Source organism: Amblyraja radiata, chromosome 15 (genome assembly GCF_010909765.2).
Source record: "Amblyraja radiata isolate CabotCenter1 chromosome 15, sAmbRad1.1.pri, whole genome shotgun sequence".
In the NCBI taxonomy this organism is placed as follows: Eukaryota; Metazoa; Chordata; class Chondrichthyes; order Rajiformes; family Rajidae; genus Amblyraja; species Amblyraja radiata.
In genome coordinates this window covers 17,674,741-18,188,926 of record NC_045970.1, presented here as the reverse complement: position 1 = coordinate 18,188,926, position 514,186 = coordinate 17,674,741, and the positions used below count along the sequence as shown (strand labels likewise).

Here is a 514,186-nt window from a genome sequence, read left to right as displayed (position 1 = left end):
TATAAATGAATCTGAAAAACAAAATAAAACTGCACTGGCTCAAAATTTGAAATAAAAGCAGAGTGCTGAAAGTATTGAGTTTAGTTTATAGTCCCTTGTAGGGTGATACAGTGAAAAGCTTTTGTTGTGTGCTAACCAGTCAGCGTAAGCAGTCAGTATTCAGGAAATCAAGCAACATCTGTGGAGAGAGTCACAGAGTTAATATTTCGGGCAAATGACCATTCATTAAAATTGAATGTAGTTCCTTTTAGGTAAAATAGATGGAAGGATATGTGGTTTTCGATACCATCAAGTATACCAACAAGTTTCATAATTCCAACCTGTGGGATCGATAACTTGAGACAAATAGGTTGGAGATACATTTTGCCTTACCTAGTATCACCATAGAATGACATGCGCAACTTTTCCAATAAAACAAAGTAAACAAAAGATTACCCAAGAAACACGCAGGCATCTATCCCCTTTACTTTAAACGCAAGTCAATAGTCTCATTGCAAACAACATCAAATGCAAAATGTAATGATCTTTGGCCCCAACTCATCTTTTCTTTTTCAGCAGTTTCTTGAGATCAAGAACTTACTTTCTGTCCAGTTCTATGGGTATAAGGTGGTAAATAAGACCAGTACGGAAACACAGAATGTTCCAAAGATGAATGAATGAATACTTTCACAGTCACTGTGACATTTTTTGCTTACATACCCAAGGTATATAAATAGTCGCCACATGGAGGGAGCTTACAAAGTTACAAAGTACCCCCGCGCCAGTTACCCCTTTGTTCTCCCCCCCCCCCCCTATTCACAATGATCCCTCCACGCCGGGTCTTCCATTGGTCATTGGACAGTAGGTGCCTCAGGTGGGTAGTTAGCAAAGTGACACACTCCTTCCACACTCTGTCTGCTTCTCATGCATGTTTGTGAGGTTGTCAATACCATTCTGGACCAGTGACTCCCAGGGGTCAGGAGAGATGCTGCATATCTCCAAGGAGGCACTGACGCATTCATGATGTTTATTGTCCTCTGTTCACCTGTTAATATCTTGCTGCATTAGAGTATCTGCATTGGAGTCTGGTGTCAGACATGTGAGCAAAGTGATCTGTCTGAAAGAATCAATGGAATGTAATTGAGTCTTCAATGCTGGGGATGTCGGCATGGTGATGGATACTGATATTGGTTTGTTTATCCTTCTGATGAATTTAGGCGATTTTGTGGAAACAGCATTGGTGGTCTTTTCAATGCCTTCAGGTGCCTACTACAATAGGTAGTCTCAACTAGTACATTATTGGAAGTAGTCATATCCTCTTGATGCCAGCAACATAGTTAATTTGGTACAAATACTACTCCCGAGCTGAAAATCGCCCATGTGACTATTATACCATCAAAATTCATTCATTCAATAAGAAGAAAGAACAAAATTGTTTTCCCTTCTTGTGTTCACTCAAAAACAATTATTCATCACATGGTAGTGCAGTGGTAGAATTGTTGCTTTACAGTGCCAGAGACCCATATTCTGACTATGGGTGCTGTCTGTGCAGAGTTTGTACATTCTCTCCTTGACTGGGTGGGTTTTCTCGGGTTGCTTCGGATTCCTCCAACACGACAAACCTTGTAGGTTAATTGGCTTCTGTAAATTGTAAATTCTCCCTAGTGTGTGCGATAATGCTAGTGTGTTGGGTGATTGCTGGTCAGCACGATCTCGGTGGGCCAAAGAGCCTGTTTCCATGCTATATCTCTATATTCTAAAGTCTAAAGTTCAACAACAAATCTTCCACGTTTTGGACGAATCAGAGCTAGGAAAGTCAGACTACTCATTGTGAAAATAAGACTCTCAATTTTGAGCCAGTCTAGTTGAAAATTTAACTGAAGATATATTTTGTCTGCAGCATCATTGTTGATAGTACCTGGGAACGCTCAACAGAATTAAAAAAATCAAGGGATAAATAAAATCCCACTGAGAAGGGAAATTAATTTTGCAACTAGTTCAAGGCACCTGGAAATGTTCACAAAAGTGCTGTGCCTACTTTTGACAGAACAGCAGTGTTTTTGACAGTGTGAACAAATTTCTCAGCAGTTTTCTCACAGTATAAATTAAGCTCTCCTTGTGTTTAATAACAATAAATAACTTGCTATCTTTGAACTAAATCCTCTGATGATAAAAGCTATCGAGTAAATCTAATTTATAAAAAGGGGAAACAAAACCATTATTTGTGACTGAAGAGCATTACAATGTTTCATATACATCAAATGCTAATTTCACCTTCTCCCTTCCTTAATTATTTAATATTCTGTCTTTTTACTCCTCTTCAATTAAAGATGTTGAATTCTTCCAAATATATTTTTTATAGGTGTGAGCTTTTTTTCTCATATCTGTGCTGGAGAGTTATTCTTGATGTGTGAATCTCATAGGTGAATATGGGAAATCTGATTGCCTTCAGTTGTAGAAAAGTCAATTCTGATCATTCAGTCCTCAGAGAGCTGGAGAATGATTTCTGTGTTTTTTTTCTCTGGCCCAGTTGCAGCTGACCTGTTACCACCCAAACTGAGACTGAATCATGGAAAGGTACAGCACAGGAATGGGACCTCACCATGTGCATGCCAACCACAATGCCCAATCTACACTAATTCCATTTGCGTGCACTAGGCCTTTATCCCTCATTATGTATTTCGCATCTAAGTATCTGTCCAAATGTTTTTTAAACATTGTAATTGCCAATTATAGATCAGTTTTCCAATGTACCTCTGATCCCTTGTGCCGTAATCTTCTGCACTAACTTACCATGCGAGATCTAGTCTAAAGCCTTACTCAAGTCCATGTAAACTGGCTACCCCACCGCCTTCATTAATTTTCTGAGTCACCTCCTCAATCAAATTTATGAGACATGATCTCTCCCGCACAAAACCACGCTGTCTCCTCATAATCAGCGGAGTATGCTTTTAAATCCCGTCCCTCAGAATCTTTTCCAACAACTTCCCAACTAGTGATGCAAAACTCACTGGCCTGGAGATCCCTGGCTTATCCCTACTGTCCTTGTAGAACATGGGGACAGCATTAGCTATGCCTTCAGTCTTATGGTACCTGACCTATTTCTTAAGAAGATGCATAAATCTCTAGCAGCGCCCAGAAATCTCCTCCCTTACATCCATTAGCATCATGGGATATGCCCTGCAATCTGTAGAACTGTATCCACCCTAAAATGTTCTAACATTTCTGGCATTCCCTCATTCCCGATGCAGACCTGTTCCAGAATGTCAGCGTACCTCTCCCTTAATTCTCCAGCCTCCATGTCCTTCTCCGCAGTGAATTCCGATAAGAAGTATTCATTTAGGACCTTGCTCACAACACTTGGCTCCACACATGGATTACCCCTCTGGTCCTTGAGCCACCTATTCCTTTCTTAGCTACTTGCTTGCTTCTGTAAAAGGTTTTAGGATTCCCCTTAATCCTATTTGCCGAGGTCATTTCTTGGGCCCCATTTGCTCCTCTAATTCCTTTAAGTTGTCTCCTATATCCCCAATGAAGTAATCTGAACCATGGCTGGCTATGTGGATAAAATCTGCATGATCTGTACGATTCCCCCTATTCCATGCCTTAGACAGATGAATGTATTCTATTTAATGTTTTTCACACCTAACTTGAGCGATATATTATTCTGGATGAACAACTCATTAATTGTGACCTTTCATGTGATCTAAATTTGTTTACACTTTAAGAGCTGTCTCATAAGGTGATATAAATGAAGTGGATGTACTGTAAATACAGACTCCAGTAACAATTACTGGGACCTAATTGATGGAGGAATCTTAACGACTTCAGAATACTCTAGTGGAGGAACCTGGAAAAGGAGAGCTGTTTATAAATAAACTATTCTCTAAAAGCCAAAGCCCATTCCTAACTCTTCAAATCATCCAGTGTAAGTAGAAATAGAAATTGAAACCATGGGAACTGGTACCGCATACTCTTTTAGCCTTCACAGGTATTCACGAGCATCTCAAAAAGCTCGTAGGAGATGAGAGCCAATTGAAAACAGCCACAGGCAAAATTGTTGCAGGACTTAAAATGTTTTCTTTCCCATTCTTGTTCAACTTCACCAGCCCTTTATCTCACATTTAGTCTCTGTGTGGGGTTATATGTAAGTGCTTTTGTTTAAGGTATGTGACGGGCACATATCAGGAATGATTTAATTCTAGTTCTGATTGGGGAAAATTTCATTGCTCCATTTATATCCTGTTAAGATTGAAGGGCAGCAATCTATCAGCAATTTCTGAGGCATATCAAGGAGATCAGCAGACAAGGGGGTTGCATTACCTGCACCTGTCAACATGTCTGTGAGACTTAGCACTCCCACCTCATAATCACCAAGGTTAACTGTCTCAGCTGGATTCAGGTCAGCAGAGAGGTAATCTTCTACTTATTGGTTTATGAAAGGTGGACATCTTTGGCAAGGCCAACATTTATCCCATTCCTAATTGCCGTCAGGAAGTGGTGAAGTATATTCTTGAATAACTTTAGTCTAACCGCGAAAATACTGCCATAACGATATTAAGGAGCGTGTTTCAAAATGTCGACACAATAATGAAGGAGGAATGGCACTGTATTTCCAGAATGACGGTGTGTGTGACTGGGAGAGGAACCTTTATGCCGCTGTTCTTGGTGGTAGATGTTTCTGAAGTGGGAGTTGCTATTGGTATTAAGATTGAGGGAAACAGCATTGAATTTTTCGGATGCTGCAACTTATGGCTGCAAAGCAGTGATAGTGAAAAAAAATAATCTTTGGAGTCATCTAAGGGACCAATCATGCAGGTTACCTTTTAAAACACAATCCTACCTGGTGCATAAATACCATACTGGAAACTGATGCTTAGGAGATGTTCTAGTGATGGCAGATTAGTCCACTGAAATTTGTATTACTTTACCAATGCGCACCTGAACGCACCTTCAGCCAAAGGTGTTCAAGCACGATCCACATGGGCTCTCTCCTGATATCAGGACTACATAAGCCACTCTTCAGTCAGTTTGGTTTATCCGCATCACATTAGAGTCTGGAGAGGTCTGCAAGGGTCCCTGTCACGGTTTATTCAGAACAGCTCCATCACAGAGGACTCTGTGATTTACGGACTGTTCCCAGGGACGCATTCAGAGACTGACATCGAGTGCTGCTGGAAGGTCATCAACTTCCACAACCAAAAGACGCTCTTTGGTTTGCCCGAGCTTTGTTCCCCACCCAGCGGAGCGAGATGTCCGTCGGGGAATGTTGCCGACTGGCCCGCTGCAGACTGCAGGAGTACATGCTGAGGGACGCACTGAAGCTCGGAGCAGCCAACGCCAAGGCTCGGTGCGGGAGGAACACAGTCTAGGTTCCTTCCGCCGCTGGACATGGGGGTCAGGGTGTGGTGGAGACGCCCCTCAAAATAAGGGAAGGGATTCCATGCCAGTGGGCTACATGAGTGGGGGATAAATTTGTGAAATTTGAGCAATGTATGAAGACTATTGAATATTTTGTATAGCCTCCGAAAATGTTGGATGAATTTTTTGCACGGTTCATGTATTTTACATATTTATTACCTGAATAAAGTCTATTTTGAAATTTTAAAAAAACATTACATTAGTAGAAGTCTCAATGCAGTCAGAGCAATGACAATATGCCAGCTGGAATATTGAAGCCATGGACTCCAGACTGCCAGTGTCTCTGGGTATGCTGGTGCAGTATAGCCCTAGCAACAGCATCATTGTGACAAAGTGGAAAGTTATTTGCCAAGCTATTTGCTTTCCACAGGATGCAAGACATATTCAGTTAAACCTGTGGCTGCTCGAATTTAATCTGAGGCATCAAAATGTTCTCAATCATAATATAAGTGAGGCCTCACCAAAGTCTTGTACAACTAAAGGCAAGTAAACCCAGCTGGCTAAAGTCATGGCATTACAACACCTTCTAAATGGTAGGAGATAATCCAGAGGGCTTCAGGTACCGACCTTTTCTATCACCACCATTTAAACCACCATACATGAAACAGTTTTTTAATAGTGGAATACTGCACCCAATGAATCTTGGCTGTGGATATGCAAATTTATTTTTATAACTAATAAACTTATTTTTTCCATTGGATATGAGGAACTGCAGGTGCCGGTTTACAAAAAAAAACACACAAAGTACAGGAGTAAATCAGCGTTGAGTAACTTCAGCACGTTCTTTTTAATTTTACTTAATTGTTTTAACATCCACTGCAATATAAAATCAGTAATTACAATGTGCTAGAAAAACATTGCCTTACAGTTTATCAGACTGGTCAAGTATTGTTTACCTTGGTGATGTCAATGGCTACACTTACTACACATTATTTCAGCCACTTTTGTCAGTAGCTAATGGTTTTCACTGCGGCTTCCAGCAGTCACAATCCCAGAGTAAATCTGAAATAATCTTTATTTTTGGTTGAAGTGCTCTAAGAACTGAAGTTACAGGCAAAATGAAGTGTTAACTTCTGTAAAGCAAAGTTGAAATATACCTCATTGGCATTTTATAGACCTATTATATCTGTTAAACATATCAACCAAGTTTAAGATTTACAACGGGAGTTTGATATAGAAGTTTTTACCTGCATCCAACTAGTTACTTGCAAAAGTGTGTTTACAAGGGGTGGAGCTGAACCCATTACCACTGGCTACTCCTCTAACCTCAATGAAATGGAATTAAAAGGAACAAAGACTTTAATTAAGCAGACTCTGGGAGAAAACACAATTACAGGAGAGATCAGACAGACTTCAAAAATAGTCAAAATGTAACCTTCCATTAGCCCCAGTGGCAAATAATGAGATTTACTGAATACATTAGACCTGCCAAATAAATGTTGAGGCTTGTGTCTCAACTGTGTACAATGCGATTAGGACTTAAAGGAATAAAAGGCATTCACTATACAAGTGCTAGTATTTACCGCCTATGCATTTCCATTATTCTTCTATGGTTGTTTTAGTGATCCACAACTCGTAGTATTGATATTTTCCCACAAAGTACAGGTCCACCACTGATTTTCCAGCACCATTGGTTCCAGAGCCTTGCTGGATTATCTGTTTTGCCAGACCAACAGAGGGCATGTAATAATGAGACAACATTACACCTCTGACCCACTAATTACACCCCTCCCGTGTCTCTAAAGCACCGTGGACTGTTAGAACCTTAAATGAAACAAATGTTAAATGTAAATTAAATTTACAGCAAAACTTGCATTTCTTGCACAGGCTGCTCTCAGAGAGTTGCTCTTGGAAGTCCCGAAGTGGGTCAGATCGGCTGACGAGCCACTTTCCCGGCAGGATTACCGGGCCAACCCGAGATCTGCCGAAAATACGCTATGGCGGCCGCACCCGTCACCCCTTCCATCCCACGTGGGCCTCCGAGAGGAGTCCGACGGTAACCAAATGGTCTTCCTAGGACGCTGGGGGCCGGGATACCACAAAAGTCAGCCTCAGAAGTCGGCTATGGGAATGGATCAGGCGGCTCCAGCCAGGCTTGAGTTCCAGAACCCTGGCCGCAGGGGGCAAATTTGACCCACAGATCGTAAGTCAAGCTTCAGAAGTCCCGATGAGGTTGAGATCAGTTGCCTGACCCAGCCTAGGTGCTATATTTTGGGGAGGACTTCCAGAGGTGATTTCAAGCGTGCTCTCGTAATTTTGTCCGGATTAAAGGAGGTGCCAGACCATCAGTTTCCAGAAAATCAGTAATGGACCCATATTATCTTTTTAAAGTCAAAATCAAAATACAGTTTGCTCCTATTTGTTGCATCCAATATGCCCTACCAAACTGTTAATTAGTTTATTTTGGTTTCATACATACTGTGACAATTGAGATTATTTATATTTTCTCTGGGTTTGTATAACGTGTACGCACACAAATTGTAATCAGTGTAAATAATTTTGCACAAAAAATAATGTCAGTTTTAGTAGGAAGATGATTTGACTGTGGATGTGGTCAAGAATCAGCAACAAGATATTTGATTCTGAAAATATTCCGGCAATGTACTTAAAGGAGGTGTGATCGTGGCTGATGAATTCAAATTTCATTTGCGTTGCTGAGGACAGCAGATAAAGTAAAATGAAAATATATTTGATTTTAAATGAGAGGTTTTTCAATGAGCAGTGAGAATAAAAGCTGTACTGTTAGGTTCAGCCAAGTAAAACAAAGGCTCTACCCTAGTGATCACTTTTGTTTGTTGAACATTCTTATGATATGTAATTTTCCATGTTATTAACTTTCCCTATGGATCCATATTAATTTAAATGTTATCCCTTATCACTTTTGTTATACACATAATTTTGCAGGTATTAACATATTCTCTTTTTCAATATCTAATCACTTGTTGCATAAAGTATTGTGATCACAGAACATGAAGGTATCGCTATTGAAAGTGTTCATTATTATCAACGATTGAAAGAGTGCACATTTGCATTGTCCACATGTTAACATTTTCTACTCTAAAGTCATTTTGGTGTATGGAGTATATGATATTCTCAAGAGATATTTCATGCTTGTGAAATAATGGAATATGTACAACAGTTCCATCATAAAAAGACTGAAATTGCTGGAGTAACTCAGTGGGTCAGGGGGAGCAAGAACAGAATTGTAGGCCACAGAGGAGTCGCAGGTGGGCGATCCATCTATGACAGCGGGGCAAAACCATGTTTACTAACGAAAGAGGACATCTTGGATGTCATAGAATGGAAAGTACACATCTTCCACCAGTCGCATCTTCCCATCCCACACCTCTTGCCGTATTCTGCAGAAATTGCTCCCTCTGCAGCTCATTGGTGCACTCATGCCTTCCTACCTAAACTATCCCCTACCCAGGTACATTCCCCAGCAACCGCAGGAGATGTAACACTTGTCCCTATACCTCCTCCCTCATGTCCATCCAGGGACCTCAGCAGTCCTTTCAGGAGTATTTGAGACCACATCTAACCCCATCTACTGCATTCGGTGCTCCCAATATGGTCTTGTTTACAATAGTGAGACCAAGCATAGATTAGGAGACTATTTCTCTGAACATTTGTGCTCAGGCCTCCTGGATCTCCCAGTGCTAACCATTTTAACACCCCTTCCCATTCCCATTCTGGCCTCTCTGTATTGGACCTCCTCCATTGTCAGAGTGAGGTGACACATAAACTGGAGGAACAGCAGCTTGTATTCCGTTTGCGTAGCTTGCATTCTAATGGTATGAACATTGAATTATCCAATTTTAGGTAAACAGATCCCTTCCCCTTTTCCCCCCTCTCTTTCCTGTGCCCCACCTGGAAATGCACCCATTCCTCTCTTGCCCCCTCCACACCATCCCTTCCTCTGGCTTTGCATTTCGCACCTTTTCTACCGTGAACTTGCACTTCTGTTCTGTTCACCTCTGGTATTTGTCCAACCATCTGCCAATCAATCCCCCCCCCCACCCCCCCACCCCACCTGTATCCACCTATCACTCGCCAGGCTTTGTCTCGTCTCCACCTCTCATTCCCAGCTTTCTCCTCCCCTCCAATCGGTTTGAGGAAGGGTTCCGACCTGAAATGTCGCCTATCCATGTACTTCAGAGATGCTGCTTGACCCGCTGAGTTACTCCAGCACTTTGTGTCTTTTTTGGTAAACCATCATCTGCAGTTCCTTTTGTCTATAGATGCTTCGTCTTACCTTTGTATTCTCAAGTTTCTTTTTCCTTATTTGATGGAATTACATTACCACATTAGTTTTTTTTCCTTTCAATTTATATTTAATGGAGATATACCTTGAACCCCCCCCCCCTCCCACACACACGCGCACGCACGCACGCACGCACGCGCGCGCGCACACACACACACACACACACACACACACACACACACACACACACACACACACACACACACACACACACACACACACACACACACACACACACCCATCATAGCTAAATTTAAATTTGTGTTTCACCATACTATTTATGTAAAAAATCAGTAAAGGGTATCCATGTCTTAAGAAATTGATCTGGTTTTTCCACCAAGACAAGCCTAATGTTTTCCAAGTGTAGTGTTTTGGACATATCTGTAATCCACATCTTCACTGTGGGGACTGTTGTCTGTTTCCAAAATTTAAGTGTTAATTTTTTCGCTATTATTAGGCCGTAATTGAGGAAACGTCTTTGAAATATCATTAGCATAGAACAGGCCTCTGACATACCTAATATAATCAGTTTTATATCTGGGTCCAATTTAGTTTTAAGTATTTTGGAAAAGGTATCAAATATTCCCCTCCAGAAGTTTTGTAACTTTATGCAAGGAGCAAAAGAATGGGTTGTAGTCACTTCTTGGAGAAGATATTTATCACAAGTAGGAGAGACATTTAGTTTCTGCCTTATAAAAAAAAATGTTCAAGTTGAACCAGTTCTCCTTGGCAAATCACTGTACAGCTTTTCAAGAATCCCAGAGAATATAGGAACAAGAATTCTTTGCAACATTTATAGTAAACAATGGGTGAATTACCAGCTTTGTACTGAAAGCATTTCATTTTCTCAAGCACAATTTGTTTGTTATTTTCAGGCACCTTACCCTCAAGGAATTAAAACTTTTGTCACCCATGTATACTGAGCACACATTATACATACCTGGGAACAATGCAAAGGAGTGCGCAATTGAATTTCTTAAAATGTAAGAGTTTCACTCCTATTTTATATATGCAGTTCACAAATGATAAGCAATACAGATTAAATGAATGGTTGCTTAATACAAAAATACAAAAAACAATTATTTCATTGTAGTGTTTCTCCTTGTGCAATATCAAATCTAACATAACAACAATTCTAGCTTACTTAACTAAAGATAATTGGACGAGTTCCTTACAAAGACTGTAATAAAGGTTGGAATTATTAAACGTAAAATTGGAGATATGTTTTACAACTGCATTATATTGACATGAAAAAAGTGTGCTCTTTTGATTTCATAAGGAATCTATAGATACATTTAAAGATTATTTCCAATCCTCACAGACTACTATGCTACAATACTACAGATCTGAAGACTGGTTATTTGTCATTTAGAAACCTTCATTTGGTCGGCTCCTGTATCTTGCATTATCCTCCGGTACAGTTGCCTTTATGAACTAAATATTTTCAAGCCAGGTTGACTTTAGTCAAGCGGGCTCAAAAATGTTTGTGTGTAACATTGATTAAAAAAATAAAAACTGCTGGAAATGTTTAGCAGGTCAGGCAGCATCTGTGTAGGTGACCTTTCCTCAGAACAAGGATATAAGTTGGTGGGCTAGAAAACAAGAACAGCACCGCACATTGGATCCATATGTTTATTGTGAGCTTGTGGGTGTGATTTTCTTGTTTGCAATATGTGAAGGGTGTTTTGCATATGTACGTCTTGAATTCCAGAACCTCGGTACTCGCTGAAGATCTATTTGTGTGGTCTGGACTGAGAACGTTTCGCCATTATAAATCGAATGGGCACCAACCAAAAAGAAAATGAGCGCCACATACTCACTGACTTGGCAGATGCACCGAGAGCCTTCATGCATGGACTCCTCAAGCACACTGTGCAACTCAATTTTACTATGCATGAAATAAGGAAGTGCTGTTACATTTTAGCACTTCAAATCAATGAGCTAGTGTATTAAGAATACACACTTAAATGCATTACCAGGTCAGTCTCTTCTGTCAATTATTCATTCTGTTTGGCATTAAGCTCTATTATTCTCTGAAAGGATGCTGATCTTGCCATTTATACGGCTGAGGAGCAAGGCTGAAGTCCAGCAGTAGGTAAAGCAGAATATAATGATAACATTTGTTTTTCACATGCTCTTGAGAAGACATGTCTCTTTTATTCTGAGCACTCAGGATAGAAATTGATGCATTTGTCCAACAGAGGATGTGGCAGGAACATGAACTTGCGACCTTCTGGTCAACTGCCTGTGCAGAAGGCCACCCAAGAAAGCAGAACATGTTGAAAGATGTGTGGTCATCTCGCCGTTGCTTTGACTTATCATCCTTTCCACTTTTATATTCACTTTCAACAAGTTAGTTGTGGAAAAGCTCTTAAAGTTCTTCTGGCAAAGTCTAGGACTGAGTCACTCTGACTGAATGAAAGAAAGAGATGTTTTGGCTCCATGAATTGGTCAGTAATATCTTGTGCTTACTAAGTTAATAACATTCTTTGGGTGACATATTTCAGAATCAGCCTGACTGCTTTACCCTGAGGTATAAACAATTCAAGGTCATTAACAACAGAACTTGAGATGTATTTAGATTCCAACAGGGCAGCACAATGGTGCAACTGGTAGCACCTCTGTCTCACAGTGTCAGAGGCCTGGGTGTTTTCTGTGTGGACATTCTCCCTGTGACCACATGGGTTTCTTCCTGGTGCTCTAGTTTCACTCATGTTCCAAAGATGTGCATGTATGGCATGGATAACATATAACTATTGTGAACGGGTGATCGGTGGTCAATGTGGACATGGTGGGCTGAAGGGTCTGTTCCAATGTGGTATCTCTACACTAAACTAAAAGTTAAAAGAGCTAATATAACAAACCTCCTAATCCAGTCCACATCCTCTGAGAATAGCTCTAATGTTTGAACTTGACAAGATCTAGCTTTGCAGGTTTAACTTCAACACAAATGTTGGCTATTTTAAAACTTCCTGACAGCTCTTTGCATTTCATTATAGCTTGAAGAAAACTTCCAGCTTTAGGTTGACAAGTGCTAATTAGATGCTAGTAACCTTGTCAAATAGAGGAGTGTAATTGGTGTAATGTGAGAATGCAGTAATAATGCACACCTTGTTGCCAGCAGCATTGCAATTAAAAGCTGGTTCAATGTGTACCAACCTACGGCACATTGTACAAAGGGCTACTTGGAGACAATGTCTAATCAGACCCTAAATTAGATGTTGTCACTCACTCCTTAAAAGGAAGTAAAAAGGATGAATCATTTTATAAGACTTTGTTACATCTCACTGCATTATTTAATGTCAAGCCCAATAGCTGGCAGCAACACTTTTGCTTGCAAAGGATAACTATTCACTTTTGAATGTTTTGATAAGTTAAGAATTATTACAGGGAAAGTAAATGAGATCCTATAACTTATAGTAACTATTGCAACAAAAGATGTCACAAAATACTGCATTATTGGAGGTCTTAAAGGCGAGGAGACAGGCCCTAAAGTTTGTTCAATACTATTTTATATTGTAGAAAATTGCATCTATGAAGGATAATTGCAGCCAATGACATGTAGGAGATACCCGTGGACAACTTACAGCAAAGAGATGCAATATAAAATAGAAAGATAAAAAGGGGACTTACCGTTTGAAGTTTGATCTTTATTTTATGAGAAGTTGAAGTGAGGGAATACGTGAAGAGCCCGCCAGCTGCATGCATGTCAATATTCAGAGCAGCTGTATGAAACCACAGACTAGTTGCTGAACTTAAGCTATAGAAAGATTAACAACCTTAGAACTACCGAATGATCTTTATGAGAAGTAGGGTTGGGAATGGAGGGCACGTAATCCCTCACTTCAACTTCTCATAAAATAAAGATCAAACTTCAAACGGTAAGTTCTCATTTAATCTTTCTATTTTATTTCGAAGTCACGCGAGTGACTATGCGAAGACTTCAAAGCTCTGTGGTTTCATGCAGTAACCTAATCTGTGTGTGAAACACTTAGACAGATAAATCATTAATGGTAGAAAAACATGGATTATTAATACCATGATGCTAACTTGCATACATGGCCATTGTTCTTAACCGGACCATAGTCCCAATTGACTTTGAGTTAGGCAATAACTCATCAACACTGTGCAGAATTCTATCTGCAAATATCCAGACATATTCAACCAAATTTTATAATTTACTAGACTAAGTGGGACCCGTTGGGTCCCATGTTCACATGGGAGGGCTGGTCCCCCGACGCAATATTTCACCTCTCCACCAATTCCAATCTTGGTGGCTAGTGGGGGGGCTTTCTGGAGTGCTGGTATGGGTTCTTGGGGTGGCAGCTCAGTCCCTCAAGCCTGATGTGCTGGCAGCTCACTCACAGCTGGTGGACTGGCAGTTGACTCATGACTAACATAGAAACATAGAAACATAGAAAGTAGGTGCGAGAGTAGACCACCAGGTCCGTCGAGCCCGCACCGCCATTCGCTCATGGCTGAACACTAAACAGACACACTTACCCACAAACAGTAGACACAAGACACAGAACACAAGACACTACCCTCCCCTTTATACCGCTATCACCCCTCTCCACCCCAAGAACCTCGTGATCTCCTGGGGGAGGCAAAAAACCGGATAAAAACCCAGGTCCAATTCGGGAAAAAAATCCGGGAAATTCCTCTCCGACCCCAATCCAGGCGATCGACACTTGTCCAGGAGATCACTCAGGTCTTACTATACTAACCATACCTAGGTCCATATCCCTGCCCTCTCCCCGTAGCCCCTTATCCCCTTGGCAGCTAAAAAACCATCTATTTTAGTCTTAAATATATTTAAAGTTTCTGCTTCCACTGCTCCCTGGGGCAGTGAATTCCATAAATTAACCACCCTCTGGGTGAAGAAGTTCTTCCTCATCTCAGTTTTAAAAGAGCCCCCCCTTATTCTGCAACTATGTCCTCTAGTTCTAGTTTCCCCGATCATTGGGAACATCCTCGGTGCATCCACCCGATCAAGGCCCCTCACGATCTTATATGTTTCAATGAGATCGCCTCTCATTCTTCTAAACTCCAAAGAGTAGAGTTCCAGCCTACTTAACCTTTCCTCATATGTCAATCCCCTCATTGCAGGAATTAATCTTGTAAACCTTTTCTAGACTATTCCTTCAAATTCAATTTCAAGCAGGGTGCAAGTCCACCAAATTCAAATCCATGTTCCTACCATTCCAAGCAGGGTGCAAGTCCACCAAATTCAAATCCATGTTCCTACCATTTCAAGCAAGGTTCAAGGCCACCAAATTCAAGTGCAGTTTCTTACCACTATGAGCAGGGTGCAAGGCCACCGAATTCAAGTGCAGTTTCCAACCACTTCAAGCAGGGTGCAAGGCCACCGAATTCAAGTGCAGTTTCATACCACTTTCAGCAGGGTGCAAGGCCACCAAATTCAGTGCAGTTTTATTCCACTTCAAGCAGGGTCCAAGGCCACCAAATTCAAATGCAGCTTCATACCATTTCATGCAGGGTGAAACCACCATAAAACCACACAAAACACCAAACTCACAGTTCAGTAGACATTCAGTGTGTTCAGTTGATTCACAGCTCAGAGAGTCATGACCTCTCCCTCCCCCATCATGCAGACACTGAGCCACAGCCACACTTCTGGGTTTTATAACCCCTCCCCCTCCCACCGGAAAAGGTGTGGCTTTCAGGGCGTGATTGAAAGGAGAGAGATTCTCAACATTTTTAAAACATTAATAACACTTTTATTTTTCATTGATGGAAATAATTCTCTGCACCTGCTCAGAGGAGGGGGGACTGAGTAAGATGGCCAAAAATCACAGCCGTAAGTAGTAGTGTTTTATCTAAAATCAATATAAAGTGCAAACAGGAAGTGCATTTGCAGTAGTGCCTTTTAACTTAAAGCCAAAGAAACCAAGCTGCCATTTGCAGTAAGTAGTGCCTTTCAACTTCAAGCCAAAGCACCCAAGCCACCATTTGCAGTAAGTAGTGCCTTTCAACTTCATGCCACCATTTGCAGTGCCTTTCAACTTCATGCCACCATTTACAGTAAGTAGTGTCTTTCAACTTCAAGCCAAAGCACCCAAGCCACCATTTGCAGTAAGTAGTGCCTTTCAACCTCATGCCACCATTTGCAGTTAGTGCCTTTCAACTTTAAGCCAAAGCACCCAAGCCACCATTTGCAGTAAGAAGTGCCTTTCAACTTCAAGCCAAATCACCCGCCACCATTTGCAGTAAGTAGTGCCTTTCAACTTCAAGCCAAAGCGCCCGTCACCATTTGCAGTAATTAGTGCCTTTCAACTTCAAGCAAAGCACCCAAGCCATCATTTGCAGTAAGTAGTGACTTTCAACTTCAAGCCAAAGCACCAAGCCACCATTTGCAGTAAGTAGTGCCTTTCAACTTCAAGCCAAAGCACCCAAACCACCATTTGCAGTAAGTAGTGCCTTTCAATTTCAAGCAAAGCACCCAATCCACCATTTGCAGTAAGTAATGCCTTTCAACCTCAAGCCAAAGCACCCAAGCCACCATTTGCAGTAGTAGTGCCTTTCAACTTCAAGCCAAAGCACACACGCCACCATTTGCAGGAAGTAGTGCCTTTCAACTTCAAGCAAACATGCAGACACTGAGCCACAGCCACACTTCCGGGTTTTATAACCCCTTCCCCTCCCACCGGAAAAGGTGTGGCTTTCAGGGCGTGATTGAAAGGAGAGAGATTCTCAACATTTTTTAAACATTAATAACACTTTTATTTTTCATTGATGGAAAGAATTCTCTGCACCTGCTCAGCGGAGGGGGGACTGAGTAAGATGGCCAAACATCACAGCCGTAAGTGGTAGTGTTTTATCTAAAATCAATATAAAGTGCAAACAGGAAGTGCAATTGCAGTAGTGCCTTTTAACTTAAAGCCAAAGAAACCAAGCTGCCATTTGCAGTAAGTAGTGCCTTTCAACTTCAAGCCAAAGCACCCAAGCCACCATTTGCAGTAAGTAGTGCCTTTCAACCTCATGCCACCATTTGCAGTTAGTGCCTTTCAACTTCAAGCCAAAGCACCCAAGCCACCATTTGCAGTAAGAAGTGCCTTTCAACTTCAAGCCAAATCACCCGCCACCATTTGCAGTAAGTAGTGCCTTTCAACTTCAAGCCAAAGCGCCCGTCACCATTTGCAGTAATTAGTGCCTTTCAACTTCAAGCAAAGCACCCAAGCCATCATTTGCAGTAAGTAGTGACTTTCAACTACAAGCCAAAGCACCAAGCCACCATTTGCAGTAAGTAGTGCCTTTCAACTTCAAGCCAAAGCACCCAAGCCACCATTTGCAGTAAGTAGTGCCTTTCAATTTCAAGCAAAGTACCCAATCCACCATTTGCAGTAAGTAATGCCTTTCAACCTCAAGCCAAAGCACCCAAGCCACCATTTGCAGTAGTAGTGCCTTTCAACTTCAAGCCAAAGCACACACGCCACCATTTGCAGGAAGTAGTGCCTTTCAACTTCAAGCAAACATGCAGACACTGAGCCACAGCCACACTTCCGGGTTTTATAACCCCTTCCCCTCCCACCGGAAAAGGTGTGGCTTTCAGGGCGTGATTGAAAGGAGAGAGATTCTCAACATTTTTTAAACATTAATAACACTTTTATTTTTCATTGATGGAAATAATTCTCTGCACCTGCTCAGCGGAGGGGGGACTGAGTAAGATGGCCAAACATCACAGCCGTAAGTGGTAGTGTTTTATCTAAAATCAATATAAAGTGCAAACAGGAAGTGCAATTGCAGTAGTGCCTTTTAACTTAAAGCCAAAGAAACCAAGCTGCCATTTGCAGTAAGTAGTGCCTTTCAACTTCAAGCCAAAGCACCCAAGCCACCATTTGCAGTAAGTAGTGCCTTTCAACTTCATGCCACCATTTGCAGTGCCTTTCAACTTCATGCCACCATTTGCAGTAAGTAGTGTTTTTCAACTTCAAGCCAAAGCACCCAAGCCACCATTTGCAGTAAGTAGTGCCTTTCAACCTCATGCCACCATTTGCAGTTAGTGCCTTTCAACTTCAAGCCAAAGCACCCAAGCCACCATTTGCAGTAAGAAGTGCCTTTCAACTTCAAGCCAAATCACCCGCCACCATTTGCAGTAAGTAGTGCCTTTCAACTTCAAGCCAAAGCGCCCGTCACCATTTGCAGTAATTAGTGCCTTTCAACTTCAAGCAAAGCACCCAAGCCATCATTTGCAGTAAGTAGTGACTTTCAACTTCAAGCCAAAGCACCAAGCCACCATTTGCAGTAAGTAGTGCCTTTCAACTTCAAGCCAAAGCACCCAAGCCACCATTTGCAGTAAGTAGTGCCTTTCAATTTCAAGCAAAGTACCCAATCCACCATTTGCAGTAAGTAATGCCTTTCAACCTCAAGCCAAAGCACCCAAGCCACCATTTGCAGTAAGTAGTGCCTTTCAACTTCAAGCCAAAGCACACAAGCCACCATTTGCAGTAAGTAGTGCCTTTCAACTTCAAGCAAACATGCAGACACTGTGCCACAGCCACACTTCCGGGTTTTATAACCCCTCCCCCTCCCACCGGAAAAGGTGTGGCTTTCAGGGCGTGATTGAAAGGAGAGAGATTCTCAACATTTTTTAAACATTAATAACACTTTTATTTTTCATAGATGGAAAAAATTCTCTGCACCTGCTCAGCGGAGGGGGGACTGAGTAAGATGGCCAAAAATCACAGCCGTAAGTGGTAGTGTTTTATCTAAAATCAATATAAAGTGCAAACAGGAAGTGCATTTGCAGCAGTGCCTTTTAACTTAAAGCCAAAGAAACCAAGCTGCCATTTGCAGTAAGTAGTGCCTTTCAACTTCAAGCCAAAGCACCCACGCCACCACCTGCAGTAAGTAGTTCCTTTCAACCTCATGTCACCATTTGCAGTTAGTGCCTTTCAACTTCAAGCCAAAGCACCCAAGCCACCATTTGCAGTAAGAAGTGCCTTTCAACTTCAAGCCAAATCACCCGCCACCATTTGCAGTAAGTAGTGCCTTTCAACTTCAAGCAAAGCACCCAAGCCATCATTTACAGTAAGTAGTGCCTTTCAACTTCAAGCAAAGCACCCAATCCACCATTTGCAGTAAGTAATGCCTTTCAACCTCAAGCCAAAGCACCCAAGCCACCATTTGCAGTAAGTAGTGCCTTTCAACTTCAAGCCAAAGCTCCCAAGTCACCATTTGCAGTAAGTAGTGCCTTTCAACTTTAAACCAAAACTCCCAAGCCACCATTTGCAGTAAGTAGTGCCTTTCAACTTCAAGTCAAAGCACCGTAGCCACCATTTGCAGTAAGTAATGCCTTTCAACCAAGTCAAAGCACCCAAACAACCATTTGCAGGCAGTGCCTTTTTACTTCAAACAAACCATATTTTCATTTTCAAACCACATTAAGGGTACTCACAGTTGTGTAGACATTTGTTCAGTGTTATTCAGAGCTGAGAGAGACGTGACCCTTGGCTTCATCCATCTTGAGTGAGGCACACCACTTCCTGGTTTTATAGTCCCTCCCCCTCCCTCCAGCAGGGGCAGCAGAGAGAATGGTGGATTTTTTAAAAACATTAATATCTCTCTGATTTATCATTGATGGGAAAAATCCTCCACACCTGTAAGGCGGAGGGGGGCTCTGAGCGAGGTGGCCAAAAATGACGGCCGTAGGTGGCGGAGTTCTGTCGGAAATCGCAGCACAGTAGGCCAAAAGCGGTTAAGATCAGATATTTAGTAATATAGATTAACACGCACTATCTAAGCCTCTTGCTGTATGATGAAAGGGAACTATCTATTCTATTGGCTGCAAATGAGCCATCAGCAATATCTTGAGACTATTGAATAACAATAAAGAAACTATCTTTCATCTCATAGGTACTAGCAAGCTCAGTGCACTTGTATGCCTAATGACAACCCCAATCTCTGCTCTGGTGCGTATGCTGTCAACTTCAAATGCACGCAATCATGCCCATTTTGCTTATGAGATCATTCCCATAACAAGCTACCCTTATGTCAGTTATGACCCAGTACCGAGCCAGAGATTGTGTAAAGACTGTGTTCTTTGTACTGAGATCAGTTGCTGAAAGCATAATCATCTTAAAAATACTGTTCCCATTAGGAATACAGTAGAAGAATATTTGCATAATAATATACCGATATACATCGCACACTACAATGAGTGTAGGCTTTTAGAGTGGTCATATAAACGACACCCTGCATAACGTTAGTGAACAGCGGGTGAATAACCAATCATTTGTCCCACTTATGGTACTATAGAGCATGACAAAGCAGCCCAAGCAGTGTCAATTGTGCTATCACATAAACGCTTCTCTAGGCTCAAACTGAAAGCCACACAAACCTCTGTTACTTCCGTTTAAAAGTAACTCACATATTTTGTTTACAAACTTCCCATACAATCGTGCAGAGCTAGCTGCCCGAGAAGACAGGCTGCTCATCGGGACCGAGTAAATAGGAGTTGCTTCAGCCAAAATTGGCACTATTAAATTTCATGTTGCCTCATTTTTAATATCGCAAGAGGTATCTACTAATAACCCCTAAGTTTTATCAGCTGCAAATTTTGCATATTATCTAAAACTCGATGACACAATGCCCTTTGATCTGAGTAGGGCAGCATTAGCTTCAACCACTGACTTTGTTATCAAAACACCAGATAATCGGTGCCTCATGTGTATAGATATGGCAAAGTATGCATCTTGAAGATCGATTCTCTGAATCAGTCAAATTGCTGCGATCGTTGACCTGGCTGTGCCAGCAGCTGCAATATGAAATCCTAGCTCCTTACGTATCCCCACAGCGGCCTCCAAATGTGGCCGCCTGCTCCCGTGCGGAACTCCAACAGCGGCAGCCACAATCTAGCTCCTTATGGAGCCTCCACGGTGGCCCAAAACCGGCAGCCTCCGTCAGCTACACTGGGCCCGCTGTACCGCAGCGCCCGCTGAAAATAAAATTAACTTACCTGCCAGAGCAGTTGCGAACTGCTCCGAATCACGCGCCATGCATCGACGTATTGACGCACATGCAGCTGGCGGGCTCTTCACGTAGTCACTCACGTGACTTCGAAATAAAATAGTGCAGCACTCCCTCAATATCACCTTGGGAGCTTATACTAGATTTTTGTGCTCATTACTCAGGATTGGGAAGAGAGTCCACAAGCTCTGCCTCCAAGGTAAGAATAGGCCAATTAAATTAGGTTTAAATATATTTTGCAACATTATGCATTAATTGTGCTTATGAACACATTTATTGCATTAACAAATTGAACAATATTTTCAGATGCAAGTGTTGCAAATTGTTAGAAAAAGAGAACACATAAACATTGTATTAATAAAAGTCCCAGTCCTGGTGATGGCATTCCCAAATGTAAATGAGAAAGCACATTCCAATTAATTTATTTACAAACACCTTGGTGAATATTGCACCTTAATCCATGGATGTGCACTTTATGGAAACTTATACACCTTAGGTCCCTGATTTTAGCTGACAAAGTGTTATTGAGTCATAGAGTCATACAGCATGGAAACAGGCCCTTCAGCCCAACTTGCCCATGACAACCAGAATGGCCATCTACACTAGTCCCACCTGCCTCCGTTTGGCCCATATCCCTCTATACATTTCCTATGTGTAAGTATCCAAATGTCTTTTAAATGTTGTTATAGCACTTGCCTAACTACTTCCTCTGGCAGCTCATTCTATTCACCCAATACCCTCTGTGTGGAAAAGTTGCACCTCAGGTTCCTATCAAAGCTTTCCCTTCTCACCGTAAATATATGTCCACTGATTCTTGATTCCCCTACTCTGTGTAAAATGCTCTGTGCATCTACCCTATCTAATCCCCTCATACATCTCTATAAGATTACCCCTTAGTCTCCTGTGCTCCAAGGAATAAGGTCCTCACCTGCCCAACATCTCCCTATAGCCCTCAAGTCTTGGCAGCATCCTTGTATATCATCTCTGCACCATGTCGCTTATCAACATTCTTCCTATATCAAGGTGACCAAAACTGAACACAATACTCTAAGTGCAGCCTCACCAATGTCATATACTTCTATATTCAAAATCGTGGCTGATGAAGGACAATGTACCAAAAGCTGCCTTGACCACCCTATCTACTTGTGGTGCCAATTTCTGGGAACTATGTACCTGCACTCTTAGATTTATCTGTTATACAACACTCCCCAGACTGCTGCCATTCACTGTGAAGATCCAGAATACAAAACAATACAATACAATAATACATTATTAGTCAAGCATGTTTTGCAACATACGAGGAATTTCATTTGCCAAGTCAGTCATACAAATGAAAAGCAACAGAACACACAAAAATACATTTTAACATAAACATCCACCACAGTGACTCCTCCACATTCCTCACTGTGATGGAAGATGAAAAAAAAGTTCAATCTCTTCCCTTCTTTGTCCTCCGTGGTCGGGGGCCTCGCGCCTTCCGTTGACAGGACGATCTTACTCCCGTAGCCGGCGGTGTTCGGGCCCTCCGCGTCTGGGCGATCACTCCTGCATCAGGGGGGAATCTCAGCTCCCCTGCGCCGAGCGATCGGACCCGCCGTCGGGGCTTGTCAAACCTTATCTCTATCGTCGTTGGAGCTCTCAACATCCACGGTCTCTCCCGAGACAGCGAGCTCTCGATGGTAAAGTCCGCAGGATGCGGTTGGAGCGATCCCAGGCAAGGGATCAGCTCCGATGGTAAGTCCATGCCATGCGTTATTAAATTGTAACAGATGTCTGCTGGTAAATATCTAAATTGGTATGTTTGTGAAATATCAGATCTGCATTCCCTCTAATTATTTCTATAATTTAATATTTATTTATGATTAAATCTTATGCATTTACAGGCCAGTAATGCTGCTGCAAGAATGAATTTCATTGTTCCGTTGTCAGTGCTTATGACAATTAAACACCTTGACTTTTGATAACTGTAATTATTGTTTTGGTTTTACCAAACATTTGTTTGTGCATCTGAACTCTGACAGCAGTTATACTGTAATTATTGTATTGCTGAAAATCTCCACAATGAACATTTAGCAATGCAGCTCTGTGGTAGTTCTGACCTGACTTCTGAATGCAATATTATGATGCCCAAGATTTACACAGTCCACTGGGGGTTCGACATCACCTGAGATTTGCTGATTATGCTTTAAAACCTCGCCTTCAAAAGTATTTTATGCACTTTATAAATGTACAATGGTATTAAATGTTGTCAATATTGATGCATTTTCAATGACCTGATATTTTATATTAACTAAAGCAAACATCTGTATATCAGCTTAAGTAGATGCATCAAAAACGGTCTCTAAGTCTTGAAAATTCAATTCAGAATGTCACACAAAAATCAGTGTGTGGACTGGAAAGCGAATGACTTTAACCATAGGTGCCTGTAGGAAATAGGGTGAGCTGACAAATAAAATCCCACAGGTTCATAGCCCATCCTGAAATTGGCAATGATACTAAACTTTCCCTAAGTGGACAGAAAGGGCAACTGATTGAAACCATTCTTTAAAATTGCCATTGTGTACTGAAGGAATCATTGCCTGCAGATATAATTCTGCCTTGAGTAAGGATATTGTCGTGGCTTTTCAAGTGTCTGCTGGCTGCAGTGTATATATGAATGTAAACATCTCAATATACTCAAAGAGGATAGGGAAACCCTCTGTGTAAGAAGGAACTGCAGATGCTGGTTTAAACTGAAGATCACAAAAAGCTGGAGTAACTCAGCGGGACAGGCAGCTTCCCTGTAGAGAAGGAATGAGTAACGTTTCGGATCAAGACCATTCTTCAACCCTCTAGTTGTTGAAAACCATACAACCTTTAACTGATATCAACAGAGATTAATTCACATCCCTCATTGTTCTTAAGCTAATTATGTCTAAATTATTTATCATATTATGCTATAATACACCAACAATTGCACGTCACCTGTAAATTATTGGCTGGAAAATGAATTGAAACTTCGAAAAGTCACCTATGTTAAGCTGAAAATATATATTACATAGAATACAACTTGAGCGTATGATTCACAACTGCTGCACAAACTTTACTGGTTTCAAATGACATAAAAATAAATTTTCTTTGCTTGAGTCACATTTAAATTCCTGGCACTAAAGAGAGAATGGAACTGGACAGCAGAAAACTAAAGTAGCAAATTATTCCCACAGCACAGAAACGGGTCCTTTGGCCCTCCAAGGCCATGCTGACTAATTTGCCCATCTACACTAATCTTATTTGCCCACATTAGGACCAAATCCTTCTGAATTTTGCCTTAAAAGACTTTCCTATTAAATGCCTCTTAATCCCACCACCACCTCTGGCAACCCCAGCGCATTCATCATAGTTTTTGATCAAAGATAGACACAAAATGCTGGAATAATTCAGTAGGACAGGCAGCATCTCTGGAGCGAAGGAATGAGTGACGTTTCGGGTCGAGACCCTTCTTCATTCACCCTTCTCCAGCATTTTGTGTCCACATTCGATTTAAACCGGCATCTGCAGTTCTTTCCTACACATTTCAAACTTTTGATGTTAGTTTCCTTGCTAGAAACAAGAAAACCATTAAAAGTTACCAAAAATAGGCAAGGATAATGATTACAAACAGAATATGTAATTTGTAAAGTCTGAAATCTTTTGTCTAATACCTTATAGATAGAACCTATCTGGTGGCTGCTTGGCTGATTTTGTCCAATTAGTATCCACACCATCTAATATACGTACTGACAATTTGGCGTTACTTTGACTAGACAATGATAAATTGCATACTTTTTTTTCACTCTTTTCAAAAAGAAAGACTTACCGAACATTTTAATAATAGAATGTATGAGTGCGATTTCTTTATCCAAAAAAGAATGTGCAGGAAGTGTGTCTCCTTGAGGCAAATTGCCTACCATTGATCAGGAAGGCTGCAGACAATAGTGTCTGGTCCACACTGCCTAAGGCGATGTGCGAAGCATATTTTCCAGTTTGCTTGTTGACTTGGAGTAGATCGCTCAATGCACAATATCCCATTCCCAGGAACGCACAGGCAAAATGATCTACTCACATCCTCCTTCCTTGCTGAAATAACACTACCCACAGCCATCGAATGACAGATTGATGGAAGTGGGCAAAAACCTTGGAGGTCCTTATTTCCTGAACTAAAGGTCTCAAAAACGTGGCTTTTCTTTGTCTTATCTAATCATGTCAACTGTGAAAATCTTTCATTCTCCATACTCGAGTAATGCAAAATTGAAAGCCTTTTAACCATTTAATTTGTTTATTTGAATTGTTTATCTCAGTGAATGATACAACATAAATAATATTCTAATAAATGTATTGTTTTTGGACAGAATTTTTTCTTTAATGTTGTATTGTTTAATATTGAGATTTATAAAAAATACCATCCAATCAAACAAGAGCTAGAATATGATTTATACTTGGAATATTGTATGAAGGAAACAAAATGTGTATATTTACTATAATAGGGATAATAAAAGTAATTAAAGCAAAAGCTGAAATCGTAAAGAGATTTTAGCGTGAACCAACCCCACAACACTAGCAATTTAATGCATAACATCAGAAGTGCAATAAATGTAAACTATAATTCAACCTACGGAAATAAATTGCTCAAGGAAGTCAGAAATCAAAGTGGCTGGACATTTGTAAGAATCAGTCTTTGCCTGCATTCCTTTTGGTGAACATTTATAAAGTAGCTTTGGAACAAGATGTCATTCTCTCAGAATAAACCGAAAGGAAGGAAAATGGATAAATGTTGGGATTAAAATTGATGAGTTGTCACAAGCTGCATTACTAATTTTACCTCAGAAATGTGAAAATTATCAGTGTTAAACATTGTACATTGTTGAATCCTAGATATGAATGATTGTGCATTGATGTATAACCTTTCATGGCCTCTCAACTATTGAATGTGTGTAAACTTAAATCAGATATTGTAATTAATTATCTATTATCGTACATATGAGAAAATTGACTAGAGACAATACCAACCATAAAAATATATATTGCATTTGAAAAGCAATTTTTATGGCTGGTATTATCTCTGGTGTCAATTTTCTCATCCCTCATCTATCCTGAAGTTGTTGTTCTACTTCTTATCGAGTCCACGCACAAGATTAGTTGTTCAGCCAGAGCTGAACACACTTTGCTGCATCTGCATACAACGTCTTGTCGCTTCTTGTGCTTCTTGTGCGCAGTGGTGGAAAGATTAGTGGAAGCAGGGCAGCGTCGTGAACGTTCTTTCCTTGACCCCTCCTGAAGTTGTTAAGTCCTTGTAAATCCATACAGATGTTAAGAGTTTTCCCAAATGGTCTACCTTCATCTGTGAAATATCACTGGTTATTTGATCAACAGTGGCATCACAAACAACGTCCTTAGACATGTACTCAGAAGGAAGAATTTGGGTCATTCCCTGAGCTGGCTCAGTGATGCCAACAGTCATGACTTGCAACTAATCTAAATTGGAATTACTGAGCTCCACACGACATGATTTACTCAGTACCCATGAGACAAATATATTCCATTGGAGGGCCGATTTTGTTACATCTCCCAATAAATTTCACTTGAATAAACAGCAAATATTGAAATATTGAAAGCTATATTTTACGGAAAAATCTGAAAGGCTCATGTATTTTCAGCATTTATAATATAAATGGTAACTACACCCAACCATCTATATATCAGTCAAAACTCCTGATCTCAACACATAAGGAATGATGAAGGGGAGTGAGGGAGGGGTTGGGATGGGGGTGAGAGTGGGAAATAGAGTTCATACTGAATGTTGGTGTGAATCCAACTGATAATTGCATTCCTGATTACTTGCTGTGCTGCTGCAAGTAAGAATTTCATTGTTCTATCCGGGACATGTGACAGTAAACCACTCTTGATTCTCTAGTAAATCTTGCTGTAATTAATGCTAGTCCAAACATATCACAGCCTTGAATTCAAATAGTTGTTGTGAAGGCACAGTGATGGGGTGATACACAATGAGATAATAAACGTTTGATTTGAAATTAGCCATTGCTCGGCAGACAAGGCCAAAGGCACTGTGCACGACTGAAGAATCTTCCGTATTCATGGGATTTCCATTATATGTTTTACCACTGTGAAGTGCACAAATGGTACGTACGTGGACAGAGAGAGTAGACCCGTGGGAGGGGTGGTCGGGTAGGTGAGATCCAATCATATCAATGGATGATCAGAACCCAGGGAGTTAGGTTGGTCATCAGAAGAGGTAGTGCAGCATCCATTTGACTGTTGGGTTCAATAGGGTTGGGGGTGAGGAATCAAGTAAAGAAGCATTATGGGTAATTGGGGTCAAGCTGGGGCATCAGACATGGAAGGAGGTAGTAGAACTGTGGCCTTGTTAAGGGGACTGTTGGGCAGAAGGGATTTAGGGGATTGGATGATATTAATTGGACCACGGGCAATGGTGGTGCAGGCCCAGTGGGCAGCTGTCCATTACTTTGAGTGGAGTTCATCACCTGAGTCCACAATTTGGTATTGGTCATGTCAATTTTAAATAAAGTTCACACAGGCCTCTTAAATGCTGAGAAGCCTGGCTACGTTTTGAGTATCCTGGTTCATACAATACGATAGAACTTTATTTATCCCAGTTGGGAAATTGGTCTGCCAACAGTCATAAAAATCTGGCTATTTGAGTTAGGATTCGAAATAAAATGTCCACACTAGTGAAATGAAAGAGTTTTGCATAATTGAAATCAATAATAATTCGTGATATTTAAGGCATATTCTACCCTTATACAGGTGAAAATAAAAGCTTCTGTAACATTATTCAAAGATGAGTGTGAAATGCCTTTGCTATGTTTTAGTGATGCTTAAGACCCTCACAACATGTTTTTTAAACAAATTATCTGTCTATTATAACATTGTTTATTTGTGAGACCTCACTGTCTGCAAATTGACTGCTTGTTTCCTACATTACCATGTTGATTATATTTTCAAGGTACTTCAATGGTTGCAAAGCACTTTGAGATGTAGGATGTTGTGAAACGTGCGTTATGAGAGCAAGTCTTGCTTTTACTTCTTAAACATTAAGAAACATCAATCTGCTCACTTGGAATACTCAGGTGCCTGAGGTACAGTGCTCATTGCTCTAGACAAGACAGTGATTGGCAACTGCATTATCATTCACGACAAATCCCTTAATCCTCTAGTATTGCTAAGTGATAGCTACTTGATACACAGTTGAGGGACCTTTGTCATCTGGCATCTAAACCACAACAATCAAGGTTAAATGACACTTGATGCCTCATGATCTTTTAATGCTTTATTATGTATATATAGCAATCAGAGGGAACTAATGATATATAGACCTAGTCGTTATTGCATTTTGAATTTCCATCATTTTCAAGCTCGTTCTAGTTAAAGCAAGTAAATATATCAATGTGTGAAATATATAGCCAAATTGTCGTCTTTGACAATAAATAGATTTTCACCAGTACTTTGAGATGGCAGTACAACTAATTGACTAATCCATTGCTGTAGTCATAAGAATATCAGAGTGGTAGCTCATCTTCAGGTTTTGACATAAATTATAAAGTAAAATTTTAGAAAGGTGCCTTGAGAGGCTGGTCAGAACGAACATCAACGCCTGCCTCCCCAACAACCGAGAACAACTGCAAATTGCCAACTGCTGTATCAGGTCCACGGCAGATGACACCAGAAGACTAAGAGAATCTGGCATGTTTCCAATGACTCACTCATTTCTACAGATGCACCACAGTTTGGCAGGGCAGCTGCTCTGACCAAGACCATAAGAAATTGCAGAGAATTGTAGATACAGGCTGGTGTATCATGTTAACTAGCCACCCTCCTCGCCCGCCCCCACCCCTCCCCATCCCCCATCCTTCCCCCCCCTCCCCGCCCTCGCCCTTCCCCCCTCCCCCCCCCCCTCCCCCACCCACCCCAACCCCCCCCCCATTGACTCATTTTATTTCTTGCTCACTCAGGAAAGTAGCAAACATAATCAAGAACCACACACGCCCTCATTATTTTCTCCTCTCCCTATCTACCTTCTCCTGTCGGGCAGAAGATACAGAAGTTTGAAAGCACATGTCCCTAGCTTCTTCCCTGCTATTATCAGACTCTTGGAAGGATCAAATGCCAGGAATGTATTATCGATCTTCCAATACACCTCATCTCAGCCCTTGCACTTTTTGTTAATCAACACTTTCCTATAGCTGAAAGTATATTCTGCACTTGGTTTATTTGTTTTCTTTCGCATTATCTGTTGTACTCCGTTGCATGGTATGATTGGACTCGTGTATGTATGATCTGCCTGTATAGCACTCAAAACAAAGTTTACCATTGTATCTCATTACACATGAATATAATACATCACTAGCAATACCAATATCAATACCAATAGTCACTGTCCACAGTGCAGTCTCTCTAAATAGACCATCAATTTTATATATTTTTCCTCTTAGAAGGTTTTGGTACTTCTATTAAAAAAGACGTTACTTCAATCTTAGCAAAATCCGCTTATGATTTTTCCTAAGTCCAGTTCAAAAGAACTGCATACTATGAATATGACACATTTAGTTCATTTCAATTAGACAATGCTATCATCACTGCTGACCTCTTCACTTCAAATTTGAGCAATACAATTAATCAGATTATGATATTTACTTGCTGAACTATTTATATATAGAAATTACATAGAGATTCATAGTCGTATAAATAGGTCCTTGGGCCTTAATCATCTGTGATAACCAAGATGGCTCATCAAAGATAATCCCATTTGCCCGTGTTTGGTCCTAGCCCTATAAACCTTCACTATCCAAGTGTCAGGCCAAACGCCTTTTAAAATTTGTTATTATGTCTGCCTGGAGTGCTTCCTCTGGCAGCATGTTCTATACACCCCAACCTCTGTGTGAGAAGGTTGTCCCTCAGGTTCCTATTAACTCTTTCTCTTCTCACCTTAAGCCTATGCCCTCCAGTTATTAAACCACCAACCCTGGGAAGTAGCCTCTGCAATTCACATTATCTATGCCTCTCGTGATTTTATACACAGTCTCCTACACTCCAACTTATATTGATATTTGATTAATGATTACTTTTTCCTGATAAACTGGAACAAGATCAATAAAATGGAGATATAAGCAACTGCAGGTGTTGGAATCTTGAGCAAAGCATACAGTGCTGGAGGAGGTCAATGGCTCAGGCACAAAGTCTTGCTGATATTTTACATCACATAACAATTGTTTAGTTCTTCTATTATTGCTGCTTCTGAGGTAAGACGTCCAGAGCCAACAGCTTTTTAAAACAAATCAGTTGTCATCTGTGGAGTAGGTTTTATATTTTCTCAGCTTATTGAATCACGTTAAGTATCTGGAAGCATCGACCGCAGAACCTGTCTGCCTCCCTGTGGCTTAACCTGTGATTACACTTCTCCTTCACATTCTTTATGTTGCAATGAAAACGTTCACATCTATGTTTTTGCACATCAACAACTCATTTAATCCAACAAATCAAATACAGTATATTTATCAGAAAAAATGGTATTTGTGCACTTTCCATATTATTAGAATCCACAACACATTTTTTTTTTGACGCAACAGAGATTTTCCCTTTTTGTCGATATTTTGTTCAGTTTTCAGTGCATCAGTTTCCAATGCTATAAAATATGTGATACAGAAAAACTCAGGGTGAAAGGTACACTAGAATATAGTATGGGTACTGATGTACTAATATTTCTGTCTTAAATTTAACCCCATTCAGAAGTCTCGTGAATCTGGAGTTTGGCACCATCCAGCACATAGAACATAGCAGATAGACACAAAATGCTGGAGTTACTCAGCGGGACAGGCAGCATTTCTGAATAGAAGCAATGGGTGGCGTTTTGGGTCAAGACCCTTCTTCAGATCTTCCTGCACATAAAATGTAGAACTGTACAGCATGGGAACAGGCCCTTTGGCTCGTGATGTCTGTGCCGAACTTGATACCAAGATTTGTTTAACCTCACCTGCCCGCACATGATCCATATCCCTTCATTCCCTGCATGTCCATGTGCCTATCTAACTGCCACTATCGTATCTGCCTCCTAATGTAAAAAAACTCCCCCTGCACGTCTATATACTTTTAAAACTGTGTGTGTGGGTGTATGTCATTTTGATTTTGCCTTTGATTCGTTACTCCGCGAAAACCAGACTCAAAAACGCTGAGATTTTTACCATTTCGCTAGCGATTTTACTTTTACATTCGCAAATCCACTCCTCATTAAATGTAATCATTTTTCTGTACACATTTTTAATAAAATCCTTCAACCCCCCCCCCACTCAGTCATTTTTTCGCCTCCCGCTGGCCACCTTCTCATCGCGTGCCTCGCGCGACCATAACGGCTGCTGCCGCCCGGCTCTCCTCCACGGCCCCGCCCCCCCCCCCCCCCGGCCAGGCTCTGTCATGCCGGCCGAAGCCACAGATCGGCTGGTACCCCACTCGGGATCATGCCCGCCCGCCCACTCCAATCCTGGAGTATCACTATTGGAGTATGTTCACCAGAAAGCCAGCAGCAGACCTGGAAGGCATCTCACAATTGTCTTCCCAAGGGCAATTAGGGATCATAGAATCCTACGCAGAAACAAACCCCTTCAGCCCACTTTGTCCAATCTGGCGATAATGCCGATGATAGACACACATTGCTGCAGTAACTCGGCGGGACAGGCAGCATCTTTGGAGAGAAGGAATGGGTGACGTTTTGGGTAGAGACCCTTCTCCATAATGCCTATCTATTCTTAACCCATTTGCCCATATTCTGCTTATATCCTTCTATGCCTTTCCAATCCAAGTACTTGTCCATGGTGATGGCATATGCCTCCACCACCTCTTCTAACAGCTCCTTCAGATATAGACCACCATCAGTGTGAAAAAATTACTCCTTAAATTTCCTTTACATTTCTCCTTCTTACTTTAACCCTTAGCCCTCTAGCCTTAGGTAACCCTGCCCTTGGGAAAAAGATTCTGGAGATCTACCATCATCATTTTATAAAATTCTATAATGTAACGCCTCAACTTCCTACTTTCCATGGAGATAATGTAAGCCTCCTTACACAATAAATGCTCGACTTGCTGGTGGAGTCTAAAACAAACAAACAAAGAAATAAATAAATGAAGATACTACATTAGAAATATTAGCGGAAACCATAAACATAAAGAATAGTTACTGGAAACTGGTGATCTGAAGAAAATTTGGATACGTATCAACATCATACTGAAAGTGAATCGCAACTTGTTACGGTCATTTTAACAACTCTTCGTGTTTGTGGGGCCTGGACATTTGCTGAGGACTACATTTTCAAACTGAGATGGTCCCCCCCCCCCCCCCCCTGTGGAAGGGACACAATTACAAAAGTGTTTTTATTATATTCGGTAGACAAAATCCTGGAGAAACTCAGCGATGAGGCAGCATCTATGGAGACCACCAAATATTTATTATATTTGGTAGTCTCTTTGCATCCATTGTGCTTGTTCATATTGTGATGCTTTTGTGCAGGGGAACATTGTGATATGCCTGGATCGGGTCGGGACCATTCATCAGACCGAACAGTTTGTGTCCTCTTGTGTCAACCAGCATCTGCAGTTGTGTTTCTACATTGTGATGCGCCTGATTTACAGCAACGTAACACTGTCGTACATGAATGCCACACGCACAATGTCTGGCAGTTTAAAGAACATGAGACAAAATATTTTAATATCACTCAAGACCATACTCAGTAACCACAAATCATAGCCTAAACTAATCTGAAAGCAGACGCACAGAAAATCCAGAACCTCGTCTCAGTGCTTTTCCTCTCCGCGAAGTAACAATACAAGAGTATATCAAGTTGAATGCAAAAGGTAACTGGGCTGGTATGTCGATATGTTACCAGGAGTTTTATCATCAATTAATGACAGAGAAGTTTTAAATGGAGACAACATCCTCCTTTCAAATTTAGCTTCTGGCTCTGGATTAATTACTGTTGCCACCTCCGCCATTTGTGAGTGCCAAAGTGTGATGGATGAGGGAGGGCCGTAATCTCCTTGCCTGTGGCTCCGCACTGTCTTTTACTGCCACAGTAAAATATCTAGTCCAGAATATACTAGACAACACTATTTATTGGTATCAAAATTGATGTAATGGTTGTAAGGCACAGAACTCCATTCCATACATTCATTTCTGATGATGACATATTGCAATGTGTAAGCTTATTGAGTTGAAATATGCAATCAAGTAACGATCTATCAGTTGTTGAGATTGGAAAAAAAAAGTTAAACTTGATGTAAAATGCCTTGAGTAATATTGCATAGTAAGGTTGACCACAGAACTCAAATTAATCAAGCCTATGCTTTCATGATTATGTAGATTAGTTGAGGGTTTTTTAGTTTAGAGATACAGCACGGAAACAGACCCTTCGGCCCACCGAGTCCGCACCGACCAGAGATCCCCGCACATTAACACTATCCTACACCCACTAGGGACAATTTACATTTACACCAAGCCAATTAACCTACATACCTGTATGTCTTTGGATTCTGGGAGGAAACCAAAGATCTCGGAGAAAACCCACGTGGTCACAGGGAGAACGTACAAACTCCGTACAGACAGCACCCGTAGTTGGGATTGAACCCGGGCCCCTGGTGCTGTAAGCACTATAAGGCAGCAACTCTACCGCTGCGCCACCGTGCCGCCCTAAGATCTACAGTTTAAAGGTTTCAGGTGAAACAAATAAAGGCATCATCCTGCTTTTATGCCAACAAAAGTGTTTCTCTGCAGTCTGCACCATAACTACTTTTTTAATTTTAATTTTTCAAATCTCCAGAGAATGGATCTATTACAAATATAATTTTTTTTCATCTGAGTCTCGTGTTGGTTAGCTGATGTCATCGCTTACAATCGATTAGTGTGTCATAATTAAAGATAGACACAAGGTGTTGGAGTAACTCAGCGGGTCAGGCAGCATCTCTGAAGGAAAAGGATAGATGATGTTTTGGGTCAGGATCCTTCTTCTGAGGAAGGGTCGCCTCCCAAAATGTCACCTACCCTTGTCCTCCAAAGGTGTTGCCTGACCCGGTGAGCTACTCCAACACTTTGTGTCTGTCTTTGCTGCAAATTGGCATCTGCAGCTTGTTTCTACTTGTGGTATAATTAAGACTGAATAGATCTGGAGATCTGCGTGTGGTCCCCCTCCATTTTAGTAACTTCTGCTAGGTTACCTTTGACATGTGGTAGGTCTTAGAGTTAAATGGGGAAAGAGAAGGAGACACAAGAGAGATTGCAGATGTAATCTGGAGCAACAGGGGAACTTCAGCATCTGAGTTTCCACAGCAGTTAATTTTCCCTAAAGGTTATTAAATGATAATTAAACTATCCTGCCCTTTTTCTAAACATTGTCTTGAACTGTTTGAATTAGTTAGGTCGTACCTCTCTGCATTTGTATCTGTTTACATATATGAATATTCAGGAAGGCTAAAATGTCTTTGCTATTTTAGAGAGCAATTAGTATTTCAGTGTAGACTGAGCAACTCCTCTGACCTATTGCTATTGGGAAACATTAGAAGGGGAAGATAGTTCACTGGCTTAAACATAATTACTATTAACCGTTTGGTATTTATTGTAAACCAGTGAATGCTTCCAAATAACAAGTTCTTCACCATAAGCCAAGCCCACTCTCTCTTGCCGTGTGTCTCAGTGTTCTGTTGCCATCGTTAATCCTCCAGCACATCGAGCAGAGTAGTGGTCGCTCTCTAGAAGATTAAATACCTGAACTAGATCTGTAATGGCAGGAATGTTTACAACTATTGGCAAGCCCCCTAATTATTCATCCATTGGCGACTTGAAGTCTGGATGAATGAGTGTTGTACGAAATATGTAATGTGATTCTGTCATCAGGTAGGTGTGAGGTCCTGTTGCTCCATCTCTGACAGCCTGGTATTCCAACACTCGGGATGCCTGCAGGGCTGCCTCCTCTGCAGCTGTTAATTGTGGGATGGCCGGAGGGTCCTGTTTCTCTGCCTCTCCTTTGTGTCCTGCGCTCTCTTTTATCTGCAAGGATGGACAGCAGAAACTGGTGAGTGAGAGTGATGGGATGTACTGAGTGAATGATGGGAAACGATTGATAAAGATGACTCATGAAAATGGACCAAAGCTTGTATAGCAGGGTGGGTGAAATCAGTGCTGACCAGACGGATGAGGTTGTGAGGAGGAGATAGAGATAGAGAGAGGGAGAGGGTGAGGGAGAGGGAGAGGGGGAGGGAGAGGGGGAGGGAGAGGGGAGAGGCTGAAGCACACACATCAGAATTTGGGTGAATTTATCTGTCCTCATTTTTACTGATCTGATGGTATCACTGAACTGCTTAGAGCATTACATCTCAGGCGGGGAGTCACACTCCTGCTGTTCACTTGAATGAACTAGTTGAATGATACAATTTCCTCCAACTCTATGGGCTGTGAATTTCATGTCACTATATTCTCTCTAAAAGTAGAGTGGCAAAGAAGGTGCGTGATATGTTTGTTTTTATCAGTTGGGCCACTGAGCATTAGAGTCAGGAAGTTCTGGCAGCTGAAGGCTTGGTAGCTCTACAATACTTCGGTTAGACAACATTTGGAGTATTGTGAGGAAGGATGTGGCGGGCTTGGAGAGGATGCAGAAGAGATTTACCAGGATGTTGGCAGGATTAGAGAGTATCAATTATAAAGAGAGGTTAGAATAAAACACAATGTTTTCTCTGGAACCTCAGAGGCTGAGGGGCAACTTGATAGAAGTATATAAAACTATGAGGGATATAGATAGGGTAGATAGTCAGAAACTTTTCCCCGGGTGGAAATGTCAAAGACTAGAGGGTCTAGTTTTGGGATCAGAAGGGATAAGTTTAAAGAAGATTGCAGGGCAAGTTTCTTGCACAGGTAGGTCCCTGGAACATGCTGCTAGGGGTAATGGTGGATGCTGATATGACAGTGGTGTATAAGAGGTTTCAGATAGTCATATAGGGGATGAAGAGATATGGATAATGTGCAGGCAGAAGTGAGTCATTTAATTTGGCATCATACTGTACATCGTGGGTTGAAGGGCTGGAGTCACTAAATCACAGGGCCATCTTGTCCATGTTTGTAGCATCACATCTAGTTTCCTCGAGTTGTGTGACTAACTCTGGAATCCTTCAAATTACATCCTTGCAATGTGCCGTTAAACAATGGAAACAAAAATGCCTTATACATTACAGGAAAACACCCCAGAAATGGTCGACCCCTGATTGGAGAAAAACCCAACCACTGCTCACAGCCACCCTCTTTCCCAGTCCAGCCCATTTGCAGTCCCAGCCCATCAAGATGTTATAATTCAGCACACAAAATCCAAAACCAGGTGTGGCCATTATATTGACAGAAGACTATATAATACAACACAAAACAGCTTTGTAATGATAGCTTACACAACTGATTTAATAAGGAACAAATTTAAGATGAGTTTCTGTGCGTACCAGAGAGGTTTAAGCTGCTCAAACACTTCTGATGTATTAATGTGTATAATGTAATGGTTGTGCCCTTTACATTTAAACCAAATATTGTCAGGTAACACAAATAGCTATCTTATTAAAACCTTTCTGTGGCTAATCATGTCATTATAATGCCATGCCTTTAATAATGTTTGCAACTACTCATGGTGAGGGAAATAGTCTCATCAGTATCCTGATACTAGAAATATGAGAGGTTAATTTGAATTTAAATTAGTTCATTTCTATTTGTCTACTGTCAAGTGGGAAATAACTCTTCTTGCTGCTAACCACCTACCAAAAACTGGGAATTCACCTCCCAGCAAATTAAGATATTAACCCGCATTCAACCAGTTTGCAATTGCAATCGCAAGAAATTATTACCTGAATATTTAAACACATGTATTCAACTGGGTAGTCACTATATCTACTGTAAAATATACTGGATGACATATGGTTTTCTGGAACCAATTTGATCTCAAACTTATCTAAAACTTAAATTGGAAAATCTAAAATTATACAAACAGCAGTGGCAAATCAGCCTACAGTTCAATTAGACCGTCGTTGATTTGCATCTCAGCACCATTCACTAATCTACATGCTAGATCCATTGATATTACCTGTCTCAATCTTGAATATTCCCAAACTCCCACCAACTTCATCTTCTGGGAAGAGTTTCATATTTCTACAAGCCTATCCAAAATATAGCATTGTAAAGTTCAATAACAGATAAAGAAAAATAAATGAATCGGGGGTAATAAACAACTAAAAGCATGTACTTAATGGGAAATTGAAAACATTTACTGCTCGTCCAAACAAAATTATTAAATAGGTTATAGAATAATCAGCAAAAGAACTATAAATGACATTGAAAGTAGTGCTACCTGCACATCAACTTGATTGCTGTGAGAAGCAAATGCTAATTATGGCCTGGGGTCCCTGTGTTGTGAATAAAGCTAGTAAGACTTCGTTAAAGGCAGCTTGCATTGTATCCGAAGTACCCACTTGAAAGGTAGAGCTTGGGAACTACTCAAATTAAGTTGCCGATACGCAAGCCTCCCGAAGGTTGGTGAAATGCTCGATCTATTGCTTGGACAACCAGAAAACCAGCAAGCAATGTCAAGAAGAATCCCAGCATCCGATCTCACACAGGGGTTTGAATTGACCGTGAAGACAGTACTTTCTAGCATTGGAGCGATACGATACGATACAATATGATACTACACGATATTATTTATCCCAGGATGCAAATTTATCTGCCAACAGTCATAAAAATACAAAATACATGAAAAATGAAATTAAAGTGACGAGTGGAAAGGATTGGGGATGTGCAAAGATTGGGGAGGGGGGGGGGGGAGGGTGGGGGGAGCGGCAGTCAGTCTCACTCAGTTTACCCCACGACAGAAGGAAGAGGGGTTGTACAGTTTGATGGCGACAGGGAAGAAGGATCTCCTGTGGCGTTCTGTCCTCTGTCCTGCATTTTGGAGGAACCAGTCTGTGGTTGAAGGTACTCCTCAGGTTGTCCAGGGTGTCATGAAGGGGGTGAGCTTTATTGTCCAAGAAGCTCTGCAGTTTGAGGAGCATCCTTCTCTCCAAGACCACCTCCCATGAATCCAACTCCGACCCCAGGACAGAGCCAGCCTTCCTGATGAGTTTGTTGATCCTATTGGCGTCTGTGGCCTTCGCCCTGCTGCCTCAGCACACGGCAGTGAAGAAGATGGCACTGGCTACCACCGATTGGTAGCACATCTGCAGCATTTTACTGCAGACATTGAAGGAGCGGAGCCTTCTCAAAATGTACAGCCAGCTCTGTCCTTTCTTGTCCAGGGCCTCAGCGTTCCTGGACCAGTCATTTACTGTCCAGGTACACTCCAAGGAATTTGTACTCCCTGATGAACTGCACATCCACACCCTTGATGGAGACAGAGGACAGGGATGTTCCTCTCCTCCTAAAGTCCACCATTAACTACGGATAGCAACTACGTTAGCTCATTTGCACAGTCACTGCACCAGGATGTGCAATGGGACCTTCAACTGCTCTGCTGCAACCAGACTGTGCCCATCATATGACTAAGGAGATCTAATCAAGCAAGCTGGCAGTTTACCAGCACTTCACTCCATTTTTCAGCATTTCACCACAGATTCATAGGGTACACACTGGCTAATTTACAAAGGCTCTTCAAAGAAGTGGCTATTTCAGAACCTAGCGACATGGGACTTCAGGCCTGATGGTAGCAGTGGGAATCCAAGGTGGGATCGAATAAAGGTCTCAGGCGCTGTGAGGCAGCACTTCTACCAGCTGCACCACCGTACCATCCCAAATTTTCAACCGTGCGATCCTAATTGTCATTTTAATTAAGCTTAATATTTTACATTTCATAATTTTTATGTTTTAACTATTTGGGTTTATTTTAATAACATGAATCTGACCGGGATAGCTGATGAAATTGAACAGTGGACTGTACCTGGCCCGATAATGCTGAACCACACCGATTAACTCCTAATTAGGTTATTGCACACTATCGCTAGTTCATTATTGAACTATTCATTATTGGGCGGCAGGGTTTATTTCACATATGATCCTTTGCAAATGCGAGCCTTTATTCAGTGGGAAGAGGAGGCATTCCACTCTCGATTCTCTTCTAAATTCAAACCTGAAACAACAAATATAGTTTGAGATGAAGAATTTAGTTAACTATGCCTGGGGGCCAGGCAACTCTTTAATAACGCTAGTTAATGCAATAGCAGAAGGACACCAAATATTATTGTGCATGACTTGGGTCTACTAATTACAACCACTAAATGATGGTTAAAAGTTCCAAAATGTGAGATTTTTTTTATCTTATTAGATAAGCTTTATTGAGATGTTAGCACTACATTTAAACATACCTTTTCATTCTATTGCAATCAGAATAAGCTACTGATTCTGGAAATGAATGGCAAAAATCTATTCTTTCCGTTTTGGGGGTGGCTTATGTACATTTTCATGGCAAAGAAGCTAAAGAATTCTTGAAGAATTTGGCAAAAGCGAGTGAGATTACTATTTTAAAAAGGTATATCAAAATAAACTATTACTCACGTTACTTGAAATGACAGTACCTACAATTGAAATTGAAGTCGATTTCAGATAAAAATTGGAAACAAAATGTAACATTTGGAATTCAATCATTATTGGTGGTCAGAAACAAAGGGCGACTTTTAAACCCTTAGATTTGTGAAGATTGCTGCACTATCACTGAAAAGAATTCTCCTGCCGTGTTTTAACAATACCAAATACCAAACAGCAAATTGAAAACTAATTATCCATGTCTTTACTAACGTTGCTTCAAATTCTTTATATTTCTCGACTTACTCAGGTATACGAGAGAGATGTGTTTTAACAAAACCTTGCCAACAAAAATAAACCCAGGGATGAAACTGAAGATAAATGGCCAGTGGCAATGTGTGTTCATAATGTGCCACCCACCGAGTAAACAAACCACTCTGCCCCATGGGCACATACATCAAGCCACCAAGTCACTTTGTGGAGGAGGGAGGGTGGTGGGGGGGGGGGGGTGCGAGGGGGGGGGGGGGGGGGGGGGTCAGAAAGGTAAAAGTTACTGTGGAAACTAGTTGATTTTTTTGTTCAAACATCCTCATGAGAATGGTTGGTCCAATTAGCTTGGAGCAGGATCTGTCAAAAAAGGGGTGGAGAAGTAAGGTATAGTAATTGGGAGAAAGGAGAGGGCACTGATGACTTCAAAAAGAACGCTGATTTATCTGCCAGGAAGATAAAGAATATCTGTGAGTTCCTTGAAAAATCCTTTACTCGGAGAGAATATTTGTCTTGTTTCTTAAAGCGTCCAGTTTTCCCGTTTTCCTAAAGCAAATATGCAGTTGAAAAAAAGTGCTTGCAGGTCAGGCACGGAAATCGCTATCAAAACATGGGGAGGGGACACAATTTCTTGGCGGTCGCACGCGTGCATGCACACACACTCACGCACATGCGCACACATGATAGGCTTCGACCGTGGGCCCTGTGGATGGTAACATTGGGAGCGGACGTGGTTGGTGACCGACTCCGAAGTCCAGCACCAGCAGCTTCGTCCGTCCCAAATCGTGGGGCTTGAATCGGCCCGTTCGCGGGTCCTTTCATCGGCCGGCGGGGCTTCAACATCGGGAGCCTCGAACTCCTCGATCGCCTCGATGCAGCAGTTTGATTTTAAGCTGCGCCGGGCACTGAAAAGCCCCGTGAACGAGTTGATTCAGCCCTTAGAAAGCGTCTGATAAAGTCCGGATTACAAAACATGGGGGGGATTGCCCCCCACCTTCAAAGCTTAAGGGGGAAGTGTCCCCTCGCCCCCCCTCCCCCTCAGGATTTCCACCCATGTTGCAGATCAGTTCACAGCAGCACAGGTTAAATTATGATGAGCTTTCTGAAAAAGAATATTGGTCTAGAAACTCATCAGTGCTGACATACCAAACTCGACAAGGAGAGGCTGAGGTCAAAGTTGGAGAGTTGCAACTCAGAAGGAGGGTTGGGGTGAGAGTGAGATATGGCCAAGATGCGATGGTGGGCTCTACAATCATCGGTTGGGATGTGGTGGGTTAGTTGGGAACTGAGGGAATGTGATCGAGGTTAGGGGAAGCTAAATGCTGGAGTAACTCAGCGGGACAGGTAGCATCTCTGGATAGAAGGAATGGGTGACGTTTCGGGTCAAGACCCTTCTTCAGAGGGTTGGGGAGGGGACCAGGGTGTAGGTTCTGTTGTCATGGAGACAAGCAGCACAGAATCAGGGCCTTTGACTCATTGAGTCTGCACAAACATTCACCCCCACACTGATCTGACATTATTCACATTACTTTCAACTCAGATTCTGTTACCCACCTAAAAAACAATGGTGGCCAATTAATCTACCAACCTGCAGGTCATTGGGATATGGGAAGTAACCAAAGGAAATCCTTGCAGTAACAGAGGAAATATACAAACTCCACACAGACTGAACCCAAGATCAGGATTGAACTGGGTTCACTGGCGCTGTGAGGTGGCTGCTCCACCAGTGTGCCGTAGGTAGCAGTGGTCTGGTACGAATATTCACCTAGAAACTTGATGGTGTTACCTGAAGTGTATCCCTCAATGGAGGAGGCTGGTGCCATAGTTGGGGGCTGGAGGGAGTGATCGATCAATGGGTGGGAAGTAAACAAGCTCGGTTTGGGGCTCGGTAGAGGGGTAGAAGTTCAGACTAAGGTGCAAGAGTTTTGGGGCCCAAAAGATAAATGAAAAGGGTCTTATCTAGATCATGTACCTCTGGTATTATGTCTTGCTCAAGGCAATCTCTTTAAATTGTACTGTTGCAGCTCAGCTAGTGCCATGTTTACCTGGTTAATACTGAATATGTCCCAACAACAGACATATAGTCTGGAATAAAGTGAACTAATTTTACTGGAAACTCTCAAACCAACTTCATATGCACATCTCATATGGAAACTGGCCCTGGCGAGCCGTGTGCATCAAGAAGGCCCCAGTGAGCCGCAGCTGTACCCTGACACCCTCCTCGTCCGAGTCTCGACTCCTGCTGGGCCCAAAGACTGGGAAGCAGTGAGGAGGGTGGCGGAAGGCGGCGATGGTAGTGGACGCTGGACCAAGTGCAGATTTCAAGATCATGATGAACGGAGGCGAGGAGGAGTGAGCTGATTGACTGGAGAATCCCCTCAGCTGGGGATTCCGAGCTCAGCTGCGGCAGGTGCTCAGAGGCTGAGCGGGGACGGCGGGAGGCGAGGGGTCGAGGTGTCAGTGAAGTGGGCCGCTAGAGGCCATGCATCAGCTGGGGAGCACATGGACCGGGCCCCACTGGAGGCTCCACTGGGGCCAAACAAGCTGATCAGACGGGGCCTGCAGCAGCACAGAGAGGCAGAGCAGTGATGGAGGGCACCAACAACATCACCAGGCCGGGTCAACACCTGCAACACTGACCCAGTGCCACCACCAGGGCAACTGGCCTTAAAGGCAAAGATAAAACTCCACATTATTAAGAACCTTGAAACATGAAGGACACATTGGCATCAGAAACGTGGCGTCTTTGTGTACTGCCTCGGTGAAATCTACTGTTCCTATACCACTATTGTTGCACTTGTGTACATATCTAAGATTGTGCCTATCTATAGTTTGATTTTATCAGATCGTACGCAGAACAAAGAATTTCCCTGTACCTATGTACATGTGACAATAAAGTCTCACCAAAGTGTTATTGAATGTCAAAGTGGAGGATATGTGGAAAGAGTTCATATCGTTACTGTGAAACAGAAAGTGATCAAGGACAAATGCTTGAGGCCATCTGAGGAAAAGGCGTGGTTGTGGTAGAAAGATAATCATTGCAGCGAACTCTTGCTGGAACTGAATAGATAAGAACAAAGGTAACCAATACAGTAACAGTGATTACATATTTTAGTTTAGTTCCGTTTAGTTTACTCACATTTTACCACGTTATAGTGAAAAATTGTTGTTACATGCTATCCAATAAAATACTCTACATAATACAATGAAGCTATCTACAGTGTACAGATAAAGAGTTAAGGATAAAGAGTACAACATTTCGTGCAAGATAAAGTCCAATATAGTCCGATTATAGATAGTTCAGTTCTCCACTGAGATAGATGTGAAGTCAGGACTGCACCCTAGCTGGTGAACGGATTATTAAGTTGCCTGACAAAACATGGGAATTTTTTCGCACAATCTTCCGATTTCGAAATCTATTGATGATGTTTGATGAAAGTGAAATAACCAAGTTTTTTTTACAGCATATTGTGTTTTATTTACTGCTGAACAAACTCTCTGGCCTTGGAAAAATAGTACAGGTAATGTTATATCTGTGATGTATAAAGGGGTTGTGCAGTTGAAGATGGCCTTACTCTGTTGCACACATATTTTGTTGTCTGAGCCCAGTTTGGAACGTCAACGCCTGACTTTTCTCTGAGGTTTACAACTGCCCAAGTATCTTTATTTCAGTGTAAGATTCCTGCCCATAAATAGTGTAAACTCTTGTGTAACATGCTTGTATACAACAAAATATTTGACCCCAATAGTCGGAAAATATTAGTTTGTATTTACCAGTCTATCCAAGTTTCATTAATCCTGTTTCCCTTTAAATTATGCCACATAAAGGGATGCTTTGTCCTGACTGCAATTAACGATCTCTTGTGACATATAAACCAGCACATTTATGTCGAAGGTACACAAAAATGCTGGAGAAACTCAGCGGGTGCAGCAGCATCTATGGAGTGAAGGAAATAGGTGACGTTTCGGGTCAAACCCTTCTTCAGAAGGATCTGAAGAAGGGTCTTCAGAAGGGTCTGAAGAAGGGTTTTGGCCCGAAACGTCACCTATTTCCTTCGCTCCATAGATGCTGCTGCACCCGTTGAGTTTCTCCAGCATTTTTGTGTACCTTCGATCTTCCAGCATCTGCAGTTCCTTCTTGAACACATTTATGTCGAGGTCAGGGTCCTAGTTACTCAGTATCATATCCTCAGTATTATTTCAGGATGCTGCTGTTGAACTTTGCTACATCTTACAGTTTTCACCTCACAAGGGCATTATAAAAGTCATCCATTCTACAGATTCAGATGGAGGAGACTCCATCCACTGCGAACAATAGAATTCAGCTATAATGGAAGTTTCCCGAGAGAGCAGGTATTCACACACTGCACTCATGTTGTTGCAGGTTCCTCACATACAAACCAAGATCCTCTGCACATAAACCTGGCTGTATCAGTGCAGAGTCCCTGTGGATCCTATGCAGAAAGAACATGTCTCCTCCAGGCTTTATTTTGTCACCAGCCTCTCTCGGCCTCTCTGAACTGCACAAGGAATATCACACACTCTCCAATCATTCCAACATCAAATTCATTCTGTAGCAACTTCAATTGTTGCTGAGAATGTTGCACCTGATTTGTTGCATGACCCGTTTAATAACTGGCTGCAGGAATTGCACTTGCCCCGCTGAATTCCCATCACTACAGGAACTTGTGATGTATCAAAATAAAAGGGTCACTGCATTGTACCAGGAATGTCAGTTTCAGCACAGCTTTATCACAAGGAAGTCCAATGAAGCAGATCTGTGGCACATTGGCAGAGCAGTTAGTGTTGTCATCTCACAGCTAAAAAGTAGCAAAGCAATTTCTAACTTGTTGAATTTAATTGCATTTTTTTAGTCTATTTTGATTCCAACCTGCTAAATCACCGTGGTTCCCGTGACTTAATCTTCTCGATCAGCCTACCATGAGGGTTCTTGGCAAGTGTTTTTAAAGTTGATTAATTAATAGACAACATCCTCTGCCCCACCCTCACCAACTTGAGTTGTGGACAGGAGGAAAGGCTGGCAAATTATACAGCAGGAAATAGATCAGCTACAGAAATAGGTGGAGAAATGGTTGAGGTGATGCACTTTGCAAAGTTGAATGAAAGAGGAAAATATACAGTTAATGCCAAGTCCCTTTTGTCAGAGGATTGATGTACAGAAGGATCTATGGTAAAACTCCATATCTCCTAGATAGTTGCAACACAAGCAGATAGAGTGGTAACAAAGGCTAATAGTATGCATGTCTTTATCAGTTGTCGGATTTAGTAAAGGGCCAGGAAGTCATGATGCAGCTCTATAAGGCTTTGGTGTATTACAATGCATTCCATAAAGGCTTTGGAGGGGGTTCAGGAGGTTTACTAGAATGCTGGCTGGATAAGGGGGTATTAGTTGCAAGGAGAAGTTGGACTAACTTGGATTATTTTCTCTGGAGCGCCAGAAGTTGAGGGGAGACTGAGGGGGAAACAGAGATAAGGTATGTAGATGGTCAGAATCTTTATCTCAGGGTGCAGGCTTCACCTGCAGGTCTGTCTTCAAGGTAGACACCATCCTGACTTGGAAATATATTGCTGTTCCTTCAATGTCATTTGATCTGAATCCTGGAATTCGTTCCTCAACAGCACACATGGAATTTGTTCACTTGCAAGACTTAAGCAGTTCAGGAAGATGGCTCATCAACACCTTTTTAGGAGCAACTGGGCAAGGACAATAAATGCCGGACCTGCCAGTAATGACAGGGACCATTCCGGTAAACCTCGTCTGCACCCTCCTCAATGCTTGTGACTGCAGAGTGATAAGGGGTATTAACCATAAGATTTATTGTTGGGTAAGCTGAAATAATGTTATGTTTATATTTAGAAAATATGAGGAGAATTTTAGGCAATATTTAAGAAATGAATTGAATATCAGAATCTGCATGCTTTGACACGCTTTATCATGATTTCCTGAATTGACATGCAATTAATATTTAAACATAAAATCCCTTAACACGCAGCCCAGCTTACATGGTGAATAAATGCAGTTTAGTACTTCCATTCGAAGGAACTATTGTGAGAGTGTGAATGTTTCCCCCATGGTAATTCATCAATGAGCCTCTAGAGGGCAGAGCGGTGAATAGAATGCCTGGATTTTGCCAGGGAAACTCTGGCATTCTGCATGGAACTGTCTGCAGTTCTCCGAGTAAAAGGCACCAGATTCAGAAATTCCAGCGCAAAAGTAGAATTATCAAAATTGTTGGCCATTTCCTAATGCTGCATACGCGATGGTCCAGTGATGAGGTGCAAACTTGTAGCAAATCTTCGATGCATTTTGGGAAAAGGACACAGTGCTGAAGTAACTCAGCAGGTCAGCCTAGAGGACATGGATAGGTGACGTTTCGAGTCGAGACCCTTTTTCACACTCAACACGAAACTTCACTAGATTAGTGAAGACGAATGTAGGTCCCTTACAGTCAAAGACAGGTGAAATTATAATGGGCAACAAGGAAATGGCAGAACAGTTAAACAAGTACTTTGGTTCTGTCTTCACTAAAGGGCCTGTCCCATTGCGGTGACCTAATCTGCGAGTTTAGAAGAGTTTGCCCTCGACTCAAACTCGCAGCATGGTCGACACGTGGTCCAAGGAAGTCATATGAGGTCACTGGAACTCTCCTTCGCGAGGGGGGGCAGGAGGGAGGGTGGGAGGGATTGGGGGAGTGTGGGGGGGGGGGGGGGGTGGGAGCGGGGGGGGGGGGGCAGGGAGGACGGGGCGAGGGGAGGGGTGGCAGCTCTCTCTCTCTCTCTCTATCTCTCTCCCCCTCTCCCCCTCTCCCCCTCTCTCCCTCGCTCTCTCCCTCTCCCTCTCTCCCTCTTCCTCGATGGTGGCGCGCAGCATTCTCCTCCAAGGTTCTACTGCAGTTACCATTGGCAACCTCCCCTTCAAGCTGTTGCTGCGGTTACCATTGGCAACGTCCCATTGTGATGTCATTGTCACACTCAGCAGCTTGTGTAAATGAGAGCCCATTGCGATTGGTGGACTGTGAGATGGCATTGTGACATCATCACTGGAAGCTGCTTGAAGAGTCTCTCTCTCAGAAGCCCTTTTGGCATTTTTTTAACTTTAATCATCAATAACGTGAAATATAACATCCAATCTGAAGGAAACTTATTAGATCGACGATGGGAAAAAGCTGAGTAAGATTCTGCAAAAAATTTAGCGCTATCATGTACCGTTTTGGCAAAAAGACAATAACAGACACACTCACATAGAAACAAGTCTTTTATAAGTATATAGATAATAACAATTATAATTAAGTGGCAGTATATAAACCAACAATATTTCATGCATATGCTGTGTCTAAATCACAAAATCTAGTGACATATTTGATGTTATTTTCTTCATTTAATTTCTATCTATTCTTCTTTCTTTTTAACTTGCTTCTATTCATATTGTTGCTATTTCTCATTTATGTACCATTTTATTTCAAAGTCTTGCTTTGTTTTATTTACATACTTACTTTTGCTTTTCACTTTTTTTCCTCCACTCGTTTCCTCGCTTTTGAAGTGCGCCTAATTCTTACAAGAATTGAAAAGATACAAGGAAGAGGTGTGACAAATTCAATGGAGATGATCCAGATGTATTGTGAATGATTGGGTTGTGCAAATGTTCCCACAGGTTTTACAAAATTTCTCAACAAAATATGCAAAATTACCACAGAGTCACCGAGATACTGTGGTACTTGTGAATGCAAAATAAATGTGAAAACCTTTTTGCAGCTGATCCCATTGAAATGCAGAGGTTGCTGAAGGACTGAAGCACATTTTCCTATTTCTGCCTCTAAAATGCCCTAGTTAAATGTATTTTACTGCCTTCCACTTTAAACAATGTTTTCAACACTATGGAAATTGGAATATCATTCCCAAATATGTTGAATTGTAAGTTTCAAGGCGATTGACGAACTGAAGTTTTTAGGTGGTCAATTAAAGAAACATACTGCATTACATTGAGGGAAAGATATGTTTGTTAAGATGATAATAAGAGCTGACACCTGTACAAAGCAGGCAGTCCCATAGGGTTGAGGTTGATTTGCTTCCACTCCTGTTATGTAGGATCTAGGGTGGCAGATGAGGCCAATATGGCACCTTCATGTTCTGCCACAGGTGAGGCAGGAGATATGTGGTATGGTGGATTGGATGGTTGGATAGTTTTGGAGATGGTTCACTCCATCTCTGTTTACAATGGCCTATACAGTACGTGCTCCCAATGAAGAGAATACAAAATTCTCCTGGGTAGACACAAAATGCTGGAGTAACTCTGAAGACCCAAGTCTGAAGAAGGATCTTGACCTGAAACGTCATCCGTTCCTTCTCTCCAAAGATGCTGCCTGTACCACTGAGTTACTCCACCATTTTGTGTCTACCTTTGATTTAAATCAGCATCTGTAGTTCTTTCCTACACACAAAATTATCCTGGCTCCGTTTCCATTTTTGAACAGTTATAGGACTTCCACTAGATGGTGGGTTGTCACATTTTTTCAAGCGAGTTGTGAGACATCTTTGAATAATTTCCTCTAGCAACAAGGTAGTGAATATGTGCGCTTGGCAGTGAGTGCCTGTTACAGCAGTCTGGCACTGGGGATGTGAACAACATGGTCCACCCATCAGTGTTGAGTATAATTAAGGTCTCCATGGCCAGGATGAATGTTGGTGATGAATGTTTGCTTATCAGCCCAGTGCAATGGGAGGAATTGGGAGTCTGCATGCTGATACATCTCCATTGCTTTAGAGTGCTTGCTGGAGGTACTTGACAGATGAAAGGCTGACACGCAAGCAGAATTCAAAAATATGCATCATGAACAGATTTATATAAATTTTGAAAACCCTTGTTTCCACCCTATCGGCATTTCAGTCGTGCAGTGCTGTTTCTGGGAAGCAATTTATTTTAACCAAAGCACCACTGGCATGAAAGCATAAATGTCATCTGGATAAGTATTGAAATTCATATCCTCCTGAGTCTGATGAATCCCTCTGAGCAGCAATTACATTCCAAGTTCAGTTTTGACATAACTAGTGACGTTCCTTATGCCGTTCCAAATGCTGGCAGTCAGACTTTGATCAGAGTTTATCTGTGGACATATACTGCTTCATAGGCTGGAGTCACCACGTGTGATATTTCCACTAAATTCAAGCCTTAAGAAATGTATTTTGAAACTATGCAATTCTCAGTTTTCATTTTTATGTTAAACTCTGAAATAAAAATCAGATTCAGACTTCTCTGAAAGTAAATGATATTGAAAGAACAAGGGCAAACAGTGGTCAGGCACTGAAAATCTTCATAATAAATGTTTTAGGGTAAGTATATTTTTATGTATCCATATGCTTCAAAAGGTTAAATATGAATACCATTTAAAATATCTGTCTTATTTATTTTTAGCGTTATTTTACATTTATGTGAACGTACATAGCTAGAAATATTTTCAGTATTTTGTGTTTTAGAAAACAATGATATTACAGATAATTATAACATCATACAGTATGTGTGATTTGTCAAATGAAACTATAAGGACATCATCTCCTAATAAATAATGAATTGGAAAGTGATGTTTGTAATTCTGAACTGGATTTTAAACTTTACATTCACACAATATTCGGGAAGGTTATCCTACATTACAAATGAAGTTGGGTTATTTTTACATTTCTCCAGTGTCTTGCATGTATGCACTTCTGTCAGGTCTCGCAAAAATTAAATATATGAAATTCTGAGAGTCATAGATAGGATAGACAGTCAGAACCTTTTTCCCAGGATGGAAAAATTAAATACTAGAGGGCATTGCTTTAAATAAGAATGGCAATGATTAAAGGAGATAGCCAATAGGTGCAGGAGTAGTCCATTCAGCCCTTCAAGCCAGCACCGCCATTCAATGTGATGGTGGCTGATCATCCACAATCAGTACCCCGTTCCTGCCTTATCCCCATATCCCCTGACTCCGCTATCTTTAAGAGCCCTATCTAGCTCTCTCTTGAAAGTGTCCAGAGAACCTGCCTCCACTGCCCACTGAGGCTGAGAATTCCACAGACTCACCACTCTCTGTGTGAAAAAGTGTTTCCTCATCTCCGTTCTAAATGGCTTACCCTTTATTCTAAAACGGTGGCCCCTGGTTCTGGACTCCCCCAATATCGGGAACATGTTTCCTGCCTCTGGCATGTCCAAACCCTTAATAATCTTATATGTTTCAATAAGATCCCCTCTCATCCTAAATTCTGGAGTATACAAGCCCAGCCGCTCCATTCGCTCAGCGTATGACAGTCCCGCCATCCCAGGAATTAACCTTGTGAACCTATGCTGCACTCCCTCAATAGGAAGAGATGGCGGGGCACGTTTGCTACACAGAGTGTGGTGAGTGCCAGGGGTGGTGGTTGAGGTAGATACTTTAGTATCATTTAAAATACTTTTGGATAGCCATATGTATACGGAGGGATATGGATTATGTGTAGGCAGAGGAGAGTTGGTTTAGGCAACATGTTCGCACAAAAACATTATGGGCCCAAGGGTCTGTTCTTGTTCTATGGTCTATGTGCTATTGTACTAACCACGAAATACGTGATTAAAAAATTGTGAATGCAATTGCATGTGTGCTTGAAAGGGAAGCATTGGCAGACCAATGTGGAAGTTAAGGGAATCGGATTTAATCAGATTGCCTTTTCACAAAGCCAACCAAAGCACAATGGGGCAAATGGTAATGTACATTGTTGTGTGTTTCTATAGGGTACAACCATGGACATGGAGCACCATTTGTCCATTTCCCACCACTAGATTGCCTGACCCACTGAAGTCCTCCAGCATTTTGCTTTTTGCCCAGTTTCCAGCATCCACAGTTTCTTGTCTCCTAGTTTAGTTTAGTTTAGTTTGGAGATACAGCATGGAAACAGGCCCTTCGGCCAACACGGTCCGCGCCGACCAGCGATCCCCGTACATTAATACTATCCTACACCCACTAGGGACAATTTTTACATTTACCAGCCAATAACCTACACACCTGTACGCCTTTGGAGTGTGGGAGGAAACCGAAGGTCTCGGAGAAAACCCACACAGGTCACGGGGAGAACGTAAAACTCCGTACAGACAGCACCCGTAGTCGGGATCGAACCTGGGTCTCCGGCGCTGCATTCGCTGTAAGGCAGCAACTCTACCGCTGCGCCACCGTGAAGCTTTTGGCAGTAAAATGTGACACCAATGGTTTTGTCTCCAAAATAACAGTTATGTCGTGGCTCATCATCAGTTTATCTCACCAGCAGGCAAACTGCTCAGACGAGGAAAGAGCTGGGCTTAAACTGCTTTCTGGTTACGTTAAGTGAGCCAGTTGCCAATACTAGTGAATGTGCAGCTGTGCACATTTGAATTAAGACTGAATTGATCTCAATGCTGATGTGTCTTGCAGAGCATGGAGTAAGTGTGAGCTCATGCAACAATAATAACAATGAGAAACTGGAGAAAGACAGATATGTAACCAAACATGGAACACATCTTGCTGAACTGTCAGCTATCAACTGCTCATGCTTCAGGAAGTCTTATAGGGCCTGTCCCACTTGGGCGACCTAATCCTCGAGTCCAGAAGAGGGCACTCGCCTGGAAAGCCTCGAGGTGGATCGACCGGCCGCGTTGAAACCGCGAGCTGGATCGACCGAACCGCGAGCTACTGACCACACACACACACACACACACACACACACACACACACACACACACACACACACACACACACACACACACACACACACACACACACACACACACACACACACACACACACACACACACACACACACACACACACACACACACACACACACACACACCGTGAAGGTGGGGGCCAGGGATAACGGAAGAGCGTGTCTGCGCGATGAAGAGGAAGGTAAACGGCTGCCACAGAGTACCGTGAGTCCTTTAGAGAACGCGGGGGGTGGGGGGAGAGAAGGAGAGAGGAGAGAGAAGGGGAGAAGGGGGAGAGAAGGGGGTGGGAAGAAGGAGTGGAGACATTTTTAAGAAGTATAATAAAGTTTAGCGGGCATGTTACCTACCGGTAGGTCTTCCTAGGTCGTGAAACTCCAATGAGCCAATCAAAATGCCCAGTCAACGTAGGAAATGGCCTACGGCTGCCCTCGAGTGCCTGTAAGTATATATCGACTCCACTCCACTGCACTACGAGTGAAAAAGACCCATGCCGACCAAATCTTACTCGCGGAAAATGTTTCAATATGCTAAAAAAAAATTGGCCACCTAGCTGAGACCGCGAGTAGACGGGAACCTCCCTCGAGCATGAAGGAGAGTTCCAGCCACCTCATAGACCTCCTAGGGCCATGTGTCAACCATGCTGCGAGTTTGAGTCGAGGGCAAACTCTTCTAAACTCGCAGTTTAGGTCGCCCAAGTGGGTAGGCCCCTTTAGGCTTCCACTTATTCTCAGCTAAATGTAAAGTTCGAACCAGGCTGGAAGTTGGTTGCAAGCACACGTCATCTCCTGCTTCATTGGAGTTACCAGTGAGCCCATTGGCAAAACATTAAATCACTCCAGAGAGTCTAGATGTACTTCCCATCTGGCCCCTCAGCTTTACACTGTGGAAGACTATAGAAGAAAATGTTACTTCACTGGATTTGTGCAAAGAGAAAGTCCTTGAAAATGCTTTGCTTACAGTATCTGTTTGATTATTTGTTAGTGTTTTAACTAAAGTTAATTGCTTTTTACATTTTCTTGACAGTTTTATAGCTGTTGTTAATTCAGATTACTATTGGGAACTTTAACACAATATAACATTTATTTTACAGTTGTTGATTTGTCAAAGGTTTCCCAACCACTGAGGAAGGGGTGGGAATCAGGATACGCATCCTGAGGCCAACTTGCAGAATCAGATGATTCCTCATCTGAATCATAGAAGCATAGAAAATAGGTGCAGGAGTAGGCAATTCGGCCCCTTGAGCCAGCACCGCCATTCAATATGATCATGGCTGATCATCCAAAATCAGTACCCCGTTCCTGCTTTTTCCTCATATTCTTTGATTCCATTAGCACAAAGAGCTACATCTAACTCTCTCTTGAAAATATTGTGACAAAGCAACCATTTTAATGCTTGGATGAAAATGATTAGCGCTCTCAGGTTTCAGCATCTGCAAGTGGAAAGTCCTATCAGTTGGCTGGGTCCAGATTGATCTATATCCACAGCTCTGCAAGAAATTAATGCTTCGGAAATAGAACTTGATAAAAATATTAATGCATTGAAATAGTTACTTTGTCTCAATGATTGAAATTACTTTTGGATTCTTTAAGGAGTTGGCAATAGACAATGGACAATAGGTGCAGGAGTAGGCCATTTGATCCTTCGAGCCACATTCAATGTGATCATGGCTGATCATCCCCAATCAGTACCCCGTTCCAGCCTTCTTCCCATATCCCCTGACTCCGCTTTTTTAAGAGCCCTATCTAACTCTCTCTTGAAAGCATCCAGAGAACCTGCCTCCACCGTCCTCTGAGGCAGAGAATCCCACAGACTCACCACTCTCTGTGAGAAAAAGTGTTTCCTCGTCTCCGTTCTAAATGGCTTACTCCTTATTCTTAAACTGTGGCCCCTGGTTCTGGACTCCCCCAACATCGGGAACATGTTTCCTGCCTCTAGTGTGTCCAAGCCCTAATTGAGTAAATGGAGATGCGTGGACAAGTTTCTTACACAGAGTGGTTGGTGCCTGCATCGTGCTGCCAGGATAGTGGTGGAGGCAGAAAAAAAGGTGTAATTTAAGACGCTCTTAGATAGGCACATGAATATACAGGGAATGGGAGGATATGGATTATGCGCAGGTAGAGGAGATTAGTTCAACTTGACATCATTGTCGGCATGGGCATAGTGGGCTGAAGATCCTGTTCCTGTGCTGTACTATTCTAATTCTACCTTCTTGAAGAGACAAAGACCTTCATTTGTTGTCTTGAGATACCAGAGAATGATTCACAGCTAATGTATTTTTGAACTGAAGAGAGAGTTGAAGTGTATGAAATACATGAGCCAATCTGCACACAGCAAGCTAGCCAAAAATGTAATAGTGACCTACCATTCTATTTTAGTAACTTACGGGACATTGGCAATAATATCACTGCTCTTCTTTTGAAGAATCGGTGCAGAATTTCCCAAATCAACACAACAAATGACACCATTTAAAATATTCATACAGCATCTGAATTGCCACTCATTATCATTACCACTTCTTTATTTTCCTCTGCACCGTCACATATATCAGGTATCTGACAGATATTGCACATGGTTCTGCCAAATGAAGTCGTAGTCAATAAATAGTTCAGAGCACAATAATGTTTACAGTGCAGAGTTGGGAATGGTGATCAAATTGTCCCAATGAGATCTTGGATTAGTATGTCATGTTTACAGTCCTGATCACAAGGACAGTGATTTGTAACTAAGTTTTCAGAAAATAATGAAGTCAAGTCCAGTTCAAAACTAGACTGTCAAAGGTAAAGCTTTTAAAAGTTCATCGTTCCAATCAAAAATGTTTGTCCTTATAAATTTGGAACTGAATATTTTATTATCAAAGTATCTGGAATCAGTGCTAACATTGCTAAATAGCACAGAAATGTTTGGAAAATTCTATTGTCATAATTCATGTTGGCATACTATAGTTTACACAGCATTTTTACTTAGACATTCAAATAAAAAGTCAATATCTGTTTTAAAGATGTCACTTGAGTTCCATTAAAGTATGCAGTGATTAATAACATTTTATAATAAAGAGATTTCCAAAGCAAATTTGATGCCATATTGCAGTTTCGATAAATATCTTTTTCAGTGCATTAGATTCTGTCCACTCAACGATAATCAGTACGGGTTTATCTGTAACACTGAAATTTTAATATGTAAAAAATGTGATGTTACATCGCCATCTTTTAGGCACTGTATAATATAGTGCTGGTGTTCTTCAAAATAAATAAACATATGTTGCTAGATTTCCATATGCTACGCAAAACTGAATAATAATTGCACTCTTCACATGCCGTCTGCACTTTTCAATTAACTTAAGTTATTCATAATAATTATCACTTATTTCAATATCATTTGTACCATTACTTGTACATGTTATCTTGCAGATATTGTACATTGTGCTGGGTAGTTATTTTCAATTTTGAAGTTGTAATTACAGCCAACAGAAGGTTAGCACTTTTCATTTTGTTGTTGTAAGGTAATATTAACCATACAGAATTTATAATTGTGACCTAAGACCCAATTTTCAATTCGGTAAATGTTTTCCGCTGACCTGCCATAATTTAATAGGCAGCACATGTTGTGCAGAGCATAATGAGAATGTGTTATTAAATTTAAAGCTATCAAGAAGGTAAGGATTGTGTTTCCACCATATTTTGTGCACGTGCCCATTCCAGGAAAGTGATGGGAGTTGGTCTAATGCATTGAATCAATTAATCCCAGCAATGTAATACAGGGCAACGAAAAATCAGCCTCCACACTATTTGACATCATGTTCTGAGCAGCTTGTAATCATTGCTTCAACTTCAAAAATCTGGAAGTTACCCTCAGGAATAAGTTTATATTTAGTGAAATACGTGTTGTTTTGTGGGATATTTCATTCCATTGTGATTCTTGTTTTGTCAGTAGAGGGTAGCAGTCTGCAGCATATGTCTGTGTATAAAAAGTGGTGAAATGAAATGAAAGAATAACAATGTTGGCATTCTCTCTGTATGTTTGCTTTATGGCAATCACATGGCCAGTAGATATCCCAACAAATGACCCGTCACTTCTATAATATTTCTCACAATAGTTTCAAATTTCCTAGTCCACACAAACTAGTACATGAAAACATCATTGGTTGCATTTTCAGTTGGTCTTTTTTGTTCTCTTTCTATGCTGTAGTTTGCATGTTGATACGCGTAGGTAATTCCAATCGTGGAAACACTGAGTGCCAGTGAGAGCAGGATAAGCCAAAATGAGTACTCATAACTATTAGTCTTATGTGCCAATGTAACCAGGCTCCCTTTGATGGAATTCTTCACCAGTATTGTTGATAAATTATTTGCTGCTGTATTTGCTGCAAACAGAATCATCGCCAAAAACGTTGAAATACCTAAAGAAAACAAGGTTTCTCTCATTATCTCATACTTAAAGAGCTTTGATATATTTTCAGAGTTAAATCACAACTATTAATATATTAAAAAAAAATAATAGATCGTGTTTAACAACTTTGAAAGGGAATGTACTTAAAAAACAAGTTTGCCTTGCTTTCTGAGATTTCTCTTTCCTTAATGTATATAATTTGTAAGCTAGATTTTCCATCTGATTACAGTTATTTTCATGAATTTTCTGGTGAGGTTGAAGGGTGACCCAGATGAAATCTGCCCACAAAAATTAAATTGTCTCTGTGTTTTGGATTTTCTTTTCTGACATAAATTTGGCTCAAGCACATTCTGCAAGTGATCTTGTATATAATAACAATGAAATGATTCAGAATCCCAAGCATCAATCAAGTTAAAAACAGCATACCAGAAAGCTAAACACATCAATTGTTTTAAATATTTTTTTAAAATTTGGGATATGTACATGGGCTTAAGATAGAAGCCAATTCATCATAAAACCAGAAAATGTTGAAATCACTCAGCAGGTCAGGCAGCATCTGTGGAAAGACACTTGAAATGTTAACTCTATAAGCGAGTTCGGTATTCCGAAAAATGCGAGGAGTCATGGGATTTGTCAAAGGTCATTCGTGATAAAGAAAAAGCGATCGAAGCGCTGGCTGTGTAAACTGTGTAAAAATTCTTATCTTTATTCATAATTTATGTGTAAAAATATATTTAATCTGAGGAACAAGGGTGCCAGGTAGCGGGAGAGCGGGGTGTAACAGCGAGAGAGAGGGGGCAGATGCAGGTGTGAAATGGGGAGAGGCTGGACGGACGGAGAGACAATCTTGGCAGCTGAACTGCTGCGTGTGTACAGACCTGTGTTTCATCTGTAGTCAGGATCTAACCCGGTTGTCACGAGCAGTGACGGGCCCAGGCTTACAGCCAGCCCAGAGAAGAAGCGCTAACTCCAGCTCAACTCTGCCTGTCCCGCCGAGTTAACTGACAGCCCTGGACTGATGGGTCACCAGCCCAAAGCAGTGGTGGCCTCAGGTTTACAGCCAGCACGGACCGTCAGTCCAGGGCTGTCGGTTAACCCGGCGGGACAGGCAGAGTTGAGCTGGAGTTAGCGCTTCTTTTCCATGCTGGCTGTAAGCCTGGGCCGCCACTGCTCCGGACCGGTGTCCCGTCTGTCCAGGGTCACTGCGGACATCTCTGGCTGCCCCCGGACAGGGATGGGACACTAGGAAGGGGATGGGAACGGTTCAGTAGCAATTCAACAGCGCTTGCAGTGCTGGAGACCTGGGTTTGATCATGGCTATGGATGAAACGCAGGTCTGTATACACGAAGCAGCATAGCTGCCGAGAATATTTATCGCGAGTGACCTGTGACCTGGGCATGCACAGTCGGAATACCAAACTCGCTTATTGAAGCCTGAATTGAATTAATTTCTCTTTTCTCAGAAGCTGTCTAATTCAATGTTTCTAGCAATTTAACTTTGTATTTCAGATTTCAAACCTCTGTAGTTTTCTGGCTTCCATTTTTTAAAGGAAATTTATTAATTCGGCATAATATTTATGAATATTGGTCCTATGGACTGCATAAAATTTATTTCCATGGGCAGAAAAACTGTTTAATGTGTATCTTTAAAAATAATTTAAAATCCAAGTTAAATGTCTTTGAAGGCCAATGATGGGGAAATCTAGCATAATTCTAGCATGCACCACTCTTAACTAAAACAGAAGTTATTAATTTGCAGTAAGTAAAGGGCACATTCCTAATTGTAGTTGTTTATTCAAAGCACAGCAAAGTCAGACACGTTCTCCAATGGATGAGATGAGCTTTCAAACAGAAGGTGCTAACCATTTGTTGGTTTGCTAAGAGCATTATTGCTGGAGTGCTACAAATAGATTAGTGTGATCACAGATTACTTGCATTAAGAAAGGTGCAAAGTAGTTGAACTTGCCATATGCTCGGCATGGAAATTGTGGGATAAAAGGCCTATTCCTATACTCTACTGTTCTGTGTTTGTGGTGAGTTAACAAAAGGAAATGTTAACATAGTTGAAAAGAAAAATAATATTTTAGATGCTTTCGAAGTGCAATTTAATAAGTCGGTGCATGGAAGCAACAGCCAAACAATCAAGTGGAGAAGTGTGCAAATGGTGATGATGATTGTGTATAGTTTTGGATTCAGATGACTGGACATCCTCACATCTCAAAGGGTCACATTTACTTAATCTGTTAAGTATGAAATATATCATGATGGGAAAAATCATGATTGCAATTCTCTGCGTTAATGTGTTATGCATCCAAACATCATGCAACCTTGGCTCTGGTACAGTTTGAATAATTCCCAACTCATTACTATTTTAGCACAGGGTTTTATGGGCAACCGAATTCTTAGGAATTTTTTCAGGTAGCTGAATCAATATTGCTCACTAGTGTTACCAGAGAAGCTTTCTGTAGATCATATATAAGCAGTGTATGTTTTATTATTCAAAATATACTCCTTGATAATTGCTTAGATAGGACAAACAAAGCTTGTTATATGAAACTATTCTGGGAATTATACCATCTTATTACAGTTTTCAAGAAAAGTCAAAATGATACCATGTTACACTGACTAGTTGAATCATAATAAATTGCAAGTAGCAGAAGAGTCTACCTTTAGTAATTTAACAAAATGAAGGAATTACTACAATTCCAGCACTCATACATACATTCATTCATGCTTACTTACAGCTAATGGAGCTACATGCATAAATACTGATAGGTCCACAGATGTTTTCATATGGATTACTGACACTGTTGTAAAAGGTCACAATGGCACTTAGCAGTGAAAACAACAGTCCAAAAACAAGGAACAGGATAACTAGGATGTGGATAACTCTTGCACTTCCTCCATTTTCAAGACATTCCAAAACTGAAAGGAAAAAGTACACAATAAGTGTTATGATTATGCAAAAAAACTACAGATGCTGTAAATCAGAAATTAAATATACAATGCTGGAAGTTTACAACAGCTCAAGCTGAGGATACAAACAGAGTCAACGTTTTGGATCAAGGACATTTCATCAGGAATGGAAATATTAGAAAACAAATGTGATTTAATTTGCACAGTAGGGAAGAATAGGGGTGACAAGGAGACCAATGTTGGCAAGGCAACAATTATTTTAAACATCAGTAATTAGAGACAGAAAAGAAGAATAGTCAACAAGTTGAAATGAGAAGTTATAGCCACATCTGTGAAGAGAAATTACCTGGCGAGTGTGTCTATGAATATCAATAATGGAGGAAGCAAAGGGCAGGTACTAGAAGACAGGCAGTGGATTATTAAATTCATTATGGAATCTTAAATGGTGCAATGTGCCCAATCAAAAAAAGATGGTTCTTTTCTTTACGCTTACACTGGGCATTAATGGAGCACTCCAAAGGAAGTCAAGATAAGAGTCAGAACTTGTTCTCATGATATACAAAATCCATGAACCTAATCACCTATTTTCAAGAAATTATGTAAATGGGTTTCCCTTGAAAATGTTGAAGGAAGATAATGTATAATTTAGAGCTTCTAATAATCTGTACTACAATATTGATAAACTGTGCCCTGTGGCTTTGAGGTAGTGATCGTTTTGTGAGTTTGGCTTATTTGGTCTGCTCTTAATGATAATATAAAAGTATAAATTAAATCAGTTAATTCTATTGGGGATTTGGAAACACATCTTGTGATATATCTTACTGCTCTGCTGCATAACTAAAATCCAAACCAGATTAAGGCAAATTTAATTTATCTTCTGGGAATAGAAATCAAGAACAGAGCTTCTGCTGAAGTGACATTAATTGTTTCAACATTTCCACTCCACTAACTTACTCTAATCTAACCCTTCTGAACTTGCAGCACACTGCTAGCTGCAGACCAGACTCAACTTTGGCACGGACCATGCTGACAGATTGGGCATTGTTGTAATATGACACAACCACCTCTACCTTGTAAAGACTGGACACCTGGTCTTTTATGCCATTTTTTTTATCTCTCACTACTAAATAATATAAGGATATTATTTCCTAGAGAGTTACAGTCTTCCCTTTTGAAAGCGGTTATTCATGATATGAAAATGTTCTGCCAGGTGGATGAGAGTGTTGGTAGAGGGGAACCAGTGGGATCTTTGTTGCAAAAACAAGACAAAAAGCAGTTGCAAAGTTCTTGTTGCAGAAAGTTGGGTGCACGGTGGCGTAGCGATGGAGTTACTGTCTTGCAGCAGCAGAGACCCGGGCTTGATCCCGGCTACGCATGTACAGAGTTTGTACGTTCTCCGCATAAACTGCGTGGGTTTTCTCCGAGATCTTCGGTTTCTTCCCACACTTCAAAGACATACAGGTTTGTAGGTTAATTGGCTTGGTATAAATGTATAAATGTAAAATTGTCCCAAGTGTATAAAGTGTATGTGCGGGGATCGCTGGTAGGTGCGGATTCAGTGAGCTAAAGGACCTGTTTCCGCGCTGAATCTCTGGACTAAACTAAACTGAATTATAACTACCGAAGATGACTTCAAGACCTTCATGATGGCGATAGAGGTCTATAAAGACTGAGCATGCATAACGGAGATGAGGCAGTGGGGAATGGGGAAACTGAAGTTGTTAAATTGGCAGAAGGCATGTGAGTGTCCCGGATGAATGTGCAAAGGGACTGAGCAAGGGGAGCCAGTATAGAGGCAAGATAAGAGAAGATAAGTTCAGTGGGGCAGAGACAATAGGTTTACCAGGACAATCCTGCTTTTGGATTTTGAATATGAGATAGCAGTGGAAGTGTAAGGCCAGGGCACTATCAAGTTTGGAGGCTGTAGAGGGGAGATCTCCTGATGTGATGAGATCTCTGACAGTTCGTAAGTTGTCCATTGATAGGCACGTGGTCCAGGGGTAGGTCTATTGAGGTATCTGAGAACTGCAGAGAGCTGATGAGGAGGCCAGTCATGAGTGTAAAAGTTGTTGGGAGGCATTTTTAAAGTAGAACGGCTATTTGGAGTTAGGAGAAATCATTAACAGACAGGGGGAAGGTAAATTTGAAGACATCTGAAAGGATATTAATTGCAAAAGAATAACCAGGGAGAAAAGTAGGGCTCATTAGGGAGAACAGGGGCAATCGCAGCTTGGAACCAGATGGTAGTGAGGCATATAAATTAATACTCTTCGTTAATGTTCATAAAGGAGACAGACTTTGTAACTGGAGAATTCAGTAAAGAGATAGGAAAATCTGGTGGAGGTCTCGAAAAATAAAGAGAGGCACTCAATAAGTGGGTTAAATGTGTATAAATCCTCAGAACCAGATGGGATTTATCATGGGCTGCTCTGGGAGGCAAAGGAAAAGAGCACTGGAGCTCTGGCAGAGATTTTTTAAATGTTTGTTAGCCAAAAATGAAGTACCAGATGAATGGAAGATAGCAAACAGGATCTCTCTTTTCAAGAAAGGCAGCAGGGAGAAGCTTGGTAACTAACGCCAGTGAGCCGAACATGATCGGTAGGAAAGATACTGGAAAGAATTCTGAGGGAGAGGATTAATGATAACTTGGTAGGGCAGTGTATAATCAGACGGAGCCTTCATGGCTTCATCAAGGGCAGATCCCCTGTGCCCAATTTCATTGAAGTCTGTGCAGAAGTAACAATCATATCGATGATGGTAGGGCAGTGGACATGATTTACATGGACTTCAGTAAACCCTTGGACAAGGTCTTATATGGGGGACTGGTTCAAACAGTTATAATTGTTGTTGCTGATAGTGTGGAAGGTAGTCTTAGACTGTAGAAAGATATTGATATGTTGGTGAAATTGGCTTAAAAATGGCATATGGTTTCAGTTTAGTTTATTGTCACGTGTACCAAAGTACAGTGAAAAGCTTTTGTTGCATGCTAACCAGTCGGCAGAAAGACAAAACATGATTACAATTGAGCCATTTACAGTGTTTAGTTGGCCCCCCTCGGTCATGACTGACCATGGGTGATGCATCCTGGTCGGATGCAAGCCTGGGCGATGTCATATGGAGGACAGGCTGTTGCCCATGCAGCACGTCCCCCCTCTCCACGCCGCTGATCGATCCAAAGGAACAGCAGGGCCGTTACAGTTTGACACCAGCGCCGTCGCAGGAGCTGCCAGAGCGAGGTTGTAGACAACGACGAACTGCCTTTGGGGCTCCGACTCCGGATTTTCTTGAGGTTTACTCCTGGAGCCTTTTCCATGATCGGAGATGGCTTCAAGGCAGTGGAGGTTTTAAATCAGAGTTTTTCCCTCTCCTAGATGGACTGCCTTCCCAGGCTGACGAGACCCATCTGCCCGAGTCGTGGGGGAGGGAGCGTCTTCCTTCCTGTATAGATGGATGATAAGGCTAAATCCTGACAAATGCCAGGTGATGCATTGTGAGCATGAATGAGGCTAGGATACACATCATGAATGTTAAGGTCTTGTGGATCATTGAGGACCTTGGAGTACAATCGATAGGTCCTTGAAGGTGGCAATGCATGTAAATAACATGGTTAGGGAATCATACCATCCTTCATATGTTGGGGCACTGAATAAGAGTAAGTGGTTTACGCTCCAATTTTATAAAAGATTGGTCAGACCTCAGCTGGAGTATTGCATGTAGTTCTGATCATCAACTATTGTAATGATGTGAGAGTACTGGAGAGGGTGCAGAGGAGATTCATCACTATGTTGTCAGGGATGGACCAGTTCAGATCTGAGGAGAGCCTGGAGAAGTTAGGAATGTTTACCCTGAGTGGAGGAGGTTAAGTGGGGACATAATTGATGTATATCAAATTATCAGTATTATAGTTTGTACACTGCAGAAATCTTTTCTCCATTACACAGATAGATAAAACCACAATACATCGGCTTAGAGTAAGGGGGAGGAGATTTAGAGTGGTTATAAGAGTATTCTTGTGTATTCTTCATCCAGAGAATGGCAAGTACCTGAAATGCATGGCTTGAGAGAATGATTGAAACTGGGTTGGATTTAAGAAGTGTTTTGATGGACAGCATTTAAGAAGTATTTTGATGAGCATTTGAATCACTGAATCAGAGAGGGATATGAACCAAGTGCTATTGGATTAAAATGGATGGGTGTTCACTGGTTGGACAATTCTACAATTCTATGATCTCCTTCAGACCTTTAATTATTCACGGGCCTGAATCAACTTTTTTCCACCTCATTCCAATTAAGTGCCATTCAATACCTCCCGTCTGTCCATCACCATATCAGAGTTTCCCCATTTCAGTCTCCACCTATTCCAATTTTTATGCAACTAGAAACCCTATATATCTCTAACTTTATCTCTAAGTTCTGGTGGAAGGTCATTGACCTAAATGTTAACTCTGTTTTTTCTCCCAAAAGACAGTATTAGTATTGGTTTATTATTGTGACATATACTGAGATACAGTGAAACATTTTGTTTTGGTTTCTATCCAGGCAAATCATATCATACACGAGTACATCTGGTAGTACAAAGGAGTAAATAACCAGTTCAGAGAAAGTTAAAATGTTAAAAAAGTGTAAGATCCCCAATGAGGCAGATTGGAAGATTGGGAATTCATTCTTAACATATGAAATATGAAATGACATATGATTCTTCATCAATCTGGCCTGACCGGCTGAGTGTTTCCATCAATTCAGTTTCCATTAGAGTCAGAGAATTTATCTTAACTGGATTTCAACTGAATTAGTATCTAAGAAATGTGTTTTTATGACCAGTGCAGTGTTAGATAAGAAAAGAGGAAGTGACATATCACACATTATTGAAGCAGTATATCCATATTAGTGTACAGGGTGGAGGGGATCGGTGGGCAAAAGGGCCTGTTTCCGCATTGTATCATTAAAAGTCTAAAAAAGTGATATATTTGAAGAGGGTTTTGCCTGGAGCCAAAGCCTAAAAAGTAATGTATAGTTTAAGGGGGCTCGCTACTTACAACTCTGCCACCAGCCGCACCCCATTCCTTGCCGCTCCCAACCACCCTCACCCTACCACTGAACTCCTTTCTGGATAGCCACTGCTATCATTGCCTGTCTTATATCAAAGCTACCAACACTTTTAACCGGATGGTCCTTGTGAGAGATGGAAGCAGAATAAAAGGCTAGGCTTCAAACCCTAAAAACACCCTTGTGTCTCTAAGACTAAAGTGGGGAAGAAGTTTCATGTCTTGCTCCATTTTCATGTAAGAATTATATTTCACTGTAAGAATTATATTTTGTTGCAAATATGCTTGGTGCATTTGTAGAACAGCAGAAAATATTAGTGCCCTTGAATCAGAATTTAACAGTACATTTATATTGTCAAGGATAGATTGATACAAAAGCAAAAATGTGACATAGTAGATTAATAATTGAAAATAGTTACTACAGAATTTAACATTTTTTCATCAATCTTGATAAATGCTCTGAAGGAGAAAAACATGTAATCACAAGAAGAAGAATCAAGAGAGCGGAACTAATTGGAGAGCACTATCAAAAAACCAGTACAAACACTGAAGAACATATGGCCGCATATGTTCTTTTCTACAACTGAATATGAATATTTAAGTTATCGTGTAAATCTCAAAACTACTGTATGAAAAAACGTAGAATTACCATTGATATTCCCGTCACCAATGAGGATCGGACAACCAGCTTTGGTACGCAAACCTTCAAATAGCCCATATTTAAGTTTCAATTCTCCATACGCATCGCCACTTTGGTTTTCACAGCCTACGACGGTGTCGACCCATGCATTCGTTGCCATTATTGCAGATATTATCATGCAGGTTCCCAGACTGACAGAAAATCCAGCCATAAACATTAATTTTTTCCTTGCCGATGGCATTTCCTATAGCTTTTTTTCCCTCCGTTGTAAATAAGGTAACGTCAAAAGTAACAAAAATCACATTTAAATGCTTCTATTGCAACTTTCAGCAAGAATAAGTCGGTTACCTAGTCCAACTAGGTACTATATTAATCTGGAAGTGCTAAACAATGAACTTTGTGTCAACAGTCATAGCAATAAAGAGCAATGACGGCTGAACCTTGCCCGCGAGCAAACTGTTACCATAGTTTTACTGGATAATATTGAAGTGCAGATAACAGATGCTTCACAGTTTCTGTCATCAATTCATGTTGTATACCTTTTCCAAAGCATTACTATTCCATGGTGAAGAGATGATTTTGATTACAAAGCTCTTCCTGCTCACATTAAATTGTTCCAATTCAGATTAAGCAATAAACATTACAGGATTGTACGAGGTACAATCATTTAAATGATTCAACAAATTTTCAGTAGTTGCTATGTAGACCTGACTATGCTGATAATTGTCTGGGAAACCTATCTGCCTACTGTATAATTCTAACACAGGGAATGTAAGGGGAAGCAATTTGGTGTAATATGTTGCTGTGTTTACCTCAAAACTTGACATACTGTACACCTAACCGAACAACATATGTGAAAGGTACACAAAATTGCTGGGGAAACTCAGCGGGTGCAGCAGCATCTATGGAGCGAAGGAAATAGGCGACGTTTCGGGCCAAAACCCTTCTTCAGACTTCTTCAGTCCAGCATTCCAGCATCTGCAGTTCCCTTTTGAACAACATATGTGAAAGTCTCCTTTCTCTACTGAACTTTAGAGATGTGAGCAATCATGATCCTGTTCTAAGGTAGACACAAAATGCTGGAGTAAATCAGCGGGTCAGGCAGCATCTCTGGAGAGAAGGAATGGATCACGTTTGGGGTCGAGACCCTTCTTAACCCGAAACGTCGCCCATTCCTTCTCTCCAGAGATGCTGCTTGACCCGCTGAGTTACTCCAGCATTTTGTGTCTACCTTCGATTTAAACCAGCATCAGCAGTTCTTTCCTACACATGGCTCTGTTCTAGTTAAGGGTCTCAGACCTGAAACTTTAATCATTTCCATAGATGCTGCCTGACTTGCTGAGGTTTTCCAAGACTTTCTGTTTTTATTTCAGATAATATATATGTAATGGCTGTAGTTTAAAAAAAAACCAATACAGTCCTTTTCCTAGTTGCTTAATTAGGTAATAATATCATTACTTTTAATTTGACATCGAAGGACCATAGAAAATTGAGTATAGCACGGGAACAAACCCTTTGCCCACAATGTCCATGCAGAATATGATGCCAAGTTAATATAATCTCCTCTACCTGCATGTGATCCATATACCTCCATTCCCTGCATATCCATGTGCCTTTCTAAAAGCCTCTTAAACACCTCAATTGTATCTGTTTCCACCCACCAACCCACTGTAGGGACCCACCACTGTCTGTGTATAAAAAAAAACTTGCCCCTCACATCTACTTTAAACATTCCCTCTCAGACCTTAAATCTATGTCCACCAGCCTTTAACATTTCCATCCTGGGAAAAGGGTTCCAACTGTCTACCTTATCTATACCTCAAAATTTTATATACTTCTATCAAGTTTCAACTTCTAAAGGGCCTGTCCCACTGTACACGGTCCCATTATAATTCAAGAGTTCACCCGAGTTCTCCCCTGATTCGAGCTCGTGTAATGTACGTAGCAGGTACGTAAGAGCTCATGGATGTCTCGTAGCGGCTCCTACGAGTAAAAAGTAACAATTTTTTTCATCACAAGTGTTTTTGTACTCGTGGATATTTTTCACAGTGTTGAAAAAACTTCATGAGTTTACTGGATTTCTCGAGTACCTACTATTACTCGTACATCCATGAGACATCCACAAGCTCCTACATACCCGCTACGTACATTACACTAGCTCGAATCAGGGGAGAACTCGGGAGAACTCTTGAATTACCTCAGTGGGACAGGCCCTTAATACTTCGGAAAAAAAGCATCTCCCCAACTCCCTTTACCTTCTAATCCAGCAACATTCTGATAAACCTCTTCTGCACGGTTTCCAAATCCTCTAGATCCATCCTGTAATGAGGCAATCAGAACTGCACCTAAATGCAGCCGAACCAAAGTTGTATAAAGCTGCAGCATGATTTCCTGACTCTTATACTCAATGCCTCAACCGATGCAGGCTGATTTGTATTCCGTTGTATCGTCCCAGAGCTCTCCTCACTGTACGCAACTCAATCAATTTTGGTTTCATCTGCAAAGTTCTTAACCAGCCCATCAACAGTATATTTACATCCAAGTCATTTATGCATAGGCCAAAAAAATAGAGGTCCCAGCACAGATCCCTGTGGAACACCACTGGCCAAAGACCTCCAGCCAGAATAACACCCTTGTACCATTACACTCCGTCTCCTCTGGGCAAGCCAGTTCAGAATATGATCCGGTCACTGTGAATCCCATGCAACTTAATCATCCTGCCTTAATCGTATGCCTTAATAAAATGTATGCAGACACCATCCATCGCCCTACGCTCATCAACACCTTCATCATCTCCTCCAAACATTTGATCAATTTAGTAAGACATGTCCTGTAGTGGACAAAACCATGCTGTCTGTCCCATATTGTCCCGTTCTCTTCTTCCACATTGGGCGACACTCCTTTTAGTGCCAAGATATGGCGACGGGTGCAAGAATTTCACTGTGCTGTGCATATGTGACAATGAAGAATCATTGAACCATTGAAAAAACCTAAAGAGAAGTATCCTTTTCAATAGGCCCCTTGCCACTGATATCTGAAGGAAGGTCACATTGCGTCTGGTCATTTAGCAATTCCCAGGCGGCCAGGATCAATTGGAATGCTTAACATGTTCTTGATCCTGTCTGTCTGGATCTAGATAAGTAACCAGACTCAATGCTAAATAATACTACGTGAGGACTGAGAATAAATGTAGAAAGTAATTCACTTTTAAGAAATATGAATGAGGAAGGCGACCTGGCATATCATTTACCAGGAAAACACTCATAGGCTTCAAAATGTTGTCTTCACAATAGTTACTGCTTAGTCTTGTGTCACCCATAGAAACTTTCCGCTTTTACAGACATATCCACACCATGGAAAGGCAGATGTCAACATTTATTTAATTTAAAACCTTGCCCTTCACCGAGCTTTGAAATGGTTGACGTTAATTTATTGCTGGACAAGTTTGTTACATTATTACCCATTTGATGACTCCTCCTTTGCTGGTTAAATACAGACATTTTACTCTACGATTTCACCTTCAACGCAGCATCTCCAACTAATTTTTAAATATCGCAAAATCACACATCAATATTCTGTCTGCCTGGGAATAGATATGTGACCAGTCTGAAGATAGTTGAACTGCCAGACTCTATCCCTTTGTTAGCAGTTTCACCAGCAATGCCATCAGTTTCTTCCCCTCTGTTATCAGACTACTGAACAATCCTCCCATAAACTAGGGTATAATCCCGATCTTTCAACCTACCTCATTTCAAACATTAGAGCTTTTCTTTAGAACCGTAATGCTATAATACTGTAACTATAATCTGCACTCTGTTATTTTTCTCTTTGCAGAATCTGCGGTATTTTTTGTATGGCTTGACTATACTGATGATCTGATTTAATTGAAGAGCGCACAAAAAAAAGCCTTTCACTATCTCGGTACAAGTTACAATAATAAATCCATACTACCAATACCAATAGCGTTCCTATTGAAGACCAGGGACAGACTTGAGTAATGGAGTGTCTGGTCAGCCTGTCTCCAGTCAAAACTGATTTCCATTTAGCTATTATTCTATAATTCTTCACTAATTCCTGCAATCCTAAGTGCAAGAGAAATGGGAATCGCAATAATGTAAGATACTTAAAATAGATTTTCAAGCTGAAACAAACCCATAAACTTAAGTAAAATAAAAGTTTAAGAAAATGCTAAAACAAACCTACAATAAATAAGCAAATATAATGGGTAGGGAGGAAGGGACTTGACCTGAAACATCACCAATTCCTTCTATTTAGAGAGGCTGCCTGTCCCGCTGAGTTACGCCAGTGTTTTGTTTCTACCTTCAAAGCAAATGTGATGATGCAAAAAGCTCCCGTCAACATTATGGAAAAACTACCTCTGATAAAGGATAGGCAATGGCTTCCATTAACCATAGAAATTGTGACTCTGTGCCAATCTTTGAAAACTTGCAGTGCTCCTATGTGTTTCCTCCAGCAAGTGCAATTTCTGTCAACTTTATTATACTTTTCTAACTTTACAGATTTCTTGTAACATCAGCCAAATGCCCTATCAATTTCAATACAGCCTAATCATAATAAACTGTCACAAGATAGATGATATTCTGAGAACATAGCACAGGAACAGGCCCTTCAGCCCACAATGTCTGAGCTGAACATGGTGCCAAGCCCAACTCTTATCTGCCTGCACATACTCCATATCCCTCCATTCCCTGTCTTATAAAGACATTCAACTGGTAAATCCACGTGCAAATTTGACCCTTAAATTGTCACCCCATTTCAAAGGCTAAAGTTCAAACTGATGTTTGAAATGAGCAAACACAGATGTCTGCAATCTATTTCACTTTCGACACTAAATAAATCTCAAAGGTATACAACTCTTGATTGGTATATTTTCTCTTCATATCTGAAGCCTGAATTCAAAATTAGGGTAGTCAGATGCTTGGAAGTTCTGTTGTTTCGTTCCTGGCAAGAATGTCGATATGAATTCAATTTATTTTGTAAATAAACTTTTGTTACATGGCATTAATTGACATAAAAATGTCAAATCCACTTATTGTTTCGAATGAAAAACCATGTAACAAGAAAGTTATGATTGAATGCAAGGTAACAAAAAAGGATCTGTTTTCCACAAGCAAAATCCTATCTTCTTGGTGAAAAAAGTTAAAATGGATTGAAACACTTATCCACCTTTGGCCTGCCTTTATTTTGCAGTCTTGGATTTTAACCTGCTCTTTAACTCAGGTGAGAAAGGTTAACTGGATATTATCCCTCTTTAAAAGTGTGGATCAAATACATGGACATTATCTGCTGTGCACTTTGTCTGAAATAAAAATAAGTAAAAAGGTTTGGGCTTGGTGAAGGATTCTGTGCCATTAATGCTGATATTTCTTCTGCAATGTAATTTATCTTTTCCCTTACATGAATGAAAAAGGGGCATTTAAGGATAAGACCCTTCCTTGGGCATATAGATATAGTGCGTCTCCCACTCCTGATGCGATTTCAGCTGCAAACGTTGCTGAGATGTACTGCTGTGGTAAGGGCAAACAGGGGTTTTGTGTAATGGCGCTAATTTTCCCCAGATCCCATGCACTCTGATAGGGTCAGTGCAGGGATTCTTAGTTAAATAAGCGATTAGTACTCTAACACTCACCAACAGCAAGTAAAGATAAATTACAATTCAACTTCTCCAACTTTAGATAACTCGCTCATTCTTTTCATTTGTAACAGGACTGGCTTGCCATCGCTCTCTATTGTTTTCCTTTGTTTGTATATTCTGATCTGCTGGGATTGGCTTAGTAGGGAAACAATATTATACACACACTTCAGAATACTGGCAACATATTACACAGCGAAAGCATAGGATAAAACAGCGAAAACATAGCACTTTAACAACACATTATTTCACTCTATCAGAGAAAGGCAAATGAAAACCTGATGACCTTCCCCACTTTTGTTGCCACCTAGCCTAGCTTGTTTCACTCTTTGTCAGTTCTGATGAAGAGTCTCAGACCTAAAGGTTGACTGTTTCTCTTTGCAAATATGCTGCCTGATCTGCTAAGTGTCTCTTCCATTTTATGGTTTCATTTCAGATTTATATCATCTGCAACTTAAAAAAAATTGGGATTTACAAAACCATATTTTGAGTATAAAAGTGAGAGGTCATGTTGCAGTGATATCCAGTAACATTTTGGGTAGGCCACATTTAGAGTACTTTGTTCAGTTTTGGGCACCATGTTATAGGAAAGATGTTGTCAAGTGGAAAGGGTGCAGACAATATTTACAAGGATGTTGCCAGGACTCAAGTTCCTGAGCAATAGGGAGAGGCTGAACAGGCTTGGACTTTATTCCATGGGGTGCAGGAGGATGAGGGGTGATCTTATAGGGGTGTATAAAATCATGAGAGGAATAGATCGGGTAAACCCACCTGGTCTCTTGCCCAGAGTAGGGGGATCGGGAAGCAGAGGACATAGGTATAAGGTGAGGGGGAAAAGAGTTAATACAGGGCTGCCAACTCTCACGCTTTGAGCGTGAGACTCACGCCCTCAAGCAAACTCTCACGCCCTCACGCTGATCAGAAATTTCTCACGCTCAGTGGTGAGAAATGTTGTGATCAACGAAAATGTCAAAACTCGGATAAACTGCATGGTCCGCGGGTGTTGGAGAGCCGGGGCTGCGGGAGGGATGGGAGCAGAAGCAGCAGAACAGATGCGGGGAGCCAGGACTGGTGAGTGTTTGTGGCGCTGTGGAGTGTTTGCGGGGCTGACGCTGCAACTCCGGCCATGGAGCACTCCGGACAGTGCGAGTGTCCCGGGCCGCGGAGCCGTCGGAGGTGTTGCGCCACTGCCGCGAGAGTCTCTGTGCCAAAGGGACAGACTCTCAAAGGGAGGTGGAGAGAGAGAGAGAGGGGAAGGAGACAGGGAGACAGGGGGGAGAGAGAGGGGGGTGAGAGGAGAGAGAGGGGAGAGACAGAGGGGGCGTGAATGGAGAGAGAGAAGAGGGAGAGGGGGGGAGAGAGGTAGGGGAGAGAGAGGGGGAAGAGAGAGAGGGAAGAGAGAGAGGGGTGAGAGAGAGGGGGGAGAGAGAGGGAAGTGGAGAGAGAGGGAAGTGGAGAGAGAGGGAAGTGGAGAGAGTGAGAGGGGTGAGACAGGGGAGAGAGGAGAGAGAGGGGGAGGGGAGAGAGAGGGGGAGGGGAGAGAGAGGGGGAGGGGAGAGAGAGGGGGAGGGGAGAGAGAGAGGGGGAGAGGAGAGAGAGAGGGGGAGGGGAGAGAGAGGGGGGTTGAGAGGAGAGAGAGCGGAAGAGACGGGGAGAGAGAGAGGGGAGAGAGAGAGGGATGAGAGTGAGGTGGGAGGGAGAGAGAGAGGGGAGAGAAAGAGGAAGGGAGAGAGAGAGGAGAGAGAGGAGAGAGAGGAGAGAGAGAGGGGAAGAGAGAGAGGGGAAGAGAGGGAGAGGGGGGGAGAGAGGCAGGGCTGCCAACTCCCATGCATTGAGCGTGAGAATCACGCATTACACCAAATTCTCACGCTGATCACAAATTTCTCTCGCTCTGTTGTGAGAAATTCTGTGATCAACGAAAATTTCAAAACTCATATCAACTGCATGGGCCGCGGGTGTTGGAAGCAGAAGCAGCGGCGGGGACAGATGCGGACGGGGAGCGGGGCTGGAGAGTGTTTTCCGGGCTGGCGAGTCGCTCACTGCAGCTCCGGCCATGGAGCAGCCTCAGTGCAAGAGTCCCGGGCCATCGGTGGCGTCGAAACGTTGCGCCGCTGCCGTGAGAGTCTCTGTGCCAAATTCACCCAGGTGATCGGCATGGATCAGGCTGCGACTCGGTGCATCCTGGAGGACAACCAGTGGCTGCTGGAAGTAAGTACCAAGCACTGGGTAGATACGGTGGAAGATAGTGGACTTCAAATGGGGGTGGTTGGTGAAAGCATCCTGCTTGCCTGCTAGATTTTCACTTACTGTAACTGCAGGAAAAATGTTCCCGATGTTGGGGGCGTTCAGAACCAGGGGTCACAGTTTAAGAATAAAGGGGGGGCCAGTTAGGACTGAGATGAGAACAAACTTTCTTCACGCAGAGAGTTGTGAATCTGTGGAATTCTCTGCCACAGAAGGCAGTGCAGGCCAATTCACTGGATGTTTTCAAGAGAGAGTTACATTTAGTTCTTGGGGCTAACGACATCAAGGGATATGGGGAAAAAAACAGGAAAGGTACTGATTTTAGATGAATAGCCATGATCATATTGAATGGCAGTGCTGGCTCGAAGGGCCGATGGCCTATTCCTGCACCTATTTTCTATGTTTCTATGCTTGAGTATATGGCAATAAAACTAGATCACTTGATTTTGAAGCATTCATGCATGGTGGAGGTATAATGTAGTCATAGAGTGATACAGTGTGAAAGCAGGCCCTTCGGTGCAACTTGCCCACACCCGCCAACATGTCCCAGCTACGCCACCTGCATTTGGTCCATACCTCCAAACCTGTCCTATCCATGTATCAGTCTAACTTTTTCTTAAATGTTGGGATGGTCCCTGCCTCAACTACCTCCTCTGGCAGCTTGTTCCCTACACCCATCACCCTTTGTGTGGATAAAGTTACCCCTTAAAAAGTTACCTCTTAAAAATACTTCATACAAAAAACATTGAAATCATACTTCTACAGTGCACTAAAACATGATTTTAATACATCAAATTTAAAAAAGATCCTACCCTGGGAGGGGGGACACCCTTCTTCCACACCCTCTCCCCACTCGGTTGCTCCACTCCCTCACCGGGTACCCCCAAGGCCAGTGATCAGTGATCGCACAGCCTCCCCCCTTTCAAAAACGCTCCAATCCAATTTAAAGCATATATATTGCATTCAAGTGCAAGTTAAAAGACTCGCTACAGTATGCACCATATTGCACAATTTCAAGCTGAAAAATGCAAATGTTCCATACCAATGGGAGGGGGACATCCTCCCCCCCCCCCCCCCCCCCCCCCCCCCCCCCCGGTCGCTATACTCCCTCGGGCTTAGTCTCTCGCAATTTCTCACTCCCAACTCTCACCCAATGTTGGCAGCCCTGGTTAATAGGAACCTGAGGGGTAACTTCTTTACACAAAGGGTGCTGGGTGTATGGAACAAGCTGCCACAGGAGTTAGATGAGGCAGATACTATTGCACCATTTAGGAAACATTTAGACAGATACATGGATAAGATAGGTTTAGATGGACATGGGGCAAACGCAGGCAGGTGGGACTAATGTAGATGGGACATGTTGGCCAGTATGAGCAAGTCGGGCCGACAGGCCTGTTTCCACACTGTATTGCCCTATGACTATGACATAGCTCTTGCATTTATCAGTTCTGTAACAGTGACTGCATTTAGATTGTCAAATGTTTTTGGAATGCACAGACGTCATGCTGAGTAAATACTAGTCCTATTTTTTCTTTATCAGAGTTCAATTTGAACAAATGAAACATTTGTGACCTGTGATTATTTGCACATCATGAGTAACTTTGATCTCATCTGAGGTGTGCGGTGAACTTTGGGCATCAAGCTATAAGATGGGTGTGTCAGCAGATGGAAATCATAAATATTTCCGAAATGTCCACATGACTACATTGATTCCAGTAGCAACTATGAAGGAATATTCACTGAATGTTTTAAAATTCTATGTGAATAAATGCTGTTTCATGAAACAGTTTGACAGATCTAATGTTTCAACTAAACCCATACCCCACTGTGAGATCTAACTCCACTGAAAGTAAAGCTCTCAGGATCTGTGACTGGTTTGGATTCTAGGATGTTCTGAGCCACAATCAAATATATGAAAGCTCGCAAGTCATTTAATTCAATGCTTGAGGAATCATGTCGTTGAAAAAAAAGGGAAGCGCTATTAAAAAACACAATACCTATGCCAGCCCAGACCAACACATTAACTCAACAAAGCTGGAGGAAAAATCACAAAGGCATAATCATGAAGCTGTACGGCATTGGTGAGACCACACTTCTGTGTCCTGCTACTTTGAGACTTGCACTTTTCATCAGCCTCTCTTGTTCTACTCTCTATAAACCTAACTCTATAAAGTCATGATCTCCCGCCTATAAAATCATGCTGACTATCCCTAACCTGCCCCTGTCTATCCAAATGCATATATATCTTATCCCTCAGAATACTCTCCAGGTATCTGCCTACCATGGATGTTAGACTCACTGGTCCACAGTTCCCAAGCTTTCCCATGTAGCCATTCTTAAATAGAGGCACCACTATGGCCACCCTCCAGTCTTCCGGCACCTCACTTATAGAAACATAGAAAATAGGTGGAGTAGGCCATTCGGCCCTTCGAGCCTGCACCGCCATTCAATATGATCATGGCTGATCATTCAACTCAGTATCCTGCTCTCTCCATACCCCCTGATCCCTTTGGACACAAGGGCCACATCTAACTCCCTCTTAAATATAGCCAATGAACTGGCCTCAACTACATTCTGTGGAAGAGAATCCCAGAGATTCACCACTCTCTGTGTGAAAAATGTTTTTCTCATCTCAGTCCTAAAAGATTTCCCCTTTATCCTTAAACTGTGACCACTTGTTCTGGACTTCCCCAACATCGGGAACAAACTTCCTGCATCTAGCCTGTCCAACCCCTTAAGAATTTTGTACGTTTCTATAAGATCCCCCCTCAATCTTCTAAATTCTAGCGAATACAAGCCAAGTTTATCCACTTTCTTCATATGAAAATCCTGACATCCCAGGAATCAGTCTAGTGAACCTTCTCTGTACTCCCTCTATGGCAAGAATGCCTTTCCTCAGATTTGACAATGTCCTTCCCCACTTGTGTCTAATGATGATTCATATACAATACGATACGATAGAACTTTATTTATCCCAGGAGGGAAAGCCAGGGAATTGGGCAGGGTCCTGAATTAGTATTTCTCTTCTTTTTACCGAGGAGAAAGACATGAAGACTGGACAACTATGGTCAGTTAATTTCTTCCCTAGCCTCCCAGTGTCCTCGGTTATATCTGATTAGGCCCTGGAGATTTATTTACCTTCACACACCTAAGGATCTCCAGCATTCCCTTAACTTTTGTACCATCTGTCCTCAAGACATCTCTGTTAACTCTCCCAAGTTCCCCAGTCTGCATGTCTTTCTCCACAATGAAAACAGGAGAAATATTAATCCAGGATCTTGGCCATCTCCTGCAGCTCCACACAGAGATGACTGCTTTAGTTTCTGAAGGGCCCTATTTTCTCTCTAGTTACCCTTTAGAACAACAAACCGGTCTAAAGGGATTAAGCATCTTTTAACATGAATAAATTGTTTACACTGGAATTAATATATATCAGGCTATTCAATGAAGCCAGGGAAGAAATTACAGAGGTTCTTATAATTATTTTGTTGATCATCCCTGGCTACTGGTTCAGTGGCAGGGAATTGGACAGCAGCTAATGCTTTACCATTGTTCAGAACAGCACAAGGGATAAAGCAAATGGTTACAGCCTGGTCACTGTAACATTGGTCTTGGGCAAGTTATTGGATACAATTCTGACGGTCAGCACAATTCTGCATTTGAAAAAAAGCAGAGATTATTAAAAACACCTTGCATGGATGTTTACAGGAATGGTACGTTTGACTCATTTAAATTATTTTTTTAAAGGAGGTAACAAGGGAGATAGATGGGTGACCAAAAGTGTCGTTTGATGTAGTCTCGTGAGATTTTAGCAAGTCTTTTCAAAAGGGTTTACATGGTGAACAGGGGGGAAAAAAGTACAGATGCATGGGATCTTATGAGGAGTGACACATTGAAGCCTTAAATTTTTCTGCCAAGCCAAAACGTTGCCCATTCATTTACCCCAGAAATGCTAGCTGGCCTGCTGAATTACTCCAGCTTTTTGTGTCTATCTTTAGTTTAAACCAGCATCTGCTCCACTGCAAAATCTCCTCAAGCTGCCTACTTTGAAGAGATTCTGCTCCTCTCTCCGATGAGAATTCTGCAACATTCTCTCTCGCTGTTCCCCCTCTGTGATTCCTCCTGCTCTCTGATTGGCTCTACGGCCATGTTCTAACCCAGACTGCATATCTTTCATTCATTTGTTCTATAACTCTCTATATCACTGACTATATCTCTCATTTCCTTTCCCCTGACTCTCAGAAGATGGGTCTTGACCTGAAACGTCACCTATTTCTTCTCTCCAGAGATGCTGTCTGATACCAATGCAGTCCGTGTCTAAACCATGGGGGAAACTATGGACACTGCTAAAATGCAAATGTAGCATTTAGACAATTATTCGAAATTTAATCCGTACATAGCAGGAACATAGTACATAGCGATATAAAAGAGGATCACAGGAACAGGCCTTTCGGCCCACAATGTTCGTGCGCAATCAAGCAAACTTTATGGACTGTGGAGAAAGGAACTGCAGATGCTGGTTTGAACCGAAGATAGACACAAAAAGCTGGACTAACTCAGGCAGCATCTCTGGAGAGAAGGAATGGGCAACGGTTCGTGTCGAGACCCTTCTCATCCTATTAACCATATAACAACCATATAACAATTACAGCACGGAAACAGGCCATCTCAGCCCTACAAGTCCGTGCCGAACAATTATTTTCCCTTAGTCCCACCTGCCTGCACTCATACCATAACCCTCCATTCCCTTCTCATCCATATGCCTATCCAATTTATTTTTAAATGATACCAACGAACCTGCCTCCACCACTTCCACTGGAAGCTCATTCCACACCGCCACCACTCTCTGAGTAAAGAAGTTCCCCCTCATGTTACCCCTAAACTTCTGTCCCTTAATTCTGAAGTCATGTCCTCTTGTTTGAACCTTCCCTATTCTCAAAGGGAAAAGCTTGTCCACATCAACTCTGTCTATCCCTCTCATCGTTTTAAAGACCTCTATCAAGTCCCCCCTTAACCTTCTGCGCTCCAGAGAATAAAGACCTATTCTGACCCCATTCTTTTCACTTTCACCACATTCTGATCAACGAATCTCTAAATTGCATCTCTCACTTACATATATTGTGGACAGTTTACAATGGCCAATGAACCCTGCCAACAAGCACGTTGTGTATTTGAGGACGGGGGGTGACAGGTGACTGGAGCACCGGAGAAAATCTCCGCGTTTAGTGGGCGGTCGCGCAAACTTCACCCAGTCAGTCTCAGCACCGGAGGGCGGGATTGAACCCGTGTGGCAGGAACTGCGAGGGAACAGCTGCTTGCCAGCGTGCATTCTCTGATCCTCCGCGGCACTCTGGAGGAAGGAAGGAAGGAAGGGCTGGCCGGGAGGGAGGGAGTGCGCTGGTGCCGCTGCATGGCGCTGCGAGCAGTAATTCCCACTCTCCGCAGCAGGTGGCTATCTGTGAGCGCCGGGGCGAAGGTGTAAATGCGAACACACAGCGCGCTTGTTTACCAGCAGTTTGCTCAGGGAAGTGTGGATCTGCTGTTGAGATTCGCTGTCAGCCTCGCTGGAGAGAAGCACCCGCGTCCTATCGGTAAGTTTCCCCCCGATCCTGCTCGGATCCACCTTTTGAGGACAGATTACTCCGGATCTCCCTGCCCCCAGTGGTGGTCCAGTGACTGGGGAGATGTTGGTGGAGCAGCCGGGTCCAGCCCGGCGCGGTGTCAGTGATATCCAGGGCTAATCCTGGTTAATGAAGGTTATGAGAGTGGGGGCACCGGATTTAACCCGGGTCAGGTGCAGTGGCCCCGGCTCAGTGACAGGACAGTACCTAACCCAAGCGACCAACTCCAGCCTGCAAGGTTGAAGACCAGGGCTGGATGTAATTTAAATTTATTGCCGCTGGGTCGTAACCCTGACGTTGTGGAGTTAACCAATTAGTACTGACTGGACCGGGCACAATCGGGTTTACTTCCAGCATTGACTGGGGACACAGGGCCCGGTCTCCTGGGCTCAGTGGCTGCGCTGACCTGGTGTGTGTGTGTGTGTGTCTCTCTCTCTGACTCCAGGCGGTCCCGGCACTGTTCGTTGCAGTCACAACATGCAATTAAGTTTAGCTTTTCATTGTAATCCTATCACGGGACTCATTGATCAGAGGGGTCACGTTGAGACTTCGCACTTGTCCCGTGTCTCTAACAGGACTGTTGTGCTTGCCGAAAATAAAACAACACACACTTAAACGGCTGCAGATGCTGAAAATCTGAAATAAAATCAGAGGGCGCTGCAAACGCTCATGGGGTCGGGCAGCTTCTGCGGCCAGTTAATAATTCGTCGGAAAACCACACTGATTGTAGGCTTAGGGTGTTCGGGGTAGCTGGATGAGTCAGCCGGGGATAACGGGTGTAGTAGGCTGCATACGTCTCAGAGATGTCTAGATACACACAAACACACACATATATATAGAGGTGATATTTAATTCTGCGGCGCGGTGAATTACTTAGAGATGTGCTGGATGAATGTTGACACATTACAACGCAATGCGAATCTTTAATCTTTACATATGGGAGCGTGGAGAAACTAGAAACTACAGATGGTGGAATCTGGAGAAAACCCTCGAGTGCTGGAGGAAGTGAGCGGCCCAAGCAGCATCTGGGGAGGGAATGTGTAGGTTATGTTTCAGGTCGGGACTGTTGGAGTAAAAGCTGGACAGATGAGTGAGAACATGTTACCCGCAAAATAAGTTACTTGGTTCTTGCGTCTTGTCAGCCCTCCACTGCTACACGAATAGAAGTTAATTTGGCATATGTTTGAAAACATAGCAATTAATTTTGGCTTGGTACAGTTTTCCACATTGGTTCTCACCATTGGTACCTCGCACTTGGTGGCGTTTCCCGTGCATTACTCGGGACATAGACACATCTCGAATTTGTGGCGTGAATGCAGTTTTGACCTCGTTTCGTGACCTCGATGGGCTGCTGTGATTTATGCTGCATATTAGTAGATTAGATAAATAGGCCTACACCGTCTGTTCTATTAAGCATTAAATGGTGTATCTCCAAAAATAAACTAAAGAAGCCTGCTGGTGTATTTACAGCGATTAATCTATATTGTTGGTGCAGATCTGTCTGTCAGTTATACGAGTTTGCATTCATCTCTGTTAGTGTAGAAATGAACTGCAGATGCCGGTTTATACTGAAGATCGACACAAAGTGGAGTAACTCAGCCGATCAGTCAGCATCTCTGGAGAAAAAGGATGGGTGATGTTTGAACGTTTTAACTCTGATTTGAAGAAGGGTCATGACTGGAAACATCGCCTATTCCTTGTTCTCCTGTCTCACTGAGTTACTTCAGCACTTTGTGTCTATCTTTATTACCCGCTGTTAGGTTTGGTTTGATCCATATGTAATTCATCTGTTATATCGACATTCAACGTGGTCTTTTAGCTATAGAAACATTAATTAAGGAGCAAGATCCACAGCAAATATTAATGGGATACCGTGTTCTCAATATAAAAAGAGCAGAGAAGCTCAGCAGGTGAGGCAGCAACAACTGCTCACAGTTAAAGTCTCAGCTTCATGAACTTCCGTCACTTGTATTTGAGCTAGAAGAAATTGTCAGAGGATTATGCAGAGGTGAGTAGGAGTTGAATTCTATCATATCATGCACAAGCTCAATCCTTTGACTGGGGCTGATGCAATCTTGTCCAATATATAATTTTAGTGATCTACTGTTGTGAGTTTTATCAGCATAAACCCATAATTACAATTGTCCAGGGGCAACCTTCTGCAAATTTAGTCGTTGCTTCTTTCCGAATCCTTCTGGCTAGACAATCAAGGATCTGTTTGATTTGTTCACGGTGATCATTTTGGTGAAATGTTCACAATTTGTCTGATTTTCCCACTTGGATTTTGTCTTTTCGACTATGTCAGTATACGATGCTGTTAATTATTCCCTTTCTTCAGACCCTTTGCATTCATCTAGCTTTTTGTGTATTCATATTGTTCATCAGCCAGTCAATTAGTCTAAATGTTTCAAGCTGCTTGCAGTCTCTTGGTTGTGCATGGTTTCAGTTCTCTAGGGCCATGCAATTCCCTCTTATTTTATATTTCTCCAGTTATAACATTAAACACACTTTGGAGATTTTCCTGATTAGTGTAAGTACCTGGTTCCCTGACCTGTCACTCCCAGAGATAGTTTTTACATCACTTCTTTATGAATTAGTGTCACACCTGCCCTGCTCCATTTATATTGAGTGTCTCTCTTGATTGGTATTGGTAAAACGTGTGGTTACAGAGTTTGCAGACATCACATTTGCATGAAGAATTCACCTGTTAAAAAACGAATACCTGAGTTAAAATAATGAATGTTATAACACTGATTATAATTACATACTCAGTGGGTATCATTGAGGGTTGTAATGAGGATATGTATTACCAAGTGCATATTTAAAACCTTAGAGATATTTCTATCTGTGAAATGATTACTAGACAGGGCAAATGGAGGAATGCCAAAGAGGAAGTGAGGACACAATTTTGGATAACCTTTGACATGGCTGATCACACTGTTCTATAACAAAGCTTGTTTCATTTCATTTACCTACCTGATCTCCCGGTGGCTCAGCACTTCAACTCCCCCTCCCATTCCGAATCTGACCTTTCTGTCCTGGGTCTCCTCCATGGCCAGAGTGAGTCCCACCATAAATTGGAGGAGCAGCACCTCATATTTTGCTTGGGCAGTTTACACCCCAGCAGTATAAACATTGACTTTTCCAATTTCAGGTAGTCCCTGTTTTTTCCTCCCCTTCTCAGCTCTCCCTCAGCCCACTGTCTCTGCCTCATTCTTTCTTCTTCCCGCCCCCCCCCCCCCTCACATCAGTCTGAAGAAGGGTCTCGACCCGAAACATTGCCTATTTCCTTCGCTCCATAGATGCTGCCTCACCCGCTGAGTTTCTCCAGCATTTTTGTCTACCTTTGTTCATTTCAATGTGTTTACAGATATTGTCGGCACCGCATTTCAATGACAAGTTGACCTGTTAAAGATGAATACATGAGTTTAAATAATGAATTGAAAATGTGCCACTGCTGTTTCTCACCAGTGGGCTATCTGATCTATCATGCTTATCCTAAACAGATGTTGTAACTCCTGTTCACATCACCTTATGCTTGCTGGGCCTAATGGGATCCTTGGTTAAAATTCACATCCTCATTTAAAAATTCCTCTCTCCTATATTTCAATGCTTCACAACCTACAACTTTTATCATCCATTCACTTTTCACCTTGTGATAACACTCAGATGCCGCTCTGATCCCCATCACCAGCAGACAGGCCAGGAGGCCCAACCTCAGCACCCCTGAGCTAAGGCCACAGCCAAATAAGTAACAGCTAAGTCCAATTAGCTGATATTGGATTGGCCCACCTAAGTCTGGTCAGCCTACTCCTTATAAACCAGGAAGAGGAAAAGAAAGGGGAAGAGGGAGAAGGGAGAGAAAGGGGAAGAGGGAGAAGGGAGAGGAAGAAGGATAGAAAGAAAGGAGATAAAGTAAGAAGATAGAGGAAAGGAGAGAAAGTAAGGAGATAGAGGAAAGGAGAGAAAGTGGGGTGCTTCCCACTAGCTGGGTTCCCCTGTTGCAGGTCTGGATGAAAATTGAGTCACTTGGACAAACTCAAGACCACCAGCGCCAGTGTTTGGTGGACTAACCTCCGGGACAAAGCCGAGATTGCCAGTGCCTCATCTGAGGCCAAGTCAGAGTGGCCAGGGCAGGCCTGAGACCGCCAGTGTTTCATGCCTGCCCACAGACCATGAGGGATTGCACGCACATACAGAAGCAAAGACTGAGCCTCCAGGATAAGCCTGAGACTGCCACCATCTCCTCTCGAGGCAAGGGTGAACTGCAGGGACATGCCTGAGATCACCGTGCCTCCTCCTTGAAGCTCAAAGCTGGGCTGCAGGACAAGCCTGAGATTACCAGCATCTCCTCGTGAGGCAAGGAGGAACTGCAGGGGCAAGTCTGAGATCGCCGCGCTTCCTCTTCAAATCTAGTACTGAGCTGCCGGGATAATCTGTGAGATCACCAGAGTGTCATAGATACATAGAAAATAGTAGCAGGAGGAGGCCATTTTCCCCTTTGAGCCAGCACCACCATTCAATGTGATCCTGGCTGATTATCCACAATCAGTAACCCATGCCTGCCTTCACCACATATCCCTTGATTCAACTTGAGAGCTCTATCTAACTCTTTAAATGCATCCTGTGAATTGGCCTCCACTGCCTTCTGTAGCAGAGAATTCCACAAATTCACAACTCTCTGGGTGAAAAAGTTTTTTCTCATCTCAGTTTTAAATGGCCTCTCCTTATTCTTGGACTGCATCTAGCTTGTCCCGTCCTTTTATTATTTTATATGTTTCTATAAGAACTTCCCCTCATCCTTCTCAATTCCCGTGAATACAAGCCCAGTCTTTCCAATCTTTTCTCGTATGACAGTCTCGCCATCCCGCGGATTAACCTACCCTCCGCTGCCTCAAAAACAAGGATGTCCTTCCTCAAATTAGGAGAACAAAACTGCACACAATACTCCAGGTGTGGTCTCACCAGGACCCTGTACAACTGCAGAAGGACCTATACTCAAATCCTCTCGTTATGAAGGCCAACGTGCCATTCAATTCCAGAAGATTAGTCAAGCAGGATTTACCCTTCATAAATCCATGTGACTTGGACCAATCCTTTTACTGCTATCCAACTGAACCATTATTACTTCTTTAATAATTAACTCCAGCAACTTCCCCACCACCGATGACAGGCTAACTGGTCCATAATTCCCCATTTTTTGTCTCACTTTTTTCCTGAAAAGTGGGATGACATTAGCTACCCTCCAATCCACAGGAACTGATCCTGAATCTATAGACCATTGGAAAATGGTCACCAATGTGTCCACAATTTCTACAGCAACCCCCTTGAGTACCCTGGGATGCAGACCATCAGGTCCTGGGGATTTATCAGCCTTCAGTCTCATCAGTCTACTCAATACTATTACTCACCTAATGCAAATTTCTTTCAGTTCCTCTGTCTCCTTAGATCCTCTGTCCTCTAGTACATCTGGGAGATTGTTTGTGTCTTCCTTAGTGAAGACTGAACCAAAGTACCTGTTCAACTCTTCTGCCATTTCCTTGTTCCCCATAATAATTTCACCATTTTCTGCCATAGACAATAGACAATAGGTGCAGGAGTAGGCCATTCGGCCCTTCGAGCCAGCACCACCATTCAATGTGATCATGGCTGATCAGCCCCAATCATTACCCCGTTCCTGCCTTCTCCCCATATCCCCTGACTCCTCTATCTTTAAGAGCCCTATCTAGCTCTCTTTGGAAAGCATCCAGAGAACCGGCCTCCACCGCCCTCTGAGGCAGAGAATTCCAAAGACTCACAACTATCTGTGAGAAAAAGTGTTTCCTTGTCTCCGTTCTAAATGGCTTACCCCTTATTCTTAAACTGTGGCCCCTGGTTCTGGACTTTCCCAACATCGGGAACATGTTTTCTGCCTCTAGTGTGTCCAAACCCTTAACAATCTTATATGTTTCAATAAGATTCCCTCTCATCCTTCTAAACTCCAGAGTGTACAAAGCCAGATGCTCCATTCTCTCAGCATATGACAGTCCCGCCATCCCGGGAATTAACCTTGTAAACTTTCGCTGCACTCCCTCAATAGCATGAATGTCCTTCCTCAAATTAGGGGACCAAAACCTTCAAGCATGTAAAACCATTCTATGATTATTTTGGCTTTTTCTGTATACATAAATAATCCTTTATAAATCCATGTCATTATTGTTGTTCCTTTCAGTTCCAATTTACTATTTCTTTGGACTTGGTGACCGAGAAGCTAGCAGATTTTAAGGAGGTGGTTGAAGTATGACCTCTGCACAGTTTTCATCGCTGGCACAATTTGCAAATTTAGAAAATGCTTCAGGCAAGATATGGTGTGCTGCAGTGTGATTTAAACATCTGCCGCTGAACAAGAGAAACACATTTCAAAAGTTTGTTTGTGTGCAGATAACAGATTCATTTATCTGAAAATGTTAGATGACTGTGACAGAACACAGGGCGGTTTATTATACCCACCATAGTGCTTTTCCCATTAGATGGGTTGTACAGTATCCCATTACCCATTCGAAAGTGTTGCAGAAAGTGAGTGTGACAGGCCGCTCCTTAGAATGGATAAGCAAAAGACTTAATTGGCTTCCGAGATACAGAAGGGAATGACCAGAGCTCCCATTGTCAATTCTCATATGTAATGTGTGATCTGTAAATGAAACAAAGATTTAATTCATCACCAAGAAAAGACAACTAAGAGGAACCAGCTATGCATTACAGTAATGCACCTTACCAATCACATAAAGTTATTAGTCGAATGAAGGGTTTTTCAACAGAAGATTGTTAGGTTAAATGGTCACTGTAAATTGCCTTCATAAGTGATAGGAGCAGAATTGGGGCATTTGGTGGGAATGTGGGGTGAATAGGTTACAGGGAAAAGTAGAAAGTAATTGGGTTGCCCTATGACCAACATAGACTGGATGGAAATATGGAAAAACAGAGCAAAGAGACGTCACATGATTTCAGTTGCAATCCCCTATTTTTGCCTGACAGCGGATGTTCCTTTACTCACTTCATCAAGTAAATTCACTCAAAAAATGCCTAATGCAGTCGGGGTCTTCTCAGGGGATCAGAGAGTTAGTGGAAAATTGGTGTAGAAGCACGTTTTACACGTCTGGATCATTTGGGATGATGGGCCATTGGTGGGGAGATCCATTGGTGGAGAGGCTGGTGCAATTGGGAGCAGTGGCCAGTAGATCAGAGGTATAAAAGGTAAATGCAGGACTTAGCTCAGCGGAGTTCCAATGTAGTGAAGACTTAGTAGTCTCAAGATTGCAAATAATGATTGCCCTGGGATAACTTTGCCACTTTAATGGAGGAATTATCTAATTTGACACACAAATAACGCAGAACCATGTAATTCAAGAAAACACAATGCCCATAGGGAAGTGACCGGTGACTGAAAGCAATCTGAAAATAGACATAACATTTCACTCATTACCTGATACCAAGTACATTTTCATGTGACACTGAAAAATAACAGTACTTGCCGTTTAATTCTTAGGCCATTATGTTGGTGTGGGAAGAGTAACTTGCAGCCCTGTGATAAACTAGGCTGGGCTAGGTTGCCAGTGAGAAAACTATCAGCAGCAAAAGAAAAGTTACCAATGATGCTTGAAAAAAAACTTTGAACTTTAGAACATAAAAAATAAGTGTTGGCTATTCTGCCCCATGTTCCCTCAGTCATTTAGTGAGATCATAGCCACTTTCTTGTACCAACCATGTATCCTGTGGTATCTTTAATATCTAACATCTACTCATTTCTAAATCCTTGAAAAAGTTTACTGCAGGCTTTTTAAAACATTTTCTCATGATTAACATCTGCATAGAATTATGATTGCAATTAATAAATGTGACATTTATTGTCATTAATCGGACCTGTTGGAAATAACAATGGAAAGTGAGACTGCATCAGAAGTCGACAGTATCAGGGGTCACAGTTTAAGGCCATTTAGGACTCCGATATGGAAAAACGTTTTCACCCAGAGAGTTGTGACTCTGTGGAATTCTCTGCCACAGAAGGCAGTGGAGGCCAATTCATTGAATGTTTTCAAGAGAGAGTTAGATATAGCTCTTAGGGCTAACGAAATCGAGCAATATGGGGAGAAAGCAAGAACGGGATACTGATTTTGGATAATCAGCCCTGATCATATTGAATGGTGGTGCTGGCTCAAAGGGCTGAATGGCCTACTCCTGCACCTGTTTTCTATGTTTTTATGTATCAGGTCTAGGATATCTCAGTTGAAAACCCTGCCTCCAATTGTGCAATGCAGCTCAGTCCATCCTGAAGAATTTTCCATGCTGGCCTTTGGGCATACCAATTGTTAGCTCTTTACAAACAAAGCCTTTGTTTAATTTAGTTATCATTCTATAGCTGCTATTTCACTAATTTGCCTACCAGGTGTCTGCAGACGAAATGTTTGTTTTCCAGTTCTTCGATATACAAAAATGTAAAAAGATATTTCAATTGGTTTTGTGGCATGTTCTTAACCAAAATTGGAGACTGGAGATATGGGTTTTATATTTCAGTTTTCCACTGAGGAATATTGGACTCTCATAGAGTCATAGTCATAGAGTGATACAGTGTGGAAACAGGCCCATCGGCCCAACTTGCCCATACCGGCCACCATGTCCCAGTCCCACCTGCCTGCGCTTGGTCCATATTCCTCCAAACCTGTCCTATCCATGTACCTGTCTAACTGTTTCTTAAACGATGGGATAGTCCCAGCCTCAACTACCTCATCTGGCAGCTTGTTCCATACATCCACTACCTTTTGTGTGAAAAAGTTACCCCTCAGTTTCCTATTAAACCTTTTCCCCTTCACCGTGAACCTATGTCCTCTGGTCCTCGATTCCCCATACTCTGGGCAAGAGACTCTGTGCATCTACCCAATCTATTCCTCTCACAATATTATACACCTCTATAAGATCACCCCTCATCCTCCTGCACTCCAAGGAATAGAGACCCAGCCTACTCAACCTCTCCCTATAGCTCAGACCCTCTAGTCCTGGCAACATCCTCGTAAATATTCTCTGCACCCTTCCAAGCTTGACAATATATTTCCTATAACATGGTGCCCAGAACTGGACACAATATTCTAAATGCGGTCTCACCAACGTCTTATACAACTGCAACATGACCTTCCAACCTCTATACTCAATACTTTGACTGATGAATAGAGGGTGTGTCTAAGGACCTAGTGTCTCCAGGCAGAGCCTTATTTCAGGGCTGGGCAGATGGAAAACGAAAGTTTGAAAGTCCAAGGACACAGCAATTGTTAAACAGAGTGCCACAAACTTTGACTGAGTGCCACAAAGTTGTTTCTTTGTTTAACTCACTAACCCACCCCATTGCTGTGCAAAATTTGCATTGGGATTATAGTCTAATTTAACATATTGTTATTTGAGAAACATTTCTACTGTAAGAGATTTCCAATGTAAATTTATAATTTTTTTAGTTTTTATTTCTGGTTTAGTTCAGGACAAGGTTTTAAAAAAAAATCATTTCATTAAGATGCAAAATTGGGTAATTATAGTTCTCAAGAAATGCATCAACATTCCATCTACATAAATTGTAACTACAAGAGTATCAGTAGTTTTGTAATGATCGAATGATTCAGGCTTTCTTTTAATTACTTTGTCCATAGGGAAGCCTCATCTCTATGAAAACTTCATTTTTCTTCATTTAGTCACAATCCTTTTGTTTATCAACCCAGCCTTTTTCGTCACAGTCAAGCTACTGACTGGAACATCTCACAAACAAATAGGACTGGTTAGTGTTAAACCCCATTCTTATAGTAAAATGAATGAAAACATAAATTCTGCATGGCTGGTATTTACTGGCATGCAGTGTGATCGGTGAGAAACTGAGGTGCTATGTTGCTGTTAGGCCTACTAGGATGAGCTTTTATGGGGTATTTATCAATTAAAGTAAAAATAACAAATATCAAAAATATCTTTCTTTCATTAGTTATAGATTTGATCAGTGGGGTTTGAAAATTATTAATTGTAAACAATTTGACCAATCAATATTAATCCTTCAGCTACCAAAAGTTTTAAGAAACAGAAGCATTGCATACTCTACCTGTATGCAAATGCTAACTGTAACCATGGAAACATCCTTGGAATGCTTCGCCTTTAGTACTCTGGAATGTCACTGTAAATTGACTGTTCTTCCGCTAACATTGCCTAAATAGGCCTGATTTAAGGTTATATCCCAATAACTTGCTTACTATATGCAATGAGTTTCATTCAATCATCAGAGAGGAATGTATGACTTCAGAAGTGATGCAATAATTGCCTGGGGATATTCTGCAGTGTTGACATACTGGCACCAGGCAGTGAATTTGTCCAGAAGGGAGAAACTCAGTCAATGCCGTATTTTGTAATGCATCCCACAAAAACCTCCGGTTTAACAGCTCTGCCCAAGAAATTGCAAAGTTGTGGATGTTGCCCAGTTCATCACATGGACCAGAATCTCCACCTATGCCTCCTTCTATACTTCACATGCCTCGGGAACAAGCAGCCAACATAATCAGGGAGCTTTTCCACATGCAGTATATCATACAAAATGGCATACCTTATGAAGTTGAATGTAATTTTGGTCTTTTTTTGAAAGGTTTTAAAATTGAATCTGGCTGTGTACAATCCCTTTAATAGGCGAATAGGTGTTTGTGTGTGAAAAGGAGAAAAAAAGGTAATTTAGTGCATATCATTGTGCCTGACATGCACTAAATTACCTTTTTTCTCCTTTTCACACACAAACACCTATTCGCCTATTAAAGGGATTGCACACAGCCAGATTCGATTTTAAAACCTTTCAAAAAAAGAACAAAATGACATTCAACTTCATAAGGTATGCCATTTTGTATGATATACTGCATGTGGAAAAGCTCCCTGATTATGTTGGCTGCTTGTTCCCGAGGCATGTGAAGTATAGAAGGAGGCATAGGTGGAGATTCTGGTCCATGTGATGAACTGGGCAACATCCACAACTTTGCAATTTCTTGGGCAGAGCTGTAATGTAAGAAATGTAAATGTAAAAGGATGCCATTTTAATCAAATAAACGCCATCATTTATTGCATTTGCATGTCAGGCACAATGATATGCAAATGCAATAAATGATGGCATTTATTTGATTAAAATGGCATCCCTTTACATTTACATTTCTTCCTATTCATTGCTTTCCTGTCCATTTCTCCTCTTCTGAAAGCGTTCTCAGTTTAGTTTTAGAGGTACAGCATGGAAACAAGCCTTTCGGCCCATCGAGTCCACGCTGACCATTGATCACCCGCTTACACTAATTCTATATTAGGAACATTGGCGTTCAGTCCGCAAAGGTTCCCCTGAGCTCACCATTACCTGCTACTTTAATTCCCCATGGAGGAATCTGCCCACACTATTGTCTGCTCACCTTCTGACGATAGATTCTTGCCCAGGTGTCCTTGAAAATGGAGCACGCAATGATCATTTGAGGCCTTCCATGGATAATGGACCCCATGGAGGCTGGGATGCTTCCTGGAACTACCAAGAACAATGTTTTACCCTGTTTTTACTTTATTCAAATGTAAAATAAATTTATCTTTAAACAAAAATACAATCTCAAAAAGTCCTCAATAAAACTATCCCATCAAGCACTCAAAACGTCCAGTGAAACTACTTGTCAGTTTATAATCAGTGCATAAGTACATCCTTGAATATTATGTGGTGACACAATGGCATAAGGATTTGTTCTAAACCTTTCAATTAGATTGTAATTATGCAATTCTCCTTCAAGCAATGAAGTAATCTATTTGACCTGTGGTCAATTATATATAGTTCACTGAGATATTCTACATAGAGCAGAGTTCAGGACAGTTTCACAAGCAGAAGAACTGAAAAGCATGAAAGGGTGGTGCTTCAACTCTCCCAGAAAATTTCTTCTGAATTTTACTGGTAAGGGTTATTTTAATACTCGTATTAACCTATTGAAACAGTTTACCTGGTGTTAAAACAATGGCAATTTGAAGACTTCATCTGTTCTGTTGGTATACATTTGTAAAAGGAGAACCCAACTACAAATTCATGACATTAGAACTTTGAAGATGATATAGACAGCTGCTTGTCATTGTGTACTCTGATTTACGTGATTTTGGGTTGCTCTTACAATGGGTTTTCTCTGCAGCTGCTAAAACAGGCTGTATAGTGGCACAGTGGTTGAGTTGCTGCTTCAGAGCGCCAGAAACCCGGGTTCGATCCTGACTACGGGTGCCGTCTGTATGGAGTTCGTACATTCTCCCTGTGATGGTGTGGGTTTTCTCCGGGTGCCCCGGTTTCCTTCAGCACACCAAAGACGTACAGGTTTGTAGATTAATTGGCTTTGGTAAAAACCTTGTTCCCCATGTGTAAGATCGTGCTCGAATACAGGTTGATGATCACAGGTCGACGTGTACTTGATGGGCTGAAGGACCGATTTCCATGTTGTACCTCTGAAGTCTAAAGCCTAACGTCTTTGTGCAAAACATAAAAGTAACTAAAAGGGAGGGGGAAGTTCATGTGCTGATTGGCTTTTATGCCGTCAGACCAAATCTGTAACTAATTAAAGAAAGATCAACATTTAATTGCTGACTTATCTTCTCAAAAAGGAAAAGTCAAGACTTTCCAAAGGTTATAAATAAGCTGGGCACTAAAAATAATTGTGTCTCTTTGATAAAGCTAGTTTGTATCCTACATACATGTCGATGAAATGATAGAGAACCAAACAATGCTGGAAATATTCAGCAGCTCGGGTAACATTGATGGAAAGAGAAATCAAGATAGTACTTCAGGCCCATGACCTTTATCGGTACTGAGAGAGTTTAGAATTTTATTTTCTGAAAAGGGATTGACGAGAACAAAGGACATGTCTCTTATAGGGTAGAGAGCAAGAGAGAGTGAATGACACTGGCAGCATGGTGGCGCAGCGGTAGAGTTGTTGAGGCAGGTTCGATCCCGACTACAGATTCTGTCAGTACGGAGTTTGTACGTTCTCCCTGTGACCCCGTGGGTCTTCTCCGAAAGCTTCGGTTTCCTCCCACACTCCAAAGACGAACAGGTTTGTAGATTAATTGGCTTGGTATACATGTAATTAGTGTGTGTAGGGTAAAGTTAATAGGCAAGGATTGCTGGTCAGTGTCGACTCGGTGGACTGAAGGGCCTATTTCCACGTTGTATCTCTAAAACTAAACTAAAGTGGCTTTGGTGCTGGCAGAGAGAGGGTGATGAAGACCTGTTGCAGCTGATCTATCTGGAGGAAATTCCAGTAGGAGGTGATTGAGAACAGAGAAAGAAAGAGAATAAAAGGATTAAAAAAGCCCCATAAAAATACACATTATAGAAGCAAAACATTAGAGTCTGTTGAGAAAGACACAAATTTAACACTTCAGTTTGACGTCCTTGCATCAGAACTCACGGTCAGTACAGTTTGGAAAGGTTGGTTATTGGAAATTGTTGAACTCATTGTCAGAACCTGATGATTTTAATGTGCCATTTTGAGAAACACTGTTACTCAACCTTATATTGCACGTAAAAAATGTGGAGATAAGAAATCCCTCCCTGTTTATTTCCATTGCATATTGACAAATTACTTGGCTACTTATGGACCTTATTGCCTTTGGACAGCTCCGGAGTAAGGGATCTAATTGTACACCCTCCCACAGACTAATAATTGAGGTGCCTGCCCTATGTGGCTTATCGAGCATTATGAGATAAAAAAATACAGTAAATGCTGATGTTGAAAGGGAACAAAAAAAAAATCAGCTAAATATTGTTAGTTCCAGCGATTCTGGTGCAGCTTTTAGTGAAACCAATGAATGTTTGAAAATGATCTTTGGGCTTTCTGTTGTTTTCTGTCTCTTGGTGAAATGATCAAGATACTATGTATGGGCAGTACAATCAATGTGCCTGTGTGTGAAGTGGTACCAACAATATACTGAAGAAGGGTCACGATCCGTAAGGGCACCCATTCCTACTCTCCAAAGATGCTGCCTGTCCCACTGAGTTACTCCAGCTTTTTGTGCCTATCTACAGTTTAAACCAGCACTGCAGTTCCTTCCGACACAATATACTTTTAAGGGAGGGTCTGATAGAGTTGAATGAAATATGAGGCACAAAGCTTGTGTTTGCACAACTGTTTTATGTTGCGATTGCATTTAAATGAAGTCCTATTGGATACATTCTCTGTGTTTGGAGGGTCTGTGAAAATTGCTTCTGTGTCTTTCCTGCACACGGAGTGATAATGCACAGAGGTCTCATGAACCCTAAAGTGCCCAATATATATCTGGAGACTGCTTCATTGAAATTATTCCTACATGCATTGTTGGTTCATACTAAATATTTATTGAGCCCTGGACACAGGCAGTTAAATGCACCTTCACCCGTCAGAAAAATGTTTGGCTGAGTTTTTAATATCATTGCAAACATCACTGGATGCACATTAAACACATTCAGAACTTAAACTTTTACATTGCTCATAAATTTGAGAACACAGCACAGCATTTATCTTAAGGTTCTGTCATTGACATGTGCTTTTATCTATCTAGCATCACACACAGTGCATAATAGGATATTCTTTTACGAAATGTAGCCTTATGTAACCAGATAATCCTATGGGATAAAGAGATAACAGTGATGTTTCTTCTGTATTCTGTGTGTGTGCTCATTGCAGCTGTATATCCAAGGGGCTTAAGATAGGAGCAAACATTTGATCTTGCACATTCAGCCTTTGCAAAGATGTTTTGCTGTACAAACTTTTTCCTTGGAAATTGTGGTGCTTCTTTCCGCTCGTTGCGTTGTGAAGAGAAATAGGAACTTTCCTTTTGATCCATCTTCTAAAAAGCAAAAAGCAATGGACTGTATTTGCACATCAATGATGATTTAAAGCCAGTCACCATTCATTGTGCCTACAGCAACCATCAGACTGTGATATTTCTAATAGCAGTGTTTTATCGGGATGCATCGCAGCTTGGTTTGGGAACAGCTCCACCCAAGACCGCAAGAAATTGCAGCAAATTGTGGACGCAGCCCAGACCATCAGCGGTGGAGGCCAGTTCTCTGGATACTTTAAAGAGAGAGCTGGATAGGGCTCTTAAAGATAGCTGAGTCAGGGGATATGGGGAGAAGGCAGGAACGGGGTACTGATTGGGGATGATCACCCATGATCACATTGAATGGTGGTGCTGGTTTGAAGGGCCGAATGGCCTACTCCTGCACCTACTGTCTATTGTCACACAACCCAACCTCCCTTCGATTGACTCCATTTACACCTCACGCTGCCTGGGCAAGGCCAGCAGCATAATCAAGGACGAGTCGTATCCCGGCCACTCCCCTCTCCCATCAGGTAAAAGTTATAGAATTGTGAAAACGCACATCTCCAGATTCAGGGACAGTTTCTTTCTAGCAGTTATCAGGCAACTGAATCATCCTACTGCAACCAGAGAGCAGTCCTGAACTACTATCTACCTCTTTGGTGACCCTCGGACTATCCTTGTTCGGACTTTGCTGGCTTTACCTTGCGCTAAATGTTATTCCCTTATCATGCTTCTGTATACTGTAAATGGCTCAATTGTAATCATGTATTGTCTTTCTGCCGATTGGATAGCACGCAACAAAAGCTTTTCACAGTACCTTAGTACAGGTGACCATAAACTAAACTGAACAGTAACTATAGTCTGATGCAGCACATTTTGGAGGGTGACTGGAACCAAGTGGATTAAGACAACTTTATAGAGTGCCTGAACTAATGTGCAATGAATGATGGAGAAACAGGAGTAGGAGGAAGGGGAAACAAACTACTTCGAAAATCTGGAGACACAATAGATCGCAGATGCTAGAATCTTCAGACTCTTTCAGAAAGGGAGAACACCAATGTTTGGTTTGTATGTTAATTAGCTTATGTAAATTGTCCCTGGTGTGTACATAAATCACTGGTCGGCATGGACTTGGTGGGCCGAAAGGCCTGTTTCCACACTATATCTCTAAACTAAACTAACCCAGATCCATGTTGTACATTTGTTTCCTGTGTGCTATTTCATGCCCTGGTCCTCCTTCCATTTATAACCCAATGGTACAATATTGCTGGTGGAAGGAACATGGAAAGAAGGGGTAAAAATAGATTTGGTGGCAATAGGAACAGCATAGACAGGGGGCACTTTGAGGGGGCTGAGTAGCGCCATTCTGTGATGGTACAGCAGATTAATGCTCCAGGCAGCTGCTGCCAATATTTCCCGCTCCCCTCATTCCCACCCCAGAATTTCATCTTGCTGGATTGCTGTGACACCATGTAAAGCTCATTGATACTGATGATCCGGAGATAGAAAGGCACTATTACTAATTTCTGAGCAATTTTCTGGAGGACCTCCTAGCTCCTGTGGACACAGGTCCTGCTCTCTCATCTGCAATGCAATATATTAATGCTTTTCTAATTCAACTTGTTGAGCAACCAGCAGCATCTGCATAAATTGGAAAGCTCCTCATTTATGAACTGCAGCCTCGTATCAACTTTAAATGACATTAGCCAATTGCGTAATTAAACCATCCCCAACCTTCAATTCTTTATCCTTTCCGCTGTTTGTGCAATGAGTCACTAGCATGTTGCAGCCAGAAATGATTCCTTTAAGCAGGTAGAGTGAATTTACCAGGCTGCCTCTGTTGCAATCTATTTGCATGAGTACAATGATTATTAGCTATTTTTGGGGGGATATCCAGAATGAGTTACACAGTGCCTAAACTGGGGGAAATACGACCGTAAGTCATGTACAGAAATAAAGCAATGAAAATGGGTGGGGGCAGGATTGTGAAATAAAAATAAAAATTAACATCTCCCCCAATAATCAATATTAGATCGAATGAGACTTTCAGCAAACTCATTTCCAGTGCCAATGACTTGTTTGGCAGTAGCCATGACTAATCAAGTCATTGCAAATTCATGCTTCCTTGGATAGACAAGTTCCAACTTTTTTCCTGCTGTGTTTAACATGATATCCACTGCGTAGGTTCTGCAGCTTCACACCCTTTTCGGGTTTCAATGCCAAAAGCTTTTGATGAGAAATTGCTAGAGCAGAAGTTACAGAGTGAAATGTTACAACTACTTCCTGACTTAAGGGCCTGGCCCACTTCGGCATCATTTGCGCGTCACGCAGATGGCGTGCAAATATTTTGTACATCCCCGAATCCAGGGGCGCTGCGCACGACCGCTCGTCACTCTCTACGTCACCACGCTCCATGCGCGCGTCATGACGCGCAAATGATGTAGTGTAAATGACGCGCAAATGACGCCTAAGTGGGGCAGGCCCTTTATGCTTTAACTTGTTGTACCATTTACTCACTAACAGTGGCAATTGCTGGTAATCAATTTCATTATCTTTCCCAGGGAATAATTCTCTCCCTTTTTGGTGAGAATAACACTTACAAAAGGGGTGCATTTCTTGTTAATGGTGAGCACTTGCTTCACCCCACCGATATGTTAACCCATTAAAAGATTGAAGAGTTGATTTAAGTACTCCCTCTTATAGGGATAAGCACTTTGGTCAATAGTATAAGATCAAAAGGAAGCTATAACCTTTCTGATTGCCTGAGTAATCATTATTTATATGTCAAGAGGACATAAATGGCAGAATGGAAATGATATATGGTCTAATGTCACATTGGGACTGGGAGTCCTATGAAATTCTGCTGTGTAAAAAAAAAAGTAAAGCTGTTTTATCCTTTGAGTCAGTTGTTTTGTAATTGGCGCATGCAGTTGCATGTCGTATTTGATTGTACATTAACCATCCCTTGAACATCGCTTAATCATCCCATTTCTGGCTCCAAAAATGTTTTCTCTGCTAAATTTACTCATTAAAATGAGGAATTTGTACTCATTATCTCTCAGACTTGCTGATATGTAGCTCTAACTAAATGCAATAAAAATTATAAATGACTACTGTTCTAAATATATCGCTATTTTGCTAAATTGCGTTGTTAATAGTTTTCCCTTGAGCCAATAGTCGTCTATAGATGACATAATGAATGCAATAACCTTTGATTAATTGAAGAATGCAATTATTTCTCTTTTATTCTGCAATGCAAACAATGTGCATAATTTCCCCAAAACGTCATCCATTCTTTCTCTCCGGAGATGCTGCCTGTCCTGCTGAGTTACTCCAGCATTTTGTGTCTATCTTCGGTTTAAACCAGCATCTGCAGTTCCTTCCTACAATATTTCCCAGTGTTAGTTTATTTCAGTATAGAGATACAGTGCGGAAACCGGCCCTTCGGCCCACCGAGTCCGCATTGACCAGTGATCCCTGCACATTAGCACCGCCCTACACACACTATGGACAATTTTTTTACATTAACTGCAAGTAATTAATCGACAAACCTGTATGTCTTTGGAGTACAGAAGGAATTGAAGATCTTGGAGAAAACCCACACAGGTCACGGGGAGATTGTACAAACTCCGTACAGACAAACGCGGGTAGTTACGATTGACCCCGGGTCTCTGGGGCTTGAAGGCAGTAGCAACACCACTGCGCCACTGTGCCGCCCAGTGAAGTTGTTCTATTTTGCATATCATGGTTCAGATGCTAATCAGTTCCAGTGTTATGAAGAATGGGGGGTGTGGGCAGGCCTGAGAGACATGGATGGAAAGAAACACATTCAAACAGATCCCCTAAATTAAAACGTAAGGTGACCGAGGGAGGTCAATTTGGGAAAAATTCTATATTCTCTGAACTGATAACAACACTGTGGAAATCGAATGGAAATATTATTGATGTGTGTTTATACCAGAAAAATCAATTGTATGGTAAACCATCTCTTAGGGGTAATCTACTACTCTTGTCATTTTTGATGTTACTGTAGCTTTTAACATTTTAAAAAAAATCTATGGGACCATTTACAACCAGTTATTACATTCAAATGTAAGGTGTGTGGTGAGGGAGGCATCACTGAAACCAGCTGAAATAATAGCTTTTTTTTAAATGAGGTTTTAGATCTCTGAACTTTCTTTCTGATGAATTAATTATACTTTTCCACAATGGCTCCAATTCTGCTGTTCAGTGTTGACAGACTGTTTAACGCTTCCATTGAAAAGTCATGTTGCTGTATTAAAACCACTGGTGAATTTCTACCATTTGTTGCTGCCTAATTAATTTTCCAATGAAAACAACACACTGGTGCTGTGAAAACCACAAAGCGTGGCACAATTAATCATGGCTCTCTCTGTAGGAGAGAATAGCAATGACTGGGAGTGTGCAAAAAATGCGCAGTCAGTTTTTGTGTTGCATCAAGGTCAAAAGCTGGCCATTTTGACAAAGTTTGACATTTCTATTTCTCTTGACATTGTGCAGTTCGTGCAAGAACAAAGTTGTGTCTTCACAAAGAAATAGTCATGCTTGAAATAGACCAAGGTCAGATCTGACAGCTCAAAACCATGTCCCATACAATGCTGTGAGTCATTTCTGGCAATACTGCTTGTTTTTCAAGCTAGATTTCCAAGTTCCATATTCTATATGGTGCAGAACTGTGGTGTGCAAAACAATAGTGTGCAGAATAATTGCAGAACAGTAGTATAATGGGAACAGCTTTACCTCTAATTTTGTCCCTTATTTCATGGAAATAAATCATAACTCCTTCATGCAAGTATAAGAGCATCACTAAGAACTGCTTTAAAAAAAGCCCACTTATCACCACAATCTTTGTTGACTGGAAATTAAGAAAAAGGACAATTAATATGGTCTTGGCAAGCTGTTTTAAATACTGCAAATTGACATTGCACAAGTGATAGTGCTGCAGTTTGTAGTAATGCTGATAACATTCTGGATAGTATAAAATTCAATGTCTAAGTTGAAGTTGTTCTCCCCCAAACTTTAATACATTTGGGGGCTCAACTTGAATCGCAGTGATGGGCTTTGGGAGACTATTTTGGTTGATCTGTAGATGAACTGTGCTAGCAGATATGAAGAAACCTAATTAACTTCCTAAAGGAAAAAAAATCAGTGTCCATCTATTTATATGTTAAGATATAACATAATTCTAATCCAATACCTTTGGACATATGAATCATAAATCTTCATAAAGACATTTTGGGGGTGGCAAGGTGTTGCCAAATCTAGAAAGGTCTGTTTTTATTGGCCGAGCCCCCTCCTGAGCTGTGCTACTGCTGCATGGGAAGTAAAAATTATCAGTTTTAATACTTTTTGAATTTGCAATACTGCAAAAAATCTGCTGTTAGCAGCCCTTTCTTTCAACATTTCACGAGCCGCTGGAGGCTGGTGAACGGAGCCTTGTACATGTGCACTTACAAGTGTGTATGTGAGTGCAAGTGTTACATTTGCATGTGAGACCAACGTAAGTGAAAAACAAAATTTTGCTACTGCCAGCTGTAGCACCATTTAAAAAAATAGAACTGAAGATAAACGCTCAATGACAGCACCACTAAATGTCAGTGTTGCAAATGCAAATAATACACTGGCCATGGAAAAGGACATCAGTGCTTCCATTCTTCACCAATGTCAATGATTTTTGCAACATTATGGTATTTTTCAGGAAACTTTATGTAGCTATGTTGGACAAAAATGTTGGTGACTATGATAAAAGCCATTATTTTCCTTACAGTCACTTGGGATCCAAGATTAATTGCTTCCACTCTGGCTTTCTGGGTTGTGAGACGACTAATGTGGCCAATGTGGGAACTACAGATTCTTGTCAGAGAATGGGGAGAAGGCAGGAGAATGTGGTTAAGAGGGAGAGATAAGATCATGGTTGAATGGCGGAGTAGACTTGATGGGTCAAATGGCCTAATTCTGCTCATATCACTTATGATCTTATGTGGCAGAAAGCATCTGAATGGGCTTTGTGTGGGTAGTTTATGAGATGGTGTACTTCTTCTGCTGTTTACATGGGACATTAGTGGGCTCTCAATGCATGGACTCCAGCTCTCAATGCCATTCCAAATACTAATTTTCCACATGAGTTGCCATGGACTAGAGATTACCATTACAATAGTGTGCAGAATAATTGCAGAACAGTAGTATAATGGGAACAGCTTTACCTCTAATTTTGTCCCTTATTTCATGGAAATAAATCATAACTCCTTCATGCAAGTATAAGAGCATCACTAAGAACTGGTTTTAAAAAAGCCCACTTATCACCACAATCTTTGTTGACTGGAAATTAAGAGGGAGAGATAAGATCATGGCGGATGGTGAGTTTCACCACATTTTGAAATTATCCTTGAAACATTTCCTTTGAGCATCTTGTAATTAAAGCAACCGTGGAATAGATTGTCCGTTTCGGGAGGCTGGTGTAAGGCCTGAAAAATGTTGGCTGCCCAATGGAGCTGACTAAGTGTAAGAGTCTCAATATTGGGGATATTCAACCAGAGAACAGCCCTGATGGTGGTTTGCTTGTCCTTAAAGTAAATTAAAATGATAAAACATTGTCTATCTGATCAATGTGAAAGATGACTTTATGTGTGGAAAAGTCACGTGCTTTTCTGAATTGAATCATGTGAAATTCTTCAAGATTTAGACTTTAGAGATACAGTGTGTAAACAGGCCCTTCGGCCCACCAAGTCCATGCTGACCAGCAATCACCCTGTACACTAGCACTATCCTACACACTAGGGATAATTTACAATTAATAGAAGTCAATTAACCTACAAACCTGTACGTCATTGGAGTGTGGGAGGAAACCGGAACACCCGGAGAAAACCCACGCGGTCACAGGGAAAACGTACAAGCAATGCACAGACAGCACCTGTAGCCGTGATCGAACCTGGGTCTCTGGCGCTGTAAGGCAGCAACTCTACCACTACGCCACAGTGCCGCCCCTAAAATCTGTCGTCCACTGCAAAGAAAAAGAGAACCACATTGCCAGTACTTCTCAACACAAGCATGGATAGAGTCATAGAGTGATACAGTGTGGATATGGACCCTTTGGCCCAATTTGCCCACACCGGCCAACATGTCCCAGCTACACTATACCTGCCTGCGCTTGGTCCATATCCCTCCAAACCTGTTCTATCTATATACCTGTCCAACTGAGTTTCTTAAATGTTGGGATAGTCCCTGCCTCAACAACATCCTGGCAGCTTGTTCCGTACACCCACGACCCTTTGTGTGAAAAAGTTACCTCTCAGGTTCCTATTAAATCTTCCCCCCCCTTCACCTTAAACCTACAATATGTTCCCCAGTCCTTGATTCCTCTATTCTGGGCACAAGACTCTGCATCTACCTGATCTATTCCTCTCATGGCCCAGCCGCCAAAAGGACTCTCCCGACGCCGGGGCAAGACCACCCGGTGAGAACGGCCAGGAACATCGGGCCTCCGTAGAGGCAATTGCGGTGGCCTCAATAGGCCTGACTTTGGGGTGAACATGGGGTGGGGACTGGACATTGTGCCTTCCTCCACAGTGCTATCCACTGTGGGGGGATGATTTTTTTTGTCTAATTGTAGTCTTGTAGGTCTGTGTCCAAGATGGCTGCCGTGAAGAGAGAGTGGACGCTGGCACGATTTGTATGCCGCTGCTCCCTCTTCACACTGTGTTTTTGATTTTCTGTTTTTGGATTGAATCCTGTTTTTAATTTGTGTCTCTGTGATGTCTTTATTACTTGTTATATTCCGATTATATGTTATTCCGATATACTATGTAAGGTGTCCTTGAGATGTTTGAAAGGCGCCCATTAAATAAAATTTATTATTATTATTATTATTATAAGATCACCTCCTCATCCTCCTACGCTCCAAGGAATAGCGTCCCAGCCTACTCAACCTCTTTTGTGAGGTTGCTCAATCTGTTTTGGTGCCACTCACCATCCACACTGACCCAGGATGTTAAACTGGGAAGGCATATGATAATCTTTGCAACATAAAGAAATCATCAGCAATATTTAAACAACTCCACCAGTCATTCCTTTTCGATTTTTTTGTTTAACTTCCCTCGAGCATGTCCCAGGAAATGCTAGCTGTTAGAATTGCCTGCATGTTCCCAATAACTGTGTCCTGCTTGTCAAGTTCTCTAGGGCATTAAATGAACATATGCAGCATTATCAATGCAACGCAGCATGCAGACGACATGAACAAGCAGTGGGAATTTGCGAGCTATGGGAGCAGGCACATTTCAGCAGTTCTGAAGTATTAAATCCAATCTCTGCCAAGCTAACTGCACCCCATTATTGGCACAAAATTTAAATCCAACTTCCTCAAAGATCAGAAACTGTGTTCATAAACAGATATAATCATTTAACTAAGTTAATAATTATTGTTGTAAAAATGCAGTGTCACTCTGGCCCTCGACTGGAACAACTTGTTTTCTAGTTTTAGACAACATTTCAGGTCATGTTTCCCAGGTATTTTGTAGGGGGTCAGGTAATTTTTAACAATAGATGACGAGCTGGGAGCATTGGTGGTGGAGATGAACGTGGAAGTGGCAGAACATTTGTAAAGCACAGTATTGTGTTTAACAGTAAAACTAGGAGAATGGCAGGAAACTGAAAGAAAGGGCATGCATTTATTGGTGATTTTCATGATCCCAAAGCCAATCAAGTTCAAATGTAGTTACAGTCGTAGTGTGAGAGTATGCGGCAATCATTTTGTGGTCTATTTTCAATTTTGCAGAAATGCATACCGCAGTTTTAAATGTTGGTTAAAGATTAAATGTTGACAAGAAAACCAAGAAAGGTTGCTCAGCTCTTTGACATAGTGTCATGAGATCCTTTGCATCTATCAGGATAATCAGTATCAGATCAATCAGTATTGCTTTGGAGCTTAGACATAGATATTATATTGCAAAGAGAAGGCTACCACTAATAGATACAATTGAAAAGGAGAAGTGAATGTTGGGAGCACTGTAAAATGCCTGCAAAAGTCACCTGAGCCATTAATGTCTATGGTAATTGTTTTGAAGAACATTTGCAATATCAGTCAATAATTATCTCCTGGTTAGCCTCCTCTGTATTGGAGAAACCAAGCATAACCAAAGCACTGTTTTGCACAGCACCTGGGCTCTGCTTTCAATGAGCAGCTTTAGCATCCAATTGCAAGTCATCTTGACACACCTTCCCACCCCCACACCGACCTGCCTGACCACAGCCTTCTCCATTGGTAGGGTGCAGCCAAACAAAATTTGGAAGAACAACATCTCATGTTCTGCTTGGGTGGCTTCCAACTCGGTAGTATTTATATTCAATTTTCCAGCTTCAGGTAACTTTCACCCCAGTGTTCATCTCCCATACATGGATGATCACATCTAAACAGTTTCCTCCACAGATGCTGTTTGACCTGCTGAGTTTTTCTAGTGCCATATTTTTTTTTTAAAACAATCTATTAGCATATATTTATTATTAAGCCAATAAATGTTATCGCCTAACAAAAAATGTACTAATAGATTCCAGCTCCTCTCAGTTGACCTCTAGTGTTCGATTAAATGGTTAAGTACACTTACATTTTGCAGGGACTTCTGCTCATTTTGATTTTTTTGGATAACTTTGAGATATTATTTCAATTACATTGATAAAGTTTCATTAGCATAGATGGTAGATTAAAAAAATATCTTTTAGATTAAAAAAATAGTTAATTTTTTTTTGTATTAAGTGATTTCAACAAACTCCATGGAGGATCTCATCCCCCAGTCAAATACGCTGAATGTGACAGAACCAGTGAAGGTGGAAACGGCTGAACTTTTATACATAACCATCCATATATTCTCCAGGCCTCAGTATTGTGATGGGCCACTGATGATCGTGGAGCGTGGACTAGTGAAACTGTTAATAACCTTCAGTGACACATCATAAAGCCATTGGATATTGGTGTGTCACCATTCTGTGCCACGACGTGTCTCTTTTCGTTGCTGATGGTCATCTCAGACTTTTTACAGAAGTGGCAGAGCCTGCCCATCAGCAATCAGCTTTTTACGGGTACCCTCACACGATGTTCTTTTCAATTAGGATCCATGTCAGTCCTTCAGAAGTAATAAAGCATTTTATGTTATCAGGAGTCTAATTGACTAAGTCTTTGGTATTCATAAAGAAGTGCTTCGGAAACATTGATATCACTTGGGAAACCCCCCAATGCAGTTGGCAGTGGTATTTTTAAGCTGGTGCTGTGTGCTGTGGGATGCACCATTTTTCATTTTGTGAAAGGCTCATTTATCATTGTCGTGTAGATTACATAGGGCACTTACACAGGCCAGTGTGATATGCAGGTAGCTCAGGCCCTGCTTCAGAACAAGATGACAGAGGAGAACCCTTTGCCCACACTGCACAAAGACTGCAATCCACAAACATTAAACCATTAATCAGTCTTTGACAACTACCGTGGGCTGTGTTTTGGCAACATTCTGTAACTCATTAGTCAAGAGATTCCTCCCAATCCATTGGTATGTGAATAATAATGCTTGCAAGTCCAAAATCAACTGCATAATTAAATATAAAGTAAGAATTTCATTATTTCAATCACAAACTGTAAATGAAGGTCAAATTATATTTCACACAGTGTGATTCCAAATATGGTTTGCTGGATAGTATAAGAAATATGTATCACTTTCCCCTGACTAGTCTGAAGAAGGGTCTTGACCCGAAATGTCACCCATTTCTTCTCTCCAAAGATGCTGCCTGCCCCGCTGAGTTACTCCAGCATTTTGTGTCTATCTTCAGTATAAGAAATATGTTGTTTCAATTAAATGGAATCACAGAATGCTTACAGCTGTGAGACCATTCAGCCCATCATATCTATGCTGTCTTTCAACTCGAGTAAGGCCCTAGTTTCACCCATCATCCTTTTTCCATAACCTTGCAAATTTTCCTCTATACTTTTTCATTCACTTCACTCTTGGTGGCTGTTGTGGATTCTGCTCCAGCTCACCTGCAGGGAGTGCATTCAGACTCCAACTAATGCTGCATAAAAAGATTTTTTCTCAAGTTGCTATTAATTCTCTTCCCCTTTATTTTATATTTTTGACTGCTTGTCCTCAACTGTTCTGCTAACTAGAACAGACACCTACTATCAACTCAGATAATTTATTTGTACTGGTTGGTAGTTATTATGATTTATTTATTTTACTTCATTTCAAGTATTTTTAGATTTTGTAAGGTCTGGTGATTATAAATAATTGGCAAGTAAGCATGTGAGTGTTACACCAGCAACTATAAGTCCGAGCATTAATTTCACAATGCAAACTCATCCTCCCCCTCTTTTTTTTTTCCCCACATTTGTCAATTAAAGGAAGGCTTAGTGGTCTAACGTAAACCTTAAAACATGTGACTTCCATACCATTCTAAATAAGAACCAACAATGTGCTTTCTATAAACAAAACTGTGCTTGCATTAAGAAAAGGCATGGGCAGTATTGATTTTCGCATCTTTATTTATAAACCTGTGCGTGTACAGTAGTTGTGGTACATTTATGTGGTCAGGATATGTATTTACGTTTGTAGCTCTTTGCAGCAAATGAAAACAAAAACTGAACAAAGTCTGAACAAGGATCTCGACCCGAAACGTCATCCATTTCTTCTTTCCAGAGATGCTGCAGCACTACGTATCTATCTTCGGTGTAAACCAGCATCTGCAGTTCCTTCCTACACAACTGTTGGTTTTTGTCCAAGCGAGTCTACAATGTGTTATATGATCTGAAAGTGGATTTGTTAATAGTCATACTGCATGGAAACAGGCCCTTCGGCCCAACTTGTCCATGGTGACCAAGATGCTCCATGTATACTAGTCCCTGCTGCCTGCATTTGGCCCTTATCCTCCTAAACCTTTCCTATCCATAAACTTGTCCAAATGTCTTTTAAATGTTGAAATGAAGATTAAGATTGCCAATTGACTTAATTTTGAACTCAATGCTTCTCCAGAGAAGATCTTTGCCCGAAGTCCTACCTGTTGAGTAGATTAATACTGATAATGCCTGTAAGCTTATATTTATTTATATATTATACAAAGGACTATCCTGAACCATTTTACAAGGAATCACTATTCATTTCCTCAATTGTCTACATGAAGGTTTGGTTTTTATTCACAATAACTTTATATCATGTCTGAATCAAAAAACAATCATAATAGTACTATTTTTGTTTTTTTAATAATGTGAACCCACAATAATATTTGAGGCATCTTTAATTTTATAAGAAAATGTATATTAGCTAGGTGGAAGATGGATTTCAATTCAATGGACCATTGTTCATCATGAACACATCCTACAAGATGCATTTTCACTTCCTTACTACACTTCCTATACAATAATGACAGATTTTGTTCTACAATATATCCATTCACAAGTTTGTTGAAGACACTACCCTTAATGGGCTGGATCTTGAATAATACTGAGACTGTACAGGAAGGTGATAGAGAGTTTAGTAACATGTTGACACAAGGAACTGCAGGTGCTGAAATCTTGCAGAGAGAAGAAAGTGCTGGAGTAACTCAGCGGGTCAGGCAGCATGTCTGGAGGACATGGATTCAGTATTCAGTATTTCTTTAATATCATTTTCACTGAGTACTCGCATACACAGAGGAAACGAAAAAACGTTGCTCGATCAGTTTCCATTCAGTGTAGTTAATAAAAAAGGATAAATACATAGAGCTTTAAAAACAAATTAAAATTACCATGTCTAAAAACAGAAAGTAGGCCTAAAATTTACAATAGAATAAAAACAGACATTCCGACCGACAGTGGCTTTACAGTGGCTTTACTTTGACAGGTGCCTAACTGTCAAAGTATGGACGAGGAGGTTGAATGTGTTGGTGAGCGATATTTGGGGAGGGGACAAAGTCCGTTAATCAGTCTAATTGCCTGTGGGAAGAAGCTGTGGAGCATCCTGCTGGTTTTGCAGCTGATGCCCCTGTACCTCTTCCCAGATGGCAGAATGGAGAAGATGTGGTGTGATGGGTGGTAGGGGTCCTGGATGATGGAGATGGCTCTACTGATACTCCTCTTCTTGTATATCTCCAACAGGAAAGGGAGTGGGGCACCAATAATCCTGCTGGCGGTCTTCACTATCCTGTTGAGTTGATATTGTTCGTAAGCCTTGCAGCTCCCGAACCAGGAAGTGATGCTGTAGGTCATTATGCTTTCGATTGTGCCCCTGTAGAAGGTTCTTAGATGAGCAGTAGGGAGACCTGCTTCCCTTAGTCTCCGGAGAGGGTGGAGCCGCTGCTGGACTCTTTTGACCACTGCTGTGGTGTTGGTCGTAGAGGTCAGGTCATCCGCCAGGTGGAGTCCTATGAACGTCACACTGCTGACCCTCTCCACAGCAGCTCCATCAATGTGCAGCAGAGTGCGATGTTGTTTTCCCGCCCTCCTGAAGTCGATCACCATCTCCTTAGTTTTTTCCACATTAAGAGTGAGGTTGTGGGATCTGCACCATCCTGTGAGCAGCTCCACCTCCATCCTGTACGCCGACTCATTATTGTCGCTGATGAGACCCACCACGGTTGTGTCATCAGCAAACTTGTTAATATAGTTGTTACTGAGTCTAGCAGTACAGTCATGTGTAAGCAGACTAAACAGCAGGGGGCTTAGGACACAGCCTTGGGCTCACGGCGATGGTTCTTGATTATCGACTGCCCACCCTGACTGTCTGCTGCCGTTGTGATAAAAAGTTAAGGACCCAGTTGCAAGTGCCAGTATCCACCTTTAACAGCTTCAGCTTCTCCACCAGCTGCTGTGGGATGATTGTATTAAAAGCGGAGCAGAAGTCTATAAAGAGGATCCTGGCATAGGTATTTTTCCGGTCGAGATGTGACAGTGCGAGGTTGAGTGTTGTGGAGACTGCATGGATGGGCAACGTCTCAAGTCAGGACCCTTTTTCAGACATTATTGGGAAAAATAACATGCTCTTAATAACACGCTGAGAGACAACAACCTCTGTCCAAATGCCAGCAAAATGAAAGAGCTAGTCATCGACTTCAAAAGCAGAGTGAAGCACATGCTACAGTTTGCATCAATGTTACTGAAGTGGAGATGGTCGAGAGCTTCAGGTTTCTCAGCATAAATATCACCAGTAAACAGGAGGAACATATTCCACTTGGGTAGCTTAAAACCCAATGCTATGATCATTGAATTCTCTAATTTTAGGTCACTACATGACCCTCCCACTCTTGCTTCATCCACTATAGAGTTCCCCCCCTTCTCTTTCAGTCCCCTTTACCTGTGCTCATCCAGACTTGCAACTACTTCTGCCCTCCCGCTCCTCTTCCACCTACATTCCTTCCTCAATTCGCTTCACAATTCACAACACTACACTCCTTTTGCCTCATACCTTCTTTCTTTTCATCCAACCATGTGCATGTCTGAAAACCTCCTCACCTTTGACGCTCTTTTATCTCTCAGGTTTAGTCCCGCCCCTCCTCTCTTCCAGTGTTTTTCTCCTCTACACTCAGTCCGAAGAATCATTCAGACCTGAAACGTCATCTATCCATGTTCTCCAGAGATGCTGCCTGACCAACTGAGCTACTTCAGCACTTTGTGTCATCTTTCAAATGTTGTTATTGTACCTGCCTCAACTATTTTCTCTGGCAGTACTTTCCATACACCCATCACCCTCTGAATGAAAATGTTGCCAGTCAGATTCAGATTAAATCTTTGCCTTTCACTTCAAACCTATGCCCTCTGGTTCTTAATTTCTCTATCCTGGGAAAAATACCCTGTGAGTCAGAATTAAACCAGGATCACTGTGGTTGTGAGGCAATAGCACTATCTGCTTTGCCAGTATACTGACCCATATGGGCTACAAGCTGCCAACAGGGGGATATTAGGAGGCACAACTTTGTTGTATTGCAATCCATTTACATGCTTTCGACTGTAGACGTCAGAGACACAGCGTGGAAACAGGCCCTTCAGCCCACTAAGCCTACGCCGACCAGCGATCACCCCATACACTAGCACTATCCTACACACTAGGGACAATTTACAATTTGATCAAAGCCAATTAACCTACAGCCATGTCTTTGGAGTGTGGGAGGAAACCAGAGCACCCGGAGAAAACCCACGCGGTCACAGGGAGAACATACAAACTCCATACAACCATGAACCGTAGTCAGGATCGAACCCGGATCTCTGGTGCCATAAGGCAGCAACTCTACAGCTACGCCACTCTGCTGCCCCAAACTATACATTGCTAAAATATAAATTATTTCTTCAGTAATCTGCTGAACTGGTCACGTCCTGGACTGTTCCAATTCTGTAGATAAATATGTGTCCAATCTGTGTCCAAGATATTTAATTAATGTTTGTCACAAAGTGAGAATATTATTCAGTGGCAAACTGAATCAATTATCTAGAGTCAAGGTCATATTTGTGATCTAGAAGCTTAATACTTAATATTAGAACCCATATAAATATAATTAATATTTGATTTACTGCGGCAAAGTTATTTTCAATATTTTTAAGACATGACCAAGCATCTGATTTTAATCTAATGCCATTAACCAAAAGATAATAAACTTTGATAAAAGAGGAATATCTTCAATTAATTATATTTGAACAAGCAAAATGAAGAGGTAACATTATGCAATCTAAGATTGATTCGATAGACACAAAATGCTGGAATAAATCAGCAGGTCAGGGATGCTGCCTGATCCACTTAGTTACTCCAGACTTTTTTTTTACTATCTTCGGTGTTCAGTTTCGTCCAACACACTAAGATTAACTAACTCAGATGGTGTTGGTATTGGCATTAATATTGTCACTATTATAGCTAATTGTGTTCTATTATTGTCACCATGATACAGTAAAAAGCTTTACATATTATCCAGAGAGATCATATGATACACGAGTATATCAGGCCATGCAAAGAAGGAAAGCAATGGATTGCAGTATACAGTGTTGCATCTTTAGAAACAGTGCAGGTAAATAATCATGCAAGGACTGTCGTGAGTTACATAGAAATATAGAAACATAGAAATTAGGTGCAGGAGTAGGCCATTCGGCCCTTCGAGCCTGCACCGCCATTCAATATGATCATGGCTGATCATCCAACTCAGTATCCCGTACCTGCCTTCTCTCCATACCCTCTGATCCCCTTAGCCACAAGGGCCACATCTAACTCCCTCTTAAATATAGCCAATGAACTGGCCTCGACTACCCTCTGTGGCAGGGAGTTCCAGAGATTCACCACTCTCTGTGTGAAAAAAGTTCTTCTCATCTCGGTTTTAAAGGATTTCCCCCTTATCCTTAAGCTGTGACCCCTTGTCCTGGACTTCCCCAACATCGGGAGCAATCTTCCTGCATCTAGCCTGTCCAACCCCTTAAGAATTTTGTAAGTTTCTATAAGATCCCCTCTCAATCTCCTAAATTCTAGAGAGTATAAACCAAGTCTATCCAGTCTTTCTTCATAAGACAGTCCTGACATCCCAGGAATCAGTCTGGTGAACCTTCTCTGCACTCCCTCTATGGCAATAATGTCCTTCCTCAGATTTGGAGACCAAAACTGTACGCAATACTCCAGGTGTGGTCTCACCAAGACCCTGTACAACTGCAGTAAAACCTCCCTGCTCCTATACTCAAATCCTTTTGCTATGAAAGCTAACATACCATTCGCTTTCTTCACTGCCTGCTGCACCTGCATGCCCACTTTCAATGACTGGTGTACCATGACACCCAGGTCTCGCTGCATCTCCCCTTTTCCTAGTCGGCCACCATTTAGATAATAGTCTGCTTTCCTGTTTTTGCCACCAAAATGGATAACCTCACATTTATCCACATTATACTGCATCTGCCAAACATTTGCCCACTCACCCAGCCTATCCAAGTCACCTTGCAGTCTCCTAGCATCCTCCTCACAGCTAACACTGCCCCCCAGCTTAGTGTCATCCGCAAACTTGGAGATATTGCCTTCAATTCCCTCATCCAGATCATTAATATATATTGTAAATAGCTGGGGTCCCAGCACTGAGCCTTGCGGTACCTGAGTTAGATTGGAAGATTTGGAATTCATCTTGAGCAGATGAGCGATCTGTTCAAGAGTCTGATATCAGCGGGGAAGTTGCTGTCTTTGAAGTTCACAGTATGTGCTTCCATGTTTTTGTATCTTCCGATCAATGGGAGAGAGGTATAGAGGGAATGACAGGGATGTGAACGGTCCTTGATTCTGTTAGCTGCTTTCCTGAGGCAGTATGAAATGTGGATGGAGTTGATGAGGGGGGGGGGAGGGGGGTCTTGTTTGTGTGATGGACAGAGCCGCATTGACAACAGTCTGCAACTTCTTATGGTTTTGGGGTAGCAGATGCCGTGTAAACTGTGATACCGGTGGTTAGGCTGTTTTCTATGGTGCATTTGTAGAAATCGGTAAGAGTCATTGGCGACATATCGAATTTCCATACAATGGGGCAGAAAGCATAGAAATAGGAATTGCACTGTCAAACCTGACCAAGATTCAACATCTCACACTCTCTGAGAGTGAGGGAGAATGGTAGGTGGTAGTCTGTAAGCTTCCTTGCTGGTGTTTGATCTGAAGCCATGAAGCTTTGACGTTCAGGGTCACGTCCTACTGTGGTGCTTCTCTGCTGTATCTGTCCTGTAGATGGCTGAAGGGTAGGGTTGACTGTACCAGCCGACTGCATGATGAGAGCGGGGCAGCTCTCTCAACTTACATCAGTCCCTAGAAGTTTGTGGGGAGGAATTTACAAGGATGGACGAGGCTGCAAGCATCATCATTGTGTCTAATGTCAAGATCAATGCCAAGAGGTATCTGGGTTTATTTTTACTGTGTTTTAACATTTATGATACGACTGAGTGGTTTGCTAGGATTTTTTTTGGAGGGCATTGAAGAGTCTAGCATATTGCTGTGTGGCTTGAGTTACATATGATGCATTAGTGAACCAGATAAGATTTTATTTATAGTTCATGAGATTTTTACACCATTGTTGGTAGCATCTATTTCTTTAGATTTATTTAATTAGCTGAATTAAAATACCTCAGCCAGCTTGGTGGGATTTTAATTCATTATTCCTGACTTCCTTTAACAAATACTGTGCTATTTCTTCATCAAAATCCAATTTGATAAAGTGAAAATGAATGACTACAAATGTTAAATAGTTTGTTTACCATTTTTAGAAATTGTTTTGAAAAAATAAATGCTGATGATTAATTTAATCTGGTGGGGTGAAATTCTACATTCCCTCATTATGAAACAGCTAATTTTAAGAAACAGCATCTTGTATATACTAAATTTGTGTCCAGTAATTTTATCACATGTATCTGTGAAGTGCGCATAATGCTCTCATCCTCGGGGAGAGAAGACTTCCCTGAGGATGAGACTTTCCCATAATCAGCGCTGTCGGGAGGGAGAGATTCCAGGAAATAGGGACTACCCTGCCTTCTCTTGCTAATTTACTATCAGTGTACCAGGATCATCAGGGTAAAGAAGCCACAAAGCGCTGGATTAACTCTGCTGGCCAGGCAGCATCTCTGGAGAACGCGGAAACATGGATAGTTGACATTCCGGATCAGGCCCCCTCTTCAGATTGATTGTAGGGAGGTGGCGTGGGGAATGAAGACATCTGAAAGAGAGGAGGGGCAGGACAAAGAATAGCATGGATTACTGGTATGTGGGGGGGGGGGGGGGGGTTAATAGGCAGATGGTTGGACAAAGGCCAGAAATGAAAAAGATAGACAGTGAACAAGGAGGGAAATAGGTGGGAGTCCAGGTGGGGTGTAAGGAAGGAAAGTCAGGGGAAGAATGTTGGTGGTATATTGGGGAAGATAAAATGGGGGGGGGGGTTGTTATGTAGTTACCTACAACTGGACAATTCAATGTTCATACCGTTGGCTTCCAAGCTACCCAAACGGAATATGGGATGTTGTTCCTCCAGTTTGTGTGTGGCCTCACTCTGGCGATGAAGGAGGCCCAGGACAGAGAAGTCAGTATGGGAATGGGAAGAGGAGTACAATGGTTTGCAAAAGTGAGATCATAGGTAGACTGAGAGTAAGTGTTCAATGAAATGGCTGCCGAGTCCATGCTTGGTTTTACCAATGCATAGGGGGCTACATTGGGAACACCAGAAGCAGTAGATGAGGTTAGAGGAGGTTTACATGATCCTCTGTCTCATCCAGAAGTCGGTGGGGTGAAAGATGAGGAGCAGGGGAAATCTATCCTTATTTCATCGGGGGGAAGGGGAGCAGAACTATGGGACAGAGAGGAGACGTGGGTGAGAGATCTATCTATGGCAGCATTGGGGTAAACATTGTTGGTCGTCTGGAAATGAAAGAGCAGTGTCTACGACAATCTACTCCTGGCTTATGTCGTTTCAAAAAGCAAAGTGAAATGCATCACAATGAGACAAGTTCAATCACTTTCTCATGTTGAGCACACATTAGCAAAGCTATAATGCCGTTCCTAATGACCAGAAAACTGCTGTCTTACTGGAACTATTCCACTCTTGTTTTATGTTGCTTGTATAATCTGATCAAAGAGTAATTCTAACAATATGGTAAAGAGGTAAGGTTAGAAGCGAGTATCATTATCAAGGTTGCAAGAAGCTGAGTTATTTTGATTCAATCCAAAGAGAGCTGACAAGCAAGTTACTGGTGAATAGTTGATCGATGGCATTATTGATGACTCCTCACATCACTTTACTGATGATTGGGAGAAGGATTAATGTGGCAGTGATTAATTAGTTTAGATTTATGCTGCCATTTGTGGATAGGCCATGTCAAAGCAATTTTTCACAGAACTGAGTAGATGTCATTGTTACAATGGATTAACTTGGCTGGAGGGCAATTATTTCTGATGCTGAGCTCTTGAGGAATGCAGCTGAGATACTGTGAGCTCCTTTCAGCTTCGCTGTGCATTCCATTCAGCTCATCAACCTCATAGCACCACAGTTTAGTCATGTGAGACCAGCTAGTAAACAGTAGAGTTAAACTTGAACCTGAATTTGTCTCGGACATGTAATACGGAGACAACACTATGGTTGTCAAGCAACAGACTGAGTATTGTGTACAGAAAAGGTGTAATTGCAGGGGAGAAATCGCAAAGGTTATTTTCTTTGAAAGAGAGGAGGCTCACAGATATTTAATCAAAGTGTATAAAATTACGAGGGTTGGAAAAAAAGGTAGGACCCTACTGTATGTCCCCGAGCAGGAAGGTGAAGAAATGGAGGGAGTAGAGATAAAGTAATTGGTAGGAGGATTAGAAAGAACACGAGGAAAAATATTTACACACAGACTGGCGGGGATCTGTAATTCACTATCTGAAAGGGTAGTAGAAGAAGAAACCTATATCATGCTTTAAAAGCTCCTGAGTGTGTACGTGAAGAGCTATGAACTGCAACAAACAAGTCTGGTGCTGGACGATTGATGTAGGTTGTTAGCTTTTGTTGGATGGGTATAAACACAATGGCCTGAATGGTCTTCCACTGTGTTGTAATTTTTTTTTAAATGAATTGGCGATGTTACGACACATGGTAGATCTTTCTACCAGCAAAATTCTATGAACAAGGCCTGCAACAAGACTAACTACTGCAAAGACTATATGTACCTTAATAATGCCATATGTGGCATTTATTTCACCACAGAATATCTCCTGACATGTAGGATTGGAGTTGGTACAAGGACACTTGACAGCTACAACCTTGCAGTGGTGCTGTGTGAACCAACAAACATGGAATTAGATAGATGCTAGGCCGCACTTTTATAGGTGCCCTGAATTTTTTTTCCTGTGGAAAAAATTGGACAAATTCTTATGTTTAAGGTTTTAACATCACCAGTTGTAATCCATTTCTAATACTGAAGAACCTCATTCCTAAACTGCTGGTCTTTGGCATTGAGACCTCCATCTGCAGCTGGCTTCTGCATTTCCTCCTCCTGCTCCTCTGGGTTATATGCTTAGGCCCTTACACTACTCCCTGTGCACCCTTGACTGTGTAGCCAAGTACAACACTCACCCAACCTTTAAGTTCACCGATGATACTACTGTTGTCTGCCAGATCTACAATAATGTTGAGACAATGTACAGGTAAGAGATCAAGCGCCTTGAGTATTGGTGTCAGGAAAATAACCTAGCCCTTAACGTCAGCAAGATGAGAGAGTTGGCTGTTGCCCAAAGGGGGGGAGGGAGTGAACACAGCCCAATCCTCGCCAAGAGGCTGCTGCAGAGATGATCGGCAGCCTCCGGTTCCTTGGTCTCCATATCACCAGCAATTAGGGTTGCCAACTGTCCCGTATTAGTTAGGATATCCCGTATATTGGGCTAAATTGGTTTGTCCTATACGGGACAGCCCTTGTCCCGTATTTGACTGGGACTACTCAGGTCTAGGGGATTGTCGGGTCGGAGCCCTGCGTCCTGCCCTGGCTCACCCATCCCGACAAAGTGCAGCCCATGGAGTGCAGCAGCAGCACCTCGCCTGTGCACCCGTCGGTCGGCAGCCCGGCCAGCTGTCTGACCTTTGGACTTTCGCTTACCGCCAACACCACCACCCCTCCTTCTCATGGCCGATCATCGGTTCATGAGTTGGATGGGGTGTCGGATTTTGCGCGCTACGTCTCGCGCTCCAGGCGCCCGAGCCAAAACTCCTCAGCTGGCCCGCCGGCTGGGCTTTGTGTGCAGTCCAGCACCCGGGCCAACTCATCATTCACCCAGCCATGGCCGAGTCGGTCAAGGAATCGCCGTTGGGAACGCCCATTATTTTGTCCCTTTGTCCCTTATTTGGGAGTGAGAAATTTGGCAATCCTACCAGCAATCTAATCTGATCCCTTCCACTACGGTAACCAAGAGAGTGCAGCAGGCATCTTGGCATATTTGGCATGTCCATTAGGATTCTCTTTAACTTTTACAGATGCATTATAGAGAGTATTCTGAAGAATACATCTCAGCCTGGCATGGCAACTGCTCTGCTGTTGAAAGGCTAAATCTGTGGAGAGTGGTGAACACAGCCCGGTCCATCACAGGCTTGTCATTTCCTTCCATCCAGTCCATCTTCACAGTGCATTGTGTCAGAAAGACTGGATGATGCCCACCATTTTGGACATTTCTTTTCTCTCATCTACCTTATGGGAGAAGATGGAGAAGCTTGAAAGCTCAGACATCTTGACATGAACAGCTTCTTCCCCACTGCTATCGGACTCATGAACCAATCACTTCTTTCACATCTTATTCTATGAGGTGCCGCAACTAAAGCCCCTGTCCCACTTTCCCGAGTTACTCACGAATTTCCCCGAGTTTTCCCCTTGATTCAAACTCGGAGATGCCAGCCGTAGGTACTCGGGGGTTTTATTTTTACTCGTGGACATTTTTCAACACGCTGAAAAAACGTCACGACTTCCCTGATGCCCCGAGTATCTACAGCTGGCATTACGAGCCACTACAAAATATCTACGGACTCCTATGGAATTGCTACGGACTCCTACGGACTTGCTACGGACATTCTCCGAGTTTGAATCAAGGGGAAAACTCGGGAGAATCCGTGGGTAACTCGGGAAAGTGGGACAGGGGCTTTACTCTTACTGTTAACTCTACCTCACTGGTTATTCTGTTATTGTACTTTAATATTCTTTTGCACCACAATTCTACACTATTGTAGTGCACTATAATTGTACAAATCGTGTTCTTTTGCACTTCCGTTGTACTGTAATGGTATTGTATTGTAATGGTATTTATCATTATCATATGTATACTATTGATTCTATTAACCATGTGAAATAGGAATTTCATTGCATTCTGGTAAACTAATCTGTAATCACCTTTAATGTTGACTATTAAAATATTGTTGCCCCCTTTGATATTAGTGCCCACGAACACCTTTAAAGATAATGCACTGGTAAAGGTTGTGACAAATGTAAATGAATTGTTCTTTTTTCCTATTTTATTGGATCAGATAAATGTTGATTGAGCAAATTAGCTACTAAAATTTAGTTTTCATAAGTATTTAAATGTCATTTTATGGTTATCTCGTGTTTTATTTCCCAGCAAGTTTCTTTTTCCATGGGGTGTATTTCAGGAGTATAACATTATAGATTCAATGGACAAATTAGATTGTTTGTCTGCATTGATTCCTGAGTTATTTGAACAAGCCAATTGCTCAATAGAATTGTGGCTGGATGGAGTTGAAATGAAGTCCACATGAAGATTTCATGAAGCAGTGCCCCTCAAACTCAATGGATTAGAACTTGGTGCTAATGAAATGGCATGCAGAGAAAGAATAGCCGGTGAACATCCAGAGTGGATGTGGAGAGGATGTTTCCATGAGTGGGATAGTCTAGAACCAGAGGGCATCGCCTCAGAATAAGAGGACGTGCCTTTAGAAAGGGCATGAGCATTAAATTCTTTACTCAGAGGGTGGAGAATCTTGGAATTCATTGCCACAGACGACTGTGAAGGACAAGTCATTGGATATTTTTAAGCCGGAGATTGGCAGATACCTGATTAGTAGAGGTGTCAATGTTCATGGGGAGAAGGCAGGAGAATGGCGTTGAGAGGGAAAGATAGATCAGCCCTGATTGAATGGCGGTGTAGACTTAATGGGCTAAATGGCCCACTTCTGTTCTTATGTTATGAACTTATGAACAGATATACTCTTCCTGGGTGTCAACTAGCTTGTAAATGAATGGCAAGGTATTTAGCATTGTCAGAGCCTTGTAGTATATAACATCGTCACAGGAGCTGAAGAATAAACCCTACCTGGGAAACAACTGAACAGTCATTGCAAAACCTTGTCAACTGAGAAAGCTGTCAAGCAATCAAGTACTTCTGAATACCCTGTACATTCTAAAACATCAGAAAGGCTGTTAAAAATATCGTAACCGATTACAATAATATTAATATTATGGAACATTTTAATAGTTAAATCACTTAATATATTAGTTATCATTAGTAATTTGAAAACTGTGATGTAATTTCTACTTAAATTTATTCCTCTCCTTTCAAATAAAAGGGTCCACTGTGTAGCAGGTCTAATGGTCATAGCTCCCCATAGGCACTGCCAAGTCTCACCAAGTTCACCAAGTCTATGCTGTGTTGCTGAGCAGCATGTGGAGTCCAATATTGGAACCCAGGCAGATTGCTGGGTGTCTTGAACTTGAAACTTGTTGTGTGTTACATACTAGGGGTTCAGCAAAGAACCTTTCACTTTAACATCCAGCTATCATTTGCTTTTCTCACTTTTTTAAATTTCCAACTCCTTGTGTTTACCTAATACAAAGCTGGTCTGAACAGACCTCAAACATCCAGCCGATGCGTTGTGGACAGTGCTTTTGTAACAGAGGTTCTAGGTTCACATCTTTTTCAGAGATCTCGGATCTGAATTCTATGCCACAAAACTGTATCAGTTCTTCCTCGTGTTCGGCCATCTCCCATATCACGTCTTTCCGGTCGGTCAGTGACGGTTGACGGTCGGTGGTTGCAGAATTGGCTACTTCAGTCAGTCACTGTGGTACAGTTTCTGTCGTCAGCATTGCCCGGGATGCGCCACGTGGAGGCTTCTGCTTGCATTCCCACTGTGTCACTAAACTGTGTCACTAAACTTAGTTGAGGAGCCATTTCCCAATGCTGGATATTGCAACCCATCTGTCTGCACCTACCTGTTGCCTATGTGGTGGGCTAATTGTCAACCCTCTACACCCAAAAGATACATCTCCTGAGATGGCTTCAGAGGACTCATCCTGAGGCCCTGGATCTGGAACGCTTTGCCAGCCTTAGTGAACTTCAGTTGATCCTGTCTGATGTCTGTGGAAGATCCCATGGCATCATGTTGAGACCTGTCGTGGATATAGAGTCGCAGTGTGTAGGAAGAGGCCCTTCAGCCCACTATATCCATGCTGACCACTGTATTTCTCTACACTAGTCTCATTTACTCACAATTGTTCTAGTCATATTTAGCAGAATATCTGGTCATCATCCATGATACTGTTCTACACAATGCCCAGGTTCGCATATATAATAGTCTCATATCCTCAGTAAATGCAGGAGAGCGGATAAAATTTACATGAGAAAATAATAAATAAGCTTGGACATTTTAACTGCGCGAAAGAGATATCAATTAATAATTGTTTGTATATCCAGATGCAAATAGTTGAAGCACTATTTACCAGAATTCGGAATCAATAAATGTAAGTATTTTAATGTTCCTTTTTAAATGGTGGCGAGCATAATATAACTTTAATAATTTTGCAAAGGTCAGGATGCTGTTAATTTGTCGTGTAAGATTTATGGCAAATGTGTGATGTGTTTTTAGAATACTACTTTCAATTTTTCACTACTGTTCTCTTAACGTCATTGGGATGAATCACCAGACTTGCCACGTTCATTGCAGCACGAATACAGTCACGGTGTTTAATGAACTCTTTCTGACCCAGCCGAGCTCCCCATCCCACAAGTGAAGTCTGTACTGTGTGAGGTGCATTGGTGTGCAGGGACTCTGGTGTCCAGCTTCTTATGCATGTCAGACAAGATAAGTAAAATTTTGTGGTCTTTGATATCTGGCAAAATATCTTAAACGAAGTACATATTGAACTTGTTTAAGAAGGAACTGCAGATGCTGGAAAATCGAAGGTAGACAAAAGTGCTGGAGAAACTCAGTGGGTGAAGCAGCATCTATGGAGCGAAGGAAATAGGCAACGTTTCGGGTCTAAAGAAGGGTTTCGGCCCGAAACTTTGCCTATTTTCTTCGCTCCATAGATGCTGCCTCTCCCGCTGAGTTTCTCCAGCACTTTGTCTACCTACATATTGTACTTTTCTTTTTCTAAAGAATGTATGTTATAAATTGGTAGAATCAATATCTGTTTGTATATTGGTCAGAGGAAGCGGACTTCACACTTCAGCAGTGTTTTGGAAACACTGACTGGAAGGCGTTTGCAGCCCAGGCCACACTTGATTCCCACACGGACATTGATTCCTACACATCCTCTGTTCTGGACTTTATAAACTCCACCATCAATAGTGTCACCTCCCTCAAACAGGTGACCATATTCCCGAATCAGAAGCCATGGATGAACAGCGAGGTCAGGCTACTGCTGAAAGCACGGGACACCGCTTTCAGGTCAGGCAATGCTCGAGCCTACAGCTCATCCAGGGCTAACCTGAAGAGGGGCATCAAGAAGGCCAAGCACTGCCATAAGCTCAGGATTGAGGAGCACTTCAACAACAACTCCGACCCCCGACGCATGTGGCAAGGCATCCAGGCCATCACGGACTACAGACCCTCCAACACCACCCCCACATCCAGCGACGCCTCCTTCCTTGAGGAGCTTAACCACTTCTATGGCCGCTTCGACAGGGACAATCTAGAGACAGCCATCAAGGCTGTGCTACCTGCCGATCACCAACCCCTCACACTCACCCCCTACGACGTATTTGTGGCACTGAGTAGGACTAATGCACGTAAAGCTGCTGGCCCTGACGGCATCCCCGGGCGCGTGCTCAGGGCCTGTGCTGCGCAGCTGACAGACGTCTGGATTGACATCTTCAACCTGTCACTTGCCCAAGCAGTTGTCCCCACGTGCCTTAAAACCACCTCCATCGTGCCAGTGCCAAAACACTCCACTGCGGCAAGCCTCAACGACTTCCGCCCAGCTGCACTTACCCCCATCATCACCAAGTGCTTCGAGAGGCTGGTCCTGGCACACCTCAAAAGCTGCCTACCCCCCACACTGGATCCCTATCAGTTTGCCTACCGCAAGAACAGGAGTACGGAGGATGCCATCTCAACGGCACTTCACTCCGCCCTCTCCCACCTCGACAACAGAGACACTTACGTAAGAATGCTGTTCATCGATTACAGCTCAGCATTCAACACCATTATACCATCAAAACTGATCACCAAACTCGGTAACCTGGGCATCGACCCCTCCCTCTGCAACTGGATACTGGACTTTCTAACCAACAGACCCCAGTCTGTTAGGTTAGACAAGCACACCTCTTCAACCCTCACCCTGAACACCGGCGTTCCACAGGGCTGTGTGCTGAGCCCCCTCCTCTACTCCCTCTTCACCTATGACTGCACACCTGTACATGGTACTAACACCATCATCAAGTATGCAGATGATACAACGGTGATTGGCCTCATCAGCAACAACGATGAGTCGGCCTACAGGGAGGAGGTCCAGCACTTAGCAGCATGGTGCGCTGACAACAACCTGGCCCTTAACTCCAAGAAGACCAAGGAGCTCATTGTAGACTTCAGGAAGTCCAGGGGCGGCACACACACACCCATCCACATTAACGGGACGGAGGTGGAACGTGTTTCTAGCTTCAGGTTCCTGGGAGTCAACATCTCCGATGACTTCTCTTGGACCCACAATACCTCAACTCTGATCAAGAAGGCTCACCAGCGTCTCTTCTTCCTGAGGAGACTGAAGAAGGTCCATCTGTCTCCTCAGATCCTGGTGAACTTCTACCGCCGCACCATCGAGAGCATCCTTACCAACTGCATCACAGTATGGTATGGCAACTGCTCTGTCTCCGACCGGAAGGCATTGCAGAGGGTGGTGAAAATTGCCCAACGCATCACCGGTTCCTCGCTCCCCTCCATTGAGTCTGTCCAAAGCAAGCGTTGTCTGCGGAGGGCGCTCAGCATCGCCAAGGACTGCTCTCACCCCAACCATGGACTGTTTACCCTCCTACCATCCGGGAGGCGCTACAGGTCTCTCCGTTGCCGAACCAGCAGGTCCAGGAACAGCTTCTTCCCGGCGGCTGTCACTCTACTCAACAACGTACCTCGGTGACTGCCAATCACCCCCCCACCCCCCGGACACTTATTATCACTTATTATTATTTATTCAAATCATTTGCTATGTCGCTCTTCCAGGGAGATGCTAAATGCATTTCGTTGTCTCTGTACTGTACACTGACAATGACAATTAAAATTGAATTTGAATTTGAATTTGAATTTGAATCTGATTCTGCTTTAAAGGGATATAATGATGGAGCAAGTAATTGGTTATTTAGTTTAGTTTAGTTTGGAGCTATAAATACAAGAAACAGGCCCTTCGGGCCATCAGGTCCGCGACGACCAGCGATCCCCGTACCTTAATACTATCCTACACCCACTGCGGGCAATTGTTACATTTAACAAGCCGACAAACCTGTACGTCTTTGGAGTGTGAGAGGAAACCGAAGATCTCAGAGAAAACCCACGCAGGTCACGGGGAGAACGTACAAACTCTGTACAGACAGCACCCGTAGTCGGGATCAAACCCGGGTCTGTAAGGCAGCAACTCTACCGCTGCGCCACCGTGACCGCCCATGACCATAATTTGTTAATTATGATCACCATATCTGGATGGCTTTGTTCTCTTAAGGCCCTAGCAGGGTTCGAAGTGTAAAAAGAGCTGACCTGGAAGTTGTGTTGTGTTTAACATCATGCTCACCCTGTGAAAACCTCAGGAAGTAACAGCAGGACTGTGGTTTTTGCACAGCCTGATTAATATAGTATCACAAATTGCAGGCTCCAGTAGCCGCAGGCAAGGAGATAGACTCTGCCAAACGTAAAGAGACCTGTATAGGTGGTTCACCAGAAGTGGTCGATCTTTAAAAATTAGAGTCTTTTGCGCATTCATTTTATGAAAACCCTTTAGGTCCAGTGCAGATACAGTTCCTGATATGCGCACTGCTGCAATGCATTTTGGGCCAAATGACCTCTGCGGTCAGTCAAAACACAATTAATTAAAAGTGAGTTATTTTGTATTTCTAATCAGAAAACATATGTCACTTTCCTAAAAGATTAGCAATGTTCCTTTAAGGAAATACCAGTTAATTATTTTGCAACACAATGAGTTTGTGATTAAGTCATATGACTATGAGGAAACAACGAGGAAGTTTATTTTAAGAAGGATACCGTGACAAAGGTGCGGTATCATAAAAAATGGATAAAGGTAAATGAGAATTATTTGCTTTGGAATTTGTGATTTTTTAGAAAAGTAGTAAAAACTTATTGTAGGGGAGCTGGGTGCTGCCTTTATGAGATGGAGGTGAAGTGGAGGTGAGGGCAAGATTTCTCACAGAAAGTGGCTGATGCTATCACTTTAATCACTCCACAGTTGACAACGTGATTAAGCTGTAAACCTGTTCACCACAGCTTCTTTATCATCACTAAGTTTATCCCAGTGGGTGTTATCTGGCATAGCTGCTGTACACCGATGCTTTCTCACCAGATGTGCTCCCTGGAAGGAGTTAATGCAAGTGGTGTTGCATCATGTGCTCCTGCTATGATCAGTATATTTCTTGGAACACAAGATCATGAAATGAAATATAGCCCCTGTATTGGATTATAATGCAGTGCTGTTTTCACTGGGCTAATGAACACTAGCTATGTCTGTGTGAATGAGAGAGATTTCACTGGTATGGCCCACACATGGACCTCAGCCAACACCAGAAAATGCCCTGTTTTTTTTTAATGTTTTGGGCATGGTGTGTTAGAAGGAAAGAATTCTAAATCAAATGTATTTTAGCTGATTTGTGATTTAGTTACAATTTGTGGGGATGCGGTCAGAAACAAAGACCCTATAGTAGTTTACATAGTTTATTGTGGAAAAGGAATACACTAGTTGGCTCTCACAGTCACTAGCACCGAAAGCACAAATCTTCACTTCCTTGTTTCTTCAGCCATGATATCATTGAAAGGTGGAATAGTCTTGAGGGGCTGAATGGCCTCTTTCACCAACTTTGCTTCACCTTGGTTTCCTTGGCCTTATCTTTAATTATTTAGTCCTTTAATGTATTTTCACTGTCACTGTGTGTGTGTTGTGGTTGGGGGGTGGAGGGGATGTGGTTGGGGCAAAGGTGCTACAGAGAGACAGCGCTCTGGGCCTGTAGCCGCTGGAGTTTAGAAAGATAAGGGGAGATCTCATTGATCCTTTTTCTGCACTGTTCGGTCCTCTTTTGTTTGTGAATGGTTTCAGGCCAGGGAAGCCTGATCTGCAATGGGTTTCCTAATAGCCTACATTTGGAGGTTTAACGCCCATGTCCAGCACAGGCCCTGCACATGCATTCCCTGTTGTTATCATTGTGGCAAAAGGCACATCTGTGGCGTGCAATGAGCACTTGCTGTGTCTGCCATGATAAACGCTGAGATGTCACATTGCACTGAAAAATGTGTATTGCCATCAAATTAATGTGAGCAAGCTGTCAAAAATGATGGGTGACATTAAAAATCACATGCATTGCAGTTACAAGTAACATTAGTAAATATTTTGACAAAACAATTCCCAATAAAGAACACTCCCATCTTGAATGAATTTGAAGTATTGAAGTGATTTGATCTTTTGCATCATGTTCATGGTTCCCCGGTTCATAAACTATCCATAAACTGCAGGGATTGTATGTTTCATTGTGTCAATGGCATTACTGATAGAGGTCATAGGATATTGTCATGGGCTGCAGGATATTGAATCAATTTTAAAAACAGGTTTCAGTGTGCAGTTTGATAAAATGTTGATATGGTTGCCTGCTTATGACTCTTTCATGCACAAATTGTTGGTACAACCCGGAAGAGATGGTTTAATCTTGAGTGCTTGCTGCTTGTCTCCGATGTTTAGAAACTTGAAGTCGGCTATTTAGCATAGCGATCGGCCAGCCTAATACTCCGCCGCATTTGGAACTGTGACAACATATTCTTTCACTTTAGTTACATTTGTTAATTATATTGTTAACTGGAGACTTTGGCTGGAGCAGGGGTTTTCCGCTGTTAATTGCAACGTTCAGGTGGCATTTTGAGTTGGAAAACCTGTGTGAGGATGCTGAGCTTGTGGGACGTGAGCAGATCGCATCACCGACCAGATGGTCTTTTCTGACCCAGTTGTAGTTTAATTGAACAATTTGAGATCTACAATACATTGCCATCTCGTTAATAAACTTGCCACGACATTCATTATGAAAACCTCAGCAGTCAAACAAATTAAGGTAATTACTACATGAAGGTGCTCATTGCAATGACAAAGAACAATGCAATCATACTTACTGTGATTTACAAGGTGTGAAGCTCCGTGTGCAAGAGACTTTTTAATCAGCCATCAGCATAAAAGCATTATTATTTTGGGGCTACTTATTGTGAGCACTTCTAATGTAGAGGACAGACATTAATTGTTGATCACTTGTATTATGTGGATGTGAGAATATTGGCTGAGGATATACTCCCTCCACAACTTCAATTGACCCTACTGTATATGAATGCATGGATTAGCAGGGTAAATTGTTGATAGAGCCTTGTAAGCATTAATCACCAGTGACTCAAGACACATGTTTCCCCACAAGGTTTCATTGCCCTTAAAAGAAAATGAAGGCAAGTAATTGATCCTATTGCATTAATTTGTTGTATGTGGGTTGAGCCACTTACAAAGCTAGCATTTATTATCGACCCATAATTGCACTTGAGAAGTGGTTACGAGCAAAGTTTGTGAACCACCAACATTTCTCTTCCCACAGTAGAGTTCCAGGACTTTTGCTTCGTAATCATGAAAAATGGCACTATTTTGCCGGTAACTGCACTGGAATAATTTGGCTTGGGAGGCAGCCTGCTATTTATTAAGCAGGGCAAGTGTGTTGCCATCAGCTCTGTCACCTAGTTGTGTGCAGTGCATTGAACTTAATTGAAAGCGTACGTGTAAAGGCTAGACTTTAGCTTTTGCAATGTGGAAGGGCTGAGGGGGAACATCCACTATGTATTGTGCTGAAAGTTTGTAAATACCTCTCTAGGTATCGGTGTAGGTTTATTATTGTCACGGAAATCGAGATACAGTGAAAAACTGCATGCTATCCAGTCAATTCGTACTATAATGAGTACGATCAAATCATACACAAATACACCGGGTGGCGCCGCAACGGCTGCCTCGCCAACAGTCTGCCTCGTCCTTTTCTTCCTTTGTTGGTTTTTAGTATGTGTTAAATGTATGTTTTAGTGTTCTTTAGTTTAGTTTTATGTGGGGGGAGGGGGGGGGGGGTGTTGGGGGAAACTTTTAAAATCTCCTACCTCGATGAAGATGCGATTTCTTTCTCCGTATCGTATCTCCATCCGCACTGCGGCGTAAATTCGAGGAGCTGGCGGCCTCTTGCTGGGGATCGACTTTGGAGCTCCAACGGCGAGAGCCTGCAGGACTTAACGTCGTGGAGCTGGCAGTCCCTGTCGGGGTTCGACCTCAGAGCTCCAACCGCGGGAGCCTGCGGACTTTAACGTCATGAAGCTTGCGGTCCTTTGGTTAGGGATCGACTTCGGGAGCTCCAGTTCGCAGGTGCTTCGTGGTGACTTCGATCGCTGGCGGCGGGAGCTTTGATCGCCCCGACTGAGGATGGTTTGTCTGCCCCGACCGTGGGAGAATAAAGATGAAAGAAGTTAGACTTTATTGCCTTCCATCATAGTGAGGAATGTGGGGAATCTGCTGTGGTGGATGTTTATGTTAACTTTTATGTAGTTGTGTGTTTTCTTGTTATTTTTAGTATGACTGTATGGTAAATCGAATTTCACTGTACCTTAATTGGTACACGTGACAATAAAATACCTTTGAACCTTTGAACCTTTGTAGAGAAAAATAGCAGTGAAGAATATGGTGTTACAGCTGCATAGCTTTGTCCTCCAAATTGGGCTGTGCATCAACAATGATAGGGTTTTTCATGATAACACCACCACACATCCTCGATGATTATTTAATTGACCACCACCATGTGCCAAGATTTCGGAGCTTTGATTTGATCCATTGATTGTTTCGCTCTGTCTTTGGAATGTTGGTTCTGATATCTGGCATATGTAGTCAATAACCCTGACGGTGCCACTTCAAGAATGCTGCTCTCTACTCATTGAAGTGTGTTAAGATCCTGGTAACATGGTGATGGCAGATTTACAGGAATCCTAGGTTACGCCGTTACCAATCACGTGAAATGCATTTTTTGCAGCTGCTCCTAATGGCGCACGGTACCACCTTGATGTGCAGTTTTGAGCTGCTCAATATATGTAAACCTATCCGGGAGGAGGAGCCATCTTGGTGAACGGCTGCTAGCCAGCAGCCGTCCGTTTTAAATCCGTTTTTTTTATAGTTTTTACTGAGTCCTGTTTTTTGTTTGTAGGGGATATGGTCTTTTTAATGTGGGGGGTAGGTGTAAACCTAATTTCTAGGTCCCTACCTGGTCGGTGAGGCAGCTTCTTCTCTGGGCTGCCCGTCGATCCGTCCTCGTGGCCTACCTGCGGGCTTGGAGCGCCGTTTCCTGGCGGGAACCGCCCAGCACCTCGGCCTCGGCGGCGGCACAGCATTGGAGCGCTGGAGCGGAGCGGAGCGGGCGATCCCTTGCCTGGGTCGCCGCGCTGGAGCGACGCGCTGGAGCTCTGGCGAGCTGGACCGCCGAGAGCAACAACTCCGGGCTGCGGGCTGCGGGCTGCGGAGCGGAGAGGAGGCGCCGACTTCAACAACGGGAGCCTGGGCGCTCCAAACCGGCGCGGCCTTGTCGGCTTCGGCAGCCGCGGGCTCCAACCAAGAAGCGGCCGTTCCAAGTGGCCCAGCCGCCGAAAGGACTCTCCCGACGCCGGGGCAAGACCACCCGGTGAGAACGGCCAGGGACATCGGGCCTCCGTAGAGGCAATTGCGGTGGCCTCAATAGGCCTGACTTTGGGGTGAACATGGGGTGGGGACTGGACATTGTGCCTTCCTCCACAGTGCTATCCACTGTGGGGGGATGATTTTTTTGTCTAACTGTGTAGTCTTGTAGGTCTGTGTCCAAGATGGCTGCCGTGAAGGGAGAGTGGACGCTGGCACGAATTGGTTGCCGCTGCTCTCTCTTCACACTGTGTTTTTGATTTTCTGTTTTTGGATTGAATTCTGTTTTTAATTTGTGTCTCTGTGATGTCTTTATTATTTGTTATATTCCGATTATATGTTATTCCGATTAAATGTCTATTATTGTTATGTCTGTATTCTTTCTTTATGTGCTGCACGGAGAGGACGCTGGCGCTGTTTGTTCGCCGCTTCTCCGTTTGCTATTGTCTGTTACTATTGTAAAGCGACTTTGAGTCTTAGAAAAGCGCTATAAAAATAAAATTTATTATTATTATTATTATTATATTGAACAGTGGTAATGGCATGGCGAATGATGGAAGGAAACTTGAAACTGAAGATGAGATTTCCAACTATGGTGATAACTCCTACCAATTCTACGTAGTCATATAGTCATATAGTCAGAGAGTCATATAGCACTGAAACAGACCGTTCAGCCCACTGAGCAAGCAGCAAGTGTGATTTATACTAAGCCTACACAAATCCCATTTTATTTGCGCCACATTCCTCCAGATTTTATCATTCAGCAATGAGTTTTATGGTCAATTTACATTGATCAATTAACCTACCAACCTGTAAGTCTTTGGAATGTGGCAGGAAACTGGGGACACGCACACAATCTCAGAAAAAAATATTCAAACTACACACATAGCAGCCGAGGTTAGGGTTGACCCTGGGCCACTAGAGTTACGAGGCATCAGCTCTGCCACCTACACTATTGTGCTGCCCTTTAATGGATGGATCTTCAACAGACAGATTGATGTGGATGAGATTTAGAAGGGGTTTCTCTTCAGCTAGCATGTCCTTCTTCTATCTGCAGAAGCGTAGTCTAGCAGTTATGTCCTTTGAGACCTGGTTAGTAATGATGTTTCCAAACTATTTTTCATGAAGTCCCCCATCCAAAGCACATTTTGTGCCACTGCTGCACTCTGTGCCTTTTAAGTGGTCTTCAACATGGAAGAGTACAGATTCATGGTGATGGAGAGATCTGCTGTGTTGGCTGTATGATTCCATTAGAGTAATAATCCCAGACACTGGGATATTTTGTGGAAAATTTGTGCTAATTTTGACACATCCTGATATGTCCAAGAGCAGGATTACTGGGGTTGGCCGTGAATTTGTAAAATATTGAAACTGCTCCAACTAATTCTTTATTTTTATTGCTGTCTTTCCAAGTGACAATTCAATGCAATTAACTGGCTTGCTCAACCATTTCTGGCACAGCTAAGAGTGAACCAAATTGTTTTAGTCTGACTTTATTAAGGTAAAGGTTCTTGATTTCTCACTGATTGCTAGTGCTAAATGAACCTGTATGGCAACAAAATAATGGTGAAATGCCATTTCCAGTCAATGTTCTGTTTACTATGTTCCATAATTTAGTAGACTTCATTGAGGATGGTTGATGATACAGGAAAAAAGTGGTACTATGGAGGGAAAATAAAATCAGGAGAATGGGGTTTGGTGGTTGGCTCGAATAGCCAGCATTGATTTGATAGATCAATTGGCTTCATGCAGCGTCGTTGGAGAATATTTTTAGATCAGATTTGTATAACTTTAATCTCCCCAGCTGCTATAATGAGATCTGGACATGTGGCTCAACATTGCTCCAACACATAATTAATGTGCTAACATACAGAGTTGAAGTAGTGAATCCATCTCTGTATAACAGGCTGCAAGCCTCGTGATGCTATAGTTACTGGTAATTTTCACTCCCTCTCTGACACTGAGGAAACTGGTAATAAATGTTTCCAGGCTTTGAACTACATTGACACATGTTGGGCGATATAGTATCAGGAGCTATTTCCCATAAGACAGTGCATGAAGAGAAACAAAACACTGTCCATTAAATTAATTCACTCAGATACTTATCTTTAGCTCTACAAACACTGTGCTGGGGTTAGCATTTGCCATAGCACTGAAGTGGATAATTCTGGATTAAATCAATTACGCTATGGTGCATGTTGTCCAACATAATTTCAACACCCTTAATATTCATCATCCCAGTAACAATATTATTTGTATGAATTATTTAATTCTTTGAGCACCGGAGACTCTTTGCTCATTTGAAAATCCTGTTTAAATCAGCTGGGTGTTTAAATAGACCCAGTATAAAGGCCTAGTCTTTTAAATATTTAATAGGTGGGAGGGCAAATAAACCTGACAAATCCAAGTTTAAACATATAACCTACAGATAATATTTGCTTATGAACATCGGTACATGTATTTCAAATAATTACCATAGTAGGAAAGAATATAGAATTACAGTACAAATCGGTTGGAATTTGATTTCACAGATTACAGGGCCTGCCCCACTTGGGCAACCTAATTGTGAGTTCTGGCGAGTTTGCCCTCGATTCATACTCGCAACATGGTCGACACGAGGTCGTAGGAGGTCTTCGTAACTCTCCATCATGCTCGAGAGTTGTCTCCGCGTACTCGAGGCCTCAGCTAGGTTGCGGCGTTATTTTCAATATGTTAGAAAATGCCCGCGAATAACAAAAGGTTGCCATGGAATAAATCGATACTTTTTTACTCGTAGGTTTAGTCGTAGTAGGTCGGCACATTAGTCGTAGGTGATCGAGGGTAGTCGAAGGTAGTCGTAGATAGTCTTCATCATAGTCGAAGGGAGGTCGAAGGAGATCAAAGGAGGTCGCCTTCACTCTCCACTATTCAGTGTCCAATTTTCCTGAAGTATGTCGTAGCTAGTTGTAGCTATTCGTAGCTGGTCTTCAACATAGTCGAAGGAGGTCTTCTACATAGTCGAAGGAGGTCTTCAACATGTCATTTTTTCAAACTCTTCTCAACTCGCCAATTAGGTCGCCCAAGTGGGACAGCCCCTTTACATTCACTGAATAATAAACTGACAAGTTATTTTCATAGTTGTTCAATAATTTTTATTTACGTTTGATAGAGATAATTTATTTTAGGCAAAGACATCATGTGTGAATGTCACAGATACTCTTCAAATAAAATGCAGAATAGATAACCAAAGGTTGTGATCCACTTGAAAATAATTTTGGTGGGATAGATGCTCCACTCAGCTCCCGTCCCTCAACTTTTTTTTTTCTAGTACATTGACAAGAGGATTGGTGCATCTTTCAGTACTTATCCAGAACTCAAAAATGACATTATTTTTTTAACCAATTCTGGTCTCAATATCTTTCTAGATTCATCTGTCTCCACCTCAAGGTAGAGGTTAACAAACAACACCCATTGCCACCCTGTAGACTAACATTGTCATCTTGATAATATTTCCTCCTATACTGCTCCTGTTAGGACTCTATTCCTCCAATACCTCCAGCTTCATCTCCAACTGCTCTGATGACAACATTCTTCACATAGGTGCCTCTCAACCATCACCCACCATAGTTTGCAAAGTTAGGAAAAACTTTGCAAAACTTTGCAGGACTTTCGCTGAAGAAGAGTCTCGGCCCGAAACGTCACGCTGAAATGATCTGAAACTTCTTAAAGGATTGGGCAGGCTAGATGCAGGAAAAATGTTCCCAATGTTGGGAGAGTCCAGAACCAGGGGTTACAGTTCAAGGATAAGGGTTAGTCCATTTAAGACTGAGATGAGGAAAAACATTTTCACCCAGACAATTGTGAATCTGTGGAATTCTTTGCCGCAGAAGGCAGTGGAGGCCAATTTACTGGATGTTTTCAAGAGAGAGTTAGATTTAGCTCTTAGGGCTAAAGGAATCAAGGGATATGGGGGAAAAAGCAGGAACGGGGTACTAATTTTCGATGATCAGCCATGATCAAATTGAATGGCGGTGCTGGCTCAAGGGGCCGAATGGCCTACTCCTGCATTTTGTTTCTATGTTTCTATGTCACTCATTCCTTCTCTCCCGAGATGCTGCCTGAACCGCTGAGTTACTCCAGCATTTTGTGTCTATCTTCGATTTAAACCAGCATCTGCAGTTCCTTTCTACACATAGTTTGCAAAGTCATTGACAGCATTGCATTTATTTCTCCATCTACAATTATCCCTTCTCCCAATCAGCAAGGAAAGGCTTCATCTGATCCTAGCTTTCCAGTCTACCAGCCTTCACATCCAGCATATAGATCATCCTCCATGTCTTCTACCACCTTTAGTGTGATTTCACCAGACGGCGTATCTCACCTTCTCCTTTCAGGACATTGAGCGGATCATTCCCTTCACCATTCTCTGCTGCTCTGCCTTCTCCATCTACCAGATCAAAGGGAATGTTTGAAGTGTCCACTAACCGATAACATTTTACAAAAAAAGACACTGAATGAATATTTTAATTTGCATTCATGGTGTGAGAACTGTTACTTGTGAGACAGGCATTGTGGTGAATAATCGACATTACTGTTAGAGTATCACTGGTAAAAATAACATGTTTCCTCCATTCTGTGGTTCTCCGCTGGGCGCTGGGCGTCCATTGCCCACATAGTCATATCCTGAATTCTGCAAGTTGCATGTGAATCCATACACCTACGATTGCCGTTTTACTCTGAGCAAACCAGATGGTGAACCCTGCATCAGTTCCAGTCTTCAATATCCTGTGTCACCTCGACTTTGCCAAACCGCACTTTCTGCCAGGTTTTAAAGAGCTAACGTACATCAGCGAATGTTTCAGAGATTCTCTGATGATTATGTTTAATTATTGGCCCAATTCATGTTCATCATGCCACTGAGAAATATGTCCGAATACTTTATTTTATTGCAGAATTACTGATCTCAAGTGCTACGAGATGCCTTCAAACATTTGCTTCAAGACCTCAAAAATCTCTGTCATCTTGATTGAATTTGAAAAGCATCTTTTCATTTTTATTATCAAGAAAAGAAAGGGACTTGCAATTTGTGATGGATGTGAACCTTTGTTAGGGTTCGTTGAAAAGCCATTCTGTGTTGAATAAATTCACTGTTGAGTCTTCATAGTTTACACACACAAATCCATAATGTTGAGTAATTATCTGGCCAATAAAGAACATATGGACCAAATTTTGGATGCTGCCGGACCTTTGTGTGATCTTCATGTCCTTCTCCCATTCCTCCTGCAAAACAAATAAGACCCCTACTCTTTGCTCATAACTAATTACTCTCATTACAATGTTTAAGAAGGAACTGCAGATGCTGGAAAATCGAAGGTCGACAAAAATGCTTGAGAAACTCAGCGGGTGAGGCAGCATCTATGGAGCAAAGGAACGTCTGAAGAAGGGCCTTGACCCAAAACGTTGCCTATTTCCTTCGCTCCATAGATGCTGCCTCACCTGCTGAGTTTCTCCAGCATTTTTGTCTACCCTCATTACAATGTTTATTGTTTAACAGCTCATCACCATAATACTTGGTGCCATCCATCAAAATACTGCCTCCTTAATGAGAAATAGAAATAAGAAAAAGTTCCATGGATGAAAATAAGAATTATGCCATTTTAATAAATGTAATAAATGTCACGCATAAACAGCTTCATTCATTGCTAATGAGATTTTATTTTTAATATATTGGTGGTGTCAGTGAAGTTGTACATTACACGTGTTAACATGATTGAAGCAGGGAATCATTTGGTGCACTCGAATAAAGGCAGGGCTTCATCAATAAACAAGATTAATTTAACTAATGCAACAAAAAATAATGTCCCAAAATGTGGTAAATCAGTTCTATTTAAATAACATCCTTAAGCTTACAGTTTGTGTGCTTGAAAGGGTGCCCACACAAGAGTATTGTCTGTATATTTGATAAGATGATCTTGTGTAGGAAGGAACTGCAAATGCTGTTTAAACCGAAGATACTGTAGATACAAAAAGCTGGAGTAACTCAACGGGAAAGGCAGCATCTCTGGAGAGAAAGAATGGGTGACATTCCGGGTCACCTATTCCTTCTCTCCAGAGATGCTGCCTGTCCCGCTGAGTTACTCAAGCTTTTTGTGTGTACAAGATGATCTTGGTTCTGGAGAAGAAGTGATGGAAGTTTTCCCTACTCATACTGAAGATTGACTTCATTCTGGAGGGGAGCTTGGTGGAGTAGAGCTAGAGGATTGCTTTGAGAAAGATTTGAGAAGTTTAGTGTGATTACACAGACCTGTCTGACTCATGTTTATGAACATGGCTTGTACTTTGAATGGCAATGAATTTCTGAGTACCTTTCTGAAGACTCCCCTTTTCTTCCTTCTCAGATAATGGAATTATCTGGAATTCAAAATATGTAAAAAGGCATGTAAAGTGTAATGTTGCTGCTCCCTCCACTTCTAATAGATTTGTCATGTGAGGAAGACCCTGTCCATTGTTCCACTTGAGATGGGTGAAATGTTCATTGTGACTAGGAGGAGATCTTTAGCCTGAGGAGTAGGTAGTTAAAGAGTATCCTTATGGTAATTTTCTCAGAGGCAGGCAGCAGAGAGACTCTGCAATTATCACATTTGTTTCTGCCTGCTTTCTTGAAGGTGGTAATAATTACAGCAGGTAAGGTCATGGATTCATGGCAGAAGTAATTCTCTTCCATATTTTACTCCCATGTTTTACTACTGCAGCCACAATATCATCTGCCCGAGAGATATAGTTGATATTGAGCTTCTAATAACCTTCTCAGCATCTTTGCAGATGAAAACATCATTATACAGGTAATAGTTTAATATGCACTTGTAGTTTCATTCTCCATCTACAAACACAGCTTCTTCTCAGCTCAATAGGCTATTCAGTGGATATCCACTGCACACCATTGCCCTGTGCAAGTTAACATTTTACCTGTTTTTTTTAGAATTAACTATGTCAAGTCAAGTCAAGTCACATTTATTCATATAGCACATTTAAAAAACAACTCTCGTTGGCCAAAATGCTTTACATTTGTTATAAGAATAGCACAACAAAACAAACTACATACATATATACATGTAGCCCTCACTCGGAGGACGTCAGGAAAGGCTTGGGAGTATAGATAAGTCTTTAGTCTTGACTTTAAAGAGTCGATGGAGCGGGCAGTTCTGATGGGAAAGGGGATGCTGTTCCACAGTCTAGGGGCTGCAACCGCAAAGGCACGGTCGCCCCTGAGCTTATGCCTAGACCGTGGGATATTCAGCAACCCCAAGTCGGCCGATCTGAGGGGCCTGGAGGTGGAGTGGTGGGTGAGAAGACCTTTTTATGTAGGTGGGGGCAAGCCCATTGAGGGCTTTGTAGACATGGAGGAGGGTCTTGAAGTGTATACGGAACCGCACAGGGAGCCAGTGGAGAGAGGCCAGGGTCGGGGTGATGTGGTCCCTTTTTCGGGTGCCCGTCAGGAGTCTTGCTGCGGCGTTTTGGACCAGTTGCAGGCGGGACAGGGAAGATTGGCTGATGCCAGTGTAAAGGGAGTTGCAATAATCTAGGCGGGAGGAGATGAATGTGTGGTTGGTCTTTTCCAGGTCATCAAACTGGAGGAATTTGTTTGCTATGTGCTCGGGTATTTCAAACTAGATCCATCCCAAGTCTAGTTTGTAGCACTACGTCAATCCCGAAATGAAGGCGAGGAGCCAGGTGCTTCGGGATGTATTTTTAATAGCGGTCTTTCTCCTTACCAGACGAGTCTGCTAGAGAACACCTAAACCCTTGCCTTTTATCCCTCTAGCTAAGGGCCGCCTCCGGGCTCATCCATTCCCGTGCCAAGGGGTTTGATGGTGGGAGTGGCCCGACCCTTGGGAGTCGCCACAAGTTTATCATTAATTATCAGTCTGAATGCAAACCATCCAGAAACACTAACATTGCAACTGGGCTAGAAGGGAACCTAGCGCCTTTGATTGCAATAAATATTGTCTGAATATTTGATCATTGAACGTAAGGAATATCGAATGACTGTTCCATCGAGAGTGGATGGAACCCATAAATGCTTGTCGTCCAGCGCCTTGGCGTTAATATTACCAACAATCTGTCATGGACAAACCACATCGACACAATAGCCACGAAGTTACACCAATGCTTCTTCTTCCAGAGGAGACTGGAGAAATGTAGTGTATCTCCAAAGACTCCTACAAACTTCCACAGATGCACCATAGATGTTGCATCACAGCTTGGTTTGGGAGCAGCTTCGGCATACATCACAAGAAATTGCAGAGAGTTGTGGACGTAACCCAGTCCATCACACAGACTAGACTTCCAACCATTGACTCCATCAACACTTCATGCTGCCTCAGGAAAGCAGCACCGTAATCAAAGTCTTGTCCCACCCTTCTCTCTGCTCCTCTGGCAGAAGGTGCAGAATCTTGATAGCACATAACACCAGACACAGGAACTACTTCTCCCCCTCTGTTATCAGGCTTCTGAACAATTCTTCCAAAGTTGGGGTACTATCTGATCTACCTGTATACCATTGCAGACAGTTTCTTTGTCCATGGAACTGACGTGCTACTGAGAACTATATTCTGCACTCTGTATCTCCCCCCTTTTATCAAATGTACTTGCTTTAGACTTTATTGTGTATCTGGTCTATTGTGGTAGCAAGCAAAACACAGCTTTTCACTGTACCTCGGTGCATGTGGCAATAATAAACTTAAACCTATACCATTTATGTATCTTGCTTATACCACTTACACAGGGGCGGAAATCCCGGGAGGGGGGGGGGGGGGCAGGTGGGACACGTCCCCCCCTATTTTGAGAGATGGGGGACAGTCCCCCCCCCCCCCATTTTTTTGTAATCCGGATTTTAAAAACCGATGAAATCTCCGTTTTCCACGAGACAGTGGGGGTGTGACTGCTGATCAAGGGCGCTGATTGGACGGGAGAGACGTCGGTCAGCAGGCAATGGGGAGACGTGCGAAAACACTCTCTGCACAGAGCTGCGCCTCATCCGCAGCCAGGATAGATCCCGGCTCTCCGGCGCTGTCCCGTCCCCACTCGAGTGCCCCAACCCCCCCCCCCCCCCCCCCCCGCCCGGGGGTGACCAGAGACGTCGGGAGTCAGATGGGAGCTGTACCCCCGGCCCACAGACAGCGCAGACAAGCAGCGCTAAACCCAGCTTAACTCTGCCTGTCCCGCCAGGTTAACCTACAGCCCTACCTGGACTTAGGGGAAATATGGCCCAGGCTTACATTCAGCGTGGAGAAGCAGCGCTGGTGTCCCGTCAGTCCAGGCAGGGCTGTAGGTTAACCCGGCGAGTCAGGCAGAGTTGAGCTGCATTTACCGCTGGATTGAGCCTCGGAAGCCTCGTGTGTGTGTGTGAGTGTGCGCATATGCCCACGGCCACCAATAAATTGTGTCCCCCCCCCCATATTTTGCTAGCAATTTCCGTGCCTGCACTTACATGATTTTGCTTTGCTACTGGAAAGTTAAATTGAATACCAGTGTACTTTTTGTGATTAAGTCATTTTTATAATATCACGAAGAACAGTGAATGAATCATTTAATCCAGTCTGATACATTTTCTGCACAAACTTCCGGCTCAGGATTAGCCCTGTTGCTTATTTGTATAAACAATGTAGATAATAATTTTGTTCATCATTCTAACTCATTTTCCATGATATCAGCCGGAAATATAATATTACAAAAATGTTTCCACATAGGTTGATTAAGAAGCTCAATGGCAATGGGACAGAGGAACCGACAGGGGAAAGACTGATGGAAACAGATACGGTAAGTGATGATTACAATGTTTCTTGCATCATGCATTTGTGGTAAATTTAACTTGGAATATCATCTGCAGCATGTGAAAACCCCTAACAAGATCATACATGTTCATAAAATGAGGAAACTCCACTTCTATTTTGATTAGAAATTGGAAATGATTAAACAATAACTTACCACATCAGTGGCAGGATTTTTTTTTCCTTCAAATATTACTCTGTACCACAGTGAACTAGTAGTTAGATATTTATCCCCAACCCCACCCCCGTCTGTTATTTGCAAATTTAAAACAAATCTGGACACTGACAATCTGAAAATCAGAAAAAAAACCTCTGAAAATCCTGTAAATACTTAGTAGATCAGACCACACATGTGGAAAGAGAAACATAGTCAGTCTGAAGAAGGGTCTCAACCAAAAATACCACCCATTCCTTCGCTCCAGAGATGCTACCTGTCCCGCTGAGTTACTCCAGTGTTTTGTGTCTATCCTCGGTGTTAACCGGCATCTGCAGTTCCTTCCTAAACATAGTCAATATTCAGGTAGATTCAGGATATGTTTCTGTCTCCAAAGATGCTGCCTAACCTGCTGAATATTTCTAGCATTATTTGCTTTATTTTAGCAACTGAAATGCCCAAGTATTAATGAATAATTTTGCAATTGATACACTATTTACTTTCAAATTTAATTTCTGAAAATGTTTGAGATATTATATTTCGTGAATGTAAGGCCACTTAAATGCAAGCTTTTGCTGTGATGCTCACAATTCTAAGTTAAATTGGCTTGGTAATAAAATATGGATTCATGCCACTAAATAGCTGATAAGTGGAATGTTTAAACTAAGATGCTGTGTGCTTATTAAATGGCCAAAGTAAATGCATACTTTGTAATGCATGATTAAACTTTCTGGGCAAGATGTTCTACAATTAAAAGGAAGTCAGAAATTTTGCTTACCACCTTTTGAACCTGAATTGATTGCATGCACACTGATACATGGGTAGGTGGTAATACCCATTTTGGGATAGCTCATGATAAGAGCCAACTTGGTGTCCAAAGTATTATAATATTAAAAGGTCCCCTCTCCATAAGTACTCTCCTACATTCTGCAAATTGTAGTTCCATAAATGCTGATTTTCCATATTAGGACTGGAGACCTGGACTAGCAATCTTGAGATATGTACGCCAATCTCACCAGTGCAACTCTGGAATAAATCATTGTTACTACTGATGAGCATGGCTGTAAAACTAGATGGTTCACTCATGCCCTTCATTGGAGCTATCCTTAACTAGCCTATTTGTCATCCAGACCTTCCAAATAAATTGATTCTTAAATACCCTCTGAAATTGATGAGCCACACAGTTTAAGGACAATTGGAGATGGGCAAATTTGCCCAATTATATCTGGACCCTGATAAATGAATACTTTGAGAAAAAAGCTACCACACCAATGCCGTTTCCAAACAGCCATGTAGTATTGCTCCGGCCTAGCTGGGAATCCTGTTGGGAGCTTGATAATAAAAGAGTTGATGATTGTGCTGACTCCCAAAAACTCACTAGGATCAGTATTGGGCAGGTATGATGTTCACAAGGTCATGACAAATTCTATTTCTCGTTCTCCATCAAAGTGAAGGATGTTGTTTGGTATTTATAGTGAAATTTTAAACATGGATAAATAAATCTTGGCATTAAATTGCTCCATGCCTCTTAATGTTCTGCTCAACACATCCCTAATCAAAGGAAATTGAATGTTTCTTCTCAGTCCCATTCTGTGGTGTATCAGCCATTTCTAGGGATGATGCTTTATATAAATAGATGTAACTAAGTTTAACCCTTCATGTACTGACAAACGGGAAATATTTTAGTAAATGTTTCCTTGAAGAAAAGTACACGTCACACCGTGTTTTCCCAACAAAATTGATATCTGCATCTATTGTGACAAGTTTTTGTTTTCCTGTCAGATAAGATATAGAACAGTATGATCCTGCTAGCAACATTAATCACTATTTATATAACTTGAATCTTGCAATGGAACAATTTGTGAAGGTTTTGGAAATTGTCACTTTTGCATTCCTGATGAAGAAATTGTAATTTTGTTACATTAAGGTTGTCACAAAGATAATTCTGTGAGTGAAAAAATATTCTTATTATTAGGTTTCTTGCATTCCTTTCATATTTCTGTAATTTTGGATTCTGGACTTCCTTCACTTACTTTCAACACGATATGATACAATAGAACTTTATTTATCCCAGGAGGGAAATTGATTTGCCAACAATCATAAAAACACAAAATACATGAAATATGAAATTAAAGTGATAAGTGGAAAGGCTTGGGGGATGTGCAAAGATTGGGTGGGGGGGGGGGGGGTCAGTCTCAGTCTACCCCAAGACAGCAGAGCGAGGAGTTGTTATGTTTGATAGCCACAGGGAAGAAGGATCTCCTGTGGCGTTCTGTCCTGCATATTGGAGAAACCTGTCTGTTACTGAAGTTACTCCTCAGGTTGACCAGTATGTCATGGAGGGGTGAGCTGTATTGTCCAAGAAGCTCTGCAGTTTGAGAAGCATCCTCCCCGACAAGACCACCTCCCATGAATCCAACACCGCCCCCTGGACGGAGCCAGCCTTCCTGATGAGTTTGTTAATCCAATTGGCGTCTGTGGCCTTCGCCCTGCTGCCCCAGCACACGGCATCGAAGAAGATGGCACTGGCTACCACTGATTGGTAGAACATCTGTAGAATCTTACTGCAGACATTGAAGGAGTGGAGCCTTCTCAAAAAATACAGCCGGCTCTGTCCCTTCTTGGACAGGGCCTCAGCTTTCCCAGACCTGGTACACTCTGGTAAACTGAACATCTACACCATTGATGGAGACAGGGGACAGGGGTGATCCTCTAAAGTGCACCACCAATTTCTTAGTCTTGTCGGTGTTGAGCTGCAGGTGATTCAGCCCACACCGCTCAAAAAAGTTGTTGACTACACCTCTGTATTCAGCTTCCTTCCCCTCACTGATGCAACCCACAATTGCAGAGTCATCTAAAACTTCTGCAAGTGGCAGGAGACGGAGTTATATCTGAAGTCCGAGGTGTAAATGGTAAACAGGAAGGGGGAGAACACCGTCCCCTGTTGAGCCCCATGTGTTGCTCACCACCATGTCCGAGAAGCAGTTCTGTAGCCTGACATATTGTGGTCGCCCAGACTGGTCGTTGAACTCATTTTAAACTATTTTTTGTTCAAATAGTTTTGAACTATTGTCCCATTTGTCATTTCATCTCTTTCTTCTCCCCTCATGCCATCAATGGCGATGTTTACTTACTCCTTTCCTTGTTATAATTTATCTGCATCTTATTTCCTTTCTCTATTTCCTGTTATGATGAAAGGCCAGCTAAAATATTTTTTTTCTCTCCCTTCGGGAAAAGCATGGCTTTGATTATGGTTTTGTGCTTTCAGTCTTTGCTTCCTCAAACCTATTGTAGATGAACATTTAACATAGAAGTGATCTAGAACAAAATTTTCCTTCCTTTGCACTCTCAACTCAGTGAGTTCCTTAGTGAACTCCAGCAGTAACTGTGGTATGGAATTGAAGGGTAATATTTACATCATAACTGTTTATAATTTAATTGTACGTGATGCACAATGTGGCAAATATAATAAAGCCAAATAGCAATTTAACAATGACAAGGGTCAAATACCATATGTATATAACAAAAACAGATTGATTGTAGTAAATATTATTTTCTGTGAGGAAAATATTTCAAATATTTTACGAATGGAATGCAAGAGTATTAATTGGTAACTTCCTTTTGTGGGTCAACTCATTTCACCATTTATTAACTTACATTTCTTAAATACTTTGTTGCGTTGAAATTGGAGCAGGCATTATTTTGGTGAAGATAGACACAAAATACTGGAGTAACTTAATGGGACAGGTAGCATCAATGGAGAGAAGGATTGGGTGATGTTTCAAGTCAAGACCCTTCTTCAGATTGAGTCGGGAGAGGGAGACTAGAGATATGGGAGGGTAAGGTGTGAAAACAACCCATCAGAGGTTTATTGTTGGCTATGGGGAAGGTGACAACGAGGCGTACAATCAGTAAGATTAATCAGGACACTGAAAACAAGGGTAACTTGAAGTTAGAGAAATCAATATTCATACCGTTGGATTGTAAACTGCCCATGAAATATGAGGTGCTGTTCCTCCAATGTACATTGGGCCTCACTCTGACGGGGGAGGAGGCCCAGGACAGAAAGGTCAGCATGGGAATGGGAGGGGGAGTTAAAGTGTTTAGCAACCGGGAGATTGCGTAGGCCTAGATGGACTGTGTACAGCGAAGTGATCGCCGAGACTGCACTTGGCCTCACTGATATATAGGAGTTCACATCTGGAATAGCGGATGCAGTAGATGAGGTTGGAGGAGGTGCAAATGAACCCAATATATCGGCTTTTCGGATGCTCTTCTTAAATCTAGAACAGTAACTATCCTCCAGTCATTTCGTATCCCACCTGTGGCGAATGAAAATGTAAAAATATCCATCAAAGCCCCAATTATCTTCTCCCTTCCTTGTCATAGAATCCTGAGATAGATTATATCTGCATTTTTTCTATCTCTATGCATCCAAGACCTCTTGCACTCCACTCCATCTATGTTAAGAATATTGATTGTGGGTACTACTCCATGAACTCTTTGTCTCTGAGGTGAAGGGAAGTATTCATTAAGGTCCTTGCCCATATCCCCCTCCCTCCACACATGGATGACCTTTTGTTTTCTAAGAAAGCGCTCTTTATCCCGACCATCTTACATCTGACATTTAAAGATTATCTTTGATATCTTCTAAATCTTACCTGCCAAGGACTTTTCATGGCCTCTTTTTCCCTTCTAATTGTGTTTTAAATTCTCTGCTGTGCCCTCTATGAATTGCATCCCTATTCTGAATGGCCTGTATTTTGAAATAGTGACTCCTGTTTCTAGATATCCTGGCTATGGTAAACATCAATTCCAAAGCCAGCAAAGGTTCCATCGTTTTGATGGCTCTTTCTTCCATAACTTCTAAAAATGCCTGCTTTCATGAAGGTAAATTGTTTGCATCAGTGTTCCCTGTGTTATTTACAGCCTGCCCTATTCATGTTAATTTCTTTACGTGTGGTTGTCCATAATGGACAAGTGCATTTCTTCAGTGCATTTCACCCGACCTGCTCTCAGCAGTTGGTAAACTTCTGCAATTTTCCCAACATACCACCAACATTGTTTTTCACACAGCTCTTTGTACCTTCTGTTACAATTCCCCCCTTGGTTTACTTGCAAAATGTGTATTCACATTACTAGTCTGCAACATTGAATTTAATTTAGGCAAGGCAAGGCAAGGCAACTTTATTTATATAGCACATTTCATACACGAGGCAGACTCAAAGTGCTTCACATAAAAACATGTCATACAATAAATGAAATAATAAAATGAAATAAAATAGAAGAACTAAAAGAAAAGAAAAACAAAATTAAAAATGCATTATAAAAAGTGCAAAAGTTAAAAGTGCAATGTAGTTAAGATTTAGCTGAAAGCTAAAGTAAACATAAAAGTTTTCAGTCTTGTTTTAAAAGTGGTCAAAGTTGAGGCAAGTCTTAAATCTTCAGGAAGTTTATTCCAGCTATTTGTTGCATAGTAACTAAATCCTGCTTTCCCATGTTTTGTATTTACTCTGGGAATCACTAGCAGATTGGTTTCAGGCTTATATAGTGGAAGCATGTCAGTGATATACTTTGGCCCTAAACCATGTAGTGATTTATAGGTGAGCAGCAGGATTTTAAAATCAATTCTCTGACATACAGGGAGCCAATGTAAGGATTTAAGAATTGGTGTAATATGCTCAAATTTTTTGGTCTTTGTTAGAACTCTAGCAACAGCGTTCTGAACAAGCTGTAGCTGCCTGACAGTTTTTTTTGGAAGACCTGCAAGGAGACCGTTGCAATAATCTAGCCTACTATTAATAAAGGCATGTACAAGTTTTTCTAAATCTTGAGCTGACATGAGTCCTCTTAATCTTGCTATGTTTTTGAGGTGATAGTAGGCCGATTTTGTTACTGATTTGATGTGACTGTCGAAATTTAAATCTGAATCCATAATGACCCCAAGATTTCTGGCTTTGTTTGAAGTTTTAGATGGTCATTGGTATCTTTCAAGTCCTGGGATAACCTTTGCTGAATAAATCCTCAATTATTCAAGAAATAGGTTTGAGTATGTAGTATGTTTACAGAAATATTTTATGTTTCGGGTAGAGACCCTTCTTCAGACAGAGAGTTAGGGGAGAGGGAAACCAGAGTTATGGAAGGGTAAGGTGTGCAAAGGACAGATCAAAGGTTCATTGTTGTCTGAGGGGAAGATGACAACGAGGCATACTATCAGGAAGACAGTGAAACTAGTTGGCGAACTAGTGTGGGGAGGGATGGAGAGAGAGGGAAAGCAAGGGTTACTTGATACAATGATACAATAATACAATTTATTTGTTGTCATTTGAACCTCATTGAGGTTCAAATGAAATTTGGTTTCTGCAGTCATACACACAAGTAGAAAAACTCGTGTTCAAGAAGGAACTGCAGATGCTGGAAGATCGAAGGTACACAAAAATGCTGGAGCAACTCAGCGGGTGCAGCAGCATCTATGGAGCGAAGGAAATAGGCGACGTTTCGGGCCGAAACCCTTCTTCAGACTGATGGGGGGTGGGGGGGAGAAGGAAGGAAGGCTCCTCCTCCTCCCTTTTTCCTTCCTTCTCCCACCCACCCCCCCATCAGTCTGAAGAAGGGTTTCGGCCCGAAACGTCGCCTATTTCCTTCGCTCCATAGATGCTGCTGCACCCGCTGAGTTTCTCCAGCATTTTTGTGTACCTAAGTAGAAGAACTCTACTTGAAGTTAGAGTTGGGTTGTAAGCTGCCCAAGCGAAATATACAAATATTTGACTATGTGAATATTAGTCTGTTTAAACTTCTCATTGAAGCAGGAGAGGAGGTTGCAGAAGTTCCAGTCCTCATTAGCTTCAGCAGTGACCCCAGAGTTTAGAGGATAGCTTGCATTGTACCATTGTTTTAAAAAGGAGAGTAAGTGATAAATCATGTCAATGGAGCCAGTTACTTTATGTTTGATTGTGGGCAAATATTGGAATCCATTATAGGGGCAGTGTACTTCTTTAATTAGACTAATTGGAACAGTCAGCAGGGATCTATTAAAGGTAGATCAAATCCCATTAATTTGATTTAGTGGTTTTAGATCTAACTAGGTGGATCAGTGAGGGCAGTCCCACATGTCAGGATGGTCAAAAAATAAGACATATTGCAACCAAAGTCAGTTTTGTGGCTTAAGATGATAAAGATGGCCTGGTTAATTAGACAGAAAGAAGCATTGAATCCAAACGTCTGCGGGAAAACAGTGAATAGGCTGGAGTAGGTGGAGAGCAGATTTAAGAGGATATTGCCAGTTCAGCTAAATGGAACATGGAAGTTATGAGGAAAGATTCAATAAGCTATTGTCATTTTCTTTGGGACATATGTGACTGTGTGGAGACTTATTTGAGGTGCTTAAAATATCAGGGATCAAAATAGAATAAATAGAGCAAAGGAGTCAACATCTATGGAGCATAGATTTAAAGTAATTAGTAGAAGGATTAGAGGGAGATGAGGATTTATTTCACTAGGTAGGTAGGACAGGCCTGAAACTGCAGTATGAAAGGTTGTGAAAACCCTCACCACATATAGAATGGTTATTTAGGAAGGAACTGCTGATGCTGGTTTAAACCGAAGATAGACACAAAAAGCTGGAGTAACTCAGCAGGTCAGACAGCATCTGTGAAGAAAAGGAATGGGTGATGTTTTGGGTCAAAGAAGGGCAGAGAGGCTCGACCCGAAACATCACCTATTCCTTTTCTCCAGAGGTGCTGTCTGACCCACAGAGTTACTCCAGCTTCTTGTGTCTATAGAAGGTGTGTTTGTTTTACCTTGTTTGCTTCAGTTTGCAGATCTACAGATCTAGTGCTGGAAACTGGGATTAATTTGTGAAGCTCTTTTTTGATCAGCACCAACTCGATGCCAAATACCTACTGTTTCATAATTTTCTCTAGGTTCCATGACAACAACAACAGTAGTGTTACTGCTCAAGGATTTTCAGTATTTGTTTCTTTGTTTGAAGAGCTGACTGGAATAATATAATTTATTTTCTTTGAAATAGTCAATGGGGTTCCTGTTCTTAATAGTATTTTATCTATCTTTTAAGGTAGAACAACTGTGACAGTGTCAGCATTGTCCAGCTAAATGTTTCCAAACTATAAGACAATGTAATTCCCAAAACAAATTTTTAAGGCAACAATTCTTCTTAAAGACGTTACATTTTGTGTCGATACCAAGAATTCTTGCATATAAAAGAGTACTTTTATGTAAAAAACAAAAGTACAATTGTATGTCACTCCCACATTGCATGTTGGCAGTCGAAGGAGGTATTGACTTGCTGAGTTCTATTTGGAAGTGTGTGTTAGCAGACTTTACAGGAGGGGGTTGTGAGGAGACACTAGCTGTACTGTTGATAACAGAACACTGTGTGTTCACTGATATTTAATTTCAATTTCTTCAACGCATTGTTATAAATGAATTAAAATGTATTAAATTAAACAATATTCCATATTTTGTTCATGCTTTAAGCGTGATTGATCAGCGACGAGAATCCCTTGTTACATATAGTGATACTTATGTGATGATTCCACTTGGATTCAGTTACCTACATCAACACCGAATAAAGTATGGAAAGGAGTTTGGTGCCTTGGGAGTATTCCTGGGACAAATGTTAGTGCATTTGTGTAGGATACAAGGAATTGTTGCTCCACCACTCATCCCCAGCCACAATCACTCTTCTCCTATCTATCCCCAATACATCCCCTCTCCTACAAACCAGGTATTGACATGTTGCTGCCAATGTGGTTATGGGCAAGGGTCCAAGATTTGCAGGTTCTGTCAACATTTATTCCATCAGTGATCATGAGTCTTTGCCCATTCTATTCCCTCCGCTGTTTCTAACCAGAACCCAAGCCGGGAGCAACTTCAAGGTCATTATTTTTCATTTGATCTTGAAGTGTGAGTACTTCATCATTTTGGTATGTTTCATTCTGCTAGTTTGTTTAATGAATATACTTGAACCAGTTTCAATTAAATTTTATTGCAGAAACCTGCAAATGGGAAAGTACTATCCGGTCAGATTGTACTCTTTCTCATGGTTTGAAACAGACCATTGAAGGTATTTTTCAGTTTAAGCTAATGACTGGCACATAAATAGGAAGCAGTGCTGGTTTTAAGCTTAACTTTGATCCATTGGCTGCTGTGTACTGAATAATAAATTAAAAACCAAAGTGCTATACTTTGTCCTTTAACCCAGAATATTCTCAGAACAACAGCACATCATGAAACCTAATAGTAAGATTAAACGAGAACTTACCAGTTCGAAGTTTGATCTGTATTTTATGAGGAGTTACGATGAGGGATTACGTGAAGAACCCGTCCAGCACGCATGCGCGACATACTTCAAAGCAGCGGTGTGGAATCACAGAAAGACACAATAATTGAAATAAACATAGTAAAGAAAAGGAGAACTTAAATACCAGCTGATCTCTATAATTGAGGGTGGGAGTGGAGGGCACGTAATCCCTCATCGTAACTCCTCATAAAATACAGATCAAACTTCGAACTGGTAAGTTCCCGTTTAATCTTACTATTTTACTTCGGAGTCACGCGAGTGACTACATGAAGCTTTTAAAGCTATGTGATTTCAAACCGTGTAACAGTTCATACTTCACTCGCTGCCGAAGTAATTCGAGGGAGGAAGTATGTTATCGTAATCAACCATGAATCTGTTTGTAAAAACAATAATGGTGTTTATTAAACAATAACAAAAAACAAAAATGCTCCCCCGGGCATAAATTATATATTTGCAGATTCTAATATTTTTTCTGCAAACGATACAGGTTCTGCCAGTGGCTTGTTATAAAAAGTTTGGAATGTTTTCTCCCTAGACCACCCCGCTGTAGCCAGGATGTGGTCCATAGGCACGTCCATCCTCTTAGCCGCTGATGTGGATGCTGCCCTGGTGGAGTGAGATTTATACACGTTAGTATTTACTCCAGCAGCTCTCAGCACCTGCTTGAGCCATCTTGAAATAGTTTGGCTTGTCACCTGACCATGAGGTTTCTTGTGGCTGACCCATATGGCTTTTTCTCTCCCTCGGGGATTTCTTGTTGTGTCAATGTAATTCAATAAGTGGGTCATGACACATAACCATGGTTCAGGTGGGTAAGCCCGGAATTCCATGACTGGACCTGATGTTCCTGGTCTGCTCTGTTTGACCAGCCCCTGGATGGTAAATGAGACATGGTCTGGTGTTACAACCGTATTGTCCAATCGTAGTAGATGGAGGGACTGGACTCTTTGTGCTGAGACAAGTGCCATCAGCATGACCATCTTCAGGGTTAGTTGTTCCAGGGTGAGGGACCTGGCTGGTGACCATCCCCTAAGGTATGTCAGGACCACACTGACATCCCAGATTTGGGTGTACCTAGGTCTGGGGGGATTAGAGTTGAATATGCCTTTCATGAGCTTGATCACCAGCGGGTGGGACCACATGGCCTGTTGTCCTGGTGCCTGAATTAAGTAGGCTGACAGAGCACTTCTGGCTGTATTGATGGCGCTGTAGCTGAGTCCTTCATTGTGGTGAAGGCCTGCCAGGAACTCCAGGGCATTGGTTATTGTAGTAGTCGAATATGTGGTTCCTGTGTTCGAACAGTATCTTTCCCACTTCTTGATGTTTGACAAGTATTGTTTCCTTGTGGACATGCGGTGGGACGCTGTCATCGTGTTGATAGTGCTGTCTGACAATCCCAGGCCCAGCAGAGGTCTTTTCAAAATCTGCAACCCAGGAGTTTAATTTTATCGTGGCATGGGTGGCTTATGCCTGATACCGGGTGAGTTAATAAGTCTGGGCTACTGGGAAAAGTCATTGGGGTTTTGATGACCATGTCGAGGACCACTGGGAACCATGGCTGTGTAGGCCAGTCGGGTACTATCAAAATACCTGAAGCAGAGTCCATCTGTATTTTGCGTAGTACCCGACTGATGAGGCAGAAGGGAGGAAAAGCATAAAAGAAGAATTTTCCCCAGTCCAGCGCGAATGCATCTATCGCTGCTGCCTCAGGGTCTGGTTCCCAAACGACATACATTGGTACCTGGTGATTTAGTCTGGATGCAAACAGATCGATATCTGGCGTGCCATATTGCTTTGTAATTTTAGCAAATGTTTTGGGATTTAACATCCATTCGGTGTTATCATTGAATTTGCGTGACCTGGTGTCTGCCACTGTATTTAGCTTACCTGGTAGGTAAGTTGCTGATAGCCAAATATGTCTATCGACACACCATTGCCAGATTGTGTTGACCAAATTGTCACATGATATCGATTTTATTCCGCCCATATGGTTGATATAGGCCACCACCGTGGTATTATCTATTTGTAAACGAACATGCAAGTGATGCATATTTGTTGAATATGCTTTTAAGCCATAAAATGCACCCAACATTTCCAGATAATTTATGCCCCCTATGTCTGTAGTAAAGATGACTCTAGATTAGTCCATCTACCACCTGTGCTGGATATGGTATTAGTTGCTCCCCAGCCTTGAGCACTGGCATCTGTTTGAATAATTAACGTTGGGTTAATGATGACGATAGGGCTGGAACTATGCCAAACGTTCCCTACCCACCACTGTAATTCTGATATTGCTTCAATGGGTAATTTCATGACTCGGTCAAAGTAACCTGCATGTCGTTTTAACGCCTGCACTTTTGCTCTTTGTAAGTTTTGATAGTGCAAATGTCCAAATTGTGTAGCTGGAAATGCTGCTACCATTTTTCCGATTACTCTTGCCACTTGTCGAATGGTTGGTCGATCGTTGACCATTAAATTGTTACATGTTTGTGCCAATTCTGCTGCTTTCTCTTTTGGCAACGTTACAGACATGTGGACTGAGTTAATTGTGAATCCCAGATAGTCCATGGTTGTGGATGGCGTCAATTTAGATTTATCTGGATGTAAGATAAATCCCAAGGTTTCAAACAATTGTTTGGTAGCTGACACAGCTGATTTAGCCAATTCCATAGTTTTGCCTACTATTAAGATATCATCAAGATATGCCATGACAATATGTTTCTGTTTTCTTAATATTGCCAAGGCTGGTTTTAATATCTTGGTGAATAATCTTGGGGCTGATGTTAATTCTTTAGGCAACGCTTTAAACTGCCATTGTTGCCCATCCAGGTAAATTTCAGGTATCTGTGATGATCCTTTTGAATGGGTACTGAATAGTAAGCATCTTTAAGGTCGATGCTTGCCATGAAGTATCCTTTTGAAATCAGTTGTTTGGCAGTTACAAATTTTGAAATGTATATACTTAACAAACATATTTAGTGAAGTTAAGTCAATGATGATGCGACATCCACCATCTTTTTTAGTTTTAGTGAATATATTTGAGACAAATTTCAAGGGTTCATGTTTGGTTTTCTCAATGATACCCTTTGTAAGTAGCCTCACCAGTTCTGCTTGACCCTCTAGTTTTTCTTTAACTGAGAGGGTAAAGACCCTTTGGGGTGTATGCTGAACTGGTGGCATGTTTTCTTGAACAAATTCTATTTTGTATCCACGAATGCTGTTGAGTATATATTTATCATTCGTGATAGACCTCCATGCTTCCACAAACAGGTGTAATCTCCCCCCTGTTAGTATAGATCCCCCACTTTTTATATGCTGGTAGGAACCAGACCCACCTACCTCCATGGTTATGGGTGTTTCTTCTGTTTCTTCGTTGGACGATGTGTTGTCTGATGTGCTGCTGGTTGGGGGTGGCGCATTTTCTATGGGGTCTGCTCTGGGCCCTGGCCTAAAAATGGCTTTCGGGGATGGTATGCGGACCCTGAGCTTTCACCAGTCCCATGAGGCTGACGTCGACTGGTGGATGCGGTGGGGTACTGCCGTCTGGGTCTTGTGGGTCTGCTCGTTCCGGGGCCTGCCCTCATGAGGCCAAATGTTTTGGACTCTTCTTCCAGGTCCTTCACTTTTTTTAGAGAGGTCCTTACCAAAGAGCAGGATTTGAGGCTCTGAGGCCGGTGTTTTGCACAATCCTGCAAATTTTGGGTTGAGGGCAGGTCTTATTATCTCGTTACAGAGGTTGGTGATCTCGTATTGGGTGTTGCACAGCAGAGCTAATGTATCTTGCTGGTTTGTGGTCATATCCACCCCATCCACGGAACGAGCATAAGAAGTAATGGCTGACGTCAGGAGCCTGAGAATCCGCTGTAATTTTCATTCTTGGTTGCGGATGTTCTGCCCAACGTGCCCCCAGATTTGGCTGTTGACGGCCGGCACGTTGAGCGAAGCGCAATTTTCTGGGGCCGAATACAGTTCTAGTGCCTCATTGACTACCTGCTCTTGTAGGGGTTTGAAGGACAGGTAGTCTATGCTGGCCGCCAGTTTTGGCTCTAATGGCCGTCCTGCTCGTGGTGCTGCCACATAGCGGTCTACCACACCCAGCAGCTCTTCCTGGTCCTGTACCCCAAGCGTACTCCCGACATCTTCGGCCAGTGACCCCTCTTCTTGACCAGCCCAGCCCTGGTCGCCAACGCTGCCCTCGGCTGAGGGGGAAGCGATGGCCAGTGCCTTGTGAGGCACTGTGGTGGGAGTGCCTGAACTCCCTTGGCGAGACTGCTCCAGCTCCCGAAGCAAGTCTCGCTGGAGCATTTGCTCCACGAGCTGCTCATGCGGCTGTCTCTGCCGCTCCCGGGCGGTGAGACGTCCTCGTCGTAGATGTCGGACATTACCGGCCGGTTTGTCTTCCGTGTAGATTTACTTCCAGCCCACTGCGCTAGCGGCACTGGGCTCGGCTCGGTGTCAGAAATAGCGGACCGCAGGGTGTCTGGTCCTGCTGCCTCTAGCCACCCACTGATGGAACGCTCCTCTGTTGGAGTCGAACGGGGGGCGGTCTTTTTTGCTTGCCTTGTTTTGCTCATTTTTTCCTGTTGTCTCGACCTGGTGAGACAAAGCAAAGCAACGTTTTCGAAATACGACCTCAGACTAAACTTACCTGATGGTCCGTCTTTTTTAAGATGTAGCGGGAGCGCCCTGTACTCCTGTTCGTCGCTGTTGCACTGCGTGAACGCTCATGTCGTGCATGCGTGCTGGACGGGTTCTTCACGTAGTCACTCACGTGACTCTGAAGTAAAATGTTTGCTTTGAAGGCTTTTCCACAATAAAGTTTAATCAACAAAATTGATTTTTAGTATTTATAAAATTGGAACCAATGTAACAACTAAAGATAAGTGCAGCTAAAGATCGAGACATTCGAGCAGAGCAGCAGATTCTTCTAACAATTTACTTGTTTACCTGTGAATCTACAATTTTTTACCAACATAAAACAAACGACTTGTACAATTGAAGTCTTAAAAGAAGCTGCTGCTGGAGAGGGTCAAGTTTGAGCTCCTAAAGACTATATTAAGATATGATTTCAAGTTTTAAGATGCTAAATATCAATGCTTTCTGGTTTAAACCTCTTTGTGAAAAACGAATTCAAACTAATGATTAGATTTTCCTTTAATTCTTTCGTAAAGGCAAAGCAATAATTGTGAGGAGATGTTGGGGTACAGATGATTCATGAGCCATTTGTTATATTAAATGAAGCAGTGAGTAGTTCATTGTACCTGAATCGTGCCTGAATCACAGGAAGTGGGATTGGCTTCTTTGGAGATGCACCAGCACTGTATTACTACCTCATGACAGGTTAAAAGGCTTATTGATTCTTCTTATCACTCGATGTATTGAAGATGTAGTTTGCATTTTCCATGCCAGCAGTAAAATTCTGAGTAAACAAGTCAGCTTTGTTCCTGCAAGAGACATTTCGTAATGCTGTCTAGTTCCTTGTCTGGTACATCATCAGCATTTTCCGTGCTCTTATTTTTCTGCTTGGAATTAAATCACCTGTCTGCATTGATAGCAACAGCAATTTTGTCATTTCGTTCCCTGCTTGCTGTTAATAATATTCAACATTTTTACCAAACACTATATAAGAGGTATTTGGACAGTCGCTTAAATAGGGAAGGCATATAAGGAGATGGTTCCTAATGCAGGCAAATAAGATTAGTGGAGATGAGTATTAAGGTCGACATGGACATGATAGGCTGAAGGGTTCATTCCTATGATTCCATGGTACCTGTAAGTGTCCTTATTACAGATGTGTTGATTCTTATTCTTACAATTGTCATAGTATGATGGAGAGATGTGACACCGAAACAGTCCCCTTCAGACCACTGGGTCCATGCTGAATGCTAACCACCCATTTACCAACATTTAAACTCTCCCCATAATCTCATCAACTACCCCCAGATTCTACCACTCACTCACCTATTAATGGTAATTTACAGTAGCCAATGAACCTACTGGTCTGCACTTCTTTTGGATGTGGGAAGAAGCAGGAGCATCGAGAATAAACCAACATGGTCATAGGAAGAAAGTACATATTTCTCACACCCAAGGTCAAGATTGAACCAGGTCTCTGGTGCTGTGAGGTAGAAGCTAGGGGTGGGAGATTGCAACCTTCACGTGGTCCGCCCTGTTTTGACGAATGCAATCAACCTGGCGTGCACAATCAAGTAAGATCAAATAGAACAAGTTGTCCTATGTGCACGCCATACGCAAGAAGATGGAGGTAGAAGCTGTGCAGAGCTGCTGCCCATACCTGCCCCGAAAGAACATTTATTTATAATATAGTACAATTTTCTGAACGACAGTCTGATTGCAGAAAAGGAGACCAGAAGAAATGTGTTCCCTATTTTAATGTTATATCTCCTTGTTGTAATCTATGTCAACAGCTGCTGCTACATTCTTTTATGTAGTCAACATCTAGCAGTGATTCTCTCAAAGAGCCAACAGAATGTATACTCATTCTCAAATGGGCATTACAATCTATGGTCTTGAGATGTAACTTAAAAGTGGGAAATCTGTTTTAGTTTTTCCCCATTATCTTGAGGTCTTGTCTAATTATGCCACCATTTCTCCTGCCCCAACTGAAATGTAAGACAATGGAGATTATATTAGAGGTTAAATTTGTATCATTATTGTCCTGTTTAAGATCAGTATTCATGAGAAAATCAACCGACAATAATAATGCAATGATGGCGAGAGAGGGTGAACTAGAGTGCGATGAACTATGCGACATTTCCTTATCATCATCTGCTTTCATCTGTTGTTTTTGCACCTTATCCTTCCATATTTCTAGACTCCCTCTCTCCTGACACTCAGTCTGAAGAAGGGTCTCGACCCGAAACGTCACCCATTCCTTCTCTCCAGAGATGCTGCTTGTTCCACTGAATTACTCCAGCATTTTGTATTTATCTTCAATAATGATGCAGTGACTTTAAGACAGAAATACATTGTTAATGTCATAACATCCCTCTATATGTATCTACCTCTGTTGAATATCCTGGAAAGAAAATATATTAGTTTGACCCCCTCTTGTTATCTTGTTGCGCAATTCAGTGCACTCATTTGGGTCATTAGTGTCAACATTTTATCTGAGGAATGAGATAGTGCCAAAATTATCAATGCTGTCTTAGTTAATTTTTAAAAGATTTGCTTGGTTCAACTCTGTTGATTTTGCAAATGGATGGCATTCATTTAAGTTGCAGTATTAAGTTGCACTGTTAATATCTCAGCCAGCATGAATGTGGAGGAAAATGATTCTATTTTTGCTCCACTCGTAATCACATAGCACCGTTTCCTTTTCAGTTTTCTGAAAGTGATTACATCATTGCTTCATTTTCAGAATTTCGGAAACAGGAGTGATCTTGTGAAACAGTTCTGCTTGGAGTTCCTCTTCCAACAGGCAACCCAGTCAGTGAGCGAATTCTATAAAGTCAATATCCAAATAGAGAAAAATGGAGTCAGCATTCAGTGGAATGCAAAGCTCCAATCCACAATAACAGACTCTTGCTAAATACATTGACATGGACATGAGGAGAACCAGATGGGTCAAATGGTGTTGATCACATTTGGTGATCACATTTCACCGTGCCAACTGGCCCATGTGACAAATAAATGTACCTTGTATCTCTTGGTGTGAAGGAATGGGTGACATTTTGGGTCATGGCGCTTCTCCTCGACCCGAAACGTCACCCATTCGTTCTCTCCAGAGATGCTGCCTGCCCCTCTGAGCTGCAGCTTTTTGTGTCTACTTTCTGCAATTCCTTCCTACACAGACAAATCAAATGATGGTCTACCGTGAACCATGACTGGAAATATTTTACCGACAGCAATAATAGAGCAGATTACCCTGAAAATGTTGTCTGGATGTGCAGAAGATAAGCTCAGCACCGGGGCAGTTCCTTGGCATTGGTTGAAGTTCAGCCTCCTGCTCAATTATGGTCCTTCCCCGGACACCTCCTTTGAGGTGGTGGATTCCGCATGGTGTCCAATTATGTTTGCCAGCTTCTAGGTCTGGAAATCAGTGTGTTGTTGCCAGGTTAAACCTGGTGGGCATACAGTAGCCCTAATAAAACTAAATTGGAGGAATCAAAGATTGAGGTTAAGCTGACCTATTCATATCAGTTAGTTAATATAATTTATATCCTGTATTTTAATTTTTAACTATGTATTTCAGTCTATTAAATATTAATTTTGTTCAATCATTTTACATAGCCGGTGGATCTGGGAGTGGGGCCTCAAAGTCATACTGTCAGCACATGAGGTATAGGGTCGGCAGGGTGGTTTATTGGTAGAATTTCTGCCTGATAGTAGCAATGTTACAAAATTTTGAGATTTTAAAAATCAAGTCTGTAATTTATCCCATCAGATAAAGCATAAAAATAAGTTTAATTTGACACCTAATTCACTTTCATATCTCAAGTATTTAAAAAGTTATGGCCATTTTCATACTGGGAAATGAGCATCTTGTTCCCTATTGATTTTCTATGGACATAACAAAAAAGCTGTGATCGTGAACAGTCAAAAGCCCATAACTTTCTTAAAAATTAAGAGAACTGAATGAAATTTTCAGTTATCATAGATTGAAGCATTCTGAAACAAATATAAAATAATCTTACTTGGATGACCTGAAATTAAAGCATATAATTAGTTAGTTACCTAATTGTAGCTAATTTCAGACTTCAATTACTAGATCTAAACATCTATCCATTTCTTAATAAATGATTAACATTTTTAAATAGCCTAAATGTCCAAATAATATTCACAAATAATTCACAATAAAACATGATTTTAAAATCTCATTTACATTAATTTATAGGCCAAATGGAAGGAATTTAGTGTTTAATTGCTGTAAATAAATGTCCATTTAAAACAGCTTTCCAGTGGGTCCCTGTGGAACGCGCTGGTTTAGAACGTTCACATTGCGGTAGATTTGTGCCCCCAAATGCCGAGAAAAATACTGCGGGATATAGTGGGCCCAAAATGAGCTACTCGCAATATTAAACTTTGTATAAAGGGATCTTTAGAAGCCCTTTTTAATGTAAAAATATACAGCCAACCTTCTGTGGTTTGCTTTATGAGACCCTGCGGTTGCTGGCGGTCGTGGGTTTAGAGATTGATTTTTAAACTACTATAACTATTATACGAGGCCTTTAAACCTAATAATAGCTTTTGCGACGGGGTCTTTCAGCGATTTTTCGTTAATAATTAACTAGGCTGAACATTTTCGATTGGAACAGCTTAGAGAAAATCGCTTTTTAAACCCGCCCCCTCTAAACGGCGCCAAAATCGCGCGCACCCGCAACGACAGATTTTCACCGACGCTTCAGGTAGGCTTTGCAACATACCTACTGATAGTGCCTGAGGCCCGAGTTCATTCTTGACCATGGGTGCTGTCTGTACAAGTTTGTACATTCTCCCTGCGACCGCATGGGTTTTCTCTGGTTCTCTGGTTTCCTCCTACACTCCAAAGACATAAAGGTTTGTAGGTTAATTGGCTGATAAAATTATAAATTGCCCCTAGCGTGGAGGATAGTGCTAGAGTGCGGGGATCGCTGGTCGGTTTGGACACGGTGGGCCGAAGGGCCTGTGTCCACACTGTATCTCTAAAGTCTAAAGGAAGTTACGTTGTGAGTGTCATGTTGTTTCATGTTGTGTTGGGCCTTGCTAATTAACCAGGCTTGCAACAGAAGATTATGGTCTGGACTATGCTGAAAAAAAAATTGCATTTCATAAGTTCATAAGTTATAGGAGCAGAATTAGGTCATTTAGCCCATCAAGTCCACTCCGCAAATCAATCATGGCTGAGGTACACGTAGCCAATGATGTCACGGCCGGGAACGATCTGTTGCAATGCCCTCATTGTTGTACTACTGCATACATTAAATTAAAATGTATTGCACAATTGTAATGTCAAATTCTCAAAACTAGGCCCATTTTCCATTCTCCAGCTCACTTGTAACGGTAAATACTGTAAATTAAGTGCTTCCTTTTTGGAAACAAGTTGTAGATCAGTGCAACCTGCCAAGTTATGATAGTATCAAACATGCACTCGGAAATCTCTAGACAAAGCCTATATCCCTTTGATAGTAATGTGAGGATCAAAGGAAAGTAATGAAACAAAGCCAGAGAAGTCCGTGAATAGAAACACATACACGGCAATGATATAAGGTATACATCCAGAAATTCAAATGGGATAAAATGAGAGAAATAATGGAGAAAAAGGTAAGAGTAAGCACAGAGAAGAAACAAATAATGAAATATGACTGAGCACCTCTCCTATTATCCCAAATAACATCAAACAATGAAATCCTTCTGAAGTTCAGTAACAGTAAGCTGTTATAAGCAATGATTTGCACACAGCAAGTTTCAAAAAGCAATTTTGGAATAATTTCCTCTTTTGGTGAAGGCTCAGAATAAATGATGGTCATGACACTCAGAGAATTGAGTGTCACGGGTCTTTTGATAACAATCTGAGAAGGTGAACGAAGTCTCTGGTTGAGAAAGGCTTTATTGTTTCCCATGGATTCATGCTCTGCAAGCTGGTACGCATTGTTGGATTTTCATTGTGAACCCAAATGGATGATGCACATACATGATGCTCTGAAATTTATGATCATGAGCAGCTAGCTCAAATATCTTACAACACTCACTTGGATATCACTTGCAAAAAATACTATTTTAGACGTAGGGTGGTAGGTATATGGAATGAGGTGCCTGAGGAGATAATTGAGGCAGGTACTATCACAATATTTAAGAAACATCTGGACAGGCGAATGGAAAGGATAGATTTAAAGATGGGCCAAATGCAGGCAGGTGGGATTAGTGTAGATGGGGCATGTTGGCTGGCAATGAGAGGTTGGGCTGAAGGACCTGTCCCCATGCTATAAGACTCTATGATTCCCAATGGCTCTATGATGCAGTCATATCTGGTAGAAAAGTACATTTGCAGTTTTCCTCTTGAATCCATTTACATCTTTCAACTCTAAACTATTGTAAAGTGCAGATAATTAGCTCTCAGCTACTTGCTGTGCAGGACAGGGGACTGATCCCAGGAAGTCTTTGAAGATGGATAAAAGGAACTGACACCGATGAATTACTGGTCACAGTGGCACAGAGGTCCCAAATTAAGTCATTTTGTATATAATAACAGTTTAAATTGCAATAGTGCGTGTAGTACTGCCCAACCAGTTCCCTGGTTAACAGTGATAAACAAATCATTTTCCAGATTAGGGAAGATTAGACAATATTTTCATTTTCAATTTGAACTGGGAGGAGCAGTACAAAAGTTTTGCTTTCTATTCAATGTGAGTTAAGACTGAATCTCAGTAAGTTCTAAGAGCACTGGATCTGAAAGTAATGGCCCAGCAGAGGTAAGAAATAAGACTGTGTTTTCTAACCATTCATAATTTATGTCTTTGCACAAATGTTTTCTTCTACACCTTGTGCAGAATTGCTATGGTTAATCAGGAAATACAATGATTCATTGAGGAATTAAACACATGCTGGAAGTGAGAAAATGGGAATAGCTACTTTAAAACGGCATTAGTTTCAATATGAGCAATCCTATTTCATATTTCATTGAAAACTATATAGTCAGGCATTTTTTTCTTGGCCCTACCTGTACGACCAGCAGATGTTCAAAAGAGTTTAATTTTTGTTTAGATTTTTATAGGTATATTGAGGAATTCAAAGCATGTGGCACTGAAGCTGGAGGTTAGGTGCTGACTCAATGAATGACAGGCGTGGGCAAGCCAACAATTCTCTCTTGCTTCAATGTCTTGGGTACTTAACATTCCAGTGGAGTGAAGATCAAATAAAAGTACTTCATCTGTCCTGATGACATTTTAACTATATAATTAAAATTTTCACTTTTAGTTTGAATTGCTTTGGAGTCTTAAGGAACTGATAATTCTACTTAGGATATCTCAGTGGGAGGTAGCATCAAAACGTGCATCTCAGGACTGTGTGCTCAGCCCCCTGCACTCTGAAGAAGGGTCTCGACCCAAAACGTCACCCTTTCCTTCTCTCCAGAAATGCTGCCTGTCCCGCTGAGTTACTCCAGCTTTTTGTGTCTACCTTCTAGTGGCTTCAAAGTCCTGGGCATTATCATCTCAGATGACCTGTCCTGGACCTAGCACAGAGGGGTAATCATGAGGATGGTGTAGTAGCACCTCTGCTTTCTTAGAAGTAGAAAGAGATTCAGCAAGTCACCAAAAACTCTAACAAACTTCGACAGATGCATTGTAAAAAGTATCCTGACTTTGGGCACCATGGCTTGCCACAGCAATTCCAATGCACAGGAACACAAGAGACTGCAGAGAGAACTGGACTCAGCTTGGTCCATCACGGCACAGCCTTCCACTCCATCGAAAGCATCAACATGATGTGCTGCCTCAAGATGACAACATCTATCCTGAAGGATCCCATCATCTAGGCAATGCCTTCTTCTCGCTGTTACCATGTCTCATATTAGCATCTTCAAGAACGGCTACTTTCCTACAACTATCAAGTTCTTGGTCTAATAATAATAATAATAATACATTTTATTTATGGGTGCCTTTCAAGAGTCTCAAGGACACCTTACAAAAATTTAGCATTACAAAAATTGGTCTGACCTGCTCTACTCTAATTCTACCTTAGCAATGAAACATTATAGACTGCTGTAAGACATTACATAGACCACTTCTTACACTACTGTGGACTTGTGTTCTAATTGATCCACACTCATATCTTGGTTGATATAGACTTTTACTTTTCACTCTGGTATAATTGGTCATTTTTGTGTGATGTCTCAGTCTATGTACAATGCTGATGCAATTAAGATTTTCATTGCATCTACATCTCCCCATACTTGTGCCTACGACAGTAAATTCAACTTGACGATTTGATCAGCAGGTTTAGAAAGTGTCAACCGTGCATTGTTTAAGCCACCTCCAATTACTTTACATTTTCAGACACTGTAGTCCCACATTGAGATAGTGTTCTGAATGGTAATACTGAAAGAAGAGTTCTGAACAAGCCCGTATGTATACGTGGGCAGAACTGTCTCTTGCTCGGCAACGTGAATCAATGCGAGTGGATGAAATCCAAGGTACATTCATCTCTGTGGGTGGATCTTGGATACTGCATGGGTGTTGGAAAATTCCACTTACAGCAACAGTTAGAAAATACACATGCTTCAAGCCTTGATGTTTGCTTTATTCACTCCCAATAGCAGGAAGCATCCTATGAATGAAAATAAATATATCTGAAACAAAAGCAGAAAATGCTGGGGGAACTTAGCAGATCATACAGCATCTGTGGAAGTAAAAACAGAGTCGATGTTTCAAGTTGAAGGCCCTTTGTCAAAATCGGGAATGAGAGAAAACACTCTGCAGAGCTTTGGGGGGTTTCCCATCCAGCCAAGCCCACAGAACAGATGATATATTTGTTTATCAGTTATTCAAACTGACAACTCATGCAGTGCCTCAGCCCACTGCCCCATGGAAACAGGAACTCACAGTTAGTCAGGCAGTGAGATGAACTGTTGCAAGAAGGAAATGTGCAACAGTGGCCTATGTGGATGTTTTCCCCTCTGGGCTGTATGGCAAGGTGAAGAGGTTCTGAATACGCAAACCCCAAGTGCTAAGACCAGCTGAGTATCTATCTGACCCTGGCATTGTATTGTTTGGCCATGCTGCTGCAGTGTTCTATTCAGTTGCAGGATGTTTAAAGAGGCACAGTGGCGCAGCGGTAAAGTTACTGCCTTATGGGCCTGTCCCACTTACGCGACTTTTCCGACGACTGCCGCCACCCGTCATAGATCGTTGCAGGTCGCCGATAATTTTCAATATGTTGAAAATCCAGCGGCGACCAGAACAAGGTACGACTCTTTGGGCGACTACTCACGACCATACAGGCTTAACCCCGCAACATGTCACCGTGGTGTCGCCTGTATGGTCGTGTGCAGTCTCCACAGTCGCCCAAAGAGTCGTAGCGTCTTTCTGGTCGCCGCTGGAATTTCATCATGTTGAACATTTTCGGCGATCTGCAACGACTTATGACGGGTGCCGGCAGTCGCCGAAGATGTTAGGTAAGTGGGACAGGCCCATTACATCACCAGACACCCAGGTTCGATCCTTACTGTGGGTGCTGTCTGTATGGGTTTTGTATGTTCTCCCTGTGTCTACGTGAGTTTTCTCTGGGTGTTCCGGTTTCCTCCCACATTCCAATGGCATGCAGGTTTGCGGGTTAATTGACCTCTGTAAATTGTCCCTGGTGCGTAGGATAGAACTAGTGTATAGGCGATGGTTGGTCTGCACTGACTTGGTGGGCTGAAGGGCCTGTTTCTACATTGTGTCTCCAAAGAACTATATGTTGCTCATTGGAAAATCAGTGCAGAGAGGCACCAATAATCACAAGCTCTTTAGTGGTCTTCACAGAATGTACTTGTTTCCAGCGGGAATAGGAGATGGTTGATCCAGTCGGGTGGTTTCCTTGCGGACTGTCAACTCATTAGGTAAAGTGCTTCACTATCAGAGCATTAAGATCTTGCTTGGCTGATGGCGACATGGTCTCTCCTTGCCCAATGTGCAGTTTGACCCTCGGCACCACTGCATACTGCCCTCCAGACAGTTCCATTGAAGGTAGGAGAGACCAGACCCCTCTGTTCTGTACCGAGCTGTACTGATAACAAATTCCACCAGCCTGGCTGTGTGGTCATTAAAATACAATACAATACAATGTGACAAGGGGTACAGTGGTCTTCATTGAGATTCATCCTGAACAGCCCCATAACACAGGACTCTGTGTCCTATGGCTCTTCCCAGGGACACGCTGAGACGAGACCCAGGACTCTGTATGGTAGAATGCGCAGAAGCTTGGTGCTGTTTACATAAAGTCTGATGACCAGGAACAAAAACTTAGTTTTAGGTCCTCTTTACCACTGTACATGGTAGAAGTGGAACCTGGATTTTATTTTTTTTAAACCCTCAAATTAAGGAACAGTGAAATGGCTGTCATGCTCATATAATGTGAAATTTGTAGTAAGTTGAAGGATCTGTTTTGTCCTGTGAATGGCAACATATGCATGCATTCTATTGCAAATTTATGAAATATGTTAGCATATGTGGGAAAAATCTGTTCAAACTATATGAGATAATGAATGGAAGATGGAGAGGATTGAATGGTGTACTTTACAGCATTACATGAATATGAGTTGTAGCAGGTAGAAACCATGTACCGTGATTATGTACATTGTTCCTCACATTTTAGTTTATCTTGGAACTGAGCTTGCATTTTGAACAGTTTAGTCTCATCTGGTGTTTACTTCATCCACATTCGAGGAGAGGTGCTAAAGATCACTATTACAGTTCTGTGGTGTTGTGAGTCATCTCTCATTTTTGTAAGATAATAACAATGCTCAGTCGTGATTCCTGCAGAAAAGATAAAAAATGAAAAGGCGACTGTCTTCCTATTCTGTCCAATGTAATGTTTTCAACCATGGTACAGGTATGTTTCAAATGTTCTTTACTTGAGCATAATGGGGGAATGTACCAGATGATTTGGGTTGCAGCATTCATGTACACCAAAGCCTTTGGAAAATGTGAGTCCCTCATGCTATAGGAAACTGGGTCCAAATAACGCTAGTTATGCAGTTCTTCTTTCATGGTAATGTAATTTCCTGCATGACCAGACAAATGTTGATGTGGTTACAACTGTCATGTTAGTTTTATGATTGCGTGTAAGTGCTTCCCAGATTCTCACAGTTTCTGGCTAAATTATTGGCATTAAGCCAACTTAATATTTTGGCCGTGAGCTTTACTTAATTGTCATCGTATTTTCATAAGACTGCAATCTTCTGAGGTAGAGGCACAATTGATGTGGGTAAGAAAAGGAAGGAGGTTCTACAACGTGAGCATAGAGAACTAGGCAGGAGGCTGAAAAGCAGGACCTCTATAGGGTGGTTTTCTCTGGGTTGCTTCCAGTACCTCGTGCTTATGAGGATAGGAACATGGAGATAGGGGATCTGAATGTGTGGCTGAGGAGTTGGTGCAAGGATTTAAATTTCTAGATCATTGGATTCTCTTCTGGGGCAGGGGTGACCTGTACAAAAGGGACGGGTTGCACCTTAATTGGAAATGGACTGACATTCTGGCAGGCAGGTTTGCTAGTGTTACACAGGTGGGTTTAAACTAAACCGTGGGAGGGTGGAGTCAACATCGTGGAAGCGTATGCGTGCAGTTAACGGGAAAGAGAGTGTAGGAAAGGTTCCGTTTAAACTAACAGGGCAGGGGTTGGGAACCAATGCAAGGAAGAAGAGTGCCATAAAAGGAGGACAGAAGCAAAATGTAGAAGGGAGATAAGAAAAACAAACTTGAAAGCTGTGTGCCTTCATGTGAGGAGCATTCGTAATAAGGTGGGTGACTTGAGTGTGCAGTTAGCAGTTAAGGAATATGATGCAGTATAATTACGGAGATAAGGCTGGGAGCTAAATATGCATGGAGTATTTGATATTCAGGAAGGATAGACAGAAAGGAAGAGGAGGTGGGGTGGCATTGCTGGTTAAAGAGGAGACTAATGCAATAGCAAGGAGAGACATTAGCTTGGATGTTGTAGAATTGTTATGGGTAGAACTACAAAATAGCCAAGGGCAGACAACGTTTGTTGGAGTTGTATACAGACCACCATCAGCAGTAGGGAGGTTGGGGATAGCATCAAGCAGTAAATTAGAGATGCGTGTAGCAATGGTACAGCAGTTATGATGGGTGATTTTAATCTACATATAGCTTGGGGCAACCAAATTGGGAGCAGCGCTGAGGAGGAGGATTTCCTGGAATGTATACGGGGTGATTTTTTAAACCAATATGTAGAAGAACCGACTAGAGGACAGGCCATCCTATACTGGGTATTGTGTAATGAGGAAGGATTAGTTAGCGATCTTGTTGTGCAAAGCCCCTTGGGCAACAGTGACCATAATATGGTGGAATTCTGCATTAGGATGGAGTGACGGTTAATTCAGAGGCTAGGGTCCTGAACTTAAAGAAAGGAGACTTTGAAGGTATGAGATGGGAATTGGCTAGGGTAACCTGGCAAATTATACCTAAAGGGTTGACGGTGGAGATGCAATGGCATCTCTGTCTGGCTCAACCGTGGCTAACGAGGGAAATCAAGGATAGTGTTAAATCCAAGGAAAAGGCATATAAATTGGCCAGAGGAAGCAGCAAACCGGAGGACTGGGAAAAATTTAGAACTCAACAGAGGAGGACAAAGGGAGTAATTAAGAGGGGGGGGAAAGAGCATGAAAGAAAGCTTGCGGGAAATATAAAAACTGACTCTAAAAGCTTCTTCAGATATGTAAAAAGGAAAGGATTAGTGAAGACAAATGTAGATCCCTTACAATCAGAGACGGGTGAATTCATAGTGGGAAACAAGGAAATGGCAGAACAGTTAAACAAGTACTTTGGTTCTGTCTTCACTAAGGAAGATACAAACAAACTCCCAGAAATACTAGGGGACCGAGGATCTAAAGGGAGGGAGGAACTGAAGGGAATCCACATTAGTCAGGAAATGGTGTTAGGTAAACTGTTGGGACTGAAGGCTGATAAATCTCCAGGGCATGATGGTCTGCATCCCAGAGTAGGTGACCCTAGAAATTGTGGATGCATTGGTGATCATTTTCCAATGTTCTCTCGACTCTGGATCAGTTCCTGTGGAGGGTAGCCAATGTAACCCCACTTTTTAAGAAAGGAGGGAGAGAGAAAATGGGGAATTACAGACCAGTTAGCCTTACATCGGTAGTGGGGAAGATGCTTGAGTCGATTGTTAAGCAGCGCATTTGGAAAGCAGTGACAGGATCGGTAAAAGTCAGCATGGATTTAAGAAGAGGATATTTTGCTTGAATAATCTTCTGGAATATTTTGAGGACGTAACAAATAGAATGGATAAGGGAGAGCCAGTGGATGTGGTGTATCTTGATTTTCTAAAAGCCTTTGACAAGGTCCCACACAAGATATTAGTGTGCAAAATTAGAGCACATGGTATTGGGGTTATGGTATTGACATGGATAAAGAACTGGTTTCTAGACAGGAAGCAAAGAGTAGGAATTAACGGGTACTTTTCAGAATGGCAGGCAGTGACTAGTGGGGTGCTACAGGGCTTGGTGCTTGGACCCGTTATTTACAATATATATTAATAATTTAGATGAAGGAATTAAATGTGACATCTCCAAGTTTGCGGATGACACAAACCTGGGTGGCAATATGAGCTTAGATGAGGATGCTATGAGGCTGCAGGGTGATTGGGTGGGCTGGGTGAGTGGGCAGATGCATGGCAGATGCAGTATAATGTGGATAAATGTGAGGTTATCCACTTTGGTGGCAAGAACAGGAAGGCAGATAATTATCTGAATGGTGTCAGATTTGGAAAGGGGGAGGTGGAACGAGACCTGGGTGTGCTTGTACATCAGTCACTGAAAGTAAGCATGCAGGTACAGCAGGCAGTGAAGAAAGCTAATGGCATGTTGGCCTTCATTGTGGGAGGATTTGACTTTAGGAGCAAGGAGGTCCTATTGCAATTGTACATGGCCCTTGTGAGACCACACCTGGAGTATTGTGTGTAATTTTGGTCTCCTATTTTGTGGAAGGGCATTATTGCTATTGAGTGAGTGTAGCGTAGGTTCGCCAGGTTAATTCCATGGATGGCGGGACTGACATATGATGAAAGAATGTGTCAGCTGGGCTTGTATTCACTGGAAATTTAGGACGAGAGGGGATTTTATGAAAACATGCAAAATTCTTAAAGGATTGGACAGGCTAGATGCAGGAAAAATGTTATCGATGCTGGGGGAGTCCAGAACTAGGGGTCACAGTTTACGAATAAGGGGTAGGCTATTTAGGACTGAGGTGAGGAAAAACTTCTTCACCCAGAGAGTTGCAAATCTGTGGAATTCTCTGTCAGAGAAGGCAGCGGAGGCCAATCCACTGGATGTTTTCAAGAGAGAGTTAGATTTAGCTCTTCGGGCTAAAGGAATTAAGGGATATGGGGGAAAAACAGGAACGGGGTACTGATTTTAGATGATCAGCAATGATCCTATTGAATGGCAGTGCTGGCTCGAAGAATCGAATGGCCTACTCCTGCTCCTAGTTTCCTATGTTTCTATGTTTCTAGCAGAGTTGTAAGAATGGCACCATAAATTTTCATTATAACAATCTGTTATTTATGTTCCTTTTATGCTAGCTTACCTAACCTTACCCAGTCATTTACAGTATAACCATAATCTCCAAGGACCTTAAGTGGGGGGCTACCATCGACTCCACAGTCAAAAAGACACAACAGAGGATGTACTTCCTGCGGCAGCTGAGGAAGCACAATCTGCCACAGGCAATGATGGTCCAATTCCACACAGCCATTGTAGAGTCTGTACTCACCTTCTCCATCATGGTCTGGTTTGGCTCAGCCACCAAGCACGACACCTGGAGGCTGCAGCGAATCGTCCGATCAGCTGAGAAGGTTATTGGCTGCAACCTTCCCTCCATTGATGAACTGTACACTGCAAGGGCCAGGAAGCGAGCGGGTAAGATCATCTCTGACCCCTCTCACCCTGGCCACAAACTCTTTGAATCACTTCCCTCTGGAAGGCGACTCATGGATTGTCAAAGCTGCCACAGCCAGACATAAAAACATTTTTATCCACGAGTAGTTGCTCTACTCAACAGCCAAAAATCTGTAGCCTCCCTTTGATCCGGTATTTTGTCGTTTCACATGCTTGATCAATGGTGTTTTATCATTAATGTTTAAACTGCAGATGCTGAAAATCTGAAATAAAAACAAATTAGGCAGGAACTGTTGAAAAAGGAACAGAAGTAATGTTTCAAGCAGAGGACTTTTCATCAGTGCTTGTCAACCTAAAACGTTAATTATTATTCATTCCAAAAGTGCTGGCTGACTTCAGAGCGTTTACAATAAAGTAAATCCTTGTTTTTTGGATCTCTTTATAACGGATTTTCGTTATTGCGAGTTATTTCTTTCAACACATAGGCTGCAGACGATTGAAATTGACAAGATATTGAAATTGACAAGCAATTGCGTGGATTGGCACATAAAGGGGCTGTCCCACTGTGGCGACCTAATTAGCGAATTTAGAAGAGTTTTTAGGAGAGTTTGAAAAAATATCATGTTGAAGACCTCCTTCGACTATGTTGAAGACTAGCTTCGACTACCTTTGGGAAAATTGGACACCGAATAGTAGAGAGTGAAGACGACCTCCTTCGACCTCCCTTCGACTATGTTAAAAACTATCTATGACTATCTATGACTATCTTTGACTACCTTTGATAACCTTTGACTACCCTCTATTACCTACGAATAACATGCCGACCTACTACGACCTACTTCGACTAAACCTACGAGTAAAAAAAGCATCGATTTTCTTCCATGGCGACCTTTTTTTACTCGCGGGCATTTATCAACGTTGAAAAATATGCCATGACCTAGCTGAGGCCTTGAGTACGCGGGGACTACTCTCGAGCATGAAGGAAAGTTACAAAGACCTCCTAGGACCTCGTGTCGACCATGTAGCGAGTATGAGTCGAGGGCAAACTCGTCTGAACTCGCGGTTTAGGTCGTCGCAGTGGGACAGCCCCTTAACTCTATTAAACAATGTAACAAAAGGCCTTTAGTAATTTTAGCTTGCAGTAACCAAAATACATTTTTAGCTGTTCAGAACTTTGCAAACTCAGCAGGTTAGTTAGGAGAAACAGAGTTAACATTTAAGGTAGGTGTCTTTTCGTGAGAATCTCAGTTAGAGCGGAACAGAGTTTCCTCACCCCACCACATTTCCACCACAATGCCCCAGACCTCCCATTTTGCTCTCAATTTCCGAATGTGGTATTCAGCAGCAGGGGCAGTGGTTATTGTCGTTCCCCGGCAGCGTTGGACATGGAGGTGCCGCTGTGCACCCTGTGATGAGGAAGGTCCACTGGACTCTCAGTGACTCCAGGATTTTGACCGGCAACTTTGCATTGATGTCAATGGGGGTCAAACCCTTACTCAGTTATAGCGGCCAATCAGCAAAAACGGACACCCGCCCCCTATGGTCGATTATAATGGGGTTTGCTGTTCTTTCCCATTTGTGCTTCACCACTTCTATCTTTGCGTCCTTGTTCCTTGTCTGGGTCTGTCAGAGACCTCGGTTATAACTACGACATGTGACCATATTTAATTATCAATGTCAACAGGATGCAACACTGCTATGTGTTCAAGGGAGGCTGCACCACTCCCCAGAGAGGACTTTGTTCTCTGTCATTGTCCTGCAACAACTGACCATCGTGGTGGCACAGGCCCTGCCTGTTGAGCAGTTGAAGGAGGAGGGCAGCAGATACCCCCCTCCCGATTTGCTGCCAAGCTGTGCCTTGTGTCACAATTCACCCAAGCACCCCACTCCACCAGCTCGGTGCGCAGAGACACCTTCTGTGCCGAAATACAGTGAGTCTTTGCAGCCTTTTGGAGGTGGAGTGCTTGTTGTCTTTGCTATTGTGCTACAGTAGTGCATGCCAATGATCATCTGCCTTGTAGAAGCTTTAATATTTTCCCTTTGATGTTCATCATAAATATATATGAATCAATTGGAGGGCACACTCCCCTTTCAGCCTGGATTCCATTCAGTGAGAACAAGAACAATTTAATCTCCTTTTTTTTTACATCTGTCACAACCTCTACAATCCAAAAATCAATCTTTCACTGGCTTAAAGACTTAGTATCCACGGCCTTCTAGATCAGGGAATCCCAAAGATTCACATTTAATGAGAGAAATTCTCTTTCATCTCAGTCTTACATTGCCGACCAGCCAATGCCTTATTCTGAGAGTAGGCCCCCAGTTCCATTTCCCCCTTCCCCCCTTCCCCCTTTCCCTATCCCCCCCAACCCTAGGGAAACAACATCCCCACACCAGCTATCCTGTTCATCCCTTTCTGAATCATAGATATTGCAAAAAGATTAACTTTCATTCTTCTGAATGCCTCGGAGTATTGGTCTAAACAATACAAGTTTTAATCATGTCAAGCCAAGTTGAGTTTATTTTCATATGTAGAAGCACAGTGAGGTGCAGTTGCAATGAAAATCTTCCTTGCAGCAGAATCACAGGATAAACAAGACTCAGATAAACAAAAACATAAATACATTCTACATAAATTGTACACTTCAAAAGAAGGAAGACTGTGCAAAAAATACGTCCATGTTATTGCAAGAGGTGTTCCGTGTCATCCTGCTCGCGCTAGATCATTGATAATATTTACGCCAAGGAACTTGAAGCTCTCAGCCATTTCCACTTCAGCACCATTGATGCTGAATTGGCATGCACTCGACCATGCTCGCTGAAGCCGATAACATTGCTGATATTGAGGGAGAGGTAGACACAAAAAGCTGGAGCAACTCAGCAGGACAGGCAGCATCTCTGGAGGGTGACGTTTCGGGTCGAGACTCTTCTTCAGACCTTCAGGTGATTTCCCAACACCACGTTCCTACATTTTCTATCTCCTGCGTATGTCTCGTCTCATCATTGTTTGTGATTCAGCCCATTTGTCATGTCCAATTTTGTAGATGGAGTTAGATTTGGCCACACAATCGTGAGTGTGTAGGGAATATAGTAGGTGACTGATAACCCATGCTTGCAGGGCACCATTATTGAGAATTATTGTGGAGGGAGTAATGTCACCTATGCTCGCTGATTGTGGTCTGTGGGTCAGAAGGTCAAGGATCCATTGGCAGAGGGGTGCACTGATTCCTAGATACAGGAGTTTGGAGATGAGTTTGGATTGCATGAAGGTGTTAAAGGTGGAGCTATCGTTGATAAAGAGGAGTCTAACATTGGAAACAGGCCCTTCGGTCAACTGAGACTGCCGACCAGTGATCCCCGCACACTAACACTATCCTAAACACACACACCAGCGACAATTTACAATTTATCCAAGGCAATTGATTTACCAACCTGTGCATCTTTGGAATGTGGGAGGAAACCGGCGATCCCGGGGAAAATGCACGCCGGTTACGGGGAGACCGTAAAACTCTATCCAGGCATCACCCCTAGTCAGGATCAAACCTGGGTCTCTGGCATCAACTCTACCACTGCACCATCATGCCATTCTAAGAGTAATGCGAGTGGGAATTTCTCACATGGTTGCAAATCTTTGTCATTCTCTAATCTGGAAAGCTGCCCCAGTTAAAGCATTATCCTTAACCCAATAGAGGGAGAGATTTTTGGTTCCGTGGTTATTGTGATTGAGCAAAAACAAAATGGAGTTGAAGGCATAGATCATTCTTCATTTTACTGAATGATAGTGCAGGCTCAAAGGCAGTGCACCCTATACCTGCATTTTATATTCCATATGTCAACTTTTCTTGCTTTAATCTTGATCTTTACATTTAAACCGATTAGGAAAAGGGGAGATGCAACGGGACCTGGGTGTCATGGTACACCAGTCATTGAAAGTAGGAATGCAGGTGCAGCAGGCAGTGAAGAAAGAAAATGGTATGTTAGCATTCATAGCAAAAGGATTTGTGTATAAGAGCAGGGAGGTTCTACTGCAGTTGTACAGGGTCTTGGTGAGATCACACCTGGAGTATTGCGTACAGTTTTGGTCTCCTAATCTGAGGAAAGACATTCTTGCCATAGAGGGAGTACAGGGAAGGTTCACCAGACTGATTCCTGGGATGTCAGGACTTTCATATGAAGAAAGACTGGATAGACTCGGCTTGTACACGCTGGAATTCAGATGATTGAGGGGGGATCTTATAGAAACTTACAAAATTCTTAAGGGGTTGGACAGGCTAGATGCAGGAAGATTATTCCCAATGTTGGGGAAGTACAGAACTAGGGGTCACAGTTTAAGGATAAGAGGGAAGTCTTTTAGGACTGAGATGAGAAAATCATTTTTTACACAGAGAGTGGTGAATCTGTGGAATTCTCTGCCACAGAAGGTAGTTGAGGCCAGTTCATTGGCTATATTTAAGAGGGAGTTAGATGTGGCCCTTGTGGCTAAAGGGATCAGGTGGTATGGAGAGAAGGCAGGGATGGGATACTGAGTTGGATGATCAGCCATGATCATATCGAATGGCGGTGCAGGCTCGAAGGGCCGAATGGCCTACTCCTGCACCTATTTTGTATGTTTCTATGTAAACATCTGGTTGAATTGCTTCAGCTCCTGCTTGTGACCCAATTGCTTAGTTGAATGATACGTACCCTCCATGACAAGTGCTATCCTTGCCTACAACTGGAGAATTTGGCTCAGATACATTCTTCCTATGTACGTGTCACTGCCTCCAAGAGAAAAGGAGAGACAAACAACAAAAAAGGCCTTCCCATATGTTGTAGGGAGCGCTGAAGAGCAAGGAGTTATTGGTAATTTTAAACTGCTCAAAAGGTTTCAACTTTAGTTGGAAAGCCAGCTTATGATGAATTTTCTTTGACATGTTTGAAGCCTTTGGGCCTCTATTGGCTTTAATCAAAAGGAAGCTCCGATAGACTGCATTTAATAAAAACAACAAATTGGCTGCAATCCATTTCGAAACCCCACCAAATTTAAACTTCACTCCAGTATCGAGAATTGTGGATTTTATAAAATTTCCTGCAATACTTCGAAGTTCTTTATTTGAATCAAAATCTCATGCAACGAACTGTGAGTGTGCAAGTGTGAAGAAGGGGAACTGATGTTGATTAACCTTTTCAGTTAGACAAAAATGCTGGAGAATCTCAGCGGGTGAGGCAGCATCTATGGAGTGAAGGAAATAGAAGGAAATAGGCGACGTTTCGGGTCGAGACCCTTCTTCAGACAAAGACCCGAAACGTCGCCTATTTCCTTCGCTCCATAGATGCTGCCTCACCCGCTGAGTTTCTCCAGCATTTTTGTCTACCTTTGATTTTCCAGCATCTGCAGTTCCTTCTTAAACCTTTTCAGTTAAACACGTTTGCAACATTTCCTGCTTTTATATTTCTCTCATACTTTACCCTGCTGCATTAATTTGTCCGGGAAAATCGTGCAATGTGAAATTTAGTTGTAGTCCGTAATAGTATGTGACTCAATAATTGAGGCCTGCAATCTGACTTTGTATAATATGTTGATGAGCTTGAGGTAAGTGGGGGGGGGGGGGGGAACTGCTTTTGCAAATGAACAAAGAGCATTGGTTGATGAAGTGAATGATAGTTTTAAATCACCACTTCTCAGAAATCTCATTACCACTGTAGAGAGGACCAAAATAACAGCCACTGTACTGTGAAAATCACCATGGAAACAGTTAAGACTATCTTGGTCCCAAACAGGCTATATTTCTGCCTTTGCCATGTTTGTTTTCAGCAGTTTAGAGGCTTATTGCTTTTTTCTCTTGATAGGCAAAATGTTGCATCGATTCACCAATGTAGCTTACTTTATACGAGTCAAAAGACAAGATGTTTGGGCTTCAGTACCACGGGCTGCCTGGAGCCATGACTATTGTAGCCAAAGACATAGGCTGCTGATTCTATTGAGAGTGCTGTGAGCGTTATTTGCCAGAGTCTTTTAAATTTGACCCTGGATTAATCTTTGACTTATCAGAGTTTGAAAGTGTGGAGAGATGGCGGATGCTACTTCTGGAATGAATTAGTTGGGATACATGGTTGGAATACAAGCACAGTCTGGGTCTCCCGCCCTGTGGTGCGTGTTAATGGGCCCTCAAATTTGATTGCCCATTTTCACCAGACCTGTCAGAAAATAAGTCGATCCATTCCACCAGCCACTGTCTGCAGCTTGCCCATATTCCCGTAGGCAGTTTTAATGACGTGGATAAATTCTCTGCCCTGAATACAAAATAACCGCTGTGCTTAGCTTTGATCAAACTGATTGTATTTATTTCTCTCGGTGTTTATTATAATCTAATTCATTCACACTGTTTTATTTCCTTTCAGGTGGAATTCTCAAACAAGCAGATGATGCCACTAATTTCAGATTAATTTGCTGCTTTTGGGTAATAAAGCTCTGGTAGTGAACTTGGCCTGACAGTGAAATGTGCTGCTGATGCGACATTCTTCATAATGAGGATGCAAACAGGGATACCTGTTTCAGCCGAACTTCCGTCGTTTCTCACAAAGGATTGCTGAGAGTGCAAAACGTGCCTCTGTACTGGGAAAGAAGGATCTGTAAAGAAGATTCCTTAACTATGAATTTAACAGAAGCCTTTGTTTGAATCTCATGTTCTGCAATCCACAGCTACTTGTAAGTGCTTTTAATTAATGCCTTTATTATCCTCTGTTTTGGGATGGCTAGCAATGCATTGGAAATATCATAAGCATTGCGTGGTACTATTTTGAATAATGCTCACAGATGTGAGACTGTATTAATCCAACAGAACAGTAGTTTTAATATATTTCATTTCTACCTGGTGAATCTTACCAAATGGAAGGGGTTACACAATTTCTCTTTTGATGGTTAAATGGGAATATGAAAGAGAACATAAATTGTCTCTTGTTCGTATGAAAATGAGAAAACTCTATCTGTGAGTTATCAAATAACAGGGTAAATTGGGATTTCAAGTGAAGATAATATGTTCATTCATCCTGATGCCTTGACTCATGTAAATTTAAATGTCAAAGCTCTTTAAATTCAGACATTGATTTAAAATCCTTGCAGATGTTTGAACGGGTTCTGCTCCAGCTATCACAGGTGCAGCAATAGGACGTGTTAATCTGCAGAGTGGATAAATAACTGATCATGCCCCTGAGCCTATCATTAATTTTTAACATTTCCCGTACAAATCTTTTATACTTTCCATATCCTTAAAGTACGTTTCTGATAAGATGCCAAAGTTCAATACACACCAGGGCATCGGAAATGTCCTCGTTCTTCAGGGAACGGGGATTCCCCTCCGCCACCACAGATGAGGCTCGCACCAGGGTCTCATCCATACCCCGCAACACTGCTCTCTCTCCCCATCCCCGCACTCGCAACAAGGGCAGAGTCCCCCTAGTCCTCACCTTTCACCCCACCAGCCGGCAAATACAACACATAATCCTCCGCCATTTCCGCCACCTCCAACGTGACCCCACCACTCGCCACATCTTCCCATCTCCCCCTATGTCTGCCTTCCGCAAAGACCGCTCCCTCCGCAACTCCCTTGTCAATTCTTCCCTTCCCTCCCGTACCACCCCCTCCCCGGGCACTTTCCGTTGCAACCGCAAGAAATGCAACACCTGTCCCTTCACCTCCCCCCTCGACTCCATTCAAGGACCCAAGCAGTCGTTCCAGGTGCGACAAAGGTTCACCTGTATCTCCTCCAACCTCATCTACTGCATCCGCTGCTCTAGATGTCAGCTGATTTACATCGGGGAGACTAAGCGGAGGTTGGGCGATCGTTTCGCCGAACACCTCCGCTCAGTCCGCAATAACCTACCTGAACTCCCGGTGGCTCAGCACTTCAACTCCCCCTCCCATTCCTAATCCGACCTCTCTGTCCTGGGTCTCCTCCATTGCCAGAGTGAGCAACACCGGAAATTGGAGGAACAGCACCTCATATTCCGCCTGGGTTGCTTACGTCCGGATGGCATGAACGTTGAATTCTCCCAATTTTGCTAGCCCTTGCTGTCTCCTCCCCTTCCTTAACCCTCGAGCTGTCTCCTCCCATCCCCCCGCCCTCGGACTCCTCCTCCTCCCTTTTTCCTTCCTTCTCCCCCCCACCCCCCATCAGTCTGAAGAAGGGTTTCGGCCCGAAACGTCGCCTATTTCCTTCGCTCCATAGATGCTGCTGCACCCGCTGAGTTTCTCCAGCATTTTTGTGTACCTGAGATAAAAACATTGACTTGAGCAATTGGGAAAACAAGAAATAGTGAATTTTCAGAGCATTTCACACTCTGTGATTTTCTGCAAAGTAAGCTTCAGTGTCGGAATGTTAGGACTGGGATGTAAAATCATCCATTGTGTGTTCGCACAAAGTTGTATTTTTCCTTCAAACTACCTTATTGTTTGTGTTGTGTTGTGTTAAGAGATGTGTATGGTGTAATTTTCCTTGCTGCAAAGCAATTAGTTTAGTGATTAACAGATTCAGAGCTGAAATTGACATAAGAAGATAGGATAATTATGGATAATTATTCTGCATTCCTTTCCATGGTCACTTGTAATCTTGAGATAAACGTTGTTCTCTAATAATAGGCATTATTATCCAGAAACCATTGTTAAATTTCCCCCACTATTGTCTAACTGTATTCTGAATGTTTAGATACTTCTTTTACGGATGACCATTAGATTCCTATGAAGAAACTTAAAACAGGTATCTATCCTAAACTAATCTCTAAGCAGAGTAAAAGGCTTGGATAGAGTGGAAGTGGAGAGGATGTTTCCACTAGTGGGAGAGTCTAGGACTAGAGGTCATAGCCTCAGAATTAAAGGATGTTATTTTTGGAAGGAGATGAGGACGAATTTCTTTAGTCAGAGGGTGGTGAATCTGTGGAATTACTTGCCACAGAAGGCTGTGGAGGCAAAGTCAGTGGATATATTTATGGCAGATAGATAGATTCTTGATTAGGACAGTGTCAGAGGTTAAGGGGAGAAGGCAGGAGAATGGGGTTAGGAGGGAGAGATAGATCAGCCATGATTGAATGAAGGAGTAGACTTGATGGGCAGAATGGCCAAATTCTTTTATCACATGATTTTATGATCTCATGATCTAATCTAGCTTAAATTCAAACCAGAGCTGATTTGTCGTCAGATGTAGACATCGGGGAGGTGTGGCCTGAACTTGCACTGTCCACACTTGAACTTGTACCTCACTTTGAGACCCGATGATTGGAATCCACTTCTGATCATCATCCGTCTTTCTAGTTAAAAATACAAGGTTATCAAAGCACTGCCTCGTGCATTCTTGTTTGCATCAAGTTTGTCCATTCATCACCCCTGTGCTTGTCAGCCTACAGTGGCTCAATACCTTGATATTTTAATTCTCATCCTTGGTGTCCTAAGCCCCCTGCTGTTTAGTCTGCTTACACACGACTGTACTGCTAGACTCAATAACAACTTCATCAACAAGTTCGCTGATGACACAACAGTGGTGGGTCTCATCAGTGACAATGATGAGTCGGCGTACAGGATGCAGGTGGAGCTGCTCACAGGATGGTGCAAATCCCACAACCTCATTCTCAACGTGGGAAAAACTAAGGAGATGGTGGTTGACTTCAGGAGGGCGGGAAAACAACACCATACACCTCTGCACATCGATGGAGCTGATGTGGAAAGGGTCAGCAGCGTGAAGTTCCTAGGACTCCACCTGTCAGATGACCTGATGTCCACAACCAACACCACAGCACTGGTCAAGAGAGCCCAGCAGCGACTACACCCTCTCCGAAGACTACGTAAAGCAGGTCTCCCCACTACACATCTACGAACTTTTTATAGGGGGACAATCGAGAGCACATTAACCAACGGCATCACTTCCTGGTTCGGGAGCTGCAAGGCGTATGAACGGCACCAACTTGACAGGATTGTGAAGACCGCCAGCAGGATTATTGGTGCTCCACTCCCTTTCTTGCTGGACATATACAGGAAGAGATGTATCAACAGAGCCATCTCCATCATCAAAGACCCCTACCACCCATCGCATCACATATTCTCCATCCTGCCATCTGGGAAGAGGTACAGGAGCATTAGCTGCAAAACCAGCAGGATGCTCCTCAGCTTCTTCCCGCAGGCTATAAGACTGTTAAACGGACTTTGCCCCCTGCCAAAGTATCGCGCACCAACCACCAACCTGGACAGAGCCACTGTCGTGCCGCTGCCGATCGGAACGCCTGTTGATGTTTAGTTGAGAGTAGTGTTAAACTTGTTCATGATATATGTATTTTTATTTCTATTTATTTTTTACTGCACACTGAATGGACACTGGTTTGAGTAACGTTTTTTTGTTTCCTCTGGGTATGTGAGTACTCAGGAAAATAACAATAAAGATATACAATACAATATACAATACAATAAATCCACACAGCATCTGACCCTTGCATGTTACTATGTTCTCCTCCAGCCTAGAAAGAGCCTGGGCCAACTGCTGCTCAGAATTCATCCCCAAATCCACCATTGGTAGCAGACAAGATCCTAAGCTCTCGAATTCCCTCCATGTATATTTCAATTGTTTTATTTTTCTTTCCCTCTTTAAGATGCTCCTTAAAGCTTTTGGCCCAACATCTAATAACTCAATACCTGGCTTGAGCCACACATTGAGATTTCACAATGCTCCTGTGAAATGGCTTTGGACATTTTAATAAATTGAAAGCGCAATATTAATGGAAGTTTTTGTTGTTATCATTTGTTGTGCTTCCTGTCCAATTGGAAGAGCCACAGTGTATCCACTCTTTGCTCTTTACCCAGTGTTGATACCAGGGATCAGCCGCAAACATTTTCTCTCTATTGCCAACAACTTTAAACACAAAATTAAGCAATTGCCCAACCTAACCACTGGAAGAAAAGCCAAATGCTATTGTGATACAGCCAGGAAGTATATTCTCCACTGGTGTAAACAATTAATTTTGTCTAAATGTAAAAAGCATGAAACCATGAACAGAGCAATGAACTTTCAAAGTTAGACACAAAAAGCTGCAGTAACTCAGTGGGACAGGCAGCATCTCTGGAGAGAAGAATGGGTGACGTTTCGGGTCAAGACCCCTCTTCAGACTGGCACTCGACCCGAAAAGTCACCAATTCCTTCTGTCTAGAAATGCTGTCTGTTCCGCTGCATTAATCCAGCTTTTTGTGTCTATCTTTGGTTTAAACCAGCATCTGCAGTTCCTTCCTACACAATGAACTTTCAACTTGTTTTATTATCTTCTTGAAAAAGATTCCTTGTTGGAGGGCAAAGGCCTCTGCTCCCACAGTAGAATTATGACACAAATGCTCTTCTGTCAATAAGGTTGGCAAGCCTAGTCACGGCATCATTCAACTTCCAGCCTCTATCAGTAATGGAAACATAGCTGCCTAGAAATTCCTTGTGCCACCATCACTAAATTACATTGAGGTATCAACAGTGCATTATGATACACCACATCTAAAATTCAACTCCATGGTTTCCTGTACAGGAAACCAAATTTCAGAAGCTGAATGTAAAACATCGCTGCAACCATACTGTGCATTTACTCTTTTAAAAAAAGCTGGCCAATTTGTTCAGACAGTGCCTGTGCAGCGTGAATATATCCATGCTCAATTTATTATTTATGGAATGTGCACGCTGCTGGCAAGGCCAACACTTATTATTCATCTTTGACTGCTTTGGGAAAACTCGTGTTGCGCTGTAATCTTGAACTGATGAAGAAAAAGTGTATTTGTAATGTCTTTTCAGGGGGAGAGAGTTCCAGTGTTTAGACCCAATGATGATGAAGGAATGGTGCTCATATTTACTGTCGCTGGGTGTGCTGATGTCCATGGAGACCAGTTTCATTGTGTATATTGTAACCGATGCATCTAAATCTACTTTCCATACCTCCCGCTCCTTAATTTAGTGATTCTTTTAGTTGTTGCGTTATCTTGTTCATGAGATAATATAATTCACTGCAGACAGTATTGCCGTCGTGGCTGTTTCACGCACTGAATTGTCAGCTGAATGGTTCTGAGGGATAATGGTGGTTACACAGCACTATATTTTAAACGTGGTTTGTGTTAAGGAACAGGTGAAACTGAAGTATATTAGGGCATACAACAAGATCGCAGCTGATGTATGTTGTTTGCACTTTCCCACTCAGCCCACATCCCTGAAATCCCCAAGTACTTACATATCCATGAATCTTAATCTGTAATATACTCAATGACTAGATAGGGAAATCCATCTCTGTGAATACATTTCGTCTCATCTCTGTTTCGAATAGCTAAATCCACATGGTAGATTATTTCCTCGGCTTCCACACTCCACGTCCAGAGTCATAAGTTTTGCAGCAGCATTACAGGTGTGAAAAATGCACATAGATAATATATAAGAAACAAAAAAAATCAATAAAGTAATAGCCCCAATTCTAGTGCAAAAAGCACAAAGTGCTTCGAAAACCCACAGACAGTCCATAGTTCATAGATTAGTGTTCAAGAAGGAACTGCAGATGCTGGAAAATCGAAGGTACACAAAAAATCTGGAGAAACTCAGTGGGTGCAGCAGCATCTATGGAGCGAAGGAAATAGGCAACGTTTCGGGCCGAAACCCTTCTTCAGACTGATTAGTGTTGTGTTGTGTTCAAGAGCCCTACCTCCCTCTACCTACTGAGTGTCTACCTCCCTCAACACTCTGGCCCCCCTCAAAACAAGAACCGTAACTTTCAACACATCTTCACCCTGGTACACACCTGCACTTCGTAAACTGAAACAGACTGGTCGCCAACTCGAACGACTTATAAAGAAATCATCTCTCACAGTCCACCTTGAAGCTTACAAACTCCACCTCACTGACTACAAAGATGCTCTCATTGCTGCAAAATCTGCCTACCTCTCCTCCATATTCACCGATCCCTGCCTAAACCACAGAACCCTCTTCTCCACAGTGGGCAACCTCCTCAAGCCTCGAGCCAACACTCTCCCTACCTCTACTCCGGTTCTCTGCAACTCATTCCTCCACTTTTTCGCTGATAAAATCAGCACCATCTATCAATCTTTATCCCCTGTACCCGACTCCCCAGCATCTACTCCACCACCTACCAAGGCCCCTCCTTTCAACATCTCCACTGACCTCCTTACCCCTCCTCCACACTGCTTCCTCTTCCAGTTTGACCTGGTCACCCCTATTGAAATCTCCAAACTCATCAGCTCTTCCAAACCCACTACCTGCTCCCTCGACCCTCTCCCCACTCCCCTGTTGAAGTCCTGCCTCCCCGTTCTCTGCCCCCGTTTGTAAGGTGTCCTTGAGACTCTTAAAAGGCGCCCATAAATAAAATTAATTATTATTATTAAGAGCCCGATAATTGTTTTGAAGAAGCTATACGTGAACATGGTGGTTATGGTTTTCAGACTCTTATACCTTCTTCCTGATGGTAGGAGTGAAATAAGAGTGTGGCCAATGTAGTGTGGGTCTTTGATGAAAGCAACCTCTCAACGTCCACCTTGGCAAGCCTTCAATGAGTCATACAGCATGGAAACAGGTCCTTTGGCCCAACTTACTCATGTGCACATTGCTGACAAGGCCAACATTTATTATTCATCTCTGACACCTCTGATTGCCAACGCAAGTTGTCCCATCTACATTAGTCCCATCTGCCTGAGTTTGACCCATATCACTCTAAACCTTTCCAATCCAGCTTTATACATTTCAATAAGATCATATTCCTCATTTTGAACCCCAGCCATCTTATCCCATGAATCTATTTGATGAACCTTTGTTGCATTGCCTCCAAGGCAATTCTTTATTCAACTGGCACAGATCTTGAGATAGAGTCTCATGATTGCTATAATTTCCACATTTGTACTCTGACTCCCTTACAATAAAGGCTAAAGCCTTTCTACAGCTCACTTTCTCTGCCTGTTAACTAATCGTGGTTGGTGTTCCAGAATACACAAATCCTGCATATTTTTCATTAAATTACATGTTCATGTTATAGGAGCAGAAGTGGGCCATTCGGCCCATCGAGTCTACTCCACCACTCAATCATGGCTGATCTACCTTTCCCTCTCAACCCCATTCTCCTGCCTTCTCCCCATTGACAACCTTAATAATAGCTACATGGAAAAAAAAGTGAGGAAATAACAGGAATATATATATTTTTAAAGCTGCAGATACTGGATATCTAGAAGACATCAGAAAATGCTGGAAATGCTCAGCAGATCAGGAAATATCTAGAGAGAGAAAGAGAGCTAATATTTCCTAACTAATGAAGGGCCATTGGCCATCCGCCTTTGTTGCCTGACCTGCGATATTTTCTATATTTTCTAACTTTAATACTTTGCACGGTTGATTTAAAAAAAAACATTTGTATGCACTACTAGTTTGAAGGTTCCTGTCATTTTAAAATATGTTAACTAAAATTTGTCAGGAGCATTCCTTGAAAGGACTTTTGGAGCTTTGTTGAACCCATCATGACAGCTTCACAGAGTCCATCACAATTTACCCAAGCAAAGGATTTCCATTATCTAACTTGAAATGGAATATAGTTCTCAAGGGCATGTCTGTAAACATATTGATGACAATCCCTGAACCTGATACATGTCGACATGCTGAGGCAATCAGAGAGAACTTGGATCACAGTAGAAGACATGCACTTGAATTGCAAAGCTTGAAGAACCTCCTCACCAAATCCCCACCTGCCTACTACTGCAATGCCAGTCTCGCAGTTAGAAATAGACACAACATGCTGGAGTAACTCAGTGGGACAGGCAGCATCTCTAGAGAGAAGGAATGCTGTAATTTCTCAGTCTGAAGAAGGGTCTCGACCCGAAACGTCACCCATTCCTTCTCTCCAGAGATGCTGCCTGTCCCACTGAGTTACTCCAGCATTTTGTGTCTATCTTCAATTTAAACCAGCATCTGCAGTTCCTTTCTTCACAGTTAGAAATGTTGGTCCAAGCTATAGTTTTCAAATGATCCTGCTATCTAAAAGCATGAATTACTCTTTTGGAGCAGCTGTGCACTGTTTTCTCGACTGAACTGAAGGGCATTTAATAGTGCTCTTCCTGGGAGTGCCTCTAGTCATTGCATTCTTTCTTTATTATCCTCCTCTTTCTCCTTGTGTAATCAGGTTGGAGTCACGTAATGAGATTTTCCGGTATACTGCATTCATTATGAATCAAGAGACTGTCTCTGGAGCATCTTTCGGTGGATTCATTTTTAGTTTTGCATTTTGCTCTAGTTTAAGATGGTTGCAAAAAATTGCAGCAGGATCTTGATCGATTGGCCAAGTGGGCTGAGGAATGATTGACGGAATTTCATACCGAGATATGTGAGGTGTTGTATTTTGGGAAGTCTAACATGGCCAGGACCTACACAGTGCTGGTCTTATAGAGGCGTATGATCTTAAAGAGGTGTATAAAATCGTGAGAGGAATAGTTCAGGTGGATGCAGAGAGTCTGTTGCCCAGAGTAGATGAATTGATGACCAGAGGATATAGGTTTAAGGTGAAGGGAAAAAGATTTAATAGGATTCTGAGGGGTAACTTTTTCATACAAAGAGTGGTGGGTCATAAGGTCATAAGTGTTAGGAGCAGAATTAGGCCATCCGGCCCTTCAGGTCTGCTCCACCATTCAATCATACCTGATCTATCTCTCCCTCCTAACTTTATTCTCCTGCCTTCTTCCCATAATTCCTGACGCCTCTACCAATCAAGAATCTATCTATAACTGCCTTAAAAAACATCCATTGACTTGGTCTCCACAGCTTTCTGTGGCAAAGAATTCCATGTATGGTGTATGGGTGTGTGGAACAAGCTGCCAAGGAGGTCGTTGAGGCAGGGACTAGCCCATCATTTAAGAAACAGTTAGACAGGTACATGGATAGGACAGGTTTGGAGGATATGGACCAAACACAGGCAGGTGGGACTAGTGTAGCTGGGACATGTTGGCTGGTGTGGGCAAGTTGGGCTGAAGGGCCTGTTTCCACACTGTATCACTTTATGACTATGTAGGTGCATTTTCAAAGTCTTACTTAGTCTAATTTCAAAAATTCATAGTCGAGGGTTCTCTATTTAAAGACTAAATAATTCATACTCTCTGGAGTTTATGCTGGAATGCAGACTTTGATCAAAAAGTTCTTCCCTCAAATGGACTAATTGAAATACGCAATCTTACAATGTACATTGCAACTACAAATATCAAACAAATTCAAATACTTTGTTTTATCAATGTTTACATTCTAAATCTGACGGTATTAAAAGAAAGGCACGTGGATTACACGTAGATCGTAAACTAATGAGTATTTCCTTGCTTATATTAATAAAACAAAGCTGTGTTGTTCTTGCTTTGACTTTTATTAGCTGTTGTCCCATGGAAGAGCACCATTCCTATGTCCCGTTTACTTGTTATCTCAATTGACTTTGAGGATTAAATTCCACTGGGAAAGAAAGAAGCCTAATAGCTCACAATTAGCCACTAATTAGTTTTTTGCATAGCAGCAAAAGAGACAAGGGTCTGATTCATTGAGTTTCAAGTACATTCCTTGCCTGAAATAGATGTATTGCAGATAATCCGCCAAGTTTTGTACAAATGTGTTCCTCCTCCAAAAATATCGAAAGCTGGTTGCTTTCTCAAGCATTTTCAGGTTTCATTTACACTGACATTTCTGCATGTCTTTTACTGAATTATAATTTTTCTCTCATTGTGAAGTTAAAATATTTTGTGAATAATTTGAGACGAGACCCAGATATTGATGTCAGTTTCAAAGGATATCAAACTCTTTTGAAATGAATGTGTTAGCAATTTCAGATTGGTTCATTGCAACATTTATAAATACACCTAATGTGTGAATAGTTACGTATTTGTCATAACTCCCACCTCCTCAGCACTCTACTCCTGTTGGTGATTAACCCTATTCTTCTGCTTGTCATCTCCTGTGACTTTCTTGCATGGTTTTGGAAAAGCAAGGGACCCAAGGCCAGTTCTCATAGGTCAGCTGCTGGTGAAGAAATTTCCCCCGACAGTTAGCACCTTGCCTCGAATCATAATGAGATTTAAGGTTAACTTTACGTTGGTCCCAGGCTTTTTGTGCTTGTTTTACTGCTTTGAACCTCGGCCTGAACATGGGCTCAATGAATTTTCATATTTTCGGAGTTGTAGGAACACTGCTCAACACAAGTGGGTAATCGATTAGTTTGCAATATCATCTGCTCAGCAATTTTTTAGCGAAAGCAGGAATGTCAGCCACTAGAAAGGTTGTAGGGCCACTTGTGTACCAGTAAAGGGCCTGTCCCACTAACGCGACTTTTCAGCGACTGTCTTCGACCTTCAAGCTCGAGGGCACTCGCCTGAAAAACCTCGAATGATGAAACCACCAGCTGGATCGACCGTCAACACAAACACACACATACAAACACATTGCAAAGGCAGGGGCCAGGGAAAGCGGGGGAGCGCTGTCTGAAATTCACACCCGCGATGAATAGGAAGGAAAAAGATGGTTGCCACGGTGTACGATAAGTCCTTTAGAGAGCGCGGAGGGGGGAGAGAAGGGGGGAGAAGGGGGGGAGGAGGAGTGGAGACACTTTTTAGAAGCCAGCCAACTTATAATAAAGTTTAGCAGGCATTTAACATTACCGGTCGGTTTTCCTTGGTCCTGAAAACTCCAAAGGAGATTGCCTATGGCTACCCTCGACTGCCTATAACTACATAGCGACTGCACTACGACTTCAAAAAAACCATGCCGACCAATTTTCACTCAAGGAAAATTTTTCAGCATACTTCCCTCGAGCATGGAGGAGTTCCAGTGACCTCATAGAGCCTCCTAGGACCACGTGTCGACCATGCTGCGAGTTTGAGTCGAGAGCAAACTCTTCTAAATTCGCAAATTAGGTCGCCGTAGTGGGACAGGCCCTTAAATTAATAGCCCCACCTGCAGCATTCTTTTGTATAGATTGGCATTATTCTCACAGCGGAGCCTGAAGAAGGGTCTCGACCCGAAACATCACCCATTCCTTCTATCCAAAGATGCTGCCTGTCCAGCTGAGTTACTCCAGCATTTTGTATCTAACATTATTCTCACATTCAGTCATAATTCAGCATTGAACAAACTGTGACAGTCAGAGTCCTTTACAAGCTGGGCGGCACAGTGATTGAGCTGCTGCCTCACAGTGCCAGTCACCCAGTTGAATCCTGACACTGGTTGCTGTGGAGTTTGTACATTCTCCCTCTGAGTGGGCTTCCTCTGCGTGCTCCAGTTTCTCCAACATCCCAAAGATGTGTGGGTTTGTAGGTTAAGTGGCCCTTGTAAATGGCTCTTATGTGTAGGGAGTGGGTGCAAAGTAGGATGACAGAATTCTAATGTGAACGAGTGATCGATGGCCTGCCTGTACTTGGTGGTTTGTTTTCATGCTGTATCTCCCAACCACTGAATCAAAGAATAAGACGCAATGTAATTGAAATGTACAAAGTATGAAGCTTGATGCTATATGATTGTTGGCTCCACTGGCAGTGGTGACTGGAACAAGGGGTTACAGTCTCAGGATAAGGGGTCAATAATTCAGGACAGAGGTGAAAATAAATTTCTTCACTCAGAGTGTTTGGGCAGCTGCGTGGCCTAGCAGTATAGCTATTGCCTTACAGCGCCAGAGACTCGTGTTCGAACCTGACTACGGGTGCTGTCTGTACATAGTTTGTACGTTCTCCCCGTGACCTGCATGGATTTTCTCCAATATCTTCGGTTTCCTCCCACATTGCAAAGACGTACAGGTTTGTAGGTTAATTGGCTTGGCATAAATGTAAAATTGTCCCTAGTGTGTGTAGGGTAGTGTTAATGTGTGTGGATTGCTGGTCTGTGTGGACTTGATGGGCTGAAGGGCCTGTTTCTGCGCTATTAAACTAAACTAAAGGGTTGTGAATCATTGGAATTCTGCATTTGAAGGTGTCAGAGTTCATAAGTTCTAGGAGCAGAAATAGGCCATTCGGCTCATCAAGTGTACTCCGCCATTCAATCATGGCTGGTCTATCTTTCCCTCTCAACCCCATTTTCCAGCCTTTGCCCCATAACCTCTGACACCTGTTCTAATCAAAAATCTGTCAAGACGCTAATCTGTCAATACTAGACCAAGTGGGACCCGTTGGGTCCCATCCCCTCAATGCGCGATTGCAGGGGGGGGGGGGGGGATGGTCTGCAACGTCTCTCACACACACTAACCACCCCCCCACACACACACACACTAGCCACCCCCATGATATTATATTAATATTATTAATTTGCTCCTTTCACCCCATCCCCCACCCTATCCACTCACGAATAGCCCCCAACTCGCAGGCGCAGCTAGAGATGGAGAGGGAGGGGGGTAGAGAGGGCAGAGACAGAGGGCAGGGGCAGAGCAGAGGGTAGAGACAGAGGGCAGAGGCCAGGGGAGAGAGCTGGGGTAGAGGGCAGAGGGCAGAGGGCAGTAACAGAGGCAGAGAGCGGCAGCAACCTCCCCACCATGAGGACCCCGAGCGAGGCGGCGAGGGGGCAGGCGGGCGATCGTCGACCAAAGCATTTCGAGTTGGGCCGCCGCAGTCTTCTGCTATGATCTTTGGTCTTCAGTCCAAGGCCTGACTTCATCTCTTTTGAATAACTGGGATGGGGGGGAGGGGGGGGGGGGGGGGGGGGGGGGGGACAGTGACGTCACTCGCAGCTCGAGGAAGAAGGCATACAGACCTATTGTGACCTCATCAGCAAAAGACAGTCGTTTTTAAATTCAAAGTTTTGTCAGATATTTGAACTTTTTCATTAATAACTCAAGAAATAAAGCATGACATTTTCAGGTAAGGCGATTTTGGACTTCCTAGGTAAATGTTGGCTGATATGCACACAGGTAATAGACAACATATACTGGAAAAAATGTATACTGGAAAATGTAAAAATGTTACCGTTACTGCATTGTTTTTTCACGAAGATGTGATTACACACAAACACACACACAAATAAATACACATCCAAATCAGAGTTTTATATGTATAGAGATATTCACTGCAGGAATTCAAAAGATCTAAAGATCTGGAGTTAGTGCAGCAAAGTGGCACTGAGGTAAATGATCAGTTATGATCTTATTCAATTGTGAAGCAGACACAATGGCTGAATGGCCTGCTCCTGTTTCTATTCCCTTCCTTTATGTTATGTTGTGTGACATCTTTGCTGGTTTGAAATGCAGATGTGCTGCCAGTTGCAATCTCCATATGTCTAATGCCTCACTCTCTCAGCATGCCTTTAAACAAGTGAAAATGGAACCACATCTGCTTCAATGTTAGACAAACAAATGTCAGCAGACTGCTGTTATAATCAATGGAAATGAGAACAACGATGTCGAGAGAAAACCAATTTCACAGACTTCTGAATTAAAATCTAATGAGCGGCATTTAATTAATTACAACTGCAGCTTGCAGTCCGAAAAAAAGAAGGGTCTAATTTTGACATGTGCATGCAAGGAATGCAGATCAGTATTAAATACATTTCATTCTATTCATCACTGCCTACAAGTATTAAAACTCATTTTATTAATTTATTTATCATATCAAATATAAAGATCAAGGATATGCCCCAAATATATGCGTGTTTAGATTATGTTGTCTATTACCTGTGTGCATATCAGCCAGCAACATTTACCTAGGAATAGATACTCAATGTTTTGTGAATGTTGTCGGAGCAATTGTGTTCTGTTGCTGACTTCAGAAAAACACACTCTCATTTAACTTCTGATGAAGCTCACACCAGGGTCTCATCCATACCCCGTAACACTGCTCTCTCTCCCCATCCCCGCACTCGCAACAAGGGCAGAGTCCCTCTGGTCCTCACCTTTCACCCCACCAGCCGACAAATACAACACATAATCCTCCGCCATTTCCGCCACCTCCAACGTGACCCCACCACTCGCCACATCTTCCCATCTCCCCCCATGTCTGCCTTCCGCAAAGACCGCTCCCTCCGCAACTCCCTCGTCAATTCTTCCCTTCCCTCCCGCACCACCCCCTCCCCGGGCACTTTCCGTTGCAACCGCAAGAAATGCAACACCTGCCCCTTCACCTCACACCTCGACTCCATTCAAGGACCCAAGCAGTCGTTCCAGGTGCGATAAAGGTTCACCTGTATCTCCTCCAACCTCATCTACTGCATCCGCTGCTCTCGATGTCAGTTAATTTACATCGGGGAGACTAAGCGGAGGTTGGGCGATCGTTTCGCCGAACACCTCAGCTCAGTCCGCAATAACCAACCTGACCTCCCGGTGGCTCAGCACTTCAACTCCCCCTCCCATTCCCAATCCGACCTCTCTGTCCTGGGTCTCCTCCATTGCCAGAGTGAGCACCAGCGGAAATTGGAGGAACAGCACCTCATATTCCGCCTGGGGACCTTGCGTCCGGATGGCATTAACATTGAATTCTCCCAATTTTGCTAGTCCTTGCTGTCTCCTCCCCTTCCTTAACCCTCTAGCTGTCTCCTCCCACCCTCCCACCCGCCCGCCCTCGGGCTCCTCCTCCTCCCCTTTTTCCTTCCTTCTCCCCCCCACCCCCCATCAGTCTGAAGAAGGGTTTCGGCCTGAAACGTCGCCTATTTCCTTCGCTCCATAGATGCTGCTGCACCCGCTGAGTTTCTCCAGCAATTTTGTGTACCTTCGATCTTCCAGCATCTATAGTTCCTTCTTGAACTCATTTAACTTCTAACTGTTTTGTTATGAAATTGTACTAACACATGTATCAGGTATTAAACTAATTATAGAAATTAAAGTCAAGCAATCAGAGTATCAATGCTCTCCAAATGATGTGATAGTTATTAGAGATTGTCAAGCAAGCTGATGAATCACTGCCTCTTCAACCTGTCATTTCTCTCAGCAATTTTTTGCTAAGAATGTTTGAATTAAATGTTGCATCAAAAAGATTTGGCTGAAATGATATGACACTAGATGACCCACTGAAATACATTCCGAATTACGTTCTTTCACTTGGTTCTGGATTCAACATTATGATTAGGCAGAGATAGATAGATTCTTGATTAGTACGGGTTTCAGGGGTTATGGGGAGAAGGCAGGAGAATGGGGTTAGGAGGGAGAGATAGATCAGCCATGATGGGCATTGAGCAGACTTGATGGGCGAATGGCCTAATTCTGCTCCTATCACTTATGACCTATGACACTACTTGCTTATGGGCCTGTCCCAGTTAGGCGATTTTTCAGCGGACTGCCGGCGACTGTCAAGTTGCCGGCATTCGCCTGAAAAACCGTCAACTGGGACGGCGACTGTCAGAGTGGAACACACACACACATCGGTTCCTTCACCAGCCCATTATGCAGGCGAGGGACAGGGCAAGCGGGGGGAGCGCTGTCTAAAAAATTCACAGGGTGCAAAGCCAAGGTGAAACAGACACACACCGCGATGAACAGGAAGGTTGGCGCTGTAAAAAGACGGCTAAAGCACAGTGTACGGTAAGTCCTTTAAAAGAGGGGGAGAAGGGGGAGAGAGGGAGCAGAGACAACTTTTAAGAAGCTAGAGATACACGGCTGTGAAGCTTGGTGGACATATAACATTACCGGTTGGTTATCCTTGCTTTTGAAAACTACTGCTTACCATTTTTATTTCCCAATGAGCCAATGAAATTCACCGGTCAGCACCGGCTACAACCTACGAGAACCTCCGAGAACCTTCGACCTCCTGGCAACCCCTTAGGACCTCCTGGCAACCCACCTATGGCTCGAGAATTCTCGCTACTCTCCATGGCGGCTTCATTCTAGTCGCTGCTAATTTTTCAACATGTTGAAAAATTTGTGGTGACCATAATGAGGCCACGACTAGTTTCCAGACTGCGGAAACTCCTCATGACCATGAAGGCGACTCCCCGGCAACCACCCGCGAACATGTGGCGACCATGTAACGACTGCATAGTCTCCTGCAGTCGCCTAAAAAGTCGCCTTTAAAGTGGGACAGGCCCATTAACAATCCACTGCCTGTATTGCCATTGTACCACCATGTAGGCTGATCTACAACCACACATGGTTTTGCAGAAGCTTTTTGTGTTGTTAAAACAGGAATTGCTCTAGCAAGGAACGATTGTCGTAGATGGCATTCACATAGTTTACATGCTTCTAGCATAGTAGGTTCCCCCGTAACCTCGTGGGGAAATCAGGAAATTTGTTTGATTGAGTTCCAGCAAAATCTCCTCAGAAGCAGATTTTAAATTCCAACCTTTACTTAATTACATAGAATGCTCAACCACATATTTTTCTATTAGGCCGTAAAACAAAAGATTATTCTGGCACACTACAACCAATTAATGTGGAATTCAAACTATTTTTTATAAAAACAGAATTAAAGTGAAATTGTTGGCTTAATTTCCAACATGAACGAACAGAGGTCCACGTAAAGTGGTTATAAAGAGCATTTATGGTTATTGGTCGTGTAATGTTATGCAGTACTATGTGCATGTGTGCATGATCAAAGAACACATGCCCTGCTGCTCCATCTGGTCTTGCTGTTATTTCTGATTCTTGTGCTGTCTGTTGAATAACAGCAAGAATCCATTAAATATTCATGGAAGCCAGTTACACAGTTTTCTTCCATGTGGTGTTGTGGCAGACTGTCGTACAATTACAGATTATCATATTAGAAGCAGTCCTACAGTGATACGATCTGTAAATTCTATGCGTTTCATCCATCGGTGGTCAAAGCTGATGTTTCAATTACTTTACCCTGCGATTTACCAAAGCAAGCATCCCTATCCTGTTGGATAAACTGTCTTGGCTCAGTTCATGAGGTGATAGTTGGGGTAAACAGTTTTTTAAATGTACTCTGTAGTAAGGAACTACAGATGCTGGTTTTAACCGAAGAAGGACACAAAAATCTGGAGTAACTCAGCGGGACAGGCAGCATCGCTGGAGAGAAGAAATGGGTGATGTTTCGGGGGGGGGGGGGGGGGGGGGGGGTTGAATGTACTGTTGTATTCTGTCTGATACAGATGATGGTGCAGTGGTTGATGTGTTGGTTGAGCAGTCAGCGTTATAGACCATTGACCCAGCAATTTGATTTTGAATCTACCCATGCCTGCTGGAGAAACTAAATGCAACAAATTGAATAAATCTTACATATTATTTTTTAAATCTGGTCTCAATAACAGATAACAGGAAATCACTAGTTTATTCCTAAAAATACACCTGGATCACTTCTTTCACAAAAGGAAATCTGCCCCCCTGACCTTGTCCGACCGATATGTGATTTCAACCAACAATGCAGCTGATTGTTAACTGCCTCAGTTCGGGGGAAATTAAGGATGTGCCAGCATTATCAACCATAAGACAAAGCACAAGACAAAGTGGAAGTTGACAGAAGATTAAGTTTCTACAGTTGTAATGATGATGAAACTGTCAGCATTGCACCGTTGAACTGACAGCAGCTTCTAGAGTAGGCAAGTGTTCTGTTAACGTTGGAAAGAGGAGGGTGAGAGTAGTTCAACATTCTTTAATGTACATACAAAACACCGTTGTCAGTGACTCTATTTGTCATGGTATTCTTTTGACTGATCACTGATGAGAAGCATCAGAAGTTGCTGGCTGACCTGTTGTGTATTTCCAGCATTTTTTCTATCCATTTGCCATTACTAACATCAGATTATTTCGCATTTTTGGTAGGTTTCTGCTTGTTAATCTCATTGTTCCGCATGTTCCAAGAGTGAGGTGATAAAGTATGGGACCCTCACAAATAACATCTGCCCAATGTACCTGATAAATGCATCATGTGTGGACAACTACTGATGTTGTGGTGGCTTTGACTGTGACAGTCATGGAGTTTCATTTGCAAACTATAGTCTGAAAACCTAAACGCTACTTGGATACAATGCTGTTGGCCTCTGAATCACTAGTGACAAAAGTAGGTTTCTCCAATGTGCCCAAAGAATTGTGCCTGGGTTGTCCATCTGTGGATATTACACATTCATCTGTTACTCTAGTATTCTCCCTTCCTCTTCTCAATCCACTACAGCCATTGGCAAGTCTACTGAGAAATAAAACCCTCCAGAGCCAGGACATAGCAAGCCAGCAAAATAACTGATTAGACAAAAATGCTGGAGAAACTCAGCGGGTGAGGTAGCATCTATGGAGCGAAGGAAATAGGCAACATTTCGGGTCGAAACCCTTCTTCAGACCCGAAACGTCGCCTATTTCCTTCGCTCCATAGTTGCTGCCTCACCCGCTGAGTTTCTCCAGCATTTTTGTCTACCTTTGATTTTCCAGCATCTGCAGTTCTTTCTTAATCAAAATAACTGATTAATTATTTTTTTAAAGACAGCAATCAGCAGAAAGAAAAATCTAAGGTACACAAAAATGTCGGAGAAACTCAGCGGGTGCAGCAGCATCTATGGAGCGAAGGAGGTAGGCAACGTTTCGGGCCGAAACCCTTCTTCAGACTGAAATATATACATGTATTAGCTCAAATCCAAGTTCAGTTTAACAAGAAACGTTCTATTTTTGACCTTCCCTGAAAGCTGTATCGGAACTGGGCATGGCTGCTGTGATCACTTGATGGATAAATAGTGTTTTGGGAGTGCCTCAGAACGTGGCCATGGCAACACTGATTAAACGGTGAACCACATAACATTCTGCCCACTTTGCAGAATTTTTTTAGTGATTTGCAAAAATGCATTCCCCTTTTTCAAAAGCAATGGATTAGACAACCAATCTTAAAACGTGTTATGTATCTTTCGGTTCAAGTCAACCATGTAAAATAAGTTGGTTGACAAGCCCAAAACTGCTATTAAATGACAAAACTATTGAAAATATAGTCAAAAGATTTAAGTCATAGCATTCTGGAGAGTAGAGGTTGAAAGAGTTGTGGCACTCAGTGATTAAAGAATGCATTACGGAATAACACTGGGAATTTATCTTGGGACTTTATTTCTTAAATAATTTTTGGTTCTATCTAGGGTGTGTGTACGCATAAAGCTACCTCAAAACCATTCCTTCACACAAAATCGATTCAACATTATGAATAGTGAAACCTTCTTGTGCTCCACCAGAAATGAATTGCTCCGAAAATTCTTTCTCCTGCTGGTGAGAACATAATTGACATTTGAGAACAAAATTGTGCATTGATAGCGACCAAATTATTTCCATATGTGGATAAGTGGTGGCTGAGGTGTCATACCAAAATATGTTTGTATGCTTTTAACTTTATCTACGCGCAACCCCAGAAATCACCACAAATTGTTTTTGCATGCTCATGGTTATGGCCTTGATAGCTCAGAGCACCAGGAATGAGAGGATCCAGTGAGCACCTGTTTAAGAAAGAACTGCAGATGCTGGGAAAAGTGAAAGTAGACAAAAAATGCTGGAAACCCGAAATGTCAGAAATTCCTTGTCTCCATAGATGCTGCTTCACCCACTGAGTTTCTCCAGATTTTTTATGCCTACCTCCAGTGAGCATCTGTCAGGTCTGCACTAAACTATATAATTCACATCAGTTAGGAAGATCATGTTAAGCTCATCATGTTCACCTTCATTCAACCAGGTTGCAAAATATTGTTAACAGCAATAGTTCTGGTGGGGGAAGATACTGTGTATCTCTTTAATTTCCTGAAGGGGTATGATATACTCTCCATGCGTTTCCACCATGTATTGATCTTGGATGTGGTGACAAACTGAAGGCAACATGTTTATCATCAAAGGTAGACACAAAAAGCTGAAGTAACTCAGCGGGACAGGCAGCATATCTGGAGAGAAGGAATGGGTGATGTTTCAGGTCGAGACCCTTCTTCAGAGTAGTGGTCTGAGTTACTCTAGCTTATTGTGTCTATCTTTGGTTTAAAGCAATATCTGCAGTTCCTTCCTACCCATGTTTATCATTAATATCTGCTTTCATTGACAGGTGGTTACTGAGATTGAGGAACTAATTCATGTTTTCCAGTGTCTCATCTCCGATTTTTGTTTTCATTCATGGGTAGGTAGTGCTTTGTTTTGAGATATTTGTGCGACCCATTCTCCCGTGTGCTGTTTACAAGCTGGATGCCAAGTTCACTATTCTGCGCACCATAATGGCCAAAAATTACCAGTTGAAGAGAGGAAAAGATTTAAGGATGTTCTCAAAGCTTCCGAGAAAATACACAATGTCCCCACCAACTTGACTGCTCAAAATGGAGAAAGAGCATTTTGTTCGGCACTGAACCTTGTGTCCAGTTCTTGGAAGGCAGAGAAGTCCAGTGTATACATCAGCAGGAAATACTATCTCTAAAAGTACCCTCCCTCTGCTCCGTCAAATACTTCCTGCCCCACGTATGGTAGGACCAGTGGTGAAATCAAGCTGATATGGACAAATGTGACACACTGGTAAGAAATCCTTCTGTGGAATTAGCTGGGCCATCTGGAAGGGTTCTCCTCCTGGCCTGACTGGGTTGCTGTCCCTGCACTCTTGAGGCAGAGTGGAATGCAAATAGCCGTCTGAGTCCTCACCTTCTCCAACAAACTTCAAAACCATTCTTTTGGCCAATAGCTTCTTGTATGGTTCAGAGTCAAATTGTATTTCATCAAGTCGTTGTGAAAGACTTTGGGATATCTTATGATGCAGAAAGTCTAATTTAATTGGAAATAGCTTCTGTTGCTGTGGTTACAGTTACTAAGGCTAAATGTCAAAAGACTATCAACTACAGTCAATAAAAGATGTTTGACTGATGCACAATTACAGAGTAGAGTACAAACTTTTTTTTAATTTAACGTCTGTGACCTCTGCTCTTTTCACAGCCACGTTTCTTTCCTACAAGACTTAATTAAGTATACTTCTCGTGCAAATGAAAGGAATAACTGCATTTATTTAGCATCTTTCCCAACAGCAGGTCTTCCCAATGTGTTTTAAGTCACTTTGAAGTGTAGACACTATTGTGTTGTGGTGGAATTTCTGAGGCAGCAGCTCTGTCCTTTATTAACCTGTCAATTAAACCTATGGGTTGCGTTGGTAGCAGAATCATCTGTCAGTCGCTAATTCAACTGGAATTTAGACATAAGTGTAAAATATATTAGACCTGCCTAAGAACTGGTTCCATTCAAATGAATTTTTGGTCTGAGAGATCAGAATTTTAGACTTTTATAATAATGGAAAAACATTTACACGGCTTAACATTGAACCTTTAAGAATATTTTTACATCTATATAATTTTTTTAAAATTTAAACATTTTTTTCATTTTTTGAAAAACATCTTATTCCTACTTTTATATGCCATTGACAGAAAATCACAGGAAAAATAACATCAAATGCTGACCTAATTATTAGCTTTTTAGAGTAAGATCTTGAAAATGGCTTTTCTGGATTTATTTAAAGCACAATATGAAAATTTTGAGATGCCTCTCAATCACCAAGAGAGAAAGAACAGCGATCTTGTTTGGTTACAAATGTCTCATGACATTATTTCACTGAAAAAGTTATTAGAATTTAACAGGAATTTTAATAAAAATCCATCCCAAGTGAACAGTAAAATGTAAAAGGATTGGTATTTCTGCAAGCTGCAAATCCTTTTTCAAGTTGGATTTAATTACAATTTTATCTCCATCCTCTAAGGGGATTGCTGGTCCTGTCAGTCAAGAAATAAAAATATCTTTATAAATCTGCTCAATCTTTTAAAAAATGATATTGGCCTTATTTACTGTATCACCATTAACTTAGAGGAATCATTGTTGTGTTTCACAGGGTGGAGGCAAGGTTAAGTGAGAGCACAGATCGGCCGATTTATGATTACATGAGAAGCCGTGAGGAACCTTTGAGGTTACAAAATAGAATATAAAGGAACCTTACAAATTGTCAGAGACAGATTGTTGAAATTTGCACCATCAATAGTTAAATGGAAATAGAGATAAGTAGAATTTATAGTTTAGAGATACAGTGGAACCAGGCCCTTTGGCCCAGCCAGTGCACATTATTGATCACCCGTACACTAGTTCTACGCTATCCCATCCTACAGACTAGGAGTAATCTACAGAAGTCAATTAACCAACAAACCTGCATGTCTATGGAATATGGGAAAAAGCAGAGCACTTGGAGGAAACCGACACGGTCACAGGGTGAACAAACAAACTCTGCACAGATAGCATCTACTGTCAGGATCGAACCTGGGTCTCTGGCGCTGTGAGGTAGCAACTCTATTGCCACGCCATTGTATTGTCCTAGTTCACTTGGAATCCCTGAAAATGTGATGACGAGGATCTGCTCATTCAATGTTTATGCAATCTCCACAAACTCATACCATCTATCCAAATCAGAGGATGTTCAAAGCACATGGTGCTGGGGTAAGTCAATAGGTCAGGCAGAATCTATGGAGGGAATGGATTGGTGACATTTCAGATTGGGATTCTTCTTCCGACTGATTGTAGCCTGGAAAAAAGTGGGGCAGGAAAACAATGGCAAATCCACAATCAGTTGAGGGGGAGAACAAGTTCCGTCAGGTGGAGGACAGTGTTAGTCGAAGGAACCGATTGAGATTCTAATCAAGGAAGAACAGGCGACCCTGAGACCTTCCTGGTATGGGGTGGGGGTGTAAAGTGACGGGCCATCCATGGTAAAGACGAGACAATGGGGGCTTTGGAATTGTGTGAAGTGTTGTTCAATATATTATTGAAGTAATGTACATAGTCAGTGAGAGATACAGCATGAAAATAGGCCCATCAACTGACCAAGCCTATGATAACCATCCGTTTACATGACTGTTCCATAAATGATATAATTTGCTGTGGTGGATGTATATGTTAACTTTTACGTAGTTGTGTGTCTTGGTGCTTTTTTCAGTATGGCTGTATGGTAATACGAATATCACTGTACCTTAATTAGTTCACGTGACAATAGTTGAAATCTTTGACCCGAAAGGTCACCCATTCTTCCTCTCCAGAGATGCCGCTGAGTTACTCCAGCATTTTGTGTCTATCTTTGGCTTAAACCAGCATCTGCAGTTCTTTCCTGCACATCCATGATAACCAGGGTAGACTGCACCAATAACTGACCTCTGTGAATTGGCCTAGTGTGTAGATGGGTGGTAGAATGTTGTGAGAATCAAATAATGTAAAACATGTTATTTCACTGTTCGCATGGGTTCGATGGGCCAATTGGCCAGTTGTTTTTCCTATGACTCTACGATTCTTGATGGATCTATGGATTTAGAGTGAGGACCTAATTCTAAACTCTAGTTTCATGCATTGCAATTGATGTGTTTCAATCTTTTCTATCTTTTGAAACTACTTATCTTTGGATTCCTTTGTAAGTATCATACATTGCTATACCAATGGTTGTGTGCCCTGTAATAGAGTAGTTTTCAATTTTACCCTCATTAATATTTTTGTACTTAAGTCAGTAATGACAATGTAAGCCACTTCATAAGAATGGGTTTCAGTCAAACATATCATGGGTCTTAATGCATTATTGTATGAGCCTTAATGGGAAAATATGGTTTCTACAAAGAAATTGATAATATGCCCATCACTCTGAATAGGCAGGAATCCCAATTGCTTCTCCTCCAGAGCTGGGTAGGATTATTTTTTTTTATCATTCTTCAACATGCAGAATTTGTCTGTAAATATCTCAATAGTGAAAAGGACACCTAATATTAAAAGGTGCTTTATGGAATTACGATACGATACGATAGAACTTTATTCATCCCAGGAGGGAAATTGGTTTTCCAACGGTCATAAAACACAACATGAGACATGAAATTAAAGTGATAACTGGAAAGTCCAGGATTTGGGATGTGCAACGTTTGGGGAGGGGGGAGAGGCATGGAAGGAAGCAATTTAGTCCATGACTGTGACAGCTCTACACAGGAGCAATCCATCTAATCCCATCCAATGTTCTTGTCTCGGGCCTGCAAATATATTGCCTATTAAGTATCCTTTTGAACATTGCCATTAAATCTGTCTCCAAAATGTTCCTCATCCTTCTCACCCTCAGATGCATTGTAGATCCTAACCATTCTTTGGTTCTTTTTTCAATCATATCTTTATCATCGGTCCCCTGGTTCTTGATCCTTATATTAATGGGAACAGTTTCTCTCCATCTACTCTGCCTAGATATTTTATGGTTTTTAAAAAACTCATAGCTTCTCCAATAAATAATCATAAATAAATTGCTTCAACCATGGAGTTATTGAAGTAAATCTCTTCTGCACTTTCTCCAACACCTTCACATCTATTTAAAGTATGGAGCCCAGAGCTGGAAAAGGTCTTCCATCTGTGGCCAAAAGTAATTGTGAATAAATTTGAGATTGATTTATTGCCTTTTGTACAGAAATATTTCAAAAACACTTTAGTCATACAGGATTTTTGTAAGTCACTAGATAAATGAAAGTATTTCCTTAATTCTAGTATAACACGTTTCTGTGTTTTCTTCAAAACATGTTTTACTAACATAAAAGCTGTTCCGAGAACTGCAGATAAGCAGTCCCAATGTATGAAAAACACACTTTTGTTTCTCTGTTAGCGCTGGGTCCTATTTTTGAGTTGTAACCTTATTGAAAGAAACCCTCTCTTTAGTCTTGTGGCCATGTTGGGTATTGGAGGAATTTGTTTGACTTCCTCTTGATAGGTTTTATATCCATAAATAAATGTGAGCATTACCGTGGGCGGCCGCGGTGGCACAGCGGTAGAGTTGCTGCCTTACAGCGCTTGCAACACCGGAGACCCGGATTCGATCCCGACTACGGGTGCTGCCTGTACGGAGATTGCACATTCTCCCATGGGTTTTCTCCGAGACCTTTGGTTTCCTCCCACACCAAAGACATACAGGTATGTAGGTCATTGGCTTGGTTTAAGTGTAAATTGTCTCTGTGTAGGATAGTGTTAATGTGCGGGGATCGCTGGTCGGCGCAGACTCGATGGGCCGAAGGGCCTGTTTCCACACTGTATCTCTAACCTAAACTAAACTAAAACAAAACTAGGGATTGACCTGGGAATGCCTTGACAGAAGCTGACAACCTGCAAACATTTAAGTACATTTAATGCATGGATCTCAGGTACTCCTGATGGAGTACAAAGCTTTCTCACTAAACCTGCCTGGCAGAGTTCAGTTTCTCAGGATATCGGATTCCTGTATTTCCTTGCATTTGCCAAGGATTTTTATTTACAGTAACCTCTCCTTTTACCATGATGTTCAGAAGTTTATCAAGTCTATGTGGGGTTGGTCAAGGAAATAGATTTGAGACCAGGGAGAAACAAGGGAATCTATCTTGTTATCAATTGCTGCAACCCTCTAGTAGGTTTTTAAAAAGCCGCACTATCAAATATTTGCGCATTATTGGTTTAATATCTGCAGTGACATTGATTAGGGCCATGACTTGCATGCCATCATGAAACAGATTTAAGCTGGGCAGTCAAACTTGAGGCCGATACTCCACAGTCCTTCTCAATTGATGGTATCACAAGGAGCAACATAGTGTTTGGTGCTGCTCACTGCATAGCTCTTGGAGAAATGAAGATCATGTCTATAAATGGACAGAATCCTCACTGTCCATTCAGTGAGTGGCTCTTCACCTGCTGGGTGGACTAGACAACCAGCATCACCAGAGACCCACACCATCCTCGCCACTCACTTCCCATCGGAAGAAGGTACAGGAGCTTGAAAATTGTAACGTCCAGGTTCAGGAACAGCTTCTTCCTTACAGCCATTAGGCTATTAAATACTACAACCTCCAAAAACCTCTGAACTACATAGACTTTTATCGTTATTATTACACTATTATTTGTTTTTATGTGTATATGTGCATGTGTGTGTGTGTGTATATATATACATATACATATACATATACATACACATAATATATGTGTGTGTGTGAGTATGTGTACACACACACACACACACTGAACTTTTTTTTCCATTTATTATATTGTTTACAGTGCACTATATTTACATATTCTGTTATGCTGCTGCAAGTAAGAATTTCATTGTTCAATCTGGGACATATGACAATAAAACACTCTTGACTATGAGTACTCTGGTGATGACTTTATTTGTGAAAGACAGGCCACAGTTTGCTTTGGCTCCTTTCTTGAAGACGGTCATGATTGTGAAATATTTGTGTCAGTTCCCCAGAGCCTCAGTTTCTCACTTCACCCTCTTCTCAGACATGGTAAATGAGGTTGTGAATTTGTGATTGTAATTGTATTTCACTAACATCACATGGCAAGTCAAATACCATCTGCTCCCAAGGCCCTTGCTGTTTTTCAGTTGGTGTGTGACCTTTAGTTTAATTTAGTTTATGTTAGGTAGAGTGAAATGCTTTTGTTGCGTGCTATCCAGTCAGCAGAAAGACTATACATGATTACAATCAAGCCACCCACAGTGTACAGATACATGATAAAGGGAATAGCATTTACTGGAGAATAAAGTCCAGTAAAGTCTGATTAAAGATAGTCCAAGCCTCTCCAGTGAGGTAGATGGTAGCTCAAGACTGCTCTCTAGTTGTTGATAAATGGTTCAGTTGCCTGTTAACAGCTGGGAAGAAATTGTCCCTAAATCTGGAGGTGTGCGTTTTCAAACTTCTGTACCCCTTGCCTGATGGGAAAGGGGAGCAGAGGGAGTAACTGGGCGAGACTCATCTTTAATTATGCTGGTGGCCTTGCCGAGGCAGTGTGAGGTGTCAATGGAGTCAATGGAAGGAAGCTGAATCTTTATGTTTTTTTGGATAGCTTGCTGCATGATGGAGTCATGTACACTCAATTTTAGGAAGGTTGTCTCCAGGAAGGAATATGCTTCTTCCTATAATGGACATTGCCTCTATGCCCTTGATCTCATATCTGTTCTTGTGTCTTGGTGACGTGGCCCTTGGTAAATGGTATTGACGGTGCTGAAATATCCATGCATAGAGTGAGATTGCAACTGAGCAAAGTTCAAAGGGGTCTAGATGTGTGTATATATTTATATTATGGTATATGGACACATTGATCTGTTTTGTAGTAAATGCCTACTATGTTCTGTGTGCTGAAGCAAAGCAAGAATTTCATTGTCCTATCAGGGCCACATGACAATAAACTCACTTGAACTTGAACTTGAATGTTCAGCATCTATGGAGAGAAGGAAATAGGCAATGTTTTGGGTTGCGACCCTTCTACAAGCATCTATGGAGCCCTCAGATCAGTCTGAAGAAGAGTCTCGACCCAAAACGTTGCCTATTTCCTTCGCTCCATAGATGTGCCTCACCCACTGAGTTTCTCCAGCATTTTTGTCTACCTTTTAAAAAATGAATGTAATTTATAAAGCAAAGGAACTGATTCACTGATGTCTTGTGTTCGAATTACTTCATCATTATTCTCAAATTAATGCAGCTACACATTGCAAGTATTCTGTTATATTTAATTGATTATGGTGATTAAAATAATTTTTATAGCAGAGCAGGAAACAGAAATTGCCTTATACAACACCAGACTTTTGTTAAATAGTAGCTTTTCTTACATTATCACAATGTTAAAAATAAGTTGTGTGACCTCCTTCTGAACTGCTAATCCTTTGGCAGTTTGAAGTGACACCTGGTGCATGAGAAGTTATAAAAAGCTGGCAACGATTCTGCGGAGTGCATTGCAGGATCCTGTCAAAGCCAGGCCCTTTCACTCCATTTAATGAGCCTCATTTTGTTTGTTTGTCTTCAATCCTTGGCTTGAGTATTGATGTTCTCCACCATGGTTACAGGCCATAATCCCCGTCACCTGAAGGCAACAGACCATTCAGAGGGTAATTAATTCAATATAATTCTGAAAAATACAATGGACAACTTTTTTTACAGATTATCCAAAGAAAAATTCTACTTTTGAAACAGAATGCATGAATTATTCCTTTGAGTAATCAACATTTGTTTCAGCCTTTTCATGATGGTTTAACAAACCTATTTCCCTGCAATTAATTTTTGTGTTTGCCTTTGAAGTTGCAAGTATTTTTAAAATACATCTGAGACTTGAAACTCAGCAATAGTTCAGTGGTTCTTGGTTATTTATGCTTTACAGGGAAATGAAAGTAACTTCCTCCTACTGACTTTACAGTACCTGCACAAAGTTGTAAAATAATTTTAGAGCATTTCTTGGACCATTGCACTCATACAAATAGTTTGGCAAATTATCAAAGGTAAGTCATTTCAACCCTATAAATCCATCCGTTGTTCCATACGTCACATACTTGGAAATTGGTTTGATTTTCAGTGCTTTCTTTGAGGCAGATGTTAATTGAATATGTGTCGGAACGAACTGCAGATGCTGGTTTCAACCGAAGATTGACACCAAATGCTGGAGCAACTCAGTGGGACAGGCAGCATCTCTGGAAAGAAGGAATGGGTGACATTTCAGGTCAGAAGGGACTTAACCCAAGACGTCACCCATTTCCAGATCATGGAAGGTTCGAGCTAAACCTCACACACTCTCTGTTACCAAAAAATAAAGTATTAAAAACAGAACCTGTTGGAAACAGGTCAGGCGGCATAGTGGAAAGAGAAATAGTTAATATTTCACATCTGAATCAAATCTGAGAAGTTGTGGCGGACCTCAACATTTAAAAAAAATCTTCAGTGCCTTATGTATCTGGAGCTCTAAACAAATAAATTATATCCAACCAGTGCAAGTTGGTTCTAATGCAGATGAAAACAAATAGCTTTATTCTTTAACAGCAACCCCTTCCATATCCATTTACCATCCGCCATCATGATTGCTGTTCAAACAAACCAGTGGTGGTCACATTGTACCTTAGCCACAGTCAATTGTCTGTATGCTCTCAACAGCAATCAACAGCAGTGGGCGGCACGGTGGCGCAGGATGACGGCACGGTGGCACAGGTGGTGCAGGCGGGCAGCATGGTGGTGCAGGTGGGCAGTAGAGTTGCTGCCTCACAGCGCCTGAGACCTGGTTCGATCCTAACTCCGGGCACTGTCTGTACGGAGTTTGCACATTCACCCCATGACCTGCGTGGATTGTCTCTGAGATCTCCCGTTCCCTCCCACGCTCCAAAGATGTACAAGGTTTGGAGGTTAATTGGCTTTGTATAATTGTAAAATGTCCCTAGTGTGCGTAGGATAGTGTTAGTGTGCGGGGATCACTGGACGGTGCTGACTCGGTGGGCTGAAGGGCCTGTTTCCATGCTGTATCTCTAAATTAAATTTATCTAAACCAAGCTGCAGTCAGAAGGCAGTCGGGGTAGTGTGCAGGCATGGTCCCAGGAAATGCTGACCGAGAGCCTCAGCTCCATTCATGGAGCCATTTTGCCTCTTGAGAAGGTGGCGACATCCAATTGCCTTGCACACTGCAAAGAGTACAAGTAGATCCAGTGGGAGAGTGAGTGTTGCTGTCACACCACAACAGGTACAATCTAATTTGTAGTAAAGTAGGAGGTGATATGAATCTTGTGACTTAACTTGAAGTAATGAATTAGGTTTGGTATAGTTTCGTTAGGAGATACATTGGGAAAACAGGCCCTTCGGCCCACCGGGTCCATGCTGACCAGCGATCCCCGTACACAAGCACAATCCCACACACTGGAGACTGAATCTAATTAACCTACAAACCTGTATGTCTTTGTAGTGTGGGAGGAAACCGGAGCACCCGGAGAAAACCCACGCCGTCATGGGGAGAACGTACAAGCTCCGCACAAACAGCACCCGTAGTCAGGATTGAACCTGGGTCTCTGGATCCTGTAAGGCAGCAACTCTACCGCTATACCCAAGTTTGCCCTTTCTCCCTGTGACCGTGTGGGTTTCTTCCAGCTGCTCTGGCTTTCTCCCACATCCCAAAGTCCCAAAGTCGTGCATGTCACAAGCTAATCGGCCGTGCAAAGTGCCTCAAGCATGCAGGTGAATGGTAGAATCTGTGGGCAGTTGATGCAGTGATGGAGAGAGTAAGATGGGTTTCATGTAGAATTTGTATAGCTGGGCCATTGATGATTGGCAGAGACTCGGTGAGCTGAAGGGCTCGTTTCTGTGCTGTCCAACTATGACTCTCTCTGGGAAATTCTGGAGTTACCTTGCAGGATGCTGTTTCTTCCTTATACAATAGCAATGCTTATTTTCCCTTTTGCATCCACTGCTCCAGAACTCGCCCACCCATCATCAGAGCAAGAGTAAAACAACCTCGGGGAAGTTTCTGCTATCTAATCCAATATTGCCCCAATGTTGGAGTTTTGAGTGTGAAGTCATTGTACAGCTGCAAGTTGAAGCCTATGTGTTGCCGAATATCCATGGGAAAGTATCACCGTCCTTTCTCAGAACTCTTCATTTTTAACTTCCCTAATTTAAAAATAAATGTTACAACATTTATTAAGGCATTTTCTAAAGTCCCCTATGGTAGGCTGTTCCAGAAGGTTAAGATGCATGGGATTAATGGTGACTTGGTTTGTATGAGCGACTTCAAGTACCTGGGAGCGAGGATACAGACCTCGGAGAATGACATCAAGGTCCGGAAAGCGCTCGAATGGAAAGCCCTCAATAACATGGGGAAAATCTGGACGTCTCAGATGTCTAAGGGTCTCAAACTGAGGTTCTTCCATGCAACTGTAGAGACCATATTATTGTACAGGTGTGAAGCATGGACTCTCACTCGAGCACTGTCCGAGTCTCTCGATGGGACCTACACCCGAATGCTCAGAAAAGTTAAAGTCAGTTGGGGGGACCACATCACCAACGCCCAGCTCTACGGGGAGATTCCACCTCTGACCGAGAAGATCAGGTGGAGAAGGATGAGGCTCGCTGGTCACTGCCACCGCCCCCAGAAATGCCAGCAACAAGGTTGTGCTGTGGGAACCCACCCATGGAAGACGTGGCCCGGGATGGCCAAAGATGCTGAGGATGTTGATGGAAGACGCATGTGTAGAGACAAAAGAGGAACTTGCCAGCTGCATGGAGGACAGAGATGTGTGGTGCGTCCATCACCGTGCCTGTCGGAAACCAGCACCACTGTGAAGCTAATGTTTTCAATGATGGTTTGTATGGATTCAGAAATGACTTCCTGGCAGAAGATCAGTGCATCGCATGTTATATTACTCTTCCTACTGAGTATTTCTTAATAAAAATCAAAAGAAAAGAGGGAGAAAGCCACAATGAAAATGACGTGGCGGAAAGACAATGGCCAGGATGGAAGTATGTGACCAGTGGAGATCTACAGAGGTTCTCCGCTGGAACCACTGTTGTTTGTGATATTAATTAAGAACTTAGGCCTACACATGGACAGAATGATTTAAAGCCCCTGTCCCACTTAGGAGACCTAAACAGCAATCTTTAGTGACGTGGCCCGCCATCCAAAAAAAAATCAAGGTCGAGGTGACCTGCAACCTCCTACCACCTCCCACGAATATGTTGAAAACCTTCCTCGACTATGAAGAAAACCTGCTTCGACTAGACCTGCGACAAAAAAATTATTGATTTTTAAAACGGCAACGTATTTTTAGTCGAGGCCGGTTTTAAACATGATGAAAAAATAACAGCAACCTCAATGAAGCCTCGACCACCGCGGAAACCACTCTCGGCCATTAGTGAGAGTGACCAAAACCTCCGGTGACCTCATGGAAATCTTGGGGGGTGGGCAAGGTCACCAGAAGTTGCTGTTTATGTCTTCTAAGTGGGACGGGGGCTTTAGTTTGCAGATGACACCGAGATTGCTGTGATCGGGAAATGTGAGGAAGGTGGGATGTAGTTCCGCTGCAGAGCTGGTTGGAGAAATGGTAGATGGAGTTTAATACAAGCAACTGAGAGGTGTTGCGCTTTGGGAAGTTGAATATTAGGGGAAAATACACAATAAATGGCATGACCTTGAATAGCATTGATGTACAGAGAGATCTTGTGGTCCAAGCCCGTAACTCACCGAGTGTGGCAACACAAGGTCACCCCATAGGCAGGAAGGAAGTGGAGTCTTTGGAAAGGGTGCAGAGGAGGTTAGCCATAATGATGTGTCGGAAGGAACTGCAGATTCTGGTTTAAACCGAAGATAGACACAAAAAGCTGGTGTAACTCAATGAGTCAGACAACATCTCTGGAGAAAAGGAATAGATGGCGTTTCGGGTCGAGACCCTTCTTCAGACTGAGAGTCAGGGGAAAGGGAAACAAGAGATATAGACAGTGATATAGCGTAGAACACAGGGCACAGAAGGAGAACTGTTGCAAAAAGTAGTGGATGGACTGTTGGTACCTGTAATCCGGGTTGGGTCCGAACTTGGATGCCTGGAACCGGAGTTGGTATCTCAGAGGTGGAAGATGGACGCGCGGGCAAGCACCGAGAACACACAAATTGCTGTGGTAACCAGAATGGTGCCTGGATTAAGGGGTATTAGTTACTAGGAGAGTTTTGACAAACTTAAATTGTTTCCTCTGGAATGCCAGAGGTTGAAGGCAGAATGTCATGAGGCATAGGTAGGATAGACATTCAGATCCTTTTACCCAGGGTGGAAACATCCAATACTAGAGGGCATAGCTTCAAAGTGAGAGGGACAACGTTTAAAGGACATGATATGTTTGTTTGTTTATTTGTCACATGTAGCATGGTACAGTGAAATTCATTTTTGTATACTGTTTAGTACAAGTATCACTATACATAAGCACTTAGATACATATTAGATAAGCATCTCAGATACAGTACAAGTGTATAGCTGTAGTACATTGAGACAGTACATAGAGTTGCCAGTTTGGCGCCATTTTCAAGTCCCAGTTGTTGTAAGGGCATGTGACCATGAAGGTGTGGTGGGGATGTACGGTCGGTTGGCCAGGAGTAGACGCAATGTCCTCCGTCGCTGCTCCACCGCTGTAGGCTGCGCCTGGTCCACATGCTCGGCCTCTTGGAGCAGCCGATCACCAAGCAGCTGCAGGGCCTCCAGCGGTTCACATCACCGTCGAGGCACCGAACTCCCTCCCGCAGCCAGCCTGCTTACCGCATGTGTGGAAGTGATCTTTTACACGGGAGGTGGCGAGTGCTGGGAATACACTGTCAGGGTGGTGGAGGAGGCATATACCATAGTGGCATTTATAGTAGGAGTTTTGGATAGGCACATGGGTATGCAGGGAATGGAGGGAAATGCAGGCAGATAAGAGTTGTTCTTGGCATCTTGTTCAGCATGGACATTGTGGGCTAAAGGCCTGTTCCTAGGCTGCACTGGACTATGTTCTATGTGAGTGCTAGTTGGAGGGAGCAGGTAGTTGTTTAATACTGCCCACTTTCAAGCCCATCTCTGAGCCACACAAGCTGTGCTATTTGCAATATATTTGCTTCTTGAAAGCATTCACATGACATTTCCTTTGTGGCTTTGTCCCTTTTTCCTTTTGATTTTTTTAAAGAAATTCTCAGTCCGGAGAATGGAATGACATGAGATTGGAACATTTACAGTATAGATGAATGTGTGTGTGGAGCTCAAGTGGATGGTTCTCATGTTTGATACATGAAACGTGGTTGGTTTAGACCTCATGGCCTTTTAAAGAGCTTGATATATTGTGAGGGAAACATCCGTCAGCATGAATACATCTAGCACTCTGATCGCTGCAGGTGGAAAAGGCTGCTGCTAATACTGTGCAGTGTATTGTGGAAGCTAATCCTGGTTAGAAAGCCCATTGATATAACAGAATCTGATCGTATCTCGTTCTCATTCTCACCTATTAAACAGCTAACAAATGGTCTGTTACCTTTATCATAATTACTTTTTTTCCATATCTTTCATTCATTTGTCCTACATCTCTCTACACCATCATCCATATCTCTCGTTTCCCTTTCCCTGACTCAGTCTGAAGAAGCGTCTCGACCCGAACCGCCACATATTCTTTTTCGCTGCCTGACCCGCTGATTTACTCCAGCTTTTTGTGTCTATCTTCCGCTTGTATCCCGACTTCTGCATCTGTTACTTTATCTTTGATTGCAGGAATAACAAAAATAATTTCTCGATACATGTCTGTTTCTAGAAATAGATGAAGGACACTATTTATAATTTTTAGTGCATAATACGTTATAATTAATGCTAGCTCATGAATTCTTAGCCTCCAATGAAATCTACTCCAGACATGTATACCTGAGATAGAAGGGGCACAAAACATGTCCCGTTTATAAAAGTGCTTTGTACAAACTCTGCTATAGATATTGTTGTAGCAGGTAGGCACATGGTACAATCTTTAAAGGGGTGAAAGCCTTAAGGGCCTGTCCCACGAGCATGCGACTGCATGCGGCAAGCGCAACCTAACGTGGTCGCTTGAGCCGTACGGTCTCGCGGGGCCGGTCCCACTTCGATCGCTGGAGCTGTATGGAGTTGTGCGGAGCTGGTACCGACATCGCGCGGGGCTCCGAAAAACTGACACTGTTCAAAAATTCCGCGCGGCAACGGCCTGCCGGCCCGCAGCCACATTGAGGCCGTACGCACCGCCTCGATGGGCGTACACACTGTCTCGACGCCACTCAACCTCCGCGCGGCCCCCGCTTCCGGTTTGGTCGCGCTCGCTGCATGCAGGCGCATGCTGGTGGGACAGGCCCTGTACGGGGATCACTCGACCTCCGTGCAGCCCCCGCTTCCGGTTTGGTCACGCTTGCCGCATGCAGTCGCATGCTCGTGGGACAGGCCCTTTAAAGAAGCAACTATTGCTGACAATCAATATTATATGTTCCACACTAGTTTAATATTGCAAAGTCGATGTTGTTGCAGTAATTTAAGCCTTGTACTTTGTGCTACATTTCCTATGCTTTAATGATGAAAGTTCCAAGAAAATACAAAGAACATTCATTAACATTGACCAGTTCACTGCCACTCGTCGCTATCCTTTCTCTCGGATGGCAAAGGGAAAGATGCCTAGAAACCATTTCTGGCTGGTGAACTGATCTGCAGGAGTGAATTGAAGTACATAGCTGTCTCTACATTACACATTTACACATCTGCTGAGCAGAGGCGAATTTCTAAACAATACTGTAATCTACTAACCAGGATCCTTCACTTCATCCTTTACTTGCACCAGTAATTCAAATTTTCCTATTGTATTTCTATTTTTTCTCTCTCTGCCTTCCCCCATAGTTTTTTTCTATATTACCCTTTGCCCTATTACTTTTCCAGTTTCCAAGCCTCTTTTGGCTTTGATGTAAATTTTGCGTACATTTCAAGCCACAATCCAAGCTTTTCTACCTTTCATGAAGGCACAGCCAGTCCCATCCATCACCATCTCTTTCGCAAGGTTGAACTTGCTCTTGAAATGAATACCTTTAATGCCAATCACTTGCTGTAGATAATGGTTCTGTATCGATCCTAGATCTGGCTGTTGTGCGATTAAATCGAACACTCTTTATTCCAGCCTCATTCTTTACTATTCTCTCCCCCCACCCCCCCCCCCCCCCCACCCCCCCCCCCCTTCTTTACTAGTGTATTGATCATTGTTTTGGTTCCAGTTTCTCTCTCAGCCAAACTAGATATTTTCATCAAAGAGTGTTCATTTTCAACTCTTCCCTCCCATTAAGTCTGTCTCTAGTTCTGGGGAATGACAGCAGCCAATCTTCACTGAGCCAATAGATTCCTACAGCTGCTTTCATTATACCTTCCCCACGTCCATTCTTTCGATGCCACCTTCAAGACCAGTAATATCTTGTATGTTTTCCTTTCTCCATAATGGACTATCCCCTTTTATTAAGGTCAACAAAATCCTTAAGTGTATTCCGGTTATTTGTCTGCTCTAGCTGTCCTATCCCAGAGCCACAGTAGGCTCCTGAACTGCCACCCCAAGACGGTCCACTTACAATGCTATGTTCTCCACTATCTCTAGCACATACAGAAAGATGTTATCATTTCCTCCTCCACTGTCTTTCTGCATCCAAAGCAACCATTATCTCTTTAGCATCCCGACTTACTCTGAATCATCCTCAACGCTGTACATTTTGAGTCATCTTCCCATGAAATCCAGTCCAATCTTTTCCTTTATCATTGTTCCAAACAGGGTTCCTTGATCAGGGTTCCAAATAAAGGTTCCCAGTTAAACTCTGTACTATTAAATAAGCATAGGATTCTAGCTGCTCTCATTGTGGTCTACTGTGCATTGGGTAAGTGAAATGCAGATTAGAGGATTGCTCTTTCAGATGTTTCTATTCAATGCACATGCAAGACCCTTGCTTTTCAGTCATCAGTTATCTAAACTCTCTGCCCCTGAGTTATTGTGACCTCTCTCTTTTTGGTCGTGCGACTTTCTTCTTTTTTTTTTTTTAATTATTTTTATTAGAAGTACGGTAAATTACAATAATACACAACACATATATCTTAATACATTTTTTGTACCGCTTCATTTTTTTGAGCTTTAAGAAAAAGATAGAAGTAAGGAAAGTAAAGAAAGTGCGCAAGAGTCGTGAAGTGCAAGAGAGTGTTGGGAAAAGAAAGCCCCTTAGAAAAGAAGTTAGAGAAGGAAGTAAAGTAAGAAAGTAGACCCTAGAAAAGAAAGAAAAAGAAAGTAGGGACAATCGCTATTATAACATTAAACTCTGCAGAAAGGGGACTACCAACCAAGTCTGTTTTTGTTGTTTTACCTCCCATTGCCAGGTCCTGATACCATTTATTTATTTATTTATTTTTAAAATTACTATTGCACCTCATGCTTGTAATAGGTCCATAAACGTAGACCACGTCTTTTGGAATTGGTCTGCTTTACCTGCTAAGAGGAATCTCATCTCTTCCAGATGTAATGTTTCAAACATATTTGATGTCCACATTTTTATTGTTGGTGTGGGCGCATTTTTCCAGAATTTAAGTATGAGCTTTTTTCCCATTATTAGCCCGTAATTGAATAAATTCTTCTGATACACGTTTAATTCAGGGATACCTTCCGATATTCCAAAAATGATCCATTCTGGTTTTGGTACCAGTTTTATTTTAATTAATTTTGAAAAAATATCAAATATTCCATACCAGAATTTTTGGATTTTTGTACAAAAAACAAAAGAATGCGCTATGGTAGCTTCTTGACACAGACATTTATCACAGATTGGTGAAACATTAGGAAAGATTTTATTTAATTTAGTTTTTGAATAATATAATCTATGTAATGTTTTGAATTGGATAAGCGTATGTCGTTCGTTGATCGAACATTTATGCACCTGTAGTAAATGATTATCCCAGCTCTCTTTTGAAATTTTTATAGCTAATTCTTGTTCCCAGTCCCTTCTAATTCCATCTGTTGTGGGTATTTCTATGTTTAAAATGATATTATATAAGTACGATATTAGATTAGCTGATTCCGCCTTTGTCTTCATTGCTTCATCCAGTAAGTCGGAAGGCATATTATGATAGTCTTTTGTGTATTTTTTCAGATAATCACGAATTTGAAGATATTTAAAATATTGGTTATTTTTCAAATTATATTTCAGTTGTAGATGTTGAAATGATAGTAATTTTCCCAATTCATACAGATCTTCGAGCGTTTTGATTCCCATTCTTTCCCATTGTATAAATGATTTGTCTATGATTGATGGTTTAAACGATGGGTTATTGACTATTGGTATTGAGAGAGATAGGTTTCTTAATTTTAGATTCTGTTTTATTTGTTTCCATGTTCTAATTGTGCTATGTATAATTGGGTTTTTATTATAATTTTTATTATTCAAATTTATTGGTGAGAGGATAATCGCTCCTATATTACTCGGGGAGCAGTCCCCTTTTTCCATTACAATCCAGTCCACCTGCTGGGCAGAATTGTCCAGCAGGTGAATCATATTTTTAATATTTACTGCCCAATTATAATACATAAAGTTAGGGAGCGCTAGACCCCCCAACTCTTTTCGTTTATTAAGGTGTGTTCTTTGTATTCTATGGGATTTATAATCCCATATAAAATTTGTAATGTCTGAGTCCAATTTTTTGAAAAACTTTTTTGGGAGATATATAGGTATTGATTGAAATAGGTATAGAATTTGTGGTAAGAAAATCATTTTTATAGCGTTTATTCTGCCTATTAAGGACATCGGAAGTGTTTTCCAGAATTTAATCAAATTATTTAATTTCTTAAATAAGGGATTATAATTGGCTTTAAACATATCCTGGTAATTTCTAGTAATTTCAATTCCCAAATATTTGAATTTTTCTGTAGCTATTTTAAAGGGGAATTTCCTGAGGTGTGTTGAGTCTTTTGGTTTTATCGACATAATTTCACTTTTGTTCCAATTTATTCTATATCCTGAGAAGGATCCAAAGTCCTCAATTAAATTTAATATATTCGGTATACTAATTTGTGGTTTTGTGATGTACAGTAGTATATCATCGGCATATAGGGATATTTTGTTATTTGAATATTTTGTATTATAACCGTAAATATCCAGGTGTGTTCTTATTTTTTCAGCAAGGGGTTCAATTACCAAAGCAAATAACAGCGGAGATAATGAACAACCTTGTCTATTGCCCCTTGATAGTTCAAATTTCGAGGATAATATATTATTAGTTAGTATTCTAGCCGTAGGTTTGTTATATAATAGTTTTATCCATGCAATGAAGTTCTCTCCCAATTGGAATTTTTGCAATACTTTAATCATATAATCCCATTCTACTTGATCAAACGCTTTTTCTGCGTCCAGTGAGATGATAGATAACTCTTGGTCATGAGATTTATGTGAGTGCATTATGTTAAGCAAACGTCTCAAGTTATTGAATGAATGTCTCTTAGGTATAAATCCTGTTTGATCCTCATTTATTAGTCTACTAACATACCTGCTTAGTCTACTGGCTAGTGTTTTCGCTATTATTTTTTGATCCGTATTTAACAAAGCGATAGCTCTATATGATCCTGGTTCTTCTATATTTTTATATTTTTTAAGTATTAATATGATCGTTGATTCTGCTAGTGTTTCAGGTAAGCTTTGCTCTTTAAAAGCATATGTATACATTTTCTGTAATCGTGGAGTAACTATGTCGTAAAAAGATTTATAAAATTCATTACTGAATCCGTCTGGTCCTGGTGTTTTTCCATTCTTTAGTGTTTTTATTGTGTCTTCTATCTCCTTAGAAGTAATTTGTGCTCCCAGTTCCTCTTGTTCCCTCAGTTCTAATTGTGGTAGGTTACAGTTATCTAGAAATTCTGAAATTTTATTATTGTCTATTAACGTTTTAGATGTGTATAGATTCTGGTAAAATTGAGCAAATCTTTTATTGATATCCTTGGGTAATGTTAATAATTCCCCTCTGTCTGATTTAATCTTTAATATTGCATTCTCTTTTTCCCGTTTTTTCAGTTGGCGTGCTAGAAGTTTGTGGGGTTTGTCCCCGAATTCGAAGTGTTCTTGTTTTGTGATTTGAAATAATGTTATAACTTTCTCTGACAGTAATTTATTTAGCTTGAATTTCAATAGTAGGATTTTATTATGTTTATCCATAGTTGGATCTTTAGCATTATCTGTATCTAATTGTTTTATTTGTTCTTCTAAATGTCTTTGTTCATTCTTATTCTTTTTATTTTGATAAGCTTGAAATGAAATAATGACTCCTCTAATAAATGCTTTGAAGGATTCCCATAATAGCGTGGGGGATATATCTGGTGTATCATTTATCTCAAAAAATAGGTCCATCTGTTTTTTTAGATATATACTCCCTTGTGGGTCTTTTAAAATTTGCGAGTTAAACCTCCAGAACGATTTATTCATAGACATTCCTTCTAGTTTTAAAACAAAAGTTAACGGAGAGTGGGTCGTGCGACTTTCAACAAAGCTCACCGATTTTAGCAGGAATTTCCTAAACGACAGAAAGTGCTGGAGTAACTCAGCAAGTCAGACAGCATCTCTGGGGATCATAGATAGGTGACGTTTCAGGTCAAGAGCCTTCTTCAGACTGATTATAGTGGGTGGTGGGGGGGAGAGAAAGCTAGATGAGGAGAGAGGCAGGGAAAAGCGTGGCAGGTAAACACAAGCGATGGAGGTTTTTGACAGGCAGATGAATGGAACAAATGACAGAGATAAAAGAAGGAGGGTTGAAGAGTTATGAATTATGAAGCCAGTGGGAGGAAGGTAGTGGGGGTGTGGGAAGGGAGTCCAGATGGAGCACAGGGAGAGTGGTGGTTAGTGAAAAGTTACTTAAAAATGGAGAATTCAATGTTCACACTGTAAGTGACCCAACGGAATATGAGGTGCTGTTCGTCCAGTTTGCGTGTGGCCTCACTCTGGCAATGGAGGAGGCTGAGGACTGAAACGTCAGTGTGGGAATGGGAAGTAGAGCTAAAGTGATTAGTGACCAGTAGGAGATCCAGTAGGCCTTGGTGAATCGAACTAACCCCTGTTAGAAACATAGAAACATAGAAATTAGGTGCAGGAGTAGGCCATTCGGCACTTCGATCCTGCACCGCCATTCAATATGATCATGGCTGATCATCCAACTCAGTATCCCGTACCTGCTTTCTCTCCATACCCTCTGATCCCCTTAGCCACAAGGGCCACATCTAACTCCCTCTTAAATATAGCCAATGAATTGGCCTCGACTACCCTCTGTGGCAGGGAGTTCCAGAGATTCACCACTCTCTGTGTGAAAAAAGTTCTTCTCATCTCGGTTTTAAAGGATTTCCCCTTTATCCTTAAGCTGTGACCCCTTGTCCTGGACTTCCCCAACATCGGGAGCAATCTTCCTGCATCTAGCTTGTCCAACCCCTTAAGAATTTTGTAAGTTTCTATAAGATCCCCTCTCAATCTCCTAAATTCTAGAGAGTATAAACCAAGTCTATCCAGTCTTTCTTCATAAGACAGTCCTGACATCCCAGGAATCAGTCTGGTGAACCTTCTCTGCACTCCCTCTATGGCAATAATGTCCTTCCTCAGATTTGGAGACCAAAACTGTACGCAATACTCCAGGTGTGGTCTCACCAAGACCCTGTACAACTGCAGTAGAACCTCCCTGCTCCTATACTCAAATCCTTTTGCTATGAAAGCTAACATACCATTCGCTTTCTTCACTGCCTGCTGCACCTGCATGCCTACTTTCAATGACTGGTGTACCATGACACCCAGGTCTCGCTGCATCTCCCCTTTTCCTAGTCGGCCACCATTTAGATAATACTCTGCTTTCCTGTTTTTGCCACCAAAATGGATAACCTCACATTTATCCACATTATACTGCATCTGCCAAACATTTGCCCACTCACCCAGCCTATCCAAGTCACCTTGCAGTCTCCTAGCATCCTCCTCACAGCTAACACTGCCCCCCAGCTTAGTGTCATCTGCAAACTTGGAGATATTGCCTTCAATTCCCTCATCCAGATCATTAATATATATTGTAAATAGCTGGGGTCCCAGCACTGAGCCTTGCGGTACCCCACTAGTCACTGCCTGCCATTGTGAAAAGGACCCGTTTACTCCTACTCTTTGCTTCCTGTTTGCCAGCCAGTTCTCTATCCACATCAATACTGAACCCCCAATGCCGTGTGCTTTAAGTTTGTATACTAATCTCGTATGTGGGACCTTGTCGAAAGCCTTCTGGAAGTCCAGATACACCACATCCACTGGTTCTCCCCTATCCACGCTGCTAGTTACATCCTCGAAAAATTCTATAAGATTCGACAGACATGATTTACCTTTTGTAAATCCATGCTGACTTTGTCCAATGATTTCACCACTTTCCAAATGTGCTGCTATCCCATCTTTAATAACTGACTTTAGCATTTTCCCCACTACCGATGTTAGACTAACTGGTCTGTAATTTCCCGTTTTCTCTCTCCCTCCCTTCTTAAAAAGTGGGGTTACGTTTGCTACCCGCCAATCCTCAGGAACTACTCCAGAATCTAAAGAGTTTTGAAAGATTATTACTAATGCATCCACTATTTCTGGAGCTACTTCCTTAAGTACTCTGGGATGCAGCCTATCTGGCCCTGGGGATTTATCGGCCTTTAATCCATTCAATTTACCCAACACCACTTCCCGGCTAACCTGGATTTCACTCAATTCCTCCAACTCCTTTGACCCGCGGTCCCCTGCTATTTCCGGCAGATTATTTATGTCTTCCTTAGTGAAGACGGAACCAAAGTAGTTATTCAATTGGTCCGCCATATCCTTGTTCCAGGGATGTACCGAGATCGTAGTTAAATCCGTAGTCTGCCATGTGAGATTTTATCAAAAAACCTTTTTGACTAGGCCTGGTGAAATTTGTAGATGAGGAATGAATAAAAGGGCAGAAAAGGAGAAAACCGGAGCTGGAGCAAAATAATAGGGAAACAAAAATAGTATTAATACCACCAACCTGGTCCCTGCAGCTAATTGGGCCACAAGGCTTGCTTTTAACCATATTGCTATCTCTGTGAATGACTCATAACCACATGTTAGTCCAGCGTTCATAGTTCTCCTAAAATTATAGGTTCTGATCTTATCCACATCACTTAACCTGTGGTTAAGGATCTCCATGGTGATGGCACAGCACACTATTTTGTTGCTCGCTACCACAGTTTTAAGTAAAATAGGTTCATCTATTTGAAATGCAGTTCCTGGTTTTGGGTTGAAGCAAAATTCTGTCTTTCTAGAAACCATTCTGAGCTGCCATGAAGATATGAGCAATAGGCATAAATAATATACTGAGGTATAGGAAGAGGGATGTTCTGGTGGGTTGATCAGCAATGGTGTAATTCAGCCTAAATCGTAGCACTGCTACATTGAATTGAAGGGTATTTGATACTGATGCTTTGTGTGCTATTTCCCTATATAGCCCCACCTTAATGATTGACAAAACTGCATTTGTCAAAATTAATGTTAAATCAAAACATAACCTTGCAAAAATGTAAGAATTGTTCATTAAAATCTTGCTGTGGAGAGGTGCCAATAACATGAATGAGTTGCTTCGGCAATTATGAGCCGGGTTGGACAGCAGACAGATTTATCTTCCTGTAGCCTTGGAAAGTGCAGCATTGATTGATTTGCTGACGAAAGTAGTGCGAAAGGTTGAAGAGGTCATAGACTATATGCTGGTCAATGGCTGATCCTTTATCCTAAGTCAGATATGGTTTATTACTATGTGCAGGAAAGAAGTTACTAAGATAGACACCGAAGATAGACACAAAATGCTGGGGTGACTCAGCTGGTCAAGCATCATCTCTGTAGAGAAGGAATGGGTGACATTTCGGGTTGAGACCCTTGTTCAGTGAAGAAGTGTCTCGACCCGAAATGTTACCGATTCCTGATATCCAGAGATGCTGCCTGACCCGCTGTTACCCAAGCATTTTGGTTTATTTCATTGTTGGTTGGGAAATCTATCGCAGGGGACTGTAATCCAGAGACTCCTACCTGATTTTTCCCTTATCAATAGTGCTTTTTCAAAGAAGGAATTGATTTTTCAGTGAATGCTAGCATCCCAGTCACCTGAGAATTGTGCCATTTTAAGATGGAACAACTTGCCAGAAAATCCAAGCAAATGTCTGTTGGGTTGTACTGCATCGCGCTGTCTTTACATTTGATAGTCAGACTTTTTCCGTACCTTTCTGCCTTTCCTGCTTAACAGATCCCTGATTTTAAAACAACATCATTATAAATTGCAGGCTCATCAGCTGCTGTCTTTCAGACCCTCATCATCTGAAGAAGGGTCTCGACCCGAAACGTCATCCATTCCTTCCCTTCAGCTGAATGTTACTCATGGCCACAAACAGATTGTAAATAGACTAGAGATGACTGGGGGGGGGGGGGGGGGGGGGTTGGGGTGACAGTACAGGAGACAAGTGTACTGACTGTGTGGGCAGACACTTTGGTAATGATTGCCCATGAGGTTCACTGTCGAGGACTTCATGATGCAGAGAGCATTATAAACAGTGGAGCGATTAACCCTGGAAAGGGGGGAGACTTCTCTCTGAGTTGGACCCAGGAAACTGAAGCAGGAATTTTCTTGAGGATATTAACGACAGATAAATGGATGGGAAGGGTTTAAAGGGCTATGGGCCACATGCAGGGAAATAGGACTACCCCAAGACGCCAACTTGGACGGCACGGCCAAGCTGAGCCGAAGGACCCGTTTCCGTGTTGTACAGCACCATGACTAAGGCCTATCCAGTGGGATTGACATATTTTGTATTTTTCCTTTCTAAAGATGCAGTTTATTTTGGTGTCTATTGCACACTACAGACCAGAAGCGCCTTCAATACCCAGAGAGAAGGGATGGGCAGGTTAGGTGAGCAGGAGAGTGGGGTTGTTTGCAGTTGCAAGGGCGGTACAGTTCCCAGTCTCAGCTCCTGTTCTACCGAGCGTGTGGACATGGACGGGTGGCTTGGTTGGCGGCAGCCCATGGTGTGGCTGAGCCGGCGTGTCCCATCCCCCCCCCCCCCCCCCCCCGGTCCAGGGCCACGCTGGGAGAGAGCCCCCGTGTACCTGCCCCAGGGCAACTGGCACTGACGCCGACGTGAAGACAGTGCGAAGCCCCCGCGCCCGGTGCAATGGGAGGGGAGCTGGGGAGGGAAGGGGTCACACACATGGCCGGGAAGCAGAGGGGTGGAGGTGGGGGTGGTGACAGACAGGGCCAACAATGAGATGGAGAAAGACAGAAACACCGACGTGCAAAGGAGACCTACAATAGTGCATGATCTCTCTTGCGTTATGGCGGGTGATTGTCGCCTGCCCGCTGTTTCTGACGCTAAAGCCTTGGATCGTTGCCCTTCGTGGTGGCTTGGAGGGGGAGGGGGGTATTGTCCTGTTTGATCGCCCCCTGCCATCCTAGGGACAGGGAGACACAGCGGCTTTTGAGACTGGTGGGCAATCACTGCCAAAGTGTCTGCCCACACAGTCAGTACACCTCTCCTACACTTGTCTCCCGTACTAAGTCACCCCAACCCTGTTAACAGCAGTCTTTTTCCAGCCTGTTGATATTATTTTGTCTTCGGCAAGTGTTAGGGATGCCCACAACATTAGTGAGTGTGGCACACTGAAAAAAAAGCCCTTCTGAATCCCCATCAACCTCAGCCAAGCACCCATTTTTCATGAGAGCCAAGAGATTGCATGCTAGAAAGTAATCATAACAGAACTTAATTCAACCCCCGCTGCTCGTGTTGCTACTGTTAGTGTTAGGCAGCCCCTCAAGATCAAGGATGATTTGCTTTTTTGGACACAAAATGCTGGAGTAACTCAACGAGACAGGCAGTACCTCTGGAAAGAAGGAATGGGTGACGTTTCGGGTCAAGACCCTTCTTCAGTCCTATCTTCGTGATTTGCTTTCTTACCACTTAAGCAGTTCCTTTGGATGTCAGCTGACTGCGGGATCTGAGGTAACTGGTGAAGCCAATGTGAGACCCAAGATGGATAACAAGAAGTACTCATCGAGTTGAACAGGTGGATGATATGGGAAGTAGTGCACTCTTTTTGCTGTTTATGCTGGGATTTTCATAGTCATGGAACTATACGGTGCAGAAACAGGCCCCTCAGCCCATCTAGTCCATGCCCATTCTTGACTAGTCCCATAAGCATTCACTTTATCCATGCCCTCCATGATCTTGTATGCTTTTTATTCAAGGTATGGGCTAAAGGTTCTCATTGCCATGCCAAATCCCCTTTCCTTACTCTGAGTGCTAATGGGTTGAGGATTTCCAGGACACCTTGAAAATGTTGGATTTTTTTCAAGGAGGTATTGAGAGCATCCTTGAATATATCGCTATTTCAGCCAGTTACCTATCTGTGATGGAACTTGGAGTGGAGTATATGGATACACTTACACTGAATAAGAATGAGCAAGATCTGACACTTAGTTAATTATTTTGGTCCTTCATAACCAAAATGGTTAAGTTCAAATAATTCCCAAATTAACAATTATTAAGGTTGGGACTTACAAGATTGACACATCCCGACATCATGACACATTGCACCATTTATCTAATTTGCTCTGGACCAAATTAGCAGGGATCAGTGTTTGCTCATCGGGAATCCCTTTGAAACATAGGCTGTTCAGCTAAACATTCGGCCAATGATGGATGTGGAGAAACATAGGACAAATACACGGTCATTTTTTAAAAGCCCTTAGACCCAAATATTAAGTTATGCAATTCGGCGTGAGACCACATCATACTTTCCTGCACCCACAAAAGATTACTTTTGATAAGTGTAACCAACTTTTTTAAGTGGTACAATCTGGATTCCGACTGGAAGCAATCCTGAAAAGCCATTTTCAATCTAATTGTATATTTTAACCTAGGATTGTTAAATTTGGTTGTACTTCTTACTTCACTTTTTCATTATGATATCCTTTGGTATCATGCTAAGGCATTCAACTGGTGTTGACATTTGATTACATTGAAGATAGACACAAAGCTATGGTGGTTTTCAATTAACAAAACAATTACATTTTATCTTTGTATGCTTCGTTGTTACCTTCCCCTAACTAACAATGATCTGTTCTACATTTTCCTTGAACTTTGTCCCCTTTGATGTTTTGTTTTCACACCTTACCCTTCCATATCTCTGTGTCTCCTCCCATGACTCAGTTTGAAGAAGGGTCTCGACCCAAAACGCCACCCATTCCTTTCTCCAGAGATGCTGCCTTTCCCGCTGAGTTACTCCAGCATTTTGTGTCGATCTTCCTTGTAAACCAGCATCTGCAGTTTCTTCCTACAAAATGTATTACATTGTTGGCCTCAATCCTGGGCCGTGCTTTTAATTTAAGTAAATCGTGAAACAGCAAAAATTTACATTGTAACTGTGTATTAAAATTTGTCGCTATTGCATATATTTAAAACTGGCTGCCTGTGGAGGTGCACTTGAACTGTGCACGTTGTACAAAAGTGGATATCCTTGGTATGTCTAAAGATTATTGTGGGGGATAACTTTGTCCCTGTCCCTCCAGCCCATCCCCCCAACAAAATAACTAAATGCCCAAGATAATATCTACATTGTGTACCCATACAGTCAGATGAAAACTCAAGATTTCAGGACAAACTTTGAAAGGCAGTGTCTTAATTCAAAACCACAAGGATTTTGATTCGTCATTGGTTAAAGAATGGATTTAAAAACCTGGAAATGTTTTAATTTTCATACTCATGCCTTATGCATAGACCATACCATTGTGCACGACTAATTTTCAATTTACCTGCACTACCACTGGCATTTTTCTAACATGTACCGTAACATATTTGACCTGTTGCTTTGACAGTCACTGGATAGAAGTTACTTTATGCAAAATTGTTCACAATGAGTGCCTATAAATAATGAGCTGCAAAATCATTTCCTTTGTGGAAATAAACTGGTCTCATCTCCACCCTTCCTCCTGACCTCTTTTTGAAGCAGCAAGCATTTTTAAATCTTGTATTTGTAACATTCTATTTTTGTTGAGGATTTTCCAAATTTACATAAATTCTTGCTAAATGTGGAAAACTGGCAGTAATTTAGCACGTGGACTTCAGATTAAACTAAGATGTACGCAGATATTTTCCATTATCCCGGAAACAATTTAAAGTTTCCTTTTTGAAAAATAAATTCATTCTTGTGATTTGGGTGTTGATTATTGATTGATTGATTATACCTTTAATAATCCTTTACAGGAAATTACAGTGCCACGACAGCTTCAAGACAGACATAACACCACACATTTCCTCAAATAGCTTCCATACTTAACAAGTTAAAATACAAGTTAAAATACAAGTTAAAATACAATTAATTTAAAAAAAGTGCAGTTATTTATGCGCATTATATAACCTTATAGCAGCTGGTAAACAGGACTTCCTATGTCTCTCAGTTTTGCACATTGGTGCAATCAGTCTCTGACTGAAGATGCTGCTCTTGATCACCTTCAGGGCATGGAGTGGGTGAGTGGGGTTGGTCATTATTGAACCCAGTTTGTTCAGAGTTCTGGCCTCTGCCACATGCTGGACCGTTCGTTGCTCAGCCCCGACCACTGAGCCGGTCTTCCTGATCAGCTTGTCCAGTCTGTCCACTGAATGGTAGACACTGCACAGTAGGGGTTGGCAGATGTTAAATGACCTCAGCCTCCTTAAAAAATACAGTCGGCTTTGTCCCTTCCTGTACACTGCCTCCATATGACACTCCCAGTCCAGCTCACTGTCAAGCTGCACCCCAAGGTACCTGTGGTTAGCGACCACCTGTGTTGCTGACAATGGTAGAATTTATTGCCACTAGTAAGTGCTGTGAGAAAAATCTGTGTCAGTTGGCTTCCTGAACTCTGCACTGCCCTTGGTTAACACATAATCATCTGCTGGGTGTGCTATTGAATGCGGCAGTACTCAGACGAGATAATGTCAACCCTGTAATAATGCAGCAGTAGAGTTGCTGCCTAACAGCACCAGACACCCGGGATCGATCCTGACTACGGGTGCTGTTTGTACGGAATTTGTATTTCTTCCCGTGACCACATGAATTTTCTCTGGGTGCTCCGGTTTCCTCCCACACTCCAACGACGTACAGGTTTCTAGGTTAATTGGCTGCGGTGAAATTGTAAATTTACCCTAATGTGTAGGATAGTGCTAGTATACGGGGTGATATCTGGTCGGTGTGGACTCGGTGGGCTGAAGGACCTGTTTCTGTGCTATATCTCCAAAGTCGAAAGTCTAAATCTCCCCCTGCTCCGCACTTTGCAACCTCTACATACTTAGGTCTATGTTGTTTTGTCCATGTTATCACTCCCTGAATGTTCCACTTCACTCATTAAGCAGACCAGATAGGGCCAGAATTATGTTTAGCAGCATCAAATGCAGTGCCCCCCATCAAATAACCTACTACTGTTTGGATACAAGGCCGCTTAGCAGTCATGATATCATTTCCCTGCAAGAATCAACATCTTTGACAAAGTAGGAGAGAAGATAAGCAACAAAGACGGTTTAAGGCTTTGCCGGACAAAGTTGTGATTTCCTGCTGGTACCACAGAATTGTGTTTACAAAAAGCCAGGTCTGGGATGGATCTTAAATTTGTAAAATATTTTGTGCTGCCAAGGGCTAATGGGACGAAACACAGAGTCTGAAGTTAATGGAAATCCCAGGTATGTCTGTGCGGACAACACTTAAAACATGCCCAACCATGGGACTAAAATCAGAAATCGGCCCATGGGCAATAATCACCCACCACTGGCCCGATATAAGATTCTGTTACAGAGTATAATTGGAATTCTTAAATGCCTCTACAATTCAGGTTGCGATTCAACGCACGACTCTGGATTAGCATTTTTATTTTATTCAGTACGTGTGCTATGTCCTGTAAGTTGCCTCCCAATAATACATACTGTTCTCACTGTCACTGTACAACAGCCAGTGACACCGATGTTTCCTTGGCAACTCTATGCCAGTCCGACCCTTGTGTCAGCTCTGCAAGGTTGTAGTTTGCCGTGTATTACTTCACCTGGAGTTGAACATAGTCCCTTCTCTGGATTATTCACTGAAGATAAGTTGAACAGTCGTTGACAATGAATTGCTGGTGAAATTGCAGAATAGAACAATTTATGCGAGTGAAATAAATCTAAAATATTACTTGTGGATAGATTTAGCACATTCCGAAGGCAGTATTTATACGCTTGGGTCTTTAATGCATATTTTAGCAGGTTGTGGTGACATTCCCCAGGGAGCGGGACAGCTGAAGGGAAATGTAGTGTTAAGTGAAACAGCTTAACTTGATGAGGAATTTAAAAATCAGGAATTTTGAAGTAAAAAAGAGGTAACAGATATTTCAGTTAAAGACACGAGGCTCATATTAGAGTCAGTGTGAGTGTAATAAATATCCTTGATGACTCATGGATTTATTTAGTGCCATCTGATTAAACGCTGTCTAAACAGATGAACCATAAAGAGCACAAATCTGTGTTCGCTGATCTTAACCTTGTGAAATGGCACATGAGAAATGGCCAGGAAGTCCCCTGGTTAGGGGGAGGGGAATTGCTGGAAGTACACAAATGTCAGTGCTAGGCTACAATCTGCCTTTGCTGTGACGTCCTATTTTTTTTAACCCATTGTCTCTTCTCTAGGTGTAGGAAGGAACTGCAGAAGCTGGTTTACACCAAAGATAGACACAAAATGCTGGAGTAACTCAGCGGCACAGGCAACATCTCTGGACAGGAGGAATGGGTGATGTTTTGGGTTGAGACCCTTCTTCAGACTGAGAGCCCAGGGAGTGGGAGACACAGAGATGAGGAAGAATAAGGTGTGAAAACAAGACATCGAAAGAGATGCAGGTCAGGGAAAATGTAGAACGTAGCTAGGGGAAGAATATTGACTTCTCTCTTGAAGTTAACCTTGCTTTCTCTCAGTCCATCCCTCCCCCTTCCCAGTTCTCTGAGCAGTATGGCTGTCCCCCTGATTACATTTTATATGTTTGTTTGTTGTCACCTTCTCATAGCTAAAAATTATCTATTCTACATTTTCCTGACCTGCATCTCTCTTAATGTCTCGTTTTCACACCTTACCCTTCCTTATCTTTGTGTCTCCCTCTCCCCAGACTCTCAATCTGAAGAAGGGTCTCGACTCGAAACGTCACCCATTTCTTCTATCCAGAGATGCTGCCCGTCCCACCGAGTTACTCTAGCATTTTGTGTCTCTCTCTAGGACTCTGTTTCTCTTTTGTTAGACGCTGCCTAACCTGCTGAGTATTTTCAATAATTTCAGGTTTTATTATACTGTGTACTGCAGTTACAATTTGCACAGGTGTACTTGTCGTTCAGGAGATCTGCCAACTCATTGTATCATTACTTGCTTTTATTCTTCCTCTTCTGAAAAACTCACATGAAAATAATAATAAACGAAGTTCCACTTGGTGCAAACCAGTTCTTTGCAAAAGATCAATGTCACTCATTTACCTCTTTCAGTCGTGCATTCACATTGTTGATGTTATTCTTTCTAAGTGATGAAAATTCTGTAATGCTGTCAGACCTTCCTTGTCCTATATCTTAAGGGCATCCTGATCTGAAGAAGCTTCTTCCAGATTTGTGGCTGGCACAGCTGCAGCTTCTATGGAAGATTTGTGGAGTGTGGTTTACAAGGCAGTTACATCAGTGGCATTTAATGATTCACAAGGGGACAGAATTGCAAAGCATCATGAAAATCCAGATGACTGCATGCATTAGTGCAGTGATAATATGAAGAAAAAATAGGCCTTCCTTTTATTCATTGTCGTCTTATTTTAAAATGACAGTGATATAAAGAACAGGTATTTTGTATTGCGTGGGATATTTTAATCAGATGCTCCGAAGAGCAGAGTACTTAATCATTGGCATTTCAGCACGGAACAAAGCCATTTGTATCATTGTCTCCATGTAATTGCTGGTTTCACATGCGAGTTATCCAGGAACATGTATGTTTTCATCTAAAATCATTGGGATTTAAAGCGTTACAGATCAGCCTGCACCATTGCACTCGACTGCCTGCTGCTGCTGCTGCTGTTCCACGGCAAGAGCTGGCCTCTACCAGGTTATTTGGCCCAGCTCTACAGCATCTTTCAGACTGAAATCTTTAATACAATGCAACCAATGGTGCAATGTGATACAATGGTGTATCATACTATCAGTGTATGTCATAACACTACACATTAAGCACTACAACCTCCAAATAGACCGCATTATAGAGACTTGAGGACATTATTTTTGAATTTTACTACTTTTGCCTATTTGTCTCTTTTTTTAGATATATACTGAACTTTGCCTACTCCTGCACCTATTTTCTATGTTCCTATCTTTCTATGTATGAAGCAAATTCACTTAAGGTTGATGTATGCCACATGATAACATATCCCATTGTTGCCTTCTAGGTCACCCATGCAACTTAACAGATCAATAGTAATTTGTTAATTTTGCTGCTAATGGCTTCTGATAATGAGGAAAAATAAGATTTTATGGGGAATTGGCCATTTCCAATTCATGAAAGTAAAACTATTTTCATAGCATGATACTATTGTCAAATAGAGGATGTTGCGAGGACTAGTTGGTCTGAGCTACAGGGAGAGGTTGAGTAGGCTGGAGTGCAGGAGGATGAGGGGTGATCTATTACTTGGAACGCAGGTGGATGAGAGGTGATCTTATAGATGTGTACAAGATTGCGAGATGAATAGATCGGGTAGATGCACAGAGTCTCGTGCCCAGAGTAGGGGAATCGAGGACCAGCGGTTATACAGGTAGGTTTAAGGTGAAGGGGAAAAGATTTAATAGGAATCTGATGGGTAACATTTTCACACAAAGGGTGGTGGGTGTATGGAACAAGCTGCCAGAGGAGGTAGTTGAAGCTGGAAATATCCCAACGTTTAAGAAACTGTTAGACAGGTACGTGGATAGAATAGGTTTGGAGGGATATGGACCAAGCACAGGAGGGTGGGACTAATGTAGCTGGGACATGTTGGCTGGTGTGGGCAAGTTGGGCCGAAGGGCCTGTTTCCGCTCTGTATCATTCTATGACGCTAACTGACATCAGAGCATAGTGTTGGTTTGAGAGCATCTTGGTTATCTGATTGCCACAAACAACTCCCCAATTCTAAGAAATGTTAGACATAGACATAGAAAATAGGTGCAGGAGTAGGCCATTCGGCCCTTCGTGCCAGTACCGTCATTCAATATGATCATGGCTGATCAGCCAAAATCAGTACCCCATTCTGGCTTTCCCCCCCATATCCATTGATTCCTTTAGCCCTAGGAGCTAAAATCTAACTCTCTCTTGAAATGTTGTTCTGTGAGGTTCATTTAGTCATTTCTGGGATGCTATTCAAATTCTTTGCGTGCCCAAAGGCTCTTCACAAGTGGGTGAATGGAGTATGCAATAAAACACAAATCTATAGAAAGGAAAGGCTTTGTAGTTGATCAATCAAACTACATGCAGACCTCAATCCCGCTCTCTCTCAAAGCTTGCCATTACCGCCCAACCAATCAACTCAAACAGGGGAAAATAGCAGAAATGAAAAATATCCCCTGACTTTTGATCTGAAACACGATGAGTGAAGCTATCTAATTAAAATGATGTCTGTATATTTTCTACACCATAACTTTCCTTTGTGATTAGGTTAATGAAATAGTTTACAGGGTCCTGCACAATTGTTCTGGCTTCAGCAATGCAGGCGATGAAATTAAACTCAACTAATTATTTAAAGTGAAGAGGAAAGTTGGCAATAGCACCACTGTACTGTTATAAGCACACAGCTGGTCTCTTGTCCTTCAGGGAAGTATATAAAATTATGGAAGGCATAATAGTCAGAACATTCTTCCTACGTTGGAATTGCCAATGACATGAGGGTATAGTTTTAAGGTGAGAGGAGCAAAGTTTAAAGGCGATGTGCGGGGCAAGTTTTTTACACAGATGATTTGTGGGTTCCTGAAAAACGCTGTCAAGCGTGGTGGAGGAGACAGATGGCATTTAAGAAGCTTTTTGATATGCAAGGAATGGAAGGTAATGGATTACATCAGGCACGGAAATCGCTATCAAAACATGGGGGGGGGACACAATTTCTTGGCGGCTGCGCACGTGCTTGTGCACACACACACACACACGCACTTGCGCGCATGCGCACACACGCAAGGCTTTGGCCGTGCGCCCTGTGGACGGTAACATCGGAAGCTGACCTGGTTGGTGACCGACTCCGAACTCCAGCAATAGCAGCTTTGTCCGGCCCGAATCATGGGGCTTGAATCGGCCCGTTCACGGGGCCTTTCATGGGCTGGCGGGGGCTTCAACATCAGGAGCCTCGATCGCCTCGATGCAGCAGTTTGATTTTAAGCCATGCCGGGCGCTGAAAGGCCCCGCGAACGGGCCGATTCAGCCCTTAGAACGTGTCTGATGAAGTCCGGATTACAAAACATGGGGAGGATTGTCTCCCACCTCTCAAAGCATGGGGGGGGACGTGTCCCCTCCGTCCCCCCCAGGATTTCCACCCATGGTTCACATGCAAGCAGAGAAGATTAGTTTAACTTGGCATCATGTTTGACACAGGCATTGTTAGTCGGAGGGCCTGTTCCTGTGCTGTGCTACATTCGATGATATCTGCCATCCTTATCCACATTCCAAAACCCCATCAGTGTGGCTGATTTTAATTGCCACAGAAGTGACCTGGCAAAACCCTCGGGTCATAGGTGCACTTGGGAATTAAATACTGATCTAGCCAGCAACACCCACATCCTGTGTAAAAAATAAATCAAACCTTACACTTCTCACAGTAATTCATAACTAAAAGGCGGGAGGGTCTGTAATAAAGTACTTGGATATTTGCTGAAATACTAAAAAAGGGGATTTACATTTTGAGTTCAATTCATCTTTTATTCACATCAAGGACTTCTGAATGTCAATAAATGTACTTAACCTATGGGACAATTGAATATAAATTCAGCTCCCTTTCCTATTACACAATATTATCTTGAATGTGAATTTGTGAGACTAAGAACAGAATCAACATGTGCTGCTCCAAAATCCTTTGATATTCTGAAACTTCATATTATTTGGAATAATAATTTTGGACTATACTAGAGAGAATTGTATTGTTAATATTTTAGTGCAGATATGCAATTACTTTGGAACTCTGTATTTGGATAAAATAGATTTTTTATCAGATGTGCATTGTTATCTGGAGTCATCTGCACTGGAAGGCAACAAAATAGCTCAATCTTTAACAGAGAGAGGTTTGTAGTGTCTGTCAACTTGAGCCATATCGGGGCTGTGATCTAAATTAGATTGGTGGGGCCGGCCAGAGTCAGACATTTCAGTAGGATGTCACATTATGATCAGAATGTATGCCATTTTCTTATTGACAATTAAGGTTCTGATTTTTTAATTTGCCTTTGAGCTAATCAGTACATTCAAAGCAAATGTTTTTAATGCTGTCTCTAATCATTTAACATACCTTTGTTGAGTTCTATCATTTTGTGCAAAAATGACCAGATGTTGAAAGAACTGAAATCAACAAGATTAGTTAGAATGTTTGTCTATGTTTGTAAATGTTTATATAAAAAGACAGGTCTACTCTAAGGTTTCAGTTATATCAGTGATTCACTGTAATATATTTTTGCACAATTTCCTGCAGCCTCCTAACTGAGTCATTTTATAATCTCAAACAGTAAACGCTTGCATTTGCAAAGCCATCTGATAACCCAGCTTGGAATTCATCTCTGTTGTTGTCGAACCTTAAATCTAACTTTTTCATCTCCTGTAATATGATGTCTATTATAATTATTAAATAATGCTGATTTTATAAGATTGAGTAGAAATCTATTCAAAGTCATAAATTACAAAGGAAATAAATAGGGTAGATACAAACATGTTAGGCCAATGAAGAGAGAATTTTGAAGAAAGATTAGTGGAAAAATGGTAAGACAATTGAAATGAGCAAAAGTGATGTTGAAAGAACATTCTTGTGTAAAGGCATCAGGAATAATGGAATGATAGTGAGAATATGAGTATATGTCTCAGACCACAATCTATCTGATTGGTCACAATCAACATATTTCATCCCATCTAGTGTTGGTAAAATATCTGGCAAAGAATTTGAGAGAAGTGTCAGTCTGCAGTGACAGTCCCTAGACCTCCAGTAACTTCCAGAAATAACCACAGACTTAGGCTGCTAATTAGGCTGCTTATAAATGTTTGCTCAGCAGTAACCTCCTCAGAGTTTGCCAGAATGATCACAATCTTGAGCACTTATTGACTTTAAAGTTCAAAACCCATGACTGTTGGAGAAGGCTCAGCTAGGCTCAAATTTTAGAATCGCAAAAATCTACAGTGCAAAACTAGGACATTTCACTCATCATATTCCTATCAGTCAATAATAAAGCTACTGAGGTCACTGCCATTTCACAACTCTTCATCCTGCATTTGCACCTGCATTTGCTCATCCAAGTGTTTTTGAACTATGAAGAGCGCGTCTCTCTCCACTGCCTTTTCAGATGGTGCATTGCAGGCTCCTTCTCATTGTGTGGTGGCCACAAGTGTACAAAGAACTCCATGTGTGGTTTAAATTGCTCTAGCATGCTCAACATCATATGCCTGGGCATTACTGTTCCTACCATATTATATATTCTGTTGTCTTATTACATCTCCATGTATTCAATATCTATTATCTTTTCTCCATCATTGCGTACATCTATTAAGTCGACTAATATACCCTTTGAGCTCTTCCCCATCAACCACAATTATAATTTTGAGATTAATAGCAAACTTCACAATTATGGTCCCTATACTGTATATGGCAAAATACATGGGCCTAACTGTGAGCTTGTTACGCTACACAATGCCCAGCATTAAAACTTCTCCCGTTAACCTAAAACTCCCGTTAAGTTCAGAATTCCCTCTCAGCCTCTTTGCCTTCTATCTTTTTGTCTTCTTTTGGGAGGTTAATTGATAACCAGCTGTTTGCTCATGTTTTTGGTCACCTGTCTCTCTGAAGAAGGGTCTCAACCTGAAACCTCACCCATTCCTTTTCTCCAGAGATGCTGCCCGTCCCGCTGAGTTACTCCAACATTTTATGTCTACCTTCGATTTAAGCCAGCATCTGCAGTTCCTTCCTACACACTTGATATATTTATATATGGTTTGGCATTTGGTATTGTCTTCTAATACAATTCTGAAAGCCCTTGGGATGATTAATGTGTTAATGATGGGAAGCAAATTGTCATTCCTATCTAAGGTATTTATAGTCATTCTATCCCCATGCCTTATCTATGGGACCATTTTAGTTCAATAAACCTACACAGTTTTATTTGACAGGTAAAGGGATTGCAAGCTTCATCAGTGCGGAGGAGTGTAATATAAAATGTTGTTGAGATTTTCTTTCCCCTATTTACCTAGCTTCATATTGCAGAAATGACAGTGACTAACAAGAGTACTGTAGTTGCTGGAGCAATTATGTTTCAGGGTAAATCAGCAGACCACCCTGAACTCACTGCCAGTTTCAATAAGCACAACCTTCTGATGAAAAGGTTAATGCTTCAGGACTTCCATTTATTTTTACCCACAATATATAGCCCATTTTTCAAAACTATTTAAAATCATATCTGCAGCACATGACATTCCCAGCAGTATTTATAATTAGTAGTCTTCTCGGCTTTCTGCTTGTTCCACATATTAAAAGTAGTACTTTTCCCCCTTAATTTCAATAGATGAGCGCAAATTTGCACAGCTTATTTATTTATTTTACTTTTCTTTTTCATCGGTTGGAGCTGCATACTAAATCTCGTTGCATTGACGTGCAATGACAATAAAAGATATTATTATTAATAGGAATTCATTATAATTTGTAAGTATTCCTTGATCTCAAAACAAGTTTACAAATGACTTGCATTGTTAATGTTTTGACAATCATCAATGTATTTTTTTAATGTGCCATGCTGATTTTAGACCATTTGGACTGTCAAGCAAACTACTTTATTAGGGTACAGCAGGTACTGTGAGATGTCCGTTATGTGCAAAGGAATATAATGGTGGGAGGGGGGAGGGGGGCAATGTGGCTTTTCTGATATGTGGTTAGCTACACATTTCTCAAGGTTTAAGGGGGGATATTTCACTAGAAAAATCCTGGAAGTGATTCAGCGAGGTCCGGGTCAAGAAGGTGTGACAATTTGGGATGCAAAGAACTTGTCCCCATTTGCAACAAAGGTAGCTTGGAAAAATATTACTAACAAGATGAAGCGGTGACTGGATATGAAGTGATCTGCCTCTCAGAGGCAGGCAATCTTTCCTGTTCTAATCAAGTATCACAATTCCATTTGATTGGTGATATGAGCAACACCACTTGAGTAAGCAGCTACTGAAATTGAAGAAAGAATCAATTTGTGTTGCTGCTTATTATCATGCTTTGCTCTCTGGTCTTTGTTACAGGCAACATTTATTCATGTCTTCTCAAGGGCTCGGATAACAGTAGATACAAACATTATTGGAGAGGCAAAACAAGTCAGAGATGCCCAATAAAACTGAGTGGAGAGGCGCAGATAGCAGCACAGCGGCGCAGTGGTAGAGTTGCTGCCTTACAGCGCCAGAGACCCAGGATTAATCCTGACTGCTGGTGCTGTCTGTATAGAGTTTGTACCTTCACCCCATGACCTACGTGGGTTTTCTCCGAGTGCTCTGCTTTCCTCCCACACTCCAAGCACATGCAAGCTTGTAGGTTAATTGGCTTCAGTAAAATTGTAAATTGTCCCTAGTGTGTGTAGAATAGTTTTAGTGTATGGGAATCTCTGGTCTGTGCGGACTTGATGGGCCGAAGGGCCTGTTTCCACGCTGTATCTCCAAACTAAACTAAAGTAAATAGATATCCATTGAGATTTATTGACTTTCATTCTCTCCAATATTGAGTAAGGTGCTGGGAACATATCCTTGCGGGACGCCATTGTTGAGAATTATGGTGGGGAATGTTTTGTCACCTACCTGATTGTGGTCTATGGGTCACGATTCGAGGGTCCAGTTCTGGAGAAGTCACTGTCAAAGTGAATTTCCTCGACAATATGGAATTAAATCATCTTTTCATTATGTTGATGAACTGAAGTGCTTGTTAGCTGACACTAAGTCGCTCGCTGATACCAATGGTGCTAATCTGACCACAGATCCCAGAAATAATCTTCTCGTACACCTGTGAGGGTTACTGGGGATGTCCTGAAGGTGGTGAACCTAGGGGCATTTGTCTTTTGAGGGATGGCAAGGATGTGCTGAAGTAAGTGCGGTTAGCACAACGAGGGTGGACGAGAGGAGCTCTGGCCATGCATAAATCCAGTGAAGTGTAGAGGGTGTGCAGGAGAGCTCAGACACAGGGTAAATATGGTGAGGGTTTAGTTTAGTTCAGTTTAGAGATACAACGCGGAAACAGGCCCTTCTGCCCACCGGGTCCGCACCAACCAGCGATCCCTACACATTAACATTATCCTACATCCACTAGGGACATTTTTTTGCATTTACCAAGCCAATTAACCTACAAACATGTACGTCTTTGGAGTGTGGGAGGAAACCGAAGATCTAGGAGAAAACCCACGCAGGTCACGGGGAGAACGTACAAACTCCGTACAGACAGCACCCGTAGTCGGGATCGAACCCGGGTCACTGGCGCTGCATTTCCTGTAAGGCAACAATTCTACCGCTGCGCCACCGTGACCACCCTGGTGTGAAGAAGGAGTGAGATCAAGCCCTGGGTAAATCTAGTGAAGATTGAGAAATGTGCAAGAGGAGTGAGTTTAATCACAGGGTAAAAACTCCAATGAGTTCATAAGTGATAGGAGCAGAATTAGGCCATTCGGCCCATCAAGTCAACTCCACCATTCAAACATGGCAGATCTATTATTCCCTCTTAACACCGTTCTCCCAGAATACTAACTAACAATACGCTATCTTCAAAATTTTACTTATCAAGGGGTAATAGGCAAGGGTGTGCCTTATCACCATTGCTATTTGCCCTTATGATAGAGCCGTTGGCCGAAAGGATTAGAAATCACCCGAATATTCACGGATATAACACTAAGGACTCAAAGAATAAAATTTCACTATATGCTGATGATATCCTTTTATATATTACTAATACACAAACGAGTATACCCACCTTATTAACACTAATTGAGGAATTCGGCTCTTTTTCAGGATATAGAATAAATTGGAATAAAAGCGAAATTATGTCTTTAAAACCACAGGATTCGAGACACTTACTAAAATTCCCCTTCAAAATTGCAACAGAAAAATTCAAGTATCTGGGTATTCAAATTACGAGAAGACACAAATCATTATTTAGTGCCAATTTTATACCACTATTAAATAAACTGAATGATATGATTAAATTTTGGAAAACGCTTCCGCTCTCATTGATAGGTAGAATTAACGCTATAAAAATGACTTTCTTACCACAATTAATATATTTGTTTCAAGCGATCCCAATATATATTCCAAAATATTTTTTCAAAAAACTAGATTCCACTATTACTAATTTTATATGGGATTACAGAACACATAGAATTCAACGAAAGCATTTGTGCAAATCTAAAGAAGTTGGGGGTTTATCATTACCTAACTTTATGTATTACTACTGGGCAGTGCATATTAAGAACACAATGTACTGGCTGGATAGTTCCACTCAGCAGTTGGAGTGGATAAGAATGGAGAAAGAGGAGTGCTATCCGCACAATATAGGAACGATCCTGCTCTCACCGATAAAATTGAATAGTATAATATATAAGAAGAACCCAATTATTCACAATATAATAAGAATTTGGAAACAAATAAAAGTATCCTTGAAATTAAATAATCTATCAGTACTAACCCCACTATTGAACAACCCCGCATTCAAACCTTCTCTCATCGACAACACATATCAACAATGGGATAGACTGGGGATTAGGAAAGTAGGGGATATGTATGAATTGGGCAAACTGTTATCATTTCAACAATTAAAATTTAAATTTAAATTGAAGGATAATCAATATTTTAAATATATACAGGTATGTGACTTTATGAAGAAATATACACATAGATTTCAAACTATATTTTTAGACCCTTTAGAAGAAGCAATGAATATTAAGGCTGATTCACAAAAATTAATATCATACTTTTATAATAATATATTATATAGAGAATCACCCTCAACAGAAGCACTAAGGGAAGATTGGGAACATGAGCTAATGATAAAGATCTCGAATGATAGATGGGAAAAGTATTTGAGGAATACACATAACTGTTCTATTAATGCAAGACATAATTTAATTCAATTCAAATTATTACATAGACTATATTATTCAAAAACGAGGTTGAATAAATTTTATCCAAACGTCTCTCCCAGATGCGATAAATGTTTGTTTCAAAACGCTAATATAACACATTCATTTGTAGGATGTACAAAGTTGAATAAATTTTGGAGTGATATATTTGATATATTTACAAAGCTCTTCAAGTCAAGAATAGAACCCAAAATGGAATGGATTATATTTGGAATAATAGGAGAAGATACCAATTTAAATAAAGACCAAAATGTTTTTTTTAATTATGGGCTAATAATTGGAAAGAAATTGATACTTAAATTTAGGAAAAATACAACCATACCAACTGTTAAAATGTGGATTAGGAATATGATGGACATAGCACGCCTTGAAGAAATGAGACTCCGACTTATAGATAAATATGACCAATTCTTAAGGAGTTGGTCTCCTTTCATCGACTTTTTGGAATCATGTGATGCAGCGGTACCATAAGGATTGCTGATTTCAGTTCATGACGTGGATAGATTTACATCTCCGAATACAGATTTGAAAAATTCTCTTTTAAGGGGCCTTCTCTTCTATTTCTACTTTCCACTTTTTCTTTTTTATTTTTTTTTATTTTTTATATACACACTTCACGTTTTTCTACTCTCTACCATCTATTTTACCACTTTTTCCCCTTTCTATTGTTTTCTTTTTCTTGTCTTGCTTACTTCCTTCTCATAACATAAAACTAGAGGTTGTACATAGAATGGATTACGGTATGACATAGTTGGCACCTAAAATTAGGTTCCACTGTACTGTTTTGTACTGTATTAACTTCTAATAAAATAAACAAAAAAAAAACAAAACAAAAAAAAACACCGTTCTCCCGCATTCACCCCATAACCCCTGACACCTGTAATAATCAAGACTATCTATCTCTGCCTTAAAAATGAGGAGAGCATGTGCAGCCAAAGTGAATTCAGCCACTAGTCTATCCAGTAAGTGTAAGTTATACGATGCTAGATCAGGAGCTGTGGCTTTCTAGTGAGGTGGTGAGATGCACCCTATTAAATTGTATCCCTTGGGCATATTTGGTGATCATCCAAAAGAAGAGCTGGTGAAAGCAAGCATGCAGTATCAGTAAACCTCGGATAAGTTCTCAGACATTAAAAATTGTGAAAGCAACGGCCCTCCATTGCCTTTTAAAAAGCCACTTCTAGTTTTCCCAACTGCACAAATGCAACATTGTTAAATCTTATTTTTTAAACCAGCAATCTACCACAGTCCCCTTAAGACTGATTCAGTTTTTGCCTGAAGTACATAATGGGGTCAGCGGACACTCACGAATATTACAGAATTTGCTTTGCCTAATGAGTGCCTGAAGGCTCAGTACATTGATGTCCAGTTTGTTCCTGTGGATCTCATTGATTACAACTGTGATTCCTTTTTCATTGTAGTGCTTTTAAAAAAAAATTCATCCTCTGATTCATGTTTTTTTTAAATACGCCGGAATATGGTTTGTTTTTGTTCGAAACAGGCAGTGGAAATAGGGGCCATCGTGTTAGTTTTTTCTACAATTTTGGGCTGAACGAAGACTGGAGGAAAGTGACAGTAATAATAAACATCGTAACTGTTCTGGTTTTTGGTTCATTTGAATGGCAAAGATTTTTATTTTAGTCTAAGTGCATGCCGACGTGGGATTTGATTGCTAGTCCAAAATTACTTCTTGCAGTGTAACTTCTGCGTACGTACATTCATCGACTGGCCTGCATCTTATTTAATGAGCAGTGACTAAATGAATTATGAGGGCAGTCCACCGACCAATATGCTCAGTCAAGAGTAGCAACATTTGAGGAGATATGCATGAGATAACGGAGCAGCAGGAAGATACTAAACTCTGCTTGTGTTTGCGTTCTGAGAACCTATTCATAGACAATTGGTCCACGGAAACGATAGGTCCTGGTTTGATTTTCATCCTGTGACATGTTGTTCATTGTTCCACACATTTACTGTGGTAAGAGCATAGTAATCTGTTTTAGTTTTAAATAATATTTTAAAGTATATGAATGAGAGCTATTGCTGTTTTGGAATGGGTTAAATATGTAAATAGCAGGTCAAGATTTGTGAATAAATGTTTTTCCTTTGCAAAGGTTTTACTTGCCTAAAAGTCCTGTACGGAAGTGAGATAATTTTAAATGTATACAGAACATTGTTTTCAGCAGGGTTTAAAATACTTATTGGAATCGAGTTTGTAATGACAGACAGTAAGCTGACAATGTTCTTAGGATATTTTAGCATTGCGAAGAACAGATAGCTTCAGCAAGATTTTCTGTAATATTCTTTGCTCTGAAAATGTTCAATGGTCATTTGGAATTGTTGATTCTTCTTAAGATTTCTCTTTCAGTGGCTGCAGTGCAACATCTCAATTATTCCCAAACATTTCCATTGCTTGTTATCTTATTAATTGCCAATAGTTTAAGGCATTTGCTAAAAATTGAGGATTGTCTCTGTTGACGTTAGTCAGAGAGAAGATCAGAAGGTTTTATCTAATAAGACATGAATGGAAAATGTAGACTTTAGTGAAAATAAATGTTCTCATCAATAAGCAAATAATCAGCGGCTGTTCATGTTCATATTTATGTAATTGCTTATTCATAGGACAGCAGTATTTGGCTATTCCTATTTTGCCCTTATGATGGTGAATTGCACATTATTTGGTGGTGCTACACCCAACTGGTGGCAGAGATTTCCAAGATTTAGACTTGTGAGAGTAAAGATATGAATATTGTATCTGCAGGTGGACGGCATGGTGGTGCGGCGGTAGAGTTGCTGGCTTGCAGCACCAGAGACCCTGGTTTGATCCTGACTATGGGTCTTGTCTGTATGGAGTTTGTACAATCTCCCTGTGATCGCGTGGGTTTTTTCTGGGTGCTCCGGTTTCCTCCCACACTCCAAAGATGTACAGATTTGTAGGTTAACTGGCTTTGGTAAAATTGTAAATTGTCCCGGGTGTGTAGGAAAGTGCCGGTGTATGGGGATCGGTGTTCGGCGCGGATTCTGTGGGCCGAAGATCCTGTTTCCATGCTGTATCTCTAAACTAAACTAAACTAAACTAAATGAAGGTGATGTGTCACTTGGAAGAGAGCATGATTCTACCCCGATGTATCTGATGTTGCTGAAGGCATGGGTTGAGATTTATTATCAAAAGATTTGTCATGATTTGCTACAACACTCTTTTTGGGTAATGCATACTGAAGTCACGTTATACCACTCATGTTTACCAAAATTGATGCAATCCAATTGGTGGGCAGCTGAGTCTTCTGTGTCCTTCTGCTGTGACCTAGTACACTATTAGTTCAGGAAAAATCTTTAGACTTTACACATCAGACTTTAGAGAGACAATGTGGAAACAGGCACATCGGCTCACCAAGTTCATGCCGTCCAGCAAATCACCCCCGTACACTAGCACTACTCTACACACTAGGGCGAATTTACAATGTACGGTAGCCAATTAACCTACAAACCTGTACGTCTTTGGAGTGTGGAAGGAAGCCGAAGCACCCAGGGAAAACCCGTGCTGTCACAGAACGTATAAACTGTGTGCAGATAGTATCCATAGTAGGGATGGAACCTGCGTCTCTAGCACTGTAAGGCAGCAACTCTACCTCTGCATCACTGTGCCAGCCTGCAGTAAGTGTCCAAATAATTACATGCGGAATACATTAATCAATAATCAAGGAGCATCCTTCACTTTAGAAAGAAGGGACAGTATTGACAAAGTTGGTGTGCTTGCATGGGCCCAAGAACTCTTGCAGCAACACCCTGGGGTTGAGGCAAGTGGTCTCCAACTAGCATCTCCTTTGTGCTAAATCTGATACTGTCCCACCTGTCCTCATTGACTACTTGAAGCCAAGCCTGACTGTGTTGATGTCAAAGGTATGTACTGTCACCTCTCTTTCTGCAAGTGAGCTCTTTAGTTAATATTTGCACCAGTCTGTGGTGAGGTCTGCTTGATAATTGTTGCTGGCAAAATCCAATGTGCGCACTGTTGAGGAGCTGATTTGTGAGCCATAGGGACTTGAGAGCACGGTTGACGACAATTTTGATCACTTTTCTAATGAGCGAAATGTCTCATTGAGCTGACTGGGAGGAATTAATGCAGCCTTTTTATAGCCTGGACACACCTGGAGAATTTTGCAGATGTGTTGCAGCAGCTGGTCCAGAGGTGCGGCTGGTTCATAAGCAGGTTGTCAGCTCTTCAACCTTGATGTTGTCTGAGCTCATTGTCTTTGCAGGATCAGTTACACTCAAATGTTCCCCGACATCACTTGAAGTACATTGAGCTGGCTGAAGACTGACTTCCATGATGATGGGGATATCCGGAGGAAGGCTGAGATGGGTCATCCACTCAGCAGTTCAGGCATGGCAGAGAGACACTCAGTGTCGCAGTTAGCGAAGCTGCTGCCTCAGTGCTCCAGCAACCCAGTTTATATCCTGGCCTCGGTGCTGTGTGTGTGGAGTTTCTTCTCCTACTCTGTGACCAGGTGCTTGTCCTCCCATTTCCCAAAGACATGTAATTTGGTCGGTTACCCTGGAAGTGATCAAATGGAGGGAAGGTGGGAGAGGGAGTGGGGATGTTGGAAGAAGTGCAGAGAATGTGGAGATTAGTGTAAATGCCAGCACAGGCTCGGTGGGCTGCTAGGCCCCTTTCCATGCTGTGTGACTGTGACAAAATATTTATGTTGTTTTTATTGTCCAACATCATTTGTAGCAGACATGGATCTTTGAGTTTATTGGCTGAGAAGTAACTTAATGCCTTGTGTTTCGCAAACAATAGACTGGTTCTTCATTTTTATGAATGTCTAGTGCTGAGCCTGGCACCTTCTTCACGCTGCACCAGTTCTGTCATGTTGCCAGTGCTGTTTGCCAGTAATAAGTTTCAGATTATGGACAGGCTAATTGTGGATAATGGCTTTATTCAGCCCCATCTCCATTCCCAGCACTGAGGCCCGCAGCAATCCCCTCCATACCTAACAGTATTATGGACTTTTCTCAGTAAAAGTAGTTTGGAAATTATTTATTTGAGTGCCCATCTGTAGATGTCTGCCAATTCAACCAGCCTGCCCTGTATGGCATGCCTGGATCCTGCAGCACAATGGAATTCCCCACAGAGCTCAATGGGCCATTGTGATTCTCAGCCATTGCTTCTGCTGATGGTCCCTGTTAATGGTGATGCAGGAACTACAGGCTCAGCCAAGCTTTTGAATGGTTTGAGAGGCTCAACAAAATTATAGCATGTCCCTTGGATTTGTGGAATTCAAGAGATTGAGAGATATGGAGATGGGGCAGGGAAATGGTACTGAGGCTGATGATCAACCATGGTTTGGTAGAGTGGTAGAGCAGTCATAGAGTGATAGTGTGGACACGGGTCTTTTGGCCCAACTTGCCCACACTGGCCAACATGTTCCAACGACACTAGTTCCACCTGCCCGCATTAGGTCCATATCAGTCCAGACCTGTCCTATCCAGTCTTGGGGTCAATTTAGTTTTAAAGATACTGCGCGGAGTTCGTGACGACCATCGATCCCCATACACTGGCACTATCCTACACATTAGGAACAATTTTTCATCAATGCCAGTTAACCTACAAACCTGTGCGTCTTTGGAATGTGAGAGGAAATCAGAGAAGCCGGGGAAATCCCACGCGGTCAGGGGGAGAACGTGCAAACTCCGTACAGATAGCACCCGTAGTTAGGAATGAACCGGGATCTCTGGCGCTGTGAGGCTCTAATGCTGCGGCATCATGCCGCCCAATGATCAGTAAATTTTCAGATGACGCAACACTTTGTGAGGCTGTTGATAGTAAAGAGGGTGGTCTCAGGCTATGGTATAACATTAATCAGTATGGACTCGGTGGGCTGAAGGGCCGGTTTCCATGCTGAATCTCTAGAACAAAAAGAAAGAGTTCAGAATCACAGTGTATAAGAAGGAGATGGAGGCAGGCACTCTCACATCATTTAGCAAACATTTGGGCAAGAACTTGAATCACCAAGGTGTAGTAGGCAACAGGACACGGGCAAGTAATTAGCACAGGTAAGCACTTGATGGGCAACATAGTGGGCCTGGGGTCTGCTTCTCAGCTGTGTGTGAACCATGACTCTGACTCGATGACTAATAAAAGTCCTCTCATCTCTGATCAAAAGACACAGCCTCTCCCCTCACCAGTAATCTGGTAAGGATTCATGATTAATCATGATAAAATGCAAGGCTGCATCACCGGAAGCTCCTTGTGTGGTGTTTGGACTGATCTGGGGATTTCCAGCTCAGCCCCACAGCTTCTCTGTTGGTTTTAGAGGGAGATTTCCTATTTTTTCTTTGCAAAATCACACAGGATGTAAACATTCAGAAAACCCATAACAAACACTGTGCCCTTATGTGAGGTTTGAACTGTGAAGAATTTTTTTCTGTAGCTGAAAGCTCCCAAGGCATTATGGTGACCTTGATTTGCATTGCTGGCTCTATTCTTCAACGGTACAATTCAAGCAATGATAGAGGCACACATCGAAATGTGGAGCAGGATCTTGTGACCCAGGATCTTGTGTTTTGTGAGGTTCAATGCTGAATAAGATTCTGAGAGATTAATTTTATTTAGCCATGATGAAGCATCCAGAATTTTGGAACTGGACCATGCTCGCTCAATTGTGCCGAACGTGCTTTTTTAAAAATCATGTTTGAGTACAAGATCTAGGTCATTGCTTGATGCTCTGGTTTTAGGATTTCCAGTTTGTTACAGAGGTGTGACTTCCTAGGATATATCATATGGCATAAGAAATCGGAACAGAATTAAGCCATTTGGCCCATTGGATCTCCTCCACCATTCAATCATGGGTGATCTATTTTAGCCCTCTCAACCCCATTCTCCTGCCTTCTCACTGTAACCTTTGATGCCCTTACTAATCAAGAGCTTATCAATCTCTGCTCTAAAGATACCCAGTAACTTGGTTGTCTGTGGTAAATTGCTTTGGCCTGGACCAGAGCTGGGAAAGGTGGTAGATTTTCTCTCCTAAAGAACACCTGGGAATAAAGCATGTTTTCATGACAGTACAATAACTTTGTGATCAATATCACTGATATCAACTATTTATTCGAGATTTATTTATTTAACTAAATTTGAATTTGTGAACTCAAATCTTCAATGACATAGTTATTGACTTACTGTAGCTACAAATGCCCCGACAGATGATGCCTTGTGCTAAAGGCCTTGTCCTACCTGTGTCTCCAATTTTAGTGAAATTTGTACCTGTGCACTTAGGTCTTTCTGTTCTACAGTGTTGTTCAGGGCTCTGCTATTTTATGCGTAAGTCCTGTCAGGGTTTAACTTCCTGTAGTGCAATTCCTCACACGTATCTGAGCTTAATAGGGTGGAACATAGAAACATAGGTGCAGGAGTAGGCCATTAGGCCCTTCGAGTCAATATGATCATGGATGATCATCTAAAATCAGTACCCCGTTCCTGCTTTTTTGCCATATCCTTTGATTCCTTTAGCCTTAAGAGCCAAATCTAACTCTCTTGAAAACATCCAGTGAATTGGCCTCCACTGCCTTCTGTGGCAGAGAATTCCACAGAATCACAACTCTCTGGGTGAAGAAGTTTTTCCTCATCTCAGTCCAAAATGGCCTACCCCTTATTCTTAAACTGTGGCCCCTGGTTCTGGACTCCCCCAACATCAGAAACATTTTTCCTGCATCTAGCCTGTCCAATCGTTTTAAGAATTTTATGTTTCTGTAAGGAACCCTCTCATCCTTATAAGTTCCAGTGAATACAAGCCCAGTCGACCTATCCTTTTACCATATGGCATGCTGGTGCAGCGACACAGTTGCTGCCTTACAGCGCTTGCAGCGCCGGAGACACGGGTTCGATCCTGGAGTTTGTAAGTTCTCCACCGTGATCGCGTGGGTTTTCTCTGAGATCATCGCTTTCCTCCCACACTCCAAAGATGTACAGGTTTGGAGGTTAATTGGCTTGGTGTATGTGTAAATTGTCCCTAGTGTGTATAGGATAGGGTTAGTGTGTGGGGATCGCTGGTCTGTGTGGACTCGGTGGGCCGAAGGACCTGTTTCCACGCTGTATCTCTAAACTAAACTAAACTAAAATCCCATCTGCCATTCTTTGGTCAAGTTCCTCAGTTGATCTAGATCCTATTGTGCTCTTGGATAACGTTCTTCATTATCCATTATGCCACCAACTTTGGTGGCTTCTGCAAACTTGCTGAATCCAAATCGTTCGTACAGATGAATTGCAGTGCACTTCCGATCACAGGCCTCTAATCTGAAAAACAGTCCTCCACTACCAGCCCTTGATTCCTTCCGCACCCAATTTTGTACCAAATTGTATGGGCAAGTTTGGAAATTAGAGGCAAATATGCCATTGCATATGCTGTCTCTGCCTGGACTGAGTAGTTTCCTTTGCAGTTTCATATATGGGACATTGATTCACTAACTACTATAAATTTAGAACTGTTCATAAGACAAGTTGAGCCATTTATGAATCTCGATTTGTTGAATCAAGCCTCAATAGTGCAATCTAAATTAGCATCAATAAATTGAAGTGTTTAAATTAGTATCACTGCCTAATTAAAATTGCCTGAAGTCACTTTATGTTGGACCTGTTTGCTCCATTTTGATTCCGAAGTATCTCTGACACCTTTCTCATCTTGGTGACTGTACTCAGTCTGCAACTGAGGTGCGCATTCCTCAAATTCCCATATTGGGCAATCTGCAACATTGGGGTAAATAATCAATCTGGCAGATTTATACTTTTGAATGTTATCTAGTGTTTCGGTTCCCACCAGATAAATAGCCTCCGAGCGAAACAGAGGTAGCGGTTAGACCCTTCGGGGAAAACAATGATCCACCAAAGATGCACTCAAACGACCGGCCTTCTGCCCATTCAATAGGTGACTTTAAGATGGTTGTATTTTCTCACTCATTCCACCACAACCTCTGCTTTTCCCGACCCCCGAGACATATATCCCCACGTTGCACCCCCTTAGTATGCTTCTGCCATTGGGTCTTGCTGAGCATGACGTCTCTGTGATCACCTTCTAATGACAGTGGCTTTTCTCTAACCATTGTGATTTTGCTGCTTCAGTGGGAAATTTCAGTGGCACCGCTGCGCATGCGGCTGCGATGCGCCTGCAGTCCATTTTTCTTTGTCTTATCGTTAATGTTAGATGTATGTTTTAGTCTATTTTTAGTTGTGTATTATGTGTGGGGGGTGGGGGAAACTTATAAAAATCTCTTCCTTCAACGGAGATGCAACCTTTTTCCGTGTCGTATCTCCGTTCGCGCTGCAGCCTAACATCGAGGAGCTGGCGGCCTCCAACTGGAATCGACCCTGAGGGCTTCGGTCGCAGAGCCTGTGGACTTACCATTACGGAGCTGGATGACTTTCGGAGGCTGTGGTGGCGCTGTGATGCGGCTGCGACTCGACTTTCGGAGGCTGCGGCCGCGGGGCCTATGGACTGCAACATCGGGAGTTCGCAAGTCCCTGCTTGGCGACCGATTTTTGGGAGCTCCAGCAACAGCAGCTTTGTCCACCTCGAATCGTGGGGCTTGAATCGGCCTGTTAGCAGGGCCTTTCATCGCCCGGCGAGGCTTAAAATCGGCCGCGGGATCTTCCATCGCCCAGCTTCAACATCGGGAGCCTCGATCGCCTCGATCGCCTCGACGCAGCAGTTTGACTGCCTGACAAGACGCAAGGAAGAGATAAGACTTTTTTACCTTCCATCACAGTGAGGAGGTGCCTGGAGGAGTCACTGTGATAGATGTTTGTGTTAATTGTGTGTTTTGTTGCTTTTTTACTATTATGACCACAAGGTAACGAAATTTTGTTCAAACTTGTTTTTGAATGACAAATAAAGAAATTCAATATAATTCAATTCAATTCAAATTTGTGGCAGGATTCCTGACAATATCCTGGCTCTATATTCGTGGCTCAAAATTTGAGTTTCTCATCTCCTGTTCGTACACTGGGGGATCGATTGAATTTGTCACCAGTCACATAACTGTTGCTCTGGATTAGTCATTTGTTTCCATTTCTATCACGTTTCAATGATATTATCATCTTGGGCAGTTTCCAGTAATCACTGTAATGCCAGTCTGAATGAACATGATGGTTCATCCCCTTGTCTCTTTGTGCAACCTACCCGCATTTCACAGACATATGATGAAACAACCATGCAAAAGTCCTCTGCTCTGGCTCCTCCTTTGAGGTTGCCTAACAGAATCTCATCACATATATTGAGGAATTATCCTATAACTTGAATATTTAAAAATGACAAAGTTAAATATAACATTACGATAAATTTGTGATTATTTCTCCAATTTAAAACTATTATTGGCACGCCACAAGAGAAGAAATTAATTTGCCATCTCAGTATAATATCCAAAGGAGTCAACTGAAACTGTTATTCTACAGATGTTATTGGACCATGTGAAGGTCACGTTTTCCAACTGTAGGACACTAAAGAATTGTGAAAGAATATCTGTGCGTTTGGATATCTCGTGAGATAATATTTAGATTTTTATAAGAATGAATGATCAAGGAAATTAATTTGTGAGTTTATATATAAATCTGGATCATTAAGGTAACCAACACTCATTAATTCATACAGTAATGTGAATTCCATCCTTTATGATTTTTCTCAATGTCAGTCTCTCTCGTGTTAAATACTTTTCACCTCTACAAAGCAAATATTTTAAAATTTGCATAGACACTACTTTTGGTGGTCTGACTTGTAATTAAGGTTCTGCCGTGAATAAGGCATTCACGGTTTACAGTGTGCATCAAATTAAAGATGTTTAAAAAAATAAAACATGACTCGAGATTATGCATTCAAGGCATTGATTATCAGTGGGACGAATTGAATGTGTGGGACATCACTATCTTGAGAAAACAGTGGCCAATTTAATGTAATAAATATAGAAAATGCTGACTACGGTTAGCCGGTCAATCTGTGACTGTGGAAGGAGAAACATAGACAACATTTTGAGTCCGAGACTCCTCCCTGTGCTTTGTGTTGGCCAATATATGAATTTCCGCAAAATATGATTATTTTGGATGTTGTTTTTCATGATATTGTTTCTGATGATTTAGGTATATCATAAAAATCCTGGAAAAAAAATCTCTCAATGGGAGACTATATTTTCATGTACCTTCTTTGGGAGAGCAGTAGTTTGCATTGACCCACTTTGCACAAACGGTCGTACTAAGCAATTTATCACAATATCAATTCTCAAAGGATTTGCAGGACAACTTAACATATCACAGTTTGGAACCAGCTTATTATTGTATCAAGAGATCTGCACTGATCCTTGAGCTAGTGGGGAATGGATGAACACAATGGTAGTGTCATCCAATTACATTTTGGTCTTTCAATTTAGCAGAAATTAGATTGATGGCTTGTACATTGCTTGCAGAGAGACAAAGGTGACAATTAAGTTAAATTTTAGAGCCTGCGGAGAGATTTTAATGAAATCATGAGAACTTCAATATATCATTACTTGGGTACTGGGTTTGTGAAAAATACCGTGGTTCTATAATCTTATTTGGAACGAGCTTCATGGAAGAACTAGAAATGAAGGCATATTTTCAACTGGGCCTTACAAGCAATCCTATTCACCTTTTCCATTTATCTTTCAGAGTCTTTTAATGGACTTAAGCCTGTAAAGTACTGTCATTGATGTTATTATTCAAGCACTAAATGTGCTGTGTCAAATCCCAGTTATTTTAATGGGACTTAAACCACATATTGTGTTATATAACAGACGTTGCAAACAGATTGGATGAATAAAAGCTTTCGCCGTCAATCAATTCCAATTTATAATTTCCCAACGCCTCTTGTCAGCTTCTGCAATGTGTGGGAAATGAAACAATGGTGACTATTTCAGTTCGGGGGAAAAAAAATGTGGGGGCTGTTTCTGTGGGATGTTTCAGATTTAAGACGTCAAACTTGCTTCCAGCTGCCTGCATGTGGTTTTTAATGGGGGTGGAGCATGGGAAAGTTGCCAATCCAGTCCCAGTTAGAGGGATAGTCTTTTAAATAATTTAACAAGTTAATATACAACTTGCTACATTTACAACTTTAAGGGCGGCACACTGGCGCAACTGGTAGAATTGCTGCCTCACAGTGCCAGAAATCCTGTTCGATTCTGAGCTCTTGTGCTGTCCGTGTGGAGTTTGTACATTCTCACAGTCAGTGACCATGTAGGTTTCCTCTGGTTGCTCTGGTTCCTCCCACATCCCCAAAAGTGTGGGTTGGTCGGTTAATTGGCCTCTGTAAATTGCTTCTAGTGTGTACTGAGTGGATGCGAAAGTGATGTAATATATAACTAGTGTGAGCGCATGATTGATAGTCGGCATGGACTCAGTGGGCTGAAGGGCCTGTTTCTAAGCAGTATCTTCTAATCAATCGTAAAAACCCTATATTCTGGATTTAAATCTGGGTGATCAGCCTTTCTGGGTCTTAGGAAAACTGGCAATGATAGAGAAGTGAGAATTGCTGTCAATAACTGTCTTTGCAGCAATGCTAGTGGGTCAACGCCTGCCCGTAGCTTTATTTCAAACTTATCAAACCTTTCCTGCTTCCCTGATCCCTGTTCCAAAATAAAGACCCCACACTCACAGCTATCAGATTGCCAGGAATGGGCACCAGCCCTGGGGTCACAATCTGGACTGATACCTCCACTCACCTCCGAGAATGAACTATTAGAAACATAGAAACATAGAAAACATAGAAAGGTGCAGGAGTAGGCCATTTGAAGCAGCACCGCCATTCAATATGATCATGGCTGATCATCCAAAATCAGTACCCCATATCCCTTGATTCCCCATATCCCTTGATTCCGTTAGCCCTAAGAGCTATATCTAACTCTCTCTTGAATATATCACCCTTAATTCATCCTCCCTCCCAATCGATATTAAACCTCTGTTCCCAATTCCTAATAAGGATCACATCATTCTGCAACAACAATGTTGTCATTCTCGCATCTTTATGATAGCAGAAGTCCCTGAAAAACAATGTGACCTAGAAACATTGAAATCCTTTCCCAACCCAATCGGGATTTCCACTCGCATCCACCCAAGATCCTGATACGTTTCTAAAATCAACACACACCCCACTCAAAATGCATGCACCTTCTTTCCCTAAATGTATACAACACTACCCCATCTCCAAGCACTACTGCACCCTACTTTACTGTTGATGTAATTCCCAGCTGCAAGTTCCCTTTGGTTTTCCAGCCTGGAATCTCCCCTGTTGTATTCCCACACTCCCAGCTGGACAGAATCACGTTTGTTAATCAGACTGACTTCTAGATGGGTAAATTACTGTTAACAATATGCTGGTCATGTTAAAAGTGTACAGAGAAGGGCCTGTCCCACTTGGAAACATTTTCAGTGACTGCCGGCATCATTGACTGACATATCAGGTCGCCGAAAAAGTTGCGGTGTGAGGCGGCGTGATGACGTATTGTCGCGGTGTTTCCTCCAGTGTCGCAACATTTTTTTTGTCGCTGCTGGATTGTGAAATGTTCAAAATCTTTCGGCGACCCTGATATGACGCCGGAGGTCGCCGAAAAAATCGCAGTGGGACCGGCCCTTGAATCTGCTCTGAACTCCTTTCCCTATCGTCACATTCGGGACGACAGATGGCACAATGGGCTAAGTGTTCGGCTGGCAACCGGAAGGTAGCCGGTTCGAATCCCGCTTGGAGTGCATACTGTCGTTGTGTCCTTGGGCAAGACACTTCACCCACCTTTGCCTGTGTGTGAATGCGTGTGAATGTGTGTGAGTGATTGGTGGTGGTCGGAGGGGCCGTAGGCGCAGATTGGCAGCCACGCTTCCGTCAGTCTGCCCCAGGGCAGCTGTGGCTACAGAAGTAGCTTACCACCACCGAGTGTGACTGAGGAGTGAATGAATAATGCGATGTAAAGCGCCTTGAGTATTAGAAAGGCGCTATATAAATCCCATCCATTATTATTATTATTATTATTATCTCCTTCACGACACTAACTCATACAATAGAAATTCAGAAAAAAGATAATAAAATATGAGAACGAGAAAACAAAATCAAACACCAAAATTAAAAATTGATGATATAATGCACTTCGAGTAAGATTATTTCAAAAACAATAAGGAAAACATTCCAGCAAGGATCCTGATATTCATGAAATCATAAATAATTAATTGCAGTCAGTGTAAATGCAGGTTGTAAAATAGGATTGCTGGCAAAATTACCTTTAAGAATTTGAGTCATTCAACTTATCTTGGGTCTTTTGTCTCTATCAGTCAATGTTTCTGTCATTGCAACCATGACAGGGTCCCAACCTCATATGTCCTTGAGATACTCATCAGTCCAGCTTCCTAATAGATCTCTTGCCTAAATCTATTCCATTCACAGAACACAATAGTGCTATTTTGTTGCTGTTACTATACAATGACAATTATTCAGTTGATTGAACAATGGCATATTTGGAGGAGTACCATCATCCACCAATGGAGTGGATATTGATGACTGATTTATCTGTGAAGCTCGGATGAAGACAATTCTTTTTTTGGAGTTAAGTGGATGAGCTTTCCTTCTTTCTGACCTTAATATTTTAAAGCCCTCGGATAAAGGCCCTAGACACCTTCCATAATATCTCATCAAGCCATTCTTAAATGTGGAAGATAAATGCATTGGTAAAAGTTATCAGCCAAGAATGAGGGAATTATTGCGTTCGTGAAGGACATGAGAAGTTGAGAGTTTGTGACTAGAGCAGCCCTCAATGGTTATGATTTTCAAAAATCCTCAGTAATTTAGCATTGACAGGATACAACTAATCACTAAAGGAGTGATTGGAAATAAATACATACTGTTCATTATTTGTTAGGGGCATCCAAGATGGTTTCCTTGGATAATTTTGAATAGGGACAATCTTGATGTCTTCTGTAACATCCTTCTTCAAACAGTATGGAAATGTTATTTCCATTGATAGTCCGACTCGAGGAAGGACTATAACAGACCTAGCATTGGGAAGTGAACCTGGTCAGGTGACTGATGTTGCGATGGAAGAAGATTTGGGGATATCGATCGGCACTCCATAAGTTTTAAGTTTGTTTTAAATAGGGACAAGTCTGGATGTTGGGGGAAGGTTCTTAATTGGGGCAAGGCAGATTACAAATGTGATTAGGCAGGAGCTAAAGAGGGTAGATTGGTATCAGTTGTTATTGAGCAAGTCCACAGAGGACATGCGGGAGTCATAAAAAAGGCCTGCTAATCAAAGTGCAGGGCATCATGTTCCAGTAAGGAGGAGGTATAAGAATAGCAAGGTGATCATGGATCATGGATGACCAGTGGATGACCAAGGAGTTTGTAAACTTGGTCAGGAAGAAAAAGGGAGCGTATGTCAGGTTTAAGAATGTGGCATCAGATGAAGCTTAAGAGAAATATGAAGTGAGTAGGAAAGAACTGAAGCAAGTGATTAGAAAGGCCAGAAATGCCATTGGTTAGTCAGATTATGGAAAATCCCAATTCTTTATATATGTATGTTAAAAATAAGAGGGGGAACAGGGAAAAGGTAGAACCACTCAAAGATAGAGGGAATCTCTGCTTGGAGTCTTAGGGTGTAGGTGATGTACCACGTGCTTTTCATCTGCATTCACAGAGGAGAAGTTCTTGGAGGACAGAGAGATCAGTGTGGAGACTACAAATATGCTAAAACAGGCTGAAATTGAGAAGGAGATGCTGCTGAGGCTCTTGAAGAACACGAAGGTGGAGGTCTAGGAAAGAACTGCGGATGCAGGTTTAATTCGAAGATAAACACAAAATGCTGGAGTAACTCAGCGGGACAGGCAGCATCTCTGGAGAGAAGGAATGGGTGATGTTTCAGGTCAGGACCCTTTATAGTAAAGATGAGGCAATGAGGGCCTGAGAAACGGAAGTCATTGACGAGACGAAGGGCGTGTGAGGTGTCTTGGACATAGGTAGGGAGGGATTGGGCCATGGGGGATAGGATGGAGTCGAGATATGTGGAAATTAATTCAGTGGAACATGAACAAGCAGAAACAATGGGTCAGCCAGGACAATTCTGTTTGTGGATTTTGGGGAGAAGATAAAATCGGGCCTGGTGGGGCTGGGGAACAATAAGGTTGGAGGGCAGACAGTTGGAAGTAATAAAATCTGAAATTGTGTGTGATATTAAGACTCGGTGCTCTTCTGTGGGATCATGGTTCAAGGATAAGTAGAAGGAGGTGTCTTTTTAAGGATTTCCCCAGTGTCTGAGGAATCTCTCCCAGGTTATTGAGGCAGGCAAGAGAGGAGAATGTAGGGGCCTTAATAAGGAACGTTATTACTTCTATAGCTACAGGCGAGGTCCCTGAGGACTGGAGAGTGGCCAATGTTGTTTGTTTGTTTAAGAAAGGAGGTAGAGAGAATCCACGGAACTACAGGCCGGTGAGCCTCATGACAATGGTAGTGAAACTATTGGAAATAATTCTTCAAGATAGAATTAACCCCCATTTGGAAGAGAATGGGATAATTACGGATAGCCAGACTATCTTTATACATGGTAGGTTGTGCCTTACTAAATTGATTGAGTTTTTTTGAGGAGGTAGGGTGGTAAATGTTGCATACATGGCTTTTAGTAAGGCTTTTGATAAAGTCCTTAATGGTAGGCTGTACTAGAAGATTAAGATGAGTGGAATTCATTTGGTCATATGGATTCAGAACTGGCTTATTTACAGAAGACAGAGGGTTGTGGTGAAATATAGATATTATGGCTATGACTGTTTTCTCTGGAACGTCAAAGCGTGGGGAGATTTGATAGAAACATAGAAATTAGGTGCAGGAGTAGGCCATTCGGCCCTTCGAGCCTGCACCGCCATTCAATATGATCATGGCTGATCATCCAACTCAGTATCCCGTACCTGCCTTCTCTCCATACCCTCTGATCCCCTTAGCCACAAGGGCCACATCTAACTCCCTCTTAAATATAGCCAATGAACTGGCCTCGACTACCCTCTGTGGCAGGGAGTTCCAGAGATTCACCACTCTCTGTGTGGAAAAAGTTCTTCTCATCTCGGTTTTAAAGGATTTCCCCCTTATCCTTAAGCTGTGACCCCTTGTCCTGGACTTCCCCAACATCGGGAGCAATCTTCCTGCATCTAGCCTGTCCAACCCCTTAAGAATTTTGTAAGTTTCTATAAGATCCCCTCTCAATCTCCTAAATTCTAGAGAGTATAAACCAAGTCTATCCAGTCTTTCTTCATAAGACAGTCCTGACATCCCAGGAATCAGTCTGGTGAACCTTCTCTGCACTCCCTCTATGGCAATAATGTCCTTCCTCAGATTTGGAGACCAAAACTGTACGCAATACTCCAGGTGTGGTCTCACCAAGACCCTGTACAACTGCAGTAGAACCTCCCTGCTCCTATACTCAAATCCTTTTGCTATGAAAGCTAACATACCATTCGCTTTCTTCACTGCCTGCTGCACCTGCATGCCCACTTTCAATGACTGGTGTACCATGACACCCAGGTCTCGCTGCATCTCCCCTTTTCCTAGTCGGCCACCATTTAGATAATAGAAGTATATAGAATTATGAGAGGCAAAGATATGATAGACAGTCAGAACCTTTTTGCCAGGGTGGAAATGTCGAACACTAGAGGGCAGAGCTATAAGATGAGAGGGAAAAGTTTAATGGAGGTGTGTGGGGCAAGTTTTTGTACACAGAGAGTGGTGGCGGCGTGGAACGCATTGCCAGGGTTGGTGGTGAAGGCAGATATAATAGTGGTATTTAACAAGCTTTTAGATAGGCACATGGAACTGCAGGGAATAGAAGGATATGGATCATGTGTAGGCTGATGGGATCACTTCATCTCGGCATCATGTTCGGCACAAACAGTGTGGGCCGAAGGGCCTGTTCTTGTGCTGTACTCTTCTATCTACGATGGTTGCAAAGTCAAATCCTCTGCCAAAATCTACTGTTGAAACAGAATCCACAAATCATTTTAATAGGCAGATGAAAATACATGAGCAATATAAAATATCAATTAGACGCGGCAGTTGTGAACTAAGATGTTGATGAAGGATTGAGAATATTTGGAAGCAAGATGAATTCACTCTGGAATTGGGAAGAAGCCATCGAACTATGACAATTTAGATGAAGGGCGTTATTAGAACATTGTCAGTGAAAGAGGGACAGAAAGAGAGCGGTGGACTGGATAGAATCACTGTTACATTTAAATGGTGCGAAAAGAAGGCAAAGGAGCCTGAGAAGTTAGCACTGTATCCGGTACAATTTCCTTTCCAACTAGTATGCTTTGCCTAAGGAGTTCCCAAAATAATTCAATTAGAGATTCCTTGTGAATCTCAATAGCAACAAATCAACTTTTTTTGTGTGGTAGTAATTGTAAACCACAGACTATGGATTATGAAGGAACTGGAGGAGAGGCAGTAAATGTTTTTATAAAGAGTAGGAAGGGGAAACTGTATATGATGGAATGAACAGAATTTATGCCCAATTTCCAAAGCATTCTTAAAGGAGAAGAATGGATTTTGTTCGAGAAGCCTGTAAATTCGAGTTATGCAGGAAAGCTCCATTGACCTAAATTGGGGCAAGTATTATTTACGGCATTCGACTGGAACATCCAAAGGTTGATTGGGAGAGGCTTTTGCAGTTAACGGGATATCTAGCAAGTGGGAGGTTTTTAATAGTGAGATAGGGAGAGTTCTGGGTTAAGGGAAAGCCTGGCAGGATCAGAGAACCCTGGTTGACGAGGGATATTGAGGCTCTGGTCAGGTAAAAAGAAGGAAGTGTATGTCAGGTGAATGTAGCTGCAAGCAAGCAAATCCCTTGAGAAGTATCAGGGATGTAGGAATACTTAAGAGGTAAATATGGAGGGCACATTCCCCCTGTGACCCATGTGGGCTTCCTCCAGGTGGTCCGGTCTCCTACCACATTTCAAAATCATGCATGTTTGTAAGGTAATTGGCAAGTGTAAAATTGCCCCTCGTATGTCTGGGATGGATGAGGAAGTGGGATAACTTGGAGCTAATGTTTCCATACAGGATCTCTAAAACTAAGTACATTAAGACAAAGGGACAACTAGAGAGAGAATAGAGGCTTTTGGGGTTAACATCACTGGAGATGAGTGGGGTCTTAAATAACCATGGAAGTTAGGGAATTGAGGGAAGAGAGCAGTGATGCCTTAAAACTAAAGCACGTTACAAAAGAGGAGGCGCTGGTAGTCCTAAAACACATGAAAATGGATAAATCCTTGGGGCCTGATCAAGTGTATCCTGGCATTTTGCAGGCAGGTCATTCCATCAGTCTCATTCTTTCATGTATTTTCCTGTAGCCTATTACCTTCATCAATTAGGATGTGGGTGGAAGACTGAGACCCACACCGGCAGAAGCCAAGGTCAGGAACAAGCACTGCTTGCTGGAGCAGGGTGCCAGTAGCATTTCAAACCCATCCACAATGTGGTTCACCGTCCACGTTGTCTCCTCAGCTCCCAGTTCAGTCTGTCTTTCACCAGTCAGTGTGACTGTTGAGGTTTAGATTTCCCAAAGACATTTCTCTATGTGCTGACGATGACTGAAGAAATGTTCCTTCTGACCGATGAATAAAACCTTTTTTTTTGGTCAAGATCCACCCAATCTCAGGGAAATATTTCCCCCAAAACCTAACACTAAGTAAAGAATTCTGTACACAATAAAATTAAAGGAATTGATCATTTTAGTAAATGTGGGTTGTTTTTTCCCGCAAAATTGAATGATGACAATGATTTAATTCATACGATGGGTATTCCAATTTCATTCTGTTAATGCTTGTGATGAAGTGTTGTATGTAATCATATAACATACATGGATCCCTATGTACATATACAGATCTTATTAATAATTTAGTTTCTCATGTTTTCACTGATTGTACACTAATTTAACAAATTGCTTTGAGGTAAACTTCAACGTGCGAACAAATACAATATTAAGTAACGTACATATTTTCCATCCTTGCTTTACTGGAAGAGGGTTACACAATAATATTGGTACAATTGCACTAAAGAATGAAGGACTGTATTCACTCCTGCTTGACATTGAGTGAATTGGTCTCAACTGGAATAGTCCCTGCTGAAGTGCTGAATTTGGAAGCGAGTATCTTTGAGAAAGAGAGCAATAAAATAACTTTAATTTTAAAACAATGATTTTAATTTCCTCCATTGCACCCCTGACACTATACCACACTTAGTGCACTCCGTTGCACAACTGACACTATAACACACTTTAAGGGAGCATAATTGAAGAAGGGTCTCGACCCGAAACATCACCCATTCCTTCTATCCAGTTGCCGCCTGCCCCACTGAGTTACTCCAGCATTTTGTGCTTATCTTTGGTGTAGACCATGGTCACAAATACATTCTGAGAATGTTTTAGAATGCAAAATATCTCAAAGGTTGCAAGTGCCAGAATGAAATATTTTAATCATCTATTCTCTCCCACCTGCATCTGGAGTTCCTTCCTACACGGAGCATAATTAATGTTCCCTTCTGTTGCCTTTCATTGCCATGATAATATCCATCCTCAGTTGTAAATATCTAGGCATAGGAAGGAATGACTATTTGACTGAGTTACTGCAAAACAGCTCAGAACGGCAAAGCAGAGTATGGACATGCAGAGGATATGATGATACTGGGAGAGAATAGATGATTAAAATATTTCATTCTGGCACTTGCAATCTTTAAGATATTGTGCATTCTGAAGCATTTTCAGAATTTATTTGTGACCATCGTTATGAATTCTAAAGGAAGGGTTTGCTTTTGTACAGAAATGCCTCTGGGTATTTCAAACACATTTAATTACTTTCACATTAGTCACTGTTAAAGATTTTTATTGCTATTAAAGTAGACTTAATTGACTGGCAAATGTTTTCAGCATGCAGTAACAAAAAAAACATTTAAATGTGTCCTGGTGAATGATGCATTATGTGTACCTCTGCCTTCCTCTCTCTGATCTGTATTTGAATGTACATGTGGTATATTGAAGTTTAAAGGTTAGTGAATTATCAATATTGTAGAATAACAGAAAAAGCGGTTTAGATGTGGTCAACATTCTATTCATATCGTTGTTAATTGTCCTATTATTGGAGTTTAATATCATTGTAACTGCTGTGCACGTCACCACTAAGTAACTTGGGAGATTAAATTCAGACTAGTGAATAGCTATATTCATTAGGTATCCAATAAACACCCCCCCCCCCCCATTCCACAAATGTATTCTTCCCTTTGCGAAAGAATAGACAAAATATTGGTAGTGAAGAAACACAAGTGTTTATATTGCTGCCGTGATGGAAACCAGAGTCGCTATCACTCTGCTCTCAAGGATCCTAGCAGCTTCTGCTGTTCAGTGGCAATGTGACACCATTCAGCTCACTGCTGCAGAAATCAAAATTGCAAAGAGGGGGTTCTCTATTTTTGATAAATGCAACCTTTGTATTCACATCTGGAAAGGCAGTTATTGCGAACTGAGCGGAGGTGTTGTGCGAAGCGATCGCCAAGCCTACGCTTGGTCTCACCGATGTAGGGCAGCTGACATCTAGAGCAGCGGTTGCAATAGATGAGGTTGAAGGAGGTGCAGGTGAACCTCTGCCACACCTGGAAAGACTGTTTAGGTCCTTGGAGGGAGTCAAGGTGGGAGGTAAAACGACAAGTGTAGCATTTCTTGCGGTTGCAAGAGAAAGTACCATGGGAGGGGGTGGTTTGCGTGGGGAGGGACGAATTGACCAGGGCGTTACGGAGGGAGCGGTCTCTGCGGAAAGCCGAAAGGGAAGGAGATGGAAAGATGTGGCCAGTGGTGGGATCTTGTTGGAGGTGGCGAAAATGTCGGAGGATTATCTGTTGTGTGTGACGGATGGTAGGGTGGAAGGTGAGGACAAGGGGGAGTCTGCCCTTGTTACGAGTGGGGGGATGGGGAGTGAGAGCGGAGTTACAGGGTATAGAAGAGTCCCTGGTGAGAGCCTCATCTATAGTCAAAGTGTATACTGTTCTTCAGAACCCATGTCAGTGATGACACTGTCACTAAAGTGCTCCACCCCTCCACATCATTGTAGATGTACTCATTCCTTGCTAACTTTCCCCATTAGCTAGTGATGTGACTCATTTGTGAGGTCAGAGCTACGAAGAATGTTGCTGCTAACAAGAAACTTGACTCCGAAAGCCTGACTCAGAGCAGCATCACACAAGAGCTTAGGGTGGCACTGTGGTGCAGTGGTAGAGTTGCTGCCTTAAGGGCCTGTCCCACGAGCATGAGACTCCAAGCGGCAAGCGCGACCTAAAGGGCCTGTCCCATGAGCATGCGACTCCATGCGGCAAGCGCGACCTAATGTGGTCGCTTGAGCCGTAAGGCCTCGCGGGGCCGGTCCCACTTTGCTCGCCGGAGCCATATGGAGTTGTGCGGAGCTGGTCCCGACATCGCGCGGGGCTACGAAAAACTGAAGGTATTAAAAAATTCTGCGCTGCAACGGCCTGCCGGCCCGCAGCCGCCTCGACGCCGTACGCACGTCTTGATGCCGTACGCATGTCTTGACGCTGCTCACGCCCATCGGACTTCGCTCGAACTTCACATCACTCACTCGACCTCCGTGCGGCCCCCGCTTCCGGTTTGGTCGCGCTTGCCGCATGCAGGTCGCATGCTCGTGGAACAGGCCCTTTACAGTGCCAGAGATCTGGGTTAGATCCTGACCACAAACTACTTCTGTACATAGTTTGGATGTTCTCCTTGTGACCTCGTGGGTTTGACATTGGGCACTCCGGTTTCCTCCCACATTTCAAAGACGTGCGGGTTTGTAGGTTAACTGGTGTCTGTAAATTGTCTCTAGTGTCTAGGATAGAACTAATGTATCTGTGATCGCAGTCAGCGTGGACCCAGTGGGCCAAACTAAAGAGCTGTTTTGGATCTGAGATTAATACTAGCCTATACAGCAGAGATTGTGAAACATGCATAGATACATAGACAATAGGCGCAGGAGTAGGCCATTCAGCCCTTCGAGCCAGCACCGCCATTCAATGTGATCATGGTTGATCATCCACAATAATTCGTTCCTGACTTCACCCCATACCCCTTAATTCCGCTAGCCCTGAGAGCTCTATCTAACTCTCTTTTGAATGCATCCAGTGAATCGGCCTCCACTGCCTTCTGAGGCAGAGAATTCCACAAACTCACAACTCTCTGTGTGAAAAAGTTTTTCTTCATCTCAGTTCTACAGTAAATGGCCTACCCCTTAGTCTTAAACTGTGGCCCCTGGTTCTGGACTCCCCCAACGTCTTCGGAGTGTGGGAGGAAACCAAAGTTTTCGGAGAAAACCCACGCAGGTCTACGGGGAGAATGTACAAACTCCGTACTCCTGTAGCCAGGATCGAGCCCGGGTCTCTGCCGCTGTAAGCGCTGTAAGGCAGCAACTCTACCGCTGCGCCAAAGTGCAACCTCTTCCGAAAGATGCTACAGAAGGCATGGACTTACTGATATCAACTCAACACATCATAGCCAGAACGTGAAAAACAGGCTAAAAACACTCATGTCAGAGTTGGAAGTTTGTAAACAAACCAGAAAGGGAAAGTCAGTGGAGATGACTTTAATGATCATGGCTGAAATAAAAGCCCCCATGTTTACAATGAGTTAAAGTGGGTTAGGCTGTAAACTGGTAATAAAAGAGGTTAAACTGCTTTAAAAATAAAGGAAAGTTAAATTTGGTGTTGCTGTGTGTTCATTATGTTTGGTCCATTATTGCATTCCATGTATAATTGTAATTACAGAGGTTATTGTTAAGAGATTTTAGACTGTAAAGTCTTAGATGAGTGGGTTGGTGCATAAATCTGGCAGTGGATTACAGCGAGCTATTGTTGATATTTGCATACAAACTCAATTGACACCAAGAAGATAATGATGCCAAATATGTTCAAAGTTATGAAACAATGATGTTGTTTTTTAATAAAATTATAGAACAGGATGTGAGGCCATGGTCTGCATGAATAAATTATTGACTAAAATTACTATTGCCTGGAGTGGATACTTCAAAGATGTTAAATGCAGTTTGCAATGAAGAAATTGGTGAAAATGGAGATCGATAGATCACAGTAATTCATAATTAATTGGATTGTGGCTGTATATTAATATAAATGATTGATTGATTGTATAATTTCAAATATGTAAGTAAATCGGGTTGTTTTGGTATATTTTGCTGAAGAGCTTTTGAATCATGTCTTTCCCAGTTTTGTCCATATCTGAAAATATTGTCTTTTATTGATATCAAGGATGTCGCTAATGTAAGTAGAATACCCCTGAGTGAGACCAAAGACTTAATTATGAGAAACAAGGTAGATAGTTTAATCCAATACTTTGCATCAATCTTCATCGTGGAAGCCGCTACAAGCATGCCAAGGACAACAATAGACAATAGATGCAGGAGTAGGCCATTCGGCCCTTCAAGCCAGCACAGCCATTCACTGTGATCATGGCTGATCATCCCCATTCAGTACCCCGTTCCCGTCTTCTCCCCATATCCCTTGACTCTGCTATCTTTAAGAGCTCTATCTAACTCTCTCTTGAAAGCACCCAGAGAATTGGCCTCCACTACCTTCTGAGGCAGAGAATTCCACAGATTCACAACGCTCTTGGTGAAAACGTTTTTCCTCATCTCTGTTCTAAATGGCCGACCCCTTATTCTTAACAAATGGGCTAATTTCAGATAACATCGAAAAACTTGTAGCAATACTTATCACATGAGGCAAAGCATTGGGGGAAAAAACCGAATGGCACTGAAAGCAGATAATTCAACAGAATCCATTGGTCCGTCTCTTAATAGTTTTACAGGAAATGGCTGCAGAGATACTAGAGGCACTGGTTGAAGTTCTTCAAACCTCACTGAATTCCAGGAAGATACCAGCAGATTGGAAAACCGCAAATGTGACTCCATTCTTCACAAAGGGAGGGAGGCATAAAATTGGGAAACTATAAACTAGTTAGCTTAACATTTGTTATTGGAAAGGCTCCGGAGTTGATAATCAAGGAAAATTATAACAGGTTATTTAGAGAAGATTAACACAATAAAATCAAGTTATATGGTTTTCTGAAAAGAAAATGATGTTTGATGTAATTATGAGCCTTTTTGATATAATAAGCAGATCAATAAATATGAACTTGTAGGTCTTTGGAGTTTCAGTAAAATGTGACAAAAAAGACCGGAGACTAAAAGCTCATGAGGGCGGAGCAGTGGCACAGCAGTAGAGTTGCTGTCTCACAGCGCCAGAGACCCAGGTTAGATCCTGACTACGGGCACTGCATGCATGGAGTTTGTACCACGTGGGTTTTCTTTGAGGGCTCCGGTTTCCGCCCACATTCTGGTTTGTAGGATAATTGGCTTCTGTAAAGTGTCCCTAATGTACAGGATCAATCAAGTGTACGGGTGATCACTGGTCATCGAGGATTTGATGGGCCGAAGAGCCTGTTGTCATTCTGTCTCCCAAAACTAAATTGAACTAATATTCGGGGGAAGTGTGATGAATTATCAGGCGAGTTATCACATGGAAGATGGAGTTGGAATAAATGGAACATTTTCGTGAAAGCTATTGGATGTAACTAGAGAATGGTCCCAAGCATCAATGCTCGGCACTCAGTTATTGATAACCTGGAGAAGGAGACAAAGTGTAAGGTTTTCAAGTTCGTCAGTGACATGAAAATAGGTAGGAGGGCATGTTGTGATGAGGACATTTGGACTCAGGATTTAGATAGGTTCAGTGAGTGGGTGAAAACAGTGCAAGTTGTGCTTAATGTTAAGGAATTTGAGGGCATGCATTCCTGTAGGAGGAATCAAAGGCAGACTGTTATCTAAATATAGAATACAGAAGAATGGAACACCAAAAAGCTAGCGTGCAGATGCAGTAAGTTAGAAGACAATGCTATTGCCATTAATTGTTAGGTGGTGGGAATAGGAATTAGGAAAGTATTATAATTGTACAGGGTGTCGGTGAGACCACATCTGATATACTGTATATTATTTTGTAACTAAGTAAGTTTATTGGCCAAGTATTCACATACACGAAATTTACCTTGGTGCTCCGCCCACAAGTAACAACATGACATACAGTGACAGTTACGAATGACTCAGAAAACACTAAATATTAATAATAATAAAACATTAATGATAAAACACCATTGATCAAGCATGTGAACCAACAAAATACCAGATCAAAGGGAGGCTACAGATTTTTGGCTGTTGAGTAGAGCAACTACTCGTGGATAAAAACAGTTTTTATGTCTGGCTGTGGCAGCTTTGACAGTCCGGAGTCGCCTTCCAGAGGGAAGTGATTCAAAGAGTTTGTGGCCAGGGTGAGAGGGGTCAGAGATGATCTTGGCCGCTCGCTTCCTGGCCCTTGCAGTGTACAGTTCATCAATGAAGGGAAGGTTGCAGCCAATAACCTTCTCAGCTGATCGGACGATTTGCTGCAGCCTCCAGGTGTTGTGCTTGGTGGCTGAACCAAACCAGACCATGATGGAGAAGGTGAGGACAGACTCTACAATGGCCATGTAGAATTGGACCATCATTGCCTGTAGCAGATTGTGCTTCCTCAGCTGCCATAGGAAGTACATCCTCTGTTGTGGCTTTTTGCCTGTGGAGTTGATGGTAGCTCCCCACTTAAGGTCCTTGGAGATGATGGCTCCCAGGAACTTAAAAGACTCCACAGATGTGACTGTGGTGTTGTTGATGGTGAGTGGGATGGGGGAGGGGGAGCTCTCCTAAAATCTACGATCAATTCCACTGTCTGAAGAGCATTGTTAGGTTGTTGCGATGGCACCATTTTAGGCTCTTTATTTTAAAAATGTTATGCTAGTATTGGAGATAATAATCTATAAAAGATTCACTAAACCAGTTCCTGGGATGAAAAGCTAACCTATCTTAGCTTAATATGTTAAATCTATATTATTTGGAGAATGAGGGGTGATCTTAATGAAACAGTAAGACACAAAGTGGTCGTAATTACGTAGATGTTAAGATACATTCACGTCAGAATCTCAAAAAGGGGACATAATCTCAAATATACTGCTCGATTATCATTCACAAACGAATATACACTACATTTAGAAATCTGGGAGACTCATACTTGAAAATGCAACATTCGTCAACAGGGTTAAGAAAATAAGCATCTCATCATGAAGTATACATTTAAAAGTTTGTGACCTTATGACAGCAATGGTGTAATAAATTCTCATTGGTTGTCTGATGAGCTATTTGTTCTCACGAACATTGTTACTTATTTTGACAAAATGGAATTAACAATTCTTTTGGTTTTGCTAAAATTAGGACTCTTTTACAGGAGGGTAGAGCAGAAAAAGGAAGTGAGATTGTTTGAGATGTTAATAGCAGTGGGGAGGGGGGGAGGTTAACAACGCTCATTTAATTTTTCAGTTGCACTAAAATGTTTGAAATCATTTCAATCTCCATTGAAAATTAATTTGCTCCTTGTTGTGTTTCTTTAACCTTCATGGGCAGTTATAGAAACCAAGGTACAATAAATTATTTCTGAATAATTGCTTTAGACCTTAAATTCCACTGAACATCTATCTATTCTGCGAGCAGCTTAAATATTTCAAACATGCTCTTTATTTCTATTCTTTTGTCTTAAGTCACCAAGCAACTAAAATGTACATTTATCTGCCCTACAGTTAAAGCTCTAATGATGTGCTCAAAATTTCATCAAACAACTGTGTGTTTCCATAATGTAAATTGGACACAAAGCAACTGATGAATTGGTACACAATTTGTATTACGTGGGTCAATTTGGTTAAAATGCAATTGCAATCTGGAACTAGAGAACCGCTTAAGAGTTGCTTTCACAATTAACAAGAAGAAAAAAAGCTGCCTTGTCTAAAAAAAAGGTTTTGGAAAAAAATGGTGTCTATGTAACCTTCCTACAATAACAAGACACAGCAGTGATTCTTCGGAACACAGCTGCTACTTTCACAGTAGGTGGCTATTGAAATTGAAAAGCAATCACTTTTATTGAGACTTGTGCAATGATATGCTTTTAAATATAATTTTAAATAATTTTAGCTTCTAATGACAAAAATTAACATATCTACTAAAATGATTCATATTTGTGCAAATCCTGCAGGATAAATAACTTTATTATTGCAAATCTGAAACTCTCTAGCCCCTCAATCCCTTTTTCTCATTGCCACAATTGTTTTTATAATGCAATTTTTTATAACACATTTTCTTAGGAATACAACTATCATATGTGTAAAATTGGATCAAAAATTGACTAAACTTTATAATGAAATCTTATTTATTGACTTTCATCTCGATTATCAATCATTAGTATAAAATATGAAATGAACACAAAAAAAATCTAAATTTAAATATAGGGCGGTGCAGCGGTAGAGTTGCTGCCTTATGCCCCTGTCCCACTTAGGAAACCTGAATGGAAACCTCTGGAGACCTTGCGCCCCACCCAAGGTTTCCGTGAGGTTCCCAGAGGTTTGGGTCACTCTCACTAATAGTCGAAAGTGGTTCCCGCGTAGTCGAGGCTTCTTCTATGGTTCTCTGATTATTCCAACAAAACCAAAACAGGCCTCGACTAAAAATAGGTTGCCGTTTGGTCGAAGCCAGTGGAGTGGGGTTGCTATTTACTTACAAGCAGTCAAAGGCAATCTCCTTCGCTGACCGGCCATTTTGATTGGCTCATTGGAGTTTTCAGCAAAGATCCTCTAGGATCTTTGGTTTTCAGGTCCTAGAAGATCCGCCGGAAGGTAAAATGCCCGCCTACTTTATTAAACTTCTTAAAACTGTCTCCACTCCTTCTTCTCCCCCCTTCTCTCCCCCTTCTCTCCCCCCTTCTCTCCCCTCCTTCTCTCCCCCCCTTCTCTCCCCCCTTCTCTCCCCCCCTTCTCTCTGCCCTTCTCTGTCCTTCTCTCCCCTTCTCTCCCCTTCTCTCCCTCCTTCCCGCGCTCTCTAAAGGACTTACCGTATTCTGTGGCAGCCATTTACCTTCCTCTTCATCGCGCAGACAGCGCTCCTCCGCTGTCTCTGGCCCCCACCTTCGCGATGTGTGTGTGTGTGCGTGCGGTCGGTAGCAAAGATCCTATTGGATCTTTGGTCAGTTGATGCAGCTCATGCTTCGGTCGAGGCTTTCCAGGCAAGCGACCAAAACCCCTGGCGACTCATGGAAACCTTGGGTGGGGTGCAAGGTCTCCAGAGGTTTCCGTTCAGGTTTCCTAAGTGGGACAGGGGCATTACAGCTCTTGCAGCACTGGAGACCCGGGTTCAATCCTTGCTGTCTGTGCGGAGTTTGTACGTTCTCCCTGTGACCGCGTGGGTTTTCTCCGAGATCTTTGGTTTCCTCCCAAGCGCCAAAGACGTACAGGTTTGTAGGCTCATTGGCTTGGTATAAGTATAAGTTGTCCCTGGTGCGTGTAGGATAGTGTTGATGTGCGGGGATCGCTGGTCGGTGCAGGTTCGGTGGGTCAAAGGGCCTGTTCCCACACAAAAGAGGTGACAGAAGAGAGAGTATATGTACTAATGATGGTCTTCCAAACATTCACTATGTTTAAGTGATAATATTCCAAAAATTCACTATATTCTGGAACTGTCATCAAACCTTAAAAATATACTAAATGGTGGTGTGTGAAATTCAGAATATTATCAGTTGTTCCAGGAAACAAGAATAAGGAAGTCCTGCTGCACTTTGGTGGGGCCGCACATGAAGTAATATTTATGTTTATCTTGGATTGGTTGCAACTTGACTAAATTGTTTCCTGGGATGTGTGATGGTCATAATGGGTGACACTGAGTAAGATTCATGGCACATCATGTCATATAAACGTAAAGAGTTCTTACTGAAGCTGGGGAAGATTCTGAAAAGCAAATACAAAAGATTGCAGATGCTGGAATCTTGAGCAAAACATAGAGTGCTGGAGGAACTCAGGGCTAGACAGCATCTGTGGTGGAAAGTGGACAGACGCCGTTTCGGGTAAGGACCCTACTTTGTTGTCTTTCCATTCCCTCCACAGATGCTGCCTGGCTCACTGAGTTCCTCCAGCACTTTGTACTTTGCTCAAGATTCTGACAAGAACAATGACGTGAGGCTGTTTCCTTTGGATAGATGGTCTAGAACAGGGAGATATTTTCATAGAATAATGAAACTGCATTTTAGGAGGGAAAAGTGATGTTTTTTCTCTTGGATTGTTGTAAATCATCGAAATTCCCTATGTTGGATGCTCACAAAATGATTCTATCAATGATTGAGACCAGAATTATTTTCTGAAACTAAACAATGTGGGGATCAGGCAGGAAAAGGGGCTTAAAATACAGAATGAACTGTAATCTTGTTGAATGGCAGAATAAACTGCAGGGTGCTGGTGTCTCAACTTTATCTGCTTCCATTTCTAAAGTTTGTATTGTACAATATATTATTGGTTGATTAGTAGATAGGAATGCATTTTACTGGCTAAAATAGATATTGCAGTTGTTTTGCTTTTTAATCTTCTGCCCATGTTAAACCAGTGCAAAATCTTTTCAAAAATAATATTATCGTAAAAACCTATGATCCATGTAATTATTGCCACTTTAAGTTAAAGCTGCCTCTCACACCGTATGATTGTGTTGCACAATGGGCCTGTGACTGGGGTAGACTACCTCCAATCTACCACAATGCCAACCTTTAGAGGATAAAGTAAAATATCAACAACTACCAAACTATCCATGCTGGTCTTGTATGATGGATCAACAGGAAGGAATATTATTACTCAATTACTCAAAGTAAATATTGAGCATTTTCTTGTTGGTTATTAATTATTCTTAATATTGTTGACAAAGGAAAATTACATTTCAGCTTTTATGTAAAATTGTACTCCAAAAACAAAGGGTGTAAGTCTATTATAATTTCGAAGAGTACAGCGGAATACCGATCAGCCACAGAAATGGGCGGAAAAATGGCAGATGGAGTTTAATTCAAGCAAGTGTGAGGTTTTGAACTATGGGAGGTTGAATTAAGGGGAAAGTATGTAATTCATGGTGCGACCCTGAACAGTATTAACATACAGAGCGATCTTTAGGTCCATGTCCATAACTCCTTGAACATGGCAACACAAGTAGTGGTAAACAAGGCGTATGGTATACTTGCCTTCATCGGCCAGGGCATTGAGTACAGTTGTCAGGAAATCACAATGCAGATTTATAGGACTGATTAGGCTGCATTTGGAGTATTGTGATTAGGTCTGGTCACCTCCTCATTACTTAAACAAGCTGGAGGTTTTAAGAGGGTGCAGAAGAGGTTTATCAGAATGATGCCTGAATTGGAGGATATTACCTATAAGGATTGGTTGGATAGACTTGGATCATTTTCTCTAGAATGTCGGAGGATTGGGGGAGAAAAGCTTTATCCAAGACCGCAAGAAATTGCTGCAAATTGTGGACGTAGCCCAGACCATCGAACAAACCAACCTCCCTTCTAATGACTACATTTATACATCACGCTGCCTCGGCAAGGCCAGCAGCATAATCAAGGATGAGTTGCACCCTGGCCACTCTCTCTTCTCTTCTCTCCCATCTGGCAAAAGGTATAGAAGTTCAAAAACACACACCTCCAAATTCAGGGACAGTTTCTTCCCAGCTGTTATCAAGTAACTGAATCATCCTACCACAACCAGAGAGCAGTGCTGAACTATTATCACCCTCAGTCTATCCTTAATCAGACTTTGCTGGCTTTACCTTGCTCTAAACGTTATTTCCTTACCATGTATCTGTTTATCTATACACTGTAAATGGCTTGATTGTAATCATGTTTTGGCTTTCTGCTGACTGGTTCGCACGCAACTATAGCTTTTCACTGTACCTCGGTACTTGCGACAATAAACTAAACTAAGACCTGATAGAGTACATAAAATTATGAGAGGTACAGATAGGGTAGACAGCCACAACCTTTTTCCCAGGGTGAAAATATCAAAGATTAGAGGACATAGCTTTATGATCAGAGTGGCAAATTTTAAAGAAGATGTATGGAACAGATTTTTTACACAGAGTGTGGTGGGTGCCTGGAATGCACTGCCCGGGGTGGTGGCGGAGGCAGATACAATGGAAGCATTTAAGAGGCTTTTAAAAGGACACATGAACATGCAGGGAATGGAGGAGATATATAGATCATGTGCAAGCAGATGCTTATATTGGCATCATATTTGGGACAGGCATTGTGGACCAGAGGGCCTGTTCCTGTGCTGTACGTTTCCATGTTCTATGCTCTATCACATTGGTTCATGCAGCACTGAGAGACAGATTGCAATAGGGACGAGGGAAACAAGTGTGAGAAAGTCATATCTATACAGTCAGGTTTCCTTCCTTGTCTAGCTTGTTGCACCATGTTTATTGACAATTGGTAGTGTTGTATATTATCTGTGGTTCAGATCTGTAGCATTAAAAGAAGTTTATTAATTTATGCCCAGAGTTAATGCAGTTTTGTACACATTTGGTTTAAATAATAATTCTTTCTTATTTCAAGCTTTGTTCTCAATTAATCTTTACTATTTCAACTATACTATTCGATAAAGGCAACCATTTTTCACATTAAGAATACAACTCACAGATTATGATATCTCGTTATTTAATTTTTTAGGGAGGGTTGCGCTTTCTTCCTTCAGATGATTAGTTAATGATACACAGAACATTTCCAGCATCAATGCAATAGCAGATGCAGCTCAAAGTATGTGCCCATTTACCACATGCAAACTTCAGATCTGCTGGCCGCGTACTCTAGGCATGCAACACTACAGCAGTCCTTTCTGACCTTGCCTCCAATGTACAACATTTTTTGTATCAAAAATTATAATTGCAAAAAAAATCATTGTGGTATTTGCAAAACAGTTTCTAAGTAGACTCCTTTTTAATGGTTTCTAAGTAAACTCCTTTTTAAAGTCTAGATCAAAGAGATACAAGAGAACTCATGTGAGCAGCGACATGGCCAATACTATGCATGTATTTTGAAATATAAACCAATCTTTTTTAAACAATGAAGGCTGCTTTTTTCTGAGTTAATTTCCATTCAATGCAACATGCTGTTTACCTGCTGTGTATCCTCCATACAACTGGAGTCCAAAACTGGAGTACTGCTTCCAGAACAGGAATGTCCAAGCATAGTTCATTAAAGGTGGCAACACAAGTAGATAGGGTAGGAATGAAGGCATTTGGTACATAGCTAGGCATTGAGTACAAGTCAGGAAGTCATGATGCAGCTCGATTAGACTTTGGTTAGGCTGCATTTAGGGCATTGCGTGCAGATCTGGTCGCCCCATTACAGGAAAGATGTGCAAGCTTTGGAAAGGGTGCAGAGGAGGTTTACCAGAATGCTGCCTAGATGAGAGGGTTTCAGCTTCAGGGAGATGTTGGATGAAATGTTTTCTCTAGAACATTGGAGGTTGAGGGGAGACTTGATGGAAGTATATAAAATTATGAGAGGCATAGAAAAGGTAGACAGTTAGAACTGTTTTCCTAGGGTGGAAATGTCCAAAATTAGAGGACATCGCGATATGTGAGAGGAGGAAATTTTTACATGGATGTGCAGGGCAAGTTTTTTTGACTCTGAGGGTGTTTTGGCCCGAGACGTATAGCCAGGGGGTGGTGGTGGAGGCAGATACGATAGTGGGATTTAAGAGGCTTTTACACAGGCACAGGAAAATGCAGCGAATAGAGGAATGTGGATCCTGTGCAGGTAGATGAGATCAGTTCAGCGAGGCATCTTTTTCGGTGCAAACATTATTCCTGTTCTGTACTGTTCTAATGTGCATGTGTGATCTTTCTTGTTCCTGACTGGCAATTAATGCAGAGAGGAATTTATAACGGTTGTATTTATTATTAACTATGCAGCATTAGTGAGTGATGCTGCATAGAAGGATCAAATAAACAAACTGATAAGGATTATAGACCAGAAAAAAGGACTGACAATAAGATGCAAAGCTATTTTACTGCTGGTTGGATTGAATATTGATTCTGGTCTCTTATTTATCTTCATAGTAAATAACATTTATTTTCTCTGACCTCATTGCTGTGAATTCCAGTTTCTGTTTTTGAATGCATACTTTTGTGTTTAATTAGCCTAAATACCTAATGATTCAACATTGACTGATGTGGGTAACAGTGATTATATTGTATCCCATGTAAGCAAGCCTTGATATATTACGCTATCAGAAGAGCGGCCGGCATTCATGGTTTTATTGTGAATTGCAGTTACGTTCAGGGAAGGGGTTGCTGCGGTTACTGTTTCTGCTTGGGTTCCTGAAAATTCTGTTTGACGTTGACTGATCTTGGCCCCATCCTGTTCATTGCCAGCTACAGCAAACCAAGATCCAAGAGAAGCAGAATTACAAAAGTATTTTCACACCACACCATGACAATGGCTTGAAATTAGATTGTGAAAGAAAAAAACTGTGGTTGGATTCTACATAAGTCACAGATACCTTGATGGTTAAGATGAGATGTTTGACCCACTTCCAGTGCAAGTCCTACCCGTCACCAGACACTTTCTGACATTATCCACCACTGTGCAGCTGGTATTTTCTTGTCCTCTTGCACGTACCCGATGATGTCATTTACGTTCATTACAGACAGGAACTGGATCAGAAGATCACGACCAATGAACTATGCTTTTCATCCACAGTGAAGCAAGGAGCAAATCATCCAGCAAATGAGGAACTCAAATGTGTTCCCATGTGTTCCCATGTGCCTCCCTCTATTATTTTCCGTATGCTGCCCTTTCCCAGCACCAGAGATAGTGGCATCTACAGTATGTACCTCAGTGCACTGTGCTGTGATCTGTCAATGCTGTATCAGTGATCCAATCATTGCTCCTGCCTGGTTACAGCACACGGCCTGAGGAGGCTACTTCATAGAGTAGGGACCAACATACAATACTGTATCATTTAATGTGTTGTCACTTTCCCCTCTCCTCCTATTTCCCCCTCCTTCTCTTTAATATTCCCCTTTTTCCATTTAGCTCCCATTCCTTCATTTCCCCGACAACGCTATTCCTGATCCCTCCATGTTCCCTCGTCTCCCTTACAGCCAGGGGTTGTACACTATGATAGCACTGTCCTCTTCCCAGAGAGCAGCGTGGAAATGTAATGCAGCAATGAACCGGGAGCTTGGTTATTAACCGCCAACTGCAAATGCACAAGTCAGGGCCAACCACTTGTAAATGGGAGATAAATCATTATGAAGATTTCTCAAAGCAATGATATCTCAATTTAATGATTTTTTTTCTCAGACTAGCCCGTTTTACCATAGGGGAGAAATGCAGTATTCATCAGTGCACCAACAATGGATGAAATTCTCAGCTTAAGTTTTTTTTGTTTGATCATTTCATATTGGTCAACTCTCAAGTACGTCATTCGAAGTGCCCCAATCTTTGATGTGTCAATGATTTGTTAAGTGATTTTAACCTGTGCTCCAGGTGCTGTTTATGCACATAACTCCAGTATAATTTCCCTGTCATTTAGATAAATTCATTGGCTGATCTGCTGTGTCGTTGCTTATGGGTGGGTCACAGTCCGAAGTTCAGTTATGCTCAATAGCAGGGATACATTCCACGGCAGGGAGTAATATGGATTGAGAAGCAGAGGGGTAATGAAGGGGAGGGGTTAATAAGCGAGTACCGCCTCATTGGAGGCCAAGGTATAACAAAAGCTGCAGTCTTGCGGAGGACTATGGAGGAGGTCAGTGGGAAAGGGCCAGGAATGGAGGACAGTGGGATCAAAATGAGATACAAACATAGGAGATGTATGGTATACTTGCCCAGTCCATCACTGGCTCTGACCTCCCCACCACCTCAAAAAGGCAGCCAACATCATCAGAGAGCCACACCATCCTGGCTTCACTTTCATTTCACCACTGCCATCAGGAAGAAGGTACAGGAGCCTGAAAACCGTAACATCCAGGTTCAGGAACAGCTTCTTCCCTACAGCCATCAGGCTATTAAACACTACCATCACATATAGGCTCTGAACTGCAAAAGACTATTATTATTATTGTTGCACTGTTCTATTTGTTTGTTTTTTGAGTATATGTGTGTATATATATATATATATATATACTAGACTAAGTGGGACCCGTTCGGTCCCATGTTCACACGGGAGGGTTGGTCCCCCCAACGCAATATTTGACCTCTCCACCAATTCCAATATTGGTGCCAGTAAGGGGGGGGGGGGGGGTTCTAGAGTGCTAGTATGGGTGTTGTGGGCTGAAGGGACTAGTTCCCAGAGGGCTAGTATGGACATTGTGGGCCAAATGGATTCTTGGGCTGCCAGCTCAGTCACTCAGGGCTGGTGGGCAGGCAGATCAGTCATTCAGGGTGGGTGGGCTGGCAATTCACTCATGGCTATTCCTTGAAATTCCATTTCAAGCAAAGTGCAGAGTGCAGGTCACCAAATTCAATTTCATAGCATTTCAAGCAGAGTGCAGGCCACCAAATTCAATTTCATAGCATTTTAAGCAGAGTGCAGGCCACCAAATTCAATTTCATAGCATTTCAAGCAGAGTGCAGGCCACCAAATTCAATTTCATAGCATTTTAAGCAGAGTGCAGGCCACCAAATACAATTTCATAGCATTTTAAGCAGAGTGCAGGCCACCAACTTCAATTTCATAGCATTGCAAGCAGAGTGCAGGCCACCAAATTCAATTTCATAGCATTTTAAGCAGAGTGCAGGCCACCAAATTCAATTTCATAGCATTTCAAACAGTGCAGGCCACCAAATTCAATTTCAAAGCATTTCAAGCTGAGTGCAGGCCACCAAATTGCCAAACAACTCATTGCATTGTCATTAAGGGCTAACAAATCATTTATTGCAAGTACATTGCAGACTCACAGTTCAGTTGATTCACAGCTTAGAATCACAGTTGTGGACTCTCCCTCACGATCTTCCAGAGTGACTCTCACGTTTCAGACATCCGGGGTTTTATAGTCATGCCCCACCCTTACCCCCCCCCCCCCCCCGGAAGGGGCGTTACCTTCATCGTGGTGATTGACAGGTGAGAGGACCAATCAGCTGACCTCAAGATTTTTTAAACACTCATAACTTTTTTATTTTTCATCAATCGGAAAAATCCAGGAGGCTGCCTCAGCGCAGGAGGAATGTGAGTAAGATGGCCAAAAATCATAGCGATATATGGTAGCGTTTTTTCTAAAATCAATATACAGCGCAGACAGGAAGTGGTCAAGATGAGACTTTTAGTTATATAGATATGGGTATGTTGTGAGTATGTGCATATATAAACACTGAGCTGAGTCTAGTTACAGAGAGGACTAAGCTATAGGGAGTCCTAATGTTAGGCAAATGGCATCTTGTCCTCTTACATTCAGGAAGCATTCCTCTCGTCATTACATAGTGAATACGAGGGACACCTGAGGCACTGTCCACCCTCGAACTCTGCACAACGCAAAAACATGGCACAAATGCTAGGGAAAATTATTGCTTGGAAGCCTGCAGATCTTAATTTGATTGAGAACCTGAAATTTGTATTGTAACCACGACTCGCAGTAAGGTTATAATTTTCTCCAGAAACCATAATTTGGTGTTTGTGAAAGTTAAGAGTGAAAATTGAGCTATTTGAGTAGAATTATGAATTCATTAACAGGTTGACAAATTACTGAAATTGAAGTGGTTAATTTCCCACACCGGAAGCACCGAAAAAATGTAATAAACTGAGAAATTAAAAAAAGACACAAAGTGCTGGAGTAACTCAACAGGTCAGGCAGCATCTCTGGGGAACATGGATGGGTTGGAACCCTTCAGACTTATTGCAGTGATGATTGAAGAAGGGTTCTGACCCGAAACAATATCTATCCATGTTCTCCAGAGATGCTGCCTGACTCATTGAGTTACTCCAGCATGTTATGTCTTTTTTTGAAGCATCTCTGGAGAACATGGATAGTGACATTTCAGATTGGAACTCATCTTCAGTCCCCCCCCCCCCCCCCCCACCACAATAAGTCTGAAAAAGGGTCCCTGCCTGCAATGTCACCCATCAACGTTCTCCAGAGATGCTGCCTGACCTCCTAAGTTACTCCAGCACTTTGTGTCTTTTTGGTAAACCAGCATCTGGAGTTCCTTGTTTCACCATTCTTCTCTACTACATAGCAGTTGCACATCGTTAGCCAGTTCCAAAACCGAACTCCGTGGGTTGTGATTTCATCACAGTTACTGCACTGTTTGCAGAGATATGTAAATTGATTTTAAGCTGAGCTAACTTTGAATGCCTGAACTGAAAAATCTGTTAAATTCCCAATGTTAAGGTCACAGAGGTTACACTCAAAAAATGTCACTACAGCCAAAATTACAGATCAGCAAAGTACACCCTTCATCTCTATGCTGATATCCATCTTTCTATTGTTGATAATTAAATTTAATTGGATTTAATGTACAAATGAGAAGAACAATCATTTAAATATGTGCCCCTGTATCTATTTGCTGCCTCTGTTTTTCCAAGTGTCTGTATTATTGTTACTTTTTGAGATGCTTGGTAGGTTTTCCTATTTTAGGTTTTGTGGGTGCTTTCCTGCATAAGTCTATGCCAGAGAGAAGCCAGCACAGTCGTAGAGCTGCTGCCTCACAGCAGCAGAGACCCAGGTTCGATCCTGACGTCAGGTGTTGTCTGCATAGAGTTTGTACAATCTTCCTGAGACTGCGTAGATCTCCTCCAGGCGCTCCGGTTTCCTCCCAAATCCTAAAGACTTGCGGGTTTGTAGGCTAATTGCTGTCTGTAAATTATCCTTAATGTGTAGGGAGTGGATGAGAAAGTGGGATAACTTCGAACGACTGTTTAAGAAGGAACTGAAGATACTGGAAAATCGAAGGTAGACAAAAATGCTGGAGAAACTCAGTGGGTGAGGCAGCATCTATGGAGCAAAAGAAATAGGGTTTCGACCCGAAACGTTGCCTATTTCTTTCGCTCCATAGATGCTGCCTCATCTGCTGAGTTTCTCCAGCATTTTTGTCTGCCTAACATCGAACTAGTGTTGATTGGTGATCAATGGTCGGCATGGACTGAGGGAGCTGGTGTGTCTGTTTCCATGCAGTATCTCAAAACGAAACTAAAAAAGACATGTATCCCAATCTGAGTTTTCTGCTAATTACACCTCTAGTTGTTTTCTCCAGGCTCACTTGTACTTCTTCTGCCTTCTTGAAATGTGTCACAGTCTATGCCCTACATTCACTTTAGATAATTAGCGTGCAGAGAGAGGTTCCTGGCCACAGCGATTTTATGGAACTGACAATGGACTGTTCCGGCAGTTCTGTCTTTCTGAATAATGTCTCTAATTCCAGTCTCCTGAACGTGCTTTCACAACCTTCCTATCTCTCATGCATCTACTTGCAGGTTTTTCTTCACTCCCTGTCTCCCTTCAATTCAAAATCCTCCACAATTTTCAACCCTGCCAGTAGATGCTAAACATTAGCCTTTTATTAACGCTGCTTATACGCTCTGCCTTCCACTGGAGAAACTGAGATAGCGTTATCCTCTATTAACAGTCTCTTGCTCCATCTCTCTGTGAGGAGGAGTAGTGCTGAATACTGCAAGGATTTGAATGAAGAAATCAGCAGAGAGTCAGCGAAAGTGGTCACATGCTGGGAAATCTGAATCACTGCCTGCCATTAAATTGGGATAAAGAGAAATGAAGACAAACGGCAAACTTCATCCAAAATAGCAAAGCTTTCATGTGCAGATCAGGTCATGCCACAGCCTGTAAATGTACAACATGCCTTTTGCATTTCAGGGTGTGAATTAGGAATTTGATATTAGGACCTTTATCTTTTGTAACAGGGATCCTCTCAATCTGTGAATGTGTAAGTCAGAAAGGATGAACAAGTTCAGCCATCTGTGTACAATGTTTAAATATATGTTGGCCATTTATTGTACAAGTAATAATGGTAACATAATGAAACTCATTATTGAAGAAACAACTTCTGGATTGAACAATTAACAATGGAAATCTGGTGTTTGGGTTTCCCTGTTTATTCATGAGCTGTTTTACAACAGCACCTCGTGCATAGAACCTAATATTGGTAGAAATGCAACATTGTGCTGGTTAGCTAATTTCCACCTATTAAAGGTTCCAGAAAAAGTTAGGCTGGTGCGTTCATTAGTAAAGTAATTGTATGTTGTGCCTCATTCTTTATGAGGGCCAATTAATGTTATAGTGTTCAAAAGGGAACTGCAGATGCTGGAATATCGAGGTACACAAAATTGCTGGGGAAACTCAGCGGGTGCAGCAGCATCTATGGAGCGAAGGAAATAGGCGACGTTTCGGGCCGAAACCCTTCTTCAGACTGATGGGGGGTGGGGGGGGGGTGAGAAAGAAGGAAAGGGGGAGGAGGAGGAGGAACCCGAGGGCGGGCGGATGGGAGGGTGGGAGGAGACAGCTAGAGGGTTAAGGAAGGGGAGGAGACAGCAAGGGCTAGCAAAATTGGGAGAATTCAATGTTAATGCCATAAGGACGCAAGGTCCCCAGACGGAATGTTCCCCAGACAGATAATGTTATATAATAATGAGGGAGGGAGGGAGAGGGAGTGCCGCGCTTTGTGTGGGGGGGGTAGGGCAGTGAAGGAGCGCTGTGTTGTGTGAATGAGGGAGCGCCGCGCTGTGTGTAGAGGGCAGTGAGGGAGCGCCGCGCACTGTGGGGGGGGGGAGAGGGGCTGATGGGGGGAATGAGGGAACGCCGCATTGTGTAGAGAGGGAGCGCCGCACTGTGTGGGGAGGGGGGGAGTGAGGGAGCGCCGCGCACTGTGTGTGGGAATGAGGGAGCGCCGCGCTGTGTGTGTGTAGAGGGGGGAGGGGGGGGTACTGGTCCATTTGACCGGTCTCTCTCTCTCTCTCTCTCTCTCCATTGCTGAGCAGAGTTGACCAGAGTTGCCTCATTCCCCATCACACAGTCACTAGTGGGATCTCACTGTGTCCCACCTCCGCACAATTAAAGCATGGAATAATCTCCACCCAACTCTCGTTACCCAACCAGATGCAACTAAATTTAAAGTAGCTCTTTCTTCCCAATAACCCCTTCTGGCTTAAGCCCTCCCTTCACCACCTCCAGTTTAAATTCCATTTGGAATATTTTGGTGGACCAAGAAACCAAGAATAGAGCCATAGTGTCATTTGGCATAGAAACGGGTCCTTTGGCCCAACGTTCGTGCCCAATCCCATTTGCCCGTATTTAGCTCGCATCCCTCTCAACCTTTCCTATCCATGTACCTGTCCCAAGTATCTTTTCAATGCTGTCACATATACCTCCTCTGGCAGCTTGTTCTACATACCCACAATCCTCTGAGTGAATAGGTTGCCCTTCAGAATCCTATTAAATCTTACTCTTCTCATCTTAAACCAACGTCCTCTGGTTCTTGATTACCTTTCCCCAGGTAAAACACTTTGTGCATTCACCTTATCTATTCACCTCATGATTTTAATAATCTCGATCGCCCCTCAGCCTCCTGCTCTCCAAGGATTGAAGTCCTAGCCTGTCGAACCTTTCCCTATAGCTCAGAGTCCTGGCGATATCCTTGCAAATCTTCTCATCACACTTTCCAGCTGAATGACATCCTTCCTATAGCAGGGTGATCAAAACAGGACATAATACCCCAAATGCAGCCTCAACAATATCTTATACAATTGTAACCTAGTGTCCCAACCGCTATACTCAATATTCTGACTGGCAAAGGCCAATCAAATAATAGAATCTTGTCTTTAGTAAAGAAATGCTGCATTTAAATCATATAGAATTAAGGTGGAAATCAAAATACCAAAAGTTATATTTTTTTCTTTCATCATGCAAATTTTATAGTCAAACAAAAAAATGACATTCCCTCATAAAAGAAATTTCAAAAACATAGAGATTAGCACCAGTGAAACAACTTTGCACACTTTACTGGACTTTGTCTTGAACTTAATGTTATTTCCTTTACCCTGTATCTGTACACTGTGGACAGCTCGATTGTAATCATGCATAGTCTTTCCGCTGACTGGATAGCACGCAACAAAAATGCATTTCACTCTACCTCAGTACCAGCAACAATAAACTAAACTAAACTTGTAAGATTTCACTGGCATATTGTTTAGCAGGCCCATTAATGTAAATGAATAAAAGCTACCCGTTCTAATCAGTCGCAGCTTTTGATTGGGAGATCCAGATCATGATTATTTATTGAGATTCTACCTGACCACTTCAGGAATATTTCACATCGTTTTTCGCTGAAATCGGTTGTTAACAGAACACATCATTAAACGTGTGTAGAAAGAAGCTGCAGATGCGTGTATATTCTGAAGATAGACACTGCATGCTGGAGTAACTCAGCGGGTCCGGCAGCATCTCAGGAGAAAAAGGATGGGTGATGTTTCCCATTGGGACCCTTCTCAGTGGCTATTCAGCTTCATCTTTGTTATGGTATTTTTCTTAATTCATTACCCACATGTTACTTTTTCTCAGAAATATAAACTTAATGCCAGAGGTTTTTAAGTCTTATTTTTGTTTATGCCACTTTTTTTAAATCTTGGTATGATGTATTATATCTGGTCATCTTAAAATCATGTTGCTAGTTTTACCGTCCTTTAATTTACCAACAACCTTCTTCCTTCCCTTCGGCTGTTGCATGTAAAAAATGTTTGGATTTCGTGCTGTTCTATAACCTAGGTCCAGAAATTGCTCAGCTCCTACTGTGCAGTTAAGAGTATCCAGCACAATTTATAAAAGTTACATAGAGACTTAGGACTTCAATTCTGAGGTTTGCAGCACAAGACTGCCTGTGGTCCCCATAATATCACACTGAAACTGTGGTTTCAGCATGGTATTTCCTATTGAGTTATTACTAGTTCTTACAGTTGTCAGCATGTAGCACAGCAAGTGTCTTGTCTTCAGCCACCCTTTTGAGGATATTCAAGCAATTATTTTCCATCTACTTGGAATTGTTACTAGAAAATGAATCGATGCTGCATTGTTTAGTTTAGAGATACAGCGTGAAAACAGGCCTTTCGGCCCACTGAGTCCGCTTCGACCAGCGATCACCCGTACACTAGTTCTAACCCACATACTAGGGACAATTTGCAGAAGCCAGTTAATCTTCAAACCTGCGCGACTTTGGAGTGTGGGAGGAAACCGGAGCACCTGGAGAAAACCCACATTGTCACAGGGAGATTATACAAACTCCGCACACATAGTCAGGATCGAAGGTACACAAAAATGCTGGAGAAACTCAGCGGGTGCAGCAGCATCTATGGAGCGAAGGAGATAGGCAACGTTTCGGGCCGAAATCCTTCTTCGGTCTAGTCAGGATCGAAGTGGGGGAGGTGGTCGGGGGAAACTTTTTTTTCAATCTCTTACATTGCCGGGGGTGCGATTGTTTTCCGGATCGTATCTCCGGTCGCTCTATGACCTAACATCATGGAGCTGGCGGCCTTGCTCGGGACTGACTTTGAGCCCTACTGCGGGGACATAGACTTACCATCGGAGCCGATCCCTTGCCTGGGATCGACACTCCATCGATGCGGATTTCACCATCGAGAAGCTCGCAGTCTCGGGTAGAGACCGGTCGGGAAGCTCCAAACGACGCATAAGGTTTGACCAGCCCCGACCCGGGGTCAGATCGCCCGGCGCGGGGGAGCTGACATCTCCCCGATGCAGGAGCTTGATCGCCCCGACGCGGAGGGCACTTACCGCCGGCTACGGGAGCCAAGATCGTCCTGTCAATGGAAGGCTCGAGGCCCTCGACCGCGGGGAACAAATGAAAATACATGCAGTATTCCCTCCATAAATGAGGCTTTTGCTTCACCTCCTTAATACAGCAGATAACAGTGAACTGTGAGATATGGCGGAGGTTTGTAGCCTGAAATTATTCTTAGTTGAAGAAGCTGAGATCATCCACCAGCCTTAGCTCCATGGCCAAGGGGGTCAGAGCACATGTGTGGGGATGTATTTGTGGGTCACATATCTCACTGAAGACTAACAATGCAGTTTAATAGTAAGATTAAATGAGAACTTACCAGTTTGAAGTTTGATCTGTATTTTATGAGGAGTTGCGATGAGGGATTACGTGAAGAACCCCGCCACGACGCATGCGTGTCATTCTTCAAAGCAGCGGTGTGAAATCACAGATAACTGTAATGACTAAACATAGTAAGATTAGAGAAGAGATACCAGTTAAGTATATGATCAAGGGTGGGAGCGGAGGGCACGTAATCCCTCATCAATACCATGTTTAATACCACTGGGAACCATGGTTGAGTAGGCCAATCGGGTACTACCAATACCAGACGCAGAGTCTTGTTGTATTTTCCTTAATTCCCGACTGATGAGGCAGGAAGGAGGGAATGCGTAAATAAACAATTTCCCCCCCAATGCAGCGAAAATGCATCTGTCGCCGCTGCCCCAGGGTCTGGTTCCCATGAAACATAATTTGATAACTGGTGGTTAAGTCTGGATGCGAATAGATCGATATCTGGTGTTCCATATTTTGCTGTAATATCAGCAAATACTTTTTTATTCAACATCCATTCGGTGTTTTCATTAAATTTGCGTGACCTGGAGTCTGCCACTAAATTTAGTCTTCCTGGTAGGTAAGTGACTGATATCCAAATATCTCTCTGGATACACCATTGCCAAATTGTATTAGCCAGATTGTCACATGATGTCGATTTGTTTCCACCCATGTGGTTAATGTATGCTACCACGGTGGTATTGTCTATCTGTAGTCTAACATGCTGGTGATATGACCCAGTACAATATGACTTTAGGCCATGGAATGCACCCAACATTTCCAGGTTGTTTATGCCTAGTGTGAGTAATAATGATGCCTCCTGAGCAGTCCATCTACCTCCACAGCTGGTGATGGTATTGGTGGCTCCCCACCTAAGTGCACTGGCATCAGTTTGTAGTACCATGGAAAGGTTACTGACAATGATTGGATTGGAACAAAGCCAGATGTTATCTATCCACCATTTTATTCCATTTTAGCTTGATTGGTAGTTTCATAGGTCTGTCAAAGTGACCTGCATTAATTTAGAGTGCTTGTATTTTTGCTCTCTGTAAGTTTTGGTAATGTAGAGGTCTAAATTGTGTGGCTGGAAAGGCAGCCACCATTTGCCAATTACTTTTGCTACCAATCTGATGGATGGTTTGCTGATGTCAATGAGGTTATGCAAGCCTCTATTAAATCTCTAGCCTTTCCCTTAGGCAGAGTCACCGACATGTGAACTGAGTCAATGGTGAAACCCCCAAATAGTCCATAGTAGTGGAAGGCGTTAGTTTAGATTTAACTGGATGGATAATAAATCCCTGTTTTTCAAATAACTGTTTTGTGGCTGTTACAGTTTGTTTGGCCAATTCCAAAGTTTTGCCCACAATGAGTATGTCATCTAAATATGCCATGACCATGTGTTTACGTTTACGTAGAAATGCTAGGGCTCGTTTCAAAATTTTTGTGAACAGCCTGGGGCTCATGACCCATTTGGCAGTGCTTTATACTGCCAGAGTTGCCCATCCAGTTGAATTTTAAGTAACATCTGTGGTCACCTCGTATAGGCACTGGATAGTAAGCATCTTTTAAATCGATGCTGGCCATGAAGTAACCTTTGGAAATTAATTGTTTAGCAGTAACAAAGGTATCCATTTTGTCAGATCTATGGTGATGCGACAACCACCATCTTTTTTGTTTTTGATAAATATATTGGACACGAATTCTAATGGTTCGTGTTGAGTTTTCTCAAATACACCTTTTATGTAAAGCCGCTCCAGTTCAGCTTGCGCTTTTGATTTTTCTTTATCAGAAGGCACGAACATTCGGTTCGGTATATGTTGAGCTGGAGGGCTGTACTTGTGTATAAACTCTATTGTATATCCCTGGATACTGCTTAAGATGTAAGTATCGGTTGTTAACATGCTCCATGCATTCAGAAAAGAGTGTAGTCTCCCCCCAACCTCCATGCTCCCTGTATTTTGTAGGGAACCAGACCCACCTACCTCCATAGTTACCAGTGGCAGGATCACTTCTTTTTGTAGGTTCTTCGCTGCTGTTGTTGCGCTGGTGTCTGGATTTTCGGTTTGGTTGGCGTTGGAGGTCCCCGCATCTTCCAAGAAGGCCAGCCTGGGCCATGGCCTAAAAAGAATCATGTTTTGAATACAGGGCTTTCGAGCTTTCACCAGTGGGTGCGTAGGGGTGCTGTCTTTGGCTGTAGTGTTTGTTGGAGTCCATTTTATTAGTCCAGTAGGTTCTCTTGTTCCTGCACCCCTTGCACACTTGTCTTTCCTTCTGCGGACCCCTCTTCCAGGTCAGCCCAGAACTGACCCGCAGTGCTCCCCTCTGATGAGGTAGAAGCACTGTGCAGCCCTTCAAGAGGTACTGCTGTGGGTTTATCATAGGGCCCACAGTGACCCGACTCCATCTCCCGGAGTCTGTCACATTGGAGCAAATGCTCCACACACCGCTCCATCCGGCTCCAGCACTCTCGGTCGCTGGCCGCCCGCGGTTGTTCAAAGTCGGGCTTCTCTGAGTCCACGACCTTGTTTGTTTTTGTGTCTAGCCTTTCCGCCCGGCTGCATGGATCTGGCCAGTGCGGAGGCGACATCGGGCACAGCTGATCCCACTATCGGTGATCCGAGTGCCGCTGGCTGCCCGCTGCTCCGTGGTCCTCCCTCACCAGCTTTGTCCTTACTGCCCTTCCGTGGAGTGGATCTGGCCGGTGCGGAGGCGACATCGGGCACAGCTGATCCCATCTAGCCCACCAGCTTTGTCGCAGCCCGTTGGTTTCTCCACCCGTAATTAGCATGGTAAAAACACAAAAAGACCGCAGCTCTTACCTGCAGGTCCAAGTTAAAATTGTCGCTACGGGGGAACGTCGTTCCACCCCGTCTCCTGCCGTTTTCGACTTGTCCAAAAAGTCGACGGCCCCATTCTGAATAGTCTCCCGCCCGGCCGTGGTGTTCTGGCCGGCGCGGGACCAAAAGTCGGCACAGCTGATCCCTTACGGGGCTTGTGCCTTCAGCTGCTGCTGGCTCCCGCAACTTTGTGGTCCTCCCCAGCCAGCTTTACTCGCAGCACTTGTGGACACTATTTTGTCCAGCTTCCCCACCTGTGTAAAAACAGCGCGGGGACAAAAACTACCGCAGAGTAAATCACTTACCTGCAGGTCGCGGTTTCAAACTTACCGCTGCAGGGGACACTCCACCCCGCCTGTCGTTTCGCAAGCGTGAAGAGATATGACATGCATGCGTCATGGCGGGGTTCTTCACGTAGTCACTCACGTGACTCCGAAGTAAAATTGTTGACCCTTCAAGGAGTACATGTAATTGCAGACAAACAGGGTTGCTAACCCCTGATCTTTCCATGAGTAAATAAGTTGTAAATCTTACCGCATTGCTGAACTTAATAATAATAATAATAATAATAATAATAATAATAATAATAATAATAATAATAATAATAATAATAATAATAATAATAATAATAATAAAAAATGTATTTGTATAGCACATTTAAAAACAACTCACGTTGACCAAAGTGCTTCACATCAGTGCAGGTACTAATTTGATACATACAACGGCAGACAGACCAAACAGTACTTAAGGGCCTGTTCCACCAGCATGCGATTGCATGCGTCTAGCGCGACCAAATGTGGTCGCTTGATGCGTACGGTCTCGCGGGGCCGGTCCCAATTCAAACCGCGGAGGCGTATGGAGTTGTGCGGAGCTGGTCCCGGCATCATACTCACCAATCAGCTGGGCAGGGGGCGGGCCGACTGAATTTGTATGTCGCACGGCGGCGGGCGGTGATGTTATCACGCAACGGCACGCCGGGCGGTGATGTCATCGCGCAACGCCACGCACTAGGCGTACGCTGTCAAGACGCTGCGTATGACGTCAAGACGCTGCATACGCCCGTCGAGGCGCTGCGTACGGCCTCAATGCGGCTGCGGGCCGACAGGCCATTGTCGCGCGGGATTTTCGGACAGTGCAAGATTTATGGAGCCCCGCGCAATGTCGGGACCAGCCCCGCACAACTCCATACGCCTCCGCCGATCAAAGTGGGACCAGCCCCGTGAGGCCGTACGCCTCAAGCGACCACGTTTGGTTGCGCTAGACGCATGCTATCGCATGTTGGTGGGACAGGCCCTATACATAAACTGTTTACAGCGCCCCCTCAGAGGGCCTCAAAAACTTGGCAAATTGCGTCACTGTAGGTGGAGTATTAAGGCAGAAATAACGTGCAGGGAAGGATGAAAGTCCCAAGAAAGAGGAGACAAATTTGCCAATTTACACTTACTGCTAATCTCTGCCATATATTTTTGCTCCCAGTTGTGTTCACAAAATTAATGAATTCTGGATCAAGTTGATTTTCCAGAGTACATTTATCTTTCAAAGTTGTGTGAGTTTCTTGCCCTCTGACAAGCAGCTCAATAAAACATCATTCATTTTCGAGGCTTCACTCCTCGAAAAGATAATCTGGTTGCAGTTCTAAATATCCACCATTAGATGTCATCTGTGCACCTTTCAAAGCTTGCACCATGCAGTTGGAACACTGATCAATGGATGAGAGCAATGTTTGTGGGCTCCACACACATTAAAAGTGAAAAGAAATTGTTCATGTATTCTGTGCAGGCACATACATACTGATTTACATCTGTACTATTTGAACCAGCAATGTAGCTCAGGGTCTCTTGTGGCAGGGAAGGATATCACAGGAACATGCGTATCTTTTTGTGCTGAACACTGTGTAATTGAAGTGCTCAGTCGCTGCAGATTAAGGGCCTTGATACTTTTTCTCCTTTCAGCTGGGGAATGTTATCAATTTATAATTGATTGTGCTGTTGCATTTCTCACAGACTGAAGTAGCAAAGGCCTGCGGTGAAAAGTAGGTGCGCAGGCAGTGGAGAATAGAAGCGGCGTGGGTTGCAACTGCAGTCCTTAAATGCAGGGGAATCCCAATAAGTTTGTGGTCCACTGCCAACCCTATCAGCCTGGGCACAGATAAATGCCAGAAACCAGCCGTGGAACTGCAAAATGTTTAACGGAAAGTTAAGGATCATTGTTCTTCAAAATGTTGCAGGGTAAGGGTGGCGTGGTGGCGCAGCGGTAGAGTTTCTGCCTTACAGCGCCAGAGACCCGGGTTCGATCCTGACTACCGGTGCCGTCCGTATGGAGTTTGTACATTCTCCCCGTGACCTGCGTGGGTTTTCTCCGGGATCTCCGGTTTCCTCCCACACTCCAAAGATGTACAAATTTGCAGGCTAATTATTTGGTAAAGTTGTAAATTGTCCCTAGTGGTGTGTAGGGTAGTGTTAGTGCGCGGGGGTCGCTGGTCGGCGTGGACTTGGTTGGTCGAAAGGCCTGTTTCCGCGCTGTATCTCTAAACTAAACTAAACCAAATAAAATGCAAATGTTGAAATGTTTCTGGTTCCATTAGGTTAGAAAAGTTCCTTTCTTTTTTATATCTACTGTCTACCCTCAGTATTAGGGACCTATGTTGGTAGAGACAAAATGCTGGAGTAAGTCAGCATCTCTGGAGAGAAGGAATGTGACGTTTCGGGTCGAGACCCTTCTTCAGACTGATCTTTATAACAGATCTCGGTTATAGCGGACGACGTTCCCACAGTAATCAGAACACTGTCTCTTTAAGAACACAGGCTGCTAGTCACACTACAGAGGTCACTGAAATTGACCAGCAATGTAGCAAAGAGCCTTTAGTATATTTTGCTTGCAGTAACAAAAATACATTTTAGCTGTTAAAATTATCTTTATATATGATACAACTTGTTGTTTCACGGAGTGACCGCTGGGTGGTTGTAACAAACCCCTGACTTGATAATAGCAGACTATTGGTAATAACAGATACCATTATCTCCCTCCCCCCCCCCCCTCGCCAATGGTCTGTATTATCTGTATTGTCAAATTCCTCCTGGTTTGTCTTGGACAGTGCAAAGATGATCACAGAATTATGAATACAGGGTAATAGTAGAAGCTTACTAGGGATGGTCCTGGGCTTTGTGGTTTGTCAGGTCACTTTTATGTGGTATATTCGGGAAATTGCAACAGTCAAATGTCACCATGTGTTAGTGTTTGCTGCCAGTAACCAACCCCCACCTGAACAAAGCCTATTATCTGCCTTTGTGATTGTGAAGGTCTATAATATTCTGAATGTGGATATTTATTTATTTCTGTTGTCATTTTTCAATATATTCATTCGCAGCCTCTATTCCCAATGCAAGATCAGTATGGACTTAGCATTCCTACTGACCTTGCATTGAATGCCTTGCTACAGTATTTCAGACGGTAGTTAAAATACATTTATATTGGTCTGGAGTCACATATAGGCCTGAAGAACATTAGCAACCCAGAAATCTGATAATATCATGGCCGGTATCAATGATCCATCTAGCAGTATTATTTAATTAACTCCAGAACAGAACAAGGGATCACCGTTTAAGGATAAGGGGGAAATCTTTTAGGACCGAGATGAGAAAAATATTTTTCACACAGAGTGGTGAATCTGTGGAATTCTCTGCCACAGAAGGTGTTTGAGGCCAGTTCATTGGCTATATTTAAGAGGGAGTTAGATGTGTCCCTTGTGGCTAAAGGGATCAGGGGGTATGGAGAGAAGGCAGGTACAGGATACTGAGTTGGATGATCAGCCATGATCACAGGGCTGCCAACTCTCACGCTTTGAGCGTGACACTCACGCATTTCAGCCAATTCTCACGCCCTCACGCCCTCACGCTGAAGACAGAATTCTCACGCTGACGGGCTGTCTTCAGTCCCTGCACAGCAAAGATCCTATAGCTCCGCGCAGTTTGTCTCAAGTTTGCGCCGTATGACAGCGATCTGCACGGATTGGGGAAGCGCGTCGGTCCCGGGCAGCGGGTGCCAGCGCTTTTGTGAGCCGTCTGTGAGCGCTGCGCTTCCGGCTGCCGCAGCAACCTCGCTCCCTCCCTCCCTCCCTCCTTCCCTTCAACTCAGACGGCAGCACCAGCGCCGCCAATCCACGCTAGACCGTGCCCACCAAACTCCCCATTGGGCGGCCGGGGAAAGAGAGGGAGGGGAGAAAGAGTGAGTGAGAGAGAGTGAGAGAGAGAGAGGAAAAAAAGGGAGGGATGGAGGCAAAGAGAGACAGGGGGAGAGAATGTAGAAAGGGGATGGATGAAGGGAAGGAGAAAGGGGAGAAAGAGGAAGCGTGAGGAAAAAGAGGGAGGGGGAGGAAAGAGGGAGGAGGGAGGAAAGAGGGAGGGGAGGAAAGAGAGGGAGGGAGGGGAGGATGGAGGGGGGAAGGAAAGGTGTGTGTGTGTGTGTGTGTGTGTATATCCCTGTGTGTGTGTCTCCCTGTGTGCGTGTCTGTGTGTGTCTTCCTTTGTGTATGTGTCTCCCTGTGTGTGTGTGTGTGTCTCCCTGTGTGTGTGTGTGTGTGTCTCCCTGTGTGTGTGTGTGTGTGTGTCTCCCTGTGTGTGTGTGTGTGTGTCTCCCTGTGTGTGTGTGTCTCCCTGTGTGTGTGTGTGTGTGTCTCCCTGTGTGTGTGTGTGTCTCCCTGTGTGTGTGTGTGTGTGTGTCTCCCTGTGTGTGTGTGTGTCTCCCTGTGTGTGTGTGTGTGTGTCTCCCTGTGTGTGTGTGTGTGTGTGTCTCCCTGTGTGTGTGTGTGTCTCCCTGTGTGTGTGTGTGTGTGTCTCCCTGTGTGTGTGTGTGTCTCCCTGTGTGTGTGTGTATCTCCCTGTGTGTGTGTGCATGTCTGTGTGTCTCCCTGTGTGCGTGTGTCTGTGTGTCTCCCTGTGTGCGTGTGTGTCTCCCTGTGTGTGTGTGTGTGTGTGTGTGTGCGTGTCTCCCTGTGTATGTGTGTGTCTCCCTGTGTGTGTGTGTGTGTGTGTGTGTGTGTGTGTGTGTGTGTGTGTCCCTGTGTGTGTGTGTGTGTGTCCCTGTGTGTGTGTGTGTGTCTCCCTGTGTGTGTGTGCATGTATGTGTGTGTCCCTGTGTGTGTGTGTGTGTCTCCCTGTGTGTGTGTGTGTGTGTGTGTGTGTGTGTGTCTCCCTGTGTGTGTCTCCCTGTGTGTGTGTCTCCCTGTGTGTGTGTGTGTGTGTGTGTGTCTCCCTGTGTGTGTGCATGTCTGTGTGTCTCCCTGTGTGTGTCTCCCTGTGTGTATGTCTCCCTGTGTGTGTGTCTCCCTGTGTGTGTGTGTCTGTGTCTCCCTGTGTGTGTGTGTATCCCTGCATGTGCGTGTGTGTCTCCCCATGTGTGTGTGTGTTTCCCCGTGTGTGTGTGTGTGTCTCCCTGTGTGTGTGTCTGTCTCCCTGTGTGTGTGTGTGTGTGTGTGTGTGTGTGTCTGTCTCCCTGTATGTGTGTGTGTGTCTGTCTCCCTGTGTGTGTGTGTGTCTGTCTCCCTGTGTGTGTATGTGTGTCTTCCTTTGTGTATGTGTCTCCCTGTGCGTCTGTTGTCACATCCTGGCCTTAGACAGGGCTGCCAACTCTCACGCTTTGAGCTTTGAGCGCTTTGAGCTTGAGAGTCACGCATTTCAGCCAATTCTCACGCTGATGACAGAATTCTCACGCTGTCTTCAGTCCCAGCACAGTTTGTCTTTTTGTGCCATATCACAACGATCTGTGCGGTCTGGGGAAGCGCGTCAGTTGGCGGCTGTGAGTGAAGTCGCATCTTTTCTCTTCTGTTCTTTCTTGGTTGGATGTGCAACCGCCGACAACATGAAGCAGCCGGAGATAAAACTAACCAGGTGAATCGGTTGTAAAACATGGGGAGGACCACAATGAGGCCAAACATCTAGGACAGGGCTCGGCAACCTACGGCACACGGGCCGTAACCCAAAAACGCTGAACACCCTCTTCCCATCCACCCCCCCACCCCCCCCCGGTCGCAACGCTCCCTCGTAATTTCTCACCCTCAACTCTCACCCAATGTTGGCAGCCCTGTGATCATATTGAATGGCGGTGCAGGCTCGAATGGCGGTACTCCTGCACCTATTTTCTATGTTTCTATGTTACTAACTGCAACTACAGTGAATGGTAGGGCTCAGCGTAGTGTTGTAAAGCAGAGGGATCTAGGAGTGCAGGTACATAGTTCCTTGATGGCATCACAGGTAGATAGGGTGGTCAAAAAGGCTTTTGACACATTGGCCTTCATCAGACAGGGCATTGGGTATAGAAATGGGGAGGTAATGTTGCAGTTATACAAGACGTTGGTGAGTATTGTGTCCAGTTCTGGGCATCATGTTATAGGAAAGATGTTGTCAAGTTGGAACGTGTACAGAAAAGATTTACAAGGATGTTGCCAGGACTCGGGGGTCTGAGCTAAAGGGAAAGGTTGAGTAGGCTGAGACTCTATTCCTTGGAGCACAGGAGGATGAGGGGTGCTTTAATAGTGTATAAAATCATGAGCGGAATAGATTGGGTAGAAGCATAGAGTCTCTTGCCCAGAGCGGGATAATCGAGAACCAGCGGACATAGGTTTAAGGTGAAAGGGGTAAGATTTAATAGGAATCTGAGGGGTATTTTTTTCTCACAAAGGGTGGTGGGCGTATGGAACAAGCTGCCAGAGGAAGCAGGTACAATTGCAACGATTAAGGAACAATTAGACAGGTACATGGAGAGGACAGGTTTAGAGGGATATGGGCCAAACACAGGCAGGTGGGACTAGTGTAGATGGGACATGTTGGTCGGTGTGGGCAAGTTGGTCTGAAGGACCTGTTTCCATGCTGTATAACTCTATGACTATTAATGCCAGTGCTGTTAAACATCATTAGCAAGTTTGGTTTTGTGCATGGGTAGGTGTTGGAGTCTCATCGATCTTTATTCTGCTATTTAGAGTCAGTTATTTAAATCCCTCATCTCTGGACATTTGACAACAGTCAATCCGATTCAGCGATTAGGAGTGGTCTGTGCTTGGCCTGACTCCACTGATCAGAGAGCACCCGCTTTTCTTGTTCCAGGCCAAAAAATGTACAGCGAGCCAAGCTTGAAATTAACTTAGTGCACAAGCATGTAGAGCATGGAGTTGGCAGAGACTTCAAATGCCAGATTAAGAGGATCTCATGGATGAAGCAGACTCGCCGGCTCCGTGCTGGCCACTGCTGTTGGAGAGCCTGACTGCCAGTGGTCACTGCCTGCAGCTCACTCCAGCTGTTAGTGGAACCACTGTAGGCATTGTTATTGAATGAAGCAGATTTCCTCAAGCATCCAGCATGACTGGCATTGCAAAACCAGAGGAAAGCGTGATGGTTCGCTGCAGTCTCCACTGAATGATTCTGATGTTCCTTCTGTTGCTTTTACCATGGTTTACCCATCACCATTGCAAACAGGACACTCAACTGTATTTGTCTCATTTTCAGCAATTCTGATTGTACCGTTCTCCTCTTCCCCAGTTTTTCCTCTCACCTTTTAATTTAACTCACATAGACAATGGAGCATTACCTATAATTGTCACCATCTTCAACATGATACCACCACGAGACACTTGGTTCTCTCTATCATGATGGTTTCTTTATTCAATTGTGCATTGGTGCACTCATCCATTGCACCGCTAACTAAACTCCTTTTCAAGGCACTGTTCGTGATATGGCAGGGGATGCATCTGTGGACTACTTCATCCAGGAAGGAACTGCAGAAGCTGGCTTACATCGAAGATAAACACAAAATGTAACTCAGCGGGTGCAGCAGCATCTATGGAGCGAAGGAAATAGGCAATGTTTCGGGCCGAAACCCTTCTTCAGACCGTTTCAGCCCGAAACGTTGCCTATTTCCTTCGCTCCATAGATGCTGCTGCACCCGCTGAGTTTCTCCAGCTTTTTTGTGTACCTTCGATTTTCCAGCATCTGCAGTTCCTTCTTAAACAAAATGTAACTCAGTGGGTCAAGTCGTATCTCTGGAGAAAAGGTCATGCTTCGGGTCAAGACCCTTCTGCAGACTGTGTAGGAAGGAACTGCAGGTGCTGGTTAGTCTGAAGAAGGGTCTCGACCCAAAACGTCACTTATTCCTTTTCTCCAGAAATGCTGCCTGACCCACCGAGTTACTCCAGTATTTGTGTCTATCTTAGGGGATGCATCCGCCTGCCCATTCATCACTTCTTTTCCTCGTGTCCAAGGAGCGGATGAAGCAGTCCAGGTGAAGTAGCATGATTTGTACTTCCACCAATTTAGTTTTCTTCATGAAGTTCTCACAACATTGTCTCTTTTGCAGTGCACAGGGGAAACCAGACACAGATTGGGATACAAGACTTCCATTCAGTCCACCAGTCAACATCCTCCATGATGTTCCACTTTCCTGTCATTTTAACCATCCATCCCACTCACAACCTGACTTTTGTCTTAGGTCTCCTGCATAGTACCAAAGAAGCTCAGCATAAGCTTAAAGTATAGCCCCTTGTCCTCTGGCGCAACACAATCCGGCTTCCTCAGTACAAGTAGATCTGCTTTAACTCGTGTTTTGTTATCTCGTTAACTCATTATCATAATGTTAGAGAATACAAGAGTTTGCAGATGCTGGAATCTTGAGCAAAATACAAAGTGCTGGAGAAATTCAGCAGGACAGGCAACATCTGTGGAGGGAATGGACAGATGATGTTTCAGCTGGTGACACCTTCATCAGACATGTAATAGATGGGAGAAAACTACGAAAGTTGCACAACTTCACCTTGGTACCCCTCAGAGCTGTTGTGCCAATCCACTAGAGTACACTTAGCACACTTTCCATGATAGAACATATAGATGGAAAGTACTTTATCTTTTGGGAAGTTGTCCAACAGACGCCATAGAATTAATGTAATCCCCAGAAGAACTAAATGGAAAAATTGGAAGAGCTGTTAAAATCTGGGATACTTGACCTGAGAGGTGGAAGGAAATCTCAACTTACAAAAGGATATTGGTTACATGATTTTAGGTTTTTAGTTTTATTTTTTTGTTTAGTTTTGTTAGTTTTTGAAATACAACACGGAAACAGACCCTTCAGCCCAGAGTCCACACCGAACATTGATCACCCATTCACACTAGTTCGAAGTTATTCCTCTTTCTCATCCACTCCCTACACATAAGGGCCAATTCTTACAGAGGCACAATTAACCTACAAACCCGCACGCATTCGGGATGTGAGAGGAAACTAGAGCACCCAAAGGAAACCCACAAAGTCATGGGGAGAACGTGCAATCTCCACACAGGCAGTACCCGATGTTAGGGTCAAACCCGGCTCACTGGTGCTGTGAAGTAGCAGCTTCACCGGTTGCACCACTGTGCCACTGATTGAAGAGGATAGATTTACAAGGTTATTTGAAAGACTTGGCCTAATAGCTTCCTGCAATTTAAGATCCTACGGTTACTTGAAGTAAAAGCCATGCAACTTTCCAAGATTGAATTCCACTGAGGGCAGGGAATGTGTTGAAAATAGAAAGAGAATTCTCATGTGTGCTTTACTTGTGATGAAGCTTAATTCAAAACCTTAATGAGCTTAATAACTTAAACCTCCTCTCATCACAGCAAAGAAAAATGTGTTTCATCCCAGGCTGCATTAAATAGATTAATTATATCAAGGTTTGGAATTCAAGAATAGAGTTGATGTGGCCTCCACATACATTGTGGATTTGATGGATATTGCACGATTTAATCAGCTCTTACAGGGGTAATATTTGGACTGAATAAAATTGTGTCTTAGTTAAACAGTGTGTTGTCATGAGAAGTTGCGATGAGGTTCTAACTATGTTTGCTCTTCTACTCGCAGGGCCATGATGAGTAACACATCTGGAGATTTGATTTCATCAATACCTACACCCACAAGTTCAACAAAGTCACCTACTAACGATAAGAGTAAGTTATGTGACTCAGCCGTTTATTGAGGGTAGTTTCACAAAAGGATCATTAAAATATGTAGTGAGGAACTGCGGATGCTGGCTTAAACCGAAGACAGACATAAGAGGCTGGAGTACCTCAGTGGGTCAGCCGGCATCTCTGGACCAAAGGAATAGGTAATGTTTCGGGTTGAGACCCTTCTTCAGACTGGGAAAGAAGAACGAGAGATATAGACGGTACATAGGAGAAATGACAACTCAGTGGTATGAATATTGATTTCTCTTAATTTCAAGTAACCCTTGCATCCCCTCTCTCTCCATCCATCCATCCCTCACTCCAGTCGTTGTACTCATTTTACTGTTGTCCTGGAGTTCTTCTGTCTGTATCCTCGTTGTCAACTATCCCACAGCCAACAATGGACCATTGTGTCCACATTTCCTTCATTATTGTTGGTTCTTGCATATCTTCCATTCATTTCTCCTAATCTATCTCACCGTCTTTATTATATCTCACCGTCTATATCTCTCATTCTCCTTTCCCCTGTCTCTCAGCCTGAAGAAGCGTCTCAGCCCGAAACGTCACCTATTACTCTTCACCAGAGATGCTGCCTGACCCGCTGAGTTACTCCAGCCTTTTGTGTCTATCTCTGATCATTAAAATGTGTTAATTCAGAACCTTCCTGCACATTACATGACTTTTATTGGGACACAATCTTCATTCAGTAAACATTTGGACGATGATCTCTATTTATTGTGATTAAGATGAACAGATATCTGTGATATTTCAAAATGATTTATACCATCTTATATTTTGTTAAACTAAGTTAAATAGATCTATGAAATGTATCCTAATGCCCCTGTCCCACTTAGGAAACCTGAACAGAAACCTCTGGAGACTTTGCGCCCCACCCAAGGTTTCCGTGGGGTTCCCGGAGGTTCCCGGAGGTTTTTGTCAGTCTCCCTACCTGCTTCCACTACCTGCAGCCTCCGGCAACCACCTGCAACCTCCGGGAACTGCACGGAAACCTTGGGTGGGGCGCAAAGTCTCCAGAGGTTTACGTTCAGGTTTCCTAAGTGGGACAGGGGCATAACTCATTTCTACTGATATAATGAGTCAAATGTTTTAAATCTTTTATTATGTAAGGACTCTGAATCAAGGAGTGCATTGTCCAATTGACGGAAAGAGTCAGATAGTCTCCTTGTCTGTGGCACAATTCAATACCCCCAGCCATGACCATTATATGTTGTTAACTAATGGGTGATAGACACAAAAAGCTGGAGCAACTCAGCGGGACAGGCAGCATCTCTGGAGAGAAGGAATGGGTGACTTTTCAGGTCGATAACACTTTGTGTCTATCTTAGGTTTAAACCAGCATCTGCAGTTCCTTCTTACACGTTAACTAATGGGTGATCACTTGGACTGTGATTAGTTCAGCACTCGGATCTGTCATGCCCTCTCATGATGGAACTAAAACCTGCACAAAAATTCACCATGAACTGAGAGTCAGGGGAAAGGTGAGGGAGAGATATGGACGGAACATAGGAGAAATGACAACCCTGCGTTATGAATATTGATTTCTCTAACTTCAAGTGACCGTTGCTTCCTCTCTCTCGCCATCCATCCCCCACCCTAGTCGTCGTACTAGTTTTATTGTCGTCCTGTTGAGTTCCTCTGTCTGGATGCTCGTTGTCACCTATTCCACAGCCAACAATGGACCATTATGTCCGCACATTATGTCCAGAGATTTTTAATTCATAGCTTCGGGCAGAATGAATCAAACTGATAACAAAGCATTCAGTTGTCCAAGACAGAAATTGATGTCGATCTGTTGGCACGTCCTTTACGTTTGACTACCAGGTATTTCGGTAGAATGCTATTGTCTAAGATTTAATGTTGGCTGGATTGTACTGGCATTGGCACTCTGTGTCCAGACATACCACCTGTGGTCACCATCTGCCCTCACCTACCTGGAACAGATGTGGAGGGCTAAACAAGCTGTGCAACTGCTGCTGACAGGTGTCCCACATAGTCTGGCAAGTCATTCAGCAGCAAATAAGCCACAAGTGGCACGTTGCCAAGGCCCTGTCTCCAGGACACCTTGACAACCAGTCAGAGGACCTAGGTGGAGGTGTTGTTTCTCCTCCCATAGAAGTCATCAAGGCTTTTTGAGTTTTTAATGTGTCAAAACCAGAGACAATTCAAACTTTTTTTTTCCAATTATCTAAAATAATTTTGTCCTCCCCAGAATGAACCAAAATTATAAGAGATCATTAAAAAAAAAATCCCTTTTCCCTCCTACTTTTCAGGCTGTGAATCCCCATTCAAATGAAATTGTTCTCAGATTGTATGGCAGGACCATGTGAGGCCCATTGATAGAGAGGATGACAGATGTGCCAGTGTTTCACAGCGAGTCCTGAATGCTGGCGAGTGCCTTTGCAACCACCAGCCACAGTCAGCACAATTCAGCTCATTGCCTTTAACAGCGATGAAACTGCAGACTTTGTCTCCGGGTCTTTCACAGGGGAGGTTAGAAACTGAAGGTTGTGCCTGTATTTGGCTGCCCTACTGATGTAAACTGTGAATTTTGATCCAGCGTGTCCTGGCGTGTTCCTTCATTATATTGTGATGGCATGTGGGCTGTTTATCTCAACAATATTGTTCACCAGAACTGGAGCTGGTCAAAACACACTGAAATGGTCCTGCACTTTGAAAGAACACAGTCTGCTGTATAAAGTATGTTCAATTAGTAAACATTCTAAAACAGGCAGATGGTTGAAAGAGGTAGTTATTCACGAAACAGTGCCTTAACATAAAATGTGGAACTGTATAGCATAGGAAAAGGCCCTTCGGCCCGCAGTGTCCGTGCCAAGTTAACTAACCTCCTCTGCTTGCATATAATCCATATCCCTTCATTTCCTGCATATCCATGTGCTTATCTAAAAGTCTCTAAAATACCACTATTGGATCTGCATCTAACACCAGTATGTTCCAGGCACCCACCATTCTCTGTTGCCTCTGCATTTATCCTGTCATATTTGCCCCTCCAACCTCAAAACTATGCCCTCTAGTCTCTGACATATAAATTCCAGGTGAAGGATTCCAACTCTCTACCCTATCTCATCATTTTATGTACTTCAATCAGGTCTCCCTCAACCTCTGAAGTTCCAGAGAAAACAATCCAGGTTTATTCAACCTCTCCTGTGCTCGGTCCTCCAAGGCCTAATGGATTCCCCCAGTGGCTAACCATTTTAAATCCCTTTCCCATTTCCATACTGGCCTTTCTGTCCTGGGCCTCCTCCATTGCCAGAGTGAGGCCACACGCAAACTGGAGCAGCGGCACCTCATACTCACTTGGATAGCTTACAACCTAATGGTATGAACACTGAATTCTCCAATTTTAGGTAACTAACTTACAAACCCTCCCTTCTCCCATCCCTTCCATTCCTTTACCCTGTGCCCCACCTGGATGCACACCAATTTATTGCCTCCCCCTCCCCTTCCACCATTATTCCTCTGGCTTCACAAGTCGCACCTCCTCTTTTTCTTATCTCACACCTTTTGCCTTTTCATCTCTGGCCCTTGTCCAACCATGTTCTCATCAACCCCCACCCCAAAACCTGGCCATTACTAGATTCCCTGATTCGGCTTTGATTGGGACCAAATGTGGTGGAAAAGGATTTGACTCACACTTTAGATGTTTTACACAGTAATGACAGGAAGCATTAATAATTTAACATTATAATTCACAGAATGTAAACATGTGCAATTTTGAGTTTCACTGATTCCCATTCTGAACCAATTACTTTTCTAAATGATATCTTACAAGTAATTATATGTGTCTATGAAACATTAACCTCTATGCCGTGTATCACCAACAGATGTTTTTTAACAGTGAACAAGTTGCTATATGCTGTGACATGTTTCACTGTGGTCCTTAACACAAGTTAGATTTCACCCTCAGAGAATTTGTTCTTGCAAGTTTGTGAAAGAAGTTTATTCATATTTCTTCATGTTCAAATTCAAATCAAATACATCAGGAGATTAGAGCGATGTGGTGTTGGGATTTATATTAATCAGCACAAAATGAGATTTAAACTAATATCAACAGCAGTGTTAGTTGTGCATTAATCATAATTTTCTCTGTCTTCCTTATTTCCATTAATGTACGAGAAGCATGTTTCATAATAGAATACTTAATATCTAAAACTCTTTTCCAAAATTTCCTTCATAAATGTAAACTTGATGGACCAAATAGTTCTGGACTATGCAGTAAAACAAGTAGTAAATAATCTTCCAAATGATATACCTGAGCCTAGAAATTCTAAAGAATGGCGCAATATTTGTGTTCATTGTGAAATGGAATTTTATAAATTCCAATGGAAACATGTCAGGACTTTTTGTTCCAAGCTGGACATTTACAGTGACTTACAAAGGCAGGCAACACCTCTTCTGGCATTGGTTATGCAAAATTGCTTGAAATCAGATGAATGGTCCACTCAAGCAACCTTTAATGGATAAATGCAGCCTGCTCCAGTGAAATTTATTAGGGGTTCGGCTTCACTTCACTTGGGGAACTTTGAGATGACCATCTTCTTTCTGGTAGGTTTATTTTCAGTGTCTTTTCCCCAAGTGCCTCCACCCACAACCCATTTCCAGCTCACCCTTGCTGCCATTGTCCCTTTCCCAACCAACCCTGCCTCACGTTACACTGACATGTTTCTGATCATCTCTCCAATTTACCTCACTGATTATTTCCTGAACTGGCAACTCCATCCTCCAGCTGTCTATCTTTCCTTATGACTGTGCCATCCCTGTCTATCTTCCCTGCCCTCCCTCCCTCCCACCCCAGGTGATTGTTTCACTCCTCTTCCCCCAATCCCGCAATCTTGCCAATCCTTTCTGTTGTTCCTAAATTAATTTCTTTGATGATCTCTCCTCTGTGCTACGGATCACAAAGGACAGCCCTTGCGTGACTTTTCTTATGTAAAGCCTATCACACTTTGCATCTTGGAGCTTACATGCGATTGAATATCACCACCAAAGAATGCACGCAAACCACTAATTGGATCGGGGATCGCAGCACTTCCCAGAAAATAATGAGATCAGGGGAGGCAGTTTTGCAAGAATGGCTGTGGCCAACAGGTAGCAGGAACAATGATATTGTTCCTCTGGGATCCACAGAAGAAAAGAAAATTGGTGGTCAGAATCTCCTAAAGAAGATTAGTGGTTAGCTGTAGAATTTGTTCTGCTGTATACTGACAACACCAAAAATGTCACAATAACTCACGAGCCCTTGAAAAACCACATGTAACATGAAATGACAGCAAGTTGGTTGCAAATCATGTTCGCAATTTTCATCTCAGCTCATTCCCACTTAAAAATGGAGTGACAGGAAAAGAAAAATTCCATATCCCGTCATCCGTGGAATTCAGGAACCTTTTCTGAGCTCTGACAGTTGATCTGAGGAGCAGAGATACAAGTGTGTTCAGCATAAACATACAGGGTTAAATGTGATTCTTGTTCCAAATCACTACCTGGTGATCACTGTGGGAATGTGTGTGCTTATAATCAGGACAAGGTGAAGGCCAAGGGGAGAGGGTAGGGCCGAAGATGTCCTGGTTGGGTTGCTCCTGGGCCTGGCCAAGCTGGCCATCCGCGAGTCACAGAGCCAGGTGGAAGAGGGCTCTGCCCGAGCCGGCTGCCTGCCACTTTTCCGGGATTACGTCTGCGCCCGGGTGGTACTTGAGAGGGACTATGCCCTGTCCACGGGCACCCTGGGGGATTTCCGGGACCGATGGGCACCGCATGGGATTGAATGCATCCTGGAAAAGGAATAGCATAGTTGTATAGTACTTTATTTAGTATATTTGTTTGTCTTGCATTATGGTGGTGGGTTCTGTTTTGCTTTATTGTAGTGTAAATATTATTTTTAATAATTGGAATACATTTTTTGAATATAAAAAAAAGATGAAGACCAACGATGATGCCTGCAGCCAGATAACCCACTGTGTGAGCTCACAAGGTGAACAGTCACGGTGGACAAACAATGTCACTTTAGGTTTCCTATATTCCAGTGGCAGACAATGTCTTCCGGCAAGGAGCAAATTGGGAAAGGATTTAAGGGCCTGTCCAACTTGGGCGTTATTTGCGCATCATTTACGCGTCACGATGCACGACGCAACATCATTTACGTGTCACGTGTGCGGTGCCCCAGGATTTTGGGATTCACAAAATCTTCGCGCGCCACCTACGTGACGCGCAAATGACAACCAAGTGGGACAGGCATTGGCTTTCACTCTTACATCAAACAACTAAATCGGGAAGCACAGAGACACAAGGAACTGTAGGTACTGGTTTACATAAAAAGACTCAAAGTACTGGAGTATCTCAGGGGGTCAGGCAGTAGATCAGAAGAACATGGATGTGATATTCTGGGTTTTGGCCCTTCTTCAGACTCAACGTATCAGGTTGGGGAATGTGTCAAGTTCTACACTTACTGGAAAAAAACACATTGTGTGATTTTAATGCATCTAAACTTGTTTTCAAAAATGTTTATCTCTATTCAGATCCATACATTGCTGTATATGTGATCGTGCCGCTTGTGATAGTGATTTTAATCGGAACTGTTCTTTATCTGAGGTAAGTTTTGGATTTTTTTTTAAGTTACAATTTATGTGATTATCTGATGGAAATAATTTGCATCTTTTGGGCTAAGATTTTTTATGCAATCTAAATATTACTGCACATTACATGGCAATCTCATGCTAAGCTCCCCATTGTAAACCATTAATAAGTTGTTTTTGAGTTTTATATAAAGTATATTGGGAAGGCATTATTCTCGCCTTTTTGCATTATTCTCACTTTAAATTTATCCTAATGTACATAGGGAAACTTAATGCTTCCAGTACATTATCTGGCATTCTTCCACTTGCAGATACAATAGATTTTTAAAAATCTATATAGACCTAGCATATTTTATTTAAATGGACCAGCATTTTAATTAAAATTGAGTCAAAAATAATGACCAAATAATGAAATCATACTGAGTTAAGGGCCTGTCCCATAGGCAATTTTTTAGGCGACTACAGGCGACCAGGCTGTCGCCACATGGTCACTGTGGTGTCGCCTGTATGGTCGTGAGTAGTCTCCTCAGTCGCCTCGAATCGTAGCGTCTTTCTGTTTGCCGCTGGATTTTGAACATGTTGAAAGATTTTCAGAGACAGTCAGCGACAGTGGGTTTGATGCCAATGAGCGTAGCTTGACTTCTCCTGACGTAGGTGCTGGCGTAGTTGTCGCCAGGTGACGTAGGTTGTCGCCGGTGACGTAGGTTTTCGCCGGTGCTGTCCTTTGTTTGTTATTCAAGTAATGATTCTATTTCAAATTTTATGTTGAAGGGGCTTCCAGTTGCCGTTTTTTCGGCAACCTGCTACGACTAGGACAGTCTCCGGCAGTCACCTAAAAGCAGCCTGAGTGGGACAGGCCCGTAACTCCCTGGTGTGCCTTGGTCAGAACACAAATGTTTCAATTCCATCCAGGGGCATCTTGGACAGGAGGCATAAGACTAGTGTCTCTGAAGCCTTTGGAGGTTGAGAGTAGCACTGACCGTCTTCTGCTGCCTCCCCAGAACAAAAAGGGAAGTAAAATAAAGGCTTGTCCATTTAAACAGTTTAGTCGGCATTTGAAAATGCCAGGTTGTTGTGAAATAAGAAATTAAGAGTATCAGACTTTGAAGTGGTCGTGGTCATTTAGCCCTATGTGCCGGGTCCAGTATGATCACGACTGATCTTTTACCACTGTGCCATCCCCTACTCTGATTATTTCCTTAATATCCAAAATCTATCAATCTCTTAATTGAATACACTTAGATAAGCCTCCATAGTCCTCTTGAGTGGAGAATTCCAAAGATTCACCACCGACTGGGTGATGAAGTTCTCTCTCATCCCTGTCCCAATTTTTGAAAGTCAGGCACCTGGTTCTCGACACCTCAAGTGGAACCTCTTCCTTGCAGCGCGTCTATCAATCCCTGTAGGAATGTAATACATTGTATTTTATTTTTCTTAACTCTGGACCATCATCTTAGTCTGCTTAATCTTTCCTGGTACAATAAACCTTGCATTCCTGGATTCAATCTAGTGAACCATCACGGCATTCCTTCAATTACAAATATTTCAAGTGTAGGGAGACCAGATCTGTACATAATACTCCAGATGCAACATTTTTCTTTCATTTATAAAGATGTTCGGATAATCCTTGATCATTTTTCTCACTAGAATACTCTTGTATTTTATGTAATTTTGTTTCAATAAGTTGATCCTCTGGTGTGTTCTGAAATATTCCAATAATCAGTTTTGCTGCTTATTTTGAACACCATTTAAAGAGCTTTTTCCTTTAATCTAACGAGTATAGAAGTTGGGAGATCATGTTGCAGTTGTATAAGACGTTGGTGAGACCGCATTAGAATATTGTGTTCAGTGAAAGAGTCCAGTTCTGGGCACATTGTTATAGGAAAGATATTGTCAAGCTTGAAAGGGTTCAGAGAAGATTTACGAGGATGTTTCCAGCACTAGGGGGTCTGAGCTATAGGGAGAGGTTGAGTAGCTGGGTCTCTATTCCTTGGAGCGCTGGAGGATTGGGGGTGATCTTATAGAGGTGTATAAAATCACGTGTAAAATTCTATCATATTATGATCATTATCTGCATGATAATAGTGATGTGAGTCTGCCATTGTGGCGGGTGGCGCCACCGTTGTGGCAGCCTCGCCAACAGCCTTTGTGTCCTTTCTACTGTTTTTATTATTTTAAGTATGTTCTAAAAGTTTGTTTCAATGTTTCTGGGTTAATTTATGTGGGGGGTGGGCGGGGGAATTTTTTTTTTAATCACTTACCTCGACGGAGATGCGATTGTTCTCCGTGTCGCAACTCCGCCCTCCCTTTGCGGCATAACAATGTGGAGTGGGGCGGCCTTTCCTGGAGACTGGCTCGGAGCTTCAAGCCGTTGGCGCGGCGCGGACTTACCATCGCGGAGCCGAGGATCCTTTGCCGAGGATCGCCAGAAGAAGAGCTCCGACCGCGGGGCCTGTGGACTTTAACACCGTGAAGCCTGCGGTCTCCATTAAGAAGTGGCCGATTCGGGAGCTCCATGCTGCGGAGTGTTCCAATCTGTCTCGACGCCGGAGTTTCGATTATCCCGATGAGAGGGCTTGGACATCGGACCGTCGGCAATGGCAAGGGCGGAGGGTTCAAGGCCCCGACAAAGGGGAAGAAAACTGAACTTTATTGCCTTCCATCACAGTGAGGAATGTTGATTCCACTGCGGTGGATGTTTATGTTAATTTTATTTTATGTGTGTATTGTGTTCTTTTCACTTAGTATGGCTGTATGCGAACTCAAATTTCACTGTACCTTAGTTGGTTAAGTGACAATGAAAGCGAACTTGAACTTGAACTTGGAGTGCAATAACCCACATGTGCTTGCATAGTTTTTCCACTGACGTGCGGAGATGCTGAAGATGTCCTGCGCCTGTATTTTTTTTTTTTTTTTGTTGCTTACATTGTCTTTTGGCCGACGAAATGAAACAAACAGAAATAACCTACACCCTTAATGACTAATCAGAGGTACAGCGAAGCTGGGTTTAAAATTAAAATTAACATTCACCAAAAGGTGGAGCACTTCAAGCTACGTGTTCCCACAGAATAGGAAATGCAAAAATTCAACGCCCAACCCACCAATTCAAACACTGATGCTGCTGATAAGGTCCCAGGAGGGTGCAGTGAAGCTGTCTGGAGGAAACTGGCTTTTGCAGCACCGAAGAGAGAAATAATTTGTACGTGACAGACCAGAATTCCAAAAGGTTACTGCTTCTTTCACGGGGGTAACGAGTGTTAGCACAACTTGTTCTAAGTTGCTTGTGGAGACTTGCTTCCTATCTCAGTTCAATTACTCATTTCCTTTTCTGCAGGTTGAACCTCGGCTGGGCCTAACTGACAAATTTCAAACTTTATTTCTTTAGCATGCATCTTAGAGCAACAGGGTTTATTTTGTTAGTATCTTTCCATAGATCAATGTGTAAATATATTTTACAGTTTACATCTACTAACTCTCTGAGAGGTGCATTTGTTCTAAACCTACGGTTGAAATTTACTTTCATTTGTACCCAGCCACCGCATTAAAAGGGTCTAGGTATATCCATTGTTAATTAAATGGTTACACCTAGTGTATTTAGTGTATGAATTTAATTAATGTGTTACAAAATAAATCATGTTAAAATTGCTTTAAAACAAATGTTTGTTAATAAAGTCGGAATTAGCTGCAAAGATGTTTACGGTTTATGTGTTTCTTAAGATTGAAAAGAAGAAGAAAAGAAGTTGTCATTGGAGGCGAGAAGAAGATTCCAAATGGTATTTTAGAAGAACAAGGTAATTGTAGTTTATTTCTGGTTTAAATACAAAATATAAACAGGAAACGTTTTGTGGTAATTTTGTTTATCAGCAGTTAAACATAAATCAATAGTTTAGGAAGAGGCCTTTCTCCAAAATTGAAAATCAGCCCTTTCATCATGATGAAACAACTTCTGATCCAAAACTGTAACATTTTCTTTATATTAGTATATACAGGTGTGCCTGATGTTTGATACCAGCTTTTGTTTTCTTAAATTTGCTTCAGTTTACATTGTGAGTTTGGTTCTCTATCTGGATTTAGAATATATAATAAGTAATGTTAGAGTATAAGTAATGTTAGAGTATAAAAAATGTTAGAGTACAAGTTATGCACAGTGTAACCCTTGTGTGTCAAACCACAGAGGATTGGCCTGCAATCGTATTTCACAAGCCTTACTGTGCATTTCCTACGACGAGTTAATCAAGTAAACCGCACAAAATGTGTGCTTTTACAAGCAAGTGATGTTACTTTGTGAAATGCATTCTGTTTTGAAGCTTCTGCACAAGTTTTAAATGATCATAGTGTAGAAATTCAAATACAGAGCACGTGTCAGGAGGTTGTTGTCGAGTGTGAAATCGATGTCAGGATGTGATCTTATCCCCATAGTTCTTGAGACACATAATGTGATCTTCGATCACCCACTTGGCAGTACAAACATGCTCATACATAGCACAGATCATGCGAGGAGCACATCCATCTATGGACAGAACCCAATTGCTGACTTGCCAGTGAGAGGAAATCACAGAAATATTAAGCAGATTTGGTGTGGACGTGCACAAGAATGGAAGATTTTACACCAGGGATGTGCCTTGCACCCAAGCTATTGAAATAATCATTATTTGAATCACATAAAGGTTACAGTATAGAACGAGGCATTCAACTCTTGGCATCAATGCTGATTCTCTACCAGGGTACCTCTCCAATTCCACCTACTGCCTAAAAAACCTGCCCTAGGCATCTTCTTCAAGCGTTGCCCCTTAAAGCTATGCCCACTAGAATTTGACATATCCATCCTGAGAAAAGAAGGGGCATCACAGTGGTGCAGCGGTTGAGTTGCTGCCTTACAGCATCAGAGACTTGACTACAGGTGCTGTCTGTACGCTCTCCCTGTGACCACGTGGGTTTTCTCCGGATGTTCTGGTTTCCTCCCACATTTCAAATAAGTTTGTAGGTTAATTGGTGAGAACTAGTGTACAGGTGATTGCTGGTCATTACAGACTCAGTGCTCCAGGGGCATGTTTCCATGCTGTATCTCTCAACTAAACTAAATTAAATGGCCATAAGGCGATGAATATTTTGTTTAGTTTAGAGTTACCGCGCAGAACCAGGCCCTTCGGCCCACCAATTCCACGCCGACCAGCGATCCCCGCATATTAACGTTATCCTACATACATTAGGAATCATTTTCAATTATACCAAGCCAATTTACCTGTATGTCTTTGGAGTGTGGGAGGAAACCAAAGGTCTCGGAGAAAACCCACGCGGTCACGGTGGAATGTGCAAATCCCGTAGAGACAGCACCCATAGTCGGGATCCAACCCGGGTCTGCGGTGCTGCAAGCGCTGTAAGGCAACAACTCTACCACTGTTCCATCGTGCTGCCCATGTGCTGATTATAATTTTACAAAAATCCTACAGATTTGAGAACTGTTTGCACAGACTGGAAGGTAGAAAATGTAACCCTCATCATTTCAGAAAGGAAATCGAGCGAAAACAGTTGACAAAAACTGGTTGCATAACTTCAATGGCAGAGAAAATACTGGAATCAATAATTAAGGAAGTGGCAACTGGGCACTTAGAAGGGAATAGTAGGATTGTGACTTATCAACAACAATATATGAAACTAAACTGATAAGCAACGCAGTTGTGGAACTAGTACACCTGCTACCTCACAGCTCCATTAACCAGTATGGCCTTGTGGAGTTGTCTCATTATCCTGGTAACCACAAAGGTTTCTTACAGAAGCTTAGTTTTCATGAAATCCCAAACATATGTGAATTGGCCACAGTTGTTTAGGTGGGTGATAGAATCTGAAGGGAAGTTAATGGAAATGTGGGGAGAACAAAATGGTATTTGTGTCAAAGGGTGAGTGATGTTCGGCACAAACTTGGTGGGCCAAAAGGCCATGTGGTATTATTCTATGTGCAGGAAGGAACTGCAGATGCTGGTTTACACTGAAGATAGACACAAACTGTTGGACTAACTCAGTGGGACTGGCAGCATCTGTAGAGAAAAGGAATGGGTGATGTTTTGGGTCGGTACCCTTCTTCAGATTCTATGCTTGATATTGATAAATCTCAGAGTTTTTTGATGTGGTAGCAGAATAGATAGCAATGAACTGGTGATTAGGTGGGATTTAAGGAAGTCTTTGTTAAGGTAATGAACAAGAGGTTATAAAACTAAATTAGAGCATTTGAGTCTTCACAGACCATTTGGAAGATAATAAAGAAAACACATTTTATTCTCACTCCTAAATGGTTAATCCCTTATTTTCAGTGTGACCTCTGGTTCTACCCTAGCCAGGAGAAACACCATTCCTGGATCTACCCTATAAGAATTTTTAGAAATTAAAGGATTGCAACTGGAGGAACTCAGCCGATCAGGCAGCATCTATGGAGGGAAATGCATAGTCGACGTTTCAAGTCAAGACCCTTCATCCAGACTGATAGTCAAAGGGAAGTAGCCAGTATTTAGCGTTTGGGGGGGGGGGGGGAGCAAGAGCTAGCAAACAACAGATGGATTCAGGTGATGATACAGGTCATGTATCCCTGTAGGAATTTTATACATTTCACATTCTGATACAAATACATTTTATTTAATCTAAATGGGCCATATTTTTAAAATCTAATTTGAAATTTTAATTAAAATTGATTCTAAAAGAATTATTAAAGAGAGAACATGTTGAGTTACTCCCCATTGCTTCGTGGTCGTAACATAAAGGTCTTCCTTTCAAGTGCATCTTAAAACAAAGGAGGCATGAGACCAGTGTCCCTGAAGCCTTCGGAGGTTCAGAATAACAATAAAATTTGCTCCTCTTGGGACCTAAAGCATTTTTAAAAAGCTCTATTAGTGTAAAATAAGAATACAAGAACATCAGAAATATAAGCAAAAGAAGGCATTTTGGCTCCTTGTGCCTCTTCTACCATTCAATCAGATTATGGCTGATCTTTCATCACATTACCATGCACGAGTTCATATCTAGAATATTGTGTTTTAGTCTGTTCTCTCCCCGCCATGAAAGGATTCACATTTGATTGAGATGTTCACTGCACTGATTCCTTGATTGGAGGGCTTGTTATTGGAGTAGAGATTAAGCATCATGTAAAAGATGGGATGTGAAAAGAGAGCTAGAATACAATTGCTGCTTAAGTGATCTCCAAACTGATGATTGTCAGGATTCTCTTCTACAAGTGAGCTCCTCTCGTCTCTCAAAGTTGCTGCCATTGGGATGATCTCAGTGTGTATATGTTAGTGTGTGTGTATGTGTTTGTGTGTGGTCTACATGGTTTGAGAGTTGTTAATGTATCAGTCAGCATTGGTAAGTTTCAAACAGTGAACCAGAATTCTGAAATTACTCTCGTTCAACAGTCACTAATGCGGCTTTATCTTGCACTAATTGTTCTGCCCTTTATCCATTCTCTGTGCACATTGGATGGCTTGATTGCAATTGTGTACAGTTTTTTCTTTGACTGGATAGCACACAAACAAAAACTTTTCACTGTACCTCAGTACATGTGACAATAAGAGTCTAAACTAAACTAAAATAAATTAAACTAACTTAATCTAAACCATCATGATTTGCATCTCTGAAGTACATAAATGTACTGCTCAGTACCATTTCATCATATATTTTTTATGAGCTTACAAATTTCAATCTATATGAAACTTAATTCATGAATACTAACTGATTTATAGAGGAAAGGACAGAGTCGTACGATGAGATCCTTAAATTAACATGAATGATTAAAAGTTGTATTTTCTTATTTTTCCCCCCAATAAGATTAATGCAAAATTTCTCTTACCATGGTTTTTGTTAGGGCTATATTTCATGTAATTGATGTCAGTGAATATATTGTATAAATGTGACTGAGATCAAATTAACATTTTATTACACACTTTATAGGCTTGTGACAAAAATTAAACTTTTCAGAGAAAAAGATGATGAAATCATCATATCCCTAATAATAAAATCTTTCATTTTATTTCATTGCTCAGTCTCGTGGGAAAAATCATAAAAGTTTAATTGACACTACCAAGCTCAGATCCAATCTTGACGTTCTTTTGAGGCAAGAATAACTATCATACTAAATTAAGGATTCTACAAAGGGCATGCTTTTACAGTTAAAATTGTAATATTAATTAGATGTTGCTGGCAATGAGCTCTGCAATCACATTGCCCAGGTTTTGACCTCTTTAATTATTCTTGAATTTTCAATGTTGTGATCTATCCAGCAACACTTGGAGCTGGGTGAAATAATTGAAGCAGTCTTCTTTTTGATTTCTTCCCTCCGTTCAAAGGTATTTGACACTCTTCCCGAGCTGTCTAATAACCCAGGTAGGCAGTCGGTCTGTCTGCGGGCTTCCCTAAATGATAATTAGGTGTCATGTGTAGACAGCTTTGGATTTGAACTCTTTGCTTACCTTCTACAAAGGTATAGCCTAATTTGGAACTTACTGCATGTGGATTTATTGACGGACGTCCCTCATTGTCAAAACCAGGCACTGGATTAGCACCAGCAATGGCAGGTCTGCATTGCCACTGATACGTTTGGTTAGATTCAGATCTGTTTAAACTGGCTTGCCAAAGTAACTATGAAGAACAATTCTCACATAGCAGATATACCCTGAATTCAGCAAAAGCCAGTCCAACTATATCCCCCAATTTTTATTTCTCGTTAAGTCAGTCCACCAACTCCTGTCCTTAATTTAGCAGGACCACATTTCACGCGGAAAAACAAAAGAAAATGTTATCCTTTTCACTTCACATAAAGCTTTAGTCAATGTGTTCAAGAAGGAACTGCAGATACTGGAAAATCGAAGGTACACAAAAATGCTGGAGAAACTCCTCAGTCTGAAGAAGGGTTTCGGCCCGAAACGTTACCTATTTCCATCGCTCCATAGATGCTGCTGCACCCGCTGAGTTTCTCCAGCATTTTTGTGTACCTAAGCTTTAGTCAATGGTGACTTCATCATGGAGCTCACTAAATGTACTAAAGTGAGGAAAACTGCCAATGTCAACACGCACCTAACGACTTGCTCATGGTTGGCATTTAGTGCACATTAGGTTCTGCCAATAATCATTTCTGGGTCAATTAGTGACCCTTGAGAAATTGCAGGAGTATTTCTGGGCCATGATTCATCTGAGCACAGCTGACCTTTGCCCGGTTTCAGGTGTGCGTCTAATGGCATCATCCAGGACACAGCAGACATTTACACAAATGCGGATGGAAATTTGATGGTATAAATGCGACCTCTGTTTTTCCCTCATAATAAACAATGAGCAAACCCTGCAGCAAGAGGCCTCGCAGGGGCATAGACATATTCCTCACAAACTGCCACTCATTTTTCTGCGCTCCAATTGAGTACGTAGGTTTCACTGGCACTTCTACACAACGCACCACAGTCCAAGGTGCTGTGATCCTTGACTCCATTCTGAGGCGGCATCATGCACTGATTCAGGAAGTCCCATGTTGATTTTTCCCTCACTACCCGGCAGTATTTTTACGGTACTGGAATGTGGCTGCTAAGGGGGCTGCCCTTTAATATCTAACTTGATTTCCCAGGATCAACATGGAGTTACTGTGACAAATGTACGCACTGCAAGTACATGCTATTGGAAACAATTCAGACAGGTCAAAGCATCTGATTGTGTGGGAAGGAATTCAGATGCTAGTTTAAACCGAAGATAGACACAAAATGCTGTAGTAACTTAGCGGGACAGGCAACATCACTGGATGGAAGGAGTGGGTGACGTTTTGGATCGAGACCCTTCTTCAGACTGATGTCAGGGGAGAGGGAGATACATAGATAAGGAAGATGTGAAACCAGGACAAAGGGGATGAAGTTCAAGGCAAATGTAGAATAGATCATTGTTAGCTGGGAGAAGTTAACAACAAAGCAAAAACAAACAAGAAGTTCACAATAATTCAACCTGATTCTCTGATTCGAGATAAAAGTAATCCTGATGATTTTTTTAATCAAAATTTTTAACGATTCCGCACTTAATTTGTGGGTCACTTAATTGGGTGCTGTGCTGCTGTGATACCCACTCAACGCACCAATAAATGTGTACTTTAATTTTAAGACAGTGATGTGTACCATCAAATGCAAATAAAATAGTAAGATTAATCGAGAACTTACCAGTTTGAAGTTTGATCTTTATTTTATGATGAGTTACGATGAGGGACTACGTGCCCTCCGCTCCCAGCCCTAATGAAGGTCATCTGGTAGTTCTAGTCTTCTTTCATCTTACTATTATACTTCAGTCACTATTATCTGTGATTTCATACAGCTGCTTTGAAGATTGACGCACGTGCGGCTGTACAAGGTTCTTCACGTAATCACTCACGTGACTTCGAAGTAAAATAGGTCGGCATTGCACTGAGCTCCATATACTCAATGTACAGTGTACAGGGACTGGAATTCCCCATCGAAGGACATGTATTTATGAATGATGGAAGTCTAAACTTGAGTCAAGTGTGGATATTTTTCTGACTTTAAACTCTTACAGGTACCCTTTCACATATACTGTAAGTAAACCAAATGGAAAATTCAGCCTGAACTGCCAACTTTATGTTAAAAAGTCCGAAGAGATGTGCAGTCAAATTTGTGCTAACTGCAGCATAAACTCAAAAAGTTACCCCTAATGTGTTATTGGTTAATGTATCCATTTTGATTCTGCTTTTTGTTGTGTGACTGAAATGAACTTTGATATATTAATACTTACCCTTGTGTTTGATACCTTACGTGAAACTTTTTTCATTCAATTTCTCACCAAGCAGAGCAACAGACTGTGATGCTACTTAACAGGTCGCCCACAGTTTCGAAGAGGTACCCACCTATTCCACTCGAAGCTTTGGAACATGAAGTCCAGAAACGCTCAGCTGATGAGGGCAAACTCTTTCGGGAGGAGTTCAATGTGAGTCCTTATTTGATTATTTGATAAACTGAAAGAACTGCAGACTCAGTGGATCTTGGCTCCAGCCTGGAATGCCGCAAGCACAGAGAACAGCTTTGTATTTTCCATATCTTGTTTCCTCAGTTGACAGGAAGTTTTGCTCAAAGTTAGTTTACCTCTAAGATTTTCCATTAAACTGTGGAAATTGTTTAGAAATACAGTTTCAAGTGGTGAAAATGACTGCTGCACCAAAACATTTACCTCAGAGGGGAATTTTTGAAGAACTGAGGTATTAGCTTGTTTGTGAGTGAGTGTGAACGTGAGTGTGAGCCCATAGGTTTATCATATGGAGAGTTCTCGATCGCACTATTTTGTTCAGTAAAACCACCTAAAGCAGGGTGAGATATTTGTTTAGAGAAAAATCCACTGGGTGAATATTTACCATCCATACATCTCTGTATACATCTTTTCACATATTCTTATGGTATAGAAAGTAATTCTGTTACTCCCTTTTCCATTAATTTGCCTGTAAAGTATTCTCTCTCGCATAACCAGAAGCTTCACCCTGATTCTCCGGCCATTAACCTAGACTGGGGATGGTTAATGTTGACAAATTCATCCACAAACTGTATGTGAGAGGAAATAGGAACACCTAGAAATAGACAACGCATTCACAGAGAGAACGTGCAAACTCCACACAGACACCGCTGGTGGTCTGATTGTATCTGGGTCACTGGAGCCTTGAAAAAGTAGTACTACCCGCTGTACCACTGTGTTGAGTTGCCAACTAAGGAGAAAATAGGACTAAGTATTCTGTAAGGAATCAAAACATAAATAAAGAAAATACACAAATTACCTTAACTAACTTTTCTCTTTTTTAGTCATGGAATTATCATTTCAATTCAATTATTCTAAGGTAGACAAAAATGCTAGAGAAACTCAGCGGGTGAGGCAGCATCCATGGAGAGAAGGAATATACTAAGTTTTGGGTTGAGACCCTTCTTCAGACTGATGTCGGGGGGGGGGGGGGGGGTGTAAAAAGAAAGGAAGAGGCGGGGACAGTAGGCTTGTGGGAGAGCTGGGGAGGGGAAGGAGGGAGAAAGCAAGGACTATCTGAAATTGGAGGAGTCAATATTCATACCGCTGGGGTGTAAACTACCCAAGCGAAATATGAGGTGCTGTTCCTCCAATTTGCGGTGGGACTCACTCTGGCCATGGAGGAGGCCCAGGAGAGAAAGGTCAGATTCGGAATGGGAGGGGGAGTTGAAGTGCTGAGCCACCGGGAGATTAGGTTGGATAGTGTGAACTGAGCGGACGTGTTGGGCGAAGCGATCGCCAAGCCTGCGCTTGGTCTCGCCGAAGTTCTTTTGCTTTGCATTGTTAAATATCAATAATTATTCATGTCGTTAAAAAATTAAATGAATGAGTTAGTTGTGTTTGCCGAAGGTGATGACTGTGGGAACAGTACAAAGCTGGCCTGGAATTGGTCCAAGCCAACCAGGGAGCTGAGGCACACGTGCCACACAAGTGTCCTAAGTGGGTGCCATAGGGATTGACGGTTATTAAATCAGCAAAACAATAACATAAATCTCCAGATGAACTTTGTCTTGACAGACTAGGCTGATGGTGACTCCACCAAGTGGAGTGCTGTTAGGCCTCCACTCTAGAAGCATGGTAAATGGCCGAATGCCCTTTCCCATTGTTTTGAGTCTGCAAGGATTTTGAGTGGGATTTTCAGAGCATGAAAACCTCACCCTGCTAAAACTGGGCAGTACTGCTTCACACCTTTTCACCATAATTAGTTTGATTACAAACAAGGTTTTGAGTAGCTCAATACTAAAAGCACAAATAATGTTTGCATATTTTTTTGCAGCAGATAAATTGCGAATGGATTCTTGAAGGACAGTAAATTTGTAGTAAAGTACAGTTGTGGTGATGATTATAATTCCAGGTACCATGTACAGAGTAATTCAGTCAACTAAAGGGCCTGTCCCACTTTCACGACCTAATTCACGACCTTTTTCACTAGTGGACATTTTTCATCAGGCTAGAAATGCCCCGACCTACTTGATGCCACGAGTACCTACGACTAGCTTCACGTCCTGCTACGACCTAATTACGACCTCCTACGACCTCGTGACGACCATGCTGCGAGTATGAGTCAAGGGCAAACTCGGCAGAGGTCGTGAATTAGGTCGTGAAAGTGGGACAGGCCCTTAAGTCTGCTGCCAGGTCACAGTACAATCCAATTTTTCAACAAGCCGTTCTCCCTCTCACCTTCTGAATTGTCGTATCACCCACCTACATTAGGCACAATTTATGTAGGCAACTAAATGACTCTCTATCAACCAGCACATTGAGAAAAAGTTGGCGTGCTGGAGGTAAACACCCCCCCTCCCCTGCCATCATGTGGAAGACACTCAAACTCCACACAGACAGCAGCCGAGATGAGCGTTAAATTCGGGTTGCTGGAGTTGTGAGGCAGCAACATTACCAGATGCTCAGCATTGGCCTGTCCATCTAATCTTTGCCCGTTTTTCCACAGTCTCTGCCAATTGGAACATCACTAGCACGTTGTGAAACAGCAAATAAAGAAGAGAATAAAGACAAAAACCGATACCCCAACATCCTGCCAGGTAAAGTTATTTCCTTTTATCTCTCGTTACAGTTAGATATACGTACCTCTTAGGGCTAATGGAATTAAGGGATATGGGGAGAAAGCAGGAACTGGGTACTGATTTTAGATGATCAGCCATGATCATATTGAATGGCTATTGAATGACCTGCACCTGTTTTCTATGTTTCTATGTATAACAGAACATTCTTATATTCTGCCCGTTACACATGGTATTGTGAAAATATAGAGTATATCCGTGCGTATGGTTAGGATCTCTGTTGAGATATGAATTAATTAATGTACAATGTGAAATGTGAAAGCGGTGATATTAAGTGTCTCTCGCTGTGCTGATTTACATGCGTAGAAAGGATTAAGAATGATTATTAGGAACTAACGCACATGTTGAAGATATTTGGCAAAGAAGATAAGTACTTTCCTTGTTTATATGTGGACTTGCTGAAGATACTTGATAGATTAAATATACTGGACAGGTTCACACTGGTTGTGTTTACCTTCCATGGCCTTGTGCAGTTGTTATATTTCTGTTATCTAAGGATTTAAAAATTATAGTGGATGCAGGATATTAAACACACTGAAATGTTAACTCAATCACGAGTTCTGTCTGAAGTGGAATATGTAGCAAATTTATGCTACAAGAGATGAGGGATAAATTCATCAATCCATGCTGATCAGGAGAGCACATCTGATGTACTGTTTGTGATTGTATTTTGTGGAGCAGTTTGCATCGATTCATTTGGCAACTGTTTGGAGTTGTTTTATATCATTATAACATTCATTCATTTTTGGCTGTTTAATACCATTGACAATATTGATTTGTAAACTTTCTTCCAGATGACAATTTCAGAGTGACTTTGACAGCTATAGATGGGCTGTCAGGCTCAGATTACATTAACGCCTCATACGTTGATGTAAGTGCTCATTTATTTTATTAAACCAGTTACAATGTATTTCAATGTAATCGGCATATTGGAAAAAAGTCTACAATAAATGAAGAAAACTTACATGATGTGTGTACATGGAAGGCCGAAGTATCATAGGATTTTGATCACAAACATTGATTTTCCACCCTTAGGGTTTTAAAGTGAAGAATAAATTCATAGCAGCTCAAGGTAAGCTTTGGTTATATAATTTGTTATTTTTTTCTCATATAAATCATTGATAGGTGCAGTAATTGGAGCATTATAAATTTTAGATGACTGATAATAATTGGTTTTAGGAACAGGAGATGATAAACACAACGGATGCAATGTTAGGCACTGTGAACCCATTCATTCACTAGGGATCAGTATTATTGCATCTCAATACATATTATATCACGTTGTGACGTTTGATGCCGTATCAATGCCATTTTGATTAATGGTCAATGGATTAATAACCGCATACTGACAATAAGCCATGTCCACTGACCTTTACAACACCACCTGCTCCCATCCTTTCGTGTCCGGCAGAGGGGAAAACACTTAAATTATATTTGCATCTTTCGTATAAATGAAGTAGAAAGTGCAGCTGCAATAAATCTATTCACACGAGCAGACTTTCATGGATGAGCTCATAATACTGCTTTAGTGGAGATTATGAATGCACTACAGACAGACAGCAATTCTCTACAACACTCCAGCAAGTTTGATCAAGGTTGCCACCCTCTTGTCCAAACCAGAATGGTAACCCACCACACTAAGTCGTGATTCCACCAGTGGGGCAAGCAGTAGCCATTTGCTTCTCCTGCACCTCAAATGTAAAGGAGCAAACCAAAGACATATAAGGACATTCTAGAACTTGGTCTGTACTCTTCCAGCACCTGGAATCTCCAGGCTTCCTCATCATCAGAATCAGAATCAGAATCACGCTTTATTCCCCAAGTATGTTTTGCAACATACGAGGAATTTCATTGGCCAGGTCAGTCATACAATTAAAAGCAACAGATCACTCAAAAACACATTTTAACATGAACATCCACCACAATGATTCCTACACATTCTTCACTGTGATGGAAGGCGAAATAAAGTTCAAATCCTTTCTCTTAGTTCTTCCTCGGTCGTGGGCCTCGAGCCCCCGTTGACAATCTTGACTCCTGCAGCCGGCGGCATTTCAGGCCCTCCACATCGAATCTCTACACTTGACCTGTGTCAAGGGTTATGGGAGAAGGCAGGAGAATGGGGTTAGGAGGAGGAGATAGATCAGCCATGATTGAATGGCGGAGTAGACGACAGGCTGAATGACCTAACGCTGCTCCTCTCACTTATGACCAGTGTGCTGGAAAATTGCGTAACCACAGAAACAAACTTTACTTTCAAGGTGAATTTCAAAAATGCACAGATTGGGTTTTTTTTAGCAAATTTTGTGTTGAAAGTAGTTGCTTCATGCGGGGATACCTGTGGCTTGTCGAGGTAATTTATGGTTCACCATCATTTCATTTGAAAATGGGATTGTGTAAAAATGCTATCAAGTTAAAGGCATGAGGTTTTGTTCCCGTATCTTTTATTCAGAATGATTTATGAAGCAGACATTCAGTTCTATCTTTATTCCCTAAAGGACCCAAGGAAGAGACTGTAGCAGATTACTGGCGAATGATATGGGAACAGAAATCTGCCACCATTGTTATGTTAACAAATGTAAAAGAGAAAAAGGAGGTGAGTGCGTGAACATACAAAAAGTACATTGTCACTGACGATATGACAACTGAGTGTCCCTTGGTGTGAGGAAAATGTACCTCGTATTAAAGTGAAGATTATTCATTTGATATTTTCACTGGTAAATCGTTTCTGAGAAATATTCCTTATCAGTTTTTTTTATTGAATTGTTCATAACATCTTATGAATAGCTTATCAAATTTTATCAAACTTTTCTGAAGGTGTAGCAGCTGCATATTATCAGAAATATTAAATCATGTGTATAACTTTTAAAAAGAAGATTTAATAAAATTTGAAGAGATGTATCACAACCATTAGCTGGGCAGGAGAAGTAGAAACTGTGGGGCAAGTGTAGGTGGCAGACAATTATAAGGGGTGTGAGTGCAACTAATTATCAAAATGGGTATAACTCGGACCAAATGTGGCTCCGCTGTGCTAACTTTGAAGGGAAGGGGTCAAACAAGAAATAGATTTGTAATAGTATGCTGCTGCCGTCACAGCAAGTGTGTAGAGGATTGCAACAATGCAAGTGTTACTCAACCAGAAACCATGCATGCACTGTGAGGTCCAATCCCAGGTGGTCCAAGTCCACAGCTTTCAAGTTGAATGATCCCGTGCAGTGCAAGAAATCTACTTATGATCTTCACAAAGCCATTCAGGATGCCAAGAGCGAATTCCAGAGAAAGCAAGAGTCCCGGCATAACTACACAAGCTGTGCGGCCAAATTCTGCCTGACTCCATTTACAAGTTTGCAGATTACACCGTTCTAGTGGACCAGATCTCGAACAATGACGAGATGGAATACAGGAATGAGGTAGAGACCTTATTAGCATGGTGTCAAGGAAACAATCTCTCTCTCAATGTCAGCAAGATGAAGGAGCTAGTTATTGACTTCAGGAAGCGAGGTGGAGTACATGCCTCAATCAACATCAATGATGCCGACTGCAAATGGTCGAGAGATTCATGTTCTTTGCCATATATATCATCAACAACTTGTCCCTGACCAACTACATTGAAGCTACAGCCAAGAAAACACGTCAACACCTCCACTTCCTCAGAAGACTAAGGAAGTTTGGCGTGTCTTCAATGACTCTTGTACAAATGCACAGTAGATTGGGATGCATCACAGCTTGTTTTGGCAAAAACTCTGTCAGAAGAAATTGCTGAACGTTGTGGATGCGGCCCATTTCATCACGCTGACCAGCCTCCTTGCCAGACTCCATGCTCATCACGCTGACCAGCCTCCCTGCCAGACTCCATCTGCACTTCACACTGACTTGGGAAAGCAGCCAACATAATCAAGGACCCAGTCACTTCTCCCTTCTCCTGACGGGTAGCAGTTACAAAAACTCGAAAGCATGTATCACTGGAATCGGGAACAGCTTATTCCCTGTCAGACTGCTGAACCGTCCTCCCATATGCTAGGGTGTAGTCCCGATCTTCCGACCTGCCTCATTGCAGACCTTGGACTTTTTCTCTGTAGCTGTAACCTAGAATGCTGTAACACTATATTTGCCGCTCTGGTATTTTTCTTTTTGCATTATCTGTTATACTTGCATATGACTTGATTGTATATTATGATCTGAATTGACTGGTTAGAGCACACACACACTCACACTCACACACACTCATATACTCACACACTCATATATTCACGCACTCATATACTCACACGCTCGTACACACACACACATACACATGCGCACACACAAGCTTTTTACTGTATCTCGGTAAATGTAACTGTAATAAACCTATACCAATACCGATACTAATTTGGAAATTACAGCATCACCTTCAGAATCTAGTGTCCAGCCAGGTTCATGTAGTACTGACTGTTTTGCAGAACAACTTGTTCCTGCTGCACTTAGAATATTGTGCCTAGTTCCCTCCATCATAAACCAGAAAGAGAATTGGCATGAAACTAGCTTTAATTGAATCTCCAATAAAATATCTCAGAAATAATTAAATGTTCTAACATTCCAGTTTTCTACCTGATAATAATTAATTTTTTGATGTGGAGAGCAGACATTTCTGAATAAGCAACATAATGCACTTACTTAGAAAATGATTCCTTCAGGTTCAAAACAAAATCATCCACTAATTTATAATAATGATCTTGAACTGTAAAACAAATAGATCTCCAGAGCAGCAAGGATGAGCCAAGTTTTAATGAGCACAAGTCTTTCACATCCATACTAATTTGACACACTTAACCCAAAATATTTATGGCTGTATGCCCACTATATTTATGGGACACATTTGCATCCATTTGTATGTAAAATGTGTGTTGAACAATTATGCTCTTTGAAATAGCTCACAGCTTTCAGTGAATATCTCACCCGTAAGGAAATTACACTGGGCAATTCTGGGCACAATTCACCCCGGTGTGCAGGTTATTTTTTTGTTGTGCTGGTGATGACACTAATTTCATAACTAACATTTGAAATTAAAGTAAAAGTATACAGTGTACAGCCTTGTTTCACTAAAACAAGAAACAAACTCTGTGGTAAGTCATCGGCTATACGTGAATTAAAATGTCCCTAGTGGGATATCAAAGTCTTCCTCTAATTATGCTTGTCTGACTGTTCACTGTACTTTGAGTGTTGGAGGTTTTCCATGTGTCTGATTTACTTGCAGCAGCTTTTCACTGCAGAGATCATCACTCCATCAAGCACAAGGTTGCTTCGAATGATGCAGAGTAACTTATGGGCCTGTCCCACCCACTTAGGCGACTTTTTAAGCGACTGCAGGAGACTATGCAGTTGCCACATGGTCGCCACATGTGGTTGCCGAGGAGTAGCCTTCATGGTCGTGAGGAGTTCCCGCATTCTGGGAACTAGTCGTGGCCTCATTATGGTTGCCGTGAATTTTTCATGTTGAAAAGCATGTTGAAAAATTAGCGGCGACTAGAATGAAGCCGCCATGGAGAGTAGCGAGAATTCTCGTGCCGTAGGTGGGTCGCCAGGAGGTCCTAGTGGGTTGCCAGGACATTGAAGGTTCTCGTAGGTTGTAGCCGGTGCTGACCGGTGAATTTCATTCGCTCATTGAGGAAAAAAAGGTAAACAGTAGTTTTCAGAACCAAGGATAACCGACCGGTAATGTTAATGTCCGCCGAGCTTCACAGCCGTGTATCTCTGGCTTCTTAAAAGTTGTCTCCACTCCTTCTCCCCCCTCTCCCCCCTCTCCCCATTTCTTTTAAAGGATTTACCGTACACTGTGCTTTAGCCATCTTAATTACAGCGCCAACCTTCCTGTTAATCGCGGTGTGTGTCTGTATCACCTTGGCTTTGCACCGTGGGAATTTTTTAGACAGGGCAAACGAGGGAAGCGCTGTCTAAAATATTCACACGGGCTGGAGAAGGATACGATGTGTTTGTGTGTGCATTCCACTCAGACAGTCGCCGTTCCAGTTCCCGGTTTTTCAGGCGACTGCCGGCAACTTGACAGTCGCCCCGGCAGTCCGCTGGAAAATCGCCTAAGTGGGACAGGCCCATTAGAGCATAGGAATCGATGGGATCATTGGGAGTCTGAGAGTTACCAGAACAGTGTTGACATGTTTAACCTCAGTTAGAGATTTTTAATAGGTCCTATAGTTGGCCATTGGACAAAAAATCAATTTAGTTCACCAAAAGCAGATGAAATTCAGTTTCTAGGCATAAGTTTCACCTATTGTTTAGTGGCAAAAAATATCAATATAATCTAGTGATTTAAATGACTGTTAAATTAGCAGAAAATACAAAGTGAATTTCTTTCATTTCTGAAACATTTTTATCATTGAATTTATTTTTGCGTCTATTTTTATTCTAGTCAACGAAGGAAATCACTTAAAACTTATGGCATATGGAAAACAAAAAATCCATTGCACACAAAACAAAATGCACACCGTTAATAGTAGCATCAAAGCATACATTTTAAAGTACAGCTTTGGACTCTAACGTACTTAAGAATGCATGAAAATTCCACCATATATGAATACTTGAAAATAATGGATTCCTGAAAACTATTTTTCTTTTCTCTGTCATTTATAATTGAGCATTTTTTTCCCCAGGAATGGCAACAGTGTGGTGGTGTGTACCAATAATGTGGTAACCTAATTCCACATCCCCTGCTATAACATTCAATTATTTTTAGACTGATTTTGGGAGAGGAAGGGAATTTTTTTATCAGGCCCAGTTCAGATCACCAGTTGTTTTATGATATCCTCACTGCACTAAAAATGGTGCAATTACATTCTGTTTTTATTCTAAAGGAAATTGGACAAAACCACATTTGAATTTCAAATCAGATCAGTGACAAAGACAAGTAAAAGCCCAAACTGCAAAACAGCAAAGTATCCAACTCCCAGTCAATGCGTTAGATATTTTCAAGCTTTCAGGGGCAGCAAATATTGAATACAGTCAGCAAAACGTAAAGCAGACTGCTGCGTGATGTGTGCACATGTAGATTCAATCATTCAATTCAATGATTCAATGGGCATCAGGGTGATGAAACTTGTCAGCAAGTAGCTCGGCATTGCCCAGTTTTGGGTTGTTGTGGAAACTTGAATTCAGGCTACTGCTAAATAAGGGCATCATGACCAGGTGGCGCTGTACAATGGCAGCTTCGCCAACAGTCTGTCTCGTCCTTTTCTTCTTTTGGTGTTTTTGGTCTGTTGTTAAATGTATGTTTTAGTGTATCTTTATGTTTTGTATTATTTGGGGGGGTGGGGGAAGCTTTTTTTAATCTCTTTCCTCGACGGAGATGGGATTTTTTCCGTATCGTACCTCCGTCCGCATTGCGGCCTAACATCGGGAGCTGGCGGCCTATTGCTGAGGATCGAATTCGGGAGCTCCAACGGCAGAAGCCTGTGGGACTTAACATCATGGAGGTCGCGATCCCTTGGTTAGTGGACGACTCCGGGAGCTCCAAATGCAGGAGCTTCGACTGCCCCGATCGCGGGAGCTTCGATCACTGGCTGCGGGAGCTTCGATCGCCCCGACTACAGATGGTTCGACTGCCCCTTCCGCGGGAGAATAAAGAGGAAAGAAGATAAGACGATTCCTCATCACAGTGAGGAATGTGGGGCAGCCGCTGTGGTAGATGTTTACTTCAACTTTTATGTAGTTGTATGTCTGGTTGTATGGCAAATCAAATTCCTTGTATGTTTTTACATACTTGACTAATAAATTCATTACAATGACTGCTGACAAGATATCAGGCACTAGCTCCTGTCACACACTGCATGTGGTTATATGGCAGTTGGACTCTGAGGATATGTGTAGGAAGGAACTGCAGATGCTGTTTTGAACCACAGATAGACACAAAAAGCTGGAGAAACTCAGCGGGTCAGACAGCATCTGTGGAGAAAAGGAACATGTGAATTTTTGGCAACGAGACTGAAGAGTCTTGAAAAGGGTCTCGACCCGAAACGTCACCAATTGCTTTCCTCCAGAGATGCTATCTGACCCGCTGAGTTTCTCCAGCTTTTTGTTTCCATCTGAGGATATGTAATCTATTTTGGTTGTTTTCCTTCAGTACTCCCTGTGCCATGCTGCAAGTTATAGCAATTTGAATGACTTCTGGATTGATCCAAACACTTGCAGAGCCATAGCAACAACCAGTTAGGTTGAGCAGCTCGAAGCCGACATAAATAGTTGATGATCCTGTTGAAAGCACCAGTAGGGTGAAGGTGGTGGTTGGGTGGGTGGCTGCCGCTGACATGTACTCAAGTGCGCACGGTTGAAAGAGATCATACTTGAGCTCTGAAATGCCAATGCACGCATTAAATCAGTGCCATCATGTGCCTTCTCAGCACACTGATAGCAGATAATATTAGATCCATTATGGAGTACAGCCGATCTTGCCTCACAAATGTGTGCATACACACATTAAACATCATATTCGAACCAAATTGGCAGCAGGGCATCAAACAATATGTATTTCAGGCACAAAGCGGCTAATTGGAATCAAACTTGATTGCTTTTTGTATTTTTAGCATTACAATACATTACAATGTAGTCTCATTTGTGAGCCCCTGATGAATAAAATAAACATTTCCTATACACATGGTTCTTATTTCTGTAGAAAATATTTCTTTTAAATTTGGTTTGTTTCTATTATCCCAATAAATACTGATATTCATTTATTCCTGTAGGAGAAGTGTTTTAAGTACTGGCCTGATCAGGGTTTGTGGACGTATGGAGCAATACGGGTCTCAGTGGAAGATGTCACCGTGCTTGTGGATTACACCATACGCAAGTTCACCATACAGAATGTAAGTATTTCCAGATTTCCCTCTGCTTCGTGAACTAAATGATTTGCAGAGAAATAAAAACTTATTTCACTTGCTTTTTGGCGCAGACTATTTGTTAGTCTATTATGTACATGCTTAAAAAAAATGCAATTGCACATTATTTTATATCTGGCAGATATTTTTTTACAGCCTTCAAGAGTATATTCAATTCACTCAGGAAACAATAAATCAACTTTAGTTCTCAGTAGGAAGATTTTTTTTAAACTTTATAAAAAATATTAATGAAAATAAGATGCTTAAAGGTTATAGATTAATTGGGAGTTTTGTTTATTTAAAATTCCATGGGTATATGCTCACCACACTCATGTTGATTCAAAGTGATGTGGTCTTCCAATCTCACCAACAGCAATGTCAACCACCCTCTCCGATCAAACAAGATGTGCATGGATTCTGCATGGATTCTCAGAATATGCTTAAAAAATTAACATTAGAATTACAGATCATGATTGGAAATGTTCTCTCCTTGGGGTCCTGGTGTGTTAAATATCCCACTTTAACTGCAGCTAACAACTGAGGCGAAATCTGGTCCATTTTCTTGCGTTGTTCTGAAGGTGGGAACAAGTGCATCATCAAACTTGTGAGAGATGTAGAGTACATTTGCAACAATAAATTCATATGTTGTCATAAAAAACTAGACGTAATCTAAAGTAGGCAAAAATGCTGGAGAAACTCAGCGGGTGAGGCAGCATCTATGGAGCGAAGGAATAGGTGATGTTTCGGGTCGAGACCCTTCTTCAGACTGATGTGGAGGTGGGGGGAGGGGGGGAGGAGCGGGAAGATGAAACGAAGAGGCGGAGACAGTAGGCTGTGGGAGAGCTGGGAAGGGAAGGGGAAGGAGGCAGAAAGCAAGGACTACCTGAAATTGGAGAAGTCAATGTTCGTACCGCTGGGGTGTAAACTGCCCAAGCGAAATATGAGGTGCTGCTCCTCCAATTTGCGGTGGGACTCACTCTGGCCATGGAGGAGGCCCAGGACAGAAAGGTCGGATTTGGAATGGGAGGGGGAGTTGACGTGCTGGGCCACCGGGAGATCAGGTTGATTAATGCGAACCGAGCGGAGGTGTTGTGCGAAGCGATCGCCAAGCCTACGCTTGGTCTCACCGATGTAGAGCAGCTGACACCTAGAGCAGCGGATGCAACAGATGAGGTTGGAGGAGGTGCAGGTGAACCTCTGCCGCATCTGGAAAGACTGCTTGGGTTCTTGGATGGAGTCAAGAGGGGAGTTAAAGTGACAAGTGTAGCATTTCCTGTGGTTGCAAGGGAAAGTACCAGGGGAGGGGGTGGTTTGGGTGGGAAGGGAGGCAATGGCCAGGGAGTTACAGAAGGAAAGCCGAAAGGAGAGGAGATGGGAAGATGTGGCCAGTGGTGGGATCACGTTGGAGGTGGCGAAGATGTTGGAGGATAATCTGTTGTATGTGACGGCTGGTAGGGTGGAAGGTGAGGACAAGGGGGACTGTCCTTGTTACAAGTGGGAGGATGGGGAGAGCAGAGCTACGGGACATAGAGGAGACCCTGGTGAGAGCCTCATCTATAGTCGAAGAGGGGAACCCCCGTTCCCTAAAGAAAGAGTGGGATTGGTGAGCAAGAGAAGGCACTCTGCTAAAGAGGCCATTTATTCATTTATGCTACTAAAGCATGGAAAGGCAAAAAAAAAAAGCATTTGCTCGGTAACCATGAACATCACAGATTAGTTGTTTCAATTTCTAGATCAAGCGCACTGAGAAGATAATTTGATGCACTGCACCTCAAAGATTATTTATCTCCGTATTCATTTCACCACATCCTCCCCATTGAGCACAAGGAGCCATTTTATGTCTACGAGCCATTTTGTTTCTACTTTAACCCTGTATTTTGAAAACAAATATCAAACCATTTTTTAAATGTTGATCAACCTTTGAAAAATTGTAAGATTTTCTGAGACAAGTTTTGGTTTGGTGCTTTTCCTGAAAGGATCATCATCTGAGGCATGTTGCTTGGTTAGATTTAATTGAGTATATTCAGTTAACCTGTCCCATTTTAGCTACCATTGTACTTCATTAGAATATATGATTATACTTTACAATGTATTTGTGATACAAAAAAGCGATTGATTTTGACCAAGCTCTTTCCCAATGTAAAGCTTTAAGATGTATGTTGCCTTGTTCCGTTGATATTAGATAAAGAGAGAGTGATAGATATTGGTAATTGTCATTTCTTGTGTTTTATGGCGTAAATGTTACAATTTTTATGACAATTGCATTCATTACAGCAAACAGTTGGCAACAAAGCTCCAAGACTAGTGACACAGCTTCACTTCACCAGTTGGCCTGACTTTGGTGTTCCCTTTGCACCCATTGGGATGCTCAAATTTCTGAAGAAGGTTAAAGCACTGAACCCATCCTATGCAGGACCTATCGTAGTTCACTGCAGGTAATTGATGCCTTTATTTTGCATCATTCTATGGTTAAAAAGTGGTACATTTTAATAGGTTTTATAAAGCCACGTGCGATATTCTGTTTTGTTGAGTCTGCCAAAATATATTTTACTGTCTGTAAACATTTACTGTCTGTAACTATTTAGCAGCTACTTGGCACCGGGTCATGAAGTGTCTTGATATAGAACACATTGTCTGGGGTTCTCTCCAGCCTACCATTTCCTGCCTGTTCAAAAGCAGGAAATGCCTGGTGGTTATTTAGTGCTTTAGACTAGAGAGAATATGCTGGTTACCAGCATTCAATTAATATTGTACTCTATTTTATAATATTTTATTTCTGTACGAGTTTGTCACTAAATATTACAAACTCAGTTTGCTACCCAACTCTGCTGGAATCCCTTGAGATGATGTTTCATTTCTAGTTAATATTAAAGGTGTAGTGGACTAGGGGTCATCTCTGACAGTTATTCAGAGTTCATATGAGAGCCGTGACTCTAGGAAACGTGTTTCTTGCGAATCACCGTGAGTCATCCCACAACTTTGCTTTTCTCTAAATTATGCGCATTGCCAACTTCTGACCTGATCAAGTGACGCTTGGCTTCATCACCACAATCTTCTTCCTTTTCCTCCACGGCCTATGCAGGATATCCAAAATGGAGAAAGGGACAGACTAAGTTACATAAGGCAGTGAGCAGGACCTTTAAGACATGTTAGGGAATAAGAGAGGTATTCTTACAGAAAAGAGGAAAAGAGTCAACAATAGAGGGAACACACAAAAGCTGGAGTAACTCAATGGGTCAGATAGCATCTCCGCAGAACATGGATAGGCAACGTTTCGGGTCAAAAACCTTCTTCAGCCTAATCACAGGGGTCTGCCTGCAATCAATCTGAATAAGGGTCCCAACGTAAAGCGTCACCTATCCATGTTCTCTGGGGATGCTGCCTGATCGACTGAGTTACTCCAGCATTTTGTGCCTTTCCTTAGTAAGAAAGATGGAATGATTGAGTGTTGTCCAAACTATTTGGGTAATGGGCTGCTTCCTGATTGAATGCCAAGTATGCAGCTGTCTTACATTGGTGCAAACTATTTGACGTTGGTTTTAAGAATGAGTCTTGGTAGTTTGTCAGTGATTGGGTGTGATGGTCCATGTAGTGTCTGAGGCTAGCGGATATGATCTGGCATTTGAATTTGTATTCACTGACCATGGAGAATATTAAATCTTTGACAGCACTGTATTCAGTTCCTTTATCCTTGACTTCTGGAGGTGCCCATCTCACAGTTCTCTATATCCCACTGTCTTTGGGCAAGTAGCCAGAAGGCTTCCGATTTTCCGATTCCCCGATAGATACAGGAGGTCTCCCACAGATACAGGAGGTGCCCCCAACTCTGCATTTCTTTTACCAGAAAATCCAGTGCACCAAGTGAAAAACTTGGTGGCCATTCTTGTCCAGCCAATGCCAATCTTCACTGATCAGATTCACTTCCTTTATCACTGTAGTAGTCCTGCATTAGAGGTGCAGACTAGCTATAAATGGAACCATCTACACTCAATATTGTCCATCCCTCCATTTAACGGCTCGATCAGTATGTGCACTGAAATCATTGGAAAGAACTGGTAGAGTAAAGTTGGTATGCTCTCTGTGTCCCAAGCAGTGGCATCTTGCTCCCTGTCCCCATTCTCATGGAAATACATTGCTGAATATCCCTTCATTTAAACCTTATTGACGAGACTTCAGTTCCATCAAGTTTCTGGACACCTGCTCATCCTAACATGGGAAGCGCAGTTCTGATTTACTCAACCCTATATATATTAATTCTGTCAACCGTTCTTATGTTTGATGAAGTTACTTTTTTAGAATTCAATACTTGAAGCAGATCTGTTAGCATTTGTAAATACACTCGCACGATCATATGTGAGCAGCTTATTCCCCTTTGTGTGGCACAAGGATGTGCTAGCTTTAATACAATTCTAAACCTTTCAATTGTTTCACGAAACAATTCCTCGGTCTCATTATGCCTTCACTTGCCTTCAGAGGTGGAATATAAACTTCACTGCAGAGATATGCAATCCTCTTATGTTGCAGGCAGGGAACTTAAGCAATTGTGTCTGTCCCTTGAAATCTTTTCCAAAGAACACATTGTCAAAGGATGGTCCAGAAAGGCAGGTTCTATTATTACCAGCCTCCAAGACAACAATCTCTCCTCAAAGGTCACAGCACCTGCACCAAAGGAAATTATATTTTATGAGAATGTCGCCAAGAAAGATACATTATCTAAAGATATTAACAGTATTAACTTACCTACTGAAAGCAAATTTTATAAATGCTTTTGTCTCCTGACTTGTTCACACCTTAATAGAACATTAATATCATAATTAATGATTAAAATAGATTGTGATAAGATCCTCATTGGCTTTTTAAATGATGTTATCATGTGCCATCCTAATTTCAATGTGAATAAAGCAGTAAGTTGTTTTGGGATTTTTTTGTCAATCATCTTGAGGTTTACTAGTATGGGCTATCTGTGGAAAAACAGCAAATACACAGAAGGTTAAGAGAAGTACTTACCACAAAAAAAAATGCAACTGGTGAAACTCCCAATTCCCCAAGTCATGGGTCTGCTTGTTTGTTCCCTGTGTGAGTTCCAGATGAATATTTAGTTGCCTCATAGCTATTACAGTCGGCAACAGCATAAAGTGACATCTCACCCATGACGTTATCTAGGGATGAATAACAGGTGCTGGTGCCCACATTTGGTGAATGGGCAAAAGATTTTCCTACCAATACAGTTTCCTCTGTTATTTTCTCCAGAGTAGGCAATTTGGGCATCATGCAAGCTGTGGCAGACATGAAACTCTGTGGGCGATATGATTGACTGCTGCTCATACATATAATTCTAATTTACAGGGCAGACACAAAAAGTTGGAGTAACTCAGCGAGACAGGCAGCATCTCTGGAGAGAAGAAATTCTTACACATTCCAATTTACAGATCAGCTTCCACAATCCCATCAGTCAAAAAAAATGTTTTCCTCTGATCTGAGCAATCATCTATGAATTAATTGCAATGCAATAAGTTTAACTTTCAAACCTGAATGCATTATCGTTCTCCTGGGAAGAAAAGCCACCCAGAGATGCATTATTCTGGAATGTAATAACAAAGCAAACATGCAAAGACATTGGTGCTGCCATGTGCACCCACCTACGAAAGGTGTCAAAGATTGTGAGCTGGGCGTGCAGCTCAGGTGTATTAACTGTGAAAGAGAGCAACTAATACAGCATCAGAAACCGAGGAAAAAGAAAACAAGATAAAGGGAATGAGAAAGAATGACTGGACTAAGAAAAAAATGTATATCTAAATAGAATAAACACAAAACATAGGTTATGTGCCAAATTGAGCGACAGATGGCACAATAGGCTAAGTGTTCGGCTGGCAACCGGAAGGTAGCTGGTTCGAATCCCGCTTGGAGTGCATACTGTCGTTGTGTCCTTGGGCAAGACACTTCACCCACCTTTGCCTGTGTGTGTCCTTGGGCAAGACACTTCACCCACCTTTGCCTGTGTGTGTCCTTGGGCAAGACACTTCACCCACCTTTGCCTGTCTGTATGGAAGTAATTGTGTGAAGCACTTTGGGGTCAATGCAAGTTGACTAAAAATGTGCTATATAAATAAAGACATTATTATTATTATTAATTTTGATAACACGATTGATCTAATAATATAATGGTACAATGGTACTTTATTGTCCCATGTACCTAGATACAGTGGAATTCTATGTTTTGCATACAATCCAGTAAAATCATACAATAAGCACAATCTACAATAAAGACAAGAATAAATAAATACAAATGTGTGATTATTATAGTGTAAGAATCACTATTGCGGCTCTTTAGCGACTCTTTGTGTACTGTCTTCATGTACTTGGCCGAGGCAGTAAACAAAGAGTTGCCGCGTTTCTGGCGCCCTCTGGTGCCCTTCAAATTTAAAGCTCTTAAAAGTATTGAGTCTTGTGTTAAAGACTTGCTGTCCGGACGGCAGCACTGGGTCAGTGTTGCAGAGGTCAGCCTGGCCTAGCAATGCTGTTGATGTCCTCCACCATTTTCAAAAAGGTAGTCTTCGATTTAATATTTGTGGCTGCTTGTAGTTATTTATCCAGCACTCTAGCTACAGAGAAAGTTTGACACTGGTTTAGTCTGGAAGCATCATTCAAAATACATTTTTTAAACTCTTGGAGTAGCGGCAAAGGCTCACCTATTCAAACACCAGGGATTGGTAATGTCCATTGGTTGTACTTGGCAACGACAACGACAGTTAAATGATCAAATTATAAAAATAAATATATATTTCTGATTTTGTTTGTCATACCCAATATACATTTATGTATGAATTTAGTGCTAAATCTATATTTCTGTCTGTATATACATATAACTTTTAACACTACATTATCTTGGGATATGCACCATCCTTTATCTGAATTCAGTGCATTAGTAATTTCTGGCAAATAATGTTATCTTGAGGTCTGGTGGCATATAAATATGTCTGAAGAAGGGTCTCGACCCGAAATCACCCATTTCTTCTCTCCAGAGATGCTACCTGTCCCGCTGAGTTACTCCAGCATTTTGAGTCTATCTTAAATATCTTAAATATGTCTATATTTATAAATATGTTTATATGTTCTATATCAGGACTTGGATAACTATATATAAATTAACTTAACATGGATGATTCTATAACCAGGAATAATTCTAGAAGCTTGCAATACATTTCTGCACACATGTGATTGGAACTCTACAAAGGGTTTCAAGGAGAAGATCTCCTACTTTTAAGTGGAAGGAATGGACTTAAAGTGAATGTTATTGTTACTTATAATTTACAGCCACTTCCTGAGAGTTGGAAGATATTTGAGACTTAACATTTACTTCTTTTGCTACTTTCAAGGAGAAGGAATGGACTTAAAATGAATTTCATTGCTTCTTATAATCCATGTCCACTTCCTGAGAGTTGGAAGATATTTGAAACCTAACACTTACATATTTTGCAATTGCAGTGCAGGGGTTGGCAGGACTGGAACCTTCATTGTTATCGATGCTATGATTGATATGATGGAGGCAGAGCAGAAGGTGGACGTCTTTGGTTTTGTGTCACGAATTCGCAATCAACGGCCACAGCTAGTTCAAACTGATGTAAGCTTTATTTTTGTATTAACTTTTGCTGCTTGATGATGACGCTGATGGTGCTGTGAAGGGGACCTCATGACTAGTCTTCGAGTTCTATAAGATACTATGAGCTGCTGATTGCCCAGTGTATTTAATATGCTCGAATTGATGGTGCCTGAACACAGCTCTGTTGCTGTCTCGGGAACTAATAGACTTTACTACAATATAATATATCATAACACTGTGCTACATGTCTAGGATGATTTTATTAACGTTTTTTTCCACTTTATTGTTCCTTAAAGATGCAGTATTCCTTCATTTATCAAGCGCTGCTTGAACATTACTTGTACGGTGACACAGAGCTGGATGTGAGCTCTTTAGAGAAGCACATACAGAAACTCCGAAATAAAGCAGGGAAGTTCGACATCACTGGCTTAGAAGAAGAATTTAGCGTGAGTCATTATGTAGGACACAAAATAAAAGATGGGCATTCAGTATTGCTACAAAAATTACTCTTTGGAATGATATTCCTGAGTCTGCTGCCACTGCCTCTGTTTTCCATTCCCTCAACCATGTCTAGAAGTCCTATCACATTCAGTCCCAAGCCAAGGAGTAAACACCCTGAGTAACAGCAGGCTGAGATAAAGGTGATTTTGAAAGTCCTCTTGCATTCCTTAACAGTCTACCTCCTGCGACTAATAGACAATAGACAATAGGTGCAGGAGTAGGCCATTCAGCCCTTCGAGCCAGCACCGCCATTCAATGTGATCATGGCTGATCATCCCCAATCAGTACCCTGTTCTTGCCTTCTCCCCATATCCCCTGACTCCCCTAGTTTTAAGGGCCCTATCTAACTCTCTCATGAAAGCATCCAGAGAGCCTGCCTCCACTGAGGCAGAGAATTCCACTGAGCCTGAGGCAGAGAATTCCACAGACTCACCACTCTCTGTGAGAAAAAGTGTTTCCTCATCTCCGTTCTAAATGGCTTACTCCTTATTCTTAAACTGTGGCCCTGGTTCTGGACCAAGATGTCTTAAATGTCTCTGACATTCAGAGAAGCACATTAAAAAAATATTTTAAATGATTGTGAAGATATGCTACAATTGTAAATTGTATAAGCATTATTAAATTAAGCATAAATGATTAAACAAGAATGATCTTATTCTCATCTTAAACCTGTTCAATTCACTGGGCTCATGGACCCTGCAGCACTTGAATCTGCTCCAGGATTTCTCAATGGGTGCATGAAACTCCTAGCACTCTCCTGCACTGCCACATAGAGTCCAGCAGAACTTGACCGGTGGGTTCAGGACTTCCGTGCTGGTGTAGGTGTACAAAAATCTGTACTTTTGTTGACACATCCACCAAAATCTATGCCACAATAAATCTGTCATTGGTTAATATGTTACAGTACAATGTTATGTATGCAGATTTGCCTGAAACTTGCAGATTTTTAAAGGATTTTCATTGAAGTGAATAAGTGAACAACGAAGTAACACTCAGGGTTCAGCTTATTTTGTTAAAATCTTAAATCCGGGAGGCACAGCGGTGCAGCTGGTTGAACTGCTGCCTCACGGCGCCAGGTTCGATCCTGACCTTTGCGGTCTGTGTGGAGTTTGCACGTTCTCCCTGTCACCCGGTGTGTGTCCTCTGGGTGCTCCTTTTTCCTCCCACATCCAGGTTTTTTGGTTAATTAGCTGACGTAAATTGCCCGTAGTGTGTAAGGACTGAATGTAAAAGTGGGATAACATAAAACTAGTGTGAACGGATGAGTTTTGCACCACATTACTTAATCAAAACAATTGTCACCAAGAGATAAGGGCTGCCCTCACAAATCCACTGCCTCATGAGGTATGGATTGTTTTGCCTGAGCAATGCAGAGAATGGAGGCATATGGATCAAGTGCAGGTGGAGGAGATTACTTTAGCTTGGCATCAGTTTCAGCACGGATTGTGGGCCTGAGGGGCTGTTCCCATGATGTACTGTTCTATGTTCAATATAGAGCAACATGAATTGAGGGAAAGAGAGTTCTGCTTTGCTAACACTGAATGTCCTTGTGGAATAGACCAAGGGGAGTAGTAAAGTGGCAGAGCAGCTGGAGTGACCTTGTATTCCGCCCTTCCCTCCTAGAACAACTAGTGCAGCTCTGCCTGACCTCAATTCTCATCCTATTCCTGCTGACAGAATGAGCACCTCATGTAAGCCTACAACCCAACATCATGAACATTGAACTCTTCAATTTCAAGTCAACCCCCTGACCCTCAATTCCCAGCTACCATCTTCCCCCCTCCCAGCTATTGTGCGCACCTTTCTCCCATCACCCTGTCACCAAATTGCTTTCCCTTCCTCCTTCCAATCATCTCCTACCCTTACCTTGTCCCAGTCCCCATTTCCCTTTTATTTCCCCTCAGTCCCCACCTCCCTGTCCCCATGCCTCTGTCTGGCTTCACCTCCCAGTCCCCGCCTCCCTGTCCCCGCCTCCCTGTCCCCGCCTCCCTGTCCCCGCCTCTCTGTCCCCGCCTCCCTGTCCCCGCCTCCCTGTCCCCGCCTCCCTGTCCCCGCCTCTCTGTCCCCGCCTCCCTGTCCCCGCCTCCCTGTCCCCGCCTCCCTGTCCCCACCTCCCAGTCCCCACCTCCCTGTCCCCACCTCCCTGTCCACACCTCCCTGTCCCCACCTCCCTGTCCCCACCTCCCTGTCCCCACCTCCCAGTCCCCACCTCCCTGTCCCCACCTCCCTGTCCACACCTCCCTGTCCCCGCCTCCCTGTCCCCACCTCCCAGTCCCCTCCTCCCTGTCCCCACCTCCCTGTCCCCACCTCCCTGTCCCCACATCCCTGTCCCCATGCCTCCCAGTCCCCACCTCCCAGTCCCCACCTCCCTGTCCCCACCTCCCTGTCCCCACCTCCCAGTCCCCACACCTCCCTGTCCCCGCCTCCCTGTCCGCGCCTCCCAGTCCCCGCCTCCCTGTCCCCGCCTCCCTGTCCCCGCCTCCCTGTCCCCGCCTCCCTGTCCCCGCCTCCCTGTCCCCACGCCTCCGTCTGGCTTCACCTTTCACTTTTCCTCTTCCTTCCTTATCTGACACCCGTTTGTCTCCTTTACATCTCAAGCCTTTGTCCTATCTCCACTCATCTGCCACTTACACCCCCCCCCCCCCCCCCACCATCTATATCCACTTACCTCTTACTAAGCTTTGCCTCACACCTACCTCTATCTGCTTTCATCCCCCACTTCATCAATCAGAAGAAGGGTCCTGACCCAAGAGGTCATCTGCCCATTTCATCCACAGAACTTGCCTCACCCACTGAATTCATACTGGACTTGCTTTGAGTTCTTAAAATATATTCAGTCAAGTAGAGCAGCATTGCAGTGTTGGGTGGCAGTTTAACACCTTCCTAACAACTCTCAAGGCAGTCAGTCCCAACCCCAGCATAAACATCCCTATCGAGATGGCTCTTGCATTAAATGTAGGTGAAAATTATATTTCAACTCAAATCTCAATCTTGAGTACCACAGAGCTTCTTTAGTGCCAGAAGGTGCCCAAATAAATTTGTTTTGGTTATTACGTTTTTTGAACACCAAATATGCTCCTTGTATTTTGCTTGGTTTTCATTATAATTTTCAACATCTATTATTCTTGTGTTAAAAATGTATATCTTTTGATTGATATTTTGACTTGACTATGTCCATTCTATATCGTTACTGCAGAAATTGACTACAGTCCGAATAAGGAAGGACAATATGCGAACAGGGAATAGGCCAGTGAACATGAAAAAAGCCAGAGTCCTTCAGATCATTCCCTGTGAGTGATTTAGATTAAAATTAATGAATCATTTATTTACTTTTGTTCAACCTCCAGACATATTGAAATAATTTCCATTACTCACCAAGGGACATGTTCCTTCAAAGAAATCTCATCAGTTCCCCTTCACTATTTCTTAGATCAGCTCTTGGCTGAGACCACACTGTGAGAGGGAGGCAGCAAGCATACGTATATAACAAGGTGCATTCCACGGAAAAGTGTCTATGATTAATACCAAAGGAGCTTTGCATCACTCATCCAAGTGAGAGCTGGAAAGTAGCTTTGTCACAGGTTTAGAGCCATTCTCTTGTCTGCAAGAGAGCGTTGGCAAGAGGAGAGGAGAATAACAAAAGAACTAAATAAAAATTCAAACAATGTGTTTAGGTAAATATACCGAGATTGGACCATGCTGTTTTAACAGCATGCAGATAGAGTAACACGATGGAGATATGGACTCACCGTTATAATCTTAGCTATAGCTGAAAGCTTCAGCACTTAGCTGTGAATGTGCAAAATTGAAAATGTGCTGTTGAAAGTGATGTTGAGGCTTTTGGTGCTTTGGCATCAGGGTGGCTGGGCCTGGGAGTGTGGTGTCAGATGTTGGACTGGAAGGTAGCTGGATCATGGGGATTGTGGTGATTGTGAGCCTTGATGGAAAGGGGGGAAGGGATGGTTTATTAGAGGTCAGAAGGACAAACTGTGAGTCAGGGCCAGGGTTTGGGGAAGACCTCAAGAGTCGAGGCACTGGGCTACAGATGGCATCATCGGGAGTCAGCATTGGGGAAAGTGTCATTAGGAGTCGAGAAGGGATTGTTTCATTTGAGAAGGGGCCTGATACAATGGTATTCCAAGGAGCTTGTTTTATATAGGATTTACTGACTGTCATTTTCAGCTCCTGAACTGTATTGGATCCCATTGATTTATTCTTGCGGCATTTTATAATAAATTATAAAGACACAAGAGATTGCAGCTGTTGGAAAAAAAACTCAGCTGGTCAGTGAGCATTCATGAAGAGAAATGGACAGAAGATGCTTCAGCTCAGGACCCTTCCTCAGATCTTCAACCCAACTCGAAACATCATCTATCCTTTTCCCTCCGCAGATGCTGCCTGACCTGCTGAGTTCGTCTAGAACTTAGTTTTTTTTTAAATAGATTATATTCAGTCTGAAAACTTCTTCCAATATGAATTAAATGTCTAAGTGCTTGAAAAGCTGATAACTCTGTTTCCAGGCCATTAGATTCTGAAGCAGGATTCAAAGAGGTTGATTGGGAGCATGTGAGAGTGTGGAGGAGGGGATAATGCTGTTAGTCCATGCATTAAATTATCATCTGAGTATTCTTGCCCCTTAAGAATATGGCTTAAAATTGTAAGAAAACTCATTGCTGCCGATTTTATTTTTAAGTAGGTGAATACACTGTGGAATACTACATTATTTATATACTTGAATAGGAACTAGTTTCCAATTGATAACGTTCATATTAATATTGAACAATCGGTGGTACTTATCCCTTTGCCTGCATTGTCAATGTCTTGGTTCAGATTTCTTATGCATATTAGAACAGTTAAGTGTGTATCCCTGTTGAATTAATGAAGGCTGCCTCATCAGTGCAACTTAAATCATAGAAAGACAGAACCTGCTTCCAGCCTTATGATATCTAAAGTTCATAACTACCTTTATAAATCTTGTATTTAATTGTACTTCATGGTGCATCCTTTTTATTGGACAGCAGCATACTCTTTATTTTTGCATGTTTTTATTAGTGCATAAAATTATTTTTTTCTCCCCTTCACCCATAAAAACAAGTGTTATTCCACAAGTAGGAATTCTTACAATCCCCCACAGAGTCGAATGAAGAGATGGAATTATTTTTATTATATTTATTACCTGATCGAATGTAATATCGTCTTCACATGTCTGTCTGTCTGTCTGCCAATCTCATGATAATTTGATTTGCATTTTCTTTTCAAGATGATTTTAACAGAGTTGTTTTGCCCAGGAAAAGGGGACAGGAATTCTCAGATTACATCAATGCTTCATACATAGATGTAAGTACTCTTCAGAATGTGTGTTGCTATGCAGTTTCACAGTATGTAATGTTTGTGGTTGTAATTGAGGATTTGAAAAGCTGCAAGCAAAAATGGTAAACTTGTGCATATGAATGATATATTGAGCATAGTAACAGACCCTTCGGCCCACAGTGTCCACACCGATAAACCATTCACACCAGTTTTATGTTATTCCACTCCCTACACACTAGGGGCAATTCCCAGAGACCAATTAACCAACAAACCTACACATCGGATTCAATGATTCAATGATAATTTAGTGCCACATATACCTAGATACAGTGAAATGCTTTGTTTTGTGTACAACTGAGTAAAATCATACAGCAGACCCCATCTAAGCAGTGTACAAGAGTCACCACATTTCTGGTGCCGACAAAGTTACAAAAGGAAACCTCTTTGGGATGTGGGAGGAAGCCGGAACAACTGGAGGAAATCCATGTGGTCGCAGGGAAAACATGCAAACTCTGCACCGACAGCACACAAGGTCAGGAATGAACTCAGGTCTATGGCCCTGTGAGACAGCAGCTTCACCAGCTGTGCCACTTTGACACCTTTATAGTTTTTCTACCCATCCAGCTGTGAATTCTGGATTTAAAATACTAAATTTTAAAAGGGTGATTAAACATAAAATATTGCAATTGCAGCAATATGAAATTTTGCCGCAAATGGCTTATCTTTACTGAGCTGGGCTTTCAAAACTAACTGTGTTAACCAGCATCTACAGTTCCTTGTTTGTGTATATCTCACAGCCTATGATTGTAGCATATCAGTGTTTTAAAGAGGAGTTCCAGCCAGTGTAAATGGGGGGTGGGGGTGGTATGGTTTACTCTTATTATTTTATAGTTGGGTCTGGTTTTTTGTCTTTACTTTCAGTTAAAATGTGTGACATCGGTGATTATGTTCAGTGAGAAAATTAAAATATCACTGGTGATGCATCAGGTACATTCCCAATCTGATTTCAATAATGTGCAAGATTTTGCTAATAGAAATGAAATAAAAATTATTGCTCGCCATTGATTTTTTAATTTCTTTCTGAAATGAGTGATTAGTACTTACACAGTTTGTATGATTACCATTGATTGCCCAGTGGGGCGGCACGGTGGCGTATCGGTGGAGCTACTGCATTACAGCGCCAGAAACCCAGGTTCGATCCTGACCACGGGTGCTGTCTGAGCGTAGTTTGTACGTTCTTCCCGTGATCTGTGTGGGTTTTCTCCGAGATCTTCGGTTTCCCACACTCCAAAGATGTACAGGTTAGTAGGCTAATTGGCTTGGTGTATATGTCCCTAAATTTGTCCCTAGTGTGTGTAGAGTAGTGTTAATGTGCAGGGATCGCAGGTTGGTGAGCACTCGGTAGGCCGAAGGGCCTGTTTCCGTGCTGTATCTCTAACCCCTCTGCATTTCTTTATGACAGGGCTATCGACTGAAGGATTATTTTGTTGCAACTCAAGGACCTATTGTTCACACACTAGAAGACTTTTGGAGAATGGTTTGGGACTGCAAGTCGCACACAATTGTAATGCTAACCGAACTCAGAGAAAGAGAACAGGTATAATGATACAGAATTATGATTGACGTCTCTGACATATATGGAGCAAAGTATTTTTGATGTAAAGTCGACAAAGTCACAGTTGTATCCTGATGCCCCTGCCTACTCATTCAGTACGTCAGAAAACGTGTATGTCTTGATATTGCATAAATCCTTTAGTGATTGGAAGATAAATTAAAATGAATACACAGAATTAGCTTAAATTAGCTTATTAAATGTTTCAACTGTTAATTTTAGCTAATAACACATAATTCAATTATCTGGAGATTGGAAATGTAGGTGAAGCTGCAAAATTATCTTAACTGGTAGAAACATTGCAAATACCAAATTTGGAGTGTCAATTTTCTGGTTTCATATTCACGGATAAAAATAACCATCAATCTATTCTGTGTCTGAAACCAAAATAATTCAGCGTATGTTAAAAATTCCCCAAGTTCCCCAACCCAATATTAAAATGGAACAGCCCTGTCCCACGGTTGAAGCACACCGAGGGATTGCTGAGACAAACAGCAGAGGGTTGATAGACACAAAATGCTGGAGTAACTCAGCAGGTCAGGCAGCATCTCTGGAGAAAAGGAATAGGTGATATTTCAGGTCAGAACCCTTCTTTGGCAGATATTCATTAGAGTCCAGTGCAGAGGTACAATGATGAGGTAGTTGTAAAGGTCTATTGACCAGAATGACTGTTGTGCTTGTATTGATATCATATAACACATTCCTGCCATCCACATTTCCCAACAAGGTAAAGAGTAAACTTTCTAATGAAGTGCCCAGATATAGTTTAAAATGTAACTGGAAGTCATACGTTCTTTCTGCAGGAAAAGTGCTCCCAGTATTGGCCCTCTGAGGGCTCCACGAAGTATGGGACGTACACTGTAGAGATGAAGAATGACAACATTGCTGATGCTTTCAGTCTCAGAGATCTCACAGTCACAAACACTGTTGTAGGTATCACTTCAGATCTTATCCTAACCATAAGAGTATCTATAGCAGAATATGTTATAAATGGTGGACAGCTATTGAAACTGCCGACATATTCCCCCATAATTTTTGGTAAAGGTGGTTCTGTATTAATACCTGGTTAGTGCGTGTGCAGACAACCACCGGTTCAGTTGATGTCAATGCACTCATCCAGACGTTAGTGGCTGCACATCGTACCATAGAAGTAGAGTGGATTGGATGTCAGAGGTGAGCATGCCTGACCTCTTGCTGCATCTCACGCTCAGCTCCATGTACAGGAGTGTTGTTGAGCTGCGGAGTTAGATGTATCTCATACCTAGCTCCGCAGATTTACATCAGTCACAGCAACGACTCCAGCATGGCACTATTGATTTGCTTGGGTCACTGAACTTCAATAAAAAGACGAGGCTAACATTTCTTTCATTTTATCTTATCAAATGTTGTAATTAATTTATCTCCGCAAGATGCATTTTCAAAAGAGTTAATATTTTTAATTTTTCAATTAATAATTTATTTCTACTGTGTATGTTTAGGTTTCCATTTAGGTTTATTAGTCACGTGTACTGAGGTACAGTGAAAAGCTTAATTTTGCATGCTGTCCGTTTGGATCAGCTAATACTATACATGAGTGCAATCAAGTCAAATTCAAATAGAATAGGTAGAACAAAGCGGAAGTTACTGAGGGCAGAATATAGTTCTCAGCATTGTAGAACAATTCCATTCACAATGTCCAATGTCCACAATGAAGTAGTGGTGATTCGGGCAATACCGTAGCATATGGAAGCACCCTGATTATTAGCAGCCTTGACAACTCAGGTATGGCCCCAGGCCTTTACCTTCCACCACCTGATGCCAAGTCACCGTTCACGGAGCATTCATGATGCATTGCATTGATGCTGGCATGTTATTGGGCAACGAGTGGCCACAAGGGATTAGTGCTACTGCGGGTCTAGTATGAGTGCAATTGGGTCCTAAATGATGAAGAGAAACATTTCAATGGACTGAACACCAAGTAATTCCTTCCCAATTGTCTGTTTTAAGGCAACACAAAATAGCATATTTTTGGTTGCTGCCAAAACAGGCTATAATTTAAATATATACATTTTATATGTAGCATAAAGCAAAAAGTATGTTTATTTAATTGTTTTTATGATAATGAAGTGTGTATGAGAAGAATAGCCAAAGCCAGTTCATGTTCTGTAAATTTATTTTAAATGAATTTGTATTGAAATTCAGGAAAACAAGGAGAGGACAGTACGACAGTTTCATTTTCACGACTGGCCTGAGATCGGCATCCCACTGGAGGGTAAAGGGATGATAGACCTAATCGCAGCAGTCCAGAAGCAGCAACAAAAGTCTGGCAATCATCCGATCATAGTGCATTGCAGGTATTGCATGATCCAATACACAGCCACTGATAAATTATGACCACAAACTATCCAAAGAAGCGCAAAGTCCCACACCGCCAGGTTCAGGAACAGCTACTTTCCTACTGCTAATAGGTTATTGAAGCAACCTACATGACCCTAATCCTATCTTGGCAATGGATCACCTCTTGCACTATCACTAATTGTGTATTTTCTAATTGTGTATTTTTGCATTAATGTCTTTTTTTTTGTGCAGACTTTTCTTTTCACTGTCTTGTAGAATTCATGTGTGATTTATGTTGTCTGTTGTCAGATCTGTTGTCTGAGTCCATGTGCTTGTGATGCTGCTGCAAGCAAGATTTACATTATACCTGTACCTCACCGTACTTGTACATGTGACAAAAACACAACTTGACTTGACGAAGCAGTGTAGGCACAAAATTACAAGTGTGTGCTGCTGGTCATTTAGCATTGGCATATCACCAGCACTAACTGGGAAATCAAATGAGCTTTTTATGAACAGATAGGATCTTATGAGCCTCATATCCTACTGAAGGTCAGATCCTACTATATCTGACTGGATGGAGGGATTCTTTGTCAGCAAGCCAGAAATTCCTCCCCCTCTAAAAAGAACTTCGAGGTTTGGAATTAGGACTTGCAAGTCAAGTATAATTGAAAACAAAATAAAAAACTGCAGAAGCTGGAGATATGAAATTGCTGAAAACACTTCATCTTCCATATAACTGTGCAGTAGACTCTAATTTATAGGTATATTCAAATCTATAGCTAGCATAAGTCTAGGCATTACATAGAATGGGAGGACAGATGAAATGTGTTAGTTGTTGTACCTGTCTATAATGTTTCATGTAGGCGTTGAGAACTATTTGGGTCTAAAATTCAGACATCCAAATGAAAATGAACACATGGAGGGGTAGGGGTTACTGTTGTACTCATTCAATTCATAATAATGGCAAAATCACCATTGGAAATGTAAACAATGTTTTGGATAAACCTTGATAACAAAAGTTTCCAAAATATTGTGATCCTCATTGGCTCCATCATTGCCAGTATGAAACCTGCATCATAGGTAAGTCTACTTGTGACAGAACTAACTCAAAAATCAACAATTCACCATGTTATGCATTGGGTGATTTCAGAAGTTGTGCCAGTCTGTCCTTCAATTAACCCTACATAGGATGTCACTTTTAATTTACTGTTGCTTTGTTCCCACATTACAGAAATGTATTAAATGCTAGGATTGAAAATCAATTAGCACAAGCCAAATGTGAACTCCAATATCATAAAAAGCATGTTTTTAAACCATTAAATCCTTGGGTCAGCAGCAGTAGATAGAGGTGTTACGAATTGAGTGACATATAATGTTCTAGTGTAGATTGGAAATACTTCCTCACATGTTTACTTTAAAAGGATGTAACGTCCTCTAAATGTCTTTGATCAACTGTGAAGTGTGGCTGTGAAGTGAGCTTGCATTTCTACCAACTATTTTTTGTCCTATCATCTTTTCACAAACACAACATTTTCAGCAGTTTTTTCATTTTTTACTGCATTTGCCAAAATATATAAAATCAATGCAATGTTTTTTTTATATCATATGGATAAAGTCCAAATTGTGTAATATGAGAAACTCATAGTTCAATGCTCTCATAAAAGTCTTCAGTGCCTGGAAAGATGTTTTAAACATGTGAGGTCCAAAGGGGCATCAAATGATTTTTATTGAGGGTCTGGCACTTCAACATTCTATCGTGAGCGAGGTCCAAGACATTCTGCACAACAGAACTGACCTTGGACATTTAACATACTCTGATGCTTTTCCTCCACTTACTCCATAATGCTCGATGAAAACAAGTTGGCTTCTGCTAATCGTTGAGGCAAAATGCCTTGTGTTGGGGTAGGAATATGGTGGCATTAGACAGGAAGAACATTGGGATCTCATGGGATGTTGCTGAGTATATCCCCTCCTCACTAAGATCCGAAGAACTGTAAGAGAATAAAAAGATGTAAATTACTTTTTCTAAACAAACGTGGTGTTTTGCAATTGCTGTCAATGAGATGCAATGTTTGGTCAAAGCTGCTCTTAATATTGTAATGCTGTAAACTAAGATGTTCATTATATTCAATTGACTGAAGGAAAATTAATCCAATCCATGTGACAGTGCAATTGAAGTAAGACTTGCATCCATTTATTTTGCAGCGCTGGTGCTGGCAGAACAGGTACATTCATTGCACTGAGTAACATTCTGGAGCGAGTGAAAGCTGAAGGCCTTCTAGATGTTTTCCAGACTGTTAAGAGTTTACGAATGCAACGACCACATATGGTGCAGACATTGGTATGTTATTTGTTTTGTTCCGGATTTCCTAATGCAAAAATTAAATTGGAAACAGTACATATATCGGATGGAGAAACAAAGAACTGTCAATGCTGGTAAATCCACCAAAGGACATAAAGTGCTGGAGTAATAAAAAAAGCTTTTCACTGTACCTTGTTACACATGACAGTAATAAACTAAACTAAAGTCAGCAGGTCAGGCAGCATCTCTGGAGAACGGTAAGGTGATGTTTCGGGTCAAAGCCCTTTTTCAGACTGATTTGTGGGGTGGGGAAGGAGAGAAGAAAGCTGGAAAAGGGGAAAGGCAGGACAAAGCGAGGCAGGTAATAGGTAAACATAGGTTGGGGGGGGGGGGGGTTCATAGGCAGATGGTGGGAACAGGCCAAGGATAAGAGCAGAAGATGTGAAACACAGTTGAAGAGTTGTGGATTGTAAAGCCAGTAGGAGGAAAGTGGCAGGAGGGGGAGGCGGGTGAAACAGGCTGGCATCCAGGTGGGGCATAGGGAAGGGCAAGAAAAGGTGGCTGTAGGGGAAAAGGTGAGGGATTGTATGGGAGAGGGGGGAGGTACCCAAACAGAATATGATGCGCTGTTACTCCAGCTTGTGCATGACCTCACTCTGGCAATGGAGGAGGCCTAGGACAGAAAAGTCATTGTGGAAATTGGAAGGGAAGTCGAAATGGTTAGCAACCGGGAGATCCACTAGATCTTGGTGGACTGAGCACAAGTGTTCGGCGAAATGTACAAGAGGGCATATCGGAAACACTGGATGCAGTAGATGAGGTTAGAGGAGGTTCATGTGAACCTCTGTCTCCCATGGGTGAAATATCGCTTGTTTCCCTGGATGGAGATGAGGGAAGAGGTATAGGGACCTGTTTAATGGTTCAACAGTGATTTATTTCATACGTACCTCAGTACAATGAAATTCCTTTTTCACATACAGTTCAGTAAAAATCTTGCTATACATAGAAACAATCACATTTAAGTACAAGAGTATAAGAATAGTAAATTATACTGAGGCACTACACAAGAGCTGCCACATTTCTGGCGCCATCTTGTTCAAAATTGTTAAAAATGTAATCTTCTTAGCCATAAAAGCCCATTATTTTGGTGGTGGCACTGGAATGGAGTTGCAGGGATTAGCAATGGCCAGGTGATGTTGTCGATGTCCTCCGCCGCTGCTCCATGACACTTCAGGCTGCTTCCGATCCGCTTGGCCTCTTGGAGCAGCGGCTGATCCAAACGAACCCAAGGCTCCAGCAATCCCATTCCACCAAGCATCCAACTGGACGTGTCTACCCACGACCGCACCCCCCTTTGCCTCATAGGGCCACTGGTCCATCGTCGTACCTCGGAATGCCTTTCATAGCCGACCTCGGAATGGGAGGCAAGCCCCAGGCCACTCAGCAGCACTGTTCCTTTCTTCCCTCCACTGCCGCCGTCTTGCCAACTTGAATTTATTTAAAAGTATGAAATAGGGCATATCTACAGTGTAATTCTTTAATAAGTTGTGTTACTCTTTCATTTTAGGAGCAGTATGATTTCTGCTACAAGGTGGTGCAAGATTTCCTCGACATTCACTCCGATTATGCCAACTTCAAATAAATATGTTTGCCTTACAGATTTTTTTTATCTTTTGAATTGTTAGCTGACGGGCCAGTAAAGCATTTTTTGTACATTAAATTATCAAGAATTTATTTTGTATTTTGCTACGCACTTGGTGTTTAGAAGAATATTACTAATAAGTTGAAGGCCTTTCCTTCATTGTCTCGTGACTGCGCTTTGAAAGCATTTAGGTTACAGTAACTGGGGAGTCACACTTCTATTAACAGTCGTGTGATGTTTCTAACTGAGTGAACAAAGTACATTTTCTGTCATAATCTCCCGGCAGAACATTATTTAAACAGAATAGGTTATTATCACATATTATGTTGAATCTTGAATGTACAGAAAAGTGAAAATCTACTGATAAAACAGCTTCACTTGCTTTGAAAAAATATCAACAATCTCTGAACCCCCTCCAAGTGTTACATAATGTGAATTTATACTGTGCATTAGAGTTTGCTTTGTTTTCAGAAGGTTGGGTGTGATACATATATAATAGATATATTTTTCTATGAAAAGTTTACAGTGTTATAATGTTAGTTGCATATCATGCGTTTTGGCTTACCTGAAGGCTTTATTGTTTGTAAACATGATGAATGATAATACAGTTGTTCAGAAGTCTCTCCTTTTATATATTTATATTTTCAGTTGCTACCGTTCGTCAACATTGTACAGACATAACCTGGGATGGTAAGCCCTGGACCCTCCATCACAACTCACAGCCGTGTCTTCTTCACCCCTTTTGCTGTTGATTCAGCCCAATACAGGGCAGCCTTAATCTTGCAAACTATATCAGGATATCTGATATAGAGGCCAACTGCATTTGGCCTCTCGGTTCTTGCCGTTCTGATGCCAATGTGCATGCAACCTCTATGTTTCATGAACCAACAGCCAATCAACCCACTCCACAGGGTCTCCACCCGAAACGTAAAATATTCCTCTTTTCCAGATATGCTGCCTGACCCGCTGAGATATTCTAGCTATTTTGTCTATCTTCGGTTTAAAACAGCATCTGCAGTTCCTTCCTACACAAAACTTTCAATCAGTTCCCTGGTTATTATAGATTACTTTCCCATCACTGTCGCAGAATGACATTTTAGAAAGTAAAATTAAATAACTCTTACATTTTATATGTTTGTTAACTTGGTACTACCATAGGTTTATTAACATTTCTCTAGATGGTTCTCATTTTATTCAGTGTTCCATATTTTCACTTGTTGGAATGTTCATGTCTCACAATGGGGATTGGGAAACAAACAGTAGGTTGATGAGCACCTCAGGTGAAAAAAATCACTCCACTTCTACACATGGTTTCTGTCTAATAAACAACTTTATTGGACATCTACAGTCATTGTCATTGTTAGTGAATAGATATTTGAAAATATTTGTAGCCAACGAGATATGCCAATGTAAAGAATGCAATGAAAGTGTATTTTTGAACTGGAGCCAAGTGATATGATATCAACAGTGAAGGATTAATTTATACCCAGTGCAAATGTACTCAGCAAACAAACGAATATAAAATAGAAAGGAAATGATGATAAAGTCAGAATTATGGTCAGCATTCTGTTTTGTTTTTGTTAGACTTCCAAAATTGTAGAGAAAATGTGAACTACATGGGGCAAAAAATTGAAGGAAAAAATGTAAATTATTTCTCTTTATTCATTTCATTACCCAATTACTCATAAGTGGTCTACTTTTGTCATCATAGATTGTTACATATAGGGGAAAAAATAGATATGATATTTCATTTTATGAGATCACAAGCCCAATTCTATTCTCCCAACATTCAATGCTATTGCTTTTTTTAAACCTACATTGATTCATTAAATAAATTATTTAAATAATTCTTTAAATTATTTAATGCACTCTTCCTTAGCAGCAGATTGTGGCCAAAATCTTTCATATTATCAATTTTCCTAACTTTTGAATCTCTATAATTAACTTGTTTTTTGTTTCCTTAATGTCACCGATTATACATGTTATTTACTTTAAAATAATCCATCATCTTGATTCCCAATCTGGTTATACTGTAACCATCTCAATCCTAGCCAACAACAGTTCTTCTTTCTCTTAAATCCTGGTGCACCTATACTTACTGTCGCCTTTTTAATCTTCTGGTTTCAATAGCTCACTACAATATGTCAACTGTTGTGCATTGAAGGGAGGGATTACAGTTCCATGTTCAGGTTGGAGAGTGGTGGACCAGTGAAACTGCAGCATCCCATTTCTGATTTCTGAATTAAATTCTGTTGACTGATAGCATGGCCAAGCCAGTCTGAAGAATGGCTCAATGGTAGTTTATTGTCACATGTACTGAGGTACAGTGAAATTTCTATTTTGCATATAGTCAATAAAAGTATTACTATACATAAGCACAATCTTAGTTAAGTAGAAGTGTATATGAATAGTACACTGAGACAGTATACAAGAGTCGCCATGTTTTTAGGAGCCATTTTTCAAGTCTGAAAGTTCTTATAAATGTAGAATTCATAACTTGACCATTAACGCCTGTTCTCCTGGCAGCCATGCAGGATCCTGAAACAGTTGCCTTTTCATGTCCTCCAGAATTGCTGCCTGACCTGTTGAGTTTCTCCAGCACTTTTTCTACACAAGATTCCAGCATTTGCAGTTCCTTGTGTCCCGACAGGCAAGAACATCCTGGATAAAAGTTTGTTGGGATACTCTGACATAAAAATGCACCAGTCTGAAGGCAATGAGAGCATTCAAAGGGGAGCTCTCCTGTGTACTCCCTGATGAAAGTGTCCAAAAGATTTCCCAAGGATTATTGACCACTCCATTTCTGCAGGACCCTGGCAAATACATGCCTTCCTCAGAACTTACTTGTGTGCCAGTAATTAGAAATATAGAGAATAGGTGCAGGAAGAGGTCATTCATTGTGATCATGGCTGATCATCCCCTATCAATAACCCCTGCCTGCCTTCTCCCCATACCCCTTGATTCCACCAGCCCCTAGAGCTCCATCTAACTCTCTCTTAAATCCATCCAGTGATTTGGCTTCCACTGCCCTATGTGACAGGGAATTCCACAAATTCACAACTCTCTGGGTGAAAAAGTTTTTTCTCACCTCAGTCCTAAATGGCCTCCCCTTTATTCTAAGGCTGTTGCCCCTGGTTCTGGACTCGCCCAACATTGGGAACATTTCTCCTGCATCTAGCCTGTCCAGTCCTTCTTCCTAGCAGAACATATTTTTCCCATATGTTAGTTAGAGACTGCTTGCCCTCATTTACAAGTTGAAATTGACTTGACCCCTCTGGAAAAGGCCCAGGAGGTAAAATATCCCGGAGCTAAAATATCCCACAACTGGAATTTATGTGGTACCTGTGTCCACCTACCTGAAATCAGTTCCAGGATGAACTGCACTTCTAAAGTATGGGATATATCCAACATTGCCTCTTCTTTTCTATTCTATGCCTCTACATGCAAAATAAACAATTGCATTTGCCTTTTGAATGGCCTTACCTATTTGTACTGAAACCTTTCATGATTTTTGCAATTACCAAGTTCCACTCGCACATTTCTTGTAAAATCTTACCTTTTAAGGTTTATTTCTCTTCCTTAATCTTCTTCAATTTATTACTTTGCATTTTCTACATTTAATTCACCTATTTTCTCACCCATCAACATTTCTTCACATTGTCTGTCATCCTGCAATCTTTCACACGGTTTATCATGTCTTTGCAATTTTTAATTGTTTTCCCTTAATCCCTGATCACACCATTTATTTGTTAAAAACCACAGGTTCACACCTTCGCCCGATAGAATATTCTGTGCCACATCTTTTGTGGATGCCAACCAATGCCATTTATGTGACTGTATTCCTCTGAATTTTGTTGCTATTATTTTCACAATTTTAATTTGAAAATGTACATAAACCACATTTACTTTATTTGTCCTCACTATTACTTATTTAATGTATTCCATAAAGTTGGTCAAATATTACCTATCTTCACAAAACCTGTGCTGATTGTCCCTGGTTAGTTCATGTATCTCAAAATGACAGACCACAATTATGTTAATTTCCTAATAAAAAAAACTATCACAAGTTTAAAGTTCTGGCTTTTGCACCTACAGTCTTCAATGAATATAGAAATAATATTTCCTGATGCATAGGACTACGAAAACCATATATTTACTATTTTTATTTTTGTTGTCCAGTACTTTGAATTAAAATAATGGAAAAAAATAATAACAATGAAATAAATCTGAAATAGTTTAGACAATTTGAAAGAACTCCTCTCAATATTTAAATGGTAATCTATCAATAATATACAATTTTCAAGTTAACATTGCTTGAACGTTATTTAAGATAATACAGAATATTCAGTCCACTTTGTTTTATTGTATAGTAGGAACAAACTTACTTTGTGGATATATTCAACAAAATTGTGAATTAGTTGAGAAATAGTTTTTTTTAGAAGATCTCATTCGTGTTTACATTCCTTCATAAATTATGGAGTTGACAAAATGATTGTCAATTCACATATATAACACATTGTTCATAATGTTCTGGTAAATGCAAATTTAATTTCTATTTGTAGTCCATGAACATCATGTATTTTTATTGAGTTTCTTTAGTGATTGCAATACCGTTCAGCAATCCCATTGAGAGGCGTTCTGTGGGAAACACTTGCTTTTCTTTTCCTTTCTTCCTTGTCGCAACATAATAAACACAGGAAACTAGTGATCATAAGTAAATATTATCCTTATTAATATTATCCTTTCAATTTATTTATTGTGGTGAGTTCAGACTTCACAATGCCTTAGACCCTTCTTAGTCTGACCATTTTGTGTATATCTTTGGCGTAAACCAGCATCTGCAGTTCCTTCCTTCACAATGCCTTGTTTTAAATCTTGTTCAACAAGTTGAAAAATGCTACCAATTGAAGTGATGCAGAAGTTGCTGGATTTATTTGCATTGGAAGCACATAAGGAACAAATCTGCTGCTCTGTTTAAGCTGCAAAAAGAGACCTAAAACCCAGACATTTAATGTGGCTGAAGCCACTGGCATCTGGCATTTCAATGAGCAACTTGCCACCTGCAGCCGAAACCCAACAGGCTGACCAAATGTTAGACTACTTGCCATACTGGTAGGGAATCAGCCATTAAATCCAGGGTGGAAAGGGCACAAGTACGAGGTGAATGGGTGGATAAAGGGAAAGTACATAGAAACTACCATCTGCTCTCAAGAGAATCCTGGCGCAGTGATAACTTATTTCAAACTCACCTTTTGCCACAATAAACTTTGATGAATTCCATGTGAGGCAAGACTTTTCCCCCCTCAGAGGTATAAAGGACTAAATGCCTGTTTTAAGTTGTTTTTGGTTATATAATGCAATGTAGGTAGGGAGCATATTGAAAACTATAAGTCCAAGGTACAATACAATTTAGTATTTTGATGAGAATTTTTATTTAACTGTTTAAAATTGGGTACAATTGGAGTCCATTACCAAATGCAGATTTTCCTTACACGGTTCCTTCTCTTAAATTTTAAAACACATGGAGATGTATAAATTTGTATATATTATAACTGTATTTAAAAATGACACATGAGCGTTCAAAGTTAAATTTTCAATTATTTCTGTCATTCAGAATACATGTAACCATTAATAAATCGATCTTCAAATTATTAAACTGAAGGAATGGAATAGCTGCTTCACCAGATTTCTTTATATGTAAATAACTGAAGAACAATCTATTTTTAAAAATATTTTCAAGAAGATAAACCAATTTCATATTAATATTAAAACCAAACAATTCTTTCTTTAGCCAATGTTGGTTTATATAGCTTAAAAATCTTCAATATATGCATTCTATTTTCTCTTAGACCATTGTACAGTCAACTATCTCTTCTAATGGTTAGACATTTTCAGCCTTTGATGTTCTGTATAAAACAACAAGATTACATACACACAGAAATTCCTATATTTGGTTCTTCTTTTTCAACTAAATAGCCACTTGCAAAAATGCCTAGGTTACTTATTTAAACTTCTGAATAGTTATGCCTGAGAATAACTTAGCACATTTTATAATATCTGCTTCCACTGTGCCATAGTTGCCTGGGGAAGGATGCATGCATTAATTAAGCATGATGTTGAATGCAATGTTGCCATAATTTTTGATAATCTGCGGGTACTGTTACACCCAACCTTTAAGAGATATTGCGGACAAGCAAGCGAGTAAATCTGAAAGCACACTACCATGTGTATACTGCCATTTATTACTGCTAGTCTACCCAGTGAACTGCTTATCTTTCTGTGCAATACACAAATGAATCTTTGTAGAATATATACAGTTAAACTGGTGATGGTAACAAATACAGATTTAATGTGGGATGTTTTATCGTGCTCACATTACATTAATGAAGTGCTCATATTGTTCATTTCACATGCTTTCTTTATTTTCACATTAAGGTATAAGGAATAGTACTTATAAAAGGTCAAACGTGATTATCTCACTAAGTGATTAAAGCTATTTGAAGGATACAATTTGCCATCTGCTTCCCTTCTGCATCAATTTATATTGCAAATTATATTGAGTACTGTTTTGTTTGCCTCAGGTGACACGCACTTAGTTTAAGTTCCTAAGTGAAAATGCCAATAAGACTGTATTCAGAACAATATTTTCAATTGTGCCAAATAGTAAGTTCATTGTTTCTAAACATGTCCACACATTGGTTCAATCATGTAAAGAGCTGATGGTTCATTACATGATAACATAGAAATCAGAATTGAGTTATTAGCAATTTTTTTTTTTAAGTTTGAAACCTACCAATTTTAGACTAGAAACGATGTAGTGAGAGAATTACAGTTGCATTAACTGTCAGGCCCTCAATGGTAGGTTTAACTTTGTATTACACTGACAAGTATACTGAGACCAATTCAATAACTCTGGAATAACAGAGTAAAAAAATACAAGCATATTACCTGATTAAGCACTTTACATTTCATAATTATTTCAAAACTTTATTTTAAATATATTCTATCTTAAAATGGCCAATTTCCTCAGAGAGTTTCCCTCATTATAGTAAAAACAACATCGGAGCTGGAAATAGAGAAAGGCAACAATTGAGAAAGTGACAGCTCTTTATTGGATACGTTATTCAGTCTGAAGAAGGGTCTCGACCCGAAACGTCACCCGTTCCTACTCTCCAGAGATGCTGCCTGTCCCGCTGAGTTACTCCAGCATTTTGTGTCTACCTTCGATTTAAACCAGCATCTGCAGTTCTTTCCTACACAAGTTATTTAGTGTAGGGCTTTTGGTGCCCTATTTATTGTTGCTAGGCATCCAAATCAGCTCTTCTACTGATCAAGGTCTGAGTTCATTTGGGCCAATTCTGATGCTCAGCCAAGGTTTTTTGAATGCAGCAAAGCATCAATCTTCCAAACAAATCACTGCTTTCTCAAATGAGAACATAAGAATAATGTCTAGCTTACGAGTATTATTTAGCATTTAGTAGCATTGGTAGCATCTGGCATTTCATGAAAGCTACAGGACAGGCAAGCCAGTTCCTAGAGATATTCTGTGAGATGTAATTTACACTAGGCAACTCTAACTCATCTTAATTCAACAACTCAGAATAAGCTCCAATGGAGCAACTGCACATTAATTTAGTGCTGAAGAATATAACACAATATCCAGAATATTGCACTGTTTTAACAAACACAAATATGTAAGGGTTGAAAGTGTCAACATTTCCACCATTTTTTGTTATCTCTTGGGAAATTCCAAAAAAGTAAATTTGTTGTATTTTTTTGAAAAAAATGTATATCAAGTTACAATTATATATGTTTGCTCTGATTAGTCCAAGTAAAAAGGGAAAATGCTGAAATTTAAATTGCTAAATGTCTTTCTTTTGGCCTTTTATAAGTCTATATTGTGCATTTATTTGTGAGAGAATGAGATTTTGTACAGTTCTGTTTGATATTATGTAATTAAGTACTTGGTTCTTAGATCCTACTCATTGCACTAATCTACTGACTGGCGTGCATCTATACTGCTCAAAATACATACAAGTCACTGTGTTGATTTTGAATATGTGAAATTATTCTGAAATTAAAACATATGTATACAAAAACAGATCATGCTGCTTTGCTTTGCAAAATATGTTGTATATGGTTGCCATAATTTTTGATGGTACAAACAAAATCATTTAGTACAACCAAAATCTATATTGTTCCATATATAGATGTTAAAACATTGCTACTGGAAATATATTTGTTTAAAAAGGCTTTACTATGATTATAATAAGCATTTGTTACATCTTAACAGGATTATTAAAAATATAATCGAATAGGGGAAGAGGGTTGGTCAATATATGGATCACATTGAATTAACCCCAATACTATAGCTTCCCTAAAATGACATGAATACTGCTTAAATCATTTATTTTTGTTGAAATAAGGTTATACAGTACAAGACCTTATTGATGTATTGTAATATCTATGTTAAGTTGTAATTTAAGGCTTTTTGCAAGATAGCATGCTCATGTTTTGTTCATGGTGGCCAACAGTCATCTTAATGTTATTTATCCAGTTTTGCTAAATAATATTTTTGCAGTATGAATCCATTAATAAATGACAAACCAGAATCTTAAGTAACCTGTGTGTGCCTTTTACTTAAACACACTGATCTATTTTAATATAATGTGCTTGCTCCTTCAAAAGCAGCTACATTCTAGGGCTACACGTGTGGGTTTAAATTAAATAGTGGGGGGGGGGGGGGGGGGGAAGAAAAGTTTGAAAAGGGATAAGAGAGTAAGGTCAGGGCCAATTGCAAGCGGTGCGAGAGGGGAGGTGAATACCGAGGTCAAAGTGTTGTATATGAATGCGCGAAGTATAAGAAATAAAGTGGACAGGCTTGAGGCTCAGTTAGAAATTGGCAAATATGATGTTGTGGCTGCAAGAAGCCCAGGGCTGGGAACTGAATAGTCAAGGGTATACCTCCTATCGAAAAGACAGACAGGTGGGCAGAGGGGGTGGGTTAGCTGTTGGTGAGGAATGAAATTCAGTCCCTTGCATGCGGCGACATTGAAACAGGAGATGTGGAGTCAGTATGGATAGAACTAAGGAAATGTAAGGGTAAAAAGACCCTAATGGGATTTATCTACTAGCCCCCAAACAGTAGGCTGGATATAGGGTGCGTTGAATCAGGAGTTAAAATTGGCATGTAGTAAAGGTAATGCTACGGTTGTTATGGGAGATTTCAACATGCAGGTAGACTGGGAAAATCATGTTGGTACTGGACCCCAAGAAAGGGAGTTTGTGGAGTGCCTCAGTGATGGATTCTTAGAGGAGCTTGTATTGGAGCCTACCAGGGAGAAGGCAATTCTGGATTAAGTGTTATGTAATGAACCGGATTTGATAAAGGAACTTGAGGTTAAGGAGCCATTAGGAGGTAGTTACCATAATATGGTCAGGTTTAATCTACAATTGAAGAGGGAGAAGGGTAAATCGGAGGTGTCAGTGTTACAGTTGAATAAAGGGGACTATGGGGCCATGACGGAGGAGCTGGCCAAATTTGACTGGAAAGATGCCGTAGCAGGGATGACAGTGGAACAACAATGGCAGGTATTTCTAGGAATAATACAGAAGATGCAGGATCAGTTTATTCCTAGGAGGAAGAAAGATTCCAAGGGTAGTAAGCAGGGCCGGATTTACGTATAAGCTAGACAAGCTTAAGCTTAGGGCCTCGAGATCTAGGGGGGACTACTCACCTCGCTGCCTCACCGGACCCGTCGAACCGAACCGCCGAACCGCCCACCAGGACCTCCTACTCTTTGCCCGCTGACCCTGGCCACTCCACCGCCCTCCAGCAGCCCGCAGCCGTCGCCTTACCTGCAGCCTGGACTCAGCACCAAGTTTCCACGCTGCAGACTCCAACTCCCCTGAGTTTGACTGCGCTGGGTCCTAGCGCTAGCCCCCCCCCCCCCCCCCAACCCTGGTAATCTCAGTGGTTGTTCCACTGGGTCTTCCCCATTCCCCTCAAACTATGTGACCCCTGCTCTTCCCCACCCACACTACAGTCCTTATACCCCCCTACCCCCTGACCATCCACCACCCCCCCACCAGACATTGCTTTGGCCTCAGTTCACTCACCTGCCTTCCTCCGGCCCCAACCCCCATCCCTGCCGTGTGTTCACCATCCCCCCTGACCTCCCCCTCTCAGATACCGAACGGTCTGTCCTCAGCAGAAGCCTCACCTTTGTCCCCCTCCGTCCCCACTTCAATGAGTTCCGCGCCCGCCGCGATTTGGAGCTCTTCTTCCGTCGCCTCTGCCTCACACCGTTCTTCCATGGGAAGGAGTCCTCGCCCCCAATGATGATACCTTTTCCCGTCTCCAACGGACCCCCTCCTCTTGAACCCCCCCCTCATGGCCATTGGTACCATGAAATTTGGGGGTCACCATCTGACGTCAGAACGGGAGAACATTCTCAGCAGCTTGGACTTCCGAATCGGCCACTTCCTACCGGAGACCGCGGCTCCCGAAGTCCGCAGGCTGAGCTGGGTGGAGATTCATGCAGGCGGCCCTCTGCAAAGGGTTCCCAAGGCTCCGCGATATTAAAATCAGCGCGCCCCGCGGCTGGGAGCTCCGCAAACTACAGCTCCATGATGTTGAAACAGCAGGCCCAACACTCCAGAGCTTCAAACGGCGATCCAGGTAAGGCATCGCCCGCTCCACAGTGAATCCAATATGTATTTTAAAACCAACTGTTTAATGACACCATACAGTAGGATCTAAAAGTGTCACACTGTCACTGTCGGGTAGTCATGCTCCTCTAGTCGTGGGGGTGGGGGATTGGGAGGGGGGGGGGGGCTCACAAGTGAAATAGCTTAGGGCTTCTCTTCATCTAAATCCGGCCCTGGGAGTAAGGGACGACCGTGGCTGACAAGGGACGTCAGGGACAGTATAAAAATAAAAGAGAAGAAGTACAACGTAGCAAAGATGAGCGGGAAGCAAAAGGATTGGGTAATGTTTAAAGAGCAACAGAAGATAACTAAAAAGGCAATACGGGGAGAAAAGATGAGGTACGAAGGTAAGCTAGCCAAGAATATAAAGGAGGATAGTAAAAGCTTCTTTAGGCATGTGAAGAGGAAAAAATTAGTTAAGACCAAAGTTGGACCCTTGAATACTGAAAAAGGTGAATTTATTATGGGGAACAAGGACATGGCAGATGAGCTGAACAGGTACTGTGGATCCGTCGTCACTAAGGAGGACACAAACAATCTTCCTGATGTACTAGTGGCCAGAGGATCTGGGGTGACGGAGGAACTGAAGAAAATCCACATTAGGCAGGAAATGGTGTTGGGTAGACAGATGGGACTGAAGGCTGATAAATCCCCAGGGCCTGATGATCTGCATCCCAGGGTACTTAAGGAAGTGGCTTGAGAAATCATGGTCGCATTGGTGATAATTTTCCAATGTTCTATAGATTCAGGATCAGTTCCTGTGGATTGGAGGGTAGCTAATGTTATCCCACTTCTTAAGAAAGGCGCGAGAGAGAACACTGAATTATAGAAAAAGTTAGCCTGACATCAGTGGTGGGGAAGATGCTGGAGCCAATCATAAATGATGAAATAGTGGCATATTTGGATAGCAGTAACAGGATCGGTCAGCATGGATTTACAAATGGGAAATCATGCTTGACTAATCTTCTGGAATTTTTGAAGGATGTAACTAGGAAAATGGACAAGGGAGAGCCAGTGGATGTAATGTACCTGGACTTTCAGAAAGCATTTGATAAGGTCCCACATAGGAGATTAGTGGGCAAAATTAGGGCTCATGGTATTGGGGGTAGAGTGCTGACATGGATAGAAAATTGTTTGGCAGACAGGAAACAAATAGGGATTAATGGGCCCTTTCAGAATGGCAGGCAGTCACTAGTGGGGAACCGCAGCTATTTACAATGTACTTCAATGTTTAGATGAAGGGATTCAAAATAACATTAGCAAATTTGCAAATGACACAAAGCTGGGTGGCAGTGTGAACTGTGAGGAGGATGTTATGAGATTGCAGGGTGACTTGGACAGGTTGGGTGAGTGGGCAGATGCATGGCAGATGCAGTTTAATGTAGCAAAAACAGGAAGGCAGATTATTATCTAATGGTGTCAAGTTGAACTGAAACTTAAGGAGCTGGTTTCTATAAACAGATTTAAATCCCTTCTTAATGATGTTGAAGCAGGCTCTTCTGTCTGTGCATGCTTTGTTTGATGATGTTCTGACTGTGACTATTTATATGTTCTCTGTTGTTTTTTTTAAATTATTGTCTGTAACTGTGGAACTGTGCTGCTGCCTGTCTTGGCCAGGACTCTCTTGTAAAAGAGATTTTTAATCTCAATGAGACTTCTCCTGGTTAAATAAAGGTTAAATAAATAAAATTTAAAAAATTGGGAAAAGAGGAAGTACAACGGGATCTGGGGGTCCATGTTCATCAGTCAATGAAAGTAAACATGCAGGTACAGCAGGCAGTGAAGAAAGCGAATGGCATGTTGGCCTTCATAACAAGAGAAGTTGAGTATAGGAACAAAGAGGTCCTTCTGCAGTTGTATACGGCCCCAGTGAGACCACACCTGGAGTATTGTGTACAGTTTTTGGTCCCCTAATTTGAGGAAGGACATTATTGCTGTTGAGGGAGCGCAGCGTAGGTTTATAAGGTTAATTCCTGGGATTTATGGGACTGTCATATGCTGAGAGAATGGAGCAGCTGGGCTTGTATACTCGAGTTTAGGATGAGAGGGAACCTCATTGAAACATATAAGAATATTAAGGGTTTGGACACGTTAGAGGCAAGAAACATGTTCCCAATGTTGGAGGAGTGCAGAACCAGGGGCCACTGTTTAAGAATAAGGGGTAAGCCATTTAGAACGGAGATGAAACACTTTTTCACACAGAAAGTTGTGAGTCTGTGGAATTCTCTGCCTCAGAGGACAGTGGAGGCCGGTTCTCTGGATATTTTCAAGAGAGAGCAGATAGTGTAGTCAGGGGATATGGGGAGAAGGCAGGAGCGGGGTACTGATTGGGGATGATCAGCCATGATCACATTGAATGGCGGTGCTGGCTTGAAGGGCCGAATGGCCTAGTCCTGCACCTATTGTCTATTGTCTATAATCATTCAAGATGTGGATTAAATTGTACCCGAGTCAGTATTTACACATTAGCTTGGAATTTCTGTCAAAGATAGCTTGGACAAGTGCTTAGTGTACCCGAATTCCTAAAAATTAGTGCAGACCATTGGAGGAACAGCACCTCATATTTCGCATGGACAGCTTACAACCCAGTGGTATGAATATAGATTTCTCTAACTTCAAGTAACCCTTGCTTTCCCTCTCCTATGTCCCTCCCCCCAATCTAGTTCTCCGATTTTACTGATTGTATGCCTCAGTCACCTTCCCCATAGCTAACAATGAACCATACTGCATTTCCTTGAGCATTGTCTGCTTTGAACTGTTGTTTTCACACCTTACCCTTCCATATCTCTAGTCTGTCTCTCCCCTGAGTCTGAAGTAGGGTCTCGACCTGAAACGTCTTGACCCATTCCTTCCCTCCCATCTCTTTCACTGAGCCTTTTTGGAAACTGAGGTCAAGGAGTTTAGAATTAGAATTACAACTAAGAATTGAAGTGAGAAATGGCAAACAATTGGCAACTCTAGGTTACACTTGCGAAAAAATGTTGTTCAGCAAAGCATTATCCATTCTGCAATTATTCTAACTAATGCAGAGGAGAATGCACCAAGAGCAATAAAATAGATTACTAAATTGAAATAGGTGCAATTACTCATTCTTTGTGGAATTTCCTTCAGACAGCATGGACAAGTGCTCTGTGTATGGGTGTTGTAAAAAGAGACAAAAGGAGAAAGTAGTTATGTGAAAATCAAAATACTGCAGATGCAGGAAATGTGAAATAAAAACAAACCTTTTGTCAGAACTAATGGATAACATTTGAATAATATGTTTACAGCAAATAACATTTGAAGCATTTGTTGCTGTAGCAAATGCAACTATTTTGTGATTGCCATAAATTTAAAGGGACTGATGTTATCTAAGTCTGCACTATTTTAGAAATGAAAATGACAGAATGGTGTAAAATTCCAAGGAAGCATTAAAGTTAAATTTAAACCAGCATCAGATACTTATCCAGTGAGAAGCACCTTGTGCTATGTGGTTTCACAATAGGATGCACATTTAGAATTCTGTGGATCTCCTGGAAGTCCCAGACAGTTATGTTTCCCTTTAATGGTTCTTCATAGGATTTTCCAGATCCATTAAGTGCAGTTGAAATGGCTCACAATTTTCCGTCAACAATAGGATGGTGCTCAACATTTTATGTAAGTAGGTGAAATAAACAAACTGATTCTGTACTGTGATTTCTACCTTTTCCAAAATGATTTGCAACTTATGCAATTGACGTGAATCAGTTCAGTCAGTTTACTTTATTGTCACGTGTACCGAGGCACAGTGAAAACTTTTGTTGCATGTATGGGATCCATCATCACCATGTCAATATGAGCCTCAGCAAACAGTAAGAATTTTCACAGAGAGAAAACTCAGACATATAAAGAATTGTTCATGGAGCGAAATTGTCTTGAAATGACTGTTTAATTTTCTGAGAGAATGGCACCCCATGCACTTTCAGAAAGGTTTTTCACCAAATATTGTTCAATGACACCATTACATTTTTTGTAAAAACTCAACATTGCTTTAAATGCTTCAATGGCCTAAAATTAAAGGTTCAAGGAAAGTTGATGTTTGTGATATATAAACATCGTCAGTATAGTGCTGCGACCGACCTCGAGGCTGTGGAGGCTGTGGAGCAGAGCCAGGACTTACCAACGCGAGCCTGGCCGACTTCGGGGCTGTGGTTGCGGTGCGACACAACTTCCGACCCGACTTTGGAGCCTCGGAGGCTCGGCCGCGGGCCAGTGGGCCAGTGGACGACATCATCGGGAGCTCGAGTTCTGTTTTCCGGAGCTCCCGCAACTACAGCTGCGTCCGCTGGACTGGAGGACGGCAGCTTCGGCAGCTTCGACCGCCCCGGGCCGCGGAGTTTGAACCGGCCCGTTTGCGGAGCTCGGATTCAGCCGCGGGACTTACCTACCATCACCCGGCGGGGTCACAACATCGGAGGCTTGGATTGCCTCAGCGCAGAGGGAAAGCAAGGAGGGAAGAGACAATGACTTTGGGACTTTAAACTGTGTTGAGTGTTTGTTATTTATTCTATGTTATGACTGCAGGCTAAACCATATTGTTTGTTTTGTTTTGTTTTTGTCTTTTGTTTTTACCTTGTTTGGGATGTGTTTACCTTGTTTGGGACTAAAGATGGAAATTAGCTACTGGCTACAATCTTGCGTATTACATGTAAATGTTTATTAATATGCACTGTCCCTAATAAAATCAATTTCAATTTCAATTTCAATAGATCACTAGACATAAATGTAGATGAGTTGGTTTGTACATTTACAGGCAGCACCAAGATTGCTGGAGTTTTAATCTATGAAAATGGCAATGCAAGCAGATAGAGTGGTAAAGAAGACATGTGGTGTGCTAGCCTTCATTTTCAGGGCATGAGTATAAGAGTCAGGAAGTCATGATGCAGCTTTGCAGGATTTGGTTCGGCTACATTTGGAGTATTGCGTGCATTTCTGGTCACCCCATTACAGGAAAGATGTGGAGGCTTTGGAGACTTGAGAGGGTGCAGACATTTACCAGGATGTTGCCTGAATTAGAGGATATTAAGAGAAGTTGTACAAACTTAAATTGTTTTCTCTAGAGTGTCGGAGGCTGAAGGGAGACCTGATAGAAGCGCATAAAATAATGAGAGGCATAGATAGGGTACACAGTCAGAATCTTTTTCCCAGGGTGAAAATGTCAAAGACTAGAGTGTATAGTGTAAAGGAGATTTGCAGGACAAGTGTTTTGTACAGGGGGTAGTGGGTGCCTGATGATGATGGAGGGGTGGTGGTGGAGGCAGATGCGAAAGTGTCACTTTAGAATCTTTTAGATAGGTAAGGACCAGGGGGACTCTGCCCGTCATGACTAGGGGGAGGGGGAGCAAGAATGGAGCTACGGAAGCCACTGTCAACATCTGTGCTTCCACTGAATTATGAACGAAATCTGAGAACTATATTTCAATCTGCATAGAAATTTGTAAATTTGTGACTGGCTACAACTCACAGGCTGATGTGTCCAAAAACAGGCCCTGAGACAGCACATTTAACTTTTTTTTTAATGAGTTGATTGATACACCATGGAAACAGCCCTTCAGCCCACTGAAGTCCACCTCAGCCACCTGCTCACACTGGTTCTATGTTATCCCACTTTCATATCCACTCCCTGCAAACTAGCAATTTACAGAGGCCAGAGGCACTGGGAGGAAACCCATGCAGTCACAATGAGACTCCACACAATTAGATCCGAGATCAGGATTGAACCCGGGTGTCTGGTGCTGACGCTGTGAGGCAGTGGCTCTACCAGCTGCGCCACTCTAGAAAGTGTTAAACACGCATATGAGAAGAATTGCAAATTTAGGAAAAACAGGCGCGGAAGTGTAATGGCCAGTTCTCACGGTGCGACCTGAAGCAAGATGTCACCCGAGTGAAGTGGTCGTGGTCCAGCACGAGTTCCGCACGATATAACGGGGGGTAGATAAAGAGTTCCCACGGTACTCGGCATTTCTGTTATTTGTGCGAGTGACTTGTCCGTCTCCCGATCTTTCCCGTTAATCTTGAATGAACATCGTGGACTGTAGTGTTGTTAATCACGTGGCACAAATGATGTTACTTTTTTTCACACACTATATTGGTTTTTTTCACCCGAGCTCTTTAATGAGCTGAAGAATAATCTGTTTTTTTTTAGACAAATGTTGTTTGGTGCGATGCACCTTCTCTCAATATGTGCAAGAAGTCGTCTTTTTATTTTGTCAAATAGGAATAAAGACTGTGTCTCACATTGACCGTGATGATTGTCTTATTTTATTATCTACTGAGAGGTGAAACTTTCAGTCTGAAGAAGGCTCTCGACCCGAAATGCCACCCGTTCCTTCTTTCCAGAGATGCTGCCTGTCCCGCTGAGTTGCTCCAAGCAACTGGTGTCTATCTTCAAAGGACTGACCACCGGGCTGGATGTCGGGGCTGGCGTGTTGCGTTTCACAGACCGAACTGTCCAATTAATAGTAACAGATGGGCACTCCCTCTCAACCACATTCTCTTGCCTTCTCCCCATAATCTCCTGACAGCCGCACTAATCAGGAATGTATCTATCTCTGCCCCTATTCTTCACCCTTTTGACAGTAGTTTTGTTTTATTGGAGACGCGGGAGACAGCGGATGCTGGAATACTGAGCATAACACGAAGTGCTGGAGGAACTCGGTGCATTTGTGTTTAAGAAGGAACTGCAGATGCTGGAAAATCGAAGGTACACAATAATGCTGGAGAAACTCAGCAGGACAAGCAGCATATCAGAAGGGTCTCGACCCGAAATGTCACCCATTCCTTCTCCCCAGAGATGCTGCCTGCCGTCGAGTTACTCCAGCATTCTCTTTAAACCGGCATCTGATGTTCCTTCCGACACATGCACAAGAAATAGGCAACTTTTCGGGCCGAAACGTTGCCTATTTCTTTCGTTCCATAGATGCTGCTGCACCCGTTGAGTTTCTCCAGCATTTGTGTGTGGGGGTGGGAGTTGGGGGGAGGGGGGGGGGGGGAGAGATAAGGCAGCCTGAAGAAAGGGTCGCATGTCCATTTCCCTCCGTAGTTGCTGCCTGGCCCGCGGAGTTCCTCCAGTCTTAGAAACTGCTTTAGACAAAAAGAGACACAAACTGCTGGAGTAAAATAGCTCAGCAAGTGAGGTACCTGAACACTCAAAAATGAAAAAGAATGAAAATGTGATTATTTCACCTCCCCTCAACTATTTTGTGTTTCAGCATGAGAGGGATTATAACATTAGAGACATTCATCTTGTAGTGATGTGTTAATGAAGAATTGTAGACATCAATCTGATAGTAAAAAATATATTTATTTAACAATGAGGTAAAACAAGCACTGACAATCAAACTGCTCAGTTACTCACCGTTCGCAGGAGTTCCCACGGTACCCGCAAGAGTTATTACGGATATCGCACGGGCCACTGCGTTCATACAATGTTGCAACGCTCACCAAAAAGTGCTCTAGGCACTCTTGGAGAAATTCAAAAATGTTTGAATTTTCTCCCGACCTTACCAAGTCACACGACTACCTGCCGTTAGCGCCACGGAGGTCCTCGGTGGTCCACGAATGCCGTACTGTTATCGCAGAAGGTTCCCACGATGTTAAATCTTGTTAAGTCTTGCTTCAGGTCGCACAGTGAGAAAGCCCTTTAAGATGCCTGAGGTCTGAGTTTTTTAGACATCTGTGTTTTATAATAGGAACTAATATTAACTTTATAATAGGAACTAATATTATCTTGAGAATAATACCATTGACTGATGTGCAGGATGAAAAATCTAATCATTACCCTAGCCATGTAATAATTGAATTTATAAGCTTCAAATTCATTAAAATGTTTTAAAGTGCACTTTTCTATATCAAGGGACTATTCTTTTAAAAGTAGATGCTTTTACATCTTAATGTACTTAATGGATTACTAACTGATTGTAGGCTTTGTTTAAAAAATAACCGCATTGCATTGTTGGCCACTCATGATGCAATGAAGGCCTGCTATATATATATGAGTCAAACAAACGTAATTTTATGTTCAGACGAAAATAATAAGAACTCTGTGAAGCCTCTTGCTAAGTAATCTATTAGTCGTAGCTTGCATGTTTTACTCTATTAGCACTCAATAGCAAACAATTTGATATGTATAATTTCTTCAGAGCTAATTTGTTTTCTCTTTCACTCTTTTTTAGAAGTTATAGAAATACTACTACTTTCTGAAGCCTTTTCTTCTGATTTGGAATGGAAGTTTTCAAAATAATGTTCATGCATTTTCTGATTGTCGTAGTTTTTGCTGCTCATGGTTGTAAATCTCAGCACTGGTCACATGGTTGGCTGCCTGGAGGTAAAAGGAATGCAGTAAGTATGGATGCTTATGTTGAGGTAAGGCCCAGTCTTTATTTAATTATATTGGTTATATTATTGACAAACACAAAAACACACCTGACCTTTCTTCTGCCAAAGACACTAAAATGTTGTATCACAGTTCCCAAATCTTAAGTTGCTACTGTCTAACTGAAGTTCTCGTTATGTGCAACCTTAGGGGGTGAATTCCAGACAGAAAGTGTTGAAAATACTCAGCAAGTCAGACAGCATCTGTGGAGAGAGAAGAAAAGTGAATGATTCAGTTCAATGAGCCTTCAGTAGTGATCAAGCCAAGTCAAGAGTTTATTGTCATGTGTCCCAGATAGGACAATGAAATTCTTGTTTTGCTTAAGCACAACAGAATATAGTAGGCATGAATACAGGACATATCAGTGTGTCCATTGGTGATCAGTGATTGTTAATCTTTCTCAGAATGTGCATATTTTCTGACTAATAGACAAGAGGAGGGAAACGCGGACAAGCATGTACCAGTCCTTGTCTCATATCCTCATAAGCACTTTAGACTAAAAGCAGTTAGATACTACAGCCTTAACTAATCCTGCCCAATCTGCACCAAGAATACACTCACTATTTCTGCAAAAGTACAACCCACCTTTTGCTATAACAATTAAATTCCAAAGGAATGGCAGAAACTTTATCTGAAATAATCAGGTATAATCCCTGGTAGAGACATGCTGAGCGTTCATACAATTTTAGTGAAATACTTGTTACCTCTATCTCTATCTAAATGTAAAATTCTCCCTAGTGTGTGTAGAATAGTGTTGATGTGCATGGATCGCTGGTCGGCACCGACCCGGTGGGCCCAAGGGCCTGTTTCCACGCTGTATCTCTAAACTAATCTAAACTAAACTAAACTAAACTAACAGAGATTCGAAAGAACAAAAACAAATCTCCGGGGGTAATGTCACACCATTGATAACCTCAACAGCAAATAACATCCATTGTAGAAAATAAAGGGGAAGGAAAAATATTTTTGAAACATGCAAATAAATGGGAAAAGGAAACAAAACTATGGGGAAGGAAGCTGAAGAATAAATAATTAACTTGCATTTTAAACAAATGCCATTAATCCACTAAAGACAAAAATAACATTGAAGGGTATAAGTAGAGAAACATTTTGAGGGAGAAAGAACTAGGTTACTTGTACCTGAGGTATTTAAATTTGATAAATAGACAAACAGATTATCCTGTGTAGGATTTGTAGGATTTTATTATTTCATTGTAACAGATTAGATCTTTGAGTGGGGAAAATCATTTATCTTTTTAAAATCTTAAATATTCCTTTTGTATGCTATCAATGTAGATTAGAAAGAGTGCAGTGTAAATTTGATGCCATTTAACATTATCTGATCTGACATAATGTTCATGATTCTCTGTGATTCTTAGTTAAACTATTATTCAGTCCCATGTTGAGCCCTGATTTATCCGCGTTTTTGCTATATTCTGGATATAGTTCTTGAAAACGGATTTGGAGATCACAGTACAAGATTGGCCCATGCCTGTTAACTCCGATGGAGGTGGCCTGGTAGCTTCTGGCAGCCTCCTCATTTAAGTGTGTCATGTTCAGGCAGAACTGTACGAAGAAGGTTCTTGACCCATAATGACACCCATTCCTTCTCTCCAGAAATGCTGCCTGACCCACTGAGTTATTCCAGCATTTTGTGTCAGAAAATTTGACAAAAAAAACTTATAAATGTGTTATAATTTCAAGTGTTTTTTTTTTGTTTGTAGTTGGAAAAAGGGAAAAGATATGATCTTAACATTTCCTGATTTTGCGAAGTCATACAAATTATGTTTTGCTCGGGAAAAATAATCAGAGTATTTTGAAAGTGTGCGTTCTCCTTTTGACGTATATTTCAATTTGATTCGAATTTAGAATCATCAAACCATGACATTAATAAAGGGGGTAAATGTTTGTGGAAACAATCTTTTTTAAAAGTAAGACTTTTGAGAAATCTAAAATGCATTAGAAATATACATTTAAATGCACTGAGTCTCTTGCCCAGAGTTGGTGAATTGAGGACCAGAGGACACATTTAAGGTGAAGGGGAAAATATTTCATAGGAATCTGAGGCATTACTTTTTCCCACACAAAGAGTAGTGGGTGCATGGAGCAAGCTGCCAGATGAGGTAGTTGAGGCAGGGACTATCCCAACATTTAAGAAACAGTTAGACTGATACATGGATAGGACAGGTTTGGAGGGATGTTGACCAAAAGCAGGTAGTGTAGCTGGCACATGTTGGCGGGTGTGGGCAAGTTGGACCAAAGGGGACGTTTTCACACTGTATCACCCTATGACTACATTATACCTCCACCATGCACGAATGCTTCAAAATCAAGTGGTCGAGTTTTATTGCCATATACTCAAGCATAGAAACATAGAAATAGGTGCAGGAATAGGCCATTCGGCCCTTCGAACCAGCACTACCATTCAATATGATCATGGCTGCTCATCTAAAATCAGTACCCCTTTTCTATTTTTTTCCCCATATCCCTTGATTTCGCTTAAGTTACTCCACGTTTTTGTGTCTATCTAAGGAAATGCCAGATTAGAGCAGACTGAAGGCATTTGAGCAAATAAGATAGCTAGTATTGTGCAGATTGCTGCTCTTTGATTAAATTAGTGCTTCTTTTTTGCTTGTCTAATAGTTTTTCTTAATTGGGTAATAATCATTAGATATCTGATTCAATCGCCATGTTTAATTACACTGATTATTTCAATTAATTAACAGGCATGAATAATGTCATGAATATTGCAGGTGTGTTTCCTGTGATGCGTGATATATGCAAAACCTTAAATTAAATACGGGGTTGGAGAAGGGAAACAGGAACATGAATCCTTCTAATAATTGTTAAGGATCAGAAGCACATGCAAGGATGTGTATGTGGATGACTGCTCCAAAAGCAGTTACATTTAAATTTCTGTGCCCATTACAATTAAATGTTAAAAATAAAAAAGATATGCATTTATAGAACATTTTGTCATGCTGCAGGGGCACCCTCATTTATTGATATATAATTAATAATTTGGCACATTACTAAATGATTTGACTTAGTAACCGCTATTCGGATCAACATGGTAGCCATGTTGTTCACAGGACAAAACCACAAAGAACAATGAGACTGATAACCTGGTTACACAGTTCTGTGAAATAGCAATTACACTTCTCAGTCCGTACAGTCCAAAGAGAAAACTAAACGTGTCTGACTGGATATCAGGATGTTAGGAAGAATGTGATTAAGCTGGAGGGTGCAGAAAAGACTCACAAGCATTCTTCCAGGACTGTTTTTCCCTGGAAAATAGGAAGCTGAGGGGTAAAATTATAGAGGTTGAAAAAATAATGAGCATAGTTAAGATGGTTAGACACACAGTTATCTGGAGGGTAGGAGAGTCCAAAACTGCAGAGCATAGATTTGAGATGAGAGGGGAAAGATTTAAAGGGGGCAAGAGAGGCAGGTTTTACACACAGATGGGTATATGATATGGGTTGTCAGAGGAAATGGCAGAGGTGTGTACAATTACAACATTTACACATTTGGTGTAGTAAGGAACTGCAGATGCTGGTTTAAAACGAAGGTAGACACAAAATGCAGGAGTAACAGCGGGACAGGTAGCATCTCTGGAAAGGAATGGGTGAGTCTGAAGAAGGGTCTCGACCCGAAACGTCACTCATTCCTTCTCTCCATATTCATAGATAGGTAAAGCTTATAGGGATATACGTCCAATGTAGGTAAATGGGACTAGCTCAGGAAGCACTCTGATCGGCGTAGGCAAGTTTGGCCGAATTGCCAGTTCCACGTTGTATAACTCAATTACAGGTGCACAACCTTTTATCCGAAATTCAGGAAACCGAAAAGCTCAGAAAACCGGACATTTTTTCCAGGATGTCGTCTGCACACCAAAGCTCGTGTTTGGTGCCAAACTTGACCCGAAACGACCCACGGTCAACCCAGGTCTGTACTACTGTAGCAGCTGCCTCCTCCCCGGAGACCGGGGAGACACTTAAACATCTGTAAATCATTGCTTAAATGTTAGTCAGTTAGTTTGGAGGGCTTTTATGTGAAGTGGGGGGGCGGGGGGGGGGTGAAGGGGTGAAGGGGGAAACTTTAATTCTTAGTCCCCTACCTGGTCGGAGAGGCGGGGAGCGGGAAATGCCGTGCGGCGCCGATTGTAGCTCCGACCCCGGCGAACTTTACCCCTGGCTGCGCGGCGCTCCAAATCCAGCGCCGCCCGTGGCCGGACGCCCGCAGCCCCAGCTCCGCGATGTTGGGAGTCGGCGGCCACAGCGCTCTGGAGCTTACCGCACGGCGACCCGGTAAGGCATTGCCCGCTCCCCGCTGGTATCCCAGCGCTGTGGCCGCCGCCGACTCCCAACATCGCGGAGCTGGTGCTGCGGGCGTCCAGCCGCGAGCGGCGCTGGATTTGGAGCGCCGCGCAGCCAGGGGTAGAGTTCGCCGGGGTCGGAGCTCCAACCGGCACCGCCCACGGCCGGACGCCCGCAGCCCCAGCTCCGCGATGTTGGGAGTCGGCGGCCACAGCGCTCTGGAGCTTACTGCACGGCGACCCGGTAAGGCATTGCCCGCTCCCCGCCTCTCCGACCAGGTAGGGGACTAAGAATTAAAGTTTCCCCCTTCACCCCCCCCACCACATAAAATCCCTCCAAACTAACTGACTAACATTTAAGCAATGATTTACAATGATTCCCCGGTCTCCGGGGAGGAGGCAGCCGCTCCAGACTTTTCAAGCCGCCCGCGCTACCTACCTAATCTACGCTAAAATTCTTCCATTCCGAAATCCGAAAAATTCCGAAATCCGAGAAGTGTCTGGTCCCAAGGCTGTCGGATAAAAGGTTGTGTACCTGTACTTTATTTTTCTTAAATATTGTTACATACATTTTGATATGTGATAGGGATATTCCCTTAGTAAATTTTGGAGCACTTTTAAAGCTGGGAACCTGGTCATTATTCCTTTGCTAATAGTGCATCATAGTAATATTCGGTAAATTTAGGCATAGGTTTATTATTGTCAACTGTACTGAGGTACAATGTAAAGCTTTGTTTTGCATGCTATCCAATCTGATCATACTATAATAAATGTATAGATAATACTATACATAAATAGAATTAAGTCAAACTCAAGTACAATAGGTAGTGCAAAGGGGAAGATGCAGAGTGCAGAATATAGTTCTCAGCATTGCAGTGCATCAGATCCATTGACAAAGTCCAATGTCTGCAATGGAGTGGAGGTGATTCCCTAGCTTATGGAAGGACCGTTCAAAAGCTTGATGACAGAGGGAACAATGCTGTTCCTGAGTCTGGCACCGCACTTTTTCAAGCTTCTGTACCTTCTGCCTGTCAGGAGCCAGGCGAAGAAGAAATGACTGTGGTGTCACAAGTCTTTGATTGTGTTGACTGCTTTTCCATGGTGGTGTCAGTGGTGGGGAGTCTGGTCTGTGTGATGGACTAAATTACAATTCTCTCATCTGTCCCAAATCAAGCCGTGATACAACCCCTCAGTATGCTTTCTAGGGTGCATCTGTAGAAATTGATAAGTTTGCAATTGTCAATGGAAACCTGTTGAATTTCCTCAATGTCCAATGGAAAAAGAGATGTTAATCGATTCAATGTGGTTGATTCATGACAGATCATTGATAATATTAATGCCAAGGAACGAAGCTCTCAACCATATCCACTTCAGCACCATTGATGCTGATTGGGGCATATACACTATGCTTTTTGAAGTCAGTAATTAGCTCCATTGTCAAGATGACATTGAGGGAGAATATATTGTCCTGGCACCATGTTCTCTATGTCTTTCCAGTGCTCCATGCCTTTATATCGACCTTTATATCTTGGTAATTTTATTCCTCTCCAAAGACTTGGTAATTCTGCAAGAATTTGGAGTGCTGCAGTTTCATGGACCTTGATCAAACTCTGGTAACTGCCAGAATTTGCAGTTAACATCTTAAGGAATTTACTTGAGTTAATACCTGAAAATGTTATTTATGCAATTCAGTCAGATTTATTTTCTATTTCAGATGATCAATGACGAAGGTGTTGTAGATGAAATTGAGATACCAAGATTTCAATATTTGTATGGGAACAGGAACAGTCCTCTGGCTGTTATGGTAAGTATCGCTGATTATAACATGCATTTCTATTTGCATGGTAACATAGAAAAAAACATAGAGTTATAGAGTGATACACCACGGACACAAGCCCTTCAGCCCACTGGATATGTGCCAATCGTCAAGCACTTATCTCACTTCAATCTCCCCACTCGTCAACTCAACCTCCTTCCCAGACTGTAACACTCACCTACATACTAGGTGCAATTTACAGTGCCCAATTAACCTACCAGCCAACATGTCTGTGGAATGTGTGAGGAAAACTATGTGGTCACATGGAGAACATGTAAACACCACTTGGCACTGGACTCCGGAGGATCTCTTGGTCTTATATGATTGTATTTCTTAACAATATCAAACATGCAGAATAACCTGGAAACAAACAAGAAATGTTGTCCAGTCTGAAGAAAGGTCTCGACCAGAAACGTCACCTATTCCTTTGCTCCAGAGATGCTATCTGACCCGCTGAGTTACTCCAGCTTTTTGTGTCTATCTTCGGTTTAAACTAGCATCTGCAGTTCCTTCCTACACTAGAAATATTGTTCATTTGAGGTGATTCCCATTTTAATCATTTTCATAAAAGCATTAGATAATTTGAAGGCTAATAACTTTTTGTTTACTTCTGTTGACAGCCAGAAATCAATGAGAACAATCTTCAACAAAAGCTCCAATCAAACTTTCAGAAAAATATCGAGTGACTACATATTTCAGATTATTACATATTTATTTTCAAAAATGTTCCTTGATTGGAAGATTTTAATGTTAACATTTAATATAGATGTGTTGTTACCTAGAGACGACTACATGGAAGTAGCTATGTTTGGATCATTAATTAATAAATGTGTGAAACAGCCTGCTTGAAAAATCACTGTTTCCTACTTTCATATTTAATATTTATATTTTGGGATTGTTTACCACAAACAATTCATAGGGATCAAGTGTATTAACAGCAGGGAAGTCAAGTGAAGTTTAGCACTTAAAAAAACTTAGAGTGATGTATGATCATTTTTTAAATATAAATCAGGAAATAAAAACGCTGCATTCAAAACCAAATTAAAATCACCTCTTAAAAGTACCATTCATAGTTATTTCATAAAATTCTGATTGATGATTACCCATGCTTCCATCTGTAACTTTAATCTGCCCATTCTCCATCTACACTTATCGGAAAAGCAGTCAACATAATCAAGTAAAAAAATCAAACGCAGCCCTGAATATGGATAACTGCAACTCTCTGACGTAGAGAATTCTAAATACGTAGAGCCTTAATTCATTAATGGTCAAAGTTTTATTCTATAATCATGTCTATATAGGAAGCAACAAAAATAAAAAGAGATACATCTAACAAGAGAAATTTAGATGGCACTAATCAAATTAAGATGTTTTTTAAGTTTTCAGAATTAGCAATAGGCCAAAGGTATGGAAACATTATCAAAATCAGCAAAATAGGACCAATAATAATGCTACAAATATGATGGCTTGCCAGGCTACTTCAGTGTACAATGACTATGAAGAGTCTGGAATCACAGATAGACCTGCCAGGATAAGTATGGAGGCTCTTCTGCAGCATATTAATGAACCATAAGGGTTTCCATGACAAACCAGTAGTTTTTATGATCATTGTTACTAAGACCAGGTGTGGTGTACTTTTTCCTCAAACTATTCGCTGAATTGAAATTAAACAGAAGCAGTGGTGGAATTTGAATTTAATTGAGTATTGGGTATTCAACAGCAAAGATGGTAACATGGCGGCAAAAAGCAAACAGCTCAGGATGCAGCCAGAGCAATAACACAGGGATCAGCGCTTTGGTTCCAGACATTTACAATCAAAATCAATAGCTGAGGGGTCCAAATATCACATTTCTAATAACACCTATAACATCAAACTAGGCCTTTAAGGAGAATGTAGCGGCTTAAAGGTGTTCTAGACAGGCTGAGTGTGAGAATATGGCAGATAAAAAAAGGGAGAAACAACAAATAATAAACAAACCAAGCCCATATCACAGTCACACTTTCTTTTTCCTTTATGTTTCTTCTAGGAGTGGGGGATTTCCCACTCTTCGTTTTTAAACTCCTACATTCTTTTTTCTACGCTCTTATTCTCTAACTTAGTTATAGCGTGGAAACAGGCCCTTCGGCTAACTTGCCAATGCCAACCAACATGCCCCATCTACACTAGCCCCACCTACCTGCATTTGGTGCACATTCTTCTAAACCTATCCTATCCATGTACCTGTCCAAATGTTTTTTAAATATTGTGATAGTACCTGCCTCAACTACCTCCAATAGTAACTTGTTCCATATACCTACCAACCTCAGGCTCTTATTAAATCTTGTCCCCCTCACCTTTAACTGACTGTATGTCCTCTGGTTCTTGATTTCCCTAATCTGGGTAAGACTTTTTGCTCCCATTCACTAATTGAGCAGATAACTTTGTCTACAGCCTATCCCCATCGTCACTTAACAAACTTATTTTGTTGCCTTCCCAGTTCTGACAATGGTTCTTCAACCTGAAACGTAACCTTATTTTCCCCACAGATGCAGCCTGGCCTGCTGAATATTTCCAACATTTTCTCAGATTGCTTGCTAAATTGAGATTTTTTAAAATACAGATTATGAGAGGACTGGGTGCAGTTCAATAGTATAATTTATTTTTTATCACATGTACTGAGATACAGTGAAATGCATGTTTTGTATGTTATCCATCAACTTCACACCATACATGAGTCTAATAAATCCTTTTCTGGGACAGCAGCAGAGTGCTGCCACATTCTGATGCCGTTTTGCAACTTCCAAGTCTCTGAAATATCCAATTTAAACCTAAAGAGACATATAATTCTTTGGAAGAAAACTTGCAACTAAAAATACAACTACAATCATTTGTAAATGGCAGCAGGCAAGTTAGAAAACAATGCTTCAATAATTCTCATACAGAGCAGTTGCTTCATCAACTTTGATGTGCCAGAAGGGCAAAACCTGATATCAGAAGAAACTGTATATGCTGGAATCTTGAGCAAAAGACAAACTGCTGGAGGAACTCAGCTTGCTCAATCCAACTTGATAGTAAACAGAAATAATCTACTTGGCGGTCAATTAGATTATTAAGAGGTTAATAATTAGGAAACATCGACTAAAGTAAATTGGTCAAAGTATAAAAAGGATTGAAGAATAAAAAACACCATTCACCATTATCTGAAAGGATAGTTTCCCAGAAACCCTTATCATACTTAAATGTTTTCTAGAAAAACTGTAATTTCCAAGGCCATGGAATTTATAAAACGAGATTATTCATGAATAGCTCCAGTTTGACAGGCATGGACTTGATGGCTCAAGTGGGGTATTTTCTGTATGATAACTTTCTATAATTCCACAGGGAAGAGATGGCTCAGAGAAGATTTGATGGGGGTGTTCAAAATCATGAATAGTTGTGAATGAATAAATAAGTCAAAATTGTTACCATTGATAATAATAGGAACCAGATAAGATAAATAATTGACAAAGTCCCAGAAGCAATATATATCAATATTTTTTATATAGTTTGTGCTTTGAATTGTACTGTCTGACAAGTTGGTGGTAGTTTAAGTTATTTGATATAATTTGATATAATTTAATTGCCACACAACCAAGGTCGGTGGTATTTGGGTTGCCAGCAGCGGTACAGTAATAAAGAACACAACCACAATAAAAATTTTACACAAACATCCACCACAGCATTCATCACTGTGGTGGAAGGCACAGAGCTTGGTCAGTCCTCCTCCATTTTCCCCCGTGGTCGGGACCTCCACCCTCCACAGCCGTTGCTGCGGGCGTCCAGATGGTAAGGGACAAAGTCAAAGTCAAGGTGAGTCCAGGATCGGCTCTTCCCAACCAGAGACCGCGGCTTCAGGCTGGTGTAGGCCGCAGGCCGGCGGTCAAAGTTTTAAAGTACCTGCCGTGCCGCAGCCGGAAGCACCGCAGTCTGCATGGCCGGCGGTCGAAGCTCCCCTCCAGGGGTGATGTTAAGTCCATACCGCGCCCGCGGTAGAAGACGGCCGCGGGCCGGCGGTGGAAGCTTCTTCTTCCCCCCGGGTCCTCCACGAGGGATCCCGGGTTGTAGACGCCGCACCAGCTGGAGTTCTGCAGACTGTGGCTTCAGGCTGCCGGCTGCCGCGGGCCAGCGTAACGGAGCGCTCCCCTCCAGCGAGGTCTCACCCGCTCCGCGCCTTGAGTCCACGCTGCGCCCGCCGCTGAAGCTCCGGGCGCGTCTCCGGGAAAGTCCGCGCCGATCCTTGCTGTTAGGCCACGGGGGAGGCGACCTGAAAAAGTCGCCTCTCCATGGAAGAGGCGGCCGAAACGGTTTCCCCCTTACCCCCCCACACCACCCCCCACACATAACACACAAAGAAACATTAAAAACAGACTTTTAAACATACTAAAAAAATTTAAAAAGTTGAAAAAAGACGGACACGCTGCCGACAGTGCAGCGCCCCCTACTGTGTATTATTAATTCAAAAGAAAATGTAATACAAATGTGAAGAGAAAAACAAATCAGTATTACAAAAACTGGAGAATGGAATAAAAGCCCTGTCCCACGGTACGAGTTCATTCCAACTCTCCCGAGCTTGCTCTGATTCGAACTCGGAGATTTACGGTAATGGCCACTCGTCGGTACTCGGGGCTCTCGTGGACATTTTTCAACATGGTGAAAAATCTTCACGCGTCTTCCCGTGCTTAAAGCCCTGTCCCACGGTACGAGTTCACTCCAAGAGCTCTCCCGAGTTTAAAAAAAAATCAAACTCGTGGTAAGCACGGAGAATGAATGTAGCGGGTACGTCGGAGCTCGGGGACGTCTCTTAGCGCTATCGGCAGGTACTCGGGAAGACTCGCTAATGGCAGGTGAGCACGGGAAGACTCGTGAAGATCTTTCAACATGTTGAAAAATGTCCACGAGATCCCCGCGTACCGACGAGTGGCCATTACCGTAAATCTCCGCGTTCGAATCAGGGCAAACTCGGGAGAGCTCTTGGAATGAACTCGTACCGTGGGACCGGGCTTTTACCTGCCATTAGCGAGTCGTCCCGAGTACCTGCCGTTAGCGTTACGATGTCCCCGAGTTTCGACGTACCCACTACGTTCATTCTCCGTGCTTACCACGAGTTTGATTTTTTTTAAACTTGGGAGACCTCTTGGAATGAACTCGTACCGTGGAACAGGGCTATTAATTTGATATCTTTGGCAAAGATATGTTAGTATAAATGATAGGCTAATTGGTGTTCTGATTCTCACTTAATTAGGCCTCTAATTCTCCACTCTAAAATATTATCATCTTCATCTGACCAGCTGAACATATGCATTCTGTAGCTGTTGGTGAGTGTAAAGAAGTCAAGTCTGTCACACTTGTAGCTTTACTGAGTATTTAATAAAGGCACATGTAAGGCACGTCCTAGTACTGACTGCATCTATTCAGGCGTACTGGAACCAGGGGAGGAGCAAGGGGAAGATATCACAATTATACTGGGATGACTAAGGCGTGGTTAGTGGTATTGAGGTAGCTACATTATAGGTTGCATGCATAAACCATCTACAACCTTTCCCTTAGAAATCTAAAAATGAAGTTAGAACAGTGGCAGTGTGATTTTACTTCGGAGTCACGTGAGTGACTACGTGAAGAACCCGCTCAGCGCGCATGCGCGGCATTAACGCCAGCAGTGCAACAGCGGCTGCAACGGGAGTTAGGCGCTCCCGCTACAGAATGAAACGGACCGTCAGGTGAGTACCCTGAGGTCGGGTTTCTATTACAGGGGAGCCTTTTTCTGCTTGTGTTTTACAGGCAGAGAAAAGGGCTCTGGAACAAAACTGTCCCCCGTTCAAGGAGGAACGTTTTTCCGTCGGGGAGGGGGGCAGCAACAGGCGGTAGGAGCGTTTACCCGGTGTTCCGCTATTCCCCGACACCGTGCCGAGCCCAGCCCGCTAGTACCTGAGCAGCGGGCTGGATGCATAGCCACCCGAAGAGGCATCCGGCAGGTGTTCCCGATTTGGGACGGGACGTCTCTCCACCCGCACGGGGGGAGAGAGAGCCGCCTGAGCCGCTGGAGCGGCTCTCGGAGCAGGTGCCTGCGAGACGCGCTGCTTGAGGGGCGCTCTCGCTTCTACAAGGCACAAAAGCTCTAGAAGAACCTGCCCCCCGCTCGACTCCAACGGAGGAGCGTTCCATTGCAGGGGGGGCAGTAACAGGCGGTAGGAACAATTACCGGGCGCTCTGCTATCCCCATCACCGCGCCGAGCCCAGTCCCGCTAGTGCCTGAGCTGCGGGCTGGATGTTTAGCCATCCGAAGAGGCATCCGGCCGGTGGCTTCCGACTTGTCGGAGGGGACGTCTCTCCACCCGCATGGGAGAGACAGCCGCCTGAGCCGCTGGAGCGGCTCCTGGAGCAGGAGCTCCTGCGAGACACGCTACGTGAGGGGCAGTCTCGCTGGAGGGTTCAGGCATACCCTCCACAGTGCCTAGGCACTGCCCATCGCTTCCTCCTTAGTGTGGTTAGCTTTGGGGTGACCAGTGGCTGGGCTGGTCATGAAGAGGGGTCATTGGCTGAACAACATCGGGAGTATGCTTGAGGTACAGGATCAGGAAGAGCTGCTGGGTGTGGCCGCTATGTGGCTCCACCACTAGCGAGATGGCTTTTCATCCTCAACTGATGGCCAGCTTACTACCTGTTCTTTTCAAAAATCTCCAAGACAGGTAGTCATGAGGCATTGGATTTCATCACGCTTCCCCTAAATTGCATTTACTCAAAGTGGCCACCATTATTGGAGGGTACATTGAGCATCGCTTTAAAAAAGCCAAAATATCAAAAAATGAATTTGATATCCCTGACGTCGGCTATCATTTTCGCATGCTCTTTCCAGAGGGTCACGGTAGTATGGCAAAACACCTGACCTACTGTTCGCAGTGCTCCGCAATTTCTCAGGAAGTTACAAAACCTGCCCTCAAAGAACGCCGACCTCACAACCAAAACTGGACGAAGTGTCCAAAATATCGGCGCAAGGGGGCAGGGTCTGGAATGAGCACCACACGTAAACCAGTCAGCAGTACCTCTAACGCGTCCACCAGGAGGGTCCACCTCATGGTACTGGTGAAAGCTCGGGGCCTGCATGCCAATCCCGTAAGCCTTTCAGGCCAAGGCCCAGAGCAGGCCCCATGGAAAATGCGCCACCCCCCAACACCACCACCACGTCAGACAACGTGCAAGACTCGTTGGACCGGCAGGAAACAGAAGAATACCCATAACCATGGAGGTAGGTGGGTCTGGTTCCTACCAACATATAGAAAATAGGGGCTTAATACTAACAGGGGGGAGATTACACCTGGTTTAAGAAGCACGGGAGTCTATCACAAGTGATCAGTATATACCCAATGGCTTTAGTGGATACAAAATACAATTCATACTAGAAAAATTGCCACCAGTTCAACATTTACCCCAGAGGGTATTTTCCCTCTCCGTTAAAGAAACGAGAGGGACAAGCTGTACTGGTGAGACTAATTACAAAGGGTATCATGGGAAACATGAACCCTTGGAATTCGTATCAAATATTCGTCACTAAACCCAAAAAGATGGTGGATGTCGCATCATCATTGACTTAACTTCACTAAATATGGTTGTTAAGTATATACATTTCAAAATGGAAACGGTTGTTACTGCCAAACAACTAATTTCCAAAGGATACTTCATGGCAAACATCTTAAAGATGTTTACTATTTTAGTACCATTCACAAGGATCATCGCAGATACCTGAAATTTACCTGGATGGGGCAGCTATGGCAATTTAAAGCGTTACCCAATGGGAAAATAGGCAAGACCATGGAATTGACTATGTTAGCTGTATCAGCTACCAAACAGTTATTCGAAACCCTGGGATTGTCTTACATCCAGATAAATCTAAGTTGAAGCCATCCACAATCATGGACTACTTGGGCTTCACAATTAATCCAGTCTACGTGACTGTAACTTTGCCAAGAGACAAAACAGTTGAATTGGCACAATCATGCAACAATTTAATGGTCCACGTACTCCCAACTATTCGACAAGTAACAGAGTAATTGGGAATATGGTAGCAGCATTTCCGGCTACATATTCAGACCTTTGCACTGTCAAAACTTACAAAGAGCAAAGGTACAGGCACCAAAACAACATACAGGTCATTATGATCGTGTCATGAAGTCACCCACTGAAGCAATATCATAACTACAGTGGTGGGCAAAAAATGTTTGGCATAATTTCAACCTATTATCATCACTAACAAGTAGTAGATGGACTAACCCAGAATTATCGTTACCACTTACACTGGGCATTAATTATCTACAGATGACTTTTATGGTTTAAAAGCATATGCACAAATATGCATCACTTGCATGTACGGTTACAAATAGATAATACTACGGTGGTAGCCTACATTAACCATATGGGCGGCATAAAATCGGTATCATGCGACAAGTTGGTCAACACAATTTGGCAATGGTGTGTCGAAAGACATATTTGGCTATCAGTAACTTACCTGCCAGGTAAGCTAAATACAGTGGCAGACACCAGGTCACGTAAATTTAATGACAATGGATGTTAAACCCCAAATAATTTGCAAAAGTTATCATGCAATATGGCACGCCAGATATCGATTTATTTGCATCAAGGCTAAATCACCAGGTACCTATGTATGTCGCTTGGGAACCAGACCCTGAGGCAGCAGCGGTAGATGCGTTCGCGCTGGATTGGGGGATTCTTCTTCTATGCATTTCCTCCCTTCTGCCTCATCAGTTGGGGACTACGCACAATACAAATGGACTCTGCTTCAGGTATTTTGATAGTACCCGACTGGCCTACACAGCCATGGTTCCCAAAACTCCATGACATGGTTGTTGAAACTCCGATGGTATCCCCAGTGACCCAGAGTTATTAACACCCAGTGTCGGGCACAAGCCACCCGTGCCATGAAAATCAAACTCCTGGGTTGCAGATTCTGCACAAACCACTTCTGGGACTGGGATTATCAGAACAAACCATCGACACCATGTCAGCATCCCTTCGAACATCCACTAAAAAACAGCACTTGTCCAGCATCAAGAAATGGGAGAAGTACTGCTTGGATAAAGGGACCACCTACTCAACCGCTACAGTTACCAACGTACTGGAATTCCTGGCGAACCTTCACCACGATGAAGGACTCAGCTACAGAGCCATCAACACGACTAGAAGTGCCATGCCTGTCTATTTAAAACCAGCTCCAGGACAACAGGCCATGGGGTCCCACCCGCTGGTGGTCAAACTAATGAAGGGTATTTACAACTCTAACCCCCTAGACCAAGGTACACCCATACATGGGATGTCAGTGTGGTCCTGACATACCTCAGGGGATGGCCACCAGCCAGACCCCTTAACCTGGAACAATCTATGCTCAAAACACTCATGTTGATGGCACTTGTATCTGCACAGAGGGTCCAGTCACTACACCTATTGCGACTGGACAACATGATCACAGCTCCAGACCAGATCTGTCGTTATCCAGCGACTGATCAAACAGAGCAGACCAGGAACACCTAATCCAGTCGTGGAATTCCGGGCTTACACACCAGAACCACGGTTATGTGCCATGACCCACCTACTATCCTACATAGACACAACCAAAATATTCGAAGGAGATGAAAAGCCTTGTGGGTCAGTCATAAAAAACCTTATGGTCGGGTGACGAGCCAAACCATTGCGAGTGGCTCAAGCAGGTGCTAAAAACTGCTGGGATAAACACTAACATGTACAAATTTTATTCCACCAGGGCAGCATCCACGTCGACGGCTAAAAGAATGGACATGCCTATAGACCACATCCTGGCTACAGCAGGATGGTGGGGGGAAAGACCGTTCAGAAATTTTATAATAAGCCGTTGGCAAAACCTGTTTTATTTGCAGTAAAGATTTACGGACTGCAAATATTTAATTTAAGCCCAGGGGAGCAATTTAATTTCTTTGTTGTTATTGTTATAAAATACCATTGTGTTTTTCTACAAACAGATTCATTGGTTGATTACGATAACACTTCCTCCCTCAAGAACTTCGGCAGTGAGTGAAATAAAACTGTTACACGGTTTGAAATCACAGAGCTTTGAAGTCTTCACGTAGTCACTCACGTGACTCCGAAGTAAAATAGTAAGATTAAACGAGAACTTACCAGTTTGAAGTTTGATCTGTATTTTATGAGGAGTTACGATGAGGGATTACGTGCCCTCCGCTCCCACCCTCATAATATGCGTCAAACTGATAAACTGATGTCTCCTTTTCTTTACTATGTTTACTTCAATAACTGTGTCTATCTGTGATTCCACACCGCTGCTTGGAAGTATGCCGCGCATGCACGCTGAGCGGGTTCTTCACGTAATCCCTCATCGTAACTCCTCATAAAATACAGATCAAACTTCAAACTGGTAAGTTCTCGTTTAATCTTACTATTATACAACACATGCAAATTTAGGTGAAATCACCTTAGCGGACTAGAGGCTTGACAACCCGACCCGAGCGTGTGCGTATAGCACCATCACCCTCCCCACTAGATAGAAGAGGAGGCGGAGCGGTAGCAGGCGGGAAGGAGAAAGCAGGAGGAGACCCAACCGGGAATGCGGGAGGGGACCCAACCGGCACGGGGGATCCAGGAGGAGGAGAAGGAGAACGAGCAGGGGAGGAAATCATCCGCCCGAAACCAGGAAGCGCAGAAGGAGGAGAACGCGGCAAGCGAATGGACTGGGGCATGCAGGGAGCAGCAGGGTAATTGCGCTGGAAGCGCAACGGAGGAGCGTAAGGAGCCGCAGGGGGAGGCTGCGGCTCGTTAGCGGCCAACAGGTGCTGACGGCTCCGATGGTAGACAGCTCCATCAAAGTCCACCAGGTAAGATCTCGGGGAGTCGTCCACACCAACAACGGTCGCGAGACGGGAATATCCGGTGGCTGTCTGCATGCGGACGACCTGGCCAGGCAGCAGTGGTGAGAGCGGGCTGCAGGACTTGTCGTGAGAGCGGCGCTGTACCTCATGTTTGTGATCGATCCGTTGCTGAACGGCGGCAGGCTCGAGGACCTTGGGTATCAGGGATTGTTGTGCGATCGGCATCGGTGGGCGCAGCACGCGGGACATTAGGCGCTGGGCAGAGGATCGCATGGTAGGGTCTCGAGAGATGTTGCGGAGGTTGAGTAGACCCAGGTAAAAATCACAATTGGAGAGACGAGACTGCTCGAGTAAATTCTTGGCACTGCGGACAGCTCGCTCGGCCAGTCCGTTGCTCTGCGGGTACTCAGGACTGCTGGTATAGTGGTGGAAGTTCCACTTGACAGCGAAAGCCTGGAATTCCGCGCTGGTGAACTGACGGCCGTTGTCGGTCTGTAAGCGGACCGGGGACACGAAGGTAGCAAAGTGTCTGCGCAGCTTGCTGATAACCATCTCAGAAGTGATAGCAGGGAGAAGGTCCACCTCGAACCAATTGGAGTATGAATCAACCAACACCAGGTAGTGCTTGCCTCGCCATTCGAATATGTCAGCAGCCAGCGAGGTCCAGGGCATAGCAGGCGCAGGCTGCTGTAGAAGGGGCTGGCGCTGCTGATGTGGGGCCAGGGTGTTGCAGTCAGGACATGAGGCTACTCGGGCTTTAATGTATTTGGCCATGCCGGGCCAATAGTACTGTTCTTGGGCATGTGAGACGGTGGCATCGGCTCCGGGATGCCCCATGTGGACAGCGTTATAGTACAAGTCGTGTAGGGAGGCAGGGACGACCACCTTGTGACCCTTGATGATGATTCCGTCCTGGAGCACCAGCTCGTCGCGGACAAGAAAGAAAGGGTGGGCACCCGCAGGCAGCGAGGTGCGTCTGCTGGGCCACCCCCGCTGGATGACAGCTGCGAGCTGTTGCAGGTCGGGGTCGTTGGCGGTATGCTCAACCAGGCACTGCAGCTGCTTAGAGGGAACAAAGTTGACATTGAGTACCTGCAGATCCTCCTGCTCGTAGGGGTGCCTGTCACAGGAGGAGCGGGGGGGCCCGGGATAGCGCGTCGGCCACATGCATCTCCGTGCCCTTCTTGTACACAATCAGAAAGTCGAATCGTTGGAGCTGTAGCATCATGCGCTGTAGTCTGGCTGGTGCGATGTGAATGGGCTTATTGAGGATAGTCACCAAGGGTTGATGATCGGTCTCGACGGTGAATCTGCTACCTAAAAGAAAGTCTTTAAATTTGGAGCAGGCGAATACAACCGCAAGAAGCTCCTTCTCGATTTGTGCATAGCGCTGCTCAGTGTCTGTCATGGTACGCGAGGCATAAGAAATGGGCTGTAGCGAGCCGTCATCGTGGAGCTGCAGGCAGACAGCACCGAGTCCGAAACGGGAGGCATCACATGTAACTACGATTGGACGGTGCAGATCGAAAAACTTGAGAGTCGGTGTGCTGCTCAGCTTTGATTTGAGAAGGTCAAAAGCCTGCTGGTGTTGAGGAAACCAGGACCAGGCAACGTATTTTTTCGTCAGTTGCCTCAGGGGTGCACTCAACTCACTGAGGTTGGGGATGAACTTTCCCAGGTAGTTGACCATGCCCAGGAATCGCTGCAGGCTGGATACCTCGGTCGGGGCAGGCAGCTCGGAGATAGCATTGGTCTTCTGCGGGTCGGGTTTCAGCCCGTGGGCTGTGAAGATGTGGCCAACATAGGGTACTTCAGCTACACGGAACTTGCACTTTGCCAGGTTGAGTTTTAAGTTGATCTGGCGAGCGCGGTCTAGAATTCGTCGGAGGTTGTGGTCATGCTCAGCAGCATCTTTCCCGTATACCAGGATGTCATCCACAATAATGGCACACGGCAGGCCGGCAAACAGTTGCTCCATGGAGCGTTGAAACACCTCGCTAGCGGAGTTGATGCCGAACGGCATCCGCAAATATTTGAATCTTCCGAAGGGGGTGCCAAACGTGGTTAAGTCTGAGGAGTGTTTGTCAAGAGGTATTTGCCAGAATGAGCTCCTGGCGTCGACTGAGAACACCGTGGCCTGACCGACCTGGGCAGCAACGTCTTCTACGGTCCTCATGGGATAATGAGGACGTCTTATTGCTAGATTTAAGTCTTTGGGGTTGATGCACACCCGTATCTCGCTCTTACCCTTCTTCATGGTGGCAACCATGGTTGAGACCCAGTCGGTGGGTTCGTTAACAGCTTCCAGCACTCCCATGGCAACCATGTTCTTCAGCATGGCTTCGACCTTGTCCTTCATGGCAAACGATACCTTGTGCGGAGCACGGACCACTGGCACAACCGACGGGTCAGTTGCGATCTTGTATACAAGGGGCAGCTTGCCCAATTCATCATCGAATAGGTCGGGGTATTCAGAAAGTGGATTCAACATCACCCGCACTTTGTGGACAGAGCGGTCAAAGGACACCAGTCCGAGGTCCTGACATGCCTGATTTCTCAACAGAGTCACACAATCACAGTCAAGGATAAAAAACGACAGGGCTCGCAAAGATTTCTTCAGCACACAGTTGAAAGTGGCCCTCCCCACAGGTTTCAGCACCTCTCCCCCATAAGCACGCAATGTGGAGCGATCAGCAGTTAGCAGCTCATCATTTCTAATCTTGCTGAACAGGGATGTTGACATAACATTCACAACATTTGCGTTTAACTTACCGACACCATGTAAAGAAGTCATGTCTGTCACACTTGTAGCTTTACTGAGTATTTAATAAAGGCACATGTAAGGCACGTCCCAGTACTGACTGCATCTAGTCTTCAGGCGTACTGGAACCATGGGAGGAGCAAGGGGAAGATATCACAATTATACTGGGATGACTAAGGCGTGGTTAGTGGTATTGAGGTAGCTACATTATAGGTTGCATGCATAAACCATCTACAGTGAGGTTTCCCTACCGAGATCAAGCAGAATGTCCATTCACAAAAGTCTATTCAGGGTAAAAGGTTAGAATTACTTGGGGCCACACCCAAAACTTTATTAAGTCTTTTTACACGAGACGATCTACAGATCAGGTTGCAATAATTTAGATACTGGCAGAACCTGCAAAAAGGTGGATATCTATCTGGCCATCTGTGAGCAATGTACATATTTCAGCTGTCTGTGGTTGGAAATATCAGCATCTTTATGTTAGACGGACCTCAGTTCAGTCCAATACTGTGTATCTGTGCCAGTTTCAACAAATACAGGAAAGGCTCCGTTTTCTAGAACAGCAAGAAACAGAGCTCAGCTTTGTCTCTTCCAAGAGTGGGGGAAGCATATAGTAATGGCAAAGGGGGAACATCAAGGCAAAGGAGGAGTTAGTCAGTGAGGAAGACATAAACAGCCTTATATATATAACAACATAGAAATGCAGAAACAGAAAGTCATTTAGAACCTCCAGCTTGTTCTGCCAAGTAAAAATATGCAAAAGAACAAAAAAAGTCAGTGTTACAGAAAAAGAACTGGAGAAGGGAATTAATTTGATAGCTTTTACTTAGTTAATTCCATGTACTGAACCTTTCATCATATCTCTTAATGTCTTTCTGAAAAATCTCAGGTATAAAATCATAGTGGCAATCGCAGGAGAGTTCCAAACCTGCCATTCTCTATGTATTGAAGTCTTTATGATCTCACTCCTGAAATATCTGTTTTTATATTTTGCAAAGGAGTTGGGTGTAAGACGATTCAAACTAATAACGGAGTTGATCGTCTGCAAAGAATGACCTTCAGCCACATCTAAATGAGGCATTATGGGGGGTCAAACAAGGGTAGGACATGCACAATTAATGGTAGGGCCTAAAGGATTCTTGAAAATTGACTCTCTATGACATTGAACTACTAGGAGAACCAGCGTTGGCTGCCTCACCAACAATCTGTCCTTTCCTTCTTTGTGCTTTATTTGTAGGTGTTAAATGTATGTTTTAAGTGTTCTTTAGCTTGTTTTATGTGCGGGGTGGTTGGGGAGGGGTGCGGGAAACTTTTTCTAATCTCTTACCTCAACGGAGATGCGATTTCTTTCCATATCGTATCTCCGTCCGCACTGCGGCCTAACATCGAGGCCTTTGTTGGAGATCAATTTTGAGAGCTCCACCGCGGTCGCCTGAGGACTTACCATCGCGGAGCTCGCGATCCCTTGCCAGGAGTCGACCTCTGAGCTCCAACCGTGGGTGCTTACGGACTTTAACATCATGGAGCCCGCAGTCTCTGGTCAGAGACCGACTTCGGGAACCAAGCCGCAGGAGTTTCGACTGCCCTAATGCGGGAGTTTTGATCGCCCCGATGCGGGAATATCGATTGCCCCGACACGGATGGTTCGACTGCCCCGACTGCGGGAGAATAAAAAGGAAGAAGATTGGACTTTTTTGCCTTCCATCACAGTGAGGAATGTGAGGAATCTGCTGTGGTGGCTGTTTATGTCAACTTTTATGTAGTTCTGTGTCTTGTTGCTTTTTTTTTGCATGGCTGTATGGTAATACATGCTCGCGAGGACAGGAACAGGGAGATAGTGTGGCTGAGTGTGTGCTAAGGGGCTGGAGCAGGGGGCAAGGATTTCGATTTATAGACCACTGGGATCTCTTCTGGGGTAGGGGTGACATGTACAAAAGGGACGGGTTACACCTTAACTGGAGGGGGACCGACATTCTGGCAGGCAGGTTTGCTAGGGCTACATGTGTGGGTTTAAACTAAATAGTGGGGGGGGAGGGATTTACAAATTGGGAGTATAAAGAGGGAGTTGAAGGGGAAGTGGCTACAGGAAAAATTACAAAAGATTCTCGAATTAATGGGAAGGAAAGCTCGAGAATGGACAACATAGTATGGTCAGGGCCAATTACGAGCAGTGCAAGGGGGGATGTGAATACGGAGGTCATAGTGCTGTATATAAATGCACGAAGTATAAGGAATAAAGTGGACGAGCTTGAGGCTCAGTTAGAAATTGGCAAATATGATGTTGTGGGAATTACAGAGACATGGCCCTGTTGGTGAGGAATGAAATTCAATCCCTTGCAAGGGGTGACATTGAAACAGGAGATGTGGAGTCAGTATGGATAGAACTAAGGAATTGTAAGGGTAAAAAGACCCTAATGGGACTAATCTACAGGCCCCCAAACAGTAGCCTGTACATAGGGCGCAAGTTGAATCAGGAGTTAAAATTGGCATGTAGCAAAAGTAATGCTGTGGTTGATATGAGAGATTTCAACATGCAGGTAGACTGGGAAAATCAGGTTGGTACTGGACCCCAAGAAAGGGACTTTGTAGAGTGCCTTTGTGATGGATTCTTAGAACAGCTTGTATTGGAGCCTACCAGGGAGAAGGCAATTCTGGATTTAGTGTTATGTAATGAACTGGATTTGATAAAGGACCTCGAGGTTAATGAGCCATTAGGAGGCAGTGACCATAACATGGTCAGGTTTAATCTACAATTGGAGAGGGAGAAGGGTAGATTGGAGGTGTCAGTGTTGCAGTTGAATAAAGGGGACTATGGGGCCATGAGGGAGGAGCTGGCCAAAGTTGACTGGAAAGATACACTAGCAGGGAGGACAGTGGAACAAAAATGGCAGGTATTTCTAGGAATAATATAGAAGGTGCAGGATCAGTTCATTCCTAGGAGGAAGAAAGATTCCAAGGGGAGAAAGGGACGACCATGGCTGACAAGGGACGTCAGGGACAGTATAAAAATGAAAGCGAAGAAGTACAACGTAGCAAAGTTGAGCGGGAAGCAAGAGGATAGGGTAACGTTTAAAGAACAACAGAAGATAACCAAAAAGACAATACGGGAAGAAAAGATGAGGTACGAAGGTAAGCTAGCCAAGAATATAAAGCAGGATAGTAAAAGCTTCTTTAGGTATGTGAAGAGGAAAAAATTAGTTAAGACCAAAGTTGGACCCTTGAAGACTGAAAAAGGTGAATATATTATGGGGAACAAGGAAATGGCAAATGAGTTGAACAGGTACTTTGGATCCGTCTTCACTAAGGAGGACACAAACAATCTTCCTGATATAATAGTGGCCAGAGGATCTGGGGTGATGGAGGAACTGAAGGAAATCCACATTAGGCAGGAAATGGTGTTGGGTAGACTGATGGGACTGAAGACTGATAAATCCCCAGGGCCTGATGGTCTACATCCCAGGGTACTAGAAATCGTGGATGCATTGGTGATAATTTTCCAATGTTCTATAGACTCAGTATCAGTTCCTGTGGATTGGAGGGTAGCTAATGTTATCCCACTTTTTAAGAAAGGCGGGAGAGAGAAAACAGGCAATTATAGACCAGTTCGCCTGACAACGGTGGTGGGGAAGTTGCTGGAGTCAATTATAAAGATGAGATAGCCGCATATTTGGATAGCAGTAACAGGATCAGTCCGAGTCAGCATGGATTTACGAAGGGGAAATCATGCTTGACTAATCTTCTGGAATGTAACTCGGAAAATGGACAAGGGAGAGCCAGTGGATGTAGTGTACCTGGACTTTCAGAAAGCATTTGATAAGGTCCCACATAGGAGATTATTGGGCAAATTTAGGGCACATGGTTTTGGGGGTAGAGTGCTGACATGGATAGAGAAGTGGTTGGCAGACAGGAAACAAAGAGTAGGGATTAACGGGTCCCTTTCAGAATGACAGGTACCGCAAGGCTCGGTGCTGGGACCGCAGCTATTTACAATATACATCAATGATTTGGATGAAGGGATTCAAAGTAACATTAGCAAATTTGTAGATGACACAAAGCTGGGTGGCAGTGTGAATTGTGAGGAGGATGCTGAGATTGCAGGGTGACTTGGATAGGTTGGGGGAGTGGGCAGATGCGTGGCAGATTAAGTTTAATGTGGATAAATGTGAGGTTATCCACTTTGGTAGCAAAAACAGGAAGGCAGATTACTATCTAAATGGCGTGAAGTTGGGAAAAGGGGGAGTACAACGGGACCTGGGGGTCCTTGTACATCAGTCTATGAAAGCATGCAGGTACAGCAGGCAGTGAAGAAAGTGAATGGCATGTTGGCCTTTATAACAAGAGGAATCGAATATAGGAGCAAAGAGATCCTTCTGCAGTTGTACAGAGCCCTAGTGAGACCACACCTGGAGTATTGTGTGCAGTTTTGGTCCTCTAATTTGAGGAAGGACATTCTTGCTATTGAGGGAGTGCAGTGTAGGTTTACAAAGTTAATTCCAGGGATGGCGGCACTGTCATATGCTGAGAGAATGGAGCACTCTGCTTGTACACTCTGGAGTTTAGAAGGATGAGAGGGTATCTCATTGAAACGTATAAGATTGTTAAGGGTTTGGACATGCTTTTTGGAGGCAGGAAACATGTTCCCGATGTTGGGGGTGTCCAGAACTAGGGGCCACAGTTTAAGAATAAGGAGTAAGCCATTTAGAACGGAGATGAGGAAACATTTTTTCTCACAGAGAGTGATGAGTCTGTGGAATTCTCTTCGTCAGAGGGCGGTGGAGGCAGGTTCTCTGGATGCTTTCAAGAGAGAGCTAGATAGGGCTCTTAAAAATAGCGGAGTCTGGGGATATGGGGAGAAGGCAGGAACGGGGTGCTGATTGGGGATGATTAGCCATGAATGACGGTGCTGGCTCGAAGGGCCGAATTGCCTACTCCTGCACCTATTGTCTATTGTAATTCACATATCATTTTACCTTAATTGGTACATGTGACAATAAAAGATCTTTGAAACCTTTGAATTGTGATACACACTTTGTCATCATTTAGGGAAAACAGATTAATGTAGCTGAAGTCCAGGACGCCTCCCACAGGAAGCTTTAATTGTTGAATTGAGACTTGCTGTGCTTTAATCAGAGCATCAGCTTTACATGGCATGTGAGAAGACAGAAATAAAGATCTCCATCTTATGGCAGGAAGGTCCTCTGAGAATTTTCCTTGGTGTTCAATCTAGTCCTCACCTTTACTCGCCCCTCTCACCTTTTGCTGTCATTGTCATACAGGTCCCTAACTGCATCTCTGTTTCCCCTTTAGCATCCCTTTCCTGAGCATGCCCCCACACCAATCAATCATGCATCCAACCTCAAATTTCCTTCCTGCTCTTGATGTTGATGTGTTGATGTTTTCTTGGTGCCTTTGACTCCCATTTTATTCCCAGTTTCATGTTCAATTGAAGATAGACACAAAATGCTGGAGTAAGTCAGCGGGCCAGGCAGCATCTCTGGAGAGAAGGAAAGGGTAACGTTTCGGGTCAAGACCCTTCTTCAGATTCAATTCATGGATTGTATATCCTGAACTCAATTAAGAAACAAGGTATACTGAACTTAGTACTACAAAGAGACAAATTTCCAAAACAACAGAATGGCTATGTATGTTTATCTTGTCTGGATCATAATATCAATGAGTTCAATGCAGCATTCAAAAGGGAAATTATTCCAGGTGTAGTGTCACCAAATGTTCATAAAACTGTCCTACACATTTGCTACACTGAAATTATATGCTCACACAACTATCTTTGCTGCCACCTTCAATGGCACTTTGTTCCAGTATCACATTAGGTATTATCTCTGAGATTGTTTATAGGAAGACAAAAGCACAGGGACAATGGATGGATTGACATGATATGGTAGTGAATTGGGGCTGAGAGATATAGTGTGCTTGTTGAACCTCACATCTTTGACCAGATCTGCTGAGATCACCTGGAACTGCCAATAAGCCTGTAACTGGTTGATTTCCAATCAAAGGCTGAAAATCGGATTTCAGTTTATCACAGCGGTAAGCCCAGGAACATCTGAGATACTCCGTAAGTCTGTACCATGTTAAACTTGACATAAGAATAGTAATTCCTTTAAAAATAATGTGTTTGCTAGACAAAGATAGGTGCATTTTTTTTCTTTGATTATATTAATTTAAATGAAGTAAATAGTATAGATTAAGTAAATATAGTATAGTATAGATTCTTTGAAGGGAAGGCTGGAAAGGCATGAAGGCGACAGAGATTTAACTGATAGATTTAGATGAGGAAAAATAGGATGAGGCTTGTATTCAGCATGTATTGTCTTTAATTTGTGTATTGGTGATGTCTTTATTATTTATTTTACTCCGATTATATGTTTTTTACTCTTGTTAAATTCTGTAAGGTGTCCTTGAGACTTTTGAAAGGCGCCCATAAATAAAATTTATTATTATTATTATTATTGGCACGGGCTACCTAAAGAGATTTTTTTTCCAAACTGGCAAGTTACCTTCTGTGGGTTATGCAGCATCCCTGCAGTAAATGGGTATGTGTCAGTTCAGATCTGCACCATTCTTCAAACTGATGGTTGAAAAAAGGTCACAGATGAAAATACAAAAAATGTGTGATAAAAAAGTGGAAGATGCATAAATTGAGATGCTCAAAGCAGGAACATAAGTGAAGGGGATAGAGCTTGGGGGAAAGGAGAAACGGATGGGGTAGAGAAGAGGGGGGGAAACCTAAAATTGGATAATTCATTGTTCATAATGTTAGCTTGTAAATTACCCAAGCGGAATATGAGGTGCTGCTCGCAAATATGAGTTTGCGTGGGGCCTCACTTGGGCAATGGAAGACACCAGAACTGCAGTTCAGTCGAGATACAGGTGAATGAGACACCTATGACAGCACAGCAGGGGAAGGATATCAAGTTTTCTATAAAGGACATCTTGTACATGCTAAAATGGAAACCCCCCATCTTGAAACAGATGTGGTGGAGACAGAGACATTGAGAAATGGGGATCGCATCTTTGCAAGTGGTGCTATATTCAAATGTTTTTTGATCTTGGCGTTCATTTTTAGCACATTGTTTCGATTTGAGATTTGCAATATCTACATTTTTTAAACAACATGTTGGAGTAACTCAGCGGATCAGGCAGCATTTCTGATGTTACTGAGTTACTCCAGCATTGTTTTTTTAACCAAAGGAACGTCTGAGGTTCCTTGTGCCTCCGTCGACATTTCTTTAATTTATATTTTCCCATTAAAATTCCTTCCACGTGCATACGATATGCTTAATCACATTTAATTACCAAACAAAAAAACATTATTTGGTTGAGACAATCACCGTTTTTTAAAATTCATTTTTGCATTCCCTATCTTTTGCGTGAAGTAACGTCCGTCCACTTCTGCAAACCTGTCTCCCCTTCCCTGAAATCTACAATTTTCCAGGACTGACGGGTCTCGTCCCGAAACGTCACCTGTTCCTTTTCTCCATAGATGCCGCCTGACCCGCTGAGATACCCCAGCATTTTGTGTCTATCTTCGGTTTAAACCAGCATCTGCAGTTCCTTCCTACACGTCCAGTTTTTATTCTATCTCCCACACTTGTTTGTTTTTTAGGTCTCAAAGATTAGCTTTGGTCAAGAGAATGTAATCGATGTGGAAATTACTTTGCATTGTGCAGGAAGGAACTGCAGATGCTGGTTTACACCAAAGATACTAGAGGAGCTCCGCTCTATAATCTTTGGATCTTTGGTTGACACCGGTGGATAAGACACACAAATGCTGAAGTAACTCAGCGGCTCAGGCAGCATCTCTGGGGAGAAGGAATGGACGACGTTTCGGGTTGGATACGTCTTCTTCAGAAAGACTTTGGAAATGTCATGGGGCGCTGGTTTCCGCGGCTAATGGACGTCGGCTCGGAAAGTGAGTGAGAGAAAAGATCCTAGAGCTCGCAATAGGATATTTGAGTGAGAGGCGGGGTAGACGAGTGGAGGCGGCGCTGCAGCGGCCGGCGAGTGGAGGCGGCCCCAGGGCGTGGGCGCGGATCCCGCAGCCGCGTCCCCATTGGCAGCTTCAGCTACAAAGCGCACGAGCGGCGACCCAATCGCTTCCTTTGGCGCCGTAATTCAAACCGTTTGTTTTTTTTCGAAAAGTAAACTCGGACGGATGGAGGGAGGTGGAAGTCGACCGATTTTGTGAGGTGAGGTGAGGAGGGCGAACGGCGTGATGTTTTTGTCGGGGATGGAAGGCGTTTGGCCGTGCACTTACCGCCGGAGGAGCGCCCGTCCACCGCGGCAGCAGCGACGGCGGCAGCGACGGCAGCGTGAGGCCCGGGCGGCGGCGGCAGCAGCGTGAGGCCCGGGCGGGGGCGGGAGCGGCCGTTGCTGCCGACCGTTGGGCCGCGCGACATTTGAAGGGGCGCGCGCGCGCGGGGCGCTGGCGATCAGTCGTAGCCGGAGCCCGGGAGCGGGGAAAGGAGAAGCGGCAGCGGGAGGAAGAAGCGTAAACTAACTCGCAAACTGCATGGACTGGTAGGAATTGGCACCTGCAGGTGAAATAAGAGAGATTGTCGCCGGGTGTGTTAAGTGTAGGGAGGAACTGCAGATGTTGGTTTAAACCGAAGGTAGACTCAACATGCCGGAGTAACTCAGCGGGACGGGCAGCATCTCTGGAGAGAAGGATTAGAATGGGTGACGTTCCGGGTCGAGACCCTTCTTCTGACCGACTAATTCAGGGGACTGCAGATGCTAATTTATACCGAAGATCAGACACAAAATGCTGGAGTAACTCCAGCCTTTTGTGTGTATCTTCACTGAACCGGATTAAACGCGCTCAAGTGGTAAAACGCGGCCGGCCGGCCTCCCTGCACCAGGAACTGCAGATGGCGGTTTACAAATTAAAAAAAAAAGACATGGTCAGGTAGCATTTCAGATGCTGGCCGACTTGCACAGGCGCTCCAACATTTTATATCTTCTTTCGCGGCGCTTGTTTTCGTTTCTCGCAACGAAACCAGCCGATGGCGGCGTTTTTTTTATCTCTCCAAGGGAGAAAGACTTTAAATGTCTGGCAAGCTGGAGGTGTTTCGTCTCTCGGGCTTTGCCGCTGGATGCGTGAAGGAAGTACCGCCGTTTTACTGTTATCTCCCGACTCTTGAAACAAACGTAATTTATTCTTCCAACCCAGCGTTATGAATATTGATTTCTCTAACTTCAACTAACTAACCATTGCTTTCCTCACTCTCTCCGTCCCTCCCCCACTCTTGTTATCCGATCACTTTCACTGGCCTCCTGATTAATTTTACTGATTGAATGCCGCATTGTCACCTTCCCCATGGCTAACAATGAACATTTCCCATTCCTATCTGCTTTGATCTGTTGTTTTCACACCTCACCCCTCCATATCTCTAGTTCCCCTGACTTTCGGTCTGAAGAAGGGTCTCGACGCGAAACATCATCCATTTATTTTCTCCAGCATTTTGTGTCTATCTAATTTATTCTGATCAGAGATGCTGCCTGGCGCGCTAAGCTCCTCCGACCTTTGTGTTCCGTGTGTCTCTTTATTTTGATCTTCATAGTTTCGCATTGTGAATCTAGAAAAGCGGATCTGACTAAATGCTTCAGAGGGGAACCCATGTGCACAGACAGGGCTACCGACAACTGGACAGGGTGCTGGAATAACTGGGTCAGACAACAACTCTGGAGTAAAGGAATAGGTAACGTTTCGTCCATTCTGAAGAAGAATCCCGACCTAAAACGTCTCCTATATTTGTTTTTCTCCAGCGATACTGTCTGACTCGCTGAGTCGCTCAAGCACTCTGTGTTTATCTTTGGTATAAACCAGTAGCTGCAGTTCTTTATTTCTACGTTGATTTTACTTGATCCCTGGAAGCCCGCGCTTTTTGAAATTTAATGCTTGCAAGTTTCTTGCACCCTGCTTCCGGAGAATGTGTGCTCCATGTAATATAGACAAATAGTGCATGCTGACCAAGATGCCTTATCCAAGCTAGTAACATTATGTATGTTGAGGAGGAACACGGCACAGGCATCCGTTCGTCTTTAAATGTACCTTTTTAGGTAATCACGGAGTCCAGGGCAAAGATACTGGTCCAGGGTGACTTGCAGTTCTATTGTTCACGATCTAGTTGCTCAGCCCCACAGGTGGGACAGGAAAGAATTGTCGTGGCAGGTGGAGTGCGACGTTTGGGGGGGAAGGGTGGTGGGCTGGGCTCGTAAATTTCCACCAGAATTATTTTTGTACCCTTTAAATAGGCTTAAAGTTCTCCATGCCATCGTATGTGCTCCTATTCCATGTTGAATGGAATTCCCCTTACTCGGTGATGGAAATGGGTTTTATGAACTAGGGGTACTCTAAGGTCCGTGAGGCTGAGGTTGGGAAGGAAGGGTAGGAAGGATTTTTTTATGTGCGATAATACCCATGTAAGAGTACAAGAATTCATAACTTGCTTATTGTGTATTTATAATATAATTTATTGTGTATTATATGTCATAGCTGCTTTCTTGCATCTCTCTCTCTCTGTTTACATTACAAAATGTTCCATAATGGTATATAATCTTCATTTTTTTCTGTCGCCTCTTTCTTTCTGCATGTTCCGCTGTCTTTTAAAGTATCTCGGTATGCTCATTTTCACAGGGGTACACACATCTGAAATTTATAGATATTTGATAGTGATATATAATAAAATTTTATAGTGATATATATAATATACATAATAAAATATTTCCGCTTGCACTATTGTTTTGCTAAATAAAACCACCCACAATAAAATATTCACCACTCATGATTTAGGCTGGAAAAAAACTATTGGTACTACTTATTTAATTTTCTCCCCACTGAAACACTTAATCTGAAAATGCAGTTTCTTATTGGGGGCAGATAATGGAAAAATTAATGTCCTTGGAGACAGCAGCTGATTGGACGGGAGGAGACCAATTTGTTGATTGGACGGGAATTTTACAATACAATACCATTTATTGTCATTTGAGCCTCAGTGAGGCTCAAACGAAATTCCATTTCCACAGCCATACAAACAAAGACAATTTCCTACAGACATACACACAATTTAATTCACACAAACATCCATCACAGTCAACCCACTGTGATGGAAGGCAAAGTCTTTTCTCTCCCCTGTTCTCCATTTCTCTCCCGATGTCCAAGCCCCGGGCGGGCGATGATAAGTCCCACGGCCATTTTATGCCGTGCCGGGCGATTTACGGCCCCGCTCCCGGTCTAAAAGTCACAAAGTTGGAGCCCCCGGCGGGCGCTGGAATGTCCCACGGCCATGAAGCCGCGCCGGGCGATGTACGTCCCCGCTCTGGGTCGTTCCAACCCCGCGACACGGGCTGGAGAAGTCGCGTTGCGGGAGCTCCGGGAAGCGGAGTTCCCGCAATTGTAAGGGAAGCTCGTTGGTGATTGGACACAACCCCCTTAGAGACAGCGGTTGATTGGCCCGTCAAATAATTGGGCACAAAAAATTGACAAATAGGAAAACAAAAATCGGAATTCCGATTTAAATCTGATGTAAGGTGGGTATCGCTTCATTCTAGACAACAGATTAAAAAAAAATGTAACCCCATTAAACCACTCTGGGTGTATTATGATATGTTCTCCAGTATGAAGTGTACAGCAAAACTTGCACTTCCATCGTGTTGTTTCTTAAGCGGACCACAGATTTATTTTAAGAGCAAAACATAAAGTGCTGGAGAACTCAGCAGGTCAGGCTGGATCTATGAAGGGTCTCGACCCAAAACGTCACCTATTCCTTCTCTCCAGAGATGCTGCCTTACCCGTTGAGTTACTCCAGCGAAAGACAGAGAGACACGGCGAGAGAGCGAAAAACAGAGACACAGCGAGAGAGAGAGGGAAGCAATTAGAGAGCGAAAGACAGACACAGCGAGAGAGGGAGGGAAGGAGAGAGCGTAAGACAGACACAGCAAGAGAGAGCGAGAGAATAATAAAATAACGTGACTACCTGCACACCAGAAGAAACCCATGCTCGCGGTCCGGAGCAATGACAGTGAGTTTATTAAATTCCCCCATGAATTTTATTGAAAGGAACGCCGTGTCATTAATACATGGTCAAAACACAATTACATTTACTGAGGAATGTGGATCGATGTATTGATGAGACATTGTATAATTACGTGTTAACTACTGGCTGTTAACGAGTGCTAACAGTGGTAGTTAACAAATCGTTTTCATCTCATGGCCTATGCAGCATGACTCGTAACGATTATCCATGGTAATTTTAAAAAAAAAGTATGAATCTTGATACCCCTACTCTGCATTTAAAAAACCCTCTTAAGATCACTGTTCATCCTCATAGGAATGTAGTCTTAGCCTGCCCAACCTCCCTATAGCTCAGGCCTCAAGTCCTGGCAACTTCCTCATAAATGTTCTCTGTGTTCTTTCCAGTTTAACAACATCTTTCCTATAGCAGGGTGACCGAAACTGAACACAATATTCCAACTGTGGCTTCACCAGCACCATGTACAGCTGTAACATAACATCCCAACTTCTATGCTTAAAGCCCTGATTGACAATGTGCTGAAAGCTACCCTGACCACCATATCTGCATGTGAAGCCATTTTCAATGATCTATGTACCTGCCTTCTTGGTCCACCTGCTCTATAACACTCCTTCGAGCCCTGTCATTTACTGACATATTGCCCCTGGATCCAGCAATATGCCTAATTTTAAAATAAAAGTTCTCCATGTTTTCAAATCTTCCATCTGTGCATGACCCTATCTCCATAACCTTTTCTAAACTTTATAACTACAGATTGGTGTGCATTATATTTTATTTGCTCTTTTGGTGACTGACTGGGTTCAATGAGATGATATTCATTTTTTAAAGAACACTGTTTAAGATGTAAGGTTGACACAAAATGCTGGAGTAACTCAGCGGGACAGGCAGCATCTCTGGAGAGAAGGAATGGGTGACGTTTCGGGTTGAGACCCTTCTTCAGACTGTTTAAGATGTCCTTTATAATGTAGCAACACTTTGGTAACCTGCTGAAATTGCTGTGCGCCTAGCTGTCAGTGTTAGATGTTCTTGTAGAGTGCCTTTTAGATCAATCAAGGTGAATGACCTGTGTAAATCCACAGCATTTGGTACAGCAATGTTGCGAAGTGGTACTGACAATTATAGAACAGAACAATACAGCACAAGTAAGTAAGTTTAATGGCAAAGTATTATCATACAAGGAATTTGCCTTAGTGCTCCGCCCACAAGTAACAACATGACATACAGTGACAGTTACGAATGACTCAGAAAACACTAAACTTTAATAATAATAAAACATTAATGATAAAACACCATTGATCAAGCATGTGAACCAACAAAATACCAGATCAAAGGGAGGCTACAGATTTTTGGCTGTTGAGTAGAGCAACTACTCGTGGATAAAAACTGCTTTTGTCTGGCTGTGGCAGCTTTGACGGTCCGGAGTTGCCTTCCAGAGGGAAGTGATTCAAAGACTTTGTGGCCAGGGTGAGAGGGGTCAGAGATGATCTTGCCCGCTCGCTTCCTGGCCCTTGCAGTGAACAGTTCATCAATGGAGGGAAGGTTGCAGCCAATAATCTTCTCTGCTGATCAGACGATTCGCTGCAGCCTCCAGGTATTGTGCTTGGTGGCTGAGCCAAACCAGACCATGATGGAGAAGGTGAGAACAGACTCTACGATGGCCGTGTAGAATTGGACCATTATTGCCTGTGGCAGATTGTGCTTCCTCAGCTGCCGCAGGAAGTACATCATCTGTTGTGCCTTTTTGACTGGAGTTGATGGTAGCCCCCCACTTAAGGTCCTTGGAGATGATGGTTCCCATGAACTTAAAAGACTCCACAGATGTGACTGTGGTGTTGCTGATGGTGAGGGGAGGGGGAGCTCTCCTAAAGTACAATCAATTCCACTGTCTTAAGAGCATTGAGCTCTAGGTTGTTGCTATGGCATCAGGACGCCAGCTGTGACAATTCCTGTCTGTCGGCAGATTCCTCCCCATCCTGGATCAGTCCAATCAGGGTTGTGTCGTCCGCAAACTTGATAAGCTTGACAGGTGTCTGGAGGTGCAGTCGTTCGTGTAGAGGAGAGGAGAGAGTACGCAGCCTTGCGGTGCTCCTATGCTGAGTGTTTGCGGGTCCAAGATGTGCTTTCCCAGCCTCACATGCTGCTTCCTGTCTGTCAGGAAGTTGGTGTACACTGACAGAGGGGTTCAGGCACAGTCAACTCGGAAAGTTTGGAGTGTAGTAGCTCTGGCACAATGGTGTTGAATGCAGAGCTAAAATCAACAAACGAGATCCTTGCATAGGCCCCCTGGCGGTCTAGGTGCTGTAGGATGAAGTGCAGGCCCAGGTTGACTGCATCATCCACAGATCTATTGGCCCGATATGCAAACTGCAGAGGGTCCAGCAGGGAGTTTGTGTTATTTTTCAGCTTGGCCAGCGCAAGCCTTTCGAGTGTCTTCATGACTACAGAGGTCAGTGCGGCAGGCCTGTAGTCTTTAAGACAAGTAATCCTTGCCTTTTTGGGTACAGGGACAATAGTGGAGACTTTGAAGCAGGCAGGGACAGTACATGTTTGCAGGGACTGGTTAAAAATGTCTGTATAGACCGGTGCCAGCTGTTTGGCACAGAGCTTAAGAGTAGAGGGGGAAACATTGTCAGGTCCTGGAGATTTCCGGCTCTTTTGTCCTCTGAAAAGTCTCTCCACCTCCTATTTTTATTGTTGATATTGGATAAGTTAGGAGGTACACAAAATTGCTGGGGAAACTCAGCGGGTGCAGCAGCATCTATGGAGCGAAGGAAATAGGCGACGTTTTGGGCAGAAACCCTTCTTCAGACTTGGATAAGTTATGTTGTGCAGCACAGAGGGTGTGGATGATTGGGTGTGAAGTGGTGATTGGAGGGGGTGGGTGTAGAAAGGCACAGTCTTTGCAGACTGAGGTCAGGCTGTGAGTGGGTGTGAAGTGTTGGTTGGGGTGGGAAATGGTCCAGTCTTTTCATACTGGAGTCTTGCCTTAAGTAGGTGTGAAGTGGTGAATGGGAAGGAGAGGGTGCAGGGTCCATTCTTTGTAGACAAGAACATGCCCTTCAGCCCACAATGTCTATGCCCAGCATGATGTCAAGACCAACTCTTTCCTGTGCCCATAATTCATATTCCTCCATTGTCTGCATATCCATGTATCTATGCAAATATGCCTATCATCTTCATATATCCATCTCAGTATATATATTTTTTTTTTAAGGGTATATGGGTTTAAGAGGTATTGCCACACAGATTCATGTATAGATCATGTATAACCAACACTAGAATGAAATATTCTAAGTACAGCCACTTACCTATTAAAATCTGTTTGCAGGTAAGAAAATAGTGTCAGAAACATGGCACAATTTGGTAAAGTCATAGTTATCAAACGTACTGGAGCAGATGGATGCAACTTTCCTTTGACATCATCTTCATGTTTGTTTGGAAGGTAAGACTACTATGTTGCATTTATGATTCTAAATGTAACTTTCCTATGCTGTCATTTACATTTCCATTTGTTTTCTTTCTGTAGGAAAACAGACTGTGACATACGTATCCAGTTGCCTCATGTTTCGAAAGAGCATTGTAAGCTCGAAGTGAATGAAAATAATGAGGTAATTTCTTTATTATTGGACTTTACAGTATTGTACTACATTTATTACATTTTGATAAATTAAATTTATTTTCCAGGTTATTTTAATTAATTTGAGTGAAGTGAATCAGACATTGTTAAATGGTGAACCTATACATCATTCTGAACGTCTAAAACACCGTGATACATTCACAGTTATTGATCGCTCTTTCAGGTAAGATCTGCAGAGATTTCCAAATGTGGCTTAACTTTCACTCGTATATACAGGGCTCTCACTTAACTTTTTCCCTGTTGTAGCCGGACAATCTAGGCAGCTTTTTAGGTCGCCAAATGACAGTTTACGTGGTCATTTAAGACGGCTTGCATGACACGTACAATAATGTGCTCGGACGAAGTGCGTAGTTACCAGTCGGAATTGTGCTCAATGAAGCATTAACATATTAGTTCTGCTTCAAATAAAGTCACAAACTAAATCAAGATATGATTATACCACAATGACATGCAGCAAAATTATAATACATTATCTCAACCCTTTTTACACATTGAAATTAATGCAATTTCTATTATTTCTTTCCACTTCCAAACAAAAATGTGGTTGGATTATTCAGCGTATGATCAACCTGTGTCAATAAATCCTGGACCCTGGTAACATATGCTTAACCATGCACACTACAGATTGATGCAAGCATGTTTTCTGTGACGGACCGAAAATTATCATGACATGGCCATAGCATGGGTCGTTATTGCTATTGGTACAGAAACACTCTCGCTTCCCACATAATTTATCCACAACAAAATATACAGGTTGCAAGGAAATTTCTAAAGGCATTTTATGATAATAGCTGTTAAAACCGACTATACCCATTGGACAGGTTGAACATTACACTAATTGACAAGAGATGGCCAAAGGACATAACTGCAGCAAATGTTCTTTTGGTAATATGTTTAAAGGTGTCAAAACGCCACATTACTGGACATTCAGATTAGATGTATATGTTGTGAACAGCAATGAAGATACCCAGTTTGTACGCACCAGATTAAAAAAAATTATTGATAAACGATGTTTCCATCATTCCCACTTCAGAATTAACATTAAAATTTCAAGTGAAATATCTCGTGACCAAATTTGTGATGTATATGACTGACTGTAGAAGTAAAACCTGGATAAATCCAACGTATAGTTGTGAACGTTGCTCATTAAATAACTACAGTACTGATACTCCTTATTAAGAGGATTGATTTGCCGTTAAAATGAATTCTGTAATAACGTGTCAACGGTAGCAGTGACAATCGAACACTGATTTTAATATTTCACGTGTTCACAATTTAATTAATCTATCTTTGTGGATTAAAACAAATAACAGTGGGATTTAAAACACATTTGATTGCATTCCGTTACCAAACGTAGTCAATGTTCGTTCGAAGACATTTCCAGCACAATAGGCCGGGGGGGGGGGGGGGGGGGAATCGGTGCCGACACGAAATGTCACTTATTCCTTGGCTCTAGAGATGGTGCCTGTCCCGCGGAGTTACTCCAATTTTTTGTGTCTATCTTGTGTATAAACCAGTATCTGCAGTGCCAAGCCGGGCAGAATGACTCGGCATGTAGGTTGCCTGGCGGCACTTTAGGTGGCCATTGGCACCCGGGCAACAGCTAATTTCGAGCCCTGATATAGTCCTATATATATATATAACTGATAGATAGTTAGCATTAATGTAGCTTTAGACATCAAGTTTATTTTGTAAATCCTAACTAGCGGCTCTCGCCTACTAAATACAGGCTCTGTTCCTTTAATAAGTAGAAAATTGAGGTTTTGGATAAGTTCAAGGAACCTTTGAGATTGTTTCTACCTCCTTTCTAAACTTGTTCAAGTTGTTAATTTCGCTTTTCCGTTTGTGTGATTTATTGCCCAGATTTGCTGGTGTTGTTATTCAGTGTAGTGCAGTCTCCTCTTGGACCATTCAATAACTGGCTCCCCATATCTCTTGGGAAGAATCAAAATATAATTATTACTGTCAAATTGCAGAATGGGTGTGCTTGTATTGTGAGCAGTGGTGGGCATTATCAACTTGCATGCAGCAATATTTTACCAGACTTTGAACATGAGAAGAGGCCATGAATCCTTGAAAGAAATTAGAAAGATGAACAAGCAGTTAAATTACTTTTAGTTGGTATTGTTGGTTTAAACTTTTAAAGCTTGTGAATATTTCATATACTTAGAAATATTCAATGGACATTCATAACCCTTAATGGCTTTAAGTAAGTGTGAAGCTGCAGGGAAGTTTTAAAAGACACAAGATGATTCAAAGCATCTAAGAATTTTAGAGAGCATTTAAAAAAGAAACATACAAAATAGAGATATATAAAAATAAACTGTCTAGATTTAACTTACAAAATTCTTATTTGAAGGTCTTTAGCATTCCTTTCTCATTCCAATTAAAGAATGCTGAGTCTTTTATCCATGGTAGAGAAATCTAAAACCAGACAACATAAGTTTAAGGTAAGAGGGGCAAGGTTTAATTGGAACCTCAGGGGCAACCTTTTCAATCAGGGGTGTTGGGTTTATAGAATGAGCTGCCAGAGGAGGAAGATGAGGTGACTACTTTAGCAGCATATAAATGATCCTTGGACATATACGTGGATAGGAAAGATTTAGAGGACGTAGGGCAAACGCAGGCAAATGGGACTAACTTACATAGGACTTCTTGGTCAGAATGGGTGAGTTTGGCCAAAGGGCCTGTATCCATGCTTTTTAATTCTATTTTGCACTTCCTTTAAACACATGCAAGATTCCAATTTTTTGCAAAACATTCATGTCAATCATTTATTCCCAATTCCCTCTTGTGTGCTGAATTTCGCGCACCACAGAGATTCTTTAGGATTTATCCATTAGCGTAAGTTGCGTGTAAATTCTGTATTGCTGTGCCGTTACTTTGGATCATATCAAGACATCCCTAATATTTCTTATAATAATTGGAGCATTTAAAAAAAAAAATTCTGGACATACAATAGTGTTTACTGATGCTTTGTTCCAAAATCAAAGATTGGATCAGTGGCTTAACTACTTTGGTAAACAATTTGGCATGGCTGGTGTAGACTCTTCATTCAGCCGTTAATGTAAATAAACACAATGGGAAGAGTTGCCTTCTGGAGCAAAATGTCCTGGAAATTAACTTGCTCTATTCTTTTGTTATTAGATTTGAGTACCCGTTGGAATCAGTGCACAACACGAGCCCAAGGAAAAAACGGAATTCATCAACCTTGAAGAATGAAACTCTACAAGTATGTGGATGCATTTTTATGTTGTAGGAAGGGAGGAAAGATGTGATGCCGGTAACTTAATTTCAGACCCTTGCAGTTTTTTCAAGGACTTCGTAGTGTTCCTTTGCTCCTTTTTTCCCCCCCCATGCAAAACATGGGATTTTTCCTCCGAGCTTCTGCTGCTTTTAATCTATGGCGTTTCTTCTAGTATGGTGGAAGGCTGGTAGGCTGCCTTCCATATTTTTATTAGCATTGCTCAGGGTCTTTATAAGGTTCTAAATACAACATTCTTTTATTTTGCTTTTGATTGTTGTTATGGGGTTCAGAGGCAAGTGATTCGATGTCCAGCTGACAGAAAGCTGACTATTCTGAAAGTTGTGCCATCAAAAGAAAATGTTTTGTTCTCATTGAGCTTTTTTAACAGTAAATTTAAGACTTTCAGTTAACTTAATAACAAATGTGGTTGGTGACTGTACGGGATGAGATGCATTAAACAGTACATTGAAGTAGCTGCATAAGGAGCTGATAACTGTGGTGCTGGCATTTTCACAAAGTTTTGAATTACAGTAGAAGCCAAGTATTTCAGTATTTACCATCCCCATTCTCGCATTAGGATAGAACCCGGGTCTCTGGAGCTGTAAAGCAGCAACTTTACTGTTGCGCCACTGTGCCACCAGTTACAAGAATCAGGCAAAATGTACAACTACATTTTTAGATAACTTGATTTCAAGCAGATTGTCTTCAATTATTACCACTACCTCCAGTGTACCTATATATTGTAGATTTTAATTAATTCAAAAATCGGCCATAAAGGCATAATTTTATGTTCCATCAATAGTACCAGAACTGATAATTAATCATTATACAGTCCATTTCTGTGAATCACAGTGCTTCAAATTAGTTTCTTTATTCCTTTGATTACTTAATTGTAATTTAATTTCAGTAATAATGCATATCCATTCATTTAATGTGGTTACTTGTAGATTAATGTCCAATTTGATAAATTCAGCAAACTGAACATAGTTGCTTTTGGGCTAAGCTCTTCCTATTCTTGAGATAACATGGAAGTTGGAATAATTTATACAACACAGGCAAAAGTACATAGACCGCACTTTTTGCCCCCCTCCCTTTCTCCTATCTAATTTTCCTTTTTGTATTGGGCTTTTGGTGTGCTGAGAAAATTAGTTTTAAGTTTCCACTTTCCCTGATGATATATCTGCTTAGAACAGATGCTTGTTGTTTGACCTGTATATAAATTGACTTCCGAAGTTAAAAACCTTAAATAGTTATATTGATTCATGTTGGGGTAAGGCTTATTCATTTTTATTTTGCTCTCAGAATTTATATGTTTTGTGGGCTTTCATATAAAAGTTCTATTTGGACCCATATTGCTTGAGTCTTGTAGGTGCTTAATATGATTTTATGAAAGTAGTATTAAGGCAATCTCTTCTTGCAACTTGGTTATCCATCCAAGAACTTGCAACAATCCCCTGCCTCAGCAATTTCTTATTATTTATGTAACCTTTTAATCTTCAATTTAGTAGATCAAATGAACTAGATAATCATTCCACGTGTTGAATGGAACTTCCTTTTGGTCCTTTTCAATGTTTTACTTATTTGAACCTATGCTAGTCATTCTATTTCATAGAAACATAGAAATTAGGTGCAGGAGTAGGCCATTCGGCCCTTCGAGCCTGCACCGCCATTCAATATGATCATGGCTGATCATCCAACTCAGTATCCCGTACCTGCCTTCTCTCCATACCCTCTGATCCCCTTAGCAACTTACACATTGTAAATCTAGAAGATTGTAAATAGTTTCCATTTTTTAAGTTTCACTACATAGTTAATTAGAGCGTTTTTTGATTTCCAATTTAACTAGATTGCTCAAGCTTCTATTATACTTTTCTCAGTGAGTAATAAAATTCAAGTTTGAATTTATAACAAATTCTGAATCGCCCCTTTTTGTCTTTCTCAAACCCACTTGCATTTTGGATTAAATGTAATAATTTTTCTTGCAAATTATTTTCACTTCATTCCGTGTTATCTCAATTGAGTCATTTTTATTGATATCAAATGTAAAACTGGCTAATAGAAATTAGAAGAAGCAGTGGTAATAGAATAACACAGTCTACCTCCTCACTTTGTCGATTTATCATTTCCAAGATTTACCATGAACCACCATCGCTTTCAAGTTTTGCAATAACCTTTTATTTGACAATTTATCCAATATCTGCTTAAATCCTGGAAGGGTTGATTCTGTTCCCGACATGTTAAATCATTGAATGAAAAATATAACTTGTTTCTGATAATTGATTTAATTTCTAATTGGCATTGAAATTTGTCTCTGTTTGAATATTTGCATTCTGTTTCCAACTTATAATGGATCTGGGAAATTACACTTAATGATTATAAATGCCTCAATTCTCCCATGCTAATAACATGGTTGTTTATTCAATTCTTAATATGATCACATTTGAATTAACAGGTTCTTCATGTTCAGCAGGAAATAGATGACGATTCACAATCTTCTGTTAAAAGTCAATCATCCTCGAGTGGACATAAATCTGGTTGGTATTGGATGTTCTGTACATTTCATGCTAATTCATGAATTTGTACTCTGAATGCGTCTTATTAGACACTTCTGATTTACATTTATTTTGTAATATGGTGTCGGTGTGGGCACCACTAGAAAGATCACCTTTGCTGCCCAACCTTGGGGGTTGTTGATAGTGATTCACATTGAACACTAAGGGGTGAAGCTTTTAATGTGTAGCTGTTAACTGAAGATTTCTAGGATTTTGATACAATATTAATGAAGAAATTATAGTGTGTAAGTTTAGATTGGGGTGATGTTCCCACTTCTGCCATGATGTCCAAGGTGTTAATCATGGACTGAGCTTTGATTGCTAAGTCATCAATGGGCAATATATAGACTACAGTTTGTCAGCGACGGTGATAGAAAGAAGAATGTTTAAGGTGGTAAACAACCTGTCAATCAAATGCCCTGTATTTCCTGTATTAAATAGCTGGTCCTAGATAGAAATAATTGACATTTTTTTGGAGAAGCTGCTTGTTCTGTGTGGCTTGAGTTGGAAAGTAAAGAACCATCCAAAAGAAGATTTGAACATGCCTCTTTGTTTATTAGAAACATAGAAAATAGGTGCAGGAGGAGGCCATTCGGCCCTGTGTGCCAGCACCGCCATTCATTGTGATCATGGCTGATCGTCCCCAATCAATAACCCGTGCCTGTCTTCTCCCCATATCCCTTGATTCCACTAGCCCCTAGAGCTCTATCTAACACTCTCTTAAATCCATCCAGTGATTTGGCCTCTGTGGCAGGGAATTCCACAAATTCACAACTCTCTGGGTGAAAAAGTTTTTTTCTCACCTCAGTTTTATTCCAAGAATGTGGTCCCTGGTTCTGGACTCGCCTAACATTGGGAGCATTTTTCCTGCATCTAGCTTGTCCAGTCCTTTTATAATTGTATATGTTTCTATAAGATACCCCCTCATCCTTCTAAACTCCAGTGAATACAAGCCTAGTCTTTTCAATCTTTCCCCCATATGATAGTCCCACCATCCCAGGGATCAATCTCGTGAACCTACGCTGCACTGCCTCAATCACAAGGATGTCCTTCCTCAAATTATGAGACCAAAACTGTACACAATACTCCAGATGTGGTCTTACCAGAGCCCTATACAACTGCAGAAGAACCTCTCTACTCCTATACTGAAATCCTCTTGTTATGAAGGCCAACATTCCATCAGCTTTCTTCACTGCCTGCTGTACCTACACCAACTTTTAGTGACCCCTTACCTAACTTAACCCCATTGAGATAATAATCTGCCCCCTTGTTTTTGCCACCAAAGTGGATAACCTCACATTTATCTATATTATACTGCATCTGCCCACTCACTCAACCTGTCCAGGTCACCCTGCAACCTCCTAACATCCTCTTCACAGTTCACACTGACACCCAGCTTTGTCATCCGCAAACTTGCCAGTGTTGCTCCTAATTCCCTCTTCCAAATCATTAATATACATGGTAAACAGTTGCGACCCCAACACTGAGCCTTGCGCCACTCCTACTCTTTGCTTCCTGTCTGCCAACCATTTTCTATCCACGCAACACCCTCCCCCCGATACCATGTGCCCTAATTTTAGTCACCAGAAGATTAGTCAAGCATGATTTTCCTTTCATAAATCCATGTTGACTTCGACTAATCCTTTTACTGCCATCCAAATGCCCCATTATTACCTCTTTAATAATTGACTCCAGCATCTTTCCCACCACCGAAGTCAGGCTAACTGGTCTGTAATTCCCTGTTTTCTCTCTCTCGCTCTTTTCTTGAAAAGTGGGATAACATTAGCTATCCTCCAATCCACAGGAACTGATCCTGAATCTATTGAACATTGGAAAATGATCACCAATGTGTCCACTATTTCTAGAGCCACCTCCCTGAGGACTAATTTCTTGCCTAATGAAAATTTCTTTCAGTTCCTCTACCACCTTAGATCCTCTGCCCTCCAGTACTTCTGGGAGATTGTTTGTGTCTCATTTTTACTTTAATGCCAGTTCTTAAAAATTTGAAATAATCTTTGGTGAAAAGTGTGCCAATTTGTCCAAGCTTGATTTATTCGACAAACCATCAATATTCCTGTTAACTACTTCATTCAAGTTATGTTAGATTATCTTTGTAGCATTTCATAGTAAATGGGACCCACCAAGAGTGCATATCAGAAAATATTGCCTGTGGTTTGCAGTTAATTCAAGGTGGGAGGACAGAATCTGAAAATGCCACTTAACTTCTCAGTTGTACGCATGTGATCATTTCAAGAACCAGTTAATTTTTGTATGCGGGAACAAATGTTTAATTGGAAAACAGGCATTGCTTGTTCTTGAGTTTTAATTTGAGTTTGTATTAGCAATAAACTTTTTTGCCTTTTCAATTTTTCTGTTTTTTTTTTTTTTTTTATCAGATAAGATAGTGGATAAAGGCTTCAAAGTACGAACAAAACCTTCAAAGAGTACACCAAATGGATCAGAAGATCCTACTCTACAGAGTCAGCACAGAAGAAACTCCACAAAGATACGTAACGATGGGAAAGCAACGCATGTTGAAAGTTTATCACCTTTCTCCAAACTATATGAAATGGTCAAAGAGGAGGCCACAAAACCAATTCAGACTAAACCAAACAAAGCTGATATGTCTGCATCAATTGACAAAAGCAATACTGACTTGAAAAGAGAAGCAAGTATTCCAGCAAAAGAATCCAATGTCACAATTTCTCAAAATGGTAAAAATTCTCGCACATCAGAAAGTGAAAGAACATGGAGGACGAGCAAGATTAATTTTGAAGATGGAATGATGGCAACAAGTGGTGAAAATAAAGAGAAGAGGGAACAGAATCCTCAGCTAATTCAAGATATTGCAAATGCAGACTTTTCCATTCTCCAAACGAACACACTGGAAATAATCAAATTAACAGAAGAAACATTTTCTAAAGCAAAGGATAAATCAATAACACCTTTATCTAAGGGTGCAAACGGGAAAGAGCAAAATAATGATCAGACAGCTAAAGGTACTCCAAAAGAAAAACGCAAGAAACAATCTATCAATTGTGAATCATTAAGTTTGGATGCAGCTCCAAAGAAAATTGAGGAGAACCTTGAACCATCGGTGAACATGGGACAAAATTTAGTTGTGAAACATGAATCATTTGAAACAGAACACACATCTGGTAACAATAAGAAGAGAAAAGATGAATCTCCAAAAATGTTTGTCCAAAAGTTGTTGCATGGTAAAAACAGGGATGAAGTAGATATTGAAGCAGAGCAATTTGAAACAACAACGTTTTCTGAACCTTCTGTTGCAAAATCTGTGGTGGAAAATTTGGTTGGCAAAAAATGTACGCCAACTAGGAAAAAGGAGGAAAGATTTGACACACCCAAAAGACGAAGCAGATCATCATTACATAATAAAAATGTGGATGGTGAAGATATTCATTTAGAGAAAGTTGAATCGACAAATATTTTGGAATCTTCAGTTGCAGAATCAGACAATGAAAATACTGCAGTCAATAAGTCCGTTAAAGTAGGCCAGGAGAATATTGACACTCCAAAAAGACGAAGCCGATCAATACGAAATATAGATGTGGATCGTGCTTATATTGATTCCGAGCCAGTTGCATTTACAAATGTTTTGAAATCTTCATTTGCAAAATCGGACATGGAACATGATACTGTGAAGTTAGAACTCACGCCGATGAAAATAGGTGAGGAAAAGGTTGCCACCCCGAAAAGACAAAAACTAAAATTGTTGCGCAATAAAAATGTGGATTGTCGAGATATGGAGTCAGAGCAAGTTGAATCTACAAATGTCTTGGAAATTTCACTTGCGAAACTGAACACAGAACCTGATGCAGTTAATTTAGGACTCGTACCAATGAAAAAAAGTAAGGAAAAGGTTGACTCCCCCAAAAGAAGAAGCCGATCATTGCGTAGTAAAAATGGGGATGGTGCACATATGGAGTCAGAGCAGGTTGAATCTGCAAATGTTTTGGGATCTTGCATTGTAAAATCTGGCATGGAAAATGAAACAGTCAGCAAGGGACTCATGCCAGCTAAGATAGCTGAGACAAAAGTTCACACCCCCAAAAGGCAAAGCCAATCATCATTACTTACAAATGTGAATGATGCAGATTTTGATTCAGAGGAAGTTAAATGCACAGATATTATGGATTCTTCAACTAAAAAATCACAGAAGATAAATAAATCTGTTGATGAGGGGCACTTCACAGCTAATATAGATGAAGAAAAGGTTAACACGGATGAAAGAAGATCATCATTACGCAACAGCTGTGTGCAAACTGAGATTACAACTGCAAAGTCAAAAGTGGACAATAATTTTCTTGATGAGTGTCAGGCAACAGTTAAAATCAATGAGGAAATGGTAGATACCCCCAAAAGACGAGGCAGATCAGTACATTATAAGAATGTAGAAGCTGCAGATATTTGTTCAGAGCAAACTAAATTTACAAATGTTTTGGAGTCTTCAGCTACAAAATCCAAAAGAGGTAGAACATCATTGCGTGACAGAAATTTGGAAACACTAGATGTTCAAGCAGTGCAGGCTGTAACAGCAGAGTTGTTGGAATCTTCAATTGCTGGAAAATCTGAGCTTGAGGATAAATTGTCAGAAATGCAGCATGTTGACCTCCCAAAAATTCAAGATAAATCGTCGCCATGTAAGGAAAATGGGCAAACTCTTTTAAAAAGCAAATCGCCTGTGTTGAGAGATGGTGCCTCTCTCTGTTCAACATTTCAGCGAAGCAAAAGCTGGGAAAGTAATGTGATTGAATACCTGACGGAAGCAGAAAGTTTGAAGCGAAAAGATTGGACATCTAAAAGTCCACAAAGAGACCTCAATGAGCAAACTGGGAAAGGTGAGTTGATGCACAAATGTTTGTATCATCCATGACACAAAAATGGCACTCGGGGCAGCTAAGTATTTAATTCCTGGCAGGCAAATGCTAAATGGGGCCAATACAATTGGATAAGTGTTCATTTGTAGATGTTGAACAAGGCCTATTCACCTGTTGTAAAGAATCTCCTTTTGCTTTAGATTACATATTTAGCTTTGAATTGATGATTGCAGCAAAACCCCTTTGGTATGCGAGTATTGTGGTCTGAACCTGAAATTGTTTTCTATTGACGTCAATGGAATGTGATTTCCAAAAAGGGATTTCACTGCAGGTTGAGTGCTGGAAAATGGAATTAGTATGGATGGGTTCTCGTGTGATTAGTTAATAGGGATAATCTGGTACATACTTGGTAGGCTAAACGGTTTAATCTATATTACTAAAAGTCTGATCTTGACCGCTTTTAGCCCACTATGCTGCGATTTCCGAGAGAACGCCGCCACCTATGGCTGTCATTTTTGGCCATCTCGCTCAGAGTCCGCCTTCCGGGACCGGAGGATTTTTCCCATCGATGAAAAATCAGAGATATTAATGTTTTTAAAAAAATCTCCATTCTCTCTGCTGCCCCCGCTGGCGGGAGGGGGGAGGGACTATAAAACCCAGAAGTGTAGTCCCTCACTCAGTCTCTGCCAGACCCAGGAAGCGAGAGGGTCACGGCTCTCTGAGCTGCGTATAACACTGAACGCACGTCTACTCCACGGTGAGTCCCCTCGATGCGGCTGTAAAGTGGCTGCTGCCCAATTGTTTGCCTCGCCTTTTTAAAAAGTTTGTGTTCACAAAATGAATTTTGGTTGTCGGGTGGCTGCTGCCCAATTGTTTAACTCGCCTTTTTAAAAAGTTTGTGTTCACAAAATGAATTTGTATGAGTGACTGTTCACAAAATGAATTTGTACAAAATGAACGAGTGACTGTACTGCCAGGCCTCAGTGACTGAGCTGCCAGCCCAAGAATCCATTCGGCCCACAATGTATATACTAGCCCTCAGGAAACCAGTATCTTCGGCCCACAACACCCATACTAGCGCAAAAGAAAGACCCTTCCCACTAGCGAGTGATATTGGAATTGGTGAAGAGCTGGAATATTGCGTTGGGTGACCAGCCCTCCCGTGTGATGCTGGGACCCAACGGGTCCCACTTAGTCTAGTATTCAACTAATATGTGCCACAATTTGAAGATCCATTTTTGTTTTGCCTCCGAACAATGTTTTGTACAGATCGGTGTCATGCTTTATAATATACTAGACTAAGTGGGACCCGTTGGGTCCCAGCATCACATAGGAGGGCTGGTCATCCAACGCAATATTCCACCTCTCCACCAATTCTAATATTGGTGGCCAGTGGGGGGGGGGGGCTTTCTGGAGCGCTAGTATGGGTGTTGTGGGCTGAAGGGACTGGTTTCCAGAGGGCTAGTATGCAAATTGTGTGCCAAATGGATTCTTGGGCTGGCGTCTCAGTCAATCAAGCCTGTTGTGCTGGCAACTCACTCACGGCTGGTGGGATGGTAGTTGACTCACGGCTTATACCGTATTTCAAGCAGGGTATAAGGCCACCAAATTCAAGTGCAGTTTCTTACCACTTCTAGCAGGGTGCAAGGCCACCAAATTCAAGTGCAGTTTCATACCATTTGAAGTAGGGTGCAAAGCCACTAAAGTCGTGACCTCTCCCTCCTCCATCTTGCAGAGACTGAGCCACACCCACATTTCCGGGTTTTATAACCCATCTCCCCCCCCCCCACCGGAAAAGGTGTGGCTTTCATGGAGTGATTGACAGGAGAGAGATTCTCAACATTTAAAAAAAAACTAATAACACTTTTATTTTTCATTGATGGGAAGAATTATCTGCACCTGCTCAGCGGAGGGGGACTGGGTAAGATGGCCAAAAATCACAGCCGTAAGTGGTAGCGTTTTATATAAAATCAATATACAGTGCAAACAGGAAGTAAGTGCATTTACAGTAGTGCCTTTTAACTTCAAGCCAAAGCACCCAAGCCACCATTTGCAGTAAGTAGTGCATTTCAACTTCAAGCCAAAGCACCCAAGCCACCATTTGCAGTAAGTTGTGCATTTCAACTTCATGCCACCATTTGCATTAAGTAGTGCCTTTTAACTTCAAGCCATTGCATCCAAGCCACCATTTGCAGTAAGTATTCAAAAGGGAACTGCAGATGCTGGAATATCGAAGGTACACAAAATTGCTTGGGAAACTCAGCGGGTGCAGCAGCATCTATGGAGCGAAGGAAATAGGCGACGTTTCGGGCCGAAACCCTTCTTCAGACTGATGGGGGGTGGGGAAAGAAAGAAGGAAAAGGGGACGAGGAGGAGGAGCCCGAGGGCGGGCGGATGGGAGGGTGGGAGGAGACAGCTAGAGGGTTAAGGAAGGGGAGGAGACAGCACGGGCTAGCCAAATTGGGAGAATTCAATGTTAATGCCATAAGGACGCAAGGTCCCCAGACGGAATATGAGGTGCTGTTCCTCCAATTTCCGCTGTTGCTCACTCTGGCAATGGAGGAGACCCAGGACAGAGAGGTCGGATTGGGAATGGGAGGGGGAGTTGAAGTGCTGAGCCACCGGGAGGTCAGGTAGGTTATTGCGGACTGAGCGGAGGTGTTCGGCGAAACGATCGCCCAACCTACGCTTGGTCTCACCGATGTAAATCAGCTGACATCTAGAGCAGCGGATGCAGTAGATGAGGTTGGAGGAGATACAGGTGAACCTTTGTCGCACCTGGAACGACTGCTTGGGACCTTGAATGGAGTCGAGGGGGGAGGTGAAGGGACAGGTGTTGCATTTCTTGCGGTTGCAACGGAAAGTGCCCGGGGAGGGGGTGGTGCGGGAGGGAAGGGAAGAATTGACGAGGGAGTTGCGGAGGGAGCGGTCTTTGCGGAAGGCAGACATGGGGGGAGATGGGAAGATGTGGCGAGTGGTGGGGTCACGTTGGAGATGGCGGAGGAAAAGTAGTAAGTGCAGTAAGTAGTGCCTTTCAACTTCAAGCCAGTGCACCCAAGACACCATCTGCAGTAAGTAGTGCCTTTCAACTTCAAGCCACACCCATGCCACCATTTGCAGTAAGTAGTGCCTTTTATCTTCAAGCCACACACAAGCCACCATTTGCAGTAATTAGTGCCTTTCAACTTCAAGCCAAAGCAACCAAGCCACAATTCGCAGTAATAGTGCCTTTCAACTTCAGCCAAAGCTCCCAAGCCATCATTTGCATTAAGTAGTGCCTTTCAACTTCATGCCACCATTTGCAGTAAGTGGTGTCTTTCAACTTCAAGCCACACCCAAGCCATCATTTGCAGGAAGTAGTGCCTTTCAACTTCAAGCCACACCCAAGCCACCATTTGCATTAATAGTGCCTTTCAACTTCATGCTAAAGCTCCCAAGCCACCATTTGCAGTAAGTGGTGTCTTTCAACTTCAAGCCACACCCAAGGCACCATTTGCAGTAAGTACTGCCTTTCAACTTCAAGTCAAAGCTCCCAAGCCACCATTTGCAGTAATAGTGCCTTTCAACTTCAAGTCAAAGCTCCCAAGCCACCATTTGCAGGAAGTAGTGCCTTTCAACTTCAAGCCAAAGCTCCCAAGCCACCATTTGCAGTAAGTAGTGCCTTTCAACTTCATGCCACCATTTGCAGTGCCTTTCAACTTAATGCCAAAGCACCCAAGCTACAATTTGCAGTAAGTAGTGTCTTTCAACTTCAAGCCAAAGCAACCAAGCCACCATTCACAGAAATAGTGCCTTTCAACTTCAAGCCAAAGCTCCCAAGCCACCATTTGCAGTAAGTAGTGCCTTTCAACTTCAAGCCAAAGCAACCAATCCACCATTTGCAGTAAGTAGTGCCTTTCAACTTCATGCCACCATTTGCAGTAAGTGGGGTCTTTCAACTTCAAACCACACCCAAGCCACCATTTGCAGTAAGTAGTGCCTTTCAACTTCAAGCCAAAGCAACCAAGCCACCATTTGCAGTAATAGTGCCTTTCAACTTCAAGCCAAAGCTCCCAAGCCACCATTTGCAGTAAGTAGAAAGGAGAGGGGGGGGGGGGACTTTCTGGAGCGCTAGTATGAACCATTTTAGAACCAATAGACATTTTTTGCAAGCTTTAGAACCAATAGACATATTTTTGCAAGCTTTAGAACCAATAGACATATTTTGGAAGCTTAGAATCAATAGAGACACTTTTTGCAAGCTTTAGAACCAATAGACATTTTTTTGCAAGCTTTAGAACCAATAGACATTTTTTGCAAGCTTTAGAACCAATAGACATTTTTTGCAAGCTTTAGAACCAATAGACATTTTTTTGTAAGCTTTAGAACCAATAGACACTTTTTTGCAAGCTTTAGAACCAATAGACATTTGGTTCAGAGAGAATGGGGAATTTTGTAAAAACATTAATATCTCTCATTTTTAATCGACGGGAAAAATCCTCGGCACACATGCGGCGGAGGGGGGGCTCTGAGCGAGGTGGCCAAAAATGACGGCCGTAGGTGGCGGCGTTCTCTCGGAAATCGCAGCACAGATCGCCAAAACCAGTCAAGAACAGAGTTTTAGTAATATAGATAGATTCCATTAACCCATAAGCATCAAAACAGATATGTATTTGGTGCTTTTAGAAAAGAGAGCTGATTCTAGTTAATTGGTATGATTGAAGTGTGTGATATGAATTGAACATAATGAAGATGAAGTAAATACATTGTAAAATTAATAAATAGATTGTTATTCAGTCACGTTTAATGACACTGATATGTGTGTCTCTGGCAAGACCAGCATTTATTGCTTTAATTGCCTTTGAAAAATGGTGATGAAGCACCTTGCATCACTGCAGCCCTGGAAAGAATGAATTAACTGAATTGTCATTTGCCATTAGATACTGGCATGCACACTATGGACAAAATGGTGATCTCAAGTGTTGTAAATTTTGTGATTGCTATTCCATTTGATTACAATTGGCATTCCTTGTGAGATTGATGTAGCAGAGAAGTTTTATTATGTAGCTTAATAATGAGGCCTGGTGAAATTTTGCAAATATATAAGTTGTTCCTTCTCAGTGACATTGTGGCTTAGCTATAAATTATGATGCTGTATTTTAATATTTCAGATTAATTTTGGTTTAATACTGTCCCCTTTTTTTCCCTGTTAGGTTCCCCAAGCTCATCCAAAAAGCGCAGAAGTGAAAATGAAACAACTTGTGGTCCAGTATTAAAGAGAAAGAGAGTCTCTTTTGGTGAAAACTTAAGCCCAGAAGTATTTGACAAGCGTATGCCACCATGCTCTCCTCTGCGAAAGGGAGGCACTCCGACTCGAGTGAGCACACCATTTAGTCGTGCATTGCTGAAACGTGCATCCAGTATAGGGACACGTGCCTTTGCAATTCAGGTAGCTATTAAAGTGCATTTATGAGTGAGTTATGAAAACCCAGCCGAAAGGTTTGTGTGGATAATGTATTAAGCAGAAGAGTATCTACTTTAGAACAGAAACACAAATGGACGCAAAGTGTTGGAATAACTCAGCAGGTCATGCAGCCCGAAACGTCACCTATCCATGTTCTCCAGAGATGTTGCCTGACCTGCTGAGTTACTCCAGCACTTTGCTGAGACCTTTCTTCAGAGTAATCTGTTCGGATCTGAATTATTACTTCAAAATTTCCTTTTAAATATATCATGTGCGGAATAGTAACACTAAGAACTTGAACTCTCCCATTATGTGGATTGTTATTTCAGTTGGCAGTTGATCTCTAGAAAATGCATTGATCTGCCATGTAAAACTTAGCTTGGCTGCTATGTAGAATTGCATTGTTCTTGCTTCCCCACAGCACCATCCAGTGTCTTCGATTGGGTATTGAAATAATAAACATTTTATACTAGTATGTTGATCACCACCTTGTGGCAAGAGTTAAGCATGACAACAATTATTGGGTGTGCAATCTTTAATTTTCTGAGTTCAAGTTTAAAAACAAATCTGATAATGTTTTCTGTTATGGTGAATGTGCGTGTGAGATAAACTTAGGTTTTCCCATAGAATTGAATAATAATTTCTCTTCAATGTTATTTTGAAAGGCAGTGGGCAATGGGTAATGATGCTGCTACATTAAATAGATTAGAGAAATAGATTTCAGACTATTCTGGGATCCAATATTTTCTGAGGATCAGATTGCGTTTACCTCTATGAATTTGACTAAATATATGTTGCTTATAATGGAATATAATATTTTATCCTCACATGTGACAAGGCAGTGAAATTCTTTGCTTGCATACCCAAGGTATGCAAATAGCTGTCACCTATGGCGCTGATAAAGTTACAAAGTACACCGGCTCCTCCTTTGTTCTCCCCACGCCGGGTCCTTCATTGTTCTTCCCCCTCCCTCACGGCAGTCCCCCCACGCTGGGTCCTTCATTGTTCTACCCCCTTCCCTCACGGCAGTCACCCCCACGCTGGGTCCTCCATTGATCTTCCCTTCCCCCATGCCGTGTCCTCCACTGTTCTTCGCCCCTCCCCCTCATGGCGGTTCCCCTACACTCATCGACTTCCGGTGGCTAGCCCACTGCTGCTATGGCTCCATTCGGCCCAGGCCTGTGGGAGCAAGTCGTACGGGTTCTGAGCCACGCACAGTTGTTCGGCGGGTGCCAACAATACCAATGCGACTTGTCCATTTTCTAATCAGCAGTAATTTTAAAAAAAAACATGAAAATGTTATATAGTCAGCATATATTAATCTCCAGTTGTGCCAGCTGTCAAAGGTTTTTGGGAATATTTTAGGGTGAAGCTGCATTATTGTATAGTTCCATTTGTAATGTTGAAGGGCATTGAGAATAGGCCATCTGCATCTGGACATGGTACGTGCAGCCCCAAGAAATCGCAGTATATGGAAATGGGCATTGCAATCTGAGCTGCTGCCTCACATTATTATTTGAATTTTAAATCAGATGTTATATATTAAATTAAGTTGTATACTTCAGGGCTCTCGCTTAACTTTTTTTCCCTGTTGCCAGCCGGACAACCTTGGCAGCTTTTTAGGTTGCCAAATGACAGTTTAGGTGGTCATTTAAGAAGGCTTGCATGACGCATATGATTATGTGCTCGGACAAAGTGCGTAGTCGGAATTATGGTCAATGAAGCATTCGCATATTATTTCTGCATCAAATAAGTCACAAACTAAACATATTCACCAATCAAGACATGATATATACCCCAATGACATGCAGCAGAATTATAATACAGTATCTCATCTCTTTTTACACGTTGCAATAAATGCAATTTCTATTATTTCTTTCCACTTCCAAACAAAAATCTGGTTGGATTATTCAGCGTATGATCAACCTCGGTGAGACCAAGCCCAGGCTTGGCGATCGCTTCACCCAACACCTACACTCAGTTCACAATAACCAACCTCATCTCCCGGTGGCTCAGCACTTCAACTACGCCTCCCATTCCGAACCCCACCTTTCTGTCCTGGGCCTCCTCCGCGGCCAGAGTGAGGCCCACCGCAAATTGGAGGAACAGCACCTCATATTTTGCATGGGTATTTTTCACCCCAGCGGTATGAACATTGGCTTCTCTAATTTCAGGTAATCCTTGCTTTCTCACTCCTTCCCCTCCCATTCCCAGCTCTCCCACAGCCTACTGTCTCCGCCTCTTCCTTTCTTTTTCCCGCCCCCCCCCCCCCCTCCCGACATCAATATGAAGAAGGGTCTTGACCCAAAACGTCGCCTATTTCCTTCGCTCCATTGATGCTGCCTCACCTGCTGAGTTTCTCCAGCATTTTTGTCTACCCATTCACACAAGTTCTGTTACCCCACTTTCCTCACCCACTCACTACACATATGGGGCAATTTTACAGAGACAAGTTAACCTACAAAGCCAATGGGATGTGGGAGGAAACCCACACGCTTCCAGGGAGAATGTGCAAATTCAACACAGACAGTGCCCGAGGACAGGATCGAACACAGATCTCTGGTGTGTGCGGCAGCAAGTCCACCAGCTGTGCCACTATATTTTATTTTCCAACACACAAAAAATGATACGTTGATAACTTTGCTTACTAAAAAAAAGAAACTATCCATTTTCAGTCTTAAATCTCTAAGTGAACAATGTCTCCCTTTACAGCTACTGTATGTTATAATTCAGTTCAAGACTATGGGCAGCACATTGGCCAAAAAGTTGCTGCCTAAAATTGCCAGAGGCCTGGAATCGATCCTGAATATGGGTGCTGTCTGTATGGAGTTTGCTCCTTTTCCCTTTGATCGCATGGGTTTTCTCCGGGTGATTGTTTCCTTCCACATTCCAAAGTTGTGCAGGAACCTTTTTCAGACCCAACCCATAACGTAATATTTTCCTTTTGTCCAGATATTCTGTCTGACCTGTTGAGTTACTCCAGCTTTTTGTGTCTATCTTCATTTTAAACCAACATCTGCAGTTCCTTCCTACCCACACGATACTATGCAATAAAACTTTATTAATCCCAGGAGATTAATTATATATATATATTTATATACTTATATATTCATATATAAATATACATGGTTTTCATTTCTCGTTTATAACATTGTTTACAGAGTACTATGTTTATATATTCTGTTGTGCTGCTGCAAGTAAGGATTTCATTGTTCTAACTGGGATGTGAGAGAATAAAACACTCTTGACTTATGTCGCTAAGGTGTGGGATAGAACTAATTTACAGGTGGTCGGCGTGGGCCGAAGGGCCTGTTTCCACACTATCTTTAAATTAAACTAAAACCAGAGGAAATGTAAAGAAGGGTCTCTACCCGAAACGTCACCCAATTTCTTCTATCCCGAGATGTTGGCTGCTCCATGGAGTTCCCCCTCACAATTAAGGCATGGAATAGTCTTCATCCTACCATAGTTACCCAACCAGATGCAACTAAATTTAAGGTAACTCTTTTTTCCCAATAACCTTTTTTTGCTTAAGTTCAAGTCAAGAGTTTTATTGTCATGTGTCCCAGATAGGACAATGAAATTCTTGCTGCAGCACAACAGAATATGTAAACATAATACAGAACAGGAGATAGAGTTACTCCAGCTCCAGGCAGTGATTCTGCGTTGGTTTTCAGCGGTCGTGGCGACCAGACAGCAATGGTGGCCAGATCTCCCACAATGCAAAGGGTGGGAGAAAGTGGCCGACGCCGACCAGTTGCCGTGGCAGGGCGGCTGATGATGCGATAGCCGTGGTTGTGCGCATGTGCAGGGGAAAAGATGTGCTGTCTGTAGCAGTGCGCATGTGCAAGACGGCCTGCCGTGCCGGCGGATGAGGAGCGGGCAGCGAGCGGAGACCCGGTGGCCCTAGACGGAGAGTGCCAGAGAGAGATAGAGAGGGGGGCCGCTCAGAGTTGCTTGCCAAACCGGGCAAAATGGGACGGCTGTTAGGTTGCCCGACAGCACTTTAGGTCGCCATTGGCAACCGTTAATTTCAAGCCCTGTTTTTACTTGAAAACATTACTTTTATTGTATTAATTTGTACTATTTCTCATTTTAAGGAATGCAGTGAACAAAATGAAAATAATACAACTTCCCCAATGTCAAATATTGATTCAACAAGAGTTTCTCCAAGGAAAAACAAAATGTCCCCTAACAAGGTGTCTCGATCAACAACAAGAATAAAATCAACTATCAAAAGGTCACCTTCAGCCAAGATATCCTCATTAATTACTGAGCAATCATCTAATGTCAAGAATTCTTCAGGAAAAATGTCCTCCCCGTCTTCTGTCAAAAGTTCACCAGGTTCAGGAACTCGTTCACAAAAGAAGCTTTCTTCTTCAGATACTATGTTGTCCAGCGGAGTGTCCTATCCAATCACTGCTGGCTTGTTTGGTTCTCCACAGCTGAAGGGACGCTTCTCCATTTCTCTTGTTGCTGCACCTCCCAGCTTAACTAGATCTGCAAAGTCTCTCGGTCTGGCACAGTTGGATCAATCTCAACAGAAACCAAGTTCTGGGGGGAAAAAATCCAGGAAAAGCACAAGGAGAAGTGTTTCACTTCTTGCAGGAATACAATCTAGGAGGCAGAGTGGAGCGTCATTTGGGAACTTGTTGGGTATGGCTTTCCCTAAAATTATATTTTATTTGCGATGGCTAACTACTATTTTGTATCACAAAGCATCTCAAAGGATAGCAACTGCATTTCTGCTCAAATTAGTTACAAATAATGAGGACTAAAGATTTACGGTACTTTTAATGTTACTGGAATTCAACTGAAATTGGCAAATAAATCACCTCCCTTAAGGACTGCTATGAGTAATTCAAGAAGAAACATTAGTTTAACGAGTGAAATGTGCTTGCCATTTTGTTGTATTGATTATAGGATGTAAAGTGACTAAGGCTTTTAATAAGGATTTTTCTAAAGCATAATGTGTGTACAAAATTAAAATAGTATCACAAGAAAACAAAATATCCAGAGAACCTAGAACAGTACAGCACAAGAGAGGCCCTTCGGCACACGATGTCTGCTGAACACGGTGCCAACGCCAACTGTTATCTGCCTACATGTAATCCATATCCTTCCATTCCATGCATATCCATATTACTACCCTAAAATCTCTTAAATGCCACTATTTTACCTGCCTCAGCTACCACCACCTGCAGCGAGTTCCATGCACTATCTATGCCTCATATATACTTCTTGTATATACTTCTATCAGGTCTCCCCGCAACTTCTTGTTTTCCAAAGAAAACAATCCCTATCACTTTTAGATCATGAATTCTATCTATCTACCCAAGTTTCTTTCAGAATTAATTACTTTCAAACAGGCTAATTGTATTATATTCTCAACCATTTTTTTTTTAAATGCCTCGCATTTCATAAAACTGCTCGACGTAAGCCTTTGTATGTGCCTGTGTTGGTCTTGCCAATTTCACTTCATCGCATCAACGCTGTAAATTTTGGAAGGATTTTTTATTTTGTCTTATTTCTTGGACTATTAAATCTAATTCTGATGCTTCCTGATTTTGGTGCATCAGCATTACATTCATTAATGGGGTAAATGATATGGTAAATTACTCAATTAATTATACAGATAGATTTGGCAATATTACGGCTGAAATAATGCTTTCATCTTGTGAAAGTTGGCTGATAATCTAGAATTGCTATAGCTAGAAGACCAGGTATCCTATCTTGGAGATTTGTTGCTACATGGGAATATTTTTCCCACTTATGTTGCAAGCAAGACCTCGGATCACTGGATTAACCTATACCTTTGGATAGCAATTAAATTCTCTCATCAGAAGTGACTATTATTGGTGTCTTGTTTTTTCAATCCATCAATTAAGTTCGATAATTATGTCAAATTTGTCCCTATATGGCAATGAGCAAAGTTAGTAATAATGATAATAATAATAAATTTTATTTGCGGGCGCCTTTCAATGTCCCATTTAGTCAAATTTGTTTAATGGCATTTGTTTAAGATTACATGCAACATTGTTAGTTGGTTTAGTTTATTTCACCTGCAGTCATTGTGGTTGGAAACGATCCACCAATCTCTTGGTTGATGATACCAAACACAAATGTAGTAGTGAAAACATTCAATTATAATTAGGGGTAACTTTAACTGTTGAGACAGAAGTGATTTCCAGTTATCTGGAAAATGGGCCAGTATCTCTTGATCTTTCTTTCTATTTTAGCATGGATATCCATATTGCAATGTTTGCCTTTGCTTAATCTCAGATTGGAAGTAAATGTATGCAGTAGTTACCCAATGCTTACTGTGAAGCTTTTACTTGGGTTTTCCGTATTTTGTACGGAAATGCGATCAAAATACGGATGTGCGGATTTGCTTTGTAAAATACAGATTTTTTTTTAAATCAGCCCGACTTCCTGTTTCATCTTGCTGCTTAAAAAGTGCAAGGATATAAAAAGTCATACTGTACCTCTAAAAATTATAGCCGATTAAATCTATTAGTATTTTAAATTTCAAGATCTAGATGATTATTTTTGTAAGCTTTGATCTGCCTGTCCAGCTACAGACTTAAACAGCGCTGTCAGTTTAACGCGTGGGAATTTCAACGAACAGCGCTATGGGCTCTAAAAATGCTATTGCATTTACACATAGCGCTATGGATCACAGACTGTTAGGGGAGGGTGAGGGAGTGGGAGCGAGGGAGGGATGGAATAAGAGCGGGAGGGAGAAAAAAGGAGAGGAAGGAGGGAGCGAGGGAGGGAGACTTCCAAATGGCTTCTGCATCACCATCTGGTGTTAAAAGCAGAAAGCAGCCGTTCAAACAGCAGTATACAAAGAGATGGCAATGAATGCACTGTTAAGTAATGTGCGTATAAGACATGTCAATTCGTAGCAAAGTTATGCATTCTTGTACTCTTACCACATTTTTTTCCAGCAAAATGGCACTGTGTAAAAATACTGATTTCCTCAGCAAAATACTGATTTTCAGGCACTAGAATACTGAAATGCTCTGACAAAACATGGCAGCTCTGTTATGTGATTTGAGTGCTGGGATTAAGATAGTGTGTTATTTGTATCTGAATATTGAAATTAAGGGTTTTTCTTCTAATTTGTAATTAGTGAAAAAGTCATGGGCGCAGGTGGTAAAGGAAGGAGTAGCAAGACCTCAGTTGCGGAATGTTGCAAAGAAACCTGCTGTAAAGCGAAAACGGGCCAAGAATGTCATCTCGAAAGTGGTAAATTTCTGTCCAGCATGCAAGCGACATTTGATAATCACATATGGCTAATCTTTCCGAAGACTAATTTTTGACTTGGCTAACTGCATATATGTTGTAAAGTTGTCTTGGTATAGTTTAATGACTGAATTTGTTTATCTTAATTCTGATTATATTATTAATATCCTAAGTTACAATAAAATTGTGATTTTATTTTAGTTAAATAAATTAAAAAACGAAGTTAAATAAAGTTGTATCGTATCGTACAATTGTAGGGCATAACAATTTAACTTGTTTCAACAGACACCTGCTCGTTTAGTGAAAGAACATTTTAGTACTGGGCATGCTGCTTCACCAGTAACAATAGTCATTGGCAAATCACAAGCTACTAATACTAAACCAACTGGACATGCTCCATGGCCAACAAGAACTGTTTCATCGAGGCGGAAAGTTAAGGAAATGGATGAAAGCTTTACAGGTAATGCTGTCCTTATCAAAGAGAGTATATTGGTCTGTATTGGTTAGTGATCCTTTTTAAAAAGTCATAACTGAGTTTGAAATGTTGCATTTATGTAACTTTCACATTAATAGATATGTGGTTAATACTCAACAGGTGTGGCTGAACTGTTCAGTACTCCCGTAACTTTAAATGAGAGAGCAAATCCATTATTAAAGGCCTCGAACATTGTTGATGCTCAAACGGCTTCAGCCGTTCCAATATTTCAGAAAACACTTGAAAACTCTGCTACCAAAACACCCAAGGAAGCTGGTTAGTCCAATATCATTTGCCATCATATTAAGAGGTCTCTATCCTCATTGTTGTGCCATTTTTTGCTCTAACATATGTCTACTTGCGTAACCTTGGCCCTTTTAGCACGTCTGTTTGAATTGCTTCATCACTTCTATTTCTTGCCATCTTTATCTTCACCCACTAAGCTATTAATTTTGTCAATGTTAAATTTGGGTGTGACTGATGTTATGGGGCATTATCGTAGAGAATGATAGGTGGTCACCCAGGTCTAAAGCTGGGACTGAATGAAACAGATAGTGAGGTAGGAGTGTGAACAGGCAACCTGAAGCCGAATGTGTGAAGCATAGAAGGAAAGTTGTAATATTTGTAGCTATTGGAGGACACAATGTGGCTGTTTAAGTACACAATCTCGAGGGGAATAATATAAAGACTTATGAAACTGATCTGATGATCACTTCATAATCAATGGAATCTCATGTTTATAGTTTCTACTACTGATCTGTCATTGTGCATGAAATATGAGGCATCATGGGGAAATGGTGGTTTTTAATTGGCTTTTATAGTAGGGCTTCCACATATCTATCTGTTTTAGTCATATTTTCCTGCAGTAAACCAGTGTCCATTGTTTGTTGGAGAGGGAAGAGTGTGGAGAAGGAAGAGTGCCCGATTGGGCAGATGAGGTGAAATTTAAGGAGTGCTTTATTGTTGAAGAGAGGTTTAGGGAAGGAATAACAAAAAACTTTATCTTGGTTGTGTGAGGTATTAATCCATGAGACCAAATGTTGGGGGATTGGTGTGCATTAAATGTTATGCATTAAATGAATGAGTTTGAATAATAATTCCTGAGTTTGAGATCTAGGCAGTTAAAACGCAATTGCAGTTGAAGGTGTCGAAATGTGGGGATGTGACAAAAAACAAAATTGGATAAACATATTCATCTTTGGAGGGGTTGGAAGGCGTGATCTAAGGAGTAATAGGGTGGTGTAAGGAAAGCCCATTCTAAATATTGATAACTAGGCAATGTTGTTCAGAAGTATGTCAGTAGGCAAGTTGGAAAATAGGGGCAAGTGAATTTTAAACAGGGATTCAAATGGAGGATTGTTTGGGAACAATTGACGTTTTTCAAAAGAATAACTATATATTGATATGACCATAAACAGATGCTATTGCATATTTTTTCCATGTTCCTAATTTTTCATATTATCATTATTTTAGGTGTAAAGAGTGACACACCACTAACAGTCTCTGTTGCAAGACGCAAAGCAGTTTTGCGTCTGCTAAAATGCCGAGCTGATTTATCTTGTAGTTCAAACAGTCCTTGTGAAACCACATTCAAGGTAACTGAAATGCATAGCGACGCAGAAAGCAATGGAGACCCTCAAAGAACCATGAAGACACCTAGTGCGAAAGGGCAGGCCTTGGAAGACATTGCTGGTGTGAGCAAAATCGTTAAGACACCTAGAATGAAAGGGCAATCTGTGGAAGATTTGGTTGGTGTGAAAAGAATCATGAAGACACCTAGAGTGAAACTGCGACCTGTGGAAGACATGGTTGGTGTGAAAAGAATCATGAAGACACCCAGAGCTAAAGTGAATCAAATAGAACATTTTGTTGGGATACACAAGCTGTTGGCTGAATCTAAACAAAAACCAAAGAGTCCTGAGATCAATTATGTTGGAATTAAGAACATATTTTGTGCAGAAAAAGAAATGGAAAACTGTGACTATAGTGGTTTGAGTGAAATGTTTTCAACTCCCGTAAACACTGAAAGAATTTCTGATTCCATGCTGCAAATCTGTTTGAGTCCAAATAAACCTTCATTCACTGAGATGATATGTGATGATGGAGAGACAACTGAAACATCAGAAGATAATATCATCCAAATTGTGGAAACGCAAAATGAAGTATCTAGAAAAGAAACTTCTTCAAGCGGAACACCAAGAGCTCGGGTAAAATGAAGTATTAATATTTAAATGGCAGTACAACAATATCCAATATTTGAGTTTGACTTGTTTCTATTTATGTATGTAATATCTGATCTCTCAGGATAACAAGCAAAACAAAGCTTTTCACTTTGCTGTGGTGCACTTGACATTAATAACCCTAAATGATGGTCAGGATTGTTCTTGCGCACTACTGGGTAGAGTGGATAGGGGAGAACCAGTGGATGTGTTGTATCTGGACTTTCAGAAGGCGTTCGACAAGGTCCCACATAAGAGATTAGTATACCAACTTAAAGCACACGGTATTGGGGGTTCAGTATTGATGTGGATAGAGAACTGGCTGGCAAACAGGAAGCAAAGAGTAGGAGTAAACGGGTCCTTTTCACAATGGCAGGCAGTGACTAGTGGGGTACCGCAAGGCTCAGTGCTGGGACCCCAGCTATTTACAATATATATTAATGATCTGGATGAGGGAATTGAAGGCAACATCTCCATGTTTACGGATGACACTAAGCTGGGGGGCAGTGTTAGCTATGAGGAGGATGCTAGGAGACTGCAAGGTGACTTGAATTACATATATATGGGGGCACCAACATCTTTTAAGTGCTTAGGGCCTCTATGGGTCTTAATCCGGCCCTGGCTAGGAGGCTGCAAGGTGACTTGGATAGGCTGGGTGAGTGGGCAAATGCATGGCAGCTGCAGTATAATGTGGATAAATGTGAGGTTATCCACTTTGGTGGCAAAAACAGGAAAGTAGACTTTTATCTGAATGGTGGCCGATTAGGAAAAGGGGTGATGCAACGAGACATGGGTGTCATGGTACACCAGTCATTGAAAGTAGGCATGCAGGTGCAGCAGGCAGTGAAGAAAGCGAATGGTATGTTAGCATTCATAGCAAAAGGATTTGAGTATAGGAGCAGGGAGGTTCTACTGCAGTTGTACAGGGTCTTGGTGAGACCACACCTGGAGTATTGCGTACACTTTTGGTCTCCAAATCTGAGGAAGGACATTATTGCCATAGAGGGAGTGCAGAGAAGGTTCACCAGACTGATTCCTGGGATGTCAGGACTTTCATATGAAGAAAGACTGGATAGACTCGGCCTATACTCGCTAGAATTTAGGAGATTGAGGGGGGATCTTATAGAAACTTACAAAATTCTTAAGGGGTTGGACAGGCTAGATGCAGGAAGATTGTTTCCGATGTTGGGGAAGTCCAGGACAAGGGGTCACAGCTTAAGGATAAGGGGGAAATCCTTTAAGACCGAGATGAGAAAAACATTTTTCACACAGAGAGTGCTGAATCTCTGGAACTCTCTGCCACAGAGGGTAGTTGAGGCCAGTTCATTGGCTATATTTAAGAGGGAGTTAGATGTGGCCCTTGTGGCTAAAGGGATCAGGGGGTATGGAGAGAAGGCAGGTACGGGACACTGAGTTGGATGATCAGCCATGATCATATTGAATGGCGGTGCAGGCTCGAAGGGCCGAATGGCCTACTCCTGCACCTATTTTCTATGTTTCTATGCAATCACTATCAATTAGTAGAGCAAATATTGTTTAGACTAATTCATCTCAATTGTTCACGAGCCACATTGCAATCCTATATTGACCTGCTTAGTGATTTGGAGCTGCAAAAGCCTGTTGCTGGTTTGACATAGAGGAATAGTGGGGAGTGACTCATTTCGGAACTACTTCTGCAGTTTTGTAAATACAGCGTGTAATAAATTTCATTTGCTACTTGACTGTTGGGCATCAACATGAAACATTAAATGTCGTATAGTGGGACCAGTGTGTAGATTGCATTCTACTACTGAGGTGGTGCCTTGCTCTCTTCCTCTCCGTCCTCAATACAGGTGATTTTAGATTAGTAAATGTAAGTTATTTTTGCCTATATATCATTTAAAAATTAAGAATTTGCCAGAGCAGGCTGTTAAGATGCTCTGCTCTCATTTAAATATAGTGGGATATTTATTATCACTGGTGCTGCTTTGCCGTTTCATTAAAATTGCGCGGAGAACCCCAATTTATATAGGGAACAAATTGTGTAATACCTGTCATTATGTACTAAAGATGTATACTTTTGTGTTCCAGGTGACAAGGACAAGTGGCGTTCGAGCCAAAAGTATACCTTCACCTTATCAAGAAGAGTGTATACAAGGATCCCTTCAAGTTGAAACTTCACAAACATTTGCAGACAATGGCCTTATTGATTTTCCACAGACGGAAATAACCGGTATGTCATTAAATTGTAATGCCTCTATTGTGTTTCTGGCAAGTTTTTTAAACTTGTTCACTTGAGAGGGCAAAATAATTTTCATGGCAAAGTATCTTTCTTTCACTCAGCAGTTTTTCCTGAGCTCCCTATTGCTGGATATTTGACCAAAACACATTTTCTTGCTGTCCATTGTATTTTTTAAATAGCTCATTGGTTATAGGAACATCATCGGAATGTCTCTACCTTATTCAATTCTAGGGAAAAAAGTGCTGTGATCAAAGAACAAATCCAAATATGTGCTGATGGACAAAGACATTTAGATAATGTACCTTAAAATCAATTGAGATTTGTAGCCTAATTGTTCTAAAATATCTGAACAGGCCATTTGGAGCAGTAACTGCCTCTCATTTGTCAAACTGTTATTTATTTCTTATGTCATGGTATAATTTTAGTGTATGTGGTCAAAATCTAGAAAATTACTTTTTAGTATTGATTGAAAACAGCAAGGAGAATGATGTTGTTATTGTAATCTACTACGAAATGTTCTGAAAATATTAGTGTTCTTTAAAGATATGAGAACTAAATGCTTATCAAAATTTGAAATGGTTGAAGATGACAAGGCACCAAATTTCTCCCCTAGAGTTAAAAAATGCTTCCTAATCCAACACATTAATTTTATACCCCTAGATATTTGCAAGAGCTGCTAGTTTAGACATCTTCTGTAAATGGAAAATTTGGCTCAATGTATTTTTATTCTACACCAAATCTCCCTACAAACCTACTGGAAGTTGTAGGTAGTAGACCAGGAAATGCAGTTGCTGGTTTACAAAAAAAACCCAACAGTTGATGATAGTGGTCTAAATTTGTTTTTGATGTCTGTCAATTTTTTTTTCAATTTCTATTTGCATTAGGGTTACTGATCAGTAGGTCAGGAGTTCATGGGTCTGGTATTATCAGCTTTTGAGACTAAAGTGTTGGTTTGAATAAGCATCTATGTGCACAGAATATAAGATCACAGATGGGTACAACATTGTTTTGTATTGTTTTGATCATTGCAGTTCATAATCATAATATATAGTTGAAAAGTTGCTGACCGCTGGTAATCTAATAGGTACAGTTAAATTGTGATATGTCTAAATGTTCCTTTGTGGAATCTGAGGGGAAAAAATCTGTATCTGGGATGTCAGGAATAGGAGGAACTAATGTTAAAAAAGTTGAATAACGTAATTTAAATAGAATTTGGAATAAAAATATGATAAAATTACAATTTGAAAAATAGATATTTGTGCTGAATGGTAGTACTCTTCCTTGTCGAGGGCCTGTAGGATTATTTTCCTTCATGCTTAAGGGACATGAATACAAAATTTAGTTCAGTATTTCAGAACAACATTCAAACGGGCACCATTTCCATAACTTACTCCTTAATGCTAAGCCCTGCCCTTCCTCTCAGCTGTCCTCGAAGAATTTATGATTCTATTTGAAAGACAGAAGACTTTTGTTCCTGATCAATAGTCATCTTCCACATGGCATTTTAAAACAGTGTAATGTTTTTCATTATCATTGCTGTGCGTGGTCTTGCTCTGTACAACTCTTCCAGCACATTCTTTATTACAGTGATGACTACACTAAAAAATAATTGACTGTAAGATGTTTTGTATTATTAAGGTTGTTAAATGATTGTAATTTTCTTATTATTTTTATTTTTAGAATGTAAAGATGAACAGTCTTTAATAAGCACCCAAGTTTCACCAGCAAATAAATCATTAAAAGAAAGTAAAATAAAAGTCACAGGTGGCAAAGAATCAATAAAAAATACACCAGCCAAGAATGGTACTGAGGAAGTAAGTGAAATGAACTTAACAAAGACGTCTTTAGAGAAGAAAATCCCAGATGTTGATTCAAAAATATTATTTATGCCAAGCAAAACTACACCAGGCAAGAAACTATCTTCCTGCAAGCAAACTGGGGAAGTAATTATGTTCAATGCACAGAAAGGGAGATCACCAAAAGAAAATTATGTCATTCCAAATGTTCCCAATGTTGAAATGGAAGTGCCTGAATCGACAACAATGAGCCCCATAATGAGCAAGAATGGATCGCCAGATAAAAAAATCAAGGAAATGGACAATCTAGATTCCCCAGTAACCAAATCATTGCAAGGGAGGAAGAATGCCAAAGAATTATTTACAGCTGGTAAAATCACACCAACCCTGCAGTGTCAAGATGGTAAAAATCATGAAATAAAAGAACAGGCTTCACCAGAAAGAAAATCATTAAAAGACAATGAAATGAAACGTGATCAAGGTGTTGAAATAAGAAGTCCAACTACTTTGGCTACAAGCGAGGGACAGATTTTAATGGCTGAAATTGAAGAGGTGATGCCCTTACCTCCAAGAAAGAGACCACAAAGGAATAAAACAACAAAAAATTACAAAGCTACTGGAGTAGAAGAAGCTACTTCTGTTGCAAAGGCCTCACAAAGTAAGAAGGGAGCACAGTTCGGACATGTTGATGAGCTAGTTAACTCTCCTTTGGAAAAGTTAGCACAAAAGAAAGATGTTGAAACTGAAGTTATGAACAATAAACAATTGACAAAAACATCCATCGAAGTTGCAGAAGTTATAGATCTTACAGTTAAAGATGTAAACGCACCCATTGCAATAGGAAGACCACGACGCAAAAAGAATATCAATACTGAAGAAATGGAGATACAGAAATCACCTAAAATAACAAACACGAGGAAAAAGGCAGCTTGCTGCACACGAGTTGAAGTAACGGAATCCAATAGTTTGCAAATTAGTGCAACAAATCAGGAAAAAAGTAGCAAAGCAATATCTCTCCCTCAGGGCTCTGTGACAGAGGAAGCAAAGTCTGAAAATGTGGAAGTACCTAAAATGATAAACTTGGCTGGCTCCACATTTAGATCAACAAGACAAAAGAGAGTCTTTGAAGAATTGCTTTCAGAAGATTTTAAACAGGAATCTGCTCCAGTAAAGAGATTGCGAAGAAAGGAAGTACCGGATGAAACTCTAACAAGGAAAATGATTTCTAATCTGACATCTTCCAAAGTACCAGACTGTGCAGTAGAGACATCACAAGGGATGTCCAATGGAAGAGAGGTATCTAAACGATCATGTAGAAGAAAGAATATCGTTATTGATGTAAACAAATTCCATGAATCTGGTGAACAGCCAAACGAGAGCTCAAAACTAAAAGAAACCAATGTGTGTCTTAAATCACAGTTGATAAAAAAAGAGAAAAGCAATGGTGAAGAAATGAGAAGGGATGAAATGGAGACTAAACTGCATACGGCTGCGCTGAAAGAATCACCGTCACCAATAAAAAGATTGCTGAGAAAGAAGGTTGGACAGAAAATAACTCAAAATGACGAAGAAAATGTAAAAGAATTACCTTGTACAAGAAAGTTGAGAAGAAACGTAATGGAGCAGAAGTTAAAGGCAGCTAAAGGACCATGTGTTCCAGTAGAGATGCATTCTGGCAGACAACAAAAACATGTGTTGATTGAAGAGGAAAGTGTGCCATCATCAAGGACAAGGGGAAGAGGCAAGCAAGCAAAGAAATTGCTGACTAAAATCGAGGAACAAACTGACCAGCAGCTAACTGTGAGCATAGCTGATGTACAGTTGGATACTACAAATAAAAATGAACCAGCCAATGAAAAGGTCAAAGCTAAAGGTCGTCAGCGAGGAAAGAATTTAGCTAAAGAAACTCCTGTTTGTTTGTCTGATATTGAAGGTGATTCTGTCAGAGAACGGAAAGCCCATTTGAATGTCACTTTTGATTGCAGCAAGGTGGTCAATAATTCAGATGAGATTGAAGCTGTCCGACCGACTAGATTCTCGAGTAAAGGCAGAGTTGGTAAGACAGTTGCAGCTGTATCAGAAGTAACAACTGACACCAAAAAAACAGATTCAATATTATTTCCTGTAAATAAAGAAAATGCTCGGCCAAAGAGAAACGCGAAGAAAGGAAACTCTAAAAAAGATATCACAACAGAACTGGAAGTGCCATGTTTTGTTCCAATTATTGAAGAGGAAATTGTAGAAGGATCGAATGTCTCCAATGGAACTTCAAAAGAATTTCTTCAGGTTGCGGATGGCCAGATAACAGAATTGGTTAATGGAAAGCCGCCTGGGGTGACTATTGTTAAACGTAGTAAAAGAAAAATTGTGAAGGAAGTTGCAAAGGAAGGGCTAGAAATCAGCAAAACGGTTGATCCCGTTGAGATTCCCGGAAAGAGCGGTCGTGGAATGATTAATAAAAACACTTCAGCTGAAATCAATCAAGAGTTAATAATAGGTCCAACTGAAAATAAGCAGTTGGAGAGTTCAGTTAACAAAGTTGAAAAGAGAGCCAAGAGAGGGCAAAACTATATCAAAGAAACTGCTGTGCTTTCAGCTGCTCCTGCAGGAAAAAATCAAGTAATAAATAAAAGGGGAAGAACTAATCTTCAGGGCCAAACAGATAATGATGAGAATGTTCCACAAGAGACTGGTATATCAATGGAATCTTCGCATATCGCTAGAAGAGTTACAAGAGCAAAAAAATCACGTGAAATTACTGAAATTGATCAAGAATTGCTTCAACCACTGACCAGTGGATTGCTTACACAAGTATCTGTACATCCTTCAAAAAGAACCTTACGAAGCAAACTTGCTGTTGCAGAAACTACCGCTGATGTACCTAAGAAAGCAAAAAAAGGTAAGGATATATTGCTTCTGCCTGTAGAATGTTTGTAATGTAATTAAAAATAAGGGAATTGACAGTGTTGTCATACTAGACCAAGAGTTGGGTCCCGTTCCCCCAACTCAATATTCTACCAAACTGCTCATGCACGGCTGATGGGCGCGCACTGCGCAGGTGCGACTGCTGCGTTCAAAGTTGTGCCGGCAGAAATTAACTTAAAAGTAGTAAAGTGAATAGAGCACCCGTGGAGGCATTTGTAGAATAGAACAAAATTTACCCGTGCACCCATTGGGTCCCCTTTGTGAGGCCAGGGAAGTACACGTGAAAGGGGGAAAAAAAAATGCCGATCTGAAACTCAACAAAGGCCCCAACTGCGCAGGCGCGGCTGATGGGTTCCCGTTGTGACGCCAGAGATCCTTGTTGTGACGTGCACGGGAACTCTGCCCCAACTGTGCAGGCGCAGCCGGCAAGTGGGGTGCTGTATAAAGTTAATGTAAGTTTTAAATGTCAATAACTTGTAAACTATAACATCAATCTGAACGAAACTTGGCTAATGGGCATCGCAAGACAATGGTGAGGATGGTGGGCCAAAAATTGTAGCGCTATCATGTACCGTTTTGGTGGAGTTTCCGGCGCGCGCACACACACCCATATCCTTGATATTATTAATTTGCTCCTTTTACCCCATCCCCGGCCTATCCACTCACACATAACCCCCAACTCGTGTCTGGAGAGGGAGGGGTGGTAGAGAAGGCAGAGAGAGAGAGAGAGAGAGAGGGGGGGGGAAAGGGAGAGGAGGAGGGGAGCCGGGCGAGCGGCGCTGCCGGGCAACATCACTTGCAGCGCGTGAACACAGTGTGCAGACATTGTGACGTCATGTCATCAGCCAAAACCAGCAATTTTATTTTCTAAGTTATTTGAGATTTTTGAACATTTTGATTAATAACTCGAGAAATAATGCATGAATTTTTCAGATAAGGCGATTTTTGTCTTCATGGGATAAATCTCTACAGGAATATGTAAAACATTTTAGCGTTAGAGCATCGTTTTTTCGAGCAGATGTGATTTTATATATATATATATACACACACACACACACACACACACACACACACACACACACACACACACACACACACACACACGAGATGAGAGTTTTAGTAATATATATATATAGTAATAATAAATTGATAATAGCATAGAATATAGACATATATGGATGTCCCAGATAGAACAATGATGGGAGTTACCATTTTTAGGCTCCTATATCTTCTTCCCGATGGCAGGAGAGAAATGAGTGTGTGGCCAGGATAGTGTGGGTCTCTATTGCAGGCTGACTTTTTGAGGCAACAATTCCTGTAAATCCCTTAGGTGGAGAGGTCAGAACCAGTGATGGACTGGGCAGTGTTCGCTCCTGGGCATTCAAGTTACCGAACCAGGCATGATGCAACCAGTCAATATGCTCTCTACTGTACACCTGTGGAAGTCAGCCCTCTCTGACATACCAAATCTCTGCAACTTTCAAAGGAAATAGAAGAGTTTATGGGCTTTCTTTATAATTGCATCACCGTGCTGGGTCCAGGAAAGATCTTCTGAAATATGCATGCCCAGGAATTTGAAGCTTTTGACTCGCTCCACCATTGTCCCATTGATATCGGCTGGTTTGGGGGGGGGTCCTCATCCATCCACTTCCAAAGTCCACAATCAGTTCCTTGGTCTTACTGACAATGCGAGCCGGGTTGTTGTGCTGGCACATTTGGTCAGTCTATCAATCTCACTTCTAAACTCTGACTCATCGTCAAGTCAAGTTTATTTGTCACATACACATACAAGATGTGCAGTGAAATGAAAGTGGCAATGCCTGTGGATTGTGCAAAAACAACAGAACAGAATAGAACAGAACCAGTATTTACATTTTAGAGAAGAAAAAAATTAAAAGACACAACACAACAGTAAATTAGTCCCTGGTGAGATAAGAGTTTACAGTCCTGATGGCCCGTGGGAAGAAACTCCGTCTCATCCTCTCTGTTTTCACAGCGTGACAGTGGAGGCATTTGCCTGGCCGTAGCAACTGGAACAGTCTGTTGCTGGGGTGGTAGGGGTCCCTCATTATGTTGCTGGCTCTGGATCTGCACCTCCTGGTGTATAGGTCCTGCAGGGGGAAGAGTGTTGTTCCCATAGTGCGTTTGGCTGAACGTACTACTCTCTGCAGAGCCTTCCTGTCCTGGGCAGAGCTGTTCCCAAACCAGATTGAGATGTTGCCAGACAAGATGCTTTCTACAGCCCCAGAGTAGTAGGATCTTCAGAGAGACATGAATTTCCTCAGCTGTCTGAGATGGTAAAGGCGCTGCCTTGCCTTACTCACCAGTGCAGCAGTGTGTGTTGTCCATGTCAGTTTCTCTGTGATGTGAACTCCCAGGTATTTAAAGCTGCTCGCCTTATCCACAGTAGTCCCATTCATCTCCAGTGGCGTGTACTTCCTTGGATGTTGAGCCCTTCTAAACTCCACAATCAACTCCTTAGTTTTTGTGACATTCAAGAGGAGGCTGTTGTCCTGACACCAGAGTGCCAGATCAGCCGCCCCCTCCTGGTAGGCCTTCTCATTGTTATCGGAGATCAGGCCCACCACCACAGTGTCTTCAGCAATCTTAATGATGGAGTTGGAGATGAACCTGGCCACACAGTCATGTGTGTACAGGGAGTACAGTAGGGGGCTAAGGACGCAACCCTGGGGGGATCCTGTGTTCAGGGTGAGGGGGTTGGTGGTATGTCTCCCCATCTTGACCACCTGGGGCCTGCGGTGTGAAAGTCCAGGACCCAGGCACATAGGGGAGTGTTCAGCCCCAGTTCCAGCAGCTTCTCAGCAAATCTGGTGGGGACTATGGTATCAAAAGCTGAACTGAAATCAATGAACAGCATCCTCACATAGCCCCCATTCTGGCTGTCAAGGTGAGAGAGAGTGGTGTGCGGAACCTGGGAGACCAAATAATCTGTCGATCTGTTCGGACGATATGCGAACTGCAGCGGGTACATGGTGCGAGGGAGGAAGGCACAGATGTGATTCTAATCAGCCTCTCGAAGCATTTCATGACTACCGAGCTGATGCAAGCTGGAGAGGCATTCTTAGGCACTGGTGTAATGGTGGATCTTTTGAAGCAGGCAGGGACAACGGACTTGGCCAGGGAGAGGTTGAATATTGTGATGAGAACTGAAGCAAGCTGAGTAGCACAAGAATTTAGTACTCACCCAGATATACCATCTGGGCCTACAGCTTTCCTCGTGTTCACACGCGTCAGAGCCCTCCTCGCGTCGTGCTCGGTCACCGAGAATGTGTGCACATCCCCAGCGGTGTAATTCGTCCAACTTTGTTGGCGAATTTGAAGATGGAGTTCGCACTGTGCCACACAGTCGTGGGTGTAGAGTGAGTAGAGCAGGGGGCTGAGCACACAGCCTTGGGGTGTTGATGACTGTCAAGGACGAAGTGTTGCTGCCAAATCAGACTGTGGTCTGTTGAACAGAAAAACAAAGATCCAGTTGCAGAAGGATGCGCAGCGACGCAGTTCCGTAAGCTTGATAACCAGCTTGGATGGGTTGATAGTATTGAACACCGAGCTATAGTCTATAAACAACAGCATATTTATTGTCCAAATGATCCAGTGTACAGTGAGATTGCACCCTCTGTTGACCTATTGTGGCAGTATGTACATTTTTAATGGGTCGAGATTCTTGTTGAGGTAGGAGTTGATATGCACCATAACCAACCTCTCTACTGGTCGATAGTTATTGAGGCGTGTCTCCTTGCTTTTCTTGGGCACTGGTATTCTTGATACCGTCTTAAAGCTGGTTGGAACCTGCGAAGCCGGTAATGAGGTTGAAGATGTCCGCAAAAGCTCCAGCCTTTTGGTCTGCATAAGTTTTAAGAACACAACCAGGCTTCCCATCAGGTTCAGACGATCTATAAGAGTTTGCTCCCCGAAGGATATTCTTGAGCTGGCTTCTGTGACTGATTGTAATACAATCGGGGTAATGAGGGCTTGGGAAGGCACATTGCTGTTTTCCCTATCAAAGGGTGCGTAGAACACATTGAGCTTGGAGAAAGTGATGGCATTCAAGCCCTGCCACAGTTGCCAAACATCTGCCTCATCCTCCAGCTTAGAGCAAAAGTCCCTTTCAGCCCTTTTGATGGCCTTATCAAGGTCATATCTGGACATATCCTCAGCGTTGCCAGATATAAATGCCTGGGATCTGTTCATCAGAAGAATGCGGATCACCTGGTTCATCAGATGCTTCTGGTTGGGAAACACATGGATGGTTTTCGTTGGAACCCACTCCTCCACACATTTTCTTATGAATACACTGGCGTATTCATTCAGGTCCGTTGCCAGTCCTTGAACATTGCCCAGTCTACTGACACCAAACAGTCCCAGAGTTCCTCTGCCTCCCCTGACCAGATTATGCAGTCCTCACTACTAGGGGTGTGCTTTTCAGTTTCTGCCTATGTGATGGAAGAAGCAGCACAGCTGAATGGTTGGATTTCCCGAGGTGAGGGCGAGGGTCGACCTGCCATGCATTGTCCTGCCTCTCCTTTTCCTGCTTTCTTTCCCCCCCCCCAATCCGCCACAATCAGTCTGAAGAAAAGTCTCTATCCACGTCACCTATCCATATAGTCCAGGGCTGCTGCCTGACCCGCTGAGTTAATCCAACAATTTGTGTCCTTTTGTGCATTTGCTAGCAACTGCAGTTCTTTATTTCTACATTGGAATATGATACCTTGGTTTTCTTTGTATGTGTATTTAAGATTTAATATTACTTCTAAATAGTACAAACACTCTTCCCCAGATGATTATTTATAATAAACAACTAGACCAAGTGCAGACCCGTTGGGTCTGTCCCCCCAACGTGTGGTTCTGGGGGGGAGGTGGCATGCAGCGTCACACACTAACTACCCCCGCACTCACGCTAATGGAGGGGAGGAGAGAGAGAGAAAGGGGGTGGGAGGGGAGAGGGAGAGGGGGGAGAGGAGAGGAAAGGGAGGGGGGAGAGGAGAGGAAAGGGAGGGGGGGAGAGAGAGAGAGAGAGTGCCTTTTTACTTCAACCCAAACAACTATTTGCAGGCAGTGCTTTTTTACCTCTAACCATATTTTCATTTTCAAATCAAATTAAGGGTACTCACAGTGCTGTAGACATTTGTCAGTGTCATTTAAAGCTCTGATTGAGGCACACCACTTGCAGAGACTGATTGAGGCACACCACTTGCAGAGACTGATTGAGGCACGCCACTTGCAGAGACTGATTGAGGCACACCACTTCCTGGTTTTATAGTCCCTCCCCCCCTCCAGTGGGGGCAGCAGAGAGAATGGGGAATGTTGTAAAAACATTAATATCTCTCAATTTTAATCGACGGGAAAAATCCTCGGCACACACGCGGCGGAGGGGGGCTCTGAGCGAGGCGGCCCAAAATGACGGCCGTAGGTGGCGGCGTACTCTCGGAAACCGCAGCACAAAGCCGAAAATGGTCAAGAACAGAGTTTTAGTAATATAGTTATATTTAGATTTTAATGTATAGCACTGGTATTTTAAAATTTGGGCTTTAAGTAACATACTTTGTTTCCTTTACCTTCACAGAACTGGTGACCAAAAAGGAAACAAGCCAATGCAGCAAAACTGGTAGATCAGCTGCAAGAAAGGTGCTTTCGATCTCACCCCAAATTGTTCAGCCAACAGGGCGCATAACCAGATCAAGAAAATAGAAAATCCCAAATGCAATCTTATCCTATACGTATGTACATTGCTGAAATTATATAATCGATGAATCAATCGGTTTTCAGATTTTTTTTTTTGTCCTTTTCATTGGAGAATAATTGGTGAACTTGTTATCTTGCATATTTTCTTTAGTAAGGTACTTAGGTAGCCAGTTATTTGAGGAAAATAAGAATATATTCATGCTATGCTGGAGTTTTGAAAAGTATGAAGTTTGATTTAGAAATTAGTAGGGAAGGGTTAAATCTAAAGCTAATATCATTTGATGAGCAGTATGTTGATTGTGAAGATGCAAAGTCCAATTGCATAAGCCTTTATTTCTGCTTTTAAATATTTACATCAAGTATTGGAATTGTATTTAAAAATTGCATTTTATACTTTCAAATTTTGCAAAAAAATTTTGGCAATAAATTTTATACATTAAAAATTCAGTGTCTTGTATTGTTACATTTCATCTACACCCTGAGAAAAAACATCCCAAACACAAAAACACAATATTTCTTCCCGCAACTGATGGTCCGCCCACCCCTTAAATCCAGACAAAATATATATTGTAAATCCAGACAATAATCTATATTACTAAAAGTCTGATCTTGACCGCTTTTGGCCCACTGTGCTGCGATTTCCGAGAGAACGCCGCCACCTACGGCAGTCATTTTTGGTCACATCACTCAGAGCCCCCCTCCGCCTTTCGGGACCGGAGGATTTTTCCCATCGATGAAAAATCAGAGAGATATTAATGATTTTTTTAAAATCACCATTCTCTGCTGCCCCTGCTGGAGGGAGGGGGAGGGACTATAAAACCAGGAAGTGGTGTACCTCACTCAGTCTCTGCAAGATGGAGGTCACGTCTCTCTGACCTCTGAATAACACTGAACACATGTTTACTCAACTGTGAGTGCCCTTAATGTGGTTTGAAAATAAAAATATGGTTGATTTGAAGTAAAAAGGCACTGCCTGCAAATGGTTGTTTGGGGGGTTTGGGTTGAAGTAAAAAGGCACTCTCTCTCTCTCTCTCCCCCTCACTCAGCATCCCCTCCCCTTCCCCCTCGCTCCTCTCCTCCACCCCCCTCTTCTCCCCCCTTCCCCAATCCCTCCCCCCTCTCTCCCCTCTTTCTCTCCCCCCCCACCCTCCCTCCCTCCCCTAAACCCCCCTCCACGCTCCCCACCTCCCCTCACCCCCCTCCCTCTTCCCCTCACTCTCTCCTCCCCTCTTCCTCCCCCACCTTTCCCCCCTCACCCACCCTCCCTCCTCTCCACCCCCCACTCCCTCTTGCCCCTCTCTCTGTCTCTGCCCCTTCTTTCTCTGCCCTCACTCTCTACCCCCGCCCCCCCTCTCTAGATGTGACTGCAAGTTGGGGGCTATGCGTCAGTAGATAGGGTGGTTATGGGGTAAAAGGAGCAAATTAATAATATTCATATATCAAGGAGGGTAATTAGCGCGCGGGGGGGTGGGGGGAATAGTTAGCGTGTGTGACGCTGCATGCCGCCTCCCCCCACAACCGCACGTTGGGGGAACAGACCCAACGGGTCTGCACTTGGTCTAGTATATATTGTAAATAGCTGGGGTCCCAGCACTGAGCCTTGCGGTACCCCACTAGTCACTGCCTGCCATTGTGAAAAGGACCCGTTTACTCCTACTCTTTGCTTCCTGTCTGCCAGCCAGTTCTCTATCCACATCAATACTGAACCCCCAATACCGTGTGCTTTAAGTTTGCATACTAATCTCTTATGTGGGACCTTGTCGAAAGCATTCTGAAAGTCCAGATATAACACATCCACTGGCTCTCCCTTATCCACTCTACTAGTTACATCCTCAAAAAATTCTATAAGATTCGTTAGACATGATTTACCTTTCATAAATCCATGCTGACTTTGTCCAATGATTTCACCACTTTCCAAATGTGCTGCTATCCCATCTTTAATAACTGACTGGCATTTTCCCCACTACCGATGTTAGACTAACTGGTCTGTAATCCCCCATTGTCTCTCTCTCTCTTTCTCCCTTTTTAAAAAGTGGGGTAACAATAGCCACCCTCCAATCCTCAGGAACTACTCCAGAATCTATAAAGAGTTTTGAAAAATTATCACTAATGCATCCACTATTTCTGGGACTACTTCCTTAAGTACTCTGGGATGCAACCTATCTGGCCCTGGGGATTTATCAGCCTTTAATCCATTCAATTTACCTAGCACACTTCCCGGCTAACCTGGATTTCACTCAGTTCCTCCATCTCATTTGACCCCCGGTCCCCTGCTATTTCGGGCAGATTATTTGTCTTCCTTAGTGAAGCCAGAACCAAAGTAGTTATTCAATTGGTCTGCCATGTCCTTGTTCCCCATGATCAATTCACCTGTTTCTGACTGCAAGCGACCTACATTTGTTTTAACTAATCTTTTTCTCTTCACATATCTATAATAACTTTTGCAGTCAGTTTTTATGTTCCCTGCCAGTTTTCTTTCATAATCTATTTTTCCTTTCCCAATTAAGCTCTTTGTCCTCCTCTGCTGGTCTCTGAATTTCTCCCAGTCCTCTGGTAGGCTGCTTTTTCTGGCTAATTTGTACGCTTCATCTTTTGCTTTAATACTATCCCTGATTTCCCTTGTTATCCACGGATGCACTACCTTCCCTGATTTATTCTTTTGCCAAACTGGGATGAACAATTGTTGTAGTTCATCCATGCAGTCTTTAAATGCCTTCCATTGCATATCCACCGTCAACCCTTTAAGAATTAATTGCCAGTCAATCTTGGCCAATTCACGTCTCATACCCTCAAAGTTACCTTTCTTTATGTTCAGAACCATGGTTTCTGAATTAACAATGTCACTCTCCATCCTAATGAAGAACTCAACCATATTATGGTCACTCTTGCCCAAGGGGCCACGCACAACAAGACTGCTAACTAACCCTTCCTCATTACTCAATACCCAGTGTAGAATAGCCTGCTCTCTCGTTGGTTCTTCTACATGTTGGTTTATCTACTTTGGTGGCAAAAACTGGAAAGTAGATTATTATCTGAATGGTGGCCGATTAGGAAAAGGGGAGATGCAACGAGACCTGGGTGTCATGGTACACCAGTCATTGAAAGTAGGCATGCAGATGCAGCAGGCAGTGAAGAAAGCGAATGGTATGTTAGCATTCATAGCAAAAGGATTTGAGTATAAGAGCAGGGAGGTTCTACTGCAGTTGTACAGGGTCTTGGTAAGACCACACCTGGAGTATTGCGTACAGTTTTGGTCTAATCTGAGGAAAGACATTCTTGCCATAGAGGGAGTATAGAGAAGGTTCACCGGACTGGGATGGCCGGGCTTTCATATGAAGAAAGACTGGATAGACTCGGCTTCTACTCGCTAGAATTTAGAAGATTGAGGGGGGATCTTATAGAAACTTACAAAATTCTTAAGGGGTTGGACAGGCTAAATGCAGGAAGATTGTTCCAGATGTTGGGGAAGTCCAGTACAAGGGGTCACAGTTTAAGGATAAGGGGGAAGTCTTTTAGGACCGAGATGAGAAAAACATTTTTCTCACAGAGAGTGGTGAATCTGGAATTCTCTGCCACAGAAGGTAGTTGAGGCCTGTTCATTGGCTATATTTAAGAGGGAGTTAGATATGGCCCGTGTGGCTAAAGGGATCAGGGGGTATGGAGAGAAGGCAGGTACAGTATACTGAGTTGGATGATCAGCCATGATCATATTGAATGGCGGTGCAGGCTCGAAGGGCCGAATGGCCTACTCCTGCACCTATTTTCTATGTTTCTAAAATTGCGAGAGCTCAGTTGAAATTCCCTGTGCAGCCACAGATGGCATTGCAAGCGGCGAGCATATTATACTGCCTTGGTTATTCATGGCTTTTTTCAACCTTATCAAATCCTTTGACTTGGTCAGTTGAGATTGGAACATTCTCCTCAAAACTGTCTGGCACTGTAATTCATCTCCATGTTAAACTTCCGCAACAGCACTGATGGAACCATTCTCAGTGGAGACCAACGGCAAAAGGCTGCATCACTTTTCCAAGTTTTTGCTCTATCTTGCTGCAATGTTTCATCTCACCTCGAACAAATTTCCTAAGGAGTTGAACTAATTATCTTCAGAATTATTGGGAAGCTGTTCAGCCCAAAGATCTTATAGTGGCAAGAAAGGCCACTCCTGCGAAATGCAATGGGCGGACGTGTAGTACGCTACGGAGCGGATCCTGGGTATTTTTCCCCGCCCATTTTAGTAACCGGAACCTACCCGACCCGACTCGCAGGGTAATCAACGTTGCGGGCGAACAGTTTTTGTGCGTGATATAGGGTTAGATTCATAATTCTGTTGTTCATAATTCTGTTAATTCTTGTTAAAGAATAAAATGTTTATAAATTTTGCATCTGGTAAATTTTTATTTTAATGTTTTTTAAATCATTTATTTTTAAATGGCTCATATGCTGTGTTTGAGTTGATTTTGTATTACACTTGCACTATCTAATTCATTCATCTAATCACACTAATGTAATCACACTGTTCACAATTGCAGTATTTGGGAAAATAATAGCAATATGAAGATTCCAGTTGCTCTAGCCCTGAAATGTTCCTTGATGTTTTTGTGCTTATTTTCTATTTTCTATGGTGTTTTTTCTCCACAAATAAAAAGGGGTCTGGTCTTCCCAATAGCCAGAGAGTGGAATGAGATCTGCCTGTAATGGTGGGGTTATCTAATTGAAGAATTTCACAAAATTAAATTTGTTTTGAGCAAGATTTACAAAAGATGTATAACTTAAGGATGGTTTTATTCCATGAGCATACAACTGACTAGTTGTATGCTGGAAAGAACACACATACATGAATGTGATGTAGATGTATATAATCATATAACACGCACAATTATATTTCTTCTGATTTTTATATCCAATGATAAACTTTATTTCAGACTAGACAAGGGACATTAAATAATAAACATTGTAAACCTCCCTGCAACTTCACTCTGGTGTCTTGGCCGTGCTGATCCGGGCTAGGCTCCCCGCACGCTGTGGAAGGAACATAGGCATCTTTTCGCTTATATTGTGATTTATTTGTCTTTTTAACACTGAATATCTGATAACGACACATTAGCAGCACATGGCAGCAACATTGCACTAACCCACTCAATTTTAAATAATTCAAAAGCAAGATCCATAAACAAACAAGGATAACACCTTTCATTCTGTCATTCATGGTAAGATGTTCATGTGAATATCTCATAACGGCACATTAGCAGTATATTGCACCAACCCACTCAATTTTAAATAATTCATAATAATAGTAATCAATACATGGTCAACACTTTGACAAAGGGGAGCACCCAGCTTTAAGATCTGAACTATAGTGAAAGTTCGGGCAGACTTAATAAAATTCTCAATGTAAAACAGAGTCTCTCGAGGAGAAGATTTTTACAAGTATGCTGCCATGACTCGACTATCTGTGCTCTATGATCTAACTACAGTGAGATTGAACAGGCTAAATAACATTTTCAATATGCCACAGAAGTAATAAATGTTTTCTTACCTTTCCTCAACGGGGAACCTGAAGAAAGACAAGTCGGGTCGCCTACATTGGCGATTGGAACCAAAGATCTTATAGCGGAGCCTCCGCTCTCCGCTATAAGATCTTTGGATACGAGAGAGGATGTGGTAGCAAAGATCAGATCTTTGGCTGGAAGCAAGATGGCGGAACAAGATGGCGGAGGCTGGTTGCTAAAATGGGTCCTATAATCACCCATGAATCTGCCCATGACCGTACTACGTGTTTTGCGTAGGAGTAGGCCATCTTGCTCCCGGCGGGGTGGGGGATGGGTTTTTCACTCAACATCCACAACACTGGCCTCCAACAACAAATTCTTAGAGATCGGGGCTCTGAAAAATGTGAAACTTTCCTCGTATCTTGACAACCACCTCTTAGCAAAAGTAAACATTAATCATGAAATTCACCGTCTTCAATGAGTCAGTACAATCTTTGATTGAGGACAATGGTATTTGAAAATCAAGTACTTAGTCGACGCAAAGGGCAAGTGCAATGGCATCGCTGGTAGTGCCAGAGACCCAGATTAGGTCCTGACCTCACGTGCTGCGTGTGTGGAGTCTGCACAATCTCCATGTGGCCGCATGGGTTTCCACCAGGTGTTCGAATTTCCTCCCACATCCCAAAGATGTGTGGGTTTGTAGGTTAATTGGCCTCTGTGACTAGTGTGGAGGGAGTGGATGAAAAAGTTGGATAATATAGAAGAACTAGTGTGAACAGGTGATCATTGTGGGCATGTACTCAATGGGCCAAAAGGTCTGTTTTAATGCTGTATCGTTAAACTAAGCCGAAAAAATATTGTGTGGTGTACTAGGCAGCAGTGACTCCTGTCCTATGTGCGACATTATCTGTTCTAGCTACAGCATAGATATGAAGACACGAAAAAATATCAATAATGCTTTCTCTGCAAAATTCACTATAAGGGCAAGCACACCAGCTCAGGCCGACATCCCCGATATTCAAATCCTAGTTAAATTCAAGTCGGCTCCAATGACAAGGACATATTGTTTGTATGCCCAAAACCAGGCTTGAACTCTATTCTGAGTCTTATGATGGGAAGAATTAACTGGGTGGACAGAAGATGTGCTTGCTTAAAGTCTCATTGAAGAAATGCAACATGCCCATTAACGTGACAAACATGCAAACATGTACACTGGCTGGAACGATTGAGATTTACATGGAAGCCCAGTATTCTGTAAGTTCTGTTTACAAATATAACATTGAGGTGGAGTAGCAGGAAGGACAGAGCAATGAGATTTAGTCAACAAGCAGTCTAACCCTCTAGAAATAAATATGATTATCTCGCACCCAAAAAAAGCACTAATCTTGGGCAAAAAATGGTCATTATCTAGCTGCAAAATTTACTAAAAATTGTTATATCCAGTAAGGAAATAATTCTTGGTAACAAGGAATTAAATCATTTTAGTAAAGTTTGTCTGGCAATGGATAGATATTCAATTGTGCTTCAATGCAGGTTAATACAATAGATGCAAGTGATCAAATTCTTATAGTTTCTTCAAGGTTGATGTGGAACATTCTGATTTGGAAACATGCCTGATGAGGAATTAAGGAGATTAAATAGAACAGCTATAACACATGGGCTGTTTTGATATGAGATTACCCCACATTTGTTCGATCCATTGAAGTTCCCAAACAAAATTTGTATTGAAACCTCAGCACCTCATAAAGGGGGAAAAAATTGTGGGCACTAATGGAGGGAGACTTTCGACAGTCCAAGGTAGTTTGTTGGAAGAGGTAGGAATAAGTACGCCAATTTTTCAGACAACTGTGGAGACGAGAACCAAACGCACAGGAGACCAGGTGGGAAAAGGATGAGGCAGCAACTTGCCTACAGGGAGAGGTTGGATAGACTTGCATTGTTTTCTCTGGAATGCCGGAGGTTGAGGGGAGACTAGGTAGAAGTATATAATGTTCACACAGGAGGGGTGGTCCCCCGACACAATATTCCACCTCTCCACCAATTCCAATATTGGTGGGGGGGGGGGCTTTCTGGAGCGCAAGTTATGGGTGTTGTGGGCTGAAGGAACTGGTTTCCAGAGGACTAGTATGGACATTGTGGGCCAAATGGATTCTTGGGGTGGCAGCTCAGTCACTCAAGCCTGATGTGCTAGCAGCTCACTCACGGCTGGTGGGCTGGCAGTTGACTTGAAATTCCATTTTCAAGCAGGGTGCAAGGCCACCAAATTCAAATGCAGTTTCCTACCATTTCAAGCAGGGTGCAAGGCCACCAAACTCAAGTGCAGTTTCCTATCACTTCCAGCAGGGTGCAGGGCCACCAAACTCAAGTGCAGTTTCCTGCCACTTCAAGCAGGGTGCAAGGCCAACAAATTCAAGTGCAGTTTCATGCCACTTCAAGCAGGGTGCAAGGCCACCAAATTCAAATGCAGTTTCATGCCACTTCAAGCAGGGTCAAGGCCACCAAATTCAAGTGCAGTTTCATACTACGCCAAGCAGGGTGCAAGGCCACCAAATTCAAGTGCAGTTTCCTACCACTTGAAGCAGGGTGCAAGGCCACCAAATTCAAATGCAGTTTCATACCATTTCAAGCAGGGTGAAACCACCATAAAACCACACAAAACACACTCGCAGGTCAATAGAATTTCAGTGTTTTTAGTTGATTCACAGCTCAGACAGAGCCGTGACCTCTCCCTCCCCCATCTTGCAGAGACTGAGCCACACCCACACTTTTGGGTTTTATAATCCCTCCCACTGGAAGGGATGGCCTTCATGGCATAATTGACAGGAGAGCGATTCTCAACATTTTTTAAACACTAATAACACTTTTATTTTTCATTGATGGGAAGATTCCTCTGCACCTGATGAGCGGAGGGGGACTGAGTAAGATGGCCAAAAATCACAGCAGTAGGTAGTAGCGTTTTATCTAAAATCAATATACAGTGCAAACAGGAAGTTGTCAAGTTTAGACTTAATCATTTGTCATTTCAAACCAGCCATTTGCTGTGCTTTATTTCAAACCAGCCACCACCAACTGTTTGCTGTACTTTATTTCAAACCAACCATTTGCTGTGCTTTATTTCAAACCAGCCACCACCAACCGTTTGCTGTACTTTATTTCAAACCAACCATTTGCTGTGCTTTATTAGCAAATTTGCAGATGACACAAAGCTGGGTGGCGCTGTGAACTGTGAGGAAGATGCTGTGAGAATGCAGGGTGACTTGGAGAGGTTTGCGGAGTGGGCAGATACATGGCAGATGAAGGTTAATGCGGAAAAATGAGGTTATCCACTTTGGTAGCAAAAACAGGAAGGCAGATTACTATCTAAATGGCGTCAAGTTGGGAAAAGGGGAAGTACAACGGGATCTGGGGGACCTTGTACTTCTGTCTATGAAAGTAAGCATGCAGGTACAGCAGGCAGTGAAGAAAGCGAATGGCATGTTAATAATAATAATAATAAATTTTTATTATGGGCGCCTTTCAAGACTCTCAAGGACACCTTACAAAATTTAGTAACAGAATAAAAAAAACCATGTAAGCGGAATGAAACAAAACAAAAAATAACGACATAAAAATAAATAAATAATAAAGGCATCAACAATACACAATTCAAAGACACAATTTAAAGAGACACAATTCAAAGAGAGCAGCGGCAGCTAATTGCGCCAGCGTTCACTCTCCCTTCCGGCAGCCATCTTGGAAGCGGAACAATAAGGTTCATTTAACATAGAAACATCCCCCCACAATGGTTACCATTATGAGGGAAGGCACAATGTCTAGTCCCCATCCCCAGTTCACCCATAGTCGGGCCTATTGAGGCCTCCACAGTTGCCTCTACGGAGGCCCGATGTTCCAGGCCGTTCTCGCCGGGTGATGTTGGTCCGGCGTTGGGAGAGTCCTCCCAGGAGCTTGGGACACCTGGAACGGCCGCTTCCTTACCGGAGACCGCGGCTTCCAAAGCCGACAAGGCCGCGACGGTTGGAGGTCCACCACTGGCGATCTCATCGAGAGATCCCAGGCTCCCGATGTTGAAATCAGCGCTGCCACCCGCAGCTGGTCGCTCCGCAGCTCCGCGATGTTTTTCTCGACGGTCTCAGCTCACCGGAGCTCCAGCGCGGCGACCCAGGCAAGGCATCGCCCGTTCCGCAATAGCGCTCCAGCGCTGTGCCGCCACCGAAGCCGAAGGTGCTGGGCGGTCCCCGACAGGAAACGCCGCTCCAGGCCCGCTGGTAGGCCGCGAGGACGGGTCGAAACTGCAGCCCGGAGAAAAGCTGCCTCTCTGACCAGGTAGGGACCTAGAAAGTAGTTTTCCCCTCCCCCCACATAAAAAAGTCTAGACCTCCCAAAACAAAAACACAAAACTTAAAGAAAAGAGTGGAAAAAATGGACAGCTGCTGGCTAGGTAGCCGTGCCCCAAGATGGCGCCCCCTACATGTTGGCCTTTATAACAAGAGGAATCGAATATAGGAGCAAAGAGGTCCTGCAGTTGTACAGAGCCCTAGTGGGACCACACCTGGGGTATTGTGTGCAGTTTTGGTCCCCTAATTTGAGGAAGGGCATTCTTGCTATTGAGGAAGTGCAGCGTAGGTTTATAAGGTTAATTCCCGGGATGGTGGGACTGTCATATGCTGAGAGAATAGAGCAGCTGGGCTTGTACACTCTGGAGTTTAGAAGGATGAGAGGGTATAAGATTGTTAAGGGTTTGGACACGCTTGAGGCAGGAAACATGTTCCCGATGTTGGGGGAGTCCACAACCAGGGGCCATAGTTTAAGAATAAGGAGTAAGCCATTTATAACGGAGACGAGGAAACACTTTTTCTCACAGAAAGTGGTGAGTCTGTGGAATTCTCTGTCTCAGAGGGCGGTGGAGGCAGGTTCTCTGGATGGTTTCAAGAGAGAGCTAGATAGGGCTCTTAAAAATAGCGGATATGGGGAGAAGGCAGGAACGGGATACTGATTGGAGATGATCAGCCATGATCACATTGAATGGCCTACGCCTGCACCTATTGTCTATTGTCTGTGCTTTATTTCAAACCAACCACCACCAACCATTTGCAGTGATTTATTTCAAATCAACCACCACCAACCATTTGCTGTGCTTTATTTCAAAACAACCACCACCGAATATTTGCTGTGCTTTATTTCAAACCAACCACCACCAACCATTTGCTGTGCGTTATTTCAAACCAACCACATTTTCATTTTCAAACCACATTAAGGGCACTCAAGATCAGTAAAACCACACTCACAGTTTAGTAGACATGTGTTCAGTGTTATTCACAGCTCAGACTGAGACGTGACCCTCTTGCTCCCCCATCTTGCAGAGACTGACTGAGGCACTCAACACTTCCATGTTTTATATCCCTCCGGAAGGGGCGTGACCTTCAGGAGAGAGAATCTCAACATTTTTTTAACACTAATAACTCTTATTTTTCGATGGGAAAAATCCTCGTCCTGCGGAGGGGGACTCTGAGTAAGATGGCCAAAAATCACAGCCGTAAGTGGCAGCCTTTTTTCTAAAATCAATACACAGAACAACAGGAAGTGGTCAAGATCAGACTTTTAGTAATATAGATTATGAGAGGCATAGATCGGTGAGACAGTCAAAATGTCTTTCCCAGGGTGGAAATGTCCAACACTAGAGGGCATAGCTATAAAGTGAGAGGGGGAAAGTTTTATTGTGTTGGGTTAGCAGACCCTGTTGGGTCTGCTACCCCAACGCAATATTCCATCACTCACCTGTTCCCCCAACAAAACCTGTTCCCCAACGCAATATTCCACCAGTTTCTCTCTCTTCCCCTCCTCCCCCCCCCCCCCCTCCTCTCCAGCCCCCTCTCCTCCCCACCCCCTCTCCTCTCCCCCCTCTGATCCTCGGCACAGTGAAATGATGCGGGGGTCCCGGGGTGGGGGGGGTGAATCAACCCGATGTGGGGGTCGGGGTCCAGTGCCGGTGCAGCGCGATCAGTGACTCTGGGTGGGCGGAGGGACCAAACTTCCTAACTCTGCTGCAGCCGACGGGGACGTTGCCGGGTTTTGTGCCCCGTGTGTCCACTGCCCGGAGCCGTGGCCTGCTCCACCTGGCCCCGGGTGCGGGCGCTGCTGACCCACAGCCCGTCACAGTGCGGCCGCACGGGGAGACGGGGTGGAGGGTGTTCGGACAGCGCTGACCCTGGGGGGAGAATGAGGACTGTCTCGAGGGATCCGCTCCTTCGGCCATTTACACCGGGTGTCTGAGTGTCCCTTGGTGCTCGGGTTCAGAACGCTCAGTCACCCTCCTAGGCCGGGACTTGCCCTCAATCTGCCGGCATGCTGCTCTTTCGCCAATCACGAAAAACATTTGTATCTTCTCTCTGTCCGTGAGCAGCATTGATCTTGGCGGCTTTTGCCAGGTATGAACACGTGTGTTGCGTGTGTGGTCCTGCAGAAAGAAAGCTTGAGCGACTCCGTGTGTCATGCCCATTGACCTTATGACGTTCCGTGCAACTCCCCTATTCAAATGCGGCCCTCCCCCTGACGTCACTCGAAGCTGGTGCCCGCCCCGTTGTGACGTTTGGAAGTGGGTTGAAAGATTTCTTTTTCTTTTGGAAATATAGGTGGAAATGCGACGGGAAGATGTTTATCGCCACCACGGGAAAAATGTGAGTAGGATGTGTGAAAATGGGAAGGCTGTGGCCTAGCATTTGGAAGAAGATAGGAATTAACCAGATTGTCACACACAGATACCCATCGTGGGCACAAACAACTGAAGTCTTTTAGTTCTATAGAGATGTGCAAGTTTTTTTACACATGGAGTGTTGGGGGCCTGGAACACATTGCCAGGGGTGGTGGTGGAGACGATTGATTTAAGATGCCCATCCATATTCTCAGATGAAGCCTTGCTCGAGACCTCACATTCTCTCTATCACGCGCAAGCAATTGAAGAATGTTCACCAGTCCCAAAGCCTGGTATAACAAAATTCGGACAAAGATTGGAGGTTAAGATACAATCCCAGCTTTATTAGTACCACTACCTGTAGACTTCAAACTATGGGCATCTGAATTCACCATAAACAAATCCCACTTTAAGTCAATCATAGACCACCAGGGGCGCCGTCCAATGGCTGCCTAGCCTGCAGCTGTCTGTTTTTTCGTCTCTTTTTCTTATTTTTAGTTAGTTTAGTGTTTTGGTTTGAGGAGTTCTAGCTTTTTATGTGTGGGGGAGGGGGGAGGGGAGGGGGAAACTAATTTTCAGGGTCCCTACCTGGTCGGAGATGCAGCTTTTCTCCGGGCTGCAGCTTCGACCCGTCCCAGCGGCCTACCAGCGGGCCTGGAGCGGCGTCTCCTGAGGGGACTGGAGCTTCGGCATCGGCGGCGGTGGCAGCACCGGCTCAGCACCGGCTACGGCACCGGCTCAGCAGCAGCGGCGGCACCGGCTCAACACCGGCGACGGCACCGGCTCAGCGGCGGCACCGGCTCAGCGGCGGCGGCGGCACCGGCTCAACACCGGCGACGGCACCGGCTCAGCGGCGGCGGCGGCACCGGCTCAACACCGGCGACGGCACCGGCTCAGCGGCGGCGGCGGCACCGGCTCAGCAGCGGCGGCAGGGGTGCCGGTTCGGCATCGGCGGCGGAGCTGCGCGTCTCGAGTAAGGAGGCCCGACTATGGGTGGACATGGGGATGGGACTGGACTTTGTGCCTTTCCCCACAATGGGAACCATTGTGGGGGGATGTTTTGATGTATCTATCTGAAACTATCTACTACTGTTATGTTGTATTCTTTTTTTATGTGCTGCATGGCAAAAAGAATTTCACTACACCGAAAGGTGTATGTGACAAAATAAATTTGAAATCTTGAATCTTGAATCAGCAACAAAGCTGCAAGTATTATCTTTCAAATAGTACAGATTAGGGGAACCATTCAGCTGGGTTCTCCATGTGAGTTGGGACATGGCATTAGTGATATAAGTGAGGCCTAGTTTGCCGCACTAATATCAGTTCAAGATTTGATGTTAAGATCGATCTATTCTGCAGGCTTCTCGCATGCCTGACCATGACGTGTGCTGTCACTCTAATATGTATGGTAGTTATAGCAGGATTTTGTTCAAATCATTACATGTCTGTGTCTGCCATGGCCAGTGTATATGAGCCCTAATCGTCTTTGTGAAGGTAGAATGAGATCCATTGTTAATCCATGGCCGTCCGAAGGGGGGGTGCGTCCATCCAGAACTTCATCGACGGTCAGCTTGGCGTCCAAGGAGCAGGTCTGCTACCGGTGGGCGGGCGGGAAGCGGGAAGGACTCTCTGATCCCAGTCCTGGCAGCAGCCGTGACCCCCCCCCCCCCCGCCGCGGGCCCTCGCACGCGCCCACCCCCCCCCCCCCCGCCGGTCCCTCGCCTTTCCCACCCCATCTCCCCGAACAGCGATCCCCCTCACACTATCCCACACACGCTAGGAACAATTTACACAGACCAGTACGCCTTTGTAGCGCAGGAGGAAACCCTAACGCTACTCCGGCTACTGAGTCTAAATACCCACCACCCATTATGAAGCAAGGCGACGGGGGGGGGGGGGGTGGGGGGGGGAGTGTTGTTCCCAAAGTCTGCATTTATCCCATAGTCAATGTTACTAAAACACAATTATGAGGTGTTTGAGCAGTACTATTAGTGGGATCCAGCTGTCACAGGCTGGGTCCACAAATGGGGGACGACGGGGAAAGTGAGGGGGGGGGGGGGGGAGGTTGGAGAATGGGAGAAGGGAGGGAGAAGGGGAGGGGAGGGGAGGGAGCAGGGCTCGAAATTAACGATTGCCAATGGCCACCTAAAGTCCCGCCGGGCAACCTAAAAGCCGTGTCATTTTGCCTGGCTTGACACTGCAGATACTGGTTCATACCGAAGATAAAACAAAAAACTGGTGTAACTCAGTGGGTCAGGCAGCATCTCTGGTGAATAGGAATGTGACGTTTCTGGTCGTCGGCGGCGATTGCTGTAGTGCGGGTGACGGAGGGTCGGAGTGAATGATGGGCCCCGCACAGCAGCAGCAGCGGCGATGGCGGCTCCACCTCCACCTGCACCCCGCCCGCCCTCATAGCGGCTGCTGCGTGCCACTCCGCCAACGGCGATAATCGCTTTCAAAACAAACCCGCATGCCGAGGCCGGGAGGAGGGAGGGAGTGAGGAAGAAAGGGGGAGGCCCCCTTCCGCCGTCTGAAGCACCTGCACTGCTCGGCTGGCGGAGGAGGGGAGGGCGTGGCGAGGAGATCCCCTTCTCTGCCTCCGTCTGCGCTGAGGCCTAATGGCGGAGCTGGCGGCCTCCAACTGCGACCGACCTCGAGGCTCCGGAAGCAGAGCCAGCCAGGACTTACAACGCCGAATTCGAGCTGCGGCGGCATTCCAGTGGCAGCGGCACCACTCGGGGCTGAGACGGCGCTCCGGTGAGGGCGGCCCAGAGTGGGGCTGAGACGGCACTCAGGTGAGGGCAGCCCAGCACGGGGCTGAGACGGCGCTTCGGTGAGGGCGGCCCGACTCGGGGCTGAGACGGTGCTCCGGTGAGGGCGGCCCGACTCGGGGCTGAGACGGTGCTCCGGTGAGGGCGGCCCGACTCGGGGCTGAGACGGTGCTCCGGTGAGGGCGGCCTGACTCGGGGCTGAGACAGTGCTCCGGTGGCTGAGGCGGCGGTGACCTGAATCCGGGGCTCGGCCGCGGGCCAGTGGACGACATCGTCGGGAGCTCGCAGGTCACAGGCTGGTGCCTGTTTTCCGGAGCTCCCGCGGCAACAGCTGCGTCCGCTGGACTGGAGGGCGGCAGCTTCGACCACCCCGGGCCGCAGAGCTTGAACCGGCCCGTTCGCGGAGCTCGGTTGAGCCGCGGGACTGACTACCATCGCCCGGTGGGGTAACATATCGCCTCAGCGCAGAGGGAGAATGAGGAGGGAAGAGATAGTAACTTTAAGACTTTTGCCTCCATCACAGTGAGGAGGTGCCTGGTGAACTCACTGTGGTGGATGTTAATTTGGGTTTATTGTGTGTTTTGTTGTTTATTATTATATGTATGGCTGCAGGCAACGACATTTCGTTCAGACCGAAATGACAAATAAAGGATCTAATCTAATCTAACTCCCAACTTGGCGGTGGACAGGGACGGCCAAGGCAGTGGGGCAATGATGCCGGTGTTGTCCGAGGTGCACTGACCTTCCTTCCTCCCCACTTCCTCTGCCCCTTCCCCTCTTTCTCTCTCTTGTATGTGCCCCTCCACCCCCCTTATCCTGCGACCCCTCTTCTCCACCCCGCACTGATCCCCATTCCCGCCTCTATTCAGTCCTCACTGACACCCCCTGTGCTCCCCTCCCCTTCTACCTCCCCCCATCTATTCATCCTGCACTGACTCCCTATCCACCTTGCATTGATTCTCCTGCCACCCCCCATCCATCCTATTCATCCTGTACTGCAGTCCCCCAATTCAGCCTGTACTGACCACCCTTCCCATCCATCCTGCACTGCTCTCCCCATTCATCCAGTACTGACCCTCCCATTCATCCTGTGCTGATCCGCCCATTCATCCTACACTGATCCTCCGCTCCATCCTGCACTGAACCCTCCATTCATCCTGCACAGATCTCCCGCCCATCCTGTACTGACCTCCCCTCCATTTATCCAGCACCAATCCCCATTCATCCTGTACTGTACCCCCCATTCATCCTGTACTGTACCACCCATTCATCCTGCACTGATCCCTCCCATTCATCCAGCACTGATTCATCCACCCCCCCCCCCCCCTCCCCCGCCATCTACCCATCCAGCACCGATTCATCCACCCCCTCCCCCTGACCCTACTGCGCTGGAAATGTCTTCAGAACGAACATTGACTGTTTGAAAACGGAATGCAATCAAATGTGTTTTAATTCCCAATGTTATTATTTGTTTTAATTTATAAAGATGGATTGTAAACACGTGAAACATTGGAAAAGCAGTGTTTGATTGTCACTGCTAACGTTGACATGTTATTACAGAATTCATTTTAACGGCAAATTAATGCTCTTAATATGGAGTATCAGTACTGTAGTTATTTATTGAGCAACGTTCACAACTATACGTTGCATTTATTAAGGTTTTACTTCTACAGTCGGTCATATACATCATGAATTTGGTCAGGAGATATTTCAGTTAAAATTTTAACGTTATTTCTGGTGGGAATGATGGAAACAGTGTTTATCAATAATTTAAAAAAATCTGGTGCGTAAAAACTGGGTATCTTCATTGCTGTTCGCAACACATATATCCAATCTGAATGTCCGGTAATGTGGGGTTTTGACACCTTTAAACATATTGCCAAAAGAACATTTGCTGCAGTTATGTCCTTTGGCCATCTCTTGTCAGTTAGTGTAATGTTTAACCTGTCAGATAGGTATAGTCGGTTTTAACAGCTATTATCCTTTAGGAATTTCCTTGCAACCTGTATATTTTGTTGTGGATAAATTATGTGGGAAGCGAGACTGTTTATGCACCAATAGCAATAACGACCCATGGTATGGACATGTCATGACAATTTTTGGTCCTTCACAGAAAACATGCTTGCATCAATCTGTAGTGTGCATGGTTAAGCATATATGTTACCATGGTCCAGGATTTATTGACACAGGTTGATGATACGCTGAATAATCCAACCACATTTTTGTTTGGAAGTGCAAAGAAATAATAGAAATTGCATTCATTGCAGCGTGTAAAAAGAGTTGAGATACTGTATTATAAATTTGTTGGGTTTTTTTGGGTTATTTTTTTTGTGTTTTTTTTTTGTTTGTTTATTTTATTATAAGTTAATACAGTACAAAACAATACAGTGGCACCTAATTTTAGGTGCCAACTATGTCATACCGTAATCCATTCTATGTACAACCTCTAGTTTTATGTTATGAGAAGGAAGTAAGCAAGACAAGAAAAAGAAAACAATAGAAAGGGGAAAAAGTGGAAAAATAGATGGTAGAGAGTAGAAAAACGTGAAGTGTGTATGTAAAAAAAAAAAAGAAAAAAAGAAAAAAGAAAAAGTGGAAAGTAGAAATAGAAGAGAAGGCCCCTTAAAAGAGAATTTTTCAAATCTATATTCGGAGATGTAAATCTATCCACGTCATGAACTGAAATCAGCATTCCTTATGGTACCGCTGCATCACATGATTCCAAAAAGTCGATGAAAGGAGACCAACTCCTTAAGAATTGGTCATATTTATCTATAAGTCGGAGTCTCATTTCTTCAAGGCGTGCTATGTCCATCATATTCCTAATCCACATTTTAACAGTTGGTATGGTTGTATTTTTCCTAAATTTAAGTATCAATTTTTTTCCAATTATTAACCCATAATTTAAAAAAATTTTGGTCTTTATTTAAATTGGTATCTTCTCCTATTATTCCAAATATAATCCATTCCATTTTGGGTTCTATTCTTGACTTGAAGAGCTTTGTAAATATATCAAATATATCACTCCAAAATCTATTCAACTTTGTACATCCTACAAATTAATGTGTTATATTAGCGTTTTGAAACAAACATTTATCGCATCTGGGAGAGACGTTTGGATAAAATTTATTCAACCTCGTTTTTGAATAATATAGTCTATGTAATAATTTGAATTGAATTAAATTATGTCTTGCGTTAATAGAACAGTTATGTGTATTCATCAAATACTTTTCCCATCTATCCTTCGAGATCTATATCATTAGCTCATGTTCCCAATCTTCCCTTAGTGCTTCTGTTGAGGGTGATTCTCTATATAATATATTATTATAAAAGTATGATATTAATTTTTGTGAATCAGCCTTAATATTCATTGCTTCTTCTAAAGGGTCTAAAAATATAGTTTGAAATCTATGTGTATATTTCTTCATAAAGTCACATACAGTATTATAATTTTGCTGCATGTCATTGTGGTATATATCATGTCTTGATTGGTGAGTATGTTTTGTTTGTGACTTTATTTGAAGCAGAAATAATATGTGAATGCTTCATTGAACATAATTCCGACTGGTAGCTACGCACTTCGTCCGAGCACATTATTGCACGCGTCATTCAAGCCACCTTAAATGACCACCTAAACTGTCATTTAGCAACCTAAAAAGCTGCCTAGGTTGCCCAGTTGGCAACAGGGAAAAAAAGTTAAGTGAGAGCCCTGGGGAGTGGAGAAGGGGGAACAGAGTGGAGCGGGGGGAAGGGAAGAAAGGGGGGGGAGAGGGGAGGGGTGTGTGGAGAAGGAGGGATTAGGGTGGGAAGAGGGACAGAGAGGAGAGGGCAGTTCAGTCTACACTCACTGAATCCATCCCTGTGAAAAGTTAGAGATGGTGATTGCATCTGGAAGCAGACCAATACATCTGTAAATAAAACTGGACAGACATCTTTTCATTTGCACAATTGATTTTATTGTATTAATTTTAATATATTAATATTTAAAATCTGTGCAATGAAGGAAGAATATTTTACAGCCCATCTGTGGTCCCTAAGCCTAACCCTAACCACAACCGGTCGTCACCCGCAGGACAGCATACGTCAGCGTGTGACAGAGCGCCGACATGATGAGACACCCAGATGTCGCCCCTGGATTTTGAACATTCCGAAATCCAGGGGCGACAGGGAGTCACCGCGCGTCACTATATGCTGCACCACGCATCAGGCCGCGTCATGACCCGACCACGACGCGACAACCTCTTTTCAGGCTGTCGCCAAAAATGTCACCCAAGTGGGACAGGCCTTTCACGCTGCGAAACTTGAGGGCAATGCTTTCGAAGGCGGCATCGGTGGCAAACTTCTCCCTGGCCAGGTTCTCGGTCACCTCAGGCTCGAGTCCGCAGTGCTCGAAGAAACTGTCCAAGCCCGAGCAGGCTCGTGAAAAGCGGCAGCTGAGGTCGGAGTGCAAGCGCCGTAATCCGCCTTCACCAACCTGCCGTTTCAGCTGCTCCTTGGGGCGACCTGCTGCTGCTTCTCGTGGCACTGCTGGCGTGGTTTCTTGTGCACCCTGGGATGCTGCTGGCGTCGCGACTGGTGCTTCCTGGGGCGCTGCTGGAGTGGTTACTTGTGCACCCTTGGGTGCTGCTGGTGTAGTTACTTGTGCACCCTGGGGTGCTGCAGCCTCCATACCGTCTGCTATTTCTCCCCCTTCCGATGTTGCTGCTCCCGTTGCCAGCCCCTGCTGCTTGTTGCCCCGGCCGCTAGAGCTAAATGGCAATATATGCAGGCGTGCCACGAGTGTCCGTAGCCTGCATCACTACACCAGGACTTCCATGAGCAATGACAGGCTGTCTGCACTTGCCTTAATGCGCATTCACTCTGACTTTGCCCATGATTTGGACAAAGTGGTGACTAGGTTTGCACAACTACATTCTCGGAAAATTGAACTGGAGAATGGGATTTATGGCTAAATGGCAATATATGCTGGACTGCCAAGAGTGTTGTCAAAGTCTGCGAGACGAACCCTGAACTGTCCGCTAATCCCCTCACACTTTGGGAGCCCAAACAGGGCACTGCAAGAAGAGGTAGAAGTAGGGCCACCTACATCAGTGTACTACGGAACTACACATGCTTTGACAGCATTAACAAACTGAGGACTGCCATGTTAGATAAACTGGTCTCAGGTGCTTTATTCATGGAGCCAGGGATAGCATATAGGCTAATGCATTTGCATTAGTAGAAGTAGTAGTAAATGGCAATATACATTCAGGAGCACCTGAATGATTTTGCAGCATCATGCCAGCTTGCTGAGTGACAGTGAACTAAGAACTAATTCCAGTCATGCTAGTCAGCACGGCTCAACAATAGTAACACTGGGTGATTTTTTTAAATTGTACTTACCATGCTACTCACCTTTATGTGACATTTACCAGGAGCACCTGAATGGTAATGCAGCATCATGCCAGCATGTATGACTGTTTGGTAAACGATATGATGAATTGTGAAATTTATGTTATCTATATTACTAAAGGTCTGATCATGACCACTTCCTGTTGTTCTGTATATTGATTTTAGAAAAAACCACTGCCACTTACGGCTGTGATTTTTGGCCATCTTACTCAGAGTACCCCTCCGCTGCGCAGGACGAGGATTTTTCCCATCGATGAAAAATAAAAGAGTTATTAGTGTTTAAAAATGTTGAGATTCTCTCTCCTGAAGGCCAGGCCTCTTCTGGAGGGAATATAAAACCCGGAAGTGTGGAGGTGCCTCAGTTCTCTGCAAGATGGGGGAAGCGAGAGGTCGCAATTCTCAGTCTGAGCTGTGAATAACACTGAACACATGTCTACTAAACTGTGAGTGGTTTTACTGACCTGTCAGTGCCCTTAATGCGGTTTGAAAATGTAGTTTGAAAATGCAAAAGTGTGTTTTGGTTTGAAAGTGCCAAAGCAAGCTGTGTTGCCTTTGGTTTTGAAAGTGCTAAAATAAGCTGTGTTGTCTTTGGTTTTGAAAGTGCTAAAGTAAGCTGTGTTGCCTTTGGTTTTGAAAGTGCTAAAGCAAGCTGTGTTGCCTTTGGTTTTGAAAGTGCTAAAGCAAGCTGTGTTGCTTTTGGTTTTGAAAGTGCTAAAGCAAGCTGTGTTGCCTTTGGTTTTGAAAGTGCTAAAGCAAGCTGTGTTGCCTTTGGTTTTGAAAGTGCTAAAGCGAGCTGTGTTGCCTTTGGTTTTGAAAGTGCTAAAGCATGCTGCTTAGCCTTTGGTTTTGAAAGTGCTAAAGCGAGCTGCATTGCCTTTGGTTTTGAAAGTGCTAAAGCGAGCTGCCTTGCCTTTGGTTTTGAAAGTGCTAAAGCGAGCTGCCTTGCCTTTGGTTTTGAAAGTGCTAAAGTGAGCTGCCTTGCCTAATTAGAGCTGCCTTGCATAATTAGAACTGCCTTGCCTAATTAGAGCTGCCTTGCCTTCTATATAATTAAAAGTCTAATCTATATCTGTTTGCGCTTTATATTGATTTTAGAAAAAATGCTACCACGTACGGCTGTACATTTTGGCCATCTTACTCAGAGACCCCCTCCGCTCATCTGGTGCCGAGGGTTTTTCCCATCGATGAAAAATGAAAGATATTAGTGTTTAAAAAATGTTGAGATCCTCTCCCTTGTCAATCACGCCATGAAGGGCATGCCCCTTCTGGTGGGAGGGGGGAGGGACAATAAAACCCGGAAGTGTGGGGGTGGCTCGGTCTCTGCATGATGGGGGAGGGAGAGGTCACGACTCACTGTCTTTCGTGGCCTTTTGCCCTGATTTAAATGGTATGAAACTGCACTTGAAATTGGTGTCCTTGCACCCTGCTTGAAATGGAATTTCAAGGAATAGCCGTGAGTCAACTGCGAGCCAACCAGCCGTGAGTGAGTAAGCTACCAGCACAACAAGCTTGAGTGACTGAGCCGCCAGCCCAAGAATCCATTCGGCCCACAATGTCCATACTAGCCCTCTGGAAACCAGTCCCTTCAGCGCACAACATCCATACTAGCTCTCCTGGCCACCAATATTGGAATTGGTGGAGAGTTGGAATATTGTGTTGTGGGACCAGCCCTCCCGTGTGATGCTGGGACCCAACGGGTCCCACTTAGTCTCGTGTTATTATATATTTTTATGTTATGGAATCAAAATCAAGAATTATAAATTCACATTTCAAAAATACTTTCATAATTCAGAAGTACTGATTTTCAGTATTCCATACTGATATTTGAGAATACATGAGGTTGCATGCAAAATACTGATTTTCAAAAATCCAGTTTTGTGTAGTACTTTCTATTGCATTTATGTGAGAAATACCAATTTCCCCAACAAAATACTGATTTTTAGTCATCAAAATACAGAAATGCTCGGTGAAACTTGCCACCTCTGCAATTATTCGCAATCACATTATATTTGAGAATTCAAAGTGTGATTTTTGATTTGTTTATGAGTCATCATGGGACTAGAATTTGTTATAATAGTATGACAGTAAAATAGGTTAGTTTGAAGGCGGTCATAGTAATGTAAATGCACCATTTAGTTTGACTTCAATTTTCATGATAGAAATTGAAGTCAAACTAAATGTTGTTTTCACATGTTGAAATTGATGTGATGTGAAGTTGTTAGGTCAGGAGGACCATTAAAGGTGCACTGCACACACTAACACAGTCTAACAGTAACAGGCAATCAAATAAACACACAAAACATTTTCCAAAAAAAGGTTTTCTTTACTGCAAAAACTTACAGTATTTTATTTGCAGTTTTTGCATGCTCCTTTATAACATTTTACATAACATTTTACAACAGTACAACTTGATGATTATTAATACAAGGACAACAATTCTTGATTTAAAAAAAATGTATACAATGATCCCAATCATCCCATCCCATTGCTCTTGACTCAACCAAAATTATTTCTGAAATATTGATCATAAATTTGGTGCACAAATGCTCCAAAATAAGGCTCAGAATGCACCAGAGAGCATCTAAAACCCCAGAGCTTCCAGTGCCCTTAAGCGGGCCCTGGACCCCGGCTGCGAGGGTTTTCGCACTCGTGATGTGCACTGCGCGCACATTATTTCACATAATTTTTTTGTAATCCTGTCATGCCACCCCCCTTTTTGAAAAGCTTTGTACAGGCCTGATTAATCTACTGCAGTTCCTTTAGTGAAGAGTTGGTCAATGGAATCATAGAATTGGTTTAAATGGGTATCTTGCTCGGTATGGACAGGTTGGGCCATAGGGCCTAGTTCCTTGCTGTGTTGTTCTACAGTGTTCTGGTCTTGCTGCATGCACACATGGTTACTTTGTTATCAAAGAAGTGGATAGAATTGAACATTTTGAACAATCAGTTCCATTCCCAGTGATCTGGTAAACACTACAAGGTTTTAGCATACTGTCTACTTTGGGAACCACCACCAATGCAGTTGTCTAATTATTACGTTGGACCTTCACCAACCCCTTTTTCTTTTATAACTTCTGTTTTTTCTCCTCCATCCCCGAGTTAAGAGTGTTGCTCAACAAGGGATTATGAAATAGGTGCTCAAACTTCTCCAAAAGGCCCCAGTCCTTCTGGTTAGTACTCACACAGCGACTTGGGTAACTTGGAACACAAATTAGTTAAAGTGAACACGCAGGTTCAGCAAGCAATTAGGAAGGCAAATGAAATGTTGGACTTTATTGCTGGAGTGAAGATTTATGACTCCAATTATATAGAGTCCTGGTGAGACTGCATCTGTTATGTTGATTACAGATCTGGCCTTACATTTACAGAAGGATATACTTGTGATGGAGGGAGTGCAACAAATTTCACTAGGTTGATTCCTGGAATGACTGGTTTGTTATATGCCTAAGCAGAGTGGGACTATACTCTTGAGTTTGGAAGGCTGACAGGCGATTTGATTGAAACTTACAAAATTGTTAAGCCATTTGACATAGCAGAATTAATTTAACCCTGGCTGTTGAGTTATGGGTCACAATCTTAAAATAAGGCAATTTAGCCATTTGGAATAGAGTCATAGAATCTCCAGAACAATACAGCTCAGAAACTGGCCCTTTGACCTAACTTGTCCATGCAACCAAGTTGTCAAACTGAGTTAATCCCACTTGCCCTCACCTAACGTATAACCTTCCAGACCATTCCGATTCACGTACCTGTCCAAGTATTTTTTAAATGTCCTAATTATACCTGCCTCCCCCACTTCCTGTTGCAGCTCATTCTATACACACACCACCCCTCTATGTGAAAATATTTCCCCACATGTCCCCTTTAAATCTTACCCTTCTCACCATTAAGTTATGCCCTCAAGTTTTGGACCGCTACCCTAGGGAAAAGATTATGACCATACACCTTATCTGTGACGCTCATAAATGTATGTACCTCTATAATGTCACCCCTTAGACTCCAGGAAAAGAAGTCCTACTCATCTGGCCTCCTTATAACTCAACCCCTCCAGTTCTGAGATAATTCCTGTAACTTTTCTTTGCACCTTTTCCAGTTTAATGACATCCTTCCTATGGCAGAACTGTTCCAACCAGAAATGAACACAGTACCTCAAATGTGGCCTTACCAAAGTATTGTACAAAAGTCACATGATGTCCCAACCATTGTACTCAGTACACAGATGGATAAAGGCAAGGTTGTCAAATATCTTTTTCATTACATGTCGACCTGAGTCACCTCACTAAGTTTTACACCACTCCCCAGGACTCTACCATTTATTGTATATATCTTGCCTTGGGTTGTCATACCAAAATATAACACCTTGCATTTATCTGAATTAAACTTTATTTGCCATACCTTGAACCATTGGCCCAGTTGATCAACAGCAGGTTGTAATCTTAGCCCATTGTGACCTTCTTCATTGTTCACTATTCCACCAATTTTAGTGTTTTTCGCAAAAATTACTAAACATGCCACTTTTATTCTCATCCAAATCGTTGACATAAATAATGAAAGAACAATGAACCCAACACTGATCCTGGTGGTACATGACTTGTTACAGGCCTCCAGTCTGAAAAAACAACCATCTATCACAGTCCACTGTCGCCTACCTTCAAGCCAGTTTTTTAATCCACTCAGAGACACAAGAGACTGAAGATGCTGACATTTTGAACAAAAAGCAAACTTGAAAGAACTCAATAGGTCAGGCAGCATCTGTGTATGGAAACAGTCAGATGATGTTTCAAGTCTAGACCTCTCAGTTTTAAGAAGGGTCCTGAATCGAAACACCATCTGTCCATTTCCCTCCATAGATGCTGCTTGTTTCTCCAGCAGTTTGTTTTTGTGCATTGTATCTAATTGGCTCGCTCCCCTTAGATCCCATGTGATAGAACCTTCTGAGATGAGGTTGAGGGGAGAAGAACTTTCTTAACCCAGAGATGTGTGAATCTTTGAATAATAAAGGTGCCAAGAGTGCAGTAGAGACACAGACACTGAGTATTTTCAAGAGAGCAACAAATAGATTTTTGGAAATGAAGGGAATTGGGGTTAATGGAGAACAGTGACACTGAGGCAATTGTTCAGCCATGACGTGACTGAATGACAGCACAGTCCTAATGCATCAGTTTCTTATTTCCTTACTTTCTGTGCCCATACTTTCGATTCCCATCTGTCTCAAATGCATTCATTTGTTCTTCCCTATACATTTTTGGTGACTTATTCACAGCTTCCTCACCATTCCATTCACTGCACTGCGTGTAGTAGAGTGAACCAGGCACGGAACTCAATATCAAAATATGGAGGGGACAGGAGGGACACAATTTTTTGGCAGTCGTGCGCGCATGCGCACACTCACACTCACACACACATGCGCGAGGCTTCAGAGGCTCAATCCAGCGCTAAATGCAGCTCAACTCTGCCTGTCTTGCCGGGTTAACCTACAAGCCCTGCCTGGACTGACGGGACACCAGCGCTGCTTCTCCGCGCTGGCCATATTTCCCGCAAGCCCAGGCAGGTTAACCTGGCGGGAGAGGCAGAGTTGAGCTGGGTTTAGCGCTGCTTCTCTGCGCTGGCTGTGGGCCTGGGGGTACAGCTCACATCTTACTCCCGACCTCTCTGGCCACCCATGGGGGGGAGGGGTGGGGACACTCGGGCGGGGACGGGACAGCGCCGGAGAGCCGGCCGGGATCGATCCTGGCTGCGAATGAGGCGCAGGTCTGTGCCACGTCTCCCTCCTCCAATCACCACACTCTATCCTCAGTCCCACCCCCCCCCATTCCTCCCTCCCCCAATCATCGCGCTGAATCATCATGTCCCGCCCACATTGTCTGCTGACCGACGTCTCTCTCGTCCAATCGGCGCCCTCGATCAGCAGTCCCACCTCCACTGTCTCGCGGAAAGCGGAGATTTTAAAATCCGGATGTCAAAAACGGGGGAGATGTCCCCCACCTCTCAAAACATGCGGGGGACTTGTCCCCTCTGGCTCTCCCCGGGTTTTCCGCCCCTGGAGTGTACAATACCTCACCAAAAATCAGGACTTGTGCAAGAGTGCTGTGGGTTACCAGCGAAGTAACACCAAACAACTGCTCACACCTGAGGGTGAATGATGGGTGACTGACCATTTTGTAGGAAAAACCATTTATTTTAATAGCTATCTTATTATTCACTGCCATGCAGCTGACTTGCATTTATTGTCAGGAAGATATGATTATTTTTTGAGACACCCATGAGAGCTTTCAGCTTCCCAGGCTGTGGAGCGCCTCTCCAAGGCCACTTTCCACCATTGTTTTTCCAGGCTCTCCTGCATCCCTACCCTTGTAACCCAAGGATTTCTTACCAAAGACACTTTTTGTGACAACCTGATGTAATACAGTGGATAAAAAAAGTGGTGTCACCATTACTGATCTCTTTCATGTGGCCAATGCTCACACTCCAGAGTCTCACTTCGCCTGAAGCTGCGTCACATATTTGAACACCATTTCCAAGGGGATTCTCTGTGTTGATAAATACTGGTATTCTCCACCTTTTTGGCTTCTGATAAGATTAAATCCACAGGCAAATACACATTTCTCACCGGTGGCCCACCAAGGAAGGCGATGAATAATTATAAAAATGATTATCCAAAGTTTAATAGTTATATATTTACAGAATTATCTTATCCATGATTTAACCTTGAAAATTATTTCTAACCTCCAGCACATGAAAGGGAGGCCAATAGCTGGTAGACTTGCATGTCTGCTTCACTCTTGCAACCTCTATACCGCATTGGGGAATCTAGGTCAACTCTTTGGATAAGGATAGGTATTGATTTATCTTCAAAAAATGCCACCTGAACTGTTTAATATGTCGCTTCCATAGTTAACGTATAATCTTAGTGAATGGCCCAGTTCCAGTCTGGTTCGAGACATCTGTTATGATCGTTGATAAAGCTCTTTTATCACAAACTCTGTCCTCTTCTCTTTGTGCTGCTGGCATAAGAGGCAAACCATTCTTCATGCTGCTTTTATATTCAAATCTGAATATCATAATTGTACTACTTCAATTAACCCCTTTCTACTTAGCAATTATGCCTGTATGTACATTTATCAGAAAAGGTTAAATGTTAAAAATATATCCCTGGTACAACAAAGTCCATTGACATATGTTATCTTTATATACTAAGTTTAATCCACTGAGATGTGAAGGATATCTTTTCAATTTATGAAGAAAGTATTTTATCCTTAATTTGGAATATTGTAAAAATAAATGAGAAATCAAAGTATGATCTGTCTCTCTTCATAAATGGCTGTATAATTATTTGGAATCTGTTACTGTAAGGCTGCTGTAGCCTTCAAAATATTATCTCCACATCATATCCAAAGTTAAATAATTAAATACTTTCAGTATTTATCTTCTTATCCATGGTCTAACGTAACCTCAGTCTTAACCCTGAAAATAATTTCCAGCCTTGGGTGTAATATACATATGCACTTTTCTTTCCAATTAGAAACTGAATCTTTAAGTTAATTTTTAGCTTGACATTGATATGCTGTTTTTCATAAAAGCCTAATTACACAATATGTACACTTTGGCATTCATTTCTGTCCTAGTGGCTTTCTCAAATGATGTTTGTAAAATTTGCAATTTCATATTACAGCTTAAAAATTAAAAACTGCAGGAGGCTAGCATTAAAATGAGAATTCATTTCAGGGAAAGCCCCAAAGACAAAATTCACCCTAATAGAATTGTGCATAAGGGGCTGCAAATCATGATCTATTGTTACACAGGGGAAGGCTTGTCAAAACCAGTATTGTTGGCCTGTAGTTGTATTCACAGTATTAAAACCATCAGTGAAGTCACTGTGGGGAAAAAAATGAACATTATCAAAGAACAGTAAATTAGCAAGAAATTAAAGCATATATTTTTGCATTTTCAAAACAAAAGGTCTCTTTATTAGAAACCTTTCTTCATCGACTTAATATTCATAGCAGTAATTTGCATAACTAAATCAATTTCCACTGGTGAGAAAAGAACAAAGTTTTCTTTAATTTTTTTTCTTTCAATGAGCTCCATAATTTTTGATTAAAATTTTATACTACTAGTTGAGCAGTATAAGGAGTTTAACCTCATTATTTAGGAAGAAACCCGGCTAGAGAAAGAATATATCTCCTTCAAGCTTGTTTCTGATCCAAAACAGGCCTTGTGCGTTTCTTCAGTGCTGCATACTTGCTTATGATATATTTTAGTTTTATTTTGCAAATCCAATACTTTGCCCCATTATGTCTCATAATACCAGCATCAAAAATTAAAATACTGAAAATATTCAGAAAATATATTTTATTAACACCATTGTACATTATTATATTAGATTTTATGTCAATGTTATAAATAAGGAGCAGTGATAAGGATAATAAATTACTAAAAAGCAAAAGGTTCAAGTTTTTCATGTATGGAATAGAATTACTATCATTTTCCTCTGTGATTAAGCTAACTTTTGCAAAATAAATTCTATTTCCACTATTGTTACCAGAATATGCAGATAATGAGAATTATTGTTCAGTTATATGAATTTCCTGTAGAATTTCAAACCGTGTCGAAAATGTGGAGAAAAGTGGATTTATTGGACAGCTGAATTAGATTTTTACAAAATATGAAACTGTTAAAATATCATCACAAATCACTGCAAAATTGCACAAGATGTTTATTAGTTTCTTTACCACAGGATTTCCTCCTGCTCCAGTGCATTAACCTGAAATGAAATGATTCTGCTTGATTTAAAATTCAGTTGGAATTGCAGCAAAAATAATAATATTATTTCAAGTAGCATCAGCATTCATTCTTAACATTGAAATATTCTGCAAGAACAGATTTTTGAATGATATTTTTTCAGAGATGCCAAGAGAACAAGTGAATGTCTTTGAGCAAATGGGCCTCTCATTTACATTTAGCACAATGTGACATTGTGGTGGATTACAGGAAATATACATCTCGCTCATCAATAAAACAGCAAAGGATAGGGAAGGACAGAAATAAAATGATTACTTCCTGATTACTTAATGATGTACCTTTTTCACATTTTATCTTAACAGACAGGCCTATTCCTAGACTCCTGAAGACTTGCTATCCTAATTATGCGGGAAAACTTCCATTTTGAATTATAGGGTTTAACAGGTGCGACAAATAAAATGTCACAGTATTATATTATAAAAATATAATGCTTTATTTAAACAGGAGCTTTGCGACTTGATCTCATTGTTTATATTCCTACTCATGTCACTTCACCAAATTCCCTCTATAGTGGTATTATATTGAGGTTACTTTCAGTTTCATTTTCTGGGGGTGTAATCACATTAATAGAAAAGGCAAAGAACTATAATTTTGAGTCTCACTACGTCAGATATCTGTGGTCAATTATAAAGCACTGCTGTGAGCAGCATAAAAATATATACTTTTAAAATAGGGTTCTGTTCAAATGTGTGATAAAATAATCTCTGTTGAATTACCATATAGTGTAACTCTAGTGCTACTCTCTCAGCCTGTGTTTAGGCCATTGCAATGCTAGGCCGGGGATGATAAACATTGAAATATGGAATGAAATCACTGACAAATCGTTAGAAAAAAAAACGTTAAAAACATAAACACACATAAACACATTCACACAAATGGGTGATGGGTGTATGGAACACGCTGCCAGATGAGGTAGTTGAGGCTGGAACTATCCCAATGTTTAAGAAACAGTTAGACAGGTACATGGATAGGTACACAAAATTGCTGGGGAAACTCAGCGGGTGCAGCAGCATCTATGGAGCGAAGGAAATAGGCGACGTTTCGGGCCGAAACCCTTCTTCAGACCCCGAATTTTGTGTACCTTCGATATTCCAGCATCTGCAGTTCCCTTTTGAACACAGGTACATGGATAGGATAGGTTTGGAGGATTATGGACCATGCACAGACAGGTGGGACGAGTGTAGCTGGGACATGTTGGGCCTGTTTCCACACTGTATCACTCTATGACTCTAAACACTAAATGTTTTCTAATTGTGCATCAGAAACAATCGCTTTAGAAACATGTTTCACTCTGATTAAATCAAGAGAAAGGTTGCAATGCTCAGTAGGTTAGGCAGCTCCTTTGGAACCCGATAAACAGGTCATGTTTCTGCTCAACAACATTGCATCAGTAATTGTGCATATTGTTTAATCACAGGACATTCCATTAGAACAAACATAAATGTTGCTCTTTATTTCAGATCTTTCCCATTTTGACTATGTGCATGATATTTATTGGCTGTTTTAAAAACATGACAGTTTTTATTCATTTTCTAGTCTGACAAGAAAGGGTAGCCTGTTGATTTTATTTTTTCAATTAACTTTAACATGCTCTTCCAGGTTTCTGCTTTTTAACTACATGTTCATCTTATGTGGGATTGGACCCTTCACCCACCAGACTGAAGATCTAGTTTGGTCACGTTAGCTCTGGGAATGGCTCGCATTGAGCTAGGCTACTGGGAGCATGCATTCAAAATACTATTTATTGTTCAAAGTGCTATTTAAATGAAAGCTTTCTGGCAAGGTCAAAGGCTTCAGATGCTCAATAAATCAGTATTTTAAAAGTCATCATGGGAAATTTCTTGTCTCGCTTATGTTTAAAGATGTATAAATAGGATGTGCAAGCATTACCCATAATGCAAATCCATTCCACTTCAATGTTACATTTCAATTCTTTCATAGTGTTGGTTCTACACTTAATCCCTACATGAGCTAGCTGGTGTCTGTATCTATCTAATTCTTAAATATATCAACATCAGTATCAGAAAAATACATTCCGTTTATTCTGTTCTTGGGTAAAATAAAAGTAAATGAATCTGCCGCAGTATCTTGTTCTTCTTTAATATTGACCTTTCTGGTTTTTCAAGGGAATACTTGTTAATGGTATTATCAATATCTTTTAAAACACAATCCAGTGTTCTTGTCCACTTTATGACTTTTTAAAAATTATAATACTAAAGGGAAAATGAGTTATGTTGGTCATTTAGCCTTTTCACATTTTCAAAATGCGAAAATAGAAACATTGTAGTTAAAATTTCAATTTATACCATTTCCAGTCTTTGATTTTAATGTATAGTTATCAAATTCAAAAGCAGTCAGACTTGGCTGTTAGAGTTTCGTGTTGCTACAGTACAGGAAAAAAATAAGGACTGCTCTGACTATTTTGCAAGTAAGTGGGACAGGACTGTTATATAAGGCACATGTAATCTGAGTGTCAATGCCGTATATTTCACGATTAGATTTAGAATTTGGACATGTTCACGAGTGTTCAGTTTGAACAAGTCCAAATTGTAAAATGTTGCTACATTACTGCCACACCTGCACAATTGAAAGGGAACAAAAGAAATTAACTCTCCCTCACTTCTATTCTGGTGACAACAAAATTAAAAATGCACATCAATTTAAAAAAATTAGGATAAAATCCTCGAGTCAGTGATACAGTGTGGAAACAGGCCCACCCCCCAACTTGCCCACACCGGTCAACATGTCCCAGCTACACTAGTCCACTAAGGGGTCTGAAGAAGGGTCTCATCCCAAAAGTCTGAAAGCCATGTCGTTATCCAAAGAGGAATGCAGGTCTATTATGAAGGCTTCACAGGCGGATAATCTTTTTGTTACCACAAACTCCATGGTGGTCCAAAGGCATCCAACATCAAGTTCACAAAATTGCTGGGGGAACTCAGCGGGTGCAGCAGCTATAGATGCTGCTGCACCCGCTGAGTTCCCCCAGCAATTTTGTGTACCTTCGATATTCCAGCATCTGCAGTTCCCTTTTGAACACAACATCAAGTTCAAGTGAGTTTATAGTCATGTGTCCCTGATAGGACAATGAAATTCTTGCTTTGCTTCAGCACACAGAACATAGTAGGCATTTACAACAAACAGATCAGTGTGTCCATATACCATAATATAAATATATACACACATGAATAAATAAACTGATAAAGTGCAAATAACAGATAATTGGTTATTAATAATCAGAGTTTTGTCAGTTGCAGTACTGCAGAGTAATGCGTTCCTCCATTCAGTTTAAGATTTGCAGCACAATGTCAGGCATGGTTTATAGGCCTTGCATATTTGTGATGCTGTGCATGCATCCATCTTCTAACCACGAGCTTTGTATCATCAGGCTCTTCAGAAAGGAGGCAATATAACCTTGTCTTGTAGGTGTGCGGATTGAGATACTGCTGCGTTGAGTGCAATGGACTTGGTCTTACAATAAACAGGAAAGAGAGCAAAACTTTCATTTGTATAATAATTTTCATGCTTTTGCTCTAAAACACATCACAGCCGACAATGTACTATAGAAGTGGACTCATATTTGTAATATGGTAAACAAGGCAGCACTATATTGACCAAGCACCCACAAACTCCAATATGAATGGATAATGTGTAGAAAGGAACTGCAGATGCTGGTTTAAACCAAAGATAGACACAAAAAGCTGAATTAACTCAACGGGTCAGACAACCTCTCAGGAAAAAAGGAATATGTGACGTTTAGGGTCGAGACCCTTATTCAGACTCTTATAATACGAAGGGCGTGTGAGGTATCTTGGACCTAGGTCAGGAGAGATTGGACCAGGTGGGATAAGATGGAGTCGAGTTACGTGAAAATGATTTAGTGGGACAGGAGCAGGCAGAAACAATGGGTTTGCCAGAGCAGTTGTGTTTATGGATTTTGGGGAGAAGGTTAAACCGGGCCATGCGGGGCTGGGGAATGATTATATTACAAAGAGCGTGTGAGGTATCTTGGACATAGGTCGGGAGAGATTGGACCAGGGGGGATAGGATGCAGTTGAGGTACGTGGAAATGATTTAAGTGCTATAATATGAATGGGTCTGAAGAAGGGTCTTGACCCGAAACGTCACCTCTTCCTTTTCTCCAGAGATGCTGTCTGACCCGCTGAGTTACTCCAGCTTCTTGTGTCTATATATGAATGGATAATCTGCTTTTAATGGAAGGGCTAGCTGAAGCACCCAGATTCTGGTCACTTCAATTCCCTTTTCCTTTCCGAAAGTGACCTGTCTGTCCACAGTCTCCATTGCCAGAGTGAGGCCACACGTTGTCATTGTGACTATCTCCATCCGTCTCTTCACAACAAGACTTATCTGCCAATCAACTCCATCTTAACTGGATCCATCTATCAATAGGCAACTCCTGCCCAACATTCTCCTCACTTTTTTCTACCAGTTGACTACTCCAATCTTGAAGAAAGTTCCCACTTGAACCATCGTCTGTCCATTTCCCTCCGCAGATGCTGCATGACTTGGTGAGTTCTTGTAGCAGTTTGTTTTTTTGCTCAGATTTTCAGCATCTGTAGCCTCTTCTGTGTCCTGCCTATCTGTGATGTTGGGGTCGACTGACTGACCCGATCATTTTCTTCCACACTATTGTATTGCCAAACCTTCTGAATAACTTACCATGAGAGCATTTTCCCACATCTTATAAACATTGTTTCCCTTTCGCATGATCTTAATTTCTATCACTTTGACAAGTTCGAACACATTGAACGCCTATCTTTTTGTTCATAGATAATTTTTGTTGTGATAAAAAAAAAACTTTATACACACTGTAAATATGTCCTTCTGGCGCCAGACTCTTCACATTGATGCTTACCAATAATGAATTTTTTAGCATGAAAAGAGGCTCATTGGCTCACTGAGGTCATGTTGGCATCAAACATCCATTTTCACTAATGCGACAGCATCTATATTATCACAATATCATCACCACCCCCCATATTTTACTGCACATTGAGTCTATTGGTCTGCAGAGTGTAAGCCTTGGGGGTATGGGATGAAGCCAGAGTATTCTTGGGAAACCCACATGGTCGCAGGAAGAATATGTATACTCCACACAGACAGCAGAGGACATGATTGAAGCTGGGTCACTGGATCTGTGAGGTGCTGGCCCTGTTATTTGTGCCACTGAGTTGTAGATATTGAGTTTTGTTTCTTAGACAGTGGCATTTCTGGTGTTTCAATTTCCCCAAGTATTTTAAACCAGACCTCAGAAACCACAGCATGGTTGTTTCATTATATATTGGGCTGATATGAATTATACACTGTCTTACTTCTTTAAGGGAGTAGGGATATTAGCACCCCATCAGTTGGTCATCCTTTGTGGCGATAAATTAGGGCGCATTATCCTACATGCTTAAGACAGTCAAAGTTTATCTGTGGTCTTCCCAATCAATCAAGAATGTGCATTTCTTTGAGAAGTAGATTATCATAAATTTCAAAATCCATCTCTTTATTATAAAAGCAATAAAAGCCTGGAGTTAGCAGTCAATACAGAATGAATAGCCTTCACTGGAGTTGGCTGTCTTTAAAGAAAGTTGCCCACCAAGATCTATTGATCTTTGTGGTGGTGGAGTTTCCATTTGTCAATTTTGTTTGCTGTCAAGCGCATCCCTAGATTTTTTTGTTTTAATTTTAGAGATACAGTGCAGAAACAAGCCCTTCGGCCTACCGAATCTGCTCCGATCCCCCCCACACTACACGATTCTACACACACTAGTCAATTTACCAGCCAATTATCCTACAAACCTGCACGTCTTTGGAGTGTGTGAGGAAACCGTAGATCTTGGAGAAAACCCACGCAGTCACGGGGAGAACGTACAAACTCCGTACAGACAGCACCCGTAGTTGGGAGCGAACTCGGGTCTCTGGCGTTGCAAGTACTGAAATGGGCCTGTCCCACTTAGGCGATTTTTCTGGCGACTGGCAACTGGAACGGTGACTGAGTGGAACACCAACACACACACATGATACACACATCGCTTCCTTCACCAGCCCGTTATGCTGGCGGGGGACAATGCAAGCGGGGGCAGCGCTGTCTGAGTGAAATTAACACGGTGTAAAGCCAAGGTGATACAGATACACACCGTGATGAACAGGATGGTTGGCGCTGTAATTAAGATGGCTAAAGCACGGTGTGTGGTAAATCCTTTAAAAGAGGGAGGGAGAGGAGGGGGGAGTAGGAGTGGAGCAGTGGTGTAGCATGGGGGGGGCCAGAGGGGCCGTTTCCCCCGGACGCTAAATTTTTAGGAGCGCAAAAAAATTGTTGGGTCGGGTGGCCGCTGCCGCCGGAACGTACCCCAGCTCCGAGTTCTGGTCGCCGCTGTCCCAGCTCCGAGGCCAGGTCGCCGCTGCCGCTGCCCCAGCTCCGATGCCGTGTGGCCGTTGCCACTGCCCCCGCTCCGAGGCCAGGCCGCCGCTGCCGCTGTCCCCGCTCCGAGGCCAGGTCGCCGCTGCCGCTGCCCCAGCTCCGAGGCCAGGCCGCCGCTGTCGTTGCCGCTGCCGCCGTCCCAGCCGCTGCCGCCGCCGTCCCAGTTCCGATGCCGGGCGGCCGCTGCCGCTGTCCCAGCTCTGAGGCCAGGCCGCCGCTGCCGCTGCCGCCGTCCCAGCCGCTGCCGCCGCCATCCAAGCTCCGATGCAGGGCGGCCGCTGCCGCTGTCCCAGCTCCGAGGCCAGGCCGCCGCTGCCGCTGTCAAAGCCACCGCTGCCGCTGACGCTACCCAGCTCCGAGTTCTGGTCGCCATTGCCGCTGTCCCAGCCGCCGCTGCCCAGCTCCGAGTTCTGGTCACCGCTGCCGCTGTCCCAGCCGCCGCTGCCGCTGCCCCAGCTCCGAGGCCGCCAGCTCCGCCATTAGGCCTCGGCGCAGGCGGAGACGGGGGATACGACAAAAGAAGTCGCATCCCCCGAAGGAAGAGACTAAAAACGTGTCCCCCCCCCACCACATACACAACATAATAAACCAAAAATCAATTAAACAGGACAAAAGAACAACACAAAAAGAAGAAAAAAACAGACAGACTGCAGGCGAGCCGCAGCTGCTAAGGCTGCGCCGCCATCTTTTGTTAGGTTGAGAAAATAAATACAAAACTTGGATTTATAACAGCTCAAGGGCCATGGCTAGCCGCTAATGAGGTGGCGCGATTTTTTTACCTGCCCCGGGCGCTCAAAACCCACCCTACGCCACTGGAGTGGAGACAACCTTTAAGAAGTCAGAGATACACGGCTGTGAAGCTCGGTGGACATTTAACATTATGGGCCTGTCCCACTTAGGCACAGGGAATTTTCCAAACAATTAATGCTCACTTTAAACCTCACTTAAACCTCATGCAAGAAGACATGAAATGTTCAGGTTATTTCAGAGCGCACATAGTTTTTAAATATCTCAACCAGTCACTACCAGGTCACCATTTTCTCTTGATTATGCAGGAGAAGCCTAAAAATGATTGTAGCTTGTAAAGGAGCAGAGAAACACTGAAAGGAAGTTCTGCATTTTAGCATTTAAATGTAAATGTGCAGTTCTTAGAAGTTCCTGTAACTTTCAAGATGTAATGATGCTGATCAGTGATAAGTTTGTCATCATAAAGGACACACAATACAGTCTATCATTTTGTAAACTTTCCATTCCTCATAATTCATTATCACATTTTTGTGCCGCACTTTAGATGTGATAGCTCTTTAAACACCTATATATGTATTATTCAGTGACTGGATTGAAATTTCATTGACCTGAAAATTCTTGTAAATTATGATAAAATGGTGATTCAAATTGAAGATTAGCAGCTGAGCAAATATGAAAATTTGAGTGAGAGCTGATAATCTTACCTCCTTATTCATAAGACTATTTTCACAATGGTGCATGTTAAGCTTACCTGTTAACTTCCCCATTATGTTTACACTAATGGCCTCATTCAAAGGCTCAGTCACATAGAAGCTTAAATTGCAATTGAAATTTACCACTCATGAGTAGCAGAATGTTATACTGTACGTGTTCCTACTACTGCTAGGGCGATGCAGCCAAAGAAAATGCAGCACGTTGAAGGTCTTGTCAACTGTGGATGATTCTCTTGTGCAGCAATGGCCTTCCTCAGATGGTGGCACTTTGCTAAATTTGCTTTTAAAAGCTTTGGAACGCAAACTATTTAATTAATTTTAGGCAAAGCCTCGCAACGCAATTGAAATAAAGTGCCTGCATTTCACCTCGCAAATAGATTGATAGGAAAATATAGATTATAAAATCTTATCTGTATACTGACAATTCTGAAGCAATTATTTACATTTTTCATTCATCATCGTTGAAGTGTGATTTAGTTTGGGGGGGGTGGGGGCGGGAATTGGGGGAAACTGTTTTTTAGTCACTTACCTCAGTGGAATGTGACTTTTCTCCTAGTTGCATTTTGCCCTCCCTCGCGGCTTAACAGCTTGGATTGGTGCGGCCTTTCCCAGTCGAGTCCAGAGCTTCAGCAGCGGGTGCAGTGCGGACTTTCCATCGCGGAGCGGGCGATCCCTTGCCGGGGGTCGCTGGAAGAAGTGCTCCGACTGCCGGCCTGCGGCCTATAACATACTGAAGCTGCGATATGCGGAGCTTCTAGCCGCGGGCGCGGTGTGGACTTTAAGAGCTCCGTCTGCCGGCCTGCGGCCTATAACATCGTGAAGCCCCGGTCTCCAGTAGGAAGCGGCCGATTCGGGACCTCTAAGCTGTGGAGTGTCCGTCCGTCCCGATGTCGGAGTTTCGAGCATCCTGACGAGAGGGCCAGTACATCGGGCCATCCGTAGCTGTGACTGACTGTCAGTCCTCCTCCTTTGTTCATGGCCCCGACCACAGATGAACAAAGGAGGAGGACTGACAAAGTTATTGCCTTCCACCACAGTGAAGAATGTTGATTCCACTGTGGTGGATGTTCATGTTATATTCCATTGTGTATTGTGCTCTTTTATTTGTATGGCTGCATGGTAAGTCAAATTCCACTGTACCTTAATTGGTGCATGTGGCAATAAATGTGAACTTGAACTTGAACTTGAAAACATTAGTGGTGCTGCTTTCCGACGGGAACGGTGACGGATGCACCACACATCTCTGTCCTCCAGTTCCTGTGAAATTCCGCCGCTGGAAGTGAAGCATTTTGGTGTGTGTGTCCTTACAATGCTCTGTACGACAGTGATTGCAACTTTTACTGAAGTGTGGATGGCCGTTGGCTCGTTAGAGGCTCATCCACCCTTTGACAGGTCTTTTTCGTGTTCTTTTTCTAGGTCTGCGTGATACCTGAGAGTCTTCAATATATTACTCAATGCTGGCAGCAAGACAACTCAAAATGGCTGCACACTCACTGTCTACAGACAGGAAAAACTATGTACAAAACATATTTCATTGTCCAGTGCAGGGAACAACGGGTCCTCCCACCCCACACAGTCTACCAAACATCACATTCCCCCTTTCCAGTTTGAACATCTCCATTTAGCTGGACGTCGCTTCACTCCTTTTGGCAGCCTTTTTTTGTGTTTCACAACTCTTGCTAAAGGCTCAGAATCAATAGAGTTTTGCTCAGTGTTCTCTTTTGAAGAGAGATCAGTTTCTGCTTTATCTATATGTTCTTTCTCCACTTGACTGTGGTTTTTCTCATCAGTGTTTTGGATGCGAACGCGATTCGTTCTTCCTTGCCGTTCGGCGCCGTTTGTGAGATTACAGCTCCAGGACCATACGGCGATGCATCGGCGGCCAGCGAGATCGGCTTCGATGGATCATCGTGGACCAAACGCGTCTTCTGGACGAGCATCTCCTTCAACCTGGTGAATGCATGGTCATACTCTTTGGACCAGTGCCATTCGACATCCTGTTTTCACAGGTTGTTCAATGGTGCGCACAAAGTCGAAAGTGCCGTATGACCTTGTCATAGTAGTTCACCTTGCCATTGAAGCTTTCAAGCTGCTTCACATTATCGGGCGTCGGCAATTCCACAATGGCGTCCACTCTTTCTTCCGATGGCTTCAAGCCACTTGACGAGATCACATGTCCAGGATATGTGACCTGTTGTCGGAAGAATGCGCACATGTCCATGCGCAACTTCATGCCGTAGTTGTTCAGTGCCGTGAGGGTCTGTTTTAGATTCTGCAGGTGTTCTTCCTCTGTCCGGCCAGTGACAATTATGTCATCCAGGTAGGCGGCTACGTACGGAATCCCGGCAACCAGATTGTCGACCAGTTTCTGGAAGATGGTCGGCACCAGTGCTGGTCCAAATGTCAATCAGTTGTATCTGAACAGTCCCTTGTGCGTGTTGATCACAAGCAGGTTTTTTGTCTCATCGTCCAGTTCCACTTGGAGATATGCGTCACACATGTCCGATTTCGAGAAGTGCTGTCCTCCTTGCAGCTTGACGAACAGCTCATCCACTCTTGGTATGGGGTGTTGATCAATGTGCAATTGAGGATTTACAGTCACTTTGTAGTCGCCACAGATGTGCACCTTGCCGCAAGGCTTCTGAATGACAACTATGGGTGTGGCCCATTCTGAATGGTCCACATGGTCCCATTTCTTCAAGATGGCAGAGTTCCTTGTCGACGGCGTCCATCCGACTGAGCGGAACTGGTCTTGGTTTGAGGGACGGCATCATCTTTGTGCAATGCCCGAGTCCAGGTGCGAAAAGGCCAGAAACTGGTCAAGAACCTTCTGCAGGTTGTCTTCGCCCTTGCTGACCATGTTGCAATCCGTGGTAGATGACAATGTCATAGTTGATCCACCGTAGATCAAGGCGTTCATGTCAAGAAAGCATGGATCCAGTCGATGATTCACAGGGATGTACCATCTTTACCAATGACGATCAGCGGCAACATCTGTGTCATACCATTACAGAAAACGGCGACAGTGCATTTGCCTTTCGTTGGAATGGGCTGTCGTCCGTATCCGAAAAACCGGATGTTGTCCGGTTTCAGTTTCGGCGATCCGATCCTCTCCCAGATGTCCTGACCCACTAGCGACATAGCCGCACCGGTGTCCACCAGGAATTGTAGATTGACGTTCGAGACCCGCAGCAAAATCCTCAGCTTGTTGGTGATCATAGACACACCAAGCACTTCAACAGGAATGGTCTCCACGATTTGGTCAGCTTTCCTACGGATTGACACACTGCCTGGAGATGACCTTTTCGGAAACAGGCATCGCAAACGGACTCGATATACAGGCACTCACGGCGATGATGACCAGTCGAGAGAGAGAGAGAGAGAGAGAGAGAGAGAGAGAGAGAGAGAGAGAGAGAGAGAGAGAGAGAGAGAGAGAGAGAGAGAGAGAGACGATATGAGAATATAGCCATAATAAAGAAAAAAAGAGGTCTGGATATAAAAACAATCAAGAAATAATAGTGCAAATATAAAAACAATAAACCCACCACCCAAGTCTTTAGTTTGAAGCTCAGTTGGAGGTTGCAGTCTTTACTAGGTTGTTGGTTGTTGGGAAGAAGTTGCTCTTGAACTTGGACGTTACTGTTTTCAGGCTCCTGTACCTGTTTCCTTTTGCAGGAGTAAAATGAGAGTATTGCCAGGGTGGTGTGGGTCCCTGATGATGCAGGCTGCCTTTTTTGAGGCAGCAACTCCTGTAGTCCCTTTGATGGTGGGGAGGTCAGTACCTGTGATGGTATTATATAATTCCATAATATGAAAAGTCAAGATGTAATAAAGAATCAATATGAAAACTTAGCAAGCCCGCGGGTCCCTGCTGGGAGACCGCTTTTCGGGGCTTCCGCAATGGCGACTTCTCCCGCCCGAGTTGCGGGGTTGAAGAGTACCCGGAGCGTGGCCTTGCATTGCCCGGCGCGACTTTAATGACCGCGGGACACTTACCATCGCCCGCCGGGGGCTTTGACTCTGACATCAGGAGGAGAATGGGGAGTGCAGGGGAGAGATAAGTCTTTGCCTTCCATCACAGCGAGGAGGAGATGCGCTGTGATGGATGTTTGTGTAAATTGTGTTGTGTCTTGGTTCTTTTCCTTGTGTGTATGACTGCAGAAACCAAATTTCGTTTGAACCTCAATGAGGTTCAAATGACAACAAATACATTGTATTGTATTGTATTGTATTGTAGGTGGAATATTGCATGTAGTTTTAGGTCGCACATCCTGGAAGGATTATGATGAGGGCAAAGGTTAGATGCAAATCCACCAGAATGTACAAAGTCTAAGGAAGCACAAATATAGGAAGGTGGACTTTTTTAACAGGGAGAGATACCAGTATTTAAAATTACAGTTTTCTTACCTTGATTAGTATTCAGAGCTGAAAACACACAGATAGGCAAAAGATTCAAAATATACTTTATCTATATTCCTTCAGTTAACTACTTCTCAAAAATGTCTTTAATTTTAGGAAATTATATTTCTTGAGATATTCCAATTATCTTTTCACAAACATTATGATCAGTACACAATCCAGACGAGAAAGGTTTGAAAAGCTTGTAAACCAAAGAGTGAAATTAGCACTTGTACATGGAGTACTTGGACAGTCTGGGGTAGAATGCATCGTTAATGTAGATAACAAACATCGGTGGGCACAGTACTAACCCCTGTGACACTCGACTGGTCACAGGCCTCCAATCAGAAAAACATTTTCCACAACCATCCTTTGACTCCTTCCTCCAAGCCAATTTTGAATTAAATTAGACAGCTCACCTTGGATTTCATGTGACCTAACCTTCCATTCTAGCCTGCCATGCTGGACCTTATCAATGGTCTTAATAAAGTCAACACTGAATGTCTATTTCCCAGTCCTCACCAGTCCACTTGGCGACCTCTTCAAGAAAACTCATGTCGTGATCTCCCAAGCACGGTGCCATGTTGACTATCCCTAATTAGTCTGTGCCTTTCCAAATGCTGGTAGATCATATCACTAAGAATCCCCTCCAACAACTTTCCCTTCCCTGACATCAATCTCACCAGCTTGTAGTTTCCTGACTGCCCTTCTCAAATGACCAGTCTATTAGCAGGAGTGGAAGGACTGGATAGGCAGAAAGAATGGAGTGGAGAATCATGTGATAGGAGCAGAATTAGGCCATTTGGCCCATCAAGTCTACTCTACCATTCAATTTCCCCCTCCTAACCCCATTCTCCTGCCTTCTCCCCATGACCCCCGACACCCATACAATGCACAATGTACTGAATCTGATACTCACTAATATGTGATGAGACAATACAGCAGTGAAGGCCTGATATCCAAGACAATGTGGTCAGTGAATATCGCCAGAGATGACTGCCTGCTTCATTTTTATAGGGCTTCATAATGAATGGACACTGGTGTATAAGGCACGGTGGCGCAGTGGTAGAGTTGCTGCTCTACAGCGCCAGAGACCCGGGTTCGATATTGACCATGGGTGTTGTCTGTACGGAGTTTGTACGTTCTCCCTGTGACCGCATTGGTTTCCTCCGAGAACTTTGGTTTACTCCCACACTCTAAAGACGTAGAGGTTTGTGGGTTAATTGGCTCAGTATAAATGTAAGCAATTGTCCCTAGTGTAGGGTAGTGTTAATGTGCGGGGATGGCTGGTCGGTGTGGAGTCAGTGGGTCGAACGGCTTGTTTCCGCTCTATATCTCTCAACTAAAAAAAATGAAAAGTCATGTCATTCTTAAGTCATAAATCACTCTTCATTTTATGACAGCCAACAAAAATAAGGCTAGACAATCAATGTTTAGTTTAGTTTAGAGATATAGCGCGTAAACGGGCCCTTCGGCACACCGAGACTGATCAGTGCACCGAACAGCAATCCCCGTAAACTTGCACTGTCCTACACACAAGGGACAAATTTTTACCAAAGCCAATTAACCTACAAACCTATACATCTTTGGAGTGTGGGAGGAAACCGGAGCACCCGAGGAAATCCCATGGGGCCACCCGTAATCAGGATCGAACCCAGGTCTCTGGCGCCACGGTGTTGCCCCCAGTGTGCCAGGGTCTATGGGTATGAAACTCAGGATAAAATGTGGGAGAAACTGTTTCCTAATTCAGAGATTCCAAAGCTGTGAGAAGCACCACCAGACTTAATAATTGATTGAGGCCATCACAACATTTAAGCAGGCTTGAACAAAAAGGTGTAAAAGAATAAATGAGTGAAGGATTAAAAGATACACTGCAGGCACATGGGATTAAAACAACAGGTTTATGTGTACAATAAACACTAACACAAACGTATTGGTCTGGGTAGTCTGTTTCTATATTGTAATTCCTATATCGTACTATGTAATTAATTTTTCCCAGAGTAAACCTGTTGCCTGTATTTCTTCAGGCTATAAAAATATTGTTCTTTTTCAAATGTTTTGAAAACGAGTTGAATTTTGGAATGATTTTAAGATGAGGTTTCACAGGAAAAATAATATCAGATGTTTAATTTTTAATGTCAACTGCTACTGGCTGAGAGAGAGAGGTGAAGCGAGATAGAGGAGAGATTTCAGCACCTTTGCTTCATGGTTTATGGAACTCAAAATGGTGAGAGACAGTCAAATAAAGTAAAGGACTCATTACTGTCATTTTCTATATTTGAAGAAATAGCTGCTTCAAAAAATTCTAATCAAACTTGTTGAAGAATTTCTCATCAACAATTATCCAAATCCAAGGTTTATCATCGTAAAAACGATTACTTTTATAGATCTTTCACTTTAAAAGGTATATTTTATGTGCATCCGTCTGTAAATTGCTGTAAAAGGCTTCGGGAGGAAATTGGTGAAGGTCCGACTAACAATTTGCTTTAGGAATGCAAACTACATACGTGATATAAAGAAAAGATTCAAAGCTTTGCATGTGAGGGTGCCACTGATGATATATTGTCATAGGTCTGGAGTCACAGACAGACCACACCGGGTAACAATGATAGATTTCCTTTGCTGAAAGATACTAGAATCCAGACAGGCTTTTGTGACTATCCAGTAGTTTCATAGTCATTGTTACCAATTACATATTTATTTTCTGGATTTATTTAATTAATTGAGTTAAAATATTCCAGCTACTGTGGTGGGATTTGAATATCACCTCTGGTTCATTATCCCAGACCTCTCGATTGCCTGTCAAGTAACATTTTACTGAGCTACCTACAGGTCTATAATATCACAGTGATTACATTACCGGGAATATACATGATGTTTAGCAGAAAGACATAAATTACTTTTGATATCCAATTCCAAGTATACCAAGAGAAAAATGCATGCACCTTCACTGGTCTCCAGTCATGCCAAAGACACCTCACAGATGATGAGGTACTGCTAAGGGTCAGCGATAAATGCTTGGCAGTAATCAGTAGCCAAGTATGTGGTTCACCTTTAAAAGATCACTTCAGCTCCGTTTGCAATGCTGAACATGTTTCTGTCAGGCATGTCCAAGGCAGTGACATCAATCCTCTTGTTATGGGTGAATACCTTGACTCTTGACAGGGAGCTGTCAGAGGCAAGTTCTGATCAATTGGACACCCTTCTGATCAAATGGTCAGGTATGCTTTGTTAAACCTTTCTTCTTCGTGTACATCTGATAATTCATGTGCCTCCCAGGGATAGAGAAAATGATACCTACTTCTGTATTAACAGTTTTAGTCATGCTAATATTCCTGACAAGCTAATGCATTTGTCTCTGTACCATAAATCACACATCAACTGAAACTAGCTTCCTTGTAGCAATGGCCAAACTATCAGGATAATAGCACATGACGGGCTGCTTTTCATTCCTCTTGGCTAATGTTAACATTGCAGAAATGGCCTCAAATATAAATATGGTATGCTAGCAGCTCTAGAAGCACTAATGTCGAGGCTGGCACCATTTTGTAGGACAATGCAGCACAGGTCACACGGGTTCCATGAGCAATGGAAGAAATAGAGGGCGTGCAAAGATAAATCTTAATTGATTTTGGTGTCCCCGGTGTGCTAACCCTCTATAATTGCAATCCCTTTCCACCCAACCCTGCTCCCTAACCCCAGCAATTAATCTTGCGGGTGATGTGCGCAGTCTGTTCCCCTTTGGTGAATGAGGTGAACTACTGTGGGAATCCTATTTGACGCTCAACCATTCACTTGGCAAGTGTAAATGAGGCAGGAATCGCACCACTGAAGAAGATTTCTGTTAAACCTGAAGCATGAATGGGAACTCAGCTGGTATATTACATTCCACTCTGAGGCCAACATTTTGGGTTTCAACATCTCAGAGAAGGTGCAGAAGAAATGTTGTGTAAGGGCAGTAAATATAAGAACGTTAGTTATTTGACGTATATGCTGTATATGGCGAGCAGAGGAGATCAAGAGGGAATATGCTAGAGCTCTAAATCAGGAATAGTTTTGATAGAGTGAAAAAGAAGACACTTTCAGGCAGCGAATTCCAGATCACAACAATTTGTAAACCTTTGGTTCACTTGCTAATTATCTTAATTCTGTACCCTTTGATCACTCGTCCATGTCATTGTGTCAAATGGCTCAGGAACCATAGGGCACAGATTAAAAGTAATTGGCAAAAATAAGTGGATATTTGCAGATTGTGGTGACCTAGGACTGGTTGCCTGAAAGAATCCCTCAAGCAGATTGAATATCAATGCTCAACATTGAACTGGATAAATCTTTCAAAGGAGGGAAAAAATGACATGATTACCAAGGCTGAGCAGGAGAACGGGATTAATAGCAAAGAGCTTGATATTAGCACAATAATCTGAATAGTCTCCTTCTGAGGTTCACCATTGGAGCATTCCATATTTGCCGGTCAATAAATGGTCTCTGTGTGACAGACACGCTCGATCCTGGTGAATTTTATCAGGATTATCTTGACCACTCTAAAAACCTTTTGAGTGGATATTTAACATGGATGTTGCCAGGACTAGAGGGACTGAGCTACAGGGAGTGCTTGGGCAGACTAGGACTTTATCCCTTGGAGCGTAAGAGGGGTGATCTTATAGGTGTATGTATAAAGGTGTAGAAAATCATAGGGTGAATGCACATTCTTTTACCCAGGGTAGGTAGGGCAATTAAAAACCAGAGGACACAGCTTTAAGATGAGAGGGGCAAGATTTAACAGGATCCTGAGGGGCATCTTTAACATTCAGAGGGGGATAGGTACATGGAACAAGCTGCCAGAGAAGGTAGTTGAGGCAGGTACTATAACAGAACTTAAAAGATGCTTGGGCATGTACATGGATAGGAACCGTTTAGAGAGATATGGGCCAAATTCAGGCAAATGGGACTATATTAGATGAGACATCTTGATCAACGTGGATGTTGGGCTGAAGGGCTTCTTTCCATGCTGTATGACTCTGACTCTATTTGCCTGCATTATCGTTTCCAAGATATTGTTTGTTGAACAATGCGATAAAATGGGAAAGGAAAATCAGAAAAACTGCAGATGCTAGAAATCTGAAATAAAATGGGAATACCTTTGTGAATATGACTGAAGAGTGAATGATTAAAGACTTATAATTCAGACTGACGAAGGGTCTCGACCCGAAATGTCACCCATTCCTTCTCTCCAGAGATGCTGAGCTACTCCAGCATTTTGTATCTATCTTTGGCTCCATACATCTGTTGCTTTCCCAATACTTTCGCCCGTTCTGCCCTGTGTTTCGCAGAGGCTTGCGAAAGTAATGTTAAGTTGGGGGATAAAATGTTGAAAAGGGCTATCCAGAGGATTGAACAGGCTTTTAGTGAGACGGAAAGAGATCTCAAATAATAACTGTGGTCATTATTCTTGAGGGGAAAAAATAGACTTAGCCAGGCAAGAGGAGAAATAAACTGATTCAGAGAATATATCACAAGAGGCCAAACCAAAATACGTGTATTTTTATTTTAGAGCATTCTGACTATTAAAGTCAGTTGACCTCCCATCAAGAGCATCTTAAGAAAAGACTCCATGCACGACAAACCCACCAGGGGCACAACAGTAATCTCAGAGCATAAGCCTAATGGAGGAGGGAAGAACAGGTCTGAGCTTTTGGCTGAGTGCATACAATGCCATTTCCAAGGGGAGAAGTAACGAAATGTTAGTGGCAAAAACCCAAAGGTATGACTAGTTGATTTGTAAGCCATCCCTTGCTCTCTGACGTTCTGGTTACTTCCTGATATAAATATAGCACTGCTGGCTTAGCACGAAACCAACTGTGCACTCGCTTTGTATATTGTGAGGGTTGTCGGCTATTCAGCAAAGGAATCAATTCATTGTTCATGTGAATCAACATATTCCATTTGTATCATATTCATTTTTGTTTCTCTTGTCTGCTATTTGAACCACAATGTAACTGGGCTACACTTTATAACTACAGCCCAGAGGGATCTCAGTATTACTGCAGACATATAACCTTGCTACATGTTGCTGAGCCTGGCACTGAATCTCAAGCCTCAAGCTACTGTATTTGTGTAGTAACAAAGATAGAAAGAAATGAAAACTGTGAGAAAATGCAGTGCTGAATTTAAAACAAGATCTGATTTTAATAGCCATAGCCTGGTCACTGTGCCTACTCTGGTAGGCATGTATCTTCAGCTTTTCAAAACCTATTCTGAAAGATTTTGCATGCATTATTTTTTCTGCATGATTGATTGATGCACAAGGAAAGCCACCATCATGTTTTACACTCTCCAAATCAAAGTATTCTGAAATTTATACCTACAAGTTACTCTTTATGGAGCCTAGACCTTTTCCCTGTTGAAACACCTTCCATTTCCCTCAATCCAGAGTAGGTTAGAAGTGAATGGTTCAGAATGGCCTAAAAGTTGAAGGGGTATTGCTGGAATCTGGGAGCTTAAAGTGTCTTCAAGAGGACATCAGCCATACACTATAATGGCCATGATTAGACTTTGGAGCAGGTTATCAGGGAACTAATGAGCAAAATAAACCCTTTGGATTCTGTTCCTGAGCCTGACTGGATCGTCAGTTGTGGTTTTGAATGTTGCTGATCTTTGCAATACTGGCTTTTGAAGGTGGATTGCGATACAAATTTCAGAATGGTGAAGTGCTTCAGACAGCATAGAAGTTGCTGCGTACAGACGTTGTTTTTTATTAATCTGATGTCTGCAGGACTGCCACAATTGAACAGCATTTTGTTGGAACCACAGCCGACAAGCAGAGCAGATCTGCAAACTAGCGGGAAAAGGGAAGCTGAATTCAATAAAATGGCATCAAAGCAACAGGGAACTGTGTCACTTTGATACTATTTGTCTTTTTTCCCCCCCCTGGATATTTCCCTCAGTGTGATGGACAAATTGAACACCAAGATCTAAAATTTCTTACTGGTTTGAAGATTTACTTCAAACGCCTAATAGAAAACTGAATTGCTGAAATGGCTTAATTGACTTACGAAATGCGATGATCAGAAATCATCATCTAGATCTTGATCATTCATCCGGAAACCTTTCAGCTGATCTGGAGGGATTTGTGCGCTTATTTTTGAATCTGCCACAAGTTAGACCTAACTTCTTCTTTTGCCATGTTCTGCTGGGCGCAAAGCTATTCTTTCCGAGGGAACAGCAAACTTACCATCTCAGTACTGATGAAAGCTTGTGAGTTTTTGAAAGAAGCATCAGAGGCAAATAAATAGTGCGCTTTGATGAATATTCTGTCAAAATATGTAGATTGTCTCAAAATAGGAATCTTTCTTCTTCGCCTTTCCTTCTGTTGGACAAATGGCACAGCAAATGTTTTAAGTCCATCCAGCAGAAATCAGAGACGCAACTTTCACATTATGCTTTCACACTTCTTAAACAATTGAATGATAGCTTGATAATGGGGAAATGATAAGTATCTGTAAGACAGTGGTGCATGCAGCAAAATGGAAAGGATGCTAGTGGTTGTAGGAAATTTTATGTATGTCACGGTTGACTGCTCGGGACACATACATTCTCCTTCATGTAAGTGTCTGCAGATTTCTCGTAAACCCTGTTACCCACCTTCAGGTCAAGTCCACTATCAGCCCATCACAATCCTCCATGGAGTCCCGATGACAGCATTCAGCTGAGCCCTGATGACAGTTCATGCACTGGAAGAGAATGAAGTTATGGCCGACTTGCCAGCCAGTTCATTTCTGTTCATTGATTGCCTTCATGTCTTCCCAATGTTGTTGAGATTAACGCTTATATATAAATTCCACCTCCTTATATTAAGAATGACTGACTAGTCAATGAGCCTACAGCTAAGCCCAGACAATCGTAAATGGAGGCAATGGCCACCAGTGGGGGAGGTGAAAGAGGTAAACGGTAGCTTGAAATACGCAGCATCTGTCAGACAATACCAAAAATGAGTGAGATCAGTCTTAATTTAAATTGGTCCAAATGCATTGATTATCATGACAGGTAGCAATGAGAACTTATACTGGTCAGCGGTTGGTTGCCAGTCACAGAACAACACTGCTGTGTCATGCTCAGAAGAGAGCATTTACACATGCCTTGCATTAAATTCATAGTAGATATTCTGAAAGCAACGTTTCTTCGAATTTGGTCAGTGTTAAGTATTTACAAGCCAGTAACAATGTTCCTTTTTGTTCCCATTATTTTTCTTTCAATTTCAGCAACTTTCGGCAGTCCCTTTTTGAATGTCTTGACAACTTCTGATTACTCTTCAACCTGAAGACTTCAGATTATGCTTTAAACTCGACACTTACAGTATGATTTCACTTTAATCATTACCTCGTATAGCTTTCCTCTTGCTCTCCGACACTTTATATATAAAACCTAAGTTATGGTGGATTGTTTTTTTAAGCATACCATCAGAGGATTATGCATCTGATGTTAGATTGCTTGTTTTCTCACACTCCTTAGTGTCTTTTTTATTAAATACATATTCACATTTGCTTTTCCCCTGAAATTCATACTTATTAATTTTTACCTTTTAATGATCCATTCTGTATATTTATTGGTTTTATTTTCAATTCCTATTACCCTCATTGATTGCCTAACATAACCTTTCTGTATTTAACTCAAATTTCAACATTGTTCTCCCTAAATCCACATTTTGTAATGGTACTGAGTAGAAATGTGGCTCAGTATTAACCCTTAATGCTGCAACATCTCCGATTCTTTACTGATGTCAGCAGTATTAACTCTAACCATTTCCCATCTATAAATCTGCTTTCTGACCACTCGGCCAAATTTCCCCTCACACCATACAGCTGCATTTTTATAATATGTTCCAAGCAAACAACAAAGACATCAAATAACCTTTGAAATTCCACATGTGTTACTTAATGGTTAGATTCCTGTAACTCTATAATGCGGAAAACTATACTTATCAAACATAACCTTTTGAAAATCTGAAAACAGATACTGTCAGTAACCATGACTTGAGCATAAGGCAAAAGGCTGAAGGAACACTCTGGGTCAGGCAGCATTTCTGAAGAAGGGTCTCGACCTGAAACGTCACCCATTCCTTCTCTTCAGAGATACGGCCTGTCCTGCTAAGTTACTCCAGCATTTTGTGTCTTTCTCTGGAGGGAATGGACTGACGATGTTTCGGGCCATGACTCTTCTTCAGACTTCATCTTGTCTGAGGAAGGATCAGGATCCAAAACGTCATCTGTCCATTCCCTCCACAGACCCTTCAATGAGTTTCTCCAGCATATTGTTTTTTGCTCAAGATCCAGCTTCTGTATTTACTTGTATCTCCATCGAGTTAACTGATGTTCTTCAGGGATGGAAGTCTGCCATTCATACTCGGTTCAGTCTGTTTATGGATACCAGAAACACTAATGTAGTTGACTGATAAGCATTCTCTGAAATGGATGAGGAAATACTAAGTTCAGCAGAACATTCAAGTTGGATAATAAAAGGTGGCCTTGCTAATGTCATCATCAACTTAAGAATAACGTTGTGGATGCTTTTACAGCGCTCCTTAGTGTTGTAGATCAAGGAGAGAGAGCAGTTTCTTCACCAGGCCAATGAACCTTGGTTGCCCATCTCCCTCCACCTTACCTAATTGTATGAGCTCTGACGTTGCCTATAACCCCACACGGACATCCCCCCCCCTCCCCCCCCCCCTCCCCACACACACACACACACACAACCTAATTTAAAGAGATTGACTCCAATCCTCAGTATACTGCAATGTATCTTTCCTACCTGTAACCTTGTGTTCCAGACTAATCAGACATCCAAACACAAGCATAGCTGTGCTTTTAGGTTTTCTCAGTGGAAATCCTCAACAATATACTCCTTTTGTTGCAAACACATATGTGGCTCATATTTGAGTTTGGTTGAAAGATTCTAAAGATGTCTGTGGATCTGTTTCTTAAGTCACCATACACATACCAACTTACTACACGACTCTTTGATCTATTTGTGTTAAATGTCACAAATTAGTGATGGTTTATTGAGACCCAGAGTGAGGAAGGCAGGTAAACTATTCACTTGTGACTCATTCGCATTGAGTATCAACCTTTTTTTCAGTAGATATTGACTGCTGGTCTGCAGTCAACTTGTTGATAAATCACTGAATCTGTTGCCACTGGAGTCAGTTGTAAATTGTTACAGCTCACATTTTATTAGCGCAGTTATACTTACATCATTGCAAAGTACCTCTTGCCGTGTGCATCTGAGCAAGTTGTGGGTTGAGGTCCCACCCTTGAGACTTGAGCAAGAGATTCCAAACTGGCACTTCAGTGCTGTAGTGAGGCAGTGCAATGCAGCACTGAACAGTTGGAGGCCTCTTCCACTAACTGACTTGTTAAACTGAGATCCCATCCGTTTCCTTAAGTAGATGTAAAATATCACACCATGTTGAAGAAGGGCGGGTGAGTTATTCATGATATATTCTGTCCAATACTTACCCCTCCATATTTGTGCCAGTGTGCTTTTACTACATTATGACTATAAGACTTTAAGACATAGGAGCAGAATTAGGCCATTCTGCCCATCGGGTCTGCTCTGCCATGCGATCATGACTGATCTATTTTCCCCTCTCAACCCCATTCTCCTGCCTTCTCACCGTAAACATTGACGCCCTCACTAATCAAGCACCTGTCAATCTTTGCTTTAAAAATACCCAATGACTTGGCCTCCACCACCACCTGTGGCAATGAATTCCACAGATTCACCACCCTCTGACTAAAAAAATTCCTCCTCATCTCCATTCTAAAAGTACGTCCATTTATTCTGAGGCTGTACCCTCTGGTCCTAGACTCTCCCACAACTGGAAATACAGGGCAAAGGTACTTTGTTCTATCGTTTGGGACCTCTGGTGGCAGAGCAGTAATCTGACGTAGTTCCCTGGCAGATATCTTTGGGAATATACCTCCTCATCTACCAGATGAGATCTTAAACCCCTGTCTCACGTTGCGAGTCCATCCACGAGTGATCCCGAGTTTAAAACAAATCAAACTCGCGGTAATCACGTAGAATTAACGTAGCGGGAACGTCGGAACTCGTAACGCAAACGGCCGGTACTCAGGAAACTTGTTAACTCGTGAAAATCGTTCAACATGATGAAAGATTTCCACGAGTCAAATTTACTCTTGAAGTAAAAATTTTAAACTTTTAAACTCGTTGTAAGAACATAGTAGCCCGTGAGTTTACCGTTGTGACTCGTGAGTCTACCGTGGGCACTCTTTCACTCAGCGGGACAGGCAGCATCTCTGGAGAGAAGGAATGGGTGACGGGATGACGTTTCCAAATTTCTGCTGCGTCTTTGTGTTACTCCAGCACTGTGTGTTCACTTTTTGTCAACCAGCATCTGCCCTTTCTTGTGTATGACATTATTTGTATCCGTAAAATTAAAAAAAAATATATACATATATATTTTTTTAAACAGATTTTGGTGGTCAATAACATTTGGAGGCATTCAATATCTTTGCTAGCTTTGGCAGCTGGCAAAGCTTAACACACAGTGTAGTTGGCTGTCAAAGATCATTTCAGTCAACTTTTTGTGTGGATGGGTATGTAAGATGTTGCAGGATAATGGCATTGCACATACTAAAAAGTTGACCGATGCATCAGCAAATGCTTTGATTATAGTGTTGCGTATGGGAGGGCCACGTCTGGCAAGAAATTTGTGCCTTTCCCTTTTTATCATTAAGTAGAACATCTCATTACTGTAGCATTCAATTCTGTAATTCATTGTTCAACCAAACTGAAGCAACAAAATGCACTTAAATAAAGATATACTGTATGCCTGAATATTCCAGTAGTTTTCTCTCGCTTCTATTCATTCATGTGTATTTTCTATGATTATTACTTCTTCCATTGTTAGCTTTTTGCTTACAATTCATTTTCTTGGTTGCTATGCAGTTTGCAATCCACCAAATTAGCATGGGCAAAGATTAGCTACTGCATCCTGGCGATCAAATTGGTTTTTCTCCATTTGAAAATGTAGGAGAGAATTAATTAATTTCAAAACTTTGTGAATGGGATTCTATTTTACCATTAGCAGCAGAAACAAGAAGGGCAGAACTTTTAGTTTAGTTTAGTTTATCGTCACATGTACTGAGGTACAGTAAAAAGCCTTTTTTGTTGTTGTTGCATGCTATCCAGTCAGCAGAAAGACTATACATGATTACAATCAAACCACCCACCGTGTACACGTACAGGATAAAGGGAATAATGTTTGGAGCAAGATAGAGTCCAGTAAAGTCTGATTAAAGATAGTCTAATGGTTTTGTAAGTGGCCAATAGTACTAACATATGCATCTGTGGTTGTTGAGGTTATAGAGATCAAAGGTTCACCTTGACCCTGAAGCCTTGGTAGCTACCATCTATCCCTCTACCCCCCGCATGTAATGCATAAGAGTTTTGAGATGTGCACAAATCTATATCATCCTGTTTTAAGATCCTTGCACTTGAAATAATTGTTTCAGTAGACCATGAAGTGGTTGATATTTATCATTTCTCTTTGTGCATATCCTTCCATTATACTAGTAATAGGAATAGGACTACCATAGTTTTCATTTCAGACTCAGACTCAGACTCAAACTGTGATATTCGGTTATTATTGGTGAAATATCCAAAACATCTCAGTCCGGTGCCTATCTCAGGCTTGGAAACCTTAGTCTTTTCTGTGACCACTCAATCCGCTAGCACTGAATCTGTTTTCATCCAAAATATTGTACAGTTCCTCAGCTTGCATCTCAGTCTGCAATTGCTCTCTGTTTTACCATTCCATTGTGTGTACCTGACATGTATACACACTTCACATTTGTTTGAAAGATAGGCTCAAAATGCTGGAGTAACTCAGGCAGCATCTCTGGAGAAAATGGATCGGTGACGTTTTAGGTCGGGGCCCTTCATTTGCATGTTTAATTTAATTCAATACTACTTAACCTCGGAATTTCATTTCTTGGTTCTTTTCAATGAAAAATATTTCAATTCAAGAAAAAAACAAGTAACAAAAATCTTGTTTAGTTAGGCAGCGTATATGAGTTTGAATGATATTGGTATCTTGTGATGTTTGGGTGTCACCAGGTTGTGAGTAAAAATGTTTCAATTCGAATAATTTATTTACCTTCAGATAGAAACACTATTTTTAAAGTTATGAAAATCACAGGAAAGTATATTGAATGAAAAATTAATGAAACCACATAAATGCATCACAGTCACTTACTGGGCATAGATTCAAGGGGCAACAATTAACCTTCACACTCAGCCTGCATTTGGAACTGACCTGCATGGGAAGTCACTACTTATGTTTTGCTGATCTATCAGTGTCAATTTGCTCATTCTTATTCAAGAGATCATCATGTAGATGTTTACCATAACTAGCTCTGCCCATGAAACAATTGAAAAATTATTTGACAACTAGCCAAGCTGTCCAGACAACCATCCTCCCTCTTTTCATCTGCCCTCCCCCCAGTTCCTTTCCCCTCTTCCATCCACTCATCTCCTACCTCTTCCTACTCTAAGTTCCCCCATTTGCACGTATTCCCCCATTCCCACCCACTGCCATCCCTCAGGTTCCACCTTTCACTCCCTGTCTTCCTTATCAGATTCCATGTCTGCATGTTTTGTCTCCACCACCTCCAGCCTCTCCATCCATCTGCCAATCATCCCTCCATGCTGGAATCCACATATCACTTGCCAGTTCTTGCCCCGCCATTTCCTGTCACCTCCCTCTCCTGGCTTTCTCTTCCTGTGCTCCATTAGCTTGAAGAACGTCCCCAACCCAAAATGTTGTCTGTCCATTACCCTTCCGAGATGCTACCTGGCCTGTTAAATTCCTCCAGCACTTTGCTTTTTGATCAAGGTTCCAGGATCTGCAATCTCTTGCGCAGTGAAGCCATGCCTCCTCGCTTGACTTGCTGTCAAACCTATCAGGTATTCAGAATGTTTCTAAATGTTCCTGACAAGCTTCAAACATGTTCCAAGAAAATCAAAATCCATTAAAGTCAATTTAATGTAAAAATACAAATGATTAAAAATACACTGATTATTTTAAATCAGTTAAATAAAATCAGTTAAATAAAAAATAACACATGAGTTTACTTTAAATTAATTCAAAAGATATAATTTTCCCAAGTACCCAGGCCCCATTCAATCATTCCTTTCCATTGACTGCACTCACTAGTAGACCTGGTCTAACAGTGGGTTTAACAAGCAGATGCACACGTTTTGAAATGCAACAAACGTCTGCTCTGACCCTTCTTCAGACCCGATCCAAAAAGTCATCCATCCATTTTCTCCAGAGATGCTGCCTGACGTGCTAAGTTACTCCAGCACTTTGTATCTATCTTTGCTATAAATCAGCATTTTAAAATCAGTTCATTTTTATTACATTTAAACTTCTGCTTTGCCATTGGATTCTATGAAGGGTGAAATATGGGAGCAGAGTGGGGAAAGGGATGGGGAGGAGTGGTGGCCAAGTTCAGTACGCGCATGCTTATGTTGCAATACTGTTCCTGTTAATGGTTGGAGCTACAAAATGCCAACAGTTCTTTCTAAAACTGCTTATGTTTTCCGGTAGGTTCTGTCCCATTGTCTTTTGCTGTCATTATTTTGGGCCTCTTTGTTGTCTCTTTAATAATCTTCAATATTTTATCAATTTCTTAAACAATAAATAGGATTTATTCTCTAAACTCCCTTGGTTTGTGATCTGCAGAGTTTGAAATGTAGCTCGTTGACAACAAAACACAGCGATGTTGGACACACAAATCAATCGCTGGAGGAACTCAGTGGCTCAGGCAACATCTATGGAGATGACAGGCTAAAGAAGGGCTAGATAGACTAAAACCTCTGTCCATTTCCCTCCACAGATGCTGCCTAACCTGCTGAGTTCCTCAAGTATTTTTTTTTGCACAAGATTCCAGCATCAGCACACTCTTGGGTGTCTATAGAGTCATAGAGCTGTACTGCATGGAACAGGCCTTTTGGCCCAACTTGCTCTTGCTAACGAAGATGGCCCAACTACACTAGTCCCACCTGCCCATGTTTGGCTAATATCCCTCTAAACCATCCGTGTCTACAGTATGTACATATCGAAATGTCTTTGAAATGTTGTTATAGTTTTAATCATGAAGTGGATAAATATCTAAAATAAGTTGAACTTGGAATTAAATCAAGACTACATACTCAAATCACCACAGACAAATATAATATTGCGTTAAGTATGTTTGCAAATATAAACTGATTGACCAGTGGACGAGACTTCTGAATGGGATAAATAACTAGAGTTTAAGGTCCAATTATGACATCTATGGAATCTGGGCTCGCTGTGAATGCATAAACTACTGAGGACTCGGAGATCATTTTCATCCATATGTGATTTATAACCTTGTGCATGAACTAGATACCATTCTTAATTTAAATCAAAGTCATTAAAAAAACCTGTCGACAACTCAATTTTATTTTATTGAACTTGAGATGGAGCTAGATTGTGAAAAAAATGTTAATGTAATAAAATGTGATCAATGAAATTCCTTTTGCTTCCAGACTCTTATTCAAGATTAAAAAAATCTAACTACTTTTATTTCATTCGTTATTATGTTAGATCTTGGATTTTTAATTGAATAGGTGTGTCCTTAAGCTCATTTCACTAAAGACCCTGAACATTAAGAACTTTTTCTCTCATTCTCTTTTCTAAAATGAACATTTCCATGACAGCCAGAACTTACACAATGTTTCTCGACAAGGTTTGGGAATGGGATTTGACTATTTCATCAATATCTAACACAATCTGTTACATGCAGAAGTATCTACAACATAATATTTGTCATGACTTACTTGTTGGTATCTGATGGTTTATTTCAATGGTAAGCACAGTGTATAAAAAGGAACGGTGCAAGCAAAAAATAATTTTCAAATGAACCCTCTTCTATCTGATAATTGTAGATACCAAAGAATGATGTACTAACGTATTCAAAGATTAATACATTAAGTAGGCAATGCATCAAAATATTTCATGTGAAGATCCCCTATTAGATATATTGATAGATTGCAATATACTGCTACTTTGTCAAAGTTAAGATTTTGTTAACGCGGCTGTAAATGTTTTATATAGCAGAAGTCATGCTAAATTTCACTTCAATGGCTGTTGTGACTGAAATACATAAATATGGTGTTTGTTTGTTTTTTTTTGATTTATTTCAACCTTTTTCTCCTTTGGAGCCCCTTGTGAATCATCACTTTGTTTATTACAAATTAAAGTTCAGCTGATTGTTTGCAGACTCTGGGCCTCGTATGTATTTCTATAGCAGTTCCCTTTTCATATCACAGCCCAGCATTCATTTGCAAGTGGCCCTCATCTGCATGAGAATTATACAATTAACTTTTGATTAACCACCTAGTTTGTGAAAGCCATGGTGTATAGGATATTTTGCATTTAAATAAATTCCCTAAATTAGGAGCAGATCTTCCATTAATCTATGACCCACAATAAACAACAACACTGGGTGATAATCAGGGTCAAAACAATAGATCCAGCAGCAGGGCTAGAATGTCATCTTTAAATATAACAGCCCAGATAAAGGCTTCCAGATTGCACCTTATCATAACACAAAAAAAATCAAAGCTCTCTCTTGTCTGTGGCAATGCGCCAGAGCACAGCGTCTCGAGCAACCATTGTTTGGGACCACAGCCATTGCCAGATTTGCATTCAGAAAGACAGTTCTAACACACATTACATCACGTAGAGCACTTATCTCTGCCTCTGACAATAATTATCAGTAAGAATGTACTCAAAATGACTTTTTTGTGATATTTATGCATCGCAGACACAAGGAAGGTGAGATAACAGCATTATGAGAAAGAAGAGTCTCAGAAGGCATTGCTCAGAGCTGTGCTCTTCGATTAAATTTACTCTGACACTGGTGTGACTGAACAAGTGAAAAAAGACTATAAAGCTTTTATTTAATGCAATAATAGCTACGAACACATTTCTCCCTGAAAGATAAGATCCTTTGACAAAACAAACAATAGAACCTGTATTAAACATTATCTGAAGAATATATATGCGGAAACTAAAATAACTGGTTTATTAACAAACAATTTGTTTATTTGACATTCAAAATAAAATGCTGGTGCTATTTAGCTGTGATATTTAAAATTGACCCAACCATACAAAAGTAAAAATCACTGCATTTATATAATACACAGCAGTTTTGTGAAATAAATCACTTTTTTTTGTTTGCATGGGAGAAAAATGTGTAAAATATTTAGTCTTCATTCATGCTTGCTTGCTTTTAGTTAGGCAAATGTCAGCTAGGTTTTAATAATTAGATGAGTACTGCATTGTTACCAAGCCGCTTGACGGAAAGTTTATTCATTATGCTAATCACAGTTTGAGGTTCTCGCTCAGTTTCAGTTTGCACAATTTCAACATACTTTCCCTGAAAAATAAAAAAAATAAAATCATTACTCTGTTGTACTGTACTCATTTGGGCATTCATTCTTCTTGTGATCAACAACGAGTCTGTTTCTCTACTCATGCTAAAATATTTCATTAAAATTAGAAACAACTTAGGATAAATGCAAGTGTTTGAAAAAAAAAACTGGAAGTATAACATATAGCTCCTTTGCAACCGTGATAGAAATTAGTAGCTTTACAAGGTTATTGGACAATAATATGCAGAATGTTTGCTTTATACTGACTTAATAATTTATCAGTTGGAGAAATGACCCTCATAGCTTGTAAGAATATAAATTTAATTAATTGTGTGAATTAAAGCTACAATATGTTTGTTTTATATAACACAATGCAAGAATAATTGTGGAGAATGTTTCTGCTAACATTTTAAGCACCAGCACTGGGCTAATTATTCCAGCAGCAGGAAATTATGACCAAATTAAAATAATACGTTAGAGACTGGTTACGTAAAACCCCCTGCGGTAAATGCTTCAATTACATTTGAGAGTCCTATTTTAGCAGACCTTGTCTGAAAAGGTTTTGAACATCTTTATGGTAGAAGTTGTCATGCTTTAGAAAAATCACATGCGGTAAAAAATCAGAATTGTCAGTTCTGAAGACATTGCTAGTTCCGTTGGGTAAAGCAGGGAAAGCAGCATTGGCAAACGATCTTTAGAAAAGGACAGAAATAGCAGCAGAATGATGATAAAAAGCACTGCACGCTTTATTCTCACTGAAGGATGGCAACAGTAAATCATTTTGAGAAGAAGTGGAATATCTGATAGGTCATCTGTTGTATAATGAAAGAATGGGAGACAAGAGAGAAGTTAAAGAAGGAAGGTGATTCAAACTCTCATGGGAAGTTAGATTCAGACACATGTTTAGGTGATGAAGATGCATATGCAGCATCTGCCATCTGTGTCCTTCATTACCCCAGGTAAATTCTAACACATGCATTATAGTCTACATGCAAATTTTATCAACTTTATATAAGGCTAATGACAAAAGCAACAATGCAAGTACTGAATGTTAGGATTTAGTGTCAAGTCCTAATGGTTTGCTGTTCTGGGCCTTAAGTAGCCAAATCTTTATTGAGTGGTAAACCACTGGGACATTTTAGTCTTTCAGAAGGTTGTTCTGGTTACTACTGCTTTAGTGGATAAAATCCACAAGGACACTCTTTTAACTTGTTTAGACTGTAACCATTCAGTTTTATTTGATTTGGACCCACCAGGGAGGTGGCTAATTTAAACATGTCTGGAATGGCTTTTATTCTGGACTTTTGCTGGGGAAATGCAGGCAGGTGATCTTTAAATGGTCTCCTTATCCTGGTCAAAGAGCAGTGAATCTATTTTACTTTTAATATTCCACATGGACATACTGTTTTCAAATCAATACCCAGCCCCCCTCCTCCCCACATCTGCACTTAGAGTGAATTGCTTTTGTGGGGCTGCACAACTGTAAAAGTTTCCTGTTCTGTTTGCTTACTACTTGGGCCTGGGCTTACTCATTTTACTAAAATCTAATCTGAGCGGTTTAAAGTAACAACTCATCACAGGCTTTCCAGAGGTCATGGTGCCATACACCACCTGAGCTTTATGCTTATTTTAGATTAGTGTTGATGGAAGCTTAATGAGGAGGAAAAGGTTTAATTACCATATGTTTCCTAAGGTTGTTTAATAGAACAGGACTTACAGTTTTGCGGGGGTCACAGGTCCATGAATAATATTGAAGTGCATTCTGCATTATTGTGTTCAATTTTATTAGTCCTAGTTTTGATTTAAAATCAGCCTTGTTTGAAAAAGTATACAAGGGATTAGCTGCGATAGTTCTGAGTCACATTAATAATCCAAATAAAAAATAAAGCTGTAGGCAGATTTGCTAATATAGGAGAAAAGAAATCAAGCTCCAAATGCTGAGCATATTTCTTGGTCCTGGTTACAATTAATTTACTTTAAAATATGAAGCAGAGTCATGGAGTCATAGAGTGATACAGTGTGGAAACAGGCCCTTCAGCTCAACTAGCCCACACCGGCCAACATGTCCCAGCTACACTAGTCCCACTTGCCAGCATTTGGTCCATATTCCCTCCAAACCCGTCCTATCCAAGTACAACCAGGATGCAGGACTGAACACCACAGGAGATCATTTTTCCTAGTAGGTATCAAACTGTACAACTCCTCCCCTTTCTGTTGTGGGGTAGACTGAGACTGAGACTGCCCCCCCCCCCCCCCCCGCCCCAATCTTTGCACACCCCCAATCCTTTCCACTCGTCTCTTTAATTTCATGTATTTTGTGTTTTTATGACTGTTGGCAGATCAATTTTCTCTCCTGGGATAAATAAAGTTCTATCGTATGGTATGGGTATACAATATATTATAGTGGGATCACTCTAAATTTATTTCAGTCAGCCATCAATCGCTTTTGGGAAATCTGTTGGAGCTTTTTAATCATTGGATCAGCATTTGACATGGACAGTACTGGCTGAAGCAGAATGCTTTGACTTCTTCTGTCAGTAAGATAGCACTGACAAAGATAACACACTAATTTTCTTAATTGAGAAAATGAGTACTATTAAAGGTCAGTTTAGCTTGAACCATTCCAGTTTCCTACAAGACAGGTGCACTCTCTCATCACACTAGGACAGAAAATGTAGCAATCCTAACTATCAGGGACAGTTTCATCCCAGCTGTTATCAGGCAGCTGAACCAGAGAACAGTCTTGAACTACTATCAGTCTATCTTTGATGGGACTTTACTGGCTTTACTTTGCACTAAACGTTATTCCCTTATCATGCATTTGTACACGGTGAATGGCTCGATTGTAATTATGTATTGTCTTTCTGTTGGCTGGTTAGCACACAACGAAAGCTTTTCACTGTACCTCGGTACACGTGACAATAAACTAAACTAAACTAAACTATCAGGCTATAATATTACCGGCAAAACGATGCCAAAGAACAGATGTTGGTATGTCATGTGTATTAAATAAGCCTTGCTTGGATCTTGGACTTTAATTGTGTCCATGCTGCGATTCAGGAGAGACAAAGATTTCCTTCTTATGTTACCATGTTCTTTCGACATATAGGCCTGCTTATTGAAATAATTTGAAATAATTTAATTGCCACACAACCAAGGTCGGTGGTATTTGGGTTGCCAGCAGCGGTACAATAATAAAGAACACAACCACAATAAAAATGTTACACAAACATCCACCACAGCATTCATCACTGTGGTGGAAGGCACAGAGCTTGGCCAGTCCTCCTCCATTTTCCCCCGTGGTCGGGACCACCACCCTCCACAGCCGTTGCTGCGGGCGTCCAGATGGTAAGGGACAAAGTCAAAGTCAAGGTGAGTCCAGGATCGGCTCTTCCCAACCAGAGACCGCGGCTTCAGGCTGGTGTAGGCCGCAGGCCGGCGGTCAAAGTTTTAAAGTACCTGCCGTGCCGCAGCCGGAAGCACCGCAGTCTGCAGGGCCGGCGGTCGAAGCTCTCCTCCAGGGGAGATTGTAAGTCCATACCGCACCCGCGGTAGAAGACGGCCGCGGGACGGCGGTGGAAGCTTCTTCTTCCCCCCGGGTCCCCAACGTGAGATCCCGGGCTGTAGACGCCGCACCAGCTGGAGTTCTGCAGACTGCGGCTTCAGGCTGCCGGCTGCCGCGGGCCAGCGTAACGGAGCGCTCCCCTCCAGCGAGGTCTCACCCGCTCCACGCCGAGAGTCCACGCTGCGCCCGCCACTGAAGCTCCGGGCGCGTCTCCGGGAAAGTCGGCGCCGATCCATGCTGTTAGGCCACGGGGGAGGCGACCTGAAAAAGTCGCCTCTCCATGAAATTATATGATGTGTGCTCTAATTTTCTTGGTTCAAACAGAATATCTGCTGCTATTGGGTATTGTATTAAAAAAAAACTGGTTGCATCTAACAGGATTAAGATGCCTTTGGTTTGGGATTGACCAATGGATGGACACTCATGCAATCTTGTACAAGCTCAGCAAAAACTTGTACAGTGCTCAGCAAAGATTGGTCATGTTCTCCAGAGATGCTACTTGACCTGCTGAGTTACTCCAGCACTCTGTGTCCTTTTGTGTATTAACCAGCATCTGCAGTTCTTTGTTTCCACTCAAGGAAGCAAAACGAGCAGGGGGGGATAACGTATTTCTTGAACTCCAGCTGTTCTTCTTCAGATCCTTCTGTTTCTTTGTAATTCTGTACTAATTTATTAATATAGCCCAATTGCATCAGGTGGGGTGAATGCATGCAGGTTTCAAGTAGCTTCATTCTTTCTCCTTGAGATTATGAACATAATGAAAGTGTTGAACATTAAGGATTGTTTCATCAAATTCATATTTTGAATGATAAATATACTCCCTGTCAGAATCGTGTATCTGGAAATGTAATCTCATATTGTGTTTTCAGAGTTATACAATTGAAAATCATTATATTCTAGGTTAAACACAATTATGGCTCTCACTGGGTAATTTAGTGTTATCTGGATATGCCATCCTTATGGGTTAGGGGAGGGAGATAGATCAGCCATGATTGAATGGCAGAGTAGACTTGATGGGCCAAATGGCCTAATTCTACTCCTATCACATGACCTTATGATCCTTATGTCTTTGAAGTGATTTCCGGTATGGTCACACAAAGGATGACACCATCTTGGGCGTAGTATTTCTTGCAGAAAAACGTAGGGACACAAGGAAGTGCAGACAGTAGAATCTTAAGTTAAACACAAAGTGTTAGAGTAACTCAGTGGGTCTGGCAGAATCTCCAGAGGGAGTGGACAGGTGACGTTTGAGATTGGAACAACGTTTTCCCATGAGCAGCATCATCTGGGCCAACTACTTCTTCACCTTGTATTACTGCATTGTGCCATCACTAAGGAAAGGTTTTCACAGAAACTTTTTATCTCACTGGTCCTCTTCCCACACTGCAGCAAATGGCCCTCCACTGCCTGATTTAACTGAAGCATTCTGATCCCACCGTCAAACCAGAAATTAACCGATATATCAGGAGAGTTCCTTGATGTTTAATCACCCTTTCCCTGCTTATTAATTCATCGCTGCCTCTGCACCTCAGCACAACCCTTCATTTTTTGGACTTTACGCTTAACACTATTAAGGACCATGTTCGATTATTGCTGACGTGGACCTCAGACCCCAATTTAAATTGCCTCCCCAGAAATCCCACATTTCTGGCTTGGGTTGTTTCGGACTCCCTTTGATCCATACAACACCACACTACCCCACAGGTTCTGATCATGTCAATATTCACTGGCCATCCACCCCCACTTTCCTGTCATATCCAGACTCATTGCCAGACGGAAGATAGACACAAAAAGCTGGAGTAACTCAACGGGACAGGCAGCATCTCTGTAGAGAATGAATGGGGGAATGTGTGACATTTCGGGTCAAGACCCTTCTTCAGACTCTCCAGCATTTTATGTCTATCTTCGGTGTAAACCAACACCTGCTGTTCCTTCCTGCACATTATTGCCAGATGGCATGGTTTTGAATTTACCAGGTCTTGGTCTTCATTACACCCAGAGCTTGCAGTCAAGGACTCATGAGGTGGAGGTTATTGGAGTCCTGCACCGACACTGTCCTAGAACATCATTTTGCCACATTAATCTCTACTTACTTGGAGAATTACTTATGAACAAGTCTGAAGTTGTCTCCATTTTCCTAAAGCTGTTCGCTCTTAAATCTCAGAGTAACATTTTTCCTCATTCTTTCAGTTCCGATTCAGATGACTTTACTGTCATATAGACTAGGATGCAGTGAAAATCCTTGTTCACATTAAATGTAAAGATTAAACAGTGTACACACGGTAATGATAGATACAACAATGAATGCAATGATGAGAGTAAACCAACAGAATGGTGCAAGATTGGAATACAAGTTCCATGTAGAGTAAAAGTATATTAAAGTACAATGAATGAATAATCGATTAAGGTCAAGTAAGAGTATGTGGCAGCGCATCTGAGAGTAGGGTGGAAAGATGTGATTGGGTTCAGGAATCTGATAACAGTGGAGAAGAAGCTGTCCTAAAGGCTGATGTCCAAACTTCCAAGCTTCTGTATTATCTTTCAGAAGGTAGAAGAGAGAAAAGGGAATGGCCGAGGTGACAGCCATCCTTGATGATACTCCCAACCTTCATGAAGATGGCTGGAAGTATCATTGCACCATAGAGATGGACTGGATGGAAGGAAGTGACAAGTCTTGATGGACTGGGCTGTGTTCACCACTGGACCATGTTCACCAGTCTCAGCAGCTCCAGGCAATGAAGAGCAGAGTTGTTGCTATTCCTTGCTCAATCATTTCTATAGCATATCTGTAGAAGTTTGAAAGACAGATGTCTAAGAAAATGGTTTAATTTTTGCATTGTGACAAGCTAATATTTGGAAAGAAACTTTATAATATATTTTACCTCATCTGCAATACTGTGACTTTAACCATACAGAGCCCTTTATTTCAGCTTGTAAATATCTAAGTAAGTTATGCATTATTTCAATGTACACTCACATCTATGATGAACATAAAAATATTTTCAAATCGTTGTGTAATTATTGCAGTATATTTGCAACGGTGCAAGAGATGTATGCTATTCCCATTATCCCCATTGCCCCCACGATAAAGGGAAACAACTCAATATGCCACAGAGTCAAACTCACCGATAGACAAAATAGTAAGAATTTTGCTTAATGAAAAATTGAGTCAGGAATATACGACTGACAAAATATTATTATAGCAAAAGACACTGATGAAGGAACGCAAGGGTCAGGAATCTGAGGAGGGAAACAAACATATAGCATTTTGGGTCAGGTCAGCCCAAACTATTTCTCATCCAAACAGTAACTAACTCATAATGATAACTATAAAATAAGGGCAAAGTGGTTTAGCCACACATGGATCTTTCAGTTGTAACAGAATGTAGCCTAAATCACAATAACTTACTTTTAATTATTTAGAAACAAGGAACTGCAGATGCTGGTTTACAAAAAAGGACACAAAGTGCTGGAGTAACTTAGCGGGTCAGGCAGCATCTCTGTAGAACATGGATAGGTGACATTTCAGGCTGTGACCCTTCTTTGGATCCAGTATGAAAAAGGTGCCCAACATGAAACATTGCGTATCTATATTCTTCAGAGATGTTGCTTAACCCGCTGAATGTCACACATTCCCCCATTCATTCTCTACAGAGATGCTGCCTGTCCCGTTGAGTTACTCCAGCATTTTGTGTCTTACGTTAAATTATTGTTTTAATGAACCACATGCTTAAAAAAGGTATCTGAGTGGTTTGCTGAGAAAGAATGTGTTTAAAAAATGCAATTCCTCTACTTTCACTAAAAACTATCCTTTTTTAACTAGAAATCATTCATGAACTCTGTAAATAGCTTTTTCCATAGATACGTGATGGATATTTCAATTAAAATTGCTTTGTAAGTTTAGGGATCAGGGAAGTCTGATTGTAGCATTATCTATTGTTTTCCAGTAGATGGCAGTCTTCAGCTTTCTAATGAAAGCATACCTCCCACAGTCGCACTCCAAGAAATGATTTGGGGCACTTTTCAGCAGTTGTGTAACAGTGAGAAGGTTGTGACAAATCCCCCTGGCAATTTTAAAGTTACTGAACTTTGTGGGAGACTACTTTTATTTCCTATAACTCCGGTGTTATTTATTTTCCAGAACATTCAACAGAGGAGCCCACATTCAGATCGACAGCGATTTTTGAAATCTGGTTTGTTCATTAGTTTTTTTCTTGGGTATGTGCCACTGCAATAAAACTTAGATTAAAAAAAAAAAGAAAACATGGAGCATGAAAATATTTCAAGTTCAGCAATTATTTATGGAGCTACAGAAATTTATCCTGGTGTTACACTCCGTGAGGTCGATTTTTGACTCTGTGGGAGAGTGTAATGCAGGTGATGCATCTCTCCTGATTTTTATTTTATTAAAGTCAAAAGCTGCCCTGTGTGCTTAATGGAATGGTCATGTTAAGTGGAGAAAATGCATGTTGGAAAAATGATTTGGGAGCCTGGTTAAAAACTCAAGCTACAAGAAGCGATGCACATTAGCATTAGTGCATTACAAGAAACCATCTGAAGGTGTTTTACAGTCACACTCACACAAAGTGACAATTTGAGGACTGTACATTATTAAGAATCTGTGTGCATCTGTGAAAAGCATAAATAGAGATATTATTTTCCAACTTCTGTTAAATAACCAGTTATTAGCTAAATTCACATTTTCAGCACACACTCACACACAAATGCAAAAAGCTCAATGAGACAGAGAGAGACGATGTGAGTGTCTAATTGTTAAGCATCAGCAGGGACCCTATGGAGGTGGCACCGGCCAACCCTATTAGATACATTTACAGCCAGTCCTTTGTCATTCAACGAGGTGATCTCCTCTTCAAATCCCCTCCAGTTGAAACTTGCAGCCCTCACCCCCGAGTCTTCGCTCAAGGGAATTAGCTCCTTACAATCAAAAACATCAAAGGCTCAAGCATTTGTTCATTTTGGGATTTGGAGGTGGAACATGGGGACATCCAGCCTGCTTGCAGTACCACTCTGTCTTGATTCTGACAGCAGGAGGGACACAGTGTTTTTATCAGTTAATTAGAAACCTGAAGGCAGTGGGGCTCACACTGGCAAGCCACCTTCTGCTTTGAGTGTGCTGTGAAACTGTGGTCCTCTCTGCTCCTGCCTGGCCATGAACACTCACAGAAGCCAGCAGAGTGAAGTCCATTCTCGCCATGCTGGTTGCCTGCCTTTGATCTAGTTGATATCAAACCATTGTATACAACTGAGAGTTGAACTGCAGGCAGCGGCACCACAGTAACTAGCACTAGCACCTGTATAGGATAGATTTCTTACCTTTGTGCTTTAAACTCAACCTGTGAACTGCTACATGACATCTAAGGCAAACCAATTGACTGCTGGTTTAATTAGATTTGAATATTATATTAAAGAACAAAGAGTCTCCAAAGAAAAGAAATGTGCTGCATATGTGACAAAGATAAATTGGATTATTCAAAATATTCCTGATGAAACATTACATTTTGTCACTAATTATCATCTGTTTTATCTCTGAACAGGCTGGGTGGATTTTACATGCAAGATCTAGCACACCAAAAGTATTTAAACATTCCTGCAACATTTACATCCTTAATTTTGAAATTAAAATTGTTGGAATCAGCAGGTGTAAATCACAGCTGAGAACAAAGTTCAATCTCATTGAATTCCTTCCAACCTGATACTTTACTAATGAAGTTCTTAGCTGTGTGAAGAAATTGTAACAACAGTGCCATTTTTTCCCTTGATTCATTGAGGTTCACTTCTTTGAGAAACATGCCAGGTATTTCTGGTCTCAATCAGAGCCTTTAAAATGTTTTATTTCTTCTGAATTCTACTTTAATGAAAGTCACACAAACTATTCAGTCTGTAATTGGAGTAAATGCAAGTGAAACTGTTAATACGCTATCAACTTAACATTGGACATAGTACATGCCTATTGTTTCTGACTCCATAGTCGTGCAAGATAATCATTGACCTCTTGAATCTGCCATGTACACTATTTAAACATAGTTGTGCAGGACGGAGAACCACACTGACGAATGGTGACAAGAAAGAAGTGTAAAGTTGCTGCATCACAGCGCCAGAGACCTGGGTACAATACTGTCTGTGTGGAGTTTGCTCGTTCTCCCTGTGACCACGTGGATTTCCTTCGGGTGCTCTGGTTTCCTCCCACATCCCAAAGATGTCCAGGTTTGTAGATTAATTAGAAACTTAGAAACATCGAAAAATAGGTGCAGGAGTAGGCCATTCGGCCCCGAGTCTGCACCGCCATTCAATATGATCATGGCTGACCATCTAAAATCAGTACCCCAATCCTGCTTTTTCCCCTATATCCCTTGATTCCTTTAGCCCTAAAAGCTAAATCTAACTCTCTCTTCAAAACATCCAGTGAATTAGCCTCCACTGCCTTCTGTGGCAGAGAATTCCACAGATTCACAACTCACTGGGTGAAGAATGTTTTCCTCATTTCAGTCCTAAATATCCTACCCCTTATTCTTAAACTATGATTCCTGGTTCTGGACTCCCCCAACATCGAAATTTTTTTTCCTGCATCTAGCCTGTCCAATCCTTTAAGCATTTTATATGTTTCTAATTGGCCTCTGTAAATTCCCCCTAGTGTATAGTGGGATAACTAGTGTGAATGGTCGTGTGGACTCGGTGGGCCGAAGAGCCTGTTTCCACGCTGCATCACTATAATAAAAGAAAGACTTTGAGTAAATGTTGGGTAGTTTACAACCCCACTATATGACCACTGAATTCTCCGAGTTTAGGTCACCGGTAACTAACCTTCCCACAAATCCCCCCTCCTTTTCTCCCCCATACTCTCCCCTTTTCCCCTCTCCACTCCCAGACACCCCACCTGCAATCACACCCATTTCCTCCCTTTAACTCTCCATGCTTTTCCTCCCTCTGGCCTCACTGTTCGCAAACTCCTCATTCCTATCTCGAACCTTCTGCTTTTGTCTCTGGCCTTTGTTCCAACCACCTGCCTATCAACCTCCCTCCTCTGTGATCACCTGTTACCCTCCACTCTTTGTCCTGCCTCTCCCCTCCCACCTTCCTTCTCCCCTCCCCTCCCCTCCCCAATAATCAGTTTGAAGAAAGTCTCGACTCAAAATGTCACCTATCCATGTTCTCCCGAGATGCTGCCTGACCCACTGAGTTACCCCAGCACTTTGAGTAAATATTTCTTAGGTGAAGACATACTTTTAAATTTCCACTCCTACCCCCATTCTACCTGGACCATTCAATAGGTTTAATTCAATACTTCTTTGAGCTAGTCTATATGTTCTGAGTGAGACCGGTCCCATCAACTCTCCTGGTGACTTAGCCTCTCTATTTGCCTTTATTGTAATGCCTGGCCCCGCCTTAATGTTTGACTAAAGGGCCTGTCCCACTTGGCTGTCATTTACGCCACAGGCCGGTAGTGACTGACGCGCGACGGTCGCGTGCGTCATCATGCGTCCGCACAGCCGTCTGGAGCGTGTGACATCATTTGAAGATAGACACAAAATGCAGGAGTAACTCAGCGGGACCGGCAGCATCTCTGGAGAGAAGGAATGGATGATGTTTCGGGTCGAGACTCTTCTTCAGTCTGAAGAGGGGTCTCGACCCGAAACGTCACCCATTGCTTCGCTCCAGAGATGCTGCCGGTCCCGCTGAGTTACTCCAGGATTTCGTGTCTATCTCCAATCGTCTTGGCCCCGCTCTGGGAGTAGTAGTCGGGGCGGATCCAGATCCGCAACGGCCGTGAGCTCCAGGCCGAGTTTGACGATCATTTGTCTGCTGCTGCTGCTGTTGGAGGTGAGACGTTGCGCCGGGCCAGGTACTTGGGCCTGTCCCACTTTGGACGTCAGTTATGCGACAGGCCGGTGGCGCACGAAGATTTAGAGCCGGACGAAGTCCACACTCCTCCACGCTACTCCACACTCCTCCACGCTACTCCACACTCCCCCACACAACTCCATGCGCCCGTCCCGCGCTACCGCGTGCTACCCACACGTTACCCACATGCTACAAACACACGACAACACACTACCTACACACTACCCACACGCTGCCCACACGCTAGCAGGTTGTGCAAATGGCGCGAGAATGATGGCCAAGTGGGACTGGCCCTTAAGGCAGCACATGAATGGATCAAACCTCAGTGCCATTTCTCCATAGTGCAATATGACATTGTCTGTTGCGCTTTGCCACTGAGAGCATTATGTTTAGCTACGCTTGCTAAAGTAAATTTGGCTTTGAATTTATAAACAGTCCAATGTAAAACCGACTGTGTGGAAAACATAAATAAATTCCTAATTCCTTTTACCTATTAAAAAATCCTTCCGCTTGTAATAGTTTTCCATTGGACATGAAACTAATTGATTAAAATCATGCATTATTCAAACTAGGATTTCTTTCGTCATTGATTTACAGTGTAATGTATTGATAAAATGTGTCTTGAATTAGACATACAGCGCGGAGACAGGCTCTTTGGCCCACCGAGTCTGGGTCGAGCAGCGATCCCCACACACTCACACTATCCTACACGCACCAGGGACAATTTACAATTTTACCAAGCCCAATAGCCTACAAACCTGTATGTCTTTGGAATGTGGTTGGAAACCAGAGCACCCGGAGAAACCCCACGCAGGTCACGGGGAGAAGGAATAAACTCCATACAGACAGCACCCGTAGCCAGAATCGAATCTGAGTCTCTGGCAGTATAAGGCAGTAATTCTACCGGTGCACCACTGTGCCGCCCTTATTTTGGTGTAATATTCTGTAACTATTGGGAAATTTAACCAAGATTGTTGAGATCAAAATAATTGCCAATTTGTCATGGAGCTTTATAGGACTTTGGTTAGGCCACATTAGGAGTATTGTGTGCAGTTCTGGTCGCCTCTTTACAGGAAGGTTGTGGAGGCTTTGGAAAGGGTGCAGAGGAGGTTTAACAGAATGATCCCTGGATTTGGGGGTATTATCTACAGGGAAAGATTGACAGATTAGGATTAGAAACATAGAAAATAGGTGCAGGAGTAGGCCATTCGGCCCTTCGAGCCTGCACCGCCATTCAATATGATCATGGCTGATCATCCAACTCAGTATCCTGTACCTGCCTTCTCTCCATACCCCCTGATCCCTTTAGCCACAAGGGCCACATCTAACTCCCTCTTAAATATAGCCAATGAACTGGCCTCAACTACCTTCTGCGGCAGAGAATTCCAGAGATTCACCACTCTCTGTGTGAAAAATGTTTTCCTCATCTCGGTCCTAAAAGATTTCCCCCTTATCCTTAAACTGTGATCCCTTGTTCTGGACTTCCCCAACATCGGGAACAATCTTCCTGCATCTAGCCTGTCCAACCCCTTAAGAATTTTGTATGTTTCTATAAGATCCCCCCTCAATCTTCTAAATTCTAGCGAGTACAAGCCGAGTCTATCCAGTCTTTCTTCATATGAAAGTCCTGACATCCCAGGAATCAGTCTAGTGAACCTTCTCTGTACTCCCTCTTGTTTTCTCTGGAATACTGGAGGTTGTGTGGGGACTTGTAGAGGTATATAACATTTCAGAGGTATTGATAGGGTAGATAGTCAGAATCCTTTTCCCAGGTTAGAAAAATCAAATACTAGAGGTCATACTTTTAAGGTGAGAGGAGAAAAGATTAAAGGAGATGTGCTGGGCAAGTTTTTTCACAGAGGGTGGTGAGTGCCTGCAACATGCTATCCAGGGATGGTGGTTGAAGCAGATACGTTAGTGACATCTAAAATAGTTTTGGACAGGCGCATGGATATGGAGAGATGCGGGTTATGTGGTGGTAGATAGGTAATGGACTTGGCATTACGTTCAGCACAGACATTGTTGGCCAAAGGGCCAGTTCTTGTGCTGTACTCTTCTATATTCTATGACAATTAAAATGGCACCTACCACTATATATATATAAATCAAATGACAGTCCAAACTTTTTAATGATGCTCTCTATAAATTAAAATTGCATATAACTATATGAATGTTATGTTGTATTCAAATAATGTTAGCTGCCGAGTCATGGTAGATAGTAGGAACTGACTCTAATAATATCCTCCACATTATTTATCTGTTTATTTTCCAGATTCTGGAATATTTTGCCATTTTCATTGGATGATTTGGTAGAAATAATTCCTCAAACAATAACTCTTTGGTGGTGGGTAAGAACTGCAGACATAAAGAATGAAAACAAGATATTACTAAAGAAGGAAAAGCCATTCAAAAATAATGATGAAAAGTAGAATATTAATAAAATATTAATAGTCAAGATAGATTTTTAATAATATCGTCAATGAAACATATTTCTTTTAATTTTCCTTTCAACATGCATTGCGGTGAGATATATTTGATTTAAAGTACGCATCCCAGCCAAACTTGAAGCATTACTAATTCCACAGAATTTGCATTTGACCAAATCTGAGATCCCAAACAGTACATCTTTTCTCATGGCTGTGGCCGCTAGCAAATTTTATACAATCCTTTTTCCTCTGAGTAAATTTGGCCTCACATCTTTGGTCAATCAAGTGCTACATCCTCCAGAGAAAATGAGGGGAAAAAAAATCACTTGAAAATAGCTGGAAAAAAATCTTTGTTCCATAAGGAGTTTATAAAAGGTGGACTCAAGGTCAGTAAAGTGCTAAACGCTGTTCCCGACTCTCTTGCCAATCCCTCGGTGCTCTGGTACATACTCCAAGTTGATTAGACCAAATAGAGTTGACTACTCTTAAGATATCTTGCACAGGTCCTTTGTGTGTCTATTAGAGGCATGAAAATATACATTTAAGGCTTCGCGAATGCATATTTCCGCCTCATCATAAAGGAAGATGTCCAATGTGTTCAGGATGCAATATAATCCACGATATCTTTAAATGCTAACTATTGTACAATGATTTGGAGCAGAAAGGATTAATTCCCCTAAGGTATCTGTACAAACTACTGCAACATCTTAGTGCAAAGCAAATCAGGTTGAAATAAGTAATCTCCACTAACTTGCATTTAAAAGTTGCATGATTCCTTTTCCCCTCCTAATCTGAAGTGCACAACTTGCCGATGAACAGCATGCTTCCAGTGCCATGTTTTAAAGATGTGTTCTGTGGAATAAATGTTGTTTTTCTTGGTCACAACTTCTCACAGCACAGGATAATTAGTTTCCCATTCATTTTCAAATCAGCTGAGCATAGAGGTGAACGAAGAGTGAGAGAAGTTTGCATACTGTGAACACTGTATTTTGACTGTATTTTTTTGCTACAAAGCCTTTGTTTGGCAGAGGGGCAAACCTGAAATATTTTCAGTTTGTGTTTTCACAGTTAAAACCAGTGCATTCCGGTAATATTGTTGCTTCGGGTTTGTTGTTTATGAATTCAAGGCACTGCTTTATCCACAAGATGAAATACTGTGTGAATATCATCATCTACATAATGATATACTGATACATGTACCTTTTTACATATTTATTACTGTGTTGATAAACAGGCACGAGGCATAAGAATAAAAATGAATCTTTATTAGCAATTGACATCATATGTGCCCATTACTGTATTGTCAGTAATAAAGATAGTAGGGTTTGATGCAACATATCATCATTGTAATACATTGTGCTGCATTTAACCATCTTTACACCATTTAGATATTCTCTTTTATTATCTTGGGTTTAATTTTATAGCCTCTTTAATTTTTTTTAAATTCCACATTAAGGATGGGCATAGGCTTTTGAAATTCACTGATGTGTTAATTATGACCTTTAGAAACTCCAGTTCTCAAGATTAAAGATGTGATATTGTTTTAACATGCTGGAACAGGTTCGACAGAGGAGTACGATAAAACGAGAAAGGTAAAAGAAAATTTAAAGCTGACAGCCCTGCTTAAGAGACTTTTAACTAAAATTCACATAAAAACTTTTCGAGCATTCTCCACATAAACGGTGTCAGTTGCAGTTATTGTAAAATATCTTGGAGTTATTTTGCCTCCCCATCATGTATGCTGCGTGGCAGAAATCAAATCTGGCAAGGATTTTTATTACAATAAAGCATTGTAAAAGAACACAGATCCTCTAATACAATAAACGGCACTGTTTTCACAAACTACATCTGGAAATTGCATGAACCAAAAATAGTATTCTGGCCAATAAATAATTTTTAAAAAAGCCAAAAACTGTCTTGGTACATTACAAAACATGATATGCTTTGCAACCTGGGGCAGGAGAGTGTCTAGGGGGGTAGTGGACAAGGTCAGTGGGGGTGAGAAGGAGGCTCACTGGCCTGAAGCCCAAGGCCTATTTAACACCAGAGCCCTTCTTGCACTGAAGGAGTGGTTTCTAGCCGGCTGACGGGAATGATGTGCAGGCTAGTAGGAAGGATGGGAGTGGTGAGCTCTGCAGCAAACCATTGCCAGGGACCTATGGGAACAGTCCCATGGCTGTCAGGTCAGTGCTTGGAGGAGGCAGGTCATGGCTGTGGTCAGGAGACGGGGATGCCTTGGGCAGGAGAGGTTCAAGGTTTCCTTGTGGGACCCAGAGGAACAATCCTGCTCTCCCCGACCCACAAGGAGACTGTTAAAAATGAAAACTGACTTGCCTTATTGACCCCCTACTGGCCCTGCTGCTCTGAGGAGCCCGGTCCCTGCTAACCCAGGCACAGGCACCGAATCTGCAGGTGATGTTATTACGGGGCTGAAATCCGTCATTAAATTGAACCTTTGTATTTCAGTGAGGCCCTCGTTTAGAAAGGTCTTCACACAGCTTCTGAAAGACAAGAGTTTAAAGATCAGCTGGCATAAGATCAGGATACTTCCTCTAGTTTAACCCCTAACATGCCTTGCTCTTCTTCGGGGTGGAGGTGCGGGGGAGAGGGGGTCAGAGGTAGCAATAAAGCCGACCATTATATATTTGTCTGAAGAAGGGTCTTGACCCGAAATATCACCAATTCCTTCTCTCCACAGATGCTGCCTGTCCTGCTGAGTTACTCCAGCATGTTGTGTCTACCTTCGATTTAAACCAACATCTGCAGTTCTTTCCTACACGTTATATATTTGTGCCAGGTACATATGGTTTGGTATCTTGTAAAAATTTAAAGCCTTATAAAACGCGAAGGGGAGGTATGTGTAGGAACAAGCATCGATTATTTCAAACTAATTATTTAAGACCATTTCCGTTTCCTGCCCCTCCTCTCACTACTCCCAATATAATAAGCTCTGTTTGTTCTTGGTATTTTTGATTTCCTTGAGAACACAACTATTGGTTAAATATATCCATTTTAGATGGCATAAGTTATTACAGCTTGGTCTGAGTTATCGTATTACCAATAGGTGAGATTAGTAGTTAAATAAAAGGATTTGGAAATGAGCAATTCACATTGCACTGTAAAATAAAACACTTAGCTGTTACATACCAACGTCAACTTATTTTCGCTCTCTCCCCTTTATCATTTTCCCTTCTGTAGATTTTTCTTCTTCTTTGAAGTACTACATATTTCACGATACAGTCTGATACCAAAACTAGAAAGCGAGAGAAGAACAAAAATGCCTCTGGCAAGTGATCAAAAGTTCCTCGCCAATAAGTAAAAAAGTTTGGGTTTAACGAAAACTCATACAAAAACAGTATGACCTTTTCTGGCAAAGCCAGTGTAGAAGAGGGAGTAAATACTGTAACTCTAAAAGCAGCAACCTGCAGCCACAATTCACAAATCTTAAACTGAATAATCAGGCGTTCCCATTATACCGCCATCTCCCCAACCCACATGAAGAGGGTTCAACTTCATTATGGTTTTTAGTGGAAAGGTGGCCCACGTCAGCATCAAAGTCAATAAAAAAGGAAGCAAATTGTCTTGGAATTCACCCCAGCTAAACACTGCACCATCAGTATATTGTACCCTGCCTCGGAAATGTATTCATTGATTTGAATTCAATGAATTTTGGAGATGAATTTTGAGGCATCAAACACTTTATTTTCCTCATTACCTGGAAATTCCGCCTCATTTACAAAGATAAATATCGTGTATGGTCATATTGGTATCTCGCTCGCTACCTTCAAACTTTTCCCTGTTGGCTTTGATGGAGAGAGAGTTGCAAACAATGCATAGATGTGAATGTGTATCGCACACGCAATCAGGGCTGAACTTCTCGACAAATATTCTACTTCAAATCACAACAAGGACATGTCTGCAAAGAATAGAGTCCGAAGGGACTGGAGACAGAGGCTGGAATCCTGATCAAAATTCAAAGTCCTGGATGTACTTGATGGATCATGCGGCATCTGTGGAGGGAAATGCACAGACCATGATTTGGGTTTGGACCCTTCTTGAGACTGATTTCTGCAAGGAATATTGTGATCCAGTATTCATGTAACCACTCAAACACGCTTTTTGGTGTTTGAAAGGCAGACTTTCTCACTCAAAGTGAGATTTGATGCTGTCATTCACACTTCAGGTACTGTACATCATCGGTACCTGTATATTCACTCTGGCTGTCGTAATACCTTAACGAGTCCATGAAAATTCCAATTGCAATGTCAATTCCAATTGCGGTGCTGGCTCGAAGGGCCGAATGATCTACTCCTGCACCTATTGTCTATTTGTCATACAACATTTGACAAAATTATTATTTTTTTATTTCTTACATTATTAAGAATATGCTAAATACTGTCACAAAAACAGTAAAATATATATATTTAAGTGGAGCGGGACACAAATATGTCATTCCACTCCGTAAACAACTTCAGTTAGTGTTCATTTTCTGCTTGCATTGTTTCCACAACACAAGGATGTATCATCACAGTACGTATCCTCGTATACTTCAGTGTCAGATTTTCAGATCAAAGTTAATATGTCAGGACCATACTTTCCTTGAAACAATAAACTCAAACTTAATGAGGCTTCAAAAAGAAATGGCTTTCAATTAGATATAATTTTATCAAGGACCAAGCAATGTAAGTATTACTGAAGATTTTTATAATCATGTTTGAATGTGACAACAGTATTAATCTCTGCAAGGGAGATTATAAAAAAGAAACATTGGAACAACTATTAATTGCTTGCTGCATTTTTATTACTCCACTATAAACTGGATGGGTACATAAACAGATAACACATGGAAACAAAAAACCCTCTTATTGACGCAAGTGATTCCACGTGCAAGTTAGCACATTGTACTCCACATTCACTTCAATACACCACAAGCTTTACACATTTCAGCTCCTGCTTCAACAAATGTAACCACAAATGCAGCATATGCAACAACAAAAAAGGATGAGTATGAATGCAGAACAAAAATAGCACATTTCCAATTAACGCCTGTCCCCGGCTTTTCTTTCCGAGCCAAGTTTCATAATCAACTTCAAGGAAAAAAAACACATACAACTTGAAAAAAAGTTGAGCTATGCTTGTGGATTTTAATTTCAGATGTTGTCAACTCAAGGGCATTTGGACCAATCAATATCTGTCTGTCTGCTGGCACATAGAAAGTTTGCTATTAGGATAGACCGACTTACAGCAGACTGAGCCAATACCATTAGCCCTAGCCTTAGGGCAGTTCTAGCCATGAGATGGGGTAGGCACCTGCCCACCACCCCTCCCCCACCATTAAGCTAGCCACATGGGATGTCATTTGGACATTACGGGCAAAGAGCAGTTCTTTTTTTCTTTTTTTTTCCCTCACCCAGACTTTACAAAATCAATAAATCTGTTTCTTGCTTATTTGAGAACTTTGCTTCAATATTATAGCAAGGACTTACCTTCAAGCAACAAACTCCTGCCAGACCAGGTCAGAATTTTTTCTTTCTGGTTACTTCCCTGCCTCAATTTAAAAATAATTATAACATATTTTGACAGACAGAGAATGATTTTTTTCTTACCATGATGGATTTCACGTACTAAAATCTTTACAAGAAATTATACTTGAGGAAGAGAGGTTTTACAGCTGCAATGGTATGGTTTCGTAATACAACAATTTCATTTAACAGTCCCATGATTTTTCTTATTAGCAGAGATTAGTTAAATTTTGAGGGCACATCAAGTAGGCTTTGGAAAGAAATAACTTTAATTGATGCAGCTGTAATTATATGGTTGCACTGAATGAGCTGTGAAATTCTACCTCAACAAAAGGGAAGTGTTTCAAAAAAAAGGCAAAGCCGTTCTCATAATAAGTAGGCTGCAATAGTGTAAATAGATTTAAGAAATAAAAAAGAATAGTTGTAATGCGGGGATGTAAGACTCCAAAATTACTGGATGCCTGCTCAACCAGCCAACCCTCTATCCACTGCAGGCCCAGGCAGGGACACCTACCCTATCCTGGTGGGAAGGTCACTTATACAGACTGAGAAAGCCACCAGAATTGTGGTGGTTTATGAATAGCGAATGCCCTACTCCGACTTGACCTGCTGTTGCATGGCAGAGACGTTGGCCTGAAACGCCACCCATTCTTTTTCTCCAGAGATGCTGTCTGTCCCGCTGAGTAACTATCCAGCATTTTGTGTCTATATCTTCAGTGTAAACCAGCATCTGTAGTTCCATCCCTCACAGAGAGGCACCTTTCCGCTTGGCCACATTTACTTCCCTTATCGTCGCCATCATCACTCTTCAACCCCACTGAAGTTCAGCTGAGCCACTGAATAAAACGTAGGCCAGCTCCCATTTGAAAACCAAAGATAGACACAAAATGCTGGAGTAACTCAGCGAGACAGGCAGCATCTCTGGAGAGAAGGAATGGGTGACGTTTCAGATCGAGACCCTTCTTCAGATTGAACCCCTTTCCAGTCCCATTCGAAAACATTGCTTCAGAAAAGTAACCCAAGACCTTCCCTCCAAGGGATGCACATCCAGGCCTTAGGAATTCCCATTGACATGGGGAATGTGGTCACCATCTACCCACCCACGCTGGACTTTAACATTTTGTTCCACGTCAGATGCACATCTACTGGATCAGATTTGCACCCCATATCTCCCAGAGCAGGTTAATTTATGCCCATTTTGCCCCTGAGAAATTCACGGCAAATTTCTTTATTAATACCGTTTGCCGTGGAATGAGATTTAAATATTTCCCAAATCCCACATAAATTTTAAGCAGCTGTCAGTGAGACAAGCATGTGGCAATTAAAAATCAGAAGAACATGGGCCACCACTGTGTAACCTAAAACACTCTACCTGGTAAGCTTGCAGTCTCACTCACCTCATTCAAAGGGGATATGAGAAACTTTCTTCCCAGATTTGGCGAAATTCGGGTGCAAAGTCACTTAGCACCGATTTAACACACCCGTGATGGTTGGCTATGAAGTGAGAGGGAAAAGGTTTTCAGCAAGAGTCGCCTGCTCTCAGCCTCATCAAGCGGAACTGTGCAGATACATGATACTTGAACTCCATTGAAATTCCTTTCAATATAACCATTCACAATTCAAATGAAATATAAGTAATTTCTCCTGGAATACCTGTTTTATGCGTTGGAAGAATAGTTTGAAATAGCAAGTGATAAATAAAGCTGACTTAAGAGCCGAAATTTCAAAACCAGTAACACCCAAGGACCAGATCGTCAACTTATCATAAAACCAGTGTATCAGAACAGCACATAGTTTAAAAAACTAAACAGATGAATAAAGTAAGAGCCAGAAAATATCACAAAGTTTCCACAGAGATAACAGCAGAGGTACAAATTCACAGCGATAATATAAAGTTATTTAAAATTATTTGAGACAAAATTTGTATTTATTTGCAACTGATTTAAGGAAAGAGTTATAGCTGACCATTCATATCCATAAATGTTACTATTAGATACATTATTTAGTGGTATTGAAAGCCAGTAACTCCAGCACAGCTTGCAATTGCTAAACATTGGTCCCAGGTGCATGCCTGGGACTGTGCCTGCAAGTTCAGCTGCACATGCCACAGCCCCGGCGTAATGAGGAATGATAATACATTGCCATTTTCTGTGCTTCTCATCCTCAGGAACGGTAGCTGCAGAGCACCTGAATACAGTGCTGCTTATTTTATATTTTAGCCAAGGCAGAGAAACAAAAAAATTGTTGTGAGGAAAGGTTTGAGTGATTCTTCATTAATACTGAACCCTTCCCATGATACCCAGGATAATTATATTTCAAACCAGCGTAAACCTCCAAATAATATCAGTGGGAACGGATTCAGCGCAGTGAACGGAAAAATAAAAAATCTAAAGAGCCTGAAACAATTTTTGGAGTGCGTGTTAAAGTGGCTGATATTTTTGTTGTGTATTAAAATAGCAAGATTTAATATTACTTACAGTCTTGCACTTTCTATATAAAAACACAATGATGGCAGTAGCTGTGCAGTATCAAGAACAGACAAATGCTTAAATTAAAATGTAATTTTTGCACAAAGCTGAAACTTAATGGTCACGAATATCAGCAGAAATTGAATATTTAGAAAACACAGCAGAATTTCCCAACATTTTCCAAATACATTTTTAGTTATTTAACAGCAGCTCAGAATTGCAAATGCATTTTTTTTTAATAATGATCAATATTTTAGTAGAAACCTCCTGGTATTTTCACATTGTGTGCCAGAAGTACATCAATAAATCTAGAAATCATAAGGTTCCTATGTTGGCTCGGTGAGCCAATGATCATCTTGTTCATCTGCTGCTGGAATCATCAGCACACAG

General features: G+C 42.2%; 4 protein-coding genes and 1 long non-coding RNA gene across 14 annotated transcripts; 3 read left to right on the top strand and 2 right to left on the bottom strand.

The window, feature by feature from the left end:
• Positions 1-41,700: 41,700 nt before the first annotated feature.
• On the bottom strand, positions 41,701-45,280 carry LOC116981607. Its single transcript, XR_004414248.1, has 3 exons — positions 45,247-45,280; positions 42,827-42,832; positions 41,701-41,711 (listed from the first exon to the last, which is right to left on the bottom strand). It is a non-coding gene; the product is annotated as an uncharacterized LOC116981607 (long non-coding RNA).
• A 9,983-nt stretch (positions 45,281-55,263) lies between these two features.
• clrn3 (clarin 3) lies at positions 55,264-64,447 on the bottom strand. Its single transcript, XM_033034751.1, has 3 exons — positions 64,216-64,447; positions 58,348-58,530; positions 55,264-55,615 (listed from the first exon to the last, which is right to left on the bottom strand). The coding sequence occupies exons 1-3, from the start codon at positions 64,445-64,447 to the stop codon at positions 55,338-55,340; spliced, it is 693 nt and encodes a 230-aa protein (XP_032890642.1). The 3' UTR covers positions 55,264-55,337.
• A 13,112-nt stretch (positions 64,448-77,559) lies between these two features.
• ptpre (protein tyrosine phosphatase receptor type E) lies at positions 77,560-349,699 on the top strand. Of its 5 annotated transcripts, XM_033033691.1 has the most exons (23): positions 77,560-77,694; positions 135,919-135,988; positions 171,430-171,736; positions 289,354-289,439; positions 295,988-296,060; positions 299,762-299,835; positions 306,855-306,994; positions 309,519-309,609; positions 310,443-310,519; positions 310,684-310,720; positions 312,144-312,241; positions 318,375-318,494; positions 320,781-320,941; positions 325,992-326,127; positions 326,403-326,552; positions 329,804-329,897; positions 331,868-331,944; positions 333,380-333,514; positions 334,333-334,458; positions 335,711-335,862; positions 338,054-338,189; positions 339,718-342,000; positions 349,689-349,699. In XM_033033691.1, exons 4-22 carry the CDS (start codon positions 289,358-289,360, stop codon positions 339,790-339,792), a joined length of 2,034 nt encoding a protein of 677 aa, XP_032889582.1. In that variant the 5' UTR covers positions 77,560-77,694; positions 135,919-135,988; positions 171,430-171,736; positions 289,354-289,357; the 3' UTR covers positions 339,793-342,000; positions 349,689-349,699. The 5 variants fall into 5 exon arrangements, with proteins under 5 accessions (XP_032889582.1, XP_032889583.1, XP_032889585.1 ...); XM_033033692.1 differs by lacking the exon at positions 349,689-349,699 and having other exon boundaries at positions 306,858-306,994; positions 339,718-341,519; XM_033033694.1 differs by lacking the exons at positions 77,560-77,694; positions 135,919-135,988; positions 171,430-171,736; ... (1 more) ...; positions 295,988-296,060; positions 349,689-349,699 and adding an exon at positions 299,120-299,270 and having other exon boundaries at positions 306,858-306,994; positions 339,718-341,519.
• A 9,080-nt stretch (positions 349,700-358,779) lies between these two features.
• On the top strand, positions 358,780-365,854 carry gnrh1 (gonadotropin releasing hormone 1; the record flags this gene model as incomplete). Its single annotated transcript, XM_033034749.1, has 3 exons — positions 358,780-358,884; positions 364,927-365,016; positions 365,649-365,854. Coding segments are annotated over 3 exons (261 nt in total), but the record flags the coding sequence as incomplete, so codon positions are not given.
• A 20,914-nt stretch (positions 365,855-386,768) lies between these two features.
• Positions 386,769-433,486, top strand: mki67 (marker of proliferation Ki-67). 6 transcript variants are annotated; one of them, XM_033033690.1, is made up of 17 exons: positions 387,083-387,217; positions 394,061-394,174; positions 394,259-394,340; positions 394,417-394,532; positions 397,517-397,601; positions 400,069-400,150; positions 402,565-404,463; positions 404,512-405,030; positions 410,202-410,437; positions 414,553-415,108; positions 417,588-417,703; positions 417,986-418,160; positions 418,296-418,451; positions 419,649-420,382; positions 422,465-422,606; positions 424,296-427,310; positions 432,921-433,486. In XM_033033690.1, exons 2-17 carry the CDS (start codon positions 394,083-394,085, stop codon positions 433,043-433,045), a joined length of 8,130 nt encoding a protein of 2,709 aa, XP_032889581.1. In that variant the 5' UTR covers positions 387,083-387,217; positions 394,061-394,082; the 3' UTR covers positions 433,046-433,486. The 6 variants fall into 6 exon arrangements, with proteins under 6 accessions (XP_032889577.1, XP_032889581.1, XP_032889580.1 ...); XM_033033686.1 differs by lacking the exon at positions 387,083-387,217 and adding an exon at positions 386,769-386,886 and having other exon boundaries at positions 402,565-405,030; XM_033033689.1 differs by having other exon boundaries at positions 400,087-400,150; positions 402,565-405,030.
• The last annotated feature ends 80,700 nt before the right edge of the window (positions 433,487-514,186 follow it).

What these genes read in the sequence shown, in the direction of transcription:
- mki67 (XM_033033686.1), top strand. Translation starts at nt 394,083, where the DNA reads ATGGCACAATTTGGTAAAGTCATAGTTATCAAACGTACTGGAGCAGAT. An exon ending in TCTTCATGTTTGTTTGGAAG is followed by an intron (nt 394,175 to 394,258) that starts GTAAGACTACTA and finishes TTCTTTCTGTAG; the next exon opens with GAAAACAGACTGTGACATAC. An exon ending in CACGTGCCTTTGCAATTCAG is followed by an intron (nt 410,438 to 414,552) that starts GTAGCTATTAAA and finishes TCTCATTTTAAG; the next exon opens with GAATGCAGTGAACAAAATGA.
- clrn3 (XM_033034751.1), bottom strand. Translation starts at nt 64,447, where the DNA reads ATGCCATCGGCAAGGAAAAAATTAATGTTTATGGCTGGATTTTCTGTC. An exon ending in TGGTGACGGGAATATCAATG is followed by an intron (nt 58,531 to 64,215) that starts GTAATTCTACGT and finishes TTTTCCTTTCAG; the next exon opens with TTTTGGAATGTCTTGAAAAT. An exon ending in TGCATGTAGCTCCATTAGCT is followed by an intron (nt 55,616 to 58,347) that starts GTAAGTAAGCAT and finishes TGTTTTCTTTAG; the next exon opens with GTATTTCAACGTTTTTGGCG.
- ptpre (XM_033033691.1), top strand. Translation starts at nt 289,358, where the DNA reads ATGATGAGTAACACATCTGGAGATTTGATTTCATCAATACCTACACCC. An exon ending in CACAGCTAGTTCAAACTGAT is followed by an intron (nt 326,128 to 326,402) that starts GTAAGCTTTATT and finishes TGTTCCTTAAAG; the next exon opens with ATGCAGTATTCCTTCATTTA. An exon ending in CACATATGGTGCAGACATTG is followed by an intron (nt 338,190 to 339,717) that starts GTATGTTATTTG and finishes CTTTCATTTTAG; the next exon opens with GAGCAGTATGATTTCTGCTA.